The 472,398-nt window shown below is 38.5% G+C and overlaps 3 protein-coding genes and 2 long non-coding RNA genes across 13 annotated transcripts; 3 read left to right on the plus strand and 2 right to left on the minus strand.

Annotated features, from left to right (window-relative positions):
• Positions 1-506: 506 nt before the first annotated feature.
• Positions 507-254,066, minus strand: GALNT18 (polypeptide N-acetylgalactosaminyltransferase 18). 5 transcript variants are annotated; one of them, XM_030039343.1, is made up of 12 exons: positions 253,726-254,061; positions 253,319-253,584; positions 131,266-131,458; positions 117,894-118,060; positions 84,059-84,242; positions 82,933-83,130; positions 80,329-80,443; positions 62,611-62,796; positions 57,356-57,493; positions 53,078-53,173; positions 19,238-19,402; positions 507-987 (listed from the first exon to the last, which is right to left on the minus strand). In XM_030039343.1, the coding sequence occupies exons 2-12, from the start codon at positions 253,551-253,553 to the stop codon at positions 841-843; spliced, it is 1,824 nt and encodes a 607-aa protein (XP_029895203.1). In that variant the 5' UTR covers positions 253,554-253,584; positions 253,726-254,061; the 3' UTR covers positions 507-840. The 5 variants fall into 5 exon arrangements, with proteins under 5 accessions (XP_029895203.1, XP_029895206.1, XP_029895207.1 ...); XM_030039344.1 differs by lacking the exon at positions 507-987 and adding an exon at positions 994-1,808 and having other exon boundaries at positions 253,726-254,066; XM_030039345.1 differs by lacking the exon at positions 507-987 and adding an exon at positions 9,782-9,889 and having other exon boundaries at positions 253,726-254,066.
• LOC115351911 lies at positions 8,210-51,617 on the plus strand. Its single transcript, XR_003926945.1, has 3 exons — positions 8,210-8,387; positions 12,151-12,247; positions 47,302-51,617. It is a non-coding gene; the product is annotated as an uncharacterized LOC115351911 (long non-coding RNA).
• Positions 254,067-348,504: 94,438 nt separating the features above from the next.
• Positions 348,505-405,946, plus strand: USP47 (ubiquitin specific peptidase 47). 5 transcript variants are annotated; one of them, XM_030039337.2, is made up of 29 exons: positions 348,505-348,682; positions 362,341-362,400; positions 365,523-365,726; positions 366,679-366,795; positions 367,970-368,108; positions 369,799-369,895; positions 370,430-370,575; positions 371,393-371,472; positions 372,296-372,445; positions 378,666-378,761; positions 378,846-378,998; positions 380,388-380,555; positions 382,893-383,024; positions 383,718-383,794; positions 384,110-384,165; positions 387,408-387,520; positions 388,440-388,544; positions 389,583-389,790; positions 390,215-390,330; positions 391,382-391,501; positions 392,834-393,611; positions 395,449-395,624; positions 395,811-395,891; positions 396,966-397,081; positions 398,498-398,616; positions 400,988-401,118; positions 403,246-403,293; positions 403,384-403,514; positions 404,531-405,946. In XM_030039337.2, the coding sequence occupies exons 1-29, from the start codon at positions 348,644-348,646 to the stop codon at positions 404,703-404,705; spliced, it is 4,131 nt and encodes a 1,376-aa protein (XP_029895197.1). In that variant the 5' UTR covers positions 348,505-348,643; the 3' UTR covers positions 404,706-405,946. The 5 variants fall into 5 exon arrangements, with proteins under 5 accessions (XP_029895197.1, XP_029895193.1, XP_029895195.1 ...); XM_030039333.2 differs by having other exon boundaries at positions 348,518-348,682; positions 366,682-366,795; XM_030039335.2 differs by lacking the exon at positions 362,341-362,400 and having other exon boundaries at positions 348,518-348,682.
• Positions 405,947-408,659: 2,713 nt separating this feature from the next.
• On the minus strand, positions 408,660-438,654 carry DKK3 (dickkopf WNT signaling pathway inhibitor 3). The gene is made up of 7 exons (XM_030039348.2): positions 438,022-438,654; positions 435,769-435,906; positions 435,190-435,273; positions 416,321-416,419; positions 414,177-414,321; positions 411,482-411,638; positions 408,660-409,222 (listed from the first exon to the last, which is right to left on the minus strand). The coding sequence occupies exons 1-7, from the start codon at positions 438,637-438,639 to the stop codon at positions 408,979-408,981; spliced, it is 1,485 nt and encodes a 494-aa protein (XP_029895208.1). The 5' UTR covers positions 438,640-438,654; the 3' UTR covers positions 408,660-408,978.
• LOC115351913 lies at positions 437,567-454,041 on the plus strand. The gene is made up of 4 exons (XR_003926946.1): positions 437,567-437,927; positions 438,659-438,988; positions 444,208-444,389; positions 453,470-454,041. It is a non-coding gene; the product is annotated as an uncharacterized LOC115351913 (long non-coding RNA).
• The last annotated feature ends 18,357 nt before the right edge of the window (positions 454,042-472,398 follow it).

The raw sequence follows: 472,398 nt of genomic DNA on the forward strand, positions 1-472,398 counted from the left end.
AACTATGAAAAATTGAAAGGAAAGTGCAGCCATTGAAACAGAGGCCAACCCACTGAGAAATATCAGGGGTTTTTTTTGTATTTTCCTTCCAGTAGCTCCTGTTTTTCTCTTGTAGCTTTTTTTTTTTCTTCTTTTTAATTAATTCTCTTCCCCTCACTTGAGCCCTGGGGTTCTCTCTGTGGTTTTACTTAGTAGTACTGGTGAGGAAAAGTACGTGAGTGCATATGATACACCGATACACCTATACACCTCCACACACCGCACCACACCTCCCCCCATATTGGCACACTAGTAGCTACAGTGACCTAGACAGGTCTCCCTAGAGGGCGAAAGGTGAAAATCCTCCCTCACTGCAGCTACTAGTGTGCAGGTAGGACATTTTACTACAAGTCTGGAGAGTACTGACGCTTGGCAACAACTTGCCGAGATCAGGATTCGGTTAATGAAAACAATGAAACCACCACTTAACTTCCAAATGGATTTCCATGGAGACAGCTAGACAGTAATAGTGTTTGGACTTTTTTATTCAATAAAAGTTTGAGTTATAAATATTCTCCATTTGTTTCCTATATACAGTTGTAAAATATTTTAGGATAGCCTACCCATCACCTGTCATTCAGCATCTCTATAAATGCCATGAAAACACCATTGTGAAATAAAAATGTCTTATTTTCAGCCCACAAACCCAATTTCCACACACTCACAAAATAAAATCAAAGGGACAAAAAAGAGGAGAGAAGGAAGTGGAGGGCAGTGAGGGGTGAGAGGAATATAGTACAGCAGGCAACAATGCAATATTTGCTACACAGTAGCAAAAGAAATGGGTAAAAATTTAGTCTGCTATGATGACAAGCTTTTCAGGACATTTGTTATAGACCAGCGTTGTCCAGTGCATTTCTGAAGGATGAGTTGAAATCCAAATTCATTTTCATTGTTTTCCTGCAATTCCAGGCAACGCTTGGATTTTCGATTCTGGATTGGACCTCCCTTTAAAGATGGGGAAAAAAAGAAGTGTTTGGATTAAACATTGTGAACTTGTTGCATTGCTACTGTGTGATAATATAGATTAGAGAACATTCCAATGTCTATCTACTAAATGCACTGCTACTGTGAAAAACGTTTCAGTTAGAGACAAGATAAGCACTAGGTTGGGTTTGGAGTGAAGGTTCCCTTTGTCACCAGCTGGTTTAATCTCTGATGCAGTTTGAGTAGCCTCAATTCCTGGTTACTATTTCAGTAAACGGGGTTTCTAGAATCGAGCTGTGTTTCCAGCCGTGCTTACCATGAGCCAAAAGCTTTCCTGTTTGCTTCAGTTACCTAGCTTAGTGGCTCTGCTGTACCTCTGAAACATCAAAAAAAAGGCAAAAGAGGACCACTGCCTGGGGCAGGGGTGTCCTGTATGTAGGATAAAATGCAAAAAATCATTTATTCTTTGAATTCTGAAATGAACTGTCTTTTATGTTGGTAACCCTCAGTATTGACTCCGTTCAATTCTCAGCTTAATACTGCCATATTAAAGCCCTACCTCCGTTGTTGAATTGCAGCAAGCCTTAAATCACTGAGGCTATCACACAGTTAACTATAGACCTAAATTACAATTAAATCATCATGTAGGTGACATAAATGACACTTTTTTCCATTAATTCTTGTTTCAGTTGGTTCTTTCACCCTCTATCCTGTCCAATAAAGATAATAGATAACTTGTACACATTAGTGTCAGGGAAGTTTCTTCCAAGATATACAGAGTAGAGTAATTTGCACAGAAGTCTGAGAGTCGGACTTGTGTAGTAGAGAATTACTGGCTTAATCTGCAAATCAAAGAACGGAGTGTAAGTCAGTACAGATTAGTACAGCTGAAGTACGGAAAGAGCAGCCACATTTAGATTACTTATTTGTACAATGGGGAAAAAACAGTTGCTATGAAAGAAACCCAAACAACTACCCAACCCCGTACAGAAAAACCACCTCATCGATTTTGTTCAAGTCTGTGTTATACCTTGCATTAGAAAGTCATAACTGTGATAGATTTCTATTATAATCACAAGGATATTGACATAAATTCCAGAGAAATGCTTAGTTTGCTTTTTCAGAGAAGGCTGTTCCTCAGGCAAGGGTACCTTGTGCCATTCAGTACAGGTTCTGCTTCATTCAGACAGTGGGTCTCCTCTCCTCCTATCCTACCAGTAATACTTAGTAAGTACTTTGTCCGGGAAGTGACTTCGAAAAACATTTTTTGAACCTGGCTAATGAAATAGAGAAATAGGCTTGAAAGCTCTAAGTTTTAAATATGGCTTTGGGTAAGAGAGAGACCATTTCTAGAATAATCCACAAAATTCAAAACATGAGGCTCCCATAAATCCTCCTTGGTAGGCCTACATGCAGTCTAGATACAATTTTCACTGATTACTTTACTAGACAGACAGGCATACAGTAGGCATTTTAATGTACCTCCATAACGAAATGCTGAGTGAACTGTATTTTCCTACTGCTGTATAACTATTATTGACATTCATATTAATAACGGTAGTTAAATTTGGGTATCTGGTGGGAGCATAAACTGTAAGCTATCTAGAAGCAATAAAACTGCTTGACATACAGGAAATTTGAAGAAACTAGGATGGGAAATTTGTCAAAGCTTTATTATATGCTATTTGTTCCCTCATCCTAAATACCGCCCCCCCTGCAAGTTACTTTGGCCTTCTAAAGCTCACTGTGGTGAGATTGGGTTTTTTTCCAAATGAATTCAGTGAGCTTTGAATTAGGTCTTTTAGATATAAACCACCAAAGTAATGGGTATTTTCTCATTGCCAAAAGAAACAGTTGTGGTGTTTTGTTATTTTCTTCCAGCAAAACATATGGTTTCTATTCTTAATGAAAACTGTTGATTATGTTTTTTTCTCTGCATAGACTCAGTGTTGCATGGCACCCAGGTTCAGCTCCCTGGGTTTAAATTGGGAATTACAGTTTACCACAAGTGCTTCTGCTTAAACCCAAAACTGAGATCAAGTTCCTTGTGCTTCCAACTGATGCTGGAGGTAGTTGTGTTGCTGTCATTTAAGTTAACTAGTTCTGTATCTTTCATTTATCAGTTAGTCCTTGTCTCAGTTTTGGTGTCTAAGACCTCCTCAGCTCAGATCTTGTGCTACGGAAGCAGGAGAAAGAAGTTCTCCTGCTTTGTCTTGTCAGAAAACTAACCAGTTATGGGAGATTAGTTCAGTTCCATTACTTGCCTGATTTTTGGACCTGGGATATGAATCTGGGTATGGTACTTTTAGACCTCTCCTGTCGTTTCTAACTTATTAGCATAAGTGAAGGTACAGAATTAATTCTCTCTGTTTTATGTATAGCATGATGGCTAAAACACAAGTGTTTCCCTGGTACAACTCTTCTTGCCCAAACTCTGTGAAATGAACTCTGTGGTGTCCATCTTAAGAACAGCTTTTATGCTCATGAAGAAGAAGGAGGTAGGATGCTCAGGTCCAGCTGGCTTCAGCAGCTGGGCTGGGGCAAACACCTAGTTTGTTGGCTGCGCTTTGTGAATCCTGTTCTTTGGTGCCTACTTTTTCTCCCCAAGGACTCTGTATGGAGCCTAGTCACCTAACTTAGAGCTCTGTTAGGTAGAGGAAGCCACAGCACTAAGGCTTAAATACTGTCATGCTGAGTTGGAATTTCTTTCTGCCTAACTCCCATTTGTTTGGTCAAGGGTTTCTTTCACTTGAACAGGCCCAAATGCCTTCTATTCCCATTGAGGAGTTTGGGGTAGAAGGAGGAGGATGTTCACAGTGGAGACAATGGTTTGCCTTTATTCTAAATCATGCAGAGCACACATCGGTGTTACAGTAAATGTATTCATGCAAAATACTTTAATACAGGCAGTTACATAAACAAAGTGTAAACCACTTAGAAGAAACAAAACAAACAAGCAACCAAAACCAACAAAAAACCACCCACAAAACCCACCACCCAAACCCCCCCCCCCACCCCCCCCCACCCCACCCCCCCCCCCCCCCCACCCCCCCCCCCCCCCCCCCCCCCCCCCCCCCCCGCCTCTTTTCCTGATATGCCCTCATGTGAAATCCAGCTTCTATTTAACAGAAACAAGTGACTCAGGAGATAAAAAGCCAAAGAAGCTCTTTTTGATGTGCTGCAAAGCACTCTGCAGTGGCTACTGAAAATCACCCTGCTTAGTACATTGGAGCTGCTGTATGGAACATAAAAGAGACACCAAAGTTAAGCAGTGGCTAATATGTGTGAATTGAGTGTTGTAGAGAGCACAGATGCTTTTAGCAGGATGATTTTTTTTTTTCCAACAAAGAGAAATGTAAAGGCTCAAGTCCTGTTAGAAAGAGCACAATTTAACGCCTAAGAGATGTGAGGTCTGTGCAGAACCAGGGCTTAATCCCTCAGAAAGGGTGCAGTCTACACAGCTTTGGTTCCTTTCAGTAAGGATAGAAATGAAAGAATTGCTTTGAAGTACAAGGAGGGGGATTTGTATAGCACTTACTTAAAATTTCCTGTTGTTAGCCTACTTAATTGTATTCATTTTATTTTCCCCTTCCTATGCCTAATGCAAGCCTGCGACCGTGGGTGATGACAGTGCACCCACTGTATGTTGCGAGGCCTGAATGAGCACAGTGTTTAATCATTAAAGCACATGAACTGAGTAACTCCACGGAAAGAAGCAGGGAGCAAGCAGGACTGACGCACTGAAAGCTAACACTACATTTTGCTGCTCTGATGGGCAGGGCCTCCAAATTACAGTATTCCTGAATGATTTCTGCAGTCTGTTGTCATCATTAGCATTTGCAACCCTAAAGCCAAATGCAGACAAAGGTATCCTTTTAGTTCAGTCTTTTTTTTTTAATAACAATTTAGCAAATCTTGTATAAAACTCTGACAGTCATGTTTACCGCTTGCTCAGCAAAATGGTTTATTGTAATACTACACTTCAGGGTAAGTGAAAGGCACGTTGCCTATCTATCTGGTTCCCTTTCCCCATCCTAGGTAAGACCTCTACTTTCCAATTTAAAGGCAAAAAATTGATAGCCTAGGGTAATGTCTTTAATCATGATACATAAAATATAGTTCTATAGGTTGAAACAAGTTAAAGAGGAATTCTGCCCAGTTGAACAGAATCAGGATTAAGATAATTGATGATGAGAGGCGGCTCAGTGGCAGTAGAAGCCTCAAGAGGATAAATAAATATCCAGGTCAACTATTTTATAAAAATAGACTGAATGTGACAGCACTAACAAGTTTGACTGAACACTTGATGGGTTTTGCAACGCAAATTGAAGCAATTCCTGTGAGAAGCACAAATGCTCTCAACGCCTGCTGGTAGCCTTAGACACATCTAAAACTGATTGAGTGCTTCATAAGCATACTTTTAATGTTAACACTATCTCAAGTCACGCATCCTGTTATGACCAACAGCTATTGGAATGTGACATAACACACGTAGTGGAAAGCAATACTTTTGACTTCCTTTAGAATTATTGTACTTTCTGCATATCTACCATTATGTGAGAGGTTTCCTTTCAAGCCTTTTACTAAAGTAAAATTTATCCAGTAATACAGCATCTAAGAATACCATTTGATGTGCCTGCAAACCATTGCAGTACAAGGATGGTCCAACATGCGTGGTAGGCAGTCCCATGTGAGTCTGTCGTATGTAAAAAAAAAAAAAAAAAACAAAAACCAAAAACAAAACCAAAAAACCCCCCCGGCTTTTAGAAAGAGCAGCATGTTGCAAGTATATACTTACATATTCTAGGTTAGAGCTGGAGTGCTAATAAGCTGTGCAAAGTAATTAGACCGTCTTTGCTGAACTGTTCTGTGGCTTTTGTTTTGGTTTATTCGGGGGTGCTGGATGCACAGTTCCCAAACCTCCCCTTCCTGTGTTTGCTCTGCAGGGCAATAAAGTGGGATAGGTCTTCTCTGGAATATTGGTCCTTGCAGAACCAGGCTTAGTTGAAAGCTGTCATAAAGTTTCTTTAATGTCTAGAAGGCCTCCTAGCCAGAGGGCTACAAAAGGGACAGAACACTGGTACAGCTTTCTTTGCAAATACCACAGGTGTTAAATCAAATTTTTTTGTAAAGAAACACGTAGTGTACACGCACCATGTAACCTGGAACTCCTGCCCCTCCATACCACTGCTACTGCAGTACTGGGGTTATATACCATGTTATGCTCCTCAGCTAAAGTGCCTTCAAAACAAAGCATGTTTTGACTTTACAACAAAAGATGCATTAAGAAGTTTCTGTAAACATATATCTAGCCAAAAAGTTCTGAACAGCCCATGGGTTTTCTTGCGAAAAATCTCACCTTATGGTTACTGAATGACAGACCTTTTAATCGGATGATATTTTACTGGTTGCAGTGTAAAATCTTTTTTATTTCTGGCTGCATTTAATAGAAACTTACCATCATATTTACTCTCTAATTTTCTTCCATAAGAATTCTCTTCAGCAAGAGCCAATTTTCTGTTCTTTTTTACTCTGAAGGCGGATTGCCAAGGTTGTGTTTCAATATAGGAACAAAAAGGCACTCGGCAGGAAAAGAACAGAGATGCTACTTCACATAGTTTAGGTATTTTAAAGGAAGAATTCAAATGTGGATATGTGGCATCATTAAAACTGAATAAATAATGCACAACATCTAATTGACTTGGTCGATTTAGTCATTGTTTGTACTTGGCACATCTGCTAGATGTGATCCATGACATTTCAGGTGTTTAGGTAGGTGTGATGGGTTCAGTGAGCTGCAAGTTGTTGTACTGGGTTTCCAAATTTCCCAGAAAAAGCAATGTAGAAAGGGAAAATGGGGAAGTGAGGTTGTTGCTTTAGACTGAACCAGGGCTTCATAAGCTAGTAAAAGCTCTTGGGCATTAAACTTAAGACAGGGTTTGATCACTTGTAAAAATGAGGGATATTAAATGAACACTGGAGGTTGTCAGCATTACTGAAAATCAGACTGATAGCTCTTCTTAACAAGTTACTATAAAGCGTACACTTTTGTTACAGAGTTTAAACCTACTTTTTGCTCATCACATTAAAGCTCATGTTACTCTACCTAAAAGAGAAGAAAAGAAGTGCTCTTACCAGCTTGCCTAACCATAGCTATTTCAGAAAAGGTCTTAAAAGGTTAATAAGTGTATCCAATCTCGTATCACATATGCTATATAGATCGTTGCATTCACTAGTCTGTAACTTTCTATTTGTACCTCAATCAGTGACCTCAAATGTTTACATGTTCACTCTGCCTTGGAGGCAGAAACTCTAATCTTCACTATTGCTTTGATACATTTGAATCAAAAAATTATGCTGAGGTATATATAACACAGATAATCTCCACTCCAAACAGAATGCATGGTCTTCTCATTCATTTCCCCGGAATACTGGGGTAAATTTTCAGTGACTGTTAGTACACCAAATTTAGTCCTAAAAAAAAATTACTCGATTTTTACAGGTCATTTTGTCTTCTATGTGGTCACTTCTGTATGGATGTTGCTGCAGTGAGAAAATATTCATAGGAAAAAGTGAATAATCTATCCCATACAGTAATTCATGTATTTTCAGTATTGTCCATTGCTTGGAAATATTGGATGATGTTACTGAGTTTAGAATTTCTGCTTCATAGTTGTATATAGGATATAGGTATATATAATGGTATATATATGCAATTGATTAATTCCTTCTCAAATCTAAAGTAGTATCACAAATTTTCTAATTCTTTGGAGAACAGGTGGTCTGCAAGTAAAGCAGACTCTATAACATACTCTCTGTTGTTCAAATCTTTTAAAAATTAAACTATTTAAATTGAAATATTCCTCAGTGAAGTATATTGTTAGCTGTTGGTCTTCTCCAAAGGCACTTGGTTCCTAATATATTTGATATGACTACTGTGAAAATAAGGGACATTTAACTGCTATTACGTGTATGAAATACTATACACAGCAGTATTATATATTAAAAAGGTGTCTGTCAGCTCTTTAGATTGCTATTTACAATTAGATAGGCAAATGAGAATCTTTACCGGACACTTTTAAAATGTGAATTTATTTCTCCAATACTAACCAAAACTAATTGCTGTGTACAATGTAAACTTAGGTGGAGTTATAATAGGGATCAGCCAAAACATTTCTTAAGGAAAAAAAATAACATTTTTTTTTTTTTTTTTTCCTCCTCACTACTTCTCCTGCACTTAGGTTCTGCTGTCAGGCAGCCATCTGAGCACTGGTCTTCATCCACTTGCTGGTACCCAGTGAGTAAATACTATGAAACATCCTCTGACAACGGAATTAGATGCATCATACAACAGTTACAACAATTTAATGTCTACATCACACTTTGTCTCATTCCACTCATTCCGCTACCGAGACATCTGAGTGAGTGTTCAGATTTTACATAATCATAAATGTTACATTTCTATATTGCTGCAACAAATTTTTAATACTGCAGCTGTGACAAATCAAATGATGCAGCCTTATCTGTATGTGCAAACTAGGTTTTAGTAACTAGTGGACTGTACAATCATTTTCTGTTTTGTTTAATCTAGATTGGCTATTGGAATGTAGAGCAGTCTAGGTTCCGAGCACAGTCATCTAAAGGTGTAATAGTTAAATACACAATACTGTTAATTATTAAGTATTTAAATAAAAGCAATTCAACCTGGCAAAAGGAAATGCAGTTTCATACAGAGAATGTAATTGGAATAGAAAATATATTACAGAGAAACAGCATAAAAATTAGAAGTCGAATGTATGGATTTATACCTATCAGTAATATTTTCCACATATATATAAAATTTCATCATAGATTTGTAACAGATTACAAAGGCCCATTGTTAATAGCAAGATTAAGAAAATAATGCCTCGCAAAGAAATAAATTCAAGTCTTCACTGAAATACAAAGAAGCTCTTCAGGATATGATAGCTGAAAACACATTTTACTACAGAAAATAGTGATAAAACTAAGAAAATTGAAGCAGGCTTTGGAGTAGAATACATTAGCCAGACTATAAAGATCATTAGGGATTTTTCAGAAAGTAAACACGAATCATTACTGTATCAGCAGTGGCCAGGAAATCTTTCTGACATATTATTAGAAAAACATCTGCAGAAACAAATATTCTAGGTATACAATATGAAATTTAAAATTAATTACTGAACACTGCTTCAGGGGGGAGTGAGTGGGAAGTAGTTAAAAAGGGAATCTTTTATCCATACATAGCCCTGATAATTATGGCTAAATGCAGAATTTACAGCTGAACATATTGTTTGGTTTTGTTTTGGCAACAAATCCAGATGATGTTGTATTATGTTGACCTTCTGATTGCTAGGATTACCTATTAAGTCCTTTGTAAAAAAGGAAAAACTAGCTTTATGCTATGCAGTTGATAATGACGTGCACGGCTTTTCCAACTACAGCTGCTGTCCTGAGTAACAAGTTAACAGGACAATTCATTTAGAAATAAATTGAATGCCTTTCTGAGAACTGACAGTCATAGAAGAGTAAGCTCCAGAAATTTATGTTGGTGAGAGATGATACACAGGTTGACATTTTCTGAAAATTTTTTCTTACTATGAAAGGGGATGCTGTTTGTAAGTGTCTCTTCTGCATCCTCCTTTTGCCATATACTGCCTACTGTCCTACTTGGTAGCATTCAGAAAACTGTAAATGCAGAACCCACTATACTGAGTAGTCGCTGGCTACTTAGTGCTCTAACTTCAGTACTCTCATGTTCTGAATTAGAATTTAAGATGTGTTTCCACATTATGTAAGTTAACAACAACCGCTACATTTTATACCTCCTTCTACTAGCAGGAGTGTTAGATACAGATAAATCCTGTGTTTCTAAACATCTCTGGAGTCTTGAGTGAGACCTGACCTATAGAAAAGAATCCAAAGTTAATGCTCTGCACCAATGTTTTCTGCGGGGTGATTTTACTCTAACTAAAAAATAGAAAATTTTTTCTTGTACAATCTTTCTTTTCATGGATTGAGCCATATAGTAGCTGCCTGTGTCAAGAAACAATATTATAACTAGGAAAAAGATGGGAGTGCTGGATACATTGGCTTTATTTGCATGTTTTACAAATACATTTTGTGAAAAGCTTAGAAAAATTACCTTTTTCTCTTTCATTCTGAGATTACATATAAATGACTTCTGCAAACAAGTCAGGCTCGATTTATCTGCCTTGATCTAGGCTTGCTTCAAGATGTCTAAAGTAGAAGATAGAGAAAGGCAACAAAGATGCTTTAAAGTGTGATGGAATATTCAGATGGTGGGGAATTACAAAATACACTAAAATGAAATAATAATAGGACTTTGCTTAGGATGTAAATGAAAATTAATGGAATCTGACTTCAGTGATCAGAAGTATGAATACCTGTGAATACCAGTGTGAAACTGGTAAATGAACTTTCTAAGGAAAAAAGGATTGTTAGAGTTAGCAATTTGCAACAACTACTGTGATTTATGTGGGTAAGGAAACCTGTTGAATTCATTGTCGCAGGCATCAATGTTCAGTGACTGACTAGATGGTTTTAGGGGGCTAGGTTAATTTGAAGAGTGCTGATAAAACAAGTTTTTATAGGCATGCTGAGATCATTCAGACAAATCAAATCTCGGTCTTCATGAAGAGAGCACATTAGGGGTCAAGAAGGGAATCCTCCTCCTGATGTTACAGTGAACTGCTGGCTCAGAATAGAGCTGATTTCTCTGAAACAGCAAGCATTGACCATTGCCTGAGGGAGTCTTCTAGATGACGTAATTAATCTAGTTAATTTTCTGATCTGTGACGTGGCAAATTGTGTATTCCTACGTTTTGCCTTTTTGTTTGGTTTTGAAGCAATCATCACTTCTGTATATGTTGCTTTCTAAGGCTCATTCTGCATTGCTCGTCTGTGCAAACTCTTGTTAACATGTCTTCCCTCCCTACTTTTGAGTGTGCACAAGATGCAAGATTAGTTCGCTAATGAAAATCCGTTCACCGCATGCACCTGAAGATCATGCCTAAGAGCACCTTACTGTCTTATTCTTTCTCTTTTTCTTCTCATGGTTAAAAATATTGTTCTAACATAGCATACCTAGAAAACTAACGTAAAGAAGAAAAGTTCACATTGTTATTTCCCAACCTTAGCACAGGGGATACCTAGTTATTCATCTTCAGCCAGACAAAAAAGAAACTCCTTTCAGCACAACTAGAAAACTCAAGATTTTTATATTTTCCCTAGGAAAGATGAGATGTTTTCCCTAGACACCTGAACAGATTTCCAAAGATTTATGGGTTTTAGATGAGAGAAAATACGCATTCCTATTTCTTTGTGAGATGTAACTCTTACTAAAATGTAACTCCTTTGGAAAATAAAAATAGTGAATGACAATTTTATTTCTTGTGTGTGTGTGGTGTATTCAATTAGCCTAGGTTTTCTAATCTGAGTGCTCAATATGAAGGCTTCCTAACTCATTTTAACCCAGAAACTGAACTGTTTGCATTGTCATTATATACTTAGGATTAAACCAATCCCTAGAGACCAAGAAATAAATTGAGTGCCAACTGAAGAAAATTAAGGAATGATTTGCACTAGTATTTCAATTGATCTGCATATTCTTATGTGGGAATTTAGGTTGAGCTCTTTGGGATTTTGGTCACACTATCTAGTTATTGAAAATGGCTTTTTCCCTAGTAACCACACAAATCTGTTGCTGATTATAATTGATATTGGGAAAGGAATGTCCTTGCAGCTGCAGCACAAACCTTGCACAGTTTACTCAGACAATAATGGAAATAATCTATTTTTTTGTCTGTTATACTGGGTGTTGTCACTGTCAGGTTCAGGATACCAGACTTGATGCCCTGATCATCTCACTAAATAACAAACACTCTTTTCTTGTCATGTATATCATTATTGTATCCTGATTTAATTGCCTTCCAAGTGAACATTTTTCTCAATTTTTGCATCTGGGATTGTAGGGTGTTACTTGGTAGCCAAACCTTACTTACATAGGTATTGTTCTTGTCTGCATTGAAATTAAAGATGCAACTTTTACTGACTTGATCAGGACAGAGTTTTGTTTTCGTCTGGGAACTTAGAAATAAGAAAAGATGTATGCTAAAGGTAAACATACTTCCATCCATGTTGCAGCTGAGGAGTGCAGAACCCAAGAAGTGATTGGTCCAGTAATGCCAAAGAGGGACTGAGAACAGAGCTCAGATCTCCTGAAACCCAGCCACTTCATTTGGTAAGTGTTGGTTATCAGTCAAGTTGTAGAAAACATTCTGGATTTAGCCATTGTTTTGCATGTCTCTCATTATAATGCCATGCAATACCTTGTCAGCAGCAGCTGTCATCTGCGATTTTTGGATGGAGCTTATCTGGACATCAGAAATTAGGGAAAATCAGGTGGAACTAGGACAAATAATTTCCTTGTAAATAAATGTGGTGTTTAAAATTATATGCTAAAATATGCAAATAGGGTATCTGTTTTGAAGGAAAAACATGGCTATGTGTTAACTTCCTTCTAAATTAATTCAGCACAAGTGTCCTTGGAGCTTAAATGTAGTCCTCGAGAGAGTAAATACTGCATAATGTGATATGCTGGAAAAGACTTGAAATGCACCCGCTAAAAGCTCATTTTACTGCTCTATTCACACACAAACTTTCTAGCTGGCAAGTTCTACACCTAATTTGCAAAAATTAAAACTTGCTACTAAAGTAGTACTCCAAATAGAAGACTAAACTTATACAAGGAAATTTTGGTTACCGCTAACTACAACAGCAACTGCAAGCAAATTTAATACCAATTGCTAAAACACAGTATTATATCGTAATATTTGTATTTAATATTTTTTCTGCATGTGTTTTGCATATACATTTTCATATTTAAGTTGAAGTCAGGTATTCATTCAATATGGAGAAAGACTGAATGCTTTCAGATTTTTGTACTTTTAAACAATTCCATTTGCATGAATGGGACTAGAGTTTGTAGGCTTATAGTAAGACATAGTTCAAGGAGTCTGAAAAACAAATACTCTAATACACCTGTTTTTAAAAAGTGTTTAATATAACAAGAATATTGGTTAAGTTGCACATGAATTAGGGACAAATTTACTACAGCAAAAAGAAAATTAAAACATTAACTATTACTTTCATGTCTAAGCAGAACAATGGTTCAGGTTCCTTGTCTTCCAGCTGTAACACCTTGTGCAGTTATCCAGTTAGTTCAAATATTAAGTACAGGCAAGCTAAGGTAATATTTGATCAAAGATGGGCAAAATGTAGCTAAGTATAGAAAAAAGTGCTGCTAGTGTACTGGACCCATATGCTAACACTGCACTGAGGCCCCTGGGGCTTGTGGAAGTGCTCTTTTGTGGTTGAGGTTTAAAACTGAAAACTCTGTGACACTGGTCATTTAAAATTCAGATAGCCTCAGTAAAAATACGGGGCTTAACCTAGTCTGTTGGCTCAATTAGTTGAATAATTAGGTTCTGTTTTTCTTTATATTTCTCCTGCAGGATCACAATCACTTTCTGTTCTGAGTTCTTACGCAGATAGCACTGCATTATTATATAGCTGTATTGCAGTATAGCATGTCCTATACTGCAAATACATATTGAGTGTATTTGCATCCTTTGGGGTTAGAAGTACAGCATAAATTCAAATTCTTGATAAATTAATGATGCCGGTTTTCTACCCTGTGGCTCTCATAATGGAAGAATCTGAAGAAGTTAATGGGGGGACCATTGTTCCCTTAGACACAGCGCTCTACTGAAATTAATGCCTCTTGTACACCGATGTCCTTGGCTAATATATGGGTTGAAAACTGGGAGTGGACATTAGAAGGAAAGTGTCTACTGTTTAATGGCGTTAGCCTCCACTTCTGCACTGTGTACACTCAGCAAGGGGGCATATGATATAGGTACAGAGATTCTCTGCTTGCTTCACAGGCCTCCAGTTTAATCCTACCACACAATCTGCACCCTGTATTCCCTTATTTGTTTGGCATGTGGTTTGGGTAATGGTTCCAGCTAGTGGTAGTATTGCACATCCTTTAATTTTGTAAGATAAAGGCAGGTAAGAATAATTCAGAATGACTGTCTGGCAAAGGCCAAAATCTGTAGGAGGAGCAAGATGTAAATGCTTTCAGTAATTTTAAGGTCTATTCTTTCTTTATATAGCCACACAGAATATCTATTTATCTATTATCTAATACGTTTTTAAACGCGATCTGAATCATCACGTTTATCTGTGGAATACTGTACCAACCGAGTAATTCATTTGCTCTCGTCTGTCTTCCCTTTTCCTTCCAAAGCAATTCCTACTGTGATATTTCGGAAATTATACATATGGTAACTACAGTTGTCGGCAACAAATTTTATTTACAGCTTCTCAGGATAGCATAAACCACCCCCTCTGAACACTTCTGAACTGGAAGATTTCCTGTGGAAACCTCCAGCACTGACTAGAATCACAATCCTCCATAACATGTAAAAGCAACGTTAGCATCGCAGGCAGGTGCAACTGCTACTGGATATGGGTACCCGACAGTGCTGAGCATAGGCTTTGCACAGCCTCTCCCTCCCATGAGGTCTGCGATGAGTGTCCACTCTTCTTACCTTTCTATGGCAACCACACTGTTGGTTGAACTACTTAAATTAACAGAGCTTGCTGTACTGAAAAGGATTCGACATGGAACAGCCTTAAAAGCATTCATCTCTTCATTTTTAGGTCTGCCTCGTGTCCATCCTTATACCTCTTCTTACACAGAGCCCTCACCTGTCACATTTCTCACAACAGCAAATAGTGACAGCATAGCTAGTCTGGTAAAAAGCATAAGAAACAGTCGCATCCCTTATCCAACTAAATATAAACATGAAGACACTTCAAGACAAAGAGTAATTATGGAAAAACTTCCTCCTTTTGCCCTTGTTTTGCTGCTGGAGGAGTCTTAAGATGCCGTAAGTGTACTTTCTAGTTGACCTGCTGGTCACCCAGGTGATGTCCGTAGAGATGAATTTTACTCACAGGGCAGGTGTTACGTCACAACTGCCTTTCTATCAGCAATAAACCTGAGAAATCAGACTGGAGACTGAGAAACTTCTTAAAAAAACAAACCCATACACCCCCTCCAAAAAAACCTGACTGCAGCATTTAGAATGCACTATTTCTTAGCACACAGAAAAACCTTAATAATGTAAGATAGTCAGTTCAAAAGAGCATGGTTTTGGCCATAAGCAGTTTCTACTGAAAGATGTCCCAAGGATATACCTGACCAGGTGCGCTGGCCTCACTCTCCTACACGTCAGTGCCCCTTCTCTGTCACACAACAGACCATGTAATGCAGCCACTCCAGCAGTCCCAAGGACAGCAGCTTGACTGGACGTGTGGACAGTGACTGTCATGCAGATGTGCTGCTGACCTGATGCTTCCTGCAAGCATTTGGTTACGGGGGGGGACAGGCTGCTGCCGCCAGCACACTGCATGTGCACCTGCTCCTTGCCATAAAGAGCTCGCAGGGTGTGAGCAGGACTAATTGTTTAGTACTAAATAAGGGGGGCTCAGTGGCAACTGAGATTAGTTTTTGCTTTCCTGATGATTCATGATGCCAGAGCAGCTTCCTTGATACCATGTTTAAATTAATATTTTAGTAAAATTCTGATCATTTTACTACCATGTAATTCCGTCCTCTCTGCCTTGTGTAATTTCTGGGGATTACTTACTATTTTGCTATAAGGTCTGGTTTTGCTCAATTAAATGAAAAAGTGGCGAGACAGACTGAACTAGGTGAACTGGCAAACACCTAAAAGACTTTTCAGCATAAACATATTCAAAAAATAAGCATTTCCCTTAAGAGAAGACTTGACAAACAACCTGAACAATAAAATTCTTGAACGCTACCCAGTTGACTGGAGTCTTTTCAGGGCTAATTTACATAATTTGACATAATTACAGTTATAAACACTTGAAGAAGCCTTGGAAGGAAGAATGTCATTGAAGCCTACATTTTACTGGGTCTTGTTGCATTTGGCAGCTGTACAAAACTGTGGAGCATGGAAATTTGCTCAGATGGATCCTGATTATACAAACACATAATACTAGCTTTGAATGCTCAATGCAAGTTTGTCCAGTACAGAAGGATACCACAGTCTCCCAAGGCCTCTGTCCAGTCAGCCAGTATGACGTATAATGAAAACAGTTTGAGGTACTGGTGGCAGTTCCCTCCATATGAATGCCCATTAAATGACTATTTTGTCCACAACAAAGCAGTGAACATCTGAGTGTCTGACTCCAGCTGCCTACAACTGAAGGTAGCAACATAACTTAAAATTTTAAAACCAAAGTAAAAGATAACTTGATTTCTTTTTTTTAAATTTAAATACACACACACACACACACAAGTGTATATATGTGTATACACACACACACTTCTAGTCAAAGATGCAAATTAAGAATTAAATAATTCTGTAATAGAACTACAGAAGCAAGACCACTAGCTGAGGATGACCCCTATTTTCTACTTCTGTCATAAAGATTTCTCTCATCATTAGATTTCAACAATGCAAGGGAAGAGGAAAATGTTAACTGAAGAATCCTTTTTCCAAAAAGCTGTACAGTCTTCTATCAACCAGTCTGAAGTCCATGTCCCACCACACACTATCATGGTGCCTCTCAGAATATATAGTGTGTTTTGCAGAAAAATGAGAAAGCTTCCTCATTCAAATTTTAAGATACATGTCTGGAATGCAGGGCAAATACTGATTTTTGTGCTGGTCAGGGAAATCTAGTTCAATTGGTTTACCCTGCTTTGGTTGGTAAGTCTTGTTCCCATTTCCTTTCCGAGGCAATTTCTCTACTTGCACTGCTATATTTTTATTTATCTATATCATCAGACATTCTTGTTGAATGGCTAGAGAATCCAGAGAAGTGAAAGCATACTTGCAGCCAAAGGAAGGTGCTATAAAAAGCTATGGCCAGCATCTACATTTTAATTAATATTTCACAAACTTCAAGACTACATAAGCATCAATACTTACAATCCTGCTTATTTTCAGTAGTTCTGCTCACTGCATAATATGGAAAATAAATACCAGAGCTTTAAAAACATAATAAAAGAGACTCTTTTCAGATAAACAGCTTCCAGTGTATTCACAGAAACACATCCTTTCACCAGACTAAATGGGAACATTTCAAATGGAGTTCATCAGCTGATCTTGGCAATCCTTGATTACTCTCATTAACTTTCTTCTAGCTTACAGAGGGGCTGTGTACCATGCTGTATGTTGAGAAATAATGGCATTTTAATTGCATTGGGTATTAACAAAATCCTTTTTGAACAGCAAGCTTTTAATTATTTCATTTGTCTCTTAATTTATCATAAGGAAACAACTAATTAGCTTTCACTTCTCCTGGGCAGAAGTTTCTTTGTAGAAGACTTAAGTACAGTCCATAGAGCCTAGTTTAACAGCACTGCACCTTCACTGGGAAATTGTATTTGGAACGTGGAATGGAAATACAGACAGAAAACAAACCTAAAGTAGTTAAATACCATTTCTGAAGCTTTTAATAGCTAAATTATCAATGCATTCTACTGCTGCCCCCCAAATCAGATCTAACATAATTAGTATTACAAAACAGCAGCAATATTCTGGAGTAGAAATCATTAATTGTCACCAAAGGGTTGGGTTATACAGAGCAATCACTGAATAGGTGGACAGTACTAACATGTCACTGAAATACTATTTAAATAAATGTTAATTATACATTTTTTAAATGGTACCAAAAATCAAGTGCAGAGATGGCCACAGTGAGCCCTCGTGCTCATGATGAGACTATTTTTACAACTTCAGAGAAGACATAATTAAAACTCTGCCCTTGAGGAGACTGAAGGTGAAAGCTGGGATGTCTTTCCAGGTTAGGGATTTAAGGTCTGCTGCCTGAGAGCTACCCCTTAAAGACAAAGATCTGGATTACTCCAAAGTATAAATACAGATTATGTTAATAGTATGCTTTATTGATTACTGTCCAAATGCTCTCTGCACTAAGGTGGATGCGGAACTGTATTACCAATGTCCTAAAATAGACTGAACATGGCTGTTGAAGTCAAAGAAAAAAAAAAAACAACAAACTAATGAGCTGGCAGAAAAGATATTTGCAAACCCACATGGATGATACAGAAAAATTAAATGTAGGGATAGAATTACCTTAATGGTGAGCCTCAGCCCATGGGCTGGAGTACACAACTAGATTTGTAGCTTCAAAACTGCAGAGGAGCAACTGTGACCAAACTCGCACTAGCTGTTAAATTTTTCACAGAAGCTAAGTCAGGTACTTGGTTTAGAAAGCATTGTAATCTAAATTTTATTTATCCTAAGCAACCGACATGTCAGTACCTGACATGGTAAACTTCCGATGTCTTAATTCTTACCTTAGGAAAATCTTGCCTTCCTTTGAAAGACAAATTTGACTATCTTTAGCTTCCAACCATTGGAACCTGTTTTGTCTTCAGGATAACCTATGTCCCTCTGTGGAAACACTGGTATGCTTTGAGTCACCTTGCCACTTCCTCTTAGCTAAACTGAACAGAGTGATCTCCGTAAGCATTATATCACAAAGTGTGTTTCCTAGCCTCATAACTTTTGTGGCTTCTTTATAGTTCTCCCTTGTATTTCTAAATCAGTTATGAAGTGCGGACACCAGGCCTGGACTCAGTGTCCTATTAGCATTGTCATCACTGTGAAATCATTTCTCAGCCTTCACTTGCACTTCTTTTTATCTCTCTCTCACACATAAAAGCATTAGCCTTTTTAAGTAAGAAACTGCACAAGTAGCTCATGATGAGGCTGTTATCATCAATGACCCGCTATCCCCTTTTCTGAGTTGCCACTTCCAAAAAAACAAACAACAAAAACGCTTTCTGTTTCTTGCTCCTAAATAGGTTACTTCGCATTTGACTCTACCAAAATAACTTTTTTTTTTTAATTGAGATAATTCTGTAGCAGTCACTCTGCCTTAGAAACAAATAATTTCTTGTGAACTCAGAAAGCAGAACACAAGTTTTATAACCTCCTGAGGTAGCTGACATTGGGATCAAATGTAAACATAGCTTCCTGGCTCCGTGCAAAGAAAGCAAGGATAAATCTGGTTCAGTTCTGTTAGTAAAGAGATTACTCACACTTCGGATGCAGAAACAGAGCTTTTGAACTTTCTGAAATGTCTGCTGAGTAAGAATTACCTGAGTAAACTGCCAGTAAAGCTTCATTCTCTTGGCTTTGGCATAATTGCATTCAATGAGCCTGGGCCTGCTGTTCACGTCCACCAGGCATCTGTTGTCATCATCGTCGATAGTGGGACTCAGAACACCCACATGGAGCTGCTGATTGCTTGTGTAATAAACATTCTGCAACAGGAAGCACAAACAAGATTTGTGGCCTCTAGACAGAAGCAGCACTTTTACCAAAAAGCTAATGGCAAAGATAAATATGCTGAATAGCAGTAGGCTGACCCCATAGTGGCTTTTAAATTATTTCCTTTCATGCAGGAAGCAACAAAACATTTAAAAGTTGTTCTGAATTAACAATTAATTGTTACCAACAAGTAAATGCTGGTTAACTATTTAATAAGAAATATGCAAACAAAACTGATTGTTCTCTTATTGTGTGCCTTTTTACTTCTGTTTCCTATGGTCATGCACCATGGGTCTTCAAAGAGCAAGATGTACACCCTCTAGCAGGAAGTGGGGTTAGTTTGAGTATTGCCATCAACTCTGATTAGACTATTTCATCTGAGGATAATACCTAACTGGAGAGGCAAGAAAAGAGAACGGCAGCACAACAGTTCGGCAGGAAGGATCTCAATCTTTTATACGACACATAGGAAGATAAACGGAAGGTTTTCTACAAATGCTAAAAAACAAATTTAAGGCAGCTAACCAGAATCCAGTATATACAATAAAAAGTTATTAGCAGTTGGTGACAGACAGATACATGGCAGGAAAGAGACCAGAATGGCCGTGTTTCAGGCTATTTGTTCTCATTTTATTTTGTATATGTCAATACACACAGACACAAGAGACTGGAAAAAGGGACCAGATGCTGACTGCTCTGGATTTGTAGCAAAGGAGTGCTCTCATTGGCCTCAGTGATTATACTTATGACTGAAGGCATGACACTATTATAGTACACAAATTCTTTCCACTCTGACTACAGACAGATATGTGGATGGTTTCTCTAGAAGGAAGAAAAAGAAGGAAGGTGAGCTTGCCAGACAGAGTCAATAACGTGTCCTCTGGAAGATAACAGGTTACATATAAGCCCAGAAAGGTTAACACAGGACTATGCTGGGATTCTCTGTTTGCTAATCACAAACAGAATTTATTTTGCTAAAACGGGACCTTTTTCCTGAAAGGAGCATGAGAAAGATGAAATGGCAACATCATGCTTTAGGAACCTTATCCGGTAAGGGTAGGTCTAAGGCTTTGACAACTCTAGTGGTATCAGAGTCACAACAGACAAGAGCTGGACAGATGCACCAAATTAATGGCCCCGTCATCTTACTGTATCCATTCTATGTGTCTGTAACAAAAGGAGAGCTGGAAATTATACTGTGTGTATTTGGGAATCTTTTCTGTTCCTGGAAGCTGATGGCACTATCTCCTGGTATCTGTTCATTGTTGATGTTGTAACTTGTTTTATATGTGCCTATTCTTATTTGTGAAAACTCTGATAAAATATTAATTGCAAATAGGAGGGAAAGCAGAGAAACAGAACAAACCAGGAATGAGGAGAGATTTGGGACCTTAATGTAAAAAAACAACTTTGAATGCTGAAGTCAGTCAATGCAGGGATTAAATACAGATCAAAACAAATGGTGGTGTTTCTGTGCAAGACTATGTCCTCTGTTTACCCTCCTGGAACACTTCTGGGGCAGATGTGCAGCAAATGTAAACTGACATAGTTGCATAAAAGTTAATGAAGTTACCATTAATGGTTTACACTAATCAAAGTTTTGACCCCCTTCATCCAGTTTCATTCTTTTCACCCCACAGAAACGATAACAGAAATCTGAGCTGGCTGAACCGAGGTGAGCCTAGGTTTTAAGAGTCTGAATAGAGAAAAGTTGAATAGTTCAGTGATGCCTTACAGGAGAAGAGAAGGGTAAATAAAAGGACCTGGCAGAGCACATTTCCGAAATGGTTGGTTGTTACTGATTGAAGTAAACAGTAAGAACTGCAGAAGGGCTAACAAGACCATGCCCCAACAGACTCCATCCATAAGTTAGATAATTAACATTCCTGCAAACAAAACTGGTGCTTTAGAAGAGCAATAAACATTGAGAATGCACTTTCTAGACAGACCAACAGCAACTATTTTAGATATGTTTAAGATCTATCCAGATGCTTTTTTTGGAGAGAGATTGAGGTAGTGATATAGCAAGGCAGTAAGATCAAGATGATCTTTTAAGGGGGATTGTTAATACACTGACTCTACAGACAAACATTTTGTTGCAGCTCATTTGCCTCTTACCTAAAATTACTACTAGAAAAATGAGAGGGAAATTGTCAGTTATTTGCATTTTTTTTACTAATAGAAAGTTATTTAATTCAATTTTCTCAGCACATTGTCACCAGAGATGACATGGTAGAAGAAAATCAAGGGGGTTTGCATTTTTTTCTTTTCTTTTCTTAAAGATACACATCAGTCACTGAAAACAAATGAGCAGGCTTGGCTGTAACTCTGAGAAGTCCACACTATAGCTCAGGGTTGCTTGTGCAAAAAAAGTGGTGTACCTGCAAACCCTCAGGGCTGAGCTGTTTTTATTAGCTCAGTCTCCTCAGCCTTTCACAGAGTGACCTGAAGGTAATAATTTCATCTTCCTGGATAAAGCAAGCCCAATTCATAGTGCAGCTTCACCAGGTTTTTTTTTAGTGTCAAATCAGCAATGGTTCAGTCTAGGCAGCCTTCTGGGCAGAAGCAGAACGATGACTCTGGCTGGGGGAATTACCCAATTCTGTTTGTTGGCAAAACTGTACAGAAATAGAACAATCAAATGCACTTATGCTTAATAGGGTAATTAGCAGGTTGATCCTTATCTTTAGAGAGCTCACCCTACCTACTAATCTCACTTCATTTTTTATTATGGGCCAGTTTAGAAAAAGAGGTGTGAAATCTTGTATTCTCACCTAGTACTGGGAAAAGCACCTTTCACCTCTTAAGTGGCATGTAAAAATAAGCTCAAACTGAAACAGACTGTGGTACGGTGGCAGTCAGTCCTTCTAATTAGGCTCTTTCAGGATGTTGCTTTGCTTATCCAGTAATATGGATATTATTTAATTATTCTATATATTCATTATTATAAATATTTTAATATCTTACCCAATAATACCATATATTTTTTCAGAATTGAAAACATTGCACAACCTAGTAATTTAACTACTATGTTTTCCTTAACGGAGGAATCACATGAAAAGCACATACCCTCTACACATTCTACTTGAGCAGCACGCTAGCAAACAGTGAGGTATCGGTTTGTGTTGCACTTGGCCAGAAAAGTTTTCTTAGAACTGGCTCCTTTCCCCCAACCCAAGTATAAAACAGTCCCTGCACTGAGACAGCATAATAATAACTATGTCAGAATGAAGGGAGGACATCCATTTGGTAAAACAGAATTAACTGTTGAGACTACTGATCAAACTCGAATGCTCTTCTAGGCTGAAACCTAAAGCTATTAAACTTGAAACCATGGTAAAGCCTCCCTTTAAATAATTTCATATATTAAGAAAAGTATTTTAATTGCTTTCACACTGTATCTCCCTGTTTCTATTTGATTATTTTCATTTTCCAGAGTACTTTGGGGGTTTCCTTTTTTGTTTCTTTTTTTTTGTGTGTGTTTTGTTTTTGTTTGTTTGGTTGTTTTTTTAAGATGGTACACAAATTACCTTTCTGGAGTGGGCAGTAGGAGATTAACCATCTGAGTTACTTGAACTGAGTTACCACCTCATAATGTACTTATTAGGTATGCACACATATGCCTTTTTATTAATCATATTTTAAATTGACTTGCAGGTAAAATACAATCTTACAGATTAAAACCATGCTTACGTTTCATCATCTTATGTGTAGCCCTATAAAAAAGTTTGTACTTGTGATTTAAATCAGTTGTTAAATAGATAAATGCCCACAGCATTACTTCTTCAAGAGGATGCTTTTAACAAGCATCAACAAGTACGCTAGCTGTTTTGCAGTCCACTTCAGCACAAAATGGACAACTGAGGCACTTTTGTTTGAAACACTTCAGAAGATACAGGCAAAACACATTTTACCAGCACATCTGTTCCTACAATATTGCAACACCACCATCAACTAACAGAACAAAATAGAAATTTTACAGTAATTTAGGAAAGTAACTTTTGAACAATCACTCCAGTACTTTCTTGGAAGTCCAAACAACTAAATATTGAGTACGGACTATTAAGTCATTATGGTAACTTTGAAAATTTTACCAAGAACTTGGACCTTTCATTTCTGCTACAACAGCAAATGTCACAGCAGTCCTTGTTCAAGGGACTGGAGACTCAATAACCAAACATTTGCTTAGTTCCACTGAAGTCAAAACACTTGCTGTATGCCGATATACAGATTCATTCAAAGTTCCTTTGCACTTTCACTGAAGACGCAACCTCAGCAAAACACAGCCACACATTTTCACATCACCATCACATACATACTCCCTGAGGAGCTCCTGAACTCCCACAGAAAAAATCTTGCTTGGATGTTGGTACCAAAGCACATGATTAAAAAAACCCCAAACCAACACTCCCTTATTCTGTAACAAAATAAGCCTCCCTACATTTCACGAGTCTGCTGTAGCCCACAGCACTTTACCATCTATTTCTTTCACTGTAACAGTATTGATGTACAACTGTGTCTCCTGGGCAACTGGAAGGGAGCACCTTTGTTCAGGAAATCAGTTAGGTTCTACAAAAGGCACTTATCTTCTCAAGAAGCGAAATTACAAGGATTCAGCATTACTGTCAGTTAGAAACTCTGTAAAAATGTAGGCAGGATTTGTGATCTGCAAAGTGTCAGAGTCAACATGGGGCCTGAGCCTTAGGCACTTCCACATCTCCTTCAACCACACTCCCAGCAGGTGCTTTTCAAGGGTGGATGAGTGCCGTTCACACACTGACAGGCTGGCCCTGGAGGCTGCCCCTTGCTGCCTGCTTTCCCTGCCCTCGCTACAGGTCCAGCTGAATTCGGTGTCCTCAAGAAACTTCCTCTGGAAGCCTGGGGCTTGCAGCAGATTAAAGTGATGCAGAAGAAGTTGTTCAAAACAAAACGTGGTGTTATTAATCTGAAGGTTTACAGCAGGCAAATGATTAAAGTAACAAAAGCTTCATACCTGGGTCTGAAAAAAAAAAGCATATCAGTTACCTGCAAAGTTTGACATAGGTCTCTGCCACAAGGCTTCTGTTTCAGTCTCCCTTGTGTTCTTGGAGAACAGCCTCATAACTAATCACCTTCATAACTAATCCTCCTCTGGACTGTAAAAGGTTAGGTTTTTTTTTATATCTGCTGAGAAACTTGGCCTGCAAATATCCTTGTGCCTGTAAAATTGTATCTTCCAACTAAAGGACCAATAATTCTGTAGCTTTCTTTAATTTATTTTCCTAGAAGTGTCCTATTTAAGGCCATTGCTTCATTTCTTGTTTGCTCCACCTAATAATCTGATTATTCACATTAAGACATAATATAAGACAAGCAAACCGAGATTGGTATCACATTAATAAAACTTATAAAATGGTTCCCAAAATCTTAATTTCACCTTAAATAAGGTGAAAGAGTGAAATTTAGAATCACAGAATCATAGAATGGTTTGGGTTGGAAGGGACCTTAAAGATCATCTAGTTCCAACCCCCCCTGCCATGGGCAGGGACACCTTCCACTAGACCAGCTTGCTCAAAGCCCCATCCAACCTGGCCTTGAACACTGCCAGGGATGGGGCATCCACAACTTCTCTGGGCAACCTGTTCCAGTGCCTCACCACCCTCACCGTAAAGAATTTCTTCCTAATATCTAATCTAAATCTACCCTCTTTCAGTTTAAAACTGTTACCCCTCGTCCTATCACTACAGTCCCAGTTAAAGAGTCCCTCCCCATCTTTCCTGTAGGCCCCTTTAGGTACTGGAAGGCTGCTATAAGGTCTCCCTGGAGCCTTCTCTTCTCCAGGCTGAACAACCTCCACTCAGCCTGTACTCACAGGGGTGGTGCTCCAGCCCCTTGATCATTTAGTCAAGGCATACTTATATACTTGTTGTTTTTTCTAAACAGTTTAAGAACAAAATTTATTTGTCCTAAGGAGACAGCTAAAGGATGAAAACACAAATGAATGGTAGTTGAGAGGTGCATAGCCTAGGATTCTTAAGAAATCTTTGTGATGACTAGGAACTGTTAGAGAAAATTTGGTGTCCTAAATATTCTCCCCACCTGCATTTCAGGTGAACTAATTTGCTGTATATTACTTTTTCTATTTAATATCCTAAGCCTAACTTTTTCAGAAAATTTGCTTGAATGTCAGGAAAACTTGCAATACGGTATTGCAATGAAAACAAAAGCTGTATACAGTACTGATACTCAGACAAGCTCCAGAATAAAGGAGAAGCAGCTTCACCTTTTATTTGCCATCGGACCAAGACACACCCTTGCTCATTTTTGGGGAATGCAGGGACTCCCCCTCCCTCTTGATGCAATCTTACGTAGCAAATCAGCATGGAAGAGAAAAAGGAGAGTTCACGCTTGGAGTCACAGTCTCCCCTAAATCTCAATTGTTACGTTCAGAACAAAGGGTCCTTTTGCCCTTCTGTTCCACCTATCTCTTAGACAAATTCTGCTTTTAGCTGTAATTTTGAAATATCACTTGTACAGCCAGCCATCTAACTGCCAAAGAGTTCATCCTCTGCTAAGCTAATCCTCACTGGGAAAAACATGTGCACAGCAGATGCAAGTGCCAGAGGCATAAAGTGGGCATAGCAAAAGGAGATCTGTGTCAGCAGAATGCTCAAAATCAGAAAAAAATGAGTCTCTGATTTATCGAAGCTTAGAGCAGAGATAATGCATACTGAATCTAGCATATAGGTATAGCAGATACTTCTTTCCTGGTGTTAGAGCTCATCTGACAAGATTTGGCTACCTTTGTTTACACGGGGGGAATCATGCTAAGCACAATTTGCAAAATCCCCAGTTAGTACTTCAGTTCCTTCTTAACAGCAGTGAGGCTCAGCGTAGCCAGATGGAGCAGACCAAAACCTTGGGACAGACTTCACTGGTACAGATCAGCCAGTCAGTCAGGACCTAAGACTGAAAGGTGTTGCTGTTCTTTCTAGAAAATTACTAAAGGATTGCCATGGCAGGTTTCCTGTAGGGCTAGAACAATAATTTTTGTGGGATACTCACATCTTGCGGTGGTGCAGTACAGAAGACACCCCAAATCTGCCATGAGAGCAATGAAGGCCCAGGTAATTCAGCCAACTTTTTTGCCCAGTGAAAATCTTTCAAACACCTACATGAAATAAAATCTGCACAAACATGATGCTGTAGAGAACAAGGGAAGGTACGTGAGCTCTGCTGACTTTGACACAAATACACGGCTTTGTCCTCACAACGATGTGATGTAGTTTCTATTCACGAGAAGTTTGCCCTAAAAGATCAAAATGTGATTCCTGTTGCAATTAACACTGAAATTCTGCTGACTTGAAGTACAATGACATTTTTGGCTCCAAGTTTATTATTAAACTTTGAAAAGCCACCAGAGTTGATAAAGACTTCAGAGCTGAAGTGGGTTGCCAGTTGCAGTAAATTATTCATAGGAGCTGGTTTATCATGTAGCAAAAAGTTACAGTAAGATGTTCAACTTAACACAAGATGATTATCTGAAGGATAAATTGCCAACTCCCCACTGGAAGTTTAAAGCAATACACACCAATTTTCAGGCTGAAAGCCATTTGTAATCCTTATGGCAATGTTCCCAGATGAAATCACGCTGAAGACTGGTACATGACTCTGCATTTATAATGAGCAAACTTAATGCTCAGCACCAGCAGTATTTATTTGCTACCCTGCTTTTGGCATAATAACTACGAGGGATAAGAAGCCTGATTCACCACTACTTTATTCCATCTTTGAACTGTATTTTTCTTCAAATGAGTCTATGAAGTCATTTATTGTCAGGAGTAATATATTAACATATTAGGTCCAAAGCCTCACAGCAGATTCATACTTGACTACAACTCCAGCTTAAGAGCAGTCTGGTGGATTCCAGTAAATCCAGATTTAGCTAACATTGCTGTTATTTGGCTATTTATGTTGTTCTTGACTTTTTTATTCCAGCATTTCTTGTTACATAAACACATCTGAACAAAAGAACTTTCCAACGCTGATAAGAAACTCTTGACAGAATCCAAATTCATTATGAATAACACAAACAAATACATCACTAAGATAAAAATCAAGCGTTTTCCCATTTACTGTTCATGTAGGAAGCGACAGGAGAGAGAGGCTGTGCTGTCCTGTACAGCATCGCTGCATCTTGTGCTGTCCTAAAAGACTTACTGCTGAAGAAGTACAAGCATAAGAACACAGGCTGAGAAGTACAGAAAGTTATCCCTAAGCCATAGGTCAACCTTTAGAAGATTCATGTTACTTTTTTGAGGTAGGTTTTCAGCTGGTGCACCCTGATGATACAACTTTAAACCAATTATAACCATATATTATCCATGTTGAGGATCTATTCGCTATGAAACTTGTCTTACTGATGACCTGACAAACAGCTAGCATACCAAGTGTAGCAACACCGTAGTTTAGACTTAAATTGTGAATCATGTAAGAAGAAAACAACTCGCTATTTCACTTCAGTGTTTAGATTTGTATCTACTGAATTAACCCACCAGCATACTGATTATCTGACCTACCTGCTCTTCTTCATGCCTGTGCACTAATTAACTTCTGAACTCTAAGCAACAATCAATATTTGATAGCAATAAACCCAAGGTGCTCAGAAACTTTAAATAATATAGTGTGATGCTATAAATACAGGCTCAAAGACACAAAAAAGTTAACATTATTTTAATAGAAAACAGACAGGAATTCAATGCCAGACTTTTTAATTTAAATTAATGAACCTATATTGCAGTGGAATACCTAATTCTGCTGTTGCCTACTTTGCTATTCTGCTTTGGTTTTATTTAAAACAAGCAAATAAAAATCCTCTTACTTAAGCTCCACTTTTTAAACTTAATAGAACTGTCAATCGTTGTTTTTATATATGCTTTCAGTAATTACTTCCATAGTTTTCCTAATGCTGGTAACTCCAGAATTAACAAGGCCTGGATAAATTAAAATTTTACTTGATTCACCTCCTAAAGCTTCTCTTGGTTTCACTCTTCCACAGGAAAAAAAATAAAAGGCAGCAAAAAAAAAAAATCAGAACCATTCTAGCATAGACAACGGTGTCCTTTTTTTTAAAAAAGCACACTGTCTTACAGCTCCTGTGACTTTGTCCTGAATCTGAATTTTCCTTTTCCCTCTCCCACCAATCCCTCTTTACCCTTCACGGTTTTCTTTGTGGATTCCTACAGAATCTCTTGTCTTTCTTACCCTGTTTCTTCTTCAACACATACTCATCTGCAAACAAACTCAGCCATCGTCCCCACATGCTGATGCACTGGTCCATACTTTACACCAGAGTTGACTCCTTCTGGCCAAATTAAAATCTGAGCTAGTTCATTACCATCTGTGTATAAGCATTTGGTAGCTCAGCACAACAGGTTTAAAAGCAGATTTTTACCTTTTCACAGCTACACCCAAGTGTTTCACATTAATATGGGCATAGTCACATCCAGGTAATCATGCATTTATGTAACACACATCTTCATCTTGAACCTCTTCCAAAGTCATCAAATCTTGTTATACAGCCTTTTTTTCCTGCAACACACCTCTAAAATACAGCTTTTCCACTCAGAGTTGACCCCTGCTGGCTTCCCTCACTGATGTCAACACTCATGCCCTCTTCAAATCCATCCTGAATGCTTCTGAAAACTTCGTTTTCAGGTTGCCTTTCAGGAAGGCAATATCCTTCCACTTGTTGTGTTTCCCATGCTGCACAAACTGCTTGTCATCATTTTCAAAGCCCTTCTCAACCCCTCCTTTTACTTATCAGCCTAGCAAGTATCAATAAGTTATCTTCTAACTCCTAATTAGATCAGGATGCTAGCCTTCATTGGTCACACTTTTCAAGCAAGTATTCCTGGAAGCTAGGAATAGTAATGCTGGCATCTTCCAAGGAACTTAGCTTCCTCTGCACATTCCACAGAATTTCCCTTTTGCCCAGATGTCTCAAAAAAACCCCAACCCAAAAACCAAACAATAATTTTGCTGATGTACCAAAAACATTAACCAAGAATGGTATGTCAGTACCTGATAGTATTCCTTTCCCCTCTCTCCCACAATGTCCTACAATCTCCTGTTCCTAATATTCTATGTGTAGACTTCAGCTCTTCAAGTCAAGGGCGTACTTTTTATTATGAGGCTGTACAGCACTCAATAGAATATATTTCTGGGTCATTATTGGGATGCATAGAACTACAATAATAAGCATAACAATAAAAAAAATGTAGTGCCAGGGGTGAGTCACGTAGCTTACCACTTGTCAGAAAAAATGTACGTGTTTTTCCTACTGGTATAACCCTCTGAACATTTGTTAAAATAAATTGTGTTATTTCTACTAATATTACCTTTTTCTAAACTGAATTTGGTAAAATTTTGTGTCTGCAACTGGTCAGTCAGGCAAATTACAAGCAAGTGCCACACCTTCTAAATGAAGATACTCTACTAACATCTTGATCTTGAGGGTTTGGTGTTTGTTTGGTTTGGGGTTTTTTTGTTTTTGTTTTTGTTTTTTTAATTTATTTTTTAAATCCAGTCCTGTCATCTTTAATCCTGTATGGTAGTGAGCAATGACTATGGATACAGAGGTTCTTCAATTCCTCTTGTGTTCCACAAGTGCTGTGAACTTTCGTCATTTTGTGAAGGGAACAAAGTAAGGTAGTTACGTGTACAACTTTGAGAAGAATTCCCAGCTCCCTACAGACATTACTTAATCCCTATGCCTACTGGCTCTCCTGGCTTCACTGAAAGCAATCTCAAATCTGTTTCTAATTTCTGATGAGGCAGATCTCACCCATTCTTCTTAGGATCATACATGCATTTGATTTAAGGTTTCCAGAGGTACCACACTGATACCAACATATGCAAATACAAGAAAAAATTGTCTAAAAATTATTTATTTTTTTGGTGCCGAAGACAATAAAATACAGACATTAAAACGTCTACATGGAAGTGAGGCATTATGTACAGAAAAGAAAAACAAAAAGATAGGCAACACATTTCAACCTCAGCTGGTTAGCAAAAGTCTGGTTATCTTTTGTTTGTTTGTTTAGGCTACCATCAGGGACATACTTATTTTTCCCCACAAAACAAAATGAAACACCCACAAGAGTTCACCAGTCAAACTTAAGTTTATAAAGTGACCTTCTTGCAAGCACCTTTGAGAGAAGAACAAACCGAAATGCAAAACCAACTGCTCTTAGTGTCTTAGAAAGTCTCAGTAGTAGTTTTTTAGTCTGCTTCTACAACATGCAAAGGAGTAAATCCCATAGCAAGAATAATGGGGCTTGATTCATTCACAGCAAACCTAAAATAAGTCTGACATAATTCTACTGAAATCAAATGAACTGTCAGGATCCAAGAGTCTCGCCCCCTCTTCCTTTGCATGTGATAAAGTTTATAGATGATATATACCAAGCAGCACCATACACTGACCTAAATGAAAACATATACTGATTTTACTCTGCAAAGGCTGCAGTCAGAACACAAGTGGAACATCTTGTTGAGACTGAGGTGAAGCTGGAACCTAAAGATCCTGTAGGAATCACAGAATGTAAAACAGTAAAAGGTGCATCATACTGAGATTTTTAAAATCACCCCAGATTTTATGGGAAGGTGGGCTACCTGTCATTCCATGTAGTCTAGGCTAGAAGAGTAGCTGATACAAAGCTATAAAGAACCCAATTAGAGACTTAAGTTACAATGGACTGAATACGCTGAAATTAATGTGCAAATTAAAGCTGAAGTAAGAGCCTAGGACATCCCACAGTCTGTCATTGCTCTCTGACAAAAAGGAAGCTCTGAAGGTTTCACCTAGTCCTATTAGCGGTGTTTCCTTCAGCAGCAGTTTTAACCTCCCACTTGACCTCCTAACCTCTCAGTGCTTGGTGTTAAATAATTATACTCTAAAAGTCTTATTATGGGTATTATTAAACTCGTGAATTAGTTAGGAGTGCCATATAGCGACCTGTGAGATAAGCAGCGCTAGCTATCTGGAGTACTATCAATATTCTAACACAGTGACTAGTTAGAAAGACCTCTGCAGTGCAGCAGAGGACCTCAAACACCAAAACAAGGAAAAGAATTTTTCTTTGTTTAAACCCAGAAGTGCGAGAGAAACTCAGCACAGATGTACAGCACTCGCATAGACAATTCTCCTCAGTTTTTAGGCTCTCGCCTGGCTTCAGGAATTGTTGTATGGCTGAGATTGTGACATATTGCCATCTGGGAGCTCCACCTTAAAGGCTTATTACTTGCAGGTATATTGTGCATTTCCATACACAGAATATTTAGTGCTGCAATTTCAGTGGTAAGCAGTTCTTTTACCAAGCTCTGCCACTTGAGCTGTTCAGAGGATAGTTCTGTAGTCTTTCCCCAGGTTAGAATTAGTCATTTTTCAGAGTAAACCCCTGACATTATTAAAGTGTGCAGAAGTTTTGCCTCAAGTTTTCATGTCATATACGGTCTATAATTACAGAACAGGCAAATGCTATATATGGCCTACTTTCATGCTCAGTAGCATTATTTGTAGTAAACTACTCTATAACAAATCTCTGCCAGGTTTAGTAGCCATACATTAGTACTTAAAAGCACCAGTGGCACTTTGTCATAATATGAATAACATTTCAGACATGTGATGTCTGTGCTGTGATTTCCTTTCTTTAAATGACTTATATGACTTAACAGCCAACTTCACAACAGTTTATTAATGGAGGATGAGTTAGTTTGAATACTGGTGATGCAGACATGACTGATAACCACCAAAGCAAAGAAAGAGCACCTGTACCATTTCTTGTTGGTCATTTCTGTCACCGACAGTTAAGCTTTTCTCTTTTTATAAAATGTCAAAGCGTCATTTACATTTCACTTTTAAGTTTGTGCTGATTGCTTTAACAGATGAGGGCCTGTGGCATGGTTATTCAGTGGATAGGGGTGAGAGGGGCAGATTGGTGCAGCTCTCAGTCCCGTGGAGCACAAAGGAAAGTTACTCAGTGTTCCCACCCTGGCACATTCGGTAGTGTTTTGCCTAGTTAAGCCCATTAAGCAGAAGAAAAGAATTTCTAGTATTTTAAATGGACAGCATCAAAATCAAAACAAATCCTTAATTACACTAGCCCACAAAAAGTAAAAACATTATTCCTTAGCTGTAGAGGATGTATTTCAAACTACAAAGTCTATCACTTCAACTAATTTGTTTCAATCTTTATTGTTGGTCTCTCTGTAGTGACTACTCATGAAATTTTATCCAACCCAACTGTATCCTAAAAGGAAATTTCTTTCCTGAAACATTTTTAAGCCTTCCAAGGCAAGTGGAGAAGTATATGTACCTTAATAGAAGTGGTAATTTTCCTGCCCACCAAATGTCTGGAAGTAGTGGCTCCACTGTTTGACAGCAAATGACACAGAGAGAGAAGTCAGCATCTGGAATTTAAATGAAGAGTCTGTATACTATGACCTCATTCAAAAACTGTAGCTTCGATCTTGCCTGTGTTCATGAATAAATTGCAAAGTTCACAAAGCTCTGCAAATAAAATTGAAATGTGTCTTGGGCTGGAATACTGTGCTCACATCCCAGACATTCCTCCTTTCTTCTGCTCTTCTGGTCCCCAAGAAAAGGGCAGAAAAAAGCATCATCTGATACATTTTCATCACTGAATGTACTTCTAGAGCTAATGACATTTTTTAAAGGAAAGATGGAAATGAGGAAGGATGTTAGAAGTAACCATACACCAAGATTTCTTACCATGATTACTTCAGTCTTTTTAAGACTTTCTAGACTAGGAACAAATAAATAAATCTGTTTAAAAAGCAGAAAATTGCTTTCATGTCAAGCAGGACATTAATGCCAATTCAACTGTCCTAGCTGTGTGGGAAGCCTTACTGTGCTTGGCCAAGTGAGCTTCATTTCTCCTGGGACTAAGAACACTGCCAACTTCGTATTGTGCCCCTTGCACAAATCAGGCTGTAAACCTTGGCAAGAAATGAAACAGTAAATGCTGTGATAAGCAAAGGCACATTGCTTAATTGTGCAAATAGTACAATACTCCCCCTTCCCCCCCCCCCCCCTTCTCATTCATTAAGGCTTGATTTCTGGGGCCTTCAATCATACTGTGAAGGCTTGCATATAAACTTAGGCCTTACAGGTACCCTCGGGCCAAGTAGAAAAGGTTCTGTGTTTCTGAGTACCATCTTATCAGGTGGATGAGGCAGCAAAGTAAAACCAACAACTCTAAAACCAGGTTGTTTAAATGACCTTCAAGTACAACAGTGAATAGCTAAAATAGCTACGCTAAGCTTCAGGCTGCCGAGGTATCACTCAGCTGTGAGGCTAAGCTGCCTTCATCACAAAAGGCAGATTATGTCACAGATCTTCCCCCGCATTTTCTGCCTGTCTTAGGAGCCTTTATTTTATTATCTGAAGTAGATTATCCTATAGTGGTATCTGCAGCACACAGACCTAAAGAAAAGAAAAAGCCCTCTGTCTTGTTCTTTAGTATTAATACAAAAACTAGGCACATCAGTCACTCATAGTTAAAAGTCACTGAATATTTGCAATATAAATAATACAGTTGTTTTGGGACTCTTTTAAGTAAATTTATTTTACAACATCCTTTTGATTGTTCTAAAACAACAACAATTACTACTGTTAGCAGCTTCCTGGTTTGCATATGCATAAAACCACTAAGAAGGATTATTACAATTGTCTATTGTACAATGAACTATTTAGTGATTTGTACTATTTTGCACAGCTAATTCTCCCTAAAGAGCAAATCTGTGTCCCTACATGGGCCCAGTAGGACCAGATCCTCCCTAGGAGTGCAGGGGTGGCAGGGGCATGCACCAGAGAAATAGTGGTTTGGTAATTAACTGCTCTCTCCCTGCTCCTCCCCTCCTTCCCAGGGGACAACGGCCCATGCCCATGACAGAGAAACTGCCACGCAAAGACGCCGCCAAGGGGAGACGCACCACTGCAGTCCCGACCCATGCACCCATGCCAAACTGTCAGGAAGGAGGGGAGTAACCCTCTCGATTCTTAGACACTTGACTCAAAGGCCCAGGTAGCCTGTGCAGAAGCTTACGAAAGAGGCAATTCACTATCCTTTCCATAACTGGGTTGTCGTGACCACAAAGCTAGTGTAATCCATTGACCCAGCAGCTATGTCCTGAGTTTCATGGGTACCCCAATGGAGCAGGTGACTGCAGATTGTGGGGTCTACAGCCTCCTGCTGTGTGTTTCGGAAACCTTACTGTTCTGTGGGAGACACCTGCTGGCCTCACACTGCTTCAAAGTTCTTGGATTTTTTGCAAAAGTGAGATTTCTCCTACACTGAACCTCTGCTTACAATAAGATTACTACATGGGAATACCTATTTCACTGAGTGGGTTTCTCTGTATTGTACATATTATGTTGGTCTGTGACACGAATTAAGTGTAGCAAACCCACAAAAGAGCAGAGCTAAGTTTAACTCAAAGCCACATTAATTGTGCTTAGCTTTCCCCCCCAAAAAACCCAGACTAGAGTAAAATGTCAGATTTTCAGTCAACAAACTGCTGGTCCAGATCCTTCCTTGGTACGCATCTGGAGGGCAGAACTACAGCCAACTACAAGTTATTTCCTTTGGCATGCTCCTTTCAAAAAAACACTGTTGTTATCCTCATAAGCAGAATCACAGGGGAGCAATTAGTCAAGAGAATCTCCAGTACAACTCACTCCATGACTTATACTTGTCAGATTCACAGTAGGAAAGAAACTTGGAGAGTTAAAAATTACACTACCAACTTCTCAGAAATTCTGGATGAAATCTCATGGTCTGCTTCAAGCCAACAGAACCCTTTCCTTGTTAACTAAACTGCATCGGCCCTAAAAGCAGGTACCAGAAAATATTTTTCCTGCAACATTCAAAGAACAACTTGGGAGATGAATGGGAAGCTGAGGTGACAGGCTACATCCTCATCTGAGATGCTGAATCAGACTAATGTACCTGATCCTGATATGGTGTTGAGCACAATCTGACCTGTTAAGATCTGTAGAGATTTATTATAATTTTGTGCTTGTAGTCATTGAAGGGAAGAAAAATGTTTTGAAGATCGGGCAGAAAAACAATCTGAGTCCATGTGGACCCATCTGTTTTTGCATCAAAGAGAAGTGAGAGCAACATGTGCCAATCACTGATCCAGCTTTCCAGCTTTTAGTTTACAAACCTGGAGAAAAAGTTCTTTCATTTTGTAAGATTAGAAATTCATGCATGCAGAACTGCTCCCAAGCAGCCTTTTCATATACATTAATGTAGGTTTTTCACTTGGCTGTTCTACCTTTGAGTAGGAGAGGTCAAATTCTGACGTGTCTCCCTAAGCATCTCTTCATAAGCACTCCTGAATCTCCTGCACAAAGCCTGTTTTTGTAAGCGATTCCTTTTAACGAAGTAGCATTTCTTAGATGACTTGCATCCGTTTTCACTTGTGATACAAAATGTTTCCTAGTCACAGGAGTACCACTCTTTATTTACATTATTTTGATGCTTCCTTCCCTCAACAATCAACTTAATACTAATGAACTCAAACTTCCTCAGATTTCATTATCTCAAAGTATGTACATGAAGTGATCTGCGCTCTCTTAATAAAACTGTTACTGATCTTGCATTCTCTATTGCACATGGGGCACTAGATTTGCTCTCCTGGTTGCACGAAGTATCTCTCTGAGTTGTCTGAATGTGGTCCACATTTAAAGCCTGATCCACATTTCATGGGTGCTAGCCAGATAGCATTTCATTACGAATTGACTGAAATCCTTGGGACAGCCTTACTGAAATTAGAGCTTTAGTCATTGTCCTGTTAGCCTAAAGTACTCAGAGTTTATCCTTCACTATCAGCTGGGAGGCTTCATCCCAACTGCTGTATGCACTATTGAATCACAGCTGCTACTGTTTTGTACTGAAGATGAAACAGTTTTACAGGTTACTCCATTTGGTTAAAAGTTACGTTATATCCCTAATAGCTTGGCTGGCTTGCTTTAAAGAGCAAAGAACAGGTATCAGAAATATCAGTGTTTCTTTTCTATCTGTCTCAATTCTTGGGGAACTTTTAGCCTTTTGGGGAAGTGATGGTTACATGAGGCCACGGAACATTTTTCTTGATCGGAACTCTTCTTCAGCCCTGGCCAGACACAATCCTTGGCTTGGAGTTAGCAAATTTGGGAAGAGACAGAATTATTTCAATGCCACTTATATTTGCTTATACAGGGGACTCTTCGCTTACCCAAGATGAGCTGAGTTTCATCTGCTTTGTACGGACAGAATAAGAAAAAAAAGTATCATGAGATATTTTCCTTGGCAACTTGCTCTAGCTGACCCTGCCTGAGCAGGGGAGGTTGGACTAGATCATCTCCCAGAGGTGCCTTCCCACCTCAACCATTCTGTGACTCTGGGAAATAGTCTCCCATAAGCACAAGACTGCAAACAGTTGGAGAGCAACAAAGTCGGAGGGACAGGAAGAATCCTAAGAGGTAGTTTGTCTGATTAACAAAAAAGTTAATCATCATTGATCTTTAGAAGTTTGAAGAATGCCAAGGAAGTCAAAGAGAAATAAACATCAAACCTGCCACAGTTCTTGTAGGGGTTGTTTTTTTCGTCTTAGTGATCATAACTACAGAGTTAGCATCTCAGGCAGTGTTTCTCAGATTACAGTATTCCTTCAAATTATTTATGTGCAGTTATGAATGGAGTCTGCAGTGGGCGGATTTAACTTTATTTGAAAACAAGCTACATAGGGTATTAAAAATATATTTGGAAGCCAGAAATGGGCATTCTGCAGCAAACAGTTAATCCATGATTATTCAGTATGACTCCTATTGAAAGTGAGAAATTAGGTACTTGAGAGTATTAACCATGTATGTCACACATCTGGCAGAATAGCATTTAGCTCACTTTACAGTTCATATTTAAATTTGCCCTGAGTGCTCAAGAAGGTCCCAATTCTCACAGTCCATCGCTATGCAAACACAATTACTCCTGTGACTTATCATATTGAATTAAAAAATGCAATCTGGGAAAAAAGCAATCTGATTGCTCTAGAAATTCTTAAAAACCCCAAATTCATAGTTACTAACAAGAAAGAGGTTAAACTTGATGAGAGCTTTAAATCAATCCAATAGGTGAAAGGACTTAGTGTCATGACTACATTGGACACAAATAAACAACAACATGATTAGTCGGTCATTGTCATAATTCTATCCAGCAACACGAAGCAATTATATGATGCTTATATAACACTGACATCACACAACATTTTGAAGTCAGTCGGTACCCACTATATGACCATATCGTGAAAACACTGTGCAGGTGCATTATAATAAAGGAAACCTTTTTATCGCATTGTGCTACACTAATGCAATGGTATTGATAATTTCTGTTTGAACAATGGGAGATTTCCTCATTTGAACACATTTCAGAACAAATGAAAAATTTAAGGATTTGGTTCAGTGTTAATATAAAATAGAAGATCTGACTAAAACCCAAAACCGACCTGAAATTCACAGCTCTGATTTACCATCATCGGCATGATCTTCTTACATACTGAGTTCTGTCCCTGCCCTTTGGTCATAGACCTTCATACTAAATGCAAAACAGCATGATCTATAAAAGTTGCACGTTTAATGTGGTAACCTATCTCATTTTCTCTAGTCTTTTATTTAAACTTCATGTTATTTTAACAAAACTTGTGAGTTCATAAGCTGTACTGCTATTTTTTTCCTTCCCAAACGGATGCCATTAGTGAGCCAGTCGATGCAGACCTCACAGTTTTAAGGCTAATTTCAGAGTTCAAAAGCACTAAAAATAAATGCTGAAATGGAATATACATGCTGAATAAATCACTACATCTTTAACATAGCAAGAGCAACAAAGCTCCAATGTTCGCAATCAGTGCAGCTCCCTGCTAAACAAATACAAAGTTAATATTGTAGTAACATCTGAATGACTTAAATGCATTCATCAGCTTTTTCACTTGATTGCTCTAAGCTTTTATGGACAGCCAGCTGAGCAGATAGGCTTGGCATAACAGAGCTATCCCTGTATAATTTGTTTAATCACACTTTAAGAGAAAAGACAAGGAAAAAAAAAAAAGGTGGCAAATGGTTCAAGAAATTGAGCAATTATTTTTAAAGCTATAAGGTTCTTTACCTTACAAAAACATGTAAAAAAAACCACAATTCCTTTAAAGGCATACAATTATTCTTCTAGTGTAACAGTGTCATTTCTGTACATTCTAAATTGAATCGAAATTCAAAGAAGTACTAGCTGTGATTGCCACTTAGTTGACATGTTAGTAGATTTCAGAGCCAGAGAGGACCATTAGGTTTTTTACATTGATCTTCTGTATGCCATGGGCTATATACTTCCCCCTGCTTACCTCTAAGTTCAATAATGTGTATCGCATTAAATTATACTTTCCAGAATTGTATCAGCTTTGATGACTTCGACAGTTACTGTCACTGCTTCTTATAATGGCTAGTCATCTGCTCTGGTATGAATATGCACCTTATTCCTAATTTGTATCCAACTGGCTTTAAATTCTAGCCATTGGTTCTTGAAACAATCTCTAGTATCCCGTATTTTCTTTTGGGGAAAATACCTCTACTCTGTAAATATAACCAGGTTTAGATTGAACTCAACTCTTGCCGAGAGCTAGTTTGATTGCTGATTTCAAATAAATTATCTGACAAACATAGCTCTTTTCTTGGCTTACAAATCAATGCAGATTTTTTTTTAGAGTTACTCATAAATATTCAATCAAGATTTTATGTGAACATATAATTTCTGATATTCTGTCTGCTTCCTGAGTGGACAAATGATAAAGCTTTTTAATTAATGAACAGGAGAAAAAAAAAAAAATCCCTTCTTCACAGAAACACACTGTGGATACCACCATTCCATAAACATTTCTGCAAATAACCCTACTCTGCAAGTGGTGGACAATACTAGAGAGAAACTAAGCTGAAACTGTATTGCTGATCAGAATTTGAATGAATGCTGTGAAAGTAATATGGCTCGTGTAATTACAGAGGGAGTTAAATATGCTTTCCTGGGGACTGAATTTGGTCCATGAATTCTAAATGAGCCAGTGGATGACTTCAATTAAGGGAATGACACAATAAAATTATCAATAAAAATAAAGAAATTATAAAGTGAATCTTCCATCTACTGTATTAACTACCTTTTGTAAGTTATTCACGTACTGTCAAGAATCTGACAAACAAAAATCTGACCTTCAGAACTTTAACTCTGATGAAGTAACAAATGAGATAGTATAACATCAGTCAAAAGAATGTTTAAATTGACAACCATCCAACAATTACTACAACATCAATCTCCAAGTTCTATACATGTGTCAACTATGTTGATTTTATGCTCAATTTATATTGTAAGCAACAATTGGTTTAAAAAACTGCTGATTGAAATGCTAATTTGCAAAGGGAAGCGACATCTTTAAAATATGGATAACTCTAGTAATTGCTACATAATATGCAACTCGGATCTATTTCAAATTAATGCACTCAGAAAATGTGAAATGCTCAAACAGTATTAGATTATGAGACACTGTAGGTACCCAACACAGCTGCTTTATTTCTCCAAAAGCATTAATTAATTAAAAACATTTTCAATTTAGCACAGGAAAGCCCTGTCCTTTTTTGATTGTACTATATATTTTTGAGATTAAAATCAGCTGAAGTATGGAAATTTTTAAAGCTATTCCACCGGGCAGAGAAAGATTGCTAATAAAAAATGGGAAGTTAATGTCACTTTTAAAAAATTTTCAACTCAACACTAACGTAGCGTATGAGTGTGTAGCCTCAGGATAGCCACTTAATAAATTTTTGTTAAGAGAAAAAAAATACACGGACACTTGTGAAGCACCACTGAAATGATTAAGATATAACCAAGTAAGATGGAGCACACTTTTCACCAGTTACATCACATCCAAGGCCAGAGACAGTTACCGCTTTCATGTATGGACAGGAGGAATAGCTTCTAGCAGTTCTCAACTGCTACGCTGTTGACAACGATACTCTAGTATGAACAAGACCTAAGAGGAGTCGTTCTGTCCCGACATCAAAAGCATCCCTGTAGGTGGAGTAAAGCTGGCTCGCCCTGGGGAAGGCAGAGCGTACCGCACCGATGGCCGGCTCAGGAGCTCCCACGGCTGGGGTTCTGCAGGGCCCCGCGGGGTGCGAGCACCGCGCAGCACAGCACAGCTGTGCTGTCCCGAGGCCTGCGCTTCTCTGTTGAGATCGCGAGGTGTTTAGAGTCTGATGGCCTCAAGCCAGCGAGTACCACTTCACTGATGCCAAGCTACAAGCCAAATTCCTTTCTGAAGATACGTGGTCCCTCTGTAGCAGTCCTTTATTACTTTCACTGGGTCTAGTACCCGTGGTGAGGAAACGCCACTCGTCACTCCGTACAAGTAGTGCTCATTTGCAAAGTGCTTGAGTGAGATCTCCGAGTGGGCCAACTTTAGGCTCCAAGATCAGGGTATTAGCCAACCGTTGCAGAAGTCAGCAGCAGCTTCAAAAACACAACAGCCGGTATATTTTGGGGGTGTTAGCTGCAAAGCCCTTTGGCACCAGCTCACTGGGTGTATGTAATAGACTACTGTAAGCCTATACTCCTGAACTGAACCAAATATGAAAGGCAGCATTACCTTTAATCGGCTTAGTGTTCAACATGAAAAGCACAGAATCTGAATCCAAAATCCAGTGCCAGGCTCATCATCTAGCGCTCAGCAATATTTCACCTTCACATTTTCAAATGTTTTGATGTTTTAACTTGTTAAATCCTTTTGGCCAAAACTATCCATACAAAAAAAATTACTTACTATAACACACAAAAAAACCCCGCCTGGAAATGCGTGTGCATTTTTATTTCCCAGATGAGAACGGTTTTGTACTATTGTATAATATTCAGGCTAACAACTCTAATCTCTTCTAAATTAAAACACTACATGAGAGCTTGAAAGGCTCTGATAATTTAAAATTCTTAGGCACTGCAGTTGCTCACAACAGTTTGTTTCAATTACATTTTCAAGGCAGTTTTTTTACTACAGATATGCTGGGCAAATTGCCTTAAACATGTAAACTAGGGATGAAAGTTCTTGCAGTGACCATCATAGTCTCAATAACCATGTTTTGAATTTTATAAAATGCAAAAAAATCAAAAGAAGACATTAACTTTAAGCAGCCTGAAAACCAACTCCTTTGATATTCCACTTATCCTCTTTTCCCGCATCAGCCTCACCTATTTAACAAAACGCTGAATAAATTGTTTTCAGTCAAAACTATAGAGACAACACATATACATCCCTCTCCTCCTGGATCAATGACAGACATATCAACAGTGGACAAGCTAACCAGGAAAGATGACAGTGATGCTAAAGTAGGATTTAGTCATATAGAAAGGCAACAGAATTCAAGATGAACAGGGCTGAGAGGCTAATACAAAAATTAAAGCAATGCAGAAAACATGCAAGGTAATGATAACATGATACACAAAATGTGGAAGGAATATCATGAAGTGGAAATTCTTCATAAATTATTAAAAAAAAATCTGGGAAGAAACTTCTGTAATGTACAGCAATAATAATTAACTGTTTTTTCTTAAAAAAAAAACAAAAAACAAACCAAACAAACTGAAAAAGCCCCAGATCTGTGAGCTATATGGTACAACAGAGGAGAACAGAGATGTTAGTTTATTAATCCTATGGTTTCTGTGCACGAGCATTTTTTGCGGCCCCCAGCATACTTCTCTGTGCACTCCACGAGCTTGCTTACTACTATTTTTTGCTGACATGATGCATTATTCTTTTCTGCAGTAATATGACGAAAGCTAAGTTTATCAGCTCTAGGTAAGTTACATTAGAATTTTTGCCAGTTGCAGTTTCTATTATCTCTATGGAAATCCTGCTTTACTAGGCAAAAGCTTTCTAACTGAATGTCTTTGATAGCACTTTCTGAGTACCCTTCTGACATTACTTTTGATCAGCATTTGCAATCTTTCCTCCCATTAAAGGTCAACATATGCTTCTGTATCTTTTCAGCACATCTTGTAATGTATGTAAAATTGCACCAGTACCTCTAACTGTAAAATATTAAACAGTACAGCTATCTTAAAAGAACTCTTATCCATTCTCTGATGATTGAACAGATATGGCATAATACAGAAAACTGCTTTTATTCCTGTTACATTTTGTAGTTAGGGGTTTTATTTGCTTTTTCAAACACGTCACCTGTGGCACTGGCCAAGTTAGCTTTGACTCTTCTGCTGCATCTACCTGCATAAAACAGTCAGACATGTCTCAGTCAGGAAAACACTTATTGATTAGCCAATATTAATTAAAAAAGACCTTTGTTTTCTTAGAGCCTTCTTGGCTCTAAGTTTTCGAGTAATTCAAGTTCTTAATGTTCTTCCTTCTAGTCCTAAATATTCATAGCACTCAAAAGAATTGAACTACTTTTTGAATTCTTGCTTTTTAACTTCAACTTGGGTCCTGGAACCTGAATGTCAAGATTACTACTTTAGCCAGATCACTGGTTTCAGCTTATAGTGGTATTTTCCTTTTTCATTATTCACGCTCACCTTCAGCAGTGATCCTGTACACTAGGCAAGAATATAGATTTCAAAAGCATCTAAGACATTTATAAGTCTTTTAATTCTAAGCCATCCTATCAAAGCAAAGAAAAAAATTTCTTCAACACAAACCCATTTCTCCAAGAGTACATAAATGCTATGCACTCCCAAATGAGAAAATCAATGTTACTCTTAGGAAAAAAATGATTGCTTTTCAACTATTTCATTTCGCTATGGTTGAAGTTTCAATTCCAAGTGATCAGTTCTCTCAATTCTCACAAGCATACACAATGTTTTTACACTACATAGTTTCAAATGCAAAAATAAATAAGCAGCAATATCTATTCCATTATTTCCTAATTGAGGGATGTAGGAGAGATTTCCTCTGATCCAGAGTAATGCAGTTATACAGCTATTTGTCTTTGCTTTTGTTTTTAATAAGTGGAACACATGAAAGACCTATCCTAGGTCTGAAACCTGAAGGAGGACCTCTGTGCCCATTCTTTTGAATTCAAGTGTCTTTTACCCTGTGAACAGAGAATGACGTTCATTATGTCTGATACTTTCATAAAATGAAGAGCCAGGTTAGCCTCTGGTCCTACCATCATAAAGACCTATGGTCAGTTGAAAAATACAGTCTACAAATCACTCACCAGTCTATGGTCAGACAATGTCCAATCAATGGCTGGACTCGATGATCTTAAAAGTCTTTCCCAACCTAAACGATTCTATGAATGGACCTAGTGATCAGATCCATACCTGTACTTTACAAGCTAATAATTCAACACCACTGATCTTCACCTGCGAATGAACAACTTTCTTCAGTTTAAAAGACTCTCCCCTGACAGGCAATAGATACTGAATTTGAATGAGGTAAGCAATACAGAAGACTGGGTAACAGTCATACTATTTATATCAACAGAAAGCCTCTTGAATCAAACCACAGAAAGTACAGAAATAATTTACTCATGGCAAACGGTTCAGTACAAAATTTGCTCCAAAACTAGAAATCAGATTAACAGATTCTCTCTCTGAAACTTTGCACTGAAGTAAAGAATGAGAATTTGGCCAGAATCAAACTTAAGGAAAAAGATTTTTAAAAGAAAATAATATACAACATGAAATTATATATTACAGCCTTCATCCACAACACGTCCCCCACGAAGAAAGTGTTGTACTGCCTGTGCTAGGCCAAGGAAGGACTGGTTGGTTTTGGAAACCTTTGAAACATCTCTGTAGCTCCCTCATGCACCTATCATATTCTAAAGAGGCTGCAGATTTGAAAAAATGTTCACTGGATTTAGCTTCTCGGCCATACACCAGAAAAACGGTCTACTTTGAAAGGGATTGCAAAAAACTAACACTAGATTTTGCTTCTGTTGAAAATACGGTCACAGTTTCTATTATCTTTACTATGATCAAAATCAGGATTTATGCACTGAGAGAAATTAACAGCAATATAAATAGCCTCAATAAACTACTCAGCAGGAGTGTCTTATATAAAAGACATTAAATGCCATAGCAAGCAGGCCTTTTACAGAATATGTTTAAAATAAAAATTAGAATTCATTAATGCTTATAACCATCCTTGCTAGGCAGTTTCACTAACTCTGTACCTTTATCTTCTATTACTTGGACCTTTACTAAACTGAGCAACCCAGATTAAAAAACCCCAGCTACTGTAGTTCCAGAAGCATTTACTGTGGAAATACCCTCGTTCTCAGAAAGCATGTTGTATGTACATGAAGTTAGTGTTAGGCCCAGCGCTTGGACCATTCCACAAGACTTAGTGAAAAAGGCAAAGGAAAACAATGAGCTTGACTGTGCTCTGTCAGATGCAGCCTCTGGAAGAACATGAAGAGACCCCTGTCTCTTCCCCTGCACCTCTTAGTGCAGGGACACTAAGAATCAGGCCGACCAGCTAAGCCGCCACTCTCGTGATGCAGCTGCTTCACTTTGAATGAATAATGACATACTCACTTTGGCTGTACAAAGAGAGGAATGACTACTCTCTCTACCGCATGGAGTGACTTTTCACTGCAAAGTATCTGGACCAAGATGTAATTGGATGTTTTGTACAGTTCAGTTTCTGTATACCACTCTGTATGTGTCTGCATACATAAAATAATCATTGTAAACCAGGTAATTGCTAACTTCAGACCAATGCGTTAGCAGGTCCTTAGAAAGAAATGGTACTATGCAGAGCAGACTTTTATACACAGACATTGAACGTGTCTAACATTTGCCTTGAAGACAAACATGAACATCAACCCCGAGTTTGCATGTGACTGACAGCTGTTCAAACAGCTGCTGTGTTTCTTTTTATTGCTTAAAAAAGTCTCCCTGAAAATGTTTATTGTAGACATCTCATCTTCAGGGCAGTGATTTTTCAAGTTTGAAGGGTCAGTCATTGATCCACATCAGCAGGTTTTGTTCTGTTCTTCCTTATTCCCTGACAACCACTGAAAAATGCTAGATGTGGGGCCTTCTGTTTAACTATTTTCTTGCACAGAGTCTCGTTTTGCAATGCTTATGTGTTTTACACACACACTTAAGAAGATGATCCTACTTCTAAATACCAGAAGACTTCTTGTTTTCTGAAATGTATGTATTTCATAGTAGTTTCTTAGAAATCTGTATTTTGGGCCTAGAATAATTACGATTTCACTATAAGTTTAATTTGCAGCTGCAGGAGAAAAAGAATACATATTCATCCATAAGCCAGCTCAGGATCTGAGTCATCACAGCTATATGCTATTCTTAAACTTCAGAAACTCCCTTATCTAAAACTTCTCGGGACAGCAGTATTGTGGTGCTCTGTTGGCAGCAGTGTTAAGACTGTCAAGGAAAAGCAGCTGCAGTATTCAGTATTTCCTTTTTTTTTTTTTTTTTTTTTTTTTAAAGTAAATTGAAAGGTGTCATGGAAAGCCTGACCTGTAGTAAATGAGATAATCACATTTTGTCTATTAATTTCTCCTCATAAAATGGTATATGATGCTTCTTGGTCAGGATACTTCACATACACAGAAAGCCAGTCTTAAGAGGGCTACTGTTTCTGCTTCCAAATCCCCTTAACACTCATTCTGACAAAGTACGTGGTTCTTCTCCCAGCCTTCCTGGCATTGACAATTGTCTGATACAATATGAATTTCATTAGGCACAGGAATCTAAAGAAAATTTTTAACATTGCAACATACATAAAATTAAGGCACTATTAAAGCTCAGTTTTGAGATGTTCATATTTGCAATGTCTCAATAACCTGAAGATCACACTACCTTTACTCTAGAGATGTCTAAATTATTCATTTAAAATAAACTGACAAATTTCTTATTCTCCCCTGCCCCTCCCAAATTATTTGCAAAGCAATTTTAGTTCTTTTGATAATTATTTGCTGAACATCTATGAATCATTCCCTCTCCTAGGTTTTACAGATTGCACTAATAACTATATGGTGTTTGTGATCAACCCTGTACTTTTTTACCAGAATGTAAATGCCTTCACTGATAGCCAATTTTAGTCATAGGTATTCTTGGTTACAAAATAACAAATACCTGTGTATGAACAACTACCATGCTAAGAAGTTTAACTGAAGAAAAAAATATTTTTTACAAAAATACATATGAATAACATTTAAAAAAGGAGCACTTATGAATCATACAAAGAGTTTTTAGAAGTTCCTGGGAGTTTTTGTAACTGCTGTTTCCAGTACTTCACACAGTTTGCTTAGAATACAACATTAAGCTTTCATGTCAGAGTCTCATACAGTGTAAACTGGAATAGCTCTACTTGTTGGCATGACTTCCTTTCATCGCCCTCAGCAGAGATGCAATAATTCATACCAGATAGGGCTGTACTCATCAGTTTCCCAGTGTCAGGTCTGCAATATCTTGCAAGAATATGAAAGGATATGAACGGGTGTCCCTTCTCGCCTGCATTTCCTTTCTAATAATTCTGCCAATCTAGTCTTTTGACCCTGGTTCTCAACTTGAATTCCTCAAAATCTAACTGGTTTGTATTGACTTCCACATCCCTGGATGAGCTTTGTGGTTTAACTGCTTATAAATTGAGAAATATATGAGCCAGAAGCTATTGAACAAGGGAACACACAACTGCCCATTATCCCCTCAATCACAAGCACTTTTCAAGGTAAATCTGTACTTAAAATATCACTTCATTGACTGATGGTACTTGTTTATTATACAATAGTTGTAAAGTCTCTAATAATGTGGTGTTTCATTCTCAGCAAAGATTCTTCCAAATTATCACTCGGGAGTAGTTTTAATGCAAGTGACACACTGTCATCAGTCTGCCTTCAAGATTAGAGGCCTCGTGTGGTGGTGCAGCCCCCCCGGGCCACATTGCAATGTCAGGACCAGCCAACATTGTGTTCTTGCGCAGTGAGTTGGGACAACCTGGAACTTTCTTATCCTGGCTACAGTACAGTGAGTTAGGACAGTTAGGCACTCCCTAACTGTACCTGAAACTCCTGCTGCCTGGAACCGCACCTGAAACTCCTGCTGCCCGGATCATGGCCCACCTTTGAGGGTGCCTGACAAGAACTGTGGCCAGAATGGAAATACACTGACTGAAGTCAATCATCTCCTGAACCTATAAACAGCGGTCCTGAGGGAGGCACTTTGAGCTCTCCTGGACTGCAGCAGGCTGTGACCAGCATCTCCCTCTGAGTGGGACATCTCTCACAGCTCACAAACTCTCCAGTTTGCGAAATTTGGAGGACCGTCACTGAAAGCTGATGATGGGACCTGGGCTGAAACCGTTCACTCCTTGAGGCTCAACCCTCGCCCGCTGAGAAATGCCGAGACATTTGAAGTGATTATTTCACTGGACTTGAGATGAATTTTTAACAGGTATACCTTTGTTTATATATGTATCTCTCTTTGTGTCTGTGTGCATGCGTGTGTGAATTGACTTAGATATCTGATAAAAAGTATAATATAAATATTACCATTTTGAATCTATAATTAAGTCACTTGGGGTTGTAGTAAATTCTATTGAATCACTTTGTAAATGTTAAACTAGTCAATGATTAAGTGCTGCTAAATCCTGTGATCCACCTTAAACTGTGAATGAACCTTAGACTGCTGCTACACACATATAATCCCTTAAAACATAAAACATTGACCGAGTGTGGGAGTAGGAGTGGAGCCAGCCGCACCTAAGCTCCATCAGGAGTTCAGAAAGCCAGCGGGTCTTCTCTGAACCTCGCGACTCAACGGGAGGGTCTTCCTTACTCTTTGTATTCCTTCCATTAGACAAACCATTGCCCAAGTCTGAGACTAAGATTGCACCTAGCTGCAACTAACCTCCATCAGGAATTTAGAAAGCAAGGGGATCTTCTCTGAACCTCGTGGCTCAATGGGAGGGTCTACCTTACCCTTTTGCATCTTTGGTCTCTATATAAATCATTCTAGTTTGATTCTAACTTGATTTGCCTTTGTACGTTTCATCCATGTATTAAGTAATAGAGTGAACCTTGCCATCAAACTTCGTGAAGTCGTGCTTTTATAAACTCCTATTAAATCACTTTTGCTAATACCCTTGGCAGTGATTCTTTAAGCAGCCCAAACCACTCATTTGCAACACCTGGTTAAACAGCAGTCTTAAACAACAACAAACATCCAGGCTCAGGTGGTTCCCAGAATTAGGAAGTGAACGCAGTCAGGCCTGGGACATTCGCTTGCTGCAACTACAAGCAACCATCTTTTCCATGCAAAATGGGGGCACTGCTGGAAATGGACCTTTTAAGTGTCTGACTCAATTGTAGCTTTGCTTCAACAAGTTCAAGAATTAAAACAGTACCTTTATCCTTTTCTGCATGAACCACTTTTAAAAAACAGCAAAACCTCACAGCCTGACATGAACTTTGTTTTGTACTGTTTTGCCACTACTGTTCTTCTGTCCTCCTTTCTTTCCTTTCATCTCCTCTCACTTTCTCCCTTACTGCCACTCCATCTCATCTCCCAATTTTCCTGTTTCCCTCTATCATTACACTGAAGGGGGGCTGCTTCCTCACACCCCGCAGCTGTCTCCAGTTTAGTCTGTTTGGCCAAGAACAACTGTGGGCTGTTGTGCTTTGCCTCTGAGCTGTTCTCATGCAATTAAAGCAACATGATTTTTACCACCACTGAATGGTGTAGTAGGAACCTATTTTAACTACTGTTGTTAACTATTTTACCATGTTGCATTTACTATGTTAGCTATTTTAATAGTTGCAAAAGTCAGTTTTGTTCAGCCGTTCTAAGAAGCAGCAGCACTGCACAGCAGAGGAGGCTTGATATGGCAGGCTAAGACATACGCTAAAAACCCTTTCCAAACAGTTGACCATCAGCACACCAAAGGTACTAAAACCACCTTACGGCCTTGCTTCAGGCACATCTAATAGCTGGCCGGTACCCATGGTGGCTATGAGAAGTAATAGCAGATGCTCAGGTGTGATAGTGATGTTCTTGCTGACGAGTCTGGGAAATTACGCCAACGTACTGTATGTTGCTGTACACATGGGAATAGTAACAACAGTGTTTATTTTGGACAGACAGCGACCAAAGGCAGAAATGGAAGGATGTGATGCGTAGGAAGCAATACAGTCCCCCAGCAGCAGATCAGCGGAGGATGAGCAACTTAGAAAGTTATGCTGTTCAGATGCTACCACTTAGAAAGACAAAGAAGTTCTCAACAGAATCTATAATTATCTGGGCAACATTCTGTAATGAAATAATTCTTACTAAAGTAATAGCAATTCTTCCCTTAGATTCATGAGAACGCCTTGCAGAATTGCCACCCCTTCTGTTTTTTTCACTGGTTGAGCGTGCAAGTTGCTCTACTCAGTGGATGGTATCATAACTCCTGAAGTGTCCAGGCTCCTGGGGACCAGGACAAAATACAGCTAACCCCAGGAAGCACTCTCTGAAGACAGGAGGAGGGTACAAAACATAGCTAATTGCAGATTCTAGTTTTTCAAGTGCCCTCTGTCTTTTCAGGCCAAGCCAAATAACTTGCTGTGAGAAATTCTTTCTCATTAGTAGTATCAGAGGACTAAGGAAACGGACAGATTATGTTCTGATTTTCCATTCCATCCTACTATTTAACCACATGTAAGATTTGCATCAGTTTCTCTATTTGTAGAACAGTACTACAAAATAAACACAGTTATAAAGCACTCTAAGATACTTGCAGGAATGAACTATGAATATGCTAATGTTAGTTACAGTAGACATATGGAGTGGATTGCTGAAAGGTTGGGGATTCTGAATCACAGCAGTCTTACCATCACTAATTCTGATGTCTGTTTAAAATGAAACCGAAGCATGGCAGGAAAAATTATTTCTGATCATTTCATTGCAATATTTGAGGATATTTCCTTGCCATTTTCTACTGCTTTTAATTGTAAAACTACACATGATGTTCTCGATATTGTCTGCAAAAAATGGAGCATGGATTTTTAATTCCCTTTCTGTTGACTTCAATGATTTCTTTCTTGTATAAAACATGCTAAAAGAAAACAGTAGCTGTATGTACAATTCTGAAACTATTAGTTGATGTCAAACACCTCACCTAAGCCATTTCCCATGCAAAAAGATGAAAATCCCAAAACATCTGAAAGAGGTTAGTGGGGGGAAAAAAAAAAAAAAAAAAGGAGGTTACCTGATTTAGAAGAGAGGCTACAACGGTAACTAAGAACAGCAACTTAAACTGCGTATGAGGGAATGGTTCCTGGCAGCCAGATATATTAATGCACATCTAGATGCAATTGTGCAAAGCCCTCCACGGTGGCAGCTCTAAAACCATAAATGGTATAGCTGCAACAGTAAAAATTTGCACCAGAGCTAAGAATGGCATCACCAAAACCCTCAGTTATACAAGCAGTCCTGAATCAGGGGACTAATCTTTTTGACTGATCTATTTTGATAAGGACTGCCAGGTGGGCAAAATACCCCCCTTTTTATATAGCATTTCACCACTACTAGAATAAAATTAGCATCTCACCAATATCTTTTGTGGTTACTGGCAGGTTCACCAAGATTAAAAGTAGTGCTTATTCATATATTTCCAATATGCTAGAGGAAATGTAAATGGCTGCAGCTCTGCTTAACCAAGAGATGCAATATGTGCAATGGAAATCTCATAGTAGTATGCCAAATAGTGTTTGTTAGTGCTTTCCCTGTTAATACCATAATCCCTAACAAAGAGAAAGTCTACTCCTTTTTAAAAGAAAGTTCTCACTCATTACCAGGATCTCGCTTATATGTGGGCCTTTTTGGGGGTTGTTTTTAACATCATTAGTTACAAAATTAAATACATAGTAATGGGAAGGAGACACAACGTTGTAATTATGAAAGGAGCGGAATCTTGGCAAGAAAAGTGTCCCTTGCCTTTTTTCCCCTCTGGCATTTATTTGCTGCTATGTCATTTATACAGAACTTCATCTGACGTTCAAAGGTAGTTTTTGATCTGGTGAATACTGAACTGTGCTAACTGAAGTGACTTTTGTTGTTGTTGTTGTTTGTCTCAACTATAATTAAAATTTCTAATTGGAATTTACAGCCATGCCTGTAGTGTGTTGTTATCACAGATGATATGCCAGAAGAGAGTTATGGCGTCCTCCCAGAAGATGAAGAATAATGGCTCTGGCACATGGGTGAATTACACAGTTCCTTAGCGAACACTGAGGACTAGCTTAAAAACCTCCTGGAGGCAAACAGTGGTTACCACATAATTATGTGACAAATAAGCCACAGCCCATGCAGTGAGCAAGTCTGATGGATGGGATTTTCAGATATTTTTGTCTTCATCATTCATAATTTACTCAAGCATGATGCCACTAGTGATCAATATTAAAGGCCCTCAGCGAAGGAAGCCAGCACAGAACACAGTTTGCAGCACGTGCAACTTGGCAAGGAAGTGCAGAATCATATCTGCATTTCACCAAACTTATGTTTCCAGGTCACTATGAGATCCAGGTACAGAGGACAAGATTACGTTGTTGCTCTGTGTTTATTTCTGAGATATTAGGAGGATTCATTTGCTGTATAGTCAAATCACGTAACTGACAATTCCATGGGTAAAACCACAATGCATAACTTAAGTGGAGCATAATAGGGTCCTTTTGAGAAAACAAATATAAAAGGTAGTCAGAGAAAAAAGTGATTCAAACTGGAGGGATTTTTCAGTTTCTTCAGTCACTCCCACAAATACATACATTTCCTTTATGTCATTTTTGCTTATGTTACTTTTCAGAGTTAGATAATCTGCACATCTGTCTTTGACAAGCATGTTCTAGACCATGTGATGTTATTTTTACTGTCAAGATTTGCCTAGAAACACTTTCACCTATGCCCATATACTTAGCTACTTGGGGAGATACAATGTCTTAACCCTTGTGTTTGCCAAGTTAAATCCAGCTGTTGTGTAAGACAATGGAAAGGTTTTGGTAATTTGAGTCTTTGGCACATACTAGAGTAACAGGACAACAGCAGAGAAAGAAAAAAAAAGGAGCTTTAGAAGAAGGGCTTTCACAAGAGCAGTGTGTGGAATTTGACACAGCTGTATGGTATGAAGAAGGTGGCTGTACATTGCACATTTGTGAAAATGAGACAGAAAATGCATCAAGTAAAAAAGATGTTGCTTCAGATGTGTAAATAAACTGTGAGTTGAGTATACATATGTATGTATGTAAAATGTTTTAAAATGCATTGTTTCATTCATATGGCATGCACAGTTAAAGATCAGAAATGAAAGATTTTATCAACAAATCTGGGTCAGTGCTGACTCTCATATTCCTTACATTCTTTCAAAATGAATAAACAAACTTCACTGTCAAAGTGCTGTTGTACCAGTGATTCTCAATTTACAGCAGAAATAATGTTCTAGCTTTCTATAAAAGAGCTACTAAACAGCTTACAGAGGTATTGTTGCAGAAAAACAATGACAGGACAAGATGGTTCCTCCTACACAGTCTACTAAGAGGAGCAGCAATATCAGAGATCATTAGACAAACTAACCTGTGGTGTCATTCCATGGCAGATATACATGATTGGGATATTCTCCGTGTCTGGCCCTTGATCAAGGCACAAATCACTTTTCAGGGAATTCTGCAGCTAAAATAAACAGAAAGAAAAATAAATCAAGCACGTCTTACATAAGAAAAAGATGGTGTGATTATTTTCTTTGCAAAAAAATCATATGTAGTTGAACAAGGAAATACACAAAATTAAAAATACTTGTTGCAGTGAAGATATTGAAGAGAAAGCACCTGGTCTAAATTCTTCCTTGTAGATAATCTAACACTACTGATTTCAATAACATTGCACAAGGTTTCAGGGAGGGTAGATTTCAAAAAGCCTTCAGAAGTAACAATGATTTTTGATATACATTTTTAAAATATTAAGTCTAATGAATCTGTGGTACACACTATATACAAAAGACAAATTTTTTATCAGTGCAGCTAGTGGAGCAGTATGGATGGAGTTTCAAACATAGGAGAAAGCCCTGTAATTAAACAGTTTTTCAGAATCACTCAGAAGAGTCTTCGGATTTCTGGAAATAATTCAAAAAAATCCTTTCTACTGATGCTTGGAGACTTCTGGCCAATTGGTATGCACTAGCTCTTCTTTGCATTATTCTGGGCTAACCCACGCACAGCAATCCAGCTATGAACAGACTGCAAAGTACTTGGCCCTGTTCATCACAAAGCCCTATATATTACTGTGCAATGCTGAGACAGAATTTTCTGAAAGTGAAGTGCTAAATTAATGAGCACAGATAGCTGGAAGGTCTTTTTAGAGTGTGAGGCCAAAGATGTGGATTGCATACCCTTGGGCTTGTATAAAGGTGTTCAGTGGTATAAGATCAGTTCAGAGAACATGAAAGAATTGTCTGATGGAGGGAGTGAAGAGGTGATGTGGTTTGCAACCATCTGTGATTACGTGAGCAGTCCTGTCAGCTGTGTACAGGGGCCTCCTTTGAGGAAAACAAGTTGATATGCTTAGAAAGGAAGTCTAGAAGTGCACTAGTATGTAAGAAGTGTGGACAAGCCAGAGACTGAAGCCAGGCAGTGAATAAAATCAAAAGCATGAACTCATCTCTACAAGATTTCCAACTACAAATGTAACTCTAAATTCAATAACAGACAGGACAAATCTCAGCATTGAAGAGAAAATATGCGTTAGGTATCAATACTGCCCTTATTCTTAGCCACAAGCCTCGAGAATTAGTTTCCTCTCTCAAAGCTTTGTATTTCTTAGCCATAAACATAACCACAACCATGACTCTAATCGTAATCAGATGTTAGGCACCACTCTCTATCCAAACCAATGATAAATATCAGCCTTATTAATTCATGCCTGTATCCATCAGTACCTTTGGCTTTTCAAAACTTCTTCCACAAACTCAAATTCTAATGCTTGTTCTAGCCCTAATGTTATAACCTTTTCCACAACAATCCCCATAGTAAAGGAAGCAAAAAAATTTGCCTTGACCAAAATCAGCACACGACTTAGGTGAGAGGGCCAACCCAGCAATAAAACAGATACAGAGACTTTAGAGTCCCAAGCTGTAAAAAGAAACATGACCCTAACCCTAGCAGCAGCAGTCTGGTGATCAGGCACTACAGAAAGAGACAAAACACTATATTCCTTTTAACACTAGTCCTCCCCTTATGAATCTTGAAAACAAAAAAATAAAATGAACTCTTCAGATTTAATTTCTCAAACTCTTATCCCAATGACAACTCTACAGTTAACTTGAATATCTGTAGAGAAATGATCCTTACAGAAAACAGAAAAATAAAAAAGCCACTGGCCTGTTCACTAATAATGCTGTTTCAAAATCTGAGGCCCAGACTCTTAGGAACCATCCCTGTCCAAAATCTAGTGGCTTTGTGGCAACCAACAATTAACTTGGGTAATGCAGTTTTAGACTACCAAGACTTAATTACAACCCAAAATATAACCAGGTCGCCAGTCCCCACGCTGAAAAATGGAAATAATTAGTCAATACTGCCATTTGCTCCCTTTCAAACTTAAGAGCCTTACAGGACACAGAGATGAACTAGACTACTGAAATTCTGAATTTGCAAAATTATCTCAAACACGAAGCTGAAGTCAGGGAGCCGGTCCCTACACTAAATACATCAGCTTGTGGTCCACTGACATCGCTTTCTCCTAACTCTAAGGGTACTGCAGAATTCAGAAAGAAATTTGGTTCCCAAACCTTTACTCTGCCACCAACCCTAACCCTAGCTATATGCCACAGCATAAACTAGATATGAATGATACAACTATTTTCCTAACTCTCACAAAACAGGAGGAAATTTAGGATTCAGGAAGTAAATGTGGGTGGTGATACTGTAGATGCCTATATCCTAACCCTCACCTCTATTCAAAGAACTTTTGTAATTACTCAGGTTTTTTTAAAATTAATGATAATCCTATAGTAGCAATATCTCTATTTTCTACAAAAAAAATGAATACAGTTGATGAATGGAAGCACTCAGAGAATATGCAAGCAGCTGACTTGCTTTGAAATAGCACATCTTTCTCCATTATAAGACATTCAAGTGAACAGGAAAGCAGACATGAAGGAGGATTAGAGATCCAAGCAATTCTTTTACTAAAAAGATTGGGGCACTTTTTCTTTCATACAACAGTATTTCATAAAATAGTAAGCTGTGTATTTCATAAAACACTCCCCCTTTACCTGTACAGATACGTTACCATAGCTGTCCACTACTTCTTTTGTGATAGTACAAATGATGAAATAAGACTTACTCCTCACATCTTTCTTAACTGATGAGGCTACTTTCATACCGCGGACAAAAGACTGCCTCATGTGCATTATTATGGATGTTCTGCTGACCAGTGAGTTCAGTATTTCTGTAACAAACTCTTCTGATTCTTTTTGGTTTGTACATTGCCAGCAAGGAACCTTCAAAAACTGATGAAAAAGTTTCAGCAGAATATAAATTCACAGGGTGCCTGTTCACTGATTTTTATTTCGACTTACATGATGCGGAGTTAATCCTGAGACTACACAACAAGTACCTTAGCTATTCCACTGGTCTTCCTTTTTTTATCTAGTATCACTTCTACCTGCAATCAAAGACTTATTAGCCAGAGGTACCTACAAGCAGAACCATGCACCTGTTAGCTGCTATGCCTCCTTCTGCTGAGGAAACTCCGTACCTGATTAGATCATGGCGTTGCTGAGGGCAATTCCACACAGTCTATGGAAGAGGCTCCTTGAACACGGTGGGGGGGGGGGTGGGGTGGGGTGTGTGTGTGTGTGTGTGTGAAGGTAACCATTATCTCATGCATTCAACAATGACCTAAACCTTTGTTGGAAGTGTTCTTCTTCGCTTTTTTGATTGTATGAAAAGCCAGCGCGATAATTTTTGATCATCAGTTGATCATCAAAGGGGTCATACAATCATTTCATTTTTGTGGGGCATACAATCTTTTCATTTGCCAAAATGGAGTAGCTGCTCTACGGCACCCTCAAGGGTCTTCTCAGAGCCTGGCAAACTGCGTAACTCAGACTTCTTTTTGAGGAGGAATGTCTCAAACCAAATCTTTCACTTGTATAATCTGCTCTTACTAGTTATGTTTCCTAATTGGGACTTGCATGCAAAAAGGTGAATTTAATTCACAGGAATCAATTTTTGTGAATATGACACTGGATAGAGAATGTGAAAAGGATGTCCTAGCTCTACTAGCTTATGGGCCCATAGTAACTTACTGTGGTCATCTTCAATGTCATGCACACCTGCCCTCAATGTTTAGATTGCCAGTTTTCTAGGGGCTTTAATTAGCACAGTACAACTCAAGCATGATTTCATCGTAGACAAGGGTACTACTGTCACACAAGTAATGATGAAGATGATCCCAAAATACAGGCATTTGAGGTCCTGGGTACAATATTAAGAAGCTTGCAGTTGAAATCCTGAGCCTGTTTTGTTAATTCACCTGCTGCCAGAAACCTTCCAACTGACAACTCCAACATGTGTAAAAAATCATGCCTTGAGTATCTCTGAGTGGAATGCAAGCCATGAAACAAACAAACAAAAAATCAGGGAGGAAGATAACGTTCAGACTACCTCAGCATAAACTACAGCAGAGCAGCTGTCTCTGTCAACTAACCAGTCTAACAAATTGTTTAACTAGCAACTTCAAGTTTATCTGATTCTTCTACTTCGAGCCAGGCATTGTCCTCATGAACTTCCTCCACTATGACACCTTTCTCCCCCACCTTTTTAGAACTGGAAATGTAAACAAGATCCTTACCACCCCATAGGCGACAGTATCTGAATACATTCTCATTTCTGGATACACGCTGACAAGATACCACCTAAAGGTCTTGCACTGGAGCTTTTTCCTCAAGGCCTTCCTCTCAGAAATATCACCAATATCAATTCCAGAGTCCTGCACATAAAACAAGGGACAGAAAAAGCAGAAAAGACATCAGCGATACACCTCTGTGTAAACTAATCATCCAGAGTCTCCCTCATTGCAAAGATGATTATCACCTATGATAATTATCAGCTTTTGGTTGCGAAGTGCGTCTGTTACCCACACACACTCTGTGAGTGCCCCAATTAAATACGATACAGGTCACCATGGTGGGGTCTCTTTCAAAGTCTTCTTTGGTCAATGGAACCACTCCTATTGACTTCAGTGGGGTTTAGATCTAGCTTCCAATGAGTATCAGTGTTGTTCTCTAATTTCCTGGCACTTTCCAAATCGAAAAGTAATTGGCAGGAAGTAGCAAGTTACCCTAGAAACCACTTTATTGCTGGCGTCTCACTGTGGCCTAATCGTTAGTATATGACACTTTCTGGCCATTTCTGAAGCCTGCGTTTACTGCTTCACTGCAAAGAGCAGAAGCTCTGCTCACCTTTCTGACGCATCACTTATTAAATTTCTCTTGTAACGTAAAAAGAGAAGTTGCTATTTTTGTTAAAAGCAATTCCAGAATATTCTCTCCCCAGATTTTTATTCTCCTTTACATTTCTGGCTAACCTAATTTCTGCTTATCATAAGAGCAGATCATAAAGCGTGAGTTTCATAAAGTCCCTGTATATAAAAATCAATAATTTATCACATTAAAATCATGCAGTGGAAATTTGAGAGAGGGATCTAAGTGCAAATCCACGGCTGCTATTTGACAGAAAGTAAAATGAGACATTTTGGTCCACACTGTGTTCTACCACTTCTGCCTCAGAATAAAATGCAGGATAAATAAATTTTCACAGAGAAATCCTATAATCTATCGACTTAAACAACAGTCTTTACTGGGCCATAAACACCCTGAAGATTTTGTCAGCCACCAGATATGATTTAAAAATAACATTGGAAGCATTGAATTTTCTTAGTTACACATCAAAAAGGTATCTTTATACATATCGAGGTTTATAAGCTGCTGAAGCAACGACTGCTTCTTACATCCCAAAGCACTGAATTTATGTTAATCTGGAACAAGTATATTTTATTATGGAAGCATTTTCTAACTAAAGTAAAATTGACTTCCACATTAGCAAAGTATACTAAAAAGTAGGAAACTGAGGTCTGGCATAAACAGGCATAACTCAAGTTAATCCTTAAAAATGATGATTCCCCTCCCCTCAAGCCCTATACCATTCATAAAACTTTATGTGGAACTATTCCTTAAGTGACCATTTTTTCCTGACTTTTCTAGCAAGTGACTAGATAGAGGAACATGGTGTAGGGTGCTGCAAGACAACCAACTGGTCCCATGGACAAATCCCGCTCATGCGCCACTCTGGCTGCACTTGCCAGTGTATCTTCCACTCGTGTGAAGGAAAAGGAGGATGCCAGCTCACAGACATTTGACTTCCAGCACTAACAAGGATTCCTGGGATCAGGTACTAAATTGGTCCAAGCCCCCGAAACATAGGGGAGGACACATGGAGAGCACAGCTCTTGCTTCTGGGACTTGAATTTTTTTTTTCCTTTGGGTTTTAAGTGCTTTTCTGAATCTATTTATCTAAGTAGTTGCAATGCAGAAATCACCATAGTATCCGAGATCCCCATATGAAGCGCTTAGTACTTCAGAGCCACCCACAGAGATCCCAAGAGGACAGTCACAGCACAGTGCCAAATGAGTCTAACTCCTTTTTATTATTATTAGCTCTCAAAGACTTAAAACCTTTGGAAACATCTGACTATGGGGCTTCTTGGAGATCTGGGAATTCTTTCATGGAAAAAACCAGGTCCTGTGGTTAACATTTTGGAATAACATATTTCATGGAAAGTCCTGACTGTTGTAACTGAATATGTTTCTATTACCTAGTCAGTCCATTACCAGTGCACTATTTTATCAGCTTCCAGATAGAGACTTACTCCTGTAGTTATCCACTTGTGTACCAATATTTGGCTATGCTATCTGTCTGTCCTCTCTGCACATCTCTCACAATGATGTCTCAGTATCTCTTTGCCTAAGCTGAAGCTAAGTTTGATTTGAAAATTGTTCCTCTCTGGTATTTCACCCTTAACTTAATCTTGAGGTAGGCAAAGATGAAACAGAAATATTGCCATCCAGTCTGATATCTAAATTTGACCTAATCCATCCCCAGCCTTTTTCATCCACCATCTCTTTGCCCCCTGCCTACTGGAAGTCTGTATTACAAGTGTTCCACAAGCTCACAGTTATTTTTTAGGTTGCTGCTTTACACTGAATATTCCCTCTTTCTACTGACGTTTCTATACCAACCAGAGACTGCACTGCTCCTAACCTTTTGATGTATAAAAGAGGACTCCCACTAATGATGTAGGTTTTCTTTATACTGACTGATTCATTTACAGTGCTTGGGAATGTAATTTTGTACTGTATTTTCCTCTTTCCCTTAAAAGGCTAAAAGCTTTCCTTAATTTAAAATTCCTTAATTCTGCTCTACAATCAGTTCAGCACTCACAAAGTTTAGCATGGGAAAGGAAAAGGAAGTCCCAGGTCTTCGGAGCTCTTCCCCTGATTCTTGGCACCAGGCCTCACACAATGAACACAGCTAGCTTCAAATTACACAACTGATTTGGGATACTTGAGCACCTGGCAGGCTGTCAGAACAAAACAGAGCCCCGACACTCTTCTAAGTCCTTCCCTATTTTCCACATGGCAAAAGATGGAAGCTGGGTGAACAACACTTGAATGTACCCAGCTGTAAGTCACCGACCCCATCTGACAGGAAAGCCTTCTGATGATCACAAAGGTGCCATACTGTCTCTGAACATCCTGTAGCAATTAACTAGGTAATGAGTAGATTCAGGCTTTATAGGCCTGTTACAACCGGGGAAACTAAGCTGTCTCCTAGTATCTTTTAAATGTGCGTGTTTATTTGGTTTCCTACAGCGGTGAGAAATACAAATGAAGGTTCTTTGTGCTACAGGTTCCGTACATACAGGCAGTAATAGATTTCCCCCTACAACAGAGGCATCTCATTACATTGCAGAAGAGGCTACCACTATTAAAAGCTGATTTAGCACTTGCCATTTCCAGCTTTTAAGTCTGCACTACGGCTTGACAGCAGTAGCCTTTGAGAAGATGAAGAGAGAATATAATCTGCATTGCAATTTATTCAGGCAGTTCAGTGCAATGATTAGTACATTTGTGGTAGGAAAATGACTGGAGGTTGAAGTAGTAAGAAAACTTGTTATTCATCTTCAAAACTATGCACAAAATCAGTTTTGGCAGTACAAGATGTACCGTGCAAACACCCTGATGCACTCTGTGACCTGAAGAAATCGGTTCAATCCACACACTGCATTTATTTTTCCTTTGTTTAATAACACATATTTCTTCCCTTTGTTTAATGAGTTTTAAAATTGATCATAACAGGCTTTTTTTTTTTCTGATCTATTGGCACAGTCAAGACTGTGTTATTACTTGTTAAATTTCCATTTAACAAGCAAAAATAACAACAACTTATCTTTGTATTCTTTATGAATTTGATTTCCAAATTGCATTCAGATATCAACTTTGCACAAGATTAAGAACCACCACCATCATATCTGGATGAATATTATGCAAATATGTGTTAGCAAAAGGAATTTCTAAGTTTTGTGTTAATGCTATGTTTGCAAGTCAAAAAACTGAAACTTGATCAACCAATGAAGATCAACCAATCTTCAGGAAAATAACTAACAATAAAAAAGAGAAACTGAAATTTAACTCTATCAGGTTAATCACAAATAAAATCCATTTGAAATTGTTTTGATGTAAAATAAGTAACCCTATCTTCCAGAAATGTCTTTATTCTTGTATGCACTGCTGTGCAACTACTCAAAACAGGGACACTTAAAGGGTAGCTTGGATTCTGTGAACAAGGGACTATCTTCCAGAAACGTCCTTTCCCCATACCAGATCACAGAGGATTTTTTTCCTGGTGCTTTCATGGTATATTGTGTGGCTAATCCTGTAACCTGAAAATACGACAATGACTTCCCCAGTTCACCAAAATTACTTAATTTTAACCATGAGAGATGAAGGAAACTATTGAAAGCAGCTGAATCAACATCAGCATTGATATATCTAGCTGTTTTTTGGTTTCTAACCTTTTTTCCTTATTAAACTAAAGGAGGAGAAGTACAGCATCTTATTTCTCGAACCAGAAATCACTGCAAAACCAGTTTCTCTGAACAGTTGCAAAATGACTCAGAGAGATTTTATTAAAGAAAAAATAAATGACCAAGCTAATTAATTAAATCTAGAATATTTGCTTTTGCTGTAATGAGAACGGTACACTGTAAGTCAAACCTCAAATTCAACACAGCCATGGTTTCCACCCTCTACACGGATCTGAATATTTTCCAGAACAGGTCCCTATAGCTCTTAAGAGTTCACAGATTAAATACGATTGACTACAGAAGTGAAAAACAACTAAAATCAGATGTCATACTGAACTCTCAGGTTAGCCATCTGACATTATCTTTTCAATACAAAATGGACCAATCATTGCTCATCTATGGAAAAGAAATCTGGACAAGCAGGCCAAAAGGGAGTTGCAGCTAGATTCTGCCATATGTCAAGACACCCAGCCACCCTTACTCTGATGTGAAATTACTCAAGAGTGATACACCCACACTTGAATTGATAGATGTTAACACCCCTTGGCAGGACTCCCCTCACAAATCTGGTGGAATTATAGCTGATGGTAAATAAGAAACTCAAATTCAAAATAAGATATGTAATATAGATTTGATGCCTCTTTTTTCCACATTTCTGCAGCTACTAGATTAAAAACTCCATGAAGAGTCATCAGTGAGGATGATGAACTTGACAAGAAATAAATTTTTAAGGAACCTGAAGACAAAGAAATTATTCTAGAATAAGACACAACTACACATATATATTTTTATATATAAGTGTGTAGGTATAGGCATATCTTATGCCTGTATGTAAGACATAAATACATACATATGTGTATACAAATAACAAAATCCTAGGAGAAAAATGAAAATTCAGAGTAGGAACCAAACCCAAAAGGATCTAAAGCCAAAGCTTGTAAACACTGGTCTTTGTGACTCACCTCCTGGGGTATGTTCCATGCCATATAGACATGGCTCTTAAATTCATCCATCCAGACTTCAGCCACCCTTAGTGCATTTCTCCGGACATGAGCAGTTAGGTCTTCTGTGTATGGTTTATGTGCTCTTTCAATGTGGGCAATCCTGGAGCAAGGTAGAACCTCAACACTTCCTCCACATTGCCATACCTAGTAGGAAAAAAGACATTCTGCTAGTGAGAGCGCCCTACACCACTGCTATCCTTTAATAAATACGCTGAAATTATTTTATTTCTATGCTTGTCATTGTTACAAAGGAGAATAACTATTCAAGACTTATTTGACTATACAGAGGGTTTTCTTAGACAGTTGTGAGAGGAGAGAGTTATTACCTTGCCTTACCATGAATTACTACTACTACTTCACCTTCCTACAGAATTACTACATTGCCAGTAGCCTCTCATCACAAACTTCCTGGATCAATTTAGCTATTCTCAAGATTATTAATAAAATTATTTATAGGGCATCCAAAACAATAGTGTCTGGGTTCAAGTTTTAATGCCTTGCAGGCATTTCTCTTAAGATTGTGCACAGTCCATCTCAATGCATACATGTACTATTCAGAACCTTGAATTAGGCAGCCTTACGTAGAAGGGAAACTAAGCCAATCAGCTTTTTAAGATCACTAAAGCTTCAGGTTCTAGGAAGACTAGGAATATAAATGCATCTTATGCTTTGTTTTAAACACAGCTCAGAAAGGATCAGGTTTATTTCTTTTGAGAAGGAGTGACAAAGACTAAGACTGCCTAGTGAAATTGTTCTATGAACAATTTCAACACACACTACATACTACACACACGATATGATTTATAAAATTATAATACATTTATAATGTAGGTTACTGTACCTGCTCAAGTGTGTTTCAGTTTTGCTTTCGGTTTTGCCCACTACCACAGTTGAGCTAACGTCTATAATGTTAATTCTAAGTATTGCATCCATTTTTGATTTTCTCTCTTTCTGCTTTCAACAAAAGAGAAAACCACTTTGGCAGCCTTAACAGTCAGTGAAGTACTTCAGTTATTTTACAAAGAAGCTCTTTTTCTGTGTACCTTGTACTATGTAAACTTCCTAACAAGATCAAGGCAGCCCATTCATAATGGTTGAGTGGATGCTGCTCAGGTGAAAACCCAGATGTACTCAAACTGCTCCTGCTGAACAAGTACCTCGGTGTCCCAGAGGCAGGTGTCCTCACTAAGAAGTGACAGAGTTTGCCTTATGATACTGCAGAGATTCCTGAGGCTTGGTATCCCATACCAAGAGAGCAAAAAGTGAGAGCGAGGGGGTGCTCCTTCCTGGTACAGCTCATCCAGGAGACAGTATATTCTGGTCTCCCTCCTAGTGGCCAGGAATGTAGGTTGGCAGAACATCATGTTCTGGAGCTGATCTGTGACCCCTCAGGTCTGTCCATCCTATAGGCATATGCTCTACTAAGGAGGCACTTTGTTCAGTCATTCATTTTATGTATTTAGACATCTGGTTTGAATACAGCATTTAGGCATTTGGCAGCTCCTAAGACCAGAAGATGTGGCACAGATTCAGAATGTTTACAAAGCCTTTTCTGAACTGGTGCCTAATTGCATTCAGCATATGCTGGGAGAAGAGATAAAGCCTTGGTTTTCAGAGCTCTCTGGAAGATGAGCTATCCCATTAACCTGCTGTACAGTCAAGGGAGCTGAAAAGACTTCAGCATGTCTCCATGTCCAGAACTTGGAAAACCGTAAGAGTAAATAAACGTAACCATTACCAACATCAGGGCAAAACTGAGATGATCATAAATACTTAAAAATAAATGGACAATTGATCTGGCACAAGAATAAATAATCTGGAAACAACACTTGTGTCCTGTCTTTCTAAATATCATATAAAGTAGGCAATCCGGTTTAACGATCTAACAAAAATAATAGTTTGTCAAACATTTAGTTCTAAATGGTTCAGCTACATTTCCTAATAAAGTTTAAATGTGAAGTATCATCAGGCTTTGCTCATACAATGCCTGCTTTCGGTCCAAGCCATTTCTCAGTATGGCATTGACATCCAGCTATAAATTGTTTCAGTTACTCACTGTACACTGTTTAAATTAGTATCATAAAAGACAAGGAAGATGTAGAGATGGTCATAACTTAGCCTGGGACAAGACAATTCACATACCGCATACGCTGCCTACTCTGCCTAGCCTTTGCTCATTTTAACTAGGAATGGCCTCGATCCAAGTCCAACATATGAACACCATACCTTTTGTAGGATTTTCAGAGTCACATCTGAATGCCATCTTGACAACAAGCTGAGCCAAAAATTCACAGTCTATAATAAGCTGAATTTCCAAGTAAATTTCTAGGATCTGAAAATCTCAAAAGCGGACTCATTTATAATTTTAGTACTGATTCAGTAATCAGTAAAATCGAATTTGACTTTATAATGAAGTCATATGTGTTTTCAAAAACATCCTGAGATGACAAAGTCTTTAATATAGTTTGTAAATAACAATTACCCACTACCTGAATAAACACCAATTAATCAACTCTGGTGGCCACTCCTTTCTCTTAGACAATGTCAGTCTTTGTTCTATTTCCAAAGACTAATTAATTGTTCTGTGAGAACCATGGATTTACTTAAAAACTTAATGCTAAGAGGGAGCTGTCAATACAGATGTTGACAGAACAGGCGAGTTGTATTAAACAGCTTCAAAACCAAATCCTATTATTTCTAAGCAAAAATCTCCTGCAATCCATGAAAATGTGATTAGCATGTACCAAAACTGGACTAGAGATACATGCTAATAATTTCCATATATCAAGACAAATAAAAGTCCTTTAATGACTTTTTAAAGAGGAAGACATAAGAAACACATGTGATCTGAAGATACGGGAATCGTAAGTTGGTGTGTGCAGAGCTTGCAGTTACAGCACTAAACCTGTAGTAGCGCTACCCTAGATGTAGGCTATGAAGCCTCACAGAGCACTCGCAGAATGAAAGCAGATGCAATACTTTGTAAGGGCAGAAAGCACAATTGTGACTTGCTCAGCTGGTCACATCTAGGACAAGCCATAGTACCCTTCTCTCCCCCAAGCATTCTTTGCCAGTGGAATTACAGTATGGTGAGAAAGCTCTTTTCTCCAAACACTTCACTGCACTTAGGGAGAGGCCAGCTGCAAAAAAAGAAAATGTAGGTAAGCCTTAAAGTGGGATTTTCAAACGGCATGAAACTCTCCTGAAATCTGAAGGGATTCTGGATTCCCAACTCCCCAAAACATGTACAAAATCTCCATCCAAGGAATGAAGGGCTTTGCTAGTCATACACTAAATATTAAACGCTATACTGAAGAGGATTATGTGAATACTAAACAATATAATGATTAACTGACTGCTACAGAACGTGTTAGGTTTTTTTCATTCTTCCCTGATTATATTTGAAATAAGGAAATTTCTTGCAGCTAGGTCAAGAACACCCATCCATTCTTTCTTTCTTTCCTTCTTAGACCAACCGTCCTCTTGAATCTGACCACTCCCACCTCCCCCCATCTCCTTTACTCGTGTAAACAAATCCATGGTACTCCAACCATTGTGCTGGGAGCCATTGTGGATGGTTGGATGGTTTTTCAAGACATCTTGAAAAGGTATAAATCTCACATCAAAAGTGCATAGGAGAGACTCATTAATTACTCTGAACCAACACCTTTTGGTCAAAGACAATTTTTAGTTTGGGTTTTTTTTTAATTAATATTTTAATACTAAGAAATATATTTTCTTAAAGACTCAACTCCAAGAGAAGCTGCGAAGCCTTTTAGAGTGGTCTGTTCTTCGTCTAATAAAATTCCTGCAGACAAGAGATTGTCTTTATAGTTAAGAAATAGGAATAGCAATTGAGGGGTCAATTCCTCACAGCTTCACACATTTTCCCTGTGAATTTCACAGCTATTTTTTTGCTGTCATTAGTAATCTTTATTCAGGCTTCATCCATACTGAATAGCACCTTTCTAGTTCTCCAGCACTGTTATTTTATGTGATGGCTATAAATAAATACAAAGGTTTAAAATCAGTGAAGCTCTTCCAAATTATCACCCATTACTTTAGCAGTAAGTCTAAAGGTAAATAGAATGGTTTGAAGTAAAATGTTATCTCTCTGAGCATACTGTTGCTGCAATCAGTAATACTTAATGACAAACCCACTCATACAAATTGCAAGGAAGAAACTTGATGAATTTCCTAAACTATGGTTAAAAGGAAATGCAGCACCTTTTCCTGTTGCCCATGAAGATGTTTTACCTATGGTAGCAAGAGGTGGAAACTGCTAGCAATAGTCTCAATTTCCTGCCAAATCCCTAAACGTACATATACACTTATCAAAAATAACATATGCTTCCATCATTGTGATACAATAAATAGCAATTCACATTTCATTCTGTAAAAGTATCAGTTGCAAAACTGTACCAATGGGTCTCAGGCTTTGCCTTAAAGCAAAGACCTTAGAAGGTTTTCAGGTGTGAGGGACTGCTTATCTTTGGGAATATTTAGCATGACTGCTGGAGCCCCAGCAATGCAGAAAGTTTGCTTTTCTTTGGAGGAATTTCTTGAGGTTCTGGTCCTGCTCATTCACTTTGCAAAAACAGTCTTCTAAAAAAAGAACACACCAACTGGAGTTTCCCTTCCAAAGAGCTCTCAGAATCTACTTCAGTGTGTTTTCAATGCTCCCTTCCAAGAGGACCTTAGAAAGGCTCTTTATTCTGGAATTTCCTGAGGAGGTTCATACATTTGCTATAGTCCCAAGAAGGGCTTAGAGGGCTTCCTCTTCCTGAAAGAGTTCCTTCAACCCTAGCAAAAGGTAGTAAAATTCCATAAAAAAATTCAAGGTGTAAAGGGACAGTAGCAGTGCCAAGGCGACTTCTAACACTTACAAAGCTGAAAGACTACAATCAGCAAAGCCTGTGACCTAAACTAAGCAAAGCAAGTGGGAGAAGATAGGAACACTAAATGAATACGGAGAATCTATTTGGGGGAAAAAAAAAAGGGGGGGGGGGTGGATCTTCCTTTTGAATCTTCAGTTGTTGTGACTTATGTGGAGAATTTGTCCAAGCTCTAAGCACTTCTTACTGTTAATTTACTGAAGGTACATTTACGCATAAGCTATAATTGTGGCCCTACATCTGTGTGAATTTATGTTTGCTAACGTTAAAGTAGCCCCACAGAGCAAATAGAAAACATGTTCTTCACATTGGAAGAGCCAGGAAAGCAGAGGACACGTAAAACTGCAGAGAGAACAGAGGCGGTGGCACAACAGATCAGCTGCAACTTCCCCTCTGTTAAAGGAGTAAAGGACCAAAGTACTGGAGAGTCCAGCGGGATGGCACAAGTGAGGTGGCTACAGAAGCATTAACACACCAAATGGCTTCCTTAAGCATTTTGCAAAGGCGTAAGCCCTATTACCGCTATGCTATCATCGCTCACTCGTTCCCGCCAAAATGAAGGCAGTAGTGACAGCATTTGCACACCTTCAGTGTGCAGCAGAGACGGGTGACGCACACATCCTTAGAAATGTCTATCAATCTGGTTATCATTTTTTTAGAGCAAATTCCATTCACATCTGGAAAATCTGTTTCACTAGACAAAGGGGCTCTGTGTCTATTTAGTTTTATTTTTAAATCCACATCCTTTAGTAAATACTTTTCAGTTGCATTTAAACATATTTGAATTTGCATATTTAATCAAAACAAATAAAACTCTGAAGCTGATGCCTCTCTCAAATATTTAATTTATACTTCATTATAAAATGATATAACATTAAAAGTGTTTCTTTTTATCTCTTTAATCACTGAGTGTTCTTTTCATGTCATGGAAGCTTAATCTAATAAAAAAATAAACCTTACACGATGCTGAGCAGTTTATTAGCACGTACTGCATTCATTAAATTTACATAGATCATGCAGTTTCTCCAAGAACTGATGTGACCTTGTTTGAAACCATCATATCATTTGGACTGCAAACAAAACTTTTTAATAATTAAGTGATTTCTCAAAAAGCTGAAGCAATTTCTAGCTTCTGTGAAGTCTGCAAATGACAAAATTAGAAGAACTCATTAAAGATGCCCTGAAGATTAAAAAAATAGTCAGTGTGAATTAATTACTACTGTGGATACAAACAAATAGTCACCAGTATATTTAAAAAATATTTTGGGGAACAATTTAATGCAAAAAATATTTGAGAATCTTGCTAACCTTTGTCATTACCATTAATTGTTTACTGATAACCACTAATGAGCTTGCTGCTTTACAGGCAAGTATGAATAAACTATTTTTATTCAATACCATGAGCTAAGTCTGTGATCATTTTGGGTCTGCATTTTTATTGTGGTATCTTGACAGGTGACTGCAGAAATGACAGAGAGAATGGTCAGATACAACGATCACTGACATCAATGTTCATGTTTCCAGTAGCAATCTGTGGCTTTTGGATTGCACCCTGTAAGTTTTTGGATTGTCATGTACATTTGGGTATCTGTCTCTGTAAACCTAGAAACTATACTGACTGGATGAAATACATTAAACTTTATTTAGGTCGTATCTCCACTGAAGTCAGATAATCTTCACTAAATAATTGCAGTAGTGAAAACAAGTACTGATGGATTTGGCTGACTTTCCCCAAATTCAGCAAGAAGCCATGCACAGCTTTGCTTATTCCATTGGTCTCAAATAGCTTCCTCTCACCAAAGAAGTCTGCCCAAACAGTAGAATTAAACACAGAATCCTGGCCTGAGTCACAAAAACTCAAGATTAGAAAAATGAGAATATAGGTGGACAGGAAGAGAAGGAAAATACACTGCTTACAGAAGCTATGATTCTGGTTTACTCCCTGCTTCTAGATGCTGAATGGGCTGGAAAAAAGAATCATGTCATTGGCGTGTACCCCTGCAGAGTGGGAAGTCACGGTGTAACTTCGTGTCAAGAGGTGACTGCCTATAGTCACAGCTCAGAACAGTATGCATAGAGAAATCAGAGACTGGAGAGAGAGATTTTTACAATTACTTATCCATTTTACTGAAACTTTGTGAGGTTTTTGAAGACTATTCTACTTACCATCATCATACAAGCCTGTCATACTTTCAGGTAAACTTACCTATTTGTGTGCGAGAATAGCTTTTTTCCATAACCAAGCTGATGATCTTAACATGAAACTGTAAGCAACCTACAAAAACACACAGGCATGACAGACTTCACATCTGCTTGCTTTGCAACAGAGGGACCCTATCATATGGACAATCTAAAAGACTTTTTTAAAGGAAATAAAGGCTTTAACATAACTAGAGCTGTTCTCAATTTTTAAAATGTATATTATCCCTTAAAATCTTACTTTTGATGTCACCATTAATTGCCTCATAGGCCTCATTTTACATTAATTGTGCCTTTATAAAACACTCTCATTGAAAAAGTAATACATGTAAAGATTCTTCTCTTATTGAACTGTCAGTAGTTTCCTTCCTCTTTTAGGTAATTGCTTCATTATATACTTTTAAAATTGTTTTGTTCTGCAGGGATTAATTTTGCACATATCTTCATGAGCTGTGAAACTTTTACAATGTATTGTAAAACTACGTATGTTGTGTTGCTGGTTTACCATTTCAGGAACTACTCTATGCCTTGAATTACTAGGAGATAACATGCTTCAAGGGTCACTGAAGGGATACAGCTTCATTCAGTTCTCTTTCAAATGTGTCTATCTCATTGCTAGGCACAGCAAATAACTGACACATAAATCACTACGTTGCCAAGTTTAAGTCATGAATAGGAAGTAAAAGAAATCACTTTTCATCTTAAAAGGCAAAAAAGCAGCAAACTGAATAACCAGATCACTACTGGTTTAGTATTCATGGAGCAACTTACTGTACTGCCCATCTTTTACATTTTTACCTCTCTCCCTTACCACAGCTGTACTTAGCTTGATCAGTTTTGTTAATCTTGCACTAATCCTAAAGACTTGATCAGTACCAGAATACCAAGCTAAGAATAGAATAGAATAGAATAGAATAGAATATTTTCAGTTGGAAGGGACCTACAATGACCATCTAGTCCAACTGCCTGACCAGTTCAGGACTGACCAAAAGTTAAAGCATGTTGTTAAGGGCATTGTCCAAATGCCACTTAAACACTGACAGGCCTGGGGCACCGACCATCTCTAGGAAGCCTGTCCCAGGGTTTGACCACCCTCGCGGTAAAGAAATGCTTCCTAATGCCCAGCGTAAACCTGCCCTGGCGCAGCTTGGAACTACTCCCATGCGTCCTATCCCTGGATCCCAGGGAGAAGAGCTCAGCACCTCCCTCTCCACCTCCTGAGGAAGCTGTAGAGAGCGACGGGGTCGCCCCTCAGCCTCCTTTTCTCCAAACTAGACAAACCCAAAGTCCTCAGCCGCTCCTCACAGGACATGCCTTCCAGCCCTGGCACCAGCTTTGTTGCCCTCCTCTGGACGCATTCAAGGACCCTCACGTCCTTGTGAAGTTGTGGGGCCCAGAACTGCACACAGTACTCAAGCGGAGGCTGCACCAGCACTAAATTCAGGGGGACAGTCCCCTCTTTTGACCGGCTGGTTAGCCCGTGTTTGACGCACCCCAGGGCGCGGGTTGCCCTCTCGGCTGCCGGGGCACGCGCTGCTGACTCCTATTGAGCCTGCCGTCAACCAGCACACCCAGACCTCTTTCTGGAGGGCTGCTCTCCAGCCACTCCTCTCCCAGTTTACACTTGTGCCCAGCATTACTCCATCCTAGGTGTGGGATCTGGCATTCAGAATTGTTAAATTTCATCCCCTTAATCATTGCCCAATGCTCCAGTCTATCTAGATGCCTCTGCAAGGCATCTTGTCCCTCAAGAGAGTCAACAGCACCTCCCAGTATGGTATTATCAGCAAAATAGAGTTACCTGTCTTCCTGGTAGCTGGCACGGTGCTATGTTTTGAGTTCAATATGAGAAGAATGTTGATAACACTGATGTTTGCAGTTGTTGCTAAGTAGTGTTTAGTCTAAAGTCAAGGATTTTTCAGCTTCTCATGCCCAGCCAGCAAGAAAGCTGGAGGGGCACAAGAAGTTGGGAGGGGACACAGCCAGGACAGCTGACCCAAACTGGCCAACGGGGTATTCCATACCATGGGACGTCCCATCCAGTATAGGAACTGGGAAGTGGGGGTGGGGAATCGCCGCTCGGGGACTGGCTGGGTGCCGGTCGGCGGGTGGTGAGCAATTGCACTGCGCATCATTTGTACATTCCAATCCTTTCATTATTGCTGTTGTCATTTTATTAGTGTTATCATTATTATTAGTTTCTTCTTTTCTGTTCTATTAAACCGTTCTTATCTCAACCCACAAGTTTTACTACTTTTCTCGATTTTCTCCCCCATCCCACTGGGTGGGGGGGAGTGAGTGAGCAGCTGCATGGTGCTTAGTTGCTGGCTGGGGTTAAACCACGACACTTCCTAATGGTGCTTTCAACTCCTGCATCCAGATCATTCATACTGGCCCTAGAATTGAACCCTGAGGAACACTGCTGGTGACTGGTCGCCAGCCATATGTGTAGCCCCATTCACTACAACCCTTTAAGCTCTGCCCTTCAGCCAGTTCTTCACCCAGCGCACCATGAACCTGCTCATCCCACAGCTGGACAACTTGTCCAGAAGGATGTGGTGAGGGAGAGTATCAAAAGCCTTATTAAAATCCAGAAAAACTACATCCACCGCCTTCCTTTTACCCAAGGACTTTCCCTTTGTGAACCCATGTTGACTATGCCTGATGATTCCATTATTCTTTAAATGCCTTTCAATATCATGCAGTATAATCTTCTCCACAATTATCCAAGAACTGAGGTTAGACTAACAGGTCTGTAGTTCCTGGGTCTTCCCTCACACCTTTCTTCTAAATTGGAATAACATTGGCTAGCTTCCAGCCAGCAGGGACCTCCCAAGACCTTTGGTAGATGATCAAGCGGGGTCCTGCCATAACATCAGCTAGATCCTTCAGTACTCTTGGATGAATCCCATCAGCGCCCATGGATTTGTGAACATTCAGCTGATACAGCTGGTCCCTTACAATGTCAGTGTCCACAAATGGAAAGTTACTGTTCACACACTCAGGGGACAGGGTAGCCCAAGGTCTACCAATATTATTAAAGAATGAGGAAAAAAAAAAACATTGAATGCCTCTGCTTCTTCATCCCTATTACTCTGATGACCGTCTTCAACAAGTACCGGTCCAATGTTTTCTTCAGACCTCCTCTTGCTATTAATGTACTTAAAAAAGCCCTTGTTATCTGACACAACACTGGCCAGTTTCAACTCTAACTGACCTTTGGCCTGTCATGTCTTCTCCCTGCATATGCGAACCACAGCTCTGTAATCTTCCTGTGAAGCCTGACCTTGCTTCCCAAGATCATACAATATCTTTTTCCTCTTGAGCTCCATGAGGAGTTCCCTGAGCCAAGGTTAGGCCAAGCTGGTCTTCTGCCCCACTTGCTTGACTTACGACACAAGGTGCTGTGACACATGTAAAGGTGTCTGGCCTTTGCAGCTTTGACCCAAATATGCTGGATCCATCCTGGTGAATCCAAGCCAGTCATCTACTCAGTTCTGTTACACCACCACAATCCCTTGGTCTCCCACATTGGTCTTCCTCTAATCTTTGTTAGATTACTAAATCAGTCTTGCAGTACTAAAAACTCTCCATGAAATGAAATTCTAGAGAGATCTCATGTCAGTATCACGTTAAATGTGGAATCTTCACAGACTAGGCCACGAAGAATTGTAATACCAGAAGCTGCAATGGCATTGCCACCATGCCGTGGCTTAAAATGCAGAAAGATATTAAACATGAGGCTATCTTATGATAATGCACTAATTAGTTTGCATCTCACCTGAGTCCACTGATTTGTAAGGGCATATTGAATTAAACTGTTTTACTTCTTTCCATACCACTATAAACAACAGTTTCCTCTCATAAACCATCAAGATGTCTATATTACTGCCCAGTTGGTAATGTGCAATCTCACAGGCACAACTGGTGAAAAAACACCTGAGAGAAATCTCCAAGTGCCTCGTCCTCCTTCCTTGTAGGTATAGCGATGCCACATGTTAGCTGGTGCTGTATCAATCATTTGCTTTCCTGTGGGAGCAGCTAATAAAATGTTCTCTCCCCAGAAAGAGCAAAAACACAAAAATGATTCACTGGTAATGTTGTCTGTATGTATAATTACACATGCTGTAGCTGCAGGTTACCTGCTGAGGCATTCATGGGCAAAACGGGGGGGGGGAACCAATTATTCCACTGTATATTTGACACAAAACTAGAACAAGCCACAGAAAGCTAGTTTCTGTTGATGTCATGACTGACACCCATTTGGAGGCATGACAATTCCTTATTTTATTCTCAATAGAGGCTGCGATTTTTTCCTGTTGGAATTACGACCCTGTAAATAGAGAATTTTAGTCTGTGTCATCTTGGGATTCAGGTTGTTAAAACAGTGAGGTACCTTCCAAAACAAAATTAACCTTAGCAACGATTCTGGCCCACACTGAGAAGCCACTACTGGTTACACAGGGTGCTAGGCAAGTACTTACACCATACTTGCACTGCCAAGGAATTATTTTTATCTTGATGAAAGTGTGGGCTATGAAAAGCATTATCTACATCGTGTAAGAAGTAACATTTGGTCAATCTTTACAAATTTTTCTTGCAGGGTTCAGTCTAGAAATGATCTCCTCTTAATTCACAAAATGGATAAAAATAAAATAGACATCTCTCTATTTAAAGCTTTAATGTAAAGTTAAAGAGAAATCACTATCTTAAAAATCAGTATTTAAATGTTATCTAAAAGTAGCAAAAAAGAATATTCTTATTTTTATACTTCTCAGCCCTTCCCCTTCGCACATCATCAACCTAATACTGTTGAACAGCACCTGTGATCATACACTAAGGATTTTTTTCTTTACAGCAAATCATTCCCTAGTGGGAAGGGCTATGGCCTACTATATTAAAATCAAGTTAAGAACATGGCTTTAAGACCACAGCAAGTGACGGAAGCTGTAAGTGCAAGAATGGGGGATGTCTAGATTCCTTTTCCTGAAGGGAATTTAGGGAAGATCTACATTGCTCAGTGGAGTGCCATGAAAGGGGACCCAGCAGCAAGGACAAAAAGGGACACTATGCACAGACGACACATCCCACTGCTCAGTCTCTGTGCAAACAGTTCCACAATATAGCAGCTCAGTGAAAAATCCCCTCACTCACTTTGTTCCCTTCCAGTCATTTCTACCTCTTGGCACACCAGCCTGTCAATTTTCCTAACACAACAGTTTGTGACACAGCATGGTAAATCACAAACTGATTAACATTAAAATTAACCCTACAGTTTGAAAAAAATTACAATATAAAGGTTTACTTCTAAACTGGAGGTGTTCAGAGACAGTGGGTACGGGGCAGCCATTCAGACAACTGTGCTGGCAGAGCCAACGCACTGGTGTGCTGCAAGAGCGAGAACAAGAGGATGGCAAGGAGGAGGAGGAGAAAATGTAAACCAAAGTAGCTGTTTAAGCCTGTGTGTTGTGAAACTACACCCTAGCTTGTACACTGTGCAAAGACTTTCCTTAATAAAAACAGACATCTATTTACATGTAATATATTCACGATTTCATATAATTAATGGCCTGTATTAGAAACAGGTAAAATTGCTGGAAACTTCTAGGGAAAGAGGAAAAAGTCCAAAATGTTTCCAGATAAATATGGAGATTTGGGGGCAAATGTAAATATCTGCACTTGCTCATAATTACCAAAAAGAACACTCTTGCAAGGGCTTATTATAAGAAAGACATCTCAGGTAAGAAACAGTTGGGATACACAAATACTTTGGATTGGAAGTCACTGGACTTGTAAGCCAGCAGTATGCTTCTATGCACCATATGGGAGAGACTGGGTCAACTAGTCAGCAATGAAGAATCATGATCCCAGAAGTTGGGGTGGGGGGAGGTTAAAAAAGAAAAAAAAAAAAAAAAATAGAGCCAGAAGCACCTTCAAAAAAAACCCCAAACCACTCCCCCCAAAACAAACAAACAAACAAAGGAAGTAACCTCTGGAATTTAAGACAAAATAGATCAGGGAGAGGCATGACAGACTTCACATCTGCTTGCTTTGCAACAGAGGGACCCTATTGTATGGACAATCTTCTGATCAAATAACTCATTTCTGCATCTCTTTTCATAAACTGCATTCCTCTAGTTCTCCACCAACAGAAAAAGCATCAGCATCAGCTTCATGTAAGTTCTATAGACAAACCACCAGACTAACAAGAAATGAAGCAGATATATTTATTATAATGTTATTTTATTGCAAATACAACTAATTTTACTACTATAAAAGTAGTGTGCCATACTCAGTCTGAACTATAAATGCAATTTTCCTCCTGGGTCAGCTGATGTCAAGTCTTGATATATCGTTTAGTGGGAGCAAGCTCCATTCCTTTTCTGTTAAAGAGCTATTACCTTCTAACAAAATTTCCTCTTACCCATTTAACAGGGCCATTATAACCCTGTGAACACGAATTCATCTGCAAGCACAAAGTCTTTGTGACTTACATAATTACTCTAAGTCAAAGCCTGGGCTTACATTCCTTTGACTCTGATGATGACTTAGTCTGTGACCTGAAGCAAATCACTGAATATTTATTCAGGCATCCCTAAAAGTTGTACAAACAACTTTGTTGTAACAGATATTTGGAAGCTTTATCAAACATGTAGGCTGCTTTAAAAGACAAAATGATTGCTACAGGCTTGCCCTTGCTAGAAAATCTTCTGCTGACTTCAGTAGGAATTGGAATAGGCCTTTAAGGAGCCTACTGAAAACCAGACTTGAACCATCTAATGCAGGATCTAATTCATTGCAATGGATTGGTAGGGGCTTCCATAACTACAAGTACTGCTTATGCAAGCACAACCCAGAAGCAGAGCCCAAGTAATGGTGAGAAACACCAGCCTTACATTTTGTGTCTGCTATAAGGCAGTTACCAACACAGTTCCTGTTTGGTTTCTTGGACAAGCAAGAAGATTCCAGGTTGCCCTCCAAATGCAATCTGGTCCCTTAAAAGCACACTTAAGTCCATTCAATTGGGAATGACTGAACATAAACCAAAAAGAAGCATTACTCATCCTAACGTGAATTTAAGAATATGATTCTGGGGCACAGTAAATGAATCTTTCAAAAATCCCAGATAAAGTGACCACGCTGCTCAAAAAGGATGCTGTCAAATGTTGCATCAACCAGCCTGCCTTTAGTTTCTTATGGGGCAACCAAGTAGCTTTGCAAGAAAATACTTGCTTGAGGAAAAAATACAGCATTGCTTCAAAGATTCAAAATGCATTCATATTTTGAACTCATCTGTCAGTTTCTAGCTCAAGGCAACAGAACTCTATTAGTATTTACTTAATAATATATGTTTAATATTTTACAAATGTTATTAAAAAGCCACAGACAAGGGTAAAAATCTTAGAAGTTAAAATAATACACCAAATTAGAGATTAATAGAGCTGAGTAGAGATGCTAATTCATCCAGTCAAGAGAATAATCCTTCAATCAAAGACCTGTTTTCTGTAGCTTTTATGGTTTACCAACAATGGATGCTTCAGATACAGTTTCCAATAGTTGGGGATTTTCTTGTACTCATGTAACACAAAGAACTAGATATTTGTGCAGATAATGAGGTGACAAAAATACCTCCTGGGAGAGGATACTGGGATAAGCCTCCATTTCATCAGGGTCTAATTCCCATCCCTGCACAGTGAAAACCCCATCAGTTCAGCTGAAAGCAAACCATTTCAAGATTTTGGAAGACACAGTAATGGTTTCTCCTTTATAAGGAAAAGAAACCCTAAATAGGCAGACTTTGCTTCCCAGAAGCATCTCAGCTGGGAGATTAAATCTTATGTCACATCACTGAAGATGCAGCTGGTAACAAAGCAAATGGAGAACGAGGCTTTGACTCTGTGCACAGACACAGAGACAGCGATTTACCCAGTTCTGTCATCAAATGATGCTGCAGTGGGTCTGCATATGAGTTTGGCTCACAGTAGTTTCACATCCTCTGGAACAAAATTAGTAATATAAGGACAGGGGACCATGCTCTACTTCGCATGTTGAACATAAACAGGTAACTCAAATGATCCTAACTCTTGGTGCTATTTCTATAGTTGAAAGTAACCTCTCCTGTTCCTGTAAACGTTTGCTCTTATGTGCTTATGAACAAAATTTCCCAATGAAAGCACTGACTTCCAGTGCCGAAATACTACAAAGAATGGAAATGGGCTGTGTGAAATTTGCTTAGAAATTTAAGCCATGAAAAAAATTAGGGAATTTTCACTAGGTATCAACTCCATCCTATCAGAGACAGTGATACACAACATCCTACTTCCTGGCTAGCCTGAATACCAGGCCAGTTTGGGCACACGGTGTCTGCTTCTCCACCCCTACATGATAATGCATAACACACAGCAGAATACTCGATGAAGCTAGATACTTCTTAAAAAAGGAAAATGGCAATGAAAGACGAAGCACAGTGAGCAATCTGTAGTCATGGATTGGAAAGCACCATTTTAAACTGGAAACGTTATTTATTGCACTAATACTGTAATTATAATGTAGTTTTTGTAGAACAATTACTGTCTTTATTAAGTGATTCATCATAGGCCTTGCAGTTGAAAGCAACACAAGTAATCTAGAGGTTACTTTGGTGCTGCAGAGATGAAAATATAGTTCAGCAGCAGAGACGGACCATCTAGCCTGAAATCACCTGGCGACCACGGTTTTCCATGTAGCCCTATCTAAAGGAAATGAGAGGCAGCCCCTGGAGCTGCACCTCTACAGACAAGTGCTTAGGATGCACCTGAATAACATGGCTGCTCACCATTACATGAGAGCACATTTGAAGCAGCCACCTGTATTTTGCCAAGACACGGTGTATGGCCCCAGGTGTGTGCCAGAAGCAGGTGGCTGAGGGAAGGAGCTTGCTTTTCAAGCTTAACATCTGTAGAAATAATAATGTGCTTCCCAGAAGCTCTAGTATTGCACTGTACATTTATATTCATCCTGGTATTTCTGGGATATGCTGAGAATTGTGAGAAGACTTGGTAATAAACTGCTGAAAAATCTGTTCATTACAGCACAGTAATTTGTTTTGATATAGCCAGGAACATAGATCCAAGTCAGGATAAAGTTAGATGAGGCAGCATACATTATGCTACCTTGCACACTACAATCTGTTACAGATGAAAGTATTTTATGTAGGTCAGGCACTGCTTCCCTGGAGACAGACAAAAAGCCATAAGGAAATCGGAGCAGTGTTGGGCCTTATTCCAGTGATCCAGTCTACTCCAAAGTCTCAATTATGCAGAGATTTGTGTCTCTGGTCTTGTCTATCAAAGTACTCTTCCCAATCAACTTCTGCAAGGCTCAGTATAGCAGACTGGACAGCATGTACCTCATGATGCAAAACTAGATAAAACTCCTCGCACTCACAGGGAGACAATAGTTTTGTCAGTTGGAAAAAGAAAAGAAAAATCAAAGTGACACTAATTTTCAACTCATCGCAACACTGAGCTGCAAAATCAGGTTTCGGGAACAGAAGGCAGCTCTCTGGCCCTCAAAGTGAGGAGAATGGTGTTATTAAAAGAAGCAGTCTTGCATTTCTCTCTCCCTTTCCTTAAAACTGTGCTCTAATGTAACTGAGAGTGGACCTGCGCTTCAGTCTTGCTGCAATAACACTTCATCTCTGACAGGTGGGAGAAAAAGAATTTCAGGAACCCAGAAGTAAAAATGAGTATTTTTTTGTTATATCTCACAGCCTTAGCAGAGAATCCTATATTTTTAAAATAAATTCCTTTTTTTGCTACTGCATAACAGTATGCTTTTATTATGGCAACTAAAAAGCACAAAATACAAGCTCCCACTAACATTTCATAGCAGAGTTCAGAATTTAATTTTATAATGCACATCATACCATTTTTCATTACCACCTATCTAAGAATTTCTCTTGTATTAAAAACCTGAAAGATTCTCAAACAGAACAGCACTGTATTTTCAGAATGGTATTTAGCTGTGAAGAGATATAGAAGGAAGTACACAAATCACACACAACACTGCATATAGTAAACAGATGAAGAGTGTATGATGGAAAAAGAAAATATGTGCACTTATGCACTTTATGAATATCTTAATTCCCCTCCAGAGGGAAGGCAGCATAAATGCCTATATATTCCAGTTTGCTCCATAGTGATTTTCCTAATTTAAATAAATTGAGAAATCTAGAAAGGCTTTTCCCATTATGCCTGTGAGAACCTATCCTCCTTACTGAGTCCAGGATCACAAGTAAGCAGGGAGTTTTAGGTATCATCTCTGCCAAATTCTAGCATTGTTACTTTAACGAAAGAATAATACCAAATTCTGTATTTCTGTCCTTGTCCCAGATAAGTTCTTTAAAAAGATATAGGAGCTTTTGCTCTTTTTTTTTTTTTCCCCTCCCTCCTCAAATACAACAATGTATACTACTGCAGAGCTGTGGCTCTCCTTTACATGCCATCATCCATACATTTTTGACTGGTTTTTTTCCCACGTAATAAGAAGCAAGCTGTATTTTAAATATAAGTCACCAGTGTTGGTTGGTTATGTTCCTTACCCTGATTCCGAGCTCCACATTTTCTCCTCCGTATACTTCCATGCCTTCATCCAGTAAGCCAATCTCTTGGAAATATTCTCTATCTACTATGAAGCATCCAATCAATGCAGGACTTCTGGAAGAATAAACCAGCAGCAACCAAAATTAGCAGATAGAATATGGACAATTTTATTACTCAGACATAGATTATAATTGCTGGGTCAAATGGTGCGTCAAGACAGATTCTTACGGAGGTGTTTCTCAAACAGATTTGTTCAGCTTTGTCTTCTAATGTTCTTGATTCTATGGTAAAATAAGCACCATTGAAGGAAAACAGACTCAAAATTATTGGACGTACATATTCACCAGAACAGGTAGGATTTCAGTGCTAACAATACTAGATCCAGGAGCCCCATCTTTGTTTCTGAGGCACCAGCCATTCTAGCCTCTGTCCCTGCTAAGTCCTCAGGCTTCTTGTCTGTAATAATTAACAAGGATACACAATGATGCATAGTTTTGTGTGTTCAGCCAGAAGCTAGGTTCATCTACAGCTAAGAAAACTTGTGTCTGTAAGCTTAGGTAAAAGAAGAGATTATTTCTTGAATAGGAACATCCAGATAAGGTTTTGTAATACAGAATCAAGAAATGTCTGCCCTTACCAGCATATTGTAACATTAGTCCATTGTCCTGAGCCAAATTTAAACAAGTCACATATCTTTACCAAATCAGTAAGCTCTATTTATGTCGTGACCTGAATTAACCAACTTTTACTATGCAGAGCTAATCTTAAGAAGGTAAGAGTTCATGCACAGAGAGTACAATTTTACCTTTATAAGATGCAGTGGAAGAGAATAGAGAGTAATTTAGCCTTTTCATTTTTCTCCTACCTTATAATCCACAATGGCAAGAAATAAAAATGTCTTTTCTGATCATTATGCTGGTATCGGGAACTCTGGTAACAGGATATTAATTAGCAGTACAGGGGAAATCATCCTGTATTTACTGGGAACATTCAAGCTGCAGTAAGTGTAGACATCTGCTTTCAAACAGATTATAGGATGTCTTAATCACAAACTGTACAATTCTACAGAAATCTATACATTTATACCTTTAACTTGAAGTGCTACAGTACCCACTTTATAACAATGAAAGGCTGTTTCTGATATATTTATTAATGAATAAAATAGCAGTTAACTTCACTTCAAAAATTATGCTTCTTTTATGACAAAGTACCTTGCTGCTGGTGGTGTTTTTAAAGTATTTTTCAGAGTACCTGCTTCCCTTTGTTATAATTCTAGAAGCATATTGGAGGCATGATAGAAGCCATCAATCAATACATGTGGCTTTTTTTTTCTTTTAATTATCCAGCACACACATGCAGTGTACTGCACTGAATAAAAGGCACCAGGGAAAGGGCTAGGGAACAAACCTAAACATCCAGTATTCATAAAGGACATTCACTCCACAATCCTCACATAGAACAGAGTTTTGGAGTAAAATGGAAAAGTATGTTTGCTCTTTATTCTGAGTTTAAATACTTTTAATTTAAAAAGTCACCACAATTAATATAGAAGGTTTGCCTCTCCTGGACTTAGTAGGATATTTCAAAGCATTTTCATAATGTTATCAGAGTTCATTAACACTGATAACCATTTCTAATGATGTGGAAATTACCACCCCTTTTTACATATGTCTGTGGCAAACCTGTGAATTTTTATCTCCTACTTTCCAGTTCTAGGTCCTGTTCAGGCAGTTCAGAGAGTTTAAGCTGACAACTCCTGAAAAAAAGCTGTCTGCCTGAAAAGACAGACCTACTGGATGAAAGATACCCCTTACACTGACTGCATGGAAACTGATTGGTAGTGATGACCCCCTCGCGCTGCCACTGCTATTTAAGGTTCTACTTTTGCAGCTAGTGAAAACAGTCTTCACGCTTTCTTTCTGCAGAGAGCTAGAGTATAGGTACCAGTGACCTCCTTGGTATGAATGCATAGCTAGAAAAAAGGCCTGGAATCTCAGCAGAACTGCTGAGGGGATTCAGAGGCACCTACTCCCCTCCCCAAGATAAGGGTATTGTTCTGTACCAACCTAACAACATTCTAGACATGATAAGAAAGTACAGAGCTAGATTGCACCAAAGCAAGGATCTAATACAATCTTTGCTCACACACGATCAATGGACCAGCATTAACTCCTAGGACATAACACAGCTGTAAAGCTATGTGACAGTATTATAAAGAATATAACTGTCAGATCAGTTCTGTTTATATAATGCATTTGTAAAGAAAATTCTGTTTCTGGCCCATTACCACTAAATTAGCAGAAAAGACATTTGGAGAAAGCAGTGCTGCTGAGAATTCAAGTCTACCATTTCACTTCAACTGTGTGTTTTGCCCCATGCTAATAACAAGGAAACTTATTAAAAAGATCTACTGAAAACAACAGTTTTCTTGATGACTGTGTAGGGGTCAAGGACAAAAGCTGAAGAGGACAGCTCAAGGACATTTTACTAATTTAACATTACAGTCAGTAAAACCTGTTACATAGCTGAGACCACTCACCATCTGTCATATCTAGATAAGCATTGCCAGTGACACACTAATCTAGGTCACAGTTGCATGTTACCTTATTGGAGCAGTTGTGTTCTCCAGTTTCCACCATGACTTAGGAGGGTTCAGATATCGGCACCACAGCTCCCAGTCAAACCCCTGCGCTGAGAGGGGATACTCCTCTATTTCAAAATTATCATACTTAATGTTATCAAATGATGGAGAAATGACTCTTTTTCTGTCTTCTTTTATCCTAGTGAGCACTGGTTCAGCCCTAAAAAAAGAAAAACAAAATGTTAAGATTATATCAGTGGAAGCTTAGCACTTATGGAAATCATAGAATCATAGAATAGTCTGGATTGGAAGGGGCCTTTAAAGGTCATCTAGTCCAACTCATTAAATAAATAGCAGCTTATGCTGTATATTTCAGAAGGGGCAAACTCTACAGCTGTTACTCATTCAGAACTCCCTTGGCTTTGAGACGGAGTTTTGACAGAGCAGGATCTGCCCCAAAATAACACACTGCAATATTTTATCTAGGATGCCCTATTATTAACTTTCATGTTAGCTAGTAAATGGAAGAAATAAGTATCTGCATATCATAGAGCATTTACACCCTTGCTACCAAATAACAATAACTTCAGGCTGTCAACATTATCAAGGACATCAACCTCAGAGTTAATAATAGATCTACCCTAGGGACAGAAGCTCCTGCCTTTTTACCACCTTTTTACTCAAGAAGCAACAGAGATATTAAATCCAGACTGAACAAGTTAAAATGTATAGTTTTACTTATGTGCTACTTTTGCACGGAGCAGCAACCTCAGTGCCAAAATGACACTGCTTTGTTTACACTGTAGAACATAAAAGAAACATAATATTTTTAATTAAAAGAAGGTAAATTTGCCCCTATGGGCAAAGGACTACATTATCAGAGGAGGTTTTTAACATGCAGTTTTCCAATATAGTTTAAATACATTGTAATTAGACGAACAGATAATCTAGATCCGTTTTTATAGGTTAGTTATGTTACACAGCACAAATATATTTTTCATGCTGGTGTCCATGATTGTGTCTGAATCCTCATGAAAAAGATCAGAACGCTAACTCACCCTCTATATGCAAGAGAAATGCCATTCAGTAGTTTATAAACAGTGCTTGAAAAAGGTCCCTTGGTCAGAGAAATTCAAGGAGACACATACCATCCCACATTGAATTCCACATGAGCATCAAAGAGAGCGACTACTGGTGCTGTGGCTACTCTCCATCCACTAACTCGAGATCGAATCAGCCCCTCTTGTTTGCTGTGTCGAACAACCTTGATGAAACCAGGCTTACGGGCGTTCACTTCATCAACATACTTCTTCAGTTTCTCCTTGAGTTCTTCTGTGGAAAGGAAAGAACTGGATGTTAACAAGAAGTATCAGCTCGACAAGATGTAAAAACCTGTTCTTTCAGCAGAACAGGAGTCTTCACACATGGAAATACTCCCTTTTGATGCAACTACTAAGAATTCTCAAACAGTCAAGTCTAAATGGAGGCAACCAAAAAGCAGAAGGACCATAAATTATATAGTAATAAAGAATTCCAGGTGTAACTATTTAGTCTACATGACTGACATCAGAATCCTGCCACTGTTTAATGTGCCACAAAATAAAGCACTCAATCATCAAGTACCACAGCTACATAAGTGCATATTATGTTACTGTAGCAACAAACAAGATAACTATCTTATATTTCCAGAAAAATATGCCCAAGTATTGTCCATGAACTTTCTTTACCAATATTTCAAGAAAAAAAAGTAAGAATAAAATGAATTATTTATCCTTTTTCCATTTTTCTTTGTAAACTACAACAACTCTTTCTATCTATACCAAAAAAAGTTCCAGGACTTCTGCTCTTTTCTCAGCAGAACAAAGATCAGTAAAAGTACTGAAGGAGAATCATTCCTAATTAAAATATGGTAACTTTTAAATAAACAGCTATCATCTCTCTGGTTTAAAGACCATTGCATGAGAAAATCCAATAGGTAGAGCTGAGGTATACTGTTCACTATTAATATTAACTGAAAATACTGTTCACTACTATTCCTTATTAGCATTGCTATGTTCTATTTACGTTAAGGTACCACTCAGAATTCCCTTGGTGTTATTAAGTTCCCTTTCTTCCAAACCTCTCCACAAATCCAGAAATGTCTTTGCTGTGATGCAGAGTAACGCTCCTGTGGTTACGATGCTAAACTGGCTATCATCAAATCTGCATTAAAAGCTCAATGCTGCCTACCCCTTTCTGTGAAATCCTGAGCAAGCTACTTAACTTCTCCATAATCAGTTCCTCATCTGTGAAATGGGATTACCACACTTATTTCTTCTTTTCAGTCTATTTAGACTTCAAACTCTAGAGAACACCAGTTTTCCTTTTCTCTGCATTTGGCCAGTACCTAGTGCCCTGGGGCACTGAGCTGAGGGGAGGCTGCATCAGACAAGGGATGGCACCAGAGCCCAGCAGAGGAAGGAGCAGCACCCAGTCATCGGTGGTGTGGGAGGGAGTACAACTTCTGTCATGTTCGTTGGCCCAAATTGCTTCACAATAAAATACAACAGGGTTTTTCTTTTAAACCTAACCAATGAGACTTTCTCTTCTATTGTTTTGCTGACATTAGAGGTACAATCTGCTCCCAACTAGGTGCCGGGGGACATTTCCGCACCGAGCCCAGGCAGCTTCTCAACATGATAAGCCAACCACTCTGCGAAATAGTCACCTCAAACAGATCTGGGCAACATGCACACTAGAATGGTTAATGCAACAGAAAATGAAAAGCAAGCGCACTTTATTAGCCACATTAAGTGTTCATCCTTGGAAAGGAGATAGATGTGTTCTCTCTTAGACTAACAAAGAAGAACAGAGCTGTTTCACAAGGGGTCCTCTAACCTAAAGACTGTTACAACCCATATGACCTCAGTGGACCTACTTCTCTGAGGATATGGAGGAAAGGACAAGATGGTCAAGTACAAAGACTCCTTAAATACACCCCTCATTGTAAAGACTCTCAGATAGCCACCAGGTGTAGATGCTTTTGCAGCTGGTTCCATGGCATTACAGGACTGTGCATGCCACATCCATTTGTGTAAATGAACTCTGCATGGAAGTGAGAGGACACCTAAGAAAAGTGCTGATACTTACAGTTTTTCATAAAGAACAAGAATTAAAAAGAAATAATCTGATGGCCATGTCCATCATAGTACTTAAACTGCAGCTGTATTTTAGGAATGGACTCAATATATTCCTAGAATTTTCCACATTATATTGCCAATATCTATTCAAATTGTTTATCTATGACTGCATTGCCTTGAATAAACAATATGATGCACCTACACACATAGCATAGAGCACTATTCTGCTTTGTATTAGGTTTGCTGTGTATTGATCAATACACTTTTTCCCCTTCATAAAGTCAAAAAATCATATTCAGGTTTTCTATCATGCTTGTGCAAAGCCACACGTTCTTATTGTTCATCCCCTAACATAGAGAGATTTGTAGCAAGCACAAAACTATCAAACCAACCACTAGCTAAGAGCACTTTAAATTCAAAACAAGACATTTACGTTACTGAAATTGTGCCCACCTAAAAATAGTGCAAAACAGTTCTTTATTCCCAAAATGTAACATTGTGGAAGGTGAATATCAAAACATGAAGATCAAAGCTTTGTTCTCAGTGTAAGTGGCTGTTCATAGCTTTGCAAGACCAGGAAGCTTTATTTGCCACAACAATGCAGCATCACCACTGAGTATAAAATATATAAAGGAAAGCAGGCTCTAATCAAGGACTTGAAAATCAGTACCCTTGATAGAGTCATTGTTCTCTCAATCACCTTCGTTTTTAGCTAGCAGGCTATTCTTACTCCTGTCATATACTTTTCCTAATGTGGACTGACTTTATAAGCTTGAGTAAATACAAAATCTTTTTCATAGCTAGGTGTAGTACAGAAATAGGTGGAAATGGAACAGAACCCAAATCTTGGCTTGCCACCAGCACGACTTCAGCTGCACATTATAGCTGTGACATTTACTAGGCAGTACACACTTCTAATTTTCTGGTTACACTGCAGCTTTTTGCAAATTAAGTGAATAAGGAACCTTGAAGGCTTTCCCATAGTCAGTCAGTATGGAGGAATCCCTCCCTGGACTTCAGTATCAGCCTCAGGAGGCGAAGTGCTGCATTTTACCTAATCTTCAATACTGGCCCACAAGCAGTGACTTACTCTGTAGCATGCCCACAGGAGACAAAGCAATAATTTTGCAGTCAGGCGTTTTCTGGCCTTTGTTATTTAAAACAGATTAGCCTTGCTTTGCAAAGGCAGAGTGCTGAGCAGAGCATTATGTGCACCCTTTGTCTTACAAAACCTATTGGGCAGACTCTCCCAGAAGGAAAGATAAGTCTACAAAAAAAAGTATCATTTTCACTCAGCCACAGGACACAGCAGACATGTAAATGAAGCTAAAAAACTCACTATTTTGGGAAGAACATTAAAGATGCCCTAGCAGGATACTTAAGTCAGTTTTTTTCATGCATTCCACATTTTCCTGAGTTTTACATGAGAAATCTGAGTTCAGTTGTCTTTGACAATTTTAGAGCACCCTGCCCAACTGGACTGAATGACAGGACTCTCCCCCTAGAACTGATCATACACTTTGTGATGGCACTGATGGTCTTCAGCGATATATTTTTAACCCATGCTTTGGGTTTTTTTTTCCATTTCAGATACATTGCCTGAATAATAAACAGTCTTTTTCATTAATTATTGTGCTTCACTGCTTTATGCCACCATAGGGAGAAGAAAAGGAATGAGCAAATGTGTCATCTTCAATACACTGTTGATTCGGTTTCTAATTGTGGAAACAAACAGGCTTATAAAGATAGATGCATATGCCTTTCAGCGCAGAATCTCTCAAATAAGGATTCAAATTTGACGAAGCTGAATGAGTATCTGGAACTGGAGAGAAAGAGCAGCCATATATGGAATGGGAAAATGGTGCCGATGCGGCACTTGGAAACGCTGCACTCTACCACCTGTCTCTATACAGTACAGATGTCTGCAGAGCACAGCACAACTCTCCTCATAAACGTAGAAAACATAATTAATGTGCCATAATTATGTTTAGTATTAACATAATTAAGTTCTAATACTTCTAAGAGGTTGTTTGTTTGTTTTTAACAAACCCACCAAGATTTTGTTTGTCAAGTTTCCCTATTCAGCATGACAAAGCAGTGCTAAAGAATTCATGCAATTTTGCCTTCTTAGGAAGGGGCAGAAGCAGGGCAGGATGGAGGCAGGGAGCATAAGGAGTCAGAAGACATCAGCCATCCCACAGCTACAGAGATTGTATGTGAAGGGATCACTTAGTTCATGAAAATCCCTTCGCAAGCCATCTTCCTTTCAGGATATGGTCTGAGAGAATGGTGGCTTGAGAGAGGTGCTGGCAATGCAACTGCTCTCCTTGCAATACTGCAGCTTGCTTGGGTTGTGCGAGTGGCCAGTCCTAGCTCAGAGGGGCGATCTGGACCGCAGTCCTGCCTCCTCTTTGAACACTGGGAGGGTTGCGGCAGGCCATACGATATGGAAAAGATTTCTCAGATATGCCCCAGGAGGTTTCTCAGAAGGAAAACCATCTATAGATAATGCCCTTCATTCAGTTGGGTGCAAGTGGCCTACATTTTGTATGCCTCTACCCTCCCAAAACTGGGAAGTTATCAGGCTAGATGCTCAATGACGTAAGGTGCCTTAGCCCCTTACTCCAGTGTCCTACAGCAGCTGTGGATCTGTCCCCAGACTTCAAATTTTAAAGTTATTGATACAAAGAGTATTGTCATAAATAATGAATTACTGCCTCACATTCATAGAGAAGTAGCTCAGAGAACAGTCAATTAAGCCTCACTTTCAATAACTTCCATGCTTTAAGGTACTCCCATTCTGAGTGCTTAAATGAGTCCTCACATCTCTCTGAACTATTGCATTTGTAAAGTCTAACACTCATGCTTTGCTGAGACAGATGCATTTTACTGACTTATTAAAACTCTTCTTCTAGCTATAAGTTTGCCAACTGAGCTAAAATAATAAATAAATAAATAAAAGCTCTCTCATAACTTTATGCATTTTCTAAAGCCTACAAGTCCCTGCTGACTTTGGTGCAGCAGAATGCACGCTAGATGTTATTGCGATCTCTGCAAGCCTTGTTCTTTTACCTTAAGGAAAAAATGTATTTCCATGTCAAAGGCCCAGGAATTAGCATGTCCCTCTTTAACCTTAGCACAAACATGGCTTCTTTTACTGTGAAGGGAAAGAAATTACTCTTCAATACAGAATGGGGTTTAACGTAACAATTATCCTCCCTGTGCTAGAAATTGTGGATTGACACATTATATGAAAGGCGCAAAATCCTGCCAATCATTATTTTTACGCTTTAGCTTTTTGTGTTCATTGAGCCATCTAGAAGGCACACTCTGGTTCCCAGGTAAAGAACCATGTTGGATATTTTCTTGGATCATAAAGGACACTTTTAAAGGCAAATCATTACAGCAGCTGCAGGAATACGCTGGACCTACTGCCTGTCTCGCAGCCAAGAGACCACTGTTCAGTTTGCTCCTGGCAAGGATCCCAGGGCCTCCCTGAACACCCTGTGCAGTAGGTCAGAATGGGATCCACTGCCTTGCACCACGGTAAAACAGCCAACTGGCAGAGCACAAGAAATCAGTACACCACGAGAGCTGCTGCCATGAAAGGTAAGTAAATTGGCAAAAAAGACAGAATTCGCACAAACCGATTAATTTTAAACCAAGATTTTTCCATCTTCTTTATCTGATTATTTGTGGCCCAAAATCCTAGGAACAGGAAGAGCTGCTTTTCCACTCTTCCAATAACAGTTTTATAGGCTTCAGAAAACAGAATGTATTAATATAGCTAACTTTTTCTGGCAAATAAAGAAAGCCTGTTACACCAGATTTGCTGCAAAAAAAACCCCTCTCTTCCCTCTCAGTCACTTTGTAGGCATACAACCTGAATTCATGTAATAACTTGAATTTATGGCAGCAGCTAGGCATGTGAGAAAAACTGTTTGCTGCACTTTATCTAATAGGCTTGTACATTGGATTATGTCAGTTATTTCGTATGCAGCTCAGTGCTTCGTAATTTTTATTTTCGTTTCCTCTGGCCCCTTATCTTTCATGCCCAAGTGATCACCTCTCATCTCTATAGCAGAAGCTGATAATTCCAAATGGAAAATATTTATAACCAGATAGAGGCATCATCTTTAGTAATGCACATGTGTATATAGAATGCTTGCAACAGAGGGCAACAATGCACAAACAGATAACGAGGGCCTGCTGTGCACACGTATTTAATAACCTCATGTTATCTGGTAATAGATAAACCACCCAAGGGAAATTACTAACGTGATGCAAGGAATTGATTTGGACAGACCTCAAAAACAAAAAAGCAGTACAGTCCTTTTCCTCCATTACTATACCTAACTGGTATTGCTGACAGAGATGCATAATCTAATCTCAGAAATTCAGACTATCCACATGTTAAGCCAGATAGCATAATGAACTTTCACAGTCACAACCCTGACATTCAGCAATCCAAAGTCTCAGCTGCTGTCAAACCTCCCCAGGTCTATTAAGATAAATGACGCTTACAACAATTCACTCTAGATCACATCTCGGACTACAAGCCAAGGATTTCTTTAGTCCAGCACATGAACAGCACCCTTCTCCCACCATAAAGGTAGGAAAAATATACACTTCCCCTCTCAGCCCCTACACACAGATACACACTCTTTCAATTGCCCAGGAGAATCTAGTACAGAGGAATGGGAAGCACACTGCTTTCAAAGGGTTTGGTGGGGGCTGCTTTGATCTGTTCTCAGGTCCTCCCACAAACATCATGTCTATGCATGGAAAGAGCTTAGGTGAACACTTTACTGAATCCTGTTGCTGGTTGTAAGGTCCTGGGAATCTGACAGCACGAGAACCACATACCAGCAAAAAATTCCACTTCAAAACAGTAATCAGTAAACTAGCACACCTCCCAACACAAAACAGGCTTTGCAGAAGACACCTGTGCCAGCAACTATTCCTTGAGCGATCTAACAGACACATACGCTACTTGGGTTCGTTTTGTTTTTTCCTAAATGATGCATAGTTCCAATCCCAGCCATGAAAGTGGGATACCACGCACCAGATCATTAAGTCCTACCTAGAAATATTGCTGCATCTTAATAAATCCCAACAGTATGGGAAGAACAATGAAAATCATCTTTTGGAAACTGTGACAGCTGAACACCATGTTATGGAGGAGAGGGATACTGGAGAAAGAAATATTAAGCCTGTTATTTTTTGTCAGTACTATTCTCTTGTAGTAATGTCTTTATAATAAGGGCTGTAAATCCCTTTTATTTCCCTTTTATTATTTATTGAGTAGTGTTCAAAGACAGTACTCCATTTCTGTCTAAAGGTGCATCCTATCATAAGTATCACCGAGCCCACATTCTAGCAGCAGTGTCTCGCAACACTTTGCAAGACAGAGAGATAAACTGACATGCCAGATGAATCTGCAAGGTCACACCAGAAGTTGCAGACAGCGAGGAAAAGAACCTGGGTCTCCCAAATCCCAGGGCAGCATATTAACACTGCATGACTTCCCTGAGGCTGTGATTCTGCAGTTTGAGCCATGGCCCATATGGAGCCCAGAGAACTCTGTGCAGATGCAAGAGCTCATCCACATCACTTGGTCAGGATTAAGAGCTGATATCTGGAGCTCTTGTTAATGTCAACAGAAATGTATTGCAACAAAGGAATTAAACATGGCCCTTCGATTCCCCTAACAATGGGAGAGACTCACGTGCTTACCTCCGAGTACAGAGTAGAGCTTACTAAAGTGTTAACATCAAGAGAGGAAAAGAAAATAAATCTGCTCCCAGGTGAACATTTCTTCCAGCTCTTTAATGAATTTAAGTGTATGCAGCAAGGCAGGACTAAGAAAAAAAGCACAAAGTGTCTTTTCTCAGATTACAAAATTCCCAAATTAGAAAGTTGACAACTGTCAATAAAAGCCAGTTGGGCGTGTACGTGCTTACACCAGTGAACATGCAAACACAAGCTAAAAGTACAACAGGGACTTTCCAAGCACTGCCAATAGTTACCAGCTGCCATACAAACAACAAAGCAAGGGTACAGAGGCTGCTACGTATCTCTTCATGACGATACCTAGAACCCTTTGAACGGAAAGGTGTTTCGATCTTCAAAGTATCTTTAAACACAGACCTGTAACTATATAATCTTAACTGTTCCACTCGACTTTCTGATTGCTGGATGCTTGAATTAAACTCAGCAGGAACACCGTTCCACTCTGGTTTACTGTGTATGACTCCCTCCCGTTTAGGGACTGTTACTGGATATATTATGGTTACAATAATGTGATCACAACAATGGTTAAACCTGGTCAGGAACAAGCACTATCACTGAAATCAGATATTCATATCACATCTGATGCAAGAACTACTTCTGATGTTTATTTGGATACAATAGTTTTAGAAAGGGGCCATAAAGTAAGAAGTCCCAAGCACCAAGACCATGCATTAGAGCTGACACAGTGAATATAATACACTGCTGGAAGAACCAATGCCAAAATTCTGAGTTCATAATTTCATTTCTTGGTGTTCCTGGATTCATTTGTAAAATGACCTTTAAATGTTAAAGAGAAGTGCCTGAGAGATACATTCTAGTCCCAGCTGGATAGCAACTGTTTCCAGTAATCCACGTGGCTTTTTTTCTTCTTTTTTTTCAATATACAGTATTTAATTCTAATCTATTTCTTGGACGTGTATGGAACAGAAAAATCACTATTCAGAAAAAGAAACTAAATGCCTGAACAGAGCCGGAGCAGACTGTATAAATCTAGAAAAATGCAATCTGAAGAGCACATTAGAAATACTCTGTATTTCTATAACCATAAGGCGCAGCAAGCCGCCTGCTGTACTGTAAACTTGATAAACAATCATGACTCTAAGAAACAGCGTGGCAGTTCACGTTATGATAACAGATTCATAAGGAAAAGGAAACTGCCAATTAAAACACAATAGTTCAAGTGTAACTCCTTTATTTCTGGAGTGGATTCAGAGGAAATCAGTCACATAAATTGCATTAAAAATGGAATATGCAAATATGCAGTTAGAAATGTATGGAACAGAGCTGCTTACATTCCTCTCTGGATCAAATCTCCCTCTAACAGCAAGGAAGTTGGGAACAGGACTATAAAAGGAAGAGGAAACAAAGTAATCACAGAATACTTCTGGTTAGAAGGGACCTCTGCAATCCAAGCCTTGAATCAAAGCAGGTCCAACTAAACAATATTAAGTAACATTCACTATTAAAGAGTTATTTAAAAGAATGCCAGAGAGCATTAAAAGATAGGGTTTGGTTTTAATAAATAGGACTTAGCCTTGCATGCCACATTGTTTTTTATGAAGAACTTACTTTGTATCAGAAATTAAAATCCAACTTTATACTCAATGCAGAGAATTACTTCCTTGGGAGCAAAACAGTAGGCAGCATGCACCAAACCCGATGATACTGTGACAACATCCTTGAGGGTCACGACAGCAATTAACACTATTTCTCCTTTTGAGATCTCACTCTACAAATCAAAGTGCAGCTAAGGAAAAAAAAAAAAAAAACAACAAAAAAAACCCCAAAACAAACCACCTTCCGTGGTGCATTTTTTAAACCACGTCCAAATGTAGAGTTACCAGCTCTTTTTTTGAATGAATGACTCTTATTCTACCAGACAACTCTTACACATCAGATGCAAAATGTTCCATCCATATTCCAGGTCAGAAAGACTGATTTCTTGACTACCTGTGATCATGTTGTGTGTGACCTGCTATTATCTTCTCCTTTCAAAGGTGGACTGCTGCTTGCACAAGAATGCAATTCACCACAGCAATAGCAATACAGCACCAAGTACACCAAGGAAAAAGACAGCCTGCCTGGGCAGGAGGGCTCTTTTCAACAGATGGGATTAGTTCACAAAAAGGACTTGTTTTTACATCAGCAGAGCTGCATTCACACAAGGTGTTTCTGTCAACAGACAGAAGGAAAAAAAAAAAAAGCAAATTATACAAATATGAGCAATATTTGTTCATTGTTCTAATGGCTAATATGTTGCTGGCAATGCAAACAAGAATAGATTGGATAATACCACTTGCAAGTAAAAATTTCACAGGGTGAAATACTGGTATCACTGAAGCCAATGAGAACTTTTCAGAAAAAAAGTTACACATCCAGGCCCTGAATGCACCATCACACACGATGTCATAGCAAGTGCGAGTTATAATTAGCCCTTGTAAAAGCTGTCTCTCACATGCCCTCATATTATACCATATAGTCTTGAAAAATTCTGCTGAATACAACGTATGACATTGCACATCCACCAGAGTCTGCTAACCTGGCATAAAAAGAAGGAGCAGGACCTATCCCATCACCTACCAAGCAAGCAGTGTGCACTTCCACTACAATCCTAGGAGGAATGTCACCTCACACCACTGCCAAGTTCCTTTGGGACAATCTGGTAGGTATCTACTGTGCTATTTAAGTCATGGGTTTTAATTCACATCATTTTAATAACTTGGAAGTTACAATTTCTCCTTTTAGAAACTTCAAAAAAATATGGACAAAATCCAAATAGTTCTTACTCCTGTAAAGCACCCATTCAAATCAGAAATGATTTGGTTTGAATACCATCAGAGCTGCAGGATTTGTTTCTATCTAAAGATAGAAACCGGTTTTTTTTGAAGAATCAACTATGTACATTTTCAAATTAAAGCAACAAATTCTGGCTTGCTTCTTTCCCAGCATATTTGATTACTCCTTAGTTGTAACACAGTTCTGGGACCACGCCATTTGGTAGCTGTGGAAAACCTCTAAATGCAGCATATATGATCTCCAAGTAAAGGACTGCTTATTATAATAGTGTATCATCCACTGCTTCCTAAAAATCCCAGAGTCCAAGTTTTAAGAGAACACAATAGCATACAATTTGTATCTTTAGATGAAATATATCAGCATGCAACAAATTATTCCAAGCCTTTCATCAGCTACTATGGAAAATTTCTCCGTAAGGATCTAATCACAATCTATCCGTTAGTTTTAAAAAATGTTTGCGGTTTAATTGTTATATTACAATTGTTGTTCATGTCCTGCCTTTTTGCATCAGAAACATGCGAGGGACAGTAGCAGCAACCCTTATGTTTTCTGGAAAAAAGGCAAGACATTAAAAATAACCCAGGCAGTAACTTGAAACTAAAATTCATAATACCTTGTTAATTCACAACACAGGAACAGCATTGTTAGCAGCAACCTACTGCAGTCTGGGAAAGATTTGGTTAAATCCTGCTTAATTGGGAGTATGTTATTTTAAAACTAAAGTATGTTAATCTGGCTATTAGTATGCCTCCCAGCAGGGTGGAAGCCTCACTTGCATAAAACACGCACATAGAAGAACACACACCAGCCTTGCCTTTCCTGCTCCCCAGAAATAACCGGCAGTAGTGTCAATATTTTTTGACATTATAAGCAGTGAAAGTGGCTTTTTACAGTGCTGAGATAGGACAGAATCCCATCGACTCCAGCACTCCCTCCTGGAATTACAACCGAGTGAGCAGCTGGAGGCTCAGGTGACTGGGCTGCTCCAGGTTTCTGCTTTACACTGCAGGTGGCTGGAACTACCAGGGAGGGACAGAACCTGCTCCAGACTACAAGAAGCAGGCTGGGCTACCAGTTCCAAGTTCTCATCTTGTCAGCAAAAGCAGAGCTGGCTGGCGCTGGCCGAGAAACCCAGAAGGAAACGCACAGCACTTCTGGACCTGCTGCGTGGGGTTCAGCAGGTAGCAGTCCTCTCTCTGAAGCAGTCACGCATCAACACCTGACACTGCCGAGCACAGCAGCTCGTGAGGTGCTACGGGTAACAGTCACAGAAAATGGACTGAAATCAGAAGCACTAACTGGGCACTGAAATTTAGATCTTGGGAGATCCCACTAAAGAAAATCTGCATAGGTGAAGACAATGCCTAAATTTAACAAAAACATTTAAATAGCTTCTAACTTACATTTTTTTTCATTGAGTATTAGGCAAACAAGAATCCAGAAGAATATTCTGGAACTGCAGTTTCTCTTAATGATATTTAGATATTTTACAACAGGTTTGTTCAATGTTTCTGTTCTGGTAAAGATTACATTAATTTTAGTTTGTTTCCTTTCTCATTATTTTTTGTCATTTAATTTTAGCTCTTTACTTCAAAATTTACCTTCTAAAGCAATGCTTTAACACCTGTGGTCAAAGCAGAGACTCTCAGGACTCATCAGCCACTGCCCAGTAAGTAGAACTCTGGATGTGTCAGACTTATCATTCATGTGGAAAACTACGCACACAGGCGTTTGTATCCAGGCCCTCCCCTACCACATTTTTTTTCAGAGAGCTTCATCTTCTCAATAAATGCAGCAAATTTAAATGACTTCATGAAGAGCTCCCAGCATAATTTTTACTGACATTATTATTTCTTATACACATTATACTTCTGATTCTTGACATTTATATAAAATATTGCTTGGGAATTTTAAGGTCTTTTCCAGAAGATCTTTTTACGATGGACTGTTAGCATTAAGTACTGTCTATATCTCACTTAGCTAGCCATGATGTGGCCTGTAGCACCATAAACCTACCAGACTCCATTTATTATAGAGATTCAAAGGCTTGAAACTATCACCTCCTATCCAATTCTTCCAGCATACCGTTTGACCTTTCATTGTGAATAATGATTTTGCACAGATACAGGCTAATTTCCTTGAACTGGATTTTGATTTGCAATGATTTGCAATTTGATTTGCAGTATATCCACATTTTTCAGAATAGTTACTGTCTGACTTCTCAGATTGAAACCTTTTAGCATCTTCAAAAGAATGCTTCTTGCACAGCTAAATTTCATAATGAAATTCCATGATTAAATTCTCTCCAACTATGAGCATTAAATTTCTACCTTGTCTGCATATTGCAATATGTTGTACTGAAGACCACTTGACAACTTCAGACTGGGTAATGATCTCATTTTCCTATATGGCATTCATCTTAGTTAACCTCAGAGGGTTATTATACAGCTACAGTGTTATTATTATGTCGCAGGAGGAGATGGCTCCAGAAGGTAGTAAACTCAGAGTTATAACTAATATCCAAATCTTTAAAATCCTAAGCAGCATTTATTCCATAGAAATTTTGGTGATCGTTCCAAAGCTCAAAAAGCCTCAGACATGGGTGTCTCAGAAAGCTGCATAGCAAAAAGCTCCTTGAGGCACATGACTCTTCCATCTTCAAAGGCCTCACATCACTCCCCTTTCTAAATTTGCCCTGATACGAGAAGCTACAAATGTGTAAATTGTACTCTACATAGCAAACATAGCCATGCTACCTATGTTGGAAAGAGTTAAGTGGCCTAAACAAATGCAAGTTAACGTAAAACTTCTGTGATGTTTTGTGAGTCAGACCAATAAAAGTATATGAACATCACACAGCCAGCCAGCCTGATGCATGTTCCCAAGTTCTCACTCTCTGCCACCAACACTGGAAATTACAATTATAGCCACCGTGCCACACTGGGAGAAGGCAAGATAGATCAAAATAACACGGACATTTTGGACTCCACCTTGATCCCAAGACTGTCACCTCATCCATGACATGAACCAGCAGGTTACATTTCATCTGACCAAACCAAAGGAGATGCTGCTTTGATGCTCACTGCCCTACTAGCACTGGCTAGCTGCTACTTCAATCTATAAAGCACCAAAAATGTTTATACAATAACACACCTGCTTACTAAAGTTAGGGTGTAATTACACCAAATTTATCACCATGCAAATCTTTGCCTTTGGATAGCAAAGTGGCACAGCTTTATACACTCCTTGACCACTTGCATTCTGCACAGTATTTCCACCGAAGAAGTTTACACACTTCTCAGAAGAGCTATTTGCAAAGCTGTTGTCAAAGGAACTGGCAGGGTTTGCTACCAGAGCTACATTTGCAGCTCACGTGAAGAACCTGAACCACATGCTGCAGTTCCAATTAGGGAAGTCAAACCAGGAAAATAAGAAACTCCAGTAAATGCTATAAACAGAGGAAGACAAAATGCTTGAAGTGGTAAACAAGAAGTGGTCAAAGTTCAAATACTACGAACTGGAGACTTGTCAATGTTCCTGTCTTTCACCACAGACAAATCAGGGTGATGAAAACAAAACACAGAGAACTAGTAGGTTTCATAACATCTCTTTGAAAAACATGGCAGATTTTTTTTTTTCTCTGTTAGACCATCCAGACGAACAAAAAACCCCAAACCTACTCCACAGCAAAAGCAAATTACCTTCTGAAATGCAAGAAGACCACCAACTTGCAAGTTACTCTCAGTCTTTTTGCTAAGCTGCCCGTGAAAACTTATGTCAGCGTCCTTTTTTTATTTGCTATGTGAGAGAATCCTCTCTGTAGCGAAAAAGTAAACACTGTGGGTGTTAATTGGAAGCATTTGTGAAAACTAATTAAAATTGCTGTGCTGCAACCGTGCTTCAGAAAAGGTTTTTTGTATCAAATCCTAATAAAGATTTGTTTTTCTTGTACATGCTTTGTTTAATCCCTTCAGGTAGATAAACAAAGAACCTATCAGTCATATCTTAACAAAGAGAGGGAGTGGCAATTCTCTTCTAATCAGAGGATTTTCTTTACAGTTAAATCTAAAACCATTAATTAGGGACCTTGGTACAAGTTATCCCCAGCTACATACAACTCTTACACAAAGGGATGTCAAGATAAGCATTGGGAAAGCATATACCTGGGGAAGACAGTCATGCAACACCACTTCTGGAACGGTATCGGTGCACGTCAGAAGCCACACAAGCAGGTTGGCTACAGTTTGGAAACAAGCTGTTGCTACCTTATGATCAGCCACCTCAAACATAGCTGGCAGGTTCTGAAATACTCCACTGACGTAAACTTTTGCTCCTCATCTCAAAACAAAACTGTTTTGTGTATCCTTCCAATACTAACCAATGCCACCACTGCTTCCATGTGACCATTCCCTAAAGAACTAGTCCTCCCTGTCCTTTTGCTCTCATCAAGACTATCCTTCCCTAATGATGTGAAGTAGACCTGGTATTCGATATATACTAGCATGACAAATACCTCTGAAATTAGCTGGCATCAAACACACATAAAATTTAGAAGTGGGATGACCTATGTCTCTCCTTCCTTATCCGTATCCACACGTAACATCTATACTTATCAAACAATACCTTATTTTTCTCCACCCTTCTGCTACTTTCGTTTTGGAACTCATTGATCCCTTTGGTTTGATTGACACTGTACTGAACAAAATCAGCAGCAGTACCAAGGCATACCTCTTAAAGGCTCTTCACTATTCTCTTCACTAAAATCCAGTAATTTCTTTCTCTTCATGAACAGTTCGTATTTCACTACTACATGACCAATCACCATTAAAACCTCTCTGTTTGAAAGCCTAAAATATCCACTAGCATAGTATTATCAAGTATACATGATTAGGATTTACCATTCAGCAAGTAAAGACTCTGTCCTATAAGGAGAGGGCACCATGGCATCCAAGGACACAGCTATACTGCGCAGTTCACAGCACACGCAGCCACCTGAGCTAGCACTAATGAATTGCTATGTCTGCATATGGAGCGTTGTGCAGATGTACCGCCTCCAGGTCTGGGAGCAGCTTGACTGATTTACTTGCAAGACTGAGCCTACAGTACAGGATTGGGAGAAGAGTTTGTAGATGTTTAAGATGGCAATGACAAAGAAATGGTCTTTCCAGTAGAAGAGAACAGTAATATTTGTAATAGCAGCAGTTCACAGGGAAGTCCACCCTACAGGTTTTGACTGCATTTCCCTTGGAAGATTGTACTCCAGCCAGACATGTGTTAGAGCTCTGGCAGAGCGCTCTGTAATGCCAGAGGAAATGACCTGTCAGCTACGGTCTTCCGACTGGAATGCCGAACAAATATTTAGCTATCCTGGACCCAGGCCATGCAGCACACCTTACGGATAAAGGCTGAGACCTTAGATCCACTTCAAATTGTTAAAAGAAGCTCATGCAGAGCATGGGACAGGCTGCTATGTACAGTATAACATAACTGTGGCTGAAGAAACATACTGCAGTGCTCTGAATTAGCGGTAGTTCCCTTAGATGCCGCCCCTATCTCTCACACTACAGCTGTCCAGGCAAGGAGTGACAGCATTTGTGCCTGTGGCTAGGCACACTCTTCGGGCTGATTTTACTTACCCAGACCCTGAAGCGTAGTACAAAACCACCCGAGCTGGTTCATGCACAGCTATCTCAGGTCCATTTCTTTGACAAGTGCAGTATCATTTTAATTTTTCACGCCAATATGCCATTCTTAAAACACTACTAACCATTCTCTTTGAATCTGTATTTTTAATAACAACAACATTTTAGTCATGAGATGTAGCTCTGAAGCTCTATCTTTTTAATTGTTGAAGGGAAGGCACTTTTACAACTCCTTAGCATCTGGCCATCAGAAATACTTCTGTGAATTCAGATGACATGAGCAGCTTTGGTAAGAACTATCCAGTGTCTGAATTAAGCAAATACAGTCAGTGAGGCTCAGCTGGGCTCATAGATCAAAAGAGATTATGTCCACATGCAAAAACGCAGCCAAATTTTTTTATCTTTTAACTTTGTATTTCTGGCTTAAATTTCCAGTCCCTTTAAAGCTTTTTTACTAGTGTTACAAAGATATTACTGATGTTGGAGATTTTGCAAACCTAACTGGACATGGTCTTGGGCAACTTGCTCTAGCTGACCCAGCTCTGAACAGAGGGGTGGGACTAGATGATCTTCAGAGGTCACTTCCCACCTCAGCCATCCTGTGACTCTGTGATAAGAGTTCACAGCTGCCTTGGAGAGAACGCATTAATTTCTTTTGATGCACACCTATCTTCTGCTAAAATAAACAAGCAGCCATAGAACAAATAACAACATTGGATAGATGGTCTGAGAGCAATACAGGAATTGGAATGCATATGATTTAGCCCTTGAACACTTCTGTGAGCTTGCAACATCCAGTCATAAAGTCACCAAACTTGATTTTAATAATAATATATTTTCAAATTTCAGACACAAAGTAAAACCTTGCCAAGAAACTAAGTGCATGTTTCTGAAGCTGTAGGGTCAAGGTTTTAGAAACAGGTATCTGAAGCTTGACTCCTAAGCCCATGCTCAGGTGATTGAATAGAAGTTTTCTGATTTTCATAGATCTGCACAGAGACTAAACACTATAGCATTCAGCTGAATGAACGGGTTCACCAGTAGTGAGATAATGGGAGTGAGTCTGTTTCACTAATGTTTATGAAACTCTGCATATCAATAGCTAAGTAAAATTATAAACCCCTTCCACTTTAAAACTATATACATCGGTTAATAAATACAAAACAAGATGAATTTGTTCTGTCACGAGTCTTCCAACAGCAACAGTTTGCTAAAGAAATTGAGCCTTGCAATTACTTGTTTGCAGATGGTGATCTTACCGCACCATAGGCTGTTATGCAAAGAACAAACTGTGAACCTTTTTACATATATTCTCCATGTAGAATTCAAATGGATTGCAGAGCCTGACTGATTGTTTTTCTTTCATATACAGCAATCTCTGTTCAAAAGCACATCTCAGAAAATTTGGTAGTGTGGACACAGTCAATGTTTACCAATGACTTTGAATATAACAACATGAGAGATACTAAAGATATCTCTAGTTCTGCCTATTGGCACAGGAGCATTCACAGGACTGTTAAAGGCTTTCAGAGGATCTAATTTTTCCATATTTGCCTAAGCCTCACAAAATTTGAGGTCAGAAATTATTTATAGTAGAATAAAAATAAATCTACCAAATACAGAGAGGACTTTCTACTATTGGTTGCAACTTTTCCACCTTCCCTTCAACAGGAAGAACAGCTCCCAAGATATTTTTATGACAGTCAGAATCTATAACAGGTTTCTTAGAATGTGCCCTGAAAATCCACATGCTGACTAATCATTGAGTGTTTATAAACTGCACCTTAGAGCTCTTCCATTTGAAGACCAAAAATAGTTTGACAAATAGACAATCAAAGACTGAAGCACTGAACGGACTTTTGAGAGATTGTCTGGTCCTTCTTCTTGCCCCAACACAGAGGGAACCATGTTTCAATTAATCCTGACAGAAGCTTGCCTCATCTCTTTTTAGGTTTACTCGGCAAATATTGCCCCATGCTTTTTATAGATGGATGAAATGAAGCATACAGAAAAGACAAATATCTTAACAGTACAGGCTAGTTTGTTGTCTGGCACAGTTAAAAATCACAATACCCCAAGCCTATGGTGATTAAACCTAGATATTTGTGTTTGAAACCATAAAAATAACTTGCTTTAGACTAACTACTTACAAGAACTGTAAGCCATAAAACAAAAAAACTGCAATAAAAGATCTAAAACTCTTTCCGCAACTCTCTGCCAACAAGAATATTTTTTCCTCATAAATCTGAAGACTGAGAAGAACTCTTGAGTAACAAGTCCTTTTGAACATTCATAAATATTAACATATTTCAGACAGAAAATTCATTGTAGCAACTTTGCTTTTAGAGCTGGTATCTCAGGATCACCCTTCGATGGGGGAAATGGAATGACAGATAGCAGTATCTCCCATCGCCAAGCTGGAATATCTTTTTTGGAACAGAAGTTCACTGGAAAATGCAGTATCCTCCCACGAGCAATACCAAATAGTCACACCAGCAGCCTGTGGGGGATGATAGCTTTAACAATTTGGCAAGACGGATAGCTGGCTCTAAACACTACACAGTCATCAGTAACATTTAAGAAACAGCTTTTATATGGAACACGGAAAAACTGTCCAAATTCGCTCACTGCCAGATCACTTGAACACAACCAAAAAAAAGCAAAGAACTAGTTCGACAAAAAACACTTCAAATACTAAACTGCAGGAGAAACACAGGGAAAGTGTTAAGATATAAAGCTGTCAATTTCAACAAAAGGAGAAAACAAAGAATCATTTAAGACTTAAAAGTTAAACCAGAAAAAAACCACATACATCAAATCACACCATGAACATAACTGATTCAGGGAAAGGTATTTTACAGCCCATAAAAAAAATCAAAATCTACTAAAATCAGGTGACTAAGAAGGAAACTGATCTACAATCTCAGACAAAATGTCTACAGCTCTTTTGTGATTTGTATTGATTTCCCTTTCAGATAAAAAATAATTTGGTTATTTCAATTATTCTCAATTATGTTAAAAGGAATAGGGTGGCAAGAATCTGTAGCTTGTCTAATAAATATTCCAGGCAGTTGTCACAGAACCTGCAGTTGTCACAGTACTTAAAGTCCCTTGGATTTTTTTTTTTCCCATGTGTATGCCAAATCAGAGGTAAACTAGCACTGTGTTTATGAAAGCCAAGACACTGATGCTCCTATTAATGACTTACAGTACCATATGGTGTAAATATTTTCATTGAATGTAATGGCATTAAGGAAGACGGGATCCAGTATGAGTCTAACTGCTTAACAGCACCTTAACCAAAGAGTACCTCACTGTTCCCATGTGATATCTCACAAAATAATATAAATCACACAACTAAATCAGGCTTACAATCTATTATAAATATACACTATTGGCTGTGAGCAATTAGGCTTTATGATTAGGGTGACACAGTGTTCAGTCCCTGACAAGCAATCCAGGACAGTTAAAAGGGTTAGATACTTTTCAAAACAGCACTAAATTTTAAGTGAGATTGTCTTGAGGAGACTTGTTCCCATTTTTGCATCTGTGCCAGGAACAGCACAATAGCAAATGAGTTTACTGACAGAAATGCCAAATAAACACATTGAGGAGCCTGGAAACTGACTCCAGGGACAGACCTGAGCAAGCAGTATAATTTCTCAAGCCTTCTTCAGCGGAACTGTGACTTGGCACATGTTAGAGAGACATTTATTTCCTAGGGAGAAAGGAAGGAATATCCTGCACGGCCACAACAGCTATCTGTCATCACTCCTCCCTGCCCTGGGAAGGCTCACCTATTCCAAGCAGTGTGCGCAGTGTAGATCCATCCCCTAACAATTGTGGTCCTCCTGCTCTGCAGGCACGTCCTGCATACTCCTGTACACTTACTTCACTCACTAGGCAGTTGACCCACAGAAACAACGTAAATTTTTGCCTCCTGCGGGAGATGAACAGTTGGAATCAGAACTGTATCAAAGTACACGTTGCAGAATATTTACAGAGAAATCGGACTAAATTTTTCCAAAAGAATACCAGACAGAACATAGATGGTGCCTCATACTACCAAAGAAACACAGAACTATTAGACAGTTACACAGGTACTCTCAGATTAACGTACAGGACCTATAGTGGAGTTCTTCGAAATGAAGTGCCAGGCCAAGAATCTGTTCAATACTCCCGTCAAAACTGGCTATTTATTCTATGTAATTTGTGTATTTCTCAGCTGTCACTAGTCAAGCCCCTTTTGGGATGCTACTGAGCCCTTGGGCTGAAGCTTATGTCAGCAAGGGTTCTGCTGTTAATAGGATAATGAAGGCAGAGTTTACCCCTCAATTTCAACAATATCTTTGAGCAAATTATCCAAAACTCACAGAGAATTCCCTTCCATTTCTAAAAGAATCCCTTAAAAAATAGGAACATATTTATTTTATACTTACTGATGGTTTTATGGGCCTTTTTTAGTCAGGAAACTACTGAATGGATAACTGATTACACAGGTAACTACATGATACTGAAAGTGGTATCAAACTTTAAAAATATAATACAAAAGCAGAGAAAACACTTTTCCCCTATCACATCCAGTTATATAAATCACGGGAATTTCTACTGTAAAGGGTACATATGGCACAGGCAGAAATGCAGTTTTCACACTCATAGGAACCTATAAAAATTGCCAGAATCAGAAATCCACTTAGTTCAACTGGAGATGGGTAGGTAGGAGAGGTTAAGCCAGCAGAAAACTTGGCTCTTATAACCAAAGTAACCTGCTGCGATAAAAAGTTTCTGAGAGTGGACTGAAACTTATTTGAAATAAAATCCATCTCCAGCATACAGATTTGCTAACTCAGGCTATATCTGGTGTAAGTTAAGTGATCATTGTTCTGGATTAAATGAATCACCCCCATTACTACTCTAATAAAAAGAGGAAAGTCAGCCAGAGCAGCAGGTCCATCCAGAGAGCTTTGCGTTTTTCATGAAAATACCCTATATGAACTCAAACCCAAGGATATATACAACACTATGCAGCACCATAAAAATTAATGCAATTTGTGGAATATGTTTTGTCATATATCAGGGCTAAGCCTCAGTACATAAGATCCTGTGTGAGAGAAATAAATCACATGCTGCTGTTTTTCATGTTACTTTGATAACTTTGATAATCCAATCCCAGGAAGTCAAATGAACCATTGAGCATACATCTTCTTCTACAGTTCTACTAAATAATTCTAAATAATTCCTCTACTTACTTTCTTCCTGACCTAAAGTTGATTGAGCTATTGTGCAGTAATCCACAGTTGATTAAACTCAGTTTGATATATTCTGATGCAACAGGCATATTTTTCTAGGGCACTTTCCATTATAAGGAAAGCTGATTAGACTCTTTTTTCCATTTTACTGTAACTAAGTCATCTCTCAGTGTTCCTAGTTTAGGCCCATAAAATGAAAGTTAGTTTAACAGACCATTTTATTAACTCACCTCCCCTGAGGTTTTTCTTTTTAGATATTTTAAAAGACCCCTGACTTCCTAATTTTTATGCCTTATTAAAAGAGTGCTAAAAAGAACAAATATTGGACACGGCTAACCTATGCTGAGCATGCAGTCAGAAGTACTTATCTCTGAAAGCGACTGAGGCTTAGTTTTGCATTCATCTTCCTTACAGTCTCCGTAGGCCAGTCCCTCAGACAGGAGCTCCAAGAAGCTGCAACTTCTGATAAGAACTGACAGGACCACAGAGGTTCCAGTTACATCTATTTGGGAAGACAACTCTTTTGTTTAATGATGAACCATTTCTAATTTGAGGAGGTGGGATATGTAAGCTTCTATACTGACCTAACATCACTGAAGGATTGGATTTCCTTCATTTTGTGGTAATACTCTCTGTACTAGTTGTATGACTTTATGGATAATATTTTTCTATGTCACAAGAATGAACCTACATCACACCGTAAATTGCAACCTATTCATGAAAAAGGAAGTCCTAGGAGGCAGTCAACGCCTTTTAAGATCAGCCCTTAAACTAACAACAAAACCTAAAAGCTTTAGATATTTGGTAAAGGTGTAGTGCTGACATAAGCAAAGGGTAAAAAAAGCTCTTCCTATTGGGAAAAAAAAGGTAAAACAAACCCCAAAACTCTTAAAAAAAAGGAATATCCTCTTTCTTTCCCTCTCATTTTTAAGAATAATTTTCAACTGAGAGCTCTCATATCTAATCTTGTTCTTTAGATTTGCTATCATGCCTGGTTTAATCTCAGCATCGTTTTAAGAAAGGCAGCACACCACAACTTAAAAAGAGCTGTTTGTGATGGAAGCTTGAACACTACAATTACTGTACCATTCTCACCTCAGGGACTATGAATGTACATCTGCAAAACCAACAGAAAATCCAGTTCTACAGTGTGCAGTAAAATGGTAATTTTGGCTGCCTTAAACTGGATTTACTGATCTCTCTTCTGCTGAAGTGCTCAGCTCTGCACAACGCCTGAAGGTCTGTAGAGTATTCCAGGCTGTTGTAGGAACATTTGAGAGAGAAAGACAGAGTACTTCACATGCTCAATGTATTTTCAAGGATATGAACCACCACTATGTCCCGCCACCAAACTCTTTCCAGAGGTCCTACTGGGGCATACAATAATAGAGCCACTTATTCAGTTTTCAAATGTGAAGTCAAAAGAAGAGTGAATCAGTGAAAGTTTAGTCACAGTTGCATAAAATACTGCTACATTTCACGGTTGAGTGAGTATCAGGCAACCTGTAAAGTACCGCTGTATCACTGTATAACAACTGACCTTTTCAGGCTTGTAGGATAAAACTAAAGTACAAATTTTCTTATTTCATCTGACACATTTCTCTTCCTGTGATCAATATGGTCATTCTCCTGGAATGCCATCTATATCCACATGTGATGATGCTCTTTTTACCAAGCCATTGAGGTTTCTTGTAACTTCATTATAGACCTGCTCAAGATGGTCCAGAGGAGGGCCACAAAGGTCATCAGGGGGCTGGAGCACCTCCCCTATGAGAACAGGCTGAGAGAGTTGAGATTGTTTAGCCTGGAGAAAAGAAGGCTCCGGGGAGACGTTATAGCGGCCTTCCAGTACATAAAGGGGGTCTACGGGAAAGACGTGGAGGGTCTCTTTAACTGGGATTGTAGTGATAGGATGAGGGGTGACAGTTTTAAACTCAAAGAGGGTAGATTTAGACTAGATATTAGGAAAAAAATCTTTACTTTTAGGGTGGTGACTGGAACAGGTTGCCCAGAGAAGTTGTGGATGCCCCATCCCTGGCATTGTTCAAGGCCAGGTTGGATGGGGCTTTGAGCAAGCTGGTCTAGTGGAAGGTGTCCCTGCCCATGGCAGGGGGGTTGGAACTAGATGATCCTTAAGGTCCCTTCCAACCCAAACCATTCTGTGATTCTATGATTCTGCCTACTGCCTTCTTCCGTGTCTCTCTCAATCTCTCCAGTTTGCTAGAGATGCTGGTAAACAACAGCTATGAATTCCTAACCTCTCTGCTCAATTTCTGATGAAAAAGCTTCCCTCAAATCTCTTTTCTAACATTGGACTAATGCTCTAAGTTAAGCTGCCATTAAGATTTATTCCTAGCTGAATGGGAACCTTCAGTGTCCAGCAGTTCTCCAGCTTCCTACATCCTGGAGACAGTGTTCCCAGAGATCACAATTTGATGGTCTCGGCAAGAATCCATCTTGGACACAAGGCATTCCAGAGGTTGTCATGGGACATCCTCATTCAGTTCTTGCCCTTCTATACAACACTGTGCAGCACAAATAGCATTAATTAAAACTAATGCTATTTGTGGAATATGTTTTGTCTTACATCAGGGCTTGTCTCAGTACATAAGATCCTGTGTGTGAGATATAAACCGTACACACAGTCATGCAACTTTTGCCACAATATTCCTTAAGCTTTATCTATTTGTATGTGTGGGAAATGGGTAAAGACAAGAAACATTCCTTTGGAAACAGAGACATCTGATGAGAGAACACAAAACCAGAGCCAGTGCTACACAGTTTCACCTGCATGTTCAAAACTGATTGTCAAAGGCACAACGAAGTTTCAAGCACAGAGATATCACTAAAAAGTAATCCTAGGTATTTCATATAAGCAGCAAGCTACAGGGAAATGTTTTAAACTTGCTGCTCATGCAGTAATAATACTACTACAAGGCAGGGAGACATAGTCACTTATTTGACATGAGGAGGTAAGCACATTTTTCAGGTACTGATATTGCACTTGTTCATTGGTAATAAAAAATAGAAATCATTGTTTATTTGCTGGCACAGGAGTTGTAAACTTGTCTTCCATTTTAGAAGACCTTGTTGTTCTCCTTCCACTTTGTGCACATGAGCAAGAATTGAGATTAGGGGCAATAGGTCAGGACAAACAATCATTCCATAGCATGTAAAACTGATAGACCATGTATTTAGCCACAGAAATATCTTTAAGCTTCCTAAAACTTCACCATAATTTGATTAGGTGTATGGTATTTTTTTCAGCTTCATAAAATGTTAATGCTGTTTGCATCTCTCTTTTTTTTTTTTTACTTTATTTTTCCAATTATTTCTACTTTATGGAAATCTGCTGGTATTTGTACTGCTTGAAAAGATTGCCTCAAATAGAAGATGGCAGCTTTTGAAACATTAAACAATGATTAGACAGGCATTGGGCCAAAGAAGTGTGTCAGTTAGGAGCAAAGGAACAATGCAGCAGCAGATAGTAAGCTAACTTGAAAGAACTGAAAGCACTTAGCAATTCCAACAAGATTTTCTCTGCTGCCAAACCAAAACAACAACGACTCATGCTGCCATATTATTTAGCAAAATAAATCTAAATCATTTATTGGAGAGTTTATACTGCAGTGCAGACAAACCCTGTTACATTTAATGAAAGGCAAATTGTCCTTTGAGTTGGCATCAAAAGTATCTGTGAGAATGCTTTGGAGCATCTACCATTTCTCTCAGATTACACTTGAAGGGAAACTATTATTTAAAAAAAAAAAAAAAATCATCAGTTTATTCACCTATTCCATTGCAAAATACCACAGAGATGTAGCAGGAGGCTAATGGGGAATAGAACCATGCAGGTCCCCCAGTCAGAAGTCTTTGCCTATCAGACTGCCAGGAGAGCAAGATTTGCCTTATCCTGTAGGAAGTAGGTTGCAGAACTTACTCAGAAAACTAACAGACTTCTAGACATATGTGAAGATCATAAAGAATATGAAGGGTGAGTTTTTAGTATATAAACTGTATCTCTTTCCATTTGGCTGGCATCTGTATTTCTCTCTACCCAGACTCTCAAAACAGACTTCCAGTAAGTGCTGTTAACAAGGACTCTGGTTATGGAGGCCCAAGAAAAAACAAAACATCTTTTCCAAATAAACTGGGTGAGGAAAAACAAGCAGAAATTTTCACTCTCCTACAGCCTAAGCTCTAAGTCTTCATTTTTCCCATGTTAATTCCACCATCGTAAATAGAAGTTTTAACTTTTATGTCTAGTTTCATCACAGTTTCCATAAAGTTTTAAATAGAGCTTTCCCAAACTTCCCAGGCTGCTACTTTAAGTATACTACTTAAAGTATGTTACTTCTCCAGTGCAAAAGGAAAGAACACCATTTGAGCAATGGCCCCACAAATAACTAACAGCAAATAATTTAAAATTTGATCATCCAATATACTTGGAGAACACTTTGAAAAATGAAATGCCAAGCATATCTACAGAAAAAGTATGTCAAAAGAAAAGTCAACATGAATTGATTTTTTTATTCACAACAAGAATTCAAATATCCTTTGATAAAAGGTTCTAAACTTGAACTTTAGACTTACAGTAGGTTCCACAATGTCTTTAAAACATCTAGCAATGCCTATACATGTGCCTTTGTGTATGCCTATTAGGTGAACACAGAAGAGTCTGTAATTTATTCATATATTTGTGCTAACTGCTTTTTATCATTTGGTGATACACTCAAACACCCTTAAGTACTTCCTTAGGCAAATCTCTTATCATGTATTTATTGGACACTTCAGCATATTAAGAATTTTCAGATTCTATCACAAAGAAGTTGAAGTGTTTGAAATTCTCAGCTCTGGCAGGAAGTTTTACTATCAGTTTAAGTTAAGAAATCAGCATTAATTTTGTGAAGGTTACCTTTTTACTAATTTTTCTTTTTAAGAAAAGTATGCTTGGGTTAGGCAGAAAAGGTAAATTTTAACGAAGTTCATTTAAAAGTCAGTTTGTATTTCTCACTTTATATAGGACTCTATCTTTTTACTCCTTTGGTTAACACTGCAGAGTATTTTCCCCACCCCCTGTCAAACTTTTGCAAATATAAGTACCATTCTCTTGATAAGGAAAGAGAACAAAATCCTTTAAAAGGTCATTCAGGCTCTTAACAGCTTACATTACTAGAATATCTCAAATGCAAATTCTACTGGATGCAAGGAGATCTCTGGATACTTTATGAGAAAAGATGTCAAAAGGAAACAATCCAATCAAACCAGAGTTACCTTACTGCCATCAACAGATATCAGCACTTCTCTCACAAGTTCTACATGACTGCATTGGATCTACACATATAGCTGCTACTTAAATTTAGTGAGATGTGTTTGAGAATGTTATCAATGGAAACCATTCAAGCATTCTTGAAGGCAAAATAATCCCACAAACATAAGAAAGGGAAGAAATGGGAATTTTTTTTTTTCAATCAAGCAATTTCTCAGAGATCTCTAGTAATTAATTTTAAAGCTAAAATCACAGTAATGGTACTGAGAAGCGGACCAAGGCAGCATTTATATGCTGGCATTCTTAGTCAGGATGCCACCAGCCAATAGCACTTCCAATGCACATGGGGTGAATTCCTCATTGCTACTAGAACTTAAAACTAGCCTGTTCTTACTGAATTTGACTGCAGCCTTCAACACTGTGGGCCACATATTGTTTCTGAAAAGCACACCTGACACAGGTGATGCTATTTCCTGTAAGTTGGCCCAAATCATTCTTCCAAAAGATTCCAAAGTGCCAATGTGCAGCTATTTACCATCACCTAGAAACTTCAGCTGTATTGTCTGTATTGGGCTTTGATATGATCAGTAAGTAACCTGAGAGCACGAATGTCTGTGCTCACACTAAGGATTGTGTCATTAGAGGATGACAGAACAGACACAGGGATGAAGAACAAGGAAATACTAACTGTGCATTGCGCTGCTTGACATATATAGGGTACACAGCATATGTGAAAGTGATACATAGTATGAATTGGTACATTGGGATTCAAGCTAAAACAAAACCACAATCAAAAAATGCGAGTATAGCTTTCAGTTTCATTTGCTATATGAAAAAAAGAGAATATATAAAAAAGCTCTAAAACTACAGCTGAAATCATCCCTGCATTTTGTTTCCTATCTCCAGTTTTTCAGCATTTCCTATATTGTAGTTCAGATACTCCACTTTACTACCTGCCATTAGGATTAAATCTGGCATGTAGATACCATTGAGATGACACTTAAATTAGTTCCTCATGCTGAAATGAGATACGTTGTTATTTCAATCTTAAAGCTTAGTTTAATGGCAATGGGCTTGTCTGATTAGAAAAAAAAAAAGAATTATCTGGTGATAAGGTTTGGAGTTGCATAAAATAACTTTTTCCCTATTCTGCTGCCTACGTTAAACTGCAAGTACAGAAAATGCTGGTTTTAGAAGCAGCTGCTCTGTCCTCTTGGACTTGCTGTACTGAATCTGACATAAAAGAAGGTATTTATTAGACTGCAACAGTGCAAGCATATTAGGACTGAAAGCATTAAATTACCTTGTGGATGGAATAAAAGATAGGATGACCATATATTAACTTTCAGCAACTGCTGGCTAGGGAAGCTTCAGTTCATAGTATTATATGAATGTTTGAATCAAACTCTCTCATGTCAGGAGACTGCAATAAAAACTCTGCTGCCCACTGATGACCCCTAATGTGGACAGAAGTTAGGCTATCAGCTTTCACACACATTGAAATTTTTCTTCTCCAACCATAGAAAGAGACTGAACTATATTATATTGCAGATGATTAAAGTAACTCTTCTTTTGAAAGACTGCTTTGCCACTGCAAACACCTGCCGAGCACACACTTCCACAGAGACAAAAGGTCCAACAGATGTGTGAGTTCTGCAGGATGCACCAGAAGAGCCACACTTAGCTGCAGTGGTCCTGCAGCCCCACCTCACTCTCACAGCGCTGCCGCTTTCCTAACCTTCCAGAAAACAAAGGCTAAGGACCTTCCCCATAAGTTACACAGAATGGAGAACGTGACAGTTCCCATTATAAAACAAAGCAAACTGCATGCTGGTTATCAAACAGCTTTCATACAACTATAATTACAATGCTAAAAAAATCAGAGCCTTGCCTCCAGCAAGGGATGTTATCCCCATCCCCACCCCCACGCGTGACTGAATGCAAGTCAATGTTTCAGTCTGACGCAGTATGGAGTTCAGACATGGGAGAGTTAGAAACACTGATCTAAAAGAATACAACATAATTATTTTTAAATGAAAGCAAAAGGAAATGGAAAAACATGTCTGAAAAGGAGGTGTCAGAGAGAAAAAGGAAGAAAATGGGACAATGATAAAAATACGCCACGAAGGAGCAGAAATTCATTTCAGGGGAAATGAATCTAGGCAGATAAAGCAAAGCCTTCACAATGCATAAACCATGGCCCAAAAGTAAATGCAGGTTTGCATAAAGTTTGGCTTTTTCCTTGTTTTTAAATGTTTTTATTGGTCTTTGAATTTGCTGGCATTCAGGGAAGAGAAGAACAAGAAGTCAAATAGAAGGATGGCAAGTCCTAAAGTTTCCCCTATAAGATTGTTATTAATAGGTTTTTATATTCATAGTTGTCTGGTCTACAAGTAAACCATCTTCAAATTACACTGTAATATGAAATCTAGCATGCATTTGAATAATACTTTTGAGGTTTACTCATCACTGCTTTTGTAAAGAAAAAAAATCAAACTATCTTCTATTCCCAAATATCTCTTAAAAATAACCAAAGAAGAAATACACCTTTCTAATTAAAAGCTCTGAATGCTTTTTGAAAAGTTTCCTTTTATTCACTGTTTTGAGGACAATGTTGCAAATCTCTCAAAGGTGTTACAGTTGCATCTGACCCACTTTCTACCCCTCTGTGCTAATTCTCTTCAACACTGCGAGTCATAAAATTAGCATCCTGTGATTCCCAGCATTATTACTGCAATTCAATAGCTGTATTCATGGAAATGTCAAGACAAAATGAGAATCGTTAAACTGAACATGTTAGAATATTTCATTCATAAGTAATGATTCAAAGAAAAAGGAAGAAACCTTATGAAATCTGAGCCTCTATTGCAACATTTATTATTAACTTTAATATGAAAAAATGTCAGAGGATGATAATTATTGCTATAATATAAAATTTTGTAAGGCATACTCTGGACACATTAATGCATACTGCCTCCCCATGAAACTGAACACATCATGGCTCACAATGAGCTTTTTTAGAGAGATTTCAAATCATCTTAAAATATCTTCAAGAGGTGCTTCATAATGCAGCAGGGCTCAATGCCAGCAAAACGACTCAAAAGCCAAGACAGGACTCCAGTGGCACAGCAGGTCACCACCCTGTCCCCAGAGGGCATGAGGCTGCAAGCCAGAGAGTGAATAAAACACTCTTCCAGTAGTCTCCAGCTCAGGCAATACTTTTTCTGAATACATTCCTCAGGTCTAATTAACTACCAGCAGTCATGGGCATGGTCACTTAAAAGTTTTTTTAAAGCCTCTTCTCTGCAAATCCCTCTCCTCAAATGCACTGAGTCAGCTGGAAAACTCTGCTACTTCTCAAGGCAAAAATGAATAAATTATTTTATTGCCAAGTTATAAACTAATTATCTCTGAAAAGCAAACAGTGCTCCTGAGGAGAATAGGAAGGATTCTGATCTGACAGACAGCACTTAAAACTACAGTAAGACAGCTGAAATGTGTGCAGTTGCTCAATTTCACACCAATGTGACTGAGACCTGAATGACACCCAAATGAATAACACTGATATTTGGTTTGTTTTTTTAATAAATCTTTTGTTCTCGTTATACAGTACACAGGTACTCACTGAAAAGCACTTTTTTTAACCTTCAACTAAATTAAATTTTAATACTAATGTACCTGACAGCATATATGAAACATTTCAGTGTTATGCTTAGCAGAATTCCACCGGAAAAGATGGTATGGCAAAATACACATATTAAGCCATGCAAATGACTTTATTAAAATAAAGGAACAAAATTTGGGGACCTGTTAAATCTATTTTCTGCTTTTAAATGGCACACACTGGCATTTTCACAGTTCCCTAACTTGAAACATTTATTTAAAAAAAGGAAAACTTCACAAAGAGATTAATTGAGGTCTCCTGAAACATAATTGGGAACTTGAAAAACTGCACTGAGGTTTAGAGAAAGTCATAGATAATTTGCTTGACATACCTTGAAGTGCATGAAATGAAATACTATAGCTTATATCGTTCAAGACAAATGAACAGACTTTGGCCGTACTCTTGAATATAGTGTTTCTGAAATCAGCCTTCTGGAATTTTAAAAAGCAACTAGTTCTTCCACTGCTCTTTTCTGAAACGCAGATCTACTGAAATTAGAGATGAATCCAGGTGTTCATTACCAGATTCAGAATGTGGCCTGCAGCAAGAATTTATACCAATTTACCAGTATATTGCTTCCCCCCAAAAGCAGGAAATTCTGGTGCCCTCCTCTAGTGACAATCATCATATCTGCTTTTATTTTAAATCACTATGCTATGTGAATCCAACCAAATAGCGCAAGAGACTCAAAATAAAAAATGTGTTCATTTGCACTCTGCCCGATCTCTGTTCTCACTTTTTCTTTCTAGTCACTTCCCATAGTGCAATGTTTCTTGCCTGTGAAATCCAAGGCTGTGGCATCACAGAAAAAAAAATCTTACATCAAGTTATAAAAGTTGCCATCCCCAGCAAAAGCCTGAGAGTAAACATACTGCTTACAATTAGGATTCTGACAGGTCCCTGCAAGAAGCAGAGTCTGGAGCCAGATGCAAGCACAGAGCAAGCTTTTGCCCCCTCAGGTAACATCACAGGGAAGCCCAGAGTAACCCACTTATCTTACAAGCAGCAACAGTTGCAAGCTAAAGAGCTACTAACAAAAACATGGGATGACACTAAATATAAAGGATTAGTTTCAGCAATGCTAGAAGGGAGAAAAAAATTGAAAATAGAATATTGTAAAAGCAAAAACAAATTGTAAAATAAATATTTCAGGATTTAAACTAATAATAGAAAAGCCCATAAATCATCTTTACAATTGCTCCCTTTCCTACCAAACATCTATCCTCTCCAAATGGATGCCTATTACCACGTTGTCAGCATACATTATGGGATAAAGAGGACTGTAGGAATCTAATTTACTACTGTGGGAAAGAGACGTCAGAGATCGGGTTAGAGAAGTCACAGAAAATCCTGGAGAGAGTTGAATTTTTCTAGGAGACTAAGTATCACTCTGCACACTGTGATTTTGTATAGAATGACATGTAACACCAAGCCAAGACAGCCAAACCAAAGGTTACTTTCCCCTCAATTTCAGTCCTGTTTAGGGCCAGGAACCTAAGGATTTAAGGCACTGGAGGGTAAGAAAGGCAAGCCTGAATAAAAGGCACAGCCAACCATAAAAATATGATACTGTACAGTGCCAATATTGGTACTAACAAAAAATGCAGCTGAAGAGGTCTTCCTGAAAGATTAAGTGGTTCTTGTGATTTCTTATCTATTTCAGGTAAGAAATAATGAAAAAGAGTAATTTCAACAAGCCCACAGAGCACAGTGCAAAATGTATTTGTTAGTGAGCTCATCACAGTGATGACAGGCTCTTAGACCACTGATGTTTCTGACATTGCTCTGCAATGTGCCCACTGGAATAACTGCCTGTAAATCATAGAAAATCAGACTCAAACTCTAGAAAGCACTTTTTTCAGCCAGATTATTTTTCTTTTTCTATGGCTGCCTTGTGGCCAGTCCCTCTGCGTCCAGAGGCCTCAGGCCCTGAGGCACCAATAGCCATTTAGATTCATTGAGCTCCTAGCATCACATTAACTGTACCTGTTTGAAAGCTGCAGGAGTAAATTTCTACAAACACATTCCAGAGCCCAAGTCCACCAGCCAAAGTTGTATTTTAATTTTAATTTTCTCCTATCAAACTGCCATATATTGCATGACAGAATAGGCAAAAATTAAGGCCACCAAGAGCGCATCAGCAAAACAACATGTCAAATGACTGAACTACACGCTGAAGCAAATCAAAAGTCTACCTCAGTTCACAAGATGTTTCTGAATCACATGTATGCCTGCTCACACATGTTGATTTTTTTTTTTACTTTGCTAATAGTTTACTGTTTCATGTGATTTTTTTGTTTATTTCATTGCATTGCTACATCATAAATTGTGCCATATACTAAGAACAGCAACTCATAAATCCTGCATGACAATTTACCCACGCTGTTCCATAAGCAGGTGTTTCAGAAAAGCTTGGTCAGCCTTAAGTAACTCTAAACATAGTATTATTCACTGACACTGGAATTAGATTTGACATAAGCCTACATCAAGTTGTTGGGTTTTGTGTGTACTTTAAAGAGTCAGGATTTTACTTTTTCCTTCGTTGATAGTCAGCAGAAGAGGAGATGATGAAGTGCATAGCCTGGGGTGGGAAACTTATTCACTTGTTTCCCAGTTTCTTTTCTGGACAAATCTGAGATACATTTATGATCAGCAGTGAGTCACAGGATGTAGCTACAGGGATCACATAACAGCTGTAATGATGGCAAGGATAAGAGAAGCCCTTTGTTCAGCATTTTCCTTCAACAGGATAAATTCAGATTCTCCTTGTATTTTAGGAGTTCAGAATTCACCCACCATCAGAGCAAAAGTTTTTGTTAAGTTCAGCATCCTGTGCTTATTAAAATTTCATCGCTAAAGTTGCCAGAAAATAAGTCTTGTAAATAATGCCCAGCATGGCCTCATTGACAAACACCTAGGCAAGTACTGAACAATCAGATATGGGCAGTCCAGTCCTTCAGATCATGGAGAGCAAAATCTGGGTACATACAGTAGAAAAGCAGCAAAATAAATGCTGTCAATGAGGAGAGGAGAACTGGAAACCTAAAGGAGATGTCCAAGAAACACAGAAAGGTGTTTTATACAAAAGAGAAAGTGAGTACACACACGCAATCATACAACTGAAACAGGAAGAGCACAGAGAGCGTATAATCTTGAAAGCACTCTGAAGTACTAAAACTTACACCTCTCATCTATTGTTACACTCAAAATTCTGCTTACCAGACACCTTAAACATACAGAAACAGCATCCTATCTTTGAACATACTCTTTTTAACATGCCCCACTTGTGCATATTTGAAGACAGCCCAGCAAGACTGAGATGAAGAAGGGAGAAAATACACTGACAACGTTTGAAATGCCAATGGGATGAGGAGGAGACTGAATTCAAGGATTCTCATGTATGATCCAACCTCAGGGCGGGGGAGGAAAGAACAGAAGCAAAACCTCTTACCATTACTACTGTTATCGTCAACTAAAATAATCTCTTTGAGCAGGTGAGCAGGAGTCCGGTCAATGGCTGAATGAATGGACCGCAGAATCACAGAGAGCGCTTCATTGACAAATATGAATACAATGCTGACCTCAGGAAGCCTGTCAGGAAATGTAAGGTTTCTGCACCTGAAGAAAAAGGTAAAAAAAAAAGAACAAACAAAAAAAACACCAAGATGTAAATTGTTGGAAGTCACAATGTCAACACAAATTGTTTCAGAGAAATCTATCCCCAGCCATAAGACTGATAAGAGAGCTTTTGTAGGCACAGATCAGAAGGTCCCCATACCTGTTTAGAGCACATATGGGCAAGAACCAGATGAATTACTATCTAAAAAAAGGAATCCCTGAAAACAATCTTCTGAATCTGCCTGTGCATCCACGGCCTAGAGTAAGCTCACTTTTCCACCCGAGGCCCAAAACACTGCAAACCAGATGCAAACTCTTGTTTAAATGCAGCTTCCAACAGCAGTTCACAATGCCTTTCTGGACAGTGCAGACAGGAATAAACAAGAGACTTAGCCCCTTACTTTAAAAAGCATCTGCTTAATAGCCACGTTAATTGTTTTTGCTACAGAATCTACCATCTATGTCAGTCAAAATCAGAGGTTTCTTTCTCAAATCAATAATAACACAGTAAAGATCCAGGTCCAAAGAACATCCTGCTACAAAAGCTAAGACAGACAGTGTAGCCAGAAAAACAGGTACAAGGATGGAAAACTTATTTGTAAGCTCGGTCAAGAGGTTTAATCGAAATGACGAATGCTCTCATAACCCGGTGGATTTTTCTTTGCTTTTTAAAAAAATATATATTTTAGCCACATTCCAATTTGCTTATGCAAACAGCAGTATGGAATTGCTGCCCACAACTTCGAAGTTCCTTAGTGTTTTATTGGTTTTTTCCTTCCTTCATTTCAAAAAGGATTCAAATTTTGTAATTTTATGAAGAATAGAAAGCCTTTTTACAAATTTATATCTTTTAAACTGCCAGCAAAACTTTTGCTTTTTTAATAAAGCCACAAGTTAATTAAGTAAAAGTAATTAACTTTTCTCTGAAACTTTTGGTATTTTAATGCAATGTTTCTGAACGGCAATTAATTCTACCTTTTTCTCAGATCTGAAACTATTCACTAGGATGAAATTAGGCCACAGGCTGACGCAGGCATCATTTCTAGATAGGCTCTGGAGATGGAAAAGATTGATGTTAATGCTCTTCTTTGCTGCTTGACAACACTGAAGTGGCTATCTTCTCTCAAGATGTCTAGATTCACTACATCCAGGGACTGCTGAAAGCTGTGGAAAGCATTACTAACAGCTGATGTTTAGCATACAGAAAGCATGGATGGATTCAGAGTTCTTAAATCATGCTTGAATATGACTCCTTAAATAAATTTGTTCCTCAGTTTGAAGAGAAAGCATACCATTTTGGGGGATTTTGTATTTTAATCTGTATAGTCAATAAACACAGAGAAGTATCGCAAAAGCATTACTCTTCACATGCTGGATGTTGCACAAAAATTAAGTTCAATCAAGATGACGAATTTATGTGTATGTTTTTAAAGCTTCTAAAAAGAGTCAGTGTACAGGACACATGACACCCCAAAACACTGAGATACATATAATACTCAAAAATTCAGCTGGTCAACCAATTTTCTCAATTCAGTCATTAGTTTAAAATTGATAGAAATCACATTAAAGATGTTATTTAATATTTCAGGTACTTTTCTCTCTGTGACCATGTGAAAGACTTATATAGACACGTAAAACAAAACACAATCTTGAAAAAGTAACGACAACAGTTTTAGTCTTAAAAGGTGTACAATACACTGTTTTACAAGCTGGTTCATCTTTCAGAAACAAATAAGAAACCTGTTCACAAAGATCCACAGCTTTTTGTTCCATGGCATTCAATACAAGAGAGAAACAATTAAAATGGTGTTTGCATTTATCAATTCCCACTTGTAGGTTTGATCTTTTGGCAGCACAACAAATCAAAACTTACTTTCCAAATCAGTTTGTATTTCTACCGGTGTGTTACTCCTGTATTTTTTTCCACTTGTAAGGGAGCTTTCAGCTTTAAGCATCAGACTGAAAAGTTTTCTTTGAAGCTTTCAGGAGGGCTGAAAGCATGTATTCTCATAAAGGCTTACATTTGGACATCTTCTATACCTGGCCTTTAAAAGCAGGTGCAGTGATGATTCTTACTGGTTTCGGGGAGTTTTGCTGGCAATCAAGATTTTCTAAGAAGGAATTATCAATAGATTCACAAAGGAAATCTAAATAATAATCTAAATATTGCATCTTTCAGCAGATTGATAAGTAACCTCTAAAGTACATAGCTGCTCAGAAGCACACATACAAGACAGGAAAGGAGAAGCTTTCTCCATGAAGTACTATGGGCCCTCTGAATTAATCAGAGGCATAGGTACTTTCCTAGAGATAAGAACCTGAGTGGTTTTTATGCAAAAATCAAACACTACATCAAGAGGCAGAGGGAGGTGACTTTTCTTCCAGAAGACAACTAGTGCAAGGCAGCACTGGTTTTCTCTCTTAGCCAGCAGTTCAGGAGTGAAAACCTTCAAACAGGACAGAAGGAGCATGAGTTCAATCTTCTCTGATCTCCTCAGAGAGGTACCTAACTACTTGCCAGCTCGGTGTGAGTATTTTCAGTCCCCCTTTTCAGAGTCATTTGTCATGGTTTAACCCCAGCCAGCAACTAAGCCCCACACAGCCGCTCGCTCACCTCCCTCACAGTGGGACAGGGCAGAGAATCAGAAGTGTAAAGGTGAGAAAACATGTGGGTTGAGATAAAGACAGTTTAAGAGGCAAAGAAAAAGCCGCGCACGCAAGCAAAGCAAAACAAGGAATTCATTCACCACATCCCATCGGCAGGCCGGTGTTCAGCCATCTCCAGGAAAGCAGGGCTCCATCACGCCTAACGATTACTTGGGAAGATGAACGCCATCGCTCCAAATGTCCCCCCCTTCCTTCTCCTTCCCCCAGCTTTACACACTGAGCATGACGTCCCATGGTATGGAATACCCCGTTGGCCAGTTTGGGTCAGCTGCCCTGGCTGTGTCCCCTCCCAATTTCTTGTGCCCCTCCAGCTTTCTTGCTGGCTGGGCATGAGAAGCTGAAAAATCCTTGACTTAGTCTAAACATTACTTAGCAACAACTGAAAACATCAGTGTGTTACCAACATTCTTCTCATACTGAACCCAAACTATAACACTATACCAGCTACTAGAAAGAAGATTAACTCTGTCCCACCCGAAAACAGAACACATTCCACTTTCTGTGGAGCAATTAAATGTATGCTAAGTTGGAGCGATACCAAGTAAGCCTCTCTAGCCTCATGTTTAGGGTAAATTTCCTGGAGGAAGGACCTGTATTGCAGTACCCATTCCAATGCATGTTCGTGCATTTTAAACCCTGGGCTTCACTCTTCACAGCTATCTTCCAATCGTCTAGATTATAACATCACAGTAACTCTTGTGATCACTTTTTTTCTTTCCTTTGCAAGCTAATATTTATTGTTTTCATTTAAGAAGTGCTGCTTTGGCTAAAGGAATAAAGGCAGTTTCACAGAGCCTGCAAATCAGGTGTCAGGGCTGGGAAGCAATACAGAATCACAGAATGGTTGAGGCTGGAATGGACCTCTGGAGGTCATCCTGTCCAATCCCCTGCTAAAGCAGCGTCACCTAGAGCCGGCTGCCCAGGACCCTATCCAGACAGCTTTTGGGTATCTCCAAGGATGGAGACTCCACAACCTCTCTGGGCAACCTGTGGCAGTGCTTGGTCACCTTCACAGTAAAAAAGTGTTTCCTGATATCCTGACAGATCCTCTTGTGTTTCAGTTTGTGTCCATTGCCTCTGGTCCTGTCACTGGGCACCACTGAAAAAAGCCTGGCTCCATCCTCTTTGCAGCCTACCTTCAGATATTTATACACATTGATGACATCCTCCCTGAGATTCCTCTTCTCTAGGCTAAACAGTCCCAACTCTATATACACACATAAGGTTTCAAATCTTCTTAAGGAGAAAAGATAGTTCTCCACACCTGCCTCCTGTACCCTAGCGTAAGTATTTTAACCTCTGAAATCACTCATTAAAGAAAGGTCACCTTCCGTGGTGAACAATCTCTGCTTAAAAACACTGCCTAGATGACTGAGAAGGTAAAGCAGGCAAAAATTGACTTGGGCTCAGCACGGTCAAATCTGAGGTCAATCTTTGGCAAATGTGAATTTTAGGTGCTACCAGGGTTAAATGGCATCTGAAAATAGGATTTTCATTGTGTATATTTCAGGCTCAAAGTGGCTGGGAGGTCCCTATACTTATGATCTGTCGTGGTTTAACCCCAGCCAGCAACTAAGCACCACGCAGCCGCTCACTCACTCCCCCCCCACCCAGTGGGATGGGGGAGAAAATCGCGAAAAGGAAGCAAAACCCACGGGTTGAGATAAGAACAGTTTAAAAGAACAGAAAAGAAGAAACGAATAATGATAATGATGGCACTAATAAAATGACAACAGCAATAATGAAAGGATTGGAATGTACAAATGATGCGCAGTGCAATTGCTCACCACCCGCCGACCGGCACCCAGCCAGTCCCCGAGCGGCGATTCCCCGCCCCCCCTTTCCCAGTTCCTATACTGGATGGGACGTCCCATGGTATGGAATACCCCGTTGGCCAGTTTGGGTCAGCTGTCCTGGCTGTGTCCTGTGCCAACTTCTTGTGCCCCTCCAGCTTTCTCACTGGCTGGGCATGAGAAGCTGAAAAATCCTTGACATTAGTCTAAACACTACTAGCAGCAACTGAAAACATCAGTGTTATCAACATTCTTCTCATACTGAACTCAAAACATAGCACCGTACCAGCTACTAGGAAGACAGTTAACTCTATCCCAGCTGAAACTAGGACATGATCACACTACAATTTTTAAATACTAACCCTCACAGTATTCCAAAAGATGCTAAGACCATTACAGATTCAGCTCCTTGAAGAACAGACCTGTTCATGGCACACTATGTGTGTGCATGTGCATGCCATTCTGCATTGACAAAAAAAAATTTCATATGCAATCTGGGTATTATGTGGATGTCATCTCTTATACGCAAGTTAGATGTACAAATTTGCACGGGCATAATGAGAAATTACTAACAAAATTCTAGTCTCCTGTACACCTTTATAAAGCTAGCCCACTTCCATTTGATGTAATAATTGACATTTCATCTGAGTTTTGAAAATTGGGCTTCCAACAGACTATGAGCTAGTTAACAGGCTTAAATATACTGAAATAATTTTCAGTATTAGCCTGTAAAGAACCTGCAAAGCCTGTTACTTTAGTGATTCACTTGTGGCCAAAATGCACAGAGATATAAAATTGTCCAGCAAACAAAGCTACAGCCAATCTATCTTTTAGCTGTCTAGGTTAGGCATAGTAGTATTTATCCTCAGCCATACCAATGTACAAAGAAGATAAAAATGAAACTCTAGCAAAAATGGTAAGACATGTCACCTATCAGAGAAAGAGTAACACAGTGATTTTGGAAAATATTTTAAATGGCAACGAAAATACACTGAAAATAGTTCAAAGAAGTTGCTGCCTTAATTTTTTTGTTTTCTCCTCTGTCAATAAAGCTAAGGTTAAGATATATCTAAAATATACTTTTGTAAGAAATTAGTGACAAACTATATTCCAAAAATGTTCCAGATGACAAAACCAGCCCCCAAAACACTGCTGTCTTACCACAAATCCATGTATAAACTGAAACGTTCAAACAAAATTTCTGCTTCTGACATGTCTTCCATCCATTTAAAAGAAATTATTTGTATTGTTTTTTCTACCTGCATTCATTTACATATTTACAAATTAGATCACACTGGACAAGATTTTCCATTCTTTGGCACCTTGTGCATACAAGAGCAAAGCGTTTAATGCTGTGAATGTCATTTGACTCCCTTTTTGCTCCACTGTACATTAAAAGATAACTACATACAATACAAGTGAATAGAATTAGGCTCCCATTGTGTCTAATTTCTTTAGTCTTTTTGAATGGATTCATTTTCACTGAGGGTACACTCCTAAATTGAGTTCATGTGTTCCTTCTTCACTTCAGACTCATTTATCATCTTTACTTCCACCTTGAATTCACTTCTTTTTCAATGTGTGTAGAGTTTTTAAAAAATGCATTTTCCTGCCTACACTGTTTTTTGTATCAGATGATGACAATAAAAATTACCTACTTTTTTTTATTTAAACAAATCAGAACGAAACCGCAGACCTCATATCATGCACAGAATGCAGAGCACTTGTGCAGTTTCACAAGTATGTCTCTCTTCTTCTTCATGCCAAGTTTTATGAGAAATAAAACTCCAGAATTCTAGGAATGAACAAAATAGCTACAAAGAAAGGGTGCGTGTATATGTGTATAAAACATGCCGAAGATGGAAAAAGGGAGGAAATTGCATGGATCAAAATCTTAGATCCATTAAGCCCTAAAAATTGAACAGTTGCGTGGCAACCAGCAACGTTCAAGTTTCAATGACAGCTCTGCCTCGGACTCATCCAGGGGCCTTGGACAAGACCCCTAACCTGTCCCTCTGCAAAGTGAGGCTCTCGCTAACAAAACAAATCCATGAAGTATAGAGCGTATTTCAGTATTATGACTAAATGATTTTTAAACATAAATTCTAAATATTATTTAGAATTACAATAATGAGTATCAGTCCAATGTAGCTAAAAAATTACCTCTAGCAACCTACTCTGCTAAATTACATTGGGCTAATAACACTAAAGTAACAGTTGCCATGGTTACCAGAAATTTAGAGAAACTCCTGGTGTTCTATTTCAAGCGCAACTCTGGTAAATGGAGGACAGCATACATTACGAATCTTCTTTCAAATATTTGTCCGCAAGAAAATTATATTTCTCTAGAATATATGCATTATGATAAGAATATTTAGCCAGTCACATTAAAGTTAGTTTAGCGTAACTATGCAGTAAGAACAACAGAGCCAGAATGATTTCCTGTATTAATAACTTATCTCTGAGACCTTCTACAAATATGTATAAAAATTATGAAAAAGAATTATTTTCTGCAATTTTTGAGAACCTTTCACCAAGAGTTACACAGGTATCGCAGCCAACAATGGCAACAGAACACTTTTTTTGTTTTAATCATTAAAGTATGTAATCTATTCCACGTTTTTTTAAAAAACACAGGATGCAATACAGTGTATTACTAAAACATTTGGGGTTAAAGTATTGTTTTAAGAACATATGTGGGAGGGAGCTTTAGTTTCAACTGAATATGAATTTCTCAGAAGCACAAGCAGGAACAGAATTGTACTTTCTTCAATATCTGGTAACATTTTGTCATCAGCCAAAATGGCAAATGGAAGTTCAAGATGTATGGGAGAAAAAAAAAATCCCATTCTAGCATAAATGAAATAAATAGCACTAAAACTCTTGCAAAAGAACTGAGTCTTATAAGAATTCCAGCTCAACTATTTCTGTTTATAATTTCATTTTGTGATCATTCTTCGTTTTTCCTTTCGCTATTATAAGTGTTAACTGAACTATGCTAACAAGGCCAACATTGAACAATACATAAAAAGGGCTTTTTTCCTCATCTCTGAGGATTACAATCTATTACTACAGAACTACAGCCAGTAAAACAGTACTTCTGCTGCAAATCTAGAAATCTTTGTGGTCATCATCTTCTATTACAGTGGAGCAAAGGCAGGCATACGAATTTGAATATAGAGTTAGTTACCATGTAATTACAAGTGAACATGGCTAACGTTTTTTTCTCACCTGGCACCAACCCCTAAAAACAAACAAAAAGTTTGTAATAAGGGAAGATTAGATAATAGGCGGGGAACTTGATAAATACGCAGATAAGTTCCAAGATTGTAACACAAGAGTGATTAGTTCTTGGTCTCCTAAGCGTCTTACAGCATAGATTTAATTGTAATAGACTGATTCCCCACTTCTTTTAATAAAAGCTATTCAGGTCGATAAAATTATACAATAAAGGTCCATTTTTTTCTTGGTACTTAAAAACAAGATCTTTCTCTGAATAAAGCAGTAATAACAGTAAGCTGGGAGTTGATTATCTCAATAAAACTCATTTTTGGATGAACATGAGAAGAATTCTGTATAGCTATTTGGCCAAAAATTGTTAGCCTCTCACAGTATTATGCCAGGGATTATTTGGAGTATGTTTTAGTGCAAATGTAAGCCAAGTGAAAGAACATTCACTAAAAAGAGACTGAGAGAAAATGAGAGAGAGCAAATGAGAGAGAGAGTGTGTGCAGATTACTGCATCACATCTTCTTTCATTTAAAGGAGACAATGGGGAAGATCAAAACCAACAAGTGTACATCATTATTAACTTAGGTTATTGTAGCATCTTGGAGATTGCATGCTGATTTGATATCACTGCTGGTGATATTAAATACATCTAGAGCAGCCATTTGAGGAGATACATTCAGACAGGACAAACTGAAGCACAAATCGGAATCACAGAGGGTGGCTACCCAGGCAGTACACACCACTGCTACGAGTCAGTTTGAAGGCAGGCAAAAGTGAGACAAGAAAAAGCAGAATCAAAGGTAGAGAAATGAGTAAAAGGGAGTGGGAAATATGACAGAGTTAAACGTTAGGTATTTAACAAGAATGCTGAATAATTTGGTAATTTTAGGACTTCTGTCCAAAACAATACAATAGGTAAAGTACTAGGCTTTTGTGCTCTTTTTAAAGGATTCCTTTGAAACATGAAATAGAACATACAATATTTATGCTATCTTTCATGACTAGAAACAAAAGAACTGGGTCAGAAATTAACATGGAGCCATATCCATCACTAACATAAGCCCAGTAAAACAGAACTATTTCACAGACATATGTGGAAGCAAACACTTACAGAATGCAAGTCTGTAAGAGCTGATTTTTGGGGAGAAGCAGAGCTAACATGCAAATGCCCAGCCTGAACCTCACAGTTTGAGATCACATGCTTTTCTGACATCAGTTTTAATAAAGGAAAAGTCTGATGTCTTGCACACTACATCCAGGATTGCATATACCACCATAACACTGATGGACATTTTGGACAGATGTACACACATAAACAGCTTTTGTCCTAAAATGCATCAATCTCCTCAACCAGCCAATGCTTAATTTTTCTCCCTTGTAGTCATATTCTCATTCAGTGGATTTCCCACCTGCTCTGTTTGTGTCAACTTTATCACAAACCTAATTCTGCTGCTCTTCAAGGCTTCTACCATTGTCCCTTGCCGAATTGAGCCTCAAAGGAATACAATTTGGGACTGGTGAACTTTTTGAAACAAGAAGTACTTACAAAATGGACAAAGCCTTTCTCTGCACAGGAAACAAGACATCTCCTCTGCACTTGTCTAGATGCCAAACAGCACTGACTCAGCTAGGAAAAGGGCAAACCTGCTGCACACCAAATGCTATCTCATACTATTTAGCAATCTCCAAAGAAGAAAAAACATCTGAGCTTTAAATGCTTCTTTTCCCCCTCCACCCTTCCTGCCTTTGCTTCTTCATATAAATACTGTTTTTACCAATGCAAAAGAAGTTTGGCTGACTGCAGTTACACTGACTGAAAAAGTTGCTTTATGCCCACTGGTCAGCTCCTTCATATCATACAGGTTATGCAGGAGCAAAACTCTGCAAAAATAGTTCCTCTGCTGGGGTCCTGCTGCATACCTCTTCTTCCACTACCCCTCGTTCTCTCATCACATAAGCAAAGAAGAATGTTCTCTCTCTTTCCCACATGTGCTTTGCCACACTGGATCGGGCAACAAAAATTTACAAGCCAACAAAGTGGAATCCTAAGTGCATCCACTTAAAAGGAGATTTGGTACACAGCTTTAGGATCCCTAAACAACCTAACTTTTAATAATGCATTTCTGTGTGAGCTTGTTCAACATTTCAGTCACAACAAGCTTTGTGGGTACTTACTGCCTGCCCTACTTAAAGTAATGAGCACAACAGAATTATAACTAACACAGAAGTATTATCCTGTTCCTGCACACAGTAAGGGCAACATTGCCTTCCTCGATGCTTCCAAGTTCATTAGAGCCAGGAGTTATTTGTTAGTCTGCAATGTAGATATGTTACGGGCTAACGGATCCACATAAGGGTGGTAAACAGCAGAGCACCCAGTTTCAGCAGCAGAAAATAAATGGAGGCCTTGGGAAAGACAGTATAAGCAATATTCCACAATACTGCTTGTACTATCTACTAAGTACTGCAAAACCAGAGCCTCCTTCAGGATGTGACGATTACTTCAGGAGGCTGGGATATCCAGGGGAGTTATTTATTACAATCTGTATTGTAATAGATTATCTTGGACTGTGCTGGGGACTCCACTGTGCTAGCACAAATATTCACAGTGAAAAGTAACCAAATTCTGAACGTTTTACCACAGGACATGAGGCTCGTGGCTGTACAGAGGGTGAGAAACCACTCTGCAGTACCTAAAAACACAAGAAGGTCCCACTGCAAGGTGTGACGACTGCCACAGTCTGACCCAGCTGCAATCTGCTGGATGTTTCCGTCTGACTGATGGTCATTTTTTTCCAGAGAAGCCAGAGTCAGGGGCTTAGGCAGAGTGCACTGCCCTTACTACTAAATATGGTCTCCCACCTCTGCATCCCACCCACACTGGAGGACTGGGAAAGGTCAAATATTTGCTCTCTCCTCCACAGCATCATGGCTTAGCAATCTTTAATTGTCCTCTGGTTTTCTCGTGGCATTAAATGTTGACAATATCAACCCTACAAAATCCTCTACGCTATAATACAGGGTTATTACATACGCGGAATAGCCTTTCGCATGGCAGAACCTTGCAAAGAAACACTGAGCTCCTCTGCAAAGTTATTTTGACATGAATTCTCAGAGCACTGCAGGCAGAAAGAAGGTCAAGGCTGAGTCATACCAGTGTGACATAAAAGGGGTACTAACACTACACATTCTTGGCAGATCACTTAATTCTCCCAGTCTCAACTGGGGCCAACCATATATGAATTACATTAGACTTCAGTTATACATGTATTTCTGTTGTCTTTCCAACTTCCTATACTTCATATGATAGGTTATGAATACAGATGATAGACCACAGCTGAGCCCAGACATATCTATATGAACTCCATTCCTTTAGCTACCTGCCCACAAGCCTTTGCTGGGATTCTAATGTCACGCTGACTCTTGCAGAACCACTGCTAAATGCAGGCTAATGAGCTTGGTTAGACCTAGGCTAACTCCGTCCAGAGCTGTTGTGGTACCCCTGTCATGTCTGTGCTTTCGCGCATTTCTAGTCAGAACAGGAATACCACAACTGACTAAGGCCCAGCAAAGTTGATTAACTCGGTCTCCACGCCACGTGCTGTGTACTCTCTTCAGACCAAGCTGTCCTTGACTTTCATGCTACGCTACTTGAGCCTAGTGTCTGCCCATGGATAATTTAAACACATCTATATAGACTCTGGAAGTGACTAATGCAATTGGCTTTAAAAACAGATGCTAAAAATCGGTTATTACAGTGGAAAACATAATCTTGCAGGGTAGGTTTTTTCCCACAATAGCCATGCATGTGCTCTCACACAAATGAGAATTTGCATATCAGGAGTGGGAATTCTTTTTTTTGCAATAAGACTTTCAGAATACCCTGTAGCTCTGTACTCCACAGGGTGCCATAGATACAGCAAACAGTTTACATACTACCTGACAACACACTTCATTTCCTTCAGTATCAGAATTTACTACATTTCAGTGTCAGATTACCTGCTTGCTCCTGAACAATAATAAAGGGGGTGGGGGGGAAATATCTTCCTGAGCTACCATTACTAAGCCATTATTTTGTATGCATGCGTCCATAAGCACATTTTAAAGTCTAACATGTTTCTGGCAGATAGTTAATTAAGGATCAAAAATTTCATAGAAATTAGGATCATGACTCATTTCTAACTGGAGTTTCTTTTAAAATCCCAACCGTAATTTATTTCTTTCAGCTACAGTAACATTCATTTTCTCTGTCTTTTTCATTTTTAAAACCTATAGTTATAAAAAATTTAGATTGAAATCATTCCGGAGAGTAATTTCAAAAGAGATATAAGAACAGAAACATTTCTGTCATTGATGTCTTGTTAGTGACAGAAGATTTATTTTTCCTCTAAATTAGTTTACAATTTAAAAAAAAGATACTGTCCCTACAGACAGTGCTAAACTGATTTAACCAAAACACAAACATAATTGCATGGACTTTGATTTTCTTAAAGTCGTTATTTCAGCAAATCTACAACATAAATATTTCTAAAATGTAATATATAATAATTATAGCATAGATATATTTAAAATTGCTAAAGTGCTGCCTGGAGTGGTGTTAATATCTTTTCATTAATATCAGACAACTTAATATACAGCAAAATGCACTGCTTACTGCTTTAGTTATTAAAACATTTGGTTAAAATAAGTAAGATCACATCTTCAATTCAGTAAGTACCCATCATGTTTACTTTAATCATTTTTTTTTTAATGAGCTGCAAAAAAGCAGTTTTCCCTCCACCCATTTCCCCATCCCCAGAGCTGCTGTTTGTTCAAAGGATCAGATGTATCACCGAGGCTGAAAAAAAGTTGAGCATTAACTGTCTCTGTGAATGGTCCTACCAGACCAGGCCTCAAATGCACTGAAGGGAAGGTTGTTCACTCCCTTGGTCCCATCCATCTCACCAAGCCATTGTGCAATAACAGTGGCCGTATTAACCCCACCTGACATGCATGCTTCCTAGCAGAGAACAGTCCACTGAAGGAGGCTCCGTAGGCTTTCAGCTGGTACACACTGCTTGATTAAATCGCGTATTTCACCAATAGAGCTCAACAGTTTCACCTGCTTACCGATCTTTAGCAGACAGTTCTGGGCTTTCAAAAAGAGCAGTTCTTATTTTCTTCCTACCTTAGTCAGATACTGTGATAAATTTAACATAAAAAGGTTATTCTTTTAGCAATAAAACACTTGCTACCTAATGTAAATTGTAGGTTAGATTAAGGTTGCAAAGGATCTCAGGGAACTTTTAATGGATACTTAGTGGGATTTTAACAGGACTTAATTTGAGCACTCTGGTACTTCAGGAGACATTTGAAACATCTAACCTTCATATATTTGATAGAAATTACTCATTCTGGCCACTGTATGTAACCTACCTTCTACGTGATCAAACAACATAACACTTCCAGGTGAAAAAGAGCTAACAGACTCTATAATTCAGGATCTACAATGCTAGGTTGAACTACAGCACTCACCCATTAGGCCTAAGGTCAGGCAGGGGCCTGTCCAGTGGCAAGCGATCGCTCAGGTAAGCATTGTAGCCGTAATACTGGAATTGTTTAAGTGCGATACGTCTATTTTCAGGACTGAGATCCTGGCCCCAGTGAGCAAAGAGAGATGAATCAGTGAACGCTTCAGCAGGATTTTCTTCCAGTTTTGGTGGAGCTTCTACAAAAGACAAAGACAAAAAGAAGCAATTTTAGACTCTCATTCCAACAGGCTCTAGGGTACGTTACTTTAAAAAGCGTAACTTTAGGGACAACACCACACAGAACAGCACGTGCTGCTGGCTTACAGCGGCCTGTAAGTCTTCACATAACATGCCCTCACATACCTCTTGTGGCAGTGTAACTATTAGCACCTAAGGCTCAAAATTTAATATTCAAAATACAATCAGTTAAAAACAATTCTTTTTCATCACAATCAGACTAAAGGCCGGGACCAATAAATCTAACTGAATTAAATTTCAGAAGGATTCTTATCAGACAATAAGAACGTTATTTTGTTTCAGCCTGAATTATCTTGCTAGAAAAAGATTAAAGTTTTGAAGGGGAAAAACAAAGCCAAAGGAAGAGAAGAGAGAGTCTGTACAGACCACACAAAATGGCTGGCAAAGTTTGTGTGTAAAATAAGTTCTTTGAAACTACAGATTCAGCAGAGGGAAAAAATTCCCTGCACTTGGCATCCATGTTTAAATAGCAAACCAGTTTCAGTCACTCAATAATTTTACGGTCCAGTTTACCAATCCAGCCTATCTGAATTTTTAGTCCATATTTAGGTGTGTGCAACGATGCTACTGGGATCATCACTTTGTAATATTTGTGTCATTATAAAATGCTTTTGTTCAACAAGGCCACATCTCTGGCTGCAATAACCAATAGACAAGATGGGAAATTACATTCCTACAACTTAATTTAAGAGCTCCAGGACAATGAAGTCACAGCATCTGTTCTCAATATTTAGTTGCTCAAGAAGTCTGTTCAAGGTGACTTGTAAGGCTTTCCGTAACAGCACCGTCTCACCCCTCCAACCATCCCTTCAGTCTTTACGAAGTTGACCACACAATTTAACCCAGAGAACCCCTTGCCTTTGTAAACACTTTATGATATACAGTACAGTAATGAAGAAAGATCAAATGCCTTACTTGATCCCAATTTGTCATCATAAACTAGAGCTCCACAAAGAAAAAATGTCTTCATTTTCTGGAAGTTCTAATTATTTATGAAGAGTCTCCACAGCCATTAACAACTAACCAACTAAATAAAAACTCTCATTTCTGATGAGCTGTACTCATAAACCGTAACTGCTGGGTCACGCAAAGACTTAGAAAAATAAAAGTGAATCTTTCAAAAGTCCAATAGGCAGACACTTCAACTGTGTCCAAAGTCCCTTATAGACCTGACAGCTGGCTTAAGGACACCTAAGGACAACAATTTATGTACTAGTAGTATATACCACCAGAATCCTGACTCCCAAAGAATGCCAGGAAGCACATTCTTTGATCTCTTACTAAAAAGAACCTGAAATGCAAAAACATGAATTGAGAAGATTAAGTTGTTTGATTCATTCAAGATGTTTTTCTTTTCCCCCTGACAATACTGACAGGAGACTAACGACACTTGCTTCCCTGCATTACATTCCAACCTCTGTAAATATGTAACATTTCTTTACTTGTTGAAGTACTGCCTCCCAGCCTGAATCCTGGAATTGGCTCCAGTTCTTCAAAGACTAAAGACATACTAAACTCTCAGTCAAACGAGGAAACTACACTGACAGCCCCTGCTACCACATGATAAATGTGACAGAGTGGAGCTTGTGAGTTCATATACAACTCTGCAATGGAAATTAAAAAAGTTGGATAAATTCAGATCATTTTAGAAGGTCCTAACTTGAGAAAGGCAGAATAGTTTTTAAATACCAGTCCAAAAATCACAGCAATGGGGAAAGTCCCAGGTATCTCTGTTTTTTGATAACTACGTGATCTTCACAAAAACAACTTGAATTTACACAACGAATCTCACAAACTACCTTCACATCATAAGAGATATTTAGATTAGGTACGGTCCTGATCTTGGCCAGTAGAAATTAATGTTCCTTGGCACTTTTCAAGAACACGTACATTCACGCTAATCAAGAAAAATATGCAAATATTTGTTCAACCTGTTGTATGTTACATTAACCTGGATTTCTCCAAATCAAGCACACTTTCCCTGAAGGTTTTAACTTTGATATTTATATTACACTTATGGCAGAAGACTGTAGGATCCACCCACATGCAGACAGCATGATGCGTGAAGACATCTGAATAAAAATAAGACTCGTGGTAAGAATACCGTGTGCATATGCATTTGTAACTATGAGCAGTTATCCAAGTTATCCAAGGATAATTTTCCATGGATGAAGAGCCATCCCAGAAACAACCGCCTTCACAGAATCACACTCACACAGGCATCTATTGAATTTTATCTAACGATCACATGGGAGGGAGTATTTCCTAAAGTGGTCTATGAATCTCTTGCTGTTTTTTGATTGAAAAAGCGCTCAGTAATCCAGGTTGTATCTGCAAGACTAATATTTTCCAGCAATGGATATCTGTGAATTTAGTTTACAAGCGCTAATAAACCACTTGTCAAATGCAGCCATTTTTTGTATACTAAGCAAACATGTTATTTCAATAAGTTATTCTACAGGAAAAAAGCGTCATAGCAAGAACTTTCAATTACAATTCCAATCAATGGAATTAAGCACGCATCGCTGATGACAAAGTCTTTCTTCCCTTTATTTGGCTGAAAACCCTTGGGACTTCATTCAGCCAGTCTCTCACAAGAAATAAAAACAATTATTATAAGACTATCAGCTGCCTTTCAACTAGTCAACAAGCATCATTTGATGCCTTAGTCTCTGTAAACAGATCTCGGCCTGAAGTCTCACAGCCACTTCTTCTTACCGCTTGATTCTACAATCACAGAATGATCATGGCAAGCTAAGCCTCAAAGGTGAAGCAGTAAGTAGTACTGCCTGAAGCAATACAAAGGTAGGCACATTTATCTGCTCGGTTATTACTAAAAAGGAAAGATTAGTTCCATTTTTCCTGTGGGAAGAAAGCTTACCATCCACAGCACATTGCTGCAAATATTAACATGGGGTCTTCTCTATATTAACTTTTCACACCATGCAAAGAGCATCAGTGTACACAGACATGAGCCTGTAGTATTAACGTTTGGCAGACTGACACTTTGCCATTAAATCAATTGGTACTAGAGATAAATCACACAGATGTCAGCTGGCTGTACACCCAGGTGGAAGAAGTCTCCTTCCAGAAGCCTGGCTGTTCATGGCATCAGCATGGGGTTGGTCACATACTGCTTACCTGACCTGACTCAAAAAACTCACAGCTTGTTTTCCAAAAGCATCTGTGTATCTTTAGCTCATACTTTCTGGATCATGTTTACTAGTTATGCAATTAATATAAAATCTATTGCTTCATCTGATCTCACTGACCAGCCTCCAAGACGGAAATTCCTCTCCTCTTTCTGTTGCTCGTTATATAGAATAAGTCAGAGACAGCAAATCAGAAGACACTGCTGAAATCCAGGTTGTACATGACATGAAACCAACTCTCTCCTAATAATAAAAGATATTTTTATTAGTAATTGAAGCTTGAACTTGAAGTTAACACTGCCCTTGTAACGAAACACACACACAGAGGTTTCAATAGCCTCTTCTAGTGTACTGGGTACAAACAGCAAGGTTTGGGTAGTGGAAGGACTGCAGGAGTGGCCTCTGTGGGAGAGGGTCAGGTGCTGCTCTGTCAGACATAGTCATTTCCCCAACAGACTCACTGCTGGCCAAAGCAGAGCCCATCAGCAAAACTGGTGGCGCTTCTGTGAAGAAATATTTAAGAAAGGGCAGAAAATGACGAGGAAGAGGGAACAAGTGTACAAGGGAGCAGTAAAGAGAACAACAGAGGAAACAAGGAAATGAGAGAAGGGCAACCAAGTTGGTGAGGGGCCTGGAGCATAAGTCTTATGAGGAACGGCTGAGGGACCTGGGGCTGTTTAGTCTGGAGAAGAGGAGGCTGAGGGGAGACCTGATCGCTCTCTGTAACTGCCTGAAGGGGGGTTGTAGTGAGGTGGGTGATGGTCTCTTCTGTCAGGTGGCTGGAGATAGGACAAGAGGAAATGGCCTCAAGTTGCAGCAAGGGAGATTTAGGTTAGATATTAGGAAAAATTTCTTTACTGAGGGGGTTGTCAGACATTGGAATAGGCTTCCCAGGGAAGTGGTTGAGTCACCATCCCTGGAGGTATTCAAAAAGCAAATAGACGGGGTTCTCCAGAACATGGTTTAATAGGCATGGTTGATGGTTGGACTCGATGATCTTGAAGGTCTTTTCCAACCTAAATGATTCTATGATTCTAAGACCAAGGTCAGGAGAGTAGGAGATGCCCCATGTTTTCTTCGTTTCCCAACACCCAAGCTAGTAATTAAATGTTTGTGTTAATTGGTAATAAATCGAATACTTGCTCTCTTCAGAGGTTGTACAACCAAGCAGCAAACAAACAGACAACAAAATGTCTATCCCTTATTATTAGTAAGGAGCTGCAGACAAGCAATGTGTTAGAAGCAACAAGAAAAGACAAGACGGTCCCTATCCCATCAAAAGTTATGCATTTATTTTTACTGATCTCAACTGGTGTAATGTACCAGTGTATCCCTTTCCTTCCTCTCCCTTCCTTCATTTGTTATCTATTTATAACCTACACTTACTTTGTTAAGTTTTTCTCAATACACATTTGTCTCTGCCAGTTTTCATAAGGCAACTCATACAACTAGTACACAAAGAACAACATAATAAAAAAATCTGACCAGACAGTAAGGAATTCAAGAAGGGATTTTCTTGATTACCACGAAGCATATATATAACATCATTTGATAACAGCAAATAATGGCACAGGAATCGTTCTGCCCACCATGAAAATGTGATTATTTCCAGGGTAGTACAGGACAACCACTTAATTTACAACAGCATTCTTAAGTCGTGAAAGGAAGGAAATGAAGAATATTGTATCCAACTGTAATTGTAGTAGTCTTCAAGCACCTTGGCAAAACATAATTATTTAATTACCATTGGCATAATGTAATTATTTAATTACATGGGGGTATTTTCTAGCCAACAAATGCCTATCTTTTTCAGAACCACAAACAGCACCTCTAACAGCACTGATGCATCGGTTATGCAAAGGTTTAGCAGTAACCTTCCTCGAAAGACTGTCTTCAGTTTTGTCACCAGTATAATTTTATGCTTGTTGTGATTTAAGCCCAGCGAGTAACAAAGCACCACGCAGCTGCTTGCTCACTCCCCACCCCACCCCAGCCATGGTGGGATGAGGAGAAAAATAAAGGCAGGCTCATGGGTCGAGATAAGGACTGGGAGGGATCACTCACCACTTATGGTCATGGGCAACAGACAGGCTCAACTTGGGGAAGAAACAAAACCGATTTAGTTTACTACAAGTCAAATCAAAACAAGGGTATTAGGAAGTAAAACCAAACCTTAGAACACCTTCCCCCCAGCCCTCCCTCCTTCCCGGCTCAACCCCACTCCCGGTTCTCTCTCCCTCCTCCCCACAGTGGCGCAGGGGAACAGGGGATGGGGGTTGGGGTCCGCTCATCCCACCTTGTCTCTGCCGCTCCTTCCTCCTCAGGGGCAGGACCCCTCACTCGTCCCCTGCTCCACCGTGGGGTCCCTCCCACGGGAGACAGTCCTTCACGAACTCCTCCAGCGTGAGTCCTTTCTGCGGGCTGCAGTTCTTCCCGAACTTCCCTGGCGTGGGTCCTTTCCGCGGGCCGATCTTCAGTCACAGACTGCCCCAGCACGGGCTTTCCCGTGGAGTCACGGCCATCTTCAGGGGCCTGTGCTCCACCATTCACCTCCATGGGCTGGGGGGGCAGCCTGCCGTCTCACTACAGGCTGCAGGGGCATCCACCTCCTCCGGCGCACCTCCTCCTCCTCCTTCCTTGCTGACTTCGGTGTCTGCAGAGGGGTTCCTCTCACATTCCAAAACTCCCCTACTCACTGCCGGTCCCCCTTCTTAAATCTGTTCTCCCAGAGGCGCTACCACTGTCACTGATGGGCTCGGCCTGGGCCAGAGGTGGGTCCGACTTGGAGCCGGGGAAGCTTCTAGCAGCTGCTCACAGGAGCCGTCCCTGCGACCCCTCCCCTGCTACCAAAAAAACCACACCACACAAACCCATAACAATGTTGCATCAACATATTTCTTGCATTATCTGCTATGCAAGTGCTGATTCTGCCCATTCATACTTCCTTATCAAGATTTAAGAAAGACCATGAGAACACCAGTGGCTGCTTCAAGTTTCATATGGCCTTAACTAATAAGTTCGTTAACTCATGTAATAACATTAACAGCTGGCATTTAGCAGATTAAACGGGTAGGGAATATTACCATATTTAATCTAATTTCAGTGGTAGCTAAGGCATAATGATACTAAAGCATCTATAAGGAATAATTTTTAAAGCGGTTTAGCATCTAAATCTATAACTGGTGCTGTGGCTGTTTGTATTGTGTCATGATCCATCATCTATGGAAGCCTTTAAGCTTTAAAAGAAATCAGTTGTCCTCTCTTCCAATATGCATCTGCAGTTAACAACTACTTGATTTACAGAAAAGGACATAAAGACAGCCCTGAACAGTAAGAGTTCAGTACTTCACAAGTCAGTGCACTGCATGTGCCTTATCCTCCTCTGTGCTGCTTAATTTGGACCATCAACTGCTGCCAGCAATACATCTTTTTCCTTATTTTTTCTCTTATTTATTTTCCTAAGCTGTACACTGCATAACGTTTATCCAGTTTATGACCGATGCTAAATTGACTCTGTTGTGATGTTTCTCATTTCTCATGTCTATATCTCCTTGAAGTTTCATCATATAAGAACAGCCTCCTTAGCTATTATTAACAATTTCTACAAATAGTACCATATATTGCGTTTGTATGGCAAGGTTTTGGCAGCAGGGGGGTTACAGGAGTGGCTTCTGTGAGAAGCTGCTAGAAGCTTCCCCCATGTCCGACAGAGCCAATGCCTGCTGGCTCCAAGACGGACCCGCCGCCAGCCAAGGCTGAGCCCATCAGTGATGGTGGTAGTGCCTCTGGGAGAATGTATTTAAGAAGGGGGGAAAAAAACCCTGCACAACAGAAACTGCAGACAGAGAAGAAAGGAGTAAGAATATGTGAGAGAAAGAACTCTGCAGACCCCCAGGGCAGTGAAGAAGAAGGGGGAGGAGATGCTCCAGGCGCCGGAGCAGAGATTCCCCTGCAGCCCGTGGGGAAGACCATGGTGAGGCAGGCTGTCCCCCTGCAGCCCAGGGAGGTCCACGGGGGAGCAGATCTCCACCTGCAGCCCGGGGAGGACCCCATGCCGGAGCAGGTGGGTGCCCGAAGGAGGCTGTGACCCCGTGGGAAGCCTGCGCTGGAGCAGGCTCCTGGCAGGACCTAAGGACCCATGGAGAGAGGAGTCCAGGCTGGAGCAGGTTTGCTGGCAGGACTTGTGACCCCGTGGGGGACCCACGCTGGAGCAGGCTGTGCCTGAAGGACTGCAGCCCGTGGAAGGGACCCGTGCTGGAGCAGTTCGTGAAGAACTGCAGCCCGTGGGAAGGACCCACATTAGGGAAGTTTGTGGAGGACTGTCTCCCATGGGAGGGACCCCACGCTGGAGCAGGGGAAGAGTGTGAGGAGTCCTCCCCCTGAGGAGGGAGGAGCAGCAGAGACAACGTGTGATGAACTGACCCCAACCCCTATTCCCCGTCCCCCTGTGTCACTGGGGGAGGAGGAGGTAGAGAATTTGGGAGTGAAGCTGAGCCTGTGAAGAAGGGAGGGGTGGGGGGAAGATGTTTTAAGATTTGAGTTTATTTCTCATTATCCTATTCTGATTTGATTGGTAATTTCCCCAAGTCAAGTCTGTTTTGCCCGTGATAGTAACTGGCGAGTGATCTCTCTCTGTCTTTATCTCAACCCACGAACCTTTTTTTATATTTTCTCTCCCCTGTCTAGTTGAGGAGAGGAGTGATAGAGTGGCTTTGGTGGCACCTGGTAGCCAGCCAGGGTCAAACCATCGCATACCACAAGGCCAATTCTGGTAACATAGTTACACTATGGTAACTAAATGAATGTGGTTCTGCATTATGAACTAGCAAGTTTCATAAAAAACTCACATGCATATTGCATACCTCAAAAAGGAAACTCTCTTCAGACCAACACTGCTGAGAACAATGGGACTAACAAAATAGCCAGCTTCAACAGAAAAGCACACTAACATCATTAGCTCTATCTCCATAAAAACCTTTCAAGCTCTTTAAGAAATAGTAATTTTTTTCAGCTGCATTCAGATTTCAACTTTTCTTCCTAAAAAAAGATTACCATGAACAGGTTTACAATTAAGAGAAAGGATCAAGCCAGAAAAGGGCTGCAAAAATAGTTGCAGAGGCAGACTCAGACATGTTTGTTGTTACTAGTCCATAAGATTTGTTTTGGTTATTCCCCTCATTTGACTGCAGGCCTACTCACAAAAGTGGCAATGTTTCACATCAAAGCTTTACCATTGTGAAAATGCCTTCCATGGTATCAGAAGTGCTTTAACAAAATCCGCAGTATAACCTTATATGCTGATTTCAGTAAGTGCCAGTAACAAGAAGGGATAGACAGCAACTCAGCAAAAATATCCTATTTGAAAACATACCCCTCTGTCAGCTAAAGATATGCAGAATGCATCACTAATTGAGCAAAACTACACACGCTCAGGTGTAACAGGTTGCTCACAAAAGAAAAATGACTTAGAAGTGGTGCCAGGATGTAGGCAAAAAGGCTTTGATCACGTGCTCTTCTGAGTTCTCCAGTGCTTGACACTTCGATTTACCAGCCTAGAAAGGAAGGACTATGCAATGATTGAAGAGGTAATGCAGTAACCATGCCTTACCTTAAAGGTGGACTAAGGATGCGAATCTAAGTAGACTATCATTAAAAACAAAATAAACCTCAGCTCGCTCTGAAGTTCAGCAGCTAGATTCTTGGAAGTCAAGATGATCTATTAAATGCTTTTATGAAAGAGTACCATAGTTTGAAGAAACTGAAGGAACTGACCTTCTCACACAAACTCAGCAGCCTTCAGGTTCTTGAGACAATCATGAAGAAGCTCACAGCAACTTTATCTGTTAGATTATCTCTACTAGTACTTTGGGGATTGTTTCAGGATTTTAAGTACCGACTTTTTCATAGGCCTAATGGCCTCAGACTGTGGGTCCCAGCACTCAAAAAAAAATCTATATTCGATTTCCTGCAGGCAATAGTATTTCAGCTGCCTGTGGAAGGAAAGATCCTTTCATCCTTTTCCTCTACATGTGCCCTTCATCTGTTAGCCAATTTATACCCTCTATGCCCTCTCGCCAGAGGCTATTCTACATGACAGGTAAAAATCCCAGACTTGCATTGGGCCATAGAGCCTTGATATAGTTTTTAAAAGTGTGAAAACTTTACCTAAATTTTGTCACACAGGAAGATACACAGAGGAAGATTCCACTTTCAAAGTCTGTTGTAATTAACGCAAACACATTGTCAGCATCCTTAATAATTACAGTCTGACAATTCCTGTCTTGGAAGGCTGATCCCATGCAGGACACTGCTATAAATCCTCTATCAGATGAACGAACCTCTGAAATGAAAACATTACCTCTATGTTTGTACAGCCTGATGAAACACCAACAAGCAACGGCAGAAGCAGCTCACCAAGATGCAACACTGCATCAGCCATGGAGAAGAGTATATTCAGAAGACAAAATCTAAAGTTACAGTAACAGTGACAGAGCTTCCCTCAAAAAGGTTATTTTATGTATTCTCTCACCCCCCAAAAAAATCACAATACTGCCAACAAGGTGTCAACATTAACATTGTTTTATGCTGAAAAGTAAATTTTACTGTTTTGAATATTCAAGTTAAGTTAATTCTCTTTGTCAGAGTCTAGTTTTGTTCCCAAAGAATTTACTTTAATGGAAGTGCACCTAAGAAAAAATGAAATATCTAAGTGGGTTAAATTCTGCTACCACTGCTTGCTTACAGCTTAGTAAGTCATACTGAAGTTGCCAGGGTTCCTCAAAGAGACTGACAGAGCCTGTCAGAGTCTGTCTGAACAGAGTACGAAAAGCAGTGAAGCCCTAATCTTAAAAAAATATAAATCTGATCCAAACTACATACAAAACACAAAACCACCCTGAGAAGATGCAACTAAATATCCACTCTTTGCATATTCCAGCACACTCTGTAGTTAGTGTCAAGACTGGACAGATCAGACGGTCAGGGAATGGGAAAAAAAACAAAAAGGTGATCCTTTCCAGAAAAGTTAACTGTCAAGAAGTCATGATAATACTATGAATAGTATACAACCAGTACAAAATTTTAAAGATTAAACTGTATATGAGAGCACATATAGAAGAAAATGCCAAAAACTCTCTCAACAAATTTTTGACATTTTTGAGAACTTGAAAAGCAATTTACTATTATTAATTGTTATGTTACCAGTACTGCATTTTAATGCAACCAATACACATACATAATGATAGCTACTAGCGTGCTGCTACCATTTATTTTCATTTGTTTCTAAAAACGAAAAATCTCTTGGAGAAATTTGATTTTTTTCTGAGAAATAATCCCATGCTTATTATACGTATTAAGGTGGAAATTCAGTCTGGTTCTGCTGCTTAGCAGAAGCCCTTTCTCCTCCTGAAGTCACTTACAAGTTTTAGAAACATAAACATCAGACTGTATTTTCCCTGTATGAACGACACAAAGAGATGTCAACTAAGAGCCAGAGAGGGGTGTTTGGAATCCTTACCTAGACTGACGCCCACACCAAAGTGCTCTGTGGGGTTTTTTTCTCTTTCATTTTTGGTCAAATAGGCCACCCTGGAACACTGCGCCCTCGGGAAGCCTGGGTCTCCCCTGAAGCCACAGTGACACCAGCGTACACAAACACTACGCAGAGAGCCTGAACAGCTCCCCAGGGCCGGGGTGCCACGTGTCTCCACAGCATTCTCCCCTGTATTCATATTACCTAGATTTTCCCATTAACTGTTCACTAGACTAGACTGTGGGGAGCTAACTATTTATCAAATACATGCTCACAAAGGGATTAAGTTAATTGTGCCACACATTCTCAATAATGTACTGATTTATCGTTTTCTTTCAGGGACTTCTTACCAGAAGCTGTCCACAGTGTCCAGTGGATGACCCAACTCATGAAAATGTCAGAAGGCAGCTCACTTCTGCTAAAGAGTCACCTAAGACTCTGCTTCACTTTGCTCAGGATCAAGGCACTCGCAAATGTAAGAGATGCAGATGATTCTCCCCAGGAGGAGACATAGGGGAAGCCACTGGTCCCAGAAGGCTACAGGTCACTGGTAGAGAATACTGCAAGACCTTCTACTTACCTGGGCTATGGGTCCTGAACTTCGTTTCATTTGACTGTTGATTGGTGAAGATGTCAGGCTGCAAACATAGGCAGCTTTCAGGTTTTGCAACTGGATGTTTGTCTCATTTGTACAAAACTCTGCCTGTTCTACATAATATATATGCGAGTATGTTCACCCAAAAAGGACAGACATTCATGTAGAGAAGTTGGATGTTCCCTGCCTTGGCAGACTTTGGTAACCTAACAGTCCCTAAAAAGTCATTGCACAAAAGCTACTTTACACTGAAGAAAGAAGTTTGAAGATGACTGTCAAAATGTGCTCAGCGCTAGAGGGCAGTGTAAGAAACAGGAAAATTTGTCTTCTGAGAGAAATCTGAGGTTTTTAGGACTTCTTAAGAACTTGTTAAAGAGCTCTCAGAACTGCAAGTAGCAAACTTATAAACTGCTAATTAACTAGCAAATTCTATTACACTGGTTATTTCCTAAGGGTGAGAAAACATATAGGAGAAAAAGGAAATTATTATTATGTCATCAAGCAAACGCTAAAAGATATTGTTTGGGTACATGGAAACAATGCTTTATAGGAACAAGGTCTTGGTAAGGGCTCTATATTTCTCCTGTGTACACTAGAACTAGCCTATTCTGATCTGAAAACACTATAAATCCTGTCCATTGTTGTTTCTACTAGATATCTTCTCACTACTAGCCTATTAAATTCCTCTCTAGCCATAACTGTGCTATGGATATGAATCAGGCTAGACAGGTCCCTGCATCATTCTGGCAAAGTTAACATAAAGTTACTACAAGCCTGGACAACCTGAAACTAGGGTAAAAGTTTTTAACTTACTGGAAAGATAATATCAAAGGAAATAGATATTTCCAAGTACAATCAATTTCCTCTTATATTATTTACCAGATGAAGACATACAGCTCTCTGACAGGTACCAATACTGCACTTTTAAGGCTTTTTGTATCCATTGACAGCAATATTTTGACAGAGACCAATTTTGTCTTCTCAAATGGGTAAAAGGCTGATTTTCAAAAAATACACTATAAGGATATTGAAAACTAAGGAGTACCAAGTTCCGGATCTTCAGACTTTCTAAAACACATTTTTAAGATTGTCCAAAGCAATACCTCTTTGCATTCCTCATACTTGGAAACCAGACTTTAAAAAAGCATTGATTCATTTAGACTAACACATAATTGCTTAACTACAGGCCTTCAAGATAAAGGGCAGTCAGAAGAGTTATTTATTGACTATCACTTAAAGGACTACTATTGTCTTCATTACAAGAATACATTTTAAATTGCAAAATTATTTTTCTCATTTCAAAAAATTCTGTACTTAAAGCACTAACTTAAATTTAACCCACAGGCAAACATGCAATATTTTTTGGAATAATAGTCTAATCTGTCAAAAACTGCCTGAAAATAAATTTGGCAACTTTATTTTAGTTTGTGATACATAGATCTCAACATTACAAACTGCAGTGCAACTGCCATGAACTGGCAGTGGTACCCATAATGGAAACAGAGGAGTGAGATGGGCACAGTTACCAATGTAATTTTTCAGGTAAGGAGCATGATAGTCTCATTCCAAGTCACGGTTCTGGTTAGCAGGAATAAATGCCCCTGCAATGCTGATCAGCCCAGACTGTCAAGTGAAGTGCTAAACCAGTTTAAGCTCATCATCTCTGATCTCTCCTGTTTTGTGAGAGTTACGGCACTGGCCTAACATGCTTCCTGTCTTGGACCAAAAAGACAGCACGCTATCGCACGTAATGGCCACTTTTTTAGTTATTTGTTATAATATTTTGCAAAATTCCCATCAAATTTCATTTGAGTGGGCACTGTACAAACAAAAAGAAAAGAATGTACAAATTAAACTCTACTTTTACAGAACAGCCAAATGTTCAGTAACTTCGCAAAGAAAAAGTTCCACTGACTTTGGCGCCTTCGGGAGGACTTGAACAAACAACTTCCATGCATACAACCTCATGCTTGCCTAACAGTTTGTCATTAGGTAAGTTGGTCACACTGCATATTTTTTCCAGGCAACAGTGGAAGACAACAGTATTTCACAGATGAGAGACCAGTTTGCATCCAGGAAACAGAGAAGTGCTAGAAATAGAGACTGCTTCTACTTGATGCTCAGTAACAAAGCTGAATTTCTAAAAATGACTTTCCTCACTTCCTTATTACCATGGAAGAAATAAGTGGAAACCCAGGAGGTTACTTATGGAAGGCCTAGTATTATGCAATTACACTACTGCATTTACAAGCATTTTTTATTTGTAAATGGATGTAAAACAACTGAATTATTGTGGAACTTTGGTTTGGTTTTTTTTAATTCAGAGATTTACCTCGGTTTAAACTGGAGTCAGATACGATTAATCATTCTTTGGTAAGACCAGTAACTAAGCATTGGTCATTGGATTAAAGCTATGAAGATTTTTGCTCAAAATGCACGCCATTTTTGCCACTGGATGGAATAGGATCTCTCATACAGTACTGAGGCAGGGGTTTCACACCTTTACTACTCAGCAATTGCTGCTGTTACAGAAGACAGTGAAAACGTCATCACTGACCACTGTAGGATGAGCGAGCCGTGGACACAGAGCCCTCTAAAAATCCTACTTCAAAGGTGACATTCAGATTCTGTAAATACATCACATTTAATACACACAACTATTTCTTCTGGGTCAAATGATCAATGTTGAGGCCCGCTATATTATTTAGAACTTTCATTCCCATGCCCATTAAGATCTGTACCTCCTTCTTCTATTCTTTGTTGGGGAGCTGACATGTTGGTCATGTAATGCTCTGAGCAAATTCCAACACAACAAAAACTCTCCGTGCCAAAAGTCCTCCTGCAACTGACACTGAATGCCATTTCATGTTTTCCCAACTTGCTTTGTTCCATTCTTGCACACTGTAGAACTTCTGTTCCACCAAACAAAAGAATTACATTTTACCAATAGGGAATTCTATTATTACTGGTAGAATGGTTAACAAGTGTAAAGGTTGTTTTAAAATTCAGCTTATTTTGTGTTTAGAACTAACATAAAGTTTAGACGATAAACAAATAACTTTTGATAACTCTGGGGTTTTTGTTTTGGGGTTTTTTTGTTTGGGTGTTTTTTGGGGGGTGGTGGTTTTGTGTGTGTGTGCGTTTAATTACCATGGTTTAAGGACACCTTAAATCATAAACAAAGTGCATAGCTGCCCAGGGTGGCAGACCACCTACTTCACTTATTGAAAAGGAAGGGGATGACTTTTTCCACCAATGGCCCATTGCGTAGCGACAGGCTACTGCAATTATTGCTCCAGCTTGAGACTCCCCTCTAGCTTCCTGACCCAACCCCATCCTGGCCCTTTCTTCTCCCCTCCTCTCCCCAGAAAGCCAAAAGGGTGAGCAGAGGTTCTCTGAGAGAAAGGAGAACAGTGGATTTTGAAAAGGAGGAGAAGCAGTAGCAAGCCCTTGGACCCTGCACAGCTGGACTCCCAGTGGGCAGGGAGGCAGGGAAACAAGGGGCCATTCCGGGCTGACTTCCAGCCTTCTCTTGTCTCCTCTCCCCCACTAGCACCCAACCAATTCCTCCCAGCACAGTTACTCCAATAATGAAAATACTTGCTCGCTACCATCCTCCTGTCATCACAGCTGGATGAATACTTGAATCTACTAGGCACTAGCATTCCTCAGTTCTTAGCAAGTATGGAAAGGTTTGCAAAGCAACCTTGAAGGGTACAGATATACAGTCAATAAAATCTACGTATAAAGAGCACTCTGCAAAGGCAACAGAATAAACCAGGTTCCACAGTAAGACTTAGGGTCAGAGACCTCTCAAAGATACAGCACAGTGAGTTCCAGTGCAGGAAAGGAGATAAAAAGATTCAGAATATTCCACTGATTGTAACTGCACGTTCCTAAATTTAGGCATCTGCTTATGTGCTTACTAAAAAAGGAATCTCATCTGCATTTAATGAATAGCAGACCACATTTTTCTTTGGGATTAATGGAGTTTGCAGCTGTGCAGCTAAGAGGATTTAAAAGCTGAGTGTGTTTTATATCATAAACCCAAATCTATGTCACCTGAAGTAAACACAAAAGCACAACTATTTTGAAAACTTTATTTTGCCAAGAGCTGTCAGGCTGTGACACTACTTAGTTGTATGTACAGTTTTTACTTTTATACAACACTGAGTAGTCACACCAAAAGTGAAGTTCATATGAGGAAACAGAAACTACTCATACGAGGAAACAGAAAACACTCATCCAACTCAAAGCACCCAAAATAGGCTTCCTCTTCCAGTAATCACATAAAATGAGATTTGCCCTGCTTACCGGGCTGTACTGAGCTTCCTCAGATTAGTTCTCCTTCACCCATTTCCATTCAGTCCTCTGAAGAATTCTGTTTTGGCCCCTTCTTCATAAACACAAAAATTTTAAAGCAGCAGCTCCCCCACTCAGGACAGCCTTTTCAATTTTCATAAATGCTTTCAACATTATGATAAACGTTGTAAGCTATTTCACCACTTCCACCAAAGTATATCACTGGCATCTCAGTAAACAGCCATTTTGATAAGTGGGCCTGTGCTTGACAGGGCTCCTATTTCAAAAGTACTTTTCAAACACTTGCAGATGCAATGGTACATGCTTGGAGCTAGTTCAACACTTTCAAGATTTTTCCTAGGCTACCCCAAGAGACAGAGATGAGCTTCAGTTTTAAATGAAACCTGAAGAAATCTGAAGAACAACAGGGCAGTTTCAAAGAAGAGCCCACGTGCACTTCTGTAAAAGCATCTTCCATCCCCATTTGCCATTGCTCTTTTCATGCTTAAAGCACTAGACATATACAAGTGCAGCAGCAGCGAGTAAGTACATTTTAAAGATTTGCAAACTACACTGCAACAGAAAAAGAAAACTAAGCATAATATAGTTTCTCCTCTTTGCAGAAAAACGTGAATGACTTTAAAAGCACTCTTCCATCTTTGGTAACAAGTAGATGATTTGTGCTAATGTTAATGGCAATAATAAACTGAGATTATCAAGATGTCATGAATTCTCCTTGAAATAGTAAGAAAAAGTAAAGAAAAAGCAATCAAATGAAGTCCTCAGGTTTAATAGGTATTTGGTAAATGCTGTAAGACTATACTTATCTTTAACTTAATCTTGGAAAAAAGGATAGTAAGTCAAAAACATGCTAAAAGATGACAACAAGTCATGTAGACAACCAGCAGTCTGCATAAACAGAAGGCAAAGAGAATTTTCTAGATTCTACCCAGCAAATACTTTGGCTTGTTTACTGTTCTCAGCTGTATGCACTGTCTATCCTACAACTAGGAACTCTGAAAAATATCTACTACCTAAGGTGTTTTCCTCTTCTGTGTTATTTTATGAACTGCAGATAAAGTAGCTTTTAAACTCAACATTTTGCATTTCCTTTGCAACTTTAAAAGCCATAATAACTTTTTTTTTTTCCCCAAAGTGGCATTAACTCTACTCTTCCTCTGCTTCAGTCATGTGAAGAATGGAAGCATCTGACCAACATCAGCCCTGTGGCAGTCTGCTCCATTAGCAAGATTGTAATTTTTGCTGAGTTTACACAAATATTTCCAAAATTTGATAAATACATCAAAAAAACACTAGGGAAGAGGGTATCTCCCCAGTCTTCTCCACCATCAAGGTCATGAGACTTCTCTAAAGATTGGACTGTAATGAAGAATGAACAAGAGTGGAAAACCGCATAAGCACTATTATTCCTGAAGACATGAGGAAAAAGATGCACTCAGTTCTCACTAAAGCATATGATTGCCCATGGACTTTGATGACCATTACATGAGGCAAGAACCGGACACTGGGTGTCACTCCACATCACAGAGTATGATCTTCAGATGAAAGGAATACAGACAGTTTTTAAACGCCCTATCTTTGTATCCACAATTGGGTCCCTCTTTGGAAAACAAGGCAATAAATCTAATAAAACCTGCAGAACAGCAAAGCTTAATTATTTAATATTTGTTAAGCAGTTTGGAGGGATAAAATTGCATCTGTTTTATACTGCTCTTTACAACACCCCAGGTTGATTCCTCAGAAGAGATTTTGTGCAGTTTTATGGATAGGGGAGTTAGGAAGCCATGAATGATCATTACGGAGCAAGGAGTGGTGCAGTGACATGATCATTACTGTTGAAAGAGATCTAAAAGCTTAGAACATACCTTCTTAAACGGGTGCTGATTGCTACAAAATGACAGACAAATGCCACTATCATTTACACTAGAAATTAAAGACATACGGAGATGGTTGGTTAAACTAAACAAAAATCAAGGAAAATTCCATTTACTATGCAAGATACAATTGGGCACTTTAGTTAGTAATTTCTCATCATAGGACTACAGATTTCCCTGTAGATCTACTATGACTTCAGTGTGAGAAGTGTTATTGAAAAGGGCTGAAATTCACAGATCAACCTCTTGTAAATGTGTTAAATCCACACAAAAGAACACAAGCAGTAACATTTTCAGAATTTTTTTCATTTATTACCTCTCGTGCAACATAAAACAAAGTTATAATTTGCCAAAATTCAGCCATGTCTGTTTTTTTCCTGTCCTCATCCCACATCTGTAGATCAACTTCTGGTAACCCCACAAAGCAAAAAGGATAAGGGAAAAAAACCCCACCCCTTAGTAGGCATATATTTTGAAATTATGCAAGAATTTTCTACTTTTCTATTTCCTTCTAATAACTCTGTGTATCATACATCCTGAAGGGAAATACAATTGTTAATTAAAGATTAACAGTTGTTCATTTTGTCTAAGATGAAATTTGAGATTCTTTGATAAGAACTGTTCCAGTCCTTTTAATGGTGCTCACGGGTACTGCACCCCAATTTACGCCAAGGCAAAGGAGTACTGTGCCCACTGCGCAGCACCTCCAAAAACACCAACATCTTAACTGAGTTACCGAGAATTACTGTTACTTACTAAGTTAGCCACAGTACTTCTGCAGAAAGCCTGTTCTTCAAGTTATGCTTATCACCAATATGGTCCAAACCTACTTACTGTAGAAACACTGACAAAAATCACAGCTGGACATGTTATTGAAGAAATGCACCATTTTATGATTGCTGTAACTTAAATTAATTGTGTTTGCAGTACGCTTTAAAAGAGGAGGAGACTGCATCCAGCAGCAAATGCATTTTTACTCCCATATTGTTGCCTCTCTGGGAAGTCTTTCGAGTGCTTTGATAAACATCATTACATTTCACATTCTCTTATGTTTTCCAGCAAAAACCCCAATACAACAGAAAATAGCCTGGAAAGGCGTTACTAATAGTGACTGTGAAATAGCTTAACTTCTAGGCACTTAATGATCTTACCACACTCACACCCTTCAGGTGGGACACAAGTGACACTCAGATGTCAGCATGCCCATTATGAAGCCACTCAGGCAGGCAAGAGAAAACGTAAAGGGCAGAGAGCCTTGCCTTGAATTCTCTCTCCCACAATGACTCATGCTTCCTGCCCCAAGGAAGTGTCTTCCTTCACTTGCAATTCACAGCTCTGAACACTCTCCTGCATTTATATGTCCACACCTTCTCTAAAACAGCCCCCTAAGCCTGACCTTCCTCTCTAAACAATTCAGAAAGCAGGTCTTCCTCTTTACCCAATATTATGCAGTAAGAGTATCTCTGCACGAAACAAACCATTCAGGTTTACTTCTCTCTCCTGTGTAAAGTGATTTGAATGTACATCAAGGCTGTACTGGGACCCATGACAAAGCTGCTTAAATGAATGAGAGCACAAGTGCTGCTACTGATTTGTACCAGATAAAGATCTGGAAGAACATTTTAAATAGTCTATTATAGGATAAATTCTCATCTCAGCTACATTAAAATGGACAGGAATAGATTTGCTTAAATAAAAAAGCTACCGAAGGATACCACAGTTACATTTCATGTTATTGCATAGAAGTATTTTCTACCAATTCTTCTGTTCCACTGTAAAAGAGAGCAGAATCGGACCTGGATCCTACAGTCTGTGTATTAAATAAAGGAGGGCATTTAGCAGATATCTCATATACATATATTCCCAGACAGGTGGTTACTAACACTAGCTGTTCTAAATAGGAACAGAATTATCCAGCAGTGTAGCAAACATCAGCAAAATGCCTAAAAAACTGGGTAATGAAAACAGACTTTCACCAATTTTGTGGAATACCTCTAATAATAGAGGACCAGAGACTTTATTATTATATTATTTATTATCATTACTTTTAGCAGAGACTATTAGGATAGATAGCAGAAGAATATACTCTGATAAAACACCAGAGAATTGTGAGACATTCAATTTTGAATTTACATAATGCTTTTAGGAAATGTTATGCATGATAACAGATTTCATTAATCCCGAGGTTATGTCCAAAATGAAACACAGTGTTTTTTTCATTTGCTCCACCTGCCCAGCAGGTATTTGAAATCTGCAGGGCTTGCAAGTTAATTACTGATGAGTCACTAGGGTGGGACGGCCTAATTAAACTCTATTCAAAAGAGAAAAGAATGAACAAATCATTTTACCAAAAGAGTTAGGATATTAACTGCAGACTAGTAGTGAAGGAAGAAATTCTAGAAGCAGCCAGCTCTGAAGAGAAAACTTGAGAGGAGCTGATATTACTTTAGAATAGCAGTTCATCAATTAAACCAAAGATTTTCTACATCCACAGTGGAAGTGATCTTCTCTAACAGCAAATGATTCTTAACAGCTTGTTTCCAATTAGTCTTCACTCCTGGAGAAAAGCTGCCCTTTACTACTTTGAGGCTTAAACACAGTTGGCATAGATCGACAAAAATCAGTAAAGGCTCCGGAATTTTGTAGACAAATCCTAGCTCAAGGCAATGTCAGAGAATTAAATTTCTTACCTGGAATGGAATCTGGGATATTTTAATCCAATATTTTGTTTTACCTGAGTTGTTTTCTAAGTGCAACCTCTGAAAAAGGAATAATTATGAGAGAAATTGAAGCCAATTAGAAAGTGGGAGGTAATTTCCCTGGCAGGAGAACTAAAGCTCATTGTGTTAGTCCTAATAGTCATCTGCAAACCTTAGCCAGAAGTTTCCTAAAGAAGCCCCGCACAGTGTTTCATTGTGTCACTGGGGAAGAGTGATTCGGTAAGCCTGCTGAGGAGGCACGGCTGTCTCCGTAAGCAGAGCCACAATTTGGCTGGGAATGTTGTAATGAATCTGCTTCTCTTTCCATCTAAAATGCACACATGGAATCCATGTCTCCATACTGTTGACTCAGACTTTCTCAGTGTGATCTTGAGATCAAAAGTTACGTCAAGGTTGCTTCTCTGCCCCATACTGATGTTTAGTCATTGGTCATTGTCTGAAAGAGGTCAGCAGGTGCACAAGGAGTTGGAGATTTAACTCCAAGGTCACTTTTGCATTTTAATGTAATTTACCAGAAAAATGTATGTCTCCTTTTTAAGAGCTTAATGCTTCCAGACAGCAAGTTTTTGGTATGCTACCCAGGGCCAGTAAGCTTGCCAATGCTTACCCAAACACTGCTGAAAAGAAGTAGAAACTGATACCAAGAAAATTCCTACACTAGTTTAACTCCATCCTAGTTTCAGAATAGCGGCCTGCAAAAGAAGTTCAGTGAAGGAGTGCTTCCAACTGTTCTGTTTTTAGCATCTCTCTGCAGCTGTACGTATGCAGGAGTTTAAAAATACATGCAAGGAAACACCAATGAGACCTTTCTCATCTCATATATTTTATATAAGAGTAGGTTAATCAGAATTAGAGAACTGAGCACAATCTTGTATGGTTTCTTCTCCAGTGAATGTTGTTATAGAAGTTTCTGTCCCTTCAGACATTTGCTCTGATAACACTTTCTTGTTTATGTATTTTCCTGCCAAAGACCTAGCAAGTTGTGGAGGAACAGATGTCTGTTTTTCCATCACCACTTTTTTGGCTTCATCTACCATCAGGTTCTCCACTTCCCCAATGCTCTCAGAAATGGAACCACAGATACCAGATTTCCACTTATTTAGGATCTCAGCTTCACCTACAATCAGTGGAAGATTTGCCATTGTTATTTTCCTGTATACTCTCCAGTTTAATTTTACATGGTCTTCATAAGCAGAACTTTCTATCTGTGTTCATGATGCTTTCTCTGTATTTTTCGTCTGTTCCTCCTGACATCTCTACTTCCTGACTTTGGCCTGCTTTCAAACTGCTGCAAAGAGTAACAACCTATGGGCACATGGAATGTGCAAAGCTGTGTAACACTGGGTAAGTTACTTAGATACCAAAACATCTCCACCTTAAAAAAAGTGCCTAGCCTTCAATGCAAAGAGCTATTCCCAAGATAGCCTGTTGCCTCAGACCAGAAGTAAAAGGAGAAAATGCTGAAACTCAAGAGCCAAACTGTCCACAACTGCAAACACATCCTTTGGCCTCCTGTGGAAGATGATGGTTGCCCTGGGAACTTACGCTAACGGTAATTTTCTCCTGTTGCTGCTCATAGTATCCTTCAACAGTGGTAAAGGAAAAAGAGGATTTAATTTTCTGCCTAAAATAATTCCTTAATTATCTTTGTACAACTGAGCACTTATAGAAAAGCCAGAATGTTCTCCCTGTGGATCTCATCTTGCCATTGTAAAACAGGAATAGCACTGTTTCCCCCGCCTTGCAGGAGTATTAAAACAAAGCCACACTTCTGAGCTACTCAGTACCAGCCACCACTGAAATGCCTATAAAAACAATAAAAATCCTCTTTCGTCTCATTAGCAAAGATGTTAAGAGCAGCCATTTTTCACAAATTCCTCTGCATCAGCAGACAGTTTGCATCATCAACAATCTTCAGTTACTTGTTGTCCCTGTCCCACAAGAAGTTAATACTGAAGATGTCGGTTTCACTATTTCCAAGCCACCTGCCTCTAACACTCTCTGTATTACAAGGAGCAGATGTTTACTACAATTCCATTTCCTTAACTAGTAACAGCAGATTTGTTTTCTACGTAAGGAGATTAACTAGATTTTCCAACCTCTTTGGAGTTTGGATTGTGAGGAATATTTAATATTTTAGTAGAACTATCTTCCCCACAGTCACATGGACTCAGATATTCATTGTCTTACAGCCTGATAAAAATCTGGTTCTACGAACAACAAATATTAAATTGTTACCAAGAGGGTATCCATTCCCAACTGACCTAATCGTACAGCATGTAAAGATGCAAACCCACTAATTTTCAAGTTAGAATATATTGCACTTAAATAATTTTGTTCAAAATCCTTTCTTTAAATTATACCTTTTAGCCCCAACAAAACGTGCACTTCTTTGCTTAGTTATACAGCCTGCTTTACACCTCTCTTTTCCCATTCCCCCTTTTTGTTTTTTCTTGCTCAGAGGTATGCAAACCATCTGTGCAGCTAACATGGTCTAATAACTATCTGCAAATCTGTTTCCCTGCAAGTGACATTACCAAAGCTGGAAGGCCAAATAGTACCAGCTGCTTGCAGGAGTGCACGCTTGCACATCACACGGTCTCTCTGATTTGCTCGCTCCCTGTCCTAGATGGACAATACATGAAAATATCTTAAGGCTCCACAGGTCCCATATTTCTGCTTGGGTCAAACATACCTGCACATTTTTTATTTTATAATACCAGAGCATAATATTTGAGTTTAAATGCCAGTATTTCAAAGAGTTAACTGAGTTTCCTATCTCTCATTTCTTTGGGAGACAATGTCCAGCAGACATCAGACCCCTATTGAGAGAACTTCCTGAAGAACAGTTTTTTCCACTGACTTTAATAAAATCTATTTTAAATAGAAATATTGGCACTTACTCTCAACATACTGTCCAGTACATACATTTTCCATATATGCTGCACTGTACTAATCATAGAATCATTTAGGTTGGAAAAGACCTTTAAGATCATCAAGTCCAAACGTTAACCTAGCACTGCCAAGTCCACCACTAAATAATATCTGATACTTTCTTTTTTTTACTATTTTTCTTTATTGACAAAGGGAAAAATCTTCATCTCAAAAAGGCTAATAAAAGTGTTATGATTTGTTCTTATAATGTTAGACCATTAAAAACTTCTCTGAACTTTTACTGAAAAGATACTTAAATCTTATTCTCATGACACTTCCATAATATCGGAATGCATAATGTGCTTATTTTCATTGCTTTTTTGGTAAGATTCAAGTGTTTGGGATAATTAAAGAAACTCCAGGGGATTTACATTCTCCATCTCTGAAGAGGAAGATTCCAGGGTTAAAAGAATACATGCCTGACCCACAAAAAAACAAAGCATGTTTATACAGCCTCTGAAAGTGTCTGTCTTCATTTAAATTTTTACACCGTGTTCTCTTAGATTATATTTTGGGGATCTGGTTTAGAGATTTGCATTAAATACTTCACGTTAATTTTTAAATTAAATCAGTAAACGTACAAATGATATACCTAAAGTGAGGTGTTACTTATACAGTTATACCACCAGCCAGAGCATCTCTTTAGTAAACATTACTATTTTTACTACAAGAGAAACATTGACATAATCTTACTTTGAATACTACTGGTGTAAAGAAGACTTGCAGCTTTACAACAAAGTACAAGTGTTGCAACTGGAGCAAAGACATACTTTTGACCAAAGCTAAAGCCTGTCTCATAAAAAGAGCCCTTTTTTTTTTTTTTTTTTTTTGGGGGGGGGGGGGTGTAGATATCTAATTTAGATACACTCAACAGACTCAGAGGACCTTCTTATTTTCTTATTAAAGGTATTTTCTTCTGGTAGCACTTGCACATTAATGCGCACAGCTTCCAACCCTTAAGAAAAGCCATGTTCTACAAAACATGATAGTAACTTCTTTTGAACTTGCATTTCCTATTAATAACATTAATCTCAGCTTAACCTTAATATTAGGATATCTCTTAGTATATCTCTTACAATATATTGCTGCCAGTGTAGGGAATGGTAGAAGCAGAGGACAGGTAAGAGCAAGAAGAGAAAGCACTTTTATTACATTCACTCCAATATACTAACCAGCAAAGCAGAGCTACTGCATGGAAAGTAGTAAACTATGCAGGGAAAAAAGTCAATATAAATCTGTTTTCTCTTGGAGTAAAAGGATACTCTACAGGCCACAGTGTTGTTCCTTCTTGAGTTTTCAGCAATGATTACTCAGATCCTCCTACTGGGGACCAACTCAGCCCGTGCTAATTTTTAATTTAAGTACTAATTTCTAAACCACACCTTTGAGGCAAACAGTCCTTAATAGAGAAGATAAAACATAAAGGGATATTGGAACAGTAATTTTAATGTTTTAACATTTAAGGAAAAGGAGTTATTCTTTCACAAATATCAATTAAATGAACAGCTTCAGATAAAGTATATTCAGAGTACAAGGCTTACAATAAGATACAATATACCTTCCCAAGTGGTAACAAGACATACTGACCGAAGAAAATAGTGCTGGAAACTATGGTATTACCCAAACCTTTTGTTTCACTTGTGACTGACTGATGGACGACTGTGTCTTCCCGATGCTTAAGTGGATTTCCAAGATCTACCTTTTAACATGGTCAGCTGTTTGTCTTCTAGTCATACTTGACAAATAAAATTAAGTAGTTTGGATTTATGCTGGCTTCTTCACAGAATTTCCATTTATAAACATAGAATTCAAATTTCTTATTTAATATTTCCCATTAGAAAAGAACAGGAGAATGAAGAATGAGATTTTGTCATATAATTGTATTTGATGTCATTCCTCTCTCAGTGATTTCTATCTGCCTAATTTAATAGTTCATCATCATATTACAGCCACTGAATCTCAAATAGCAGGTAACGATCGTATTTCAGAACCTGTTAGCATCCACTTGCTACAGTCTTGTTCTTCCCACCTTCCATGTGAGCCATTTCCAGCTGATCAGAGAAGGGGGGGGAAATATTAATAGTATTAAAACAGCGGGTAGAAAACTTGTATTGTATCATCCAACATCCCAAATGGCCAGGTGGATGTTTCCAACCATCCTAAACAGGTTTCTATGCAGCTTTTAGTCATACTTTGTATTAGACTCCATGTGCATTATTTAAAAACAACCGTATCGGTTAAGTTGTTGGGGCTTTTTTCTTTCATCTTTTCAAATATTTAAAAGAATGCCTTTCCCGGTAAGGGAATTAGCTCTATATTTGGATCTAAAATCATTAGTATTTCTTTCATCTCAGGTGCTGCCCAAATCGTACTCTTCCTATTAAATAAAAACAGTCTTTATCCAAAGTCAAGAGCATAAGCACACTTAATTGAGCATGAAAACACACAGGGATTCCTCAGCCAGGCAACCAAGCTGGATTTTCTGCCCCCCATCTTATTTTTTTCCCCTCTTCTTCCTCAGAGTAGCTTCCATACAGGTCACTGTAATAGGCTGAAATATTTCTCCTATGCTACTTTGTGGAAAACTAGCTCCAGAGGACTGAAGGCCTGCAATTTCATTGTAATTGCTGTTGATTCTCCATGATAAAACCAGGCAAACTCAGGATTCCTTCCAAGGTCAGGGAGGCCAGTCTGCATTACTATTAAAGATTAATGCCTATTTACACAAAGTCATATCTATAAATTTATTCCCTCAGATCAAGAAAGCTAATGACTCTGTAGCTGATAAAAACCCCCACAACTGCCCGCAATTTCTCTGTTATCACAAAGACCAACGTGACGCCCAGTCTTCATCATAACAGCAAAAATGAAATTATGTGTTAGGGCCTGGTGAGTCCCCGGTCTCTATTCAGACAAATATTCTTTGATACCCAAACTTACCCTTTTCACAGCTTATTTTATATTCAGTATTTAATGCAAAATTGGCTTGGATATGTTTTCCTACTGCAGTCCTAGAATAAATTTTTTTGCTATAAACTATTTCATAGAATGATAGAGTATCTCAAGTTGGAAGGGACCCATAAGGATCATCAAGTCCAGCTCCCTGCTCCTCGCAGGACCACCTAACACTAAACCATATGACTAAGAGCATTGTCCAAACACTCCTTGAACTCTGACAGGCTTGCTGCCGTGACCGCTCCCCTGGGGAGCCTGTTCCAGTGATCAACCATACCTACATTTACCTTATAGAAAGTGACTTTGCAAAAATGCAACCTGTATTTCTACATATATCTGAACCTGTAATACGTAGAAAAACGTGACTATCAGGTTGTCTTTTTTTACTACATCCTACAGACTGCCATGAGCTACACCCTTGCTGAATGTTAGTTTCTTGGTGATGCACGTTTCCATCAACATTTAAATGCAGCTACTTCTGAATGTGTAAAAAAAGGGGACATCATGTAGAAAGCTATCAGAGTACTTGTTCTAAGCAAAGAAACTACTGTAACCAAAGACATCGGGGGAAAAAAATTGGATGAGAACCACACAAAAATATTGGGTTTTATTAAAAAAAAAAAAAATTCTCCATCTTTAAAGGTACATATATTGGAGGTCTATTATATATAAATTTAAATACTTATTAACTTATGCTTGATTGTTCAGGCATGTCATAATCCATTATGATATTCTAAAATTTAAGAAAGTTTTGTTACCTACATTTTAAAAATATAATTTGGAATAGCAAAGGGTAGGTATGACTGGAACATTCCTACAATTTCTACAATGAAAACATTTTTCTAATCAGTTAAAATTCACTGAAGCAAGTATATTCAAGCAAGTGTTTAGCTTACACATAGATGGAATTAATTAATTGGATGAAAATTTAAAAACTTTAGAAAGATCATTACTCTTTCTGTGAAATCAGATTATTCTCTTAATAAATAGAAGCCTTCATGAAAAGCCAATGAGAAACTATTGTAGGTTTGAGAATTCTGTCTTCAAGTTAGGAAAGCCATTTGCATTCCTAACAGCCACCAGCACTATCAAGCTCATTACTTAACGAGGGCAATCTAGCCAGTAAAACCAACTGGCAACTCAGAAGAAATAGCTTTTAAGTCAAGAATGGTCTCTGGTGACATGCTACTGATGATGATTTTTATGTCAATGGCTACGACAGATGCAAAACATGCAAAAGCCAGAGATTTTATCTGCAAGGTCAGACTATCAGATGTACAGAGTACTCTCCAGAATACAAAGGAAAAGATTACTTGATTTTAGTAGTTATTGAGTGCAATTATCTATTCTATACCTTGCAAAAATTAAAATGATCTATAAAAAAAAAGTATTAGAAGCATTTTCCATGAGTTTGATGATGCTATTTATGTCTCTTTTTAAGAGCCCATAAAGCAACTTGTGAAACTATGGTCTCCCATACTGAGCAACTTGGTGATGATGCTGACGCATCAGCTTACTAATTAGCACATACACTGCAATTACAATTATGCTTTGCTTCTTTTCAAATGATTTCCAGTGGCACAAAAACAACACAGGCAGATGATAAATCCTTTTCTCTCAGTACAAAGGGACCCTCAGACTACTCCAGCTTAAAGAACTCATTTTAGATCAGAGAGAAACCCAGACTCAGTGTGTAAATTAAGGGAGAGAGACACATTGGCTTCTCTTTCCTTTCAGGCTCTTGTCTTCTGCAACTGCTGTATCCCCTAAAGGAACCACCAGAGAAAACAGCTCTGGGGTTTTTTTCAGCTCTTGTGCAGGTTCCTGCCATCTGCAGTTCCTTCTTCCATGAACAAGTGCCTTAATTTCCACTGTACCGTGTGGACAAGGACAGGTGCAATGTGATACCAGGATACCAATTCTGTCCAACTTACCAGAACATCTTGTCTTCACACATGGACAGAACTTTCAGGGTACCATTCTGAAAACTCAGTGCAGCTTGTTAAAATACTCTGCCAAATCCCACAAGACATGCTGAACAAGAGCCAGTACTGAATAAAGTAGCATCAAGAGCACTGGGATGCCTTTTATAGGACCAGCTATCGATTGTGCTTACTTGCAAAAAGTTTTTTAATTTATTACTTCTACTGATTAAGAAGATGGGAAATGATTCATATTTTATTATCTGCTTAAATTTTTGCATAGCCATCACTCTTGCTAGCAAACAAAACCTGTAACAAATAGCTTTCAAGAAGGTACTGGCCAACTAAAAAAAGACTGACAACCCGAGAAAAAGTGACAGCAGAATGAAGTTATCTTCCACAAGATACACCTGACTTGTGAAGCTGTGTCACAAACACACATCAATTTGGCAGGTGGGTGGAAGAAGCAGCTGATGCAGACAGATAACCTATTAACTCTTCCAAAGCATCTTGAAGGTCAACCAAATACCCACAGTGATTTTGAGGTGTTTTGATAGCTAGATAACCCCCCTACAGGGAGCAACAGCAGTGACCACAGCGGCATCAGGTCTTGACATGAGCATTTAACAAGCAACCTTGTATTCAGAGGAGAATGCTAACTGACATGACTGCAACTTGTGTAAGTCAAATTTGCTGGGCTGGATTCAGTTTTGATCCTTTCAAACCATAATCTGTCCATAAGAATAAATACAAGTTCAGTCCTACACCAAAACATTTCTGCTTCCACACACAAAGCTGAATTCGCTCATTAATTGTCGCATTATTAAATCCTCACTGTTCAGTGACCTGATTAGGAATGCATTTTGGCAAATGCTCTAAGGAACAACAGATTCCACTGCACTCTTATAGTCTCAAGTATCAGGACAGACATTCTCAGTTTCTCTTCATCAAACATACATACTAGCTACCTCTATACAGCTCAGCTGTACTTGTGCTCCTAATGACACCCACTGGGAGCTGGAAACACACAGCCTCATCCAGTATTCCCTACAGCAAAACAAAGACATTGATTTTCCAGTTCAAGCAATAGCAGCAGGTTGCCTCAGTTTCCTGGCCAGTTTCTTCTTCAGCAAAACGTTTGCATCTTTACAGCTATTAACCTTATCACTCCATGACATTAAATACTGCTTTGTTTTCCCTTTTTAACAGAAGGATCTGTATTTCTCTAATACTTAGGTTGTTGTTCTTTAGTGGTAAAATATCATCTATCAGGTGCTCAGTAAAGAAAAGAGCTCTTCTGTTCAAGATCTATTTTCTAAAACTACAGCTACGTTTGGCATGTGATTCACATATTGTAAGTGATCAAAACTGAAATGTCTTCAGCCTCAAGTAGGACGCAAAGCCTTCCAAAAATGAAGCCTGCAGTTGCTGCTGAACTGACTGATAATTAGCACGTGGTATTGGCATTGACAAGACAGTAAATTTAAACCCTTTAAATAAATGTCTTTAATATGGTCTAGAAGAGGAATTTTTTGAATTTAGTTTTTCTTGCTCCTGATATTTATGTTGAAAAACTAACCTGGGACGAGAAATAGAGAAGAAATGCTGAAAGAGTAAATGAGATACCGCAACTGAAATGAAAAAGCCTCAAGCATAATGCAGCTGTACCTACCTAACAGCTCTCTTCTCAATCTGTTGGACTCCGCAAGGCTGTCAAATCAAAATTGAGCATCTTTCAAGAAAAATCCAAGAGATCCCTCCACACTTGGAAATCAAATTTTTAGCTAAGCCAATATGCTTATTTATACATTTTTTGTAAATGTTAGGTTTGTTTAAACCATTGTCATTTATAGTTTTCAGAAGATCAAATGGAATAACAAAAAAACTCAAGAAAAATTACCACCAGCCCAGAGAGTATACAAATCGGAAAGCGAGTTGTGAGTAGAGAAGGTTATAAATTATACAGTGGGTTTTTTTTATTTCACACACTGAAGAAACCTCAATCAGATTCATTGCCTGCAAGGAACAGAAACTCTGGCTCTGCTTTTTGACAGCCACAGATGGTAATGGACAGCCTCGTCTCAGCAAGCCTTTCTACAAATGGATTACTTTAATATTGACCATGACCCAGCCATGGCATCTGCCAGCTCCATGCTGTCCCAAATTCCCCCACCTCAACCAGCAAATGCTGAACTAGGTCCTAGACCACTGAAAAACTAGTCAGTCAGCCTCACGGAGACAGCACAGTGGTGTTTGATAGACTGAAGTGGGATTCCAATCCTACTCACAGCACAACCGCACACTCCCCATCCTCACTTCTTCAAATACCTTCCTAGTTATTATATACACTTTTTAAAAACTTTTCAGTATCTAAAGCATAACCTTTGAGAACAAAATAACTTCCCTTTCCCAGAAGTATGCACAGAATTTTCTGCTGTGTTTTTTTAGACTATATCACGGCAGTAGTGCTCTGAGCATACTTCAGACAAGGCAGGTTTGCTTAATAAAGACCACACAATATAGATAGCCTTGCATTCTATCCCAGCTGTGCTTTACCCATGCCTCTCTGGTCAAGAAAAGAAACACCCATGAAACATGATAGATTTAAGATACACCCCTTCCCAAACCAGTAGATCATCAGAACAGATCAACACTCCACAGTAACACACATAGGACTAAGCTTGCAGAAATGCCTCTGAAAGCTGAGCAGCTCAGAAGGTGCTTCCATTCTCTACCCCACCCGTGTTTCGTTTTTTGTCTTTTTGTTCTTTAATAATCATTCACAACTCCAGACAGGTTGAGAATATAATGAAAATGGTTTTTCTTTAGAAAAGTGCTCACCACTTACTGTGTACCATCTTTATTACATTGGTACTGACATTTAACGCTCAATGAATCTGCAGCCCTTCTGTGGAGCTCTGCCTTACAGTTAAACTCAGACTTCTCCTTTTCCTTCGATACTTGAGGTTTTCCAAGGAGCAGGAGCTGGTTCCATATCTGGCACTTAATTATCATGCAAGCCACTTGCATACAATCCTTCCCACTGGCAAGATGAATCAAGAAGAAAGGCTGAAAAAAAGAAAATCCTCCTAAGCACCTTTCACAGAATTTGACAGCTGTTTTATTCTGAACACACGAAATCAAATTGTGTGCCATTCCATTCAGCTGCAGTTTGTAACTTCCCCAACAATCGTCACTGCAAACTGAATGAAGACAACTGACAGCTCTCCCAGCTAGATCTTCTGGTACAAGTTCATCATGAGACCTGATGGGGAAGGGTCAGGGGATGCTGCTGATTGATGGCCATCTCTCTCAAAATGGGGTGATGTAATAATGTCTCAGGTAAGAATTCCTGCACAGAAGCAACCCTGTGAGGTGGGGAAGGCAGAGCACCAACGTGTAGTGGCTAGGAGGGTTCTGAGAGAGAGGACTTTTACACTCCAGCTCAGAATCCTTCTACCCCAGGAGAAATGTTCAGATAATTTTCAACTAGCAGCAGAACTCCCTCAAGAAGAGCACTACACAGGGGTTTGTAGCAGGACTCAGTGCTAAGCACTTTGAATTCTCTGAGATACAACAAAAAGGAGAATTTAGTTGACTCACTTAAACTGGGGGCACACAAATGAATCCAGAAGACTTTTTATTCAACTAATGAATTCATGAGCCCACTGGAGGCTGAGCAAGGGGAGCAGCTCAGGGATTACTTCCTACCAGGTTTAGGATTTGGAATAGGGGTGGCAAACCACAGAGAGCAGAGGTTAACAGTGTCAAGCCTGGGATCTCCAGGCCTAGAACAATGACCAAAAGAAAGCTCCAACAAGAAAAAGAATTGTACTTAAAAAAAAAAAAAAAAAAAAGGCCAAGTGTGTAATCAGAGGAGGACAAGGAGTCAGCTTTCTCAAAGACATGTGTGAGAGGTGTGTTGATAGCCTGCAGGGTCAAACGGGCTGGATCACATTGTATCACAATGCCCAATCATTACTGAATGATGTAGGAGAAGGGATACTACCTCTTCAGTTACTGTGATTATTAAAAAGAAGTTTCCGTATTATTTAAAAAGACTTTTAACAGGCATTCTGTCGCTGATTTTGAACTGATAGCTTGTTTTCAAGAAGCTTCAACCTTTCATGTCTGTCAGTTACGAACTGGAAAACCACACTTCTAGATTATCAGCTGCTGGAAACTGGCACTGCTCCAGCACCAGAAACAGCCTAATTCCCACTAAGAGTACAGCTGATATGACCCCTTCACATAGAGGACAACAGTGAATGAAGAGTGAAATGTGACAGCTAATGTATTCCTTGGGGTTAGCTTCCATTCCAAGTCAGAAGTGAAACATATGTAGTGGTTCACATGCATGCAAAGTATGATACGTAGGAAACCACTTCTGGTTGTTTTCCTGTGAGCTTTCTATTCCTTAGTAATGTTTCTTTTAGCCACAAACACTTACATTCATGAGAACTCCAGCTTGCCTTAAGAAAAGAAAATTTCTAGCACTCTGACTGCAGAGTAAATCCACAAGTCCCAAAATGTGTAACAGAGAGAGCTCACAAATTGAAATGCATCATGGAAACTAAATCATACCTTTTTTGGTCAATGTTGTGATTCAGGTATTTGAGTTAAAAATGCTTAGATTTGATAAAGCTATACTTATTAATCACAACATTTCATTTTGGCTTACAACACGCTTACACTTTAACACCAAATTTGACTCTAGGTTGTAAAGAATTTGAATGTAACTGTACTCCCTCCAGAAGCCATTTTTAGCTTTTAGTACAGTACACAGCATTAATATGCCATTACTGAAATGTAAAGCAGTCCCTTTCTTCCTCTGAGACTCTGTAATTCCCTTTCCGAAACACGAGCATGAACGTAACAGAGAAGTTTTGCATACTGGTATGTTGTCACCTTGACTATTCATTTGCCCGTGCCAGATTTCCTTCATATAAAGGTTCCCAACTTTAGTATGTCTCCGTAATTGCATCATTCTTCCCTGCTCCTACTGCAGCAGTACCTTGCCGTCTCTACTCTCGCCCAGTCTCTCTTTAGCCATACCTCTTACATCAGGACAAATGCTGAGGACATCCTGTGCCAAGATCAAGACTATTGCAGTCTTTGTGTTCTCTCTGCCAGTCCCCATCTCATTTTTGTCAATACCTACCTGTGCAGTTCACAAAACATTTGGCAAGAACACACTGATTTTCTGCCTGGTTCTTTGTTATTTATGGTGCAGTAGGACAAGCAGCTCTTCATACATAGCTAAAGCCATTTCAATACGTCCCCCGGGACAAGGCTCATAACCTAACCCTAGCCCATGTAGCAATCGTTGTGGGAAGGTGTTCAAGAGACCTGATTACTTACTCATATGGCAAGCCTTCTACCTGTCTCAGCTTACCCTCTTCCGTAGCACGCACTCAGTACTCCTTACATTTAAAATTATATTTGCCCCAACAGGCCCAGAGGCAGATTCACTGGCTGTTTCACCATCTTTATGTTGCTGCTTCAAATGCATTCTTTCATTTCATGCTATTCAATTTCATAACTTCCTTACAAACACGGTTGTATTATCACTGCGTTTAGCAATTCTTAAAATACAGAGATCATCTACCTAATATATAAGGAGCAACTGGGATATGATTTACACAACTGTGTAAAAGAAAAAAATGCTATTGTGAGGAAACAAGTTGTCATGCCACAATCACCAGCAAATTCATTAAATAAACCCCTCTCAAATTTTCAGCCAGAAAAAGCACTTTACAATAAAAATTACCTGAAAGTTGTGGGGCTGGCTCTATTTGTAGTAATTCTGTCCTGTACTAATAATTACATTGTCCTACACTATTTGTAACAATCTCCTGCAGCACGCAACACAGTATAAACCAGATATCTACCTGGCTCTGTACCCCTACTTTCCAGTGGTATAGATAGCAAAATTATTGGTCAACAAAATAACAGTGCCAATAGCTAATTATTTTATAATTAACTAAGTTGTTCTGGATTAAAACAGAAGGATAGACTATCTTTAAGGAGATAACATAATATTAGTGGCTCATGCAATATCTTGGCAAGTAAAACAAAGATATCATATCTGATTTTAGCTTTGTGACTGATTCTCCACAGCTTTCTAGTTTAAACAATTATTTGCACTTGTGTAATGTGATGTGATATACTGTCACCAGTGGCCATGACTGAAGAATACTAGTCTGCTGGCCTTTTATACCCTCTTCACAAGTTCAAATGGCTGCAACTAAATAGCAGGCCATTTCATAGCATTCCAATCTGAACAATGTGAGCAAGTAAGCACCTGGCCCAAGATGTAGAACGCAACATTAAAGGCCACCTAAGCCTTTAATATTGTATTTTTAATAGCAGTACTAAAAGTATTCCACTAGGGACACTGAGTCTGTAGACAATACAACATTTCACCTTGCACTTTTTATTATTCATATTCATGCGCATACTCAATGCCTTAAGATTCTTCTCTAGGTTTCTACACAATATACAATACTCTATTCTGGAAGAGATAAATTGGAAAAACAAAGCAGTCATTGCATGATTCATTCAGAATCATCTACCATTATACAACTTCAAACATGTACCGCAAGACACAATAAAATGACAGCACTTTGTTCATTTTCAAAGACAGAACTGACCCTAAAACACAAGAAAAGACACTAAACTAATATGATGGCATACTATTAATAAAGTGAAGTATTAATTTTAATTACCTTTAATTCCACCTTATAAAAGAAATAATCTGCAGATATAACTTTCAGCAAGACAAAATAATTTTTAATTAAAATCTTACATGGATTAATTTTTTTTCAGTACACATAACAAAGGCATTGTGCTAGAGTTTTACTTTGAAGCATGCTAATAACAGAGACAAAGCATACAAATGGATGCTTATTGACGCATACTCATGGATAATAACACTACTTATTTTACTGATTCATCTTGCTATCATTCAAGTAGACTTCTTAATGCTAAAATTTGACATTTTATCAAAAGAGTAAGATACTGGGTATATTCAAGGAATCAAGAAGTCTCCCTATAAAAGTCTAGCACTGAAGTTTCAGCTACACACCTAGGCAGTTCAGATTTCATTTTAACTCAATTTTGATGTTCTCTACAGATCATAGTCAAGTGCTGAATTTCATATTTCACACCCAGTTTTAAGAGGCAGTCTCCATATGGAAATACAAAATTCCTCTGTATTTTGAAGTTACAGACTATACAGTTTGGATTGATTTTTCCGATTTGACTATCTTCCCCAAGGACTACATAAATGAAACAAACCTTCAGGCTACATATATGTTGCTACTGTTTTCTTTTTCTAAATGCCAAGTCTGATTAATTTGATTCTAATTATCACACACAAACTGGAGCTCATCCAAAATGTGAACATGAAACACAAAGACTGTTTCATCTGGGGCTGGGGGGGTGGGGGGGGAAGTAATCCCTTAATATTCCTAAAATGAAAGCCACATCTATGGAGTTCCTTTTTTCATTAAATACTTAAAGCAGTCTAACAGATATATAAGCTGCTATTTTACCTGTAACTATAGCCTATCAGAAAATTTTCAACAAAATATTTGTTGAAAGACAATAATGAGTCAACCAGAAAGAACTAAAACTTTTGCCAAAATATATTCAGTCATGACACTCCATCAAGAATGATTTCTGAGCTCCAAAAGCTAAATTTTCATCAATGCCAGAAAGATGTTTAAAGCCTAAACTAAAAGAAGAAAAAAAAGGAAGATCAGAGATTCAAAGTTGCATCCCACATGACCACCATGACTACTGGTTGGTTACTACCTGAATCAACCTATTCTCAAGCCCCTTTTTAATGATAAACAGCAAAAACTCCTCAAAGTCATTAAATGAAAATTTCTGCAATCCCTGAAGGCTTCTGGTAATGACAAAACTGACTTCTGCATAGCTGTACTCACACACTGAAAAATATTAAGAGGGAGGCGTGCTAGCAGATGCTTCTATGTCCAAATAATGTTGAACTCAGTAAAATAAATCTCTTCTCAATCAGCAATGCTTTAAAAACTAAATTACAGCTAGAGTATGTAATGAAGAGATAAAACTCTGTGAATAAGAATCAAAATTAATATAAAGAAATTAAGTTATAATTGCTTGAGGAAAGGGAACTATCAAACTTTATGAGATAGTTACAAAAGTCAGATCACAGTAGTTTCACAAAACTCTTGTTCAGAGCCCACTTTTCTTCTAATCTCAAAATTTCCGAGGACTCAAAGCAGAATTCGTGTAAATTTTAGGACAACACAAAAATGTGATCCCACCAGATCAGATTTGATAGAATGTCTTAATTTTTAAATGATTACATACTTTCCAAAGCATTGAAAACACTGCTACAGGGTATGCATGAGTAGCATAAATCAATTTAGGAAGTCTGTTAAACAGCAGCATCTTTCCTATTACCCAGGAGAAGCAGCAATGCTCTGTACTTTTATGCATGTTATTTTAAAGATCTAACTTACCCATTTTATGGATTTTTTTCAAGGTAATGAAGCTCAAAGAAAATTATCCTTTTTATTAACCAAACATGTCTGCTTTTCATAAATGCAACCAAGTGCTAAAGAAATAAATAGAATGAGATATGCAAAATGGATATGATCCTTGAGACTTGGATGTCATATATTTCTCGGTTACGGAGAGAACACTAATGCCACATCCTCTGGTTCAAATTAAATCACGAACTCTCACATATAAGAGCAGTAACAGAAAAGCAACTTGCAAATTTTCAGCTTAGTACTGGGTGGCAGGCCAGCACCTGCCAACTGGTGTTAGCATCAGACTCCGCGTACACAATACAGGATGTATTAATTACATAATTTGAAATACATACTCCTCCTTGAAAGGTATACAAACATTCATTTAGGCATACTACTACAGGCTTATTCTTTCTCTGTAATACAACTCTAAAGATGATGTATTTCCATGGATTACTCTGTTCAAAATTTGTATTAGATATGTACTGTTTTAGTCCTTTGTCTTACTAAAAGGTTGCAGATGTCAAAGTCCCTGATCTGAGCATCATTGCATTCACTCAAAGAGAATGACTGGATGCATATCCCACTGACAGTAACAGAAAAATTCTTAGGAGATGTTGAGTACTGAGAGCAATGCAAGATGTGAATGCTTAAGCTCTCTGAAAATAAAAACCCACCAGGTGGGCAGCCACTGAAGTTACATAGCATCTTTGGATGCTCTGAATTACCAGCTAACATCTTGCTGACACTTCAAGGCAAAATGACCTGAACTTATTATCACAGTCACACCCTACAAAGCCAGGCTCCTCAGGCAAATTTTGAGTTGCAGCTTGCAGTCCAGCTGAGAACCAGCACCCTGAAATATAAGATTCCATTCAATGTCAGCTTTATTTCAGTCTTGAGAAATGCATTACCATTCAGGTAGCCATACTGTTGCCTTTATTGACAGGCTTAATACAACAGCTCTTCTTCCTCTTCATGAACATACATACTCTTTTTCTTCCAGCACCTTCACAGTTGTATGATCAAAGAAATTAATCTAGACCATGTTGCCATTATTCAGACCCACAACGAGTACAGTCGTCTTAATGGTAAGGCAACATTTCAATCTTGTAGCCATAACCACGATCGCAAGAGATTCCCTCACACCTGATACACCGTTTTACCAAAGTGAAATTCAATTGCACAGGGTTATATACCAAACCCACAGTCTGCAGTCTGATAGAACAGCTCCAGACAGAAGCAAAATTAATCTTCCAAAGAACAGCAGCTGGGAAAGAACTAACAGAATTTCACTCTCATTGCAGAAACTTACACAGACTGTGCTGTATTGCAGGAACTATGTGGACCTTAAAACCTAGCTAGCAAGATGGGAGAAAAGGAAGGAACTTGTGGTGAATGTTCAAGTAAATCAAGTGTCTACATTCAGTTCTGATATTTGACTGTTTTGCTTCAAAGGGATCTGTAACCTCAGGAAATCAGAGTAGAAAGTAGTTTCTAAAATCTTTCAGGAAAAAAAAAAAAAAAAATCTCATTTTCTTTCGGTTAGTATGAACAGTACAGATAGATTTGTATGGATTAAGCTGAAAGTATCTATAGAACAATAAGAGAGGAACAGATTTTCAAAACACTGCTTCTGTTATAAAGTAGCTGTTTCTACAGAGACAGGTATTTTCCTAAGTTAGTTTCTTTTCTATAGCTTTTGTTTCTCTGCAAAAATATTTCTCTCATTAGTGTTTTTTCTTTTCTCATATTGCATCTTTTTTCTCTCTTCTTCTTCTCCCAGAATGTCTAGGCCAGAGCTTTCAAAACAAAACCAGAGAGCATTCTCTCACATTTGAAAAAAGAGACAATATTGGAATAAACCCCTAACAACAAAAATTAAACTTTTAGATTTTCTTTGACAATTTTCCAGATAAAATGTTAAAAAGCAAGAGAAAAGTATCTGTGAGCTGAAACAGAAGGAAAACACTAGAACTAAAATAAAATGAAAACACGGTTACCTCATTTTCTTTTCTCATAACCTCAGCAGACAATTGATATTACCAATTGAAAAGCTTGAAATTGTACATTTTCCTTTGTTTATTGCTGCAGTAATCAAATCAAAGGGATCTGCCTAATTTTAAATATAATATATGAAGTCTTGCCTTGTTTTTGTTTTCTGCAAGGAATTGGGAATATCTATTTAAGTAGCCTGAGGTCTCTGTAAAGCTCTCTTTTTGTGACTCTGTCCATTCACCTGAAATGACAGGGTAGTGAGACATCAGTAGTGTTGAGATTACAGATCAGAAACTGCCATTTAATTTCATGAATACTGAAACCAGACACAGAAAGGATGGAATTTAGGGGTCAGTTTTAGGGCCAGTGCTCTTTAATGTTTTTATAAATGATCTGGATGCAGGAATCGAATGTACATAAGTAAGTTTGACAATGATACTAAACTAGGAGGAGCTGCAGACTCCCCGGAGGGTAGAGAGGCCTTACTGGATAGACTAGAAAGCTGGGCAATCACCAACCATATGAAATTTAAGAAGAGCCAGTGCTGGATTCTGCACCTGGGATGGGGTAATCCTGCTTCTACATACAAACTGGGGGACGAGAGGCTGGAGAACAGCCCTGCAGAGAGAGATCTGGGGGTTTGGTTTGATGGCAAGTTCAGTATGAGTCAACAGTGTGCCTGGCAGCCAAAAGGGCCAACGGAGTCCTGGGGCACATCAAGCGCAGCATCGCTAGCCTGTCGAGAGAGGTGATTGCCCCACTCTACAGTGCACTGGCTCAGCCCCACCTCAAGTACTGTGTGCAGTTTGGGGTGCCTCAGTATAAGAAGGACACCAAACTATTAGAGTGTATCCAGAGGAAGGCAACCAAGATGGCAAAAGGCCTCAAGGGCAAGACTTACGAGGAGCAGCTGAGGTCACTTGGTTTGTTCAGTTTGGAGAAGAGAAGGCTGAAGGGTGACCTGATCTCAATCTACAACTTCCTCAACAGACACAAAGGAGGGAGAGGTGCTGATCTCCTCTTTCTGGTGACCAGTGATAGGACACGAGGAAGTGGAATGAAGCTGCATCAGGGGAAGTTCAGATTGGACATTAGGAAAAGGTTCTTCATTGAGAGGGTGATCGGTCACTGGAACAGGCTCCCCAGGGAAGCAGTCACGGCAGCAAGCCCGTCAGAGTTCAAGGAGTGTTTGGACAACGCTCTTAGTCATATGGTTTAGTGTTAGGTGGTCCTGTGAGGAGCAGGAAGTTGGATTCGATGATCCTTGTGGGCCCCTTCCAACTTGAGATATTCTATGATTCTTATAAACAAAACAAAAACTTATCTTACAAGACTTATTCATCAACCTTAATGGTGAAATCCATACTTTTTTCTCTTCTAGGTGATATTCTGATTCCTCTTCATGTAACTATATTTTTGCCCACCATCTAACTCCATTTGAGAAACGTATTATAATAGCTAGCATGCATGTCACATGCAAATACACTTACTAGTACTTGGTGCAGGATGACAGTCTACAGTAAAGCTTATTTATTTATATTTCAAAAGTAAAACTCAAAATTTGGCAAGGATGAGAAATCTTCCAAACTTTCTTTCCTTTTTTCTCTGTAATTTTGAAGAAATTAACAGGTATGAGTTTAAGATTCTTCATGATGCTGATTAAAATATTCCATGTGATATAAAGTATACAATGAAAGTATGATATGATAACATTACCCCATGGGGTCGCTCTATAAACAAACAGGTGTCTCTGCTTTACCTATTTATTGCTACTTTAGTGCTCACTTAACTGTGTCAGTACTAAAAGAGTGTAACCTATGTCATACAGCTCATTATCACAGGCTGTTTTAGACAAATAACGTACATGAATTCCCAAGCAGAACAGACACTTTCAGGTTCATTGAGTGGTTATTTTTACTGTGTGTGGTATCCACCTCAGCAATTCCCTGAAGTACTCATTGCTGAAAGCCGGAAGAATATTCTGGGGAAACTACTGCTTAACACATTTTTTTCTTTCCTCCATATGCATTGGCTGCTGCCAGGGACAGGGCAACAGCCTAGAAAAACCTTCGTATGATTAGCTTTATATTCATCATATAATGCATACATTATACTATATATGATGCACTATACGATGCAGTGCTCATTACACAATGCATACATTATATAACACACTGACAATTTCAGAAGCAGGTAACTATGCAATGTACCTTATTAACCAAAATTCATGCAGAAAATTCTGATCCTGTGGAATACATGTTATTAGGCATTTTTTAAAAATTAGAAAGTAAAAAGAAAATTGGGGCTAGAAGCTTGATCTGCTTCTGCTTGGTAATCAACACTTTTTTTGACACTGAGAGTCAGATACGCAAAAGCTGCAGCTAAAGTCCCAGAACTGCATTTTCATCAGGAGAAGATCCAGCCAGAGAAAAGCAAGCCCCTTTGTTTCTCATGCAATGCTGATCATGCACAAACTAAATGCATATAACACATCAGTTGTAGGTATTTACAGAGACTTAATTCAGAAAAATAACATTCTAGTCTTGTGTACTGGCCTGAAGGAGGCTAAATAAAAATGCATGTGCTTTTGCTTTATCTTAAATAGGAGAGCTATTAGTGTGTTTTGTTACACCAGAGAGTTATAATGTAGTTGTATTTCTGTTACTCTACACTTTAGTGACAGGGAAGGTATTAACTATTCATAATAGTGATATATTCATTGATGAGAGCCTTAGTAATAAAGCAAAATAAGCAGGGTACCACATAGTCTCTTTCCAGTTTTGCACAAGACATCTTTCTGAATCTCTGTACTGTACCTTCTTAGTGAGGCTGTGCCAAAAGGTCAAAACATGACAAGTATTAAAGAGGGTAATTAATACGATGCTTGGTTGTGCCTTACATTCTTTGTAAGGTAAAATGTAAGGGCATGTCAGAAAAAGAGGTCAGCTGTAATCAGCGAGTGAGGAACTAATCTGCAGTATGTGCTGTGGTGTTTCAGATCAACACAGATTACATTAATCTGTGTGACCTGCCTGCAGTGACTCCTACCATGTGACACAGAAAATAGTCAGCACTGCGAGTCGCAAGATGTCTTCAAGTTCCTGCAGATTAATGCTTTCACAGGAAGCGGGGGGAGAGGCACTCAGCACAACTCATCACCTCATAAGAAGTGGAACTGACAGCATAAATAAGATAGATTTCCAAGCAAAGTACATCTTACTGAATTTATATGTCACTTGGGTATGCTTGCATTCAAACACAAGCGAACAGCAACTTGCTTTTATACCTTTCGGCATATGATATTCCATGGTTCTAAAGACAAGTTTAGTAACAACCTCTTAAGGATGCAAATGTAAAACACCTCATTTTCAAAGGGAACTCTCACCTCCTTCTTGAATGGAGGCCTACTGAAGGACTTCCATGAATAAATTTTGTTGTGGAAATCCCAAGGCCATTGCTGAATGAACAGCAAGCACCTTTCAGAGGTGGTATGTCAGTAAACCTTTCCTTGACTCCATGAACAAAGAAATACACACAGCCAAAAAGCTGCAAGGGGTGTAGTCACACACACAAGTGTGCTATTTGATATGTATAAATAGCTTTCCATTAAGTGCCATTAAAAACAGTCATAAAAACCAGTTTACATTCCTGCAATGTGCTTCAATTCCCATTTTAAACTTGGTTTATACATAAAAGGTTTTTTGCTCTTAGGCAAACAGAGAGATGACTATCAGTTTCTCCATGGAACTCCACATGCCAAACTCTTTATAACCCAGGGACTTTATTACATGCATCTTCATGCCAAAATACGAAATTGCTAATGCGAGCTTTCATTTTTTCTTGCACACACCAACCTCCATCTGAAACAGATCCAACTATACAATGCTTTTCCATATTCAGTTTTTTCTAGGATCCAAGTTCCTTGGATCCCATGTTCCAGCTGGGATTTATTTTTAGTCCAGATGACATTTGTTCTAAGAGTCACAATGTGCAAAGAGACCTGGATCAAGTGTTTACTATGGTTAGCATTCATTTCTCAGTAAAGCTTACAGTTAAGGAATACACTTAGTACAGGACCATTTCTGTGGACAATGCAGGACTGCTTCAGAAACAAAGGCATAGCATTTATTAGCCATCAACAAAAACTGGATTTTTTCACTGTATTAAGCCTTAACAGTATTTTCATGAAACTACATATTGAGAATACAATAGTTACATTAATTTGTGAGACAGACACCTGATGAACCACTAGGATTAAAAGGGTTGGAATTCATGCCTATTCCATTCAGCTTCAAACCTTCTATTTCTACACTTTCCAGCAAAATAGCATAGTGGAAACTTTCCTGCTAGCCTAATTTCCCATGATTATAATTTTCAAAACTCATTCTTTATCTCTCACTGCACAGACAACCAAAAAGTTTTTTTCTGTTAAAGACGATCATGAATTTTCCTCTTCAAAATATAAAGTAACTGTAAAATAGAAGATGTAAATTGATAGAACTGTCAACTTCAAAAGACAGATGAATCTTATATTGCCCTGAGGAAGACTATTTGGGGCCAAGACTCAGGCGATTTCCCTTTAAAATATTCTTGTGTCTGAACGAGTCTTTGAAAACCTTTTGATAAGCAAAGCAGGGCGAGGATACAACAGATAAATTTCCTCTCCTGGGTTATGAGGGGTTGTCTTGCCTGCTGACATCTCAAAGAAAGAATTTTTCAGCCTTGATTTTAACCATTACAGAGTAAAGCAGCTCAGGTGAGCACAGGGCAAACTTGCCTGACAGCTTCCAAAGCACACAAAACCTTTTATTCTATTAGACATTGCTAAAAACAAGTTTGTCCTGGTGTTGCTGCATAGGCTGCTAGACATTTGTAAGATATACCCATAATTCAGAGAAAGGCATCAAGGTCTGGAAAGTCCCAAGAATGTATTCAATAAACTGGATTATTTAACAGCTTCTTATATTTCAATGTACCACTTCTCCACAAGCATAGTGGGAGACAAGCTCAGTTTCTGTCAGTGCTCTCGGACACCAGGATTCCTCAGGAAAAAACCCTTCTCTTTGAACTGTGCAACTGCTACACTGTTATGTGTCTAGATTCTTTGCTGGCATAAAGCAGAATCATTCCACCTAATTCTGTAAAACTACACAGAGAGCCTGGTGAAAACCTACTCTGCCTAAATAAGTAGTTAATAACTTACAGTGTAGTACAGTATAAAGGTTTTATATCTATTTATTCAAAGTGAGCTTTATAACTGACTTGCTTCATAAATTCACAGAGTAGCACACTCATCAAAAATATGTATGCATTAACATTTTTCTCGAGAAATGTTTATGCTGCACACAAAAATCTATGTGAGAATAGAAAGTTCTACTGGTTAAAATTAATTAGAAATTCTTCTGGTTGATTAAATTGCTATCTTTATCTATGCCAGTTAAGGATTTTTATATCATCCATTTTACTACAGTCATCTGGATTTAACAAAGCCATTGTTAGAGGAGTTAAAATACCGTTCTCTCACCTTTTGCAGAAAATGTTTTACTAATAAATCAGACTCATGCATAAAAAGAGTACACGTGGAATAAAGCCTTTTGCATCCATGAAATTGTCCTGTGGCCACCTGTTCAGAACACTGATTTTGGTTTAGAAAAAAAAAAAAAAATAGCCAATAAACTCCTACCATTTTCAATCCAAGCCTATATTAATTCTTCTCCTTAAAGAGCACAAAGAAACCAGGGTGAACATTTTGTGCCCGAACTGAGCAGGTCGGATAAGTAGCGGTTGTTATCCAACTAAATGGTAAAGGAAACGATGCATGAACAAGAAAATTGTAGTGCAGCCACGGATCATTTCTGACATTTTCAATTAAGGTTTTTGTTTAGTTACACACTTACAAATTTTAATGAACAGTTTTGCAAAAAAATAATTAATTAAACAACTTCCAGTTTTCTTAAATTGTCTGACTTCTCCATAACAATGTGTTGTATTTGTATTTTATTATTTTCACACATTTCACTCTCAGATAACTGCACTCAAGAGCAGTACTAAACTCTGATGCTGAATTCTTTGCAAACTAAGTGCTTTACATGGTTTGCTCTTTTGAGACATTTGCACCTCAAGATTCCTAAATTAGAAATCATGATGAATTTGCATTATTAACACAGTCATTTTTTAATAATTCTGTTTCAAGACAGGATTATTCCATCTACATAAATGCATCTAGTAAGAATTGAAAAGCAACTTTATAACTGAAACTCTCTCCATAATTAAAGCAGAACCTAAGTAAATGCCTACTGTGAACTTCAGCATAATAGTTTCATCTGGCAATGCTCTCCTTCCTGGTATTTACTGAGGATGTGTGTAACTATGATACAGGAAAAATCCTCATGGTATTTGCTCATACTCATTTTACAGTACTACTTGCAAAAACACTGCATCTCTGAATGTGCTACTTTGAAAACTTCTGTCTTTCCTTCCAAAATAATTTTCATTCCAGCTACTATTGAATTTATCAATTACCTTCAGAATGAAAATCCAACTGTTGAGGGAAGGGAGTGGAGAGGTGAAATGCAATTTTGTTTTTATTTATTCTTGGATGCATCAGACATGTGGAATGCTTTCCCAATCACAGGCTGGTTTGATGGCTGATAATGAGATCCACCAGGAATGAAAATCAGCACAAAACACACAGCTTGAGATAACTTTGTTTCAGAAAAGGAAAACAAAACAAACCAAGAAAACCCTACAAACAGCAGACCTGACAATTCAATTCATACTGCAGCATCTCACACTGCATTTCCTTGTTCTGGAACAAACACAGCAGAACTAAAAAGAATCCACACTTCATGGACCACATTAAAACTATGACTACTCTGACAATAGACATATATAAAAACACATACTTTCTTATTACAGTAGTAGTTTACGATCTCTTGAAGATGCATGCACCTGACAACCTCTAAAACACTGAAGGCACTAACATTACACTAGTGGAATAGGAGATAACGCAGTAAGGCACTCGACAACACTGAAAAGCCACTCTCTCTCCAGTGCCACATAATCCCTTCAAGCTTTTCCTAGACCTTACTTTAAAGACTCAAAATTAATGGAGTCACAAGCCTCAAATTAATTGATATGTTCTGAAAACCCACATCAAGATAAAGCTCTTGTGGTATGAAAGTCACTACACTGACTGATTAAGGCCTCAGTCTTACAATGTCATTAATGATATCTAGATACAATACGAAGTGTAAAACTCTTACGATCAGCTTTAAGTGCGATGCACAAACAGCAAAGCCTCATCCCAGAGATTTTTACACCTTGCTGGAAGTCCTTAGCACCATGTGTTGCCATTTAATTCTGCCTGAGGAGATTGAATTACATGCACTAAGCCCATCAGAAAGTATTTGCAGTATCAGCTAAAATACAGGACTAACTCTATAATTATAAATGTGCAATTATTATATTTCAGTGGCAATTTTTTACCTGAAAGAAAATAACACAAATTGCAGACATCCACTCCTAGGGCATTTCACAATTTCAACATTTAGAAACATCATTTCTTTCAACAAGGCTTAATATCCCTCTTGAAGTTGTTCAGGAAATTTGCCCAGGTTTCATTCACTGAAAACACAGGGGATTTGAGTCATAGCATAAATATTCCAATGGTTCTGCATTTCCTATTAAACAGCAGTACATTTCTGTGCCATCCAAACCAAGAATAACAGAGTACCTGTTCTCATCAAATGGAGTATGTTACCAAAAATGATGACATCACTTTTATTCATTTCAATATAAACTTTAAAATAGTTTAATTAAATAGTGACCTACATTATCATACTTTCAAACTTACCTTTTCCTCAATATTTCTCAAACACAACCTGAAGAGTATGCTTGTTAAAAAAGCAGGAATGTGTAATTTTCAGGTTAAGTCCCACTGATAAATCATAAAGAGGAGTGCTAAATTATTTTGCAAAAATCAGAGATGATGTTGTCTATAGGGTAATTAATTCAATTTCCCAAGAAGCATGTTCCCTGACTAAATTCATGTGCGTTTATGGGATGTCAGACAACATCCTGATCTATCCCCTAAATCACAATTCAATACAATAGCTAAGATCCAAGGAAAAAAACATCCTCTCCCTGTTTAATAGCTTGATTCTATTAGTGGCACTGCAGCTATTACAGAACCAATAGCACATTTCATATTTCAGAATCTCTGTGTACATTTAGTAGAAGAGAGACAGAGAGTGGTATCAGGAGGTACACAGCTGTGGAAGCAGTCATGAGCAATGATCAGCGTTGGGCCCTCTCCATGCCTTGTCCCAACTTCGTTAAACTGCAGTTGCTTTGCAAGGTGAGTGGGTAACATTTCCTCCATGCAGTATTAGGTGGCCAAGTTACTGGGCACATCATTAGTTACTTCCACTCAAAATATGTCATGTCTCAACAGACTAAAGATGGGCCAAAGGCCAGCTGCAAAAATTGCTGGTGCTATACTTCCACCAAAGACAGTGGAGGACATGGAGGTCTCTCACTTTACGTAAGGGATTTTAAAAAAGCAAAAACAAAGAAGGAAAAAACCCAAAAGCTACTTGCAGCTTTCATTTTGGAAAATAAAACATTTTCACAGGAGATGGATTTGGGCCACTTTCTCTAGTTACTATTTTCTTTCTCAGGAACACTAATAGACTATACAAATATTACAGAATTCCACCAGTAACTTTAAGCCTTCTGCTTCCAGCAAGGTTGATTACGAAATGATATTTATGCTTGCTTGGAAAGCAGTCAGACACAGTAGAAGTGGGCTTTTAAATCTACAGAGATTTCTCAACCATATCCAAGAACTTGTACAGTTTGGTGCTCTCTTTACAAAGCAGCGTTCCAAATCCACCTCCAATATAAAACCCCATAAACTGAAGATTCCTTCTTCTTAGCATTGTGCTGTTTAGAGAATGATTTAACCTCTGTAATAATGCCTTCACTTAGCTTTGAAAGGTCATTAATGAAGGCAGTTAGTGCAACACCACCCTCAGAAATACCTTTAAAGCATATCTATACATTTATCCATGCATAAGGTTGACATTGCACCTCTTATTACTACAGAGTACTGTTTTGCTAGTCAAAATTTTTATAACTGTTTAAAAACTTACTTGCTTAACAGCTGCCTACAGAAAGAGTCCACAATTATTGTTTTATTCACTTCTCATTAGAGTCTAAAATTCTAACTACACGGTATCATTTTGTGCCCTTTTTTAACCATCTAAGATAGGTTCCCAGTCTGCAATACCTTATCTTAGCTTCTTTTCTATTTCTGGGATGTATATTTTAAATAACTTATTCACTACCAGTGCCAACATGCTGACATACTGCAATATTTTTTGCATGAAAAACAGTACTTTGTCCCTTGTGTTTATGCAATTAAGCAAGTTTTTTTGTTAAGCAGAGTTTTTCTTCCTTCCTATTTCTCACACAAATCTATTATAAAAGTTACCCAGCACAGCAATTCTATTTCAGTTGATGCTACTCAAATAGACACTACTAGACTAAGTAATGCCAGACTCTGGACAGCTGAAGAATAGCTAACACTAGCAGTGCAGGCTGAATGCCTTGTATACTGAGCAATACATTGCTTTTTAAAAACTTCATATGTATAAATACAGCCACACCTTAACTATCTCCACTCCAGTTTAATATAACTCCAGATTATCTCTACAAGTGCTTCTTACATCCATTTATGCTTGCTAAAATCAACACAGTCTTTAAGTACCCAGTATATCCACAATGACATCAAGCTATACTTTGAGTAAGCTGGACTGCTGTTCATATTTGAAGACTGTTACTGGGTGACGATCAGAGATCAGTTTTCTTTGAAATGATCGCTGGAAGTAAGGCATCTGAGCCACTATTTCAAAGTCAGCTGAGCTCATCTCCCAATTATCCCAGGGTGTTGTGTGTCATGGCTGACTTTCTGATAGGGATTCAGCTATGCTTCTTCCCTTAATCCTGAGCCACTGGAATCACATTACTGAGATGGAGTGCCTAATTAGTTCTGGAAATGGTACAGAACTCCAGGAAGAGTAGGTTCACTTGTAACACCCAAGACAGAGTTCATCAGAAATAGGTATTCTCCGCGTATAAGCTAGCTCGCTGAACTAAGGCACTCAAAAATAGTCTATGGAAATTAATGGTCTGACACCCTTAAGCTGTTTTCAGATTTGCAACAGCTGTTCTATAACAGCTGAGTTTCCATCCTGGAATCACTCGGTTGCAAGTGACCTCAGTAGTCCCCATGCCACATGAATTTTGTAGGAATTTGAATCTTACTGGCAAATAGGACAGCAAGGCTCTGCAACTGCCTGGCTGCTGGAAACAGGAGCCTCACTTGGCCCCTTCTTCACCCTCTTGGAGAAACACAGGCATTAGCTTTGGAAGATGAACAGTCCCATAGAAGTCATCAACGCAGCTTGCATGCTCCATGTCTACCTATTTTGTACTTTTTTCCTTTTTTCTCACAAAAGTGACAAGAACCGCATCTGAAGAAAAAAGCCTGAAGCTGAAATGGGACAAACAGTTGCTTGTTATTGCAAAAATATTAAGAGAAAGTTAGTCCATTCAACCAACTCTAAGTTGCATGTGGGTTCTGGGCTGATATAAATGGCAGACAGGAAATAGCTGTCATTTGTTAATGACTTAAATCATCACTGTAAACTGACACTGGTCTCACACAAGTGTCAAGACTATTATTCAATATTATAAACCAAATCCAAAGGAGTTACCGTAACAGACAAGATTTTTGGTCAATCAGCTCCAGCATGCTGCCTCCAGCAATAGCAAAGAAATTTACGCTTTGGAAGAAAAACGACTTTTGTCTGCAATGTACCTAATCAGCCTCCAGTTGAATCACTGTTCACTACTCTCCATTCTGACTTCTTTCCACAAACAGACCCTCATTCCACTGGGAAAACTCTGTAATTGCAATATATTGGGAAAGGACTATAGTGCAGGAACATACAGTCTTTCCTCCGTCTAGGAATTGCGGTCCTTCTACATGCTGTAGATAGGGCAGATTAATTCCAAAATAAGAGGAAAGTGGCCAATGTAAATTTTATTGCTAAGAAGCTAAAGTGCATTCAAATAAACAGTATTTATAGCAAAGCTCATCAATTAGCTCTTTTCAGACAAAACATTCATATCTATTTCAATTCAGCTCAGCAAGCACGGGCAAGTAAGCATTGCCAAACTATTGGGAAAAGTATCAGTACCCTCACTAACTGCAGAAAAGGAGATACGACTTTCTAAAAATTATTTATTTTCTTTTTAAATAAGGAATCAATTAAAGCAAGACTTTACAGTTTGATTAAGAGCAGTCACTAGCTTCCTCTGAAACACAGATTTGGGCAAAACCTACTTTCCTATTTATTAGACCAACCAAGTTTTAAATACTTGTTACGTACATTAGATTATGTCTAATCGTCTGCCCTGGTTTCAGCTGGGATAGAGTTAATTTTCTTCCTAGTAGCTGGTATAGTGGTATGGTTTGGGTTCAGTATGAGAAAAATGTTGATAACACACTGATGTCTTCAGTTGTTGCTAAGTAGTGTTTAGACTAAGTCAAGGATTTTTCAGCTTCTCATGTCCAGCCAGCAAGCAGGCTGGAGGGGCACAAGAAGCTGGGAGGGGACACAGCCAGGGCAGCTGACCCAAACTGGCCAAAGGGGTATTCCATACCATGGGATGTCATGCCTAGTATAGAAACTGGGGGGGAAGTTGGCCCAGTGGGATTGCTGCTTGGGAACTAACTGGGCATCGGTCAGCAAGTTATGAGCAATTGCATTGTGCATCACCTGTTTTGTATATTCCAATCCTTTTTATTATTGTCATTTTATTGTTGTTATTATTATCATTATTAGTTTCTTCCTTTCTGTCCTACTAAACTGTTCTTATCTCAACCCACGGGGTTTATTTACTTTTTTTTTCTTTCCCAATTCTCTCCCCCGTCCCACTGGGTGGGGGGAATGAGTGAGCTGCTGCGTGGTGCTTAGTTACCAGCTGCATGCTGCTTAGTTACCAGCTGGGGTTGAACCACAATATTGCCTCCTTTGACTTGTATAGCTCAAGACATCTTTGAGGTCTACCCTCTGGAACACAATCTTCTATACTACCGTAAAATAAGCATGTAACAATCAACAGCTATAATCTGTGACCGATGTAACGTACGATTCTGACTGGCACTGCCCTTTGGTCCTAATAAGATTTTCACGACCCAGCACACAGGGTAGCATAAGCTGAGTGGCTGAACTAATCAGCAGGTGCTTTCACTTCATCAGCTTCACCTGGCCCAGGAAATGGCAAATAACACTACAGCTTTGCCTGTGCTGCGCACATCTAGTTCCTCAGATACTGGGCCCTGGCAGCAGTGCATCCATTTAACAGAGTTGGGAACCCTTAGTTGACACAGGCAATATAGCAAACACTAGGAGAGATCTGGGACACAGATATATTCACAAAAATATTTTGTTCCAGTAGCTTTTGATCAGGCAATAATGCACAAATACACCCATCAAATATGAATTAAGGCCTGTTGCAATTAAGAGGATGATATATTCAGATAGCAATTTGTAATTTCGCTCTTCTATGTATGCTCAGACAGACACGGCTGGCTGTACCTTACAAAGCTGAATTAGGTAGTTAATCTAAAAGAGGGGAAATTAAAATTGGCCAGCAGGGTTGCTTCTGATGATTCCACCTCAATTAGACATAATTATTCCAGATCCTAGCACCACAGTTTGAAGATACAGATCTCAACTAAGTGATTCCCAACAGCTCACCAGTTTACTTTGCTCTTATGTTTTATGAGGCATGCACGCTCTATGCACAAATGTTTCGGTGTCTTAAGAAAAGTTTCTCTTGCAATTTGCTGGCTGCAGGAAGCTGGCTTTTGCCCATGGATGGCAGATGGCATCATCAAAGTAGCACAGCTGTACTGTAAGTAACTCCCACACTAAATGAATTACTGTCTCAGAAATGAAAACAACAGAATCCAAAGGAAGTGGAAAGGCAACTGGGCAGCAGTGGGGGGAAGTGGACTACCTTACCCTCTCCGTTGCACATGCCTAGTAAATCTGCCAAATGGTTAAGTGTCCCCAAACTGAGAAGACTCTCACATTACCAGCTGGAGGAGGCAGGGTGTTCAGTCACTTTTTGAGCCTGCGGACTGGAAGTCCTACGCTGTCCAGTGGTGCTGTATTTTTCTAGCAACAGAGATGACTATCAACAGAAAAACACTATGTCACTGCTAATATAGGACAGGATCTTTGTCCTCCAATCTTATTACTGCAATATCTATCAAGAGTTTTCTTAACCACTGCCCAAAACAGTGTCCTACTGCTGCGCTGCTCTACTCTCTGATACAAAGGATCAGCCTGGTCACTACAGTGGCCACCTCAGTGCTGCCCAGTGTGCTCTGCCAGCTACATTCCTAACAACCTATCCTGCCCCCTGACTTACCTTCTAGGCAGAACAGCCAACATTGACACACACAAATCTCTCTGCTGGCAGGTTTAAAGAGGCTCTCATGTTTCCAATACATGACAGAGAACCTTCTGCACACCAGCATCAAAACCCAGTTTGTGCATTCCATGGAAGACAGGCACAAAGCCAACACAGTCCACAAGGTAGAACAGCAATGCCATACTACCCATGTACAGTATTTTGCAGGACTAAAACAGGCAGCCTATTTGACACACAGGAGAAGATTCCCCAAGTCACCTATTCTAATGACCAAATGGGAACACATAGGGAAAGTTCTGTGTACTTTTCCCTGTAAAAAAATGATGCTGTTAGGCATATGAGGTACACCTGGTTAAAACTGGTACAATACATTTACGAATGAAAAGGCTAAAAACAAGTTACTAGTATAACAGAAAGAAATGCAAGCTTTTATTTTACACAACAAAATATATTTTAGTATATCAGAGAGTCAAAGCTGTATCAGTCCGTTTTCAGAAATTATTAGGTCTGCTCTTTTCATGGTAAATAAATACTATTTAGCATCGCAAAATATCACCAGTTGATTAAGTGTTTCACAGACAATGAACAGAATGAGCTTTGTTGTAGTCATGCCATGATTTCGAAGCCACAGACAACTCCTGGAACAAAAACTGCCATGCAAATATCAGCATTTCAAAATGAAAATAAACAAAACAAAACAGCAAAAAACCCCAACCTTGCTTAAAGGACAGCTTGTGCCAGATCAAGGCTGAACGCAGTATATTATTTGTGCAGAACATCAGCCAGGAAGCCAGTAGACAAATCTCCTCCTTATTCTGTCCACCAAGAAGATAGCTGGACTATGGAATAAACAGAACCACCCAACTCTCACTTTTTGCACAGCTGCAGAAGCCAGTCCACAGAAGAGTTTAGAGGGGGGAGAAAAATGAGCTACTGAAGCATTGTGTCCTGGTTTCAGCTGGGATAGAGTTGTCTTCCTAGTAGCTGGTACAGTGCTATGTTTTGAGTTCAGTATGAAAAGAATGTTGATAACACTGATGAGACTAAACACTACTTAGCAACAAGTCAGGGATTTTTCAGCTTTTCAAGCCCAGCCAGCGAGAAAGCTGGAGGGGCACAAGAAGTTGGCACAGGACACAGCCAGGACAGCTGACCCAAACTGGCCAACAGGGTATTCCATACCATGGGATGTCACATCCAGTATAGGAACTGGGAAGTGGGGGCGGGGAATCGCCACTCAGGGACTGGCTGGGTGCCGGTCGGCGGGTGGTGAGCAATTGCACTGCGCATCATTTGTACATTCCAATCCTTTTATTATTGCTGTTGTCATTTTATTAGTATTATCATTATTAGTTTCTTCCTTTCTGTTCTATTAAACCGTTCTTATCTCAACCCACGAGTTTTACTTCTTTTCCAGATTTTCTCCCCCATCCCAGTGGGTCGGGGGGGAATGAGTGAGTGGCTGCATGGTGCTTAGTTGCTGGCTGGAGTTAAACCATGACACATTGGTAATGAATGCTGAAATTATCAACTTTACCAGAGGATTCTGATTGACTTGCACTCTTTTTTCAAAGGAAGTCAGTCAGCGTGAGAGGCTGGAGGCAGGTACATACACAAATACATTAGACAAGTCCAGCCACAGATTCTCAACATGCTACATTAAGCTACATTAAGCCAACAACTCAGACCAACAAAGCACAACAGAGAAAAGCAAGAGCTTTCCAGGTTGTTTGCTGCACCTTCTACTGAAAAAAAAAGCTATAGAAGGATTCCATGTATTGCAAAGGTGGAAGTTCAGCATCTCACTGTTCACTTCTATTGCCTAAACATGTCTTATTGTGGGTTTTCAATCCCAAAGTAGTTTCAAATTTACAAACCCAAACAGATCATATAGAATTCCTTGTCCCCAGCACAAATCAATTATTTCACTATTTTGTCGAAGTTAAAATCACTTGAGAAATGCATCTCCTCTTTGTCCATGACCTCTCTATTGTCTGCACACCAAATAAATAAGCATTTACTTCGTTTACATCTATATCAGGAAGAAAGGTTGTCCTAAGTTTTTAAGTAGTGTGGGTTTAAACGTGACTGCCGACTGAAAACACCATGTTAAGTGGTTCACAGGCTTTATGATTATAGATTAAAATCTGTTTACATAAAAAGCTATTTTTGCATGGAAAAGGATAGTTGTCATTTGTCACGAGTAAGTAGAACTTCTTCAAACTTGATGTCCATATACAACTCTGAATACCATCTGAAATCTGATTACAGTGATAGTGTATTGGTTTTGCTGGCAAGGTTTTGGTAGCGGGGGGGGTTACAGGGGTGGCTTCTGTAAGAAGTTGCTGGAAGCTTCTCCTGTGTTCGAGAGAGAGCCAATACCAGCCGGCCCTAAGATGGACCTGCCGCCGGCCAAGGCCGAGCCAATCAGCGATAGCGGTAACGCCTCTGTGATAACATTTTTAAGAAGGAAAAAAAGTTGGGACAGGCAGATTCGGCAGCCGGAGAGAGGAGTGAGAACATGTAAGAGAAACAACTCTGCGGACACCAAGGTCAGTGAAGAAGGAGGGGGAGGAGATGCTCCAGGCGCCGGAGCAGAGATTCCCCTGCAGCCCGTGGGGAAGACCATGGTGAGGCAGGCTGTCCTCCTGCAGCTCGGGGAGGTCCACGGTGGAGCAGATCTCCACCTGCAGCCCGGGGAGGACCCCACGCCGGAGCAGGTGGGTGCCCGAAGGAGGCTGTGACCCCGTGGGAACCCTGCGCTGGAGCAGGTTCCTGGCAGGACCTGCGGATCTGTGGAGAGGAGCCCACGGAGCAGGTTTTCTGGCAGGACTTGTGACCCCGTGGGGGACCCACGCTGGAGCAGTGTGCTCCTGAAGGACTGCGCGCCGTGGAAAGGACCCACGCTGGAGCAGTTCGTGAAGAACTGCAGCCCGTGGGAAGGGCCCACATTGGAGAAGTTCGTGGAGGACTGTCTCCCGTGGGAGGGACCCCACGCTGGAGCAGGGAAGAGTGTGAGGAGTCCTCCCCCTGAGGAGGATGAAGCGGCAGAAAACAACGTGTGATGAACTGACCGTAAACCCCATCCCCGTCCCCCTGTGCCGCTGGGGGGGTTGGTAGAGAAGCTGGGAGTGAACTTGTGCCCGGGAAGAAGGGAGGGGTGGAGGGAAGGTGTTCTGAGATTCGGTGTTTTTTCTCATTACCCTACTCTGGTTGATTTGTAATAAAGCGAGTTAATTTTCCCCAAGTTGAGTCTGTTTTGCCCGTGACAGTAAGTGGTGAGTGATCTCTCCTGTCCTTATCTCGACCCACAAGCTCTTTGTTATATTTTCTCTTCCCTGTCCAGTTGAGGAGGGGGAGTGATAGAATGGCTTTGGTGGGCACCTGGCAACCAGCCAGGGTCAACCCATCACAGATAGTTAATGACGTTGTATATAATATTGTGAGTGACCAAAACAGACTACCGACTAAGATCTTTAAAAAAAAAAAAAATAAAATCTTTTCATTCATCCAACTCATTATGTGGAAATATTACAGTTGTTAGAGGAAATATTGTAAGTTCTCCCAGTAGGAGAAACAAGATGGAAGTACAACTTGCACATCTAAAAAAATAGAAATGTTCCATTTTTTCAATGCTATCATATTGAATAATCTCTCCATATTGACAGGAGCAAGAAAAAATGATCGCTAAAAAGAGATCTTAACCTACAGAAACAACCCTTTCTCCAAGTCTCAGACCTATAGGAGTAGTGGTTGGTTGGTTTTGCTGTTAATGCATCTGATGTACATCTGAATTTGCAAGTTACACCTATTCATTAGCTACTTCAGAATATACTTGGATTATTTCAACACTGCTCTTACGTTACAATTTCACCCAAGTCACAATATTTTCAAACATTAACTTGGCCAGAATCTTGAAAATGCATTCTATTCTTGGCACACCTTAAAGATACTGGGTGCTAAAACATCTCCATTATGAATTTACAAAGATTTAAACTTGACATATTGGCTCATTAGAAGATGAATTACCCTTTCAAGTCCGGGAATAACATACTTTGGAGAAAGTTAAACTATAGTGCATATATTCTTATTAACTGTAATATTATGTCCCTCATGGAAATGAAATGCTGAAGACTTTTAAGTAGACTTGTCAAGAAATTAACTGGTTTCTAAACCTCCATAATCATGATTACCAAAAGTCTTAATATATAAAAACCTTAATATAGTCAAGAACACCTTTGAATTTAGGTATTTATATAGCTTATAGAATACATGAAAATATAAATTCTGTAGAACATGAACTAAGGAAATTATGTCTTGAGATGTTTCCCACCAAAGTCAACTGAACAGGCAGAGAAAGGGGACAGGCAGAAAACTTCTAGAAAATGGAACACAAATTGTTCAAACTCCTCCCTCCCACTGCTCATCTCACAGAAGGGAACTGGGATTATGTAAAGATATGAAACTATCTATAACAATATGGTTTCACAAACTAATATAAACCCAGAGTTACTTTGTCAGTGTTATACGTTAATATAAATTATTATGACTGCAGCTGGGATCAGAATCTATTCCCTAGATGACAAAGAACGTAAGCAAGTATTCAGCACTTATTAGTGCTAAAAAAAGGGAGAGCAGTGCTTCTTGGCTTTGTTCTTCCCAGCTGCCTGACAGAGCACGGGTAATCCATCAGTCTAGACTGGTGAAGGTCACAATTTAGAAACAGATTCTCAGGCAAAGTCAAGGACACCCCTGAAAAACATAGAAGATACAAAGCATCTGGCTTCTTATCAACCCTTGTGTAAGACAACAAACATTGATGGTTGTCTCTTTGCAGATACAAGAGACTGCTTCACAATCTCTAGATGAGATAGTGTAAATCCCCCAAGGCCAACTGCCACACATTTGGCAAATATCCTTGAAAACTTGCAGTCTTTTTGGGGTTTTTCTTAATTTACACTACATTTTTATGTGGCTTTCCCCTTCTTTACGTCAAAACACATTAAACTCATTAAGTACTTAATAATGTTCAAACAAGACCAAGAACAGATCAAAGAACTAGCTGCAGTAATTTGAAATTTGCAAATTCATCTTCAAATAAATTCTTGCATTCATCTCAAATGCCAGCAGATCAGCAAATGCCCTTAGCCCAGCGCTGCCAAACACACTGCACTATTCAGAAGAAGGTACAAACTCCAGACTCGAAAGAAAGGTGGGTGGTACCTAGCCCTATTGCACTCAGTCCCACGCTTCTCCGTAGGACACAGACCTGGGGTAAACCTGCAGAAAAGTCAGCATAGCAAAATTTAAGTTTGCCCATGATATATAAGGGAATCATGACATACTCTAATAAACACAATAATGAACCAAAAGAACTATAGCGAGATGCTAAAGAGAATTGCTTTCATTTTGTTTCCCAACACCAATGGCCTGAGCAAGAAACCCCCCTGAAAGTCTGTTACTATCCTGAAGAACAGAACAGGTCTAGAAACAGAGAATGGCTGAAGAACTTTACTACACATATTGCAGCTTGGTGATCATTTATATCTCCTTGTGCATCTCGCAGGAAACTGGTGTCTCGTAAGGCACTCCTATAGCTGCCCTGTATAAATGTTATTTCAGTGATAGATTTGCATACATCTTTCTGCAATTCTCTAAGTGCCCAAATTTTGTACAGGGAGAGACCATTTAATTGTCCAGCTTCATAGAGAATGGAAATGTCTCAAATAAAATTAAAAGTTTAAAGTGATCAGATACATGGTCAACAGTCCTCACACTTCAATTTAAACGCATGTGTGCATGAAACTAATTAATACACTAACTCTTTCCTTGGAGTTCACCTCCAAATTTGAAGGCCGCTTTTCCCATGTACACTGAAGAATGGATTAGGGACATGCATATACATACTCCTATAAATATTCATATACATTCATATAGCACATTCATATAAATATTACAGCACTCAACACATAAATGGGTGGGTGGTGTGTAGAGGTGGGGCGAATTCTCCTCACTAACCTCTACAGTCTATTACCCATTCCTGTTTGTTATTGTAGTATCTATGATTCCCTGTAGCAAACTCTGAATTTGCTGCTATAAGGAATACAAAGCATGTGCTAATAGCACACAGAACAAGATAAGATGCAGGTCACTGGAAAGCAAAAACTGGAAAAAAATCATAATGTACAAGCTCTTTTTGGTCTTATGTTCCACAACCAGTCTTTTTTGAGAGTGGAGTGTATGATATATTGCTACCTACATCATCCAATTCCCCTGGAATATCTTACACTGCAGCAGGGAACAATCAAACCCTAAAAATCATATCCTAAAAGTCCTCTAAGAGCAACATGTCTGTTTGCTTAGAGATAGTGAAGAACAACTAATTTATTTGGCCTCCTGCCTCCCCAACTTATTAAATTAAATAGTAACTCTGTGAAAAAATGAAGGACAGCTGTGACTCCGGACATCATCAGAGTTGTTTAAGATTGACAGATAAATATAGAAGCAGTACCTGCCCACTTATGCTGTCATCCAAGAGAAGTTAGGACCCATGATCAAACAAGATCTTCTTTGTCAGCTGAAATGACAGGATAACTTTTGAATACTGTAGCTGGTGAACATTCTAGGCCCCCCATCTTCCAAAGGCACTTGACATGTCAGTTGTCTGGATAATCTTCTCCCAAAAAGAGACTAAATAAATGATTCTACTTCAGCAAGTGAGATTCAATGGGTAAGAAGAAAGCTGGGAGAACCCCGAGCACGTGGGGAAAAGTGGCATGGAACAACAAAGGGAAAACACAAGAAGGTGGCTAAGAGAAATGAGACATAAATCATATTGCAGAAAGGAAAATGAGGGCACACAGGAGAAAACGAATTTAGAGAAGACTTCAGGCACTGGCCTGAGAAACATCTTTTGGAACTATAGCTCACTACATCGAATTCTATAAAATGGTATGTGCTACCTTTGCCCCATGTCACCACCTGTGGTGGGGATAAAGCCAGTAACAATTCTGATGCCTTCAAGAATGACAAGAGTGGAGCTCTTCAGCTAATTTAGCAGGTTATTGTCTTCTTATTTAACTACAGCTCTCTATTTTATTCTAAATTTTAATTACAATTCAAATGCAACTTCAAGCAGAGAATGGCTCTTGTTTATCCTCCTCCTCTTTTTTTTTGGATTGTTACTGTGTTTAAAAAATAAGAGGAGAAAAAAAAAAAAAATCTTTGAAGACTCCTCCCCTCCCCCAAATTAGAACATTCTGGCAACAGTAACACTACAAACACCACCACCTCTGTATTTACAGCAATGCTTTAGAGGGTGAGAATATGTGGATTGCATCAAGGAATTTCCGGTTTACAAGTCTGAACTTCTACTGTCCATGATAAGAAAGGTCTTTCTGCATAGTCAGCGCTTCTGTGTCTCCTCATCAGAAAGTTTGGGTTAATGTATGGTTATCCACAACCTCTATCACCCTTGTATAACACTGTTTCCAGCACTTCACAAATTAAGAGGTTTCATTAAATTCACTTACCAACTGAGAAACTGGGGAAGGTACTGGGGCAGAAATGGGCAGTGGCTTGTACACAGTCATGCAGTAAAACAAAGCACTGCTCTCCACTCCAAAAGCCAAGTCTGCCTCTATTTCCTCAGTCTTCTTTTATGTTTTAGAATTTTTCTCTCATATATACACCACCAAAAAGACTCATACATCTGTTCTTAGGTAAAATGATCTGGAACTAGAAAATAGTGCTTCAGATGTGTTATCAACAGCTGCTGCTGCTCTGACTGGACAAACACTCATTCCCAATTTGCTGGATTCCAGGAGGTAAAAAAAAAAAATAATATCGCAGGAATAACTAACAGACCAGTTTAATTTTGTTGGATTAAAAAACAAACAAACAAAAAACCCAAACAGCTGGATGCAAAGGCATACATCTCAAAAAGCCATTATGCCTTCTGTAATTTCCTTCATGGTTTTTGTTTGTATAAACTATTTACTTTTCAAGACTCTTATGATCTACAAAAGTAACAGCACTAGAGCCATTCTGATGGCTAGGCACCACAATTTAACAATTCACTCAGTTTCTTCATGGCAAGGACAACAAAAGCAGTGCCTTTAATTTATGACATTGTTTTAACATTTAACTGATTTGGAACAATGTAACCAATGTCCTTATACTGACCCAAGAACTCCTATACCTGCAAAACAATATACTTCAATTTCATGCACAAAGGAATTTTATAAGAGTTCTTTATATTTACAGGCTAAGGCCAGAAAGCCCCACTGCTTATTAAGTTCTACCTCTGACATAGCAGCTCTCTAATCTCACCCAGGTTTGCACTGGCCCCAGTAACTTGCAGTGTATCTTAAAACAGTCTTTCCAAAGCTTAATCCAGATCAGGTTTTACCCTGTAAATTCTGCATCGAACTCAATGTTTCAACTACGGCAGTCTTTACTTAAGGACAAAAAGCATTAAGGACTAAAGTTAAATTTAAAAAAAACCTCCTGTCACGTTTACTTTGATCATTAAAAATCAGTCTCTAATCTGAATTTACTTAGTCTAAGGTTCAAACCTTTGCATCTTGCTCTACTTTTTATCTAATGAACATACAATTCCCCCTCAGTCACTTAAACACTCTGGTAAAGGACAATAGGGTCATCCTTTAATCTGTGGTTTTCAATTAAAAAATAGACTTCAAGTCTCTGACTTTAAGAGACATTGCTAGTCATGGTGTCTAGGCCTTTGGTAATCTGTAACACCAACACAGCAAACAAAAACATTTGACAAAAATCAACCTTGATATCATAGCTTCACCCTGAAGAAAAAAAGCTTCATAAACAATACCTTGCATAGCAAATATGTGGCTATTCTTATGCCACAGGCCTGACAGTGCATATTAAGAGAAATCAAGAATAGATGAAAGGTTTGACTTTGATTTATTTTCCCCTGCTAGCATTCCAAAGCCAATGCCAGTGTTGGAAAGAAAAAACAAACTGAATTCTCTACTGACCAATATTTCTTCAACAAAACTGTTAACTAGATTTTGATCGCTGAGCATTTACCTTGGGGGACACACAAGCCAGAAATAAAGAACCACCTCACTCGGCAAAGCAGATTGTTGGCCTTTCCCAATAGCCACTTGCTAATTTTAGTTAAAAACATCAGTGTTAAGAACTGATGCTTCCTCTTCCTACAAGAAACCATTTGTAACATGTGCAAAGGTATTAATCCAGTACTTGTTTTCAAGTCACAGATGTAATGATGCAGAAATAGCTAGAGCAAAAATAAAAAAAGCAACCCAATATCACTAGTTTGCTTTTCAGTTTGCACAAATATGAGTATTCTTACTGTAAAGCTAACACTGGCAATGAGACCCATCAAAATCTCTTCCTAACAATTAAAAAATATTCCACTTTGCTTGTAGCATTTCCCATTCTAAGTATGAGAAGATTAAAATCAAAACCAAAGGAAGGAAAGTAAAAATGGTGATTTGCTGTTACTGTTGTTTTTAATGCAACCTTGGAAACAAACTGTTTCTACTTCTTAGGTTTTACATTGCATATCTCTTATTTTCACATAATTTCCTTACTAGCAATTTTTCTTCCTGTTTAGTAGCAACCAAACTGTGACGACAAACTTTTCTACAGCTTCTGATGTTTCTTAAATGCCATGTTTATAAATGTAACTGCAGATACAAATTACCCTTGCCACCTGTCTCTTAAAATGCAAGGCTGCCCTTTAAATGTTTATTTTACCTGAAGTTCATCCATGTTCTGGAAGTTAATGAGCCCCCTGAAACTCCTCTATAAATACCTTCCTTTCTGCAGCATTTCTTTTCTATAGAAAGTATCTGGGGAACCTCTATAAAGATCACTTATATGTAGTAAGAGCCATAAGCTATTACCAATTTGTGCATCTTAAAAATAGAGTGAGATTCTTTGTAGCAGTTGCATGCAAGGCGAGATAGCACATAGACTAATTGAGAAGTGCCATTTGTTTCCCATGTTCGAAATACAAATAGTAAGAACATAAAGGGTGTTACCTTTACTTCCAGGACATCTGTCTGTTGGCAGCAAACCAGGCTTGTACTCTATTGGCCTACTGAACGCATACATTCAAAAGCAGTTCAGCAATGCCCCCGCTCCCATTTAGATCTCACAAACAAACAAAAAAAAACCCCAAGGTGGAAACTTTACTAATTGTTCTCAGTGGAAACAGATTAGAGATGTTTGTTTCATATTTGTTGTCAAATGTTCTTTTTATTTTTAAAGACCTAAATTTTTAATGTCTACCGTCTCTACAGGCAGCATTCATTAGTACAAATGAGAATAGTACTGTGAACTATGCACAAATCCATGGTGGTCTCATGTGTGTAAAATAGTTGGAGATGATGCAGGTTGCAGCTCAGGTCTGTATCTATGTGTGTGTGTTTCTCCTGGAAGGAGGAAGATGTTGTTTGTGAACTAATAGTCACACTTCATGAAGTCCTGTACAACCTTCTTTAACTATCAGAGATGCCTTCAAAGCAGAAAAATAGTTCAATCGCTGTTTTCTATAGCCCCCCCTTCACACACCCAAGATCATTTGCAGTAGTACCAGAGTCACACGGTAGGACGTCACTCCATTAAACAGTCAGAGCTACTAGCACTTAAAGTCTGATGTATCTTGAAAGGCTGCCCATCTCACTGCCCTCATCTTAGGATTCTACTTCTTGAGCATGGGGTTGGAGGGGCAAAGAACAGCCCTAGGGGCTCTCATGAGCAAACCTTAAGAATTCCAGACTGCTCATTAGTTGCTGCCGTAAATGAACTGGGTTTCAAAACTGTTTTGCAACAGGAAAGACAAGCGTCGCAAGCCAGATTCAAACTGTGTGTAAACCCTCTTTAGGTCAACTAAACTGCCCTTGCTTTCCTCAGTTCTGGACCAAAAACATGGAGACAAATTTTGTTTTTAAGTTTTATCTGCGCAGTCATATTTCTTTCAATGGTATCACATGGGAATAATTACACTAGAATTTGGTTCAGTGCACAGGAATCTCAAGATAGATAATTTTTTCATGTGAAGACCCATCAAGGGAAACTAATTTTAAAGAACTATTTTGATAACATGCTTTTAATGGGAATAATGTTACTACCTTAGACTTTTTTTTTTTCCTCACTCCAACCTTGACAGACATCTTTCCAGACTGTAGGCTGCTTGAGAATATGTGCACAAAACTCATCATGTGAGTAACCCCACTGACATCAGAAACCTCAAAGACAAGCACATAACTAAGCCACTGAAAGGAGTGCTCATTAGCAACACATCTTTTGGAAAGCAAAATGAGAAGATGGATATGAACTAAAGAAAAGCTCTAGCATTTTGACACATTTTGAAATAAATATGAGTGTAACTAAGGGTCAATACAACTATTATGGTTAGACTGCTTATCACAAAAACAATGGTTATGACGCACCTTCCCCTACACATACCTAGTTGTCTTATAACAAAGTATGTTTCCTGTTAAAGTCCTCATTCATATAAGAGCACTGGTGAGACTATACCTGTAGCCCTACATACAAATTGAACTTCTCAGCCACAGAGCTGACAAGAGTTTACTGAGAACACAAACCAATGTAATAAAATCAGAAAGTCAATTTCTTCCCCTTTGCAAAGTATAAAAGGAAGCAAATAGATTTGCTAAAGCCAAGGTACAAATAACCCAGAGGAACAGGAGAGTTATATACCCGCCAGTGATGGGACTCTCTATTGACTTTAAAAAGGCCATTTGATACTAGCTTAAATCTAAAGTTGATAGTCTGTACAAGAGCAGTAGAGACTCCATTGCAGCCTCTACATGAATTAATTCTGCAACACACAGAAAATGAAAGAGAGTGTGTGTATGTATACAGGAGTGTGTGAAACTGGGGGGGGGGGGGGGGGGGGGGGGAAATGCAGATGGCTTGACCTGCCAGATGTGATCACTGTCTATTTTTAAGCATGTTTATGGAAGGGCAATTGAGGGTTCAATATTAAATAAGTAAACCTAGCCATGCACGTTAAATTCATCAGCCCTGCATGTACAATGGTAACTCTTGTATGTATTCAGCACAACCTAAATCCAAGCCTGTTTATAATTTATTACAGAAGACACTAACTGAAAGAATCGCAAAAAAGGTTTAACTTTAAAACTGAAGAACAGTTTATTAAAATCTTTAGTAATACAATCTCAGGCCCTTTGCCCTCTATAAACCTCTACCTGCATATTACTCTCTAGGAGCTCTATTGTCTCTCTGGGCTGCTGTGGTGCTACTAGTGAAGACATGCTTTTGAAGGGCAGTTCATAGAAAATCCCGTTTGTTTCATGCTAAGAGCCAAAAATAAAACACAAACGTGACACACTAAGTAACATGCTTAAACCATACGCCAAATCTAAGGTGCAAGTTCCCTCTTCATTACTCTTCTGAAAATTGGGCACATTTAACAGAAATTCAATTTGGTCTCAGCAATTCAGAAGATAAGTCAAATAAAGTGCAAAAAGGATGAAAAGGCAGCATAAAATAAGTAGGTCCATAATGACCAGAACTAATGACACCTAGTTTCCCACCACCTTCTGTTCGGTATTTTGATTCTGTAATAAGATACAAGCTCTAGCTAAGCCTGCTTGTCAGCTAAGGCACTGATTGAGCATATGTGTGTTTAAACTCTTGTTCTCAGTGCGAGCTCACACTCCAACACTTTCTGCAATAGGACATCATCAGTAGGCCATTCTACACCTGGCCAACTATTTTTCAAAAAGCAGTAAGAACTTAGCACGTTTGAGATCTCCCCTTTGTAAAGTTTAGCCCAAAATCAACCAGCCAGGTTCAAAAGTTCCTGCATATGAACGCATGTTCTTATACCCATAGGCAACCTTACTGCTTCAGGACATAAAACTGCACTTTATCTACTTTTCCATAATGGTGAAAAACAGAAAATTCTCTACTTTTTTTTTTTTTAAATCTTCATTCCCATCCTATCATGTGTTTTGCAATTACAGCAATATCGCCTTTACAGACTGACTTCATGAAAACAGCTAAGATTGTCTGCACCTCTTAAGCTTTGAAGTATAAATCAAGCCAAAGAGGGGGAAAATATCTCTTTCATCTACTTGCTTTTTAAGCAGCCATTATTGATATGGGAAACCTTAATGTACTTCGTAATTGAATTTGAAGAAGTGAAGAAGAGCCGAAGTTTAAGTAAATGTCTTGTCTTCTCTCCCACATCCCCTACCAGCTACACCAATAATATTTGCCACTTCCCTAGTGTATAGAATTGGTTAAGAAAGGGATAAAAAGGTGTTGAGACAAAGGTGAGAACAAGTCAAACCTGAAGGGTAAAAAAAACAGTCCACAAGCTTGTCATTTACAGTTAAACCTGCAGAAAATAATGAGCTATTCTGCAGAGAGATCTGCTTCATGTTCAGACATCTTAAGTGATCTAAATAACAAGTTGGCCGGCTGTTGCTGGCTCTCATTTGCAGGCTTCTCACCACTGGCTACACATGCATTGAACATTGCAAAAACAACTGTTGGAAACTCAAGACTGTCAACTGCAAACATAGCAAACACTGCAAAAGCACCACAAGCTCCTGAACATTTAGCCTTCCAGTCTGAAAGCATGTAGCCCACATATTTTATCATCTCTCAGACTATATTCTGTCAAACAGAAAACAGACTCCAAAGAAAAGATGATCTGCAGTCAGAAATGCAGAACAAATCAGCTTTCTCCAAAGAAAAAATGAAAGCAAATGCTAAAAACATAAAAGACATCAAGTTTCTGTAACTGAAGACAGGCAACATGTTCAGCTGCAATAATAATGGACTTTAAGAAACACCTCAATAAGTTTATAGTCTCACAGTATACTTTTTAGTATTCCTAATGCTTTGGTGCTCCAGATCATCACCCCATTCTGTACACAGGATAGAAAATACCTTTTGATCTTTCTAAATTAACAACAAAAGTATTGCAATAGCACTAATGCTGCACTATTTTAAATTCTTCCATGAAGAGCAAAAGCTATTTAAAGAGTGTCAAGGACATGGATTGGTGTGTGTTGGGAGAACTTACTGGCTCTCCAGCAGCCTGACTAACTCTCTGACTCAGCAGCTGAGTTGGTGTCCCCACGCCTGCACCACCAAGTTCTGTGTAAAATGGCTGAGAAAGGGGTAAGAGACACAGCCAGGCTGGGGGCCTAGGCTGAGGCACAGCGTCATATATTTATTGGTACTGCAGCAGCAGCACTGTGCATCACTTGACACCGTGCCATTGCCCACATCAGAAGGCACAGTACTATCATAATAGCAGTATCACTAACACATGCCTTCTATCTCTCTGCCTCCAAGAGCCTACAAGTCACACAGAATAGAGCAGGACTTTATATGACATACCTGTAAAAGCTGGCCCTGGAATCACTGTAGCTGCCTCGGAGACAATCAGTTCCTCTGCTAAACGTGTGACTCCGCAGCAGCTTTGAAACGATAGTGCAGTGTAGCAAGAGAAAGGGTTTTTAGCCCAGAAACAATTTCTAGTGCAACAAACTGCCCCTACAGTTTGGCTCATGGCAACATTTTGAAGCCAAAGAAAGATAAGTTCTCAAACACATCTAATTTAAATAAGGGACTAATCTTTTTCGGAGAGCTCCAAGCAAAGCCAGAGAGTGGAAAAGCAAGATTTAACCCACCATTACTCAGCCTTTGCTTTAGCTAACATACACTTTACTCAAACACAGCCTTCATTGCAAATTAATTAATGACCCTTACTCTACCAGTTCCGTACTAAGTTCAGTGCAGTGCACAAGGCAACCTTCAGAAGTTGCTTTACCAGAGGGTATTCAGATATGACTGTGGCTTTAAAAATTATTTTAAAGTATTATACACATAGGGTTTTTTAAATCAACTGATGAATAAAAGTAATAAGGAGCAAGAAACCTCAACCAGTTGGAGGATTGGTTACAATATTAATTTTACCCTCAAACTCTAAGAGGTTGACTAATTGCCTCTGCAAATGTTGTCTCAATCCAAGCAAGACTAGCATGGCTGCCTGATTAAAGTCACAAGGTCATTGTTTCTACATACCAGAACTTCCCTACAAAAAATCATAAAAAAAACCAACATAGAACACCAAAATTGCCTTTTTTGTATCATTAATGCACTAATTTTAATATCCCCACAATACTGCTACAGTTGCATTAATAATCTGACTTGCCATGCCACTGCTAGATCATCATTTGACTCTGAATTTCACCTCCTATTTATCTTTGGTCTCTGTACCACAGTCCACCATGAAACATCACTACAACATTTTAGGCCTTACTTGCCAATAATGCAACATACCCAGGGAACTGCAAATGCATTCCTACCAATGAGATGTGTAATTACTGGGCACTTACATTAGTTTTCCTTACAAAAGTTGTCCCACTTAAGACCATACTGTACTGCTGTTATGGGTGGAAAAACAGATTCTCCACTGCTCACATCCCCTTCAATTTACTGGAGTCACCTCACTGTGATCAGTAATACTGAGAAGAATATAGATGGCTACAATCAATGTTTTCCATCAAATGCTATCCACTTACAAGCTTTTAAATTATTACTATCTGGTCACCTGAGGTAACCAAGGTGTCATCCTTAGTAATGACTGGATTTTCTATATTTGTAAGAGGTGCTGACTGTGAGTAGAAAACTCGGTTAACAAATGGTTTATAACCTTGATGCTTTTGCTCCCTAAACACCTCCAAACCTATTCTCTTAGCACTTCCATAAATCTCTTCTTTTGCCTTTTCTCATGATGTCTTCTATATTCAGAGCAGGTACTTACCATTTGTGCAGAAATCATCCTTCTTCCCTGCATCTCCCTAGCAGTGTTTTTTCATAAATCCTTCTTAGGGTGCTGACATCTAGTACTGGTCTGGTCTCAGCCTGCCCGACATATTGTTCCTATCTTTGTTGGCCTTAAGGTATCTTAGAGCAACACCAGGAGACTTCAGGAAGGATTCGGGTCCTTTTTATGCTAATACATCTTTCCCCATTTCTTCCAATAGATCTCATGTAAACTTCCACAGAAAGGTATCTACTAACACTCCCAGGGAATGGCAATCAACAGGTCACAACCCAATTTGTCACCTAACAAAATGAACAGAAGGCCAAAACCAGATTGTGATCCAAAAGGGTATTCTATTGTCAACATTTGATGTTTCAGAAAAAGAACAAGGAGAAAAAAGTGTACATTCAAGCTACAAAAACTTCACTCTTCCTCATAACGCTTGGGCTAATTTTCTTCTTTGTCCTTGAGATTAGTTTAATCCTTATTTTACTCTAGATCCTGGATATAAACAGTTAACACTAACAAAGAAATTATGGACTCTGCTCTTTCGTAAGCTAAAAATAAGTTATACTGTAAAAGGCTTCATAAATAAATCCTGAAGACCCTCTTAGGCCCCCACTCAAGTACATTTTCTAGGACCTTAATAAGGACATGATGCAGAAGCAACCTAGTCCATCAGCTCCTGCTGTGAATAACAACACTTAAGCACTCCACCTTCTACAATACTTGAGCATGTTACAGGGGCTCATCCTCCCCAGTATGTCCTCCTCACATACCTCAGATGACTTGCTAATGATCTGTCCATTCTGTTTCTCTGTTTACATTTAATGCAGTATGTTAAACTAGAAAAGTAACAAAAAATTGGAATATAAAAATAATAATAATAATAAAAAGGAGCATTTTGAGTAGGCACTTCATGTAACAAGCTGCTTTTGCTTAGTGACAATTATTCTTCTTAGCTGATTTTTCCACTTATTCTCGTAGCACTGCTGCCAAATCACTGACAAGGAATAGCAGGAAAGGATAACTAAACACACAGTCAGAAAAAGAAGAAAGGCTTATCTTGAAATCATACCAGATCTTATGTTATTTCTTTTGGCTTCACAGATTCAAGACAGATTTCAACAAAGCATAATTGTTCTAATAATTCTGCATTACTAAACAAGCCAGTTTTAAAGTAACGTGTGATATTGTGCACACTGATGCAATTAGTATTGTTCAGAAAATTTGTTCATAATGCTATACCTCTTTAAAATAGGGGCAAAAGGCACAAAGCCAACTACATACTGCATAAGGGTACATTAGCAAGTCCGAACAGTTGTAGTTACCCAGCTGTATACTATTTGTTCTTTGTCTTCCACGCCTCAGTCCAAAAAACCCTTTCAATAGCAGCCTAGCTTCGTAGCTACTCATACACTTAAAGTCAGGAAAAGCACTCAGCTATCTTAAAATGGAAGTAATTAAATATTTAATTATTATTTATTAGATTAATTAATAATTATTAATTAATTAAATAATTATTCAAACACCTTTATTTCAGTCATCTATAATGAGTTACTTTCTGCAGTGTTGCTACCATAGGTTACATAGACCATCCCGGGAGAAGAGTTGGCAGTTTTGGTTTAGAAGCATGTTTGAATGTGTTCAAAATATGGGTTTGTACGTTTTCTAACACTACATGTTTTCCAACATTTCATTTATCTCATCTGGGATATCAAGTGACAGGCATCAGAATGCCACAATAATGTTTGCATTTTCAAAGAATTGTGACATCCTCTCAAGCTCACAAATCTGCAGATCAACAGTTAGCAGTGTCTTCCTTCACAGGTTCCCATACTTAATAAAAATGAATCCCCAATACACAGGAGGAGAGAAAAAACGGCATTGCAACAAGAGCAGTGAGATACTATCTCTGAATGCAAAGCCTGTACTGCAACCTATCAGACCCCGAATTATACATTCAGTGCATTGAGGCTTCTACATTTCTTCCAGGAATGAAGGGCAGCACGTTATTAAGAACAGCCTAAGGCAAACAGAATGACATCACCAGCATTCTCCTGCAGACATCACTGGCTTCTCAATCACACTACTACTCACTTACGCTTTTTTTTGCTATCTTTTGTAAAATTTAACGTACATTTAGACGAAGTATGTACGAGGGCATTACACAGCAAAATCTCAGGCAGTCTGTGTTTCTGTGCTAGCATTCAACTCTACAGGAAACCTTTGAGGTGTATACAGCCTTGTCTTCTCATCTGCAGTGAAATCTCACAAAAAAAGTGAATAGCTTTGTTAGTTTCTGGCTGATCTTCTTTTTAGCAAATGTACTTTCATCCTTTGTGGCAGAGAGCAGGTTATATGAAAAGAATACGTGAAGAAATGCAATTTTGAGAAACAAAGAATAATGAAGACCAAAGCCATAAAAAAGCCATTTGAAATAAAAGTCTAACATCATCTAGGAGAGACTGTGGCTTAACTTCATTTACTCTTCACTCCTAAGCTTTAGAGATATTTGAGAGACAGAGTTCTGACTGAGAAAAAGAATACCTTGTGATGTATATTCAAGAGTCATGAGACAGTAATATCATTTTTATGTAGTATAAAGCATCATCAAGAAAGCCACACTGAAGAGTGAGTCATGCCCTTTTGCATGCCATCTGTAGCTATATAAAGAAAAATGTAATATTAAAAAATTCATTTAGTTTCTTTGAGCAAAACGTGAATAGGCACCGGTCAGATTTACGTGACACAGGGTACACAGGCACAACAGTGACCAAAAAACCCAAACAAAATTATCACTACTGTAGATATTTTCACAAGTTAACACGAACAAGATCAGTGAAGTGCATTTTTATTGTCTGTTAGCCAGACTATCAAATTTGTACAAAGAATCACTGATTCTGAAAAAAAGACCTGGCAGAAGAAATGTTATGCTATAGCTCAGCTTTAGGGGTGACTGTCCAGTGTGGTAAGGAGCAGAAGTTTACACAGATCAAAGGGGAGCTTGGACAAGTTCAGGGCATGGAAAACCACAGGTAGTTATTAAACACAGAAACCACACTTATCTCAGTAAATCCATGGGCTGAAAATGTTTGAAGTCTCAGAAGGAAATGGAAGGCATTATTGTGCATGCTTGCCCTGTTCTTGCTCTTCCTTGTTTACAGCTGCTGCTCAAGACAGGACATCTTTTGTCTGATCTGGTACAGCCTCTCTTATGTTCTTAGGTAATGAAAAGTAGCGTAACAGGAAAACAGACTGGAATAGATATACTACAAAGACTGCCATACCACTGCCCACCTGAGATACAATCCAGATGGAAGTCTCCAAAATTTCCCAGAACCTGCCACCAAACATTTGATTCAAAATCGCTTTCAAATCTAATGGATGTTGGTGGCAATCTGACAAAGCTCAACTGGCCTCAGTCTATCACCAACTGAAGAGACAGGTAAGGTAGCCTTTTGTGGGCTAACACGATTGTTGAAAGCAACTGTGCACATAGCATGGTCAGTAATAAAGTCCTCTAATCTTGTCTGCATTCTTTTCTGTCCTCTCGCCCATCCACTTGCTTGTTTCATTTGCATACTATGATTTGTTTGTTGCAGTGTAAATTATTCATCAGGGCAGGATCTGTCACTGACATTTGTAGAGGGCTTTACACAGCAGGTAGCATTCAGTGGAAGCCTCTGGCCTCTACCAAAACAGGAATGATAGAAAATAATACAGACATTTTAGCCCTTTCTTAAAACTCACTTTTTCTGAAAGGTAATTTGTTCATGCTCCACAGCTTCACTTACTCTATATTAACAAAAATCAGCTGCATAATAAAGCCCAAGTTTAGTTTTTATTGTTAACAGAACGCTCATCATCTCCAGCAACATCCCTATTTCTCTCCTGATTGCTTCTCTCTCCCACATCTCTTGTTGCTCCATTTTTCCTTCAGCCTAACTGAATACAGTAAATCGATCAAAAGGGCTCTTCTATTTCTGCCTGTAAGGTAAACTTAAGACCCGAGCCACTGTTAATTCACTGTAATTCATGTTAATACACAGAAGGCAATAAAACTGGCACAGTAATAGGGCATCACAGTAACACAAGGGGAGCTTTGCTGCTGCCACTGACTCCAAGTGAAGATTTATTTTTTTTTTGTAGCCTTGTGTTCATAGCATTTCTAATTTCAATATTCTACAGTTTTCTTTACTGCTCATAGAAAAGTCCAGGTTTAGTGTTTCCTCAGATTTCAGTTTGGTTTAGCATTCTTACATCTCAAGAAGCAAGTAAAAAAATTTGCCAGGGAACATTGTTTTGTCTCTGATCAGAATGTTCAAAGACAATTTACAGAAGGAACACTATGGTCTCACTTTAAAGCGCACCACAAGAAAACTGTTTTCGGTGTTTAAGAAGAAAAAAAATCTTCTTGCTGCACATCTTGGTTCCCATCATAATATACTAAAAAGTCAAAATAACACACTTCTAAACTTAGCTACTTTGACAACACTGTTGATGCAACACGTCTACTTGTTCTGGTGAGATTCTTAGAAAGTCAGAGATGGTAATTTGCTGAAATTCTCAGATACCAGTGCAGAAATTAAGAACTCATAATTTCATCCGTCTTTGTGAAGCCACACCATTCACATTAGCTCTAAATTTGGCTTACAACTGAACACTGCTCTCTCATACAGCTCTCAGATTTCTGAACAGCTTTCCTTAAGAACATTTGCAAAATTTCATGAAGTTTCTGAGCCTTATTATTCTTCAAATCCCATCTGTGCCGTATGTCGTCATTTAACCCCAGTCAGCAACTAAGCACCACGCAGCCACCCGCTCACTCCTCCCCTCTTCCAGTGGGATGGGGAGGAGAATTGGGGAAAAAAGTAAAACTTATGGGTTGAGGTAAGAACAGTTTAATAACTAAAAAACTATATAATAACAACAATAACAACAACAATACAAATAATAACAATAATAATTGTAGTGAAAAGGAAGATAACAAAAAGAGAGTGACATATAACCCAAGAAAAGACAAGTGATGCACAATGCAATTGCTCACCGCCTGCTGACCGACGCCTGAACAGCGATCCGCCCCTCCCAGCCAACTCCCCCCAGTTTACATACTGAGCATGACGCTCTATGGTATGGGATATCCCTTTGGCTAGGTCCGATCAGCCGTCCTGGCTGTGCTCCCTCCCAGCGTCTTGCACACCTGCTTGCTGGCAGAGCATGGGAAACTGAAAAATCCTTAACTTAGGATAAGCACTTCTTAGCAACAACTAAAACATCAGTGCGTTATCAACATTATTCTCACACTAAATGCAAAACACACTGTACCAGTTACTAGAAAGAAAATTAACTCTATCCCAGCCAAAACCAGGACACTGTATCACTTAGGTTTTATCAAATAGAAGTAGATTCCATCAGCTTTATATTAACGTAACATCACAAAATGTTCTTGAATTGGTGTTACTGACCCTATTCTCTAGGTAAAATCAAACGAGAGTTGCATAGCAGGGGGGAATTAAGCTCTCAATCTCAGTTCGACAAAAACTGAATCATCTCCCCCCCCCCTTCTAAACTCTCAGATTAGTGTACAAGTAATCTTTTAGAGAAGATCCCTCAGAAAACCATTCTCAAATCTTCTGGCATACAAGGTCTGAAAATAACATGGCTAAAGAGAACTCGTCTGATTTGCCTCCCAAACACAACATGCTATTGTTTTTCTTCACTCCTACTCTAGTTTAATACAAGGCCTTTTCTTTCCAGTGGCATATAAGTCAGTATATCTTCTTCTGTCATACACAGCATTTTTAGCATACTTTTAAATAACAAAGTGAGCAGAAAGGGGAATATTACATGTTCTCTTAGTTATTAGCAGTTTTTAACTCTATTCCTATTCTGAAGATCATCCATACACCTCTGAAATAAGTGCAAGCAACCAGAGAAGTAAAAAAACTTGATCCTCTTCAGATCTCAAGTCTTTACCCTCTGCTATACAATCTTTTCATAACACTTCAAATTAAAAAACACCTGTATTTAAAAAAATAAAAGGAGGCATTGTTTGCCCTTGGAAAGCAATTAGAGAGCAAGAAGCAGCCATATGGTCAAACTAAGCAACATTAGTTTATGAACAACTAACTGGCTAATAAAATGAGAAGACTTGGTTTTCATGTGAACAAAATGACAAAAATAAAGCTTTCAAAGAAGTCTTATTAAAGTTCTAGAATACCTCATGCTGTCAGAGGGAAAATGACAGCAAGGAGAAGCTTAAAAACAGAGAAGTTGAGCGGATTACAGGTAACACTGACAACTTGAAGGCTATCAATATTTCCAAAATAAAATGTATTGTCTCACTTGATTTAGTGACACACCCACAACCAAAAGTAGGAAATAAACAAACCAAACTCTGCACTAAGCTTTTGTTCTTCCTCTCTCACCCTCCCTTCTTACAAATGCAGAGCTCTGGCTCCCTCCCCAAGCTTGCCAAAATGGTAACTGAAATTGATTTCTGAAGCCTCAGGCAAAACACTCACATGGATTTGTTTCCTTATGGTGGTAGAAACTTGGGATGGATGCCCTAAGTGAGCACAGACTGCCAAGACCAGTGAACAGCTATGGAATTTGTACCTCTATTTCACCAAGCAGTCTGGGGAAGCTTAGCTGACAATACAGCTTGTCTTGTCTGCCGGGGGGGGGGGGGGGGGGGGTGGGAACAATAGGCACCATCTGTCCCGTCTCATTCAGAAGTGCAAGCATCTGAAATGAAGGATCCACTCAGAGCACCAGAAAATGATTGCAGCGGGGAGTTGAAACCACACTGATTATTATTATTAGCATAGTATTACAGTTCGTCTCATTTAAGTACTTACCATGGGCCTGAGCTGAGAGAGAGCTTCTATTTCAGACCACTGATTTCTGCTGTCCTCACGCCATGCAATAGGCTTTGTGCTAATGACGTATAATGAAAAGTCTAGTAACTATAATGCACTGCTTGTCAAAAGCTACATAGCTGGTCTGTCACCCCTCACAAGAATCCAGTGATTTGATCAGATGTCATACTCAACAAAAATTGTATATATACAGAGAAATAAAAAAAAAAACCTCTTAGCATTTACACATCGCTTAAGTAACACAAAGCACTTTTATATCCAGGAATTGTACCCATTCTAAGGAGCTGCAAATTTACAAACAGAATCCATTTGCCCTATGGGTGGATACATTGAGAAAAGAGTGTATTTTACATAGCCCTTATAACACAGAAGGCAAGAATGAATCCAGAGCGTAACAAAGCCACAAGAAAATTCAAAGATCACACTAACTGCATTTACTTGTTACAGCTGCTGTCAAGCTCCTCAGCTTAAAATTAAAAACTGATAGTAAGAAATTATTATGAAACTCAGGAAGGAAAATGTTTATGGTAAAATAGGATAATTTTAAGACTCATCCTTTGCCTACGGCATATTCTTAAGGAATGTTATTCAACATATATTGTAATTCGAAAATATTAGAAGATAGTAACTTTCCCTAGCCTCCCATTTCATCATCAAGATCTCCTACTGTAGTCCAGATACTTGTGTTGTAGCTTCTCCAAAGCAAAAAAATGCATATGGCCAAAGTATTCGGACTTTGGATATGGATCTAACTCTATCTCAGCTACTAATGTTTCTGTCTCCAGCTGACTGCTGCTAAGGAATGAAACATCAGACCTTATAATGAGAACCCTAAAGATATTTTCAAACACAGGGCTACCTCGGTAGGGTTTTTTGCATCCCTACAGCAAGTTTTTTATTTTATCTGCATGTGGTCATTCAGTACCCTTACTGAGATGAAGCAATGCAGTTATTAGGACATATTTAATCACCCAAAGGAAGGTAATTTGCTTTCATTTTTCATAATGGAAAGAGAGGGATAACAGGTGAGGAAAGAAGTGAATATTGACCCTGTCAGAATTTTTTTTTTTCCCAAAGCAATGAAAAAAAACATTCTTTCAGAAAAATATTGGGTTGAGCCAGCAAATGTAGCATTTGCATAATGAAGTCCCAGCAGGTTACACACTACAGAGTAAATTACTAAAGGGAAATACTCCATATAGAGGATAATTTTGCTGGAATACTCTCTGCAGAACAACTCAAGAGTGAAGATACATAAAAGATGTCATTATTCATAGAAATTATGTGTATATATCCATAGATGAAAAGAAACGTGAGGAAATAAATGACAAAAACTTACATTATATAAATATATGTCCATAATATATTAATATTATATGCATATTATAATATACATGTAATGTATGTATTATAAATATATGCATATATTTTTATATATGCATTATATATTTTATATTATATGTATTAAATACATATAAAATCTGTGTGCAACATGAAGTGATGCAAAATTGCAGTGCAACAAGCAGTCATTTTCTAGGCAGCAGGTAAAAGACATTAAGCCCCAAGAAATCTTAAAGCTCCAGTACATTTTTTCACACCTTCACATTCCATTAGCAGTGTGAACAACTGCAAATAGAGAAAAGTTTGAATGTGGAAATCAATATTCTCAGTAAAAACAATAAGGAGAGACTATCAAGCTTATGGAATACAGCTGCAGCTCTGTATATTAATTCAGACATGCTGCTGTCAGTGTCCAGTGACACTGAAAACAAGGATTGACTTGTTTTCCTCAGCACTGTCAGAGACTGGCTGTATTTTACCTAACACCGCTGTAAACCGTTGGGAAATATGCTTACAACACCTCTTTTAGTAACTGGAAATCTGAGAAAGTCAGCTTTTCAGCAAGGCAAAAGGATGACAGAATAATTCATCAGAATATTTAATAAATACCACGTACAATTAAAAAAAAAAATTAAAAAAAAAATCACACATCCCACTGTAATATGAATTTCCAAATATTTTGCTAATATTGATCACAAAAACATCATCAGCATCATCCTCAAACTACAGATTCAGTTGCCACATGATAAACTTATTCAAGATGCCAGATGGAGTTTTCTATTCCATTTTCAACCTGAGCAGTATCTTGACCACTAGGTGCTGCATGGCACTGCCTGTTTAACTCTCAGGAGAATCTCATTCAATTCCACAGATCTCTTAATGATGAGAAAATCTTTTATGTATGTAAATCTTAAGGATCTATTTAAACACAGCTACAAATTTACAGTCATCATACCTGGAAAGATTCTCATCTCTGAAACTGTGGAAGGAAAAAATAACCCCTTCACCTCTCCCACCCTCCCCTCAAAAACCCAACAAACCCAACTTGACGCTTCCAATTAATCCCTTCTTTCCTCAAAAGCTGAAAAACCACCAGTCATAAGCTAATAGGGAGTTATTAATAGTCTTGTAATACAGACTATGGAAGCTTTGGGAGTTCTCTAATTTTCAGAAGTTTTTATGATGATTTACAATTACCAAGTATAGGGTCAAATAGTGAACAAGTGAAAAAGTACGTTGATTTTATTCTTACTAATTGCTTACCAAAAATTTTGTCCAAAACTAAATGCCACTGGATACATACTAAAATCTTTAGAGAAGCTGAATAAGTCAATTACACTTTTTACTGAAACTTTGATGTTCAGGAACTGAAAAAAAGGTAAATAGTAGCATCTGGCAAGAAAACATCCCCTTTTCCACAAAGTTCCTTTTTTGCTCTAACTTCGATTTTCACTTTGTAATATTTCCACACAAATACAGTAAGAAAGAATGCAACATTCTAACTGCTATTCCTTTGCAAAAGTTGAAAACTAAAAAATGGACTAACCATTTAAAAATATTTTATTTTTAAAAAATTTACACATGCCAAAGTCTGGAATAGAATGCAGACCATCGGCATTTTCTTCATAAAACTATTTGGGTTTTTTTTTTTTTTTTTTTTTAAAATCTTTACCAAACATAAAACTCGAATCGTTTGTGTAACAAGTGCTGCTGGTTTTCACTCCCATTAAGATATCTGTATCATCAAACCAATTCCTCTTTTCTAATAACCAGCATCAGGTATTTCACTCGCTCTGCAACTGACTTTGGGTAATTCTGCGTAGCCAGGAAACAGACCATTACAATGGTATTTTGGAAATAGAAGCAAGGTTGAACCAAAAAACAACTCTAGAGCTTCAGTAAAGTCAGGATGCAGGCCTGGGGGGACTTCTTCCTCCGTGCTTTTGTTTTGAAACACTGGTGTAGTTATGGTTTCCATTCAAGTTGGTTGTGTATTCACTCCTTACTACATCTTTGATAAAGTTACAGAAGAACACGTAAAATTTCACCTCTTTGCTGACGCCACTGCTCTATTATTTTTCACCACTATTTTCCAAACAATACAACAGTCAAGGAACATAACAGTAGGAAGCTAAAGAGAACAAAGCATAGAAGGCCTTTACTCCTAAGTCTGTAAATGATCTGTCTACTCACTGATAGGTGAGAGTCCTCCATCCCTTCTCACACGACGCCACAGGTGCTCTGTTAGCTGTCAGCCTGATTTCAGAGAGAATGCTTTCAGATGAAAGCATATATGAGTGGACTGTACTTTTCCATGTCTGCTTAGCTCTATCCATGTAAAGCTTCTGAAAGCAGAGCAACTTAGTTGTTGCTCTAGCAGTCAACCATGCTCTAGCTTCCTCTCTGCATCCTAAGCTGTTATACTTCGAAATGACTACACACCCGGGTATACAGCTGAGCCTTTTCTCCTTCTTTCCCAGGTAGCATTGCCACAGGGAAACGACTGTAAAGCAGGGCAAAACCAAGCTGGTAAAAGCAGACTGAAGAATCTCAGACTTAGTCCATTAGGCCACACGTTTCAGACTGCAGCAAAACACACAAGCGGTCAGTGCTCACTGTTCTGGATCAGTCTGCAAGGCTTAGCCAGGAATTGGGTTAGAGTTACATAAACCCTAATTCAAAAAGGATTTCAGCCTCATTGTCTGGTTCAGCTAACACAATTACAGAAAAAGCTTTGTCAATACACTGAAAAGATTTATTCTTTGCAAATGTTCCTGTTGCATTTAGAGTCAGAAGGGAATTAGGACAGAGACAAACGATGCCCACTGTGTAGGCAAAGTTTCCAAAAAAGACACAGAGATGGAGAGGAGTTAAGGTTCACGCTGGCACACCACAAATGATGAGGAAGTGAACCCTACGAAATTTACAATGGGGAAAAGAAAGAAACCATGCTTTTTCCCCAACAGCTGTCAGCATTTACTCTGTTGACTGAAATGCAGGGGTTATGAAATGTAACTTTGAAGAGTTTTTAGTTAAAGCTGCTACAAAAGCCTAGAGTAACTCGCCATTTACCTTAAACCATAAAAGTGTTTTAAGCAAACTAACCGATTGATTAAAAAAGCACAAAGAACAAAAAAAAAAAGCTATGGTATTCTCAGCTTTCATTGGTTTCAATGCCTCAGGAGGTGTGCAGGTAAGCAAAAGGCATCAAAGAAAAAGCTATAGACTCTCTTTCACAATGTGATCTGCTAGCCAGCACACCTTTGACATACACATATATACTGTCCCACAGAAAACTTGTCTGATCACCACTGAGTAAAGAAAAGGTTCAGCACATGTTACTGGACTTTACAAGCCAAACCTAAATGTCTCATAAGTTGTCCATCCTTCACTTGTTCCAGGTGCTGACTATTCCGTGGCAAGAAGGAGAGGGACTCTGCCTGTCTCAGGTTGCACAGACAAGAAAAGTGGCAAGAGCTTTGGTTAAAACTTTCAGAATTAGGTAAGATATAATATCAAGCCAAATAACTTTGATATTTAATATATGTTAATATTCAAATTATTATTATTATTATTAAACATATTGTTTAAAAGCTATTTTGACTAGGAGAGGAGTAGCTGTACTGTTTTATGGAAACATACAATTGATTCATACATGCAAGGTCTGCTTGATGTAAGAGACTTCCAGAGGACAGTTTTGCAAGTAGGTTCTATGAAAAAACAAAAATTATACCTGAAAAATCATGTATATCAATCCCAATTATAAGGGCTGAATCAGAATTCATCTGTCTCCAACCTTTGGCATATTTGAAACACACAGCATTGCTGTTTCTAGTGATACTTCCAAGTGCTACTGATGGTCTCCACATATTTATACACCTATGGAAGACACACATATTATTAACTAACACAGAGCGCTAGTCAGAACAGAGAAATTGCTTCACAGCGGTTTGCCTTTAAGTTTCACATCTGATATATTCAAATAATTGCCATGCATGCGAAACTGCCTGGCATGCCTCTCATTTGGGGCCTAGAATGTGCTGCTGCAGGAACACACTCACTCTTACAAAATGCATTAACACGTTCATGATGGGTCTCTTGAGTATTCTTTATCAGAATGTAAAAGACACTTTTCAATTTTCACATACAATACTTTATAATTATAAATTGATTAACATTCTTGCTCTCCAGTACTGGTCATAGCACAGCTCTTGATGACCACAAAGAGATTCACCTGTAGCATGCGGCAAAATCCATCTCCTGTTTAGTCATTACATTCCTACATCATTACTATTCTTTTCCAACCAGAACCATATTTAATAGACTTCTGATCAGTCAGAAGACTTGGGGAGTCTGAATGACAAAGTAAAAACACAAAACTGAGAAAATAGCCAGCTGCTAACGACAGTAAAGGCACACCAGTGAGTCCCATTAGGATATCATATAAGAATTTAGCATTCTCTCATGAAAACAAGGAAAAATGTTACATATGGGGAGTTCAGGCAGAGAGATCAAGGACCTTAAAAAAGTCTATGGCAGAACACAGAACTGATGCAAACCTGAACACAGACCTCCTGTCATCACTTGAACCAACCTTTGGGTTTCTGGTTTTGGATCGTTAAAATTCTTCAGAGAAAAGAAAAAAAAAAAGTGGAATTGCCTGGATACCTCTGAGAAAAGTAGAATGACATGCAAGGCAGCTGTGGGACTATTAGCAGATCCTGACAGCAAAGATAAAACATGAAAAAGTACACATTACTTTCAGCCTTAGAAAAGTCTGGATTTAACTCAAAGGAAAGTAGGCTGAAGGTTCCTAGTCACTGTAATGGAATGCTATATTAACTGAACTACAAAGCCATGAAACTTGGTTTCTGTTCACACTAAACATGTATTTCACCATGGGATGAAGTTCAGCTGCTTAATCTACAAAGCAATGCCATTTTTTGGCATTATGTACGTACTACCAAAAACATTGTCTGCTTCATTTTAACACAATTTCACCACCTTGAAAGCTAGCAGGAAAGGACAGTATCAATTTGAAAAACTAATGTACTCAAAACACTATGAGTAAAATTATCTTCCGAGAAGAACAAAGCTCTGACTGCATTTTTAGTTTAAATACACCTGTATTTCTTTTCACAAATCCAGTTATTTCTCTATAGTGTGACTTCCCATACCCTGTGATATCAGCCACACAGACTGTCCTGGGTTCAGCTGGGATAAACTGTCCTTATCAAAACCCACGAGGTTATCCCTTTTTCTTCCGATTCTCCTCCCCATCCCACTGGCGCTGGGGAGGTGGGGAAGTAAGCAAGCAGCCCTGTGGTGCTTAGTTGTCGCCTGGGCTTAAACCACAACATAGACATATTCCAGGTATAAGATGCAGCTAATAAGTAGCAAACTACCCCAACACTAAAAAGGAAAACAAAGGAGATCCATTAATAGTAAATAACCATGAGAAAAGAGTTTGTAAGGAAAAAAAAAAAAAAATCTTCAGCTTAAAAAGATAAGAGAGTAAAGTCTTCTTTCAGATATGAGAAAATACGTTTCTCAGAACCCCACAATGTAAATGGAAGCAGTAGTGTACCAGGATTCCTGTGGAAGAACCCTTACAAATAAGTGTGAGATGATCATTGAACTATGGATGGAGTCTCAATTCAAGCAGACATCAAACTGGGATGTTAGCCATTTACTAACCTAACAGTTGATCTCCAGAAGTCAAGTTCTCCCTTGATATACTGCAGCCTTTAAGATTGAGCTATTTGAATTTACTCTCAGAATTTTTAGCCTGAGGGCTTACTAGTGTCACAGCTATTTTAAAATAGGGCTCAGCACTACACATAGATAACACCACTGCAGCATAAACACCTGTCAGCTAAACTGACAGTTCTTCAAAAATGTCTCTGGACACCAATCCCAAAAGAGCTAATAGCAGCTGAGTTAAGCTGGAGGCTCACAAACGGGCCACATGAAGAGCCCAATGTATACAGACAGCTACCTCTCTCAGCCTAAAGTTTCACTGTCAACAAGGTTCAGAAAAGCAAATTACGTACAATCAAATTCCTGCATTTTGCAAGTAACTTTTAATATAAACTAATTACTCAGTAAGAATCTGCAAATCACGTCCTAAATTTAATTAATGTATGTATCTTGATTTGTCAGTCATATCAGTATACAAACACCAATCAACCATACATGTAACACAGTATTATTGCTACATAAGTAGCCTCAACAACCACCATGACTTTCCTAAGCTAAAGAGACACAAACATAATGTGGTGTCATTTGGTTGATACCAGTGGTGTGTCGTTACAGCCGAGTTGAGCAACGACAAGTATGCGTTTTCTGTACTGATCTCAAAATATACCAGCCTATGAATCTAGAGAAGTGCAAAACCAAAATTAATGGTATGTTCTAGTTATACTGAGTAAGTTGCTGCAAATGGTCACACTCCCACTCAGTGAACACAACTGTTCTGAATTTTCCCTTAGCACTTTTAATTAAATAAATAGTGACATCAAATAATAATAAAAAAAGTTTTATCAACTTGAACTAAATCAGCAAGTCCTCCACATAACCATAACCGAGAAGTGATAGCATTAGTGTAACTCTCCCTGCCTTCTCACATTCTTTATTAAACAGTTACTTCACCACATGTAAAATGAGGTCACACTTCAATCAACTCTTTTCTGAGAGACCACTATCTACTTAAAAATTTATGCAAGGCTATTAAGTTTTGCAATGGTAAAAGGGCTAGAGTGCAGTAGAGAAGTCAGCTGCAAGACTCTGGGACAAAATTCACATATTTCAGTTATTACTACCAAAACAAGCTGAATGCACAAAGAAACAATTTATTTAAGCCAAATAAATACCATTTTGTGTACCTTTTAAAACAAATGGAGCCTTTAAATTACATACTGCCTTTTCCTTATTTTTCCCCCCCGTATCACAGAATTGTTTAGGTTGGAAAAGGCCTTTAAGATCATCGAGTCCAACCTTAAACCTAACACTGCCAAGTCCACCACTAAACCATGTGTCTATCGATACAAAGAGATGTAAATCCAGTCAGAGCAGCAATCCTGCATCTGGGATACTGTAAAGAGGTGTAAGACAGGAAACAAAGGATTGAGTAGTATGGTAACAAGCAAGAGAGAACGCAGAGCAGATACAGAATTTCTCAGGAAAGATGTTTTAAAAACAGTTTTCTTGGGTTCCTCCATGACACAGACCTTTAAATCCAGAAAACTGGATGTCAATAATAGTATAATTCGGCAGCAAAAATTAATAAAAAGAGAGGCTGAGTGGCATGAAACTGAGGACCCACCAGGCAAATGACAGAAATTTCTCATCTTGCAACAGGAAACCTAACCAACAGGGTCACGAACAAGAAGCTACTCAGGAGCAGCAATGTTTTGTTATTCTGCTTATGTAGCCAAATGCAATCTTGTTGCTCACTTTTATTTAATCTGGCAACATATCAAAGCATTCCATGTGACTGGAAAAGTCCAGTCTTACTTGTTATCTGCCCAGCCATAATGATTGGTGTAGCAAATGACCTAGAACAGGAGGAAAAATAAGACTAAACAGGGCAGCCTTGAATGGGAATATACTACCACCTTACATAACCAAAGCAGAATCTGAATATTTAGGCTCACTCCATTATCCTGGGGTGCTCTACCACAGGTACAGTAGCTGCACATTCATCCTTTAATGAAAATAAATGTTGAAACACATTCCTGCATTGGAGACCAGAGAGCAGCTCATCTGGCTGTTTGAACATATCTACGTGATGGTTAACATCCTTTGTTTTACCATCTTCTGCTCCACAAGTTTGATGATTCTGGTACATCAAGGCTCAGAAGAAATGCTGGATAATGTGAAACACCCCCCCACCCCCATAGCTATTTTAAAATTTAATGTTTCAGAAACCTGAGTTAATTTCATTAAGAACTGTTTACATTCATTTATGAAAGTATATATGCAGTACAAATTCCTAATTAAAAAAACTAATGTTGCTGTGCTACCACTAGATGTTTTTTATGGCTCAGTTACAGCAGTCAAAAATCTCCACTGTAAGGATGTAACAACAACAACAAGAACCCTGCATAGCAAAAACATTCTGTGCTTTTAATAGGTTGCTATGGAAATATTTTTCTTTCTGTAATATCGAAGCAGCTTCATACACCCAAGCAGAAGATTGGTTGCTCAGTCATTAATTGGATTCACTTTCAGAAGCCTTCTCCATTTACAGGATGATAACAAGCTAAGACCCTCATTAAACAACCACCAAAAAAAACCATTACAAGTTAGTATAAATAAATTTAAAAATCTAAATTGACAACTGGGAAGATAAAGCAGGTAAAGACAGAAGTTACATCGCAGAAAAATGGAATTCCACCAGTCAGAGAAGTTCTGCAGTTTGGTAGAAATCTACTAAGTTCACAAAAGACAATTTCTCAGCTCAGTGCAAAATATGCATTTCAAGGTTAGGTTCTCAAAAACACCTAAGGAGGTAAAATGGAATATCAGATAACATACCTTGTCATGAGTCATTTTTTTGACTGTAAGTACTTCAGCAATGCTCAGGTACATGTGGCAGGTTTAGAAAGCAATAGAGAAACAAGCCCACTTCAGCATGATTATGGTTTCACAACACCACAGGATAGCTCAAAGGTAGAGAAATGTGACAGCAATTAAATGTATCAACCTCAGAGTCCAGAGACGTGGATTCAATTTGCAGCACTTTTATAGACATCCTGAGGCATACAACACCTATACCCATACATCTCTGCTCCCTATCAGAAAAATGGCAATGAACAGCATCTTCCTATTTCAGGAGGAACAGTGTGAGGATAAATACATTACAAATATGTGAGGGATTCAGACATCATAAAGCAGGAGTAAACACATCCCTAAAACAGGCAGAAGAGTTAGTGTTGTACTTGTATGTATGTAACTCCTTTCCCTTCCTATACATCTAAACAGCTAAGCATGTTTCAGAGAGACACTGTGTCTCTAAAAACAGGGCACAATTCCACATTATCCAAGTTTCCAACATCACTTGAATTCATTTGGGCAGTTTCACTACAGAAGAATATAACCAAAATTCACAACTATTCCCAAGATGGCTGAAGTGGTTAGAGAACCAGTTGTTCTCCATGTCCCTGTCCCAGCTTTTGCTACCCCCACAGAGCCTGTGGTCTCTCAGGACTGGATACATCTTCTCTTCCACCATCCCTGTTAAAAGCATAGTGACTTCCACAACAGTCAGGGACCTTTACTACTTCAGCTATCGCATCCAAATCTGCTCTTCAAAAATATAAGCCCTGTCTTCTTTGGGCTAACCTGAACATGATATCGCAAGCACAGCTGCCCTTACTGCTGACAGATGCCAAGAAAACTTTGTCACCCAGAAGTGGTACTAATCTTTATGTATTGTCCCTTCAGTCAATCTGCAAGCTTATGGGAGTGCATATTTAATACCTATTAAAATCTTCTAGGAGTTACCCAACAAGAACAAGGTCAAATGCCTCTGCAAGGATCCTGCCTTACCTACCAGTGAAGGGTATTCTGCTTTGATGACTCCTCCCCGCTTCCCCCCTCCCCCCCAATTTACTTTCATTGGTGGTGTGAAATGATTATATAATGGAGAACTACCAAGATTTAAATGGAAAAATAAAACCCTAACTGACCCAGAAAAAACCTGCAGTTTACTTATGGAACTTATGGACATTTTCAGAAGCCAGACTTACAGATATCTGCTGATATGAAGCGTAATACATTAAACACCTTTTTCAGCTACATTTGTTAATTAGAATTTGAAAACCTACACTAAGAGAACCACTGCATCAAATTTCAACAGAGATTAAGAAGAGGAAGTAATACTTTTTCAAAAGTCAAGTATTTACCTTATTTTTCAAATTACTGCAAACAAGTACAGGATTTAAATATGCATTTCAATAGACATCAGAGCCAATATATTGATGATTGCCTGATATTTAACATGCTTCAAATCAAAACACTAGAAAAATATATACCTGATGTTCTAATTACATAGAGCAGTCACCCCATTAACCACTGAAACCTAAGCACCTTGGCAAATGAAAAAGCAAATAGGTGCAGGAGGGCAGAAGGGAGGATCAAACAGCAGCTTGGGTTTAATGTGCTCAAGTAGCGCCTCATGACCCCCTTACTAACAGGGCTGCTCTTTCGAAGCCCCAGAACTCAGCTCTGCCCCAGCTCTTACTTTCCTGTGAGCATTTAATTCAGGCAAGTGCTTGCAAAAGTTTGAATACGACTATCAGAGGTGTTGTCCATCAGTATGAATGGCAGTGCTGCAACCAAGCATCTCCAAAAGTCAGAACCTCAATTTGCCTCAAAGTACTCCATAATTAAACCATGTCAATCTGAAAGATCTGCTTCACCACAGGAATAAATGCAGACAGTTTTATAGATTTGATTCATAAACTGTATTGTTCCACACTTTTTTTTTTAAATTATCATTTTCCAAAGTACTTAAACATTTTTCTTGCTAATAATTAGCAAAACCAGAATTCAGTTGCAGAAGTCACACATCTAACATCTGCTTCAGCACTCACTGAACTACACAGCAAGAATTTTTTCATCCTTTCAGTATGCTCTGAATTATACCAACGGATATGAGATAACAAGACAACCGCTAGAACTGAACTCACTACTAGTAATACAAGGAACATGTTTCTTTTCAGATAGGCCTTCCATGGAAGAAAATTTGGAGATCCATAATCACGTCACCAGTCTTACTCTGGATTTCTTATACAGCACTTTCAAAAGGGTCCCAAATCCTCAAACCTACCTAATCATCTAGCCATCCCATGTTGCCTAAACCTAAGTCAGAAAAACCTCTCTCTCCTTTTTAAAGCACTACACAGCAATGAATAGAGCTTAAGTGGTTTTCCCACTAGAGACAGACACAGATTGCAAGAAAAGCCTAAGTGGCTGTAGCTAATAATCTTACCTCTACCCACACTGACTGACAGCAGAAAAGTATAGAGCATGCTCTACGTATCCTAATCCTCCAATAAGCCTCTTCTATTCATCAAACACTGTGTTGACATACATTTTGTTGAGTCGCCTCTGTGCAAACTACAGATGAACTATTTAAAAGCAAGAATGTTTTAATATACTGTTCTATTAATATTGCTATTGCTATCACCATCTTACTTAAGTGGAGTTTTTCTTTGCTATTAACTATTTGAGTTCTCCACAAATGGTGTTAACTGTGCTGTTTCCATTCTTCCTCTAGCCTCCATCAAGTTTCTACTTCCAACGTTATTTTGTTTTATGTAGCATTTAATGTTTAGTTTCAAACGTATATATTTGTATTTTTAACACTTTTCTTTCGGTTCCTCAAAGCCACCCCTAGGAAATAAGCAGCTTTGACAGTCTTGAAAAAAAATTCTTAATGACTGAAATTCAAAGTAAGTGAAAAACTTTAAAAGGAAATTTGAGCAGAGTACAGAGATCATGCAGCAGAAAAACCTGCGCATAGAGACTATTCAGCAGTTCTAAACCGCAGCTCTCTTTTTAAAGCCCAAATGTGCTCATTTGTAAGGAGTAGAAATCTTCATGATTTAACAGGTACTATTCTACGTCGCAATGTGCTGCAAAGAATGTAGATCCCTACCAGAGCTGGCTGAACAAATGAAGAGCCTTAAATGAATTCCAATTACATAAAACGAACCACACAGTCTTCTCAACCTTATTTTTCATTTGCCCTCAACATGTGTGTCTAATACCTCAGTAAATTCAAAGACAGGCCTGGAAAAATGGTATAGTACACGTTTTTGACAAATAACATTGAATTAACACTTTCTTTAGCCATCTGAATCTGTGAAATTGATTGCTGCTTGAATACAAACTAAATAAGTCTTCCTAGCACCACCAAACTCTCATACACACTCTATTGTAACTAACAAATACCAGATAAAGGTATCATCTTCCATGTGAGCCATCACTGTTTTAAAATTTTGTTCCAGGCCTCTGTGTCACTGCCTACAGGAGATTTTTTCATAAAACCTTTCCATATCTCTGAGAGGCAAAACCTGCAGCTTGTTAGTATGACCTACCAGAAGAAACCAAACCCCAAATCCCAGAATCTTCCAAGTTAAATTTCTTCCAAACATTCAGCAGCTTTCTCAACTAAGCTGCATCTTTCTTCCTTTCATATAATGGGATTGGTACCAATAGCTACAAATGGTTCATAGCGTAACTGTTTATACTGTAAACACTGTTTATACTTACAAAATTAACTGAAGACCTTGGTACTATATAATGTATTTGGTAAAACTACAGATACTAGTATCTCTGTCACACAGGAAACACTTGATTTATGAGATTTGTTTTCATCCCAGACTGACAGTTGAATTGTAAGGCTGAAATGGTATTTTTCACTGAATAGAAAATTCAAATAAATTTGAATGAAGAACCACTAAAACGTTTGGCACTACAGCTGTCATCACCTACTCCCATGATTCAGAGCAGTATTTAGTCCAATGAAAAATTGGCACTGCAGTGCAAAAGTTTGTCTAGTCCTAATTCTTTAACTGTCCTTATTTAAAAAAGATTTTTCTGGCCAAATTAAGGGAACTTTTAAAGCAAAGTATTGTTTCATATAAAAAATATGGAGTGCACATGCAGTAAGAGTGACGTGCTATACTTCCTGTTCACTGTAGATTTTTTACAAATTACCATTCCAGTTCTGTCCCCTAAGACCAGGAGGATGCCTGCTCTACTTTCAATCATCTTTTGCTGAGATTTAGTTTACTTTTGGTACAGTAAGATTTGAAGCTAGACTGCAGCCGAGAAAAATCTCCCCCTGAGAGCTGGATTAGGTTTGAATCACGACTACCTGAAGCCCTGAGCAGGAAGCACACAGCCTTCATGCTCTCTGCTCAAGAGCTGCATCGGGGAGAGACTCTCACATGACAGACCCATTTTCCCAACAGGCCAGGCCACTTCCAGAGGGATCCCACCTGATGCCATCAAAAAGCTGTGTGGAAGGAGCCACTCCACTCCTCCATCCTAACCTCCTACCTAGCAATGCTAGTCAACCCAAAGTGCAGCGCTCAATCATATACCTGTCACTCTGGGCAGCGCAATATTTTTCAAAAAATAATATCAAAATACATGTACACCTATATGCATAATATGTTTTGAATAACAAGTTTCAGCACCACACAGTAAAAACTAGAACAATTCCATGGGCTAATGTTATACAACATAGACAACTTAGTTTTTTAATTTTCCCCTTCAATTTACCCAGTGGTTCCCAGTTGAAACAAAATTATTTCCTAAGCATTTAAATTTAAGAAAATTTCACTGTATTGGCTTTACAGTAGAGTTACGTGAAAATACTAATTTTATGTGGTGATGACCAGAAGTAAGAGTATTTGTAAGGAGACTGAGACAAAGCTGAATGTACAGTGATAAATTCAGAAGTAGAGATTTAAATTTAGGGAACTCCAAACAGAAGCTCCATTGTACACTTCTATTCCCCCCCATTCATTAATTATTCAGAGATGCCAGATAGGACAGTATAATGTCAGCATTAATTTACATGTCAGTGAATATTAATGTATGCACCTGAATTCAATGTATCCATGTGAGAGGAAGGGATCCTCAACTCAGAATGGTACAAATGGACAGACATCGTTCAAAACCCAATCTACCAATACAGTACACCAAAATAATTATGTTGACCAATTCTAGAATATCACCACCCTTTCACAGCTGTTAAGCACAACGCAAACATTTTTACTCTAAGCTCGCACACAAGAAAGAGCACAGAATGACCAAGTCCCAGCATTTCAAAGTAGAAGTACTGGAACAGTGCAGACAACAGCCCAATAGCATAGCCAGCTTAGGCAACAGAAGACCAAACAGGTCGAGTACTTGCTACAAAACATGAACAAAGTGAGTCAGAGGTCATGAAGGAAAAGCAGCTCTTCCACAGGAGAAAACGTTCCGAACTCAACTCCAGGCAATCGGAGACTGAGCTTGGCAACTTTGCTGAAGCCCGAGACCCACACAGGATAAATTGGTCCCATGCAACATGCAACAACTGCAGACTCTGACCTGGAGGTTCAAGACTGAACCTCTAACACATCTAAATATGGCACGCCAAGTTCAGCCAATGCCTTTTTAATATTCAAACACCTGTGTTAAAGTCATTTCTTCCAGACTACTTATGCTCTGATATTCACCACCTTTTGCACGTTTATCAGTAGAACACTTTTTACAAAGTTAAATCTACGCAAACTCGTCTATTTTCTGTGCCGCCCCTGATACTAGTCAATTTGCACTTCTTTACAAAACTGAATTCTGGAAATGTTCCAAGTAAAGCTTTCCTCTCTGAGCTAAAAAAACCTGCACATTTTAATCAAACTCCGGTCCACTTTCAAGTTTTCTATTTATTCTTTAACATTTCATTCCTAGACAAACCAGGTCCTTTACAAACATCCATAAATTAAGTTGCAAAAGGTCCATCTCAAGCAGATTACTACTAAAGTCCTGTATTGTAACCATGAGATCATTTTGCACCACACTAATATCATAGTAGTAAACTGATTTTGTCACACAGTAATATTAATAGAAGATAATAACTATAGGTAAGCATTTATACATTTCATATATACATCCATAATTTATACATTAAATATTTGTAGAATAAAGGATATTACTAGAAGCTATTTCTTCTGACAAAGTAGTTTCATTACGCATTCAGCAAAAGATGTTATTGTCAATTTTGTTTCTATCCACAATGTTGTGGTAGGACCATATAAAGAGTTTAGGAAATCCAATGTCACAATAATATTAAAGATTTCTAAAGGGAAATTCTGACTGATGGGCCAAATGTTATGAAAAATAATTCTCCCTAATTGGGCTTAAAATTAATTTTCCAATTAATTCTTATTGGCACTGTCTGTAAAGAGAACTGTTCTGTCATTAGTGGGTAGTGTGCAGAACAGTTTCCATGATATTCTCAAGAAGCTTGCTGAAATTCAGATTGACATTATAACAAGAAGATGCCAACACCTCCAAACTTTATACCACCTTTAATTTCTCTCTTCTTCTATTTTACAATTCAAATCACTTCACCTACATTTAATCTGGAATTCCACTTGGTTTTTAAATTGTTGACTGCTTAATGAAATCAAGATCATTGTATCCGTTCTGAATGCTCATAAATAAGATAGTAATATATTCTATACAACAGGAAGCATTTGTCAGATTTATTGTTGTGTAACATCCCAGCTATACAAAAAGCTCTTCATATTTATATGCAGTTTTCTTTTACTTTTTATAAAGGGATTTAGACTGCTTTAAAACCACAGACTAAAAGATCAGTCTCTCATTCTCTGTGTGTACAACTTCCATTGCAGATGACAGGGATACTTTACTTGCAAGACCAGAGTCCAAGATGACCGTGTACAAAGTCAAGGGAAATGCAGGGTTCAAAGAAAACTGTCTTTGCTAAGTCCTCACTGTTGTTAAATTAAGAGCCTGGGGTTTTAGGCACTAACCTAGATATTGCAGCATGTAGAGATTTAACTGATTTGCACACTAGAAATACTAGAAATTGGCAGACACTAACCGGGGACATTTGTTTTATTACAAGCATGATTAGAACCCAAGTTTTATTTTTGTGCAGACAGTCTTAGCTGCTAGAAGGACAGTGCCAATTCTGTTAATAAGAATAATGGTGATATTTTGCAAACAACCTGAACTTCCTTTAAGAAACAAATATGCAGTCATACTTTCTTTTTCCCCTTAACTGTATTAATAATCCGCATCATAAAAATACTAACATCTCCCAGGCTTTGAATGAGTTCCTTAAAGAAGTCACTTCCTTCCCAAGCCCATTCTGCAAATGGGAAGGATTTGATTTTTCAGTTTGCCAAAACTGTAGCATCAAAATAAAAATAATTTTCTTAGAGAATTCATACCTTCTTGTGGGTGAATGCAGGTTGGTTGTTGAATTAAGTCAGGGGTCCGGAAATGGCAGGTGCTTCAAGCTAGCGCTGCCCCATTACCTAACCTAAGACCACAGCAGTGAGTATCAACATACAGCAGAGTCAGGAGGAAAGCAAATGAAAGGAAACCCTACACCAACCACAGCAATTTTTTTTACTTTGTCTATAGGGGCATTCGTTGTATTTTTACATCAATTTGAAACTCAGAATTTCTACTTGTTTTTCGGGTGTTGCTGGGATAAAAATCTTAAGGGCGTATCACCCATGAATATCTCTATGCACTGACAGTTAGCTAGCAGGATTTAAAGGAAGAAGGACAAAAGAAGGAAAAAAAGTGCAGAAGACATTAATCTACAGAAAATCCCACAAAACAAGGTCAGTGTATCGGTCATTGTCTGTCTGAGGTGAGAAATTCAATGAAGTCAGAGCATAGCAAATCTCCTGATGATCTCTGTAACATCTTTCATTTCAATAACAACTTTTATGGCTGGCACAAGGTAAAACACCTTGTGATAAGCAGCTCTTGGAAAGCCCCAGACAACTGCAGTTGCCAGCCTCAAAGTAACCAGAGATAGCTTGTTGCCTTGAAACATCTACCAAAATTTGGCAATTCCACAAGATTTTCATAGGAAAGCCCCAACTCAGGGGCCCAACTCAGCCCCAACAATACTCTCAGGACTCCCCATCACCTTCAGGGACAATTTTATTCTGTCATGTACGGCTATACATGTGAAAAGTAGCTATTCTTCCTTAATGTCATATGCAAAGAGCGTAACCTGTTTCTGGACTAAAAACCTTTTACTACCACTCTATTTCAAACCAAGCTCAGAAAGAGCCTATGTTTCTTCAGCCCCATCAAACCAAGAAATTCAACAAACATTCCTTATCAGAAGTAGAATTTAAACAACATAGTTCATTCCTAACCATTGTGATTCCTAAAGGAGTATCTTGCTGTATCTTCTAGGAACAGACAGCTAATTAAAAAAAAGATCTGGTGGCCTAAAGTACAGATGCAGAGTTAATGCACAGACATACTTTTCTCCCCCTCCTATTTCAAACTCGTGGGGCAGGAAGCCTCAGTTAGGAAACAAATAAAAGGGACAGAATTTAATAATCTGACCTAATCAACAAAACTTTTGAAATTAAATGAAGCCATGATGTCACATCTGCCCCTGAAAAACAGGCTGACTATTTGTTTTCTATGGGACTGGTTAGCAAATTCTTGGATGGCCTTAATTTCACACCAGCAAACATCATCACATACTTTTTTTCCACTGATGCATCTAAAGCTGTTAAGAGTTTGGAACACCATGAACTGAACTAATTCTGTACTGAAGAAGTCCTGAAGAAAAAGAAGACGTCAAAGGCTGCACTGTCACAAAACTTTCAGATTAAAATTTTGGTGGCAGCCTCTGGACAATCACCTGTGCTGTGGCCACATATAAAAAGCTCATAGAAGAGTCTTAAAATTAATTTGAATTAATTAATTCTGTGATGTCCATAAATTAAATATTCTTGTTAAACATTAAATGACTCCTACGACCAGAAAAAACTCCTTCTTGAATTAACATACCATATTTTGTTTCCCCTAATTAGTATCTTACGTACAACAAGTAGCAACTGTTTAACTGTTTGTACGCAACCACAGTTAAGTGGATAGAACCAACCAGCTTTAATTTGCCCTATGCCTCAAATTATGTGTCCATTTAACTTGAAGGTGTACAAGGTGCAAGAATCTTATTTCTCTCTGTGTGTTTGCTTTCTTTTTTTTTTTCCACCTTGAATCTTCCCATTTTGAGTGGAGCCGCTCTGGAATTAAATAAATATCTTGAATAAAATTAATCTGACACAGAAAAACTTTAAAAGGGATCTTCAGGGAAATTAAAAAAATATGAAAGATAAATATTTAATAAAAAGGCACTGAGGTGAGACTTGCACGACCTTCAGACTCTCTCCTGTCATAAACACATCAAAAACTGTAATCTGACATTGCCAAGGCAGGTAACAAGTTGTGACAACCAGTTGGCAACTATGCATAATGTTATGCTATTCTAAAGCACAGGCCTATATATATGCATCTTGACATTACCCAGTTCAGCTCATCAGATTGTTTTATCTGCAGATTAAAAAAATATATATATACCTATTGAATTTCATTAAATCCAGGCTTTCTAAATTGCAGGCTAGCATTGTAACTACTGGAACCATCCTTCTTGGATTGCATTGATTTTAAAGAGGTATTTAAAACCTAACACAGAGAAGCCCAAACTAGTCGTGAACAGGCTGGTCTGCTGGTATAGCACAGGGCAAAGCTGGATCTCCAGAGGCAAGGATGGCCCCGATTAGGAAAGCAGCCTGCCAAGGAGTAGGTCTGGTTAGTCCAGGCAGACAGCAGCACAACACAGCCACTCTCCTCTGGTATCAGAGCTGCACAGGCAGCCCACGTATCCCATCACCACTGCATTGCATGCTGCGGGCAAAGCCTAAATTCTCTGGGAGCAGGTACTTATGGTTTGATTTCTGAATGCCTAGAACAACGAGGCCTGACCCAGTTAAGGCTTCAATTTATCACCACTGAGAAGACTATAATATAAAATCCTGATAATTAAAAAGGCAGACTGATTTACTCTCAACATAATGTATTCTTAACTATGTAGACTAAAATTTATTTTTCACTGGATTTCAAGAGAGCTAGAGACTATTTAAAGAATTTTAAAATATGTTAATTACAGCGTATCAGCTGCTGCTAGTTCATCTTTGTTTTGTGCGGTTTTATCCTCCTTAAAACCAATATGCACATTCAAATGCTAGCATATGGTATTGGCTTGAAGAACAGCTGCCCTTTTGGATCTCCAACAGGTAAGAGATGACACACAAAATACTAAAACAACCTTAAGAGAGGTTCAGGTTATCTATGAAACAGTTCATGTTTTGTCCCATTTTGGACATAAGATAAACCCTTTAAAAATCCAAAAATTTCATAATCTTTACATTACGAATTCCTTCTAAATGGCAGCATTTAAAAGCTTTCTTTTTCCTTCCATTCTTATTATCTTTCCTGATTTCATTTTTTAATGGAATAAAACATTTAGTGTTTGTGAAAGGCACCAGATCAGTAGCCCTAGAGACTCAAGTCTAAGTTGTTTTCAGAGTGTATGACTTCCTTTTTCCATTACATAAACAGAGGATGGCAACCACCCAAATTGCACTGAGGGTACCCATAACAGCCAAAATCTGCTTCCCACTGAAGTCAAGGGTCCTGATCCCTCATGCTTTGCATTTTCACTCTTGCCACACTATCAGCGAAGAGACAACATGCTAACTTCATACAGCCACCCTTCACCAGCAGAAATGATCACCTTGGTAAGGGAAGTGCACTTCAACTCTAAGCTACAAACCAGAAGCCCACGCTGTGGCAGTACAGCAGGACACACTGCCTCTGTCCCTGCTGTACCACAGAAATCCCTCCTGTTCATGACTAGTTCTTTACAATATTGGGATTTTTTTAAGCTAAACTCTAACCTAACTGTAAGCTTGTAACAGCATATGCTGAGCTGACCCTGACACTACCGTAATACTCCTGGTTAACCCACCACTTGGCTCCTTTCCACCTCACCTCTCGCACCAAGTTGGGAGCTGTCAAACTGTTGCTACTTGACCTGAAAGCTCTTTACGTTTCAAAGGATAATACTCACCATGAAGCTCTATGCGCGTATTTACATACAAATCTCATGCCAAATAGCACCAAAACAGCTTTAGGATTCAAAATTAAGAAAAAAAAGAAAAAAAAGTGAGAATTTGTGCCACATGCAAGACGTATCATCTCTGTGATACTGCACTGAAATCTGCACAAAATAAATGAACCCAGTACTCAATGGAACCAGCAGCCTAAAGGAAAAGCTAGAACTGAAGCATTACTATAAATTGGTTTTTAGCACTCATAACGGCTTGCTGCTCAAAAGTCCCAAATGGCAACAGAAATCCCCTCCTGTAGTTCTTACATAATATAAATTAATATCTCCAATCTGTACGGAAATATTTTGTTTGCTTACTAGCCTCCTGTCTTACATATTATTTTCTGGTCCAGATTCTGCAGCATTACTACAATGGTGCGTAACATATCCTAAGTCTAATGTTGAAGAGAGTTTTATTTAATGAACCTTAGTATCCCAAGTAAAAGGCTCAATACAATGAAGACAGTTAACTACCAGTGAAATAGGGATTATAGATGCAACTAGAACACAAAGCCACTATGTCAATGCAATTATATGTACTTTCACATCTACAACAGACAATGATATTCATGCTAAAATACTGAGATAAACATCTTGGGACTGTATTTATTTCAACAATACAGCTCACATATGACTGGTTGAGCCAACCTAAAAAGACTACACCACCTCATAAGAAGAGCTAATGTCTAACATAAAACACAACAAAATATTGGTTAGCTCATACAGAGAAAAAAAAAAAAAGCTTCTTTTACTTGCTCGAAGACATAGCTTAAAAGTGGCCAACCTCACTCATGTAATTAGCTCTATTGATTTCAAGAGCTTTAGACTGACAAACCTTTAAATTGGGGTTCATCTTATCTAGCTGTAAACACAAAGTGGCTATCTCTGTGTGGGTTAGTCAGCTTAAGCTCCTTTTACAGCAGGCATCTACATGTGGGTTATTAAACTTCAGTCCCCTTTACAGTTTGTGGGGAGAAGCAGGTGCTTTTATGGAGAAATCTAGATGCTACGTTGGGTTGAATCGAGCCTCTTCCTTTACAAGGAATCTTGACACAAACTTTCAGTCAGCTAAATCCTTCTCCCACTCTCCATAATGCTCATATAAGGGGAGTGCAAGTGAAAAACAGAGTGCTCTTCAAGGTTTAAGGCAAAACAAAACAATACATAGCCTTTTGCCTTTCTTTTCTATTCCGAACAAAGACGTCTCTGAGTAGGAAGAAAGATAAGCAAAGCTCACACTAGACCTATGGAGGCCCTTTCTAAAAGCATCCACTCTGGGCATGGTTCTGCTCCTTTAGATTCTGCAGAATATAGACTGTTGCTGTTTCAGAAGAGTTCCTGTAAAGCACTGATTTAAAATGAGTAATTTTAAAGTTATCATGCAAGATAATTACTTACTCAAGCTAAACAAAATAGTTCCATGTTAGTGAGACACAAAGTCATCCAAACTGCTAACCAAAACCATATTAGAATTAATTTGAAGCACTTAAGTAGACACTTTCTTTAAAAATTAAGCTCTGGAATTTTCTTTTCTTTTTTTCTTTTTTTTTTTTTTTTAAAAACACAAATGAGGTTTTGTCATTTCCATGATCTTTCCTATCTTCTGTGCTTTCATGCAAAATCCAACCATTTAGGGTAGCGTTCAGCAGACTTATGCAAGGAATTAGCAAAAGAGCCAAGTACATTTAATTGTCACTGGAGTATTATTACAAAACTTTGCACTGAGGTAGGTTTCAGTCTCACAGAAACTTTCAGGAAGAAAAGCCAGTGGAGAAACAGAAGACCCTCTGCAACACTGGGACTTCCTTGTCTTTCCTCTTACTGGACAACACCATACAATATAGAAATGGACAGAAATATTCTGTTTTCCTACTGATAATCTTAATTCAACAGTTGCCTAGAACAGCAAATCATGATGAACCTCATACATGCAAGCAATAGAAGTAAAGAAACATTAAATGCATGCCACGCCCAGAAAACTACTCTATATACTGTACCCAAGCTACAAACAATGACTCTATCATGCATTCAAGGCAGAAGAAATTCAATTCAAAAGTCAACTCCAGGCTAAGTACACCTTTTAAAATATATCCTGGCCTTCATCAAGTCAAAGAAAGGAGGGGACAGACTCTTGGCCAAGTTTGTGGATTTGGTGTGGGGTTTTTTTTTCCCTTAAGTTGTGATTGACTTAAAAACATCAGGCAAAATTCTAAAAGATATCACAGTACAACTACTGATTTGATTCAGTAAGTGTACTAGGATGAAAGCAAGCTCCTAGTATGTGTTTTGCTCCATTTTGTTGTACAAATACATTTGTGTGTGGGTATTTTTCTTTCCTTCTTCCTCTCAGCTGCACAAGTAAATAAAGATGTAGAAACGCTACACTGGAATTCTCTCTCAAGATGGTTATTTCATAAGAATGTTTTTCAAAGTTCATCTTGGACTTTTTTGCAAGGGAATAAATGCATTTTTCCCCAAGGTGAATGACTAACATTTGCCCTCTCCATCTTAACTGGCACACAGGGATAAGCTGAACTCATCAATTCCACTACCTTAATAAATTTTAACTATGTTCTGCACACACTTTAGTTTTCTTATTCTTACATGACTAAGAAAGGAAAACTTGTAAGAAGAAGGAAAATACTACCTCTTCATAATAATCTGGAATATACAGAATAAACCACCCAGGCTTTTCTGTATTCATAAAAACTCAACAGTGACTGCTCCAGCCATAGCTTTCCAAAAATTACTCAAGGAACAGGCTACAGATTGGCCTGGAAAAACAACAGGGTCAGAGTGGAATTTATTTCTATTAAAATGCATAGTGGAGCAGATTATACTACTCTCATTCATCCTGACTACTTCGTTATTAACCAAGTCAGTAGGATTGCAGGAGTCAGTAGGATTAAAAAAAAGTGTAAAGTACTACGCAATTCAGAAAAGAAAGTATTTTGTCTGGAAAAATTCCAGGTCCAACACAAGGAAAATAAATTGAAATAAGTAACTTTTAGTAGGGAATTGTGCATGATGGGAGGTTCATCTAATGCAGCATACATTTTCCAGATTAGAAAAATCAAACATGCCAATCTTGGATGCTTATATTCTGGAGAATCATTATGGGAAACTCTATGGAAGAAGAAATGGATGTACAGAATGAGCATTTCCATTAATTAAATTCCCTTCTCAGTAAAGTCCATTTATTAAACTCCCTGAGCACCTAAAACTCAGTGAAACTTGGGGGTAGACACCTTTGACTTGGAATACTCACTGTGAACTGTACAGAAGCACTTCTGGAATAAATGTGCAGAACAAAGAGCTGACACCCCTGACTTTTCTTTGTACCTTAAGGCATACAATAAAGTCAGCTGAAGAATCGATAGATTGACTCATTCCATTAGAAGGAAAGTGTTCGAGGAACTGAGGCCATTAGCACAAGCTTAATGGAATTAAGATATTAACAGAGTAAATGGCAATCCAGCTCTTCTGTAAGTTATACTGCAGTTCTGAGCAAAGACCATCTTAGTCAGATGAAGGCATAAGGGTCAGTGTTTCAGGGATTTCAGAGGCAGTGGGAGGAAGGAAAGAGTTTTTGCCTTTAAGCACACATTAGAAATTGGTGATTCCTGGATAGAGATTTATTAATAATTAAACAGAGCTTCTGGGTTGAAAAACCAATCAATAATATACATTAAGATCAGACATTCCTTGAAAAATTGGCAAACATGGGTTTCAGAGGTTATGTATTCACACATAAGAATTTCTATTTACATCCCTCGTATCTGTCATTACTATATCAAATTAATGCTAACCTCAAGATTTTTTAAACTAGTTCCTTACAGTGAATGTTACAAACCTGTAGTCATTTACAAACTATTCCTAGTTACCTACCAGAATTTTCTTTATTGTTCCTCTAGTCAAGGATTTAAGGGTTTGTTTTGTTTTGGGGTTTGTTTGTTGGGGGGGGGGGCGGTGATCTACATGTAAAGAATTTAATGAAAGTGAAATTTTAAAAGAAAAACAATTGCCTTCTCTCAGTAAGTTGCTAGGCAATTCTTACTAAGGCATGAATTAAATTGGCTTTTACTGTGGTAAGTATAAGCCTACCCTAAAGAACAGGAATTCTTGTTCATGTATAGTACTACTACAATTCTTAATAGCTTTGTTGCCTTTACAGAAATTTTTAAGACTTCATTTGAGGAAGTTCTAACAAGATATAAAACCTTTGCTATAGCACTAAATTAAATTACAGGAAATCATAGAAAGTATATGCTTTACAAAGCAACCATACTGTAGTCAGCAAATAAAATAAGATTTTTTAGAAGTTTCAGTCATTGTCAAGACAATTCATAACTCTACAAAAGCTTGCAATACAAAGTAGCAGAGTTGACAACACCAGAAACTGATGGACTATGAGAGTTTCCCTTGCTATGCCAGACTTCACAATTTTTTATTATTTTTTTTTGAACAGGACATGGTAACACTACCCTGCAAATGTGTCTGCTTAACCGCCTTGAAATAGCACACACTTTCAAAAAGGTGGAATAAAACTACCTCTGTACCACAAAAAGCTGCTCTCAAAAAGTAACACAGCACCTTTCTTGCAAATCCTTGTTTCTTATTTACTAGTTTAAAAGTATAAGGTAGTATTCCTTGTGCAATGCAAAGCAAGAAAAGGAACTTCATCCAACCTAGTGACAGAAAAGAACAACAGAAAGGCCCCAGTCCCAGTGTCCAGTCTCAGTGCCTATATACAGGACTGTCACAAGGTCAACTGGCATTTTACCAAAGCAGTTAGCATATAATTTGACCCCAAGCAAGAGAAGATAAATACATCCTCTTACAAAGAAGATTCCTAACAAAAATAGAGAAAGAATTTCCATTATCGAAGCAAAAAATGCATTTATTAAAAATGTAACAACGCTTATCTTCCTGCTGCAAACATTCTTTCAGCAATTCTGTTCATTGCAGAGGGCCCCAAACAGTGCCAAGTTTCTGTGCTTTGTTTCATAAAAATATTCATACACAGGCTGATTACAATGTATCCCAAACACAATTTGCCACGTAAATATAATGACTGATTGGATTTGACAAGCCTCCTTCTAGAACAGTAAACACTGAAGCTTTTGTTTAGGGATATTAATCAGCTCAGCAAGACAAACGTGTCACCTGTGCCAGAATGAAAGAAAAATCATCCCCACCTGCTGGTAGAACAACCACCAGTAATATCAAAATGAGGCAGGACCATTAATTGAAAGAATTAATCCAGATCCTAGCTATTCACAGTGGCAGGCTTTCACCAGACACTCATCTTTCCTGTAACTGATCACTCTATTAGCAATAATGATCCTGCTCTAATGGCTGTGGAGATCCAAACTGAAACCTGGAATAGCGTTCTGCAAATTACAAACTGCAAATCCAGATAGATCTTATAATTCCCCTCCAGACTGGTCCAGGGGCCTGCATTTGCACCTTAATACAATGCGAAGACAGTGTTGACTACACTGAAGATATCTTTATGTCCTATAAAGCTGACTTTAATTTAAGAATAAATAGAAAACATAGATGTGAGAGAATAGTACATCAAACTTTTTAACTGCAGCTTGGCCATCAGCAAGTCTTACTCACATTCTTACCTTACTCTGCCCAGTGGTAAAGAACATTACTGAAGATCTGTTCTCAAGTTCATGTTCCTGTAGAATGGCAATGATTATGTAAAAATCAGCTGGCTAACTTTAGTGGTGAAGTAGCGCTCTTAAGTATGCCAAAATGCCGTCCTCAGCTGTAAAATGCTTATTTATTATAGGAGGGTATCATACAACCTGAGCAAACAGGAGAAATCTTCAGATGGTGAAAGAAACTACTCTCCATGAATTCAAACATAGAAACTTTTATCTGTCATACCCACCTAGGACCACAATTTGAGGCTTTGCAAGCCACAAAGGAAAGTAATTGAGAGGAGCTGTTCTACCTTCTAAAGCGATACATCTACACATTCCTACAGCAAAACAAATCCTTTATAAAGTATTCTGCAGACTACTGAACAACAAATCTGAAAATTTTTTTTCCAAACTAGGCCTTCTGAAGTTTCACATCTGTTAAATGTACATTTTTACATAGCTGTTACATATATACATATACTCACACATATAAATATTCATGAGGGCTTCACAACAGTTTCTGCCTAGAATGATTCTTTTCATTTTCTACATCTTTCTTACTACTCAGAAAACCTACCCACCTCCAGATTATATGTGTACATACCAACACATACACTAAAGATCTCTAGCATGATTATCAAATACCAGTGAGATTCTGCAGCAATAGGTGTATCTCAGCCTAAAGCCAGCACGACCAGAGAATCAAGTAATCAGCCCATAGGACAATGTATGTTTTGACATTTCCAAGCTTATAATAATTAAATCCAAAACCTGTCAAAAGCACACCCCTTTCCACTGACTGATGCTCCCAAGCTCTGCAAGTATGCATATGCAGCCTGGCAATTTCCCATCTAGATTTCACTTATTTTTACATGCTCATCCTTGCAAATGGGGCTGCAGGCTCCTGAAACTAAGACTAGACTGGTGAAGAACCAGCTTAATGTTTCACTGTCCCACTCCCAGAGATGCTGGATTCCAACAACCATTGTACTTCCTCGTCACAACCTTTAAAAGACCATAAGATCTCTCCATCATCAAAGGAAATCCTGAAGCTGAGGAAAATGGACGACCAGCTCAGAAGATATTCTGCACAATACATGAAGATAGCAAAGTACACTTTCAGTCTCATTTATTAATACTGGTGCTAATTTTGCTGTGTCCCAGTTTTTCGCCCATCTGCAATCAAAAATCAGTTTAGCTGATAAAAAAGCAAATGTGCTGCAGTACAAACCAGGAAGCTGCAGTCATATAAGGAGAATGAATAGTCCCTTACCTACACAGGAATTCTTTTCAAGAAGCTTAGAAAGGACCTAGGACACAATTAAATAAATCAGATCGCTGAGCACAAGAACTGATAATGCCAGTTTTCCTTTGGACTTACTTCTGGGGTTATGTGAGCCCTTTTGAAAATTTTCCAATGTTTAGGAAATTATTGGGGGCAGGCAGATGTTCTTTTCCATGCACATCCTCTGACAGCGAATATTAACAAATGGAGCTTTTCAGCTGGCACAAGGAGAGTACCTACAGAGTCTCCCTCTATTACCTGTGGGAGACTCATATGGATATAATTATTTCCAAGATTTTTAAAGTCTGATTCCCATCAATATGACTACTAGATTCCAAGATACTAGAAAGGTAGACTGATGAACAAAACATTGTTTTCTTATTAATTCAGATTCAGCAGTAGAAGATGGAAAGGTTATGAAATAACTCAGTAGGTATTTGATGCCTCCTTTTAATGCCAATATTACTAGTCATGATTTTAAGCAATTACATAATAACCAAATTTTATTGTGTGAATTCCTCAGCATTTGTATTAGTTGGTCTTTACCTCTAGTTCTCTTAATAGGAATAGCTACATAGCATGGCAATATAGTACATTTACAACTTTCAAGTCTGATAAAAAGATTGTATCCGAAGTCAACAAGGAAGCAAGCACTGAAAGTAAACTGGCCACAGGCAGACACACCTCCACTGACATAATGGAATTATAACATACTGCTGACACAAGCTCTGAATTTGTCCTAGAAAGCAACAATATTTAGTATAACTGTCAGCCCTTGTGCTCTAGACAACCATGTAGATTTAATCACTACTGAGTCACAGTTCAGGCAGCTGCTGAGGCAGAAGTAGTACACAGTGCGGCTAACTGCGTGCTAACGGAACTACTGATAGCCACCAACTTCACAGACAAAAAGCCCACCTTCTGTGACAAGGAAATCACTCCTCTCCTGTTGGAGTGACACCTCTACCCCTGAATGATTCAGTCCAAGACAAACCAAATATCTGTCTGTAAACAGAAAGTTCATTGTTGTGTTACTAAATAGTAGGACAGCAGTGGAATCTAATATTCCATCATATCACAGTTGTCCAAGGAAGCATCAAAATCCTCACAGTAATTTTTAATTTTTTCTGTTTATTTTTAAAAAATACTATGGACTATATACAAATATATTTATATACACATGTATACACACACACGTACATAAGATAGGGAAGAAAAGTACTGCAAATGGTGTAACTACCAGGGTGTCTCTCATCTGAATTGTAATACCAGTAACGCATGTGGGAAAATTCTGAGGTATGCCTTAAGCAATTTAAGAGATTTTTTTTTTCTTTTTTTTTTTTTTTTCTCCTTGGAAAGGTAGCATGGATTAAAGTTAAGCAGTTGAGGCTTCAAAGTCACTTACAGAAAAATTTTTCAAAACAAATCTAAGAGACTTATAGGAATGGGATTTACAAGTTTTTAAAAAATATACTGCAAGCCTGCTTCTCTGACAGCCATGAGTTTTGTCATCATTTCTAATTTGAAGGTTTTTACTCAATGTCTACTGATTTGACTGCACTTTTTGTGTCAGGTAAAAGGCAGTGCTAAAACATGTCAAAACAATCAAGAGCCAATTTAAAACATATTTATAAACAAACTCTTTCAGGAAGTTGCATACACCAAACAACTGGGAAAACAACTTGCATTCAGACCTTGGAGTATTTGTTGCAAGAAGTTGTCTATGTGGGGCTTCACGACTGAGGCATTCAAAGAATGGCATTCTTCAGAAAGCAGAAAGGAAGCATGTTGGACAAACAGGCTGCTTCCAGACTTCTGGAAAATGAGTTATAACAAGAACATAAGGAGGCTAACCTTACCTTCAAACACACAAGAAATGGGAGTTTAAATTCTTAACTAAAACCACGAATAATGCAAATTCTGAGCTTAATTTGCACAACTGGAAAGAACCACACACACAGAAGCCTGAATAATTTGGGAGTATCACAATAAACTCAACTATTTTGTTGATGCATGCATGAGTCCATCCTCCATAAAGATACTTAGGGGAGAAGGGCAACTGCCCACATCCACCCTGTCGTTTTCTCCCTTTTTAGAATACAAGCGAGTTTCCTGGTTAAGCAGCACACAGTTACTCTGCCTGGCAAAGAACAGCAGACTAAATAAGAGGGGGCAGACATTCATCTTACAAAAGCTTTAGAGTATTTAGACATTTTGTCTGTGAGAGAACCTACCAAAAAACACCCTATCTATATATACAGCCTGTTTGTTCCATACATGGAAACTGTGAACTGAACAGGGACTTAGCTATCTTGGAAGAAGGAAAACTCACAAATTTGTAGGTAATCCTAAAGAAAGAAAATATGTTGAAGTAGAATTAACTTGAACACAAGTTTCACAGAAAGACATTCTATTAGAAGTCAACACTAGAGCAAGATCATTGTCCCTCTGATGAGATTCTTCAACAGGAGCCTCTAGCACCATGGAGGAAGTCTGCCACCACTTGCAAGGGTTAACTGTTATTTCTGGTTGGTTTTTTTTTTAGGAAAGTGGATCAACTTGATGGGAACAAATGAATTTTCATTCCCGCTTACGCTATTTGTCATCGTAAGTACTCATTGAAATTTGGCTGATTACATAGTTTAACATACCTTTTTAACAGCCCCTTAGTCTTTTTTCAAAAATCTTTGTTCTTTTTTCAAAGAGATAAGCAGCACTGGAACTCCTACACATTTGCAAGCGACATCTCATGACTGAACTTACCTTTTCCTAACCACTTTTATCCATAGGTTCCCAAAGTCCACTAGCCGAAAACTCCGAACTTATTACAATACAGGTCCACAATGTTTAAGGAGTAAGGTTAATACAAAGGTTAAAATAACACTCCTAGAAAACAAAGTAACACATTAGCAGAGTTTGGCAAAATGGGAAAAAAAAAACCAAAACCAACCCAAAAAACCCCCAACAAAAGCCCAAAGGAAGTCATTATGCTCTTCACTGTACCATGAGCACATCCTGCCACATGGCACTGCTGCAGTGTTTTAAAACTACTTAAATTTTCATCCTCATCCAAATTCTAATTGCTTGACTGCAACCTTGTTTGTATCTCTAGTTAACCTGTTTTAGTTTATATTTTGGTTTTGGAGCCGCTAAGGCAGGCTGTAACAAAAACACTGCTAGACATGAGATATCTTGAAAACAGATAACCGGCACAGTGCTGGGAAAAGTTATGTAAGTTACACAGCCAAAACAGCATACTCAGGTTTTAATTTTCCTAAAGGTAAATATAATGATTGATACTTTCATTTGCCCACTTAAGGAGAATATAAGACTTCCCCTTATGAAGTTTGAACTGAAAGAGGTGAAATTTAAATGTGGAAGTTTCTTCAGCCAGGGCTTCTACTCCCAGTGTTACTCACACTGTTTGAGGTGACTGCAGGTTCCAGACACCACAGGAAAGGAGGGGTTGTGCCAGAGTTGTTGAATATCCCATCAGTTTAACTCAAGAGGGCTAACTCCCATCTTGCTGCTTTCACTGTTCTCTGGTGTAAACTGGGAATGACTCAAGCACTGTATTTATACAGGTGTGCAGTTCAGTGAGAAGAAACACCCTACAAAGAGGGCGCTTTTGTTTATCTTCCTTCCTAAGAAGCAATAAAAGCCTTACAGTTTATCATGTTTAAATTTCAGTCTTCAGAAAATTATTGAGCTTCATACACATCATGTACTGAACAAGGGTGTAAGTATGACTTTATAAAATTGCCTTTTTTTTTTAAAAAAAAACTAAAAACCACAGCTACTCATTCTGATGAAATGAGTAAGACTTCTCTTGAGTTTATTTTAAATTCAGTGAAAAGGGTATTTTTTTTCCACCCTGTGTTGAATTGGCCTTTGTAGGTAAATTGCTTGAATAAACCCTGCTTGTTGGATGATAATTGAGTGAGCTTGGGGAATTTTGCCAGTTCCAGGTGTCGAGAAGTTGGGAGAAAATAACATCTGTTCTCATCAAATACCAGAAAGGCAAATTCAAAGTCACTCTTAATAAATTCATAGCATGGACATTAAATAGACAGTAAAAGAGATACATTAAAAAATATTTTTTTAAAGTAAAAATACGCTTTTTTTATTAGCTTAATGTAGCAACGCTAAGCTGCTACATCCTACATTGTTATTTTATCTTTTTTTTCTGTCATACTTTGCACTGTCACAATTTGTCATTGTGGCCAAAACTCTCACATTCTCTGCACCATGTTCCTTGTAAAAACAGCCAGACAATTATATGGCTACACACTGACACGCAAGAACAGCCTGGCTAGCTAGGTGCTAGCTAAGCACAAGTTTTAAAAATAGATGGCAGCGAACACGCTGCAAAGTATTTGCCATTGCCTGTAATTTCACACACTATTTTACATAACCCCTTTAATAATCACATTATCTTTTATACTTGTGGATACTTTGATTCTTCTTTCCCATCCCCTTCTTTATGCTTCAGACCCAGTTGCTTACATGGTGATATGAGAAAAGTAACTCCATAGATGTGAGACAAGTAAAAGCTACCCTTCTTGATTCCAACCTGGTCTGTGGGTATCCAGGGCAGAATTCTGAGGCAGCAGAGGGGACAGAGAAAATGAGTTATTGCTTTTTATACTGTTCTGCACAGATCATTCCGCTCACTTCCAAGCCCCACAATACCTCAGATGTATGAATTACTGCAGCATGGCAATGACAGCAATTTATGCGAGTCCAACAGAGGACAGAATTTAGAGCAAGAACTTTGAGTACATTCACGCTGACTGAGAACTCAGTCCAGGGACCCTCTGTTATGTGGAAAGAATGTAATCCAAAAAAAGAAAAATCTAATATCTTTCTGTACCTTAAGGTTTTTAATGTAAGGGAAAATCTCAAGACAGAACAGCCCCTACCAGGACCTCCTTGGTCTCACTTTCACATAAAGACCTCTTATCTCTTTAGTAGCAGAAAGGGTGCAAATGCATAGTACCTCCATAGATAGCTTTACTGTTTAAAGTTTCTCTTAACTGGACAGTTAAAATGATAATCCAATTGCTGGAGAAGAAAATATCCAGAATTATCTTCCATTGAATCTGCGCCAACACACACAGTATCGAGCAATCCTTCCTCCCTGTACTTTCTTTCCCTAGGGCAGCTAATCAACTTTTTATGGAAGTTACATGGCATTCTTACCTGGCAAAACCAGCCACAAAAGCTAGGTTGAACACACAACCTCTTTGTCTTAACCTGCCAAGAAACTTATTCCCTATTGTTGTCCCAACACTGCGAACATACTGAGAGTTCTTACTCATATAAGCATGTTCACAACTTCAGCACAGCCATGCACAACCTAAAAGCTGCTCACACAAAGATAGTAACAAAGTGTAATCAGAAAATCACTGGTGAGTATAACAAAGTAATAAATAAAAAAATTAAAAAAAAAAAAAAAAAAATCACTCTCCATGATCATGCCAGTTCTATATTTACTACCTCAAGAAAACATGGGGGGATGGGGATTACTCTACAGCCTACTCTTATGTCCATAGAGTTAGCAACTGCGATCAGCATGTTTCACTGCTGGCAGCCACACAAAGAGTACTTTGGGCCGAATGGCTGATTATCCATCAATTCCTGTATAATGGATACAGGTGGTAAACACACAGCCACGTGGGACAGCATTTGTAATGACACTTTTACACTACATCATCTGGTACCTGTGTGCTTTTTTGCTGCAGTCAGTATCTTTCTCCATGGTATGAAGACAATACCAGTATTTGACCAGGTACTACAACCTTTTGCCAGACTATAACAGAAGCTTTGGTTTTTCTATTCGTCCCAGAACACAGTAGGAACACTCTTTAAAATATATTTAGACTAATTTTTTTTTTTATGTTAGTTTTCAGGAATGTTGCCAATCTGTTTTTAGCAGATGGTTTGCTATTTAATGTCTCTAGGCAAGGCAGAAAAGCTTTAATCAATAGAATCAAAAGAAATGTTAAGAAATTACATGCAATTTTACAAAATCAAAGGCATTTCCTACATATTGTCAAGCAGACAAAAATATATTGACATGCTGTTACTGCAAGGAGCCAAGGAATGTTTCACACATTAGAACATTAAATTTCCTTTTACATGTTTTCAAGTCTCCAGGCTTCCTCATAACAAGGAATTTTACTCTTTCATAAATTTAAAAATTCTCCAACAGCAGCTTATTTCTTAATTATGAAAAAAGAATCCCGCGCTGAACCATTAAAAATCTACCCTCAAGAGCTAAAAGTTGCAACGTAAAAAGCTTTACCTTTACTTACTTCTTCAAATGAGAAATCAATACTGTGGCTCCCCACTCACTCTGACCCAGTATTCTACCTGCTTCTACAGCAGTCAATCATCCTGAAAATGGTCTCCGCTAATAAGTGATGAAATGTGCAGGGCTCACTCTAGCCATCAGCTATTACTCAATTACTGCAGAGAGCGCTAACAACTGTCTGAAAACCTAGTTCTAAACACACTTCAGGCAATACTTCTGTCCTTTGCATTTCCAGACTGCAGGAGTCTGTTCCTGTTGCCACCATACTCGGATATTATGCAAACATGCTCCCATTTGCTCTAATCAAGTTCTTGCTTCCGTGCTTGTATTACTATTTACAAACTCTTCCGTGTCAGTCCATATCAGGCAATGGTGAAGACCCTTCTTGCCTTCAAGACAAGACATATGGATCCTTAGTGTAACCATTAAAGACACATACATACATTTAGAGAGAGAGAGATTATTATTATATAGAGAATATTTTTATATATATTAAATATTTGTATATATATTTCCATATTTATTTGCATGCAAAATTTTTTCTCAGTACTTAAATGAAAAGAGTAGTAGAATTAGCACTATGAAAGTGCTTTTAAACTATTTTAATGTAAGAAAGACATAAGCTGTCCTGAAAAACTCATGTATGCTGACAGAATTTTATTTATATTAAGTACAACAATAAATCAATAAGATAAAAATGTTTCTATACCAAAAGCATTCCTGTTACAATGCCTGCGTTTAGAGAAATGAAAGCTGCAAGTGGGAATGATCTAGCCAAACATAAGTCTTCTGTCGTCATTTTGCTACTGCTTTTTCTGGCCTTGCTGCTTTTAGTGCATAAATTCACTAGTCTTCCTGGCCTTATGTACAGCTTTACACATCCCTTTGGAACATGTGGGGTTTTTTTGTTGTTGGTTTGCTTGTTTTATGTCCAATCTGAAATTAATTTTAAACTTATACAGCTTTACAGCGATGTGAAAATATTAGCTAAACACAAGCTTAAAATATCTCATTCAATTACATCTAAGTTGAATGATGATGTCACAAGCATTTATGGCTGACATCATGTTGTAAAGTCATAGAGTACTAACTCTACTGCCTCTTGAAAAACCAGAATCAAAACAACAATACCCGATTACAGTATTGGAGACCAATAGGGATACAATTTTGGTGCGAAGACCAGTATCTTGCTTATGATATTCTGACTGTATGCAAGCCAAATATTTCTTACTTCATTAAAGATACTATGTATGTTTTAAAAGGTCTATATAAACTAAATCAATTAGCTTTACATCTTGCATTTTTGAATACTAGATTTGGGTTTAATTAACAAGCAAATATTTATAATAATCCACTAGATGTGAAACTGGTTTTGAGAGTGACAAGAAAATAAAAGGCTTTCAGAACAGAATCAGAAATGGTGCATCGCTTCTTTCCACTCCATGGGAACTCAACAGCACTTGTTTCACCAATTTCAATAACACTAGTGGAAACTCAATAGTTTCCACTCAGTAACTGTAGTTTCGTATTAACTAAAAAGGGATAAAACATTCAGGTATTCTTATGCAGCCTTTAGCTTTTTCTATACTTCTCTCCTCCCTGACCCTCCTCATCCTACAAATTGTTACACATGAAGTGAACACGTCTTCTAACCAGAAATACCACAGAAATTACAGCATACCACTCCCCCACCCTTCACTTGAGCAACTTAAAATATTCCTGTTAGCACAAGTAGAAGAGGGAAACGCTGGCATTGTGTGATCATGCAATAAACTGCTGTTAAAATTATAAATACCTCAGAGAAAAACAAACAAATTGAACAAAGTTATTTTAAAAACTATTCTGTGCTCTCTTCTGCAAGCCCTATTTATTCTGTGCACAGAGAAATCCCAAAAGGTGTTTTCTCTAACCATAACTTTATTGCAGTGATAATCCTGTAATGGATGGGTACAGACTCACCGAGTCTGCTGTGCTGGAAAAGTTTATCTGACAGTTTTTCTTTTACCTACGGCATGCCAAACCTTCTTGCAAAGCCTTTGGCAAGTCATGACTCGATGCAGAAAGAAAAGCTTCAAAGGAATTTGAATCCCCCGTGAAAGCAGGGACAAGTAATTCACTGCATTAGTTGGATGATTCATGAAATAGATCTCTAGCTAGATCCAGATTACATATGGGCAAGTAACGCAGTCTAAAAATCTATATTAGCTCCCTAAAATGAAGACTAGAATGACCACTTATCTATGAAGAAAAAACCAGAAATACTACCTCTTCTTCTTATATTCTTCAGAAAGCTGCTTACTGAAATCCTCTTTTCTCAGAGATCACCTGTGACAGTTCTAATAAAAGGAAAATTCAAACATTCACATTTAAAATAAGGGTTTTTATTTAGGAGGTAGGAAATGGCAAAACCAAAAGTACAATAGGATTTCCACACCTCCACCAACATTACTGACAAAAGGTCACCGAGATCATGAATTTTCAAGATGGAAGCAGAGAATTAGGCAATTATGTGGTATTTAAGAAGTGCTAATTATAACACGCACGTTGGGAGATACATCTAATCTCATACTTCAGAGCTCATATCATTCTCAAATTCCTATCAGCCAGGCCGAGATCTACAGTGGGAGAACAGATGCAGCTACTACACAACACCGCAACGTTTGCGTACTGCAGGATTCACACATTCTCTCTGGGCTGTTACTAATGGGAGGAAAGATGACCTTCTGTCTGATTCATCTGAGCAACTCCAGCAGCAAATCAAACCTGCCACCAACAGTCTGTATAGATTTGGCCATATCAATTCTCTATATCCCTCTCCTCTGCCCAGCTCCAGCAGATCTTATCCACGGAGACGAAGATCTCCAAGTCAAGGGTTCCGCTACACATTTGTACAGCACTGATCACAAGACAGCTGGGATTTCAGCTAGCTGCCACAGTGTAACTGTCATAGAAATAATAATTTTTTTTTAAAATCATATGATATAAGTAGAGGATACAGTAAGAATCCATTATAGACTTGAGAAGACACATTCTGGCATTTTAAAGACAGAGAATTTCAAGGAAGCAACCTGGACCTTCCATCTCCATATTATAAAAAAGCAATTAGAATATTCTCATTCGTTCATTTTCAAAGCCAAGTAGAGGAGGTGCTGGAGAAATGTAATGGTTACAGTCATGGTTTTGGCTCCTAAAGATCTCTGCCTTTGCCTCAGGAAACTCAGGATATCATGTTAAAAATAACACCTTTGTTACAAAACACCAGTTGAGCAGGGAAAATTTATGAAGCAAATGGAAACAATGTTGTTTAACAGAGAACTCATCTGTACTCAGAATAGATTTAATAGTAACAGCAGCATGAAGACAGAGCATTAAGTTTCAGGTACCTGGCAATTTCAGTGTCTATTCAGTGTATCTGTCCACACTGTCCCACCAAACAGCCTGTCACTGAGGTGCTTCTCAAGTCCCTAAAATAAAAGAGCCCAGAAGTTTCTGGAGAGGCTACAGAGGTAGCCTCTTGGAAGGCCAAGAGCAACACAGAAAGATTCCTCCACAGGTGATGGAAGTGCCATTGGACTCTGATCATAATACAGCTTAGTGAACAAAACAAGGAAGACTAGAAGACATTTTTAAATACCAAAAAATAAGGGAAATTGAAAGGAAAATAATGTAGCAGAGAAATGAAAAAGAATTAATCTCAGAGGATGCATGACAAGATATGAAGTTACTTTTCACTTTTTCATGAGAGAAATTTAATTTCATTAAAGAAGTAGTTTTGCTAATTGTGGACCAGTAAATTACTTCACTTATTATCAGCAGTCACACAGTATCTGCTCTGGACTCAGGGACAATCCCAAGACACCACAGCACGCTGTACTAAGTCCAGTCTCCAATCTCTGGGCCAAGTGTAAATGACATAATCTTACGAGTGCAATAAATGAGGACAGCTGTTAACCAGTTAAAGATGATTCATGTCCCATTATGTCCCTTGCCACACTCCATACATTAACAGCTGATGATCAAGTTCCTGGGCTGTTCTAATGGCAACCAGGGATTCCCCATCATCCTTGGGAAGGCAGCTAAGCCATCTCCACAACTGCCACTGCTGTCTCAAGATCCGAGCCCAATATTCACTTTTTTAAGTCACCATAGGTTTTCTTTATGTCTCACGTCTCTAACATTCAGATGGATAATATTAGCTTATCCCATCACACTGCAGCTTATGCATACTTTCATAGTATGATGTTGATGACAAGACCCTTCTCTTGAACACAAAATTAAATTAAACTGCTTCTGTGGCTTGTCACAGGCAAAGGAGCAGTGTTAGGTAGAGACAGGCAACAACTTCAACCTTTTGGCCCTAAAGACAATGGAGAAACCACATAGCCCATCCCAGGCTCAGTGATAAACAAGTGTTTGTAGTCTCTTTTTATAATATAATGGAAAGCTTCATATTTGCACACATGCACTTATAGGTCCACATCCTGTACTACTGGATGCAGAGTACTAGACTCTTTCATAAGCACTCAGCTCATGCAAGAGAAAAAAAAATAAACTACATCAGCCACAAACGATACTCTGGGATGCAATTCTAGAGTTTTGTCCTGCTCCTTAAACAGCGAGAGTAAGTATCATTAGCATGTAGGAGCCACCTCTCCAAACACAGTCTTGAACTCAAGGTACAATAACACTCTTGCATTTATTTCAGAAATAAAGAGAGTGCACCTTGTGTACAGATAAAGACATCTTTTTCTGACCCAGTAAACAAGAACAGGTATATCACAGCATACAGCGGCCGCAGCACCATGCTCCTCTAAGCAAAGACTTTTTTCAGTTTTAGGCCCTGAGAAAAGTCACACCTCTCACTGCTCTCTTTGTCTGCCCCTGTATGCACAACAGTTAATTGGCAGATCACAATCAACCCCAGGCCCCGGTATGCCCAAGTGGAAGAGTGTTTTTTACATTAGACTGCTAAGGCAGATATTGCCATGAGAGAGTGTGATGCTGGGACCAAGCTGATCTCATACATAACACACAATTCCCAGCAGCTATGTGTAGGTCTTGCTTTGTTTCTTTTCATATGTATTTATCTAGATTTTGGTCATATAGATAAAATCACTCGTTAGTACTAAAATGGGCATAACAGTCTAGCAGAAAGTCAAAAGATCTAAGTTCTAATCTCTGCACAGCTGCAGGCTGCTTGTGTCAACCTGAGCAACATTTTCCAAAGTGACACCTAGCCAGCACAAATGAAGCAATGAGCTGAGTCCAGAACCTTAAGCAGAATAGCTATCTCCATCTCTGCACAGCCCATAAATCATCTGCTCAAAGATTGTAGTACACAATCCGCTCTTTCCACTGAAGCTGTGCCATTATGCAGAGATAACAAATGTCAACAAAAATGAACTTTTTCAGAGAGAAAAAGCAAAATTCTCTAGCTGAGCAGTAAGAGAACTTGTGGAGGGCACAGAAGTCACAGTTCCCAGCCTCTGCTTCCAATTCATTTTTTCACCTTTTGTTGAAGACTTTCATGTGAACTACAGAAATTGCCTAGATTGAAGGAAACAGAATCCAGGTCAATTCCCTTCCCAACTACAAAGCTACCATCCACTCTCACTTTGCGGCCAAATAAAACTTTTCTTGTTTCTGGCTCAAAAGACACAATCTCAAAAAAAATTGCAACTGGAATGCTTTTCCCATTGCATAAACTCAAAGAATTAATAGAGCGATCTAGCTGACAATCGGGGGCCATGGGCGAACCACAACCCATACCTCATTCTGAAAAAACAACTTTAATCATTAAAGGAATCATTCAATCTCCAGTAATAAAATAGTTACCTTAATAAGGCCAGCCTACCACTCCTCAGTTTTGGCCACTGCATCCTAACTATAGCAAAATAAATCCTCGGTGGAAGAACCACCAAGAAAGAACACAATTAGAAGAGAACTAAAGATACTAAAAGCACAAAAAAAGTTACCTTTAATAATGGTAATAATAAATTACCAAGTTGTAATCAACATAACCAACATCATTAATTCTTCAGTAGATGGTCCTTGAAATACCTGCACCTCCAGCAATGCTTGAAAATTTATAGCAATTTAGGTCTTCTAGCTGAAGTCACTATATTAAAGTTTTCTTTAGTGCACCCATTCCTAAGCATGGAGGAACATGAAAGTTAAATTCAAATTAATCTGCACTGACATGCAGCAATCTAGAATGACTTGAGAAGTCACAGCCTAAAGAGAAAAAATAATGGGATTAATCCTGCATGTCTTACATATCCAAGTAGTTCCTTCTCTTGCAATTAGTTACATTGGGACAGCAGGTCTCTCTGCTTTTACAGAGACTGTGAATATAGGGCCCTCTGTAGTGCAGCAAGAGCTGTGTTCCCAGGGCTACTGCCTACTGCTGATTTGTTTCTCAGTAAAATAAATACACTGCAGTGCGTGATAAACATGTCTAACTGCTTTTGAGCTTGACGGAAATAAGCTGGGGGGATTTAACAATTAATTATTCCCAAAAGGAAAGTACCACAAGAGTAAGAGATATGGTGGAATGGCCATGCGAATCCTAGTGAGCCTGACTTTATGGAACCCAGCTAGCTAGCAGGGCTGCAAAGGATAGCTATCACAAACCAGAGGTTTATATACTACATTCTTCCTCATGTTTGAGATAAATAAATAAAGGGTAGAAAATAAAGGGTCGATATCAAACACGGAATTTACTTACCCAAACTTTTAGATGGCTAAAATTAGGAATCTTGGTTGACCTAGTTCCCAAGCTCAAAATATGCCATTTCTGAAAGCAAATCATTCCACCCTTACACCTGTCCAAGACAGGGAATGAATCACATGCTGGAGATTTCTCCCTCCCACAACTGACCACAGAGAGTGATTAGATACCCAACTACAGGATAGCTATCATTAGCTGAAGTAAATCCACAGAGCAAATCATTCTAAGCAGCAGGTCGAGAGATTACACATACATCTCCTCTCTTAAAAATTTTCCCAAGTAAGTCCACACAGCACCTGACATTCCATTTATGACAACAGATGCAGCAGCTTGCAAAGATGAGGGACCAAAGTCCTAATACAACACAGATGTCTTAGTAATCATCCATTGATCTTGCACTAAGAATTCAACTGGTCCAGAAATTACGAAGGCTGAAAAATATTAAAATGACATTGCATAAGATGACAAACAGGATGGCATGCATGAAGTGTTTTAAGTGATATCGGCTTAACCATAGCATAGCTTTTCAAGAAAAAGGTTTAACTCATCACCTATGACGGCCTAAAGCTAGGCTGCAGAAAACAATAAATTGCTGCCTTCTTGCTAGTGTTTTTCCTATTGTCATTGTTACAAACTAAGTATATGATTAAGAGCAGCCTGCCTGCTCACATGATCTTCCAACTGCACATGCAACTTAGGGCAGTTTTTTAGTGACAGAGCCAATGCATGATGCATTATTAAGACGAATGAGGCATCGTGACCTGTCTGAAGCACTCTTGTATTGATTTTGATAAATAAGAGCGTTTGGGGTTTTTTGAACCAGTATGTTCCTTGTGAACTCAACAGAACATACCATTTTCAAATAAAATTGAGGAAAAACCGATTTCAAATCCTAGGATGGAACCACAGATACTTCCTTTAACACAAAATTCATTAACTTTAGCCATTTAAAGTATACTTTCTGGTAATAAAGCTCAATAGTACTAGATTATACATGTGCCACACACCTTTGTTAGACATAAAAAAGGACTGCATTTTGCATAAAACTATCCATTTGGTCTTTTCCTTGCTTTCTTTCACACATAAAAACACACACACACACAATAAATCTCAAAAAATACACCATCGTGTTTGCAAACTCAAAAGGAAGTAGAAACTAGAAGTTTCTCTCAGTGGGTTGCCTGCTAGCATAAAACATATGCCTCCTACTGAAGTTTGGGGGCAGGGGGGGAGAATCTCTTTAGTACTAGCTGGGTAGCATTCACATGTAATTAACACCATAATCACAACACACTACCAAAGAAAAGCATGCAGGTGATCATCATTGTAAAAAGGTAAAGTGATTTGACCAAAACCATCTTGTAAACCGTGGCAGGCTGCAAGCCAAGAATTCACGATTCCCAGGCTTAAGCTCACGTTCCAGCATCATGCTTCCACTCCACAAAATACTTCTTTCTGTGGTCCATGTTGCCCAACTACACTGCAACGTTGCCAGACCTGCCCCAAACTGCCTATCACTAAAGTCACTATACAGACACATGACTCTTGTGCAGCACACCCATAGGCTACATGACATAAATTAACACATAATGAGGAAAGAAGGAAGCAGAGAAGTACCATACAGGCAGAGCAGACACACATGCTCTTATTCCATTTCCAGCACCCAGAAAACTTGTGCAGAGAAATGATTATCCTTCAACATTTGCAGAAGTGTGAATACACAGCAGTGTAAGACGTACAACATGGCAGGTACATACTTGTGCATTATAACTTTTCAATTCTTGGCCAATACCAGTACAAATATTTCCCTTTCCATACTGTTTTTTCTAAACATGAGGCATGCATACTTTCACTCTCTCTCAGCTTCTCTGATCTGGAAATCTCTTTGTGGTGGTGCATTTCTTTCCCCCTCTCCGGGCTGATTTACGAACTCGGAAAGGCTCACTAGGCCTTAGCATAAGTGTAATGAGTCAGACAGTTAAGCGACCCTTGACTGTGCCAGGAACTCTTACACAGCTAACACAGGGAGATACGCTATGCATCTCAAGGACTCCCGCTGCCCGGCAAAGGCAGGGGGACGGGAATAGACATGGCCAGTTCTCAACCTGCAGCCAGTTCTTTCTCCTAACAACCTTGAGACATTACAATCCTCCCCTGACAATCTTGGAGCATCCTGTATCTATGTTTTGAGTTATTATCAGTCTCGGACTTTTCCAGCGCAGCTGGGATTCTAGAATTTTCTTAACGATGAAAGTCAATTATCTCCCAAACCTATAAACAGTGGTCCTAAGTGAGGCCCTTTGAGCTCTCCTGGACTGCAGCTGGCTGCAACCAGCATCTCCGAGTGTGATGCCTCTCACAGCTCACAAACTTTCCTGTTTGCAAAAATCAGAGGTCCGTTGCCAAAAGCCGACACGGGGCTGATTCTCTTCACTCCTTGAGGCTCGACTCTTTGCCCGTTGAGACAAATGGCGAAGCATTCGACACGAATGTTTTCCCCGATCTCGAGGGGAATTTTTAACAGGTATACCTCTTTTCTCTCTCTCTTTTACTCTGTTTTGTTCTCTTATATGTAATTCTCTCAGTGTCTTTATGCATACATGTGTACTAACTTGAATAGTCTACAGTAAGTTATAGCAAGTATATTATAAGATATTAAGCAAGTTATAGCAAGTACATTATAAGATATAAGTTATTAAGTATGTTATAGCAAGTATATTGTAAGATATAAGTTAATACTTTCAAATTTATACTTAAATTACTGTTGTGATTTTTATTCAACTGTGAATGAATTTCAGGCTGCTATTATACTCATAATCCCTTTAGATATAAACCATTGCCCAAGTCTGGGACTAGGAGTCGATCCAGCCGCACCTAGACTCCAACATGAGTTTAGAAAGCAAGGAGGTCTTCTCTGAACCGCGTGACTCAACGGGAGGGTCTCCCTTACCCTTTCCCACATTTCCTTTTACCCCATTATGTTTTCAGTCCCTATACACATAAGTTTAGTTTGATTCTGACTTAATTTTCCTGTGTGCATTTCATCCATGTACTAAGTAATAAAGCGAACCTTGCCAACGAATTCTGTGAAGTCACACTTCCATACAAATCTCTATTAAATCATTTTTCTATTGCTAATACAATTGGGAGGGGATTCTTTAAGTGATCCGAACCTCTCTCTCATTTGTAAATTCCCCCCGCAACACTCTTTTCAGTCTGATACTTTTTTTGCCATGAAAATGTCTTTTTAAAAATACTTACTTTAAAAAGTGTTTTATATGAAGGCACCTCTTATTCCTTCTTATTTCCAGGACACTTGATAAAATATTACAAGACTGCAATTTATATGCCAAAGGAATTCCCAGATGGCATCTAATTAAACAATTCAATCAGAAAACAAATTAAAATGAAATACTAGCGTAACCCCATGTGTAAAATGTGGCAGTTAAAGCTCTCTGGTATTTGCAGGATATCCTATGGAATGCAATTCTATTACCCGTGCTAATTTCATGCCTGTTCAGCACTGCAGAACATCTGAGCTATTGACACCTCTCCCCAACATAAAAAAGAAGTGGTCCAAGGAAAAGTTTAACAGGAAACTACAGATAGCCCTTATAATCTTGTCCAGAACCATTACAGCAGCTGGTTTACCCAATTTATGGCAATGAATCTCAAACTTATAATTTCTTAAAGCTGACCTTCAAGCTCATCCCAAACCCAGTCAAGCTTGGGATATTCCTTCCAATGACTTCAGTGAGTTTTGCACCATGACCCAGAATTCCCAGCATCTCACAGTGTTAAGCAAAATCTGATTAAAGTAACACCTTATCGTGCAATCTCTGCCACAGGAATCCCTTGTGAACCCCAGTTATTATGATCTGGCAAGTAAAAGTACAGAAAATCCACTTAATGATCTATGATATTTATTTATTTTGTTTATTTATCTTAAAGAGTAAGTGGCTTCAATAAGGTATGAGAACTTGGTAAATTTTATTTTTTTCCCCTAAATATATTATAGTACTTATTACCGAACTGTTCACTTAATTATTTTCAGAAGACTCTCTTCAACTTTCATACAAATGTTATTTAAGGAAAATATCTTCTGGTTTAGTTTATGCATAGTGACAAAAAGTCGCAAAAAAAGTTTATGCTCTAATCCATGCTATACTCTTCCCTGATTTAAGCATACCTTTCTCTACTACTCTGAGAAAAACTACTGACTGAAGGAACATGCCGATATGGACGTTGTCATTCTCCTTGAACAGAAATAGGAGTATTTAAGCTTCACACCAACAAACCTGAAGGAGTTATGCTCCAGCATCATATGGAAAGTGAATTAATTTCAAGTATCTAACTCTTAACAGCGCCTTTTGAAAAATCCCTACCTTCATACATGCTTCCACAGTGCACTCCACTGGCACACAGACAAGAATATATCTCCTTTTAAAAATCCATTTCAGGAATCAAAAAAACTTAAGGACTGCATGAGAGAACTTAAAACTTGCAAGAGCTGCTATAACTCATCCTCCAGAAAAAAAAGTAGTATTTTACTAATTTACCCAAGATGACAAGACTATCTAAGAAATGAAAGCATATACAAACTGAATAGTGATGTGTCATATTTTTAAAAATATTAATACAAGTCACACCAAAGTAGCTGGGCTTTAATAGTGCTGCAATTTACGAGTATTGACAAGCAGGGGAAGCCCAATTCATATGGGATTAGCCATCCTGCCTGCTCCACCTTTCTTTGTATTCCCAGAAGACCAGCTGGCCAAAGCTGCCTGGAAGCGAGTGAGATTTTTTTTTTTTTGCACTGGTGATACGTATCCTTTACCAGATGGTTTGCTCTCCCTTTTCATGTTTAGGAGAGACTAGAATTGGGATTTGAACATTCAGCGGAGGTTATGCAGAAGCCGAGAAACACCGTCCCTCTAGATTTTTTAAGAGCTGTCACCTACCCCCACCTTCAACCTCCTTACTATCCAACCCACTTAGCAGACTGAGGGAATGACTGTATGATGCCATGCAGATGATGAAAATATAAAGGAAGACACTACAGATCACCCAGCAAAGCAAACTCGTATAAAATCCCAAACTCCCAGGAAATAATCACATTCTCCCCCGCTGCTCGCCCACTTCAACCCTTCTCCCAGAGCTCCCATTAAAAGGAGATCAAATTAAAAAGGCATTACACCTACGAGAGAGCGCCCCAGTTACAATCCCAAGTGGCTCCCAGCACTACAGCAGCACTAAGGGAAAACCTTGAGCACACCCGGACACGCACAGACTCTCAGCACGGATTAGCAGTCAGGTTTACAGGGGGAGGAGAACAAAAACTCCCCTCGCAGCAACCCATTTTGGAAAAGAAAAATAACAAATGCAAAGCAACGACGATAACGGCAAGAGGGGGAGAGGCTCCCCTGCCCTTCGCGGCGAGCCCTCCCCGCGGACCCCTTACTTCAGCAAGACACAGACGGGCACGGAGCTGAGGTCAGGTTTATTACAGCACCAGGCCGAGCCCGGCCCGGCGGGGCTGCCGCCGCCGCCCAGCGCCCGGGTGCTCGCCCCGGCACCCGGCGCCCAGCCCCCGCCACCGCTCCGCCGCGCACTGCCGCCCCGGCGCCCGCGGCCCGCTCTCCCGCGGGGGACCGCTTCCCGCAGGCGGCGGCGGCCGCGGCCGCCCCGGGAGGAGGGAGGGAGGGGAGCGGGGCAGGTCCCCCCCACGCCGCCCGCCTCCGCCGCTCATCTCGCCAGGCGCCGGGAGGGGAGCGCCGGGGACTCCCACACGCACCGCAGCCCCCGGCTCTTCCGGGCGGAGGCACGGCTCTCCCCGATCGCGACAGAAATGTCACACGCACACACAGCATACGCGGCGGGAGGGGATGGAGACTGCACACGGCAAGCGGCGGGGTGGGGTGGGGTGGGAAGGCAAGCGGGGGGTAAGGTGGTACCTTGGATGTGCTGCTTGATGACATTTTCCAAATGGTCCAGCCTTTCTATAATCCTTAAAGTGTCCCCTTTGTCTTCCTCTAACTTTTTTTCCGAGATCGGCTCCTGCACTTTCACATAAACACTGGCAATGTAGTTGGTGACCCAGCCCACGTACAGCAGGCAGACGATGTTAGTCATTCCACTCAAAATCACGCAAGTGGACACTAAAGTTTTGGTTTTCCTGGTGCACACCATCCTGAGATCCCTCCATATAGCTCCAAAAATCCTGTGATCCAGAAAACAGAAATAAACTGCGATGAAAACAAATCCTTTCCCCCCTCTCCCCGAAACGGAGACCACTCCGAAGTCAGTAAATTTCCATGCAAAAAGTTCTCTAATCCACAGAATAAAAATATTTGTCGCCTACCTAGAAGGAGAGGTGGGGGCGGGGAGGGCTGATAATTAAAATCCTGGATTTTAGTACATTAAAATAGCTGAAACTTTGCGATAGCAGTGCCGACAGCAGACCAGCAAGGCGTGCCAGCCGCCTGGCTGCCCGCTGCTTTTAGGCACCGGCTCCTGCCACGGGCATCAAGGACGCGAGCAGCCAAGTGCCCAAGTGTTGCAAACTTTGTTCCCTCCGACGCCGCTTCCCATTGCAACCGGCCACAGCTCCAGAATCAGACCTTGGGAGCAGCTTGCCGGAGAGTGGGGCTTGCTCGGCCGCGGATTGACAGCCCCCTCCTCCAATAAAGAGCCTGCTCTGGCACGGAGGTTGCTGCCATCACCGTATGGCCGACGGGGACCCGCGCGGGGCGGGGTTACCGCGGGGCCCACCTGCTCCTCACGCGCACACACACACACACACACACACACACGCACACACGGGCGTTGGGGCCCCTCCGCCTGCTGCAAGCCGGGGCGGGAGGGCGGGGACGGCGGCCTCCCTGCTATTTCTGTAGCTGGCTGCAAAGAATTTCCAGTCTGGATAGGAAGAAGCAGCAGCCAGTTCCCGTTTGCTGCTAGGTGAACGCTCTGCTGCTTGGCTGGAGAGAGCAGCCGGTATCATTAAGATACATGCTCGCACAGAAAGTCATCCATTTGCCTGGAGGGGGTGAAACCGGAGACATGCCTTTGGCTCACCGGAGCTATCGGTTCTGCAGGCCCAGATACCCAGCGACCACCCACTATTACAAGACGTTTGTCTTTTATAGCCTGTTTGTGTGCTCCCTCCCCGGGGCGGTTATGTCAATAATAGCTAATTGTTGCTTGCCTCCACACCACCCAGTATCCATCCAGTTCCACAGGGATACACTGTATCACAGTGTACGCCATCCAGAATTAGCTTCGGTATCGGGGACAGTGTCAGTAACTCACAATTTAGTTCAGCACATCCATGCTGCTTCCCTCTCTTCACCTCATATTTTACATACACTTTTGGAAACACACTAAAAAGGCAAATTCCTCTCAATATGACATCACACTGGTTTGAAAGAAGGCACACAATAGATGAATCTCTTCCATTCCTGTTAGATACGGACCTTCGTACTAAATAAGATTTTCTTTTGATAGTCTCAAGGCAGAAATGTAACATTAGCATGACCAGTATTAGGAACAATGAGGCACCTGTTAATTAACATACTAACATTATTTTAAGTACTTGCTATCCAGTGAAAGCAAGTAACAAATGCTGTGGATCATACTGTAGTACGTAATCACCCTCCACAACTGATCATTACACTAGGGTTATCCTGTCTGTGTGCAGAAAGCACAGCAGACATGAGGACCTGCTACTCTGAAGCATACATGTGTGAGCATTCAAACTCCGCAGTATCTTGAATACACATTTCAACATCTCAACAGAAGTCAAAGTAGATGATTTGTCTTAGGGTTTGGGGTTGTTATTTTTAAATTAATTATAAGCAAGACCCAGTATTCAAGAGAGAAGGCAGGCAACTGTCCTGCCAAAAGGCAGAATGACTTCTTCCTTTCCGTCAGTTGATACTCCATAGAAACAGTAAAAACTACGGATACTCAAACAAATACAAAACCAGCACCAACAGAAGCTGCAGTAAACTCTGCCAATGAAGCTCAAAAAACAAACTGCCTCCTCAGTCTTCTAAGCCTCTCTGAAAACTAACTGAAATTTCGACCCATTTACAAGTACTTCCCCAGTGATAACACTAAAGGAGGCTAGGCCAACAGAACTCATTTGGAAATTAGAAAATATAACACAAGAATTTGAATGGGAAAAAGAGTATACATTTACATTTTAAGAAAAAAATATTTTTAGCAATACAGGAAAGTTTGCTAGACAAACCAGTCAATGAACAATTTCAAGCTTTATAAAAGACAAAATATTGACAGAATATACTAGTACAGCTCCGTCACATAAGTCAATTATCCTGCTTGGTCTGCAATGAACGTTTGTCTACAGCATCATTTATTTCCTTATTTCCTATCTTTGTACTTCAGTGTTACAGCTTCACATCTGGTAGCAACCAACAGCAGTAACTGCATATCGCTGAAGTCTTTAATAATAGAGTTATCTAGACTTGCTTTAATCTTTGTAAACTCTGCCTGCAGTCACAAAATATAAATTCTTCAGCCCTGGCAATTTAGGCAGAATCCAGGACTCAGCCCTGGACTTCTCAATTTAAAGCAAAACTTATCTGAAACCAAACCAGATAAGGGACAAGTAACAACCATTAGTAAATCATATTTTCCATGGAAGTTTATAAAATATTAACAACCAACCGCTTTTATAAACAAATATGAACAGTACTTGTTACTAATGACTGTCAGCACATCCATAAGTGACATAAAGATTTGAAAAAAGATGGCTAATGTGTCTCACAGGCCTAATGGGTTGCTTATAACAGCACATAATTGATTAACCTTTTATTACAGTAACTATTCATAGTTCATTAGCCCTTTGCTCCCAACAGTTTTCTGATCATGTTTAAAACATAATTTCATTTATAACTACATTCTACTACTACCAAAGCTGCACTCCTCAACAGCAGAGAACACTAATTCCCTGTCTCCTCATTTGAGCCTTGATTTTACTGAAGCTAGTGTAAAAACTCTGACTTCATAGCAGACCCTCCAGATGCTTTAATACATGAAAAATACACTTGCTTTCATGTCTCTAGCAGTAATATTCTGGACTGGTCTCTTTAGAAGTCTTCTTTTACGAGTTTATACAAAGTTGGAAGTATCCAAGCGTATGCCGTTTAGAAATTGGTTGGTTTTGTCATTTTGATTTATTGTATAGTATTACAATGCAGATGAGACCCCTTTGTGCAAGGTATTATACAAATACATAAGCAGTCCACTTTTAAAATTTAATTGGAACAAAACCAGGAAAAGGAACAATAGGAGAATAGAAATGCTGCCAGCCTCACATTGTAGTCGGGGAGAAAATTAGGTGATAAAAACTCTAAATGGTTCTTTTTTTGAACATTTAAATTATAGGGGAGCACAGGGTCTATGAAATTTGTTCTCTTAAATCACAGTGATGTTTCTGAAAGTTCTACTTCAGGTGTTTAAGCTTGAGGCAGTATAACCTACTGTGCAGGTCATTAAACTAGGTGTCTGATTTTATCCTTGCCCTCATACTGATCTGCTGTGTCATGCTATGCAAATTATTTCACTTCTGTTTCACTCTAGATAATGGAAAAAATAATTTCTTAAAATTTGTATGTATCACAGGCTCCAATATGGATTGCCCCCAACTACACTATACTGTAGTAAGACACCATTTAAACCAGTGCTGAGGAAATATTAACCTCATAACCTAGTAAATACTGCCACCACTTATCTTGCATTAAAGTGTTCTGTAAGGAAAGTAATTCAATTAGTATTTCTTACATATCATTACAGTTCAGGGAAAGGAGATGATGGAAAGACAGACATGTTTAAGAATTACATTTTTATTGGTGCATTTTGATGTGGGCTAAAACATTTTTAGTAGTGAGAGGGTCCTTGAAGAAAGCAGTAGCAGAACACCAGAACCAACAGTATTTACATCCTATTTTACAAGAACAGGTTTCTTACACCTTGTTAGAAATCAATGGAAAAGCTTAACTTTTTAACATTTTGATTGCATTCTATTCAGATTCTTAGCTGAAATCCTATTAGTTTGTGGAGATATAATCTTCATTATTATCTAGTCTGAGTAGATTTTCTTCTATTATTCCTTCCCTCTCACTCATAACAATCACATCTTTTGTTCAGAAAGATGATAAAAAATTCCAAAGGCACTCAAGAAGCAACACAGCGTTTTACATTGTGGAGAAAGATGATCAAATACATGTAGAAAAGTCTGAATTACCCTGAGCAGGTAATTTTTTTGAAGCTCTGATGTACAGGTCTGCACACACGTGAATCAAAAACTATCTGGCTCTTGAGCAGAGATTACCCCTTCTGCAGATGAGTTCTTCCCAACAGTTCAAGTTATGAAGCTGGTTTTTTAGCTCCCCAAAGGAGGCAGCTTTCTGTATTTTGAAGTTAAAGGTCATGAATTCAGTCCCCAGGGAAGTGATCTGACGATCTTTGGTATCTATTGTCCCTAGTCATCTCTCTCACTAAATTTAAACCAATCTTAAAACTTTTATTAAATCATAAAAAGACATATGTGGGTATTGCAGAGATGCCTTTCCATATTCTGGAGCTGGGTTTTCAAGCAAGGGATTTGTTATATGGATGTTATAGATAATGAACATGAACTGAATGCAAAAGAGAGAAAGGGAAGGAAAATAGGAAAAAAAAAAAGCATAATGGATGAAAAGTGGAGTGGAAGAAGACAAAAGACAAATAAAATTGCTTTTTCCTTGTTATGCTGGGATACGTTATCATGATCTTTATTCCTCTAGCATTTTCTCTCTTCCCCACTACTCTTACTCTCTTCTCTTGCCTTCTTTGGGTCCATATCTGCTCTCTTCATTTTCTGTTATTCCCTGTCATCTTTCCCATCCCTTATTTAAAAATAACCACCTTAAAGTTTACACTAGTTCTGTTTCATGTCACCCTTTGTAACTTTTTTATGAATCATCAGTTCATTTAGGTTACACAGGACTCCTCATTTTTCACTGCTTGGCAAAGACTGCTCAGCAAAGCATCAACCCCAGTGAAATTCAGCCCCATACCACCATACTGCAGTCTCCTAAGGAGGAAAGGTAATATGGTGCCCAACTTACAGACATTCAGTGGCATTTGGATAACTAACATCCATGAAGCATCATTTCAAAATCATTCACCTAGCACTGAAAGGAAGAAATTAAACAATACAGAAGATACAGAAACAAGAGAGTGTGTATTATTTCAAGTTGAAAACTGAACTGGATATTGTCTTCTGGATTGTGCTCTCACTGGACATAAAGCAATGAGAAAACACCTCATGCAAAGGGAACAGGAAAAAGCAAAGCTAGCAGGAACATTAAAACATCTAATGGAAACATGTACAAAAGCAACCTGCAAGAGATGAGGCACATGGGTGCATCTTGTCTTCTCCTTCATCACCAGATTCACGCCTTAGAAGATATTTGCCACCCCCTTTATACAGTTGCTGTAAAATTTATGTCTGTATTTTTTGTTTCCAATGGCACTTTCCATTCTCGGTGTTTGCCAGGCTTATCTTGTCCATTTGTCCTTCCAAAATGTTTTTCTACCCAAAACATCAAAAATCACTTTATACTTTAATTGATCTCTGCTATGCTGTTTTGTTAGTTACTTTTATGCACTGGTGTGATTTATTTTTTTCTGGCAGCATTACACAACACTATTTGTTTGCCACAAAACTCTCAGTTAATCCATCTCAAGTGAATCATGTGTGACCAGCAATTCACCAGTATGAGTAAAAGATGCAACATATGGTCCTTTGCAAGTGGCATGTCTACAGTTACTCAGAGAAGCATTATGTTCTGTTCTTTTCAAAGCTGTCATGTGTCTACCCCCCAGCCCCCCCCAATGACAACCCTGTCCCTAAGCAACTTCAAGTACCTTCATTTTTGGGTGTTAAACCTTGGATACATTTGAAACAGATTCCCAGAAATTACAGCCCACTCAATCTCTGAATCTTTTTATTTTCAAAAGTAAAAAATTAGTAAACACAAAATCATTCATGGTATCTAAGAATCTTGGCTTTCTCAACCCAGTTCTCAGTGCTGTTTTTTCTATCTTTAACTATAATAATACAAATCATGGTACTATGTCAACCATAGCTGAATATCCTATTTCCAAATATTGTCTAGCTCTGAACATTGAGGGACAAGAATAGTCCTTTTGCCAGGCTTTGCCTGGCAAAGCTTCAACACATTTAATGACTTAAAGACTTTCTGTGTCAGAGGTTGCAACCAAGCAATTGCTTACACTAGCTATATAAGCAATTTCAAGTTCACAAATTAATCCTTTTTTGAACCTGTACTTTCTCATATTCCAAAGAAACACGAACAATCACTTTACAGTCATTTTTCCATCTCTGATTTTATAGGCCTATCATACTCCTTCCTAGATGGCTCTTGGCCAACCTGAGTCTCATATATGTAGCCCCTTCTCACATGACAGGAACTCCATACTTCAATTACTTTTGTCTTTTTCTACTTTCACCTTTTTTTTTTTCTTTTTGAGATGGGATGACAGGGCAGCCCAGATTGATGCATCATTTTCGTATGCTATCTTGTTCTCAGCTCCTTCCTTTATAATTCCTAACGCTGTTAGCTTTCTCAACTGTCACCAAGCCTCAGGTTAACCTCAGCAAACTAGTCACAAAGATCTCAACCTCAGTTATAAAAATATAAAACTCAAAAATAAACTAGATGTAGTTTTGTAAGTCTTTCTAGGTGTAGGCTACCTCACATTTTGCTATTTCATCAACTTGTCATTCAGGGTCATGGCTTCTCCAAACTTTTGCAGTTAGCTTTAGAAATTACCACAGTGAATATGGTATCCTCACTATTTACATGCTTGTCTGATCATATCTACAGATGCTGAACAATGCAGATCCCAACCTCCCCTACTCATGACTGTCTTTTTTTGGAAAGTAATGATTTCTTCCTATTCTTTGTTCTTTCTGTCTTAATCAGTTTTTAATGCATGAATGGAGCTTCTCCTTATGCATAATGAGTATCAAGAGCCTTTGGAGAGCAAACTCCTAGGAAGGCTTTGCAGCCCAAGTACCAATTAAATCCAGCATCAACTGTATCACCATTATCCACATCTCCAAAAATTCGGTAAATGGGTAGAAAGTGACTTCTTTCAATTGCTCATAGGAGAACTATTTATCTAGATAGTATTTGGAAGAAATAATCACCCTCTGTCTTACAGGATAAGAGGAAAAGGAGTATTGCAGATTTTTAGGCTTCTTATAAGCAATTTTTTTTCTTTCTGGAGGCTTGGAGCTTCACTTTTTTTCAGAGTAATGGACACTGAGGCATTCAAGAGCATTATGTCAGAGAAAAAACAGGTAAAAACCAGTACTGAGTTAAGCGATAGAACCTCAGAAGTGACTGTAAACTCAAAACAGATTAGAGAGAATGGAACATTAAAGTAATTGTCCTTTTTAATCTGAAATGATGGTTAGAAAAAAATGGATGACTTCTGTAGACTCAGTTTATTGTTCAACCAGAAATTATAAAGAATCTGGATGATTCTGCTTTACTGGGTTAATGCTAGGTAGGACAGACACCCTTGAAGGACAATGCTGGTGAAATCAGTTGGTTTAATTCTTCCATTTCCCAAATCAACATTATCCCAGTCTTTTTAAAGATGAGTTTTGGCCAGCTGTCCTTCAGCCAGTGGTTAGAATAAATGCACAAGACCCTCTGTTGATGTTCTTTTACCAAATTCACATCCCAGCATGTAGTTCAGCTGAAACATGGGTTCTACAATTTGAGACTGTTGAAACAATTTTCTGGATAACACTTTCTTTCATCAGATACTGCAGCCACAGCTTAAGGAAACCAACAATTTACATTAAAATACCTAGACTATATTAGTAATTCATTCTCTTTTTTAGGTAGGTGAAAAAGTCTTCAGTTTTGGGTGTGTTTTTGTTTGGTTTTGTTTTTTAAAGGATCTGATGATGTCCAGGAGTAAACTCTTCTCTGGTCCATTCACTGCATAAAAAACCAGAAAAACAACAAGCCTGAAACAAACAAAAAGCCCTTGTGCCACTTTTAAACAAAACTGACTCCAGAACAAGAAAGCTTTCAGTCCAGCTTGGTATTAGAACAACTCTCACAGCACGAGAGAGAAAAGATGGAAGTTTTTATTTGGTTGGGCCTGCAATATCACACTGGTCTGTGCTGCAAGAATGTCTAACAAAAGTAAGCAACATATTAATACTTCCAAAGGACTTTTCTTTTTATTTAAAAAAAAGAGACACTTACAAAAGTTATCTAAGTAATCCAAAAGGAAGCCTGCAGAGGAAGCAATGGATTAGAGCCAAGAGTTATTTCAACAGCCAGTACAGTACCAGCCAGTACAGCTCATCCAGTATATGATTCAGAAATTTATACGTAAGTCTTTAGTCCTCCATGCAGCACTCCTGATTTTAGAACTTCTGAGAAGAACATTTCAAAGAATAAACTTCAGAGAACTTACAACCTCCCCCCCCCGCCCCCTTTTTTTAAATAAAGGAAAGGTTGGTACTCAAAAAAAAAAAAACATTTTAAGAATCTCACATGCAGTTCCAACCAGATTCTTTCCTTATTAAATAACAATATTCCAGATGGTATACATTTGAGTCATATGCACATACTCTTTTGATGTGCAACAATCACATTCCTTGCATTTTGTTCAGTGGAATACATATGCTCTATGGTCTTCGGCATAACAAATCAAGCTTACCCCCTTCCATCTTAGAACTGTTCAAAAGTGCGGAAGTATTGAGTTACAACATGGCAGTAAAATTCATTTTTAATGCAGTCCCTTATCTCAACCCGTCATCCTGGGGTAGTCTTTTATCAGTTGAATATTCCAAAAGAGGATCAGAAAAGGATTTATGGTTAGATTATAAGTGCAACAGACTTCTATATAACTATTGGCTTCAGTATGCTTGCACCAGTTAGAGATAAAAGTTCTTAGTTTACATTTTCAGAATCCATGGCTCTAGAGAGCACTTAAAAAATACCATTAATTAAAACTTGCATTCCTCTGGGAACAGACAGCAAATATTTCTTCTGTCACACCTTCGTGGAGCCACAAATCAAAAGATCTCAGTGTTTGACAGACAGCCATTAAGAAGTTCAACACAGGTTACGAACATCCTTCAACACATTGAGATGAAGCATGAAGATCAAGCATAAAGCATGAATAGTTCATGAATGTGAACTATTTAGATTCAACAGATCTGAATTGTTACTTGAATCAGACCTAGACCACTAAAATCTTAGCATTTACTTCTAAAAATTAAGTGTCATAGTCTTCCTGAAAAATCAGCTCTTACCTTCTTCATCAGACATTGGCACAATTAGCAGCAGAGAGCCCTAATACACCAGAGAAACAATAGCCTTTGAACACTGGCTGAAGAGAAAGTAACTACCTACTGAAAAGCTTCCTGAAGTCTGACTGCAATTTGGAAATCTTACATAAAAACAATGACTGCAACCCCAACAGACATTGGTTTCAAAAATTAAAAACATAGCATAAGTAAGAGTTATTTGTATAAATGAAGAAAGGCCCGAGGGATCTAGGCTTGACCAAATCTCTGAATGGTCCATATAATTCAACAAATTCTCAGTTACTGAGATAATCAAAAACAATTGGGCACTAGCAAAGAGATTTAACAAATCAAAGCAAGCTCGAAGCATAAAGTAGCATTAACTTTTATAGAGTTACCGTATCTCTTAGAGCCTAAAGAATTCTAAGTTGGTCAAAAAGAAAAAAGCCAAGGAAGATACTTTGGTACTTGCAACATGAGGAAATGAAGCACCAGTTTCACTGAGATTTTGCTTAGATTAAAAGGACTGGGCCACTGAAGGTATAAGCATGAAAAGCTGGAGTGAAAACAAACAACATGAGGATTTTAGAGGGAAAAGTTATCATGCGGCTGGAAATATTGCCATAACTCTGCAAAATCTCTGGATAACAGCTTGAGGTGATTGTGAGTTACTTGAAGCAAGGAAGAACATTGCTTCATTGTACTTCTGTGGGTTGATGGTACAACAGGTAGAAGATTTCCAGTGTAGAAGCTGGCTTCAGATACAGTCAATTCTAGGCTCCAGTTGTAACATGATTTACAACTTAATTGACAGCTTGAATTTTTATCAACACACCACATACACAATTCACAGCTTCTTTAGGCCAAATAAAAGCTACAAAATGTATTTCACAACAGGCACGCAGTAGTTCAGTAACCCACAACTTTTGCTCTAATGATCACATGACAGGATTACAAAAAAGCCCAGGCTTTTTTGACTGGAGTACTGCAAGTGAGGTGTTTTTTTGGTTTTGGGTTTTTTTTGTGCTCAAGTGGTTTTATCCTTCCTTATATTGTCTTCTCTAGTCAAGTTCAGAAGTAAACAGGATTCACATCGTCATTATGGCTACTGTTTTGTTCGTTGCCAAATTCATACCGGATGTCAGAAAAATACCAAACTATTTATTCCTTTGTTGATCTTAAATAGCCTGCACACTAAGAAAAATACTTTTGTTTTATAAAATCACCTACGTTTATAAAGCTCAAGACAGGAAAGGGCATGAATTTCTATTTGCCTCTGCTAATGCCAGCTCACAGTATGTCCAGTCACAAAGTTACCAATTAGCAATACTACAGGATCTTCTAAAGAAACAGGCAGCTGAATTTCCCTGTGTAGGCATCCCAGTTTACCCTCCTGTTCATTATAGTATTTGCTTCATACCCACTGGAAAAGTCTCTTTGAAATTCCCTTCTGCTCTACAGAGAGCTTCCATAAAAACATTACTGGCTCATGGGGTCTAGAACAGAAAGTGAGAACTCAAGCAACTATTGGAATCTTTCCACACTGTTGTGTTTAATGCCATCTTCACAGCAGGAACTCAGGTTAGCCTCAACCATAAAATAGTGCTAACCGCAACAGCCTTTTTCAACACCATGGGGAGAAGGGCAAAGAACTTCAGCTGAAATAAATCAGCATAGATATGTTGAAACCATAAAAGAACATGAGTCTCTATTAGCTAACAGTCAGAGTTCCTTTATTTAGTGTTCTGTTCATCAAAAGATCTTCTAATTTGTTGTAGTTATTGTTACAGGATGCAATTTGTTGATTTACGATTTAGACAAGTCCCTAGTTAATGCAAGGTGCCCAAGCTGGCTGCGTTTCCAACTGGCAAGGTAGCTGTAAGATACTCCAAAGTCAGTTGTATAGCAATTGTAGAAACCAATTCCCAGTTTAGAGCCAAGAATGCTCCATCTCCTACTGAAGAAAACAAGAGAAAGTTGAATCTTGCCATCAGCCTCTTAGTGGTAACTACTGAACTGAATAGAAAGCCTGATGAATACAATTCACTAAGGCTAAACAACTTGGACGCTGTTTCTACCTAGCTGTTGATAAAGAAGCACAATATAGACCATAGATCCCAATTTGTAAAGCGTGGAAATCGCAGCAGACACTGCTTCTCTGTAGCTTGTAAATAATAGTTATTTTAGCAACAGAAATTCTGCTCAAGGCTCATGTGTTATTTACAACAGCCTCATGCTTTCCAACCCCAGAGCATGCCTCAGGAAACTTCTGTATGTTTCACCAGGGTGTTAGAAAGGTTCCACTGCAAATGCTTCAGGAATAAAGTTTTCAACTCTGAGAATTAATGTGAATTCTTGATGGGTCACTAATGCCATGGAAAAGTAGTGTAAAGTGTCACTGCTAGTAACTTCCTAACAGACAACAGGCCTTCCTCCTCCTGCATCTACACTTCTCAACTGAAGTCCCTGAGGAACAAGATGACATAGAATCAAGATTCACATACTGATTTGCATGGTAAACAGTCCATACAACGAATATTTTAAGCTCTTGGAGTGGAAAGTAAAAAGCAAAGGGTAGACAGAAGGTGGAGGATTATGAGAAAAGAGAGGAAAACAACTCAACCTGTAAGCAAAGGGAAAAAACAAGGTGCAATAAAAATTTTACATTTAGTATTAAGTGTTCACCAGTGACACAAGATACAACTCTATGCTTGCTTTGTTTTTTCTCTCAAGGGAAAGACCACTAGAAGGACTGAAGAGAAGCATCTAATCTGCTGTTTATTTTCTGGTGATATTAATTTATTTTACTTCCTGCTGTAAAAGACTTGGGGAAAAAAACCCAACCATGTTTCAATGTAATTTTTCCCCCAGCTCAAGCAATTTCCACCAGTTTTAACTTAGATTTATTTATCTCCTGCCAAGCATTATTTCATTAAAATGCTGTGTTCTGAGGATGACTCATCAGTCAAATAATATTTCTGTAAAATATCTGCAGAACTCAGTGATACCAGGCTGCGGAATACACTGCTAGCTGTTAAGAGCAGTAATAATTCTAGTTGCCATTTTTGATAGGAAAAATAGGTAGCCATAATTTGGGAGTTATTATCAAGCAGGACCTTCTGTTTGCTACGCAGAATCTGAGCACAAGTTCATCATTATCCATTTCTCTCTGTAGACCTGTTTTCATGCTTGTAAGTGCATTCTGATCCATTCTGATAATCAAACGCCATTTAAAACACTCAGCACACAGCAATAAGGTGACTTTGGCGTTTTGTAATACGACACCTGTTGGTAACGTGTTTTAAAGTCAGTTTGTGGCAAAGAGAAGAACTCATGAGACGGGCAATACCTCTTCTATGGTGCTAGTAACTTAAGATTTGTTGCATTTTCCAGAAAAGTCAAACTGACATCATCCTATAGTACCTCTACCATCTTGAAAGTTCAATTGCAAATCCTCTTTACAAGGCCTGAACATAGAAGTTAAATGTCCTTAAATCTTCAAGGGCAATATAAATGCCAAGCCCCTCGGAAAACTTCGGAAAAAGTGAGCCAGTCCTCCTGGACTCACTTTTATAATTTTTTTTCTTTCCTTGTTATTTTTTTGTTATTTTCCTTAAAGCAAAACAACTTAATAGCAGTGACAAACGCAAAAGGGGGAATTAAAGTAAAGTGCCACAAGCTTCCTTCATTAAAGCATGTTTTCCAGTTCTCTATGTCTGGTAAAAGAGCCCAGGAATATCTCTACAATGCCAACATTGCTTCATCATTTTTGTTTTGTTTAGATGAGGCAACATACATCAATCCAGTGACCAGAAAAAGAATCCTCTTTCTCCTCTGACACGTGGGCATATGCAATGAAATAGCTTACATTTTGGCTAACAGATCAAAATTTTATCATTAGCACTGTCATAGTGAGACAAAATACCACTTTGTTGATCAAAGGCTAGAGAATATTACTACTTTGGACAATAGGGAGCAGAAAGTATTTCAAACTCATTTATGTCTACTGTTAAGAAGAAACTAATTTATTCAAATCAGTTTAAAAAAAATGAGAAAAGACACCCAAATATTACTAAAATAACTACATTATTTCTTTAAAGCCATTAACTTTAGGCAACATGCAGCACAAATACAATGAATAGCTCACTGAGAAATATTAATTTCTTCCCTGGGACAATTTCAACAAAGATGAAAAGCATTAGTCTCAAATTAGATTTTAAAGCCTTTGCCTGAAAATGAGGTGCGGGGTTTTTTTTCCCCAAGCTTTTCCACAGAAACCAGTCCTTTTTGTGGGAAAAGGCATTTTAATTAAAAAAAAAAAAAAAAAAAAAAAAAAAAAATTTGATTACCACCACGCTAACTTACAGTTTTTTCCAATTAAGTGGTACTTTTAATGCTGTATATTTATGCTGTGTTACTTCTAAGCTGCCTGACATTCTTACAGTGGAATAAAAAGAAATCAGTTGGTTAAAGGACATACTTGTTTGCAATAAAGAGGAAAGAATCTGTGGACTAGTTTAGAAATAAACTAATCGTAGAGTAGGTTTACAACCCTGTAGGATATTTACAAAACTTTTTGAAACTGTAGTAAGTCTATCACGCTTTTAAAAACAAAACCAAAACACCAACACCACTACCACAAAAACAAAAACCCCCATTCCTTTCCTGTATCTCAAAACCTAAGCTTTTAGAAAAGAACTGAAACATTTGCTTTCAACCTTTAAGCCATCTTTAATGGATACCCTAAATCAAGACATAAGATGCCACATGATTTATATCCATCTTCATGAACTAGAAACAGAATATCTTTCATATCAGATAGGATAAAAAGTTCTTGCACTGTTTCTGTGTTGGAGAACATTACAAAGTTTTATACATCTTGTTCTGCAGCTGGAGTTTAATTAGATTAAACAAAGTTTATTTCCTTGTTTTGTTTATTAGACAAGGAGCTGAATTACAACTTCTCTTATAGCAATACAGCCACTCACAATCCACAGAAGACATCACCTTAGACAGTAGGCATTCCCCCATAGCTGTTCCTTGTTACTTGATTGCTAAGCAAGGTAACTGGCTCAGATAACTACGGTAAAACCCTCCCTAGTCTGCGTGTTGGTCTGTCCTTCCCTAATGATGGCACTACCTCACAGGGAGGTTAATGATCCTGCTTACTGCTTTGATCAACAAAGCAGGCTCCTCTCCCTCAGGCAGCAGAGGCTCAAACAGCTCAGTTTAGTTTCTGCTATTGACTTAGAGAAGGAGCATTATATAGGCATCAGGGCACAGGAATAAGACTTCCTTAAGACAGAGCTTACAACTAGAAGAAAGAAAAAAAAGAAGGCAAAGCTTCTCCAGATTTTAGACAGGAATTTAGGGAGCACTGAAGTTTGATGCTACAGTAGGAAAACATACAAAACCCTTGTTAAATAGGCCTATCTCAAGAAGCGCTGAGGAAAAAAAATTATCCCTACAACAGAGAAAGGCTTTACTGAGGTCTAGAGGCAACAGCACAAACCCTCAAAGTATTTATAGAAGTATAGAGAGTGCTCATGGGAAGAGATTAGGAATTCCTAGAGCAAGACTCTCATTAAAGAAAGGGAAAAAGAAAAAAAGAATCCCACTTCTGTTAATAAACAGGAGAGCAATTAAGCAGCACCAACTACAATTAGAGAGAGAGAGATGGCATCAAGAACAGAAGATAGGAAAGATCCTCTTATGGACCATGCAGGTGCACATCATGCCAAGATTCAGTCCAGACTGAAATATTCAGAGCAACAAAGCAGTGAAGTTTGCTTGAAATTTGTTTGAATCCTCCAGTAAGCATAACTATCTAGAAGGGGTTTGCCTTGGCTATATTGGGTGGGGGAAAGGAAGGGCAGGGGGTATTAAGGTGTTGTTTTTGTTTGGTTTGGGTTTTGGGGTTTTTTTTTGTTTGTTTGTTTGTTTGTGTTTTGTTTTTTTTTTTTGAGAGGGAAGGAGAGAGCACACTATTTTATTACAGCAATCATGGCATATTGGAAAAACCCTACTAACTGCAACTGCTATTGCTCTTGGCAAATCCATCACGTTGGCATGAACAGAATCTTCTATGTGTTATTTACTGTTGTCCGTCAATACCACTAGGTGGATAGGTTTCAAAAAACAGCAGAGAGAGAGGGTAAAATTCTTAAGCAACAATTCTGAAGGCTGACGTAGCCTTGTTAACCTGAATGGACCATACTCATCTTAAACCACTGTACATGTTCCCCCTCTGTTGGTGAGCTTTCATGGAGGAGTGGAAGGAACGCCAGCACAAACATCCCAAATTGCAAAGATCATAGTAAGTATTTCAGACTAATTATACAACCCAGTATTCTGACATATTTGTGGATGCTATTCTGAGAGCATTCATTAAGAACAACAGGCATGAGTGGCCCTAGCTCATGATCCAGCCTCAGCCACTCCTTACACAGAAACACTGTATTACCAAAAGGGGCACATCTTTGGGGCATCAGAATATTTTTTTTAATATACTTTTTTTATTCTAATGTTAACAGTGAAAGTTTCCATCACCTACCATAGAAGGCTTGATAGCCTCACATATGTAAGAAACCATGAATTCAACTACTTCCTATTACATAAATAAATCTTTGACTGTAACCCACTTCTTATAGGAATGATACTCCAAACAAGATTAATACATGGTATAGTAGTATTGATAAACGTTAAGTAATTCTTTATAGAGAAGAAAATTCTGACACTTAAAGTCTTATCTAAAATTTTCGAATTGGCAAAGAAATCATGCTTAGAGCTTCTGTTTTCAGTTTCCCTTCAAAAAGAAGAGGATTTCCCCTAAAATCCTTGATCTGCTCTTCTCTCTCCTTCCCTTTGTCCACTTTCTCCACTACCACCATTAAGAATTCCCCCAATGTTTTAGGAGTTTTAATGAGTTCCAGTTAGGCAGCTAAATCGGATAAAACCTAACTATAGCAATTACTATGCCGAGTGGAGACAAATAAAAAAAACCAACAGGGAAAACCTCTCAAACTCTGCAACTGCAATTATCTCTCTACTTTCATTCATTAAATGTAAGAACCACTGAAGTTGCTATGAATGCCACCTTCTAACTTGTGTCACTGGCAGTAGAAATCTAGAACCCCTACTGAAATTTTGCTAGATGCCATTGTCAAATGCTGCAATTTTCTCAGAGCTGAAAGAGAATACAGATGGAGGCTAAAGGAGGCTTGACACCACTAATTCGTGCATCACTGTCATTGGGCTTTGCTGAGCATTTCACTAAACTGCTTTCTTTCCAGTAGGCTAACACAATGAATCTGCATCAGAGACCAATAATTCCATTAACTGATTGAAGCTAGTTGGGTTGGAACATGAAAGATTTGGCAAGACTGTAAATTAGAGGGTGTATATTTACACAGTTTTCTCTGAGTGAAGCAGAGTTCATTCATAAAGGAACTTAATGGATGGTAAATTTTATTGCATCTGTTAAAAAAAAAAAATTTTCCAAACATATTTAGCTGACAGCTCAAGTACAAAGAAAGGGATTCTGCAATCACCAAGTTACCAAAGTACTATTCAGCAATCTAAGTTTACATGTTTGTCCTTCACTGGTTACAAGAAAAGTCTTCATCTTACAGCACTATCTTTCCCAGAGGGCAGCTTCCACTAACCACATGTAAACACAAAATCCATGTACACTGGCTGTAAACATTACTGCTTTTCTCTCCTAGTTGCAGCTGGAAATAGAAAGTTTTCTTATTACAGACTAATAGGATTGTCTGATAGAGAATTGCAATATTGTTAAACCTGAGATTGCTCAGAAACACCAAGAACCTATTTTAATAGCATGCCCCTTCAGATCAAGCCTATGGTGCCATGACTCTCTTACCTTTTTACGTACTATGTTTCTTTTGTGACACTAAAGTATGCCTTCTGTGGCTATTACTCCCTCTCAAACAGAAAAATAAGGATTTACAAAAATTGCAAGGAATTAGAACAGGAAAAACATATGACTACATCAAAGTTACTTAAAAAATTAAAAGTAGCTTCTCCTAGCTTTTGTTGTATTTGGTGTTCAACATGTTCAGGCAACAAAGCACTCATTTTTACTTTTGTTTGCCATAATAATATTTGTGTTTTGAGTGCCCACATACACTGTAGAACAGGTCCAAAGGATATGGAGAATCCAGCTCTTTTGTTCCTTGAACTAATTTTATGCACACAGTAAGGACTGACCCTAACTGAAAAATCAACATACCTCAACTTAGTTTTCTTTACTTGCAACAGAAACTTTACCATTCTTATTTAAAAGAAATAGGGGAATGAACATGCTACTCAAATTAGATTTTACTCAAGCTAGATTTCTCTCAATATTGATTTTAAGACTCCCCCTTCCCCTTCCCTCTACAATTCATTTATGACAGGTATCACAGGCAAAACAACCCAGAAGACAGTTAATAAGAATCTCAGGCTCACACAAAAAAAAAAAAAAAAAATTACAGTCTTTTTTCCATATTGTGAAGTCACTATGATACAGAGATGACCCATAATAACACAAGCAAAAATTGCAAAGGGACTTCTTTCTGTAAGAGAAAGTTTCCTGTTGTGCAGGGAAAGACTTCAGTAGCTCCAGCTAACATACACGTGCTTATCATAGACCCACAGCACACTCTTGTTACTTGCATGTGCACACACATGCATTCACGTACATTCAGGTTACTTCAGCGCTGCTGCAGCCAGAGCATATGGGAAAAGTTGACCCATTACTATGTGTTGGTTCTGTCTCAGATCCCACAGAGACAGGTTGCATTATGTTTTCAGCCTACAACAAAGTAAGAATTTTCGGATTCCACAGCTTAACAGCTGAAGTTTCATGAGCCCTTTGGCACATTTTACACAAGCTGCTGAAAGTCACCCTTTCTTTCAGGATTTTTATTAACTTTGCAGATGTTGTCTTTTCACCATTGCATATGCAGTTCTAGACAGAAAAAGAACAAACCAAAACTAGCCACAAAGTTCACTTTAATACTGAGAAGCTGATGAAGCATAAGTCAATATCATGAAGTTCCAAACAGTTGGCAAGAATGTTATTTAACAATATTTTTTTAAAAGAAAACTTTATAGATTGCTCAAAGTCAATGGCATATACTATGTTTTGAAATTTTCCCAGTAGAATCAATTGCTTTTAATGTAGCTAAGCCTATCCTCAATGTTATGCTCTAAAAAAATCATCTCATCCAGAGGTCCAAGTATTTTCCAGGGAAAAAAGTCCCCTGAAAGTCTTGGGTTCCTAGCCTCCTAGGAGCTTGAAGCTTGTAGCAGTTGGCATGTTTGCAGTTGGATCCAGCATCAGCAGAAGCACATCACTACTCTTGGTGAATGACGTGTAAAAGCAGTGATCACCATGTGGAATGTTTGTTCATTGTCAACTAAGTTCTCATGAAAATAATTTCAGGATTTGACTGGTTAGCGTTGTCATCTTAAGGTTTTAGCAAAAAATTGACTTTTCTTCTGTAAATTTTAATAGAAAGTCTTTGAAATACCTTCCTTGCACACAATAATGGGACAGAACAGCATGACTTCCCTGCCTTCTAGGATCTGATTTTTTTTTAATGTATCTAAGGGAGTCCAATCCTAGCCATCAAGACTTAGTTTTCATTTGTGAAGCTGCCAAAGAAAAACTAGCTTAGAGAAAATATTTGGAATTCATCCTCTGAAATAAAACAAACAAACAAAAAACCAAAACAAAACCTCACTTAAGCCCAGGATGGCATTAACCATGTAAGTATACTACAGGTAACACAGCACACTTGTAAAGCAGAAGTGTGTGCCCAACACTTGGGCTGATGACTGCCCTTACCATCAGTTCCCATCTGCTTTCTGTTACCATGTTATGCTATGCTATGCTGAGTGCAGACCTGTGTCATACATCTGTTCAATCGCAGGAGAACCACGGCAACACATGGGGGAGCTTTGCACAAGGGAGCCAGCATCTTGGGAGATGAACAGGTGCTTCATTCATCCAACACCCAATGCTTGATGAATTAAATCTTCAAATGTTGCCCCATCAACACATCTCTCATGCCAACGCCTTTAGTTATTCCCCACTAGCGTTTAGAGTCCAGATCAATGTATATACCTGGTTTTTGTCATAAAGAGGATGTTACCACACCAGTCTTTAGAAAGGCAAGAGACAGAACATGCCCCTGCTTCCCAAATCAACATGGGCTCCTACCTCATTCTTCCCTCCCACTCCAAATTAATCAGGTGGGATACCTAGGGTTTGACATTATGATATGGCGATGACTGAAGTCTATGCGTGTACCTTCATTCATCATCAGGCAACACACAATGAATTCACTGTGGTAAACACTAGATGCACCTAAGATACATCTACAGTTTAAGACAGTGAAACAGTTTTACTTCCTCCAGCTGGGAAAGTCTTATGAAAAGATTTTGCCTTTGAAACCAGTAAAATGACTACTTAGCAGCCGATAATTAAAAGACAATTATACATTGACAAGCAAGATGATAGCATTTCATTGACAGTTTTATATAAAAATGAAGACAGAAACCCAAAGAACAACTCCATTATTATTTTAGTGCTAGACTCAGCACCCTTTTATTAACAGACATTTTCTTCAGTAGATATTAAATGTGATAAATGTCATGTTCTCAAGTTACTGAAGGCTGCTTTTCTATCACTTGCAGATTCAGTTGAACTGCTGGGCAGATGGTGAGAAAGAGGGTGCATAATGTGTTCTCCACCTAACTGACACAGATTATACTCGTCAAGCAGTAATTGAAGCACTTTGATATACCAGTTCTTCATCCAGAGCCATCAGACAATGAAGGTTCCTTAGTTATATTGATGCTGCCTCCCTCGTAAACTGTATTTCAATTATTATGCAAGTCACAGAAGTCTATTTTAAGATTCTTTCCTTTTATTACAGTACATATGGAGGAGGTTCTCTCCTGACATTTGAATAATCTGTCTTCACCTAGCAGGTGTGTCTTCCTTTCAAAAAATTTTTTAATAACCTCCTGAAAAGTAATCAGAAGAACTGGAAGAGAATGAACTAGAATTGTGCTGATGGGCATATGTGCTATGTTTAACAGTGCCCAAGAACAGTACCATACCAAAAAAAAAGCATTAAAACCACACTTATGGCAGAGTAAGCAAATCAAGTGAGAACATCCATGCATTTCGTTTTCAGGTCAGCACACAACTCCCATACTCTACTCCTGCTTATCCTAATGGTAATAGTCTAAGAGTCAAAGCAACCTTGGTATCATTCACGACTCCGGCTAGAACCCAGCTTCTGGTTGCAGAGACCTCTCGAAGCCAGAATAATGGAGGTGCATAACTTCACTTCCTTGGAGGAACATGGTTACTATCAGACAGATGTTCCTCCTTCAGACATGCAGTGAAATGGATCTTATCACAGGCAGCTAACGTGCATTCTTCAGGAGCTTAGAAGCATTTGGCATTGTTTTCTGGCAAGCATCTCAGAAGTCAGTGAACAGGTCCCAGCTGAAGAAATGTTTCAAGAAGCAAGAAAGATATGTAGCCCACACCCTGATAGAGCATGCTTGACCACTACCAATTAGTTGTGAGGCTTCTTGTTCAAAAAATAACTCATTGCGTAGTCCTTCTGCAAGTCCTCTGCAACTGGATGGTTCAGACTGACAAAAATAGAAAGTAGGAAAAAAAAGAAAGACAAGCTTACAAAGCTCTGTAGAAAGATGAGTTTAGCTGGGGTAAGGGAATATACTACAGTTCTATATGAATCTAAGCCAACTTGATGAGATTCATTTCAAATAATCTCACATTCAGCTTTACGACAACCTGTGACCTCCAGACCTTGCATCAATAGCTGGTTCAAGTAGGCTGAATAAGGAGAAAAATCCATAAATGATTTGATTTTTCTAGCTCAGAGCTTTGGCCATGTGCCCAGTGAGCTCTCAATTATTTTAAGTCATTCAGTTACAGCAATGAAAATATCTCCTCATTAATAAGATAAGAACTAGATGTTTAAGTGCCAGTTTACAGTGTTAGGAAGGACAGAATATCACCAATTTGCTGACAGAAGGAACACTGGAAATCGACCTCTGCCCCTCCTCTGAACACGATCAAGATGAGCTCATCAATGCCCAAAGCCATGAGACCAAGGCAGACTTCATTCTTACAAGAATATCTGGGCTCAAAAATATTTACTTCCTGATCCAGTGGAGGACTTGATCATACTTCTACTATTAGCCAAACTGAGGTGAGTGCATTCCTTCCTTCAAGACAAGGACTCTATATGCATGGTGACCATCATTATCAGCAGCACTAACACAGATGGTGGTCAGGTTACTAAGAATTTGGGCAGCAGCAGGAATCTCTCACAGGGAATCCTGGAATTTTTTCATGCTAGGTATTTTGTACCAGTGTTGGGGGGTTAAAAATCTGTAGACATCTTGCATGCTATAGATCTTTCTGCTTCCCTCAACTTTGCAGTGTCTACCTTTGCAAAACAACCATTGTGCCTTTTCTACAATCTCTGCCTCTCTATTTCGTGCCAGATTTCAGGTGACCGAATGGTGTGCTTCTATCTCAGTGCCACATGTATTCATTTGATGCCAGTGGCAGCATGGACTTCTTTCTCTTCAAGTTTGGGCACAACTTATCTGGTAAGTGATTGTAGCAGCAGGATCCTAAAATTAGCCTCCTTCCAGAGATGATCTTAGGCTATTCCTAGATGTAATGTTTGACACTTGTGCCTCATGACTTGCATAACTTGATCAGTATGCCTATTGCCTTCTATTTCACAGGTATGTGCAATCATGTAATCATAAAAGCATGCCCATCTTTTAAGGGGATGAAGCCAACACAAAAAGAACAGGCCACAAAATTTACAGATTTCAGTGCTCGAGGAAATGCAAAGCCAGACAACAATTTAGGCAAGGTAAGAATACAACGGCTCAAAGTTCTGCAGATTTAAGAAGTTTTATGGTACGGTTTAGCTAAAACTAAGGACCTGAACACTCGCATTTTCGTTACTATAGGATATTATTTGAAATAGATGAGGAAAATAGTGGGTGCATTCTTTATAAGGAGTCATTAGCTGACACAAAGGTAAAAACAAAACTGCAGCTGAAACTGCTATTTGAACAATTACCACTGGTTACATAAAACACACAGGCACCTGTAAGGAGGTCTGTTTTAAGAATGCTTGCTTTAAGAGTGAGGATTTCTAACCATGATATTCTCCATGCTTTCAGACAACTGGAGTTTCCCCTCATGAAGAAAAGCTTCCCTTCACCTCCTGCTAAAAAGATCCCCAAAGATATGTTAATTTTTCTTTAATGTATTATCTATCCTATCACCACAGCTGTCTTATCTGCTTTTTCCTCAAGGACTAATGCAGTTGCAAATACTTTTCTGCATCCCGTGATAGATTTTGTTAATGACATCAAACACTGTTTCATGCTTTGCCTTGTTATTAAGTTCTGCGATGGTAGTGGATATTTCATTCCTTGTGTAAGTTCTGTAATTTTTCTGAGTTTTAATAAGGCCATTAATCACAACATGACTATGCTAATCCAGACTACACTGGTGTCCAAGACAATGCTAACAATAACTGCTCTTTCATAACCATTCTCCTTTGCCTACTACTTACCTGTACAGATTTTCTCTGCTTAGGTAGTAGCCTTTTGTAACAAATATGGGAGAAGATGAGAACTAAAGTAACACAGTAAAACTTCTTCTGAAGAGTCAGGACAGGGCTGACCTTCTGAGCTCAGCTTCTCATTATGTCCTAACTGACGTCACATCCTAATGACTTCACTGGTAGTTGAAAATATTCAACATCTGGCAATACTTGGACTTACATGATGCAAAGCACTTGAAAATTCACAAACGAAAAGGGATATAAATAGCACTGAATTCTTTGCTCCTCTGTATGGTAGCCTGACACTGCAAACCTTCTGCTGACTGCAAGTATTTGTGCTCCTTCCATTTGCTAACCAAAATGCTGGCTTCTTTCAAAATAGCTTGTGAAAGGTCAACACCTACAGAAATCACTCTGCCAAAGAGCACAATTGAGCAGCATTTGGCAGGCTGCTCTTCTCATTTCATGTTTTGCTCTTCATTTATCTCAAAGTTTTTGGTTTTTGCACTATTCCAATTGGGTACTGAGTACTACTGAGAAATACATTTCAAAATAATGTATTTTAGTATTATTTTATTCTGCACCTCACTACACACAGAGGTCACGTGCCTGTATTCACATCCATACATAAAGCACAGGCACTGTGTTACATATGACCCTCAAAAAAAAAACCAAGGCATGTAGTATTGGGAAAGAAAACACAGACTGAATCCATTTCCTTCTTGCAGCCAGGGTTTGCTTCCTTTGTAGCACCTACAGCCACCTACTTTATTTTAGATGCCTGAAGTACAGAGATTACTTATCCCTAGTGTCCTAGATAAAGTGCACTCAGCACTTCAGAGGATTAAAACCCAGCAGGTGTTAACTGCAGCAGGGTACAAAAGGAGCCCCTTGCATTATACCTGCATATACCCAGCCTTCTACAGGAGATTGTCTACGAGTAAGGCAGTAGAACTCCTGGGAGTATGACTCCCTTCCTAAGCCTGCTAAGTATTTAACACACTGTGTCTGAACAACACAGGTCCAAACAAGTCTTTGACTTTGTACGTGTCCTCTACAGCAGCCAACAGCAAATAGCCCAGAAAGAGTATATATGGAGCACACAACAGAGTATTTTTTTCTCCAAAATATTCTTCTAGCCTCCAGAGGTTTACAGTAGACAGAGTTCACGATTCAAAAGTGGTGCTCTGGTGTCGTACAGCCCTGACTCAATCTCCCAGAAATACAGGAAATTATTGAAGTAACTTGGAACACAGAGAAGACCCAACCCTTGACAAATGAGTTCAATACATATGCACAGAGTAGCTTTGCCCCTTAGTTCTGTTTCCTTCTCCCAACCTTCCACCATTTGATGCATCTAGTTGTATCAGAGAACAGTCAGCATGCATTCTTTATCAACCACCTCAGTCACCTCTCTTCCATCTTAGTCTGATTATTACTTGCTCAGAGGACAAGGTTTAGGGCAGACACACACTTGAATGCAGGAAGTGCCTACCTCAGGCTATGCGTGTCAGCTCTTTTTCTAGAACTAGCACCCATCTAACCCAACAAGGAGTGAACTCAGGAGGATTTCTGGCAGACAGTTCAGCTCTCCAAGTTGACTTGCTCACTGCAGTCAGCCACGCATTGGAGCCACTGCAAAGGAGAGGGCAAGACTGTATGGTAACGAGCAGTGACAAAAGCCACAGCAGTACAAAACTTGGCTTCTGTGGAACTGCGTGGACTGGACTGCTCTGTAACCTGGCTACTTCTTCATATAGTAGGCATGAGTGAGGCAAGCTCCCCCCCATCAGTGGGTGGGTGTAAATTACATGGCAATCTCAGGTACTAGCTTACAAATAAAGCTACCATTGATCTTTCTGGGTGTGAAAAGGTGGGGTTTTGCAGGTACAGTGTCAGCTACGGGTTTACAGCAAGACAAGAAGTGCGCTCATGATGTACATTTATCACATAAGTCTGTAACAGTCAAGTGATTTCATCCTCACATCTCTTATGAAGTAAGTATTACAGCTTACTGTGCTTGGAAACAGGCAATATAATTTCCCAAGTTTAAGTAAACTCTATTAGGTACCCCACATTTAATTTTTCTTCAAGGAGCTCCCTCATACCAGCTCATTTTAGAAGTCTCCAGATAGCCAGCTTTGGTTTTGTGGAGGGGAGGAAGAAAACATGTTTGGTTTTCTTCATTGTAAAACAAAGCTTACTATTAAATTACTTTTTAACTATTAATAGCTTTCACATATAACGTACCTAGCATTTAATAGTACAACAGTTAAAACACGGATCCTTCTCTGGCTCTCTTCTGGCTGTGATTCTCTTCTCAGGCAGCCCAAAGTACATTATAACTGTGTGACTGGAAACAGGATTAGGTGTTCTGCCCATAAAAGAGTAAAAGCATGCCCTTCCTGGAGCATTTCATGAAGCTATCTGTCTGGTAAAGTGTAAGTAATATTATGACAGGCTTAAGTTAGACTAAGAGTAGGTGATCCAAAAGACAGGGACAGAAGTCACCTGGACCTAGATGCTAAAGGACTGGGCATAACACACCGGGGAAGGACTCAGATCCAAACATCCCTATTCTTTGTGTGAAACGTCAGTGCCGCTATTAGAAGATAAGCCCATATCTAATCGCATACAGTAACAGGAAAACCAACTTTAAAGATGGTATATGCAAATCTCCCAGAAATACAGGAAATTATTACAGTAGCCTGGAACATCAAGACGACCCAACCCTCGACAACTGCTAAGTTAACCAGAATCAAGATGTGCTCCATATTGTTATTCCTCTGGAATGTTAACCTTGCTAAGCATTTGTATATTTTGGAAATCTGCCCAACAGTTATGCACTTCATGCTTTAATAACAGCAACAACTTCTAAAAAAGAGAGAGAAAGAAATCCCTGAGCATATTCTTTTATTTAGAGCCGTATAAGTGTTTATGATAGCAGAATACTCTTTCTGGAAGTCAAATCACCAAAAGCTCCACAGACTCAAGCAGAGATTACCATGACTGATCCTCCTCTCCCTTCCCTTTCAGAATAATAAAACGTGCTATTTAGAACAATTTCTTAAATTTGGAAAAAGGGAAGGGTAAGAACAGACCTCAGAAACCTTTTCAGCTTTGAGACCCCATCCCTAGGTACCCACGCAATCTATGAATAAAACCAAGAGGATCATGCAGTGACAGAACATGCAAGTCCTAGAACATACTTCTGTGAAAATGAGCCAGATTTATTCAAACATAAGCTAGAATTAGAAAAATAGCAGATGGCCAATTGCAGCACCACTGAAATTCCAACAGCTTGTTTTGAAATGTTAATTCTTAAAATAAGGTTTTAGAGTTGGAATAGATTCTCTAAGGATGACAGGAAACTTGGTTTAGTCACAGCAACTCAGATTATTTTCAAAAATTGACTGGACGCCATTAGCTAACTGCATTTTTTGGCATTTTCCTCACATCAGAATGCTGCTTTAGGTGTTCCTCTGGCAGTCATAACTGAAGATTGTTTTTTTTTTTAAATCTATCCTCACTTTAGACCCGTTTCTCCTGCCAGGCTTGAAACAACTCCTCACATCCTCCTCCCCAGCCCTACCATCCAGCTCTGAAGTTGTTCTTACTTCAGATGTAGTAATTTCATAACCTCATTGCCGCTCTGCTGCAGGTCCCTACATTTGGGAGCAAGATCCCTCATAAAGATGAAGGCATATTATTAATTTGCCTTCTATGTCATATCTACATTAATGAAGAGGATAAGGACAGGAATAAAACTACTATGAATGGAGATCCTTGCATTTAGTGTCCTTGGTAGAGACTGAATTCAGCCAATTCCTCATAGGCTTCCTTTTTTAGACTGAACCACCCATTCAAACTGTCCACCGAGAGTTTCTTCTCTTTCTTGTGAGAAACAAACCTTATTTGGGAGCAAGGGGAAGAACTTAACCTTCCATACCCAGCTTTCTCCTCTCTCAAGCCTGTTAAAGAATTAAAAGTAAACAGGACAGAAGTTCTCCCCCAGGAAACACTTTTCCTCACGTACGACCACCAGACAAGTTAAAGATACTCCAAAAACCACGCTGGGCATGTTGATATTACCATGTCTTTGTGTAAGGACAAACAACAGAGGAAAGCCTTGCTTTAAAGCTGCGATCAAGTGCTTTTCGTTACTCTTGGGAATTGAAGCGCTGATGCTGTCAATCCCTCCAAAAGAAGCTTGCTCACAGCTTTAAGGCAAAGGGGCATGACAAATGGAAGCCGAACCCAGAACCCCAGACTAGAAACCCTACGCAACACTCGGGGTTTAGCGTGGGCGGTACTCGTACACGGTGCAGAAGTACTCTTTCGAGTGCTCAGACTTACACGCTCAGAGCGCAGCACCCGCCTGCCGCCCGCGGCGAAGCCGCGGGCTCCCTGAGGCGGCGGCGCGAGGCGGAGCGGCCGCCCGCCGGCGCCATCTTGCGGCCCCCGTCCAGATTCACCGGCGCCGGCAGGACGGACCGTTGCCAGCGGCAGCCTTCCCGCAGAGCTCCAGGCGTGCGGAGGCCGGGGTGCCCGGACCCCGCAGAAGGCTGCCAGCCCCCTCCGAGAGCAGGCCAAGCGGGCACGGCGCCTGGGGAAGTCGCAACGGCGAGGGCAGCGGCGTGCTCCCGCGTCCGCCGGGCACCTCGCTCCGCCGCCTCGCTCCCCGGCCGGCAGGGCTGGGGCTGGAGCTGCCTGCCCGACCGTACAGGAGGAAGCCTCACCCCGCTGCCCTTCGCCCGTTACACACAGAGAAGTTCCGACCACAAAAGCAGTATCAAAATTTAAAAGCAAAACACTCCGCTTTCACTCTAGGGATTAAAAGAGGATTGATCTTACTGCCCCCCCATAACTTAGCCTCATCACCTACCAGGCAACTTCTCCAGGTGGCGCAGCTGCTTTCTCTCCTCTGAAACCATGGGCGACCCCATCTTTCTAGGTCAAATCGTCCTTCTGGTGCTCCACGCAAAGCAGCAAAACCTCCACCGACCATCTTTTCCAAGACCCCGCTTCCTTTTGGACCAAAAGGAACTGAGCCCTTCCGCGGGCATTGCCTTGTGACAGGAGCAGGGGCAGCCCTGAAAGTTCTGGCCCCGCAGGGCCGGGGGGCCCCGCTCACGCACCCACCCGTTAGCCCCGCTGCCCGCCGCTCCCCACGGAGGCTCAGCGGGGCTCCCCTGCACACAGGTGTGTGCGTTTTGCTGGATGTCCCTAAGCAAACGTGAAGCATGCGATTTAACTTAACTGCAGGTGAATGCAAAGCAAAAACAAAGTTGTTTTTTCTCTAGGGCAGGTGTTGCAATCAGGGCCTTGCACATTCCACAAAGTGGTTCTGTAGAGACAATAGAGATTGTCTGTATAGACTAAGCGTCATTAACATGGTAATACTGCTTGTTACTTCCAGGGTCTGGCACAGGAGAGTTTTAAGGCTTTCCTCCTCAAGTTTCTTGCTGTTCTGGTCCCATACCAGACCCTGTAAATAATTATTTGTACATGTGTTTTCTTTTTTTGTGTTTCACTGTAGAGACAGATTTGTGACAACATACTCAGTATTTCTTAAGGTATAGCTTTTTCAGCAGTCAGCAAGACTAACATTAAAGTCAGGTCACAGTTTCCATTACAAACACTGATTTCCAGAATCTTACTACCCTTGAATAAAAATGTCCTGCAAGCAGAAATAAAGCTCTGTGGAAAGCAATTAAAGAACTAAAACAGAGGCACAGTTTTGCACCTCCTGCCACTGGTTTTATCAACCTGTTTCCACTTTTCACCAGTCAGTAATCTGACCCTTTAAAAACTGTATTTTCCCAGTGCAATGCAAAGCAGACACGTTGTGCAGATGACATCCGAGCGCCTATCGCGACAGATTGGCAGCTGCAACCAAACCCTCGTGACTACCATTGTGCAGCAGGGACAGGACAGTTTGTACTGTTTAAACAAACGTGCTAATGAAGGTTTGTTTTAGAAAAAAATGAGAAGCATTTGAGCACCCCAAACATTGAATCCTCATTTAATGATGGGAAGTATTATTGTATGTCCTTCCAACACCCAGGCACAATGCTGTGGCTTTAACAAGCTGCTTGATTTTCTCTCTAATGCCTAAATGTATGTGATGGACATATGGTGCCATATCACCTTTAGCTGGGAATTGCCTTAACTTTATTGTTTTCTGTCACAGTCTGTATGCTCTTCCAATGTTTTAGTGATTGTGAAAGATCAGTAAAGGATTACTCTGAAACTCTTTGAAAAGGAAAAAATCCACGAGGGAACTTGAAACAACAGAAAACCTGAGACCTATTGTACAGCACAAAAGATCTCATGAGAAGGGAAGAAAGCCTTTCAATTGTGAAAAATAATGAGAGAGATATGCCACTGCAGGAACACTGCCAGAAGATATTTAAGAAAGAATCAGAAAAGATAAGTACCCAGCTTTTGGGCAGCATTTTGCTCCCAGGGTCCCATCCTTGTGGATCGATACAGTACTTATTGTCGGCAGAGATTATGAGTTACTGCTGTTGCTGTTACAATGGATATCTCTAATGCATTTTCATTGGTCTTTCCTTTTAAATAAAAATTGGTGTGCAAAGACTGTGGTCCGAATTCAACAGGAACATAAGCAGCACAGTACTATGCATTTCTAACACATTAATGATTAACAAGGATCCTTTGGGCACAGTTTCATCATGTCCACAAGGCCAATGCTGGCCCAAGGGACAGTACCACTCCGCCTACTAGACATTTCCATCCCTTCTCTGGTTCTGGCATCAACATTCATCAATTGACCTGGCAGTAACATTTCTTTTTTGGTCAAGTTTCACCATAATGCAATATAAATGATAGGAGTAGCATACGGGAGGCAAGTGGGACCTAGGCCCCAGCTTTTAGCAGTAGCACAGAAGCCAGTTGTGAAACCTAGAAAATAGGAAGGAACATTTGTCAAGGCATATGACACCTTTTATTAGATGACCTAGTGCAGCTGGGGAAAAAATAGCAGTTTCAAACACTCAACACCTTCTTCAAGAAACCTATCTGCTGAGGAATGGATTTGCCAGTCAGTTTAACACTGAGAAAGGCAGTTACCTGTCAAAACCAACCAAACAAAAACTTTGATAAGTCTTTGGGCCAGAAAGTGAAAATGACCCCACAGCTTGGTAGCTGGATGATCTGTTTGTAAGACCAAGTGCAGTTTCTGCTGGAATTAGTATTATTTTATATACAGTGGAAGTATTTCAACTAGACAATACAGAAAACTTGCAACAGAATATTCTTGATCCTATTTGCTAACATACTCTCCTGAGAGACTCGGATTCTGTCTCCAAATTGGATGGGCAAGTGAATTAAGCCTCTCTTTTCTTCTTGTGTTAAGCAGGTGAAACAAACTTGTGCTATTCAGTGTCTATTGGGCATTGCCACCTCCCTTGTGTTTCCAGGATGGCTGTGCAAGTAGGAAAGACAGGAAAATATAACTTGTAAAACTTGCATCAGCTTTGATTTTGTAAAAGTGCCATGATGTTGAAGCTATAAGAAATTTTTCACATGAATAGTGACTGACATTTAGTGGATCCTGACCTTGACTGGATTAGGTGGCAGCTACTGTCTCATAGGAGAAAGCTTTTATGAACAGTCTTTAAGTACACGAACCTGTTCTCTCAGCTACTGAATTTCTTCTCTTTTATCTCTTGCCTGTCCTCAAGGTTATTTAGTTCCTCTTCATCGTACTCTAATTCTCTTGCACAGTAACAATGTTTCTCAGCTGCATGCCAACAGCAGGTTTCATTAGGAAACTCTTCATTATTGCACTAATGAAAGCATCACATGTTTGGCCCCAAGAAAATTCCTTGAAGATCTCAAGTAGCAAACTCCCTCTAGTCTCATAACTCTTCTTAAGGAGGTGCCAACCTCACCTTACATCCTTAAATCCCAAAGCTTCATTATAATACTCAGTGTGTGATTTATCTTAATCTGCTAAGTACAGAAATAATAATGCATTGTAATGCTATAGTAAGCCGTACTTGCACAAAGACGTAGATTTCTTCAAATGCAGCATGTCTATCCTAATGCCTGCATGTAAGCAGTAAAAAGATGATGGCCTAAGAAAATAACAATTTACCAGAGGACTAAAAGGGAAAACATTTGCCTTATATCAGAATCAGACAAAACAAGATGAACTGACCTGAAATACAGTGGTCTGAGTAAAAGCCACACATAAAATCTGATTCCAGCAATATCAAAGAGGTAGCAAAATACTTGTTATTAATTTATCAAGAAAAAGAAAGAAAATGCTTGTTTTTTCAAGAAGCAGAAATCTGTATGTATCACACTTTTATTAAAACACAACAGTGGATATGGATTAATGAATTAGATATCTGCATTAATCAAAGAGAGTGTTTTATTATTATCCAAAATTAAACAAAAGCCCTCTTTAGACTTGCGTTGCATGCCAGGCACAACCACCCACCAACTTGGCCAGCTGAAGAAGGGAATATTCACCCGCCAGAACACCCAACCGAGGGCATGTTTTTGGTCTAGTCACCAACTGGTTCTTGGAGGTGTGCAAAGGAGTTCTCATAAGCAGGGTGAATCACTGACCTGGCTTATCTGGAGCCCCTAAAATGAGTAAGGTACCACATCACTTAGTGTGTGACAATTATCAAAAGTACAAGACACACCAAAGTTATTTAACAGCTACTGCAAGTAAGCAGGGAGACGGAGTTCTTGTGTTGTTTCCTGATGCTGTTAGATCAGCATCTTCCTCCCTCCACTTTCTCCTCCGCTCTCTCATCATTGTTCAGTCCTTCAAGGTTCCCAGTTACTGTGCAGAACCCATTTCCTCTCTCCAGTCAAGAACTCTGTCATGTCCACCTTGGCATCAAGCATTATTTCTTGCTTCTTGTGCCATATCACCTGTTCTCTTCTGTTTGTTTTGTTTCAGTCCTGGCAGATTTTTAAACTGCTTTATTCTATGCTATACTTAATAGTAGGTTAGCTTAATAAAACATGGTTGATTTGTAGTCACAGGATTAGGTCTTCTTTCTAGTCTGTTGTCTAAAAGGTATCTGGCAAGTTTATTTGGGGCATATCATCCTGAAAAGCACTGTTTATGTTGGACAAAATAATAAGTAACCCAAGACAAGTGTAGCTATATGCAAAAAGTACATCAGAAGCTTTATTTCATTTGCTATTCTGTATATTATAAACACACATATGCACCTGAGTACAAGAAAAACCATGCAGATCACCATTCAAAAATGAAAAAAAATAGTAAAGCAGTACAAAGAATACAGTATCATTAAGCTAAGATTTCTTAAAGATGTTTATATATTACTTATAAGAATAATTTACAAGGATATGAAAAGTATAGCCAAGAATTAATGAATTAGGAAATACCAGGATTAAGACTGTGCATATTCATTATGACATATGTCTTTACTACATGCACATGTACTATTTCTTCTGCATGACCCATGCCTTATTCAGAGTTAAGACAAATTGATTGCTCTCCTATTGAACTGCTATCCACTATCTGATTTTGTTCTTATTTGTTCACTGGGCAAAAGCCAGTACTGTACTCATCACACACTATTCCATGACTGCTTTAAAGGAAGACTATTGGACTTCAGTGGGTATGAATCTTCCTCCCTCTCCTCTTAGATACAAATGATTTCATAGCAGAGAGAGGGCATGTGTGTACCATGCAATGGAGCATAGCACAGAGTGAATTCAACTACTCCAGTAACTCCACAGCAAACTCAGCTCATGCTGTCCACATCAGAGGATAAACTAACTTGGGTACCAAAGGCAGGTTAGAGCAGCACCATGCCCATACTAAAACACTTGACTCCTAGTACAGCTAATCAGAGCTGACAAACTGTCCTGCTTGTAGTGCCAAATGTGGCTGAGAAATATTTCTGTGCTGCACTGATATGCAGAGGGCTGACGGGCTCTTGGCGTCAAGCCTGGTTATTATAGGGAGGATGAAATCTGCAGAAAGTTTTATCCCTTACACTCTATGACCACGTATCAACTTTGATACTGTTGACACCTACAAAGCAAAATATTTTAGAAAAAAGCATTATTTAAGGAAGAGATCAAAACTAGTATGTTTTAATTAAAATGGTTTAATCCAAATGGCATTTCTGGTAAAAATGGTGAGATTTTCCAGTAGACCTCTAGAACTAGCAAGACTGTTTTATTGGTCAAAAACACATTAAAAATTACTGGATAGACACCGGACAGTAGATAAGACACTTTGTCTGAATCAGGCCTCGACTGACTAGCCCCAGATACCCTTGACCAGTAATCCCTCTTGATAATTTAACCTATGGTATAATACCAGACTTTTTTACTGGTAAATCTAAAAGGTCCTCTTATTAATGCAGTTTCATAAAACAGGAACTTCTTGCTACTTAATAAACAGATAAACATGCTTAAATGTCTGAAAGCCAAGAGAAAATTATGATCTTTGGTGACATCTGATGGAAGAATCAAATTAAGTTTTTCTCATCCCATTCACTGCCAAAAAGTAGGGGTCACACACCAGGATTTCAGCTCGGTAAGGTATGGAAGGTAACTGTGACATTCATTGGCAATGTCTTTATTTCACATAAGTGAACATACCAATTTGTTAAAAATGCTTGAGTTTGCTTTAAATAACAACAACAACAACAACGTACTGTTGGGAATGCTGTGTTCATGTTACAGATATTCCTAAGGCCCTAAATAACAATTAGTATGTTTGTATGTGTTACACACTCCATTATCTTCATAAATATAATTTTAATTTATAATATATTGTTTGAAAATAGGTACTATTTGAATGAAAGGCTGTACTGAGTAGATCTCTATATGCTAAGAGAACTGAAGGTCAGCCTTTAGCATCCAGAAGATCCTGTTTACTAATTCATGCAGTGTTTCACAGGCATGTTATAAGGACACAATAGCAGCATTTTCACTTCTTGGTATTCTGCAATGGTGGAGAGCTTATTGGATTTTTCTCACTTGCCTGTCATGCCCTAAGGGTTTCTAGATCATTAAAGATCAATAGATCCATTTAGATAAGAATGATAATTCAGACAATTGAAAAACATACATGCTTCCTTGATGGGTCTGTGGTATTAGTCGCAAATGAATTCACTGTTTAACCCTCCCTTGAGTAATAAATGTGCCATTTAAAGAGCACATTTTAGAATACCAGAGATGCTAGCTTTGATGACTCCATAATAACTGCAGTGTAGTATTTGGTTTATTTGTCCAAACACTTTACAAATATGCTTCCTTTAAACTTATTGACTTTACTAAGATCCTGAGCTCTGTTTAGACCTTATGACCTCATTGTATATTTAGTTACTGCAGCACCCTCTGCAGTTACAAATGTAAAAATGTTGTCTCTTACGAAGCTGCTCAGTGTTGCTGAAGGTTATTTATAAGTCCAAAGCAGGCAAAACCCAAGATCGAAGAACACAGAGTCCTTATTGTCTATACATTTGAAGCCACCTTCAATCTCTGCTTTATGTTCACCATGCCTTTTGCCCATGATCCAGGCCTTCTGTATGCGTGCAGTAATGACAGGCATAGATGTAGAGTTAGACCAACTGGGAAAGAAGCAGGCATGAAGTCGGCACATGATAGCCTGGGAAGCCAGGTGGTCAACCATGTGTAGGAAGGACAGCCACGACAGCCCCACACAAGAAAATACCCATCTAAGAAATTGCTTTCCTTCATATATTACACACGCTCCTTGCTTCTGCATATGCCACAGACATTTCATACACACACGATTCTGTCTCCATCCATCCTTCCAGCTGCTTTGCTGCCTCCTATGTACAGGGGACATTCTCCAAAATTCCTCTGCCATCTGGTCTACGCACCACCTAGTCCTTCCTCACCAACAACATGCACACTCTGCATCATTACACATACCCTCCTATTCACTCCATTCTTATTTGACCTTGTTCCTGGAGAAACATCATAATTTATTTCTCTAATGACTCCTGAAAATACAGATTTTTGTCTTGCTTTAGACTAATGAAAACAAGACAGACAAAACTTATCACAGGTGAGACTGCGTAGCAGGTACAAGTAGCTAGTATAGCAACCACAGGCACCTTGAGCCAATTCAGGTAACTGAAGGGGTGGCTGGGGAACTCAGGTTTCTATTATTTCTCATGTTTATCCAGTTCTGATGGAGATCTTTTTTCCCAATGGTTTATCTATATGCTCAGTAATCTTAATCTTTCTTATCAAGTTTACCATCTTTTGAAGGATGGAAGTCAGACTCATGGTCCATCATTCCCATCCATCCTTTCTAGAGCCATTTTTGTGGACAGGACAGACTTTGGCAATCTTCCTGCTTTTCTTATATTGAAATAACTTTTACTAATGAATTTTTTTGCATCCTATGCAATGTACTCCTCAAATTATCTCTTAGCCTTCTTAATTTTCTGGTTACATTTGATCTGCCATGAGTTGTGGACTTTCTTGTTCTCTTCTGGAGGACAAACTTTGTTACAAATGTCAGTTCTTTCTACATGATAATCACCTTAATTTTCTATTGAGCCATGAAGGGTTTTTACTGGACCACTCTGTTTTCTTTTCAAATTTCAGCACAGGTTTGTCTTGCATTCCAATACAGTATTTTTGAAAAATGTCTAGGCTACCTCTAGGCTTCTTGCTTTTTAGCCTGCTCCTCCCTTAATGCTTTCTCTTCCTTTTGACCAGTTGCCTCATTCGTATGCAGTTCCCTTTCTTTAAATTGAACACTTGTGTTCTGGATTTATTTTGTTTAGTCTCTCCTGCTGCAGTGTTAAACCTAATCATATTGTAATTGCTGTTACAGATCAGCTCTCCCACATAGTTCTTGAGCTGGTCCTGTGCACTATTCAGGACCAAAGCCAGAACAGATCTTTTCTGGTACTGAAGGCTAGTTGTTCTGGAAAGCAGCTATTTGTTACCTCCCAAAAATGTATTTCTATGTCTTGTCATGGATGACAAGGCATTAATTCTGTTAGTAGCTGAAACAACTGAATATTAGTACCTGTCCTGAATTTGCAGGTTCTCTAAACTCTACCCTCTATCTATATCCTGATTGAGGGTGGGGGTAATTATACAATCCTTATGCTACATTTTTATTATTACAGTGTGATACTTCCAGCCACAGGGATTTCATACTGTTTTCTCTTTTTCAACAATAATTTCATTCTGTCACACTTCATTTTAGACTCCAAAAACAATGCAACCCCTCCACAGGCACATCTTATTCTGTCAATTTATGTAATGTTGATAGCCTGGGAACATCACATACACTGATTACCCTCTTTCTGCAAGGTCTCTGAGCTGCCTGTCAGGCTCGTCATATGAAACCAGAGCATCCCAGTTCTCCCATCTCATTTTCCAGGCTTCTAGCACTGGCAAGTTTTGCCCTTGTTCTGTTGCCAGCTATATTGGACACATTGTCAACTGACATAGGGAAGGAGTCTGATTTGCTTTCCCTACTTATTGCAGTTGTGCTGCTTTCTTCCCAGCCTTTTCAGACATGCACTGAACATTAGCCACAGCTGTTTTGGGGGATCACAGCCATCTGAGATCTGTGCTCCTCTATATCTGTCAGCTTCCTCCCAGCTTTTAGCACTTTTTTAAGTTTTCAGGGCCAGCAGCCTGGCTCCTTTCTAACCAAGGTTTCAACCTTCCTTCCTGTTCCTCCTCTTCTGAAATGTTCCTCAGTTCCTAATGTATGTAAATCTCTTATCCGAATATCTAAACTAAGTAATTTCTAACTGAATATTATGTTAATTTCTGTTCATGAACAACAATTGATCATCATCATCTTAAAAACTCCCCATCTATCACAGATTAAACTGCTACCAGAGCACAGAATTTCTAAAATGTTTGAATTTTATGAAAGGTTATTAACAGCCAGCTGCCAGATTATTAGCAGGCAGCTCAAATACCCTATTTATCCAGACAATAACACTATCAACACTGTAGTTCAAGCTTTTCCCATACAACTCTATCAATTTACCTCCATCATGCCCAGGAGAAATTCCAACAGGGAAAAGGGATTGTAATGAGTCCCATGAAGCCTCATTCATGCCAAGCTGTTACAGATAATGATTCAGAGAGAGAGAAAAGGATGTGGGGCAGCATCCAGAAGCTGGGGAAGAATAGGGTGTTAAAAAACCAGCACCTGTTTGCAAAGTTCAGATAAATACTAGGCAAAAAACTACATTCACTCGTCCTTTGTCTTCACCTTACAGGGTGACAACCACACTCCAGCATGTGTGCAGCAGGGGAAGTTCAAGTTAGTTGGTTAATATTAAAAAAAAAAAAGTATCCCATCCCAGAAATGGTTCCTTAAGAGCAGAGCAGATACATTTGAACCTGCTGCACACCTGTGTTCTCATTTGGACCCTAGCTTCTGAAACCACAGGCATTTCCAGCAGAGGGAGGACTGTTAAAGGCATAGCATCTACACAAAAGCATACCACAAACAGTAATGACTTGTAGCCAACAGCAAATCAACTTTAAAACAAAATCCTACCTCTGCCCCTCTTGAAAGAATTACCACTCCTATGACTACAATAGGCAAGTTATTTTGCCCCTCTTCATTTTGTCTCTTTAGTTTGGCTTGTGGAGTTATTCATCAAACCATACACAGTGGTGTATCTGATTTACAATGTGAAAGGTATATGGTAAAAATAATCTTATTCAACAGAAAGTACACCATTTGAAAATGTCCAATCACTTCTCAGAGCTGCTCAGTCATATGGTGACTGCCATGGGCTAGATGAACACTAGGAATGAATAAATTCATGTTCCAGATCTGTACAGTTTGTGGTTTGGAGTATCTGTTGCAATGTAAAAAGGATTTCCACAGCAGTCAGATCAGATCAGATCAGTGAGAACAGGTAAGGGAAGCCAGAGCTGCAGAAAGCATTCTGAAAGACAGGTGAGAGTTAATGGTCTCCTCTTCGTGTCAGAGAAATGTCATAAAGCCTCCATCATACCTGGATGAGGCATTGCTATAAACTAAGAAACAGAATGGGGAAGGGGTAAACAAAATATTGATTGTACTGTCTGGTGTGACAAGCACATTACTCCTTGTAGGAATATACCAAAGACTCCATGATAACAATAAGAACGAAGATATTTATAACTCTGAAAGCAAGTCTGTGTCGTAATGCCAAAGTTTGCATTCATGGGCCAAAGATAATTTCAAAAAGTTTTGCAAGAAAGTACCTTCGCTGTTCAAGGGATTAGGGGTGCTTTGATTCATGTATGACCTGTAATTTGACAATGTATTTGAAAAGTGACATTTTCCAGTATGGTAACTGCCAACAGTGCTGGGTGCTTTAAGCAATGGTGAACCTAAAGCCTACAGTACAGGAAGACTGATCAGTTTTGAAGTGCTTGTTGTGCAACCAGGAAACATACTTACTGATCCATAAAATTAAAATAATCATAATCTGTGCCCCTTCCCTTCAAACTCCACACATTTAATAAGAAGTAGCTTGGCGAGTATCAACTCTCACCTCTGTACGATCTGCACGTAGCAGGTGTGTTTTGACTTCAGCATCACACCCATACATCATAAAGGAAGGATTTTCTTGGATATATACATATTGATTCAAAGAATGAAACTAATGTCTTAGAGTTTAATGAGCTGAAAGTTTCAGTGAAGTTTTCAGTCCTTCTCCAATATCCATTTATCCTCACTAAGCAACTCTCACTCTCTCAAAATTAAGTCTTTCTATCCAGATTTAGAGTTGTTGCATATCCCTCAAAATCCAAGCATGGTTTGCATGCTGTCTGTCCTGAAACTGTTAGTGACTTAAAGAAACATTGATATTCAATACACTGGGCATTTTCACACATTTCTTCTCAACGCCTTTCTTTGCCCAGACAAACACCATATTTTTCCTACTACAGTGACACAATTTCCAGAAGCAAGATCCTGTCACCTGCCCTTTGCCTTGAGCACAGCCACTCAGTCCCATCACTTTCTCTGTGTAAGTCCAGTACTCATGAGGCTGGGAGGTGAGCTCAAGCCAATTAAACATCCCCATTTCTCAACTTATTTTTCAGGTTGTTGATTACTCTGCGCAGCTGCTATATATAGCACATAAGCTCATGCCAGCACAAAGAAAGCAACAGAATGAAGTGGTCACGGCTAAATTCTCCTTTCAGCAACAGCCCAGAGAAGTTACATTAAAGAGATGGTTCACCAGTGCCCAAATATTTCATTAGAGCAAATAACATACCGTCCAATCACAAGACCTCAGTTTACAAGTACCCACCTGTGGAAGTGGTATCTCCAGTAATGTCAGGAAAGCAAAAGATTTTGTTTTAATAGCAGAACAGATGGCTGGCAAAAGATGCAGCTCATACAGGTCTTCACACACCATGGTCTTCTGACAATTTCACTGGTGATGTGGTTGCAAAGGCACACCAGAACCTGGCAGATTTTTAAGAATCACTAGAATAGGGTTTCTTATGTTAGATCTTCAGTGAAAAGAAACGATTATATAATTCACTGCACAGTGTACAGAGACTCAGCTTACGACAGACAGTAACAGAGCAGCCGAGTGAAGAGGCACAACAGAAGAGGGTTTAAAAACAACTCTCTAAAGATGCATTTTGATATAGTGAAGTGAGACACATTCAGAATTCATAATCATAGACTCATAGAATAGTTTCGGTTGGAAGGGACCTTAAAAGGTCATCTAGTCCAAACCCCTACAATAAGCAGGGACATCTTCAACTAGACCAGGTTGCTCAGTGCCCTGTCCAACCTGACCTCGAATGTTTCCAGGGATGGGGCATCTACCATCTCTCTGGGCAACCTGTTCCAGTGCCTCACCACCCTCACTGTAAAGAATTTCTTCCTAATATCTAATCTAAATCTACCCTCTTTCAGTTTAAAACTGTTACCCCTTGTCCTATCACCACAGGCCCTATTAAAAAGTCTGTCCCCATCTTTCTTATAAGCCCCCTTTAAGTATTGAAAGGCCGCAATAAGGTGACCCCATAGCCTTCTCTCCTCCAGGCTGAACAACCCCAACTCTACCAGCCTTTCCTCATAGAAAAGGTGCTCCAGCCCTCTGATCATTTTCGCGGCCCTCCTATGGACCTGCTCCAACAGGTCTATGTCTTTCCTGTGCTGAGGACTTGTCCTGGTTTTGCCTGGGATAGAGTTAATTTTCTTCATAGTAGCTGGTATGGGGCTATGTTTTGGATTTGTGCTGAAAACAGTGTTGGTAATACAGGGATGTTTTAGTTACTGCTGAGCAGTGCTCGCACAGGGTCGAGGCCTTTTCTGCCTCTCACCCCACCCCACCAGTGAGCAGGCTCGGGGGTTCGGAGTGATGGCGTTTGTCTTCCCAAGTAACGGTTCAGTGTGATGAAGCCCTGCTTTCCTGGAGATGGCTGAACACTGGCCTGCTGATGGGAAGCAGTGAATGAATTCCTTGTTTTGCTTTGCTTGCGCACACAGCTTTTGCTTTACCTACTAAACTCTCTTCATCTCAACCCACAAGTTTTCTCACTTTTACCCTTCCAATTCTCTACCCCATCCCACTGTGGAGGCAGTGAGCGAGTGGCTGTGTGGGGCTTTGTTGCTGGCTGGGGTTAAACCACAACAGGACTCCAGAGCTGGACACAGTACTCCAGGTGGAGTCTCACCAGGGTGGAGCAGAGGGGCAGAACCACCTCCCTCAACCTGTTGGTCATGCTTCTTTTGATGCAGCCCAACATACGGTTGGCAAGCGCACATTGCCAGCTCACATCGAGCTTTTCATCCACCAGTACTCCCAAGTCCTCTCCAGCAGAGCTGCTCTCAATCCCTTCATCCCCCAGCCTGTATTGATACCAAGGGTTGCCGTGACCCATGTGCAGGACCTTGCACTTGGCCTTGTTGAACCTCACGAGGTTCACATGGATCCACTTCTTGAGCTTGTCCAGGTCCCTCTGGATGTCATCCCATCCCTCAGGTGTGTCAACCGCACCACTCAGCTTGGAGACATCTGCAAACTTGCTGAGGGTGCACTCGATCCCACTATGTTATTGATGAAGATATTAAACAGTACTGGTCCAAATATGGACCCCTGAGGGACACCACTTGTCACCGATCTTCATCTGGACATCAAGCCATTGACCACTACCCTCTGGATGCGACCATCCAACCAATTCCCCATCCACCGAACAGTCCATCCATCAAATCCATATCTCTCCAATTGGGAGAGAAGGATGTTGTGGGGGACCGTGTCAAAGGCCTTACAGAAGTCCAGACAGATGACATCTGTAGCTCTTCCTGAGCTTTAGAATAAATACTTTAGAATATTATCACACAGTACAGATTGTTCATAGCTGGCTACTAAAAGTTAGACAAAATTTTATTTATGTTCCTGATTTTCAAAAGTGCCAAGAATCTTACGGCTATCCCTGAAAGTTTTTCTCTAAATAAGGACAAGACTGAATTGGATATGAAAGTCAAGGAAGGCTTGTTAACAAGTATAGCAGTACAAAACATCACCTTATTGCACCCCAGACTTGAGTTTTCCTTTTTGAGGTGTTTTTCTCCTCTTCCATCTTGCCTCACTCATCGGTGTATATACAGAATATATTTTGAACAATCTAAATTTTTGTCAGAATCTACTTTCATAATACAAAGAACAAACAGACACCATCCCAATGTTTTGAATGGCTGCCTAGATCAGGAAACTGCAGTCACTAAGCTCGCTGCTCCAAGCAGTCTCATGTGCTTTATAGCCCACAGTACTGGCACAATCCAACCTACCAGCAGACCGAGAGAGACATTCCTGCTTGCTCTCTGCAATATCCTAATTGCACTGCTGAAAATAGCACTTACCTGAAAATGCAGATTTTTCTAATGCAGAACACTGGGGGAATGGCACAGGAAAATATTAGAGAAGTGAATTATGTGTCAAATGCAAATAAAGGACCAACAACTAAGTCTCTCACTGCAATCACAGGAAAATAATTATGCACATTACGTTCATTTGTTCCCTTCGGTGTTACTGCAGAAGTTATACAAAAGTTCCTACTAATTTTATTTAAATCCTATGTAGGCATGAAGGGATTCATCCTGAGATTATGATAAATGATGAAACATAACATTAACATAAACGTATTTATTAGAGAAACCCTGCTGACAGAGTACATGCTTCTTCATTTTATGTTTTTACATTCTCTCTTTCAAAGATGCTCAGCCAGGTCTCCCATCAATTACACCCACGCAAAAGAATAACTTCAATAAAGCTTGTATAAATTCATCATTCTAAGAGGCAATATGTAATAGTAAGTTGATTTTGACAAAACTAGTAGGTCAGAATAATAAAATTTAAAACCCAAGTTATCTATATTGTCCAAGGAAAAGACTACTAGATTTAGAACAGATAGCACAGTATATATGATTCGTTCTACTTGACTATGCAAAATTACTTGTGTTAACAGAAGGAATCTAGCTGTGTTTGTTCAGTTTAAGTTCACAAGAAGGGAACTTTCCTTTGCTGTATCTGTACTGTCCACTGTTAGAAAACAAGCTCCAACAAGAACTTTGCTTTCCCACAGACACCCCTCTGCTCTACTTCAGACCCTGGCACTGTTGTTCTCAACTCATAACTAGAGCTTGGAAGTCTCCTGCACAGTACAGTGAACTCTACCTACAAGATTCAGGCAACCTCACTACTGTATGGTTAAAAAAAAAAAAACGTCTACCACTACTTAAACCAATGGTAATGCAGTAAAGCAACTTAAGCACCACAGACAAATGTCTCAAGACACTTCTAAAAGGAATCGCCATGACACTCTTATTCCAAAAGTAAGCATATACTCAAGGAAAGACAAGCAAATCCAGGAGTACAGTGGTAAGACAACTTAAATAGTGGCAAAAATATTCCTTGTAACTCCCAAGAATATTTGGTTTGATTTCTCCCCTGTTGGGGATCAGAATTTAAAAAGCCTAAAATGGATACTTCTTTAAAAATGTCTTTTACCTCTTAAACTATAGTGCAGCTATTTTGTTAGACAGCAATGTAAAAACAAACCAAATTAAATATTGGATTAGCAGATGACAGCTCTTAAAAAATATTCTCATTAAAGTTGCTCAGCGCACCAGAAACAGGTTTTATGTTTTAAAAATTGTTACAGGGAAAGCTTCCTCCCTCTTACCATATCCTTCAGAATCTGTGAATACTGTTGTGGGCGGCAGTGTCTTGGCAAAGCAAATGCCAGCAAACTGCCTCCCCTCACACAAGTGATTGATTTATCAGTTTAATAGAGCTGTAAATCAAGAAAAATGTTCCTCAAGCCTTAACAGTGAACTACAAGCAAATAATAGGCAACAAGCTCTGATGCAGAATTGAAAATAAAAGCACTTGTGAAATACAGCATATGTTACATTGTCCTGTCAGCAGCCCATGGAAAATCTGACCACTATGATTTCTAGCTACATGACACGGTCCTTGAATTCTGATGACAAAGCCTTATAACATTAATGTTGGGTGCCCTTGCTTCATATGTAGGCAGTACCCAAGTGGTTTTTATTACATTTCGCTCAATTTAAAACAGAAAGAAGCCAGTACAAGGGAGCTAAAAACAGGGCTACAATGCATTAAAACAAGAAAGGATCCTCCAGCCATATAGCAAAAAACAAATTCTTTGCAATCACTTGGTGCTTCCATGTTTCCAGAAAGCTACCAATGTCTGTAATTGTTTGTACAAGATATAAAGTGCTGGTAATATGTATAATTCCTCTATAATTCCCAAAAGATTCCCTAAGTACTTTTCTCCCTCCATCTAAATACATCACTGTCATACTACCTGCCTTTTTTTTCTTTGCAAGACTGTTTCTAGCATATCATGCCATTTCTGTCTGGAGTTTCTCCGTCCTTCTTCCCATCCTTGCAAATTTAACAGGACATTTGCTAGTTAACTGATCTATACTGTGAAACAGAGAAAGCAAGCTGCATTGGAAAAGGATAGATGTTATCTAGCAGACTGCAGCAGACAATTGCCAGCTGGAACACAGCCTTGAGCCTGTAAACATCTGTAAGATAGTAAAGGTTTTCAAATGATAAATTCAGTTCTCACTCATGATTAATTATATTTTTGTAATGCACAAACTAGTTTCTAAGTAAAACCTCAAAACTTCAGCCATTACATAAGTATTTGAGATTCTGTTTTTAAGAGTTATTAACATTGGACAACTCAAGGCGTTTTGGAGATAGAAGTAGGGGTGGGGAGAGTTTAACTTGAGATGAGCATTCCGTTTCAATTACCTGAAAATATTCAGCTTGGGTTTGATTAATTTTTTTGCTCCAGGTTTGCTTCCACATTGAAGTAAATATGTTTTTTTACTGCAAATAACAATAGGTTTTAATTCAGGGGCGGGGGGGGGCGGGTTTTCAACAAAAACATTGTTAAAAATATAAAATTCTTCTTTGTGGTTGAAACCAACTCTGTCATGTAAAAAGTTTAGTCTTTAACTGAAAAGAAAAAGCACTTAGTTGAAAAATTTCCAGCTGTCTCTAAGTCTTACACAACCGAACACCAGACCTCTATTCCATCTTTCACTAAATACTGGCAAATACAGCAAGGAAAAGACCAAATACTCATAGAGATTCAGCAATATCTCTGTAGGCCTTCAAATCCTTTCCCAGGAGCTGTGGCTTTAGAAACAAGTCAGGCACATCTTCTGCAACCTTGTCTGCAGCCCAGGGGAAATAAAAAGACACCAATCACATGGGATTGGCCTCATAATATTGGTCTTTTGTTCTTGTGGTTGCTTTTGTTTTTAAAACAGTGATTGTCCTTACTGTACCTGTTGTAATAGACAAGAACACACCACAGCATGGCCTTTGCCCTATCTCCTGCTGCAAGGCAAAAGCAAGGAAACAGAAAAGAGCAGGCAAGAGTAGTGAGGGAAAAATGGCTTCACCCTGCCAGCACATCACATCCAACAGCTTGTTTAAATTCTCCAATGCCTTTTAAATATCGACCTTCATTAGCTTTTGCATAGCCTCTGGCCTCTTGAAGGGCTTTAATATGCCCAAATTCATCAAGTGCAGTCTTTTCATTATGATGTCAACTCTCTATTCCTTCCTACCACAATTTGTAGAAATTTTTTTTACACAATATTTAATTAGAAGTCTGAGCTCTGTACTCACCAGCAATAGAAGTCAAATAATACTGATCTGCTTCACAAGAACTTGTTTTTACTACTGAAAAAAAACCCCAAATCCCCAAAATGCAAGAGCTTCCAAAGTCCCTATTATGTCCAAGAAAATCAGCAGTCTTCTGTATTTAAAAGGAATTCAACATATTTCAAGAGTGCTAAAATGCTCCTTTCTTGTTCTGATAGTCTAGGAGCATATGCACGTGCAATGTCTGTCTACCGGATTAAATGCACTAAATGTTTAACATAGATTAAATATTACTGAAGAAGCAAACACCGAACTCTGGCCCTTGATGACTTCGCCTCAGTATTTTTCTTGCCTTGCCTTTCTCTGTTAGAATTAAATCAGTAAGCTGTACCCTCAGCCTTTCTTTTCTAGAAAATAATCAGACTAAAATTAGTTTTTATATAGTGGAGATAAATATGATCAACTTCAGTGAGAAGACTACATCCCATGAAATTAAACTTGTTTACTTGCTTTGGTCTTTTAAAGTACTGCAGCAGCAAATCTTAAAGTATTGATACAGCAAATGATCTAACAAGCAAAGAGCCCAGACAAAAGTGCTGTGTGCCCTAGCTTTACAGAGATACAGTCTGTGTATGCCTGATAGCTTTGTCTGCTGCTGACTCATAGGACCACATGCTACTTGGAAGCAGTATCTCAATGTAGCTAGTATTAAATTCTCTAGTTTCTCAGATTTTTGTCTCAAGAGCACATTTAAAAGTAATTAGTTAATGAACTTGAAAGGAAAGAGAAACTCAGTTCATTCTAGAATTGTATTTACCAGAAGTTTAGCAGTTTTTCAGAAAAAGGTCATTTTCCCGAATCAACTTACACACTGGCTAGACCATTACAAACTTAGAATCTCATTTCGGCTTGAAAAAAATCAAACTTACTGAGCCAAGTCAATAAATAATGCTGTTCAGTATGGTCAATAAATAACCAATTTAGCTCCTTTCCAAATCCATTTACGAGTAATCATGCAGACATTAAGCAGTTTTATAACTGATACCTAATGGCTACATAATAATACATTTATTAGAGTTAATAATTCCTGTTATGCTAGTAAATGGACTAGCATGGTTCATCACCATCCCTAATAGTCTCTTTATGACCTAAAAGGGAGGCTGTCAGGGAGTGGTGGGTATACCACATGAACAAGGCTTCTTTAATGCACTGTTTCTCATTTCTGGAGAATGATGTTCAAACACAGATGTCATGGGCCTGTCATGTCACGTTATGACAGATTCATTCTCCCAAGTTTTGTCTGAAGAGTGCAGTGACTGCAGCAGGCTGGAACATGGAGAAAACTAGAAACCTTATAAAAAGAAGTACAAAAATAGTATGTATTATCCATACATATTATCCATCTTGAAAACTCTTTCTGCTGCTGCATTTCCCATAGACATGTGCAAAGTTAGTTTTCATCTGTCAGTTAAAACTTTCAGGTCCTACACACACACTTGATAGCCTTTAAGCAATTTGTTTTGCAGTTAGAGTTGCATAAGAAATTGTTTCTATTCCAAATGAGGTGCCCAGGACAGAAACCGAGCAGGAGAAAAGAGATTCTGAAACCCCCTTTATGTTCCTCAGGCTATGGGTGAGGCTGTGGCTCCTCCTAGACCCTGGTACAGGCTTCATTAGCCCTGGCTTATACCTTGTTTCTCAGAATCCCTTTCCAGGCCCTGGGAAACAGCTGTAGTGCAGTATACTTCAGCTACATCCCCATCTCACTGTTGGACTATTATTTTTCTTTTACTGCCATATGTTCCTCATGTCCGGGCTAGAAGTAGAGCTGGTGTGAGCTATTACATGAGTTACCCTTTCCAGCCTTTGAAAAACAGCCATGGACAAGGATACGTATTGCTGTTTCCTCTCTCTAAGGTCCCTTATATATTGCCAGAACTGGGGATTTTGCATACAAGTCCTTTCTATTTAATTTCTAGAGAATGTTCCTTGGCATTGATTATGTCAAGATCCCATTTTTCCCCTACTGCTTGCTAAAACTTCTTAAAAAACGCTTACAAATCCTCCCCACTTAAGCTTCTCTCATATATCATAAAGTGGAAAAAAGAGCATTTTTAAAACAAAACTCACAAGCTTGTAGCCATTTAACTAATATATTGAATGCAAAAAATATAGATGGGAAGACTGATTTTTGTCTGCTATCCTCTATTGTTTTAGCTATGTGAATCCCAAGCAGAAGCCTGTAACAGCCCTTCATGTCATCAATGCAGAACATCAGTGATGTCCTGGACATAGGCCCATCTAGCCACAAGTGCCCACTCTGCTGCAGGCAAGGAAAAGTGACTCACTATCCTCTGACGCCTTGTAGAACCACCTCTGGTGACTATGAAGGGAATTATCATATTTTTTACTGACAAGGCATATAAAAGATATGAGAAAGAAACAATACTGCATCAGTGTCAATAGCAATAGAAATGACTTGCTTAATCTGCTGGTAGCCTGAGGGAGAGAATGTCACTGAAAGCTTACCTTCATAATATTGCATTTGCAGGCAAAGCCTTGTCAGTCGACAGTCTCATTTATGGTTTCTTATCTCTAATCTATCACTGAAGAAAAGTTTTATTAAAAGTAACTGACAATATCATTCCCTTCCTTGTCACCATCTTAGCCTGAATCCCTGTCTGTTATGGATATACTAAAATCATCTTACTCGGCATAGCATTTTCTAAGGAAAAAAAATGTCCCAATGCTGCCTACACCCCTCCTTCTCCTACTTCACCTGTCTGTCTCTGAATAACCATTCATAAGAAAAACAACAGTAAGCCAGAATGTAGAATTTAAGGCCTGTTCATCCCTTTCTTGAATAAGTCCCAGTGAGGGGCTATAGCATGGGGGTTAAGCACAGGCTTGGACCCCCCCTGCTCCAGGCTATGCTCTGACAGGGACTGCTCCTCTCACTCAGCACGGCAGTGCACACCCTGGGATCCCTGGCAATTGTCCAGCTGGATTTTGGTATGGGGCTGGCCTATCTCCTCCCATCCTCGTTGCCTTGGGCCACAAATCTGAACAAAGGCTAAGAAATTCAGTGGAAAGAGATGTCCTCGAAGCTTCTTCCTGTCCTGAGAAGGCAAGTAGGAGGAAAGGTTGCCCATTCCTTCTTTTTTCCAGCTAAAACGTAAATGGGATTTTGGGTTCATAATCTTTGCCAGTCGATGTCATTAGTATAGATCAGTAAAGCAGCTTTCCTATGGCAGGATGTAGTTTTGCACTCACTACTCAAGCTAACCTGATTTTGAGCTGAGCACTGCTAAGCAGAACTGATTTTGGTGGAAGTCTGCCCAAGTGAAGAATGCTGTCTAAGCTAAAGTTGAATGAGCCCTTGTTTTACACATTCTATTTATTTGAAGCTACCTTTTAATTAACAGTGATTAAAATATCAGAAGCTTTTAAATTAAAAATACATTTATATTAGGAAAGCACTGAAAAAACATAGAAAACAGCTGAACAAGGAAGAATAGGACCTGCATGACAGACAAGGAAAATTTCTGTGATGTGATATTAAGATGGTGACTTGTGACTAGCATGTATTTTAAATAAGAGACTCCCTTTTTGTTTTAAACAATAATGCTTCTCAAAGATGATTCCAGAGTCCCTCACCAGAAATGTGTTTCTTATGAGCTGAATTAATTTTTGCTGACTTTAACAAATAGTCACCAGTCACCCAAAACGTGTCCGCCAGAGAATAAAACAGGCAGCAAAACTTCACATAGGTCTAGAATTTATATGCTTAAAATATGCATTAAGTATTTCAAACCAATTCTAGGATGTTTTAGACCATAAGGTCTGCTTTCAGCTATTGTAGATCATTGGCTCTGCTTTACAAGAAACATTGTTTTACAGGTTTATAACTCAGCTATAAAAATGTGCTCCAAGCTAAAGCTCAGTATAAAAAGGCCTCAGTTAAAGGGTAATTTTTTTCATTACAACTTTTTTCTGCTTTGTTTAGCTATTTAAGATTACAGGTGTCTTAAAAAAAAAATCCCCTTCCACTGTAGGATTATTACCAATAGCAGGGGTCGATTTATACTCTAAAATGCAGGGAAGAGAAAGGTAATCCAGATTTTAAAAATAACAACAACAAAGCCCCACAAATACTGGAACTATGAGTTTTACATGGTCAAGGTTTTAGATTTTTAAGATGATGTATTAGAACACATTTTTAAAAGAGCTGTAACTTACTATGCACTTCAGACCATACAAAAAGATGTAATGTAATTAAAGTATTACCTTTACATACTGGAAGACCTGTGACAGAGTGCTCCATCAGTGCACCTCTACATATTGACAATTTGGAGTTCTTCAAGAATTATTAGTATTATGTTACATGAACCTACTGCAAAAAGACAGGCTTGGGGGTTTTTTTCCTAACAACTACAGAAGGGACATTGTTGGGAAAAGTAGACATGCTTTTTCCCCAGTCTTATCCAGAGTGAGAGGTATTACTGTATTTTGCTAGGTTTCTGGACAAGTTGAACCTGTACTGTTGATTGGAGGGTACTACACAGTAAGTATACTCAGTGGAGAACATATGCATCAGAGTTCCTGGACATCCACAGCACATACTCTTGTTATAATACCATGCCCATATTCATTTAAGTGTGAAACCTTTTGGGCTTACTGTTCATTTACTACATAGTTGTTCTACGCATACAGGGTAGAGTTACACTTCCTAGAAACATCAGAGCTGTTGCTTCTACATTTAAGATGACCCAGAGAAAACAATTCTACTTCTAATGGTTATATAAATAGTTCAAATGCTGATCAGCTTCCTGCCCCATGAGCCTCACAAGAATATTTCATACATCTTTCAGAATCATATGGTCATAGGTGTTACACGATGTCCTGGTTTCAGCTGGGATAGAGTTAACTGTCTTCCTAGTTGCTGGTACAGTGCTATGTTTTGAGTTCAGTATGTGAAGAATGTTGATAACACTGATGTTTTCAGTTGTTGCTAAGTAGTGTTTAGACTAATGTCAAGGATTTTTCAGCTTCTCATGCCCAGCCAGCGAGAAAGCTGGAGGGGCACAAGAAGCTGGCACAGGACACAGCCAGGGCAGCTGACCCAAACTGGCCAACGGGGTATTCCATACCATGGGACGTCCCATCTAGTATAGGAACTGGGAAGTGGGAGCAGGGAATCGCCGCTCTGGGACTGGCTGGGTGCCGGTCGGCGGGTGGTGAGCAATTGCACTGCGCATCATTTGTACATTCCAATCCTTTCATTATTGCTGTTGTCATTTTATTAGTGTTATCATTATCATTATTAGTTTCTTCTTTTCTGTTCTTATCTCAACCCGTGGGTTTTGCTTCTTTTTCCCAATTTTCTCCCCCATCCCACTGGGCGGGAGGGGAGTGAGTGAGCGGCTGCGTGGTGCTTAGTTGCTGGCTGGGGTTAAACCACGACACATGACAACCCACTTATAAGCTGCTATTCACATCCTCTACAGTAATAGTTCCCTGATGTTTACTACTAGCCCTAAAATACCTGGCAGCCCACCACACACCATCATCATCTAAGTATTAACTAAAAATACAGAACAGCAATATGTTTCCATGGATCAATAACAGAGTGCTTATGCCTTCTTAGACCAGCAACATTATGAAGACCATTACGTACATCCAATTTTGCCTAGTGTAGTCCAAAGAACCCACAATCAAACCAAAACATACCACAAAACCCTGTGGATAGCATGCAAAGAAAATTACTTCTGTATGAAAAACTTTCTCCTGATCTGTGTGATATTAACCTGCAAAACAACAAAGGTGATGCTCCTTTTACTTTTTATATAGACATCAAGCTTTGACCTAATAATTATTAAAATTAACATATCCAACTAAAACATTTATTGTCAATTAGTTGTTATCCACAACGGATGGTGATTTCACAAGTGGCATGTGCCACACCAGATACTACATCAGGATTTACCAAAAAAGGTTAACTTTGTGTTTGGATGTTCAAGAATTATATGAACAGTATTAAAAGTTGAAGTCTACTGAAGTAGAAAAAAAGTTAGGATTTTCAATGGCAACCTAACTTCATTCATAAGAGTGAAATTTACTCATGATTAAAACTGGAAAGGAGAAAAGCCATTATGGAGCCCCCCTGGTTTCCACCTTTAAACTCTGTCACTCTGGTAGCAGCTAGCTCTTATCAGAACCACTCAGAGCAGTAAACCCATCATTTTTAGAAAAGGCAGACAGACAATGCATGGCCCAGGTCATATGCCGTTGGTTAGCATGCTCACTTCAACATTCTCAGTGAAAACACTGGTCATACAAGTTTCACAGATTTATGTGGGACTGTTTCCACAAACAGTAGTGCAGGATAATACTGGGCAGAGACTTCCCTAACATGATGAAAGAAGCTTAACTAAAAGGAAAGGAGTAGGAGGAAATATTCCTCGTTCATTTTATTTATCATTTCTGTTCTTTCAGTACATTGTATCTGGACAATGTTTTAAACCACCCTGTTATTAAGCTTTTTTCTGCTCAGTGAGGAGGACATAATTTTAATCACTGGGATGAAGTTACAGTTAAGTTAAAACAGCTCAGCCCCTCTGTGGGTGAGAAGCATTTATATGATGATCTGTCAGAGGGAATTCTGCAAAACCGCCACTCCCCTAACAGGGTTAAAACGATGAAGGTGCCCAGACTGAAATACACCCTTTCTGCTTAATTCAATTTCCAAATCTCATCAGGAATGGGATACAAGTACAGGCTCTATTTGTACTAATGTGAACAGAAACACACACAGAAATGAGTCATAGGAGAGACTCAAGGACCTGGGAGAGACTGTAATACTGTATCTAATTTTGGAAACACTTGATGATTTGTATCTCCTCTTTCAATGCCAATGGAAATAACAAAAGTTAATACCAGGTGCACCAATGCTTCCTGGCAGTTTTGACCTTTAAAAGAAAGAACTTGGATTTACAGATGACAAGATTCATTGCAAGCGCATCACACAACAGTAAAGCTTCTGACTTTCAGACTCACTAAGATTTACTGGAATACCCCAGCCCTTACAGCAATATTTCAACACCTGCAGGAAGGGAAGTTTTACTAACAAACATCCCTGTCTGCAGTTTTTACCAGTAATTCCTAAGACCTTTTTTCTACCTTCAAAATCATGTTAATCAACATGATGTAAATTTATAATATGTTTCCTCATAAGACCCATTAGCATTACACACTGCAAGTCTAATACTAAGGCCTTTTCAGTTGCATATAAACATAGTACAAATATAAACATGAAGGAAATGTGGATCGCCCGATAATAAAGTCTCGTGTAATTAATGACTTCTGGCAAGCAAAATTAATTTAAGCACTTAACCAAAAACTTGATTTTCTGTTATTTCCTTTTGAATGCACTTACCTTACTGAAAGTCACCCGAGTTACAGCTGTAGGTATTTCTGTACAAATTTACTGTATTTTGGAAACATATGTTCTGCTAACTCATGCTACAGCAGAACTTCTACCATGTGGAAGACCTACAGGTTCACAGTAGTTAAGGCCCAATTCTTAAAATCCTTAACTTATAGCTAAGCATTTATATTGCAGGAACAGCCAACCAACTCTTCCAGCAACTACACGCTTTGAAGTATTGCTGTGGGGTTTACCTGTGAGAATCATAGCATCATAGAATAGTTTGGGTTGGAAGGGACCTTTAAAGGCCGTCTAGTCCGACCCTCCTGCAATAAGCAGGGACATCTTCAAGTAAATTAAGTTGCTCAGAGCTCCGTCCAGCCTGACCTTGAATGTTTTCAGGCCCACCTCTCTGGGCAACCTGTTGCAGTGTTTCACCAGACTCATCGCAAAACATTTCTTCCTTATATCTAGTCTGAATCTACCCTCTTTCAGTTTAAGTTTCAGTTACCCTCTGTCCTATTGCAACAAGCCGTACTAAAATGTCTGTCTCTTATCTCTCTTATAAGCCCCGTTTAATAATAAGGGTTAAAAATAAACACTGGAGATACCACATTTGTAAACTGGGAGACCAGCTATGACTGTACACCTAAAGTGTATTTGTACACCTGTAGGTGTACAGAAAAGAGCAAGCCTTTATTTGGAAATCAGTTATTACATGTGCATAGACATGCAGGATGCTGATTTACTTTTACAATCAATGTGAACAATAAATTAGGTCTGGACTGGATAAGCAATGCAGCATGTTGAACCAGACTTCTCAGTTTCAGAAATTTCTCTCTCTCCTTTTTCTTTCAACAGCTGTTGTTCTAGCTCTCCTAGCTTTCTCTCTGGCCTATTTGGGACCTGGAGACTGAGAGATGCTTCAATTTCTGGGTTTTTTTCCCACAAATCCCCTGAATATCACGGGTTTTCTTGACATGTATGGCCCCAATGAAAAGAAGATGGATTACAGAAGTGAAATTCCTCCTTTCCGCCTGCCCTTAAATCCCTTTTCTGGTTCCTAAAGACAAACAGTCAGACAATTGCAATCAACCCAATACATTGTACTGCTGTTTCTCTGTTCTATCCTTCCTCAATGATTACCATGTATCTGATGCAGTAAATCCTGGGCACTGGCTCCTAACATCCAGAGATTAACTGAGAAGCCTGCCTTGCTTGCCTGTAGCCATAATGCTTTTCCAGCACTTCATATCCCAGAGAGCCATTTGCTGACTGTACTCCAAGATCCAATGGAAAGTTTTTCACACAATTCCTTTGAGTAGGGAGAAAACCCATTTTATTAAAAACAAAAGATTATTTTACTTTCAGTAGTGCAGTGCCACAGTAAAAAGTTTTTCTGCCTTCATAATATATCACTGCAATGTTTTATTTACAACAGAATTTGTTCCAGAGATCAATGATTAAAATTTGCTGTAGGCTAAAGAGTCATAAACTTTCAGATCTCACCCAACGAGTTTTAAGATGTTACGTACATTAAATTTTTAATTAAAAAGCAACTCAACTGCAATGTCATAACTTGAACAGTCCAGAAACTTTACGAAGTCCAGCTTGCATCCAATTACACTGAAAACAATACAGTGCATATTTCTATATATGTCTGAATTTGCCTCTGGTTACCCTCAAACTTCTCTTTTCTTCCAGTTAAATAAATACACTCTCACAGTCAAACCTGAAAGAAGTCCCAGAACAGCATGTAGCCCGTGAACTCCCAAGTCAACAGAAGGCCTCCCAGTGACTTAAATATGCTTTAAATCAGAGCCTATAACAGACTGTGTTGATAGCTAACTTCTTTTCTTTGCCATACAGTGGCCCATAGGCCTCTAGAACTAAAGTACTATAGAAAAAAAAAATCTACACAACTTCATTTTAACATTCATAAGGCATATAATTTTTCATATATTAAGGCATTTTAATAGTAATTCATAAATATTTTTTAAAATGCAATTTATCTGACCTTGATAACCGAGTAAATATACATGTAACAATGTGAAACCTTTACGCCTTGGACTGGTATGTCAATTTATGTCCAGTTATCAACTGTGAAGGAAAAATATTTTCAAGACAGCACCTACCTATCTCAATGACTTGCACGGGATTTTTCTTTAAGCCTCACTTCGTTAAAACACAGATACACATGCTTAACTTCAGAAAGGCAGGCAGTATAATGGAAGCTAGCAGTAACATTGTGTTGAGAATCAAATACATGTTTAAGCACTTTTCCAAAAAGGTAGGTCCAGTGGGACCCTATTGATATTTCTACAAGTTATTTGGATGTCCTGGGAACATTGCGTTCTAAAACCAACCTCAAAATTCCTCTCCTTTATTTTCATTTAACACTGTTTCTCTCTGCTAATGTCACCATTAACATCAGTGGCAGTGATGCTAAATTGTCTTAGTGTCAGAGATTTTTGGGACATCATGGCATCCTTCTGTACAATTTTCTAACTCTATCACTCAACACCTGATACTGGTTCAGCAGAAATAGTTCATACTGGTATCGGACACTTATTCAACAGAAATCTTGGTAGCAAGAATATTTCTGAATGTTACTAAAATGGCTTAAGATAATGTTCAGAGGGATGATCGCGTACCTAACTTGTTCCAAAACTACAGTGTTACTCCCAGAGCATACCATGTTTCAACGTTCAGCAAAATATCATAGAGGGACATGAGTTTCCAGAAGCAGCGTGCTATGTACCAATCATTCTGCAGGCTTTTGAATATTAGTACTTCATTGTAAAGACAATCAGTAGCTATTTTCTTAACTCGCCTAGCCATTCCTATGGAAAAACTGCAGGATAATATGGATCCAACATCTGTTTCTGAAGCTTATCTTAAGAACTGAAGAACATGCTGGCTTCTGATCAGCAAAATATATAATAAGCATGGTCCTTACTCTGTCACAGAAGCCTGATAATGTTTTATTGAATAAGATCTAGAGTTAATCCAAGTCAGACTTTGTTCAAGGAGTTACAACAGTGATAGTGCTACGAGCAATCTTTGGGCATGTAAGAAGCAGAAAGAATGTCTATTAACTTTTACTGATATTTGCCTATTTTTGCACTATTAAAATATTCCTACAATGTTGTGGCCCCTCAGTTCTAGAATAGTGAGGAAACACTTCCATAACAATGCTTCCAGAGTGGAATAAATAATCTTCATTGTTTAATAACTTCTGCTGTTTAATAAATAACGGATAATACTTAATCCTGATTTGACTGCGTGACAGAAAAATCTCGTTGGGAACCCTGGTTTGATCCTATTCATTAAGGAGCAGAATCTGCTCTCCTCAGAGATGAGTGCAAGTGTTTAATCCTTGATATGTCTCTCTGACTACAGGTAGTCAGAAAGACTATCTGTACTAACTGTACTGTACTGTTTGCATTCAGATACAGAAAAGACACTGCTTAGTCCAAGCCAGCATATAGCTCAATTATCTTTTACCCTAAAATCAGGCCCATGAAAGTAAATTAATGCCGTTTCCACAATCGACTTCACCTTCCGTAGCATGATGCACAGATCCACCTCCCTTTCTTTTGTTCCATGAATTTGATTGGCAGGTAGAGATTGCTGCAAGTGTAGGCCACAGCACAATCTTATTCTTCTCCCCTTTGTAGTAACTTAGAAAAACAAAAATCTATAGCCCACAAAGATATTATTCATTTCTTTTATTGACTGAAAAGTAAGACAAAAGGCGCCTAGCAGCCCCTGCACCACAGGAGAAAAGAGACTACTAAAATAGATGTAAGGACCAGCAATGAAAAACACTAAGTAATGAAACAGAAGATATAAATTATGGAAAGTAAAGCTAAAAATCAATATGCTGCTTTTCTGAAAGACTGTGCTCAGTTTTAAAAACAGAGTAGTTTTTGCTGAATGCTTAATTAGCTATAGATTGTTAAAGAAGGATTCCAGACCATCTGGAGCCTATTCTGTAACTTGATCTGGAAACCTCTAGCTCAAAAATAATCCCTGTGGGAAGGCACAAACATACATACCACAACCTCATCAGCAAGTTTCTGGTATGTATGTTAGATAAAAATATGCCATCTTTACCTCCTGGGAAATCTGAAATAAAAAACCAAACGTCCCAGTGAAATACCAAAATACTAGAAACAATTGGAGAAGCAAGGTATCATTTCTTAACAGATCAACGTAAGAAGAAGGTTTAGACCAAAAAGCCTGATAAGCAGCTTTAGCTTCTAAACATTAAAAGATGCACTTATTCAACAATGTCAGACAATCACCATAATGATAAAGATACATCTTCTGAGTTCTGAGCTTTTACAGGAAGCTGAAAACAAGACTTATAATACCAGCAAAGAAACATAAGCCCCCACTGCACTGGGGAAGAAAAATAGAGCACCACACAGAAACTGAACAAAAATTGTCCGAAAATAGAACTTGGAATGATGCCATAGTTAATAGCTATAAATACAGAACACACTGATGTATTAAACATGGTCTTTAAATACAGTTTTAACCAGAAGGGAAAAAAAAGGCAAGTCTTCACAAAGATTTTGGTCACCATCAGCAGTACGAAGAAAACTGAAATCATTCTAGACCAGTGACTAGTGAAAGATTATTTTTTTTTAAATTATGTTGGATCAGATTCAAAGGCTTCCTCCCTGCTTCTATAGTGGGAATGGAAGAATTAACAAGATGTATCTCAGAACTAGAAACACAATTTATGTACGATATTTGAATTACGGTCCAGCTGGTGCAGTATCTCCAAGGGTGACCAGCAAATAATGTTCCAGAGACAGTATAAAAAACCGTTATTAAGCAGTTGACATACAGTCTGTGTTAGAGATCTTTGCTGCTAAGAATCAGAGCAGACCTTTCCAGAGTATATTTTCTCTTTTTTGATAAAGGTGGTACTCTAGGAATCTAAAGAATGAGGACTGAAAGCACAAGTGAGCTCATTTTGACATTGGAAAGGGTTTCCAGAAAGAAGTAAATGAAAAAAGCTATAACGTATGAACTAACAGCCTAACTATTTAAAAAACAAGATGCAACCTGGAAGTCAGAAATGAAGATGTCTCTCTAACCTGGCCCATGACTCAGCGATATGATCAGGCAGAAACTTCTCAGAGGGTGCTACAGGCAAACTTTCCATCCTCTTCCTTTCCATCAAGGAGTGCAGCCTGTGCTCACAGGATGAGATACAGATGTGGATACATATTTTCCCATTTAGACTGGAGCTGCATCTGGCTCTGCACATGGTGACAACGAGTATTTCAAGCATGAAATACATTTCCTTATAACCCTAGGTATGTTGTGAACTACAAATGTGGTATTTGGAGCTGTTCAAGAACTGGGAAAACTGTTTTTAGTTAAACCTTTTGAAAAATTCATTTTCACAAAAAATATTGATGACACAATTGATAAATCAAGATCCTTATCAAGCCTCTTCCAATGCTTAGCACAAATTCCAAACATCCCTGTACTACAGCAATTCACCTGCATCTAAATGACCAGTTTTAAATGGCATACAAATGATCTTTAAGGGATGAATACATATGAATGGAGATGTACAAAGCAGAAAGTGAAAAGAGAGAGGATTCAAACTATATCTCTCTCAAGACCCAAGAGACTGTTTATACATGTAGGCAAATTCGTCTCAAGATTTTTAATATAAAAAGAGATTTTTGCAGTTCCTTCTACAATTTTCCTTAATGTTAAATAAGATTAAATATCTGTCACAAACATCTTTATAGATTATTTTAGCTTCATTTAACACATTACTATGTGAAAGTATGATGAAACAGACCCTACAGGCAAGTTTTTCTGTGTTTAATTGATTTACAAGGATGATGCACATTACAATTAATATATAAAATATTTCTTCCACAATGGTTCCACACTAATTCCATTTCCTTGGAAAAGTTCACAGAGGAAGCATTACATGGGACAACCCACAGGGACCCTTTGTTTCCACAGTGCTCCATGCAGCACATCACTAAGGATTCTCCATTTTACTCATTCTTTAACTTCTTCAGCAGTAAGTGTGTCACTGCATCCAACTTCTAAAGTCAGAGAATTCAGAGAACAAAAAATTCACAATATTCAAGTCAATTACTTACACTACATTTAACTCACAGAGGAGGAGGAAAGGCAGATTACTGTTGCTCTACTAAAAGTCAAGAGGAAGGACGGTCACAAGCTATCTCCAAACTTGTACCAGTCTGAGCATCTGTTTGTACAGCATAGTACCTCAAGTAGCAAAGCTTCAGCTCTCAGCAGCCTAGACTCCTTAAGAATTCATGGACTGAGCTTCCTTAAGAGACCAGTTCTTCATGAATCTTGCTCTGATGCTCAAAAGAAAATTTTTGATCTGTGTCACCAATTTGCAGTCCTTCCGTTCTGGCTGACATATTTGGGGCCTGTGGTCTCTGCAGCACTTCAGTTTCACAGGGGCTGTGAAAATTTGATCTCCCAACTGTTGCAGCTCCCAGACCTGTATTTTAATACATAATATCATCAATGGTGGTCTAACTTAATTATTCAGGCTAGGAATGGCAGCAGTCCAGAAGCCCACACATGGCCCTTCTGCCATCTGAGCTGCACAAGCTCCCAGCAGCTTCTGGTGAAGAGCTGGGAAAAATAACCTTTTTAATATCCCCAGCAGGAATGGCCAGAGCTCATGAGTGAGCATGCCAACACTTCTGATGCACTTCAAGTGCCTTGGAACAGTCACAAGGAAAACATATCCTCACAGTTAAGCAGTGCTCAATGTGGAGTCTGGAGATCTACATGTCCAACAAAGGTGCATAAAGTGACAGCCAGATATTCAAGTGGCTGAATCAATGTATATTGGCTTTACCGGGCAGCCAGTAGTGATTTTTCTTTTTCTCAGTTCTGTACTATCTTCTACAGGAATTGCAATTGCTTGCTTTGGCTTTCCAGATACCTATTGAAAAGTTTTCATGGTTGGAAGGGTTTTGGAGAAACAAAAAGCTTCATTCCCATGGTAAACCCCTGCCTATTACCTTAAAAGCTTACCTGTTGCATCCCACAGGATGTCTGAGGACAAAGGCCAGCAGAACGCACCAAGAGCCGTTGCTAGTTTGTATTAGCAATGCAGCCACAAATATGGTGCAAAGGAAGCAAACATTGCTCCTTTCCTTCCTAAAAGAGCGCTGTCATTATAAAGACCCTCTGAACAGAAAGCTCAAATACTGGAACTAGCCTCGCATTACAAGGGCCCATGTCACTGGTATTATGAGACATCTGCCTGGAAAACAAGTCTGACTGTAATTTTTTTCTGCATTCACTGTTTCTCTTCCTTTAGCACATTACAGAAAATGTTAATTCAGTAAGATCAAAAAAGCAATAATAATATTATACATACAATATTTAAATAAGTTCTCATTGTTTCAGAAGGAATTAAAATAATTCAACTTTTTAGCATCCAGCTGCAAAAAGACAATGCCTACACAAATAACATAAGGAAAAGAAAACTATGGAAAAAAAGGACCCTTAGGTCATTGGCTTCTTGACTTACTTTTGAATCTTGGGAGAAATGGTTTGATGATTTTAGAATTTATGTATCTATCCATAGATAATTCTATTTTAGTAAACTAAAGTCAAGTTGATAAAATCATATGTATTAAAGCTAAAGTAACACTGGCAAAAACTGCTAAGACAGTAATATAAAAAACACCCTAAACATTTCTCTCAGGGTGAGCCCAGACATTTTTTCTCTAAACATGGTTTTTTTTATTGATTTCCTATCCTTACAATGGATCTGCTTTTGAAAAACATCAGTCTCTGCAAATGCATGTTCTATTGCAAAAGAAAGAAAAATATAGAGACCAAAAGTCATCACCCAAGTAACAGAAATGTAATAGATGCAAAAATGTCTGTGTGAGACAAACAATGCTATTTTTACCTACCTACCCACGTCTCTAGTTTTTTCGTTATACAAATCGCAAATAAGCAAAGGAGCCATGACAAACCCAGCAACTGGGAACAATTCACAGCAAATGTCCCATCATCAGAAATATTTAATCACTTGACAGAGGCCAGTCATGGGATATTTACTTTTTATTCCTACCACATAAAAACTGAGCTTCTACCTAAAACTGTGTCTGTGCTTAGGAAGCTGGAGTGAAAAATCCCTCCTTTAGAATGGAGGTTGAAATTTACTGCAGCCACTTGTGAATTTAAATACTTAAAGTTGTCCATTAAGGTATAGTTGAGCATAAGAAAATGTCCACTGCCTTCATTATGTTCTATTAAATCTTATCTATTTACAAATACATCTCTGTGACTTCTACAGCTCTGACATGCACTGAAAGGGATAGCAATAATCCCATGATCTAAGCTCACACTCTCTTTTTCTGTAATAAAAATAATGGACAAGCAGCCACGTAATGCAAAGATATAATTCTGCCAAAGGTTCTAGCGATATAAACCACAAGAACAAAGCCCTGGGAGCATCATTACAGTTAAGAGTATCTCAGTACTTTTGTGATAAACTCTGATGTACGGTTCAGGCATGCTAAACTGCAAGAGGCTCCAACTTCTTCTAAAGGACAGGCTAGATGTAAATCCTTACACACAACAGAAGAGCCACGAATAAATCAGATAGCTTGGAACTGAGTGTTAAACAAAGAACATACAGCTATTTCAAGGACATGGGTTTTGGAGGGAGGGAGAAGCTGCTTCCTTTGGCTGCATACTTCCTGTAAAATGAGATGGTTTTTTTTTTTTTAAAATGAAATGACAGTTGTTCTGTGCAATTATGTCCACACATACTCCTTAGCAGATGGTCAAGGCATCTGTACTGTTTTAAACTTGCTTCAAAATTTTAACAAGTTCACTTGATGGATCTGCATTCTTCCCTCTCCCTTGGCACACTAATTTCATCACTCCCAGCAATGTTTTTACTCAGCACTTCATAGACATGCTACAACTTGACAGCTATACAATTTACTCTTACTAACAGCAGAACTAAATGCACTGATGTCCCATTATACTTACCAAAGTCTGTCTTGGCCTGAGATTGTAACAGCATTAAAATTTCTATTTTGCTGCAAAAGAGCAAACTCAAAATTGACTATTTTTCTTTCTTTTAAAAGGATCTTACTTCTGGTGCTTGATTTAAGGACGACTTTTCTTTTGTAAGGCAAGCTGATGCAGACTAGCATTAATGATTGTTTGGTACAGTGCCTTTCATTGCATTCATCTTACCGTTTGTTTTCTTTGGCACGTATGACAAATAAGCCCAGGTCCAGAGTGGGATCTTTACAACTAAACAGCAGCAGCAACTAAAAACAGACCCAGTTCTTTGCAGAATGTGATGATACAGCTCACTAGTGTCAGTGGAGCAGCAGGCATTTTCATCAGCAGAAAATGTAATCCTGTGTTTTTAGCCAGAGGATAGCTACAGGATTATGTATTCAATGGGCTAAATAATTCCGACAGTACTTTTGGTTCATTCTGTACTGGAAAGGACATTCTTGCAGGGGACATCTTCCCAAATCTACTATTCACGCAGATTCCTGGGGCAAACATGCACCTCCATTTATTGTATAACAGCAGGTAATGAATAATCTCACATCTTCACTCATTAAGTTCACTGTATTTTGAAATAAAGTTAAAATGGAAGCATAAGAGAGTCTATCACTCTCATAAACAGTTTTTTCCTGTTTCAATGATAAATATATAAAAAGTAGATGTATCTTGGGAAAACTTTTACTTCTCTCATTTAACCCTAGTGCTCTCAGCACTTTTTTTTTTTTAAGATATGATCCAAACCCTACTAAACTTAACAGAGAGATTTCCATTGACCTCAGCAAGCTTTGAATCAGACCTGTAAATTAGATTCTGACCCCTTTCAATAGTGTGCATAGGATTTATGGTCTATACAGCCTCTCACCACAAAATTAGGACATTGTGAAAGCAGTGTTTTATGCATCTTAAAATAACTGCCAACAGACAGTGCAAACTATGCTGTTCATTTAAGCATATCCTTGAACCTGTGGTTATTTGTCTATCTAATTTCACTGTAACTGACCCCTTGCCCCTGATTATGCTTCCTTCATCACAGTAGTTGTAGGCCACCTGTCTTTCTGTCAGGGTATGAAGCTCAGGCACAAGACAGGAAAAAGAACTGTTTGGCCATCTAGTCTCAGATTAATAATTTAAAGTGTAGTTTTAGCAATTTTTGCTTATATTATATGAAAGGAAGCAAAAATGAATGGTTAGCAACGGTCATCCTTGACTATTATAATATGGAACATCTATATAATATTTAAAGAATATACACGTTCATATACAGAGAGAAAAAAATGTTTGAAGTTTAACTGAGTTTTTCTCTAACTCTCCACAGTTCAGCCCTAACCTCAGTTTACATCATGCTTAGTGATATCACACTCACTTCAAACTGAAGTGACCAAACACAAGACATACCAGCCCCTCAGCTTTACTGTTCAGATACTGATTTAAGCAAATACTCCAAACAACACTAATTTTCACAGAGTTAATGTTCTTGCTTTAGGATCAGTTTTCAAAGAACAGAAGTCTAAAGGAAAGGACACTGGAATCCCAGGCTAGGTCCACCATGAGCAGGAGCAGATGGTTCAGTACCCTAACCCTGAACCCTCACATGATGATGGCAGCCATTTAGGGAAAACAAACAAAACCCCCTGTGAATCACCTAGCTCAGCCTCTTTGCATTTTGGAGCTTCCTCTGGCAATAAGCAAATTGCTCTTCCACCTGTGCTTCTCAGCTATACTGTTCAATGCCAAGAGAAAAGGTGTGTGACTGAAGAAACATCACATCCTGTTTACAGCCAGTTGCATAGGAGAACCACTGGAACGGAGAGCAGCCTTGCAGGGGACACTCAGCCAGTGCCAGGTGTCTGACTTGATATTGTAAAAAGAAGAGGTAACATTAAGCCATCTTCCAGTAATTCACAGGCAATCATACAATGTAATATCCTTACTGAAAAAAGGATTACAGCTCCATTGCTCCATCGTCACACCTATAAAGTTACCTGCCTCTATGCTACCACTGGTGTGGCCAAACAGGTGTTCTGATTTAGTAGCATTTTAAACCCTCTCTCTGGAGGCATAAGTGACTCCATAAATAGTGAGGCAGTGAGAAGCCAAGGCTAGCAAGCATATCAGCATTTCTACAGTTATGGAGAGACTGGTATGCTTTAGCAGGAAGGCAAATTCATGTTCTATTCACTAATGGCTTATGGAAGCCATACTATACACTCAGTTTTGTAGCACTCTCATTCAACCAAACTTTTTGCCATTATTACGATGTCATACTTGGGGAAAAATGTAGACAGAACAGAAATTTTGCAAAAGCCAAAGTTACTGAAAGAGAAGAAGAATAGCTAAGTACTTGTTGTTTGAGTAGCCATTTGACTGGTATATTTGATCAACCACGTCAAGGGATAAATTTCTATTTGGAAAATAGAACACTTCACTGGACCCAGTTGGCAAAATAAGAGAATTCAGGTTCTATTTATATCTACTTGCAAATGACTGACCTGTCAGGGTGACTTTGCTATTCTTTGACACTCTGCTTTGCCATAGCTGCAGAGAATTTCATTGTTTTGAGCTTCAAAGTTTCCAGAGGGTTGTAGTGAGTTTCTGTATTGGAGGCTACCATTTGATGCCTCTAGGTTTTCCACAATGTTTTTTAACAAATAGATCTGATTTTAATTAAGGGAGGTAAAGAAACAGACCAGATGCTCTATAGTTATACAGATCCCTGGTCAAATCTTCTGTCAGAGGAAACCCAGTGGCAACAAAACATCAGCTTAAAACTCAACAGCAGAACACAACCAGGATTATACAGAGAGGGCAAAACACTCTCTTGGTTTACAGAGGTTTGTGATGCATTTTGATTCTCCTACATCTCCTTCAGGTAAAAATACTCATTTACTAAAACTCTAGTGATACACTGAATGAATCTTCTTTCAAATATGACTTATGCCTACTCTTTTGTAAGGCTCTTGTTAAGAAAGTCAAAACTGATCTAGAAGCTGCTCAATAGATGCATTTACTTAGCATCTGAATAACTTGTAGTTAATTACAAGTATATTTGACTAACACAAGCATCGTGATAAATTGTTGGAATTTACACAAAAAGAATTACTTATAGCTTTCCCAAAAGTAGAACAAGAGCAGGAGAACGATCATATTTAAAATAAATGTAGCAAAAAAAAGGAAATCAAGCCTATAGAGACTTCCTTATAACCAACATTTCCTAGGCAGTCTTCACAGCTGTCTACTAGGGGGGATTTACTGCTATGTATGTATGGAATTAATCCATAATTTAACATTTATGTTAGTTTACATTTCTTTGAAAGTCCTTCTTCCTACTTGATTGACTGACATGCCTCTTTCCTCAGATCAACCAGGGAGATTATTATTTAATTGAAAACAACCTCAATTTGCAAATTACTTGTATCTAATGGGGCTTTATTTCATTACCATACTGGCTGCAATTCCAAGTCAACATTCATTACTTGCATAGTTCCATTTAATGCAAACAACTATGCATTGCTGAGAAGTTATTTATAATATCCTAAATATTTTACTCTGGGAGAACATGTGCACTTTTGCCTACAAAAAAGTAAGAAGGAACCTACACCATTCTATATTATATAAATATATGAAAATCTGAATTCAGGACTTCCTTGCCTACGATAATGTAGGACATACAATTAAAGAGCCATCTATCCAGACAATGTTATATATAATGAGGAAGTACTATTTCACTTACATATCTGCTTCCTTACCATATCAAGAGCCTATTAGCCATGAACTTTGGTGACAAACTGTTGTTTGTTTTCTTCCCACTTTCAAGTCCTAAAGAGTCAATTACTGGAGTCTGTCATTAATCCATTTCCAACCTGAGCCATACAAACATTGGAGTCAGAACTCATTTTTTCCACACTGCCGGGGGGGCAGGTGAGACCAAAGGGAACACACTGAGATAAAGTAGTACCCTTCACAGATCTGTCTCAAAACAAGCACTTCTCCAAGTCCAAGTGACACATAACATCCTACATAACGAACAGGATGATGTATGTATTGTTCTTTCATCTGTAAGGACAATAAAAAATCCACCAACAATAAAACAAAACTAAACAGCTCTATGAAGTTCACTACTATTTGCAACTCCACTGCATTTACAGGCTGGATATCCAGCCAGCCTAGATAGCTGACTTCCAGATTTCTCTTAGGGATTGAGGTCTGTACATTAACCCAGAATCTGAGATGTGGCCAGCTGTTTTCCAAATTAGATTTTTGTTCTGTCTGCCTGCTTCCAGTCCTAGAACAGATAATCATTACAGTTCATTGCTTCCAGTTTTCATCCTTGTATGGACAACTCCTGTTTTCCTTATTTCATTGCATCTTTGTGGATTAATGCCCTTCAGCTCATATCCTGGTTCCTCTCTCCAACAACAGAGGCTCAAACCTTACCAGGTTGGTCTGTCCCACCCGAAACAGTTAACTGATAGCAAGAAGGCAGCAAATAGAAGTTTACAATGTGCTTAATAATCTGTTTGTAGCTGGTCCCTTTCCAAAACTCCTTTAAGATAAGTAACACAAGTGAAGTACTTAAACTTTAAACCAAACACTGATGATTTCTTAAGAAGTTTTTCTTATATGGGTCACCGCCCATGAACTATTAAAAAGTAACCCATCCAATTTATTTTGAATGAGCCTTGGCAAACAGTCAGGAACACTCAAAAATCTCATGGAATGCCAGAGGCTCTTTTCCATTTCCCGTATTTGGTACATTTCTCACCTTCCAGAGGATGCTTATTTAAGGATAGGACACCACCTCAAACTGCTTTATCAGGAGCCAACCATGCAGGGACTGAAACTTTGGTGCCAGAATTCTGCAACCAGCAAGTTATAAGCCAGGAAATCTGAACTAAATAATTCACTCAGTAACAGTGTTAAATTTAGCAAGTGTACAGACCCACCAGAATCCAGACAGAAATTGTTTGCAACTCACCATGGTAACAGTGCACCAAGGCCAGCTACCAAAACTCGCCTCTCCCCACTAGATGACTTATTTTGCAGGAATAAACAGAATATCAACAACCCTCTCCCTAGCCCCCTTTTAATTCTAAAACAGATTTCAGTACTATGCTTTGGAAATAACATGTAGGTTGTTTGTGGTGGCTTTTTTTTTTTTTTTTAATTTCTCTTTCTGTACTTAATTGAAACACTGAAGAGCTCTCTGTGTCGCTCCTCTATAGATCAGAAATAGGCCAGGCCCGCTCCCATTAATGTTAACAGAAGCCTTGCAATTGACTTCAAGGGGGAAGAGAATCAAGCCCTGTAGAATGCGGTAGTATATTGATAAGCACAATAATATTTGTTTCACCTTCACCTATTTTAACCTCTTCAAAGGTTTGAGTTTATGGGCAACAGTGTCTGCTCCTCTCAAGGGGGTTTTGCAAACGCATAGCATTAATCTGTCACTTGATTTTCCACTTGAGCTAGTATACATAATGAGGCAAAAAGAAGCAGTAAGGTATGTTGGTAATGACTCCCACTGATAAATCCATACATATTTTACATTGGAGTGTGACCCCTACACAGATTAGGCTTTTATTCCCACAAAAGCTGATTTGCATCTAGTTGGCTTCCTTCCAGATGGTGACCAGAAAGTGCACCAGGGAGACTTACACAAGACACCCTCAACATTATAATAGCCTCAATATGGCTTTTGGATTTATGACCAAATCATCCCATTAGTATACAGCTCTATTGTAATACAACTGTAAATGTAATTATGTGAGATAAAGGCTATCCTTCAGCAAGGACAGCTGTATAGCACTAGCAGTTTATTCTTACCTGATTCAGCATATGTTATTTTATTCATATATTTTGAAATGGGAAACAAGAAAAATGTCTGTGTCATATCATAGGATACATTAAACATCTGCTACGCATTTTCTCTGATGAGTCTTCTTGGTCTGAGTCCATACTTATCTTTCAGCTTTACCTCATAAATACTTTTGATGTAGTCATTTATTACAAAAAGAAATATTTCTTTGATACCACATTTCTTTCTAATGTCACATCATCAAAGATGAAAGCAATAAAACAGGTTCAAGAATTGCATCCTTTTCTGCATCTATACACAGAACCTACACTTGCTGCAAGCTATACTTTCAAAATGTATCGTAGTGATTCTAGTTCAAGCGTGTTTAAAGTAATGCATCTATTTATGTTCAGGTATAGTTTTTCTGTAGGTAAGTCAAATAAAACAACTTCTTTAGTTTGCCAGGGAAATAGCTGAGAAATATTTAACCCTCTCCTGCCCCTAATCCATTTCTTTCGAAGAGACTAAAAGAAAGCAACTTCTGTCTCCCTGCACTCTCTCTCAGGTGGGCTCCACGCTCCCAGGCAGTAGGACTGCATTTCTGCTTTGCCCTTCCATCATTTCAGCAAGTATTCAACACTGTTGCTTCTGCTGTCTCTGCTCTCATACTGCATGCCTGCGCACTCATGCGAGACCCAGGAATTTGATCCTAAACTTCTGTCAAGGCAGGTGTTAGTTTGTGCTACTGCTTCTCATATAAATGGGGTCTTCCCTTTTGGCTGATCATCAGTTCCTCAGGTGCTGAGTATCCCTAGTTCCTTTCTTCCCTGCTGGCACTCACCAATGTATCTGACTCACCTAACAGATATGTGATGTAATAGCTTTCTCTTTGCAAATATATTGCTGCTCTGAAGCATCCTGTGTAAATATATTTTACATTAATATGGCCCCTCTGGACCACTCCCATGCTAGCCAGTGACTGGCAGTTATCTTCATGCTAGATCACACTGCAATAATTCAAATTTTTAGCTCCCTCCTTAAGTCTGCCAGTTCTTTAGACAGGAGCTTGCTAATTCTCAGATTCCAGGCATTCCTTTCAACAGAAATTACTCCAACTTCACTGCAGTGAAATCAGTTATACCTGATCTGCAACATAGGTTCTTCCTGCTCATTTTGTCCTTTTTCCTCAGTCTGGAAATGTACCAATGTTTATCGTTTTTAGTGAACAAGTATCACAGTCACTAAAGACCCCATTTTACTAAGCACCAAGCTCATATTTGCGGGTGATCGACTAAGCCTCATTCTCTCATTTACGTTTTGGAACTGAGACATTTTGAGTGCTGCACCACAGCTTCTCCTCGGCTTCCAGGTCCCATGTGGTGGCTGCAGGAAGCCAGAGTAAAGTTAGGATTTCATGTCACGCAAGAATAAATCCACCTTTGTGTCCTGTTCAGAGCTGCATGACGGAAGTGGTCTCTCCTATTCACTCTCAGCACACTCCCTGAGCAAGCACATCTGCACCTTAGAAGTTTAACAGATCATACTGTTTATGACTTTTATAAGAGAATTAATGCAAAATATAAAAATATAAATAGAGTTGCTGAAAGCAGAGCACAAAAAAATGGTTGCTTCCCCCCATGCCTGCCTAACTGCACTATGCTTGAATGTAGCAACACTGGCAGAGCTGGTATTACCCTATCATAGTGTTCTGCAGTCTCCTATCCAACACCCTAATATCACCTTACATCTCAAAAATTAATTCCACACTGACAGAGACTGTTAATATGACTTTAAGCCATTCATCAATAGTCACGCAATCCCTTCTGTTAACTAATGAGCCATTTTTTATCAATTATGTAATGTCCGGTGTCCTTAATGTTCAAACATCTCGATAGAAGCATATTCAGAAAGCAATTCATATTCAATTAGCTCAAAGCCTTCACATTTGCATATTAATCTTTGCTTTCTAAATCACACAGAAAGGTATTTGAAAGGCTAGGAGTGCTTTGATCTTCTTGAAAAGTAAAAATGTTAGGATTATTAGATTTTGAAAGCCTTTGGGGCAAAGTTTTAAGATGACTGATCCTCATATATTTTCTTGCTGGAACTCTAGTTCCTTTACTGAGAAATCTGACTTTAAACAGTTCAATTCTATTACTGGTGCAATCATAAACCAGATTGAGGGTGTACAGTCTACAGTATTGCATAGCAAAGAAATAGTCTAAACTGACATATTTTTCAAAGCAAAATTTTAAATATGTTCAGGATTAAAGCACAATATTGATTTTGCTGCTTGTATGACTGTGGCAGAGACACTTCCTAGCAGGAAAGTGGTGTAAATGATGGGAGGGACTACCTTGATCACCAAGTTGAGTTTTCCCTGAAGTCCTAAACATACGTAGCAGATGTATTAAAATTTAGCATCAACACCCATTCTGCCCATACATACATACACAGCAGTTGAAAAACACTCATAGCCTGTAATGTATATCTTTAGTATAAAAGATGAAAAAACCCCAACCCTTCAGACACCACACAGAAATAAAGAGCAAGTGTATTTAGCAGCACTGTAGGTCTTGCACTGTCAGGGAGTTACAGTGAAGCACTTGAACTAAGCCCAGAAAGTGAACTTTACTCCATAAAACAGAAGAGCACAGAAAAACAAAAATCCCAACAGCCTCTGCCAGCATAAACAAGGATGAGATGGTTTGGGGAGAAGAGAATTCCTTACTCCTCTCAAATCTGGTAACTGCAAGCCAGATGGCATTGCCAAGCATGGGTGGAAAACACAAACAGGATCCTGAAAATTTCTCATAGGAATGATAGTATAGCATGTTCAGACTCCCATCTTTAGTTCCCAGCAAAGACAAAAACAAAGAAACAACAAATGTAACTATGAAAAAATAAGAACGCATGAGGGAGAGACAGTGGAAAGAATCCTTCTTTGATCCTTCAGGTAATGAATGGCAATCCTCGACTAATAGATAATTGATTAAAAACAAAAGACACTCAGTTTAACAACTCTTTCTAATCCATTTAAAATATTCAAGAACATCCCAGCCAGTCATATAACTCCTTCCTTGAATTTGTCAAGGTCCATTTTCAAATTCTATGTTCCTTAGCCTTTTGCTCTACTTCAAAGTTAATTTCATAACTTCGGTTCTCCTGGTTACAAATTCAGTACTGGTGCTGAAATAGCAGTGAAAACATTGCATAGATCACAGAATCACAGTTCTTTCATCCTTACTAATGGATTACTTTAAGAACATTCAATAGCACAGAATATTGGAAATCTATAAACTTAATTATCATTGTATTTTAAATTAACAAGAGGCATTTCATTACTATCAAAATTTCACACATGGCTTCCAAACACTAGGTGACAGGACTATAAATGTCATCTGGAACAATGCTTTAAAAAGGGACCTCAGAAAATAGAAGATGTTATATAGAAAATATGGGTAAGAGAGCTAAACAAAACTCCCCCACAAGGACCTCACTGGTTGCCTTTTCCAGACAACCATCCAACCCAAAATAAAAACAAACTTTCCTATCATCTTTTTTCCACCAAGCCAACCAGACACATCTATCAGCCTGACTTCTTCCGCTGAAGAGAGATCAGTTTTATCTTAGTTTTTCACCCTCATTGTTTTATGCTAGCTTTATCCTAAGTTGTAACGTTGCTTCTCATTTCCTGTTCCCTAAATAAACAGAAAATTAGGTTCTCAGTGCAGATCCCAAGTTCTATCTTCTTTCTTTCCTGCCAAAAATAACTTGTTTCAGTAAGCTCACTGGAATCATCACAATGCTTAGATTTAGCAAGGCTCTGTTTTTATAGCCTGTTTAAACAATATCTTTGATGGTATCCCATCTGCAGCTGGTCTGAACCAAAACAGAAATATTCACATGATCTTTGTCAAGCTACTGTCTCCACAGTTAGGAATCTAAACTCTTTAGATAGCATCTCCTTCACAGCACCTTCACTGTTCACTTCAAATGCTTAACAAATACCATCCTATTCAACTACAGTTAGAAGACAAGATTTGCCATGAAGGCAGAATGTAGCCTGCAAAGTCTTTATTGCTCTTAACACAAATTACAAAGAACTAACTTTATTTCTGGTTCCAGCACTGAATTTCTGGCTAGTCAATTAGAAGGTATATTTCCTCACCTGCAAATGAAACGAATCAGAACAACATACTTCAGTGCCATTGAGCAGCGCATTTCGGAGCTGAACTAACCGAGTAACATGGAAAACACATGGAAACTGTGTCTCCAGAAACATTAAATGGTTGAAAAAAAACCAACTCTGTATTCAATATAAACATCAGGTGTCTTAGGTCAGGACCCTGATAGTAAATCTTAACTCTATATGTCAGCATTAAAATGAAATTTCAGGTTATTATATGCAACTACTATTGCAAAAGGTATTGAAGATTTCCTCTAGCAACCTCTGAGCTAATACCATACCTATATTTTGCCACTACATGTTACTCATTCAAGAGAAAATACAAAGGTGCTACAGTCATCTTATGCCAAATCACTTCTTAGCAAGGGATTAGCATGTTACATAGATTGTACAGACCTATATTGTATTATGGACCTAGTACTCTTGAGCAATGTCTCTCAAAAATGTAAAGTCAATTTGTAAATGAAAGGCATAGCATTTGCTTACTCTGTGCTATTATACTGAAAGTTATTTCAGATACTGGATGGTTTGGGGAGTTTTTATCTTTCAGAAAAACACAATCAAAGGCTTTAGACTCACAGCAGGTGTTACTGCTTCTTTTTATTACAATACTGTCAAGGTTTCTGTTTCTCAGTTGATTGTTCTTCCAATCTTACTTCAAATATTCTCCACAAAACATGCTGCCTGCAAACTTTTGTTGTTAGTAATGCAAGTATCAAGGTCATGCATCAATATACATCAGTTGTACACAGCTCTGTTTCTCCCCCCTCTGAGACTGCAATTACAGAAGCTCTTCCTGCATATGTAGCACAGCTCTGTATCTTGCAGAGAAGTTTTCCGAGCCTACATCTTGGTTTAGTTTTAATAACTTTAATAACAGTAGCTTAGTTAAATATGCTAATGGGAGTTGAAAAACTGAAACAGAAAGATATGTTCAGCTTGTGTCAGGACTGTTGCTCTCTATGCTAGCTCCACTTCTCTGTACTAAAACCAACCCCTTCTCTCCATTTCCAAGTGCACACAGGATGTGGTTGGGTACTTGAGACACAAATACCAGCAGGAGAATCCCAGGGGACACGAGCTGGGACAGCAAACAAGAGTTAACCATAACTAACTGAAGTTAGTTCTGGGGAAAACCAGGGGCCATCCTACAGCTACGCTCCAGGAATGGATTTCCTGGAAATCAAAACACAGCAGGGGAAGATGCCAGAAGCAGGAGTGGTATCTACAGTTGTACATCGGAAAGTACGCAGTCTGGAACTGTTTAATGGTACGTTATTGTAGATGCTTCTCTCAAACCATGGACGCTCTCTGGATTTATCTGGCCTCTTCTACTTTAGGCAGGGAAAAGTCTTCATTATATTAAGTCCTAGCAGGCTTTCCTTTGAGCAGACAGTAAGGATTTTCATGAGACGTCACAGACTATGCTCTATGACAGTCCTTTTGGGTATCACACAGAGCATAACATTGTTTATTCTTACATAGAATAATTATAACTTCTTTGCTTATTCTGTCCCTTCTGTGCATGAACTCCCTATAGTTACTCTTCATTCACATTCACTGTTCCATAACCACTCTGTTTTCTTTCCATTTCCACCAATTTTCTGATCCCCATTCCCATCTTCTTGCCTCTTGCCTATATTTTCTAATTCATCTTTCCTTAAGAGTTCATGCACCACTTAGCTACCCTATTTCTTCTGTTCCAAACTGTTCTTCTAATTTTCCTCCAGCCCCTATTTCTAGTAGCCTATGTCTCTGAATAGCTGTACATTTGCCCTTCACTTTCAAAAACACCTGTCCACTTAAGCTTGCTATTGATAATGGTGGAAACTAATATAGCCTTCCATACTTAGTGCAAGAAAGAAATACCCTTTTCTCTTCTGACTGCTCCTCCTGTGTGCACCTTCTGCTGACCACTTTTTGTGCAAATACTCGAAGTCATTTCTGCTTTTCAGCTTTTACTCTTGCAGAGGGATTTGAGAAAGAAACAGAGAAACAACTGCCCCTAGAACATTGTAAGGCACTTTTTTTTTTTTAAGCCTACTTCAACTGAAGTGTTAGGATACTGTCAGATGTTTTATCTCAATTTTGTCACCTACAAGAAAATTCATTGCAAGCATCTTCCAGTGACAGTTATTTTTATAATCTAGGATTTCTGCAACAGCCCAACCACAAACAATTGAACCATTGCATTCAAATATAGAACTTCTATTCCTGCTCCAAATCCACTGAGAACCCTCCTGCAATTCCTTAATACATTGTTTCCGCATAGGCCTGCACACAAAACTGAGCAAAACAATCTGCCCTTTGCTAGCACTGTATGGAGTCCTAAACGGCCTATACAGATTCCGTGACATTCACGCTTCTTTCAGTTGTTTACATTTTGAAGACTGAAAGCTTCCTAAATCTTCCTGTTTCTTTACACCTCTGCCCAGATTCCTAAAAGCTTCCTAATATTCTCAACCCCCCCCCCCCCTTCAATCACATATTCCCATATATTCTGTCCACTCTTTCAATTACTTATGATTCATGCAGACACTTCTACCTTCATCCTGCCTTTCTCCTGGTTTCATTTTTATCTGCAAACTCCTTTATGACTTTTAATTTACCTTCTTTTTTATTCTAAGACCTTTCAGCTTCTTCTCCAATATCTCCCAATTGACTGTTATTCACAGTCAATCTGTTTCTCCTTCTCTTTTATACATCATCTTCAACCATGTAACTGAATGTATGTATCTACAATCTTTCACCTGTCAAGTGTGATGAACTACAAATATATATTTAATATATAATTTTAGGACATATAATTTTAATAAATAAAATACATCATTTGTAACCTTAAAATGATGTCTCTCTTTATGGCTCCGATACAGAAAGGTATGTACCATAAAGTTAGACTGTTAGGAAGGCTTAATGCTGCTGTATGAAATAACCGCTCGTATGTCCTGGAAAGCTCTTCCACAGCCTACAAACTTCTGTTTTGCTTTATTTGTTATGAATAATTCCTGAATAAACAGCCCAAAGATCTGAGGACTTAATAAAGAGAATTTACTTTATACAGGTTCTTCTGAAGTAAACAAGCCAAATTGTTACTGAGAGCATTTTGCCCTGCTTTCCTCTGTTAAAACAATCTCGTGTTGTATCTGAAAATGGGTTTTGAAGTAGCCTATGTCACAGATAAATAACAAGCCCTTTGCCTAAGCAAATCACAAAATTTTACTCTTCAGGACAGCTCTCATTTCAGCTCTCTTGAATGAGAATTATTCTTTTTTACATGATTAATTCAGATATTCTTCTACATTAACAGCCTATCCTTAAGTGCCCTTTACCTTAATACTACTGCTTTTAGGTTTTATTTAATTCTCCCCAACCTCCAAATGATGGAATATTACCAAATTTCTTCTTGGCAATACCGCATAAAGCATAAAAATTATTTATTGTGCTACTTTCCAGGTAAGCCAATATAATAGACAATGCTTAGGACTAGGTAGTATGTACTGTAGTTACCACATATATATTACCACTTAAAAATTTATATACACCAAATGGAACAGATACTAATCTCAAACATGCCCATATAAAATCTCTGCAAGCAATAGCTTGTGTTTTTCTGACATTTTTCTGCTTCAAATTTATTCTACACCTATTGTAGCAGGAAGAGAAAGTGAAATCTGTCCCAAAGCCTACTTCTAATAAATCCTTTCCTTTATTAGTAGAAATGTTATTATGCACAATACAACATATGTTCCTCTAATTATGTTTTTGAGCAAAAGTATTAATGACATTTTGGCCCTATGTCTACTTACCGATGTCAGAATAAGTTTTCTTTTGACAAATTTGCACTATATAATGGTCAGAAACTTTAATTAAAAGTTTGGGGTTTCAATACATCTTATTTGCAGTAAAACAGAAGCCAAATGCAGTCCCACCCAATGATTTTGAGCAGTACTCAGCTACAGAAAAGCATTTTTATGAACACTACAACATAACATATGCTCTTGAAGAATCTATTTTCTAATGGTGCCCCTTTATCAGGATATGAACCAACTGAAATTTAAATGTTTATCTCTGCCTATCCTTGTAATGCCAACATAAATCCTTAAAGCATGGAGAAGTAAAATAGGATGGGAATTTGAAGCAGAACATTTCAGTGTTTCTGAGCGAGAAGCAAATTTTGGTAATCTGGTCATATTCAACAGTGTATTTGCAAATACTTTCATGACTGAAATGAGGTATTGAAAAATGAGATGCTCCTAGTTCTTTGTATATTACTTCTGATAATTTTTACTCAATCAACTTGGCTTTCAAGAGTGGCAAACAACAACAAAGCTATCCTATGATAATTGCATATATGGATCATAATATCAACTTGAATGAATATTATTCTAGGACTGCAAATAAATAGGCCATACTAAAAATGAGAATAAAACCAAAATTCAGCATTTCATTAAACCATTTGAGATACATATCGTCTTTGTTACATGCTTTTCTATTATGTTCTCTGAATACTTAGAGGCAATAACATTATCTCTCTTCTTTCTTTCTGTGCTTTGTATTAAGCATGTGTGAAAAGTACTGACTTTTGAGTCCTTAAAAATGAAATATTCTATTTCTTTGTGGGTCAGGTAGACAAAAATGCTTATGGAATCAACACGTGATAAAAGCTACATCAAAAAAAGTTTAGTTTTTGTCTTACAAGTGCCACTATAAAGGTTAAGAATAACTCATTCCCCAGTGTCTTTCAAGCATGTTTCTAAATAGCCCTGAAAAACACAGTAAAAGCCAAACACATTTTAAATGCTTTCTAAAAAAATAAATTGACTTAAACATGTACATCAATACTTCTGGAATAAAGGAACACACATATGGTCACTGCTGATTAAACCAGTGAGACCCATTTATAACAAGAATTCTCATCCACTAGGAAGAGAGGAAATTCATTTCACAGAGTCTACTAAAAAAATAGCTTCTGACTTTTAATGGTGTGGGTTAGATTTGAATGTGATCAATATTCCAGTTCATCACCAATAACCTCAATTATTTAGTTTCCTTAAACAATCTCTCTTAATTTTCTGCTACAGGCTAGCCCTTGAATTATCTTCCTCTTTAAAGCAGAATGTCTTTCAATTTCCTTTGGAAGCAGCTAAGGCCAGACTTGTTCTACTGCCAGGATGAGTGAGTGAGGAGGCAAGCAGCAGAGGGCTTATGGAGAATATCACAGGCTTTATGTGACCAGGAGGTTAGATTCATGCTCTCTCTCTTTTCTAACCAAAGAGAGTTGGAATGATGGAGGTGTGCTGACCTGCAGGAGCCAAAACAACTTTCAGTGATTGAACCGACTTTTCTGAAGCTCTCACACATTGCTATCCACGTTTTCCAGTTCAGTTCTTACAACATCACAGAAGATATGTTAAAGTGGAGACACCAGCCTCTACTAATGAAGATACCATCATGTACATTTCTTCTATTTACTGAGACTCTATGCTGGGGTAGGAAAGAAAGAACAGAATTCAGCATTCTTTATCATGCAATGGCCTGACTTCATTCTCTTAATATCATTTATATCCATGGCTTTCTTCCCTCAGCAGTTTTAGAAAATTGCTGTTCAGTGTTCAAAGCCACAAAAGTAAATGATGCTAATGGTAAGTTACTGTTTGGGAGGCTGCACTGTGAATCGCTGAAGATTAGCAGAACTGCACCAATAAAAATCTCTAGGAACATTAAAGAAGAAATTAAATACTCAATTCATACATTCCAGTTTGGGAAAGTATGAAGATATGAATTTTAATATCTCTAAACATTAAGTCAAATGACTTGCGCTCTTAGTAGAAAATTATACTTGCAGACTAAACTTACCTTAGTCCTAGAAGTGCAAACTAAGTCACCACCTCTCAGTAAAACTATAACTTAGCATGCTGGATTTTGAGAAACTAAAAGAAAGGCAAGCTCATTTTTTTGTGCACTCAGCATAAAATATTCAAAAAAATGAAAATACAAGACATAACTTTTTTTTTTTGTTAAAGTGTTATAACATACCACCCAATATTTCCTTGAAATGATAACCATTGCTACTCAGGATAGCAAAGTATATTTCCTTCAGTACTTTAAGTATAAAAGAGACATTTCTCCAGGCAATCAAGGAAAATGCTTTCCTGATTTAAGAATGAAAATGGTCTCATTAGCATTTTTGCCAAGTGGAGTATCTGAACAGAGTTATAAAAATGACAATATGAATTAGAAAATATTATCCTTCAGCTCACATCTCATGCTGTAAAATCTGAATCACAGGCAAAATGATAATTGAAAGAAAAAAAATATGTAACTGTATTCTTGGGAAGCTCATCTGTGTCCAAGACAACACAGTCTCCTGTGCAGAATTCCTGTATTTTGAAGCTTTTTACTCCTTATGGGTAAGGCCAAAGTGGTAGATCTGTTTTTAGAATCAGAAATAAACTTGACCTAATTCGTTTAGATGTTAATCAGTGCTGCCCTGAAATCAAATAAAGGGATTGCCTGGAGGTAACTGAAGGTCAATGCTTCTAATGGTTCAAACAGCAGTTCTTTCATCATTCCTGATTATTTATGTAGGGAACAAAATTAAAAAAAAAATTAAAAAATTAATTTTTTTCACCTTTCTTATTTGCTGTTCCTATCTCCTTACAGAACTTATCCTAAAATTCTGACTCAGCCATTGACTTCAAAGAGAGTAGGATCAAGCCCTGAAAGAATAAAAGCACTCAGTGGACAGGAAGGGGAATATATATGAATCTGAAATTAAAATTCCTGAAAGATATTTCTGCTTAGTGCAATTGAAACAATCAAATTCCCAGTTTGCAACTGAAGTCTCAGAAATGCAACTCCAGTATTAACTAGAGTTACTATAATAATGACAAAGAGTCAAAATAATGATATAATTCCAATACGATCCACAAAACTCATTACAGTCCTGGTAACTTATTTTCATTACAAAGCCTGTAAACATAGCAGCAAATGAATGAAATGCATCCATTCCCGTGACTGATGTTAATATGTAAATTCAGATAACAGAAATGAACACATCTGTCAGTTTCTCTCACGTACTGGACAAAATGGAAATACTAAAACCGTCAAGACCTCCTGAATGGTGCAGGCGATTTTATTCCCTGAAGCAATGCTGCCATCTTGCGAGGAAATGCTTAAACCAAAGTTGCAGCTTTCTAGATATATCCTAAGCAACTAGGGGTTTATGACACACAGAGGTAAGGAATCAACAGGGATGTGAACTGGACATATATAGGTCTTTGTCTGAAAACATAGTGGAGCTGATAAGCAATACTGTCCAAGAACTAAGAATTCTTAAAAGTAAGCTCTACATTCAGTAGCAAGCAGAACATTCAACGTTGCAGTGGGACATTCAAAACTAAGTGAACTTGAATTTCAGGTGAAAATGAAAGCAAAGAACTACAGACAGTCCATGCTAAAAGTTGGTGAATTCCACTTCCTTTCTTTTAGCTTTCACTGTGCAATTGGTATCTTGTATTGCCAGATTGGAAAATCCAAGCAATTAAAAAAAAATTGATTTTGCAAGGTCAGATATTTATCTCCATTCTCAAAGTTACATCCATCCATCCTTGACACTAGGGATGAAGGGAAAGAATGCAGTTTAAGGGAAAAAAAGTCTTTTAAGTCATTGACCAAATAGCAGGCCATTGTATATAGAGAAATGTTTTCACTTGTGTTTTCTCACCAGGAAGTCAGGAGTATGTACTAACATCATTCCTCTATATTCTGTCTCTAATACTAATATAATATTTTCTACTTCTCTAATTCTCTATATTCCTTCTCTAATTCTCTATCTTCTAATTCTAATGTGCACACAGAGATTTCAAGACAAGAACTATGACCACCTAGAGCTGGATTGAATTTAATGGACTAAAGAAACACCAACTGCTATTAAATCTAGAGGGAAATTTTCTAACGATGTTTTTACAGCTGAAAATGTCACTTCAACAAGCATTACACACCCTCAGCAGGAATCTGTTTTGAAAACAAAGTAGCTTTAATAATATCAAAACATTCTGACTTCACCTTTGTGAATGGAGTATTTCGATCTTCTATTTCCATGTTTAAAATGTGTAATGCAGAAAATAAAATTTTAAAAGTTTCATTTTATCAAAGTGAAAGTAAGAAGAAAATGTATAGTATTACAATGACCATATCCCATAGAGTCTGCATGTATATTCAACTTTCACCTGGGAATACTGAAAATCTCCTAAAATTTATTTTATTAGCATGCCTAAAGTTTCCCTGTGTTGCTAGAAAAAAAAACATCACCTGCTCTTTCTGGTTGCAAAATCCATGTCTTCCTGTAAACCCCTCACATCAGAAACAGCTTCATTCTATTTGGGTTTACAGTTGTAGCTATAGACAGTAACCTCTCTACTCTCCCAATATGTAAATTTCTTATAAGATACTACAAGGAGTTATTAAAATAATTCCTTGCAGGTGTTACTAAAATGAAGCTGTTACTTTCCCATTAAAGCAACTGGCTGGTAGACAGAGGACTACCAGTTTCCCTCATTGCTGCATAATGTTAGATTTTATTCTTGCTCTGTCAGTCTGTTACAGCTCTGTGTCTTCATTTATTCCTTTGAAAAAATAGTATAAAACACCATCTTGCTATGCGTATTTGAGTAACACAGTTATTTACACAAATGTCAAATGTTTGGATATCTCTGCAGGAAAGGCACTACAGCCTCAATTATCAGACCTTTTGGCACTTACTAGTTGAAAACTAGGTGTAACATATTTATTAGCTTGCATCACCACCCCAGCATGCACCGTGGGAGCCAAGAACACCTTTTTCTACTTCCCTGCTCCTGCAGGACAGGCAGAGGAGGGAAAATTCTACTCTAGGCTTCCCAAAGAACAGTTCTTTGCTGGGAAACTGTAAAGCAGAAAATCTCGCACTATATAACCAGAAAATGTTTTTGTTGTTTATCTCTACATAAGAACACTATCAAAAGTAGATCAAAAATAGCAAGCAGATAAGTTAGCACAGTGGAAGTGAGTAAAGTGTAGAAACATAAGAATGCCAGCACCTTTTCTGCACTTTGATAGTAACTTTCCCAAATTTAAAAATATCTTCTCTTGCCTTCTCTATTTCCCGTATGTCATCTTCACCTTACCTGTTTAATTAGGAACGCTTCTGCCATAAGTATTTAACCAAATCTGTTTATGCTCAACTTGTTAACAGGTCTCACTTTCACTGTTGTCAATGAAGGATGTTAACCCCTTTCAGTATGGCCTTGCTAGTTCAGGTACTCTTACCCCATTTTAAATAATAAAAGGCTTATCATGTACCTGTTTAGACAAAAAAAAAAAAAAAAAAAAAAATCTAGTTTACTGGAAATCGCAAGTTTGTAATAAGAGATCGTTACAGAAGCTTGTATTTTGGCCATGTTGACTATGTTATCCCAGGTATTCCATATTCCTTCTACATACAAGCATTACAGACAAATCAGTGATAGCTTAGGGAACAGGTCAGTTGCCTCAATACTACGAATGGAATAGGCACAAAAAACCTGATTGAGATCACAAAACCAGAGCTATCAAACCATACTCCCCCATCGCTCCTTTCTCTGGATCCCTATGTTGCCTTCCCATCTATTCTTAACATCTGGGAAAGCACATGATTTCCCTTTCATCAGCAACATTGAATCTGACAGATCTATATAAATAGGAATCTGAAGTTACTATATTTTACAAATTCAACAAAGTGCATTTAATACCTTATCCTTTCTTGACCATTTATTTGCACTTCCAAAAACAGTAGTCAGACTAGAAAATACAAATGCCTTATTATGTGAATAACAGGTCTTCAGACTATGAAAAGTAAAGCACCTTGAGTATTTCACTAAGACCTAGAAAAGAGAGTGCAAAGTTAACAGAAGAACAGCTTACTACTGTTACCACTGGAGCTATGCCTTAAGTATTTAAGAAGGTTACATGTGAAGATTAAAAAAAAAAAAAATATGGCTGGTGCAGATTGCTAGATGAAGGAGAAGGATCATGTTCCCTGCCTATACTGAATTTCAAATTAATATAAACCTCTGTAGAAAACATACAAGTAGCAGTAAATAAGAGTTTTATTTAAATAGCTGCAATGTTTAAATCAAAAGCTAGTATGAATTTTTTAATGAAAAAGAAACTAATTTGCTACAAAAATAAAAGATTAACAAGTAAAATGCTTTCCTAATACCTTTGTTATTTTTGGACTAGTGTTAAATTATTTTTTAAAATAGCAAGAACACAAAGCATTTCTTTCCCATACTTTAAACTCCTGTAAATTTGCTAGACCTAAATCCAACAAAGTTTCATTCAGTTCAACTTTCTGCCTCTCATTCACTTTTCCCAAAATGAAAGTCAGAACGCTACTAACTACACAGAAACACAGACTTGCCAGGTATTCCTTGAAAATAACAAAAAAAAAGGGTCTAAATATAACCTACAGTAAGTTATTCTACAGCTTCAAAGGTACCCAAGATGCACACATGACGTGGTACCAAGGACAATTCCTACAGTATCGTAAAAGAACAGCATAAAGGTTTTTCTATAGTGCTGACAAAATCCTTCCCTATTTAGTAGACCTTTCTTTCCCATTACAGAACTTAACATTAACATTGAAACATGGTCACTAAACTTCAGTTCTTCAGCTAAGAACCTAATTAAACTATTCCCACCTCAGATATTACGAAAAGGTATATTCTTATAACACATCTTAACTGGCTGAGGATGTAGAATGGAGCACAGAAGCCTCTGGCCATTATTGTGCAGAAGGCTTGGGGAGAATACGGACCTCAGAAAGCTAAATCAAGCATTGTTTATCTCTGCTAGAGGTGTAATAATTTCAATATCAGAGCATACTTCTTTCCAACCCACTCACTACACTCTGCTATACTGAAATAAGTCAGCCTTAACAACCTCCAGTGAATCCATGTAAATACATTCCTTTTAGTTTGCTCAGCAGTGGAACAAGGATGTTTTAGTCTTATTAAATTCCTCATGGGTTCTCCTCCTCCCCCCCCCCCCCGCTGTTTTCTGGCACTGGATTCATGCATGGTGTTCTAGAATACTCAGCTTCTGAATCACCTTTCACTGTAAAGAAACAAGATTATTTTCAGATACTGCTTAATTAGTGTACCTCATTAAATAGCTATGACGGTGAAATCATGATTTTTCCCTTTCCTGTGAAAACACTACACCTGCAGGAGGATGTTTAGCACATCCAAATGTTTACGTATGCTTAGGAAAAATGCGAAACCATCACCAGTAGCTTCTAATGAGGAAAGCACTCCTGTATTATCATCACTTGTTCTAATTCTGCAAGGCAAACTGAGGTCTAGTCACTGTTTGAGCCAGTCTGCAGGTATTTCCCGACTTAATAAAGAGGTGTCTAAGGCTGGAGAACTGAGAAAGGTCTCTGCATTGCACACTCTCTTGTTGAGGAATTTCTCTTCCCCATCTTGCTGTCATACTGCAATGAGAAACCTGACCCTCTCCATCACAGGTTTCTCTGTCCAAAGATTCCTGAGAAAACTGTAAAATACCTCTACAGCACAGGAGAAGAAAGGTAGGAGGTGTTTTTTGGGGGAGGTGGGGTGGGGCAAGGCTTTCAACTTCTATGTTTATCTATTAAAGTTTTGTTTACAGAGCAATACTGGCAAAAACAACTTCTGGATTTAAAAAGCTCTTGTCTATGATCAAAACTATGGCATATTGCTTGTTTTCAGTTGTATGACAAGCTCCCTTATCCCTTAGGCTTCCTTCATTCAATTCGGGGCCCGAGCTTTAAGTTTTCATCTCCAGTGCTGCTAGGCTAGATGACAAAAGAGACACTGTACTGCCAGTACAGCTGTTTATTCCAGTGGCATTGGCTACTAGTAAACAACCAACAGAGACGTCCTTATGCAATTTCCTGTTCTCAAACCTCGCTCTGATTCCACCACCAAAACAGCTCACAGTAGAATCACAAACCTCCTGTTTGCAAGATGTCTGACACCTAGAGCTGCCTCTGTGATTCAATACATTAGATTCAGTTTTCTCAGCAACAAAAGACTGTTGTGATAAAGAAAGGAGGCATGGATGGTTTTGCTCAACTTAATGTTTTAGCATTTTTATAACATAGTAGATTTTCTTATCAAAAGCTTTCTTAATTATCACTATCTACTGCAGTACCAGGAAGTAGCTTTATTGCTTTTGCCTTCTTTCCTATAAGTGTTTCCATGGAGAAGTGTTTTGGTTGCTCTCAGAATCTCTTTGCATACAGAAACAAACCAACCAACCAACCAGGTGGACTGTACCATGCTTGTTCTTTTAAAGATGTTTATTCCTTTTACGATCAGTGTCTGAGCTACCCATGCATCCCCCCCCCATGCAGCCAGGTTCTCTTTTTACTTTATAGACACTAGATTTAATTTTCTTTACTTCTTCCTTTGTCTCCCATTCTTTTCCAAACCTTTTTGATTTGCCTTTCACTTTGCCATTTCCTTTTCTGGAGGGTTCTCTATCATCAAGCTAAGCTTCAAATTTACATAAAATACGCAAGTTTAGTTCCTTCTTTCAGGTTTAACTGGGAGAGCTTAGGAAAAGAGAAAAGTCTTGGAATTAATGTGAAAAAAATCTAGTATATACAATAACTTGCAAAATTTTAAGTGTCATGAAGTACATCATGCATAGTAATGTATCATGTTCGCACACAGCTATGTCATGCTGTTCCCATACCTGAAATTTGCATATTTTTTCACATGCTTTCTGATGATACAATGTTCATGAAGCACAAGGAAACATTGTTAATATGATGTTATTAAAATAAAAATAGTCTCTCTGCCTTCCCAGAGACATGTTAATCTCACATCGAGCCTCTTAGGATAGTGATACAGTAAAGTCTAATTGTGCTTTCAAGAAAATCTTGTTTGTCTTTTTTAAATGCAATTAAGACGTGTTATAAATTCAAAGAAACAAAAGGACATCATGCTGCAGTTAACATTTCACAACAGGATTCTAACATATAGCTTCTTGTAACTTATAGATACATCTAGTTTACAGTAGAAAAGATTGCCCAGGTTACTCTCAGTTTTAAAAAACATATTTCCTTCTCTGGGTTCAAAATAGCAGCACTCATCCATACTGCAATTATCTCAGGATTGACATACTTGATAAAAACCTCTAAGTTTAGATATTTCAGCTATGAAGGAGTATGTTTGCTAAGTAGTACCAGCTAATGTTAATAAATAAAAAGTAGTATATAATAACTAAAGGCACTCCCCCCTTAAAATACAAGAAAATGCAAAGTAGCTAATGAAATATAAGTAGATAGTTCAAAATCATAAATACCAGCTATTTCCAAGATTTAAGGCTGCAGCAACACTCAGATACATTAAACATCTTATGTATTTAACAATAACAGTTACAGACCCCTGAAATGTACACAAGGAAATAGTCATGGGAACACAGGACCAAACAACATAACCATGTATTCGAAATCATACTTCTCGCATCTCAAGACTTTATACAGATGAAGTGAGTACTGTATTAAGAAACATTGGCTTGTTTTTTTACTTCGTATCTAGCTCTTTAGCACTGCCTCTGAATGTCCTGCAGGTATTACGGTTTTAACAAAATTTCTTCATACTGCATATTAGTACCAAACTAACTCTGTGGCTGAAACAATATCTTACCTAACTACTGTTTTACAACATAACATTGCCTAGAAAATAGCCATTAAGCAATCCAAGCGCATTGAGTGGCATCATTCTCAGTCACATGATGGATTTGAAATAGCCAGTGCAGCACAAGTAACAAGTAATTACTCTGAAATTTCCCAAAATATTCTCTTTCATTGGAGATTAAAAAAATTAGCCTGTCCACTTTAGTCCTTACTGCTTTCACTTTTTCTCCTTCCTCAAATTAAAAAAAAAAAAAAAAAATTAGCTAGTTACTTCATCCCAAGGTATAACCATGGTTTAAGTAGCCAAAGAACCAGAATCCAACTAGCAGTGAGGCTTTGAGAACTGTTTCTTATACCATGAATTTCTTATTTCTAAATATTAAATCACAAAAACATCTTCAAAACACCTTTTCATGAACATTATTTTATTAATTTTAACATAGGAATTCTTGGTTTGATTAACTGTTTACTAAATGTCGCCCTTTCAATTTTCAAAAGAGGCACCATAAAATTGCTATTACTGCTGAGGAATGTACAAAAGGACCCCAAAGATTCTGTTAAATCTAGTTTGGCTGTATAGAAATGTGGCAATCAAAAAGGATAACAGTCCTTGTATGCGACTGCAGGCAATAACTACCATCCCAAGGCTGCCAAGAACATGAATGTTTTTATGAGTAGTTAAAGCTTCATTAACTTGTTCATGCCTGAAACATGTATACTACCTTAGTGCCATCCTGAATAAATTCAAAGACATTGAAATAAATAACATGGGAATACAAAAAGCAGATTAACAAAAGACAGGCCACTATATTTTCAGCCTGTCTTTGAAGAAATCTGGGACCAGCAAGAACAGGAAGAGGCTGCAGGAGTAGCAATAAAATAGGGAAGACCAGACTGAAGGATGGTCAGGGTATCAGCAAAAATTCTGCAGTTAGGAAAGTATGTTATAGCTAGGCTTTCATTTTTCCTAGAATTCAGTGGTCAGAACAGACAAAAACCTAAAAGACAAATATGACTGACTTTATTATCTGTCTGTAACTTCTTGAGCCATTTTGATGATAATCCTCTGATGATCTGTGGCTTGCACTTTTTCCATTTCAGAAACCCTCCTAGACTTAAAAAAAAAATCTGCAATACAACCCAGATCTTGGATGCAAAACAGGATGGGGGGTTTATTGTATATGCAAGTTTTCCTGCACATAGAAGTAAACCTAGAACACCAAAAAGTTCATGGATGCTTTTGGCTCACTCCTATCCTGGTAGGCAGCATTCCCACCAGCAAGTCTGGAATTTGGTTTCCAGTAAGTATTTCTATTACTGGTGGTATCAAAAGCACAGTTCTATCTGCCTGTTAGTATTTAAAATTGGTTTGGGCTGCTTAATGTAAATCTTTTGTTACCGTCAGGAACACAAAACCAGCATATATGCAAAGGCACAGGGCATGAAATGCACACATTTCCAGCGCAAGGAAGGGCATAGATTAATTCCACATGTAAAACACTGTGGTAAATACTACAGTTCCCAGCCTATTATTTTATCTATGAGTCTGGCATTGAGTGTTCTAATTCACGCACCCCTGCCCTCCATGGATGCACCCTACATTGCTAACCAGCCAAACAAAATACCACAATGAGCCCTCTTCTTTTAACATCGCCATATAAAAGAACATATAAAAGAACCCTCTGCTGAAGAGCTAAGTCTCATGAATGGATTTGGATCCAATCCAAATGATCTGGAATTTGTCTCTACCTATCTGGGCATCTCTGGTAGACATGCTTACATCTAACAGGCCCAATTAACAAGCCTGGTTTAAATCACAGGTGATAGGCAAATGGGTATGCATCGAACTTATAACAGTTGACACTTCATTACAAAGAAGTAACAGTATAAAAAGAAATTTACTTGCCACACTAACAGCAAATAGGAGATTCACATTAGCACAAATGTGCACACATTTCAAAGTTCTGCAGCCAAGCCTTCTAATGAAAATATTGAGGAAACACACCTGCTCTCCAGAGGCATCTTCTCCCAAAGGCAATGATGACAAGCAAGCACAGTAGTTACAAAATTTTTTTATTATTTTTCCCACGTTAATTCAGTCCAACCAACAGATGAATTCCAAACATTTCAAAGAAAGTCAATTAAAAAAAAGCCTTAAAATTGAGATACATGTGAAAAAAATGATTGTTTTTAGAAACTACATTCTTTCTTAAGACTCTCACTACCTAGTGCTTTGCCTTCATCTTTCACCCAGAAGAGAGACTACCAGTTCCACAGGATTACTTTATCAGTGTAGACCCCACACTCTGACAGGCTACTTACAGTCATTTCTGAATACAAAACACGACAGTCAAGAGCCAGTAGCATTTCCTTAGATATGACCCAAGCAACACAGGAGACAACTTGCTGGGAGATTTCAAAGGGCATTTTACCAACGTCAGGATATTCTGTACACAAGTCCCTGCCCAGCCTGACTCACGCTGTGTCCACACTGACATTCCCCACATTTGCCCTGTGACAGCATTCCCCCTGCCAGAGCTCCAGTGCTGGCAGCTGCTCTAGACTGGCAGCTGACATTTTAAATGCTATGCAAGACCTCTGGCAGACCCTTTGCTGCTGCCAAAGGTAAAGCTAAATTAATTCATGCAAGAAAGAGCTTAGCAACCCCCACAGCAGACCAGCCCTTAAAGCCCAAAAAAGCTACAGATGTTCAGGGGACAGCCTATTGCAAAATGAGGACAAGGTTGAGCTTGGAGAACCACAGACCCAGCAGCAGGTTTTAGACCAAGCCTCCCAACAGCTATGCACATACCACCCAGAAGCTACTTTGGAGACATCTCACTGCAGGACACTCTGAGCCCCTACGATTGTGGGGACACAATGTTTGCTATGCTATGCACACTGCACAAGCAGGAAGCTACAGGGCTGCAGACACATGGCCCTCCTGCGACAGACAGGAGGGAGCCCTGGCATGAGGAATGATCACAGATGAAGAACAACTCCCCTCCTCCCAGCAATTCTGAAACAGTTGTAAAATAACCCAGCCCACCCCAATACTCGTCAAAATCCAAAGTACCTCCCATGACCAGTGGAAGAAAATTATTAGTGAGGGCACATAGCAAAGCAGAAAGAGTGGTGTCAAGCACTGTCAGTAAGCAGCATTCACGGAGAAATGGGAAAAGAGGTGACAGCCCCCTCCTGCTTTCTGCCCCTGCCCCAGTACATAAGGCTCGCAGGTCTCTACTCCTGGGCAGTACAGAGAGGCCAAAGGCACACCACAAGGCAGCCCAGGGCTCAAATCTTGCTGCAGGTACTGTCCTTGCATTCGAAGCCATGAGACGGCACATTCAAAAGACGCCAACTGCTGCACCTCCTTCCCTCCCCTCAGTGAGGGTACGGTGAGCAGCCCAGGCAGCTGCGAGCTACTGCTTTACACTGATAATCATGACACCTTACAAAGAAAAGGTGAAGAAAACATGTTTCATCAAGGGGAAGGGCACCTAGGAACTTACATCTGGGATGAAGGAAAGCTCCCTATGTGCTAGGGCTTGCTGAGGATGGGAAACCACTTCCTGCTTGCCCAAAGAGCTGTAAGCAGTAAAATTAGCACTTGCTCGTAATATTAAACATCACCAGATTTAATCTGAAGTGTCACTGGGAACCCCTAATGCAAACCCAAACTATTTAATGCCCCTGGACCCAAGGGCAGCTATAAATACTTTGAGTATCCATACTGAGAGCAGCCCCATGTGAAGGTAAGCTCCTCTGTTATTTTTGCACATTACACAGTCTTATTTAGTGCTGCCTTTGCACTCTTACTGTGTTTCTCCAACAGCAATTCCTCACGTGCAGTAAGTGTTAATGTTTTTAAATATACTGGCTATGTCACTCTGAGCTTTTTTTGAACCTCTGAAATAACTGAACCATTTTGGTGACTGACATTACTATCATGGTATGCATTCAAGCCAACTCTCCTTTCTTCTTGCTTTCCCATAGGTAAGCCTTCGCTGTGTTGCTGTGCATAGAGATGCCTTCCCCCCCGCCCCCCCCCAGCCTTAGAGGAGGGAGTTAGATAACACACTAGCCCATATTCCATAAAGGATATATGCAGTACACTCTACTAGTCTGCACATTTGAAAGACAGCAGATTTCCAAGCTAGTGCACACATTTTAGGTAGACAAGTTACAGTCTGGCCATAAGCCTAAGTCAGCAAACTCCATGTGAGATTTGCTTGGATCTCAAACTCTACATGATACCAGCCCACATCTGCTTCCAAACTCTCACCGCAAAAAGTGGAAGTTAGCCTGCTAATGCATGTGTTTTACTCCCAATGACACCAGGAAGGTTTCAACAAGTGCAAGAGGTCAAACACCCTGTAACTGTGTTTTGTTTAGACTAATGCTAGAAACTGCTCTGTAGTTTTAAGTACACAATGTTAAAAATCATAAGTCAAGCTGATAAAAGAATTCAGTGTTAATAAAGGAATCCATGGCCCTGCAAAACTCTCTGCAGGATTTCTATTTCTCTTTACAACTGTAATTTCAGCCTCATGCTCCTTTGGGAATTCATACATAAGATTAATGCTATCATGGAAAAGAAAACTAACTTCTAAGCTCATATCTGAACACTCTGAGTCTTGAAACCAGAGTAAAAAGATAATCTTTAACAAAAATGTCAATGAATCTTGACTGCTGATTTATAATTAATTAAAGTAATCCCCTACTGGTTTTGATTAAAAAGGTCTTGGCATGAATTACTATGTCAGAGGACAGAAAAGCACTTGCATGCTTATAAAGATTATAGCAGAAAACACTATTTAAGAACAGCAGAACACAGTGTTTAGCACTGAACTTAAAACTGAGGTCTTGTCTTAATCTCATGAAGTTTAACTTCACAGGGCTGCTTACCTATCTACTAGACCTATAAGACCTACTACAATGGTCTTTCTAAAGCTAAAGAATACTTTTTCCATAGTAAATCTCCCATTTAAAGCTTTAATTTCCCACAGCATTCTCAACTCTTAGAAATTGATTTTTTTATTTCCTAAAATTCTGCATACACTTCTTTAGACATGGAAGACTATAATCTTTCTCTTTTTTTTTTTTTTAAGATACAGATCATAGAAAATTATTTAGTGATTCCTTATCTTTAAATTAATACCTGATTCCAGCGCTTAACACATTCAAGAAACAGTCCAAAATGCTAAAATATAAAAGCCTCCTTCTAACAACAGTTACAGAAGAATTAATTATAAACAGTGTTCCCTTTTTAAAGATCTTAATTCGCTCTTTAGCCTTTTATTGGCCTGCTTCATATTTGGGGAGCTAAGATCTAAGAAATGGAAATCTAGCAAAAAGCACCTTTAAAGATGCAGAAATCTATAATTTTCCCCTTTTTACCTTGTACTAATTCTACTTATTCTTCCTAATAACTCTCCCCTGTTCTCCCCCCACCCTACCTTCACTCCATCCATATAAGGGACAAATTTACTGGTGGTTTTTTTTTCTCCTTATTGAAAGGACTGGATGGTGCAGTCAGTAGGCTGCAAATTTTCAGAGAAATGCTTCAAAACTTCCTGTGCAATTCTGGAAAAGTTACCTGAGGCTCAAACAGCAAAGTAACCAGCAGTGCAATGAACTGCTGGCTTGTGGTATCCTGAACTTTCACACATCTCTATCATTAGACATGGACTTGCCAAAGATTGAAAAGGGGAGAGGCCTTCAGCTGGTTTTCCTTAAAGTGCTGACAATGCAGAAGAGCTCTAAAAGAACACTGCATTAGCACTGGCTACATTTCTACTGCTGGTAAATATGGAATGGCTATGTAATTTTGATAATTCATCAGCAACTTGCCAAGGGTTGCAAACTTCAGGTTTGGGGTTTGGGGGGGGGGGGGGGGGTGGGTGTGTTTGGGCTTTTGTTTGTTTGTTTGTTTTTTAACAGAGCAACACAGAAGAAAACACGCACTGCAATGCTGGCTTTACAAATATGGCCACCAACCTCTGAAGCAGGAAATGGATCTCCCACCAACAGCCTCTCTGAAAAATTGAAATGAAGTGTTTCAGAGAAGACATCCCAAATCAACGGTACTAGTCTACACAATCCTCTTTACATAGGCTTTCTATTTCAAACAGGTAGGATAATATTACTCTGGGAAAGACAACATCAGTTTGTATTCTGACACTTACCTGTTTTCTTAAGATTTTGCAGCCCTAGAGTTCTTAGCATATAACTGCACATATGAAAGAGCTAGATGGCAGCGCTCCCTCCATTTAGTTTTAAAAACTTTTTTCATAAACAAATGTGTCAAATCTTGGATACGGATGTTGGGACAGGAGTGAGTGAATTCTTACAGAGAAAGAGAAATGATTAAAGCATAAACTTTAAAGAGGCTGCAGAGGAGGGGAGGTATCACATTCCCACAGACTAATTTAAAAGTTTGTCATCTCTTATAACGAAGGCCTGCTATTTACTCTAGCATACTGATGTTGCGTAACTACATTTCCATTAATATGATGCATATGTTAGTGTGGTAAGTACTGTATTGACTAAAACTAGCCAAGTGTCATTGACTGAAAACTGACACACTTCAGCACTTGTGACTCTAATGCATCTCTGAACAATAGTTTCACAATCAACAGCCTAACAAATTTACCTGTAGCTGCAAATCCAGCATCATTTTTAGTCTGAGGTATCGATTTTTCTTCTTCACACTAATAACAAGTTAAACCTGTAGTATGTTAAATCAGTCTTTACATAAGGCTAGTATTCCCTTCATGAAACTCAAATTCTGAATATTCCTCTTTAAGAAGTCTCACGTAAAGAGATTAAACACTGTAGCATCTACAAATTACAAAAGCTCCTGGAGATTTAATTATTAACTGGAGATTATTACTCCATTAAAGATGTTTCATGCACACATGCTACACTTGATGTTTGCACAGTTTTAAAGGTTGGCAGGAAGATCTAACAGAGTATTTCTTTAAAAAACAAACTCCTGATTCTTATCTAGTAGGCACATATTTGTGGTAGCTACCCCTTTATCCCAATAGAACAATATATTTTAATTAAAGTCATCGAGTCCCACAGCTTTGCCCCTTGTTAAGCACAAATGGCAGCAAAAAAAACCAACCCTAAGAACATAACACTTGAGAAAGTCAAAAGAACTTTCAAAAGTAACATCTCTGAAACCTTCTTGTTCCTGAATTCTAGATTCCTTACAAAACAGAGTAAGAATCCCCCAAGTTCCAGAGGCTTTGGTATGTGTCCCCACCAAAAAAAGGGAAAAAATAAAAAAGTAACACCACGCCCATCAGTCACATACCACTGTTGAAGGCTCCTAAACAGTAATTTGATGATTCTATCGCCTTCTTTTGCAAGCTCACATCTCTGTTCTGGCTCTTCAACTCAAGTACTTGCTTGCTCATCTCACGGATCTTTGGACACTACTGGACAACAGAAGATCACCAGGCAGCTGTGCTGCTTCAAATATCTACAAATGTTGACACCTTTTTTCATTTCTTCTGCAGTTATTCCCTTTCTCACACCAAGATGTTTAGAAAAGTCCCCCTCAAAAAAACCTCAACTAAATCCCAAACATTTTAATCAACAACACAGCTGATAAGCATTAATAAACCCCCTCTTTTCTAAAATACATGAGTTCATTAATTCCATACTGTCTTTCATATTAAAAACCCCAGGTATTTTACATACTTTTCCCTTTCATGGAGGGGTAGCTCTCCACAACCCTGTGCTTAACATAAAGTATCATCAAATGCAAGGGACTCCCAGGTTTCTGCCTTGATGCTTGATTTCATCATATTAGAGCTCAAATGTCTAAGGTGCAGGGCCTTCAGGTGCAACATATTTTAAAACTAGAGGGCAAGAGCTCCTGTCTCAAAGAGCCTCCTGAGCTTTACTATATAAAAACTTGATCCCATTAAGTCGCATACTGAAAAACAGATCAGAAATACCCTTAAAAACTGCTTTGAGTAAGTTTTCAATGAGGTGATTTCTGTGCTTAGTTCAAGGAGCAGAACCGAAAAAAAAAAAAAAGAAACTTAGCACCTACCATAGCACACCTGAAAGATGAAAATAAAACTACTGATGTTGTTAGTCACAGAAATTACTGCTTTGAAGTCTTTTTTAAAGTGTTAAAATACTGTACTAATATAAATACTAATAACATATCCTGACTCCAAAACATGCTACTCATCTCACCTCTGAGAAAACGGGGTGACAGAGAGGAACCCGACAAGTTACATACTTTAAACATAAAAAGGGAGAAGAGATTATTTAATTTTACTAAATCTTCCAAGTTTTCCAATAACCTTCAGTACAATGGGTTTCAAAAATTATCCCAAAACACAGAGTTTCTTGGACACAAACCCCAAAAGTATCCTCATTTCTTCATTTTTCCACAAGAGAACACTAAAATAATGAGGAGAATAGTTGTACAAAAATGTACAACTACCACGTACCATTCTTCTTCATTAGCTAAGTAGAATATTTTTCACTTAAAAACTATTCTGTAGTGAAGTAGACATTAATGTATAATTACTTTTCTACTAATGCGCATTTTAGTCATTCTAGTGATTATTATTTGGCTTTTAGTGTGCCTCAGGTGGCATGAAAAATAGATGTATTTAAGTTTGTTGTAGACAAAAATCAACAGTTAAGTGATACTACAAAACCAGTCTTGCATTTCAATTGAAAATGAACTATTAACCCTAAATTTACAGGGAAGCAAGCACATGCTTAACTTCACAGTATGACTTCAAAGAACAACTTCTGGGCACCAAAAAGGGGGCCCGCATGTTAGTGGGATCAGGCCGTGCTTATTCTTCCACTCCTTCTGCTGCTCTCCTAACCCCACAGCCAAGCACAGGCAAGTCACATCCAGATGCGAGGACAAAAAAGCAAGTAAACAAACTGAAACCGCAGCCCGTGTCCCCTGCACCCCTTGGCTCTGGCAAGGGCCCCTCACAGGCAGCAGAGCAGGGAAACGCTGTGAAGGAAAGCAGGCCGCCATGGTGCGAGGGGCCGGCTGGCTCCTGTGCCTCCCGTTACCTCAGGACAGAGGCCCAGCACCCGAGCACACCAACGGCCCGGCTGGCGAGCCCTGCTCTGACGAGCGGCTGAAGGCCCCCACGCCCACGGGAGGCCCTTAGAAGCTCTCTCCCGTACCTGCAGGACACGACCTCCGGACCCGCTACCTCCCCATTTACCTAGCGCAACTCACTTTTAATCACTTGCTACTCTCTCCCCGCGCCTGCTGCAACCCCAGGGGCACCACGGCGCGGAGGGGACGCCCCGCCACGGCTGAGGCGAGCAGACAAACAGCGGCGGCAGGCCCGCCCCGCCCCGCGCCCGGTCTGCCCTGAGGCCCGTGCCGGCCTCCCCACAGACAGCGTTTCCCGCCGCTGTCCTCTGGGCCGGGATAACGCGACGGGGGACTGGCGACAGCCGAACGCCATTTACAGCCCCCGAGCGCGGGGCGCGGCAGCGGGAAGGAGGGAGGCAGGGAGGACTGGACGGGACGGCGCGGCTCGACTCTGCCCCGGCCGCCTGAAGGGGTTACGCGCTGCGTCTCCTACACCCCTCCTCGTACTTAGTCAACAACTGCGCACCGGCCGTCGGGGAGAAGGGGAGGACGGCGACAGGTCCCGGCCGGCTCTCGCGAGAGCGGCGCCGGCGGCCATTTTCCTCATTGATTGGCGGTGGCGGAGGGGGCGGGAGCTGTGGCGTTGCCCTCGGCGGCTGGGGCTGGGGCGGCGGCAGCGGAGGAGGAGGATGAGCCGCTGGCGTCCCCCCGCCTCCCGCTGCTGACGACGACGCTCAGCTCAGCCTGCTGCGGGCTCAGCGCCGCGCCACCGGCCATGGTGCCCAGCGAGGAGAACCAGCTCGTCCCCAAAGAGGTGAGGCGGAGCGGGGTCGGGGCAGGGGAGATCTCGGGCCGGGCGGCGCGGGGGGGAGGCGGCGGCGGCGGCGGCTCCCGCGGCGTGCGGGAGGCCCGGGGTGCCGGAGCGGGCCGAGGGGGGCGCGGAGGAGGCCCGGCCCGGCCTGGCTCGCCTTCGCTGTCTCCCTGCGAGGCCCGGTGGGAGGGAGGGAGGGCCCGTCTTTGTGAGGGGGCCGGGCAGCCCTCGGCCCGCGCAGGTCCGGACTGGGGGTGAATGCTGGTGCGCGGGGGGGGGGGGGGGAGGGGGCGGCTTTTCCGTGCGGGCTGGTGTGAGGAGGAGGCCGGGGCCGGGCCTGGGCCGCGCGAGGCCCCGGAGGCGGCCGGAGAGTTGCACCTGTCTGTGTCGCGGCATGCGGGGAGGCCGGCCTGCGTGGCGGCGGGGCCGGGGCCGGGCCGGCGGCGCCTGCGCTCGGCCGCGGGCCGGGCCGCTCCCCGTGTTAGAGGTGTTGTGCGGAGCCCTCCGGGAGGGCAGCCCGCCTCCGGGCTGGCGGGGAGCGGAGGCTGCGGGTGAGGGCCCTGAGCCGAGGGGGCAGAGGAGAGAGCAGGCCCCGGCGGCGAGGTGGGTCTCTGGGTGCCCGAGGGCCACCTCGGTTGAGGGAAAGGGGCCGGCGTGCGAAATGGTAGACGGGGTGGGGGGGGGGCCGCTGCCGAGTTTGTGGGGCGGCTCCGTGCCTCGCCGGTGCGAAGCGCTGCAGAAAACAGGCAGTAGTGCCTGCCGTGGGTGCCGGAGAAAATGTGGCCCGGCTCAGCAGTAGATCGAGTTTCCTTTATTGTGGGCCCCTCATCGCTGCTGTGGTGCAGGAGGAAGGGAGAAGGCTTGGTTTTGGCCGTAGGCTAAAGATAAGAGCCTGCGTGAAAGAGGAAGGCTAAGCCTCTGTCCTCCAGCGATAGGCAAATGACACGTGTCAAGTAAGAGCAATGCTGTTCGGGGAAGGAGTCTTTAAGTGATGGTGTGAAATGTTTGGAAACAATTACTCGTAGAGTAGTATTAGCAGAAACTTTATTTCGTGAGCAGGTACACTTACATATTCAGCCAACTTTTCTGACAGTTTTAGTGTTCTGATAAATTACTCAAACCCTTCCTGTTGTTTTTTGTCAAATGTCAGTGGCTTCTTACATCTACCTGTTCCATTGTGTATTCTTATGGGAAGCTTTGTGGGGCAAGGACTTCAATTTTGTAGGGTTTAGCAAAATGAGGTTCTGATCCTTAAAAGGTATCCCTGAGCAGAACTGTGAAACAAATACAATTGTACAGGTAAGTACAGGATATATGTAGAACAAAGGTAACATTACCTCTTGTTTGCTTTCTTAAAAACCTAAGGTTTAAAGGACTGTGTTAAGTCTTTTTGCAGGAAAGAGAAATCTCCAGAAACTTAAAACAAGGAATGGAGTGTAGTAGCTAGTACGCTCAAATATTTGCTTTAAGAAGAAAATATTACCAAAAACTTAAGACCAGGGATAGAAGATAATAGCTAATATACTAAAATATTTCATTTTAAAAACAGAGATAAGGGAGACTGGCAGGAGAAACCTTGTGGCATTAGTTGTAGTTAACTGGAACAGGCAAGATGATAACAAAATCAGCTAGCTGAGGTTGTTTCTTTAGTTATACGTATTAATAGTATCCCTGTTGGCTTTAAAGTTGTATTCAGAATATATGTATGATTCAGATGTGTATTTTTAACTGACTCATTGGACTAGGATTTTGAATGCACTTTTATCTGTAGGGAGGGGAAGTATGGGTAAAGGAGGATGAATACATGTTGTTACAGATATCCATATCTTAAACACACAGCATGAAATCTATAAACTTTGTACATTGATAATGCTAGTGTGAGTTGCTTTTTCTCAGCTAGTTTTCTCAAGTTATTTATTGTGCCCCTATGCATTTTTGTAAGTAAATGAAACTGAACAGAATATAAGAACAATCGAATTGAGGAGGAAAACAGATTAAGTATTTGTGTTAAGCCCATCTGGTTTTATATATCTGTGTTGTAATAGAAGTTTATCTTCAACTTTTCCAATGTTTTTCAGTATATTCTCATTTTTATTTCAATGATAGGAAGTTTAACAGATGTTATGCTACAGCATTCACAATAAGTCCTTCTGAGATTCATTAATAGTCTCATTGCAGAGAACACTGTGAGTTATGGGTAAACAGAATTCTCCAGGCCCCTGAGTTCTCAACAGCCTTCTCCTAAATATTCCTATTATGCAATTATCAGCAGCTGGAGGCAAAGCAGATCGTTTGGAGTTTCAGTCTGCCCTTTAGGGGTGGATAAAGGATTACAGTTCATATTTTTTGGCCCTCCCCAACAGGCTGACTGGTATCACTTGTATAGCTCACTGTCTTGTGCTGCTTCAAAGATTAAACTAGGACGTGAACCAATGTCTGCTAAAGATGAGTACGCAACCGTATTTTTCATTTGCATTCCGGTGTAAAAGAGCAAGAAGAAATGCTATGTTTGCTTTAGGCCTATCTGGGGAATGACTAATCATCTAAAGGAGTGGATGGGAAAAGGATTTTGGTTCTTGTCTACAAGCTTACGTGATGCCATGGTAGATATGGTAGTGGGAGGTATCTGTAACATTAACAGCCTCTGTGTTTTAAGAATGGAAAGATAGGTATTAGGTTGTTTATAAGTCTTCAGTTTGTGTTTGTATGTATATATATCTGTGTATGCTAACAGGAGCACAGATTGCTATTTTTAAAGTATATTGCATGGATTTTTTCATTAGCTTTTGTAAAGAGTAATAGTATATTTTCACAAAATACTAGCAGTTTCACTGCTGCACTTAGAATATCTTTCATTAGTCTCTTACGAAAATTTTTCTTTTAGACGTTGCATAGGTTCAGCTGCATCTCTGAAGTACAGGTAATCAGGGCCTTGTTATTTTCTCTTGCTCTTAACTTTATGCCAAAGTTCTTTTTCATTTGGAACAGATATAATAAACCAGTTTCTAATAACCCAGTGTTGGGATTTCTTATTATATTAAGATTTTTGCCCAAGTTACATAGGCATTTAGTAAAGCTGTTCTTGCATCCCTACCACTGCCTAACGCTTTCCCAACTGTTCCTGTAATTGTGCGACCAATAATTCCTCATGGTGGGGGCAATGAGAATCCCTGTTCGCTAGATCTGGGGTTTGGTGTGAACTGGTCCGTGTTCGTTTTCCTTCCAATCCTCAATTCCTTTTCTCTCTTCATCTGAAAGATAAGTCATTCAATTTAGTCTTCTCTTACAGCCAACAAAACAGAAGGCACTGAGTAACATACAGGACATTGCTGTACCCTGGTAGTAAATGCTAAGTGTGTTCTTTAAAAATTGCTTTGTTATTAGGTGCCATTTTTTCCCCCATTATTCTAGCCCTGGGGTGAGAGGGGGAATAGTTTAAGTAAGATAATAATGGAAATAAGAAGAAAATGGTGCTATTAGAAGGGAAAATGCTTCTGTGGCTTTCAGTGTTTCTTAGAGGAAAAGTAGACTTGAAACTTGTTTTGGGCAAATATACCTCAAATAGAAAATAATAAAATATTCTAATCAACACAGTTGATGAGAAAGTTAGATGTGTATGTTTCTTTACTGGTAATGTAAGTGAACTTTACTAAGACTTTTCTTGAAAATTGAGATATATCAGAACTTAGTGAATATTGCCCAGAATAATCAGAACAGAAAAAGAATTGGTCAGAATATAGAAAGTATGGTCTGCTATGAGGTTTTTGAAGTGTCTGTGCCACTAATTAAATAAATGCTGTGCAGATACTTTCTCAACGTGTTCCAGCATGAGCTATCCAAAGTACACCTGTCAGAATAAATATATATATATACTTTGTACTTGCTGCCATTAAATCAAAGGTAGTGTGAGTTCTCTCTCAGCTAACTGATGTGAGTCTCTTCATCCCTACATTAATGAATATGAATGCATTTTAGTCTTCTGCATTGAACAAATAAAATATGTTTCTTGATGGGTATCACTCTCACTTCTTCAGTAGAAGAGCAGGAATTGGATTAAGATATTTTGCAATTCTGTTTAGTAAAGGGATGCTGTTCAGTTCAATGCTGATGACATCCTTGTTTTTTCATTCCTGTGTACTAAGAGATTTTACAAGTGGATACAGCTTGTGTAATTTATCATTTTTTCTTGCTTTCCTTCTAGTGTGCTCTGTTGTAAAACATAAATGTATGATTGTGACAAATACAGAAACTGACTACTTCATTGACTGAGCAGATATTGTGGAAATCAAATTTAGGAAACGAACAGAAAATCTACCCAGAATTCCACCAAGTCATTTGTTCCTTGCAAACAGATGCTTTTTGAATAATATTCAGTTTGGTGAATATTATAATTAAATGAAATTATATGAAATATAATTAGTTTGGTGAATAAGGCATGAGAGTAGAATGCAGGATCTTTCCTTGCTTCCTTCAGCCACTGAGCTTCCCAGTCACAGTTTAGTTCCCCTTGCTATATATATATGGGTATTTAATCTGTAGTGTAAGAAAGATGATCAGGATAATTATCTAGTAGTACCTCGAGATCATCTGATGAAGTTTTTGCCTAAGAGATACCAACTACCTCTTAGGTAGTATTTGGTACTGGAACCTCAGTCTTTAAATGCCGCTAGGTAAAGTTGTCACTCAGTAGAATAATCTGACAACTAAATAACGTATCACTTTTTTGTTGTTGTTGTTCTGTCATAATACATTTTGAACACCACCACAAACAAGAAATGCAGTTTTCTTTAGTGTTTTATGGGTTACTGGTGATTAAAGTTTCTATCTCAAATGGGTACAGTAGTATAAGTATAATTCTTAATTTTTTTTGTGCAGCTGCACACTGTTTCTCAAACTAGTAATGAACTTTTTCCTAAGGTGTGAAGTAGTTATCTGGAGGCAGAGAATACTTTCAAGATCTGTCGATGTTACATTCTACACTTTCTTGAGCTCAGAATTTCAGTATACAACAAAAAAGTTTCTAGTCCTTTGTTTGTTGCCATTTTTAAATAAAGTCCACTAATTCTATTTCCTGTTGTTTTTAAAACCTAAGTACCTGTGGATTTAGATCAATGCGGCCTTGCATCATAGTTTTAAAATATGAATTGTCCTGCTACAAATACTGATGAAAATCATTATTATCCAACTGCCTTTTGCTGATACAATGTATTGGTATTAATATAAGATTAAAACTTGCAGAGACTTACTGAAATAGACCAGTACCTTGACTTTGTGTTACCTTTGACTTAACATGTTTTAGTCCTGTCAGAATTAAACTTGGAGTGGGGTAAGGGGAGAGAAGGTATTATTTTAAACATTTTCCCGGTACATTTCAATTGATACCATAATGCATGAAAATATGTACAGATGTTCATATATGCAGTCACAGCTCCACTCTTTCTGCTGCATTTGAAATATATTGGGTTTTATGTAAGAAACTAAGAAAGTTATGTCTTTAGAAGGTTGAGTGAGTTACATATACATATTTAGCCTTTTTATTCAGTTTGAAAAAGTTTTTAATTCCTTTTGTGAACACTTAAAGACAATATTTTACACTTATCCCTTTGAGAATTAATATGGTATACCTTCAGGTGAGCTGCCTATTTAGCATTTTATTTTTCTTGTCTTGAACAAAATATTCTCAAAATAATGCCACTAGTAACTAAAGAACTGATAATTGAAAATACTAGTAAGTCTAAATTTTTTTGTAAACTTCTGATAAAATGATAACCAACTTGATCACAGTTTCAGCCACTGTGAAGTGTGTAGTATTTTCTTTGGTATTTGCAATGCTTGGCATGTAATTAGGTTGCACTGAACAAATGGTCTTGTAGATAAAATAACTTCTAAAAAGGACATGTTGGCCATGTTCTAAAAAATTCAGGGGTAAAATTGGTAAAAATCACGAGTCAATTTAATCTTTGAGATTGTGACCACAAGGATACTTTAGGTGCTTCTGAAAAATGACAACAGATTGTTTTTAGATTGGCAGTTCTGTGAATAGCTTAGAACTGGTTATCGTGCTGCAGTTCAGGTATATCTTCTCAAGAATCACGTATGATGAAAGCCTTTTAAGTAACATGAGGAAGCATGCATGAATTGCATCAGATTGGTGAATGCTCTAATTTTGAAGCTGTGTGAGAAATATACTTGATAATACTTGAAAGTTTTCACTGTAAATAATGTCTGAAAACAGATGTAAATAGCATTTTTTTTAAGAAGTCTGGCAGAGTACTGCAGGAGGTAAAGGAGTGGAAGGCAGGTATGTTTACTGATTTGTGTAGGTATTGTGTTGAGATGCATAACAATGACTGAAGGACAAAAAAAGCCAAACAGATAAAACAGCTTAAAGTAGTACCTGTTCTTGGTAAATAAAATATTTTCATCAGTTGAGATATGGAGAAATCATCTAGGTCCTTTCTCATATATACATTGTTGTATCTATACCTTCTATGGAGGCATTGCCCTTCAGAGTTCCATGTTCTCCCTGGAGCCCTTTGTGGTAGTGGTAGCAGATAGAGTTTATGCCCAGGCTTCATGGGTGCTCACATTCTTAACTGTTATCCTTCATTCTGTGCAATATTGCTAGAGAACTACACAAAGAATCCCTGATGACCCACCTTACTATTCAGCTTCTCTTTATCCTTCCCCAGCAGCAGGTGGACTGTTTAAAATTAGAGAGTTGTTAAAGAGTTAAAAATTAGCTCTGCGTTCACATTTTTTAATCTCTACACTGTACAAGAATTAGATTTTTTAGCATACATGTCTGTTGGTGATTTTGTAGTGTAGTAAACCTTCATTTCAAAATTGTCCAAAAAAACCCCTCCTCTTCTACTATTATTTTGGTCAGACTCTAATTTGTTTTTATGCTAACGTTGCATTTGTAACTCAATCCAGCAGAAAGTCCTTTAGAATATTAGCAGCAGAGGAAAATGTTTCAGTGAAATTCATGGTAGTTCCATACTTGAAGGAATGGAGGGCAAGTGTGAAAGCACATCCACTGCTTCTGTGACTCTCCATAGGCAACAAATGATGTGATTGTAGGTTAATATATAAAAGTGTAATAAGTATCTCGTGATGTTCTTGCACCCCCCTTTTTTCAGATTTTTTTTGAAGGAGAATCAAGGAGCACGGTGATTAAGAAGGTGGAGGGAAGATGCAAACAAAAGGAAGCCATGTAAAGATGAGGCTTTTTCAGATCTGAATATAAAGTTTGTACCATAATGAAGGTATAGGAGCTGGCAGCTAGTTTGCAAATATAGAGAACTTAATTTACATTTAATTGCCAGAATTATTTTAGTCTGGTTACAAAAAACTCTTGGAAATTACACAGTTCAGGGTCATAGGATGAAAGAAAATATGATCAGTTGAAATTATAACCTTTAAGAATAAGAGAGTGAAATACTTAAAATGTCCAGTGGTTAAAGAGAAAACTATTTAGATTTTAAAACTCAGTCTGTTACTAATGTGGATGTATTCTTTGTTACCCCTTAGTTTCCTTAATTTATTAACAGGAAGCTTTGTTAGAGTTCTTGTGTGATCTGTAGGCATGACCAGGAAATATTTGTACTCTTTCATTATTGACAGTTGCTATGTTTGATTTTTAAGGGAAGTAATTAATCTTGAATCACCTTAATTTACTGTATTTAAAAGACCTTTAGGAGATAAGTGTAAGAAGACTGGTAAAACAGGATGTTTTTAAGTAAGACATATTTAAAGTCTTTTAAAATACAGAACTTGGATGGAAAATAGCCTCTGTAAAACTGAAAAGTAAATGTTTTGATCTCCAGTTCAGCTGTCCCCAGACATGCGCGCCCCGCCCCCCCCCGCCCCCCGCACCATATCCTTTTCTATAGTCTTTTGAACACCCTGGATATGTGTACTTATCTCTAGCCCCACACCAACTTTTTCTGGTTGTAATTTCTGTTCTATTATAAATGCTTTTTACAAATGACCCAGTAATCCACAATAGTAGGAACAAACTCCCAAAGGTAAATGCTAGCCTCATAACATACTCTTTATTTCTGAGGTATAGTGTTATTTTTTGACATGTTTAGAAAGTTGGAAGTATTAGACTTTGAAGTGTGCATGTATTGTAAAAATAATTTGTCTGTGAGTGTTTTACAGGAGTGACAGTTAACAGCTGGCATGCAACTCTTTCAGTGAGGTGGCAAATACTCTTGTTAATTTTTTTAAATTAAAATTTCATTACTAGAGAAGCATTTCTGAGGAGGTGGTCTTTGAAAACAACAAATGAATCCATAATCTACATGAGGCAGAGAAGAGAGTAAAACATGTACCCCTTTTTCCGAAAGGAACAAGATCGCAGAGGCCCTGCTATGTAATTTTATTTTGTACCTCTTCTCCTTTCTCCATCGGGTCATCCACCATAGGAAGGCATTCTTAGGGTTCACATAACCAGGGCTGTTAGTCTCAGTATGGCCCCAGCCTTCTTCCGTGGTCTACAGCATTTATCCTGTATCTACAGCAGGCTGGAAAATAGATGGGTATGTTCATATTATTGTATAAGTACCTTAGGGGCTTCTATGAAGAAAATTACCTCTATCCCAGCCTGGCCCAGTACACACCCCTTTGGTAGTTTTCCTTCCTATTTTCAGTCTTGTTCCTAGTCAAGAGGGTAGACTGAAAGGGCTTCCCTAAGTCTTGTGAATCCTTGATACCCCATCCTGCGGAGAAAGAAAAAAAGGGAGGGGGCAAAGGTTCAATAATTAGGAAAGTGGTCAGAGTCAGGGTATACATTCTTGAATGTGGATGGTATTTTAGGCTTGGTGTGAAGTATTTTTTTCCTCACTAGTAATGGGACAGAAAACCTCTGTTTAGTTTCACTAGCTTCAAAGCACAGTTGTTGGATTTTGCCTGAAGTCTCTCCAGGTATAATGAAGAATTTGAAGTTGAGAATAAAGTATGTTATTCAGGTACTTGCAAACCTGATACCACAAAGTCAGTCAGATTCAAAATTAAATGATTGTGTCTAAAGGTTGTTCAGAATTATTTTGCATCAGGAAATGTTCCAACATGACATATATCAAGTTAACAGCTCAAAATGATTCTGTTTATTGAGACCTCCTGGGATCAGTGTTTAAAAAAAGTGTATTCAGTTTGCCACAAGTGTACTATAAAATACTTCTTCATAAAGTATGTTTTGGTTCAGGCATTTGTAACAGAATTCTAAGTGCACTGTTCCCTCATGAACTCAAACCAGGCTGCAGTGAGGCACTTGTGTTGAGTAACAACTCACAATGCTCTGACAGAATTAGTCTAGTAATGTCTTTCAAAAAGAAGTTGCTTCATTCCTCTAAAATAAAGCCAAATGTGAGTCCGTTTTATATTTTCTTCAGTAGGTGAGTAACTACAGCAGTGTCTAAAGCAATGGAGACCACCTGCTCAATGCTTCACTCATTGGGAGGACCTTATCACTACTTGTTTACTTCCTAGGGGAGTGACCTGCTCACCTGGCTGCATCAGGGAAGCTGGCCTCTGTAAAAAGAGCTTTGTTGCGCTAGGAAGAAGCGTGGAGTCTGTCTAGCCTGGCTGTGGGGAGAAGGGAATTATGGGCTGTAAGGACTCTGAAGGCCATAGTTCAAAATGCACAGGGTGAAGAGAGAGTTTTTTAGAGTGGAAATGGTAACCTAGCTCTCTCTGATTATTCTCCCCTTACTTGCTGTATATTTGAAAGGTCTTTGACCTTCACATTTTGTGCAGAATGCAGTGCTGTCAGCATGTATCCCATGTGCTGTTTAATGGGTTGGACCTCTTGGAATAGGTGAAGGAATTCCTGAAATATGGTTGTGGTTTCTCAAGGAGCTGATTTGATAGCAATTTGTCATTGCTGAGAAAGAGTCAAAACAAACTTCTGTTCAGTTGAAGTGTAATTAATGTCTGAACGTTTCTGTGTGGTGATACTTTAGAAGTAAAAGATGCAAGTGCAGACTACTTTTTTGTGATTGAAGCTACCAAATTTCATTTTATAGTTGTAATTGCTGGAAATGCACACCCAATCAGTTACATAAACTTGGAATGTACACCCCAAAGTTTGACCAGCAGTAATGTGATAGGCAGTAGTCACTTGTGTGCATTTCATGTGGTAGTCTTAAGTTGCTGAAGCTATGTGAAGTTGGAGAATTGCTGCTTTAGGCTTAATCATCCAAGTAATTTTGTGAATGTAAGCATGATGGCTGCCATTGCCACTTGCTACTGATCTCTTTGTCTTTCCTCTGTATTGCAGTGATTTGTGAGAATTATTTATAGGGTGTGGACATGTAGGAACTTCTCTACTGGTGATCATTTTAAGTCTCAATAGGCCATTAACTTTACTTGGCAGTCAAAATTCACACATCTGTTACTTAAACTCTTGACCTAAAACTTGTGATTTTACTTACTGATTCATGCTGTCAATATTTTTGCCTGTTGGAAATACTGGAATTTGGAAGCGTTTGCTTGATTCTACATGAAGTTTGAGCTTAGCTTTAGGTTTCATTTTCAATCTCTGAAAATAATTTTATAAAAGAGCTGAAGCAGGAGTTAAAATCTTCGGAGCATCTTCTGTCCTTTGAAAAATAAAATATGTTTGTGTCAATTTGCTCTCATAAGGTTACTAAAATGCTGCTATAGAATTTTAATGAACTCAGTGATTCAAAGCTGAAAAATAGCAAGCCCACAGCTAAATGCAGTGTTAAAACCACTACAGTTTTGCGTTTGAATATTGTTTTGACAGATCTAGTAGCACTGTAAATTTTTTGTTCCTCTATTTTCAACAAATACAGAACGTATATAGCCAAAGCTAATGTCTCAGTCTTGCAGATTGCACTAGTACTAATGCTTCTTCTGTTAGTATATACAGAATTACAGCTTGAATTACTTTAGTGCTACAGTATGCTTTATGCTCTGCAACTTGCAGATAGCTCACGTAAAAAAGATGAAATATTTTTTAGAAAGGTATATGGGGTAAATGCTTATGTAGAATGGTGCTCTAGAATGTCCACCCATGTCAGACCTGTGTGTTGATTGCATGTTTGTATTATAAAGTGTCTTTTGGAAGTCTGGTCTAATACATAGTCAGAAGTCTTCTACATGCAGGTTTGAAAACATTTATCTCCTTTCTAGAACTGGAAGAGTGTAAAAGATGGCGTGACTTGGGATGAAAGTGTCAGTGTTTCAGTATTTTTAAAAAGTTAACATTTGAAATTACAATTTCAAGTATTTATTGACCAAAATATTAGCTTGAGATGACTTCTGTGGTAAAATAATCATAGGATGGTTTCCTGAATTTGTAGCCTTAAGTAGCAGTCTGCATTTGCCTTTTTAGACAGTTATGCGGTTGAGGGTCTGCAACTTATTTTATTAAGCTACTGGTGGTGTGCATACTGTGTCACAGTATGGCAAAGTAGCAACATCTAGCTTTGAGGACTTCTTACAAGTACAGAATAGTTGTGCTTGCTACCTTAGTAGCTGCTCTTCCCTCTTCTGAGGAAAAGGCAGTAGGATGTTTTTGTACGTACCTGTGAATACCATGTGTATGTTAGTTGGAAGCCCTTGAACTGTGTAGTTAATATGCTCATCTATTTTGTGAGGTGTAATGAATAATTGGTTTGGTGAATTCCAGAGTGATTTTCATCAGGGTAAAATTTAGCAACTTTATGTATAGTATGACCTTTGTTCTCTTAATTGTACTTTAAAGCATAAACTTCCATGGTGAAAGGAGCTTTTCTGTGAAATATAGAATTGAACTAGTGGTTATTATAAAGTATATTCATAGAGTGCTAGAGTGAATGCTTTAATTGAGAAGTAGGGAATGCTGCATTTGAAAGATTGACACATCTGTGTGATGTTGTGATTTGGCTTCTCAGAGCAGCTGAAGGCTCTTAGTTACTTCTAAAATTGCTGAACATCATATAAACAGTATGATTTGTAAATTTGATTTTTGATGTGTTATGTGGAATATTGAAATCTACTTTTGACATTCAGAATTTTTTTAGAGTGAAATAACCCTTGGAAATGTTTCAGCAGTCCCTTACTGAGAAATCAAGAGCTGAGAAGCCAGCATAAGAGCATTCTTATGAAAGAAGCAACCTGTAGATATTTCTGTCCAGTTCAGGTGATGCCTGGAGACTGTCCTCCCCTTCCACCCTCCCCTGCGTGCACCAAGTAAAATAGCACACTAGAAAATTACACACGCCCCTGTGTATACTGGACTTAACTTGCCTGTCTCTGGAGAGAAGGAATTCAGGCTAAAGTAAGGGCTCTTTGGAGACATCGACTAGGAGGAAAATTGGAAGACTTAAATCTTTGGCACAGGGATGACTATCAGAATATTATAAATCAGCAGTTTCAAAATTATGCATCTGGAACTCTATTAGCCTTTAAGTCACTTTAGGAAAATGTATGTAACTTTCAATTGAGGGCAGGTAAAATTAGTAAGCAGCAAAACATATAAATTGTGGTGGTGTTTGTTTTCTGTTTGTGTTGGGGTTTTTTTGTTTGTTTGTTTTTTAATTTTTAAAACCTCTGTCAAATCTGAAATTACAAACTGGTGTGTAAAGAAAACAATTGCTGGATACAATTACTAATCTTGGATTACTAAAACTTCAAAACTGGAACTTCAGTTCTCTGTATGCAGAGAAAGAAATCTTGCCTTATGTGTCATCCTGCTGAGAAGTTAAATGCAGTGGTATATATAATTTGGGCTATTTTTGTAGGTCATTTGGTGGGGCAAATAGGGCACATCAGTAAAGGTTATGTCAGTATTTTATGTTTTGATAGTCTTTACTGAGGGCGCAGTTGAAGAAATTTGGAAAAGAGCAATGATGTTATTAGCATCTTTATTCTCACTTCCTGTTTTTCCTTTCTGGAAAAATACAAAGTACAGTTCTTCAGATTCATAAATTAGTTAATCTGATGTTTGTCCATAGTCAGAAAACAGTTTTGTACAGGTAATGTTTATTGTTGCATTTTTGGTGGTACAACAGAGATACTAAGGCAGGCTTTCTTTAAGAGTGTTAGAAATGAGAAAATTCAGTAACTTCATCTCTTTATTACCTTCAGCTGCATACTTCAAAATGGGTTCATATTAATAAAAAATTTCCTACAGGAAATAATTCAGGCATGAAGGAACAGTTTCATATGAAACTGGATAGCTTCATAATTTATAAATGAAATAATAAACTGAATTACAGGGTTATGTGCTAATCTTGTGCTTGAGCCATCTGAGGTAAAATGTTTACCTATGTCTGGAGGGCTTTTTTAATATAATGAAGGAATTTGTTAGTATGAATTTATGAATTTATATCTTGAATTGTTTACTTTTTGTTATCCACTTGTTTTTTTACTTTAGGAAATGTAGTCTGTTGTGTATTATAACTTAACTAATGTTTTATGTAACACTGCTCCTATGATAATTTAAATGTTAACATAGTGTGCACTGACCTTCATGTTAATAGAGAACTTGTTACAATATTTGGAGGCTATTCCTTTTATTCTTTGAATGGTGGTTTGGAACTCAGTAATAATATTTTACTTATACTATAAAACTGACTTTATGTAAAAAAATCAATTTTCTATTTTAAAAGATTATGACTTGTTAATTTTGTTTTTATATGCTATAGGATATGTTTTGGAGTTGCAGACAAAGTATCTTTGCTGAAATGAAGAAGAAATTTTCACAGGTAGACAGATGAAATCAACTTTATAAAATGATAACCAAGATACATAGTAACAGCATGATGCTGTAGCTTTTGTTTATTTCTTAACATGAGCATGAGCTATTGAATTTTTTTCTGCATGTTCTTGAATACAAAGATTATGTATGTATTAAATGCAGTCTTAACAGTAGAAGCTTCAAACTGAGTATGCGTTTGTATGCTTTTACACTGGTGTGTGTGGTTTTGGCCCTCTGTAGCTTTTTGTTTAAAAAAAAAAAAAAAAGGAATTGTGTAGCTGTCATAATATATCAGATTATGTAATGATTAAAATTAAGTTTCGCATTTACTTTGTGGACTCAGTTTGATAACAGCCTGTCAAAATAGTTTAGAGGCCTATCACTGGCCAGTATTGCCTTTTACACTATTTTTATAGTAAAGTAGCCACAAACAAGATGTTTGCATTGTTGTCTAATAGTTCAGATGGTATATGTGAATGCTTGCCATGAATAGAGTTGGACTGAGGTTATTTTTGCTTTATCTATTTACTGTGAACAACTTGAAGCAATGGCAGCATGAATTATGGCTTAATACCCTTTGCTATACTAACCCTGAGTTAAACCAGTTTAGTCTGTCAGAATTACATCTGTGAACAAGGAAGAGAGGATTTGTCTAACATGGAACATCTAGCAACCCAACCAGCAAATCTTCTGTAATCTTCTATAATTTGTTTGCTTAATGTGATTTCCATCCATCAGATACTGTGTGTCTAATTATTTTTCACTAACAACTCCAATATAAGTCACAACTGATTCACAATCAAAGGTGGTGGAGGTGTGAGTAGGAGGAGTAGAATTTATAGGTGTCTTCTGCAGAGAGGAGGGGAGCTAAGGTGTTGGTTATGTAAAGGCAGTAGGACAACAAGGAATTGAGTCTTCAGTGGAGAGCTTCTATTCCTGACATGCTTATATACAGTAGCAGATCAAGTTGTAGGAACAGTACAGAATTACTGTGGGAATCATTAAATCTGAGTTAACTTACGTTTTCCTAGGTGAAGCTGTATGAATAGTAGCAAATGCCTCTTAACCTCTCTGCACTGTTCTACAGAGGAAGGTGGGCTTTCACCCAGAGCAAGCCTCTACCATTGCTGGGGAATCTGGGTCCTAAGTGTAGGTTGATCTTACGAGTTTGTTGGGGTTTAGCTGCTGCTCATCTTCTCCAAGAAAAATCAAGAAAGTAGACCACTGAACGAGCTTCATCTAATCTTCTGTAACCACACAGTGAAAGAGACAAATTGTGTGCTTGTTTAGCCAAAAAAAAAAAAAAATTGCAGAATGAAGCTGTGCTGGGAAATTTAAAGGAAAGAACACAGGAGAAGTAATCAACTGGTGAAATTTATTTTTCATCTATTCAAGTACAGCTCTGTGCGTCTGTGGGTGCTGTGGATGAAAGTGAGGATATAATGTCAAAATTAATTTGACCTCTAACTTGTGTTTTCCTCTTAATGTGTGGTTAATATTTCAGGAATAGTTTTGTCTGTTTTCATGGAAAGTAGTTCATAAACCTAAAATTCTCCAGTAAAGATTAAATGTATGAAGACGAAGTGTTGCAGATTTGCTGGAAATGGTGCCTTGAATCTTTTTGAGCATGCAGTTAATGAAGATTTCCACACAGGACATTAGATTTGATAAACTTAGAGAAATTGGACTTTAAAGTCTTAAGAAAAATCACAGTCTAAAGCAAACTAACATAATACAGATTGGGGTGCCGGGGGAGGTTTATTTGCCCTTCTGACAACTTTTTTTCTGATGATAGGAGTAGATGCTGCAGTCAGCTAACATTTTATTTTATAGTTGCGTGAAGACTGTCAGCTGATCTTGAAGTTTTGCAAAATGAAGGGATGCAGCATCAGCTAAAATGTTTCTGTTCCTTTTTAAAAGATTTGGTCACGTAAGAGCTCTCATGAGGGCCTATACCACCTTGGTGGTCATCTGTGTTGTGAGGCTGGTTGTGTAGAAATACAAGGGATGCTGAAGTTGTGTAGATCTTCTTAGTAGTTCTTCTCTAGAAGATGCTTATGTCATGGCTGACAGTTTTAGTGTTAACACAGTTCTTGCTATTTATTAATGGTTTTTATCCACTGAAAATTGTGATAGCACTGCATGTATCTTTTTGCCCTTTTAAATTATGTACCCTTTAGCCATGGACTGAGATGTGGGTGCTCTGACATGCATTACTAATGCTTTCTGTGTGTTACAAGTTGAAAAGGCTGAGTCCTTGGGCACTAATTATTCCTTTTACTGACCTGATGCTTTCTTGTGTGACCTGTGTATAAATACCAGTTATTCCTTATTGTTCTACAACTTTGGATAACTGAGAGAATTAATTCATTGTGCTTAGATCTTTGACTTCCTGGGTTTTCAGTGTTGGAAAGTGTTGGGAAAACGCCATTTTCCTGGCTTACCTGCGTCCGTAAAATTTTATCACTATTCCATTGCCACTTTCATTCAAGATAGTTACTTTTCTGATTTCAGATTTATTGAAGTTGCTGTTTAAAATCTCTTTGTCTAGTAGCCATTTGGCAATGTTAATTTTCTTGCTCTGTTCAGGCAGAAGAATTTCTCATGCAGCAGTGGATTTAGTGGAAGAAAGTTGGTAGCTTTGTTATGAAACTTTTTGTTTAATGGTCAGCTTCCAAGATTATTTGGAAGCTTGCAGATCTTCTGGGTTGCATTCCTAAAAATCACAAAAGGTATACTTCTACCGCAGCAGGATTTATGATCATGTCAAAACAAAATATGAGTTTGAAGTGATGATTTGAAAGTCTCTTCCTGATTTGAAGCAGTCTTCTGTCTGCTTGCTGGCTGAAATTCTGTGCAGAACTTGAGCCATTTATTTCTCTACACTGTGATCCACCCATACAAATTCCTTCTTGTTCTACAAAAATGAAGGTTGTTTTCACATGTGTTTTCCAAACTGGAAGGTTCTTAATTTTCTTATGCCTGCTTTCAAAAATAAGGTCCAGGTTTAGGATCCTTAGGTTGTAAAAGTGTACTACATTTTATTGGTGAAGTCTTGTTTTGACTTTTCAGTCAAACTCCAAAATGTTCTTAACTTTACTCATGAGTTGTTGCCTGCTGTCATTTCAGGTGGAAAGTGCTGCTGAGGAACCCAGGGTGCTGTGTATAATACAAGATACCACAAATTCCAAGACAGTGAATGAACGTGTTACCTTGAACCTGCCAGCTTCCACACCACTTAAAAGGCTCTTTGAAGATGTGGCTTCAAAAGTGGGCTACGTGAATGGAACTTTTGATTTAATGTGGGGAAATGGAGATAATGTAACTGATACGGTATGGCAAAAGTGCTTTTCATTTCCTCTTGATAGCAAACGTTTAAATCTTCACGTTACAGAAAAGTGCTATCTGTATTGTGTAGTACTCATTTAATTCCTGTAAAAATTTGTAGTAGGCGCACCAAAGCAGACTGACACCAGTATTTTGATTTGGCTGCATTTATTTTGTATTATATCTACATTTTAGTCTGAGAATGTGCTCTTGATACATGTATCTAATCATTAAACAAAAGAAATGATTATGATCATTCAGATGTAATGCTAGTTTTCATTATCAGTATGTATTTTTAATAATAATACCCATGATAATTCATCTCCTCTGTTTCCTGTGGTCTTGTTTGAGAAATGTTTTCTTCTCCACTGAAGCATGTTGTGTAGTGACTTTCATGTTTCTTATACCTATTTGAGTTTATTACATACAAAAAAATTATGATTAATATTGCTTCTGTGCTTTATTGTAAATCAGTGTTGGTTTTAGTTAATATGATTTCTATAGATGCATCTAGAAAACTTCATAAGATTCCTTAAGAAATAGATGTTATTTTATTTCAGGTCATGTTTATGCTTGCTGAATTTTTTTTTTTCTTAAAAAAAAAAAAAAGTATATGCAAGCTGTATAGGACACTAGATGGTTGGATGTTCTGCAAGAAACTTGTAGACCAGTGTCTTGACTCCTGAATAGGTTAACCAACTTCTAAGGATTAAACTGTACTGTAATACTTAATTTACACTGTTTCTTAAACTGTTCCCAAGTTCTTTCAGTATTAATGATGAGTATGTTTTGTTTATACTGGATAATTATTTATTTTCATTTCATCTTAGTGTATCAGATGCTACTTCAAGCAATGTACTTGGATGGACTCTGTTAATTGTGTATAGATCTGTTTTTTTAAAAAAAAAGTGGTGGTTTTGTTTTTTGTTTTTTTGTTTGTTTTTTTTTTTTTTTTTAGCAGACTCCAATAGATCAGAACAGTGACAAAACTATTCTCGATGCTGGTTTTGAGCCAGGGAAGAAGAACTTTCTGCATTTGACAGACAGAGATGGTGAGCAGCCTCATACAATGCCGGTAAGTGAAATCTTCACTCAGCTACATAAGCTATAGTGTTGGGGGAGAGAGATGTATGTTCTGTCTATTGCTCTTGTGAGATCAGAAAATGAAATAAAATTGGGCTGTATATTTCATACAATAAGCTTCTTCAGGAACCTTCTCAACAGACTTTTGGACTAGTGTTTTACACTTCTAGGTTTCTCCTGAGTAGGACTGATTCCATTAGTAATGATTTGCTGTCACTTTTTATTCATGCTTGTCAAATATTTATGTAATGTTTTGCTGTGAGTAATTTTCTAAGGTTATATAATTAATTCATCTTTGACATGTTTAGAGATAAGTCTTAACAATATAGGTTTAATCACATACCTAATTCTTTTTCTCTGAGTGTTTGAAAGCAATATTAGGCCACTCTGACAGGATTGTCAGAAATGGCAGTCTTGTATCAACAGCAGTTACCTGCTTCCAAATTTAGCTTTAAGAAAAGAAAAAAAAAATATATATATATATAAGAAGAGTTGTCAGTGTTGCTAGAAGTAACTGTCTGCCATAACAAAATATTTGAAATTTCCTATTTCTCAAATATGTGATGCAGTGAAAGATAAACACAGCTGCAGTTTATTTAAATCAGGGATTAGATAGACTAGTGATACATTAAGATTTTTTTACTCTGCTCTCATGTCAGCATAATACTGACCTACTTAGCCTTTGTTGTGGACTTAATTACCTGAAAAGTGGAAAAAAACCCCCATGTCTAAATAATTGTGCACAAGATCAGAATTTGAGGGTGATTCTGAAATAATATTTAACTGTAACTTTTATATCTGAAAAAAATCTCATTCTGTATTTCAGTGCAGAAAACTTGAGACATAGGAGATGCTAAGTTGCAAACTTGTTTGTTGTATGCGTTATAGTACTGTATTGGATTATACAGTATTCTAAAGGGCATTTGCTTCCACTAATGCAAGGAACGATTTCTCAAGGGGTCGAGGATTTGGAGGGCAGAATTAAAGTTACACAAGCAACTGTATATCTGCAATTTTGTAAAATTTGTGTGATATGCTTAGCACAATTGATTTTTTTTTCTTTTTTTTATATATTTAGCCACAAGAGAAAGAAGTAAACTTGTAGGTACTTCAGTAAAAATTTGTTGTCTAAATTTTGCATAAAATCAGTGTATTCATGTTTTCAGGAGGAGTCAGGTACAACAGATGACAGTGCGCAAGACAGATTTATAGGCCCTCTTCCAAGAGAAGGCTCTGTTGGCTGTACCAATGACTACGTCAGTCAGAGCTATTCTTATTCATCAGTCCTGAGCAAATCGGAGACAGGTATATTGTTCTCTCTTGTAAAGGCAATGCTAATTTGTAATTATTTTAGCGTATTTTCAAATAGCAGTACTTCAAGATTTTTTAAATAAATTGCAATTTATTTTAAAAAACCTCTACATTGCTACTGCTTTTTCCATCATGTTTTCTACAATATTCTCGTATCACTTTTGGGAACCGAAGAGCTGTACCCCATCCTTTTCTTACTTGGGACAGTGCAATTCAAACTCTGTCAGGGGCCCTCCTTTTCAGTATTAATCTGCTGCTGCATCCCTAGTTGAGTAGTCAGGATTGTATTACCAAAAAGGATTCACATCAAGATGTGTGTTTACTCACAGCTTAATGAGTACTCGACACCCTCTTATAGAGGGGCTGTTGCCAAATCTCTGCAGTTCGTACGTTAACTGCAGTCTTCCTACTGTAGCCCCTGGTTGCGGTTTCTTTGCCTGCACCATGATTCCCCAAGAGGTTCATCCTCCGCTGCCTGGTTCCCCACCAGCAAGCGGAGACTCCCTCTGGAAGGGAAGTGCAGCTCAGCCTTGCAGGCAGGTGCCAGGGCAGATCCCAGGAGGCTGGCTGGGTGCCTTTGCTGTGCAGGGGGCAGGAGGAGGTGGCAAGTTACAGCTCAGTGATGAGACAAACTCCTGATACTAAATTTGTTGAGCAGAGACAAAGATGACATTTATATTACACCAATTCAAGCATGCTCAAGAATTTTTTGAGAGATAAAAAAGTTTATTTGCCACATACCTTTCTTCATTTAATATAACTGTGACAAGATGATCTATATAGAGTAGAGTAATAAATAAAATACACATGTTCTAACTCAGTCTCTTCACAGAAAATGCTTGTGTTTTGCATGGAGTAGCTGCCTTTTCATTACTAGTATGGAACTGAGATTTTTTTTTTTTTTTTAATACTTAAAGAGCTTCAGAGTATAAATAGGCATATTTAATTTCTTTATTACACTATGCTTCAGTATATGCTGCTTACTTATCAGCTGTTGTTAATATTGTGTATTTTGGAGAAAATCTTAAAATTGCATTAAAATGAATATGAGTAAATAATTCCCTTTCCAGCTAGTAAAAATTGCACTGATTTTTAGTACCTGTTTTAATTGGTTATTATGGGAGAAGGTTTTAGAAGATACGTGTGTGGGCACTTTAGAGGGTTTTTTTGGTTTGGTTTTTTTTTTTTTAATTTATAGTTCTGAAATGATAGTACAAACCAATGCAGATACAAGTTATATTTACATTATAACTCTGATATTTTTAGTTGACATCAGGCAATAAGTAAGCTAGTACACAACTGTTTCTTAACAAATTCTAGTTCTTCTGTAAAATATTTAAATCTACTATTAAAATATTTAAAGTTACCTGTGTCCCCATTGGTGCAGTATTCAGCATTAAATGTTGGTTGTTACTGTGAAACATAATTCATGGTCACTAAAATAGCTTTGGGTCATTCAGGGAAATTATTGCTGTTGTGCAAACTATTACTTTCTGTTGCTCTCAGAAATGAGCAATTGTAATATTCCGTCAATTTTTATAGTGTAAATAACAATAAATGACAACAGATGGGTGCAGTTCGTAACAGTTCTGTGATAATGTTTATGTTTCTTGTCAAATGTTTTAACTCTGAAAGTCTTTTCCCATGTTTTTCCATTATTTCCATTTCATTATTGTATTTTTAGGTTATGTGGGGCTAGTAAATCAAGCAATGACTTGCTACTTGAACAGCCTTCTACAAACACTTTTCATGACTCCTGAATTTAGAAATGCATTATATAAGTGAGTATATGGAATAAAAACCTGTTCTTGAATTTGTGCTGGTATATATTAGTAGGAGACCCTTTTGAATTTCTCCTGTCAAAATTTCCTTGTTTGGATACTGAAAAGCATATTTGAAGTCAAGCTGCATAGACTTATAAATTATATCTGCTTAAAAGGTTCAGATTTTTAGTAAAACAGTTAGTAAAGTAATATGTTATTTGTTGTGGCATGAGCAAGCTTTTTAAAGAATTTGCTCCATCTTGAAAACATCAAACTTGAAATTAAGTTTGATACTAAGTGCAGTTCATGTCTGTATTTGTGCAGTGAATGGCTTCAAAATTATTTTGTGTTGGATTTGTACATTTAAAGAATTATATTGTTGTTTATTGCAGAAATGGAAAGCAATTTCATTTGACTTTTCCCAAGAAGCAGAGCTTCAGTTAACCTTTCTAATCTGGCAGACCTCTTGAAATGTAATAAATGCTGATTTAAATGCCTTTTTGAGTAATGTTTTCAAATTTTTAATTGTCAAATATCTTGTGTTGTGAATAGATGGGAATTTGAAGAATCTGAAGAGGATCCTGTGACGAGTATTCCCTACCAGCTTCAAAGACTGTTTGTTTTACTGCAGACCAGCAAAAAAAGAGCAATTGAAACAACAGATGTTACGCGGAGTTTTGGATGGGATAGTAGTGAGGGTAATAAAGGAGCTATTAAGCTTGTGTGATTTGCTTCAGAAGCTGCCTGTTAGGGGCCTAAACTGCTGTCGTTAGGGGAAAAATACTGGAATAATTAAAAATAATTATTAGAATCTGCTTTGTTTCAATGGAAACAAAATAGCCTAAATAAATACTTTGTGGTATGTGTTTGATTTTTAAAGAAATGCTTGAATTTTAGGCTGTTAAAGTAAAAAGCATTATATTTTTGTAATTAAGCTATCATTACAGTTGTTAATTGTTTCTAAAGAAGTAGCTGTTTATGAGAAACTTGCATGTGTTTTGAATCACAAATGTGAAATGCACAAGTTCCACTTAAGTAGAAAATAATATGGATAATTCCATAAAATCAAACACTGTTTTTGTCTTCCTGACACTTGTATAGTGTAATTTTGCCCGATAACCTGCTGATTTTTCCGTGGAGTAATCACATGATGATAAGGAGTTGAAAATTGAGTTTTAGAGAATCAGTGCAAAGTGGGAAATAAGTCAGAACCTATTTATTTTATAACAGTGCATATTAGCATTTCTGGGGTATTTTTACATATTCTTGCTTATGTATGCAATTCTTGTTTATGCATAAACATTGTGAGCAAGCTGGCTGCTTATTTTTCTAACTTAACTTGAGAGGCAGCTGCTGGTGGAATTGAACACTGGCCCAGTAGTGAATAGTGTAGTAAATAATAGGGACAGACTTGAACAGATCAGTAGCTTTCTAGGAAGTATTCTGAGGCTACAGTTAGTATTGGGGCTAATAACATCTCTTGTATTAATTAACATTAATTTTAATTTCCAATAGCATGGCAACAACATGATGTGCAGGAGCTTTGCAGAGTCATGTTTGATGCTTTGGAGCAGAAATGGAAGCAAACAGAACAGGTAAGTGTATAAAAACTTTCTTCATTCAGCAGTGTGGTTTTGTTGGGGTTTTTTTTAAGGACGATTGTGAAAAATGTTAACTGAATTTTAAATACCAGGTTATTGAAAGTTTGCAATAGTTGCCATTTTTATTGTTTGATGCAATAGTTAAGCTACTATAATGTTCAACTTTTAAGAGGGTGCTGCTTATGTTTTTGTGCCCCAATTGAAAGTGGAATATTCTGAACTCTGGATACTTAGTCTTTATTTGAAGCACAGAAAGTGACTGTAACTCCTGTGATAGCTTCCTTACTGTCAGTATTTATTAGGCTATGTTGCGGGCTCTTGAAGCTCAAGCCCGCTCTTCTAATGTAAGACAAAGTTAGGAGTATATTCGTAACACATGCTACATTCTGATAAGCAGCCAACTTGTAGGCCAATTTTCAGATTTGTAAGATTGGCAAGTACTTCCTTTATCTTTCTGCATCTACCTCTGGACACACAGGGAAGGACTTGCAGTATCAATCTATTAACAATGTCTGGAAGACCAGGCTTGTTTTTAAAACAAACTTCAATTTTTGTAGTTTTGTAGTCACTCTCGAGACATGGCCGTAAAGTACACTGTGAAGTTTCTGTATCATGGTTTGAGAAGGTCATTTGATAAGTGTTTTTTGCAGTGGTAGGGCAGGGGAGAACAAGAAATCAAGAGATGGATGTCCTGCTGGGGAATGGTATTCTGAATGTGTAGCTATGCAATTAAGACTTCATTAAAAAAAGACATTTTCTTCTAAAACTAAAGAAAGGAAGCGTGTTTAAAGTTCTATTGAATATCTGTTTGTTTCAGGCCGATCTTATAAATCAGCTGTACCAAGGCAAACTGAAGGACTATGTAAGATGTCTAGAATGTGGCTATGAAGGCTGGAGAATCGACACTTACCTGGATATTCCTTTGGTCATCCGGCCATATGGCTCCAACCAGGCATTTGCTAGCGTGGTGTGTACTATTATGCTGACTAATAGTGCATCCATACACACATAGAATACATAATGCGACAGTGGTATAATTTGTTACATGGTAAGTATCATCCTAGATACTCCATCTTGGGGTGTTCGTCTTTGTGCAGTGAACCAGCTAGCAAGTTCTAGAAGATTTTTTTTGGCTTTTTGGTTTATTTTTTGTTTTGGTTTTTTTTCTTTTGCCCTTCAATGAGTCCTACTGGTGCATGTATAAGGGGAGGGGAAATGCAACTTTATTGCCTTAGGGCTGCAGTAATCAATTATTTTCTTCCTGATAAAATCTTCAGCATTTACTCGAGATATTTTTATGAGATCACTGAGTTATATTTGGGTTGTTCTCTTTATTGGCACATTGCTAAATTTTCATAGCATTGTTGAAAATCTTAGTGAAAGAATGGAACTTTGACTTAAAATTTTTAGTTTAATTGCCATGTTGTTGCTGTGCTGCTTAAAGTTCACTTCTCAAATACCATATGCTTTTAACAAGCGATTTAATGATAGTAAAAAATCCTATTGTACATCAATGTTCTTGGTCACTTTTGCTCCAGCATTACTGATGTTGGCAAGCATATATATTGCTTAGTAAATCTGTGGAAGTTTCTTTGTTTTATCTTTTCCACCCCCCTGAAAAGAAGTGATTACAAACGGTGAAATTCCACTGTTGTGGCTTAAAATACTTGTACTGTGGATGAAGTTGTGAGAAAGAATAAGAATAAATCAAACAAGTCTTTCAGTAAAGGTTGTTTTAAACAAACACTGGTGGTGTAATTGGCTTACCAGGATTATTTATTATATATATTCCTTTTGTATTTAGTATGCTGGCAATATTTTTTAAGCACCAATAGTCTGCAATTCTTAACAGTAATTCTGTTAAGAGGAGAATTGTTAGAATTAGGTGAAACTGCAGTGTAGGTTCAAAGCACTTCATACTTTAAAACTTTAAATACCAATCTTGAGAAGTAGTAAAGATATGAGGGACATTGATCTCACATAAAGGATTCAAGTTAGTAAAGTCCTTTGAATTCTTTTTAGGATCACATTAAAATATTTTAGAACTATCCAGCTAATTGATGCTGTATTGATACAGATTGATACTTTATGTAGATGGCTTCCCTTTTCACCTTTCAAAACTAATTTTTAGAAATATTGCCTAAACCAAATTTTTTTGTAATTTTTAATAGATCAGAAAAATCTCATTATTGAATAATGTATGAAATAAAGTAATGAATAAAGTAATGAAAACTATTCAGTTCATGTAGTTGTATTCTGCATTTAACAATGCATTGTACATGTGTCTCAAATGGAAATTTTTTTCTTTGTTAGTAGAGAAGTCTACAGTGGAATGCTAAAAAAAAAAGACTTTGTATATTTGTAAAAACACAGAAAGCTTGAACAATTAAGAACTTAAATATCAGATTACTTTTAGTAGTATTTGATATTTCTCCTGTAAATCAGCTTTTACTGGGTTTACAACATTGAGGAAAATAGTTTTAAGATTTTTGTTACACAGAGTTACATGGTTGCAATTTGTATTGATGCTTCAATTTTTGAGCTTTTTTAATTCGTATTCTGATTATATTCAGTTGATTCTCCTCCCTGCATTTGTATTATCTATAGCAGATGTAATTTTTAGTTTTGTAGTCTTCAACAGTGGGGAGATATGGAGGATACTTGCTTTTGGAGAAGGGAAAAATCGCCTGTTTCTAAATGGAATTCTCTGAAGGTAGTATCCTCCATTGATCCATAGATGGTGGTGATTTAGTAGGTGTAGGTAAAAGGGTATGAGAGAGAGAGCAAAAACTTCACACATGCGCTAATAGGGCTTATAGAAGGGAATGTAAAACTTTTTAGACCTTGCTAGTCAGCTCCTGAGGGAACTTGCAGCAGGCGACACAACCCAAGATAGGGGATCTAAGGAGGATACTACCTTCAAAGAACTCTAGTTAGAGGTAAGTGATTTTCCATTACTTTCTAATAAGAGAGAATGGATGTATGAGCTTTAAGTAAGGTTAATCTGTAGAATGCCGCATAAAGTGTATTATCCCACTGTTCGACATTGTGTACTACCAAAAAAACATAGATACCTGAAATGTTGCATTTACCTATAAATATATATGTATTACTTCTAAATACATGGGATTATTGAAGAACTGGAAGGATAATGTTATGCTTGCTTTATTTCCTAATACGAACTAATTCTGAAATTCTTCAGTATGTTTTTAAGGTTTGCATTTTGAAGTATTTTTTCTGATTCCCCACTCCATCCTCCAAGTTCATGTAATAAGACTACATAGCTGCAAACTCATTAGGGCAGCTCTGGGGCACTGAGATCTTGTCAGTATGTATCTCAAGATAGTTTCTGAAAAAGTACTTATACTATCTGCATTGTTCAAGAATATGGTTTAAAAAAACCTGAATCAGTCTTTTCTTGAGGTCAGTAGAAATATTAGACATAAAACTATATAGCTTATTTCAAGGAGGTAAACAGGAGCAGCAATTCACCTACTGATTTTTGTAGGTACTGGTATCTTTTGTATAGATGCCTGAATTTAACAGCATTAGACATAAGCTAAACTTAAAAATTTTGCAAGATGAAGAACAGCTGAGAGAAGAGTGGATGCAATGGGGATCTAGCTGGAATGCTGGAATTATGTTACTTAGAAAACAGTGGAAATTGCTTTGTAATACCAAAAGGCTAGTAATAATACAAGTAGTCTGGAGATGTAGCACGTACAGTTCTGTTGTGTTAAGTGTTGTTAGTTTCCACCATCTTTTGTATGTTAGTTTTTCTTTTGAGGGTGTAAGTATGCATACAAGTAGACCATTTTTGGGCAGAAATTAATTTGGACTTCTGTGTGAACTTATTTTGTGGTGTCATTGCCAAACTAAAACTGTTGAAGGCAGAATATGGATGATTTGATATTTACTTTTTTTAAGCTACATTGGTAACAGCAAGGTCTTGTATTTTTAGTTGAGCATATTCTTTGGACATGGGAAAACTAGATGAGCTCTGAAAATCTGAGATGGCAATTGGTTTCTAGTTTTCTCCAAGAACAGTTTTGCCTTTTGGTATTTATTGTGTAACTTTTCATAAAGGTTCTACTACTCCTGCTCACAGGTTTTGCAAATTTGCACATTTACAAATGCTTGCAGTAAGATACCTGTCAAACTAGTGACTATATCATAATGCATTTTTGTGAAGAGTGTGTCCGAAGTGCCTATCTTTTGCCAGACAATAATTAGTTTGAACTGTTTGTTATGGCATTTTAGTATGCTAAGTGTTATAAATCTCATAATCAGAATATTAAAAACTGGATATTCTCAGAACTTGGCTGGACAAGGCCCTGAACAATGTGCTTTAAGTTGGACCTGCTTTGAGCAGGGAGTTAGGATCAGATGATCTCCAGAAGTCTCAGCCTATATTGTTCTTTTGATTCTGTGAACTATAAAAAAAGTTGAAATAGCCTTTGTCATACTAATCTATTGCTTGGTCGTATATGGTATATTTTGAAGTGTGTGTTGGGAATGTTGGAAATGCATGGTAGCTCTAAGGCTACATAATAGTTACCTCTTTGAAGATAACTTCAAAGGTAACATTTATTCTAAAAGTAGAGTTGCACGAAAATGGGAGATGTCATGTGATAGGTTGCGCAGCGTAGAAGCTTTGTCACTGGTTTTGCTGAGTAAACTGTCAGAGTAGAAAATGGTGAACTGCATTAGAATAGGAATTGTATTAAGAAACGCCCTATCAGCAGAATTAACTTCGGTGTAAAGATTATATAGGAGGAAACTGCAGGAGACACAAATGAGTAACCCTGAGGAACAGTGATGTTCCTTATACAAGGATTGAAAAATACATGGAAATTCATATAGCTCAAAAATACTGGAGTTTTCAAGAGTTTTAATCAGGTTTTTCAAAGCATAGCTTGCGATGGGTGGTAAGCAGTGAAACTGCAAGAGTAATGTAATACTACTTCATTCAGTTTTTGGGGGTCTGAAGGATCATTACTTTTTTCCATATGTAAAAATTTATAGTATGTTTCCTTGTTAAATTGCACATCATGTGAGTCTATGTAAGCATTACATAACTATCTATGTCCCATCATTTGTATATTCCCATTCATTCATATTCATGTTGATGCATGAATTGCAAATTTTTTCTTACACTTGACATATACTTTTATTGTCATAACTGGCATTTGATTCATAAGAGGTAGTTCATTATGAATGAATGGTCATTATGTGATGTTTTCTACATTTCATGTTTTCTGTGGTTATTAACTTTTTTCTTTCATTTAAATAGTTCTGAATATTAATTCCTTAACTAGTTCACAGAATAGTGAAAATGCAGTAATCCATTTCTTACCCTTTCTTTTTAAGCAGGGTTATAACTTGCTTAGTCTTCTTCCTTAGATTTTAGAATAAGATTCCTCACATTTCAGTGCATAATCATACTAAACATTAGCTGTTTGTTGACCTTGAGTAAAAAGCAACTCAGCCTCTGCAGCGTTTAAGAAGTATATATGTAGACAGCCGTTCAATTCAGACTCTAAAATGTTTTCACGTGTCTAGAGAGTATCTCTGCCTAAGAGCTGTGATTTCAGGGCTGTTCAAAGGCTTTTCCGGCTGGATCCAAAAATGGTCAAGTGAGATGACTGCCTTCAGTGTACAGTTGTTCCATTGAGTTTGGCACATTTTTCGTTTGTGAGTAGTTGTCACCTGGAATACAGTCCTTTTTCAAAAGTCCTTTCTCCTACAACAGCAACAGAGCTGTTGTAAAACATTTGTTATATTATTGTTCTTGCTGCTTCCCTGAGTTCTCAGAAAGAAAGAAGGGAGAAGGGAAGAATTGGAGGCTTTCTGAAGAATTTGGCATATCGTTGATTTCTTCCCAAAGTGTGACTTATCAAACAACATGATGTAGATAGTAATCTTAAGTTCTGTGCCAGCCATGTTAAAATTGGTGATTTTACTCTGCCCAGTTAAGCCCCTTCTTACTTATTCAGACTTCAGGGAACAGCTACAGTCCTTCGTAAGAGATAATGATTTTAAAAACATTGTTTCTGTTGATCACCTTTGCTTTAAACTGAATGTCTAAATATGCAAGTTTTATTTGTTTTCACCTCCATAAGTGAACAGAGAACTAATGGGTTCCACTTGGAGTTCAGAAACCCAGAGCCTATTGGCTTCCAAGCTGACTGGGTTAAAGGTTTTAACTTTTAAAATGCCTGGGTAAAATTCTTCACTGAACCCATCTCAATATTCTTAGTCAATTTTGTTTGAACAAGTTTGTTCTCAAGTATATATAACTTATATGCAACATCGTTGCAAATTATGTTAGGGGGAGGACAGTTTGGTTGTATTTTGAATACTGTTTGCTGTAGAGGGGAGCAAAGTGGAAATCATTAAACTCCTGGCTTTAAGCATTAGTGACAGAACTTTTAGGCAGCTGTCAGAGGACAAAAGTACAGTTATTGGTCAGTTGCCTCAAAGTTTACGCTAGGAAGCTAGTTCTGTCTTTATAGAAGATGGCCATATCTGATTCTCACTCCTTTGGGAGTGAAGCTCAAATACTCTCCCTCGGTCCTTTCGCCACCTTTCACTTAGAAATAGTATCTTCAACTGTAGTTTTCCAGGTCCTTTGTAGAATGGGACTAAGGTGGTCTTCAGGCAGGGCGCTGAGGAACTGAGTAACATTTTTTCCTGCCACCTTCCTCCCACCCCCCCATAATTATTGGATGGTAGCTGTTGGGAAAAACTCCTCTTGAAATGCAGAACAATCATCTCAAAATTCTGGGAGAACAGGGCCAAAGCAGGGTTAGAAAATAAGCTTGTTTTCACAGCAGTTGACTCAACAGACATGACTAAATGTGGTGTGCAAGCTAACAGGAGTCAGTGTCATTTCATTTCATATGTTTATTAAAACAAAGACAATTTGTATTCATCAAATACTGAATGAAATATAGTTAGCAGTAATTGTGGTTTGACTATTTAACCTTGGGCTGGGTAGAGAGGTTGGTTTCTCTTCATGTTTTCCTGACTGTGTCTGTATCAAAGTTTATGTCAATCAAATTTTGGTTGTAGTTTTAATTGAAATAATTGTATGCGTTTGCAGTCTCATTGTAAATTTATCATTCTGATTTATAGCTACATAGTAAACATTCTTTAAAAATCAGGTACCATCTTTTTATTATTAGGAAGAAGCACTGCATGCTTTCATTCAGCCTGAGATTCTTGATGGCCCCAATCAGTATTTTTGTGAACGATGTAAGAAGAAATGTGATGCAAGGAAGGTAAAGACTGTCCAAATCATTTGCAAAAATTGCTTTTGGTAAATCCTGACAATGGTAGCATAACTTTGTCTTTGCTTCATTTAGGGTCTGCGGTTCTTGCATTTTCCATATCTGCTGACATTACAGCTGAAGAGATTTGACTTTGATTATACCACTATGCACAGAATTAAACTCAATGATCGAATGACTTTTCCTGAGGAGTTAGACATGAGTGTCTTCATTGATGTTGAAGATGAGGTAAGGTGTTTGGTTTCAGAGAAAAGTCTTTAAGAAAGTTAAAGTTTCTCAATTAAAATGTCAGTCTAATAAACCCATTTTAACAACATTATTCATCTACATAAATGTTCTTTAGCCATGGCAATGTTTTAATTTGAACTTTTTAAATCTGTCCATGTGGATTTTTGCTATACTGAAAAGGAAGCATATTCTCTAATCACTATAGGGTTTCCATGCTTCTGTAAAAAAGCTGTTCCTGATTTCTTCTATCTTCACATGAGTGATTTAAAAGCAGAACTCTCAGGGCTTCTACATATACTGCAAATCTGAAATAAAACATATTTTTTTAGACTTGTGTCTGAATGTGTTTTGGTCACAAGAGGTGATGTAAAGTTTTGAAACTCTGGACACTGAAGTTAGTCCAGAAAACATTAATGATTAATTCCTTTCCTCTGACTCACAATGTTGTATATGCTGTAGAAATTAGATTTTTAAAATTTTGTTTTTCACTTCCACCTGGCTTTTAACTCTTCTGGTTTTGGCCAAAATTCATGTTGTGCAGTTACATTCACCGAAAAGCATTTAATGTGCCTTCTGCATTAAAGACTAAATTTATTCCTCTAATTTCATTCCTGAAAACATTATGTCACTTTGCTAGTTCATAGTGGAAATACTCCATTGACATGCATATGGAGAGGCTTTTCTGACTCTATACAAACCTTTGTTTTATGAAGTATGCCATTTAAGCAATTTGATACCTCTCAAAGTGTTACTGGGGGGGCTAAATGAGAATGAAGATTGATCTGGGAGAATAGAACTTGAGACAAAATTAACAACTGTCAGAAAATCAGAAGAATTATCCAGAGGAAAGAGGATCAGGTAAGAGATGGATATACTGACTTGTACTAAACGAACTGCATTCATAGTGTTGTTGACATCAAGCTTTTAAGCTAATAGAACACTGATCAGTCTTACTGTAATACCTTGACTCTGTCCAAGGAGTTGAAATGGAAAAAAATCTTTGACTGTGGATGAAAATATTTCCAGTCAAATCAGTTTTGATTAACAGGCCCATGTTACAATAGGATTTGTTATCTGATATTAGACTTCCAGATATTTAATTGAATGGAATAGGCTAGTAACAGATATAATCCTGTCAAGTATGAAACCAGGTAATTGCCACTCAGTTGCACACAAGATGAGAAAATATTGATCTGACGTGGACTGAAGACAGTTACTAACAGAAATAAGTCTGTTCTCAATGCTGAATTGCAGAGGTCTCTAGGTTTTTGAGGAGTTTCATTGTTTTGCAGATTGGAATTTTTTAATTTCACAACCGTATTGTCATTTCTTGTTCTGTATAACTTTAAATATTGTATAATATTAGTATGTATGTGTTTTATTTTTAAGAAGTCTCCTCAGACTGAGAGTTGCACTGATAGTGGAGCTGAAAATGAAGGCAGTTGTCACAGTGATCAGATGAGCAATGATTTTTCTAATGATGATGGAGTTGATGAAGGAATCTGCCTTGAAAGCAATAGTGCAGCAGAAAGACTTTCTAAAGCTGGCAGTGAAAAGGTACATTTAAAAAAAAAATGTTGTACTGGGTCTGATTGAGATGGAGTTAGTATTCTTCATAGTAGCCTGTATGGTGCTCTGTTTTGGATTTGTGACTAGAACAGTGTTGATAGCACACCAGTGTGTTAACTCTTGCTGAATAGTGTTGCACAGTACCAAGGCTTTCTCTGTTTCTCATTCTGCCCCTGTAATGAGCAGGGCTAGGGGTGGGCAAGAGACTGGAAGGGGTACGTAGCTGAGACAGCTGGCCTGAATTGACCGGAGGGATATTCTGTACTATATTCGTTGCTGTGTAATGTTATGCTCAGAAGTAAAAACTGGGGGCTTTCCAAAGTAGCTGTTGCTCAGAAACTGGGTGGGCATTGGTCTGCTGGTTGGGAGGTGGTGAGTAATGCCTTTGCATCATTGCATCTTTTTTTTTTTTTTTTTTTTCTTATTTCCTTCACTTATTAAACTGTCATTATCTCCAGCCACAAGTTTTTCTCACTTTTGCTCTTCTGATTCTCTCCACCATCCCACTCAAGGGGAGGAATGAGTGACTGACTGGGTGGGTGCTTAGTTGCTGGCCAGGGTCAACCCACCACAAATGTAAATGATAAAAATATAATTAATTCTGATATTGGGGGTGAGGGAGTAGGAGTGTGTGTTTTTATTCAAATTCCAAAAACTGATAACTACAGCAAAGGAAAGCATGCAACTGATTTTGAAGGTCACCTGAGAATAAAGGTTTTCCCAGCTTGTCAGACTAAGAATTCCCAGATAACTTGTTTTGGCAGCAGACCATCAAATTGAAGACTGTTTTGTCTTGTGAGCAGTGTTTTTTCTTTGAGGCCAACTGTCAAAGGCCTACCAGCTTTGGCTGCAAAAGTGTCTTGCAGCTTAGTAGGATAAGATTATAAAGTTTTGATCAGTCTCTGCCATCTGTTTCTTGTCCTTATAAAAATGGTCATATAGATGAGGCCATGGGTCTAAATGTTAAATATTCATTCGGTCATCTTGAGTTAATATAAAGGAATTGAGCAGCCAGTCAGTCTAGGATAGCAGTCATCCTTCTATGGGACGTAAAGATTAGCAGACATCTTCGAGAAACCTGAGTTTTCTTGCCAATACAAAATTCATCAAAACTCCTCTGAGTTTTATGGTAATGTCTACAGTTATGTATTTCATGTGTTGTTATTCAGTGAGCTCACCTGAAGTTTGGCCAATAGGTTTTATTCAGACTTGTTAGGAAGCTGTTTGGCTGCAACTGTTGCTTTCATAAATATTTAAAGGCTGACTTGCATTTTAATGTGTGCATCTGTCCCTGTTTACATTTATGTTAAACCATTTGAGAGGGTTTTTTGATAAATGTTCTAAATACTGTTAATCTTAGCTGGAAAAAAAAAAGCAATTAATAGATAGTCACTTGACTGGAATAGGGACAGAGTATTGTAATGTATCCATAATGCAAATGTCATGTCCTAGTATTGACAGTAGCTTTGGCCAATTAACTCATACTACTTGTTCTAGGCAAACTAGCTGTCAAGCCATGCTGTTACCTTTTTGGTTTGGATATCTTAATAATGGATGCAGTCCATGCTAAGAATTTACAGACCATTTCCTCTATATAATCTTAAAAAAATTTAATTCTTGTAACACCTATGTGAGTCAGTATTGTTCAGTCTTATTTTTTTTTAATGTATACACAACACTGAATGGATGTCCTCAGTATCGTTTATTTCCATCCTTTTAGTTATAAAAAGAAAGGTTTATGACAGGAAACTTGGAGTGGTGTGAGAGAAATTAATGTAGAGTGCTGATAAGCATTGAATGGTGTGTTGCTGGTTTGCAATATACATTAAGGGGCAAAAAGCAATCTTCAAGAATGCAGAGAAGGGTGATAGCAAATAAGCCTAAACGTTGTAGCTACAGGCAAGTTAGTCATTACTTTTGTTTCTTGTGTGGAGATATGTTTCATACCTATCTAGCTAAGAATTCACAAATTCAGAGCTTGTATAGAAAAGAAGTAACAGTAATGCATTAAGCCAGTTCAAAAATGTTTCCATGATTTTTTTTTTCTTAAGTTGTTTAGTCTTTTCTCTTTCTCTCTTCCTACCAACGAAAGGGGAGATTCCTCTTTACTTCCATTATTACATACTGTTGTATAATGTTTAGCATATCAGACCTCTGATTTTGTTCAGTGTCTGTTGCAGTGATGCGCTTCTGTTGTACGTTACAAAACAGATCAGTAAAACTATTTATATATTTGGGTTTGTGTAAGTGTTGTAAAAATTTTTTAAAATGATCATTTGGTTACCTTTACTTCATATGTATCACACCTTTTTCTTCTTTCCCCAGAGTTCTTTACTGTATGAGCTCTTTTCTGTTATGGTTCATTCTGGAAGTGCTGCTGGTGGCCATTATTATGCCTGTATAAAATCTTTTAGTGATGACCAGTGGTACAGCTTTAATGATCAGCATGTTAGCAAGGTAAAAATAGTATTTTTATTTATCTTGTGTACTCATAGATGAACTGATAAGTTTCTATTTTGCGTGTCATTTTTCACTGAGGTATAATGAAGCTGGTTTTACGTGCAGTTATCTCAAGCATTTACTTTGTTTCATCTTCTCATCCTAATGTCCTGCCATATACATGTTTCACTCATTAGCTTACCTGATTTCTAGGGGGGGTGGTTTATTTACTTCTGTATGGGGTTTTGAGCATTGCAGGGGAGGAGTGTTTCTTCTTGATGGTGAAGGGGGGCTGGTTCATAAAGAAGCCTTTATTCATGTACAGACCAGGCTGGATTCAGAATTTTGTCTTCTATACACATGAAGAATATTTCTTGCTTAGAGAAGTGTATTTGTAGATCCGTTACAACACGGATTGCGCTGTTAAACCTGTCCTGCTGATGCATTTCAGGTGTTACATGTATCCATAAATATTATTGCAATCAAGAACCTGGATATTGTTTTTCTAAGAAGTTCCTACTTCTAAAAAAGAAGAGGCCGATCACTTTGAAACAGTTTTTTTGCAGTCAGCAAATAAGCAGAAATATTTTTAAAAAATTAGAATGATTAATATTGTGTGTTAACTATGTAATGCCATTTTTCCTAATGAGAATAAATGCATCTCAATTAGTGCAAGTTTCTCAAATAATCATTAAATTAATTTTCTGTTAGATAACTCAGGAAGATATTAAGAAAACATATGGTGGATCTTCTGGAAGCAGAGGCTATTATTCCAGTGCTTTTGCTAGGTTAGTAGTACTGTAATATTACTTTTCTTTCTGGTGGTGTTTTAGTGTAATCAGATGAATGGCCAAGATACATGTGCTTAACGTGTTAGCTTAAAAGTAATAGTAGATGCTTCAGATAGTTGTAAGAACTATGCTAACTGCTGTTCGGGATCATTAAAATAACATGATATTTGTTTTTGAAAATTCTTCTTGGTTGGTGTATTGCTAAGATATGTATGACAGCTCCTTACTGGGGAAAAAAAAACCAAACAACTTTTGCAGTAATTATTGTCCTCCGATCTGAGAAATTCAGATAACTATTCTTTTCTCTACCAGCTCCACAAATGCATACATGCTGATATACAGACTGAAGGATCCCACAAGAAATGCAAGTAAGTATGTTTTCCATTCTTAACTAGTAAGATTCTGTTGTGGAATAAGGAGATGTTTTTACATGTGATGAGTACTAATTTTTGTGAGGATGTTGGTATTGGTATTTTTAGGGTAAACTAAAGTAACTTTCATATAGGAAGCCTTCTTTTATGGCTTTTTGTTACTCTTTTTACAGTAAACCTTTATGGATCATTAGGAGGTCATCACAAAATAAATTTTCTGATTTTTTTAGTATTTTATATACCATAGAAATGAAAAACACATATACTGAGTGACACTGAATAAACTATAATGTAATGCTATATAGTGTCATGATTGATAGTGGAATAAAAATTATTTTCTTAAAAATGAGTATGTAAGAACTTCATAATGACAAAGTTTTACACTTTATAACCAGCCCTTATTGTTTGTGTTTCAGTTAAGAGGTGAGAAAATATACTATAAGTTACATAGTCAGAAACAAATCTTGGATTTCACTGTCTTTTATTCCTGTCATCTCTGATTAGTTCACTGGGGCTTAGAGGATGCCTGACCCCATGTAATAGCTGACAGGTGGATTAATCTTTGAAATATGGTACAGTGGAAAATGAAGATTCTATTTGGATTCAAAACAGGAATGTCTGGTTGGAGTCTTCATTCAACTATTGGTTAATTTCATAAGGTCTTAGTCTTTCATATTACTAATAAGTGTAAACTACCAGGATTTCTCTTGTAGATTTTTTTAATACTCTATTATTTGCTTGAAAACACTTAATGTTTCTCATTTAAAATCTGAGCACACCTAAATGATGCAGTAGTAAATGAAATTTTGATAGAATAGAACTTTTTTTAACTAATACCAAAGTAGAAGGAAGCATGTTAGTTTGCTATTTTCCCCTTTTTGTTAATCCCTTGTTAGAAGCACAGCTGTAGAAAGAGAGCAAGAGCAGTGGCTAGTCACACTTGCTCTCACCAGCAGTAAGTGCCTGGAAGAATCAAGTATTTTGTTAATACTCTAATTGGTTGAATTGAGCCAGATCAATTTGCTTGCAACATCAAAGCTGTCTTTATTTTTTCTTAAAGGAAGAATTCAGTAGTCTGCACTTACAAAGGGTAATTTGTCAGTCTGTAGCCTGGCTGAAGTTAGGCTGATAAATAATGCAGACTGTTCTAAGTTTTGGGGGTGTATATAGTTCAGTTGTCAGAACAGTCAATGAATAATTTTTCCTAATAGCTTGAGCAGATGAGAAGCCACAAAAACTTTCAAAGGCACTTAAAAAACCTCTAATATCTCTGCATTCCTACTTTTTTTTTTTTCTTCTTTTTCAGTAAGTTCTCAAGAGGTTGGGTGGCCTAAAGAATAGATTCAAGTTCTCAAGAATCTTAAAATCATCCTTTGTAGGGAGAATATTTTGATAGCTGGATTTATTTTATTTTTAATTGGTAAACTGAAATTATGTATTACTTAATAGAGTAGAATCTCACAACTGAAATCTTTGGCACCTCACATTGTATAGCTGCTTTTGGGGCCTACTCATTCTTTTTGAAGAACATGCAAGCATAGAAAAGACTTGTATACTTGAGAAAGTTTGTAACACACCAACTTGTAATGTGTCCAGTGGAGGAGAGAATAAAATACCTTTGAAAATAACATTTTGTTTATCTTATTCTGCTGCTGTAAATATTTTTGGAGGGAATTGAATAGTTGTCTGCTTCCTTTAACTGCTGCTTTTGGGGTAAAATTTTGAATTCCACCATGAGAAACTGAGGATGACTATTAGCAAGAATAAAGAAAGAAAAGAGCAGTGCAAGAATGAGTAAAACAAGCTTTAATGTTTTTTGGAAGACAAACTAAAAAAATCTAAGCTTATACTAAATTTTATTAAAAAAAAAACACAAGAAAACAATACTAAAATTAATAAAAGTAGACTTGCAACTATTTCTATATCAGTATATTCTAAGAAATGTTTTATGATACTTGGAGCAAATTTGTCATCTCATTTCAACATCCTAATAAACACAAACCACATTTATTTTTAGCAGCAATCTATTTCATTATACACAGAGTACTTTCAGACATGTTACTATTTTCTACTTCTTTCTACTTCTTTCTTTTACTTTTCTACTCTTTTCTCGATACAGTTGGACAATGGTATTTTCTTTGAGGAAATAGGGAGGGAGGGGAAAAACTAAGTATCTCACAAAATCAATTTTGCTGGCTTCTCTTTGTTTCTGAGAATTCATGATACAGGGGACAGTGCAGTTATAAAAATATGTTATTTCATTTTAAAGTAACAGTATCTGAAGTAGATGCTTTATATAGTTTTGAAGTGGATTCAACACAAGAGGGATACTGTTAAAACAAAGCCTTTTATCAACAAATTGATAAAGTAGTAAGTCTTAAGAGCAACAAAAAAAAAATATCATTTCAATGTCTGAATCATTGAAACAATACTGTTCATTCTGAACAAGAAGTGATTGTAAATTTTATGAAGTTTAAGAATAAATAGCAGCCATAAACAAAGTCTATGGGTCAAGAGCTGTCTTTGGAAATAGGTTTTCCTGTAGGTGCTATGATTGTTAATTCCTCAACAAGCAAATAAAGAAACTGAATCTGCTATTTCAGATTACTTGAAAATGCCAAACACATCTTTAAATCTGAAAAATTATTTGCCCAATTCCTTGCAATAGGAGTGGCACCAGGATTGGAAGACAACTGTATTTACAAAAGTAGATTTTATTTTTTTTAAACTTAATGAAGTATTGCATGTTCTGTTTTTGTTTTTTATTTCTCTTTATGAAACAAAATCTAATGAAGTACACTAATCTTTATTTAAGTGCAATATTTATTTTACTACGATATAGACAATACCTGATATCTCGTGACTTTTATTATCAGCTAATTCACTTTCTAGAACAGAATTTACCTTTATTGTAAAAACAGGTTCAAGTGCAGTCACCAGTCTTAGTATATTTCTTTATAACAGCAAAGCTTCCCTTACTGATACTGGAATATTAATCTTGTGCTAATAGCATTTTCTTGTGTTGCTGATGTATAATTAAGGGGAATAAAAGGCTGACTTTGGTTTCATTTAAATCATGAAAATGAGAACAGGACATGGTATAGTGGGAAATTTGGGCAGAGAAGACAGAGGGAAGAAGGCAAGATAGATTAACTATTAAATATACCCATATTTCCTAAGATGTTGCCCACTGTGGAAAAAATTATTTTTTAAAACTATTGCTTTGTTTTTACTGGCAGAGTTTCTTGAGGCACATGAGTATCCAGAGCATATTAAACAATTGGTACAGAAAGAGAGAGAACTGGAAGAACAAGAGAAGAGGCAACGTGAAATTGAGCGCAACACTTGCAAGGTTAGAATTTCTGCTGAATAAAGTAACAATACATTTCTAGCAAGAAATGTCTCTATAGTAAATAGTAATTTTTTACTACAATACAAGGGCCCTTGTGATAAGTGTATTTGTATTAATAACTCTTTAAAATGAATTGTACACCTTTTGGAAGCCTGCACACAGTGGAGGCATCTGTTAGAGGTATTTATTCACCAGAGATTTTTGTTGAGTGCCTGTCTTCCATGTGAATTGGAATTGGTATTAAAACCAAAACAAAACTATAGTTAATCTGACATCACTTGATTTCAGCAAAAAGAATTCCAAAGCATATGGAATGCTCTCTGTTAGGTGTTTCGTACTGTTAAATCTTTTCATGTTGTGACCCTTTGCTTTGTGAAATGATGTTTCTTAAACTAATTTAAAATTATTATTTGGCAGAAAGAGCGGAATCTTTTTCCAACCATAGATTCAATAGTAACAAACAAAATATTTTGTCTATGACTTACAAGCATGACAGTCAGCTGGTCTACCTGTGAATCAAGTGATTGTTTTATTAGAAGGTTCTCTATGGTTGTGAAATACGTAACTCTGTATGTGAAAAAGTAATGTCACATTCATCATTCCTATGTGCATCTTGTTTTGGAGGATTTGCACACTGCCTGCAGTTTAAAGATGTTCTGGTTATAGACATTGTACCCTAGCTTGCAAAAAGATGTAAACACACGTACATACACAGTAGTGCTATTTACTTTGTCTTTGATGTTTTCTATCTGCAGTTGTGTAACCAGCTGAAAGGAAACTGTCCTGTAGCTGAAGTAGAGCTAAGGATATATTTTGTATTAGATTGTTTGAATATAGGGTTGTAAATGTAAACGTACTTGAATGTGAAAGGTATTTGCACATACCTTCGTGATGATTTTTTTCTTTTTGTATTTCATAGATTAAATTGTTCTGCATGCATCCTACAAAACAAATAATGATGGAGAACAAATTAGAGGTTCATAAGGACAGGACACTGAAGGAAGCTGTGGAAATAGCTTACAAGGTATGCTATGCATAATAGAATAGTTTAATTGCTAGATATAACTTTTTCTGCTGTTGTGTATCTTCAATTTTTAAATTTATAATGCTGTGAGAGTGTTTGTGGGGGGTTGGCTGTGGGTTTTTTTGTTGTGGGTTGTTTTTTGGGGGTTGGTTTGGGGTTTTGAGGGGGGGGAGCATTAAGAGATGTTCTAGTTGGGGATTATTGACTGAGTTTTCTGTTAGTAGCCATCAGAGGATTTCCGACTGGAATGATACTGCCTTTTAAAAGGGCAGACTATATGATTTTACATAAACTTATTTTAAAATCAGATAGTGAGAGCTGCTCTTAGACTCACCATAGCCTCAGTAAGTTGAAAGGATTCTGAATGCTTATATTTGTATTGCAGTAAAAATGTTGTATTAGATATGTAATACAGAGAATAATGTAAGAGAATTCTTTCAAGAAACTTCCTGCATAGCTAATGCAATAACATCAGTGGGCACCAAAGCATCTGTTGATCTTTGCCTTCCACAAACAGGTAGAAGTTGAAGACGTCTGTTCTTGCTTACCTACTTGTACTCTTTGGTTCTTGCCATATGTGTCTTTGGCTGGGAGAGTATCAGCAAGGCAGTCACAGATTTGGAATGTGTTAACATTTCCTTGAGATGCATGGAATATAATTAGTGGTTATGACTTCCTCAGGCTTCTAATATGCCATTTGGTATAACTGATAGGCAATGTATTCCTCTTAATATACTTCCAGGATCTGACTTCATGTGCTTATATACATACTTTTCAAACTTCTCTCTTCTCTGCATTTTGATGCAGGCTTCTTTTTTGATTTTGAAAGCCATGCATATATATTGCATGTGCGTGTGTGTATGTAATATATATGATGTATTCGTATGTTTTCTCTAAAACCAAATTGAAATTTGTGCATTCAAAGGATTCCTGGATGTACATGTACTGAGAAACTTCTAGCTTACAGGGGAAAAACTAAACTCACAAATAGACCATTATTAAATGTTTTGGGGTTTTTTTTGTGTGTGCATGATTTAGCTAATGGATTTAGAAGAGGCTGTTCCTTTGGATTGCTGTCGTCTTGTCAAATACGATGAGTTTCATGACTACTTGGAACGATCTTATGAAGGAGAAGAGGATACGCCAATGGGTTTATTACTTGGAGGTGTCAAATCAACATACATGTTTGACTTACTGTTGGAAACAAGACGACCTGACCAAATTTTCCAGTGCTATAAACCTGGTGGTAAGACACATAATTACATATAGACAAGGATAGACTAAAATCGTATATTGCGTGATGACATGAAAATAAAAATTGTAAAACATGGAACTTCATTATGCTGTGTGAAAGAAGAAAAACTTTGTTGTACTAAATTTTATGAAGTCAATACTCAGAACTACATACTGTGCTGTGTTGCCAACTTCTTTCTAATTGAAACTCTTCTAAGGTATACTAAAATTTGTCAAACTGGAATATTTTTGCCTCTGGCATTAAAATTAATCTGGAAATGAAATTTTGAATTTGGACCACTTTTCAAATTCATTACAGTTTGCATGTATTTATGCAGCCCCTTAATCAGTACATCAGACAAGCTTATGTGTGTCTTCTTTGCCTGTTGAATTCTCTCTTATATGTGGTTTTGTTTTCTTTTTTCTCTTCCCTACAGAGGTCATGGTAAAGGTTCATGTAGTTGACCTAAAGACTGAATCTGTTGCTCCTCCAATAAGTGTACGAGCTTATTTGAATCAAACAGTTTCAGAATTTAAACAGCTAATTTCAAAGGTAACTTACAGTCATTAAGGACTTGTATTACAGAGTTTTTATTCATTCTGGCTGTCAAAATGTGTCATAGTTTAAATACATAAAATGAGAACCAGCACCTTTTGCAGTTCATACTGTGTGTCATGACCAGTAGGGTTAGGATAGTTGTCACAATTGAGCTTGTCTATCTGCTCACTGCCGCTAAAAGCAGCAATCTGCTTCATGGTTCCATCTAGAGTTCTACCTTGGCTTTTGCACAAGCTTAGCCACTGTCTGGCCATATTGCTTACTAGCTTATCAGATAATAAGTTTTTTGGGGAAACCAAAGAGTTGGGTTCATGTTCTTCTGGGTTAGTAACCTGAACCACCTCACTGAGTATCCAGTCAGTTACTGGATACCACACAAATGAATCAACATTTAACTTCCCCCATTGGCTTCAGTAACTGAAATTTAACATCCAAAACTGTCCACATTTTTCCTACAAACCCTCCTTTTCATCCCGGCAGACGCTTGTTACTAAGGTGCGGATCGTTTCTTACATGGTCTTAAACCACGGGATGTTACTGCTTCCATTGAATGGGAAGACAGACATCTTACTCGGTCAGTTCTGTGTAAAAATAGTTCAGTGGTTGGTGTAACTTCATAATATTTATTATGAAACGTGATTTCAGTAATTTGAATTCAGTTTAATTAAGAATTAAGGGAACAGTGTGCAAAACCTGATGCTTGAGAAAATTTTATATTTTCAGTTGGTTCATACCCTAAATAATAAGACCAATTCCTTATATTACTGGTCATTAACAATTTGCCAGTTCTCTGCAAAGCCAAGCCATTTTAGTGTACTGACCTTTTGGGAAAACTAACATTTGCTGTATATCAAAGGATGGAGGAAAGGAACTGGGACTGAACAGGTTTGGGAGGTTTTCCCCCACGTTGTCTTTTGCAATTTATAAGTCAATAAACAAACCTTCTCCTTTCCCTATGAATAATTTCAAAAAATGAAATACTTGTTCCAGTATTTGAAATTACGTGTAACGTGCATGTTACCTTACTGTCAATGTTTTATTTTAGGCTACATACCTGCCTGCTGAAACAATGCGGGTGGTATTAGAACGTTGCTACAATGACTTGCGTCTTCTGAATGTTTCCAGCAAAACACTGAAAGCTGAAGGCTTTTTTAGAAGCAACAAGGTACATGCTCTGGTTTTTAAATTGTTCATTTCATGTATTTGTAGAGTTCACTGTTGTGTTGTAAAAGGTATGGATATCTATATAGAATTTATAATGGATAACTGTCATGTATTTCACTGTGTACTGTGTGGGGTTTTTTAACCAGCGAATATTGTGGTGTTGACGAATACTCTAGGCTATATGTGAAACCAAGTGTACATAACAAGGTAGAGCAGATTCAGAATCAGACATCTGGTTGATACTCTGTGGTTCAAATGATGGTGAGGTTAACAACCTTACGATGAAGATTTTTAAAAGTCAACCCTTCTTAGGGAACAAAGGTTGGCACAGTACTATGAAACCTGCCTAATTTGTTTTCTAAACCTTCTGAACAGCTGTGCCTGTTCTCAGTATTAAAGTTCCTAAGAAACAAATGTCAAAACTAAGACCAAGTTTTTCATGGGTTTGTCTTAAATTCAGTAATTTTTACTATGCAAATTACCCCTAGCCAAATTTATGTTATTTTTCCAAAAAGACTTATGATAAATATTTCCAATAATAGTTGTGAAATGCATTCAGAAAAAGTAACTTGTTATTTATTTAAGTACTATCTGTAGCATTGCCCTTTTTACTACAGTAGTAATAGCACATCTTTCAGCACATTTTGCACATGCTCTGTATCTGAAATTTAAGCTCAAGAACACACTGTCCTCGATGAAGAAAGATTAGCGAAGGCTTTGATGGCTTACAGCTGAGCAAAACAATGGTGTTGACTTGTTACTCAGTTACTTCAAGGCCTTTGGCATTCACATTGTCACTACAACACAGTGGCCTTTGACAAAGGGAAAAGAGAAATTTGTTCCCTTGTGTTCCAATTTGTGCTATTGCTTACCCATGTCTACATTTAAAGATTTCTTATTTATAGTGCTATACTAGAAAATAAAGAGACTGCCAACTGTAGTTGTGGGGCTCATTACTACCATAACTAGTGTTACTGTACAGGTGAAGGGTACACATGAAGTGATACATAAATATGCGTCTGAACATAAAAGTATTTACTGCAGCTGGTCAGTCTGGTTACAGTTCACTCCGATCTTAACATGATTATGAAAATAAGGAAAAGTGAAATCATTATTAAACTATCTTTTTCTAAACATGTATCTTTTTCTATCTTTCTCTAAATATCTTTTAGTCTCTCTTTTTCTAAACACGTATTTTATTTTTTTTATAAAAGGTGATGTTTCTTAGTGACGTAATTTCTAATGTGTGCTCAATCCTATCTGTTTGCTATTTTTACTTTTACTTTTATTTAAAATAACACTACATGATAAAACACTGTTATTTTATGTTCAGGTATTTATTGAAAGCTCAGAGTCTTTAGATCGTCATGTGGCGTATACAGATTCTCATTTATGGAAACTTTTGGACCGTCATGCAAATACAATCAGACTATATGTTTCATTACCAGAGCAATCACCTGGATCTCAATTTAGACGAGCAGTTTATCAGAAGTCTAGTGGAGATTCAGGCAACTTGGATGAAGCCTGTGAAAGAGTAAAAGGATCTGTAGGTAATATGAAATCTGTAGAGGCAATCCTGGAAGAAAGCACCGAAAAGCTTAAAAGCTTGTCCCTGCAGCAGCAGCAGGAGGGGGATAATGGAGACAGCAGCAAAAGCACAGAAGCCAGTGATTTTGAAAACATTGAATCACCTTTAAATGAAGTAGACTCTTCAGCATCAGCAGAAAACAGAGAACTTGAAAACCAAATTCAGATTTCCGATCCAGAAAATCTCCAGTCCGAGGAACGGTCAGATTCAGACGTAAATAACGACAGGAGTACAAGTTCAGTGGACAGTGATATCCTCAGCTCCAGTCATAGCAGTGATACTTTATGCAACGTGGACAATGCCCCACTTCCCTTGGCTAATGGACTTGATTCTCATAGTATCACAAGTAGTAGGCGATCAAAAGCGAATCAGGGGAAGAAAGAAACCTGGGACACAGCAGAAGAAGATTCTGGAACAGATAGTGAATACGATGAAAGTGGCAAGAGCAGAGGAGAAGCACAATATATGTACTTTAAGTCAGAACCCTACACTGCAGATGAAGGTTCGGGAGAAGGGCAAAAATGTATGTATTCTTTTTTTAAGTGCCTTAAAATAATACTTCTTTTATTACTATTTAATTCATATGGTGTGTTAAAAAGTCTAATGGCAGTATTGAAAAAGTTGATTATATGTCAAATTAAAGCTAATGAAAGTACAAAGATGGGACGTGGTGTCATGTTCAGCAAAAATCTAGGCTAATTTTGATCTTGTAATAAGTGATTACAGATTTGAATAGTGTCTTGCTTTTTGGTTTTTAAGAAAATAAAAAGCTACCTCTGATACATCTGTTTCCTTATATTGAAAGTGTTTTCTGGAGAGTAAGCTGACTTGTCTTCCAGTGGAAGGAAAACAGTTGCATCTGCTGTTGCTGATTCACCTGTTCCAGAATGCAGTTATTTACTGTGGTTCTCAGAGTAATAATTCTGTTGACGTTTAGATTAACAAGCCTGAAAACTCCTAGCCATTTGACTGTAAAGAAAACTCAAACATACTTGATATCGATCATTTAATTCAGTAGACTGTTGCTTTTCATGGACTGAAGTAGAACAGGTACAGTGAAGTGTATGGCTGACATGAAAATGTCTGAACAAGTTCAGTGTAAAAGCCTAAGGTAGTGTATTAATTGTCAGAAAGATAAATCATTTAAACAATGCTCAGTAGCTGCGTATGTTTTATAACTAACAGAAGAATAATTAAAGAATAGCAGGATATAAGATAAATATTTTGAAAGGCAAAGGTTTTCCTGTCAATCAGAAATCCTAATGTAATAATAGTAGATAAAGACTAAAATAAAACTTTTCTGCTGATTTTTTTGTTTGTTTGTTTTGTGTTGTGAGCAAACGTTCTCATTTTTAAAACCACAGAGAAGTTTAATTGCAGCTACTAAAGTTTTAATAAAATTACTCCTTTAGCCTGGAAGGATCTTTCTTTGGGACTAACCTCGAACTACTTTAATCCCCCCCCCCCCCCCCTTTTTTTTTTTTTTTTTTTTTTTTTTAGAATTAGTTAGATGCAGGCATTATTATTTGTTTACAGTAATTTTGATGCTTTCATCATATGCTGTATAAAAGATTATTCTGCGGGGAAGCTTTTATGTATTTTTAGTATGACAATATGAATGGGTTTATAATTCAGATAATTTATTTGTTCATTTAAATATTCTGAATAGCAATTTTTTTAATTCTAATGAGTCATGACACAATATAATCATACTGCAGTTTGTAGTGTAGTCCAAATTGCATATATTAAGAAACACAATTTCTAAAGACAAACTATTCACTTTATTTTACAGAATTTCACATTACTACAGTGGCTTTTCCTTGATTACAAAGTTATTCCATGAAAAATTCTCTTAATCTATACTTGATCTTGCTGTGTGATATCCCATGGCCTTCCAGAACACAGAGTTAACCAACTTTTTAATCCTGAAAGCCAGGAGAAAAAAAAGGTTTGGCGGCATGTGCTTGGCTAGCCCCAACTCAGAAGCACTTCTGTCTCGCCTTGAGGCAGGAGAAACCTGTAGGGGGATTATCTGCAAACCCTCCATCTGATTCTATTTGTTGTCTTACTGAATGGAGGAGACTACTTTGCTCCACTACTTCACTGATTGCAAAATAGGGCAGTTTGGAACGGCTATGTCTTCCAGGAGTATGTACCATTAACACTTCAAATACAGCAAAGCTTTTAAAGGTTACAGTAACACCTACAGATAAAATGTAAATGTGGCCATTAACTATAATTCTGACTTTGCAGTACTGTTTTGCTGCAAGTGATAACTGAATATATGGAAATAATACACTAGAGTGCTTTTTTTTGGTAGTGTGGTGTTTCATGCTGGTTTTATCTTTATTTTTGCTTAGGGCTGATGGTGCATGTTGATAAAAGAATTACACTGTCGGCCTTCAAGCAACATTTGGAGCCTTTTGTTGGAGTTCCATCTTCTCACTTCAAAGTCTTTAGAGTCTACGCCAGCAATCAAGAGTTTGAGAGTGTTCGGCTGAATGAGACACTTTCGTCATTTTCTGACGACAATAAGGTTATTCAGAAGTTATTTTGAATCATTAAAAAATATACTGGTACAATATAGACAAACTTAAGAACATAATTTACAACTTCTTGTTAACTTGCCAGGTGAAATCATTACATTGGTCTTGGTAGTGCATTATAAAATGTGATTTTGATTATGATATCAGTTCTAAGAGATACTCCTTTTGCCTTCTAGATAACTATTAGACTTGGGAGAGCCCTTAAGAAGGGTGAATACAGAGTCAAAGTCTATCAGCTTTTGGTAAATGAGCCAGAGGTAAGGTGTTGAATATTTCAAGATTGATTAATGAAAATATTAATATGTGCCTTGACCAAGATTTTTCTCTGAAATATTGGGGAAAAAAGAAAGTCCCCTTTTTCTCTGCATTTTCGTGCAAGTTCTTCTGGATTTAGAAAGGGAACTTGAGATTATTTCTGTTTATGCTGTTCCAAGTACGCAATTGGAATGTCCTCTACAGTATCTTTCAAGTGTCTCTATTTCTACAGCGTAAATGGAGGACAAAGGAAAATAATTTCTTCTTTGTTTTCCTTAAATGTACAAAAGTCATGTAGAAGTCTTTCTAAATAAGAAACTGGTTTTGCTCATGGTTGCAGTTTTCAGTAATGTTGTACTGATATAATTTGTCTGCATTTGCACTGCAGACAGTGCTTATCAGAATGGTTAGCTGGATAATAGTCCTCTCTGCGTAAGACAAGCCTGAAACAAAAATGTTGCTCTGGTAATAATGCAGCTCACTTGCTTGTTAACATCTTTTGGGACATGAGAAGTATAAAAGTGATTTCAGTATATAGATTGCAGTCTTTAGAAGTTGACTTTGTATGCACCTTAATTTCTGATTTTATTTTTTGGACCAAACTGCAGAATACATATTAATAATGGATAAGCATAAGAGACTGAAGCTGAACTGATAAAGCAGGGAATAAAATACATTTAAAAGTAACTTCCAGTCACGGAGTTCTGGTCTGTCTGACCAATGAAAGCCAAGAAAGGGGCACTTTTATTATCATATGGCTTATTTAATTGAAAAGCTCTTTTCAAATTGTTTAGAATGTTAATATAATGGTAGCAATTAGTAATACAGACACAAGACGCTAGTTCTGCAGTGGCATGCATTTGAGAGTGTTTGAATGACCTGTCAAAGGGCTGCTGCTACACAAAATTAGTTAAACCTAATTTTAATCAATTCATTGCCGACCTTGTTTATGAAAAGCATTCTAATGGTCATTTTGCTAGGTGAATGGGACTGGTCACAAAACATGAACAGGAGGCAAATCTACTTTTTTCTGTTAAAAAAATTTGTCTTTAATCACTTTCTATTTATGTTCACAGCCATGCAAGTTTCTTCTAGATGCAGTTTTTGCTAAAGGAATGACTGTCCGACAGTCAAAAGAGGAGCTGCTTCCTCAGCTTCGAGAACAATGTGGCCTAGACTTGACAATTGACAGGTAAAGAGACTGCAATCATTGAAGTTACCTGATGAAATATTACTTTAAAATGTGGGTTGGTTTGGGGTTGTTTTTTTTTAATACTTGTGGAGAAAGGAATTTATGAACAGAGTAGAAATAAGTTACTGTGGTCTTTGAATCAGATTGTGAATTCAAACATTAATTTAGCAATTCTTGGCCTTCATGTCACATAGAATGACATAGCGAATAATATTTACATAGAATTGCCTGTGTGCAACACGTCTACAGGTTTAGTTCTGAGAAGTTTTATTTTCTTTAAGGATACTTTTCTTCAGAAAGGAGAGCATTAAGTAAATCAGTTCACAAAAAAGCCACCTTCTCCCTAGATACAGGACCAGTGTAGATTGCTGCAGCAAACTGCCTCGTGCACTATCATAGCGTGTGTGTACAGCACTGATCCAGTACCGTCTTCCCTTTACCCGTAATCGGTTATCTCATCAAGGCTGAACTCTCTTTGGGGCCTTGATTCCGCATACTCTCTACTGTTGGTTACAAGTGATGTGTTTTTTTTACTGTGGAATAGCTGACACTCTGTATTCACTGGAATTAAGAAAAACCTGTAAGGTGTGGCAAACAAGCTGGTGGGGCCTTGACATATGCCTAAAATCAGGCTGGAGCAAAACATTGGAAGACAACTGTTGGCCCTTTCCTGTTAAGTAAGGAGTAGAAACCTAGATTTGGACCAGGTTTTTCTCCTTTCCTCACCATGACTGGGCCAAAGGATTTTTGGCTGCTGTGCTTGGGTTATGTTGTCTAGTGCCCTATAACTATGGGGCACGTCACAAAATTTATGCCTGTTTTTGTGTGTGGAGAAACCACTACAATTAAAGTTTTGTACTCGTGTTTAATCTCATTTTAGTTGTTTATACCTTTATCTCCGTATCTAAATAAAAGCTTATGCTTTTATATTGTGACCCAATTGATGCAGTAGAACTAAGTACATAAATCAGACACCAATCCTTTTCTAATCTTCCACCTCTCCCCTTCTTCCCCAGTTCCTGCTCAAAAAAAAAAAAAAAAAAAAAAAAAAAAAAAAAAAAAAAAAGAGGAGCAGCAAAATTGCATCAGAAGTGTTTGGGAATATTCTGTTTTCTCATCCTAAATAGGAAACTGTTTTCTTCCTCTAAATCCCTACACATTTCTTGAACTGAACAAGAACAACACAGGCTTGTTTTCCTTGTGTTTATGAATGATACAGCACTAAGAGCCAGTAGTGATACCTTGCTGTTAGGACTATTTCAGAATGTTAAAATCATTCCTGATAAACCTAACCAAACCTCGCATAAATGAGTTATATTTCAGTTTTGTCAGAAAATATTCAGTTTTGATCTCTGGCAGTGGTGAGTGTTTATGAGCAGATAAAAACTCAGTGTTTTCTTTGTGATGTATTTACAGGTTTCGCCTACGAAAGAAAACCTGGAAGAACCCAGGCACTGTGTTTCTGGATTATCATATCTATGAAGAAGATATCAATATTTCAAGCAATTGGGAGGTCTTCTTAGAAATACTTGATGGTAATGATACGGCGTCAAGAGAAAGTAAAGATAATGTTAGAGATTTTTTTTTTTCCCTTGGAGAACATTGGAAAATGTACTTTCTCTTTTTGACTTTTTTTAGACTGACATTTTAATAGCACTTTATTAGAAAAAAAATTAAAAATAACAAAAGCTCTGCATGAAGCTAGAGGGGGATTGCGCAAGTGCAGATTTCTTGTGGCTGCGATGTGCTAAAGGTCTAATAGCAGCATGGTTTTGTAGGTTTACTGGAAGCTTTTGGACATACTATAGTACTGTAGGCAGCTTTTTGAATGTGTATGCTTTCATTGTACATAAAAACCGTAGGAATGGCTGTATGTTATGCTTTTATTTGTGTGTCATTTTTAGACTAGTATTGGTGACATTTGTAGTTAGCTGAAATGTGTGTGTGTATACATATATATACTTAATACATACATCATTTGTTTTTAAAGTAGGCACAGCTGTTCAATCATTTAGTGGTTTTCACACAGGAGTGAAAAAACACTCGCCTTTTGTCATGAAGTGCTAAATTTTTGAACAGACCCTGTTCATCGAAACAACTTTGGAATCGAATATTAGAGAGCAGATTGTTAAATACCATTAAAAATATGGCATTTCTTAAGCTATCCTTTGCATATACACTTAAAACTTTGATTCTGAATGCAAAAGCATAATTTAAGGGGAAAAAGTAGGCCATGCTGTTTTTCCTTTAGATTAACAGATATTGCTGTTAATGGATAAATGAAGAATGTGAATTCCATTCATTTGGTAACTTTATTCACAAGCATACCTGGCTTAAGGAGTCTCATTTAGCTGTTACTCCAGTATTTTGGCAGTTGTGTTTGATCCTGGTATTTTCAATTTTTAACAGAATCGTGCCAATGCAAGTACCAAAATTTGAAATAAACCTGGGAGGTTCAGGAGGCCCGCAGATTCCTATAGACACACGTATCAGCTCACACTTTGGTTAAAACTTTACAGTTTTAAATATTTTTTGATTAGTTTTAGATTAATTGCTGTACTCTTTCTGTAGTGAGTAGGTCTTGGATGTACTACTTTTTAGACCACTGCAGCCCACCTGGTTCACACACACGCCATACTACAGACTACAGGGCTTCCACGTATTCTGTAATATTTTGTGTAACTGTCTAGCTCTGACCAAAAGGTCCTGCTTTAATCCAACTGTAGAAGATGCAGCTAGATCCCACTGTATTCTGTGAAAATTAAGTTGTATGTACCTGCTGCTACCACAGAGGTTGTTGAATGAGCGTAAAGGCAACTACTTTAAGTCAGGGTTTGTAAGGCCTTCCACCATCACCGCTGCTTTCATCTTGTTCTTCAGCTAAGCACTGAAGACATTAGGAAAGTAAATAATGCAACTTAGAATAACTTAATAGTTAAGTTTCTTAGCATAGCTTTACATCACACTGTTGCAGACATATTTAAATTAGTTATTCTCTGGTTCTGAAGAGGATTTATGTAATTGCTTCAGACTTGAAATAAATACCAAGAAGCATTAGGTGGCTGTATCTTCATTTTAAAAAATAGGTTAGTGTTGAAAGGTGGCACAAATGTCATAGGCAAGACTGTAGAAGGTATTTAGGGACAAACTTAAACAGTGGTGGTTTCATGCAAAACAAGCATGTAACGGTAGACATAAATGTTTAAGCCACAAGTTCTGCGTGCTAAATTACAGAATTATAGGCTGATTTAAAATAAAAATAAAATCAGCCCTTTGATGTCACTTCTGTTTATCTGATTGTAACATTAACAGTATTACCCTGTCAACAAGAGAAAGCTCTGTTACCTGAAACTGATACAAAAAAGCTGGAGGCAGTACATACTAGAACTCTTTGTGGTAGGTATAAAGCAGGCTTTAATAAAAAGTGTGTATTTAGTGTGTGAAATCTAGAAGTCAAATGTGGAAAGCTTATTTTGGTAAAGAAAGTGAAGTGCATTAATAAATATCAGACTGCTGAGGAAGGCCTCATGCAAATGCAAGATCTGGAGGCCAGCCTCTGATTAGGTGGCTAGATAGTGTGTGTATAACCAAGCTGGGTATGATGGAAGAATGCACCCAGAAGAAGAATAAATGGCATGGCTTTTAAGAGATGCTGCCTATGAAAAATTCCTTCAACGGAGTTGATAACAAAGAAAAGTTCAACTAAGTCCTAGTCCCTCCCTGCCCCGCCCCCCTGCCTCTTTTTTTTTTTTTTTTTTTTGTGGACTACTTAACAGCACACTTACTGGGTGTATGTATATGTAGTGCAGCCTTCTATATTTGAGTATGCTTATGCTATGGAAAACCCCTAATTTGAAATAGGATGTTTTGTGATGTTAATATAAGAAATTTCTCTTTCTCTCCTAGGAGTAGAAAAGATGAAATCCATGTCACAACTTGCTGTTTTATCGAGACGATGGAGGCCATCAGAGATGAAACTAGATTCTTTCCAGGAAGTAGTACTGGAAAGCAGCAGTGTTGAAGAATTAAGAGAGAAGGTAAAATGTGTAACATGATGCAAGTTTCTTGTGGTATCACGGAGCATTATTTATGTCCTTACTTGGGAAGCACAGATCTCATACCTTCAAAAATCTTGTTGCATGGTGATTATTTTTTTTTCCCAGGAACTGAGAACCTGTCCCATCCTGTTACCAAAGCCATATGAATTATCAGCTTTACTTCTAAGTTTCATATAACAGTCTGGTATCAAAGTATTCAGGTCAATGCCTGCAAAAAACAAACAAACAAAAAAACCAAATGGCCATATCTTGAAGTTTAAGCAGCACAATATTATCTGTGTCCCTTATCCTTGAAAAACACATGTGAAAGAAAAGCTAAACTATTGTCACTTTAGTTTTTTAAGCTATTATTTTGGCATTCCAAAATACCAAACCTTTCAGCCTCTTCATACTTGAATTTGAGAGCTGTTGCTCAGGGACAGTGTAACTGTACCAAGTAATGGAACTATATTTTGGTTGGAAAGAAATATGGCTTTGGTATGTTTTTATCTTTAAGGCCAGAACCCTCGAACAGGTAAGCACACGTGTGCCATCCTAGCAGAAATCTAGAGTAGATGTCTCGTATTGAGACTATTTTATTAATCCAGTATATCACAGGGTTCCACTCTTGGAGAAATAGTTAGTTATATGTGGCAATACACAGATGTAAGAAGGCCACTTTGGATGTTGAGGCCAGCAAAAATCCTAGTATCAGTGAAGTCTGCCAAAGTATTACCTTACTAAAACACTTGGCATTTGTATGTTAGGGGTTAGTTCATAGGCTGTAAAGAGGAACGTTGTTCAGCTACCATAGAATGCAAGAGCCTTGGATTTGTGTCTGTACACGGATTAAGCTATGGACTGGCTTCTTGTATTCTTCAGGTAGAAATAGTTATGCCTACAGGTTCTTGCATGCAGTCTTCAAGATTGCCTCTTTGCTTGTATCTGAAGAAAGAGTTGACTGCTCTTGGCTTTTTGTCTTAAGAATTGATGTGCAGGGAGCAATTTCAGCAGCACTCTCTCTGAGAGGCCTTAGTCTTTTTACTCCCACCAGTAATGAGAGAAATTTGAATTTGACACATCTGTAGTAATAGATGTGTTCAGCCAGCTCGCCTCTTTCAGACAAATTTTATTAGCAGAGTGTAGGGCTAATGCATTTCAGAATTTGTCTGGCTTTTGTCAGTATTGTTTATTTATCCTAGTTTCCTAAGGAAATGGGAGTTAGAGTGTTACACTGGCTGTTAGTCTTTTTCTCACCGTGAGTTTAATTTGAACGTATCTGTTTTAACGGCAGATTTGAAAGAGGCAAGAATTTTAGAGAGGAAATCTCTTCAAGTTTTGGGAAAATAAGCAGCCAGAGATAAACACAAATCAAAGTTAGTGTCTGCATTGCCGTGGAGATGAGACTGCAGCCTGCACTTGAGTTAAGGGCGAGGCAGTGATGAACCCGTCCGTGAGACTGCTCAGTGGAGGAAGAGCTCCACGAAGGCTGTGCCAGGGACAGCTGGGTGACCCTGTGATGGGTGCTAGGACTGGGCAGCAGCAGCAGGGGACAGGGGATGGATGATGCGCTCTGTGTGGCGGGGAGGTGCATGGCAGGGGCGGTTGCAAGGGGGAAGAGCAGCCAGTGGTGCTTGTTGGGGAATTGTGGGGTGGTTACGGTCGGAAGTGCAGGTGTGTACGGAGTTGGGGTTTAGTTGTGCATATTTTACGGCTTTGCCTGCTCACAGGTTGACTGGATAATAGCTTTCATTTCATACAGGGAAACTGCTGAGGGCTAACTGACGGACCTGAAGGTTTAACGTGAGGCAGGTGGTCTCTTTGTATCTTGGAACTCGGATGTTATTAATGAATTGTTTCTGTTAACTTTTTTCTGCCACCCCTTCACTGTTAAGAGAAATGTGATGAAACACCGTCACAGCCAGCGTCATTTGTGACACACTAGTAACTTAGAAATGTAAAAAACTTATACCTTGTCACTGTAATTTTGTACTAATACTTGGGATCATTGGAGGACTTTTGAATATTTTAATTGACTTCTAGATTTGGCAGGTCTATTGACTTTATGTAGACACTGCGTACTGTTGTGGAATAGTATTAAATCCACCATTTTTCTTCACTTTACAGCTGAGTGAAATAAGTGGAATACCCTTAGAAAACATAGAATTTGCAAAGGTAAGTAAGATTTTGTCTATTTTTACCTTTTAATGGCATGGATGTGTGATTATGAGTTATTTTATTGACTAAGTGATTGCTTCTTCTCAGGGTAGAGGAACATTTCCATGCGACATTTCTATACTAGAGATTCACCAAGACTTGGACTGGAATCCTAAAGTATCTACATTGAATGTCTGGCCTCTGTACATTTGTGATGATGGTGCAGTAATATTTTATAGGTATGTGTTTTATTAGAGTATAATAAACTGTGCAAAAATCTGTGTCTAAGATTTGAGGGGTGATGTAATCAACAGAAGCATAAAAAATACTCTTATGTTGTCTTAAAGGAAAGAGAGTTTAAAACATTGAGCTGAAATGTTTGTGCTCCTCAGATTCCTAAAAACCTGAATATTAATTATGTTTATTGTTTAAGAAGACAAACACTGCACCCTTTTTTACTCGATCCTCCCTGCCAAACCATTGAAAATAATGCTGAATGCAAAACTAGTTGCTATGCTTGAGTGTATATGTGGATTTAATGTCTGAAAATAGAACCATATCCCTTGTGGAGTCTGTGAGAGTCTTGCCCTAGGTTTTAGAGAGCAAGGGTTCTATTTTCTGAGTTTATTTCTTCGAGAAATTAGTATGGCTCCTTTGGAAAAAAGGATGTTACGATAAAAACTTTGTTAATGTGAAAAATGTTCATCAGCTGGCAGCAGTAGCCCAAAGGCAGTATTTTGAGGACTAGGAGCTTGAATATTGTCATTTCTGCTAAACTTGGTGGGTGGGGCAATCTCATGAACACATTGCTCCTACAGTATTTTTCATAATTACATGTGAGTCTGGGGGAAACAGCTGGTTGGTAACATGCTGGCCTTGAAGAAAATAATTTGGGAGAGCAGCTGGTAGTTTCTAGTAGGGGCTGGCTGATGTGCTGCTTCCAGTTGTTGTCACTGTGACTGAATAAAGAGCAGAGTTGTAGTTGTCTATAAAGAACAGGAGTTACCAGGTAGATGGAGGAGTATAGGATTGTTTCTTGCTGCTTTCGCCTGGGTCTGCTGTCAGTTAGAATGCTGAATGTCTCTGTTAGAAAAGCAGGTTTAGGCAGATTGTTAGTTTCTGGAGAAGAAAATAATCTGTACGGAGTATTATGCTTAGTTGTATTTTTTACTAAGTTGCTCCAAGTGAAAAAATTACAGAAATCTAATCACGGTTATTGTATTAATCTGAATTTTCACATATATTTACATTTCAGGGATAGAACTGAAGAGTTAATGGAATTAACAGATGAGCAGAGAAATGAACTGATGAAAAAAGAAAGCAGCAGACTCCAGAAAACTGGACACCGGGTAACCTACTCTCCTCGTAAAGAAAAAGCACTAAAAATTTATCTGGATGGAGCACCAAATAAAGATTTGACTCAAGACTGATACTCGCTATAGCATTTTCCCTGGGGAATTTTTTTGTTTAAAATAAAAAGGTTCACTACTACTGTGTAGTGCCATTACGGCAGGACATTCATTAGGTGTAAAGCGCTGACACCAGCACTGATTGGGCTGTGTTACCAATCAGAAGCGCAGTGCCCCATTGGGTCACTGTTTGACTTGGAATCATGTTGTGCACTATAGTCAAATGTACTGTAAAGCTAAAAGGGATGTGCAAATAAAAGATTAGAACTCAAAAGTGGGCGGGGAGGGAAACGAGTGGAAATTTTTGAGGACAGTGTGCACATAGTAGCTAGTGAAACTAGCCTCAAACAGGATACTCATAGCTTAATAATAAAAGCTGTGCAAAGGCCATGAAAGAATCCTTTTTTCTGTTTGTTTCACTGATACACGCATTACCTCATCAGAGAGTCTGAAGTAAATGTTAACACATTGGTTCTAGAAAAGCAGCAGAAAAGGGTCGAAGATGAAATGGAAGTGCTGCAAGTGTAAGATTTTTAGAATATTCTTCCATAAAACAGGTAGTCTGAGAGGTGTCTGCAGAAAGCTGCCAGCAGGTGTTGGTTCATTTTGCAGAAGTGCTGTTGTAAGGTAAACTGGTTTTTAATAGGTTACGGAAGCCAATGAGCAGCTCTATTATATTGCGTTCAATGTGTAAATAAAATTTGCCCTATCCATTTAACAGAACTGCAGTTCAGCTATTTACCATGGTATTTCTTTTCACATATCAACATTCATTGTGTACATTTGGAAGTATAGTTGCCTATTTAAATTTGTATTCATTTTATGTTTGACAATGCTGGGTACTTTAGGGTTGTATTTCCCCTTGTTAATGAAGTTTTTGTTTTGTTCAGCTACTTTTTGTACGTTTTGTTTTTGAGACTATTACAAGTTTGCATCTTCTCCACCCACTGAAAGTCATTTTATTTTTCCCAGAGTTGATTCCGTAGCTGTATGTAGTCAAATACTGGGGCAACCTCTAACACCTCAACATACAAACTTGGTAGTTCAGGTTGTGGTGCAAAGACTGATGCAGTCAACATGATTTCATTGCAAAGCCTAGGAACAGCAATTTTTTGCTTTGGTCCATAAAGATCAATAGAGAACAATTCTCCGTAGTTTTTTGAAAACCACCTAATTTATAACAATCAAAAGATTTTGGTAAACTTTTTCATGCCAGATGCTGTTTACAACAATGAACATGCCAATAAAACATTTGTTCATTCTGTTGTGTTATTTTAATCATTAAATGCTGTGGTTCTTATTTGAAACATTACGGAATTATTTCATGGAAATACAGATTTTCCCAAGGCAATGTCAGAATTGTAAGGCTGTGTGTGTATATGTGTGCATGTGCACACCTCCCCCTGCCCCCTGCGTGTACACAGTATTACAGGAAGTGTTTTATAGCCTGTCTGCTGCTCCTCTTCACTTTTTTTCACACCAAATTTTTCTTCGAGTTTCCTTTTCCAGAATCAAGTTCCTCACCACTGAAACTTCTAAGCCCCAGATATGTATGGCAGCCAAGTTCTGCTCCAGAGAGGAAAAAGGATTTTCAATAACTGAATGTTCGTTTCTTCCTTGGGTGCTGACCCACAGCAACCTAAAAATCCTGAGGAATCTGGCAGCTTGAGAACCAGGCACTGTGCAGAGGAATTCCCTCATTCTTCCCCTTCTGTTTGACCTGTGCCACCTCTTGTCCAACATAGATGAGGTGGAAGCAGGAGCAAAGGAAGCATAGAGTGAGTACCATCCAGTAGGTAGAGTACTTCATTGAACTACCACTTACATATGTATATAGACTGCTAAAGGATCCTTGGAGGTTTTGGAAGAGAGAAAAAATTTAACTATCAAATGGGTCATGAATTTTCTTCAAACTCAGACATTGGAGAGGCAAAAATGTAGAGATGGAATAAAGTAGGGTTAAGAAGAGAATTCCAAATACTCCTTGCTTAATCTCTAGCCCTATTTGGGAAAATTCTGTTGAGAACTTCTTTGAAGAAGCTAATTTTAAATCTGTAAGGCTTGGCAGAAGGACTAACTGGCATCCTTATAAAGATTTCCTGTCCAGTGGTGCACTTCCTACTGTACAAGTACTGGAATATATTCTGAGTTGTTCTGGGAGACATTTTTCAGCATCTGCTTTACATTCTCATCATTTCAGACATTTTTGAGTTTGACCATGGGCATTTTAAAGAAACAAAAAGCCTTGAGTTTCTAATTTGCTTAGTTCAGCAGAGATCTTGCTGAACTTCTGATGAGTAATAACACTTTAAGGAATTGAGGCATCAAGAAACTTGAAGGGAGAATAATGCTATCCTTAAGGAGGGCAGTATTTACGGACAATTATTGCTCTTACGAAGTATTTTTTTAAACAGGAAAATTGCAGTATTTAATTCCTTCTCTTTGTATAGATGGGCTGTCTCTAAAGCGCAGTGAATTTTACTAGGGATAGAAAGGAAAGGTAAATTCAGTGAACTCTGAGAGCATGTGTATGTGTGCATGTGTCAGTGTGAGAATTGGTGGTAGAAATGAATCCTTAAAGTCAGTCTGTTCTGATGAAATATCCTTCCTGTTCGTAATGATAATGGTTATTAACATTAATTCTGGTACTCAAGGGATTTGTTGAAAAGCTTTCATAGACCAAAAGTGGTGAAAGACTTGCAAGCCAGTAGCACAGTCTGGTAGCTGCTCTTGTTATTGGTGCTCTAGTGTTCCAAATTGGACATAAGCAGTAGGGATTATTTGGGAAGAAGCTCCATGAAAAGTTACTTGGCTGGAGCCTCATGTCATCTTTTACCATGTGCAGTAGCTGATGGTGAAATCTATACCCCAAAAAAACATTAATAGTGGAAGAGCCATTGCAGCAAACTGTTGAGACAGCTGGGAGCCAGGAAGTTTGATAGATTTTACTCTTGGCTTGCTATTGATTTCTTAAATCAGTGACAAGATGGTAATGATAATCACATTTTGTAACACAGATTTATGCCTATGAAGTGTATTAAAAGCACAAACCATTTCTCAGAGAATTTTCTCTGGATGTAATAGAATCAAGTAGAAGCACAAGTCTCTAAATGCAAGAAGCTATTTAGGTTGTCTTACTGCTAAACTGAAGTAATGAATTTATGTTCACTGCCTCTCTCAAAAGGGGTAGGTGATGATGGAGTATAGTCAACAGACCCCTTAATCAACATCACCCAAGAAGGTATGTTCATGTAGTGCAGAATGCTGCCATATATGTGGTACTGTATTTAGCTCTAGCTTACGCATAGCCTTCTAACTGCAGCTGCACTGTTCTCCTATATATTGATACTTTACGTATTCCATGTACAATAGGGAATCTGTATTCTTTGTGTTCAGCCCAGTTAGCTGTTTATTCTGCCATTTTAAATAGTATATTTTGCCCTTGAGAGAGAGAAAGCCCTGAACACCCAGGTTGAAAGTTCCTATATAGAAGCCAATGCATTGTATGGATATAAGTATGTACACGCTATTTGTTATTTATATGGAAAATGTTGTAGGCTTTTTTTGATAGTATGCCCCTTATGTAGTGGGGGAGGCCAACAACCATTGTATATGAAAGTATAAAACTCAAGGGATACTCTAGCTATGGAACACCAGTTCTTAAGTTACACTGAAGGCTGCTGCAGGACAGATGGCATCCATTGTACACAGCTGGAAAGAAGCTCTGGGTATATTCATCTAAAAGGGTAAGCATCCTTTATCTTTTCTATCCTTCCACAATGTGTGCATGGTGGGGGGGACATGACACCCAGAATCTCTATGTTGCAGCTTCACAGATGATATTTTCTAAAGAAAAAATAAAAAATTGCTTAAAATCAATGACTAAAACAGTCCAAAGTAGATGGTTCTTACCCTAGAAAAATAAACGATTCTAAACATACGTACTCAAAAGTCACTTCTACAGTCACTAATAACTTCAGATTATTTATGCTTATATGTATTTTTTAATGAGTACAAGTACTGGTAAGTTTATTTCTAATGTACAAGGGGAAAGTACTAATCCAGAAGAAACACTGATATATTTCTTTTTTGCCTTTGACAGAAGGTTTGGTCCAAGGATTGAATGAATTCAACAATAATTTGAACATGCAGGTTTGGTGCACAGAAAAGGATGCTCATCAAAGACATTGTTTATTGCACTTCTATCCAGTAGTGTGTGTTTAGGGTTTATATAAGCAAGACACTAGACAAAAATTTCTAGAAATAACTAACTAAACTGTCTGGTGTTTGGACTTTAAATTTCATCTCCCAAAAACAGGTCACGAGCTGCGTCAGGCTCAGGCTTCAAACCTGCTTGGTCCTCCAGACTTTCTAATTCTTTACGCACTTCCTGAATGACACTGCTTTCTTCGTAATCGGAAAGAATATCTCTGGGTATCAAGCTGAGAAATGGCATCTCATCCATGGTTAAGGGATCTTCTTTTTCATTATTCCTGGTTTCATTGGCAGACAGTTCACACACAGATGTAGTGCTGTGGCTGTTGGAAAAAGAGAGGCATCTGGTCATACAGTACATCTTTTCATGTTCTTTTGCTAGTTCCTTAATAAAAGTCTTCATTCTTGCCCCACGTGAAAGCGTGTTAAATGCATAATACTGTCAGATCTACTGTAGCTGACTTCATAAAGATCTGATTTTTACATGCTTGACAGCTGGACAGGTAAAGATGAGATTTCCACATACAGAGCTAGAATAAAGATCCCAGTAACAAAAACTGTTTTGATACTGGGACGCAAGGTGGCAGTGGACCTCAGCACAATCTGGCCCTTCTACCTACACGCAATGGTGATGACTAGTCCCTTCTGTTCATGTCATAATACCAAGTTAAGAAACATGATACTCCAGCTTAAAAGGAATGCAGGAAAAAATGTCGTTTGCCATCAAGTGGTAGAGTTGAGAAAACTATGAGCATTACATATATTTGGTTCTAAACAGGATAGTGTAATAGCTGTATTTGCTGCTGTCTGTCTTGAAAAGTAGCTTCAGCTGCCTGCAAACAAACATCCCACATTTGTTGTAGGAACTTCAGAAGACAACAAGAATGATTTATGTTTGTTGACAAGAAGCAGGGGAATAGAACTTGATCACGGTGCATCTGCTACCTCTTTGCGCTGCATGGGACAGAACAGGGCTACAAGTCCTGACAGAGTGCAAGGTGACCACTGCTTGTGCTGGGCACCCCTCAACAACTGCTTAAAGCTGCAGCCTCCTTCACTGGAAGCAAAGGGTAAATGAACTAAAGATGTTCCTGAAGCTTATTTTGTGTACATTTTAAATTCTTGCATGTTTTGCTTTCTAGGAGTTCTAAGACTTCCATTTGTGGGCAAACCATCCCCATATTCTCTAGGATATAATCTGATAGTTTCAGTGTTTATCACTCACTAGTAACATATAGCCAAAGGCCATTTCAAGCAGAGGTGGGCTGTTTCTTTTAATAAAAAATGTTATCTGAACCTTCAAATTCACCACGTAAATTCACAGAAGCAGCTTTATCTTACTGTCCGTGCGAGTCATGGGCAGGTGGTGTGCACAGTATTACTGTATCTGTGATAACTGTAAACAGATAAGTAATTCTTGTGACTATAGCTGGACAGTTCAGTTATATTCACACCCTAATTCATTTCTGTGTTTCTATATCCTCATCTGAAATGTTTTCCTCCTTACTAGACATGACTTTTGCTGACGTAGCTTCCCTGAGGTTAATGGTACTTGCACATTAACTAAAATCTTGGTGCTGAAAGGATGGGATCAACTGTGCTTGCTTCCTTAGATCACATTTATGAAACAGAATGTTATCCACTTACTTTTCATGCATGAAAAAGATGTATAAACAGAGTTGGACACAGAAAAAGACAGAAATATAATCTACATCTCTATCATGGCTATGCTGTTTTGTTGAAAGTCAATGAAAATTGTAGTGTAGGAACAAACTTAGAGAGCTTATTTCATAAATAACATGTAGGTTTTCTAAAAATGCTTTTAGTGCAAAACTGAAATGATCTCAGTTTCTCCCAAAGAAATTGCTGATAATGCAAATAACTGTCCTTTAAAGAATGATTAAAGGCATGATATATTAAAAGTTTTAGCTTCTAGCAGAAAATATGGAGTCAGCCCACTTCCTATTCCACGAAACTCAATGATAACCAAAGAAGTCTGCACAGTATGAAGTGTTTCAAGTCTGAACGGTGGATCTTAAGTCAGCAGTAAGGAAACTGGCTTCTCAGGTTAGTTTGAAACTGAAGGAAAGTGGAAGCAAAGATACCTTTTTTCTTGTGATAGAAGTAACCTTCTGTAAAGCTGATCAGTAGTATAGGAACATGCCTGTTTATACTTACTGCATGTATTAAAATGTCTTTAATATGTCTTACGTATGAAAGCAAGCAAAATGCCTAACAGGAGCCCAATCTAACATAGAAAGTTGGTGGACAAGAGCTGTATGTAAAGAATTAAATTGGAATGTTACATCTCAACAGCTGTTAGTACTTTCTGATTGATTAAAAAGCAGTACCAGCCTGATACACAAACTTAATTCACACTGGATTAAGGTGTTGCAAAACTCAATTAGGCTTATCTGTGTGGAACAAAGCAGTAAGTTTGAGAAAGGTTCAATGCTACCGATGAGAAAAGCTGTTAAAACACTTCATAGTGTGGAAGACTCTGCAAGCGCTGTATCCATTTACCACAGAAAGAGAGCCCTCAAAAATTTCAAATCATTTGCTTGCCCGGGTTTGAACTTTACCTCTGAGGTTGGCAGATCAAGCCACTTGCACATGGGCATCGCTCAAGCACTCCATCGGGTTCCAGTTCCCAGGTGATCAGGTTGAGAAGTCTGTTTGAAGGATCATGGCAGGGTTCACCTTCCTCAGGTAAGGGACTGCACACAGGAAACAGTAGTTCTGCATGCCAGAGTAAATTAATTTTATGAGTAGTTGTTAACTGTCTGCTAAACTGAGATGGCCTAATCTTTCAGTCTACATGCAAGATATAAAAAGACAGACTTGATCTCTTTTTAAGTCCCCTTACATATTAGGGAGCCGTAACTTAAATGTTCTTTCCACTAGGTGGGAGTAAGACATTTGAAGTTTATGCTTAATGAGCAAGATCAACTCCTGCTTCTTCTTGAAGAGACTACTGTCAATACAGTAGTACTGCACAACTCCATCCCTTGGAGATTTGAAAAACTCTTCTGAAACCAAGAAAACTAACATTACAGTGAATCCTTTGCCACGCAAAGCGTTAATGGTTTAAAATCCAAATAGAGAAATATCTCTATATTTTAGAACTCTGTTATTTTTCTTATTCTGTTTCTTTGCAGAGGTCACAAATACAGAGCAATTGTTCAGAGACTAAATAACGAGGTTACAAGAACTACTCAGCCATTTAATTTCTTACAGTAATTCTACAATAGGTAAAGCTGTCTGATGGCATTTGGGGCTTGGCACCCTTGTTTCTGCACAGGGGTGAATTTCAACTTGTGTAAGAAATTATTTAGAAGGATACGTCGTTTCCTGATGCTAGTAACTCATAGTGTCAATCTTGAATTCAGCTCTTACAGATGTTCCTATCAAACCTCCCTTCTTCCTCTTGTCTTCATTCACCTCTTTTTTTGTGGTAGGGCAGAATAAAATATGTGAAGAGTTCAGAATTTAAGTTTTTAGAACAGGCTTGGTCAAAATATTTATATGTGTGTGTATATACAGAGACACACACATATGCTTTAACGTATATGACTTACCAGTTCCTAATTCCAAAACAGATTATGCGTTAAGCAGCGAATGGTCCATAGTTTACTATAATTTTATATAAAAAAATATACATGTAAAGACAGTCTAATCTTTATTAGGACAACCTTTTGCAATACTATAGTGATGGAGGAAGACCTGAAAAACCCCAAAGCACTGCTAAAGCAGGCAACTGTAGAGAATAAAAATCCATTGCTGTTAACCAACAGCTGTATTTAAAGTTTTAATAGTAATGTTCCATCAATTTCAGTCAATATTCTTACCTTTTGTGTTGTTCCTTCCTGAGCTACTGGTTTGTACTAAATTTCATTTCAAGCCAAGCACTAACTTCTACTCAAATTAGTGTGAATGTCTTATGCAACTGAAATAATAATCATGAAGACACAGCTTGTTTGGATCCCATAGGAAATCAGGGCTACAGAAGCAGCATTACCTTCACAGTAGACTAGCCTAGTGCGATTACCCCTAATGAATGCGTACTACTGATTTACTCATCTCTGCAGCATAAGCAGAGATGCAAAGTCCTGCATGGTAAAAGTAATAGGCATTTATTAAAAGTGCTCTTTCTGTCTCATTTCGGAATCTGAGTACAAAGAAATCTCTGACAGAGCTTGGTAGAACCTGTAAATGCTTTAGGCAGAAACCTGATGAAGAGGAAAATAAAACTGCTCTAACCAAAACTTGCTGAAACCAAACTTGGGTAACATCAAAGGTCCACTCTGTAATGCTCGAAACCTGTAAATGGTTTAGGCATGCTTAAAATTGACAGGGAAAAGCTGAGCAGACCCACTTGCCTTTAAATGTTGTTTGAGCTTTCTCCTTTGTTTTCCTGAAATGCCCTAATAGCCTGATCCACCAGCAGGCTGGCAGCGAAACAGGCAGCCCAACTATCAGTGAAGGTACAAGGTCACCTCTTGCTCATAGCAAGAGCCAGAAAAAAGCTGTCTAGAGGAGTATCTACCTGGTGTAGAGAGATGGTTGGAATTGTATCCTGTTGCTGCACAATTAAGGTGAACTATGATAAAAGCAGGGAGGAACTAGTGGGTAGAAAACAGTAGAAAAAAGCTGGGCCCTCACCAGGCAGGATTTAGGACTGATTTCAGGTCTGATACCTTCTCCTCCTCTCCTCCCTTCTGTAAATCAAGTTTCACATTCCCACGTGGACTGATAACATAATCTGGCACATCATTCCTTTATGGATCTTGGCTGTCCAGTCAGTATTGCATAGCATGGTGCCCTGGAGGGCTCATAAAAAACTCCAAGTATGAAATGTATCTGCAGTCTGATTCTGATGGTCTGCTTGCTGATATGAAGGAAAAGCCACTTTCAGTAATCTCATTAATTTATTTTGTACATTTTTAATTCTCTTATTTTTGCTCTATTGGGTGAAAATTTGTCAGAGCTCTGCCAGTTTTAAATGTCTGAGACTCCTTTAGAAACAGTTGATTTTTATGCTTCTCATGCTGGTCTCATCTCTAGCTTTTCTTGCACCATTGTGCAGCCCATCAGACTGTTTCTCACTCCTAATTCTGTTGAAGTTTTATAATGAAGTTAATACAGTGCACTCCACAGGCCAAGGGAGAATGACCTATTGATACTGTAGAGATTTAACCACTTCACCTGGGCAAAAGAGCTCAATATTAACACTCCTGTATTATAAAATGAATAGGATAAAAAGCAAAACCTCTGTACCTTTCTGAAAAGCACAGCACATTCCAGGGTTGCAGTCATGTTGGTTCTCACAAATGGTGCCGTTCTCTCCTTTTGAAGTGGATTTCCTGCACTCGCCCCAAACGCAAAGCTGGTCTCCACAGCATTCAACATCCCGTGAGCAATGCTTGCAAATGGAAAAAGCACATGACAAAACTGTCACTCTAGCATTAATCACATATATCAACAGATGGCTAAACATAGAATTAGACCTTGGTCCTGAAGACAACTGCATATATGTGCTTTAAATATATGCATGTCATATTCCCACTGTTTTAACAGAACTGCTTAGGTTCTCAACTTCAAGCATACATAGAACTATTTGCCAGACGGGAACCTCCACAGCAGAGTAACAGCACTCCTTCTATACTATTATACTTTCAATCTTACAAAACCTGAATTCTTATTTTAGCATTTACATCGAAACTGATCAGCAGTCAGACATCCTACAGTGTAATATGGTTTTCAGGGAAGCCTTTTGCAATCAAGGAAAAAAAAATTAATAAATGAAACATTATCAATAGAAAATGTTACTGATTTTTTTCCATTGTTAAATGCATTCAGGAATTTACAAATTGTTCAGAAGGATTGCTTTCAAAGAGCAAAGCAAAAAAATCTTACTAAAATTCAATTTTTAGTTGAATTAAGAACCAGACCTCATTTGTAACCAAGAATCTTTGAAAAAAATCTCTGAACAAAAATTCTCTTTGCAAATCAGAAATGCAACTCTCTAGCTAAAGATAGCTTTGTATGACAATTGACCCAGTGTTTCAACTATACATGCCTAATAAATCAACCTAATAAAAGGGGTGTGTCACTTTGTTTCTTTTTTTAGGTAGTTTGATTAGCATCTTAAAGATTCCTTGGAGGTCAGCATTCTAACAGCTTTTTTCTGTCTGTGTAAAGCCCTGTCTAGGCAGCCATACAAAATCAGAATTTCTTTTCCATTGGATCCCACAGGAAGTGCTTAACACAGGGCAAGAAGTAGGACTATGCTAGCACTATTAAGAACTGCTAATTAAAAAGAAAAATGTTTTGTAATTGTGAGGGTTCTATGTCAGGGAATTGATCCCACCATCTTCAGTCTGAGCTCACTTTACAACAGGAATGTAGCTAGGACCCAATTTTTACTTTCTTTATCCTACAAATGTTATACTGAGGACTGCAAAGGGGAGGGGTAGGTATTAGGTCATCCCAATCTTGATTTTTAATTATCCCATGTTAACATGAAAAATTATCAGTTTAACATTTTCTAAAATATGAAGAATAAGCTTTCTTAATGACACTTGAGCATACATTCAGGACTTGTGTTTAAGCAAGCATTCAGTCCACTGAAGTCAATAGAGCTCCCTGAAGTTATCAAAGTAAGTATTTAAATAATTTCAGGAACAGCCTGATGCTTTTAGATGATAATAATCCTATTGATTACATGACTTTACAGCAAGGTTTGCTTGCTTGTAGACTTAACTGTCTGGCATTTTTTGACATACAGCTCTTAAACTGGATTTTCACCACAGAAAAAGCCTGAACTTCTCAGGCACCTGTCACCTACAGAAGATAATCTAACTATAACTACTACCAAGGACATTTATCCTTTAGCTCAAAAGACAGGAATTTACTGCTTCCTGAGGTTCACAGATTTAGATAATGTAAATTATCCATGTAAGAGGATCATTTACATTAACAGTTGCATTACAGCATTGTACAAGTTGTCAACGAAGGGAAGAGCACAGGCTGCTGCAATTCTCTGTGTGAATCAAGAGCTGGAAATGACCAACTGCCAGCTGAGCCTTAGGAGCTGGCACGGTATTTCCTCTTTGCCCATTCCACTGCCAACCTACAATGCGTTAGTTTACACTGTCCTTAGGCCACCCAGCAAGTCAAGCCTGAGTCAGGAGGAGCGGAGTGCATGTTTTAAAGCATATGAGAACAGAAACCTTAAAACCTAGTTAACAGGCACAAAAAAAAAACCCAACTCAAAACACTCTATGGATCCATTTTTTATCCTCATGCAGAAAGCTTCGCATCTTCTTTTCTATCAATTTTGACTTGCTAACATTAGCAACGATAACTTCTTTATGGAGTTTCTAAAGACCACATAAAATCACATCTCATTCAGGACTTACTGTATGCTGGGTTTTACAGAGCTGACATTTGTATTTGTATTCAAAGGTGGAGAACTGGCAATATTTCCCTGTTTCACAGTCTTCGTCAATGATACACTCCTGAAGAAAAGGATAAAAGTGTAATTTGCCATGGTGTGACAGAAATCCATACCTCTTCTTGAAATACCAGACGGTCTTAATTATATTTCTTATTTAGGAATGAAGAAAAAAAGCTTGCTTCGGTTCTTCATACAACCACAGTTCTGTAATAGAACAATGCTATCTCCCTGGCATACCTAAATATTTTAGCCTCAAAGTGTTAGGTTGTATAAATATTAATACCAGCAATCTCAAGAAAATAAATTATCTTGTTCTGCGGGCTTTTGGGGTTTGTTTGGGTTGGTTGGGGGTTTTTTTTTGGGGGGGGGGCACTGAAGGCATTTGTATTAAATCTGTTCTACTTGTATTAGAGTACAGTTATGATTCATTACTTGTTGGCTGTTTTTTCAGATGCAGGGCAAGACCAAAGGAAAGAGGCTACACTACAGCAGCTGCAGCAGCCGAGAGTATCTTTATGCTCTGTGGGAGACCATTCTGCAACAACTTTCTTGATCCCAGGCCAGGACGGTTTATGCTGTCCTCCCTCCTCTTCCCCGGCAACATTAGTGCCGACCTCAGGAACTCTGCAGCATGGTTAGCTTCCCTAAACCAGCAAGGACAGCCCTAAGGGAAAAGGGAAATGTGTTTCCTTTTCCTTTTAACTGCTCCTTTGCGCCCCTTTGCAAGGGGCAGACAAATTCTTCTCAGGCAATCTTTGCAGTGCCGGAGCGTTTTTGTCAGCAACCCCTGCCCTATGCTGAAAAATGCAGTGCTTCTTTTCACAGGACTGGTAATGTTAAATGTTCCTGGGACTTTATGGTAGCAGCAGCACTACCTCACAGCCAGTACTTCTAGGAAGCAGTAGATATCATACATCACTTGATTTCCTTTTCTTAGTTGATGGCATGTCTCATGCACCTATCACCATAGCCTGTCACCTGCAAGCTCACAGCTGCAAATGTCTAAATACCTACACATGTAAATTTTAAATCCTTACTTTAATTTAATTTGAATATTGCAAGATATGCAGGAGCAGATTCTCAGCTGACATCATTCCTCTGGCATCTCCTTGCTATTGATGGAGTTAATTTACATTTAGTAACGTTCCAACCTGTCGAAGAACATAATTTCCACATCGTATGCTTTCGAAATGCACGTAACAAACCCAACGTTTCCTTCCGTTGTTTGCTACACATGAGTATTCAACAGCCAGGTTTGAACATTAATTTAAGATTGAGAAGTAGTGAAGAACCGCATACATCCTACGGAAAAAAAAGCCCCACAGTTCCCTAATGCATCAGCCTTTGCTACCCAGCTAAGATGTTAGAGTAGTCCTCAAGCTAGCAAGGTGCTTGAGCACGTTTAGCTTTTCAAACCTGGAATCATTTCATGGCCTTAACAAAAATGTCTGTGTGAGAGGGACACCTGAGTTCCCATCTGAATCACAAACTCAGACTAAAGTTTCTTCACCCAGAGGTCCCACAAGCACTCTGATAGAGATGGCTCACCTTTAATTCATGCTGCACAGGATGAATGTACAAACCGGTCAGAAATTCTTCCTAGAACACAGCTCTGCAGGTATGGCAGTGAGGATAATACAGAGAGTAAGTGTAGGTGTTTGTGTACCCCTGATGTATCTGGTTCACAGGGAGGGGGTGTTTTCTCTTCCCAGCTAATGGTTACCTCTTAAAAATCATGTTATTAACCCTGTTCTCTAAAATGTGTTTTCTCCATGCTGGAAACAATCTAGCCAACAGAAGAATAAATCATAGCACTGTCCCGAGTCGCTTGTACTCCATCATTGGCTGCTCTTTGGCAGATATTATCTCACTTGCTGGAGCAGATCAGCTGTCATCTGTGCAACCTTTATTGAAAGTTTCCACTAAGCTTTTAATTTTCTATTTCTATTTTTTTAGATCATTTTTCCCCAAACTGCTGACATCTTCCACACCGTCCCAGTTGGTTTTTGTGTTTCAGCTGGGCTGAAAAGTAGCTCCGCAAGAAGTTTAAGTGAAGCTCTTAATTACTATAATCACTGAAACAGGAAAAGATTACACTGTGAAACAGCTATACTGTCTTCAGATCTTCTCTAGATTAAACCTTATGGAAGCTTCTTGCCCTGTGTGAGACAAGGCTGCCCTGCGTGAAGAGCAATGCCTCAGCTAAGTTACCCATTTTGGCCACCTGAGATGTTTTCAAACAGTTTGATTACACAGAACTTAGAACAGAAGCCAAACACAGTCTAGGGCCCAATTCTGTTCATGTCAATGACATGATGTTCAGGTTATATGTTCATAATTAAGAAGCAGTCATTTCAGCTATTTTATTAGTATCACCAGGTCTAGGCGGCTATAAATTATCATAATATTTTTGCAGCTTGATTATTCCAGCACACTGTGTGTTCTGCTTGTTTGCTTTTGTGTTGCTACATAATCAGGTGGGTCAAAATCCAAATGTTACATAGTATGCTTGAGGTTTTGTGGTTCCAAGTTAGCAGTTAGCCACTTCTCTTCAGCAGCCATGCTCTTTCTGGCCAATTTTCTGTCTGTAGCTTTGTCAGCTTCTTTTATGAATCCCTCTGTATAAACCATACTCAGAATAAACCATACTGTTTCATTCCTGTTCCATCTACTTTCAGGCAAACAGCCAGGTCTCAATGTAGTCAGTTTTTCCAGTCGTCCCTCTCCACAAAGGAGAAATCTTGCCATAATCGTTTTTAAGCTCATGGAATAACTCCCTCTCTAGCTCTAAAACCACCTAACACCAAAGTTGCAATTGTCCAGTCACTGCTTTCTCCTGCACTAGTGAGTCCCCCGTCAAAAAACTTCTTTTTCCCGTCTTACTGAATTGTGTCCCACCAGTTCAGACTTCCAGTTTTATGAGAGTTTTCAGCTGGGGAAAAAAATCCCTTCACAGTTTTCTTTCCTGGCATGGAAAAAGTTTGCTTTCATATGCTCTCTGTGAAATTTTGTGCCACACTCCAACTTCCTTCACCCAGGTATTATAATCCATAGTCAATGCAGAACTCAGTAATGCTTACACATGCAGATGTGTAACCGTTTATTTTTTTCTCTCTTTTTTTTTTTTTTATTTATTTGATCAGGTTATAGACCTTTTCTAATTGGACTACCTTGAGACACAACAATTGCTGGACAAGGAGCAAATGTAAACATCTTCATCAGCTGCAATAGATTCTGAACAATCCATTTTTTTCTGGAATTCTGCAAACTAAGTTATTTCTCAGAATATTTTGTCTTTGCAGGAGCAACTGTGTAAACTGAGGAGAGGGGGTGCTGGCTTCTGACATGCAGCAGAGCATACAAGTTGAGCAGATAGCTTAAAGATAGAATTAGCTACACTTATAATGGTGTACCTCTCTCTGAAATCCATTACGTTGTTATACCAGCTAATTTAACGTAGCAGCAAAGCAATATGCTGTTTGAGAAGTGCTAAAGAATAATGCAGAGTGAAAGCAGGATTGCCTATTTATTAATGGGTATACTAGGACCCATAAACAACAGAAGCCAGGATGGAGAAAAGCATGCTATGTACCTGTAAGAACATACTCAGCATCCTGTGGGCTCTTATTATAATATTGTACTCTGCAGTGAACAGCCTGCAACACCTGAAAGCAATTTGGGGGTTAGGATCTGTTCCAAAACCAATGGGGGGGGACGGGACCAAAAGCCAACAAAACACTGAAGCTCATAGAAAAGGTTCCCTGTATTATAAGACTGCTAAAACAACTGCTGCTGAAAGAAAATTCAATTTTCTTGTCTTTGGCAGATTATGCCAAGCTATTGTTTGCTTTCCTAAAGAATGGTTAGTCTCCACACTTGAGAATAAAAAAGTGACTGATGTTAGTGATAGTGAAGTATGGTAGGACCATAACTACCTGAAAACTGAAACAGATGCCTGAGTGCGAGATGGCACAGGAGTGTACAGGTCCGAACTGGTATAACAAGTTTTGACAAGAGTACTTTCCTTCGGGCTGAATGTTTACATATACATCGAATGGCACAGGAGAAAAAAGTTTTCTTTCAACGTGATAAGACAAAATCTTCACACTCCAGCCAATAGCATGCCTTTGACCTAGAAGGTGCTATGGGCTATTTTGGCAGACTGTACTTGACCGGTGGAGTGTAGCCAACTGTGGTGTGGACCACATTATCCTCTGCCCATATAACACACTATGGATAAAGAGAGAGAAGCAAAGAATTTCTCAGTTCAAGTTATGAAAGCAGAATTACAAGGCCGGAGTTAACCTACTTTCACATAGAAACCCACTTTCATTTACAGTGTTCATCTGGTTTCTGTACCTCACTATGGTAATATTTTTAATACTCTGTTTTGGTGGTGATACGGTATGTACTGAAATCACATTCCATTTTGCTTTGTTCTTTTTCCCCTTAATTCCTTATTAACACCCTAAGTGTAGACTAGAAAATATGCTCAAGTCTATTCTGACACTGTCTGACTTTCAAAATGGAATCATTGATTTTAAATTCAAAATGGACATTTGATTTCTCTATTCCCTCTCCTCACTCACACTCACCCTACCTCCCACATTCTCAAAAAGTCCTTCTTCAAAGATAGCTTTAAAAAAAACTCTGTCACTATTCATATCTTCAGTCAATATTTGTCAGGGACAGGCAAATGACTGTCTGGAATGAGCTCTCCTTCCCTTCCGGGCTCTTTATGCTTCAGTTTAGAACCCAAGAAAGCAGAAGAAGGTGCTGTTGATGACTTTATATACAACTTTTCAATGGTGATTAATACATCTATTAAAGCCAGACACTGAACACTAAGGTGGGATGGGGTATATGGAACAAAAAATGCCCTTGTGGGTAAGGGGCAGCTGTAGTGGAGAAACTCAGTACCAGTTCGTCGGCCAAGGTCATTGACAGTTCTGACATGAGAACAGTAAGTGGGATTCAAATAGGAAAACCACTTTTCCCCTCCTTGTGTAAGCTATACGGCCCAGTTTGCTGGCTTATTCTGATCCAGTGGTAGCTTGTGACTACAAACCTTTTGAAACTGCCTAACAGCTAAAGGAGAGGCAGGCTTTTTTTTTTTTTTTTTTTTGCCTTGGCACTGTCCATACAGCTGTAAGCCAGAACAGCTGTTGCAAAGTGTTCATTCCTAACCCTCTATGGATTTCAAGTTCACAAGCCATAAAGTATAGAGGCAAAATTCATTGATTTCAGAGAGTTGAGGCAGTTTTGCCAGCAGGTACACAACATAGGAAGCAATGCTACAAAAGCAGTTGGTGCAACAATTAGAAAATTATTTTTAGTAACAACCTTGGAAATCCACGGGGGCACCTCTCGCAGTCTACTAGGACAACTATGCTTCAAAAGCTTCTCTGAACAAAAAGCCCTTTTACATGTTTCTTAAACGCTCCTGATATAAAGAAATTTCCTTTTCAAAAACCTGTAACTCAAGTAAAACTCAATGTTAACCTCCATAAATGGTAGCTACAGATCCTTCCCAAACACTTCCAACTGTATCTGTGAGACAATGATAACTTCAGCCATAGCTGAAGTGCTCTAGCAAAACCACTTCTTGATGTTGAAACTGACATTTCTTAGCAATTAGCACTTCTAAGAGTTAATAATTACTTCTGTGTTTACATTTCCCCTTCTGGGTTTTAATTTCTAGAAGTCATTTCACATAGGGCTGGTCTCCATTACTGCAGCAGATGGCAAAAACTGCTGAGTAGTAAGGAAAAAAAAAGCATAAAAACTGGTTTATATCCTACATGTACTACATCTATTAGAAAAATGGTAGAATTACATAGAATGTAATATTGTTTTATGGAAACTACTACCATAGTTTGAATCGCAGTAGTGTTCCAGCTCCTAATCTCTTAGTTGTCTAGACAGGGCACACGCTGCATTTGTCTTTAATGAGATATGAATTAATTTGCCTTGAAATACCTCAAAACCTCTGTAATACTTTCCAGCAGAGTGAACCTCTTACCACTGTCCTGCCAAATACATAGCACTCATAAAAATAAGGACTACTGTTAAAAAAAGACATACTAAAAAGAGCAGACATGTGAGTTGCAAACTATGGTATTTGTCACATCCCAGTGCTATGTGGGAAAGTCAGCTATCTGTGTGGCTGTTCAACAGAAATGTGACTTCTGAGCTCAAAACTAACAAATAATACAAGTGACTCCCTCAGTTTTGTCTCGAACTTCTCCATAGAACTGATCTCACCTGTTTCCTTTTCCCCTGTCAAGAAAACAGAAACATCTTAATTGGAAAAACTTCATTTCTGGCTCTCCACATGATGGAATATGAATGAATGCAAAATATGTTTACATGACATAACTGAAGATGACCCAAAGGCACTTGAACTTGGCTTTAGGTACCAAATGCGGCATAGCTACGTTAGTCTTAACATGCTGTCAAAAAGCCTAGGGAATTATTTGAGGCAGGTTGTAGTCACCCAATAAACTGCCTGCCACCAAAGCTAGCGTAAGAAGTCCACCCCTTTCTGCACCATCTGCTTATTCTCACCACAAATACAGCGATGCTGTCACTGATCAGACTCTTACGCAGTTAATGTTCCAGGTCAAAAAAGAAATAAATAAAATGTCATATTATCCACAGCTTCAAGGAAATGAGACTTCAGTGAAAGAATAAACTACATATAAAAGCAAAAAAAAAAAAAAGATTCCTGACAAATGCCTCAGGATAATGAGAAAAATGATGCCTAGATGCTCTATCAGACCATGTTCTGTTCAGCATGGTCAAAATCTCTGTACGTCATGCAATAATTTCATGGTAGGTCACTCTGCAGAAGCAGTCACTTTATTTTCTTCCCTCACCCCCTCTTTTTCTCAGTAAGCAATGTAATAATCTGATCCTGGCAAGATTACAGCCTCTGCAAATGCTCCCGAGTAGGAAACACAGTGCAAAGTACTTATTCCATTTATTTTGCAGTGGTATCAGAGGAGGCACACTAGAACTGTTCAAATTCAGTAGAAAACCCCCACAAATTATAATCTGACAGGTAATTAACTTAGTCTGGAAGTTAAGAGTAAGCCAACTAAGAAAGGAGCAAAGGTCTGTGTATATGTATATATACATACATAGATATATATGTATACAGCCATAGATATATATATAGGGCTACATATTGCAGTGACTGTCTGCAATAGCAGAAGTCTCATCTCATCCCACCCCACACATTTGCCCTAGAGCAGGCAGGACAGGTTATAACGTGAAATTTCTTTTCTCCTATTTGTCAGGTGTACTGTAGGCAGAGCAGGATGGTAGAAATTCTGACAAAATCTTCCCTTAGGCCTTCTGGAAACTTGGTGCCATGCTACACACTCAGTTCGTTGTTTTTTAAATACACAGAGACTCTATAAACTTCTATATCCATAATTAGACAGAGAAGGAATATTCTGAAGTTAGACAATCTGAGACCCAAAACCAGTAGCCATGCGCTCCATGTTTAATTGTTCCCTGTTAAGAAAAGCTTTTAACATACTATGACATTATCAAATGAGGTCAAAATACCGATGCATGTTTATAAACAAAGTTTTCCTAATGATTTTGCAATTAATTTTCTTAATAGAGAAATGCATCTACCTGTGGATCTATTAATTGGAGAATAACAATTCTTCAACATTTGATAATCAGAAGCTGTCTAAAAGCTCTTTGTTTTTATTCTAAATGTCTTGAGATACAGTAACAGTTATGGAAACACTGTAAAAGTGCGCTACAAAGCTCTAAAGTGCCATTATTTCTAAGTAGTCAGTAATCATATAAAGATACAGCTTTCATGTAATGGTGTGCCCGGGGCTGAATTTTAATGCAGGCGCCTCTTCTGTCTACAATTGGCAGCTACAAAAGTTTCCATGATTCACTACCAAACTATGTAAATTTTGAAAATTTATAAAAGCAAAACAACACAGAGTAGCTGTACACAACAAGGATGTGAAACAGCTGTGCAAAAGTTGTAAACAAGATTTCTGTACTTAATAGCTGCTTGCTAATCTTAATCACTAAATTAAGAGTAGCACACTGAGAGTAAGAGGCCAACCTGTGCCTGGTCCCTCACACAACTTATTTCAAACCCTGAATCTTACGTGCTTTGTTCTTATATGGCATACTTTTTTGGTAGTTTACAGTTTCAACAAACTTATTTGCTGTGTTTAAGGTGTCAGCCAAAGATCATAATACTTTGAATACATACATACATAATACATACATAGAACAGAAATACATGGGTAAGAATTAATCTACAATGGATTTTGCCTATAGCAGAGCTGACAGCGTGGGAGACTGCTGTTACTGTAGAGGAAAGGGAATAATTTATTTTCAATGAGCTATAGATGGAAGAAAAAGGGTTTTAAATTATAGCAATGGAGACTTTAGAGTGAGCATAGAGAAGCATTGGAATAAATTGTCTCCAGCACTTGAGGATTTGGAGAACACATGGGACGAATGTCTGCCTAAGGATGCAGTAGGCATCTGGGTGGTAGATGCTGACTTTTTGAGGCTTCTTCCAGACCTCCTCTTTGGGGCATTTGTTGGAATTACAATAGAGCCTTTTTTTTTTCCCTAATTTAATTCTATGTCTGAAATCATGTGTCTAGAGGATATCAACAACATGAGATGATGACTATTCATGAATACTCATTCCATTTCCTAAACAAACTCCAGTAAAGAAGAAATGAAAAAGGGTCTTCAGCATACTCTTTACGTCCTTCCAAAAAGGACATAAGAATGTGAATGTATTAGATTTTTACCATGTATGAAGTCCAAGACAAAGACCTACTAGGAAACCAAAACTTTCCCTTGCTGGTGGCTATGAAATAACTTGGACACACAAAGACCACTAAGGTTCCCCTTTGCCTGACACCATGATGTCAGCCTCTCTACATGGCGTAAACTGCTTCTTCCCTGCCCTGGGATGACTGGACTTTCTAAGAGAACAAGTTTGAGGGATTCCTCATGTGATATAAATTCACAGAACAGGCTCTGAGTCACTTCCAGACAGAATAACAAGTAAACAAATCCGAAACTTCAACCCCACCCTGTATATCTTTTTACCAATTATGCTATATTATGATATATTAGTAATTGGAAGGGAGAAGTGGACTTGTTATTAAGGTAAGAATTAGGACAGGTAGAAAAGTTGGAGGGGGGTTCTCTCTATAAGCTGCAGTGGTGAACAACCACAATTTGACAGCTAATGCATTGAGCTGGTGTGATATTCCTCAGCACTAACTATCAAAGTGACTCAGTCCCTCAAAAGGTGAGCCAGACACTCACTCCGCAGAAGGTGCCAAAATGCTGGTTTTGAATCAGATGGGAGGAAGGACAAAGTGAGATTTACTCAGCTGACACCAAAATGCATTTCTCAAGGGAGTAAATTTGAAGCCACCGTTCTACAGTGCTTTTTTTCTCACAGTTGCCAAATCCTTGATGAAACAGAACTAAATTAAACAGAAACAGACTTCAATTCACTACTTTCCTTCAGTTTCCGTGGTTTACCTTAGTAGATTGTAGTACAAAACGCCATCAAGCTGGACTAGTAGCATCTCACACATCTTCCTGACCATAAACAACTGCACAGAAGGCCAAGCAATCACAGCTCACATTCGTTCTGTCTCCTCCTACTCACTGGTGTAAAACCGGTGTCATTCTGATGATTTTGATGAATCAACCCCTCCTATGGTCCAGGAAAAGGTCAGAGAAGACTTAGGCTCATCGTATATGGAACTATGTGTTACTGGGGCAACCTCCCAGCCATGGCAAATTACTACCATTCTGCCACCTTATATATGACAATACAGATGTAAACCAGCTGCAGATCTAATCCATTCATCTGTATCCTTTGTATCTCAATCATTCTAAGACTATAACAGATGTAAATAAAAAATAAAAAGTCAAAACATTTATGCTTTATATCCAGTATCGTAGCCTGTGTTTCCTAAAGCCTTTGCTACTGTTGTTACTCTACCAGCTAAAGCTTACTGCTTAATTAGATAACATGGCTTCAGCTAAAACCTCAAATAAGCATCTGCTGGAGCCAATGGATTAAACCATGTAATCAAAACCAGTGGAAAAAAATTCTCGTTTGCCTTAAAGCTTTTCCTCTCATGTGATTAATTTTGCTACACGGGTCTGACCAGAGGAAAGAAACATTGCTGATGAACTGTTGTTGCTGTCTAAAGACAGTCCATACTATGATCTCTTAACAGACATCAGTAGATCACAGAATTGTCACCAGTCCACATAAAAGGTTCACTCTCCTGACTGTATCTGTTACCTTACAGAGAAGATAAAAAAAAAATAATTTCTCTTAGCATAAATAGGTAGATCTAGTAGAGGCAGAAAGTAAAAGCATTCATGATGATATGTTTTTATATCTCCCTACAACTTGGACATGATCTGTAAAAGACATTTGGACAGCCTTGGTTCCCTAAACTCAGCATGTTATGTGTGAGAAGACTGAACTAAAACCAGGGAAAAGGTAAACAACCGCTTTTTGATTTACACTACTCCCTTACCACGGCTTGCTTGCAGAAGAGTTGTACCAACCAATATGCAAACAAGGAAGAAGCAGGTAACTGAACATGATGCATACCTCCCCACAAATGAAAACTTTCAGACAAGCCAGAATTCATTTCCACAAGTAACAAGAATGCTGTAAGCTTTAGAAGTGGTGCATGGTGCTCAGACACTGATGAAGCAGCGGGTGGGCACTCACTCTCTAAGAGAAAGTCTGTTTTGTAGCCTTCTGGAGATAAACTTACTGGTTTACTGTTGTGTTTTTACTAACCATCACCTAGAACATTGAATCAATTCTAGGCACCGTAACTGTGTTACAGTAATAGCTTGGTTTCGGTGAGGAGAAATGTATTCCAAGAAAATCTTTCTCTCTTCAATATTTCGCTACTCAAAGGGTAACAGTCCAGATGGATAAAAATGGTGAGGCAATTCTTCAGCCAACTTGATTTTGCATAAAAATATTCTTTTTCTTTGGAGTTTAACTGGAATAGAAATACCACATGAGGATCTGGCAAATTTTAAAACAATTCTAAACACAGGCATAGACCTGAATTACTAATGAACAATGTTACTTTCAGAATATCTATTAGTATTACACAGTTTTGTTTGCCTAACTTGACATAAAAAAACTTACACTAAGCTAGACCAATAAGAAATATGAAAGAAATCCTAGTCACTCTCTTAAATTTTTTTTCATTACTAGCAAAGTAAATCTACTCAAGTTATCTGAATTACTTCAGACTCCCACTGATACAAAGGAGAGCAGGATTTGATACCTTTAATTAGGAGTAACCCCTTTGCCATTGCATCAGTTATTTGCCTGTAATTCCAAGCTACTATTTAAGCCCCCAAAAATGCAATCATGATCTGTGTTCTCTGACCTTTGGTTGCTGTGTTTTCAGCTGAAACACCTGCCTGGTTTGCCTTACCTCTTGTCAAAAGGCACATTGCTTCTCTACACTCTGATAAGGTCTAGCAGCTGTTTACACCTGCTTGTTTGTTCAGGGTCACCAAGCATGATATCTGAGTCCATGGAAACTGCAGTCTCACTTTTCTCCACATCATGGCCATTGCAGCATTATAGTATTACAAAACCATCTTATGTTTGTACACACTATCCATTCCTGATTCTCTATGTGGATCCTTAACTTTCTACACAGCATTCTCTCTGAGAAAACAAACCAACTCAGAATGGACTAAGTTCAATAAATAAAGATGTGGTCACTGAGCTAGCTGTATGACACACACCTCAGCTGGCAATTACAGAGATTTCCCACCTTCTTCCTTGGACAAGTTTCTTCATGCAGGATCAGAGGTGACACATGTTTTTCAAACTCCTTATGACAGGTCTTTCCATTCATTGAGGCTAACATTCAGATTTTTTTGGCTGTAGTCCAGTGAACATCAGATGACCAGTAAAAATGTTGGTTTTAGAGATACAGTGTGACTGACAATAAGGCCATCTTATCATCCATGAGCTAAATTAAATCTCTTAATAGCTTTTGCATCACTAAGAAGCATTTGCTGCTTATGGAGTTACATATGAATACTCAGAGGTGGGCGTGCGCTCCATCACACCTTTCATACAGGAAGGTTATGTCCCTTGCTCTACAACAAGATTCATAACCTAACAGTATTCCTGATCAATAAGAGCAATTCAAAATACTAATTGCACAATTTTTCTCATCTTTGGCTACATTCTCTTTCCCTTTGCACCCTTCTTCACATTGTTTTCTACTCTAATAAACACAAGCTACTAGTCCTCATGAGCTATTTGCACCTTCCCCTTAGCTTCATATTCTAGACTGCCAAGACTGAAACTGAAAAGAAAAGGGAAAAAAAGGGGTTTCAGTAAAATGTTCAGAATGTCAGAACCCTGCCTGGCTGAAGAGCTCTGGCTCTCTAAAACAAGCTGGGGGATGGATTTACTTGTTTCGAAACAAGACATGGGTATTCAAGCCTCTCAGGATCACTATCAGAATGCTCTTTCACTAACTGGGCTCAAAAAGCTCAACATCTAGCTTCACTTCGCATGGCTACTTCATAGCTTTTCCAGCAGAGTAAGTGTAGACTACAAGCAGATTGCTAGCATCAGACAGGTTAGCCAACTTACTTAAAACATCAGAAGGGCAAAACACACATCACACTGCCTTGGAGACGTTGTGCAAGAGACTGAAAGAACTGAGGGTAGATTTGCAGGTGAAAAGCAATAGTTCTTCATGCACAGTAAGATAAAAAAATGCTTATTAGTTTTCCTGCAGGAATTTAGGTGGATTGGGACTGGATGGGAACCTAGCCTACAAGAGGTGTTTTGTTTTAAAACGAAAGCTATGACTTGCAAACACTTGAGATGTACTACTTAAAAAGTATCAACTGAATGTGACAAAAGAGAGTGCAATAGCATGCAGGTATTCTGCTTACAAAAGGCTAGTGAAACTATGGTTCACTTTTTTAACTGATTGCCATTGTAAGCTATTCATGCATATTTTTTTTTCAGAAAGCTTTAGCCTATATTATAACTGTAATAATCTATTCAAGTTACTGTGTACTGTATACTGTGTAGTATATGAACAACAGTGACACGGTTCATTCAGATCTCTTAATTCTCTCCTGGAGCATTAGCTAGGAAGTACAGTTTGCCTTATCTACTCCTACACTAAGAACTACCTAAAGGGTGGGGTGTTTTGAAAAGAACTGTACTAGTCAAGACATGATTTATGTAACAACTTACGTCAACAGAGCAGGCTGGACAGTTAACAGAAAAGCAAACTAAGAATGCTAATAAATTAAATTATTAAGTATACAAAAACTATCAGATTTAGATGTTATGGGGGTTTTTTTTGCTAGACAGAGACCAGGATTTCAACCCAGGAATGCACTTAGTGTGTCTATTGGTAGTTTAAGGTTGTTGAGTGCAAGTCACTGAGGACTAAAAGTTCTGTGGAAAATGAAACAAAAAAAATGGACCCAAACGTAGGACTGGGATGCCCAAAACAAGTGTCTTCCCTGAGACACTAGCATGCCAAAGGGAGCAGAATTCAACACCAAGATGCTGCATGTTCAAATTTCTGCCATCAGCTGTTCTCCTGCAGTGCTGCTGATGGAAAAATTGCAATTTCCATTCCATTAATGCTTCCTTCTCAATTTTCAAAGCTCACTTTCTCTTCAGCACTGGTAGGAACTCCTCTCCCTGGAGCAGTATGAATCTCAAAGACAGCAACTCCAGTATGTGTGGCTGAGAACATGCTTAGTAAAATCATATAAAAGTTGCTCAGATAGGAATCAAGCAGTTACTTTAGCAGTTCTGGATACCTGCAGAGAAGTGGAAGCTTGGTTATGAAGTGCTACAACTTAGCCATTTAAAACACATTTTTCTCTAGAAAAGGGGGAGATAGAGCCCCAGAGATTAACATTTAATTCTTCTACTATTTTCTTTATTTTTACTCTTTTACTGTGAGACTAAAGATAAAGGCTGAAAAATGCTTTAAATACGGCCATTATAATGGGGATGCTATCTATTCTATCTCTACAGATAAACCAGTGACCTGAAAGACGGTCGCTTCAAGAACGTGCCAAGTCAGCTTGTAAAAGCAGTTCCACAGTGATAGAGTCCTCCCTGCCCAGAGCTGCAGGGATCCAAACAGCAGCCTCTAACTGTGGAAATAAAGGCCTGGTATCATGGGGCCTCTCTCCGAAGGACCTGAGAGTGTTTGAAATTACTTACTAACCAGCTACTGTATTTGCAGAAGGCGGGTGCCAAATACATGTGTGCATACAGGCACACACCCACCTTTGCAGAGAAAGAGCAAGCACCTTGCACAGAATCACACTGGAAGCACCTCTCTTTACTCTCCCACAAAGAAACTTTGACCTGTACTGTGGAACTAATGAGAAGGCGCAGTCATGCCCTCAAGAGCCTCTACCATCAAGGACAGGCAAAAGAAAGGAACGTGCCAAAGCCAAATGAGAAATGCATGATACTCTTCCAGTTCCCTGGTACACTCTCCCTAGATACTAGCATCTTTAAAAATCTCTTTCAAGAAAGAGAATTGAAAGCAACCAGATATACTTCTATTAAAGTTTGAATAAAAGGGAAAAAAAAAAACCTTGTTAAAAAGAAGCTGTTGCTATTTTTATTTATCAAATTAATACAGACAAGAAAAAAAAAATCTTAGGTACACTAGATTTGAATTAGAAGAGAGAACTTATATAAAATACTACTCTGAACACAAATGAGAAGAAACACAACTAATCTGTGCAGCAAATCTTCCAGTACTAATTTTGTTTCCTTTTATTTTTCATGCTTGCTTTTCATTGGTTAGGCTAATGTATCACAATTGAAATAGGACTAATCAACAAGCTAGAAAAAATTTTGATTTTCATATGGTAATAAAGAACGCTGTTACTTTATCTGTGTTCTATACTTGGGCTTACTACTGGAAATAATCTACTAATTCGCAAGCTAACCAGTGTCCCCCAAAGAAGTAAATTAGAGTATTTGAGCCTTAAACCCAGGAGCAAGTGGATGTAAAACTCTGCACAGACAGAGAAACATTCACATCCAGCTACCTCTTGCCTGTATTCAGCCTCTAAACATACAAGACTGTTGGATCAAAGCCTGACATCTATGCTGGTGACTGTCAGTCCTCACTGACATCTGAGAAAGTGAATGTTAGTCTGGGAATGTAAATGGCGCCTCCAAATAATGCAGCACCTCTGAAGAACTGGATTGCATGCCAGAAATGGCAAGCAGCCCAATTCCTCTTCTAAAGACTTAAAATACTGATAGTCGTCTGGCCATCAAAATACTGTCAAGTGAGCCATTCAGTAACAAAGAACACAGTCTTAAGAGAATACTTCTGTGATGCAAAGCCAAGAAATACTGTCTGAGAGGGAAAAGTGTGTGTGTGTGTGTAAGATTATGCCTTATGTTTCTGTAATAGTGTATCTGCACTATATGTATGTGTATATACTTATATATATTTATATGCACTATATAGATGTGTATTTCTACCTGTTGCAGGAGGACATGGGGTGGCACAGCCACTGTGATTTAAAAGGCAGACGCAACCTATTTCCCGTGAAGCTGCTTCTCCCATGCCGAATTTCATTCCAGACAATATGTGGATTTATTATTGCAACACAGACCCGTAGCAAGACACATCTTTGCCTACCCATGAGGCTTTTGCATCATGTCTCAAAGCTTAAAAATGTCACTGGAAAAAATTTCCATGATTTCAGTGGCTTTTAACTCAGCTCAGAGAATAGAAGTGAACTGAGGGTTGTAGGGTTCCAGTTATTACTAATTACTGCAGAGTTTACATTTCAGAGCGGTGGTTTGCTAAGGTGTTTGATGAACTCTTATATTTACCACCCAATTTTGTACCTAAAGTGCAGGAGCTGTGGGAATCCTTAACTTTCATAAGCTAAGCCTATAAACTGAACCTATGAAACAGGTTTAGTTTTCAGCATTAAGTTTCCCTACAAGCATAAACGCTGAGCTTGTGTGATAGCATGTGCCTATTTCTTTTACTTGGCAGATTGAAAATAAAAACAAAAGTGCTGTTCTAAAGAGGGACCAATCTGAAGGCTACGGGAGTAGCATCAGAACAGAGGTCCTGTTCCCAACGGCTGGCTCCCTACAGCCTCTGCTACCAAAATCTCCATCCCCAGAAAAAAATGTCAGTATCACCCTTTTCAAATTACTGTCAATACTTACAGATACAATTATACAAACCTTTTGTTGCATTAAGACTACACAGCAGGATGAATCACTGATGGGTATTAAGGATGTGTATTACAGAACAGCATATACTAACTATAGTTAGAGATCCACTGAGATAATCTCCAAACAAATTTCAAAAAGTTTCCATTTTTAACTGCCTGAAGAATACAAAACCTATACATGTATTACTTTGTTGCTAACGTTTAAAATAAGCAGCAAAGAAGCAGAATTACCATCCAGTGGTCTGTGAAGCCTGCAGCCTGGAAAGTGACTGGGACATCCCACAATGTCACATGACACTTCAAGTATGAAAATTTATATATATATAAAAATGGCCTAAGGGGCCAGTGCAAAGTTTTCTGCAACTCATTTTCCCAATGCTCTTAAGTTTACAGATCTAAGCAATAGTGCTTTTTAATTTGGACAAAATTTTTCTTCCACCTGGTAGATCTCTCCTTGGCAGCATGTTCTTCTTGCTGTAACCCAAATTTTCCAACTCTCAATCTCATGCCATTACTTCTACAGTAGTTCTTCACCCTTGTAGTACCCTAAGTAATTCATATTCCTCCTTAATGCTTAAAGTTTTCAAGTATTTTCAGATTTACTTCTGTTAGGCATCTCTTAGTCGAATTAATATATGCATGTTTGCCCGCTCTCCTTAAATAACAACCAAATACATCTGTTGGTTGCTTTTCCCATTTAGCTTTTTCTCTATCTTGGCAACCTCTAAATAAGGTGTTTGTACCCTGGGCATGCTGAGAGTTCAAAATGAGTGTGAGAGGGAAAATAAACATTAACAAATGTAGTTTTGTTTCAGCAGCTGCTGTAGTAAGGATGTTGATGAATAAAGTGCCCCAGGATTTAAATGATTAGGAGTTAATGTGATCGCTTCTGATTATGCTTACTTCATAACTGAATAAAGACTGCTGCCATGAAATCTGACAAAAATTTGTATTCAGCCCTCAAATTCTTCAGCTGGAAGACTAATAACAGTATTGGGTCTGGATGCAGGACTGGCTTTGTAAGTGAGGCAACCTTCCCATAAGGAAAATGCAGATGTCACTTGATATGTGAAGCTTATAAGGAACTTTGTATAATTGTTGGAGAAAGCTAATTTAGAAATATTTTTTACAGCTGTGAAGAATGATTAAACACCACAAGCAAGCCAAATACATTATGAAACAACATCAGTGTTGTGTCCCACTTTTAAGAAGGTTGAAAAGTTTACCTATGTACACTGGGTTTGAAGATGATGACCATATTTGCTTGAAAAAAAAATTTTGATTGCCTTCATTACACATATCTCATTACTAAAAAGCATTGTGGAGTATGTTAACACTTTGTATAAAACCAAGCTGTAGCTCAGAATAGTTGCGATTTCTTTTGTACCTTGACTTACCACTTAATTTATAAACTTTGCAAAATAGTAAAAAAAAAAAGTATAGCATACACAAGCAACTTTATTTTGCTACTTGTCATTCTCAAACTTTAATAGCAGTATAAAAGTATGAGCTGAAAGAGGGAAAATTTAGTCAGAGGATGATAGCAGAAAAGATGCACTAATTTCAGGTTTTATGCCCATTAAAAACAGGAACTACCACCATAATTTTTTCTTTTTTTAATGCTTTATGAAATAGTTAAAGAGCTGCTTCTGTGAAAGAACTGGAAGAAAGTTACTCTAAAAATAAAAAAAAACCAGAGCATGTTAAACTAAATTAAACCACAAACTGTTAGTCAGATGAAGCCAGCTATCAGAGGAAACACTGGCAAGTCCTGTCTTAGTAAGAGCATTAAAAAAGTCCATTTTGGTAAGACTATAACCAAAGAAAACCTAACAGTTGTTCTAAGTAGTGGTATGTGCCAAATTTCTCATGGGACTACTGATGTTTAGCAAATGTACCTGTGTGCAAGACTTGGGTGAAGAATATTCTTATATTTTAAACTTCTTTAAGAATCCTTAAACAACCGTATTTCCAGGGAGGAGGGGGATTTATTGTCCCACCCCTCTCCCCCTCCCCAAAGTGACATTTTGCAACCAGTTGTCCATCACTAGGTTAGGCTGAAAAGCAAAGAGAGTCATATACTGTTCCACAGACTCCTCATGATAGACAATTTATTTTCCAGGGTTGAAAGTCTAAAAACCAACTTTTTTATGAAACCAAAGAGCATAGAGAAGACATACATGAAGCACTGTTATACTAAGGGTTTGTTTATTCACATTCACTGGAAAGGGCTGTGTAACTATCCTTTCTATTTGAGTACAACATTTACATTTGACAGACAAATTGAATATTCAGACCAAGCACCTCAGTTAACCACAACATTGAAACTCTGCTTCCAATTCATAATATAATATTCCTAAGTTACAGAAACTAAAGAACAAAAACATTTTTGACTGCTTACCCGTAACGGTTTTGTGTGTTTTAAAGCATTCAGAAATTTCGCTAGGTGAACTATATTACCTTCTTCTGAATGATGAACCCAAAGTATTTGTTTAATTTTCAAAAGGAAAAAAAGTGTTCACTTACATGATTTCTTTTGTTTTCTCCATCTTTTACAGATGTAATAACTGTCTCAGAAAAAACTGTTGATCCAGTTTTGTTATCTGTAACCTGATACAGCAAAAGAAGAACAAAATATCAAACTACATTTTTTTATTAGTCCTTTGTTACTCTGTCCTACGTTCTGTAATAATAAACCCACCCCCACCTTTTTTCCCATTTTGCTGTCACTTGTATAAAATCCTAATATGGGGGAAAAGCAGATGACAAGAGTACCTCCTTATCTATTTAAAATGTCACTGTAATGAAGCTAACTGAGTGGGAGATGGTCATTCTTTTATGACCCATGTAATAGCTGTACCTATGTTCTGTTTTTAGCAGGCACTTTTTTCAAAATAAATTATTTCACATTAACCTTTTATGACATGTGCCCCTACACAGTGATTATGCAAGCAAATAAGATATAATAAAACCCCAAAGTAATTATCATCAGGAAAATTTATGCTCCAAATTATCTTATTTCTCCCCAAAACATGCAAAATTGTTTTTATTGCTGAAGAAAAGGTGTGTAAGAACCAGCAGCTTGCTATACGTGTTTTCTCATACCTTATCAATTTCTTGATGAGTCTGAACAGTTTTATTACCAATTCTGGTTTCCGTGTTGGACTCATTATGGTAGTTGGGAGGTAAGTTTTCAAAGTTTACTTCCAACAGTTTTTTTGCCCCTTCCTCTTCAGCTTCCATCTGCCAAATTTAAAGAAAGCAATTGAAAATTACCAACAATTACACAAAAGAGAACAAGCAATGCTTCTTGTGCAGCCCTCAGTAACACCCTGTTTAATTATGTAATTCTGTTAGTACAGATCCCCCTGTATGGGAACGCTTACTCAGCTGTTTCAGTGACCACAGCAGCTCTTTTAATGGACTAGAAAAACAGTGGTGAGCTAAACCATTGAGCTCTGGACTGCTTAAGCCAAAGTCAGTCCCTGTGACAGAAAAGTGTGCGAAGACTAGTGACAATCTGGTATCTCTACAGGCTGATGCCAGTCAAGAGCCCAGTTTTCTATTTTTCCCAGAAAACCACTAAATACTTAAGACACTTTCCCATCTGACAAAGAAGAGAAAATATTCTGGCAGGACAGAGACGTAGCCAAAGGCCCTTGAAGTCAACAGAAGCAGTCCTATAGATCAGGGTACGTACATCCAGAATTTAATTCTCTATTTCAGTCCCCACTGTCTTTGCTTCCAGATGAAGACTCAACACAGAAAAGGAGTGTTCTCTGAATCAGAAAACAGAATAAGCTCAGCAAAAGGGCATGAGTCTTGTAAACAACACAAACTCTGAATAAGTTGTGTCCCTTTGTTATTTGCAACTGCTGTAACAGAGCTAGGAGGCCACAAGTTCAGCCAGGCTGAACAACAGAATTTTTCCCAAGACAAAATTTTTCTTTCTGGTGTGTCTGTTTATTTTAAATGACAGCTGCAAAACTTTTTAAGTGTAAAGCATTTATCTGCTAAGATGCAGCTCAGACAATCCACATTTTGTGCTGTATACAGACCATTCCTCAATTCAGAACTGATTACAGGTAGAGTAAAACAGGCAGAAATTTTGACTACATCCTTATTTATAACTAAGCATATTTTCGGCATTGTAAAAAATACTTTTAAAAAAATGGTTTGTCTCAATGTGTTTGCAGTCTAAATGAAGTGGATGACAGAGGTAGATTTCAGCAACTGTCCAGAGGACAGTAAAAATGCAGAAATTATCCAATTACAGTAAACAAAGATCTGTTTCCCCAGTGGGTTATCAGTAAAAGGTTTTTTCGGACTACGTATTTTTGAATGAGAGGAAAAGAGAACTTGGAAGGAGGATTCTTAACATGAAGGGAAAAAAGCGCAGAAGGAAGGGAAATGCAGGAACAAGGCCTTTTGATAGCGATACGAGACAATGGCTCAGGGTCCAGACTCAGTTCTTGGCTTTGAAACTGCTCCTGTGCGGCTCTGGGCAAGCAATTTGCGATCAAGACACGGAATTACATCAAAAGTAAGCCACTTCTCCACACGTGTTTTCAGGACTGTCTTAGACCTTTGAATCCTGGTTTGGGGTAACCTCTTGCATCTTAGTCCCTGCTGTAGAAAGACAATAAAATAACCCTTCACTCCTCCCCTTGCCACGTACTGTTATTTTCTCACTTTAGGATCCAGACGGACTATTTTGCCTGCCTTTCCGCCTCGCGACCTGCCTGCCTTTCTGCCTCACTATCTGCCTGCATTGCTGCAAGAGGGTGGCTTTCCAACGCGACCCCCAGCGCCGCAATACACGCGCCGGGCGGACGCCGAGCCGCGGAGACGCACGGCAGCCGAAGGGCGCAGAGGTGGCGCGGGCGATGCGAGAAGCGGGGCGGGAAAGCCTGCCTGTGGGAAGAAACGGCGCCAGCAGCAGAGGAGAGACCTTCCGTGGCCGCAGGCGGCCGCGCCGGTACCCCCCACAGCTCCCGCCTCCCCGCCTGAGGAGGGCGGCAGCACCGGGCGGGCTCAGGGCGGCGGAGACCGAGCGGAAAGGGCTTTCGCGCTCCCCCAGCCCAGCAGCGCGCGGGTCGCCGCCTCGGGCGGCGGCTCCTCACGGAGGGGCGCGGGCAGGGCCGGCCGCCGGCTTGCTTTCCCGCACGCGTGGGGCCGGCCCCGCTCGGGGGAGGCGGAGAGGCGGCCGCTGACAGGAATCGACGAAGGCGGGTGAGAGGCTCGCGCCGCTGCGCTGCCCGCAGGTGCGGCGCGGCCCGGCCCGGCCCGGGGGGTGACGGAGGGAGGGAGGGAGGGAAGGGCCCCCCACCCCGCGGGCCCCCCCCGCCGCCCCCTCACCTCTTGCACCGCGTTGCGCAGCTTGTACTGCGTGTCCTCCATAAGCGCCTCCACCTCCCGCAGCATCTCGCCCAGGCTGGCCGCCCGCCGCCGGCCGCCGCCGCCGCCCCCCGCCGCGGCGCAGCACAGAGTCCCCAGCAGGGCCGCCAGCAGCAGCCATCGCGGCCGCGGCCCCGCTCCCGGTCCCCGCCGCATCCCGGTGGCGCCGCTCCCGCCGCTGCTCCTCAGCGGTGCGGGCTGGCGGCGCGGAGGTGGGGCCGGGCGGGGCGGGGCGGGGTGGGGCGGGAGCGGGCGGCCCCGCAGCGCCGGCCCGGCTCCGCAGCCGCCCGCCGGCCCCGCAGCGCCGGCCCACATTGGCCTGGCCCGGCCCCCGTAGCCCCCCGCTGGAGCCCGCAGCCCGGGGCGTGAGGGAGGCGAGGCGGGGCGCGGGACTCCGGACAGAACGCCTCGGCCCGGGAGGGGGGAGCGGGAAGGAGAGAGGCTGAGGGGGGTGGGGGGAGAGATGCTGAGTGAAAGGAGCAGCGCGAGTTTCCCGTTCAGACCCGAGGCCTTCCTTCTGTTGATTTTTTGAACAGGTTTAATGCGAAGAGGATGGTGGGAGCTGCTTGACATCGCCATTATGTGTTTTGCTTTCCAGTCTTCGGCGAGGGTTTTCAAAAGATGTTTTCAGCTCCGAGGGTCAGCTAGGTCTCTGGGAGGTGACACATCCAGCATCTGGCTGGCCAGCACCCTGCTCTCCCTGATTGTTTCCTTTCAAACTTTTTTCTACAAAATTTCAGACAACATCATCATTTTGTATCTGTGTGCGTCTTCCCCAATTTCCTCATTATTTTTCCTCTTCGTGCTGCACCCCAAGAATTTCATGGACAGTTTTTGCTGCAGTCAGCTCGCTGCTCCGGGGCAACATTGTTGTGCCAAGAGAGAACCGACCTATAAGCCTCATTTTATTTTGGAGCCTGGGTGAGAGGTAATAGTGAGTAAAGTATTTCTGCAGAAACTATTTAAGTCCTGAAAATTTCCTGCAAGTGCATTATTACAATAATCACCACTATAAAACCCAGTGTTATTGGCAGCCTAAGGCAGCTTCAGTCAGCTCTGAATGCTAGCAGAAATGCAGTAGCGAGCAGCGGAGGTGGGAAGCCCCCTGTGTCCCCAGAGGGAAACCCTTCCCTCAATCTCTCAGCCACTGCACATCATACTTCTGTTCAGTGCAACACAAGGTTTCATTCTGGACACACTGTAAATCTTAGTTTATTGATACAATAGTTTGATTTTTTTTTTTAATGTAAACCTCTTGGACTACACAATTTAAGTAATAAAGAATGTTAGGAATTATCTGGAATTAATAGTTTAACTGTGTTCCATCACATTGCAGGAAGTATGACATATGAAACAATCCTGTACTGTCAGAGAAATGTTGAGACAACATACTCCTCTTTTCTACCTCTGCCTTTATGGTTAGGTTTCCAGTTCATCCGCTGCCTCAAATCAGCTTAATAATACTGACAATGTCCAGGTGACACTTAAGTAGCATTTAGAATTTTAATTTTCTTTGCTTCGAGGAGTAACTGAAGGTTAGATCAGACACAATGAAAACATTCACAAAAAAACACCTGAGGCCCAAATTCCCAAAGGTATTTAGTCATCAGACTCCCAAGGAAATGGAATAGAAGCTAGATGCTTGTTTGTAATATCTTTGTAAATTTGGCCTCAAACCAATTTTCCAAACAATCTAAGCATATGTAAGTGCTAATTGCCTAAATACTTTAGAAGAGATGGGTCTAAAGAGCTAAAGTCTCTCTCTTTTGCAGTGAGGTGAGGGCCACAGTCCCAAACCCTGGCTTGGGAAGACCCTCCCATGCTGCCTTTGATGAATGTAGTTAAAAAAACCCAACCCTGACATTGACAGGGCTGACAGGATATAAAGTCATGCATTGTTTGACCAATTAACAAGATGATGCAGCACACACTTCATTCAGTATTGTTGCAGTGAATTAAGACTACATTCATTTTTCAATATGGAGAAGTACTGTGAAATAAGCTTACAATGCAATCACAGTTACTCTGACCGTTTTCACGGATTTGAACTCAGTTTTCCTAGCTCCTTTGAGTGAGCTTTTTTTGGACAGGGATTGGCCTGAGTGGTGAGGGTGCATTTGTATCCCAGAATGGAAGATCTGCAGCTGAAGTCAGTGCAGAATAGCTCTTCCAGTTTTCCGCTGTCACCTTGGTTTACTTCATAATAACTTCCTTGTGCACACAAGGCTTTAGGCTGACTATGATTATAGCCAGAGGAGCCAAATGATGTCTTCTAAGCTCAACCTGCAGCACTCTAGAGCACCTGCTTAGATTTTCGCCCTGGAGCTGCTGAAGTCCCCTGCGCCCGTAACTGTGTCTGCGAGGACAGCCATGTACACAGGGGTGCTGCGCCTTGCTCACATGTTGGGCCGGCGAGACACGAACCAGGTCTAGTTCACAGTGACCCCATGTTGTGCCTGAGCTCATTAGCCTGACTGAGAGGCATGCATATACTTTAGGGCACGGTGCTATGCTAGCAGCCTGACGTGATTCCCAGCATGATTAGGTTCTTCCCTGCATTTGGAGCTAGGTGCTTTTCCCCATGGTATCACTTGATCTGCTGGGTATAGGGATGTTGCAGACTAAAGGAGAAAAATTGTCATAGATGGTAGTGCACCTAAAACTTAGGATTTGTAATGATTAAACTTTATCTTTCTTCTTGGCTCCGCCCTCAGTGCCTATGCAAAAGGATTTATCTGTATGGAAAATTTTGGGGGTGCACATTTATTCTGATATGGTTGCATTGCTAAAAACGCCCAAGTCTGTACTCCTAGTACCTGACTACGTTTTTGATTTACAGTTAAGTCTTAGCAAAGCATGCAGCTAACATGAGAGCTGTTACTGGTTTATTTTTCTTTCAGCAGAATTTGAATGCCCATGAAGAAAATTACACCTTTATAGCTATGTGTACAATAGTACAAAAACTAGCTACACTTGTATAATTATACTGACATACAACCTAGACCAGGGCCTTAGGTACTTTAATTACTTATACTGAAAATGTTAAACCTAGATTATCTCTCACTGATGTTAGTGGAAAAATTCCCTTAAGTTTCGGTAGAACTTACACTCTATCTTTAAACAGAATTAATGAGGATCAGAAGGAGCTTGTAGTATTGATCACCTCTTCTGGTCACTTGTTCTACCATTTTTATCTTGTATGATTAAAGCAACAGTGACAACCACAAAAAAATCAAAAAAGGTAAGAATTCATCTGTATTTAATGTAACAAACCCTGTAATCAGGTTATCTCTACTGCATTTTTACAGCAGGAAGAAAGCCACGTCTGTTTTGAAAATACTGCTTCTGTTTAAAAGCATGCTTCGGAGGACATAGGATTAACTACGAATAGCATGTTCTTATATTGGACTCATGCAAAGTCTTGTTTAAAATTATGTTAGGTAAAAGATGTCAGAGAATATGTTTTGGACTATAACAGATTTTCATAGCTAAGGTGCAGCCCAGAGAGCTGATGTTTTTCTAAGACAAAGGAACACAGCTAAAGAGCATCGCTGCTGAACAGATATATTACGCAAAAAAACCTACATTACACAAAAACACGTATGATCTTTTTGCCAGGATACACATATATACATGTATATTCTTACACATTAATTTATTAATTTAGAAAGGACATTATAAGATGGAATAATTTTAGCTGGAAACATAGTAAAAGCATATCCCAGTGATATTACATTAAAAAAATTTGTAGGACTTAGGTCAGCCTCGATACAAGACCCTTAAGGTGGATTTGAAGCAAAAATGGCCCCCGTCGTGGTGAATGCACTCTTGTCAAAGGCAGATATCATCTGAATCAGTGGTTCTGGAGAATAGAAACCACCTTCTGGTTGGATGAGTTTTGAGACAAAAGACCATGCTCCTGAAAGCAGCAGGGTAGGGATTTGTGCATGTTTGATTTATTTTTTCCCACACATTGTTTATTCATTTAAAGGCAGTATATTATATTCTGTTTTCTGTGTTTCAAACATCTGTCATTTTGCATGTTCTTTTACCAATTAATTGAGTTCTTTTTCCTTTCCAACAATTGTACTGCTAACAATCAATCAATTAGTTAGCTGCAGAAAAAAAAGAATAGCAAGATGTCTGGCTAATATACAACCTATAATATGAAAAGAAAAGGCAGCCTTCTGAAGTATGTAAGTATAAACAACATCAAACATCTGTACAACAAAGACAAAATCTATCACCAGCAGGCAAAAATTCCAGAAACTGAAAGCCTAAATTCCCTGCTGAAGGGGAAAGGAGAGCATGAGAGAGGGAGAGCAGAGTTAAGAGAGGGAAATAACACTAGTGAAGTTTGCAGTTTCTATCATTTTAAGCTGCATGTCTCTTGGCTGTTCATGTGAATTTGCCCACAGAGGCTGTACCATATGGCTGGAGTCAGGCCGGGAGGGCTGCTGAGGCTGATGCTGCCAAGAGATTGCCCTGTTGCGGGGCTGACCCTGTCACCTGCAGAGTGAATTTCCCTTTACTCCCCTTACTCCCTGCAGTGCTCCTTTCCCTTACTCCCCAGTTATGCAGGACATCTACATCAAAGTACCCATCTGTGGCTTTTGGCCCATGATGATTTTGTTATGAGTCTTACGGGAAAGCTGGCCAGTTCAGTGACGGGTGGTCAGTGGAGGATCATAGTTGATGTCCTGCGGGAGACTGTGTTCTGCCAATGAGTCCCTGCTAACAGCAGCTTGAAAGGCCAGGTGTGACAGCAGCCAAGGGCAAATCAAACTCAGTGCAGCTAACTGACAAAGTGGAATAACAACAAGTGACAAACCGAATGCTTATGGTCTACAGTGAATTTATATATCCACACTACAGTCTTGAAAAATAGTGTTTAGCATGTCAACAGTAAGTTTAATTCCCCGGTGAAACTGATTGCTTTATTAGTACAGTATCAGTTAGGGGTTTTCCATGGGAGAGACGCTATCCAGACAGATCAAGATGTGATAACAGTATTGATTGTCTACTCTTTTTATTGGTCATTAGTTTTACCAGATTGCTTGGACTTACAAAGCTCTGAGTTGTAGTAAAATATTTTTCTACTCACATGAGGTTTTACAGTATGGAAACTTGTAAATGTCAGGACTGAATAAGTGTAAGTATAAAAACCCACAGAGTTATTTTGCTGGGTCAGCTCAATGTTTAACTTTTCATACGTTAAACATATATAAAATTTTTAAGCTCAATCTCAGATCTAGGAGCTTTAGGAAAGATTTAGGAAAAAATTAGGGATTTCAAAGCAGTTAGAGCAGAATCATTTAATGATCATAGTTTTGTCAGGTCTCGCTCAAGTAAATAGATGTTAAGGACACTGAAATGCTGGCATATGTTTGGGAGAAACCTGACTACAATGAGAGGAATATCAACAGAGAGAGTTTTCCTGGAATTATGGGTCCTGAAAAATTCCTAATTTAATACTTTTTGGGAATAACTGTGCCTCATTCTAGTTTAATTTAACTTGCTCTATAAATTGATTAAATCACAAGGTAATAAGACCTTGTTTAAAAAATGCAACAGTATCACACATAGATTTGATTATGAACAGTTATGGTATTTAACTTTGTGTCTTGTCAGAACCAGAGCAACATTCAGGTGTAGGTGAACACCTTGTGGGCCTTTATTTAACAGATTGAGGAAGAGATTTGTGGTTTTCTTAATTTTATTTTCTTAAAGAAGAAAGAAAGGGACTTGTATTAGTTTTATCTTCACAGCTGCAGAGTTTAGAGTGGAGCTCTATTATCTCCCTCTGGCCTTCTCATGGATGATCGTAGAATTTTCTAGAATTTAGATTATCATATGCCAAGAACTTATGAAATATTGACCTATCAGCACACAGTAAATCCTTGACAGTCTTTTCAAACAAGTCATCGTGTGGCACCTGTACTTTACTCAGGAAAAATAGAATGATGCAAATACAAATATTTTTCAGTTTTAACGGCACATTATTTAGCAAGATAGCAGCTATGCATTCGAAATATGAACATGCTTTGATCTCATTTTTATTTCTTTGTGGACTGTATTTTCCTTTTAAGGTACTCCAGGTTTTAACTGGTGAAGACCTAACTAATCAACAGTGCCTATTTTTTTTAGTGTGCCTTGTATTGTCTCAGTTACTCATGACCAGAGCGGATGGAGCAGTGAGTCACCTACCAGACATTATTAGAGCTGTGACAACAAGAAACCAGATGAAACCTTTAAACTGTATCTGCTTTCCAGACCACGGAAATACAGCATATTGACTTTGCTTTGACTTAGGCGAACTGCAAAGCCTGGTAAGGACTCTTTTCTACAATCACAAGTGCAAATTATGTACATAGGCAAATGGCTGTATTCTAGTACATGTCCTAGACACTTTAAATGCCACTCCAAGCCATTGGCTCGGTTTAAAAATAATGACCTGCGGCAATAAGGTTCTGAAAGTTATAAGGAAGTATTTATTTCTATTTGTAATGCATAAGTCCATGGCAGTGGATGGAAAACTTCCTGCTGCTCAAACGTATTGTCCATGCGCATTCAGACATGTAGATGTGGTGCTTAGGGACACGGTTTAGTGATGGACTTGGCAGTGTTAGGTTTACTGTTGGACTTGATGGTCTTAAAGGTCTTTTCCAACCTAAATGATTCTATGATTCTATACAATCAAATTACACTTTAAAACTTCTGCATGTCAAGTTATTCTAACTATCCAGGAAGAGCAATATTGTCTGATAAATGAAAATGTAAATTCTTTTTACAGAAGCGTGCACATATGTTTTTGTTGGGGCGTGAGGAGAGTGTCAACTGATGGTCTGTAGCTACAAACACTCTCATGAGGACTGTCATAGTATTTCATGCTTTTAAGACTTGGTGGTTAAGAAAACTGGGAGTGAAATACAGAAACTCTATCTCCTGATCTTTTTTAGAGTGTATTTCAGATCAGTAAGTAATGGTTGAAAGTTTTTAGTGGTTCATATGAAATGAATCAATGTCTCCACTCAGATTGTAGTAAATAGATAGTTGGTAACTTTGTTAATACCAGTTCCAAAAAGTGAGACAGTTGGGTATCAACAAATATTAAGCCATTCTCTCATTATCAAAGGGGATCCTTCCAGGCCACCGTTGAATCATATTGCCTGGATAGCATAGGGAAGCAGGTCTCCTTTTGCTTAGAGGTGATATGTGTAGAGAGAAGCCATCCTAGAGTCAATTTTTTTAGTGTATTTCATGGCATTACTTGGTGACCAGTCCTGTTAGCTTCAGCACTTCGTAACATGAAGTTAGGTATGACCTAAGTCTTGGTACAGAGCTCATCTCCTAGCTCCAGTTCCCCTATTCTGCTTCTTGAGATTGTACTATAGGCAAACATAACATGTATATATGAGAGTTGGGACAAAAGAATCAAGAAATGGGCAAAGAGCTGCTGTGAAATTGGGCCAACAGTAACTTATGAAGAAGATGCCTGCAAGAGAAGGAACCAAATATAGTAAGACATGAAATGGGTTGAAGTAAGGTAGACAGGAACTCATACAAGGAGAATTTAAAAGATAACCCCTAGAGCAGTAGGGAGATTTTTTGACGTGATAGTGAGAAGACTGGCTTGGGACATGGGAAAAGAGAAGCAGTGTGAAGGAAGAGCTGCAGAGAAAAAGTGCTTGGGAGTTACTGTATGAAAGAAAGACACACAGAGAAGACAGTGAAGCTTTAGCAGGGAAACAAAAAAGCTAGTTCAGAAAAGCAAATGACTGGGGAAGGGAAACCTGAAGCTAGTTTAAAGGAGAATGAAAAAAAAAGTGCTTGCATGGAATAAAGGATATAGGAGAAGAAAGAACCAAATGCACAGTGAGAAATGGAGAACTTTTATCATATATGTAGTACACAAAAAGAGACATTTAATTTGAGGAAAAAATTGTTTGCTTGCCTCTTTTTTTAACAAAACATAGGGAATCTAATGTGTAATAGTGCTTTGGTTGTGTATGAGGATAAAAAATTTTTCATCCCTTGGCCAAGAATGTGTGTCACACGTTGGCCAGTTTTCTTCTCTTTTATGCTATAAGTTGCACTTGCTGCTACCAAAAACCACAAAGATAATAGTTGTGTTAGGAAAACATTATAGATCATGTATTGGCCATTCACTTCGATCTTTGCAGATTCTAGGCATTCAAGAAATCCCCCAAAGGTCACACAACCATTTATTCCTCAAGCCTTTCTCAAAATGATAAGCAAGTAAGCAATGACAAAATACTCATGAAGTTCGCAGCTTGGCAGCAGCAATTTCATAGATGACTCACTAGCCAGTAGGTTGTCTAAGGATTTGCCTAATCATACAAGCAATCCAATCTTCCGTGTTGTAGATTTAGTGAAGCTATGTCAGTGTTATGCTAGATGGTGTTTAGCCACATATCCTAAACATTTATGAAGTCAGGAGAAATACAAAACTGTATATTAAAACATCATCAAAACCATCAGGTACGATTGATTAAGACCTAACAAGGTAATTTGTCTTCTATAACATATATAGCCTTTCTCTACCAGATTTCCACTCTCTCATCATTCAATTTTTCTGGTTTAGTACATAGTAAAAACTTAGTTTAATGTCATTGTCACTTCAAAATAAAGAAAAATGCAAACAATGTGATAAAACCTTATAAGAAATTCAGTCATTCCTATATTCTGATTTTCCATTTCCTATTCTAAATATATCTTATGAATGTATTTCCCCTGTGCCTGTGTAAATAACATCACAGGGCATTATTATTTATTTATTTCACAAAAGACAGAACATAATTTCAGCTAAAATTGGGCATTGTACTTTACTTTCACAGATTTTAGTCGATTAATCATTATTTATATCCATGTAAGAGGAACAGTTCCAATATTTCCAGTTTTAAAATTGCCTGCCATTCTGAATTATGGTGTTTTGTATATCTTTCCATTATGGAATTGAAGTTTGCTTGAATTAGTATTCCTTCAAGGATGGATATTGCTGCCTTTTTTTTTTTTTACTGTTTTGTGCCACACACATTTTAGTGGTTGTTATGGTGAATAAGTTTGTGTATTAAATAGAAGAGAACAGAAATCCCACAATAAAGGTTAGGCATTCACAGCTGGCTGCTTCCCTGAGGCTACAAAAACATATGAATCCTTCATTTGGAAAGATCTGAGTTTTAAAATTTATAAATTAAAGATGCTCTAATCCATTTGCTCAAACTAGGAGTAGCCAATATTCTCGGCTGACTGTGTATCTTCAAAGTTGCTAGTGCAAGTACAAAGTCATTGATACACTGATATTTAACTCACATATGGTCCTTGTTAAAGTACACAAGAAAAAGGCATTGAATGATTCAGAACAAAGAAATGTATTTCATTAAAAAAAAATAGGTGTTTGCTCCATCTTGCCTTACTTGAGTTTGTGGGTCATTATATGATCCATTTTTTTCATGGATATGGACTTTTACTTTAGCACACTATTTCCCCACATCATCTACTTTTCAAGGTTGTTGTTGAAGACAACAAAACAAGGATTCCTCTGTGGAAACCAATTCACTCAATTTCTCTTACAATTTTTCTTTTCTGATAAGAAATAATCACCGGTGACTCAAGTTCTCACTTACATTTGAGGACACAGGAAGGGCATAGGTGGACCCTGGTAGCCCTCTCACCGTCCATTAAGATTTGGGAGACACCCTCCCTGTGTCCCTCCCAGCATCTCCTACCACACCCTCCACTTGCCTGCTGCCCTGGAGAGATCTGCCTCTCTCCTGCAGCGTTTTAAGTTGCTGCTCATCCCCAAGCATGGGAGACATCTGAGTGAGGTTCTACTAAGAAGTGGCATTTCAGAGAAGGCATCAGTTCTGGTGTCACAGGCTCCAGCCCCCCTCGCAAAACCACCAATAAATAATTGCAGGAGCTGGCAACACTCTTGTAAATATTCCGAGATGTACTTTCTGAGATAAGATAAAAGAACTCAAAACAGCATGCTGTCTTGAATGTGTATTCAGCTGCTATTTTCTAGCTTCTTTTTCCAATATTCTTCTGGCAAGATGCTTACTTAAATTCCTATTGAAATATGAAGGGCAAAGTTCATAATCCATATGGAATATCATTTGAAAAAAATATTACTGCATATCACTCTGTAAATTCACATTATCTGCAATCTGTTAGGGCTGTTATTATTATTTAGCTTTAATACAAAATTATTATGCACACAAAATATTTTTAAACAGTTTTATTTTAAATTCAGGATATTTTAAAATTTCAAGTAATGGACTGTGATATCTCTTGCAGACTTTGAAACTAAATGTTTATTGTTTACATAATAAAACATAAACCTACTAAAATAACAGAATTGGGACTAGGTCATCTACATGGAAAGGTTTTAATAAGCATCTTATTTTTTAAAAAATCAAATACTTCTGTGTACTTCAATACAAGGAAGGATTCTACTTTTGATGGAGGCCTGAATCCTATGTTATTTAAGAATCAGAAAGGATCTGGGAACAGAGGCAATGACCAAACTACAAAAATTACAGCAAGTACTTTGTTTTGCAAGTTATTTTCAAGGACTTAAATGCAAGTGGGCCAGAGTGGTACTGTGGAGTGCAAATAAATTTTTGTGGTCGCATTTTAGAACAGGAGCAGTCAGCCCCATACAAAATAAAATCTAGGTGGCATTAGCATCACAAGTGACCCAAAAGAGAGGTAAAATATGCTAGAAGAGTGGCATATGGATAGCAATGGCAACAAGAATTGCTGCATTGCTGCAAGAACTGTGAAAATAAACAGCAAGGGGTACCATGAGAGCAACTGGGACAAGACATCCCAGAACATAAAGGTTGTCATTGTCCATAAAACGCAGTTAAAACCAATCCTCAGAAACTACAAGTAAGCACTAAAAGGAGACGCTTTACAAACAGCAGATGGTGCAACACTGCAGCTGGAAGGAGTGGCAGAGTGGTGACACCAAAGCAGCTTGAATGGAGAAGGAGGGATTTGCCATTGTTGCCAGGTGCCATAAATGTTATCAGTAGATGTGTGGCTGCACAGCAACAGTTGAAGAGGATCACAGACTGTTAAAAAGTGTTATTGACAAGCATTTAGCTTTTGCACTTAGTCTGAAAGTTATAAAAATATGACTTGCCAGGAAGCTGAAGATATATTCCCGTTGCTGATCTTATACTGTGCAAAGATAGGAAAAGGAAGAATTGTTGGAAGAAGTTTACATTGTATTACCAAATTTATCATTTAGAAACAGGCTGTCAAAAAGAATAAAAAAAGACGGATGATGGATGTGACTAAGCTTTAAACAAAAAAAAACCCAATAAAATCACAATGCCTGCAGAAAAGCAACATGTTCATTAGCCATAGGGAACAACTGGAATTAAAAGTACAAGCTGTGGAAAGAGAGCAATTATTGAAAGAAGAGAATATACTGATTTCAACTAAAATTCATCAAGAACTTCTCAAAAGCATTAACAATGGCCACTTTAACATGGCCTTAAGCAAGAGAGGAAGAAACACCCATAATTTGCCCAAAATGAATGAATGGAGAAAAGAAATTGCCAATTGTGCAAAGTAACAAAGACAGAATCTGGGGGAACTGAAGTAACATTAATGATGTGTCTGACAGAGACAGGCAGACACAGACATACAACTATCAGTCATATTCTAAAATAAACTAATGAATTAACATGGTTGTCAGCCAGCAGCAAAATAAGTCATGGTAACTTTCTAGATCATGCTCTAATGAGATGAGATAACGGGTGCAGAGCGGATGTGAGACAACTACACAGAGACAGTGCAATGAAGGAGTCATCTGCATTGTGTGTTTGCCCGGGATGAGTGAATAATTTACTGGGTCAGTGACTCAAATCATATTCTTTTCACCTATGAAGCCCTTCAATTTTTTTAATAGTGTGACTTCTTTGGCTTTTGGAAGCGTGTTAGTCTTCCAGGAGCATACTTTTTATTTCAGCACCTTTGAAAGTCTTTCTGCAGATAGGCTACAGGTTATATCCTTGTCCCTTATGGGGAATATCAGTTGCTGAGGATCTTTGATTTGTGTGCCCTATTTTGGGGTTAGGAGACAACCCTTGTGCTGACAGAGTTGTTGAAAGCCTTTTTAGGGCAATGCCATGCAGTCTGGCAGAGGCCAGATTTCACATGATTTCTGAATTCTTCTGGGTCACACCCTTCTCCCTGTGGGCAAGACAGGTCTCCTAAGGGACAGACCATCATCTTCTTTCAAAGCTTTCTTTGCTGTGCCCACCCTAATACCCCTGTGCAAGTCACTGCTTTTATTCTCTCGGCATCATGTTACGGCTGCCCCGGGGAAGATACCTGCTGACATTAGTGAGCAGGTCCAGAGTTGGCCTTCTGTTTCAGATTTGCCTAAAAATCAACTTGCAGTTTCCCTCCTTCCTGTTCCCTGGGCATTTGAGACAGACTTTGAAGCCATATTTTCCTTCTGTATTTCAATTTTAATAACTTTTATTTTAACAAAATGTATTCCTACTTCTGTTTTGTTTAGGTAATATCATTCTTTTCAGTTCTAATACCATTTCATAATGGAAATGACATTCACTTCCAAAGTTCGCGTGTATTTTAAGGTATTTAAGTGTAATTTTTTCAACTAATCAATCGTAGGCTGTATTTTTCAACTTATTTTAGTATGCTACCCTAACTTAACAGGATTACTAACTTAACAGGTTTCTACTCTTGACTGAAAAACAAAGAACATACAGAATTATTTTAAAACTCTTACATAACTTTCTTCTTTCCTTGCAAGGATTGCTAGACAATAAAGAATATAGAACTGTAATTCTTGGGGTGAAGGAGTAGCTATACATATATGCATGTACTATGTATGTATCTCTGTGTGTGTGTATATATATGCTGAGAGCACATTAATAATTTTTAATGTATTTAAAGCATGAATGATTAGTCCTTCAATAAAATGAATATAAAAGTAGTAAATTTCATAAGCAGTCTTTATGTGTCTTATGGTAAATAATGAATTAAAGTACTGCTTTGTTCTCTTTACATCTCTACTTCTTCTGGTGTGCCGTTTCATATATGCACAATGCTGGATGTTTCTGTTGTGAGCAATGGCTCCTAATGGCACCTGTCAATGGCACTGATGGATGTTAAAAAGGCATATATTACAGAACCTCTTCGCTATTATATTCCAGCATATTAAAAGGTGATGTCTGTTTTAATGCAGCTTCATCTGATGTTAGAACAGTTTCCTACACTTATCTTGAACTTTTGCATTTACTGCAATGGTTTTTTGCTAGCTACAGTGAATGCTTCAGGTTTTAATTGCCCTTCCAGTTGCAGTGTAGACTACTGACTGTGCAGAACTTGTCCTGGAACAACAAGGAGTTTGGCATCTGGAAAGGGGTCTGACAGCTCCACAGACCCCTATAAGCTGACTGACCTCTAAGGTAGCAATGGCAGAAAACAATTCCCATAGTGCAGTAATAAACAGTGAGGGCACAGCCCTGTAGGAACTTGAGTTAATTCTGTTCTGTGTTGAGAATTTTTTGCTAGCATCTCTACTCTGGAACAAAATTGTGGAAGGAAATAAAAAGAGGTTTGATTTATTTGGGTTTTGGTAACCTTTAAACTGGACCATATAACCTGATAATTCTATTTTATCTGTGTCATGAAAACACATCTTGCTGTAGGTACTTACTGAAGCAAAACAAGTAATAAAGCAAATGCCCCAGGAAGTTTCAGTTTTCTCCCTATCAGAACAGAGAGTCCACTGAGCATGCAAAGGATCTTGCACTGGTTTACAATAGTGATTTTTGTACCCTTACATATTTCAAGGCAACTGCCTCGTGATCTGTGAGTTGAGTTTTCACTTTTTTTCCAGACTCACACAGCCTAAGGCAGGCAGCCCCGTGGCCAGGAGCTGACTAGGAAGATGTCACTGTTACTTAGCTGGAATAAGACATTTATACTTCAGCTTCTATCTTTCACAAGACTGCATCCTTTCTTATATCCCTGATTGACTGCTCCCAAGCCTCCAGTCAGAGAAATACTTTCACAAAGTTACTGATCTGTCAAGTTCTGCAAAAGCAAAGCACAATTTCTGATCATGCTATATCCTTCATCCCTTCTGTGATACATACGTGATACAGATGTGGCAAGGGACAGACACATCTTGCGCCTCATTTCCCAGAAGGCTACAGTATTGCCATCGTGTAGGGCAAAAGATAGGTTAATAAGCCATCTATCTCAAGGTTTTAATATACATTAGTAAAATTATACACTACACAAAGCACAGACTTTCCTATGGCTTTTTAATATGCATATGTTTCTTTCCAGCATAATTCATACAAGTGGGTGTATTTGAATATATTTGCTGCATGCACATGCATGTGTGTCAGCCTTTGAAGGAAAAGGATTTCACCCTAAGTTATTTACTTTTTCAGCTATGTTATATTTAATCCATTCTGAATTTTTTTAGCAATGACCACTCTATACTTTTTTGCCGGCTCCTGCAGAGATGTTTCCATGGACTGGTCTGTCATTCCTGTGTGTGTTTGTGTTGAATAAGCTCTCCCTTCTTTCTCTTGGCTGCTCCATTTGGAGCCTGGGTTTAGACACAAAAAGCATACCATTAAACTAGAAGCCGTAACAGTAGTGTAGCACACCTACACTACTCCCCTAATTACTTAATTTTCACCAGTATGGCATCCAGTTCTTTATTTGACATAGTCTGAAGTTGACATGAAAACCAAGAAACATGCAAACTCTCGGTGCTGATTTCAGTTACAGCCTCCCTCTTGTTTCTTTTGAGATTCCCTTTCAGGGCTTGGGCTGGCATGGACAGATGTCTCTGAAATTAGGGTAGGAGGGGTGGGCTGAAGACTGATCAGCAGAGCACACTGACCTCATTCCTGGACCTAAGCCTGGGTCAGAACTGGGTCTGATTGATCTGATATGATCAGTATCTCTACAGCTATTCAGCTGGTGAGGTTGGCTTTTAAATGACAGTCAAAACAGTTGTCGTAGGCTCTGCACTTGTTTGATTAAAAATGTTTCCCCCCGCTGTGGTGGGAATGATGTGGAAGCATAAAGATGTGTTTGTGTGATAAGGAACTGTGAAAATGAGAGTTGCTACTGAACAACACAAACCATGATACTGCTAGCATTTTCATAAAAAGATAAGAGAGGGTCATACTTGCAGTGTGGAACACAACAAAGCTGTAACAAAAGTATTTTCTAGTGACTAATATTTTGTTGTAAATGACAGTGAGAGTTAAAAAATGAATCATTAGACATTACTGTCTACTGTTGTCTCTGTATAATTCATATGCTGGTTTGGATTAGATTCTCAACTGTGTGTGCATCACACTCTTTTCAGCTCTGGAAAACAAAAGTGGTTTTTAATCTAAGGGATTCTGTAACCTCCGTTGAAATGCAAGGCTGAGCTCCCTGATGCCTGAGCACATCTCAGAGAGCTGCACAGCACCTGGGAGTCTGCACCGTGCATGGACTTATCATTGCTTTAATGTAAAGACTGCTGAACTGTGTCCCTGGTACTACCATCCTGCCTCTCCCATGGTGCTAGCCTTTTTTCCTTCAGTCACAGCTGCTGGACTGTGATTATAATGTTCTGTTTTGTAGTTTATATCTAGTACTGTTTACCCACTTCGTAGTAAGCTTTCATCAGTGGTATTTCAGTCTTTGGAAGGCTTTCATTCTACATATTGGAGAAAGGATCTCAACATTGCACATGCATGAAGTTAATTTAGGCATTTTTTTATAGGACTTGTAACACCATGTAAGTATCAAGAACAACTTTTTAAATTCAGTTTCTGATTGTTTTCTCAATGGTGTGTGCTCAAACTGAGATATAAGATATTCCCCACAGCACTTTGAATACACCAGTGTTTTTTGAAGTTAATGGGATGTTACAGTTTGAAGAAGTATCAATTTGCTGATAAACAAAGAGACTGGGCAAACACTTCTCTGAAAACATGATTTGACAAAGACCATCTTGCAATATAATAAAAATTTGTTTTAGCTTGTCTTGGACAACTTTTTCTGGCAGTTCCACTGGATCATACCACTGATGCTGGAAAGTTGTCCAGAATTAAGCTTGCATCGACTACTGACTGATGGTTTATGTCAGGAAAACTGCAGACTGTGGATAAATTGTCAGTTTTCTTACTCATGGTATATACAAGTAATGAGATGGGGCCGTAAGTTGTTTTTTCCATATGTTATACATAGCTATAGTTTAATGCATACTAGTTTAATGCATGCCTCTAATTTGCCGTTTGAAATACTTCTGAATAAACAAATTAGGAGGGGGACAAAGAAAGGCACTGCAGAGATTTTGAATAGCACCTAACACTTAAAGGAAAACTAGCTGTGTCAAAGAAATATAGCAGAGACCAAGGAGTTAATTTGTTCTGGTGGATCATCCCTACATACTTTTCTCAGCCACCAGCCGAGTTATTTCGCAAATGCCAGCCAAGAACTACTTGCAGCTGGCAAAAATCCACAGTTACCAGTGCAACAGAAAAGGGGTGAGATACAAAAAGCAGCAGTGTGGCCCTGTTGATAGAGAGGTGTGGGTTCCTGTGCTCTTATCCAGCTTGTAGGGTTAAGAGGATAAATAGTTAATGAAGATAACATTTATACAGTGATTCAGCTCAGTGGTATGTGTGATGATTTCCTAGGTCTCTGGAATCTGTTTTGTGCTGTGGAGTGTATAAAGTTCATACAGGACCTGTGGAGTTCATATATGACCTGGTTTCCCTGAGGTTCACAGAAAGACCACTTTAATTGTAAGTGACTTCAAAAAATACCAAACAACTAGTTCTTCAGTTATTCTGGGTATGACACTTTAGGAACACAGAGAGGTTGAGAGATGGAGAGAGCACAGATGAAACACTGGTAATAGTGCAGAGAAATCTTTCAAAATCATGACTATGTGGTGTTTAGCCTGGAGAAAAGGAGGCTGAGGGGAGACCTTTTTGCTCTCTACAACTACCTGAAAGGAGGTTGTAGCGAGGTGGGTGTCGGTCTCTTCTCCCAAGTAACAAGTGATAGGACGAAAGGAAATGGTCTCAAGTTGCACCAGGGGAGGTTTAGATTGGATATTAGGAAAAATTTCTTCACCTAAATGGTTGTCGGGCATTGGAACAGGCTGCCCAGGGAAGTGGTTGGGTCTCCATCCCTGGAGGTATTTAAAAGATGTGTAGATGTGGCGCTTAGGGACATGGTTTAGCAGTGGACATGGCAGTGCGAGGTTAACAGTTGGACTCGATGATCTTAAAGGTCTTTTCCAACCTAAATGATTCTATGATTCTTGCAAACAGGAAGTGAGTGGATCTAGCATATCCCCAAAGCTCCCCAAACCTGTGCAACATAGGGTGAAAATAAGGGATATTTCCAGTTCTGAAGTTAGCACCTATACATAAAATAGGACCTCATAAAGCTCAGCATTTCTGTAATTCCTTATTCTTTCTGGACCCCATTGCATAGGAAGTACTGACCAGATTCTTACAAACTGAAAAAAATACTGGGCTGCAGAAAATAATCTTACATATAGTCAAATCAGCCTTGGCTGAACACATACAGGAGGAAGTGAGCCATGGAAGATTTCAACTGGGGGTGAATATTGCTTTCCAAAGAACTAGGAGTATCAGATAGGAAAAGCTATGCTTCTTGTGGCTGGTTAATCACCACGGTTAGTTGATCTCTGTAGCTTGTACCAAGGAGTCCTGGAAAATCAGACCGTTGAAATTACAAAAAGCAAACAGCATTAATGCATTCTGGTGCCTTTTTCACTGTAATTGATGACTGCTTAATATGCTAGATGTCTCTCATCATGCAGTCTTTTGCACACCACATACACATAAGCACACACATAAATAAAATCAAAGTGTCTGATTTTCAAGCAAACGTGAAATATTTTTAAAAATTGTAACTGAGTTTAACTAATACCCAACACATAAGGGCCATTGAAAAATTAGTCTGTGTCCAAAGTCTTGCATGTCTGAGTTGCCTGTTAAAGGCTGTGGAAGCGCTTACTCCAACTAAGAAGCAGTAGGATCTGTGCTCCATTTAGGCTCTTGAATACATCTATATGTGTGTGTTTGTGTGTGTGTGTTTGCACACAGCCACATGTTCATCTGTTCTTTCTAACGTAAAAAAATTATTTGGATCTGCTGTTCTTTAAAGAGAAAGTCTCTCCAGGCTGTCTCAAACTGCATGTTACTGCTCTGAATTACTATTTATAACAAGTTAACTCTGATCCTATCCAAAACTCCAGAATCTGAAACGTGAATATGAGCTGATGTTGGTACCATCGAGGCAGACCGAACACTGCTGGCTGGGGAGGCCAGCGCCATCCAGGAGTGTCCTATGGAAATATCCCCATCTAGTGGGTGTCACTGGGCTGAGGACATTCCTCTGGCATACCAGCACACAGCCTGTCCTCTGTTATAATAGCAATTGCACATCTGTTGTTTTCCTGAGAGAAAACAGCAAAAGTATGAACCTCCTATTGTCTGTAAAATTATTTCAGATTTTACATGGGTATTCTGAAAACACATGCAATATTTAATATGGTCTTTCAATGATAGACTGTTCTGCTTTTCTCACTACGGTGTACACAGAGTCCATTATGCCTAAACAAGCTAAAATATCTCTGATGGTTTGTCCAGAAATTTTCTCAATTTTAAAAAAAGAGAAAAACACTGAAAGGTTTTCAGGCTTGATATACAGTTCCCACAGTTAAAGGTACTGTTTTTCTCAGAACATATTTTACATAAGAAGAATGAGTTCATTGGGATTTGAGAACTGGTATGTTTGTAAATATTCATTATTGTCTTCAAGACAAAACGTACAAAAGCAACATGAAAATACAGTATTATCCTGATGTGAGACATGGCTATAAAATCCTGTATCTACTCTCTCCCCTATCTTTTTGAGGGAGTCGTTCTTAGCTGGTGAAAAAAGAAAGTTTGTTCCTAGACCCACTAAAATTAGTAGGAGTTTTGACATTAATAGAGTTAGGGCTTAGTGAAGAATATTTCAGGAAGGAATACAGCATAGCAAAACTTGCAGTACATTCAGTCCTAAAGAAAGTATAGTACTCATGTAATGGTCACCCAATTAACGCTTTCTTACTTGTCTTTCTCAGAAAGGATTAGTGACTGAAATAGTGTAATAGTTATTTAAGGATGGTTGAATAACGTAATGGCATCTAACTAATCAGATGCCTATTGCTGATATTTGTAAGCAAGGCTTCAGATTCTCCAGCATCCCATCCACGCTAGGAATTTCTGTCTTAAATCCAGGCTGAAGCACATTCTGGGGTTTTAGGTAGGAGATGAGAAGGGTTTCTGAGAGGAACTATGCAGTACCTCAGGCAACTGGGATTGTAAAAAGTCCTTGTCTTTCTTGTCACACTTTTTAATGCTTATCCTATTATCAACACATATAGAACATACATAGTTTTACACACACACACATACATGTATACATATTCCTAAAAATAGGTAAGATCCTTTCTCTATGAACACATTTATTGATATATATTACTTTCTTATTCGGATGGCTTGTCACATGTATGCATGTTTTTTCTTCTCAGTAAAATTTCCCTCAAAATAGTTTACATTACAATCTACAAGGTATTGTTTTAAAATATAGGTTTGAATACTGTGGTTATGAAACCAGGAGATTGACATCATTAGCTCAAGACAGGCACCGTGGAGACAGGTGCCATGCATGTTTCTCTGCGTAGCTGTGCCAATGCACATTAATCTTGATCTGCAACACTCCTGCTATTCCAGTCCTGGGGCCCTCTTGTGCCAAAGCGTATAGTTTATTTGTTTATAGGTACAGCAGTGTTTCCACTGAAGCAGAAGTTATTGTGAATACCTTGTACTCATTGTCAACTTTTGCTTTTTACTCTGCTGGTATGATCTGTCTTGTCCACGGTGCTTGTTACAAAGGGAAGGGCCCAGACATGGGTCTGACTGGCACTGAAATAATCCCATGATTTTACATGATCTGAATGTCAAAAGCAAAGAACCCCGAAGTTAATCATTGCTTACTATGACTGACTCAGCCTCTCTAATCCTTTTCCATCCTCAGTCCTTGTCACTGTGCCACTTGACCTGCTTCCTCAGGGCTGGACTATGTACCTCCACCATGCACTGCACAGGAATCCAGTCTGGGAAGGGGAAACGATTCTTGCAAAGCTTTAGGGGCCAGCTCTGCTCAGACCAAAAGTCACTGGGGGAAGGGATGATGCCTTTGATCTCACTGGACATAAAACTTCATATCTCAGGATCCAGTTTCAGACAAAATGGATGTTTGTATGCAGGAGTTTTGCCTCCAGGACTGGGAGTAGAGATATGATCTCCTGCCACCCCCACACCTATTCTGAATCTACAGGAGGTCGTTTTTATTTCCTTTCATGCCATTCATCACCCCTGGCAAAGGGATAAGGACAGCAGAACCCTGCTGAGCGATTGATAAGTTTGTGGTGCTCTGTATTAAGAAGTAATCTTTTTACATCACTTAGGTTACACACTTCTAGTATATTCTGTTACCCACAACTTAATCCTTTCAGGATTTTTCTGCCAGCAGGCAAAATGGAATGATACGTTTTGCTCCTACTTAGCTCACATTGTGTACTCCTCCAGAGGAGTGATATATGCCAAGTACTTATGACAGGAACAAAGTGCAAGTTTGTCATAAGCTCCAACTGGACTAGGATGGGCTTTGAAAAAAAAACCTGTGAGGTGATAATGTAGATTTCTAAAACTTTTCTCCCTACTTTTCTGGTGTCACTGTTAGCACCTTCTACTAGCTCAGATGCAAGAAATAGCCTTGCAGGAAACGACAACATGCTACAGCAATCTGCTTGAGTGAAACGTTCTCAACACTGGAGCATCTGCCCTGACACATGGTTCTCGGCTGCTTGCCCAGAACATGCTACTGGTATGGCTGGGAGCAATGAGACCAAGCTCTGTCTGCACTAACACTTGCATCCACAGGGGTGAGGAGACAGGTGAGATGGACAACCCCTTTCAATGTGGGACCCTGGTGTATATTGTGTCCACCAGCATGAGAACTCACTAGAGGCATATGACATACAGATGGGCATCCTTTGGTATTTCCAAGATTTCACTTGACTGCTGCTCAACACAATGAATAAATTCAGCAGGGTCATTCTCTTGTGCAGAAGGTACCAGGTGTTTACAACTGACACTTTACCAGCAAGACAAAATAGTGCACAGGACCATAAGCCACAAGTTCCCATTGCCGGTATTTCCAGTTTCGTAAAGTAGTAAAATCTGTATTTTAGTTCCTTAGAGCATCCAGCTGGTGGTGCCAAATAGTAACTGCAAAGGACATTTTTTTGGTATTTTGAATGCTTGGAATATAAATTGTTTGGATAAAGCCATCTTTACAGTTGTTACTTAGACTCCTTTTAACAGCTGTCCTTCTCTCTCTCAGTGAACTTAGCAGGTAAGCTTCTAAAAGTCAGCTGTTGTGTGTTTATGCCTCACACAAAGGGACATCACCCCCTTCCTCTCTGATTTATTTGAAAGCTCACTCTGTGCACAGGGAGTAGAAGATGTACATTGATGATAAGCCGTGGAAGATCAGGCCCAGGACATTTTGGCCTGAAGTAATATGTTTTACTTCATAAATCATAGTAAACCTTAAGAACAGATACACCTGTTTTCTTGGGTGGTGAGTATCTCTGTACCTGGCATTTATATAACTTATATGATCTGATGTCCTGTCCAGGATCTTTAAACACATTTATTATAGCTGTTGATGAGTCAGCTTGTGACCTTCTTTTTCTGTGAAGTTCAGTGCTTGAAAGGATTTAGCTTGGAAGAAGATACCTGTTTTCAAATTTTAAAAGGGGGGGCAAGGGGGATGTGGTAAAGGAACACCGTGTTATGTTTCATTGGCCAAACAGTGACCTATAAAATGTGCTGGTGAGAACAGAAAATGTAACGTACCAATGACTGCAGCCACAGTTTGTTTTCATTCTTTTTGATATTTGATTATAAAGGTTAAAGCAGGGGAAAGGGAGTGCTAACCTGGAGTGCTAACCTGAAGTGCTAGCTTTCCTATGGCTCCCTGCCACGTAAGTCAGTGCTGATTTGAAAGGGTCAGGTTCTTTGCTGGCAGGTGGGAAGCAATGAGGAATAAACCCAAGGAAAGCCAGTTTTACAACAGGGTCAGAGATATGGTTATTTTAGGAAGTGTTTTGCCCTGCTCTGGAGGGTGCCCGCTGTTCCCATGGGCCTCCTGCTTCCCACTGAGAGATTGCAACAGACTGCTGCTTGCACAAGACGAGGGTTTTGCTCAGATAGGCTGAGCAGATGGCAGAGTGCAGTATGACCAGTCGGGGCGGGGAAAGTATCAGAAAGGTGAGTCAGGCAGAGAGAGGCACGTGGAGAATGGCACAACTAAATCATGCTTCCTTCCCTGAACTCCAGAACTGGTAGACTTGTGCCCAGTGCAATTCATCCAGGCACCGTGACAGTCATTTTCCAGAGCATAATATTCAGATCTTTGGTCACTAAAAGAAAGCAAGTAAATGTTATATGCTGAGTGAACACTGAGAAGGACCTGGCTCCAAAGGCTTAAGATCTCCACTTTTCCACATTTCCACTTATCAAAATAATTCCTTAATTTGGTTTCAGGCATAAGGGCACTTCAATGTGCACGTTTATGGTAAAATCATGATATGAGAAAGAATTTTAATTATATTGTCAAGAAAAATTTTACATATAGTTTCTGGTACAGTAAAACCAATCAGTGTGATTGGTTTGTTCAGTATTTTAAAAATACATTGTGCAGTAGAAATATTAGAGGACAGCTCACTCTGTTCTGAGATCTTGTGTCCAACAAGTATGACTCTGTCTGTGTTGTTTTGCTCTGCTAAAGTATACCTCATGAAATCTCCTGAAGTATTCCCTGTGCCACTGTGGAGGCTAATGATTTACTCAGACTCATTAAGAAAATTAAATCCTCTTCAAAGAATTATATCCAAACATTCTGCAGATGTTTTGAAGCCCAACGGCTGCGCTCTGCCCCCAGTTGCTCTTGTGAAATCCTGCTGTAGTGAATGGAGGCTACGTGTGAGACAGGGCTGGACTACAGCCTGTTCGTACTGGCTGAGCAGTTACGGCTTACATTTACAGCACTTCTTCAGGGAAATGGGGAGCCCATTTAAAATCCCCATGGTATCAGTTGTTCTTGTCTCCACAGTACCTTGAATCCACCTTACAAGAATGGCTTGAGATGCAGCAACGGAAGAAATATGGGACAAATACTGCCATCTTTTACATCCACATAAACAATGAACATGTTTGAATGCAGAGAGGTAAAAAAGCAATCACTGGTTAAGCTCTAGTTGCTCATGCCTGTGTTGCATGACTACAACTAAGAACAGAATGTAGCTGATTATCCTTATGTGTATGTACAGTCATTTACCATTTGATGAAATCAAGAGGATGAATTGTACTATCAATGGAATTGGTCAAGCTATGTACATGCTGCCTTTTCTCCTGGGTGTTTAGTTAAATGACGTTTTCCCTTTCCTGCAGGCAAGCAAATTGTTTTTTTTTCCTTTTGATCTCTCTGGACTCTGTTTTTTGACCTGCCTGTCTTACCTCAATTCCTTTTGATAAAAGAGCCCTTTTATCATGCATGCTAAAATTGTTGGATAGGTCTACTTGACATGCCGTGACAAAACTAAGTAAGCAGCTTTTTAAATGTCATGTGTCACTTCATTTTTCCATATGTCTCATCACTAGATTTCACAATATTATGAGTGTCATGATTTTTGGTGGTTTTTGTTGAGCTCCAACTTCTGGATTTTTTTTCCTTAAAATAAACATGAAAATAGCTTACATATCAAGCTTTTGTGGTTTCAGAAAGGGACTTAATAACCTGCTCAGTTGTATGTGAAAAGCAAATTAAAAGCATATTTATTGTGAAAAAACTCCTGACTGGGGGGCCTGAGCCATGATTTTTGAATGCTTGGGATTGGTGATATTTCATACACAGTTGTTTGTTGTTTATTAGCAGAAAAGCAACAGGACAGGACTTCTGTGCTGGAGAATTTCGGATTAGGAATTTAATTACTATTTAGTCACACTTACTGGCTGTGCTGTCTTAGGTACATGGTAGTTTTCAACACACCTAGAAATGTGACTAGTAATTTAGCCAGTAACTATAAAAATGAAATCTATTTTTATGGGCTGGTCAGGTGATCTCCTGCTTATGAGTTTTTGTAAACCAGGAGTATCTAAGCTACTTAATGGATGTGGCCTTTAGTTCCTGGGAAACCCCTACATTGAATATTGTATTTTAAGGAATGACTAGAAAAAATAGGATTTATTTATAAAACTTTTCTAGGATAAAACTTGTTATTAGATATAGAATTGTATAAAACCCTCAACTTTCAGGGTTTTGTTTGGATGGGGTTTTTTTCTTACCAGGCTGTTTTGTGGTTTGGAAGCAGCAAGCTGGTTTTGTACCCTGTCACTTTTATTTTAAACAAATAAATTAGCATTCAAATTTCATGTCCTAATCTAATTAACACAGTGTTTTCTGTAGTAAATAATGGTAGCATCTCCTTTGACTCTTCAGTCAGAAAGTATAGAAAGATACTTTAATTATTACCTTGAATTTTTACTGTAAACTAAATTTTAGAAACTTGTTTAAAATATTGGAAAAAGACTACTATAGGCCTTCATTCTGCAAGGATTTAAGCACATATGGGATCTTGATGAACTCTAACAATGTCATTTAGAAATGACGATTCTTTTATTATATTATGGCATTTTCTGGATTTAGCCACTGCTACTGTATTTCTGACTTGTAGCTTTTCAAGACGTTAAGATTAATGCTTTTAATAAATTACTTTCAAGTGAAGATTTGTTCAAAACCTTGAATTTTGCAGCAGACATCCTGTAATGATAGAGGGGAACTTTTATTTGTTTATCAGGAGTGAAATCAATATACAAGCACAGAAGACATATTTAGCTGTGAATTTGCTGTGAAAGCTACTCTCCAATAGCAGGGACATGCTGTTGTAAAATAGTTTGCATTTCATAACCTCAGTTTTACAGGCATCATATCACTGCAGTCTGTAAAAAAAGAGTTGATCCATTATGCAACTGTTAGAAATTAACTATAAAGGATAATAGGAAGTGATAACTTCTAAAGAAGCATTCATACCAAATGTTTCTATCACCAGTGAAAGTATTTTTTACATGCGATTTATAAAATAGATGGATTTATTTTATAAATAAAGGACAGATTCTGCACAGAATTAGATTCTTGGTAACATGCTAAAGATTGTTCCTTTATACATGTAATACTTGCACTGTTCAGTATTTGAACACTTATACATAATTTTCAGATAGGCAGGAATTTCTGAATTTACCATTTATACTCTGGTCTTGCCCAGTTTTTCTTCCAATAGTATCTGAATCTTAATTGTACACTGATCTACAAAACCAGCACCAATCACTGTTGGTTTTTTTTCTGGTCTTATTTTCTTCATAATGAAAAAGTAAAAAATATATGCAATAACTGGCATTCATTCTTCACGTATAAATTGAGTAAACCAGATTCCAGGTCCAAGTAGTTGTTTTCCTCCTCTTTTATTTCCAGAACACTTTTCATTTTTCTAAGAGTGTTTATTCCTAAAATATTATACGATTTTATCTCTGTAAGAGAAGATGTGTAAGCAACAGAGCAGAAGCTTTCTAATGACAAATGCCAAACTAAACACAGCAGGGCTATAGCAGATCCCCAGGCAGAAACGCTCATGCAGAATTAGATAATCTTTTTTAATTATCCAATAGCAAACCTAAGAGACTGAGAAAATACTTCTCACCTGACACATCTATAGTCTGCCTGATATTTTAGAAGGTATTTTGTTTGGATACCTCTTTTTCTGCTCAGTTTCTTCTCTCTTCTGCAAAACCATAAAAAACATGTTCAAGAAATGCAACTGTTTTCCCTCAAATTAGAATTCCAGTGCTTTACACAAAAGGTAAGAGGCCAAATCCACAGCCAAAAATTTCAGGTGACAAGGGCAGGGTAGCCTAGCTCAGCTGAGGGCTATAAACACTCATTGCTTAGCCTTTGAATTAAAGAGTAGCTTCTCTCTTTCAGTTCTCCTATTTCTAGCCTTGTCTTGGTTGTTGTTACAGGTAAAAGCCTCACAGCATTTGCACTCTGAGGTATCCAGGTAGGTATCCTGCTTGATGGTTTGGAGGATGAAGGTTAAAAAAAAAAAAAAAAAAGAGGAGGCTTAGAAACAGAGGGGGAAAAACACTAAAATAGGCTTTGGGTCAGAGCAGAGTGCAGAATATTTGTCAGAAGAAAGACTGCTACAGCCCAGGTCCTTATCTTTTGCAGATGTACTTAGCTTTGCATGCTGATTAAAACCCTTTGAAGCTGATAGGACTGAATAGTTGTGGGTGACTTTAAACCGATACATAAGTCCTCAAATGCTGCGTATTCCTAAGAATCAGGTTCTATCAGAAGCCACTCTAACTTTTTTCTTGTTTCTGTTGTATCCTTGATAGATATAACCAAAGCTGGAATTTGTTGAATGTTCCAGTTCTGACCCTGATCCTCCAACATCCCATTTAACTACTCACATGATAAAGTTATTTGTAAATGTTAAATCTTTGCAGGATTATGATCTAAAGGAGTATTAGAGCCTGATCCAACTACTTCAGAGGCCTGCCCTAGATTTTGGTGATCAGTGTATCAGAGCCATACTAAAGGGATTAAGATGCTGCCAGTGCTTACTGAAGATACAGTTTTCCTAAAAGCACAGTTCAGTATTCTAGTATTGACACATTCAGAGCATGTGATAAAACGGTGCACATTATGTAGTGTATCTCACTATACTTAGGCTAGCGTAACTGATGGTTTACAGTGGCTCCAGTAGCCTTCACTTTATTTATGCTTTCATAATCCAAATACTTAGCAGTGTAAATATTTCCTCTGTGTGGCTATACACAGAGAGATGTATTTACTTATGTAATGTGTGAGGCTATGTCACAGAGAAACGTAAAGTTTTTGGTAGTGTCTGTCCGAGAGGAGTGGGTTACCTGCTGCAGCACATGGAAGCGTTAGGCAGGCTGCCGTGGCCCTGTCCCAGTGACTCTGCCATGCCCAGAGCTCTGCAGGAGACTAAGCCCTTCTTCTTCAGAGAGGGCAGCATTGCAGAAGTAGAATTACACTTTATAGCACTTCAGCAGCTCGTATATGTTAGGCTTTTGTAAAAAATAAAGGAAGAAAACATTAGAACCCTTTTCCCACTGCTGGTATAGAAATATTCTGAGATCGTCTCTTTTCCTCCATCCATTTGTATCCTTTCATTTTACTTCTCTGTCTTCCCTGTGTCAGGAAAAGCTTCTTTTTATTTCACAGGTGTGGCAAGCAGGACTGGGGAAATGATACAGGGAGAGATTTGACACTTTTTTCTTTCACCAGCTGGCAGGAGATATAGGATGACCTACAAGGGGAGAGGGGTGCCCTGAATGTCTGTGGAGCATTGCTGAAATGTGAACCAGGTGATTGAAGACTAGGCAAAAAAGAATAATTTCTGTGCTGAGTCCTTTTTCTGGGTGTGAGAAATCTGCTAATGAACCAGAAAGACTGGAGGCCTGGTAATAGCAGGCAACGTGCTAGACTGGAAGACTTTATGTACAAAAAAAAAAAAAAAAAGGTATTACTTTTTCCCCACATGGTTTGCAATTTATCTCAGGACTACAGAAATTATGTTGTTTTGTTTGATATGATGATAGTCCTGTTATGTGTTATATGGCCATTCCATCCAAGCAGCTTTGCACCCATCACAAACATGCATTAGTTTTATTTAAGAATGCTAGGGGGAAAAAAAACCCAAGTATTATCACTTCTGTTTTGTGGTGAAGAAGGTGAAGGTCTGTGATGTAGCTATGCCACATGAACACGGAAAGTTTGTTGCAGCCAGAATACAAGTTCCCTTGGCAGATCTGAGTGTCTAGCTTAAGAATATTTCCTTTCTCATTACGTGACATCATCATGAACAAACTGATATTAAATGGTATAAAATCATCATTCTTGCATAATACCTTTCATCTCAGGATTTCAAAGCACTTTACAATCATTAATCTGTACCTCTTAACCCAGTAATCACATGAGTAAGGTCTTCCTCACACAGAAGAAACATTTCTAATACTTTCACATCCTGTTGAAGATGAGAGGAGAAGCCAAGTTTACCCAGACAGGAACTGGGATTAAAACTAAGTACATCTGCTCTCCATAAGCATCTTTCTTCCTTGCAAATGCATCTACAGATCCAAAAGTCCCAATAAATATTGACATATGGGTGGTTTTGGTGCATATCTGAAACCTGATGCTGCTTGGTTTAAATTTAGGATCTCCAGCTGACACAGGTCTGTTCTGTTGCTTCATGGAGAAAAAATTCTGTCATGTCATGCACGTAATCACAGCTGTTTGGTTTGTTTGTTTTACAAATGGCTTTCTTCACAAGCTGGATTTTGTTCAATAAGCAATACCAATTCTGGCACATTGGTCAGCAGTGTTTGGGACAAGAATACCTACTCAGATTAATAGTCTTCTCCTTTGTGAATAACTGTGGTGACTTCTAATCCACTCAATCACTCTGTATGAGAGAGTATAGAAACAAAATCTGTCAATGGGACAAGAACACAGTTTAACTCAGAAAAAGCTTTCAGAATATTAACTGCAAGTTACTGGAAGATTTAAATTCTTCATAAAAGACAAAATATTGCTGCAACTTTTCAAAGTCAAACGTTATTTGTCATGCTTTGTGTTCCGATTTTGCCCTGATTTTGTTTTAGGGTCGTATTTGTTTGTTCTAGGGTGAATGGACTTAGGGACAGTATTAACCTGGATTTACTATCCGAGAGTCAAGGGTGGCAACTCCGTGAATGAAATTGTTTCTTCTGATTGATCTAACTCTGCCATAGAAATCCACAATATCAGGTTTTGATCCCTTGCATAGTGTCTACTATGTATGATCCAGTGCGGCCTTTCACTATCTTTTTCTGCTAAGTCTTGGCCATCTTTGTGCTTGTTTCTCATGACCAAAAAGCTGCCTCTTTGATATGATTTATCTTTAGAATGAGGGTTGGCAACAGTTCATTACCAGAAAAGAAGTTGGCACTAAGGCCTTCTAAATATAACCACTTACTGAATTTACTGATTTTATTTTTTTCTTTATAAGGAATTACTTTTCAGCTACTGTATTCTTTCAGATTCAGGCTGTTGTGTTATTTTTGAATCTTCCCATTCGAGAACAGTATTTCAAGCATTTGAACATTTTCTTTTTACCATTTGTAGAAGAGTGCTAGGCTTTGACCCTGCCACCACCCGAGATGTTTTGAAACTTGCCCACACCTTTATTTACTGTGGGCTGGATTACGGTGATTCCTGCCAAACTTCCTGCCCAGATACCGCTATTAAAAGGTTTTGTTAGAGTCAATATATTGAGACCAGAACTTTATAATCTCTTAAACTTTCAAGTCACGTTATTCTGTTATTGATTCTTTGCATTGTGTGATGATGCGTCCCTCTTGATTCTTACTTTTAATTTGTTGTATATACAAAGATATATTTACAGCTTTGATTGTAGTCCAATAACTCACAGGATATAGCTGGGATGGTTAAAGAATTTTTTGATCAAGTAGCATTTTTACCAAATTGTAGGATACAATGGACTAAAAATAGATGATGTACCAGTATTTAAACTGGGAAAAGGTATGGATCATGAACTTCAGAGTAGTTACTCTAAGACTGCTAGAGGCAAAATCAGACAAAAACCGAGATGGGTTGCAATAAGAAAACAAATAATTGATGGTAACATAATTAATACCAGTTGATGTAGTTTTATGGGTGATAGAGCTTGACAATGGACATGTAATGTGCATTTTATAAGTGTGGCTAATAAACATACCTATGTTGATCTAATATATGAGTCAATCATCCTAAGGACATTGGACATTCTGATTAAAAAAAAAAAGAGAGAAATGCAATATTAAATAGCTAGTTAACTGATAGGCTGAAAAAGTCATTATAAGATTAGTTAGTTTGAATTATTTCTGTTACTCCCAAGAATTTGTTCTTGCTCTGGTGAAATGCCATGTTTTTATCAGAGTCAACATAGAAATTGCTGATGACTCTAAGTCACTTATAAAGCCTGACCTGAATAATTTGGTAAGGCATGATCACTTGAATACTATGTGTTTGAATATTAACAACCAGTGCTTATGGAGAAAGAGTCTAACAAAGGCTAATTTATTTGTTTAATCCAAGAGTTAGCATTTATCACAGCCCACAAGTAAAGGAAAGGTGACCGTCAGTTCTATAATCAAGCAGAAGAAACACCCTAAGTTTGGAAGCAGAAACCAGATACATTCAAGCCACAAATAACCTGCAGCAGCAGGTTTTTTATTCTGAGGCAAGCTAGTTCTTGGTGCAATCTTCTTTGGTATGTAGAAGCTTCTTTAATACTTGAGCCTTTTTAGTAAAGACTAAAATATTTCTAAAATGGGTACTATAATGCAAGCAGAAAGTATATGGTTGAAAATCAACAGCCCGTGTTAGATAGGAAGTCAAGTTAAGTGATGATAAAGTTCCTCAGGTCTCAATCTATGTATATATCTTCATTTGAATCCTATTTTCCTTCTGATTATTAATAACCTCTGCTATCAAGGGTATATTCAACATATGTTGAAACAGTAGAAGATGTGACTCCATTCCTGTTACCTTCTATTTCCACATACACATAAAATTCACAGAGTTTATCAGAACCATCAAAAGCAGTGAATGGTTTTAAAATAAGCCAGTACTTTGAGTGCTTTAATGTTCAGTTTTGGTAAAAAGCATGACTTAAGATTATCCATTTACTTTGCATGACAATGGCATTATTGTCAGATGAGGTGCTGCATCTGGGGGAGTAGTAACTCCTAGCCAACAGGATCTAACTGAGTTTAGAAATCACTTAACCTATGCTATCCACAGCCTTACCTTTTTGTCATATGTAAGCACTTCCTGAAAGAGCACTGAAGAATATAGTTATAATTTGTTGTAAGAAATTAAGTTACTTTCTTATTACCCAGATGCAGATCTGATCCTGCACCACTGAAGTCAGTGGAAGTGGGATGAAGCTAAATGGGTGTTAGACTTGTGAACTTTTTATATGTGCAAAAATGTGCTTGTGCTGCATCCCTTCAGGTTAGGAGACAGAGTTCCCTCTGGGGCTAGCAAGACTTTTTCAGGGCCAAGCTAGGGAAGAGGCTTTAATTTGACTTGTCACTTTGGGGAGTCTTCTCTCCCTCCTGAGTAAATCAGCAGCCCATGGTGACAGGTTTCCCAATTTACTACCTGACAGTCTCTGAGTCTGTGATATTGGTGCTTCTTTTGGAACTATTTCTGGTATAATTGACGGATTCTTACTTCTTGAGCATTTCTTAACCAAAGGCCGACTGATAAGTTACTCCGACTTGGTGAAATTTTCTTTTGTGACCTCCCTGAAAAGGTATGCTGAATTACCTATGGATGGGATGTGACCAAGCTGAACTCTAGCTGGTTTGCTCTTTGCATTCACTTCTGAATTTACCATATCAGAGTATGGGGGAAGGTGGAAAGGAGAAACCAAGCAAGTTACTCTCCACCGAAGAGGGTGAAGGAGTTGTTTAAGAACACAATACAAACAGGGGCCTTGGAACTAACACTGGTGCCCGGTATTAGTTTACTTTTTGTTCTGTACTGTATACATCTCATTTTGCTCCATCTAATCTAAAAAAGGCATTTGCATGACACTTTGTTAAATAAAAGGTACACTGTTGAACTGTTTAATTATACTTTGGCTGACTTGCATGCATTTTCAAATCCTTATTTCCTAATAACTTTAAAGGAGATGGAGTTTGCCAAGGTCTCTGTTTAATTATTTCACCTATGTTTACTTGGGAAGTTTTCTTTTAAATCCAGTTTCTTCCCTCTTTCCCTCTTCTCTCCTGCTTTCCCTTTTCTCCCTCTGTTGCAGAACACAGGCCCAGGCATTCAGACTTAGGCAGTTGTTAAAATCTATTTTAAAACAAAATTTTAAATCAAAATTTCTTGCAGCTATAGGGTGAGGGTCACATGTACTTTCCCCGGATCAGCAGGAAAACTTGTGATGACATTGCGGACCCACCTCTCTTTCTTCTCCCAGTAAATATATGCGTAATGTAGAACTATAAAAATGTTATTTTTCAGGAGAAGTCGAGGCTACCTTGTCCCATATAGGACCAGTTGAAAGAACTTTGGCTCAGAAAAGAGGGAAGGTAGGTATATCTTACCTAAGAAACTTAATTTTTTTCCTGAGCAGCAGCAAAGACTTAGCAAAGCATGTCTAGATTTTGCAGAGTTGACAAGCAGCTTCATTATTACCATAATAACATCACTTAATATCAGAGGCAGAGAAATGTGGAACCTGAAATGCCATTCAGAGATGGGAGAAATCATGGCATTTTGCAGATACTGAGATACACAAAGCTTTTTAAGTGCTAGTTCATTGTTCACACCTTCTGTCAGTTTTCCATACTGAACCCACAATAAGCCTCTAGTGATGTAGAGAGGTAGATACTTTGAACAATACTTGCAGTAGAAATAGATGTTAACAAATTTGAAGCTGCATTTGCAGCTGAAAACATTCTAGTATTTTGATTTTTTCCCCTGATGTTTCTATGGTAGTTATCCTTTTTTGTTTTTCAGCTGCTTTTGAATCACTTGGCTGTACTGCTGGCTGTGAAAGTGAGAGAACAGCTTCTGCAGATGAAAGGCCAGCAATGATAGCATTGGAATGTGACCTCAGACGTTTATCAGAATGACATTGTCTGTCAGACGATACGGCATTCTTATTTTTCCAACCACTTTTGGCATGGAATCAGGTCAGTTCAGGGTGGGGGCATATATTGCCATGCCATGCATATACCCATAAATGGCATATTAAGACTCTCAATATGAAGTTAGCTTAGTTAATATGAAACAGGTTTCATTTCAAAAGCCCTCTCTTGCGTGTAGATATTTAACATGTTCTTCTGTCACTTCCAACCTGTTTTAAAAGTCTGCTTGAATAGAGAAAGACTGGTTATTCTCTCTGAAAAAAAATTTGAAATAAATATCAAATGAGGATAATTTCCTTGCTGTGGATCATGTGTATTCTTCTGCTTAATAGACCATGGTCTCATAAACTGTAAGTGATTATTCTTTCCTGCCTCAGATTTGCAAAGTATCTGAAACAATAACAGAAAAGAAGCTGTTATTTAAAAGACAGATTTTGAGTAAATGATGTTACTTGGGTGTAATCTCCATAGCTGCCTTCTCCCTACCTGCCATGGAAAATAATGGAGGTAAGTGTTTGATGGATAGACTATGAGGGTGAAAGCTGGGACTATATGTAATTCCATTCTCAGCCTGGCTGTTGGCTTGCACTGTGAGCAAGTTATTTCCTTAAGCTACAACATCCACAGCTGCAAAACAGGGTGAGGCCCAAGAGTCCTCAAAATAACAAACTGTCCTTTGTAATGCAAATTCTATTATTTCTATGGTACTACTAAGGTGTTGCAGGTCTGAGATTTATTTGTAGATTGTGTCCCTCAGGAGATTCCAAAGGGTCAGGAATAGTTTTGGAGTTTGTTGGTGCATACGGATTAGGACAACACATGCAGGTGGGGCTGTCTTTAAGCTAAATGGTTGAAATGCCAGAAATTTGGTGCTTTTACATCTGGACAAAAGGAAACACTTCTACTGCTCTTCTTTTACTGTGGAGTGTGAAGAAATTCTGTGGTTATTTCCATGATGAATCATGCAGATAGTTATGCACAAGTTAATGTTTTAGGATGAAACTCCATTCTTAGTTTTTTCTTGAAAGGAGAATTGAGATTGCTTGTGCTCTGTATTCCAGTTCCATCTCTAAGTTTTTTTGCAGATGAATATGCTGGATGATGTTTATGGATGAATATTAAACAACATTCATTTTTGTGCCTAGAAAATGTAACAAGATCTCTGACATTCTAGAGCTGAAAAATTAGCAGTGAGTTAGTAAATAAGTAAGTTCAAAATGACAATTTTAGCCAGTTATGTCTTTGTGTTTCCAAGATAGTTACTTATGCAAGCTAAAAAGATCAAGCATTTCTTCATAACAATGCCCACCCCAGACCAAAGAAGAGCAGCAGGAGAGTTAACCATGTTCCA

Source organism: Aquila chrysaetos, chromosome 16, assembly GCF_900496995.4.
Source record: "Aquila chrysaetos chrysaetos chromosome 16, bAquChr1.4, whole genome shotgun sequence".
Classification (NCBI taxonomy): Eukaryota; Metazoa; Chordata; class Aves; order Accipitriformes; family Accipitridae; genus Aquila; species Aquila chrysaetos.

Coding starts and splice junctions, on each gene's coding strand:
- GALNT18 (XM_030039343.1), bottom strand. CDS start 253,553: ATGGTGTGCACCAGGAAAACCAAAACTTTAGTGTCCACTTGCGTGATT. Junction 118,061..131,265: donor CCTGACCTTAGGCCTAATGG/GTGAGTGCTGTA, acceptor CTTTTTCTTCAG/GTGCAGAAACCTTACATTTC. Junction 57,494..62,610: donor CATGGAACATACCCCAGGAG/GTGAGTCACAAA, acceptor TTTTATGTGCAG/GACTCTGGAATTGATATTGG.
- USP47 (XM_030039337.2), top strand. CDS start 348,644: ATGGTGCCCAGCGAGGAGAACCAGCTCGTCCCCAAAGAG. Junction 378,762..378,845: donor AGAAATGTGATGCAAGGAAG/GTAAAGACTGTC, acceptor TGCTTCATTTAG/GGTCTGCGGTTCTTGCATTT. Junction 403,515..404,530: donor GGTGCAGTAATATTTTATAG/GTATGTGTTTTA, acceptor TTTACATTTCAG/GGATAGAACTGAAGAGTTAA.
- DKK3 (XM_030039348.2), bottom strand. CDS start 438,639: ATGGCGATGTCAAGCAGCTCCCACCATCCTCTTCGCATTAAACCTGTT. Junction 414,322..416,320: donor TCTGTAAAACCCAGCATACA/GTAAGTCCTGAA, acceptor TCCATTTGCAAG/CATTGCTCACGGGATGTTGA. Junction 409,223..411,481: donor TTGATCTGCCAACCTCAGAG/GTAAAGTTCAAA, acceptor TTTTTCCAACAG/CCACAGCACTACATCTGTGT.